Source organism: Leopardus geoffroyi, chromosome B3, assembly GCF_018350155.1.
Source record: "Leopardus geoffroyi isolate Oge1 chromosome B3, O.geoffroyi_Oge1_pat1.0, whole genome shotgun sequence".
Lineage (NCBI taxonomy): Eukaryota > Metazoa > Chordata > Mammalia > Carnivora > Felidae > Leopardus > Leopardus geoffroyi.
The window spans coordinates 142,372,993-142,934,904 of NC_059337.1; the positions used below are offsets into that span (position 1 = coordinate 142,372,993).

A 561,912-nucleotide genomic window follows, 5' to 3' on the forward strand; every position below is an offset into this window, starting at 1 on the left:
TGGGAAGCCCCAGAGAGGTTGGGCCTACCTAGCTGGGGCTGGGCGGTGTGTTCTTTCCCAAAGGCCTTGGGGCTCCCAGGAAAGGGATCAGCAGCTCTTTCCAGGGTTGCTGGCTAGCATGGCCTGAGGGATGCAGTTGGCTCAGTTTTCTGAACTTAATTAAGTGGGAACACTCAGGCAGCCTGGATTTGGCTCCTGGCTCCTCCTAAAAAGCAGGCCTGCTCCGGCCTGGGCCCTCAGATCGCTCCTCTAATTGTAAACAGTGGAATTAAGTTGCCCTCTGCTGGGAGGGTACCCAAGGTCCTCCCCTCTTGCCCCCCAACACACATATATCTGGCCAAGCTCCCGCTCAATTGGTCGAGGTCTTTGAGACATCCCAGCAGGAAGCTAGAGTCATCCCCAGGATGCCCACCGCAGGCCCTTCCCCCAAGAGTGGCCCCTTCCTGAGCCTTCAAGGCCGGTGAAACAATATCTTAAGGAGAGTCACTTTTTGAGCTGAGGAGCCTAAGAGGTGGAGTCAAAAGAGAAGCTCCAGCTGTGAGCCTCAGGCCATCCTGGAGTGTGAGGAAGGCAAAATGGGCCAGAAGCAATTTCTCTTTCCTGCCAGGTGGAGCTTTGGTTTCCAAAATACAATGCCCACAGGCTTGTCCCCACCTCTTACGGGCCCTGCTTGAATGAGGGCCAAGAGTCAGTAGCGTCTCCCCACTTCTGTGCTGTAACAAAAGTGGGGTCGAAGTGGAAGAAGACCTGCTTGCTGCCCTCATGAAGTTCAAGGTCTGGTGGAGGAGCCAACATTGGATGGTGAAGGTGTGATGGGGCTGAGTCCAGTGCCCCAAAGCACTGTGAAGGATGGTGCCTGTGGTGCCTGAGGGGGATGCTGAAGGTTCCGGGAGAGAGGTGACATGTGGGTGAGGTTGAAGATGGTTTGCCAGGTAGACAAAGGCAGTATGCTGGGCGGAGACACGTAGGTGCTCAATAAACCTTGGATGAATGAATGCTTGAAAACAAATTGTGTTACATTTGAGGAAAACCCTGTTGGTAATAAATGAGTTGGTCAACAAGGTTAATGGTGTGAATAAGGATTTTCAAAAAGAGATGAAGTGTCACAGATGGTCCCCAAGTTCTCTGAGACAGCTGTCATCTTCCCTTCAAAGAAACACGTCTTCATTTTGGGTTCTGGCATGAATTAGCAATTTACTGATGCTGTTCATATAAACCAGACATGGTCTCATTGGTGAATCATCCAAAGCAACTGTGTTTCTTTCAATTATTTGTGGTGAGTGAGGTTTGTTTTGGCAACACCAAAAGAGAGAGAAGATGGTCCAGAGGGTTGGTTCCTCAACAGTGACCCGAGGCTGGAAGAGCTTCAAGAAACAGGGAGGGAGCAGGAGATAATGTAGGCATTCCTGAAACTTCGGGTCTGCAGAAACGTGTGTTCATCTGGCAACTTGCCTCCATGACTTCTCTTGGCCCCAGTTTCCCCCTCTGGACAGGAGGTGAGACAGAGACCTGTTGAGGATTTCCTGGCTCTTCTATGTGTCTGTGGCTCTATGATTAGCCTGGGCTCATAGCAGAAAGCCTGTCTTTCCTGCCTCCCCCATGAATGGGAAAACCAGTCCAGGAGGGCCTCCAAGTTGACTCATGGGGTAATCAGCCTGGCTACGTGTCCTGCACCCACACACATCAGGCATCATAAAATCATTGACTTTGGGAAGCGATCTTTTCAAATCCCAGTAAGGGTGACCTCCAGAGACAAATTATTTGGGGCAGGGGGTCATACATGTCAAAACTGTTGATTTTCTTCTTATCAGAAGAATGTAAGACATGAATTCATGTACCTTTAAGGAATAAAGGCTTTTTTAGTCTACGGGAAACATGCTAAGTAGACTGATTTCAAAAACTAGGGGGAGGGAAGGAGAGGCAAGAGTGAGGCTGCTAGGGGAGGAGGAAAGGATCTTTTCCGGAGCCTACGTCGAGCTGTTTTCAGCAGTGCCTACAAGGATGTAGGAGTCCCATCTGTGGGGTGAGAAAGGGAGGCTCCGAGAGGTCTACACTGCTGGTGGAACAGCAACACGTGAAGATCTCCTTCCCAAGCATCCTGGGCTGGGTAGGTAAGACCAATGCCTATTCATGGAGAAGCAGGGCTCAGCTTCTTCTCAGCCCTTCCAGCTGCTCACGAAGCCCTCTGAGGAACAAACACTGGATCCAAGAAACTATCTCACCAGGAGCCCAACCCAGCTGGTTTGGTGATTTCACTGAATGATGTTGAACCCCTTTTGCTTTCTTGGCATTCCACACCCCCTCTACTAAGAGAAGGATGTGCAGGTCCTTTCCGGCATCAATATTCTCTGGTCCTCCTTTCTTTATTGTTCCAGAATACTGGGAGTTAGCAGGACAGGTTGGCAGGGGGTGTGTGCCCCTCACCTTTGGTGCCAATGTTCTACAGTAAATCCACTATCAACATGGCCCCGTGAACCTTTTCCAGTTACAGGATAGTAACAGCCTGTCAGACTCTAAAGCGGCAGGGAGGTCTGAATGGGCCACGTGCTTCAATAAACCAAGTGGAGGGCGCCTGGGTGGCTCAGTCAGTCAAGCGTCCAACTCTTGATTTCAATTCAGGTCATGATCATGTGGTTTGTGAGAACGAGCCTCAAGTCAGGCTTTGCACTGACAGTGTGGATCCTGCTTGGGATTCCCTCTCTCCCTCTCTCTGAGCTCCCCTCCCCCCCAATAAATCAATAGACTTAAAAAAATAAAATAAACCAAACTGGGAACAAACAGGCCAATATCCCAAGGGGCAGGGGTGGTGTTCTCTCACAGCAGATACACACTGACCAAGGGTCATTCTGCCTCTACAGAGGCATCTCCAGGTGCCCTGGGGCTTGTCCATTTTAGTAATTTTTACTTGTCTAACAAGTCTCTTCTGTAGCAGAGAGCCAGCCTTGAAGAAAAGGACAAATAAGGTTAGAAGGAGTGGAAACCTTCTGGACCTGTTAATCGGCATGTAGGGGGCCAACAAGCCTTTTTGAGCCTGAAGACTCCAGCTCAAACAAATAGAAAGTGAAAATGTGGCAACCAGTCAGTAAGGAACTCCTGATGAGTGGATGGAGGGGGCGGGGCAGGGGTTGGGAGGGGAAGAAGCACCTAGAGACCCACCTGCAACCAGGGAGAAGCAGGTTCAAGCCCAGTAAAGTAGAATGAATGCGCGCTGGGATTTTGACTCAGAAAAACCTTGGCTTGGGGACTGGCTCCACCACTTCCGTATGACACCGTGGGCAAAACCACGCAATTCACAAGGACTCTCCGTCTGGACCGGGAGTAGAACAGCGACCCTTCACAGCCCTCCTACCAAATGCCAGACTCCTCCAAACACTTGATATGCTTTTGTTTCGACCCAATTTTAAAGAAGGTAGATATGATTTTGATGTTACTGTGACAGACAGGAAAGGGAGCATTAGTGGCAATGCCGAGGAAGCACGACGAACGGTGTCCACTTGGGTACGGGGAATGGAACCCCGAAGGTTTCCAGACAGCAATGAGGATCGGTAACCTTTCGGAAGGATGAGAATTTAACAACCGAGAAAACCTGGAGCACCTACTTCGTGCTGTATGGCCGATGTGATTTTTCACAGGCTGTGGTTTTTGGGGTGCCTGATGGGACTAGGGGAGGTCCCCCAGGGGCTGCTATAATCCCAAAGCTACGACTCCCGGTCCCAGACCTGGCTAGTTACAAAAAGAGGGTTCTGTGGTGGGTGACCTCGACGCCCCTCGGATCCCTGTCCGAGCAGGTGGGGCGCACCGCAGGGGCAGTTGGAATCTTCGGGCCACCGGGCACGGTCGCCAGCGCCCTAAGCCACCCCTGTGGATGTCGAGGGCGCCCCGCGAGGGGAGGGGCTCTGCGCTCCAGGTGTCCGCCTAGCATCCCGCCCCGCCCATGGCTCCGCTCCACCCTCAAGGCTCCGCCCCTCGCTGGTCGCCCTCCGTTCTAACCCCGCCCCCCGCGTCTCGTCCTTCCCCTGAAGCCCCGTCCCCTACAGCCCAGTCCCCCGAAGCCCCGCCCCGCCCCTCGCTCTACGTCCTTCCGAAGCCCCGCCCCTCTCAGCTCCGTCCCGCCCCTTGCGGTTCCGCCCCGCCTCTCTGAGCCCCTCGTTTAGCGCTCCCGGAGGCGCGGGTGGTGGGGCCCCGCGCCTTTTGTGTCGGGCTCGGGCCGCCGCGCGCGCGCTCTCCTCCTCGGCGGCCGGGGGCGGAGGGACGCACCGCGCGCGCACTCTCCTCGGCCGGCGGAGGGACGCCCCCTCAGTCTCGGCTCGCGGCGCAGCTCGGCCGCGCGCGCCGCCCCCCTCGCCTACCCCTCCGCGGACCCCGAGCCGCCCGCGCCCGCCGGGGCCGGCGCCCCGAGTCTCGGCGGGGCGCGCGCACGCCCCCTCCCCTCCTCGGCCCGCCCTGCCCCCGGCGGCGCGCGCACACGCCGGCCCGGGCACGCGCCCGCCAAGATGGCAGGGGCCGGGGCCCAGCTGTCAGGCGCCGCCGCCGCAGCCCGTCCCCGCAGCTAGCGGCCCGGACGCCCGCCCCGAGAAGATGCGCCCCCGCTGCCCCCCGCAGCCCAGCGAGACGCGGAGCCGCCGCGCCCGGGGCCGGCTCCCCCGCTAACGCCCCGCGCCCCGCGCCGCGCCCCCCGGCCCCGCGCTCCCGCCCTGGCAGCGACAATGAGGTGAGTCGGGCGGGGCGGCGCGGCGGGGAGAGGACCGGGCGGGCGGCGGCGGGGCAGCCTCGGGAGCGGCGTGGGGGCGTCGAGGACGGCGGGCGGGGCGGGGGCGACGGCGGGGGCGGCGTGCGGAGGGGGCGGGGGGCACCTGCGGGGCCAGGGGGGCGGGCGCTCGGCCTCCTCTCCCGGGCGGGCCCCCTGGGCGCCCCCTCCCCATCCCCGGCCGCGCTCCTGGGCGGGGCGGTCGTGTCCTTCACCCACCCCCCCCTCCTTCGGCCCCTTTCCCTGTCTTCTCCCGGAAAGTGCAGGACCCCAAACCACCCCTCCCTGATGTACCACCCAGCCAGGGCTGTGCTGGGTGTCGGGCCGAGAACTGGAACACTGCCGGCGCCCACGAGCCCGGAATTCCTTCTCCCGAGGTAACCCAGCCCCGACTTGTAGGGGTCATCACTTCCTTGCCGTTTTTTTCTGTGTAATTTTACCTTCTGAGCACAGATCGTATACCACCTCTGGTGTCTGTAGTTTCATCTTGCTTGTTTCGTGAACTTGACGTAAACGAAACAATACACGTTCTTTTGTGTCTGGCTTCCTTCACTCAAGTTGTTGAGATTCACCCATTTTTTGCTGACCTGTAGATTTCTGTTGCGTGACTGTACCACAGTTTATCCATTGCACTGTTGGGAGACGTTTCGATTATTTCTACCTTTTGGCTATTACGAATACTCTTGTATGTTTCCCGGTGCACTCATTTCTGTTGGGTATATACCTGGCAGTGGAATTTTTAGGTCAAGAAACACGCAGCTCTTCAAATTTAATAAATACCGAGTTTCCAAAGGGTTTGACCAATCTACAGTCGTACCAGCAAGTGTATGGGAGTTCTTGAGCTCCACATCCTTGCTTGCCAGCACTGGGTATTGTCGGTGTTAAACTTTAGCCATCCTGGTGGGTCTGAAGTGGTATCCTGTTGTGGTTTTAAATCGTAGTTTCCTGCGAGCTGATGAGGGTGAACATCTTTTCATGTTTATTTGGTATCCTTTTTTACGATGGGCCTGTTCAGATGTTTTGCCCAGTTTTCTTTGGGGCTTACATGTCTTTTCTCCCCTAATTTGTAATTCTTTTCCAAAGTCAAGAAGATAGTTTCTTACGACATCTTGCAGAAATCTTAGGATTTTGCGTTTCAAATTAAGATCTACAGGCCACTTGGAATTTGTTTTTGTGTAACTTTGTGCATGTGTGTGTGTATGTGTGTAACTTGTGGAATTGATTTTCTTCTGGAAAAGGGACTAATTTCATTAAAAAAAATATTTTTTTTCAACGTTTATTTATTTTTGGGACAGAGAGAGACAGAGCATGAACGGGGGAGGGGCAGAGAGAGAGGGAGACACAGAATCGGAAACAGGCTCCAGGCTCTGAGCCATCAGCCCAGAGCCCGACGGGGGGCTCGAACTCACGGACCGCGAGATCGTGACCTGGCTGAAGTCGGACACTTAACCGACTGTGCCACCCAGGCGCCCCGGGACTAATTTCATTTTAATAGCACCGTTTATTCAGCACTGATTATCAGAAAAGGCATCCTTTCCCCATAGCTCTTCAGTGGCTTCTTTGTCACCTTCCAGTCTTCCATTTGGGGCCATTCTTCACCTAAAAAATACTCTTTAGTATCCTTTAATGTAGGTCTGGGGTGACAGATTCTTACAGTGTGTGTTTGCAAATGTTATTATTTACCTGCATTAAAAAAAAAAAAAAAGCCAGCTTGATTGAGATACAATTCACACACCATAAAATGTGCTCATTTAAAATAAACAGTTCAGGGGCACCTGGGTGGCTTAGTCAGTTAAGCATCTGATTCTTGATTTTGTCTCAGGTCATGATCACACAGTTCGTGAGATTGACCCCAAGTCACGCTCTGCATTCGTTCCTAGCCTGCTTGGGATTCTCTTTCATGCGCACGCTCTCTCTCTCTCTCTCAAAATAAATAAACTTAAAAAAAATAAAGTATACAGTTCAGGAGTTTTTGGTATTTTCAGAGTTCCGCAACTATTACCACAATCTAATTTTATTTATTTTTTAATGTTTGTTTACTTTTGAGAGTGTGGGAGAGGGGCGGGGGGGGGAGGGACAGAGAGAGAGAGAGGGACAGAAGAGCCAAAGTGGGCTCTGTAGCAACAGTAGTTAGCCCGATGCGGGGCTCGAACCCACGAACCAAGAGATCTTGACCTGAGCCAAAGCTAGAGGCTCAATCAGCTCAATCACCCGTGCACCCTGGCCACAATCCAATTTTAGAACATTTTCCTCCATCGCGAAGGGTCTTCTCAGTACTTACAGAATTCTTGGTTTGCCATTGTTTCCTTTTAGCATTTCAAATCTATTTCATTATTTCTGACTTGGATTTTTTCTGTTGTGAAGCCACATGTCAGTCTGTCATTCCTTTGAAAGTAGTCTTTTTCTCTGGATACTTTTAAACTGTTCTCTTTGTCTTTGGTTTCTCATTGCTGTCCCTGGTTGATTTTTTTTTAATTATAATAAGGGTGCTTAGGGCTTCTTGAACCTGTGACCCAGCATCTTTCTTTAGTTTTGGAAGCCATCAGCCATTAGTACTTCAAATATTGCTTTTGCCCCATTCTGTCTCACCTTTCTTTCTGGAACTGTAGTTAATACATGTTAGATCATTCACTGGATATTCTGCCTCTTAATCTTTCTTCTGTATTTCCTTTCTGACGGTCTGGCCTTCATTCTGGATATCTCCTCACTTATCTTTTTTCTTCTGTAAATGATCTATTAAACCTATCAATTGAGGTTTTGTTTTTGTTTTGTTTGTTTTTTTACACCCAAATGGGGCCAAACTCATGACCCTGAGATCAAGAGTCACATGCTCTATTGACCTAGCCAGGTGGGTACCCCTCAGTTGAGTTTTTCATTTCAGTTCTGTATTTTTTGATTCTTTAATTTGCATTTGCTTTGCTTTTTATAGTTTACCATTATCTGCCAAAATTATCGATCTTGTCTTTTGGATATGGTGTGCATAATTATCTTAAAGCTTGTCTGATTATGGCACTATATGTGAGTCATTTCCAATGTCTGTTTTCTCTTGGTTTTCATTCATTCTGTCTTATCTCCTTATGTGCCTAGTTTTTGTTGTTTTCTTTTTTTAATTTTGTGCTGGATATTGAATTTGCATAATTGTTTGTAGAAATAATTTGAGATCTAAGATGACATTTTCCTCTGCCAGAGATTAATTCACATTTGCTTTTGTCAGGCAAATGGGGCGCTTAGGATCTGGAGTCACTTCAGTGCCATATCAGGGATTGAGCTGTTTCTTTTTTTATTTTTTTTATTGTTTATTATTTTTGAGAGAGAGAGAGAGACAGACACACAGACACTGGGAGCAAGCAGGGAAGGGGCAGAGAGAGAGGGAGACACAGAAACGGAAGCAGGCTCCAGGCTCTGAGCTGTCAGCACAGAGCCCGACGCGGGGCTTGAACCCATGAACCATGAGATCATGACCTGAGCTGAAGTCCGACGCTCAACACACTGAGCCACCCACGCGCCCCCTAACATTCCCTTTAGAATTGGCAAACACCCCTAGAGAAAAGTAGCCCTAAATACTGAGCTCACTTCCCTGAGGTTCTGATGTGTCTTCTTCCCTCAGGCCTCCAAGCAGATTCTCTTTAGCTGGAGATTGTTCTAATTTACTTGGTCCCCGGTTACTGGCAGTAAAAGCCCCTCATGCATGCACGTTAGGGGGAGTTTGAGTCAGTATTCAGTTCTGCAGGAAATTTAAGCTATAGCAGGCTCTAGAAGCTGGAGAGAACAACAGCTATTTTCTTATAGCTGTCAACTATGTTAGATTGTCATGGTTTCTGAAATGCTCTTAGAATCCAGATAATCTTAAGAATATATTTTTATTTCCTTTGAATATGTAATTAATTGAAAAAATTATAGTTGTTCAGATCATTACTATGATGCAAAGGATTTTGGAAGCAGATGCTTTCTTCTCATTTGTCCATGTTTCTTCCTTTCTCCTGTTTTGATTTCCTTGTTTACTTGGTAAAAATTACCCTTTATCTGCTCCTCTTGAATAGAACATTTAATCTTTTGATCAACAATAGCATACTAGCCTTCTCTGACCCTGTTCTTTTGGATCAACTGTAAAAAGGCACAGCTATAGGAATGGAAGTTTGTAAGTGGCTTTTCCAAAATGAGGCATTCGGTTATTCTTTTTCTTTAAGTTGTCTGCTTTTTACACAGATTTTTCAAAATGCTGCTGACAGTTGGGGCACGTAGGTGGCTCAGTCGGTTGAGCGTCTGATTTCAGCTCAGGTCAAGATCTCGCGGTCTTTGAGTTTGAGCCCTGCATCGGGCCCTGTGCGGACAGCTCAGAGCCCGGAGCCTGCTTTGGATTCCGTGTCTTCCTCTCTCTCTGCCCCTCCCCTGCTCATGCTCTGTCTCCTCTGTCTCTGTCAAAAATAAACATTAAAAAATTTTTTTTTTTAATGCTGCTGACAGTTTACCATGGTTCTCTGTCACTGGCTGTTTATAGTTAAGCACTGATTTATGTATGTTGACATGTACCTCAAGGATGTGGCTTTTGCAGAAGGCCTAAATGAGGTCTGTTCCTTACCTTCCTTGTCAACTCAGACAAATGATTGGGATAGTTATAAACAACCTGGTTCATCCATGAAAAACACTTTGCTTTTTGTTCAATCCTGAGTTTTTTTTCAGTGGGCATAACACATGATTTTTCTTGCTAGATAACCTCATGGGAGTGTAGAGATGTGATCTGTTCATAAAAGTCTGCAAGGTGGTCTCCAAACCATCCCTTTTAAGAAGTGTCTAGGGGCACCTGGGTGGCTTAGTCGGTTAAGCGTCTGACTCTTGATTTCAGCTCAGGTCGTGATCTCACTGCCTGCAGGGTTCAAGCCCTGCTTCAGGCTCTGCGCTGATGGCATGGAGCCTGCTTGGGATTCTCTCTCTCTCTCTCTCTCTCTCTCTCTCTCTGCCCACCCTCTCAAAGTAAATAAGACACATTTAAAAAATCTTTTTAAAAAAGTGTCTAAGGCATAGGGCTGGATTCTCATGAATAAACTGAACATTTGAGGCACATATTTTTCACATATTTTAGGGGAAAAGTCCTGTTGAATCAAACTCCTTGGATAATTAAGGCTGTACCTGAGTGATTTTTTAAATTTTATTTTATAGGGTATTGCCTGAATTCTCCCCTTTTCCTAACAGACCTTATGTATTTTCATGTCTTAATTCAGAGTCAGTTTTTGAGGGCTTAATGTTGCCTGGTGTTGGGTTATATGGGTAAGTGGGTGAAAAGAACCAGATCTTCCCTCTCAATAGTCCCTGTCCCTAAATGATTTCTAGACATTTACTAGATTCATTCTGTATCCTTTTCTACTTACAACCAACCAACCAACCCCCCCCCCCAACAGACTACTGTATTTCTCTTTATATACTTTAGTCATTTATCTGTTGAGTCATTTATCTGAATATTTTCCCTATCTGCCTTTTATTTTTATACATATATATATATGTATATATATATACACACACATAGAAGATTAAGATTTTTATGTCAGTAAGTCATTTTCTTCATGGCTTTTCTGTCATTTCTTATATTTAAGAAATCGTCCTTCTAGAAGTTTGGTAAGTATTTAAGTTGTTTTTCTGTTTTATATGTAAAATCTAAAAAAAGTCATCCTTCAAATTGTCTGGAATATGGGGTGAAGATCAAGATTACATTTTTTTCAAAATCACTGATTACATACTTGACTCTATCAGTAGATACATGGCAGAGATATCAGGAATGTTTTCTAAGTGGATGGCGGTACTGACATCTGATCTCAGCATTGTCTTCGGGGGTGTCTGTTGCAGCCAGTAACTCCCGAAAGGAGGACCACCCACGGTCCCAACAGGGCCAGCCTTGTGTACGTAAGGCATGGCCGGTCTGGCATCCTGCGGGTCTGGTTTTGTACCAAGGAACCACCTCATCTGGGCCAAGGGCACTTGATCAATCTTGGAGTTATACGGAGTGCAGTGCGGTTGTAGGGCACAGTGCAAGATACACAGGCACGAACAGAGTCCTTATTAATCACTGTTGGCCTGCACTAGCTCACACATTTGGGTCCAAGTACATTTCTGAATGCAGTGCTGCAGAAGGGGGGCAGGAGAGCATTTCTCCAAGTCATTGCAAGTCATGTCAGGGAGACCAGCTATATGTGGGGGTATTTTCTGTGTATTTTCCTAGGATCTCCTCTGTTGCTCTGTTTGCCAGTTTTTAGGCCAGTGCCACTAACTTACTGACGTTGTAGATGGTTTTGTTTTTATTTTGAGTTGTACTTTTGATGGAAGTTTTAATGTCAATAATTTGTCAAAGAATACACAGCAGTTTGGAAACCTGTTTCAGAAAATATTCATTCAAGCCAGCCATATTCCAGTGTTCTTTGTGTGAGACATGTATGGAAATGGTTCTGATAGCTTTCACTAGTGATTTTCCAAGCTGATGACGTCACCATGAATCATAGCGGCTTTTATTTTATTTTCTGTTACTCTATTTTCTTTCATTGTAAATTCAAGTTAACGTACAGTGTAATAATTCGTTTCAAGTGCACAGTTGAGTGATTCAGCACTTCCATACAATGCCTGGTGCTCATCACAAGTGTGCTCCTTAATCCCCATCACCTGTTTATCTGCTCTTCCCCACACTCCTCCCCTTTGGTAACCACCAATGTGCTATCTCTAGTTAAGAGTCTGTTTCTTGGGGAGTGCCTGGGTGGCTCCATAGGTTAGGCGTCCCGATTTCGGCTGAGGTCACGATCTCGAGGTTCGTGAGTTCGAGCCCCACATGGGGCTCTGTGCTGACAGCTCGGAGCCTGGAACCTGCTTCAGATTCTGTGTCTCCCTCTCTCTCTGCTCCTCCCCTGCTTACGCTCTGACTCTCTGTCTCCCTCTCTCTCTCAAAACTAAGTAAACACTAAAAAAAGAAAAGAATCTGTTTCTTGGTTTGCCTCTCTCTCTTTTCCCCTTTGTTTTATTTCTCACATTCTACATCTGAGTGAAATCATATGGGATTTGTCTTCCTCTTATTTCACTTAGCATAACATTCTCTAGCTCCATCCATGTTGTTGCAAGTGCCAGCATTTCATTCCTTTTTATGGCTGAGTAATACTCCATTTAATATATGTACGGTATCTTTATCCATTCATCAGTCAGTGGACATTTGGGCTGTTTCCATAATTTGGCTGTTGTAGGTAGTGCTGCTGTAAACATCGGGGTGCATGTATCCCTTTGAATTAGTGTTTTTGTATTCTTTGGGTAAATACCTAGTAGTGCAATTGCTAGGTTGTAGGGTAGTTCTATTTTTAACTTTTTGAGGAACCTCCATACTGTTTTCCAGAGTGGCTGCACCAGTTTGCATTCCCACCAACAGTGCACGAGAGTTCCCCTTTCTCTGCGTCCTCACCAACGCTCGTTTCTTGTGTTGTTGATTTTAGCCATTCTGACAGGTGTGAGGTGATAACTCACTGTAGTTTTGATTTGTGTTTCTCTGATGATGTGTGATGTTGAGCATCTTTTCACGTGTCTGTTGGCCATCTGGATGTCTTCTTTGGAAAAGTGCCTTTTCGTGTCTACTGCCTGTTTTTCGTTAATTTTTTTTAATGTTTATTTATTTTTGAGAGAGAGGGATAGAGCTCAAGTGGGGAGGGGCAGAGAGAGAGGGAGACGCAGAATCCAAAGCAGGCCCCAGGCTCCAGCTGTCAGCACAGAGCCTGACGTGGGGCTTGAACCCACGAACCATGAGATCATGACCTGAGTCAGATGTTTAACTGACTGAGCCACTCAGGTGCCCCTGCCTGTTTTGTAGTTGGATTATTTGTTTTTTGGGTGTTGAGTTTTAGAAGTTATTTATATGTTTTGGGTATGAACTCTTTATCAGATATGTCATCTGCAAATCTCTTCTTCCATTCTGTAGGTTCCCTTTAATTTTGTTGATTATTTCCGTTGCTGTGCAGAAACTTTTCATTTTGATGAAGTCCCAATAGTTTATTTTTGCTTTTGTCTCCCTTGCCTCCAGTGATGATTCTAGTAAGAAGTTGCTACAGCCGAGGCCAAAGAGGTTACTGCCTGTGTTCTCCTCTATTTTGATGGTTTCCTGCCTCCCATTTAGGTCTTTAATCCATTTTGAGTTTACTTTTGTGTACAGTGTAAGAAAGTGGTCCAGGCTCATTGTTCTGCATGTTGCTGTCCAGTTTTCCCAGCATCATTTGTTGAAGAAACTGTCTTTTTCCCTGTTGGATATTCTTTCCTGCTTTGTTGAAGATTAATTGACCATACAGTTGTGGGTTGACAATGATTTTTTTTTTTAATGTTTATTTATTTTTGGGACAGAGAGAGACAGAGCATGAACAGGGGAGGGGCAGAGAGAGAGGGAGACATAGAATCAGAAACAGGCTCCAGGCTCTGAGCCATCAGCCCAGAGCCTGACGCGGGGCTCGAACTCACGGACTGCGAGATCGTGACCTGGCTGAAGTCGGACGCTTAACCGACTGCACCACCCAGGCGCCCCTGATTTTTTTTTTTTAATTTTTTTTAACATTTATTTATTTTTGAGACAGAGAGAGAGAGAGCATGAACAGGGGAGGGTCAGAGAAAGAGGGAGACGCAGGATCTGAAACAGGCTCCAGGCTCTGAGCTGTCAGCACAGAGCCTGATGCAGGGCTCGAACCCACAGACAGCGAGATCATGACCTGAGCTGAAGTCGGACGCTTAACCGACTGAGCCACCCAGGCGCCCCGACAATGATTTTTAATATGAGCGACATCATCCTTTTGTTAAAGTACTGTCATTTTGAATTTTGCTGGTTTGGTAGTTTTGTTTGTGTCTAGTTTCATCAACATCATAGATTTAACCTTAGATTTGTAATTGTACATAAATAAGCTGCAGGAAAATAAACCAGTTTCCCTTTAAAGGGAATCCATATACCACCCAAATTTGAACTTTGTAGTAGATTATAAGCTTGACGATGACTCTGAGTTGTTAAGTGACTGTCATAAGTGCTATAGTGACGTGCGAATGGAGAGTTCCTACCCCTGACATCGGTGTGGGGATGGGAAGGTCCCCTGAGCAAACAATTCTAAGTAGAGGTTTTCTCTTTCCTACCCCAAAAGAAGATCCTCATAGAAACAATTTCTAGTGGAAATTTTCTTTCTTTTTGAAAAAATAACTTCTTCCTGATTTAAACGGTACATATTACACGTGGAGAATTTGAAAACATAGGAAAGTAGAGAGGACAGACAGTACAAACCAGCATTGATCCTACTGTCCAGGGAAGAAAACCACATTAAACGTGGGCCGTAGTTCCTTTATGTGTTTAAGAGAACATTTTCACAAAATTGATATTGTACTGTGTATTTATTTTGGATAGTTTACATTTAACATGTATGAGTTACCCCCTTGTTAAATATTCTTTGAAAATATTTTAAAAACCTGAATAATATCATATGGTATGCCATAATTTATTTATTAGTACCCAATTTGGGGACAGTTAGCTTGATTTTAGGATTTCATCATTGTAAACAACACAATGGTAAATGTCTGCACAAAATTCTTGGGGTACACCTTGGTTATTTCCTTAAGATAAATTAGTAAAATGGCATTATTTACTGGCATCAGAGGGTATACACATTTTTAAGGCTATTGATACACATCAGAATGTTAATTTTAAAAAAGAGAAAAGAGGGGCGCCTGGGTGGCTCAGTCGGTTAAGCGGCCGACTTCGGCTCAGGTCATGATTTCGCAGTCCATGAGTTCGAGCCCCGCGTCAGGCTCTGTGCTGACAGCTCAGAGCCTGGAGCCTGTTTCAGATTCTGTGTCTCCCTCTCTCTGTCTCTCTCTGTCTCAAAAATAAATAAACGTTAAAAAAAATTTTTTTTTTTAAAAAGAGAAAAGAAAGAGATAAAGCTAATGAAAGGAAGTTTAATCCTGTCCTTAGCTTGGAGATTCCCTCCAAAAAGCCAAGGCCTAGAAAAACAATCAGAAGTAAATGGTGTGGTTCCATGGGCTGACCAGTGGGGGGAGCCCTGTTCCTGAGTCCTCTAATAGCTGCTGGGTCTAAAGGTGGACTGTGTCTTTGTCTTCGAGGCTGTGTGAAAGACATCTCAGTTTGGGGTTAATATCAGAATATGAATAAACTCTCTTAAAAACTGTTGTGATACGCCACATTTTGCCCCCTGTATTCCAAGCACCCTGGGTTTATAGAGTCAGATCTGTTTCTGCCCCAGAGCCACTCCTTAACCTGACTGAGCAAATTCCTTAACCCTCGTAAGCCTCAATTTTTCTCCCATAAAAATGAGAATAATTCCACTTCCTGCAGAGGGTTTTGTGAGGACCAAATGAAAATGCAGAAGTTCTTAGCCTATGGTGTTCAACAAACGTTAGTTATCTACCTCCCCACTGTAATTTGTTACGTCTACAAGAAGAGAAACCCTGAAACCATCTGGAACAATTCTGATTTCAAATATTCTGTCCTTTGTCAATCACTGTACAACTCATCTACCATCAGCGGTCATTTTTTGGTTCAGAAGCCACAGTTGCTATTGATGCTTCAACTTCTTTAAAAGTTATAAATGAGGGGCGCCTGGGTGGCGCAGTCGGTTAAGTGTCCGACTTCAGCCAGGTCACGATCTCGCGGTCCGTGAGTTCGAGCCCCGCGTCGGGCTCTGGGCTGATGGCTCAGAGCCTGGAGCCTGTTTCCGATTCTGTGTCTCCCTCTCTCTCTGCCCCTCCCCCGTTCATGCTCTGTCTCTCTCTGTCCCAAAAATAAATAAACGTTGAAAAATTAAAAAAAATAAATAAATAAAAGTTATAAATGATACAGAAGAGAACCGTTAAAATAAAGACAATAAGGAGGCAGGTTGTTTTGGGGAAGAAGAGGTCACCGTACCAGAAAATTCATATTAGGAAGTAGTTACTACAGTTGAGCACGTTTAGCTGTGAGATTCACAGAAGCCGTGGCAGAAAGGGCAGCACGAGCCGATGCGTGCCTGTCGTGCTGGAGTAGCACCGACACGCCTTTGTAGAGCTCTAAAGACGTTTTCTAGGGATCTCAGAGACAGTGGACAGCTTACCTTACGAGTGTGCTTTTGGAAGCCTCTTACACACCTCCTCCAGTCCTTTCTCCCTTGTGATAGCTTGACCTGGGGCCCTTCTGTAAAAGCTTCTGGAACCTGTAAACAGTCTCTGGCTTCTGCCCTCCACTGGGCTCTCTTTGTGCAGCTGTGTCTGTTGCTCTGCTCTTTTTTCCTCTGTTCTCTCTCAAAGGATGCTAAATCAGAAAAGATCTGACAGACTAACTCACCAGTGGACCAAAGTCTACTTCCTTTTCCCTTTCACCTTGCTAACTTCCAAGCCTTCAAATCCTAGTTTATTTTTTTAAAGTTTATTTATTTATTTTGAGAGAGAGAGAGAGAGAAAGAGGGCACACTTGTGTGTGGGAGGGGCAGAGAGAGGGAGAGACACAATTCCAAGCAGGCTCCATGCTGTCAGCACAGAGCCCGATGTGGGGCTTGAACTCATGAATTGTGAGATCATGACCTGAGCCGTGATCAAGAGTCAGATGCTTTACTGACTGAGCCATCCAGGTGCCCCCAAATCTTAGTTTAAACACCACTTCCTCCAGGAGTGAACCTTGACCCCTCCCCTGGCCAAGGGCCCTTTCTTGCTATTTGCCTCTGTGGCATCCCATATTTCCTTTTCCATAACTCTTTCTATTTTTAATTACTTATATTTTTTTCTCTTATGTTTCATAAAGGATTATGCTTATTTTGATCTCGGTTGGATCCCTGGAGCCTAGCACTGTGCCTGGCACTTGGTAAATGCTTGATAAATATTGATGTGGCTATCAAGACCTTAAACGGATAGGAAAATCATGACATTCATTCCAGCTTGCCCTGAGTCCTTCCAAGAACAACATTCCAGGCAGCCACCCCCAAACCGTAGAAGCTGGCATCCAAATGAGAGCTGTTTTGTTATGTGAATAATGAATTAATGCATTGCTGGGGTGACAGTGCGTTAGTCTGTTGTTTCCATACTGCTGCAGGGGGACGTATTTATCTGTTGATGTGTGGAAGGATTTTTTTGTCCCGTTATTTCTTTGTAAGGACATTATGGACTGTAACTCTTAGTGTTCTGGATGTTTCTCAATCTTTGCTGTGCCTGGGAATCGCTTGTGTGTGTTCTTCCAAAATGCAGATCCCATTGCCAGAGATGGAGGGATGCTTTCTGAAAATCTTTTTTTTTCTTTCTATTAATGGACTTTATATTTTAGAACAAGTTCAGATTTACAGAAAAATTGAGCAGATAATACAGAGAGTTCCCATATGCCCTACACACATATATACAATTTCTCCCTCTGTTATTAACATCTTACATTTTGGGGACATTTGTTACACTCAATGAGTGAATATTGATATTCTTATTAGCTAGAGTCCACTCGTCAAGTTTCCTTGTTTTTACCTTGTGTCCTTTTTCTGTTCCAGGGTCCCATCCAGGACACCCCATTACATTTTGTTGTTGTACCTGCTTTAACTCCTCTTAATAGTTTTCCAGACTTTCCTTATTTTTGATGACCTTGACTATTTTGAGGAATATTGGTTAGGATTGTAGGATGACCCCTCTGATGGAATTTGTCTCGTGTTTTTCTCGCGATTAGAGTGAGGTTGTCAGCTCTGGGGAGGAGGGTGACAGAGATACGGTGCCCTTTTCATCACTTCATATAGAGGGTACCTACTAGCAACATGATTTATGACTGTTGATGTTGACCTTGGCCACCTGGCTGATGTAGTGTTTGTCGGGTAGCATCCTTGTAAAGTTCCTCTCGGTCCCTTTTTTAAGAAAGTTACTATTCACGGCCCGCAATTAAGGAGTAGAGAGTTCCGCTGCTTCTCCTGATGTGTGCTTTTTAAATATTAATAATTAAGTATTTTTATACACATTAGAAAAACAGTGCATCCCATCCGTGGTATCCTAACTGGATTCCCCAGAAGGCTGCGTCTGAGGCAAAGGCCGTGTGAGAGGAGCTTTGGAGGGAGTGTCCCCTCTGGGGGCCGGAAGAAGGACAGGGCAGTGCAGTGGAAGGAGGAAGAGCCAGGACGGGCATTCGGTCCTGATGAGGCCATTGCTCTAGGCCGCCCAGGACTCATACTTGTGGGGAGAAAGGGAGCAGCGCATACCCACATACCCAGCAGCTGCCGTCCTCCTTTGACAGAGGATTGCCCCGGGGGCCTTTGTCGCCCTGCACCTGGAGGTGTTCCCCTGGAGGGCCCCTGTGGCAGCCGCTGGAGCAGGGACCCGGAGGCAGGTCGGTGGTGGCGGGAATCAGAAACAGATGAAGCAGGAGTGGAGGTGGTCCGGAAGTTGTGCCCCCTGCACGGGGTTTTGTGAATATTATTACTACATAGGAGGTAAATCAGTTTCACTGTTTTAATCTCCTCGTTCATTGCTTCTTGATTTTCAGTCATTGCTGGAAAGCTTCCTATACTTCCAGGTTGACTTGGCCTGGGGTTTTCTAGTACTTGTATAATTTCTTTTCTTTTTGTTGTGCCCAGATGTTTTAACCTCCGACCCATTTGCGATGCCATATACGGTTTGAGGGATGGATCCAATTTTATCCGTTTCTGTCTGGTTTTTCAGTTATCCCAGTGCCACTTATTAAAAGTTCTGTTTTCTCCCACTGTTTTGAGATGCCTCCAATTGTTTTTGAGATGCCGTCTTTTGTCGTATTTAACTAATCTGACCTATTTCTCAATTTTCTGTTACATTTCATTAGTCTGTATTCATGTGCCAATATTTTTAATTCAGGAGACTTTATTTTATTTACTTATTTTTGAGAGACAGAGAGAGAGCACAAGTGGGGGAGGGACAGAGAGACTGACTCACAGAATCTGAAGCAGGCTCCAGGCTCTGGGCTGTCAGCACAGAGCCCAACATGGGGCTCGAACTCACAAGCTGTGAGATCATGACCTGAGCCAAAGTCGGATGCTTAACCGACTGAGCCACCCAGGAGTCCCTAGTTAAAGAGGCTTTATAATAGGTGTTAATATTTAGTAGGGCTAGTACTCTCATGTTGTTCTAGGGAGTTGATTTTAAGGGTTTGTTTTTTTTTTTTTCTTGAGAGAGAGCGCCCACCCAAGCAAGCGGGGGAGGGGCAGAGAGAGAGAATCCCAAGCAGGCTCCACACTGTGAGCATGGAGCCCAGTGTGGGGCTTGAACCCACAAAACATGAGATCATGACCTGAGCTGAAACCAAGGGTCAGACCCTTAACTCAGGTGCCCCTCATGCGTTGGTTTTAAAGAAAAAGATTATGTAATAGCACTCATATTAAATAGACATGACAAAAATCACGAGTGACCAGAGTTTGGGAAATAGTACTTTAACCCCAAGGAACAAATCTGGAATGGCATGGTTCAGGCATCTGTGTGCCCCTTGGGGAGAATTCTCATTTATCACATGATGCATGTGGCTTTTGAATATGAATCCAAGAGATAATGAGTGAGGCTAGAGGTCCCTTACAGGCAATACGACTTTGCCGAGTAGGATTGTTAGCATGTTAAGGTAACCCCTACCCTTAGTCATCTGCCCCCCAAATTACTGATGAAACCACAAGCTGTTTTGGAGGATTTTGACCTGTTAGAAATACTCATTTGTAAAACTATAGAAAGAGATCCTCTAAGTCTCAGGGTTTTTAACTCTCACTGGGTATCAGAAATACTTGAAAAGACCCTCTTCCCTACCTCTCCTCCAGTGCCAGGGCCCTACCTCAGAGATTCTGTCAATCTGGAGTAAGGTGGTTGTGTTGTTTGATCGTTAAAACAATAAATTAGATTTTTATTATTAGTAAATGTGCACTCATAGTTGAGAACTAGTGACCTAGTCCCAAGGTCAGGAGCAAGGCTGGTTTTTTTTTTTTTGGCATTGTAGCGGACCTAGCAGTGGACCCAAAACATAGTAAGTAAATGATATGTGAGCCCCTCCTTTCTCAGATGAGAAAACAGACCCCAGAGGTCACTTGCCTGGGGCTCACAAGGGCATGAGGCGCAGGTGTGGTGTTTTTGGTTTTTTTCCACTCTCCTCTGTCCGCATCGTCCCCTTTACTTACGGGCAGAAGCGGGCAAGAGCACGTGCTGTCTTGACTCCTGTGTTGTCCAGTGTCGTCATCTCGACCCTAGCTCCCCCTACTCGGTACGGCAGAAAGTACAGCGCAGGGGTGAGGCTGAGACTCTGTGGTAGGATCACTGGGCTGTGTCAGCCGGTGTTCAGGGCCAGCCCGCCTGGGGGAGGGGAGAGGGTGGGAGAGGACGAGGGGAGAAGGGGCAAGGACGCGGCGAAGTGCTGGCAAAGTGCGTTCCCTGTGCACCTGCTGTGTGCCAGGCTCTGAGCCTTCCTATCTCCGTTTCGGGCGGGAGCTTCACACCTTCGATCCCAGCCATAAAGTAGTCAGATTTTTTATTACAATGCGTGATGACATTACTTCTGATTAATGCTTTATTTTAATTAGGATGTCTGGTTTTCTGTTAGTCAACAGTAATTCCAAATCTGTTTTCCCACAGCCCAGATTGCTTCCTTCAGTCTTGATTTGGGGTAGTCCCCTGGGAAAGACTCAAATTTCAAAACTGGTTCAGTTTTAAACAGGTTGTGTTAAGTTTGTTGGATTTGGGGATTCTTCTGGCAGTGGTTTTTCAGATTGTTTGGGCTAACCCAACTGAGAACAGGGGAAGGTGAAAGGTTAAGGAAGAAACCCCATTGAACACGTGGGAGGGCGACCAGGTGGAAGGATTTGCAGAGGCGGGATTCAGGATGGGATAGACGGGCAAGCCTGACATTTGGCACCATCTGTCCCCTTGACACGTTGCCGAGACCGCTGAAATGGTCACCTGCGACGATGATTGGAGCGTTAGGAGATTCACGGGGCTCGGGAGGTGCAGATTGGTGTCGGAGCCGGCCAAGGGTGCGGAACCCTAGTAAACGTGCCAGGGTTTCCTCTGGGCTCTGCTTAGGGACAAGGGTGAACCAGAGAGACACCGGCCTCTCAGAAACTGGAGGGTATCGCAGTACCCGATGATCTTCAGATGACCTGGGGTTGTTCGTACCCCCGACCTACCTGCCTGTTAGAAGCAAGAGTAAGTCCTCTCTGGAGGAGTCTTGGGTTATCGGCAAGATTTCATGTCAGAAACGATTGGATCTTTGAGAAGAGAAAACATAGCCCCAAAGCAAGAGAAAACAGACAGTTGGAATAGACACATCATCCGACTTGGATTTTAAAAGACCCGAGAGTAGTACGTTTAAGGAAATAAGGTGGGTTGTACCTTTCCCTGTTCATCATGGCCACCCCACCCCAGCTCGGAGGCTGACTCGACTCTACACGAGGGCGTTTCTGATTTGACTGTGGTGAGCAGGTGCGTCTGCTTCTTGCCCTCACATGTGTTTGCGTGGTTGTAAACATCTGCTTAATCCCATCCTGGGTAGCTTTGAGGTTGGGACAAGAGAGGAATTGGAATGGTGACCTGTGAGTGAGAAGAGCCCCTGAAGGTCACTTTGGATCTTACTGTGCTGTTATCCTTGAGAGACGTGGACATTGTGATGGAGTTAGGCAGGGTAAACACTCGTGGATGTAATTTTACACAATAAAGGTGGTATTAAATATTTAACATAAGTATAATCTCAGTGAATGTGCATTCTTTAAAAATACCTGTTTTTAAGTGTTTATTTTTGAGAAAGAGAGAGAGTGCACAATCGGGAGGAGTGAAGAGAGAGGGTGAGACACAGAATCCGAAGCAGGCTCCAGGCTCTGAGCTGTCAGCACAGAGCCCCAATGTGGGGCTTGAACTCACAGACCATGAGATCATGACCTGAGCCAAAGTCAGATGCTTAACTGACTGAGTCACTCAGACACCCCAAAAAATATTTTTTAAAATATGTTTATTTATTTATTTATTTATTTTTGAGACGGGGGGGAAGAGAGAGAGAGAGAGAGAGAGAGAGCACACACACAAACAGGGTAGGGGCAGAGAGAGAGGCAGACAGAGAATCCTGAAGCAGGCTCCAGGCTCTGAGCTGTCAGCACAGAGCCCAATACGGGGCTCAAACCCATGAACCATGAGATCATGACCTGATCTGAAGCCAGATGCTTAACTGACTGAGCCACCCAGGTGCCCCAAAAAATACTTTTAAACTTTAAATTTACTCTAGTTAATGTGAATCTTTATTTACTTATTTATTTATTTATTTATTGAGAGGGAGGGAGGGAGGGAGGGAGAGCACGCACACCCAGATGAGGGGCAGAGACAGGAGGAGAGAGAGAATCCCAAGCAGGCTCCGCACTGTCAGCACAGAGCCCGACACAGGGCTCGATCTCAGAACCGTGAGATCATGACCTGAGCCAAAATCAAGAGTTGGACACTTAACTGACTCAGTCACCCAGGCATCCCGTAAATAATGAATTTTTTTAAACTGTGGACTTCTTTATAGTATAACTACATGACTACTCCTTATTTATCTGCTTTCATGTATCACATCTGCTTAAACTTTTACTCGAAAGATATATATTGAGCACCTACCACATGCAAGGCAGTGGGCCAGGGCCAAGACTACAGACCCCAGCAAGAGCTGGCCCTTAGAGAGACGTAGCCAAGAAGGGGGGTTGCGCCTGAGATGAAAGTGCCAGAGAAGATGTGTGAGTTCTTATTTTTATGTATTTTTGTTTTGCATTTGCAGTGGGCTAGTCGAGGGGGTGTTCCGTTCTGGTTCTTCCCTCTTGCACGTCTTTGAACGGGTTCATTTTCTTCCCGTTAGCTCTTCAGTTGCTTGAAGACCGTGGTCTTCAGAAAGTCCTGCCTTTTTTTAGATGTTTGTTTATTTTTGAGAGCGAGAGAGTGCACAGGGGAAGGGCAGAGAGAGGGGACACAGAGGATCCTACGTGGTCTCTGCGCTGACAGCACAGAGCCCCATGCGGGGCTCGAGCTCACGAACTGCGAGATCACGACCTGAGCTGAAGTTGGACGCTCAACCTACTGGGCCACCCAGGTGCCCCAGATCTTGTCTTATCTCAATTAAATGTCCTCCGTTCTTCCAGTTTTTCATGATGTGTCTCTAACTAGCAGTATCCCTTTTGAGGTCCTTCCTTCCACTGAGCACTGACGCACTGGATCCCTCTTAGCAAAGTAAACATGTAAATCCTCTCGCTGGTGTGATCACAGGTCCTGGCACACAGACGAAGCCCTTTACACAGAATGGGAGCGCAGCACACCTTGGAGACTGCGTGCCTGTAGACAGATCAGACGTGCCGCTGGCACCACTCGCTTGTGCCAGCTGAGATTTCTGAGCAGCATTAAGGTACTGTTGATAAACACTTCTTTGCTGGGAAGGAGGAGAACGCTTGCCTCAATATGTGTCACTACACGATATAGAACCGTAAGTGACGTGCTGAATCAGAGACAGAGTCCCAGATAGAAGGGCAGCACTGGAAAGACGAACCGGCCGGTCCCTCGCAGGAGCAAAGAGCCACGTGCCTCAGAGTGTCCGAGGCCGCGGTGCTGAGATGCAAGACGGTGCGCCACGCGGATGGCTGATCACTCACCACGGATTCCTGGAGCGGACTGTGCTCAGCCCTGGGCTGGGGGTGGAACACCTGGCTTTCTGCACGTGTGGCTCGGTCCCAAGGACACGGAGCACAGGTCCCTCGGGTTCGGCTCGTCTAAAACTGGACTCGCTGTCGCTAAATTTATGAGCAGTTGGGTTTTGGAAAAAAATGGCAAAATCCAATGGGGGGGAAGTAGCCTTTTCAACAAATGGGGGGACAAACGAACCTCCACAAACAGCAGAATGAAGTTGAGCCTCCACCGCACTCCATGTACAAAGTTAACTCAGATTATGAACTTCAGGATAAGAACTAAAACTTTAAAACTCTTACAGGAGAAAATGGGAGTGAATCTTCATGGCTTGGGGTTAGGAGGAGTTTCTTTCTTTTTTTAAAATTAAAAAAAATTTTTTTTAATGTTTATTTTTGAGAGAGAGAGAGAGACAGAAACAGCATGACTGGAGGAGGGGCAGAGAGAGAGGAGGGACACAGAATCCCAAGCAGGTTCCAGGCTCTGAGCCGTCAGCACAGAGCCCGACACGGGGCTCGAACCCACGAACCGTGAGATCGTGACCTGAGCCCAAGTCAGACCTTTAACTGACTGAGCCACCCAGGCGCCCCTAGGCAGTGGTTTCTCAGACATGACACCAGAACACCCACCATGAAAGAAAAAAAGAAATGACACCAAAACACAAATGACAAATCACATTTCATCAGAATTAAAAGCTTGTGTGCTGCGTGCAAACTACACTATCAAGAAAGTGACAGAACTGTTCCCAGCATGGGAGGGAATATTTGCAGATCCTGTATCTGATAAGGGACTTCTATCTAAAATATGTAAATAACTCTTATGACTTAACAATAAAAAAGACAACCTAATTTATTTATTTATAATTTATTTATGCTTATTTATTTTGAGAGAGAGTAGAAGCAGGCGAGGGCCAGAGAGAGAGAGAGGGAGAGAGAGAATCCCAAGCAGGCTCCACACTCTCCGTGCGGAGGCTGATGTGGGGCTCGAACTTGCGAGGAGATCATGACCTGAGCTGAGATCGAGAGTCAGACACTTGACCGACTGAGCCACCTAGACGCCCCACAAACAGCCCAATTTAAAAATGGGCAGGAGATTTAAATGGATGCTTCTCCAAGGAAGATACACAAATGGCCAATAGGCACATGAAAAGGTGTTCAGCATCCTTAGACGTGAGGAAATGCAGAGTCCCAGTGAGACATCACTTCACCACCACTGGGTGGGCTAGCATAAAAGCATGGGAACAAAGGTTGGTGAGGGCGCACACGACCGCGCGCATGGAGTGAGGGGCTACGTGGATACATCTGCAGGAGCCCTTGTCCATTGCTGGGGACAATGTAAAAGGGTGCAGCAGCTTTGGGAAACAGTTTGGCGGGTCCTCAAATATTACACCCCTGAGTTACCATATGTCTCAGCATTTCCACTCCTAGGCATATACCCAAGAGAAAATAAAATCTAGGTTTACTCAAAACTTCTACGTGAATGTTCATCACAGTACTATTCACAACAGCGGGTCCAGCCCGGCTGTCTGTGTGCTGTGACCGCACAGACAAGATGCGGTGTAGCCACATGGTGGAATATTACTCAGCAGCAAAAAGGAGCGAGGTACTGATACAGACATAACATGGGTGAACCTTGAAAACATGACGCCGAGTAAATGAAACCAGTCAGTAAGCCAGTCACTTGACCAAATGGGCCACACAGGCACCCCCATTTTTTTTTATTTTTAAGTAATCTCTATACCCAATGTGGGGCTTGAACTCACACCCCCAAGATTAAGAGTCGCACACTCTACTGACTGAGCCAGCCAGCAGCCCCAGTACATCCCAAATTTTGATTGCAGTGATGGTCACACCACTTTGTAAATAACTAAAAAAAAAATCATTGAATTGTATCTTTAAGTGGGTTAATGTCATGGAATAAAAATCTGATTCTCAGTAAATGTTTTTTTTTTAACTTGTTTTATTTTTCATTTTTTTAAATTTACATCCAAATTAGCTAGCATATAGTGCAACAAGGATTTCAGGAGCAGATTCCTTAGTGCCCCTTACCCATTTAGCCCATCTCCCCTCCCACAACCCCTCCAGTAACCCTCAGTTTGTTCTCCATATTTATGAGTCTCTTCTGTTTTGTCCCCTTCCCTGTTTTTATATTGTTTTTATTTCCCTTCCCTTATGTTCATCTGTTTTGTCTCTTAAAGTCCTCCTGAGTGAAGTCATATGATTTTTGTCTTTCTCTAATTTCACATAGCATAATACCCTCCAGTTCCATCTATGTAGTTGCAAATGGCAAGATTTCATTCTTTTTGATTGCTGAGTAATACTCCCTTGTATATATAGACCACATCTTCTTTATCCATTCATCCATCGATGGACGTTTGGGCTCTTTCCATACTTGGCTATTGTCGATAGGGCTGCTATTAACATGGGGGGGTGTGTGTCCCTTCAAAACAGCACACCCGTATCCCTTGGATAAATGCCTAGGAGTGCAATTGCTGGGTGGTAGGGTAGTTCTATTTTTAGTTTTTTGAGGAACCTCCATACTGTTTTCCAGAGTGGCTGCACCAGCTTGCATTCTCATCAGTAAATCTGTCTTTTTAAACTGAACTCACTGCTTACCTTCCCATTCTCCATGAGATACACACTGGTGACCCACAGTAGAAACCTGGTGGCTTGATGGAGTCATTCACTTCCCTCCCGCTGCATCCAGGCGGCCATGTCATCATTTTTTCCTGCTAAGGAAAATCTCTCTTGTCTGTCCCCTTCTCCAGAGCCATGATACTGAATCAAATCAGATCTTCATCGTGTTCAAATGCTGTATAATTACATTCCATGTTTGTTCTTTACCTCTGAAAAAGTCTCTCTGGACTTGGTTAAATTGATAACAACTAAGTCTGAGTTAATATTCTCTTCCCAAGTTTCATTAGCTTATTGTGATGTCTTTCTGAATGAAGTCATGACTCCTTAGCAGGGTATGTAGTCTCGTGTGAACTGGACTCTCTCTGCCTCTTCAGGTTAATTTCCTCTGTTCTCCTTATAAGGAATCTGCCCTCACATGTTCTTTGCTTAGGGTAACCCTCTCGATCGTAACGATAACCCTCTTGATGGTAACGCCATGTTACAAGCGATCAGTAGCCACATGTGGCTGGTGGCTGCCACGTTGGACAGCACAGAGTGTAGAACTTCCACATTGTATCGTAAGCCCTTAGTGAATATTTTCCGAAGGAATGAATGTATCACAGCTGTTATATCTACAACAGGCATTCACCTGACTTGTGCCTTCATACTTTCAGTGGTAAAGTGCTCCCTGGGTCATGAGGCAGCACGTTGGATTCCTGAATCATCCCTAGGCATTTCATCCTCCTCCTTGTTATACTTGGCTGGTATTTGCTTCTCTAAAGTTTCTACTGATTGGTTCAAGTTTCGTATCTTCCAAAACGGCATCCACATTTTTAGACCATGGCAGTCGTTTCCTCAAAGTGTGTTCTGCCCTGAGTAAACACTTTGCCCACTTAAACCTTGTGTAACATAGTCGGTGGTCTCCAGTGTGTGGGTGCTTCTTACAAACTGTGGGCTCCAAATATGGTGTGACCGGTGCAGAATTCAGGGCTGTCAGCTCTCTTTCTGATACGTACATTTCAACTTGCGCAGCCCTAATTGTTATGTTTCCACATCTGCCTCAAAGTTCAGCAGTTAGCACAGTAGCTGGCTGAAAAAACTAAACCATCATTTAATGTAGGTCGAGGTAAGACTTCTTAAGCTTTTTTGGAGGGCAGTGTTTTCTGTCAGTGTATAATCAAATAAATTTTAATCATTCTTATCTGAAATTGCTTCTTGCTTAACTGCCATAAAGGTACCTCTTTTTTTGAATCATAAAAATATTTGATCCTTGTGGAAAATTTAAATATTGGTAAGTGAGAATGAGAGGACAAGGGTCATCTGGCTGGCTCAGTCGATAGAGTGTGCGACTCTTGATCTCAAGTTTGTGAGTTCAGGCACCATGTTGGGTGTAGAGATTACTTAAAAATAAAAATCTTTAAAAAAAAAAAAAAAAGGACAAGTACTCATTATCACATCATCCAGTGATAGTGTTAACTTTTTGCTGTGTGTCCTTTCTCAAATAGCACAGAGCCTGATGCAGGGCTCAAACGCACAAACTGAGCCAAAGTCAAGAGTTGGAGGCTTAACTGACTGAGCCACCCAGGTGCCCCATAAAGCCACACAGTTTTTAAAAAAATGTATATATTGCAGACTTGTGGCATACGTATAGCTTTGTAACCTTTATTTACCAATATACCATTTGTGTCATATTTGTGTCATTTTTTAGAGCTTTGTTTCAACACTTTATTATGAAAATTTTCAGACTCGGAAAAATTGAATTATCTAATAAACATCTGTATACCCACCACCATTTCACTTTATTTGCTTTGTCACTATTCCATGTACTTACCCTTTTCTTTCCATCAATCATCTTTTTTTTTTTTTTTTGATAAAAGTTTAACTTTTTAATGACTCTATAGTACTTCATTGACTGGGGGCATCTAGATTATTTATCTACATAGTCAACCAGTTGTTGGGTATTTAGGTTGCTTTCCATTTATATTGTGGTGGTTTTCTCACTGTTGAATTTTGAGATTTTGTTTTATATTCCGGGTATAAGTCATTTATGAGATATATGGCCTGCAGTGTTTCCTCCCAGTCTGTAGCTTTTACCCTTTCATTTTCTTAGTGGTGTCTTAAAATACATACATTTTTAATTTTGATGAAGTCCAGTTTACCAATATTTTCTTTTACGGATCATTCTCTGCCTACCCCAAAATCCGGGAGATTTTTTCCTACGTTTCCTTCTAGAAGGCTTATAGTTTTAATTCTCACATTTAGCCTATGATCCGTTTTAAGTTCATTCTTGTGCATGGTGTGAGATAAGGGCCTAAGTTCACTTTTTTGCATATGGATTTCCAGTTATTTCAGTGTCATACGTTGAAAAACCCAGGCTTTTCCCCATGAGTTGTCTTAGCACCTGTACTGAAAATAAATCATTTGACCCTGCGCTCATTCATTTTTAACGGGATACAGAATAGAAAAAAATCTCGTTTCTGTTTTACTCTGTTTTGCTTCTGTTCCTGAGGCTTCACTTACACCAAACATTTTGGAAACCACGTCCTTTCTGTGGTGGATCTCATCTCGATTGTGTTGATGGATGACAGAGGCATGGGAGTTGTAAAGAACTGGGAAAATACGGTCGAGGGCACGCCGTTTTTGCTCCTTCTCCCTGTCCCCGAGGTTGGGTATTTGCCCAGGAACGTGAGTGATAACTATATACTTGGTGAAGCTCTCACAAGAACGGTGATCGCGTAAATCCTTCAGGAAAGAAACATGTCTGGCAGGTACCAGGATACCAGCAAAGCTCAGAAAACTTCCTTAAGACTAAAAGTTAGTTTTTTCCAGTGCTCTCTCTTTTGAAGTCTGCTTTCTCTGGGGAATACTTTAATCCCTTTTTACAGTTTGTGAAGATGTGACAGAGTGTGAACTTTGAGTTAAAAAGTGTAGCTCGGCAAGATCTGAACTCCGTTTCCTAATTAACGTACTGGGCAATGACGATAGCAACAATGGCTGGTATTAATGAGTATTTTTCACGTGCCGGCACTTTTCTCATCATGTCAAGTGCATGGTCTCATTTAATCTTTGCAATAACCCCAGAAGGTGGGTACTGCTATTTCTCTCTTTTTATGGGTGGGGAGCCTGCCGCACAGAAAGACAAGTGACTTGTGCGTTTGGCTGGAAAGTCTGGGCCCCAGCAGGTCCCGAGCCTGGGAATCACGGCGCCACGCTGCTCGAAAACTCACGGCAGTGTAGTTCCGGAGACTGGGCTTAATCTACGGTCCAAGCCTTCAGTTTGTACTGGGTATTTCCCATCTTTGTTACTGCGGTCGTGTTTTTAATCACGTGTAAACGTAACTGTTTGCCTCGCTGTAACTCCCTTGGCATTTCTGGTGGGGCTGGCATGGGTATCTGGCTTCTCATTGAGAATTTCAAGCTTTGAGTGAGTTAAGAAGCCGGAAGGAAAGGGAAATGTTAGATGTTTAGACTCACCATGTAGTTTCTTCTGTCAGCTGTTCTCTTGCCTAAAAAGCAGGCGGTGTCCTGCACCTGTTCATTGGCACACAGGCCCGTCCTTCATGTAGTAAAGGTCAGGAGAAGGGGTTTTACTGCCACAGTTGGGCGTATGGTATCTGTTCAGTGTCCGTTTCTCGGAGAGGAAAGGGTTAGAGAGGCGGTTCCTGGGAGTGGGATGGGGGTAGAGTGGTTGTCAGCCGGGGGGAGGGGGGGCAGGGGCTATAGGGGGAAGGGAACCAAGCTTGGTTTCAGGGGAGTTAGAGGCCAGGCCTGGCCCCACCTGAGCTTGCTACCACGCATCTGTTTATGAAGGGAGGGGATCAAACCGCGTGATGTCTCCAGGCCCTTCCGCTTCCACAGCCTGTGGTTCTGGGATCCTTCTGACTCCGGAGGACAGGAGTGCTGTCCGGAGGCAGGGTGCTGGACATCCCAAGTTAGGGCAGAACTCAGTCATGCGAGCTGTAAACATAAATACCTCCTTTTCTTTGTTGTTCTCATTAGGGAGAGGCGATTCTGATGTACGTGAACCCCAAACTCTGCTCCGCTGCCTGGTGTCAGCCTCCGGCCCTGCTGTTGATTAAGTAGGACCGAGGCACGGGTGGTTGTCCTCTCCCTGCGCTTTCCCAGAGGGACACGCTGGAGACTCCAGCGTGGTTGGAGCGTAGCTTGCCTCTCTTGAGGTTCACCTCACCGCCTGGCTCCGTGACCTCCTCTCTGTAAACAAAGTAGGGGTAGGGATCCCTGTCTTGCCCACCAAGCTGGACGGGTCCTCAGCCGTACAAGACTGTGTCTGAGAAGTGCTTCCAGAGGATTCCATGAGTGTCAGGTATCATGAAGGTACTGCACGGTGAGCATGCGGACGTGCTGGTTGTGTAAGGGCTTCAGCTGGTGGCCCCTCCTAGAAGCTGGCACTTCCCCCTAAACAGTGGGAAGAAGCCAGAGTTCCTGTCTTCATCACCGGGAGAATGAAGCTGAAATCCAGTGGGTCCCAGCGATCGTGTCTGCTTGCCCCGTTCTGTGCTGCGCAGCCAGAGTGGTGCCAGGCTAGACCGGGGCTTCCTGGGGGGCACCGATTCCAGTCACATCCAGGCAGACTTTATTTTCAGGTAGACTGGGAGTAGGCTGTTCTGGGAAAGCTCTTGATGGCCAGTAAATTATTGCCAGTTAATAAGATCTGCGTGTTGGTTAGGTTGTAAAAGCTTCCTAAAATCAGTATATTGGAGCCAAGAGGCTAGGAAAGAAACCGGCCAAAAAAACTCCCTTAATACTTATGGTAAGTCTTCCCACGTAAACTATACAAAAATCGCTTACCTAATTACCACCGCGTCCCAAGAAGTAGGTAAATGCTATTCTCACTCTGTGGGTGAGAAAACTGAGGCTCAGTGGAACAGCCTATCCAGGGTCACACAGTTTGTTGTTGGCATTCCTGGGACCGAGGAAGGGGGCAGGGCGGGGAGAAGTAGCTCTCGTTGAACTTTTATGAAACGCAAACCTGCTTTTGCATTCACGGTCTCCTTGAACCGTGTGATAGCCCTGTGCATTGGCACAGTCCTGTCATAGAGGTGAGGCAACTGAAAATGAGTCGTTCGAGGGTAATAGCTAGGAGCGGCAGAGCTGGTGTTAAACTCCAGCTGCATGTGGCTCCGGAGCTCAGTGCCGCTGCATGCCATGGCCTCCCCGTTCGTGGCTTCCTTCCTTCATTCTGCGAATATTCGTGATATCCCGGGCCTAGAGTTTCACTTTCCCCAGCTTGCTCTTCTGGTTTCCCACGGATCTCTACTTTGAGATATCGCCTGTCACATTAGTGTTACCGGAATAGTTTGTTCAGGTTGTACTCTTGTGTGTGTGCTGGGAGGGTACATAGAAAATAGCGTTGGGGTGCCTGAGTAGGTCAGTCGGTTGGCCATCCGACTTTGGCTCGGGTCACAATCTCGCGGCTCGTGGGTCCAAGCCCCATGTCGGGCTCTGTGTTGACGGCTCGGAGCCTGGACCCTGCTTCGGAGTCTGTGTCTCCCTCTCTCTGCCCCTGCCCTGCTCGCGCTCTGTCTCTGTCTCTGTCTCAAATATAAATAAAACATTTTTAAAAAAAGAAAGAAAATAGCGTTTTTATAAAATTCATACCTGTTCGCTGTAAAAATCAGACAATACAGAAGAACACAAAAAAAAATTCGTAAGTAAAGCACACATGACCAGGGACACCAGGCCCTGGAGATAAGCAGTTGTGAGCGTTTTGGCTGGCATGCCTCCAGCCGTCTCTGGATGCACGTGCGCACGCACGTAGCAGCATCATAAGTAACGGAGCAGCTGTGCGTACCGAGCTGTCGCTCCTGGCTCCGGCCCGAGCGGTTCCACGTGCGGTGCATCCCTTGCTTCTCACCAGAGCCTTGGAGATCATGATGTCACCCCGTTTTAGGCGGAAGGAAACTGGTATTTTATTTATTTTTTTTAAAAATTTTTTTTTCAACGTTTATTTATTTTTGGGACAGAGAGAGACAGAGCATGAACGGGGGAGGGGCAGAGAAAGAGGGAGACACAGAATCGGAAACAGGCTCCAGGCTCTGAGCCATCAGCCCAGAGCCCGACGCGGGGCTCGAACTCACGGACCGCGAGATCGTGACCTGGCTGAAGTCGGACGCTTAACCGACTGCGCCACCCAGGCGCCCCAGGAAACTGGTATTTTAGAACAGTGAAGTAATTTAATTTTTCCAAGGCCAAGCAGCGGCAAGCTCTCTGGACCGAAAGGCTGAGCTTGTGGCCACCGGGCCGTGTGGTGTGTGCGGTAACGCATCCGTGAACATACGCCGCCCTGCACGTGCTTTTCTGGAACTCGCTTCCTTGTTTGATTCGTGGAGGTGTTTCTTACACCACAGTAATCCCTAAGTCCGTGGCATTAGCCGTCTGTGTTTACAGGGACTCTTTGTATATGCTGTACTTTATTTGACCGATCCCTGTCGATGGATATTCAGTTTATTGCTGTCTTCAGTCCTACAAAAATCAACATCTTTGTGCCCTTTTGTTGTTCTGGGCTGGTTAAAAGTCAGGCGGCCTTTGTTTGGGTACGATCGGCTCTGCCACTTTTAAACTTGGGCACATTATTTCACCTTTCTGTTCCTCAGTCTGCCCAGCCGTAAAATGGGAAGAATAACAGAACGTGACTCAAGGCGGCTCCCCAGGATTAAGCTAATTGATAGAAGTAGGCAGAGCAGTACAGGGGACACAACTGCTCAGCGTTAGCCCCTGTCCATCCATGGGGCGCCGGTTGGTGGAGGTGCCGGGAGGTTTTCAGCTGAGGTGCCGCGGATTGCTTCTGAGGGGATGTCTGAGGATCCCTTCCAAGGAAGAGGGCGCACCCTGAGGGGGTGACTGGCCTGCCCTGTGGGGCCAGCATCAAAGTTTGTATTTTCCAGGATGAAAACATTGCCATCAGGGCAAAAAAGGGGCTTCTGTGCCCGTTGGCCTTTTCAGACCCTCTCTTTTCTCCTCTGTTTTAGCCTAGAAATTCCTTACCATCTTTGACAGTAATTTGATGCCTTTAGAAATGTCGGTTTGGGAAAAAGAAAATTTAAGAAAAAGGGGTGAGGGGGCGCCTGGATGGCTCTGTCGGTTGGGCATGTGACTTTGCTGGGGTCATGATCTCGCAGTTCGTGAGTTTCAGCCCCACATCAGGCCCTGTGCTGACAGCTTGAGCCTGGAGCCTGCTGCGGATTCTGTGTGTGTGTGTGTGTCTCTCTCTGCCCCTCCCCCGCTCATGCTCTGTCTCTGTCTCTGTCTCTGTCTCTGTCTCTGTCTCAAAAATAAAAAAACACTAAAAAAATGAAATAAAAAAAAAAGAAATGTTGGTTTGGGGGCAACTGGGTGGCTCAATTGGTTGATTTGGCTCAGGTCATGATCTCACAGTTCATGAGTTCGAGCCCCACATTGGGCTCTGTGTTGACAGCTCAGAGCCTGGAGCCTGCTTCCGATTCTGTATCTCCCTCTCTCTCTGTTCCTCCCCTGCTCGTGCTCGCTCTCTCTCTCTCTCTCTCTCTCTCTCAAATAAACTTTAGAAATGTCTGGTTCTTTTAGCAGTTTTATCTGGCTTTTTTTGGTTCTTTTCACTCGGAGGGTTGATCTAAACAACCTCTCTCACCATTACTGGAAATGGGAGGTCATTGTGGCTTTTTAAAAAAGATTAGTGCTGATCTCTAATCTCTCATCACATCATGGTTCTCCTGGAAAATGACAGTACTTTGTGGCACACCTGGAGCGGGATGTCGCTGCTTGCCGTGGGAGGGACTGGCTTTGGGGGCTGGGCGCTGGCCTCCCAGACAGCCGAGGGGTCCAGATGCCAGAGCCGCATACCCGGTGGAGGCACACCAGCTTGGGAAGTACAGCTTGAGGGGACACGTTTATGAAAGAGAAGCAAAGCTCTGCCTGCGGGCGGCGGACACTTTGTGGAGAGAGCGTGTGCAGCATGAACGACTTCTCTTTCCTGCCCTCCCCGTAGGAGGAAGAGAGCGGTGTCTCTCACCCCCGCACCACCGGTACTTCGGGCCGAAGAATTGTGTGCTGTGGACAGCTGTCCTGCACATAGTAGGATGCGTAGCAGCGTCCCTGCCCTCCACCCCCCAGGTGTCGGGAGCACTCCCCCATCATCCCCAGCTGTGACCGCGGACAGTGTCTCCACACAGTGCCCGGTGGCCCCTGGGGGTACCGAGACTCCCCCGCCTGAGAATCTGGTGTAGAGCCGTCAGTGGGTTTCCGACTTTCACGTGCACCCGAGTCCCCTGGAGAGCTTGGCCGGACACAGATTGCCGGGTGGCATCCTCCCGAAGTCTCTGGTTCGGTTAGTCTGGGGAGGGGCCGAGAATTTTCATCTTTGACGAGCTGGCAGATGATGCCGTTACTGCTGCCGGAGGTCCCCGCTCTTGAGGGCCACTGGCTTATAGGATAAGGCACCTAAATTAGAAACCAGGAGACTTCACTTCTGATTCCATCTCTGACAGTAGGCAGGTACTGTGTTTTTCTCTTTCTGTGGTCGAAAGGAGATCGGACTGACATTTTTCTTAGAGTCGCTTACCACTTGATGAAATCTGTGAAGCCCTCCAAATTCCACGTTCTTTCGATGGAATACAGCGGTTCGCAAAGCTCGGTTCCTCCAGCGCCTACGACCCTTTTGCCCTCCTTTTCCTTTTTTTCAGTATGTGCTGTGGGGTCCAAGGAACGTAGTGTCGCGGGAGAGTGAATGGTTTGAGAATGAGGCATGGAAAATAATCAAGGGCTCATATTTTTTCATGTTAGTGAGAATACGCTTTTACAAAAACACTGCGGTTCCAAACTTAGTCAGCTACCTAATAAATCCTGCCCAGCATTGGGAATCCATGTGGAGGTCTTAAATCAGTTCGTCCTGATACCTATTAATTTAAACACCAGGGTTATAGGCTGGGTGTCGGAGCTTTCTGTAAGAAGGAATATAAACACCACTGCGAGGCTTATGCAAATGGAACTTTTTTGGAAACTAAGAAGCAGTGCTATTTTGGAGGAGGAAAAACACCACCTTGTGCATGTTAGTAGGGAATCAGAAATAGAGAAAGCCTGATTGTCGGAAATAAAATGTGAGAAAGAAAAACTAGCTTTTTGAGGGAATAAAATGTGTTTATCTAAAGCAGGACTTCCCAGATCAAAGCTCCCTTGGACATATATTCATGTGATTTCTCTACCATTATGTCTTCCCTAAGGGTCCTTCTCGAGACAGAACATGTGTTAAATTAAGGTTCTCCTTTTTAGGGCTTGTATATTGGGAAGGGGTTGCATGGTCAGGATTGGTGTCTACACTGGGACAGCTCCTCTGACTGTGGCGTAGACCTCACCCCCGTGGTCTGGTTTTAGATGTAAGGATTTAGACCCCTGCTTTACTTCCTACCTTCAAAATAAAATATCTTCATCCCTGCCTTGCCAGCAGGTGCTAGAAATTCCCACATTGTTCATTCACTGGGTCTCTACCACGGTCTGAATGTCTGTGTCCCTCCAAAATTCACATGTGGGGATTTTAACCCCCAGCGTGATGGCGTGAGGAGGTGGGGCCTTTGGGAGGTGACTGGGCCCGGGCCTTCACGAATGGGTTAGCGCCCTTTTGACAGAGACCTGGCCGAGCTCCCTGGCCCCTTCCTCCACGTGCAGATACAATGAGAAGTCTGCAGCTTGGAAGAGGGCCCTTACCTGCCCATGCCGGGACCCCGATCTTGGACTTCCAGCCTCGGAAACTGTGAGAAGTTAATGTTTGTTTGTAAACTCCCCGGCGTGTGGGGTTTTGTTACAGCACAGCCGGAGTGGACAAAGGCAGCCTCCGTTTTCCAAAGGCTCCCCCTGGACTGGCCCCAGAAGTTCCCTTCTGCACTTAGCTTCTTGGAAGACACTTGACATGCCAGAACCTTTGGAATCCACTCACTCCTTCAGTTCTTTAGAACATTTAATTAATTAATTAGTTTATTCGTTCCACTTCCCTACCCTCTGTGGAAAATACAGATATGAACAAGACATTCTCTGATTCAGTCCATTTCTTCTTTGACTTCACGTTATTGTGCCAGTTAGTGTGGGCTGAGTTTGTATGTCTCTGTAGTGGGTTTGGTTTGTGACTTCCAAGCACTATTACATTGGAAGGAAAGGGATGATAGGGGTGGGTTTGTGAAGTTGAGGAATTAGAGTTAATTATGGTAAGTGCTTCAGAATAGCCAGATCTGGAGGAGGGGGAGGAGGGGCTCTGTGAATCAGCACCTATGAATCAGACGTTCCCTTTTTTGTTTTTAAGAGACCCACAAGTGTGATAGTTGGAGAGAATTCAGAGAAGCACTGAAAGCTGGAAGTTCTAGAAAATAGCCCCCCCACCTCCCATTTCAGGATGATTTGACCTGAGAGGACTAAGCAGTAATTTCGAATTGACTGCAGTCATTTGAAGGATTTTCATAAAATAAGAGGATGTAAACGAGGCAGAAGCAAAAATGGACCAGACAGGAAAGAACTTCTTACCCAACAGTCCCCTGGAGTGGATAATAAGCTATGTTGAGATATTGTAGGAAGATTATCTGAAACCTGGGGAAACTGTATGCCCTTTCAGGATCACTTGGGGGCATCTTTTAGCAAGCCCACGTAAAGGACAGCTGACATTCTTGGAGAAGACTGACTTCTGTAAAGCTAGATGCTAACTTGCAGAAAATGGATAAATTACACATGATTTCTGTTCAGTAGAAAGGGTACCTCAAAGCTTATGGTTTCACCGTTTGGTGGGAGGTTAACCAGTTTTATATCTAACCTTGCAAGATCATCACATTCTGTTTTTTTTTCCTTCCCCCACTGACTCTATGTATGTTTCTCGTGTAACCTTGGAACCAGCGTTGTCATTCTGCTGTTCCCTCATTAACGACTTAAATCAGTCCTTGACACATGCATACTGTATTTTTGTATGGCAGGGTTTTAGCTTTTGAAAATTACACTTTGACAGAGTGGACACTCCTTGAGGAGATAAGCATCTTGGGTGGCTAGGCTGTTGCCCAGAAGTAGGGTTTGGCTCATTTGACCACGAGGTCCTTTTAGCCCTGAATTCCCACAATTATGCGTGTTTATGAACTCTCTAGGCCCCTTGGATAGTAGGTTGCATTTATCAATCATCTAATTGTGTGACTTGGGTAAATACTTAAAATTCCTGCCTTATCAAGACCTTAGAGGCACAGAGGAGAAAAGGATAATTTCCTTTGTTGTTAACGATAGTATTCTCATCTACATATCTGGCACACACAACTCACAGAACGCTGGCACACCTGTTGTATCTGGCCCTCGTAATATCTCTGTGAGGGAGCAGACACTCTGACAGGTGAATTACAGGTGAATTACTCCACTCCGGTAAGGACCGGACCACAGCCCAGCCGGTCACACTCCAGGCCCCCCGGGCTGCTCATGCTGGTACCGGGACTCGAATGGGTCTTGATAAGAGCAGTGAGTTGAGGTGGGAAGGGAAACCAGTGCCAGCAGACAACCTAGAAGATCCTGTGTCACAGCTGCAGACGCCTTCGTGGTGAGTTACCAACGCTGACTCTCATTGAGGTTTTTGAGGCCTTGTGGTCTGGTCCCAAATGTTGGGAAGCTTTCACCTCCCCCTTTCTCAGAGGTGATGTGGTACTAGACATACAGCAGAGTCCCAGTATCTCTTGATGGAATATATGAATTTGTCTTGCATGCTTTTATCTTCCTGATTCTCCCTCTACTCCTGGCAAGATTTTCTGGGAAAATTCTGTCTGTCTGGGTGACATTGGGGCAGCTGCACGTGTTTATTCAGAAGGATAATCTGCCCTATTATTGGATGGTTGCACCACAAGGACTGCTGACTTCATCCAATTTCGTCTTTTTACGAAATCGTCTCTCTTAGTCTACAAACTGCTGGTTCATTAATTCAACAGATATTTTCTGAATGATCCCGGGTGCCAGCTCTGGGGTAGAATGGTAAAGATGGGGCAAGGTCCTTCCTCTCATGGAGCTTATGCTTCTTCGGCTTATGTTACTCTTGGGGTTCTTAGTATTTCTGCTGAAATATTTTAGTCTTTGCTCTGCTTCGTTACTAATCTGAGAACCACACGAAACAGTGCAGTTGTGGGAAAGACTATCTCTGAAATATACCTGTAATCCATCGGCTTGTTTTCTGCTCTCGTGTCCTGCCTCCACCGCCAGAGTCCAGACTCCGTCAGCTCTTACTTGGACTGTGGCAGCAGCTTCTGAGTGGTCTCCCCACTTGCACATTTCTTCTAACCACGAAAATTGGGTCGTGTTACTCCCTTGCCGAAAACTCTCCGTGGCTTCCCTGGCTGCTGACGCCCTGCTGACCTCTCTTCCTCATGTCCCATCTCCTCTGTTCCTTACTCCTCCGTTCCAGCCACACCGCATGAGAGGGTGAAAATCACACTTGTTTCCTTCCACCTCAGCTGATTCCTCTGCCTGCAGTAATCCTTCCTCGAGGTTTGCACAACTGTCCCCTGCTTGTCATTCCCATCTCAGCATAGATATCACTACCCATGGGGGTCTTTCCTGTCACCGCCGCTAAGTTCAGTAGCTCCTGTCGCTCTGTGGCATGTTGCTGTGTTGTATTCATTCACGATGTGCCTTCCCTCATTAGAAGCAAGCACTGGGAGTCAGGATGTGAGTGGACTCGCTGCTGTCTCTCTGCACCGTCTGGAATGTACCTAGCACAGCAGCTCTCCAAGTGTTTGTTGAGTGAATGCAGAGGTAATCTTCGGGAACCCGGCACAGATACTTAGAGAGAGCTCACTTGCTAAGGGAGTCTGATGTGGACAGAAGTGCGGAAATAATTACCAGTAACTCCTACTTTTGACTAGTGGTAGATTGAACGATATAATTGTGTTTGCTTTGTGGTAGAATGCTTTTGGGGGGTAGCTTTTAGTTTAAATAGAATTCTCACAATAGAGGTGAGGGATGGCTTTATTTAAAACTTACATTTTAAAGTTAAATGTCACTGTAGAGGTTCACTTGAATTATGTAATTTGGGGGAAGGAATGAATTCAGCGTGTAGGACTCACATTTCTTACCAGTTGAAGAAGGGATCTGTTTTGTTTTTAAATTTTTGGAGAGGTTAATTCAACTGCAGCAAAAATGCATTAGGTGAATTGAAAAAGTTTTTGACTGAAGGCCTACCGTGTGTGTCCCTAGGAATGTTAGCTTTCCCAAATTGTCAGGGGCCTAGGGACACCTCATGTTAATGATCATGTCTGTGTTCAGTATCTCCACATTTGTTTCTCTGGGGACGCCTCTGGCAGCCCACGTGGCCAGTCACTGCTAAGACAGTGTTCTGCCATGACAGTGGGGATTCACGAGGGGGAGCGTGCTGGCCTGAGCTCGGAGAGCACCCCACAGTGTCCGTGCTCATGGGACTGCCAGTCCTGTAGGACAGGTGTCCTCAGGCTGAGCCCAGCCTGTCCCTGCTGGAGAGAGGGGGGACTCCTGGCTGCAGGGACTGTAGGCTCTTCCATATCTCCTTCAACCAGAACTCTCTACATTTACCAGTTTTATGTCCCTCTTAAGTGACATTTTAAAAACAAGGGTAGAGGCGCCTGGGTGGCTCCGTCAGTTAAGCAACCGACTTCAGCTCAGGTCATGATCTCACAGTCCATGAGTTCGAGCCCCGCTTTGGGCTCTGTGCTGACAGCTCGGAGCCCAGAGCTTGCTTCTGATTCTCTGTCTCCCTCTCTCTCTGCCCCTCCCCCGCTCATGCTCGCTCTTTCTCTCTCTCTCTCTTTCTCTCTCAAAAATAAATAAACATGTTAAAAATTTTTTTTAAAAAAGGTAAAAATGAGTATCTGGCTGCTCCTTCGTGTTGCAGAGGTCCCAACAGCAGGAACAGGCTTTGCCTGAGCCTTGAGTCACTGGTAGATGACCTGGGATGACCTCTGTTTTTTAACATTCTGTGGTCACACAAGTGCCTTCTGGGTCTGTTCGGGTAGGAGTGGAGCTGTCGGGAGGCAAGGACCTTCGCTTATGTCCCTATTCCTGGCACTTTGGTGCCACCAGTGATCGAGTGGGGTGCCCAGCCTTTGAAGCTGACTCCGTCCCCAGTCTGGTTCTATGCCAACTCAGGTTTCTGCCCCTTCCTGCCGAAGCTGAAGCACCCTGGCAGCCCTTATGGTTGCTTGCCTGGCCATGAAATTCGGGGACTAGTCAGGACCAGCTAGATAGAAGAACCCCAGAGGGTCACCATGTTCCAGCCCTGTCGTGGAGCCACAGGCCGCCTGAAGGTCTGTGGAATAAGTCCTCTTCTGGAGGCAGCCTGAGACAGTTGGATCACTGGCGTCGGGACCCAGACACTGACATTGAGCCTACCTGGCCCCACGTCCCTGCTCTGCCCCTTGAGAGCAGTTCGACCTTGGACAAGTTACTTAAACTCTTTGGCCTCTGTTTCCTTATTAGCAAAGTGGGGAATCTCATAAATTCTGTCTCAGATATTCTTGGTGCTGGGATTTGGAAATTTTTCACCATTTTTTTATCAGCTCTGCTTGTACCAGGACCTTAAGAATTGCCCTGAAAGGTATAACGAGCATTCCAAGAGGAGAGTCTTGAGTTACTGATGGAAAACAGGCACGAAGTCCAGAGGTCTCCATCCCCCAGGCCTCTGCCACCCTGGACCTGCCTGTGGCTAGGCTAAAGCCCATCTGGCCAGCTCCCAGCATGACAAATGTCTGGGAGCTAAGATCACTGCCACTCCTCTCCAGACCTTGCAGGTGGTGCTAAGAATGCAGGTTCCGACCATTAGACCAACCAGCACATCCATCAGTCAGAAGTAAGTAGTGAGTGTCCGCAGTTCACTAGCGTTGTCCCTGAGGCTGGGAACGACTGATAACAGAATGCTCTGGAATCTCCTTTCCCTCAAGAAGCTTGTGTCTGGTTGATTACCAGCTGCCCCTACCCTCATCCATGACTCTCACCAGGTAGTTTAATAAATAAGAACATCTTATAATTGTATTTGGTCTGGGTTAATTGCTCTTCCTAAGACTTTGGCAATCTCTACTGCCTTTTTTTTCTTTTTTAAGAGAAAGGGGGAGAGTGTAAGCAGGGCAGAGGGGGAGAGAGAGAGAGAATGAGAATCTCAAGCAGGCTCCATGCCCAGCACAGAGCCCTGTGTGGGGATCGATCCCACAACCCTGGGATCATGACCTGAGCTGAAATCAGGAGTCAGAGGCTTAACTGACTGAGCCACCCAGGCGCCCCTCTACTGCTTTTTTTTTTTTTTTTTTTTTAATTTAAGATTTAGTAGGGGTGCCCGGGTGGCTCAGTCAGTTGAGTGTCCGACTTCAGCTCAGGTCATGATCTCGTGGTTCATGAGTTTGAGCCCCACTTCGGGCTCGGTGCTGACAGCTGGGAGCCTGGAGCTGCTTCAGATTCTGTGTCTCCCTCTCTCTCTGCCCCTCCCCTGCTCATGCTCTGTCTCTCTCTGTCTCAAAAATAGATAAAAACATTAAAAATTTTTTTTTAAATAAAATAAATTTAAGATTTAGGACGGTGATTTTAGACATACCTCCATACACAGTATATATGTTTATGTGTACATGCACGCACACCCCTTGTCCTGAGAATCACAGGACAGAAAGACCCTGACCGTCACCCCAAAAATTAAAATAAATGAGCTACCTGTAAGCAGGTAGAGTACCACTGAGGGAGGGTGGTCTTACCGTGGGGACGAATGTCCAGCAGTCAGCACTGTCAGGGAGAGGCGGCCTTGTGAGGTGATGATGGTGAACATTCCACAGCTCGGTGCACTCCACGGGGAGCTCTCACAGCTCCCCGGGGGGCTGCCCTGTGGGGTCCCCACAGCCGTCCCGCAAGAGGGAGGCCCGGCAGCATCCGCATCAGTCCCGCTGCGCACGCAGGGAGCCCAGGGCGCGGACAGCTCGGGTCGCCTGCCGGTGATCACAGAGTCAGGAAGTGGCAGATCTGGGACGTAAACTCAGTTATTTAATGACTCTGAATCTCTCGTGTTTTCTGTTCTATCATGATTCTGCCAAGAAGCTGCCGTCACTGGAGGGTCCCAGGCAGAGGGAGACCTGTCAGGAAGTCGTGTGTGAGCATTCGGGAGCAGTTCAGTTCAGTTGGTGATTGCTGTGTGGCTTGAGGGATCACAGGGTTCCCCCCAGATTGTCCTCACTAATCAGTCTGCCTCCGTTGGCTGTTACCGCTTCGTATCTTTGAGTCAGGCCCTGGGTCGTGGCCGCTCCGCGAGGCGGGGAGAATGCGCGCAGTCCCCGCGGAGCAGCTTCGCGTGGACACCTGTACTCTGCCACTCTCCTCCCTGATGGAGAGCAGAGGCGAACGGTCGTTCCTTCAGCAGACCCTTATCCAATGGCTCCTCTCTGTCCTGCTCTGCGCCAGGCTCTGGGAGTGCGTGTCGCTGCCCTTCTGGGTCTCAGGGAAGGGCAGGCAGGGTGCCGCGTGGCGCGTCGGTAGCAGTAGCGAGAGCGGCTCACCGGGCCGGGGATGGAGCACGTGCGACAACACGCAGCTCGCACACGGAGCCGGGACCGATCTGGGCCGCTTGCCCCATAAGCCGGGAAAGTTAGGGAACCAGGAGAGAGTTGGAGAGAAAAGACTTGGTTTGCGGGGCTGAGGCCTTTTCGCCTGACCCCGTGGGCACCGGGGGGCTCGTGCGGGGTTGGAAGGGGCACCGGCCTCCAAGTCAGATTCAGACAACAGCTCTGGCAGAAGGGACAGAGGGAGGAAGACCGGTCATAAGGCGCCGGGCCACACGAGAAACGCCGCGGGCACGGGACGGGGCAGCCGGATTCCAAGAAACCTTTCAGAGGTAGAGTCCGGACTAGCGACTGATGGTACCTGTGGGTGTGAGGGAGAGAGAAAGGCAGGAGCGACTCACGGGTCTTGACGTGAAATCTGTCTCCCCTGGTTTATAAAGAGCATTTGCAGGCCAAATGCTGAAGATCTCCTTAATGGCAAGTCTCAGAAGGCAGCCAAATCTTTCCGGCTTAGGCTTTACAGACTGGTAAACATTTCTCTCCTTTTGGCTGACACCTCGTTTCCTGCTTCTCAACTTCTGTTCTGGAATCATTACATAAGTTTTGTGCCTCCAGGAATCGATAGGAGCCTAGCACGTGCTACGCACCCAATAAATGAGTGATGGAGTCAGTGAGATCACTTATCACGGTGGACCCACAAGGTCATGTTGTTGACGGTGAGGTGGTGAGCACACAGTGTGACTCCTGTGATTCCGGAACTCTGAGGAATTCTCGGGGAGGCGCAGCCTGGAATCCTCTCCGCTGTTCACCGGCCACACTGGCCACACCTGCCCGTGGCGGCGGCAGCCATGGAAGATGAGGCAATCGGGCAGGTCGCCCGGGAGCCGGCTGCGTTCCTTCAGGCCTTTGCCCCCCGCTTCCCAACCTGCAGATTTCGGGTGCAGGGGTGGCGGATGTGCGTGCGATTCACCCAGGACCCCAGGCGTGCCCGGGGTTCGACTTCTTTCTCAGGGCTAATCCAGCTCCCAGCCTGGAGCCTAAGCATACGCTGCATTAATCAGACTTGCTGGAATGATCACATGGTTTTCTAGCTGCCTCCCCTGTTAGCTGCCGCTTGTCAGCAGCTGGCGGAGCTGGAGGCCGCAGGCCCCTGTCTGCAGAAAGCCTTTTACTTCCGAATATTGGGGGGGGGGGGGGGGTGGAAACCCCGCCTCTTTTTTCTGCACTTTGCACCATCCGACTGACTAAATGGTTGTCCTCCGAACCAAAAAGGCTACCAGACAATCTAAGGACGTTGTCTCTGACTAGGTCATGTTTGCATTTGAAGAATTCAGGTACGTCGTGGGCTTTCTACATCAGCCTGCCGCTGGGTTTTTGTTCTCGCTGGGTTTTTGCTGTGTAATGACAGCTCGGGCTCTGGCTGGTTCTCACCCCCAAAACGGTTCTTTCCTGCATTCGGTGGGCTTTATCCCGGTCGCGGGGGTGGGAGGCGCAGAGGTGGTGCAGGTCGGGGGTGTTTACTGCATGCACACGTGCAGCAGGGGATAATTGGGGTGCCCGTGCGTAAATTTGCCGGGGACCCCACCTTGTGCCTCCTTTGAGCTGCTGTGGGTGGTGTAGAGTTATGAATGCAGAATAGCAACTCTATCCAGAATGAGTCTCTCGCTCTCTTTTGTTTTTCTTCCTTTGTCAAACTCATGGAGTCCACTGCTCTTTTAAAAAAAAATGCTCCTGGTAGCAGCAAAGATGGAAAATCCTGCAAGTGTGTCTGCTTAGTTGAGGCTTGATTTTGGCTCTGATTTCCCTCCTCATTGTTCATAGTAATCTCGTGCTTGGGCAGTTTTCTGGGAAGTGCTCTGATGATGTTTTGTTAGCAGGGTCCTTCTCTGCTTTCAGAAGCTTTTCGGCTGCTGTAATTATCAATGCTCCAAATGAGTCTTTTGTGAATCTTATTCCTTCTCTTCTCTGAGGATCTGTCCCTGGGTATGAACATGGGAAGGGATGTTCCAACAGAGGTAGTTGCTAAGAAATGAGAATAAAGGAGGCAGAATGGGAGGGTTATCTGACCATTTGTGTGTATATTTCCACCTTTGGAACATACAGAAGACAGTGTGTGTGTGTGTGTGTGTGTGTGTGTGTGTCTGTCCCTAACCTCCGGCAGGCTCTCATTTCTCAAATGGAATTTCAGCGTATTTTAGAACTGAGCGTAAATACCATATCGATGGGCGAGGGGGGTGATTGTGTGGGAACCCCAGTTCCGTTTCTACAGGCCTTTTTTGTTCCCTCCGGAAGGTTGCGGCGATAGACATTAAAACGATAACAGAATAACCACCTTTCGTTGTTTGTAAGAGGAAATTTAGAGACCTTTTAATCAAAATCAAGAGAGTAGATGAGAGGATCATCAAATCTGTAGGAAGAAAAGCAGGGCTGGAAAGGGTGTCCCCGCCCTTTCTATAAACTTGGAGCTTTGGATCTAGGAAGTTCTCCTTTGTTTAAGAGAGTGTCTCTGCATTATTTCTAGTGGCCTGGGCTGGTGAAAAGGATATTCTTTCCATGTGGCAACATGCTCTGGGGACGTGGGGCCTGTGCCCTTACACGGGCACCAGAACTTACTGTTTTATGGTAGCTCCATTAGATAACTCACAAGAATTTGTTTTATGCTCGATGTGTTACAGTAGATAGGTCCATAGACGATGAATTCGGAGTCCCAGGTTCTAATCCCCGTTGGCAGGTTAGCTTTTCTGATCCTTCTGAGATTTACGGAGGAGTTTGGGATAATGTAGAAAGTAGTACAACTGTGAGGTTCGTATCTTACTGTTAGCATTTATTCGGGATGGAGTAAGCCTTAGCTAACCGTTGCCTTGAACAGAGCTTGGAGCCGGTCACCTCGTTTCCTAGTTAGGGAAGAGGCATATGTATCAACAAGCCTTGTCCCCTTGGGTCAGCTCCCAGCCCAAAAGCTGGGTCTGAGCAGTTGGAATGGGGTCACGTTGAGGGCCAATGCGCTGCTGGACTGAGAAGGTGGGGCCGTGTGTGGAAAGTAGACCAGAATGGGGGGGGGGGGTCTATTACCTGTGTGTCCGGCTTCGCTTAAGCTGGCCGCAAAGAACTTTGCTGGGTGTGACTGCGTTTTGTGACTGCTGCCTGTACTGGACAGTTGGCCACCTTCTTTAGTCACGGGCTTTGTGTGGGGCTGAGTGATCACGGTGGGGCGACACAGGCACTTTAGAGGAGCTTGTTAGCTTGGTAGCTCCGGTCAGGGTGGTGCTCAGGCTGTAGCCTGCAGTGGAGACCCCTGGAGGGCCCGTGAAAACCTGGATTGCTGGGGCCTCCCTCCCAGAAGCTCGGGTCCGGTAGGTCTGGGCTGGGCTTGGGGATCTGCATTTCTAGCAAGTTCCCAGGTGACGGTGATGCTGTAGGCCTGGGAAGCAGACCCTCAGAACCGTCAGCTTGGGAGAAGCAGGCAGACTGCCCTTATGGAGATGGGACATCTGAGGCAAAGGCGAGGAGGTCCAGGTAGGAAAGAAGCCTGGAGCCGGAAGCCGCACGTCCAGTCAGGCAGGTGGACCCGAGGTGGGCGTGCTCCTGGGAGATTAACCCGTGACCATGATCGTCACAGCGGCCCCTCTCCTCCTGGGGAGGGGCGAAACCGAGTTTATAACCCAGTTTCTGCCACGTACGGCCTGTGTGGACCTGGCAGGGCTCTTCGCCTTTTATCGTCATCATCTTCTGTGGGAATTTTCTCTGAGAAAGTCTGTGACGCCGTTGGAAACAAATGAGAGGACGTGAACTTGCTCTGTGCGTCAGGGGACACGTTACTCCCTAGTAAGGCACGAGGAGTTCCCTGAGAGCTTTCCAGTGTCCTGTGTTTTTAACTTTGACTCCTTTGTGCCTAAGACTGCTTGACGCACAATAGGTCCTCAATAAGCAGTCGACACCGATCGTTTTCAGGGGATTTAACGCGGAAGGAGAAACAGGCACGTGATCAGACTGGCTCGGTGCGGGCCTGGTGCTGGTGCCACGCTGCCCGTTCGGTGCGCTGGTTCAGAAGAGCGCGTCGAAAAGCCCGCAGCTGACCTCCTGAGAAAACTGTGAAGTGTCCTTAGCACACCCCAGCCGCTGGGGTGGCAGAGCTCCACTCCCGTTTCCTAAGGAATCTCTGCGGGTGATCTCACTGCAGAGCCTGCTGACCATCGTAGTGATTTGCTGGGGCCAAACCCGCAGGGTTGCAGAATCCTGAGAGCTTGGGTGGTTGGGCCAGCATTTTCCAGATGGTTAGGGTAGTTTCTGCCTGCCGTTGGCTTCAAGACTGTATTGTTCCAACACCAGGCAAGCTGTTCTAGCTGGCTGCTGTGGTAGACATGCTTTCCTTATATTTTTGCCTTTTTAAAAAGACCTCTTATGTGAGAAGTTTACTGAATTCATGGTTTAGTAAACATTTGCCAGTCACTACACACCGCGGCGACTGCCTTCTGAGCACCAGTGCACTAGAGACAGCTTTGCGGAGGCCTCTCTGGCTTCCCTTCCACTTCCAGAGCCCGAGCAGGGACCATGTTCCCTCCCCTCCCCAGAAGAAACATTTTAAAATGTGATTTTTGGCTCTGTGATCCCACAAGGGAGAACGGAACCCAAATCAGAAACCTCTGTTTCTCAGAATTCCTGATGCTTACCCTGGTTTATTTCTAGAAGGAATGTGGTATGCCAACTCCAAGATCTAAAATCCATAGTTGGAATGTGTCAGTCACGCGAAAACGGGAAGGTACTACCCTGAGTCTGTTTGCTTTGTTTTCTTTTGTTGAGTAAAGTGTCCTGGAAGCGTGGAGGTTCAAACTCCAACCGGCTCTTTCTTGATTAATCCGTGTCCATATCCAGTCTTGGGAAGTGTCGTTCTTTCCCTTGCTCTTCCACTGGAATGTGGAGATGAGTTGAGATGAGGGGTCTCGGGGAAGACCTGAGGTCTGGAAGCCAGCACAGCCCACCCGGTGCCCGGAGCCTAAGCCAGCCTAGCCCCTGTCATCTCCCCGGCCCTGTCATCCGCCGAAGAGACAGGGGTTTAGGTACGGCGACTTTCACGCTGTGGTGAGCAGGTAACACTCATCAACAGGAGATGGAGGCTGGGCTGGGCAGCGATGGGGAAGGTGCTGTTTCCCTGCTGTTTCCCAGATACCGCTAGTTGCTTCGCCCATGGTAACTGGAACCCACGTAACATAAATGAAAACAGAAGCTCGGGGATGTGGACAAACCTGAAACGTATACCTCCCACCTGGACCTTTCCCCAGACTGGTCCCGTGGATTCAGCTGCTTGCTTTGTGCTGCCACCTGGAAGTCTGCCGGGCGTCTCAAACTTAACACATCTGACACCTTGCTTGTATTTTTTCTGGAGCCATTGCTTCTACAGTTTTCCATAGCCCAGCCTTCCTTTGGTAGCTCCACCATCCCTGACCCTTTTCTTTCTCTTCTACTCCGTGCCTGAGCTATCCGGGCAAGGTCTGTCGGCTCTATGTCACTCAACCGACTGAGCCACCCAGGCACCCCAGTCGGCTCTACGTCAAAGCATGCCCAGAGTACCGGCACTTCTCAGCGCCTCTGGTGCTACCAGCCTGGTCCACGTGGCCACCGTCTCCCACCCGACTCACTGCCGTGGTCTTGTAACTGCCTCCAAGCTTCCCGTGTGCCTTGCCTTCCTGCTCCTGGTTCTTCAGCTGGTTTTCATTGGAAAATATCAACTCAGGCCATGTCAGTCCAGAGCTCAGAACCCTCCAGTGGCTTCCCACCTGGCTGCGGGCGCCCCCCTCTGGGGGTATCTCACAGGGCTTGCTCAGCCGCCATACTCCGTCTCTCCCGACCTCTTCCTCCAGATGCCCGCATGGTTTGCTGCCTCATCTCCTGGGGTCTCTGCTCAGCTGTGGCCTCGACCTCTCTTTTTAACATACCCCCTCCCATAATGGGCACTCCCTTTCTGCCTTACTCTGCTCCATTTTTCCCCCAGATCACATATCACCATCTACTTACTGTGGATTTTAATTTTGTGTTTGTTTATTGTTTGTCTCCCTCTAGCAGAATGTTAACTGCTGCAAAGTAGGGCTTTAAAAATCTATTTTTGTTCACTGCTGTATCCCTAGTGCCTTGCAATGGTAGGTGTCTAAAAAACACTTGTTAAATGAATGAAAGAAATGAGAACAGACACCCAGAGAGGTTGGGTAATTTGCCCGAAGGCACCCAGCAAGGAGGCGTAGGCAGTTTCACTTCCGTTCATCTCCCCAGACAGTCTGTGCCTGGAATGCCCTCCTGTGAATGGACCTCATGTCCTCCAGCTGGCACACCCTCATGAGTCTCTCCGGTGGGCCCAGAGCCCGTTGTGGGGCCTGGCTCTCGGCACCCCTCCGCATCTGTGGGAAGTGGAGAACAGAATAGAGGACCCCCACCTGGGGTGGGATGGACTGACCCCTTGTCCTGACCCCCTCGGCCCTTACATCCCGTCTGTCTGCAGGGCTGCCCTCGGAGCGATTTATGACAGTGTTCTTCCACATCTTCCTGCCCTCCTGCAGTTTGAGCTCTTGGAGGTCAGGGAGCGTATCTTAGTCGTCCTACACCACTACTAACTCTTAGCACACTGTCAGCTCTAGTCTAGGAGGGGTTGGTAAATGCCTACGAGACTGATGTTGTAGGTAGGTATTAAAGTAATTTGAATTCTATCAGTCACAGTCCCTCACTGCGAGGAGCTTGTGATCACACGGTCTTTGATCCCCCAGGATCTATTAGAATGCACAGCTGTGTGGGTCTTTAATAGGTGATAGTGGGAGCACCTGGTTGGTGGAAAGAGCAGAGGGTGGAGAGTTGAAGGAGAGAAAAACAGAGCAGGAGTGGGGAGGACAGCCAGACTGCGTTGACTTGACAGTCTCGCCTGGAGTTTGACTAGCCACAAGCCGAATGTTATTCTGGGAAATAATGTAGCTGTTATGGCGGCAGAGCAGAAGTTTTTTTTTTTTTTTTTTAATTTTTTTTTTTCAACGTTTTTTTATTTATTTTTGGGACAGAGAGAGACAGCATGAACGGGGGAGGGGCAGAGAGAGAGAGGGAGACACAGAGTCGGAAACAGGCTCCAGGCTCTGAGCCATCAGCCCAGAGCCTGACGCGGGGCTCAAACTCAGGGACCGCGAGATCGTGACCTGGCTGAAGTCGGACGCTTAACCGACTGCGCCACCCAGGCGCCCCAGAGCAGAAGTATTTTAAAATACCAGTCTGTCCTCCGTTATTAAGTAAGTGTTGGCGATTGTTGAGTTTTGTCGAAAGAGAGGCAGTGTTGTGGATCTGGGATCCAAAGACTTGGCTTCAGTTTGTATAATGTAAACTTAAAAGCTGTGACCTTGGGCAAGTCACTATATTTCTCTAGGCCTTAGTTATTTCACTTCTAGGAAAAGGGCTACTTTGAGGATAACATAGAGGAAAGAAGTAATGCATAAATGACAAAATTTTGCTATGTTTGTATTTTATATTTTGGAATCAGGGGAAGCTTAATCAGTCAATATTTAACTGGCTCAGATGCTACTTTTTTAAAAACAGTCCTGATTTCCATTCCCCATTTCTCCTTGCTTAGCATACTAGTAGTCTCTTGTGTTAAACACACACGAACAAAACTTAGGGGAAAGAAGTTAACTGGACTCATTACCCAGAGGAATGAGGAAGAGGGTACCAACCTGGGTCCGTATGATTCTTGCTGGTTCCTTAGGGTACTTGCAAAAGCGTCTCTAACTGTGTCGGTTTTGAGACTCGGTACGTATGTTTTGGAAGGAAGGAGGGCCTTTTAGCGGGTAGGGTAACTGTTCATTGAGAAAACACTTCCTAAACATTTACTAAACATAAGCCCCAGTAGCAGATGCAAGTACGTGACCTGTGTGTAATCTTCAGGCCTTCCTGCAGAAATTTACTGTCCTGAGAAGGTGCTGAACCAACAGCAAAAGCGTGGGGTGGGGTAGCCAAAGACAGACAACGCCGAAGTGTAGGTTAAATTCTTAGGGACACCGGTGAGGTGCATGGGCAGGAGGAGGATGTGGTTTTGCCATGCTGAGAACTGAAGGGAGCCTTCGGGAGGAGGTGTCCCCTGGGTGAGTCTGGGAGAGGGGAGGGGTTCAAGTGAAAGAAGATGAGGCAGGGGCCACTCAGGAGTCTGGGGGCCGAGGTGTGGGAGGAGGTATGGCGTGTGCCCCCAGCCACGCTTTGCCTGATGAAACCCGAGGGAAGAGCTTTTTCTCCTCCAGAGCAGCCGAGTCTGTTCCGTCCTTTCCTCGGCATTGGCGACATCCCTGCCCCGACGTTCACTGCGTTGCAGAGGTGAGCCCTTGTCCCCTTCAGGGTGTGTGTGCCGACACTCAGGGGAGGCGCTTTGCCACCTTTGCTTCCCCACCAGTCTTGCCCCCTCCAGCCAGTGACTTAGGCCCTTTGTGCTTTGATTTGCCTCTCTGTAAAACGGGGGTATTACCTGCCTCCCCAAGTGATGGTGTCGATTAAATGAGATTACTCACGTGAAGCATCTAGCGGGGGCCTCAGGAGATACTCAATAAGTTAATTTCTTTCATTTCCCTTCGGTAGCAACACACTTAGGTAGACCCCCACCCTGGACTGGAAATTGCACACGAGCCGGGAGGGGGGGGCCTGACACACTAAGAGTGGGGAACCTCTAAACTCCCCACCTCCCTGAGAGTGCAGACTCAAGAGTGCCAGAAATCAGGCCTTGGAGGATGACCGGTTGTTGAGATGCTCGTGCCACAGCGGACCAACCAGGGTGTGACTAGTCAGCTGAGTGCTTGGACCCCGGCTTTGTGGGCTCGCAGATTCGCTGGTCTGAGAGATTAGGTTCCTTGCAGTTGGTGGACCGAGATTCTGGTGTCTTCTGTCCAGTTAGGATAGCACGGCCCGAGCCCACCCCACGTGCGGACACTCCCTCAGCGTCTACATACTTCGTCCACAGCCAAGCGGTCATCATTCTGCGTCCCCTCTGTGTCCTCTCTTTATTTCCAGAGCCGGCTGTAAGAAGGAAGTGTCTGGTGAGCTGATGTGGGCTGCACGGGGCAGGTGCAATGTGTGACCTGCAAGGGTCTCCCCTTCCATGGGAGGGCGGAGTGGATTACAGACAAGGACACGGTGGTGGGCACCTTTCCAACGAGCAGCAGCTGTTGTACGTGTGACAGGGTACCTTTGGGCCTGGGGGTCCTGCCCGACGTCAGGAGAAGCTTCTGAAGGCCGTCAGGTCGAGGATTCCATGTGATGGTTCTCTCCTGGGAGGGCCCATCAAGGTCAAAACAGAGGGGGCCTAGGCTGCACCTCAGCCCTACTGAGACCAGCTGTCCAGACGCGGAACCTGGGTACGTGCCTTGCGTAAGGCTCTGCCAGTTATTCCGACGCACAGTCCCAGTTAGAGTTTGCGGGAAGAACTTGACCTTGGGACTCTGGAAACCCTCAGCTCTCTCTGTGATACTGCGTTGCTTTGGGTCAGTCACTTACCTTCGCTGTCCACCTGGAAAACAGAGATAACATTTTGTTCACGGAGATGTGGTTCAGAGAGAGTAAGGTGACAGCCGTGTGGGAGCTTTGGAAAGCTGGGAGCACCGGATACGGAAACGTGCTTACATGTGCCGTAGACTCGTTAAGTCCAGGTGTATTGGATGTGTGTGGCCGGTAAAGACTGCAGCCTTTGGTCTGGACTGAAGCCTTGCTGGTTCGAGGTCTTTCTTGGGTTCGGTAACCTCACAGCTAGTCGCTTTGGCTGTCAGGAGTTCATTTGTACTCGTTCACGAGCGAGAGGAATCGTTTTCACGCCAGTCAGCCAGTTCAGAGCCTGCCAAGTGCCAGGGTTAATCTTGCCGTGCGCTCTTTGAGACCAGCCTCCCTCCGTCTTTACCGGCACAAGTGCTGGACGAGACGAAGACCACCTGCCTTTGCCTGTGGAGGCCCTGGAGGAAACGTGAAAACTCGAAGCTCCTCCATCTTTGAAGATCACGTCTTGGCCACGGGCGTGCAGGCGGCAGGCCAGGGGCGCCAGGCAAGAGCGGGGAGCAGGAAACGGGCGTCCCTCCCGGCGCTCCCTCCCGACTGTTGAGAACTTGTGCTCTGGCCGCCATCTTCCACTGTGTGCAGAAGCCAGAAGCTGTGCATTACGTCAAGATAGAGCCTTCTCAAGGGAGATGGGTAAAACCGTGTGCCTGTTGTGATCAGGACATCGAACAAACTCTGACTTAAATAAAGAAGCGTTTGTACTCGGCGATGAAACTCCTTTTCCTGGAGAGAAGATGCTTCCGTAGTTGGAAACGTGGAGCACTTCCAAAGCCACAGAGCAAAGACTGCATCCGTTCGTTACTCTCCGCCCTACTGAAGGAGCGAGGGAGGTAGGGATTCCCCAGGTAGAGAAAGGTAGGTGGTGACGTCGTGTGTTTTCCTGGTCTTGGCTGGGATGTTCACGCTAATCAGATCCCTGGCATGAGGCAAGTGGGAATCAGTTCATCCCTGCCCTGACGGAAGACGTTAAGGACAGCTTGCTTCAAGAAAGATGGGGGCCGAGAGGAACGTGTCCTACTTTGGGGACCAGATTATAATACAGCTCAGTCTCTTGCCAGTCCAGCCCCTCTTTTCTTCTGTATGTGGCGCCCCCCGTGGCCGGACTGCGTGTTCTCTTAAAGCTCAGCCCCCAGGAACCTTCCTTCTGCCCCAGGGAACCTGGCTAAGTCGCGGATCCGCACACACCACTTTGCCTCCCATCTCGAAGCCTTTATTGTCTCTCCGTGAAGTCCTTCGAAACCCAGCCCTGTTCACACTTCCCTCAGGAAGTCTTTTCTGACCTCTTTATTCACATAAACTTCTCTGTTCTCTCTAAACTCCCTTACAGCACTCGAGGTAGGTCACACATCATCTGATATTTAAGTTTTCTCAATCTTATTTTCTTGACTAGATTGAAGGTTACTTGCAGGCAGAAAGAACGTTCTGTCGTCTTCATTCCATCTGTCACACTCGAACAGAGAGTTGGGTGCATCGTGCCTTCTCAGCACCCTTTGTTCGTTTATGGCATTTTTTTTAACCTCCTGCCACATGCCAATCATTGTTAAAGGCCCTAGAAGGTGAAATGGCAGGAGAGAGGACACTTGCTGCCTTTTAGACGTCTGTTCACTTCGCAGCAAGGAGGCGAGACTACCATTCCGAAAGAGCTACTGAATCCAGTAAGCAGGACCTGCTTTGAATGGGCAGAAGGGGTCCAGGCAGTGGGTCTGCAGGAAGGCCTGAAAGTGCCAGGTGCTGGATTTTCAAAACTGTAGGGACTTGCAAAAGCATTTGAGCTAATAAAAATGCATGTGATGTTTAAGGTGTCCTTACATGCTTAAATGTTTCTCTTTTCTTGTTTGAGAGAGAATGCACGCACGTGTGCACATGCGCGAGCCAGGGAGGGGCAGAGGGAGAGAGAATGCAAGCAGCCTCCACACTCAGCCCGATGCAGGGCTTGATCCCACGACCCTGGGATCATGACCGGAGCCAAAATCAAGAGTTGGACGCTCAACCGACTGAGCCACCAGGCGCCCCGTCAATGAATGTTTCTGATTCCTCTAGATTCAAACGCAAACAAGATCACACCCGTGTATTTCGGGCCCTTTTGTTACCACCTCCCATTCCCCCGCAGTCGTGCGGGCAGGGTGGTACCATTCCCATCTCGCCTCAGAAGCACCTGAGAAGACTCGGAGAGGTCAGAGTGCTTTCCCACCGTCAGGTATCTGCTTGATTGGGAAGTGAGCCAGTGCCCATTTTGTCCTTTCATAGCTGCCTCCAACCCTGATCTCGTGAAGCAAGGAAGATCGGTCAGGTACCCCGGTGACGCTTGTTTTATGTACTGTTTTGTTGAAAAAGTGAATGTATCACATTTATTGGGCCCGAAGTAGGAACACTGTAATCTGATCAGCACTTTATACGCATGAACACATGTACCACGGTCCTCGTAAGAGTCCTGTGACAAGGCTGCTGTTCTCGTCCTGCTTCGCAGATAACAAAAGCCACGGCACACGCTGGCTGAGTAACCTGAGCAGAACCACACAGGGCTGGCATCTGCACCTGAGGTCCTCTCTCCCCGGGACCGGTGCTTTTGACCGCTACCTTCGTCCTACAGGAGGCTTCCTAGGGAACAGAGATTCTGTGGGCAGTTGTTTGGGAAAAACTGGGCACCGACTCCCTGGGAAAGGGCCGTGCATAGTTAGCATGAAGGCTCTGAGAAGTCCTGTGCAGTGGGGTGTGGTGGAGACCCCTGAGTTTCCCACATGTGTTTTGTGAAGGAACTTTTATTGCCTAACACCTGATTTTTAGTTGACACTGTAGAAGATCCTGCTACAGTGGAGGGAGATTTGGAGACTGGGAGTTAGAAATCGGGGTGAAGAAAAGAGTCTTCAGGGCAAAATCCATAAGTGGAAGAGGTTAAAGAGTCTCACTTGAGTGTGAATTCATCCTCCTGTTCCTCTTGGCCATTAATTGATTCTTTTGGGATCTCACTTGCCTTATCTGTAAAATGGGATCATTGTGAGGAGGAGTGTGATTATGTATGTAAAAATCCTTTGTAAACAATGAAACTCAAAGTTGCTGTTTTTGTTATTTACCAACTCACTTGTGTCCTAAAGCCTAGCACGGCATCTATCAGCTCTTTGAAGGACAATTAGCAGTTATTGGATGAATGAGTGGATTTTGCCTTTTGTGTTCTATAACTGCTATGTTACAACTGAAACATTTTTTTCTTTCTGTTTTATTGAGATCCAATTGACATATAGTGAAACTTCTTAAAAAATGATACTTTTTTTTCCTTGAATTTTCCTTCTAAATTGTGTTCTTGCTGGTTTTTATGTTTGGGGAGTTTAAGGAAATCACTCTGTTGGAAAGTCAGGAACCATGTTTCTCTCATTCACTTTGTCGTACCCCAAGTTGGACCGCCACGGCAGTTTATTTTGTGTTTTTCTGACATGTCCCTGGCAGCAAGAGATTTTTGGACAGTTCCAAAATGGTAAATTTCAGTCAACAGTGTGCATGTGTTGGTTTTGTTGTTGTTGGGTTTGTTTTTTTTTTTAACACTCCTCATTCCCTCAGATGTGTCCATCTGTGTGTGTGTTTTTTAAAGGAATTTCTCCTGTATCACACTCTCGATGTAATTACTCTTGATGTTTCCTCCTCTCAAGGATTGTCAGGGAGAGAAACTCGCTGCAGTTTTGCATTCCAGTGAGGTTCCTCCTGATGGGGGTGGAGATGTGTGAGGGCATTCTCTACCTGCTTCAAATAAGTCCTTTGTTTTTAGCTCCTGCTCGGAAGAGACAGATGTATGTTCAAGATCATTCTAATAGGTAAGCTGTTGCACAAAGATCTAGAAATTAAAAAGAGAGAGGAGAGCAGATCACCATCTAGACCGCTGTGGCTGGACCAGCTGCACCGTAGCTCCTCCAGAGACACTGGGTTTTGCTGGCAGCCTGTTTGGAGAGGAAGGGGTGGGTAGAGGGGAGCCGGCTTTCCCATTCCCGCGCAGTCTGACTGGCATGTGGTTTGTGCGGGCCTAACCCCTCACCCCCACTTCACGGTGGCACACGACCCCCGGCCCAAGTCTCTTGGCCGTGATGATTGGTTTAGGAGCGCGTCTGTTATCCAAGAGTCCACGGCCCTCGGGCTAGGACTGTTAGGAAAGATGCCGTTTGGTTTTTTCTTCTGGGATCGAGAGCTGTCAGGACCAAGAAAGCCACAAGTCGTTGGCAGCCAGCACGTGGGGAAAGAGTGATGGTGAAGCCAACAGAGAGGGCAACAGAGTTCGGTGGTGGACAAAGACCCGAGTTCTCGTGGCATCATTGAGTTTCTGCTTCAGGCGCTCAGCTGCCGAAGGCGGGCTCGTTCAGGAGCCTTGTGCTTTGTTTTCTGCTCTATGAACAGTAAATTCCATTTTTCTCCGTTAGTATCTTTCACAACCTAGAGAATCCCAAATAATATAAGCCGTGCAAAGTAAATAAAAAGCAGACCAAAACTTGTATCACTTTTCCCTCCAGAGGAGGTGACCCTCCCTTCCACCTTCAGAGTTGCCAGACCACATTCACAGTTTTGTATTCCATCTGGGTGTTTGAAGACTGTGGTCGAGGACACGGTAACAGACTGAATTGTGTCCCCCCAAATTCGTAGGTTGAATGCCTAACTCCCTATGTGACTGTATTTGGAGATAAGTAGGTAATTAAGGTTAATTAAGTAGATAAGCAGGTTCATCGAGTAGGGAGTTAAGGTTAACTGAGGTCAGAAGGGTGGGGCCCTGATCCAGTAGGACTGGTGTCCTTGTAAGAAGAGATGCCAGGGGCGCTGGAGCACAGACCAAAGTGCACGTGAGGACACAGAGAGGAGGCGGTCGTCTGTAGGCCAGGGAGAGAGGCCTCAGGAGAAACCAGCCCCACCAACACCTTGGGCTTGGGCTTCCAGCCTCTAGAACTGTGCAAAAATACATTTATGACCCTAAGCGCCGCCCCCTCCCCCCAGTGTGGTGTTTTGTTACAGCAGCCTGAGCTGTGTGCTACAGATGCGTTTAGAAGAAAGAAAGGAGGGGCGCTGGGCGGCTCAGTCCATTGAGCGTCTGACTTCAGGTCGTGATCTTAGTCCGTTGAGCGTCTGACTTCAGTTCAGGTCGTGACCTTGCAGTTCTTGAGTTTAAGCCCCACATCGGGCTCTCTGCTGTCAGTGGGGAGCCCACTTCAGATCCTGTGTCCTCCCCCCCCCCCCCCCGCCACCGTCTCCCTCTCTGCACCTCCCCTGCTCACACTGTCTCTCTCTCAAAAATAAAATGAAATATAAGACATTAAAAGAATAAATGAATAAAAAGTAAAAAACAGGAAAGGGGTCGTGAGGGTGCTCAGGACCGTATCTGAGGGACAGCCCGTGAAGGCCTGGGGGTGAGCTCCTGGAGGAAGAGGGGGCAGTGTGAGGCCAGCAGGGCTCCCAAGTAACCCCTGGTTTAGAGCTCTAGGAGACCCTTGTTTGGACACATGCCCTGGAGGCGTTTCCAGTGGGAAAGAGAGGTGGTACTTCCTCAGCACCCCCTGCATCCCCGGCACTCAGTAGTTATCTTTCTTACTTACTTATTTATTTTTGAGGCAGAGAGAGACAGAGCATGAGCAGGGGAGGGGCAGAGAGAGAGGGAGACACAGAATCCCAAGCAGGCTCCAGGCTCCGACCTGTCAGCACAGAGCCTGACTTGGGGCTCAGATTTGTCAACCACGAGATCATAACCTGAGCGAAGTCGGACCCTCAACTGATGGAGCCCCGCAGGCGCCCCGGTAGTTATCTTCTTCTGTTCATCAGACCTAGACCTCAGGGTACAGCTAGGAGAGCTTCCGTTGATTCAGCTACGAAGCGCCCAGAACTCTATTTACAGCAGAGTATTTAATTGACACCACAGTCAGCTACTTAGAAGTTACCTCCCTTTGACAGATGAGAGAACACACCTAAAAAGGGTCAGAACCTGATCATGGTCACCAAGGTAGTCAGTAGCAGAGCCAGGACTAGAAGAGTCCAGTCTACGGATCCTGTCCTGTTTCTTTTCATCCCTGGCCCCATAGCAAGGGGACAGCGTAGATTGGGGAAGGCTGCACAGAACTCAGCCCTGAGCAGGAGGCCTCGGATGGAGAGCTGAATCCTGGATCCTGGGCATCTGCCGAGGGAGCCAGAGGCACCGACAGCCAGCTCTGTCCGTTGAATAAAGCACCGCATTGAGCGTGCCCTGTAGAATTAGGAGAAAACACAAGAAACTGAAGAAGCCGTGGCAGGTGGAGACACCTGCTAAGCATGGGCGAAGCTAATATGGTGGGTTTCAGACAAACTGATCTCAATCATGCCGTTCTCTGGGCAGACTTCCCCGGCTCTACGGGGCTGCTGACGCCCTGACCTGTCATAACAAAGAGCAGGGGCAAGGGACCCAGACCGGCAGGCACGGCAGGCCAGCACCGTGGCCCCTGGTCTGTAGTGCCCACGCGGTCGGGACGGCCAGGGCTCTGGGTCCCAAATCGGGTACCCTCTCAACCTGGAAAGCAGGGCTGCGGCCCATTTGCCCTTCACCTGCCCATCTGCCCCTTTAAGCGCTATTGTGCGTAATGAGCTAGTTTTATTAATTGAAAAATTAGTAACAACTCATAATAAAAAGCTCAGAATAATACTGCAACTTCACTGAGATCCTTAAACACACGGCAGACGCCACCGCTTAGGCAGGAAGCCGTCTGGAATGGTGGTGGTATCAGGTCAACTTCGGACCCTCTGTGTGTGTGTGCGTGTGTGTGTGTGTGTGTGTGCGCGCGCACATGTGCGTGGTGCTGTAAGGAAAGAATATGGCTTTGTTTACTCACAAGGATTAGAAATTCAGTGGCAAGTTTTGGGTTCTTGTTATTTGTGTGACTTTCTCTGGGTTCTCTTGAACATATCAAGGGATTGGCCCCTGCACATAACAGAAAAGAAAACAGTCATTAGCCAGGACACCAAGTAAGCAAGCGTGAGACCTGCAGGGAGACAGGGTGGTGACGAGGAGCCGTTGAGGTCCTCAGGGAACCCACAGATGATTGGCACTTTTCAGCAAGATTCCTCATGTAACTGCCCCATCATTTCACCTCTTCCAGCTTCTCCACTATTGGTGAGATGAAGTTCAGTCATTTCCTAATTACAGCAATCCTTGTTAGGCTTCATCAGGTGGAACTTTAAAAGGAGTCGCTCAGGTGCACAGTAGGGTAAAAAGCACTGCTGACGTGTCCAATAAACCCCACGCAAGAAAGTTCGAAATAAACAGCTGCGGTGAGGCCCATCCCCCACACCAAGGGGTGACCAGCGGATTCCTCAGCCAGCACCAGGTCCCTCCTCTCTGGCTCTGCGTCCTGGGTGGTGCCTCTGACCCCGCGGGCCTCGCTCTTGACCTTACCGGTTTCCACCCCTCCGTGTGCTTGCTCCGGCAGTAGGGGGACGCGGCAGACCCCTCAGCACAAGGGGATTGTGTTGCTGGCAGTCTGCTCCCCTCTTACAAGCCCTGTTCGTTTCTCTGCTTTTTCCTTCCTGCTTGCTTTTAAGCACGTAAAAGATGATCGTGCTTTTCTTCTCTCTGAACTCGTCCTTGCTCCTTGAACGTAATATGCTGTGCAGTCACTCCGCTGTCCTGCCTCGTCTCCCTCCTGGCTGGATGGGGCTCCTCCCCGCACTGCACTCGGGCTACACCTGCTGCTCTGGTATCCGAGTTACTGCTGTTTCTCACTGTTTGCCCCATGTTTTGATGTTAGGTAGTAGGGCACAGATTGGGGAGAGGGTGACGACTCCACTGCTCTTCAGAAAACTCGGCTGGACAAACAGGACAAAACCTGACTCCTGCACAATCCATACAGTTTACTCCCAAGACATTAAGCCTGTTTATGGATCTTCCTTATGTTTTGCTTTTACGTTTCCCCAGTCTGTAGCTAAGGGCAGCCAGGCACCTTCCCTGGGACACTGGGGACCAAGAGGAAAGGTCTCTCCATGATGCGTCTCCATTTAACCCTTCATTACCTTTGCTACCTATGTTTTTAATCGGGTCCATAAGTAGTTCAGTACCTCAATTTCTTTCTCTTTCAAATTAGTATGATACCGTAGGCAGGCCACAGTGCGAAAGAAATAATGGGTCTGATAACACAAAATAGCACACTATACAGTCATGGTGCTATTAGTACATTAATAATGCAAGAATATATAATATACAATAATATATGTTTAGCGATAGTTAAACTGTCATTGAATATGAACAGAATTGACAATAAAGACCTTCCCTTGTTCCATTTAACTCTGAGACCAGGAAAGCAGTCAGTATTACTTAAAAGGAGGAAGTTATATTTGGTAGGGCAGAGAGGAGAGTTTTGAAAAGATACTGAACTTTTTCAGAGCTCCTAGTGTAAGATTACGCTGTCGCTACCAGGCTGTGAGACGTAGGCCAAGTTCTTCCTGCTGGACTTGTAATGCCCTCTTTCAAATATGATGATCGATAACCTCCATGTCCACTTCACACAATAGTTGGGATAACTTATGATGTGATATCTATGAAAGCACTTTCTAAGCTGTAAAGTGTGATGCAAACATAGAAAAGGCAGAATGGGGGCGCCTGGGTGGCGCAGTCGGTTAAGCGTCCGACTTCAGCCAGGTCACGATCTCGCGGTCCGTGAGTTCGAGCCCCACGTCAGGCTCTGGGCTGATGGCTCAGAGCCTGGAGCCTGTTTCCGATTCTGTGTCTCCCTCTCTCTCTGCCCCTCCCCCGTTCATGCTCTGTCTCTCTCTGTCCCCCCCAAAAAATAAATAAACGTTGAAAAAAAAATTAAAAAAAAAAAAAAAAGAAAAGGCAGAATGTCAGTGGAGAGAGCAAGGGGCAGAATGCTGTGGTACACAGACCTGGGTCCAAGGTGGCCTGCCATTTACTGGCTAAGTGGTCTTGAGCTGCTCTCTGAACCTCAGTCCTCTGGGGTTTACTGGAAATAGTGATGATAAGCGTGAAGGGCCCAGTACATAGTAGGAGCTCAATAAATGCCTTTAAATTTTTTTTTTCAACGTTTTATTTATTTTTGGGACAGAGAGAGACAGAGCATGAACGGGGGAGGGGCAGAGAGAGGGAGACACAGAATCGGAAACAGGCTCCAGGCTCTGAGCCATCAGCCCAGAGCCTGACGCGGGGCTCGAACTCACGGACCGCGAGATCGTGACCTGGCTGAAGTCGGACGCTCAACCAACTGCGCCACCCAGGCGCCCCACAATAAATGCCTTTAAAAAGAGGTTGTTATTAGAGGTATGTTCTGGATGTGACAGTTCCAGTTTTAGCCGCGTATTGCCAAACAGGTTTCACCATGAACTTAGACCCCATAAATAAATCTGTCTGACTTAGTGTATTTTCCCTGGGATTTTTGGTGGACTGTTTTTTCGTGTGCCAATTATAACACCTGATTTAGAAAATTCTGTCTGGAAGCTCTGCTTTTGATTTGCAAAGAATAGAACATTTCATAAGGTGGGAATTAATTAATCATTGATGGAAAACGTAGAATAGTGCTCTCCCACAGAAACATAGCGCAAGCCACAAATGTGAGCCACGTGGAATTTTAAATATTTAGTAGCCCTGTTAAGAAAAGTAAAAAGAACAGATAATTCTAATGATATAGTTACTTAACTGTATCCAAAATGGTATAATTTCAGCATGTAATCATTAGAAAAACTATTAATGAGCTACATTACATGACTTTCGTACTAAGTCTTTGAAGTCTGGTATGTCTTTTACATTTACGTCATTTGTCTGTTAGGACTGGCTGCATTTCAAGAGCTCATGGTCACGGTCACGATCACCCCGGTCACGGTCACGTGTGGCTTGAGGCTGTGGTATGAGACAGTGCAGCTCCAGGGTCCCAGGGAACTGAGAATTACAAAGTGACTGACGTCTATTGCACTGTTACATTAACAAATGGACTTCAGAGTGTTGGGCCGAAGGGAATTCCCAGATTCATGCAGTATTCGTTGCTCTGTCTTACATTTGCAGTGATTCTGGAAGTTTCAAATACATACGCTGCAAATTGCTCCAGAATTCTCTGTGACCGACAGGAGCACAGTGGAGACGCTGGCCCCTGAAACCTCCTCATGTGCGGGCTCAGTGAGGTCCCAGCAGGGCCAGGTCATAGCACTGTGACTGCACCAGTAGTAGTCCCTGGGCCGGGCCAATTCGTATGTGTTTTTTGTGGTGGGATGGTCTCGTTGGAGGTCAGGAACACCTTTGAGAAATTGCTGGAAGTTATGAATACACTCCCCTGAAAAAAACACAGCACGCTCAGACCACAGCTGCAGGGGGTCTGTGGGTTCCTGAAGCCCATGTGTGCAGCTCGGGTGTAGAGCAGGACGTATGCTGTGCACCGTGTGAGGGAAGAAGGTGGCGGGACGCACAGACATGCCGGGGTGTGCGAGGGACGGTTGGGGAGAATGTACACGAAACTAGTACCGATACAAGCATCCCTCGTTTTATTGCGGTTCCCAGACATGGCAGGGTTTTCTTCCAAATTGAATGTTTGTGGCACCCCTGCGTCCAGCAGGTCTATTGGTGCCATTGTCTCAAGAGCTTCACGTTTTGGTAATTGTTGCAATAGTTCAGATTTTTCATTACTGCATTTGTTACGGTGATCTGCAATCAGCGGTTACGACTCTGCAAACTGAGGTGATGGTTCGCATTTTGGAGCCATAAAGCATTTTTAGTTAAGGTATGATCTGGTGCCACTGGGCACCTGCTGAAAGTAAACATAACTTTTACCTGCTCTGGGAAACAGAAAGTTCATTTCACTCACTTGGTCGCAGCGGCCTGGAACTGAACCTACAGTGTCTCCACGTAAGCTTCTAGTCCTTCTAGTCGCCTCTAGTTGAGGGAACTGGGATAGGAGGGAGATATTTGACTCTCTTTCTAAATATTTTAATTTTTTATGACATGGAACATTTCTTAAACATAGAGATTTTGCTTAAACACACACACACACACACACACACACACACACACACACACACACACAACAGCAGCAGTCCCAGGCTCCGGAATCCCAGGTGAAAAGTGTCCAGAGAGCTTCAGCCAGAGTCTGTAGGAGAATAAACATGGCTTGAGCACGTCCATTCTGGGGCTGCAGAAATGAGCAAAACACAGGCCTGCCTGGCGTGCCCACCCCCGACACAGACCGCCGCGGCCCACCGCTGCCAGCTGTACCCTGTGGAGGGGTGTGGGCTGCCGGGGCAGCATGGCCACACAGGGTTTGGCGTGATAGACCTCGGTGGACACAGCAGGCGGTGTCCGCCCCTCCAGAGTCCCCGTGAGGGGCTCCCAGGCGTGTCTCTTCTGCATCTGTTTGGGCAGAACCTGAATTAAGGACACGTTTCCTCTCCGTGAACTGAGCGTTAGTTAGCCTGAGACTGGGTGGGAAGTGGAGACGGGGTGTTAGTAGCAAGAGCTGAGCGGTTTTGCGCTTCTCGGGGCTCCGGTCGCAGGAGAAGCTGCGTCTCCTCACTGTCTAACAGGCGACCTCAAGGCCCGGGACTTGGAGAAACCCTCGCTGGCGTGTTGCATGCACGCATGGCCAGAGGACAGCCCGGCCGACTCAGTGCCTCTTGTTGATACGGAAAGGTTTTAGAGGCACGTGTCAAAGATAAATACTTTGGTTCATAGATTCCAGGCCTGGATGACGGGATATTTAAAAAATATTTTTAATCCTGAACTCTGTTATTAGCTAGAGCCGCGCCAACGAAATTGACGTGGAATGTGCCGGAAGTCGACTGAAGAGGATCCCGCAAGCTGGGCAATGACTGTCAGATGGCTGATGTCTTAGAGGATGCGCACCCGGGGTCCTATGGAATGTAATCCCCCCTCTCTACTGTAAAGATCCCGTTACGATGTGAATTGTCACAGGGGTAACTTTGATTTGGCTTTGTGATGGGGACACACGTGACTCTTGCCAGTGTCGCTGCTCACGGTCGGCACCCGCAGTGCAGTCTGCTGCAGAACCGTTCCCGACACACCAGTGAGTGTGCTTCCCCCGCCAGGACCCGGTGCCCAGAGCCACCGTGCAGTCAACTGGCATCGGTACAGACGGCCGTTGGTGTTATTAATAAAGCGAAGTGCTCAGCGTCACGCGTCTCACGACCAGCTTCTCTGGCAAGTGAAATGGCCTCCTTGTCAAGAAGCTTTCCCATCTACTGCTTTACTTAACCTTCATTAGCAGAGTAGAAGTGAGGAAACCAAGGCTCGGACCGCTTGCGGCTTGGAGCAGCTCTGGGAGTGCTCGGCCAGACCCTCGTGTGAAAGGCGGGGAAGCGAGGCCCCGGAAGCCCACTCGTCCGCCTGAGGTCCTGGAGTGGGTGTGCTTTGTCCCCTGACGCCCGGCCCGGTGCTCTTCCACGGCACGTGTCCGTGCACGATTCGTAGCAGAAGTGTGGGCATGAGAGCAAAGTGGATCAGTCACCTGCAAAACTGCTTGAGACAGCAGTCTGGAAATTTGGACAAAGAGTCTTCAAGGATTTAGTTTTTTTGAAAACTGATTCATTAACAGAGTAATTTTATTTCCCGTCAGCCGAGACTGAGGAACTCGGCGATCCCAGCCGCCTTGCTAGTGATGGTTTTTGCTGGTCACACTTGGGAGCGGTATCATTGGCTTCAGGACAGGAGAATTTTGCAATAGAATGGGCTCCGTTCTTAGGGCGGGGAGTGCCCTTCAAGGTGGTCCGGTGGTTCTCTCGCTGTCAGGACGGGCAGGGATGCCCAGCGAAGCCAGGTGAATCGCCTGAATTCAGATACCTGCTCCTGAGACACCGGGAGCCGAGCCCAGGTCTGCGGTGCCTCTCTGTTCCTCCGCTTCGGTTCCCCAGCTTTTGAGGGCTTGCCATCCTGCACCTCGCTTCTCCATTCAGCTCACAGGAAAGCCCCTTCAGAGACACTTGTCCTGCCCCCTGCACTGCAGGCAAGTCAGGGAGCAGGTGCCCGGGGTGGGGCTGGTGTGAGGCGCCTGCCTGAGAGACTCTTTACCATTGAGTCCTGCCTCTCTGCAGCGCTCCGGGGCCGTGGGTAAGCCCTGTGCTCTTCTAGGCTCCAGAAAATAAGAACACTTCCTTTGCCCCACCCACCTCACTGGTGTGGCCGTCATGACGATTGAGCATGAAATCAGCTTCTTTAAGTGCAGATCTCTGCAGAAGTGTTAGGGGGTGCTCTATCTGAGAGCAGAAATAGACCAACTGCCCACTTCCTTCCCTTGTTGCTTCCTGTCCCCTTTCTCTCTGCCTTCCTCACGCACGGCCCTGTCTGGTGGTGGTGCTCCCGCATGGAGACTAGAGTTTTGCCCGTCTCGTCAGTCAGGCCCCGCTTCCTCCGGGCTGTCTTCCCGTGCTGCCCAGCTGTGGACCCCTAGCCCTCTAACCTGGGAGGCCTGTCTGAAAAGCTGCGTCACGAGAGACCTGCATTCAGGCGTCAGCCCTGCTGCTGACCGGCTGCTTCTCCTCTGTGGGCCTCAGTTTCCCTTACAGCCGGCTCTCTCAGCCTGGCTCAGGCGACACTGGGGTTGGGTCACTCTGTCGCGGGGGTCCCAATCAAGTCAGCGCCCACCCTGCAGCGTGTTCCCAGTGTTAAATAAGAGATGCCGATATTTTCTAGAACCTAGCACTCTCTCTGCTGCCTTCATACGCACGCCCTGTCTTTAACTCATCTTTTCTTCCTGTCCAGACTGACGAGGGCCCCCACCTCCGGCCTCCCCCCTGCGCTTTTCTCAACCACATACTCGCCACACGTCGTTGTCCTCTTGAGGGCAGGGCTATATTTTGTTTCACTTGACACCTTTGGTGTTTAGCGTGCTGCGTGTCATCTAACAGGCGCCCAACACGTGTGTTAAGTGACTAAAACTCTCACCCAGGTGCAGCGCTTCTCAGTGTGCCGTCCGCCATCTCCCCTGACCCTCCCTGGAGCCGTGTCCCCTCGAGAGCCCTGGAGTTACTGCTTCCCTTGTAGGGAGCACACCTTAGAAGGGAAGAAGCGGGGCTGTGAACCTCAAGTCCAGCCTTCCTCCTGTTCCACGCTGCTCACGTGAGGAGCTTGGGGAGGGGACCAGCCTTAAACCCACGCGTTGTTGTTTTTCTGCTCTGTCCTGCCCTGGGTGTATTAGTGGGACGACATCAGTCAGTGATGTCTGTTCTCCCTGCGTGTCTGTGTTTGTGGTTAATCGGCGGAATGAATTACAGAATGAATCAATGAATTCCTGGAATGCTCTGAGGCCATTGTGAGCACTGATGATCTTAAGTAATCCTGACAAGCTTTTCCTCCAGCCATGTCCTGAATCTCATGAAAGCCAGGTTTACTTCCAGCATAATTAGAGCAGTAGGTGACCCAGAAGCAGCTCAGAGCAGAAATAAAATCTTCAGAAAAGACCTGTCTGATTTCATATGATTTATTTTTTCTCATCTTGTCATTGAAAACAAGGGTTGAAATTTCAAATTATGGGATTCTTTTCTCTTTTAAAGGCCCCTGAGACAGTGAGCCTGCAACACTGAAAACCTAAAGGGTTGGAAGAACCCTTGAGACAGGGTGTGCGAGGAGAAGGAATTGGGTATTTGTTTTTCAGCAGATACCGTGCTGATCAAGAATTTTAACAGACAGCAAAAAAGAATCCTGGCCTGAGCACCGGGAGGCTTGGTTTCCACATTCAGTTTTGCAGCCAGTGTTGAGACCTTGGGCACATCTCTTTCTCTCACATGACCTCGGTCCTTTCATTTGACCATTAAACCCCAAAACAGAACAAGTCATTTGTTGAAAAGAGAGCTGTGGGGCCATCTTTGGCAACCGTGCAAAGTCAGAGTCAAAGCAGGTCTCTTCATCCGGTTTCCTACCAGAAGCAGATGTGCATTGCTCTTAAAGTTGGTTCGATGGCCTCTGTGGAACCAAAGTGGTTTTGCCTGTGGCGTCCCCCTCCTGAAAGCAAAAGTGTATCCTGGTTGTAGCCCCTGGCTCTGATCATCTCGCAGGGCTCCCATGAAAGAAGGATTCTTTCTTCCCAGGGAGCATCATTTCTGAGGTCCAGAGCAAGCGTTCTTATTCTCCGTTTATCTCTCCAGGCTGAACGCTCCATTTTCCTCAGCCTGTCCTGTGTGATGATCCCTGTGGCCTCAGCAGCTCAGCCACCCTTTCAGAATCCCCCAGGTGGCCAGTACCTTTTGTATTGTGATGTCACAAACTGATCTCAATGTTCCATGTGTGGTCCAACCTGGAGAGAGAGAGAGAGAGAGAGAGAGAGAGAGGAGAGGCATACTGCCCAGCCTCCATCACGAAATAGACGAGTCGAGGACCCCAGCCCCATTGCTGGTCAAGCTCTGAGCTCTGATCACGGGACACGTATGCAGTAGCAACAGGCTTGCCTTGGGACTGTTCGACACGGCTTATGCGGATGGTGGACACTGGGTGGCAAGTCCAGAAGTCACTTGTCAGTTGACGTCTGACGAAGGGCAATTCAGTGGACAGAGTACTGTCTTTTCAGCAAATGCAGTTGGAACAGTCAGATGTCGGTACGACAAAAAGCGAACTTCGGCCCAGTCCTCACACCTCCTACCCAAGTGACCTCTGAATGGATTCTAAATCTAAATGTCAAACCACAAAGCTGCTGGCAGAAAACTCGAGGCAGTCTTCATGACGACCAGGCTGGGCAGATGGTTCACGTGCATCTCCGCAAAAGCACCATGCATGAAATATTTTTTAAAAAAGACAGATTGGACTTAAATGAGAATTAAAAGTTGTCACCCTGTACAAGACCATGTTAGGAGAATGGAAGGACAGGCGACAGATCTGGAGAGAAGATTTGCACGTTGCAAGGGCTTGTTTTCGGAAGGTATGAAGAACTCTCAAAACTTAACAGCAAGAAAACAGTCCTGCTGTTTTAAGTGGGCAAAAGACTTAAGTAGACGCGTGGTGCTCAGATGGCCGACAAGCGCGTGGAAAGATGCGTGGCCCCAGCAGCCACTAGAGACCCGCGAGTTACGAGGAGATGTGACCACACGCATACTAGAACGGCTCAAGTGCAGACGATACTGACAATGCCAGGTGCTGGTTGGCTCCTTACGTGACTGGTAGGGAGGAAAATGGTACGGCTACTCTGGAAAACAGTTGGGCTGTTTCTTATAAAGCTAAACACATAAGAGGTGCCTGGGTGGCTCAGTTAGGCTCTGACTCTTGGTTTCGGCTCGGGTCATGATCTCACAGTTGGTGCGTTTGAGCTCCGTGTCGGGCTCTGCGCTGACAGCACAGAGCTTACTTGGGATCCTGTCTCTCTCTCCCTCCCTCTCTGCCCCTCCTGCTTGAGCTCACTTGTGCTCTCTCTGTCTCAAACATTAAAAAAAGTGAAAGAGCATGTATTCACGTTTAAAAAAATAAACATGTAAACCAGCAATTCTAATACTCTACCTTTAACCCACAGAAATGGAAACTTACACTCACTAAAAACCTGTACACGTGTGTGTGGCTGTTGATGGCAGTGCTGTTTATAATGGCCCAAACAACTCTCATGGTCTTCAACCTAATGGATAAACAATTTGTGATATAGCCACACAATACGACACTAGCCTGCAAACACAAAAGAAGAAAAAAACAAATTGTTTAATAAACACAACAACTTGGATGAGTCTCAGAGGCATTTTGCTGAGTGAAAGAAGCCATCGTAAGAGGTTACATCCCATATGTTTCCATTTAGCGTGGCATTCTCCAGAAGAAAGGGACTGTGCTGGAGAACGGATCCGTGGCTGCTAGGGGTATATGGGTTGAGGGTGGGGGGCAGGCGCGGCCACTCAGGGTTAGCTACAGGGAGGTGGGGGAGGGACGGAGGCGACGATGACACAGATCTGTACAGGTACTGGATTCATTGAAATGATTTACATTGAGACCAAACGCCACCAAAAGTTCTGAGAAACCAGCAAGAAAGCTCCAGTAATTTGAATGATGAAAATGTTTCCCGTTACGATGTTCCTCTGGATTTATTTTCTTTGTAGTTAACTAAATCTAGCCAGGTGTCCTGTTCCAATGCTCAGTAAAACCATTAGAAGTCATGGAAAGGAGGCAGAGGTTTGGCAACCTAAGAGTCCTCAGTGTGCGGCTTGAGAAATGAGGAATTCTCGGGTCGAGTCCACAGACTTCCGCTCTGTTCTGGAGACTGTGTTCTGGGGAGGCCTCTGCACTCAGAAGGGCCCTCGCTTTGTCGTGTTTTCTCTCCACTTTCTGGAAAGCTGAGATAACTTAGAATTGTCACCCTGGAAGGTGTCCTTTCTACTCAGGTTTCTGATGGGGGCCAAAATGATGGGATGAATTTTTCCAACAATCTCAAAGGCCCCCCTCCCCCCCCCCCCCCGCCATTAATTCATAGCCCACTTGAAAGCATGTTTTTGTCTGCATTTGGAGCATTTTTTAATAATGGCTTTATTGAGATATGTTACATACCATAGAGTTTGTGTACTGGAAGCACACAGTTAGTGGTTTTAGTGAATGGAGTTATGCCCCCATGACTGCGGTGTGCTTTTTGTCACCCCAGAAGCAAGTTCTGTGGCAGTCACCCTCCGGACCCTCCAGGCCTAGACAGCCACAGATTTGCTTCAGTTCTCACGGATTTGCCTGCTCTGCACACATGTCATGAAAGGAATCACTGAGGGGTTCTCTGTGGCCAGCGTCTTTCCCCCTGCCTGGCCTCCATGGCTCACGCACATCACAGCGCCATGCACCGCTGCTCGAGAAGTCATGTCCAAACTCAAGAGGGCTCAAGTCCCTCTGTCCGAAGCCAGACTGACTTTAGTTCATCCCCCTGAAGGGGACACAGAAGCAACACTGGACTGGGATAATGGGACCTACGGCACCCCCCCCCCCCCCCCCCCCCCCCCCCCCCCCCCCCCCCCCCCCCCGTCCCCTGGCTGGTGTTCGCAAGAGTTCTGTTTGGGGAGAGGGGGCCGGCGGGGGAGGAGAGGGGCCTTAATTTACCTTCTATGTCTTCCTGTGGTTTGAGTTCTCTACCTTTCAACAAATACAGCCCTAAAACAAGAGCCATCTGAACGGGGAGCCTGCGCCTCCCCTCTTTTTTTTTACTTTGTATCTCTCTTTTTAAAAAAAGTATCTGGGGCGCCTGGGTGGCGCAGTCGGTTAAGCGTCCGACTTCAGCCAGGTCACGATCTCGCGGTCCGTGAGTTCGAGCCCCGCGTCGGGCTCTGGGCTGATGGCTCAGAGCCTGGAGCCTGTTTCCGATTCTGTGTCTCCCTCTCTCTCTGCCCCTCCCCCGTTCATGCTCTGTCTCTCTCTGTCCCAAAAATAAATAAACGTTGAAAAAAAAAATTAAAAAAAAAAAAGTAAGAAATCAGGTATTTTTAAAGTTTCACTAGCATTATTTTTTAACTACTACCCCCCCCCCCCCGATTTTTCAGTTACATTACAGAGTTGGGTCTATATTACATACGTATGTGGCCACGATTATTGTTTCTAGTAGTTAGTATTTCTCTGGATCCTCAATCATGTTTTTCTCCTTAAATTGTATTTGTATCAGAATTGCTACCTTGGGGTTCTTTTACTTAGATTTGCCCTATGACTTTTCCATGCCTTAATTTTCCATCTTGAATTATCTTTTCGTTTGAACTGTCTTGCGTAAACTGCACAATTCTGGTGCTTGTTTTCTGTCGTGTCCCACAATCCCTGTCTCTTGACTGGTGATTTTTAGCCAGTTTGTGGTAGGCGGGTCACTGCTGTCACATGAGTACAGCTGCCTTCAAACCGGGCCACGTGTGTTCCTGGGGCTCCCCTGGCAAGGACGGCTTGAAGCAATCCGTTTCCGGAGCCCCCGTTTCCATCCGTACTCTGTGCTGACTTGGGTCTGTCTGCCAGTGTGCCTGTGGGGTGCTGGCTCCCTTTCCCCACACCACCTTTCAGAATTCCTCTGTTCTCACTCGAGCAGACGGGCACGTCGCCTGCCTTTCCAAATCTTAGGAAGATTCACTGCCTCAGGCTAACCCAGCCCTCAGCAGACCAAACAGAGGACTAATTTGAGGTGCACTGGCCCCAAAGGAGAGTCTCCTGGGAGCAGAGGAAGCAGCCCTGGGGAACGTGGAAGAGGGCAGCTTTCATTTCAGCAAGGCCATCAAGTCACGGCGTAGTGCCACGCCTCATCTATCGGGTTGTCCGTTGAAAATTAAAGACGTGGGGCGCCTGGGTGGCTCCATCAGTTCAGTGTCTGACTCTTGATTTCGGTTCATGAGATCGAGCCCCATGTCCGGCTCTGCTCTGACAGCAGGGAGCCTGCTTGGGATTCTCGCTCTCCTTATCTACCCTTCCTCCCCGCGTCTCAAAACAAAGAAACTTAAAAACTTAGGGGCGCCTGGGTGGCTCAGTCGGTTGAGTGTCAGACTTCGGCTTAGGTCATGATCTCACGGTTCGTGGGTTCGAGCCCTGGGTCGGGCTCTGTGCTGACAGCTCAGAGCCTGGAGCCTGCTTCAGATTCTGTGTCTCCCTTTCTCTCTCTCTGCCCCCCCACACACTCTGTCTCTCTCTCCTTCAAAAATAAATAAACATTTAAAAAAATTTTTTTTAACTTAAAAGACTTCAGAGATGGTATGCTCTCACTTTGAAGTGTATAAGCATGTTTGATTTGGAAAATCAGTCAGAATCTTTCTGATAGCAAGTCAATCTGAGTTGGCTGCCTAGCTTGAGTAAACAGGCTGTGCCGGTTATGTTTTATGACAGACCATTTTCATGAATTGAAAGAGCTTAGGGGGCGCCTGGCTGATTCAGCCAGTCAGTGTGTGACTCTTGATCACAGGGTTGTGAGTTCGAGCCTGTGTAATCTCTACATGATGGGGGAGTAGAGATTACTTAAAAATAAAATCTTAAAGAGGTGCTGGGTGGCTCAGTCCATTAAGTGTTGACTTCAGCTCAGGTCATGATCTTGCGGTTTGTGAGCTCGAGCCCCACATCGGGCTCTGTGCGGACAGCTCAGAGCCTGGAACCTGCTTCCGATGTTGTGTCTCCCTCTCTCTCTCTGCCCCCTCCCCCCGATCGTGCTCTGTCTCTCTCTTTCAAAAATAAATAGACACTTAAAAAATTTTTTTTTAATCTTAAAAAAAAAGCTTAAGCTCACATATTAAATTGCATTTATAAATTTAACGTACTTAATGTACATATACCACATATAATGTTTCCAAACGTTAAGTCCTTTGCAACCATCTAAACTTACCAGGAAGAATTATAGATGCCACCTAAAAAAAATATGCAATAGGATACATAATTTTCCTAAATATTCCTAGAGGGTACACAAGCAGAAGAAATTAGGAGAGGAGAGTAATAGCACTTACTTCTGTCTTATTCTATATTTCCTATATTTTTAAAATGCTTTTTCTCCTTTTCTTTCCTCCTGCCTCACCTTCTGGATATATATATTAAATTGTCTTCAGTTGAATTCAAAGCCGTACGCTCTGTTTCATTCTCCGGGCTGCACCTCCTAACCTATTGTGACCCCGTGCTTGTGCTTCTTTTTTGTTGTCGTCGTTTTAAGGCTTCTCGAGGTTCAGGCCTGCCCAGTCATCCACACTCTCTTCCCTTCCTCTGCTCCACATAGACTCATACCCATGCCTACAAACGTTGGTGTATCTGGAACTTTTGTCCTAAATTATAGATACACTTGCTTTAAAAATGGTTTTGATTATCATTCTTATCAAACACAATTAAACCTCAGGCAATAGAAAACTTCACTAGATTTTTGCTTCCCCCGATTTTTTGAACTATTTTTAAAGCCGTTTCAATCTGCGACTCCACAGTATCGTGTACGTTCACGGCTCTGTGGAGCCATTGCCCCGCTCCAGTTTCCAAACATCTTCATCCCCCCCTAAAGGAAGCTCCATACTCATTCAGCAGTCTCTTCCCATGCCTTCCCCCCACCGCCATTAAATATATTTTTGAGGTTTTGACATCTTGTGGGGTGGGGTTTGCTGGCCAGGGAGAGAGCCCTCACAGAGCTAGCGGATTCCTGTAGACAGTAAATTGATGGTGGGGCCACTTCTCATCGACAGACCAGCCCGTCCCAGTCCATACCCCCAACACCTCCTTTATCAGGCTCCCAGTCCCCGATGCTGGGATTTCTCCTGCCCCAAACAACCCCAGACAACTGGGAACAGCCCCTGTCCCCTCAAGCTTGCTGGAATTATTGAAACTAGCATTTACTCTGCTCCCCCTGCTCTGCCTTTCCCACAGAAACCCCAAGAAAAGCTGTGGCCTCTGCTTCCCCCTCGCTCTTCCCTGCCCCCCAGCAACACTGGTGCCTAACACCGTGCCTCTTGTTTAAGGGGAGCTGTGAGTGGCATCAGACTTTTCTTTCCGCAGCATCGTCGTCACTCGGGCACCTTCATAAACTAAGACCCAGGCACAGATTATTGCCGCCACCTGCGACAACACGAATCCGTGTCCTGTGCGAATTTGCCTCGTCTGCGTATCTCCTAGAAATGGAGTCATACGACGTGTGTCTTTTCGCGGCTGGCTGCTTTCACTTAGCATCACGTGTTCGAGGCTCATTCACGTCATAGCCTGTGTCACTACTTCCTTTTTAGGAAGCATCCCCTGGGATCATGACCTGAGCCGAGATAAAGAGTCGGACATTCAACCAACTGAGCCACCCAGGTTCCCCAACAATTATATTTTTATAACCAAAAAAAAAAAAATCACTTGGCTCTTCTTCCTCGTTGCCTATTCCCACCTCATGTTTAAGTATCTCTCCTTATCTCTCCACTGGCATTTAGTATACTTACTAATTTTTTTTCAATGTTTTATTTATTTTTAAGGCAGAGAGACACAGGGCATAAGTGGGGAAGGGGCAGAGACAGGGGAGACACAGAATCCGAAGCAGGCTCCAGGCTCCGAGCTGTCAGCACAGAGCCCAACACGGGGCTCGAACTCACAAACCACAAGATCATGACCTGAGCCGAAGTCGGACGCTCAACCGACTGAGCCCCCCGGGCGCCCCTATACTTACTAAATTTTAAAATTCTCTTTCCCGTGGTATAGGTCTTCCAAAGAAGAAACTCATTTCTGTGTTTCTTTTACTCTCACATCACCACGTCACAACTTCGCTTCCAACACCAGATGTGTGGGTTGTTACGAATAACAGAAGGTGCCCACTTCACTTAGATCACACTGAATCTAGTTCAGGAAGTGAGGACAAAGACCAAATATAACAAAAGATGCTCCCACTGCTCTTATGCTTTGGAGATTCCAGGGGTTTGGGGAGCTGCAGGCCAGAAACTGGGGCACAGATCAAATCTATATTTATTCTATATCACAGGTTGCTTCATTTGTTGTTTCTCTTCCAGGTCTGTAATAAGTGCAAGCATGTAATAGAGATGTTAGAATTTTCCCCTGTGAGTTCATCGTCGTTTCCTTGGAGCGTTCGTTTGGCTTGGCTGCTGATGTCTATTTATGCTGCAGATGAGTTTGGCCAGGAGCTCGGTTGGGATAGAAGTTTGTAGGGGCAAAGCACCCTGGTATTGCGTGCTCGGCTCAAACATTCCCTTTGCAAATGCTGACGTTTGAAAAGCCAGACCATATCAGTATCCTCTCTGTACACCAGTGATTCACCTACTTCCTGAGTACCGGTCTTCAGCAGAACAGTTTAACAAACATTCTGAACACCCAGTATGGATACCAAGAATTGTGCCGAGCACAGCTGGGTATAAAAGAATAAAACAGGTAGCCCCTCCCTAAAGAACAATCATCTGTGACAGTTAAACTGATAATATTGTAAAATGCAGAACAAACATAACAGCAGGAATAATTTTGTCTGTCGTGGGGACTCAGTAAACACTTGGCCGAAGAGGTGGATGTTGAAGGGCAAACCCAGGTTTGATCGCGTTTGGTCATGCAGCTTTGCCAACAGGTTTTCCTGTGTCAGTGGTGGTAACTAATTCTCTGTAGCCATTTCTCCACCCCCTTCTTCTCCGTTCCTAGGAAGTGAGGACCTTCCTGTCAGAACACTCTTTTTTTTTAAAGCACAAATTTCATGAAAAACCAGTATAATAAAGCAGATTTTTTTCTATATTTCTTAGTCAAAGACCCTTTTATGCTCAAACATCCCACCAAGAGAGAGTAGAAGAGAAAGCAGTCCGTTTACAGAAAAGGAAACTAAGAGCCACAAAAGTTAGATAACTTTCCCGAGCCGCACAAGTCTTTGAATTCAGTCTCCTGAGTACAGTGCCCTTTAGTGTAGCTCCCTGATTTGTTATCAGTCACTCTGCTGTCTATTGGGATCTAGACACATGGAAAACACTCTTTCAAATCAAGTCAATACAGTCGTCGGTTACTGAGCATTTACTGTGTTCAAGATGCACAGCCAAATGCCTTAGCATTTAGTATCCTGTGTGAGATTTGGTGACCTTTCCTTGCATTCACTCACTCATTCATATATTCATCATGCAGTTAACATTTACCCTGTGCCTACTACATCCTAAACAGTGTACTAAGTGCTGAGTTCAATTCATAGTAATACATTCTAAGGTGCTGCCTTAAACAAGACATTTCTCTTTTTGTTTTTTCAAGTTTATTTTTGAGAGAGAGAGAGAGAGAACGAGAACGAGTGGGGGAGGGGCAGAGAGAGAGGAGACAGAGAAACCCAAGTAGGTTACCCGCCATCAGTGCAGAGCCCAATGTGGGGCTCGAACTCACGAACCACGAGATCATGACCTGAGCCAAAATCAAGAGTCGGATGCTTAACCGACTGCGCCACCCAGGCGCCCCTCAGACAGGACATTTCTTACCGCTCTCACTGAATTGCTCTTCAGATGTTAACAGCTCCTACCCTATTTTTCTAGCATTTTCTATTGCCTTGACACGATTGATTTAGGAATTGGTGCTGTACCTGCAGTTCACAGTTAATAACGTGGCCAGTCCTTTGGTTGAACAGATGAGGAGGCCAGGATTGAGAGTAGAGAAGTAAATGCCCAAGGATGTATGGTGTATCAGTGACAAAGCGTGGGCACGAATCCATATCTCATAACACCCTGGCCAGAAATCTTTCCACATTTCTTATTCCTCATAATTTTGCACAAGTGCCTTATTAAAGTTAGACGGCAGAGTTAAAAGAATGCCCTCGGAAGGTGCACCCTTCCCGCTTATCTACTTATTGAAACTGAGAAAAGACGGTTGTCGTATGACTGGAGGACAGAGGAGAGGAAGGATGGAGGTGAAAGGCACATTCTCACGGCGAAGATGTTTACACTCAGGCTGACATCTTCAGGAAGTGCTCAGAAAATGAAAAAGAGTACCCTTTGGTGGTTTCATAATCATCATTGACTTCTGCTGCAAGCCACGACAGCATGATGATCACGGACTTGCTCTCTTGACAAAAAACCCGTGAAACTGAACAAAATGTACGAAGCACCTGAATATAAGGATACTTAAAAATTCACATAAAATACTAAATTCTTGCTGTTTTCAGGCATTGACAGGTAGCACTGGACTCCAATTCTTGAGTGCAGAAACATTGATAAGCCCCACAGTGGCTCTGGCTTTCTGCCTGGGACTCCTTTTTGGTTTTGGCACAAAGTGGTGGGTCTCCAGCCGAAAGGTGATCTTAATGAGCTCAGAAGGCAGATACATATTGGAATTCCAGGCTTCTGAAATAGCTGGATGTTGCAGGGCAGAGAAATAGAGAAGAGGAAGCCTCGTGGTAGGAGCAGGGATAGCAGAGTTTTGTGTAGGGGTTCACTTTGGGTAGCTGGCTAAGGGCTGGCCGGCTATGCACGTGTAGAATGAGACTGTCTAGGAGGCCTGCAGAAGGGCTAAGAACTGAATGATGATGCCCAAGTTCATGCAGTGCTGGGACGTGTTGGGAGATTCTAGTCAGCCTTAATGAAGAGACCTCACTGAGCCCCTCAGGCATTCAGTTGAGACCCCAGAACAGCCATACCTTAGGAGTGAGGGTGGTGCCCTTGAGTAAGGGCTACCCCCTAGGGCTAAGTTCAAAATGGAAAAAGAACTTAAGAAAGAACTAATACACACTTGATCGCACTGAAAGAATCTTCCAGTAATTTACCTGCCTGCTAGGACAAATTGAGTACCTTTAAAGGAAGACAGTATAACCCAGACTCTGCAGCATGTCATAATGATGTCTAACATGCAGTCATAAATTTGTGAACATATAAAGAGCCAGAAGATGTGAGGGGGAAAAGCAATCAGTAGACCCTTAAGTGATGCTTAAGTTTGATTTGCAGGCAGGTGCTTCCAAGTTGCTGTTACAAATATGCTCAAAGACTTAGAAGATGGATACAGTGAGCAGACATACAGAGAAATGGAAATTGTAAAAAGAAACTTACCAAATGGAAATTCTAGTACTAGAGGTGAAACTTTACAATTCACTGGATGAGATCCACAAAAGTGGCTCAGAGATTGTATTAAAAAGGGTTAGTGGACTTGGATACTGATCAATAGAAACCATCTAAAAACCAGGGAAATCACATTGGGAAAAATTAACAAAGCCTTGGTGACTCTGGGGGATGATACCAAGAGGGCTAAATGTGTGTGATTGGAATCCTTGAGGAAGAGGAGAAAGGGAATGGGGCAGAAGGATAATGCTTGAGGAAATAACTACCAAAACCTTCCCAAACTTGCTGAAAAACCTTAACTCACATATCCAAGAATCTCAGCAAACGCCTAGCAGGATAAATACAGAGAAAACCACACTTAAGCCCATCATAGTCACGCTGCTGGAAACCAGGAAAAGGAAAATATTCAAAGCGACCAGGGAAAATATGGTACCTTATATACAGAGGATGATGACATAAATGATGGCTGGCTTCTCATCAGAAACCATGGATGTCAGAGACAGTAGAACAATGTTTTTTTTAACTGCTAAAAGAAAAAAAAAAAATCTCAAAATTCTCTATTCAGAAAAAAGTACTTTCAGGTATGTTGGCAAAATAAAGGTGTTTTTCAAATAAAAGAAAGCTAAAGCATTTGTTGTAGTGGTATACCTGCTGTTATATTCCTCAGCTGAAGAAAAATGATGGAAACTCAGATGTCTAGGAAGGGACGAGGAGTACTTGAAAGGATAAGTATATAAGTAAATAGGAGACTTTTTCTTGTGAAATATATATATTTATATGTGGATGTGTACATGACTGTGTAAAGCAAAAATATATTAATGTATAACATTGTATTGTGACTGTAATACATGTGATGACTGTCCCGTGAAGGATGGGAGTGCATTTATGTGATTGCTGTGTACTTAACACTTTACAGGAAGTAGCACAACAGTAACTCTGAGTATACTGTACAAAGTTAAGAATGTATATTGCAATCCCTAGAAGACCTCTAGATAATAATGTGAAGGGGCCCCTCGGTGACTCCATCAGTTAGGCGTCCAATTGTTGATTTTGGCTCAAGTCATGATCTCACGGTTGTGAGAGTGAGCCCTGTACCGGGCTCTGCACTGTTACTGCGGAGCCTGCTTGGGATTCTCTCACTCCCTCTCTCTCTCTGCCCTTCTCCTGCCTGCCCACGTGCTCTCTCTCAAAATACACATTAATAATAATAATGTAAAGAGGTATAGCTAAAAAGTCCATAGAGAAATTAAAATGGAATTCTAAAAAGTAATTTATCCCAAAGAATGTGGGAAAAGAGAAACAGGGAAACCAAAACAGATGAAACAAACAGAAAACAGCAAAATGGTAGACCTATGCCCAAACATATCAATAAATTACATGTAAATAGACTAAATACTCCAGTTAAAAGATAGAGATTGTCAGACCAGGTGGAAATGCAAGGCTCAATTGTATACTGTCTATAAGAGACACTCTTTAAATACAAAAGTAAAAGAGGCTGAAAGTAAACGGATGTGTAGTGGGCAGAGTAATGCTACCATCCCACCTTAATCCCCAGGCTGTGAACATGTTACCTTAGGTGGCAAAAGGGACTTTGCAGATATGATCGGAGTTATGCACCTGGAGATGAGGCAACTATCCTGATTATCCAGTGGGGGCTGGTCTAATCCCATGAGTTGTTAAAAGTGGAGAACCTAAAAAAGAAAATGGTAACTGTGGGAGGTGATGAACATGTTCATTAGCTTGACCATGGCGATTATTTCCCAATGTATACATACATCAAGACATCAAGCCATACACCTCAAATGTAGATAAATGATATGTTTATATGTATATACAGTTTTTGTCAGTTATACCTCAATAAGGATGAAAATAATAAAAGCCCCCCCCCCACCCCGCCGAAAGACCCCTCAGATATGGCCAAAAGAAGCGACCACAGTGCAGAACCTTTCCTGGCTCCCGTCAGAAATAGATGTTAGATTGGAAGGGTGAATTGTAGTGGTTCTGCATTCCTGGCTTTGTAGGAGGAGGAGGGGGCCATGAGGAAGGAGCATAGGTGGCCTCTCGAAGCTGAGAAAGGCCAGGAAATTCTCCTTTAGAGCCTCCAGAGGGAAATATAGCACTTCCAACACCTTGGTTTTAGCTCAGTGAGACCCGTGAGATCTATGTCGGACTTCTGACCTATTATCTTACAAAACTGAGATAACAGATTTGTATTATAAACTGTCAGTGTGCAGTAATTTTCTACAGCAGCAACAGAAAACCATACGGGATGGAGAAGAATACACCAAGCAAATAGCATAAGAACCTGCACAACTACGTTAATACCAGATAAAGTAAACTTAACGACAAACGGTTACCAGTGATAAAGAGGGACATTTCCTACTGATCGAAGGGTCAGATCATCAGGAAGATATTTTAGTCATGAAAGTATATGTCCCCTGATAAGAGCTCCAAAATACATGTAGTAAAATCGCAGAATTAAAGAGAATAATAGACAAATCACCAGTTGGAGATGTTAAACCTTTTCCTCATCAGTTGATGGAACAATTAGACAAAAACAAATCAGCAAACCAGTAAGGACTTTGATCTGAACAACACTTGACCTAATTTCCATTTTTAGAACACTATACCCAATTTTAGGATACATGTCCTTGTGCACATAGTACATTCACCAAGGCAAACTTCACGCTGGGCCATGGAACAGGTCTCTGTAAATTTTAAAAGATTGGAATCAGGGGCGCTGGGTGGTGCAGTTGGTTAACTGGCTGACTTCAGCTCAGGTCATGATCTCACAGTTTGTGAGTTTGAGCCCCACGTCGGGCTCTGTGCTGACAGCTGAGAGCCTGGAGCCTGCTCCGGGGTGTCTCTCTCTCTCTCTCCCTCTCTCTCTGCCCCTCCCTCTTTAAAAAAAAAAAAAAGATTGAAATCATACCAGGAAAAACAAAAAGTTACACTAATTACGTTCTTTGACCACAATAGAATTAGAAATAAGTAACAGTAACAGATACTTTAAAAACACCAAGTATTTAGAAATTAAAATACTTCTAAATAAGCTATAGATAAAAGAAATCATATGGAAAAATAGAAAATATTTTGAACTAAAGGAAAATGAAAAGCACAATATGTCTAAATTTGTGGTTTGCACCTAAAGCAGTGCTCAAAAGGGAATGTGTGTCTTTGAAAGCCTTTTAAAATACATTTTCAGGGTGCCTGGGTGACTCAGGCGGTTAAGCGTCCAACTTTGGCTCAGGTCATGATCTCACAGTTCATGAGTTCAAGCCCCACATCAGGCTCTGTGCTGACAGCTGGGAGCCTGGAGCCTGCTTCGGATTCTCCCCCTCTCTCTGCCCCAACCCACTCTCATTCTGTCTCTGTCTCTCTCAGAACTAAATCAAAACATTAAAAAAAATTTTTTTTTAAATTTTTTTTAAATACATTTTCAACCTTCAAAGTACTTTCTAGCTTAGCTGTCCGGCTAGAACTGCTCTTCCTACACTGCTCTGTGCAGCTGTTTCCCGCTGTATCAATCATAACATCTTAATACCTTTGGTCGTTAGCTTTCCAGTGATTGTGTTTTGGTTCTGGGACAAGGCCTCTCTGCGGCCCCAGTTAATTCGGAACCAAGGGTTGGGAATAGACCTTATCTCCACGAGAGCCCGGTGGAGGCAGGCAAAGTAAGGGTCGTTAGCCCATTACACAGTTGAGGAAACTGAAGCCCCAGGGCCTCTTGATGAACAAGTAACAGGGCTAGGTTTCCTGTGTTCCCCACACATGTCTTTTCCTCGCAGGCCCTCAGCTGCCAACTGAGATCTCCCCGTCAGAAGTGTGTCCCCAGCAGAGGTGCAAAACGGGTACTAAGGTCAATATTAAACCTTTAGCAGCTGTTAAAACATCATCATGTAGCCTTGTGTCCTCCGGAGGATCGGTGAGGATACTTCTGAGTTTTCTCGGGGCCTTTTCATAAAAGCCTTTAGGGAGCCACCCGCCCTGACCTCCCCTTTCTAGGGCAGGTGGGAGAACCCCGGGCCCAGACCTTTCAGGTGGCTGAGGCCGAGCGGGGAGGCCCTGAGCTGGGGGGCAGCCAGTACCACCGCAGGCCCTGCGCCCAGCCTGCCGCTGCGCCCTCGCAGGAAGTGCTTCGGGGCTTGAGGCCCCGGCCTGCGAGGCCTGCGAGTTTCAGGCGGCGGTGGCTCCCGGCCGCCCACGCTGCTGGGGCTCTGCACTGTGAGCCTCTTGTTTCTCTATTTTCTACCTAGGTTTCAGTTTGTAACTGGGGTTTATTTCCCCTTTGTCTCTGGTTCAGCTTCCTTTTCCTGTTTGGTTTGAAGTTGAGTCTAAAAATCAAGTTTGCTGCCCTCCGAGGGTCTGTGGTCCTCTGATCGGCAGAGCCTGTGGAGTACAGGACTCACCTCCTCAGGGTTCCCTGTGCTAAAGCCTTTCAGCCATGGCCACGGGGTGAGTATGGGGACCAAAAAGGGGACAGAAGAGTGTCTGGAGGAGACCTAGAATCATAACGGTGTAGAGCTGAAGGGACCACAGAAATCATCTCGGATCGCCTTGTTATAATAATGGGGAAACCGAGGACCGAGGACAAGGGACTTACCCAGGGTCACCCAGCAAGTTCGTGACCGAGCCTGTCCACTCTTCATCTGCTGGCCTGTCATTACATGGGCCCGTGTCTCTTACTGTCTGTGATCTTTAATGGCTTCTGTGTTGAAAGCACTCCTCAGAGGTCAAATACCCGTCTCGGGTAATAGAAGGGGTTTGACGATCTAACGGGGTCCGGGTTTGGCTCTGACGCCCTTGGCTCCTCTCTCCAGAATGGCCTGAAAACATTCAGATTGTTTTCTCTAAATACTGGGGCAAATAGGGAAGCGCCGAGGTTCCTTTTGTAAGAGAAACTTCGTCAACTGACGAGCACAATCCTGACCTGCTTGAGAGAGTGGCAAGTGACTTAGGCCGTCGGCCACTCAGACCTGCTGCTCAGCTCTTGCGTGGGCGGCAGCCAGGCCACACTGTTCCCATCGGATCGTGACTGCCCTCTCTAAAGATGGGGAGGCACTCCCCAGCCTGTGACCCCATGGAAGACTGTAGGCGATAGGAGTTTTATCGTCTGGGGGTTTTGGTGTTGACTTGATTAAACTCATTATAAGTTTGTGTCTTAGCATAAAATGATAATCCCTCACCTCACAAAGTACTTCTCAGTTTCCGAAATGCCGTTTCAGTGGCATGGGGTTGCTCAGGGCGGTAGCATCACTCCTGTTTTGTGGGTGAGGAGGCCCAGCCTCTGCAAAGTCGTGCCGCCTGGTCAGGGTCGTGTGTGGCGGGGAGAAGAGGGATGGCCGCACCTAGCCGTTTTTCCAGGGCACAGCACAGGCACTGTGGCAGCATTTTACAGTGAGCTAATAAAACCGGCCCTACAGTAAGGAGATCTTGGCCGACACTCCCGCTCGGCAGAAGAGGGAATTTGGTGAGGGGGCGTCGCAGCCTTGGCCAGGCCACCGGAATCCTTTCCTTCAGGCCCAGAGTCGCCAGGGCCAGGAAAACACACCGTCCTCTTTATGGTTGGCTTTATTCCTGCTCCTTTGCAGCGGGTTTTCTGTCGTTTTAGTGATTTTCCTGTAACTTTAAAGGACTTGTGGGTGGGGCTGTGGAGAACAGAATACTTGTACCTCAAAGGCATGTGAACGTCCACAGTGGGTAGGGACCAAAGTCATTTTTAGCTGTGAGGTACAGTGTGAATAGCTCAGGCCGTTCACTCTGGCCTGTCAACGGCCACTTGCAGGAAGGTGTATCGGAAGTGAACGGGCGGAAACAACACGGGTTTTTAAAGGTCTTTTAAAATTGTCAGAGTCTTGGAGTTTTCCATCTTGAAAGGCCCTTAGGAGCCTGTGCACAGTAGATCATCCAGGTTAGCGGTGCTTTAGGCCTCTTGCCCTCCACTTCAGCCAAACTAAGTCTCTTTCATCTTTTTAAAGTATCCCTCCCTATTTCTTTGAGGAAAAAAGAGTGTCTTGTTGTTGGCGATGATGCTTTTGAAGTCTGGAAGCCGCCTGAGGAGTCCAGCTCTGAGGTGCACACGCCAGGAGGTGGGGGCCCAGAGCCCAGGGGTCCAGGCAGGACTTGTCTGGTGACTGACGTAGTGGCCGACCAAACCAGAGGCCCCGCTGTCCCGCACTGCCCTCCGCACGCACAGCGCCGGCGGGCAGCGTCGGTAGCCACAAGCACGGCGGCTGGAAGGCCTGCCAGCCTTTTGGTTTTCCTCCTGCTGACCGAACAGGGTACATACACATCCAGGTTCCTAAGTCACCGTCGCGCCTGTGCTGGGGTCACGGGGCTTTCGAGTCACGAAAACTTGTCTGCCAGACCCAGCTCCGGCCGTCCGAGCGCTCAGCTGTGGACTGGGAGCCGGAGTGTCCGGGGCACGTGGCGGTGTCCAGCCTCCCCTCTCGGGCGGTGTCGCCCTTCATTCTCTCAGCGGTCCTCAGGGCGGCGAGTCTCGTTTTTATCGTTTCCGCGTCACAGAGGAGGAAACCAAGGCAGAGAAGGAGCAACCCGCCGGGAAACCTAGCCTTGAGCTCATGGCTCCTGACTCCAGATGCTTTGTCCTCTGCCCTTCTGCACAGACCGAGAGCTGGTCTCTGCTCAGAGACGCGGGGACATGCGGGGTGGGGGGACAGCACTTAGAAACGGAGAGCCCGCGAGTCCTCAGGGCCGCGCGCACACGCGGTGGCGAGCGTAGACGGGAAGAGCAGTGCGGGTTGAGACATTGGAGCGACTTCCGGGAGAAAGGGGGCTCTCGGGGGAGCTCAGAAGGAGAGGGCATGACTTTAAAAAGGAACGGAGCAAGCGTCCCGGTCAGCGTCCCCCGGGGGCTGCTCTCTCTGGGTGCCGGGGAAGCAGGGGAACAAGACAGGCCGTCCTGTCCCAAAACTGCACTGGGGGCAGGGACACAGTCCAGAAACCAGAAACCACAGAGGAGAGAGAGACCGGAATGTGCCAGAGGCTGGCGGTGAATGGCTGGGCCATCGCCTTACCCAGCGGCCCCGCCGGGGACATTTACTCAGACACCTCAGCCGGGAGGTCACGAGGTCAGCCACGAGGCAGCCTTGCCAAAATCTGAAGATGGAAATGGGAGGTGGGGGCAAGTGTGAAGGCCCTGACGGGCACGGTTTGGTGGGGTCAGGGGTCGAAGAACAGGGAAGCTGAAGCTCCTTGGATCTGGAGAGGGAAGGAGGTGAGGGCAGAGGAGAAGGCAGGCCTTCTCACACAGAGCCGCCAGGCCTGGCGAGGAGTTTAGATTTCCTTCATTGTCTTAGGAAGCCTTTGGAGGGTTTTAAGCAGAAGGAAAGGCGTCCGATAGAGGCTTAAGAAAAATCACTCGGGCCGCTGCATGGATGGTTCTCCTTGTGGCAAGAGTGGAGGCAGGGGGCCCTCCCGGGGCTCTTGCGGTCCTGCAACGAATCGGGGGTGGTTTGGACTAGGGACGGGGCAGCCGGTGTAGGGGGGCATGTGCTTCAGAGGCACGGGCTCCAGGACATCCTGGTGGGTCAGATGTGGGTGTGAAGGAAAGTGATTCACACCTGTCTCGGGGGGCCTGTGGTTTCTTTTGCCACAGTGGGGGTGGGAGCCTCGTACAATAACCGGAGTGCCGGCTGGGGTCCGTGGGGTTTTGGAGCCTGCGTCGGCGGGCTCCCGGTAAATGTCGGTTGGACAAGACCGCGGCGAGCGGGAAGCGGCTGATCTCACGGTGCGGCAGGAAAGGCTAGGGAAGAAAATGTATCTGCCCCTTTCCGTGGAGCCAACTAATCTTAATCCCTTCCCTGTCTCCCTCCTGTCTTTATTGTGCTTGGGTGTTTTATTTTTTCTAAAGGCTTCTCACCTGCCAACACACTGCAAACTTACTTACTATTTAAAAAAACTTTTTGGGGGCGCCTGGGTGGCTCAGTCGGTTGGGCGACTGACTTCGGCTCGGGTCATGATCTCACCGTTCGTGGGTTTGAGCCCCATGTCAGGTTCTGTGCCAACAGCTCGGAGCCTGGAGCCTGCTTCCGATTTTGTGTCTCCTCTCTCTGGCCATCCCCCGCTTATGCTCTGTCTCTCTCTGACTCTCAAAAAATAATTAAGTGTTAAAAAAAATTGTTTTTAACTTTTTTTTTTTTTAATTTTTTTTTCAACATTTATTTATTTTTGGGACAGAGAGAGACAGAGCATGAACGGGGGAGGGGCAGAGAGAGAGGGAGACACAGAATCGGAAACAGGCTCCAGGCTCTGAGCCATCAGCCCAGAGCCTGACGCGGGGCTCGAACTCACGGACCGCGAGATCGTGACCTGGCTGAAGTCGGACGCCCAACCGACTGCGCCACCCAGGCGCCCCTGTTTTTAACTTTTTTAAGTCTATTTATTTTGAGAGAGACAGAGACCACATGATCAGGGGAATGGTGGAAAGGGAGAGAGGGAGAGGGAGAAGGAGAGAGAGAGAGAGAGAGAGAGAGAGAGAGAGAGAATGAATATCCCAAGCAGGCTCTGCACTGTCAGCACAGAGCCCGACACGGGGCTCAAACTCACGAAACCATGAGATCATGACCTAAACCGTGACCTAGAGATGCTTAACCAACTGAGCAACCCAGGCGCCCCAAACTTGTGTACTATTTTATTGGTTGTCTCTCTCCACCCCTCTAGAATGTAAGTTCCAGGAGGGGAGGGTTTTGTCTGCTTTGCTCACAGACACAAAGACAATGCACATTTATCCAAATGCTGCACGTCGTTAACTGCATTTGTCGTATGATCCTGGAGATGCCTGGGCTACCAGAGCTGCTCCTCGGTGCCGCTTCCTGGCGTGGCGTGGTAGAGAAGAAGCCAGAACGGCAGACGGTCCACTTGCTCTCGGCCAGGGAAGGCGCCGAGGCTCCCTGTACTGTGGATTCTTAGTCGGCCGTCTGGGCACGGTCATTACCGCCTGTTCCGCTGTCCTGCAGGTCTTGAACGTGTAGAGGTGTGAGAAGCCTGGGTCCACCCCCCAGTCCTTCCGGCCCACCCCCCAGTCCAGAGGCCCACACCCCTGCCTCTGCAGCAGGGTTTGGAATCCCGTCTCTAGGAGTAGCGGGTGTTTCCTTTGACGTCTTCTCCCAGGCAAGTTCGAGAGCCCCAGAAGCTCACGGTCAAACGGGCCCTTGGAGATCATGTTGTTCAGTTACTGTTCCCAGGGACGTGTACCCAGATCCTTTGGGGAGCTTCCTGAAACTTCTCAGTCTTCTTCTGTCCCAAAGAATCCAACGTGCCTCCAGTTGAGGAGCATCATCACAGTGATTCTGGGTTGTTCCCGTGAGAGTGTGTTGTGCCCTGCGGGTGTGCTGGGCAAAACGTGGCTGAGAACTGGTCTGACCCAGTGGTTTTACTTTGGTAACACCCCAGGAAGAAAAATAAAAGCTACCCTTTTTTGACTGTTCATAGCAAGCCTTCTGCTGATTCTGTTCTGTACATTGTATTTAATCCTCATCTTCGGAGGCATTACGTTGTTAATCCCATCCTGCACGTGAGAACAAAGGTCAGCAAACAGGTCCCTCGTTCCAGGTATCGCTTGACAGAGTTGGATTTGAAACCAGATCGCTTATGTTCTCAACAGCTAAGCTTGGCTGTAGCCTGTCGAAGGACCTTGCCCCAAATTGCAGAGTCAAAGTTAGGATCGGAGCGTCTAACCTCTGTTATCCTCCGCGGTCTCTGATTTCACACTGTTTGTATGACAAGAGACAAGGAGACCTTCTCTCTCCCCCTGTGGCACCCCATGCCTACCTCTGCCAGTCACCCGTTCGTTCATCATTGTGCTCCCAGCCTGCCCCAGGACACAATGGTACTCATTTCTGCCCGTCCCTGCATCTACTCAGATGTGTATTGAACTGAGCCGGTTGCCGTTCTGGTAACGAGGGGTGTTAGCTGGGGGCTCAGCCGGGTCTCATTCCCAGGCTATTAATTTACCCTCAGGGATCAGCATCCTGCCCCAGTCCTTGGTCCAGCCAGATCGCTACAGCTGTCCCCAGGTTGTGCTGAAACGCATTCCATTTCTGCAAGCGATCAGAATCACATACTGTGGGGACACAGGCATGTACTGGGATTTATGAATGTTCTTGAGGTCCACATGGACTATCAGATGGCTCCCCGAGGAAGGACTGTGTTGGTGGCCTTGAAAGAAAGTGTGGGAAGTGGGTGTGAGACAGGTTCAGTCTAAGAATATCAGACTGTGTCAACAGTTGGTGGGAATGTTTTTTCCAATTTCACTACGCTCCACAGAAAAGTGGAGACCAGCTGTCCAAGCATCTGGGACGGTGGCATTATAATGGAGAAAAGGCAAACGTCTTCATTGCAGGTGACGTAGCAGTCTGACCCTCCCAACCAATTTGGATGGAAGAAAAGACGTCTGGGCTAACACTGAATTTAGGCTTCATTCACCCAAAGCCTTCCTTTAATTCTGGCTCTTACGAAACTGGGGCTCAGACGGTCAGCATTTGAGTGTCTGTGTGTGAATGTATGCAGACCTCACCCTCTCTTTTCATTGCTGTAGTTCAGCCGCTCTCACATGTGGTCAGGAGAACAACCCTTTTAGGGGGTGAGTCAACACTGTGTTTTTAATAACACTAAGGCAGCGTTTGCCTTTTTCACTCTTATCTCACAAATGCACAGTGGAATTTTCCAGAAGCTACATGACGTGTTGACATTGTCAACTGTGACAGGTAATGAAATGTGTGCCTGTGCATTCTTGTGTTTTGGTTTTGTTTTTGTTTGGTGGGGGGGGGGGGTTTAGAGAGTTGCTTCTTTATTTGTTTTTATGTTTATTTAGAGAGAGAGAGAGAGAGAGTCTGCACAAGCGGGAGGGGGGCAGAGAGAGAAGGAGAGAGAGAATCCCAAGCAGGCTCCGCTCCGTCAGCACAGAGCCCAACGTGGGCCTCGATCTCATGAACCGTGAGGTCATGTCCTGAGCCCAAACCAAGAGTCAGACGTTTAACTGACTGAGCCACCCAGGCACCCCTGTGCATTGTTGTGTTTTAAAAAATTCTCAGTTTTTAAAAAAAAATTTTTTAATGTTTATTTTTGAGAGAGAGAGAGACAAAGCATGAGTGGGGGAGGAGCAGAGAGAGGGAGACACAGAATCGGAAGCAGGCTCCAGGCTCCAAGCTGTCAGCACAGAGCCCGACGCGAGGCTTGAACCCACAGACTGTGAGATCATGACCTGAGCCAAAGTCGGACGCTCAACCGACTGAGCCACCCAGGCGCCCCTAAAAAAATTCTGTTTTAATTTCAAATATGGTAAATATGGATTGACTTACCCCACATAAACCAAAGCTTTGTGGCATTCTCAATAATTGCTGTGGGTGTAAAAGGGTCCTGAAACCAAACATCTCAAGAACCGCTTCTGTGAAATAGTCATGTGCGTGTACTACGGGAAGCACGCACAGAGTTGGTAAGCGCCCAGTTCGGGACGGTGGCTCCCGCAGGGAAGGAGGGGCACTGAGATCTGGGGAGAAGGTGCAGGGGTGTCACTGAAGCCGAACAGCTTTATGAGGTGACACCACCACATAGAGCGAGGGACCTACTCCCCATTTCGGGTGTGAAACGGTTCCGAAAAAAACGTTTTAAGTGTAAAACCTAACATTCAACATGTTTCAGGCCCGTTTCCATCGAGGGGAGAAAGGTCACCCTCGGGATGGTTAACTGATTACCAAGGGGGAAATGTACCTTTCCCCTGGAGAGATCTGGCGTCCATCCGCTTCAACCGCTTGCCTTTTGAAAGGGAGGCACTACCATCATGTGCTTCCTGCTGTGACGGGGTCCAGTCGCCTCCCCCTCCGCTGTCACCTCTGTCAGGTTCTCGCTGTTGTTCACTGTGAACTTCATCCTGAGGAAGCCGTCCAGAGTGTGGACAGCCGACAAGCCAGTTGGCCGGAACTCTTCACACAAAAAAGTCAGTGTCGATGGAAAACATCAATTCTAGCTTAGCTTAAAAGAGAGTAGTAAGCAGGCAGCCCAACCACACGAAATGCAGGAGGAGGTCCTGGGTCCAGAAGAATTTGGGTAACTGTAATACGGACTCTGTACCAGAGTTATTAGTTAAGTTACTTTTCTTAGGTATAATAATGGTATTTAAGTCCTATATTGGCATGTCCTTATCTTCAAGAAATGTGTGCTAAAAACCTTAGGGTTGAAATACCGTGATGCCTGCAGCTTACTTTCAAATGGTTCAGAAGGAAAGAAAAAACAAACATACAAGAGATCAGTCCCACATGGTAAAAATGCTGTAAGTGAAGCAGAAAAGCTGTACCGAATGGCAGAGAGGAAGATCTGTGGTGTAGACACGGCCCGTCCACATACGCCACAGGACCCTGGGAAACCTACTTCCCTTCTCCAGGCCCGTTTCCTCCATCTAAATAAAGCACTTGTATTTCTCAGCTCTGACAAAGCTGTGGCTCCAAGTCCCTCTGTTTCTCAGTCACTGAACCTGGGACATGGTGGTGCCCGTGGTGCGTCCGACCGGGACTTGAACGTGTGTCGAGCAGTGGTGCAAGGCCCAGGGTGATGGCCGGGGAGGCCGAGCTCTCCCCTCCGTGCCTTTGCCGACACCTGTTTGCTTGCCGGAAGCGCCCCCTTCCTCCGTAGCAGGGTTAACCGTGCCCTCCTCTTGTACCTGTGGTCCTTTGCACACACCTGAACGCAGCACTCAGAGCCTTGTAGACTGTGTGTGCACGTGTGCACACCCTCAAGGACAGACCGCATCTTGTATTCAACAGATGGCTGAGTTTCTCTCAAGTACCAGGCATACTTGAGACATAGTCAGTACTCAGTAAATCAGGTGTTTTCTTGCTCTGTTTTTTTTTTTTTTTTTTTTTTTAAGAAGATTTTTTTTTTAAATTTTTTTTTTTTTTCAACGTTTATTTATTTTTGGGACAGAGAGAGACAGAGCATGAACGGGGGAGGGGCAGAGAGAGAGGGAGACACAGAATCGGAAACAGGCTCCAGGCCTATGCGGGGCTCGAACTCCCAGACCGCGAGATCGTGACCTGGCTGAAGTCGGACGCTTAACTGACTGCGCCACCCAGGCGCCCCATCTTGCTCTGTTTTTAAATGAATGCAGGGAGAGAGACAGAAAAGGCAGGGATGGCCAGATCGCACATGAGTTGTGGTCCCTGCACCCCCACTGAAGAGTCCTTGAAGGTTTAGAAATACAACAGCCTTCAAAACTAGGCAAACTCAAAAGCACGCATTTATCCAAAGATATTTACTGAGCAGTCACTAGTCACAGTTCCCGGAACTACAGAGATGAGCAATATTTTTAAAACGAACAAACCGAGAAAAGAACCATCCTCGTGGGGGAGAGAGAAAACCAGCAGACTTTCAGAACAGTGGTAAGCAGTATAAGGAAAAACGAAGCAGCCTCTTCTCAGAGGGGGGGGATCACACTCCCTGGAGGTGGCATAGACGACAGGCCGGAGGAGAGTCCGAGGGCGGGCAGAGCAGGGCTCCGGGCCTGGCATTCGAGCCGCCCTGGCAGCCAGGCCTGGCTGGGAGGCTCTGCACCCGCCCCTCCGGTGGACGAGCTCAAGCGTGGGCATTCCACAAGACAGGACCCAGCAGCCCAGGTCCTGCCGCCTGGACGCCTGCGGTGGTTCTCCAGGCCACACCGAAGAACCTGCTGGAGACCCGGGTTTTCTGTGTGGACGTGGAAAGAATCAGAGGTAACGAGGGCTGTGCGTGTGGGCGCAGGAGCGCTTTGTCCTGATTCCACCTGATCTCGGCTCACGCAGACCTGCTGTGACCTGAGCCAGCGTTCCTTGCTCGAGATGGTGGCTTGGCGGCTTCATGGCAGTAAACCACGCTCCTGTTAATCTCCTCAGACTTCGCCGCGTCCCAGCCACCCTGAAACCTAGTCGAGAAGGATCATTTCCCTCATTTTGCACAGCCAGGCACGTGCTTCCCCAAGGCCATGCGGCTAGCGGATGAAAGGCCAGGCCTGGGCAGACTCTGATGCCGTGCCCCCTCCGCCTCCCCATACGGTCTCCACGAGGGACAGTGTTGGTTGGATGTCCCTGGCCCGTGTTTTGGTGCACCTCTGGTTCCTGGCTGCCACCAGCCACCCGGCCTTTTCCAGACATTCCCTCTGCCCCTGTTCACTGGGGAAGGCTGGTCAGAAAAGGGGCAGTCCGGAGATGAACTGAGCCATAGCACCACCAGAAGAGCCAAGGGAAAGTTGCGGCAAGGGGGCTAAGAGGACAAGAACGAGGGTGAGTCTGTCCCCTCTGGTGCCCTGGAACGCCACCAGTGGCTCTGCAGAGAGCGGCTGGCGTGGAACGGAGGGGAGGGCTCCAGGAAGACTGCAGGGCAGCCTAGGGGCGAGGGGGTGCTGCGTGTGTGCGTGGAGGGGGCATTGAAAGGTGAGTGGGGACACGGAGGGAGTGAGGCCCAAGAAGCCAGAGGCAGAGGCCTCCAGAGGAAGGAGGAAGGCAGGGTCCCAGCTAGCGGTGTCTGCCCCCACTCCCCCACTTCCCCTTCCCCGGTGACTCTGGACAAGTCACTTAATGTACACAGGGATAAATGTAATCACTTGCCCGTGAGGGTTGAGTATCTCATGACATCATGTAGGAGGTGTGCTTCACGCTTCAGAGGGTCGGGTGTGGCGAAGGAGAGGACGGCCCCCTCCCTACGGCCCCCTTGCCTTGGCGCTGGCCGGGGAGCCGAGCACGTATTTCTCTGTGCTGGGGCGCCCAGACAGGTTAATGCGGGCTGCACCCTCCCCTGCTGCCAGCTGAAGGGCTTCCTCCCTGGTGATTCTCAGCCTGCTTTTTCAAGTTCGCTTTCATTGCTTGCGTGTTGAAAGTAAACAAGTCAAGACGTTACAAGCCGCCTCAGAGTCTGGCTCTGCTTCTGCTTGGCTTTGGGAACATCTATTTATGGCCACTTCTCTCTGGCCTCCCCCGTTCCCTCCTCACATTAATTCACTCAGCCCCTGCTGAGCCTGGGCTCTCGAGGGTGGTGGTACCGTGCCACGCTGAGGGCGGGGGGTGGTGGGAGCTGGTGGCTCACACCGGGGCCTGAGCTGTTCACCTAGAAGAAGATCTGGGCTGTATTAGCTCCGTCTTACAGAAGAGAATCACTCCCACGGAGCCCCGTGTTCTCCCTGTGATGGCCCTAGCATGTACCCATCTGGTAACTGAGTGTGTTTCCTGCTAGATTACAGTGTCCTTAAGGGCAGGACACATCCCGTTCGTCCCATCAACCCCGGAACCTCGCGGTGTGCCTTTCTCCTGGTAGTTATTAAGGGAATGGGAATGAATGTTCTGAGAACCAGAGGTTGGCTGAAGGCAGTGACTCCTGACCTGAGCTTTGAGAAGGGGTAAGACGTAGACCTGTGGATGTAGGAGGGAAGGCACCTTAAGGAAGAGGAAACGCCTTCTTTAATTTCTTGAATGATACCAGAGAGTCATTTTAACTGACCCGGCATCAGGAGGATGCTTTTGCTGCCAGACCCGGCCTTGCCACCAGCCTGGTCTCTGCCAGGCACAGTGCGGGCAGCCCAGTTCCAGGACAGCTAGGAGGGAGGGTCCCTGGGACCGGCAAAGAATTTGCCCTGTTGTCTCGGGACTCCGAAGATAAACCGGTGGGACGGGAACTCTGGCATGAGCCTCTGACCACCCCACAGGGAAGCCTGTCTTGAGGTGGTGGTCCCTGAGGACCCTCTGCCCAGCAGAGGGACCTGAGGTAGATTGCCGGTCCCCTGCCGCGAGAGCTGTCACACGCCAAGGCACAGCATATGCTAGCAGGGTCCGGAGAAGGACCTCTAACTTGGCCTGGGGCTCCAAGGGGAGCTTTCTAGAGAGAGCAGCATGAGTGGCAGTTGCGGGTGAGTAGGCATTACTGGTAACCTAGGCCGGAAAAGGCGTCCCAGGCAGGGGGACTGCATGAGCAAGATCAGAGAGGCCACAGAGAATGGGGTCAGTGGGTCATGACCAGGACGGCAAGGAGCAGAACGTGAAGCAAGGGCCACCTGCCTGCCGAGGGCAGGGATTTTATCTGGTAACAGTCACGACTCCCTTTTCCAGTGCTGGAGTGCTCCAGCTGCTGCTCCAAGGACTTCCCGAGGAGGGGTCTCAGGATCTGTATTTTAATAAGCACCTTCTCTGACTCCTAGGCACACAGTGTTGAGAACCACGGGCACAGAGTGAGAAGAGAAGTTCTAAGTGGTTCACACTGGGGAGCACCACCATTTAAAGTGGTTTTAAAAATCTGTTTTGGAGCAAAGACCCCTTGAGGACACGGTAAAAGCCTACTTCAGAAAAAACTCGCACGCTCACTTTTGCAAATAATTTCAGGGAATCCTTAGGCTCAGTAAGCCTTTCTGTGCCCCCCCCTTTAAGTACCCCTCGTATAAGCGGCAAAGAGAAAACCTTGCACAAGGGGGGCTGCAAGGGGCCCCCAGAGAGAAATGGGAGCCGAAGAGTAGAAAGAGGCAGAGGCGGGAGAGATTTTCAGAACTACGGACACGGTGGCACGTTTGTTCGAGACGGGAGATGAGGGTTCTGAGTGCACATCGGGGACAGAAGCCAGGTTCCGAGGGGTCTGGGGCGAGAGCAAGTGCTGAGAAAATGGGGGAAGCAGGGCAGGCAAGAGCCTGATGGGAGAGCAGGGGGGGTGCAGTGGGCACGTTCATGGCAGCTGGCGTCAGCCCCGCCCCCGTTCACAGGTGCTTATCAGGTGCTTAACCTGAGAGGTGAAGAAAGAGTTCCCAGTAGGCGCACCGCTCACCCTGGCTCCCCGCACGGGCTCTCCGGCTGTCCTGTCTGGGTACTAGTGCCAGATGACCTGCCCTCGGCCCCAGGCGAACCCGCTTCCCAGTCCCGCTGGGGAGACAGAGTCAGACTGTGCGATGAGTTGTTCTGTCTGCAGGGGGCGGCGGCCGAGTCAGGGCACCGGGCTGAGCAGGAGGGGACAGGGAGGGGGGATCGTGTCTTTGCAGAAGTGATCCTCAGCTGACTCTCACGAGAAGCTGGGGAGGGCAGCGCGCACTTGCCCAGGGCAGCCTTCTGTCTCCCCAGCCTGGGCGGGCAGCGGGGCGAGGCCAGGGGGCCCCTGCGGATGCGGCCGCCTCCCGGGCACTGGGCGCTGTGGGCCCAGCTCAGAGTCGCCGCTTCCCGGCCCTCCGATCCCGGGCGTCATGAGACCAAGAACAGTGTTGGTAATCCGTAACAGATGCTTTGGTTTGGCAGCCACTCGCCCTCTCGGGATAAATGGAGCGGGGTTGTAAACGGAATGTTCCCACGGGCTCACAATCATGAACACACTTAGCCACTCGGAGTCATGTGTTCAACAAACAATTATTAGTGTCTACAGCACACACACTGGGGTGGCAGAGGGGGCAACAGCAGGGTCCCCACAGTCTAGTGGGGAAGAGGAGGCCGATGCGGGTACTGAGGGGCAGGACAAACTGAAAAGTGCTGTGGGCAGGTGCAGAGCCGAGCACAGTGCCGGGAGCCGGCCTCTGGCCGCGGGGGTCTCCGTGCCCAACCCCGGACTTAGTTTTCCAGCAAGCCTCTGTCATTACCCCTGTGCCTCTCTGTTCCCTTTTTGGCTTGACGTCCTTTGTCCTTGCTTGATAAATTTGTACTCTGTTCTCTTAAGCTTTTGTTGAAAAAGCCCAGAAAGGTCCTTACTGGTAGGGTGGAAGGGGATTCCCAGTTGACTGCGCTAAAGGGCGTGTGGCTGGGATGGAGGGGCTGCGTACTCCTGGGAGAAGGTCAGAAACCTCCTTCCCAGTCTGACGCGTCGCGTCCCACAGCTGGCGGGGCAGGTGTCCTGCGCTTTTCCAGAAGCATCGGCCGGGCGAGAGCGTGAGGCCGACTTCCGGCTGCCTGCACTGCGGGCTGGGCTGCACGCTGTTCCTGTGTATTAGTGTTATCTCCAGATGCTCGAGGGGTTTTCGTGCCAGGTCCAGGAAGATCCCTGGCTGTGTACAGAAATTTTGGGGTGTGGTTTGCGCCTTTTCTTTTTAAGCGAGGGATTTCAGCAGATACTCAGTAGCAGTCTCTGATGTGTGGTCTAAAAGCGTTAACTGCTGAGCCAGTGACAAGACTGGTGGTGCCTCGCTTGGGGCTGGGCCCAGCAAGTACTCCCCGCTGTCCGAGGGACTCCCGAGGTCAGATTAGCCTTGAACAGTTGGGGAAACTGAGGCCCAGAGTCACACAGTCTTTCTCCTCTAAGCACCTGACAGCAGGACTGTTCAGAGCTTCACAGATGTCTCACATGCCACCAGGAGGGAAATGACAGGCTTCAACTTTTTGCACACTCCTATGTACGCATACCCATACACATACCCGTACAAACGCCCAGATGACAATGGGATTGGGCCACTTGTCCCAACAGAGCCTTCTTCTGGGAGAGAGCCTGGTTGTACCTACTGCTCAGAGCAACCTGTTAGGTCCCGCGGGGGAGAAAGTCCATCAGGCTGGTGACCCAGCGTCACGTAGCATAAACCAGCCTATTCCGACGCATTTCCCCCCTACTAGTCAGCTGGTCGTTTTGATCACATAAAGACAGCCTGTCAGAGAGAGGCCCTCATGAGACTTGACCTTAGCTTCCCTTCCAGCTCCGTGTACCTCCGGGCACCTCAAAGCCGGGGAGGGTGGGAGCTGTGTGGACCCGTCAGCACGGGCGCAGAGTATCTGTGGCCTGCTGGGGGTTGGGGGTGGGGGGGCGGGGAGGAGGAAGGAATTGTCGGTTTTCATTTAGTAAAGGAAATTTTATATGTACTTTCCAAAAAATAATTCACTCATTCATTCATCATATTTTTAAAAAGAAAACATTTGCCTGAACCGCCCTCAGGTGCTAACTGCTTTAGACAAAGTTCATGATGTCTGGGGACAGTACAGAGTTTCCGTACCCAGCCAAGATGCAGAGAAGACAGGTGACTACGTAGAGCTCAGAGACCAGGTCCAGGCTGGAGAGCAATCAGTATCCTATGAAAATGAAAACAAAAATCCCAAAATACAAGCAAGATGAATCTTAGGCAGAAGCCATGGGTATTTTCTTGCATTTCAGTTTCGTTAGTGGTGATAAAGTAAACAGAGACAGGCCAGCGCCGTTCAAACGGGGAAAAAAAAGAATGGGGTTTTTTGGTTAACGCCAGGTTCGGTTTGCACACGTAAGGTGTTAAAAACGGCAGCCGCAGGGAACCCGTGTCTGTAATTACAACGGGAAAGATAGCTGTTGGTGTGTAAGCACGTGCTCGGGCAAAGCACAGTAGTGGGCACTTCTGCCCGTGCCACCCTGAACGACATGTGGTGACCCCAGGTCCCCCCTCCCCCGGCCCCGGCCCCCAGGAGCTGCAGTTCCCTGCATAGCACGCCGGCTGAGCTGGTTGCCTCCCCCGCCCGGAGCCCCACATCCCCTTCCTGAGCTCGCCTGGGGCTGAGGCCCTTCGTGGGCAGCACACAGGGCGTCTTCTTCAGAAAGTCACAGAAAGTCTCCAGGTCCCCCAGCCCCTCCAGGCTCACTGAGGCGTGAGACGAGCCGCTGCGTGTTCGGGTAGCTGCGAGCTCTCTGAGGGCAGGGACTGCCCTGCTCATCTCCGCATCACTAAGTGTCTTTGACCCACTGGCCTGTGTGCTTGTCACACTGATGTGAAAACATGACACTCAGTCGTAGGACCTGGACAGGGAGGGAGCACGGGACAAAGCAGGGGTCACTAGAGGAGAGTGAGCGGGGACGGCAAGGGAGCTTGCGGCTTTGTCCCGTGAGTAACGGGAGGTCCCTTCAGCCGTCCAGTGGACCATCCCAGGCCGTACAGGACACCTCTGTGACTCTGGAGGACACAGGGAGGGGAATGTCGCTTAGAACGAGGGGGGTCTGCCGAACGGCCAAAACCACTTCACCACCGAAACTACTTTGGGGAACAATAAGCCTCCCGCCAACAAGCGGTTTCGGTTCAAGGCCTCGTCTGCACGTAGAGCTGCTTTAGAAGGCCTGCTGCACTGGTCGTGACAATGGCTTAGGTCATCTCTAGGCCCTGAGGTCCTGCAGGGAGCATTGATTAAGCACCTGCTGAGTGCCAGGCTCCGGGCCTGCAGGCATGCCCCTGTCTGTGCTGTAGCAGGGCAGGTCACTTTGGGTCTTCCACAAAGCAGACCCCAAGACCCTTCGGATGATAAGCGTGTGAGAGATTCGCGGGGAACCGTCAGTGAAGGACAGAGGGAGTGGGAGCAGGCAGGGGGAGCCTCAGGCCGTGATGCAGGTGTGAAAGGAGAAGGGGCAGAAGGGCCTAGTGGGAGGCGTCTCAGGCCGATGCAGGGCCCCGAGCGAAGGTTTCCCCCCTGGAAGATTCCCCACGTCAGGCAGGAGCGAGCTGGCACATCAGTCGTTGGTGGAGAGCAGCCAGAGAAGTGTGGTCTCTCTGCATGCCTTGGTGGGGCACCCAGGGTGGCGGAGGCTGGGACCGTAGGTCAGCTCCACTCCCGCAGCAGGAGATCTACAGGGCACACTCGAGTGGCGGCTACACAGGGATTCTAGAAAGCGGGGCCCATCTCACAGTACCTTCCCGGATTTGCTTCCCCAGAGTCCTCCCAAGGGCTTCCGTGGGCACGTGCCACCAAGTGGTAGGGCTGGGGTCTCTGCTCAGATCCCTGTGACCGCGGAAGTGTGTCGGGACCGCATCAGGAACACACACCTGCTTGGCATTCACTGTCAGCGACGGAGCGTGTCAGCAGCGGTCAGTGACACAGTTGAGGCCATAACTTTATCTGTGCTCGCTTCACGTGGCTGTGGAACCATGGTCTGAACCAAGGCCTGTCTGCTGCTGTGTCCTCTTTCCTCTCGCTTCTACTGGGTGTCATCTGCACGGGGCCGGAGCACTCCTCCTCCTAAGTGCAGTCTCGTGCAAGATACACGGTCTCAGGCTCCCAGACTCAGAAAAGTCAAAGCACAGCACCATTTGCTTTTCTTTTTCCTCCCTAACCTGGCTGTCTGTGGGGAGGAACCACGCCTGTTTCGATCATCACTGATTCCCCCTTAAATGTTTGTCGAATGAATGAATGACTTACGGGGAGAAAAGAAGCAGCACTGTTGCCTAACAATTCACTCCCGATATGCCTGGCCACGCACAGAGCTCTCAACACACGGCTTGGTCGGCTGAGGTCAGGCCCACCCAAGACTCTTGAACCCCAGAGCACAGCTGGCGGGGGGCGGCCAGCAGGACGTTTGAGACCCACCACTGGCCCAGCAAGTCGTTGGCCGGACAGTCGTCAAATGTAAAGCAAAGCAGAGGAGCATGTGTGGCAGGGCTTGTGTGTACCCTGGACACACAATTATTGTTAAGATTGTATCAGTCTGTGCACTAGGTCACCTGCTGTCTGAGTCACAGGGGAGCGGGGTCCTGGGGAAGCCTAGTTCTTTGGGAGACTTAGGAACTGACTGTGTAGGCCAGGTGGAGGTTTCCAGGTCAACCGAGGGCCAACCCCCACACACCCCTATTTTGTCACCCAACCGCTGGGGCTGGGGGCAGGGATCTTTTTCAGATACTTTGCTTCTCTGACTCCTTAAGTGGACATCACATGACTTTTTCTTGTTGAGACTGCGTAGTCTCAACGTTATGATTATCTGTTATTATGCAAACTCCTTCTATATTGGCCTCGAATTGTTGGGCTTTAAATATTGTTTCTAATTCTGAAATTGCATGTATATGCCCTCCTTTGCTGATAACTGCCACTCCTCACTGTTACGGGCGTGCCTGCCCATAACGAGCATGCCTTACCTTTCCAGTTTGGGAATTCTCGCATGCTAGAGGCTGAGAAACTATGCATCCAAGATTATGGGGCTCATATGCCAATGAAGAGGCCAGTGGGCTCAGAGAGCCTCCCTCTCAACACCCTGGCAGGAGCTGTGGTGCACTAATCTTGGTAGATGACCACTTTCTCTCTCCCGGGGCTTTTAGTGCTGCTCTCCTGGTTCCTGTCATGTTCTTAACAGACGAAGCTGCTTGGGAGATGCCTTCAGCAAAGTATGGTACGACCATCTTGTAGTGTCATCTATTTCACTCTGTTCTGCAGAAGGTCAGCTAATCGAGTTGTTGTCCACAGAGCTTGTATGATGCTTCCCTATCATAATGTCAGACGTTGAGCCTTCTGTTGGATGTTGTGAAGAATATTATGTGTGTCATCTGCTTTACAGTCAAAAGAACTGGGTGGAAATCCCAAATTTAGTCTCTGAATACCTGTGTGAATTTGTGTAAATCTTTCCAAGTCTCTGAGCCACTCTTTGCACATTTACAAAATGGGGGCAATGAATAGCTACGTCCTACGTTGTGACACTTGGGTGCTTTTAACACAGTGTCTTATTTAACACCATGACCGGAATGGTGTAGACAGTTGTAGTTGGAATTCCTGTCTCATTCAAGCACTTTTTCCCTGAAGGGAAGGCTGTCTTTTCTAAGCTATGGGAAGTGTTGGCACAGTATTTCCTCTCTACTCCTCGAGGTCTTTGGAGAATGAAAACAGCCCTTCCGGGGGCAGCTGGAAGCCCTGACAGTTGGAAGTTTCTTTGTGTCAAGGAGCGGTCGGCCTCCGTTTCCGAAAAGGGAAAGCCGGCTTCCAGAACCCTTACAGCTGAGGCTGACGCTTACGTTTTCTCTTGGTCTGCAGTGAACAGAGTATCTGCCAAGCCCGGGCTTCCGTGATGGTCTACGATGACACCAGTAAGAAATGGGTACCAATCAAAGCTGGCCAGCAGGGATTCAGCCGGATCAACATCTACCACAACACTGCCAGCAACACCTTCAGAGTCGTTGGGGTCAAGCTTCAGGATCAGCAGGTGAGTGCTGGGGCCACAGGTTATACTCAAGGGCGTATGCGCCCCCCCATCACACACACATATAGTGAAAATAGGTAAAAATACATAAATAAAATCAAAATTTGGAGTCAGAAGCTCTGGGTTCACATTCTGCCCCCATCTTCTCCTACGAGACCTTGAGCAAACTATCTGTTCTGAACTTCATTGTTCACGTCTGCCTTGTAGAGAGGGTCATCCCCACTCTGTCTTCCTCGCTGTGTTGTTGTCATATATAACATAATATAACATAGAATAAAATAATGGATGTGAAACGGCTCTGAAAACGATACCGCAGACCGTGTTAGTGTTACTTTCCGCCTGCGTGGCCATAAGTGATACGCTGTGAAAAGGTCTGGTTCCTCGGACCCCAGAGTGTTGCTTTGGAAGGAATATCAAGGTGACGTGAAGAGTCTGAGATCACTTCAGTCCCTAAGAGCACATCCCGGGCACATCAGACCAGGCGGCTCGTGAGTGTGCCTGGTGAGTCTGTGCAAACACACACGAGATCAGTCCGCCTGTGTGTGTGAGGAGTAGTCGTGCCCACATAGCTCAGGCAGAGTAGTGTGCTATGACCCGGACTAAAATAGAGATGTGGAAGAAGGGTTTGTTGTAGCTTAACCACAGTGACTCTGGTTGCTTACTTCAGTGTTCTTCCTTCAACTCTCAGAGATCGACAGGGACATTTTTAGCAGTGAAATTAACAGTTCTGTGGTTTCAGCACTTATGAAAAACTCTACCCAAATAACGTCTCCAGGCATCCTTTGTCGGCCAAGCCCTTGCTAAACTGAGCAGCAGGTTAGCTGTTGTCTCTGCAAGAATCCGCGTGTTAGCAATTGGAAAACCAAGAACAGAAACTTAGGACTCTTGTTTTTAGTATGTTGCCTATTGAATGGGTTTCTGCTTTGGCCAGAACAGCCCTGTTAAGTTTCAGATTCTTGTGGCTGAAAGGGAGAGCCCCACCTCAGAACCCCTCATAAAGGTTCCAGCCTGGAGCTCTTGGTACCTTCAGAGGCATCACTTTCCCTAGTCGAAGAGCCTTACTGCTAGCAAGGTTTTTCTAGAAATCTTCCAGAAGCTGCTTCCCTGTTCTTCCAATTCATTGGTTCTGGCTCCGCCTTTCAGAGGTACCCTGTCCCACGTATCGCAGGATATACAGCCCCAATCATGGCGACCGCCAAAAACATCTGCCACGTTTCCATAGCACCCCTGGGTGGCGGCTGGGAGGGCGGCACCTCCCCGCTACGTGGCTTTGACGTAAGGCCCGTTACCCGGTGCGGTTCCTGAATCGCCGTGGGTGGTCCCTGGGTGATTGCTTTTACTATGACAAGTTTCCCGTGCCCTCCCCTCCTCTCGATTGCCCTCCGGGCACACTAGGAAGACAGCGCAGTGTGCTGGAAATGGCCAGGCGCCGCAGAACGGGACTCCCCAAAGCCAACACGCACCTTGCTCTCCGGGGCCTCGGCAGGAAGCACGTCAGGGCTCCTCTGGGAGGTGACCTTTTCCCCCACGCGGGGAGGGACTGGCGGCGGGCCTCAGTGATGTCCTGGAGAAATTCGAAGGCTCTGTTGACTCTGAGAGACTCCCAGAGGCTGACAGAGAAGTTACCGGCACAGCCTTCCACCTGGAATTGCGCGTTCAAGCAGCAGGTTCCTGGAATGTGGTTGACACTCTTTCCCCACATGGATGGCTGTGTTCCTGGGAAGAGAAAAGGCGTTCTTAGTAGCCAAGGCCCTAGAGAAAGTGTCAGGAAACCTGGCCCACAGTGGCGCCTCTGCGCCTCCAGAGAAAAGATTGATTTCCACAGATCTGGTTTTCAGTCCGTATGGAGCGCGAGGTCAAACATTTCAGGACAGGCAGAGATCCCTGGGTTTATAACCCAGTCAGGATATCATGCGCATTTCATGCGCCATATGGCTCATGCAGCACTTTTCATGTCTATTATTTCAGCCTCCCAGGAACCCCAGAGGGTAACAGCGTATGAATTATCACCCCTGTTTTGCTCAGTAAGCAGATAGAAAGCCAGGTGATCGTTTGTGGCGAGAGGGACGGGCAGACTGTAGTATCGTTAGCGGAGGGCTAGCCCGAGTCTCACATTACAGGTGAAGAAATACCAAAAGGTTTGTAGTTGAGAATGAGTGATGGCACCAAAAATGTTAGCGAGCTGTCAGGCTGAATTAATACCAGGGGTCCAGAGGAAGGGGGCTTATAGCCCCGCTCTCTATGTGCCGGTCAGACTTCACCCGGAATGTTGGGACTGAACCCAAGTGCCACAGGCTAGGATCTGTAAAGGGAGGGCCCCCGGACGGTCACAGGTCTGCCAGCAGCACTGCACTGTGGGACGGCTCAAGGGGGAGCAAGAGAGAGTCGCCAGGAGAGGAGAAGGCCGAAGGGGCAGGGCCATGGTGTCCACACCGCCCACGGACTGTGCGTGGAGGAGAAGGCATGCTTTTCTGTGGACCCCCAAGACGGGGCTAGGAATGCCACGTGGACACTGTTATGAAGGTTTGAGCTCCGTGGCAGGAAATGCGTTCTTCCACACACGCTGTTGGAGGGTGGAACGCTGTGCTTTGCAAGCCCACAGGCCGGCTGACTGCTTGGTAAGAAGTCTGGGAAGGACGCCCCTTCTTTGGTAGAGATTTGGATGAGCGACCAACCTGTGGGTTCTGTGGCTTTTAGACCGAGGTGAATGTGTGGGTCAGGGAGACTGCTTTCCACCATTAAGTGTCTTTTTTTTTTTTGTCAAGGGCCCTTGACTGCTTGTACGCAGAGACCTCAGAAGCAGGCTCGTCCTCCCTTGGAAGACAGAGAAGGCCCCCTCACTCAGTCCTACACCCGTGCCCCAAATAAACACGCAAGCTTGCTAACTGTGGGCTCGTGCACAAAACAACATAGGACCTTTTAACATAAGTTTCTCTGTCAGCAGCTGTCCAGATCAGTCCTTCCAAATCTCGGAGAATCATTTTGCTAATAAAGCTGATAAGGACACAGGCTGAAGTGGAAGAGTGAGAAAAGGCAAATCTTATCAACGCCGACCAGGAGGGGCTGGTGTGAATGTGTTACTGTTACGATAGGCTTTAAGGCCAGAAGTGTTACTGAAGGTAAACAAGGACCCTTTTAAGGATAAAAAGGTCAATGGAAAATGAAGAAAGAGCAATCCTAAAGTTGTACACATCTAATGATATATCTTCAAAACATACAGGGGTGCCTAGGTGGCTCAGTCAGCTGAGCGTCTGACTTCAGCGATGATCTCATCGCTCTGGAGTTCGAGCCCGGCGTCGGGCTCTCTGCTGACCGCCCGGAGCCCGCCTCAGTTCCCATCTGCCTCTCTCTCTGCCCCTCCCCAGCTTGTGCTTTCTGTCTCAAAAATAAATGTAAAAAAAATTTTTTAAGATAGCAAAGAAAACATATAAAGCAAAGCGGACAGATCTAAAGAGAGAAATGGACAAATCCAGAAGCAGAGTTGAAGCTTCTAATCAGACCTCCGAGAAACCGACTGAACAAGCAGACGGAAATAAGTAAAGAGATAGAAAATAGCATTATAAACCAACGTGACCTAATTTACATTTATAGAAACCACAGGCAGAATATAGAAGGTGGAATATAGTCTTCTCACGTCTGCACCGAACATTTACCAAAACAGACCAGGCGCGGTCGTTGTGACCCGCTAAAGCCTCCTCTCATCTTGCCTCAAGATCCCTCAACCATTCTTTTTTCTTTTTTTTTTTTTTAATTTTTTTTTTAACGTTTATTTTTTATTTTTGAAACAGAGAGAGACAGAGCATGAACAGGGGAGGGTCAGAGAGAGGGAGACACAGAATCTGAAGCAGGCTCCAGGCTCCGAGCTGTCAGCACAGAGCCCGACACGGGGCTAGAACTCACGGACCGCGAGATCATGACCCGAGCCGAAGTCGGCCGCCCAACCGACTGAGCCACCCAGGCGCCCCCAACCATTCTTGACTGTAATGTGGTTTCCAGACCTCCTTCCACCGAAAACATTTCCCTCTGGCTTGCTCCGGTTGGCTCTCGGCACTAAAAGTGCAGCACCAAAAGCAGAGACACTTGAACACAGAACTGCTGGTAGGGACTCCCCGCAGCAGAAAGGAGCAGGACCTACCAGGCCACTCTCATCTCTGCCGCCGTGAGTGTACTCTCATCTTAAAAGCAGCTAGGGGCGCCTGGGTGGCGCAGTCGGTTAAGCGTCCGACTTCAGCCAGGTCACGATCTCGCGGTCCGTGAGTTCGAGCCCCGCGTCGGGCTCTGGGCTGATGGCTCGGAGCCTGGAGCCTGTTTCCGATTCTGTGTCTCCCTCTCTCTCTGCCCCTCCCCCGTTCATACTCTGTCTCTCTCTGTCCCAAAAATAAATAAACGTTGGAAAAAAAAAAATTTTAAAGCAGCTAACCAGCACTCTCTCGCTCTCACTCTCTCTGTCTCACTCTCTCAAAAATAAAGAAACTTAAAAAAAAAAAAAAAAAGGTGGGAGGTGGCACCTGCGTGGCTCAGTCCAAGCGTCTGACTCTTGGATTTCAGCTCAGGTCGCGATCTCACGGTTCATGGGTTTAAGCCCCGCGTCGGGCTCTGCGCTGACAGTGCGGAGCCCGCTTGGGATTCCCTCTCTCCCTCCCTCCCTCCCTCCCTCCCTCTCTCTGCCTGGCCCCATTCACGTAGGCTCCTTCTGTGTCTCTCTGTGTCTCTCTCAAAAATAAATAAACTTCCAGAAGAAAAGAATGGTTAACCAGAAGTCACTGTGCCCCTTCTCATGCATACATGCCACAAAGCCTCCAGCCCTTTTTCTGGTGATCTGGAGCTAACCCTAGAGAGAGCCACCCCAGGAACTTTGTGCCAAAATGTGAAACAGTTGTTTCTTTAGCTGATTCAGCTCGCCTGAGCTCACATGTGCTCACTCTCTCTCTCTCTCTTCCCCCTCCACTGTGGGATGCCCCAGACCCACCTTCCACCTGGCTAAGACTTGGAAAAAAGCTGTTGTGGATAGTGCCCGTATTTGCTGTCCTCTGCTTTACCTTACCCAAAGCGCGGCAGAGTGGAGCCGTCGAGGAGAGCGATAAATCAGGGGTCGCGTCTTCGGGCCTAGCCCGCTAGCAGGGCGGCTTGGCCACGTCCCTTTGCGTTTATGAATCTTTTCCTGAGCTCACCTCTCTGGCCCTCAGGGGCAGCAGATGGGGTTAGGTCCAGCTTCAGATCACAGAACCTGGAGCCTCAGAGCCAGCGGAGGCTGAGCAATCCTGAATGTCTCCTAAAGCAGACCCTTCCCGTGGCGTCACCCACAGCCTCGTCCACGCTCTGCTTGCATACTTTGGTCTGCGGCGAGCTTGCTGTCTCTCGGTGCTCGCACGCGCGGGATTTAACCTTCGCGACACACCATGAGGCTGCCATGCCGTAGGCGTGTCCACTCTTCCCACTTTCCAGGTCAGAACAGGGGTGACTATTAAGTTCCATGAGGTCAGATCGTGTGACAAGCGGTAGACAGCGGCTCCGGGCCTTCCGCCGCCTTCCCCGAGCCACACTTACTACGTGTCACCTCGAAGAACTTGGAAATACTTCCCCATTAAGTGTCTGAGAGAGTAGTTGCGAGGCCAGGCCGACCCGGAGCGACTCCCCCAGCTGCTTGCGGGCACCTGAAGGTCCGGGCTCTGCCCCCGTCTGCTCTCCACCTTCCCTGCTGGGCCTGGCTGGCTCCTCGCGGGCAGCTGAGGTTTGCCAGTGGATCAGCAATGCTGTACGTTTGTGCGGCACCTTCGCTTTTCTAACTGAGCCTTTTAACTGATAGCCCGTTTCTTAATGCAGCCGAAGTACGAGACACTGTGCACACGGGAGGCAGAGATAAGAGCCGGAAGGCTCTTGCCCTTGGGGGTCTCTGTGCCTAGAAATCTAGATAAGACGTGCATCGCAGCGTGGCCTTCCCAGTAGCCCCACTAGGCTGGGAGAGCATTACTACCCCCATTTTATAATTGGAGAAACTGAGCCCCAGAGAAGTGACCGCTGTAGGGGGTGTGGCTGTGAGCGAGGACCGGCACCTGGACCCCGAGAACCTGACTCCCAGCTCCGGCCTCCCATCCGGAGCATAATTACTTACCTAGAAGAAACAGCTGGCTTTCAAACCCTCGCCGTTGCGTAGATCACACTGGAAAGCTGCCTGGCCTCGCGGTCCCCTTCTTCTCACCCCACCCCCGCCTCTGTGTCCCCTGGTAGCCCCAGGGGACACACTATCCTTGCCCCAGAGCTGCTGTGTCCAGCTCACTTACCTTTTATTTATTTACACGCATTTCTCTGTCTTCCCCGCCCCCCCCCCCCCAGGTTGTGATCAATTATTCAATCGTGAAAGGGCTGAAGTACAATCAGGCAACGCCGACCTTCCACCAGTGGCGAGATGCCCGCCAGGTATACGGCTTAAACTTCGCGAGTAAGGAAGAGGCCACCACGTTCTCCAATGCCATGCTGTTTGCCCTGAACATCATGAATTCCCAGGAAGGAGGTAAGCGGGACTCTGCCTTGGCCTGGGGCGGAGACCCCCCCCCCCCCCCGCAACCCGCACCCTCCCCCGGCACTGGCTGTCTGGTGTCCCAGCCCCGCCGCCGCATCAGGCTGATGCTGTGTGGGTCCTCAGAGAGGCCTGCTGCCGGATTTAAAGATGTTTCATTAAAGATGTTAACAGTTGGAAGGAAGAGAGGAAGACAGGCACGTCTTCTTGCCTTTTGTGAACTATGTTGCTCTGTGTTGGTGCGTTCCTGAAGCTCTGCGTCCAGATACGTGTTATGTTTATTATCTTACTTCCGTATTCTAGAGCACGTCTTGAGCAGAGATGGGAGGGAACAAACACATGATTTATTCATGAATTCTTCATTCCTATGGTCAATAAACTTTTACTAAATGTTTACTGAGTATAAGGGACTGGCCGGGCAGGACAGGTAAGTACTGAGCAGGCGGCATCCTTCCCCTCCAGACACTTAGCACTTGGAGTAGGTACATCCCTAAACTGCTAATGTGGTGCCTCATACGTGCTCTCCCCGGGCGTGGGCCAGGTATGCAGGGGGCACAGGGCGGAAATCTGGGCTGCGGTTCTGAAGGGTGAGGGGGCTCACGAGGCAGAGGAGGAGCAGGCATGTCAGGCAGAGGGACGACGAGGGCATCCAGGCCTGAACGCCTGGCGTGTGCGGGGAGAGCCCCCTGCAGGGTTTCTGGGGCCTCAGGCACACGTGATGAAGAGCCCCAAAGACCTGGAAGACGATGGGCGGGCTTGGTACTTGGGGTCGACGGGGGCCTGGAGGAGGGAGCGGGGCCGGGTGATGCCAGCATAAGTCTCTAAGCAGGGCAGAAACACTTGTGGCTTTTATTAGAAATTGGCAGTGTTAGCTTCCGAGGGAAGACAGAAGCTTTCTAAGGCGTGGGTGTCTGGATGCCCACGGGTACGGTCCTGCCCTTTGCCAGAGATCTTAGCCTTGGTGGAGCCTGCTAGTCACGAACAGGGCTTAGGGTCATGCCATTCAGTGTGAGTCGTGGCTCTGCCACATTCTAGCTAAGGGACGGGCCTTGGACAGGTCACTTCATTTTCTGTGCCTCAGTTTCCTTATCTGTCAGATGGGGGTGACAAAGGTTGTTTTTAGACTTGATTTTATTTTATTTTTTTAAGTAGGCTCCACACCCAACGTGGGGCTTGAGCTAGCAAACCTGAGATCAAGAGTCACACGCTCTACTAACTGAGCCGGCTGGGCGCCTTCTAGGGGTGGTTGTGAAATTTAAACGCGCAGAGTCTAAAATGCTTAGCAGGCTGCCTGACACACATCCGTCACCCAGTGTTGGCGTTTGTCGGTGTTACGCCCACTGTGGCGGCTGGCGGAGCTGGGGTGGGAAGTGGAGGGGCTTGGTACCTAAGACCCAGGGGGAGATGGCTTCTATGTATCCATTGGGCCCGACAGATCGCAGCTTTGGGGCACAATTTAAACTCTAGGAGAATTTTCTTTGAGTAAACAAGACGTCTTGAGTATGTTCCCATGGGTCATACGCAGAACCATACCCGCAGAGCGCTCTCTCCTAAACCAAAGAGCCTCGTGCTTCGTGGTGAAGTGAGCTGGGTTTAAGGTTTCCGATCCGAACCTCCTCATCTGCCCCAGGATGTGAGCGCTAAGCTTCATTCGATCTGTTCAGATGGCTATGTCGAGGGGCAGAGACAAAGTTTTGACTTAATCAGACAACTGGCCCTTGCGAGGCAAGTGCTTACTTTAAATAAAAACTACTCGTTGCTTTATTAAATCTTTATTACATTCACCCTGGTCACAGGGAAGTCAGCTAATCAACCCTCGATGCCAGATGAGAGCCCCTGACTGTTGGGAGGAAGTCGCTCATGCAGGGCCGCGAGGAACCCAGAGCTCCTCCGCCCGCCTTGGGCTGAGGGTGGGGTCACCGGGTGAGAGTGGCCTCGTTGACAGCCCACACCGTGACAAGTGGCAGCCTGTCCCAGTTCGTCTGCTTCTGCAGGCGTGACCTCTGGTGGAAGATCTGGTTGCACCGGGAGGGTTTTAGCTTCTCCTTCACCTGTGGTGTGACCCCTGCTGGTACCACGCAGAAGCTGGAAGTGTGCCGCTCGGCGAGCTTTTACACGCGTATGTGCCTGCCCCCCCCCCCCCCCCCCGCCCGCAGGTCCCCAGAGAGACCCTGTCCCTCCCCCTCCCTGCCAAGGGCAGGGGGGAAGTCAGCTTCTGAGACGACAGAGCGGTTTGCCTGTGTTTGAACTTCGCTATGTGTGTATTTCATATAGTGTGTCCCTGGTGCCTGATTTCTCTCCCTCGACGTTGCGTGAGGGATTCATCCAGGCAATCGCTCGCCTCTGTCGTTGGTTCCTTGTCGCCGCGGGGCGCCCTGCCACCTGGTTCCGCGCTTTCTCCTCTCCGTGGTTCAGCCTTTTAGAGCTCGCTTAACACCAGCAGCCACTGCAGATGCCCTCCCGCTGCCAGACATTGTGCTGTTTTCTGTTAAATCCCCGGTGTGCCGGGCAGTCCCTTCCTACCCGCCCTCAGTGGGAGGCGGTTCGCGGTAGCGGAAAAAGCACTTGTTTGGGGGCAGTGAGATCTTCTATTAAGTCTTTGTTCCGCCACCTGTGGCCCTGGGATAATAAACCCTCCTTCCCAGGGTGGTTTCGAAGATTCATTTTGAAAGTGTTTATAAAGCACTTAGCATCCAGGGCCTGGAATGTGATAAGAGCACAAATGATACTGGCTCTTTGCCTTTTGTTCTTGTCATATGTGGTTATCTCCCGTAAGCTTCGGCGTCCTTCCTTGTCAGGTAAGGTTATGCGTCCCGCCACAGAGCTGTGGAGAGGGCTCAAGGGCCCGCTGTTGTGTCTGGTGCCTCATAAGCGCTCACCTGCCCCTCTTTCCCTCTCTGGTAGGCCTCTGGGGCCCGTGGCCTTTTCTAAGACTCTGTGTCTGCCCGGGATGGGTTCTGTTCGGCGGTTCCCACCTCCGCCTCCTCGTCCGTGGGCAGACGCTAGTGTGGTCCCTCCAGGGTCTCGAGAGCCGGGCGGACACGAGAGGCCTGCATCCAAACAGGTCACCCGTCAGAGCAAACGGTAGATGCTGAGGACCGGGTAGTGAATGGTCTTCACGCCCCTCCTCTTACCCGACTCTTGAGCCAGCCCTGGGAGACGAGGGCCCGGATGACATCTGGGTTCGCAAGCTGAGGCTCAGAGAGGAAAGCGACCAGAGGATTAGCTGGGACCCACTCGCTCAGCAGTCCGCACCGTCTGTGGCTAAAGGCCGGCAGGGAGCCACAGCCTCTGCTCTTTGCCGCTTCCTGCCTCGCCACCTAGTGAGGCCCACTAGGGCCGGGATTCTTAAGATCATTCTAGAGAAAGAATGGGCCCAACCCAGTAGTATTTTTGCTGCCTAACGCCTGCACGAAAGTGACGGTCGGGCACTCGACCCTTGGAAGACCTGTCTATTAACATTGTTCCTTGGTACCCACAGCATCGGTCTGTCTGCAGCAGTGACGTTCACATACTCATCGGTCGACTTCAGGCCCAGCCTAGGGAACTTAATTTAGCAAGTTACATAAAATAATTGCCTGGAGCTTGGTGGCTTCGGTTTCCGGAGGAGGACAGGGGTGCAGAGCTCGCTTAGGGTTCCCTTGGGACCCACAATCTCTGGGTTTGGGGATTGTCTCTGTGGACAAGGGCAGTCAATCACTGGGTAATCAGGGCTTTTTCTGCAGGAACCGGCATCTGGAGGTGGTTTTGGGGGGCGGGAGGAACTGTCTGTTCCTGGCGCACGGCTGTCTTCTGTGTGGAGAAGGCGCACTCCTCCGTGTCACCCCCGTAGGTGGAAACGGAGGCTCCTGCCTCTCTCTGGTCACCGTTGTCCATGCAGGTTGCTGGCCCCCGTTCTTCACAGAGCTTGGCTCGCAGACCGTACGGTCTGCACGACAGGGTGTGATGGACAAGGATGGGCCTGTGCTGAGTTCGGGACGCAGAGTGGCACTTCTCCAGCCTAGTTGGAGGACACAGGTGATGGTTAGAGTAGTAATAATGTCTATACTCTGTTTTAAAACGCCTAGGCTCCGGTTTTTAGCCATCTCTCCCATGTGCCCCTTCCCCGCCCTTCTCGAGGAAACTTCCCACTAATCAAACAGCCTCGGGGGGTGAGCGCTGCAGAAAGACCTTGTCTGGCTAAGGAAGTACCTCCTTGCGCTCTCACATGCTTATATTTCGGCTTCTGTTACCAGGAGGTAGTTAGGCCAGTCACTGTTACACACATCTATTCAGATGGGGAGGTGAAGACACGGGCCGTTACAAAGGGAAACGTGGCTTCCAGAACCTACCGGTGGAACTGAGACACAGGTTTGGGGCTTCTGGCTAGAAATCCAGTGTTTTTTTCCATGGCCCTGCCTCAGCGGGTGGTCCCACGCTGGGGACGACAGGGGCTTGGGCTGGGCAGTGCACACAGCGCGGGAGGACAGCCGAAGACACGGCCCCTGTGTGGGTGAGTCTGCATCGTCACGACCCCTGTGTCGCTGCCATCGACTCCAGGGAGCACTCCCCCGGGCTCACTCTGTGCACTGTCTGTAGGGGGAGCTCACCACTGCCTGGTTAAAGCCAGCTTCCGGGCAGGGGGTAATGTTTACAGGCTGTGCTTGGACGCCCAGCCCAGCCCCCGTGCGGCTTCCCTCCCTGACAGTGTATTCTCTCGACAGATAGCAGTTCACAGCTCAGTAGCCTTGTATAGACAACTGCTCCTATATGCTTCTATGTGGGCCTCGGTTTCCCCATGTGGGAAAGGAGGGCTACGGACCTATCAAGATCTCTGTAAGTCCTAGCAGTTTTGTGTACGGTGTCGGGCGGGACTGAGTTCTGGTTCGCTGCTTACGGACCATGTCCCTGTGACCATCACTAGGAGTGGGCAAGACGCTGTGCAGAAACCAGAACAGGGGAATGTTCTCTTCCCCCCTCGAAGGGCCCCGCACACCCGGGAGGCAGGATCCCTCATCATGCAGTCACTGAGCAAGTCGGTCCTTGGTTATCACAGAGGGTAGAAAATACAAGCAAACAAACGTTGCCTGTAATCCTACAACCCAGAGAGGAGTGCTGTTGACACTCCATAAATCCTTCCAGACGTTTTATGTTCCTAAGTGAGCGAACAGCTTCCTCAGAGATAGCCTGTATATACAGTCTGTAATCCTTTCTCACCCAGCACTGTCTTCTGAGTGTTACTCTGTGCCAAGATGGTCGGATCTTCACTCCATCTAAGTGGCCGGAGTATTGCATTGGGTGCCTTGAAGATGCACCACGAGGCACCATTCTTGTGCTGTCCCCTTCGGGTAACAGCGGGCCTTCTTGTTTCCGTGGGTGTTTGTACGTATGCTTGGTATCTTGTAGGTGCATCCGGTTTCTTCTTGGGCACATTTCTGAGCCAGGCGACGTATACATCTTTAAAGCTTTGGCGTATTTTGCCGAAATGCCTCCCAGAATGAGTGCACTAGCTGATACTCTTCCTGGCACGTATGACAGTCATCCTCTGCCCCAGGCTTCCCCAGGACTGGACAGTCACACTCTCGCTGATCCTAGTAAACACAAGACAAGGGAAAATGCCTGGTTCCAGTTTGCGTTTCTGTTAGCCAGTCCGGGTGGACGTTTCCCTTCCGTTCGCTGGGGATTTCACGGTTCCGTTATTTGCAGCAGTGCGTGTCCTAGTGCAGGACAGCGTGGCTGAGGCTGAGCACATCCGTGTGGCTTCCCGCTCCCAAAGCGTGTGCGTCCTCGAATGACAAAAAGGCTCTTCGTTTCCTTCGGCAAATGAACGGAGGCATGTGGCCTCGTGTGGTGTGAATCAGGCTCGTGATAATAAGTGCACCCTCCCCACCGGACTGCGGTGAAGTCGCGTCTGCGCTGTCCGTATCTCAGGAATCGTTATCGTTACTCGTGTCTGCACAGCCAGGGACGAGAACCCTCTCTTGCGTTCTCTTTCATTCTCTGCACCTCTCCTTCCACTCGAGGAACTTCTTCAAGTTCAGCGTCCAGAATCATGCTGGTCGGTCACAGAGAGATTCCTGGGCTGTTCCTTCATCTGGCTTCTTGCAGGAGGGAAGGGAGGTCTGAGAGTTAAAAGACCCAGATGCTTCCAGAAGCTGGCAGGTGGGGTGGTTTCCCAGTTAGCAAAGGCCCCTCTCACACCTTCCTCCACTTCTGCTGGTCCTGGAACCCACCATCCTACTGTCCCTGCTTTGAAACCGAGAGAGGCGGGATTCCGTGGCTCTGGGGTGTGAGGAGGCTGGAAAAGGTACCGTTTCAAATTATCTCAGGAATATTTTTTTAAAAAAAGGATGCCAAAAGTGACAAGAAAGGCACACGGGGAGCCTTCCGGTGAGCTTGTGGTCTTCTCACAGAATATGCAGCCGGCAGAAGGGCACATAGCCAAGGACAAATCTAGACCTCACAGGAGTTGGATGCCAACATTTTTCAGCTGTTGCTCCCTCCCTGAGGACGTTTCTTTCCGTCTCTGCTTCTCCCTGCCCTGCCCGTCCAGCTCAGCCCTCCTCTCGGAAGCCCCCTCGGCCCCTCTTTATTCCTTCCTCCTTCCTTGTGCTTCCTGTGTGCTTCCTTTTTCCCTCTCCCTGGAACTTCTGTGTACCATGATGCCCCCTCCCCGATCTGGGCCTCGCACCCCCCTTTCTGTGCTCCCAGGGCTCCCCTGTTCACATTCCCCTTGCCAACTGTGATGCTCAAGCCTGGCTGCTGTGAGAGGCCCCTGTTCCCAGGGCACCCCAGCACCTTCTCGGTGCTTCCACACTCACGGCACCCACAACACGCTGTGGAGCGCTAAGTGCCCGAATGCCCCGCCCTGAGAGCAGGGGTCGCCTGTTACCCTTCTCTGCGTTCACAGCCTGGAGTTCACGGCCCTGCGTGCCTCGGGCTGCGGACGTGTGAATGGTCGGGAGTTACACATGTGCGGGGGGGGGGGGTGGCGGGGGGGCAAGCTGCTTGACCTCTCTGCACACAGCCTCCTGAACTGCAAAGAGTGGATGCTTGTCCTACGCCACGCCTCACGAGTCGTCCTGGATTAGCTGCCCTCATCCCTATACAGTGCCCAGAACACACGGTACGTGCCCCGTAAACGTGCGCTCTTGTGAAACCCACTGTGATCTTTTCACGGGGGCTGTTATCAGCCTCTGCGTTCCTCGGCCCCAGAGGACTTTACTCTTCAAGTTCCCCTGTTTGTTCAGTGGTTGTTGTTTAAATCTCCTCCCTCTCTGTCGAACTCTCGGTCGTTACTTCTCGCTGTTGATCAGGTCCCTGGCTTTGGTGCTCCTTTTCTCCTATTTGTTAATGCTGATGGCTCTGTCCCGGACTGTGACTTATTTCCCGGTTGTCACGGCTCCTGACTGAGGAGCTGACCTCTTGGTTTGGTTGTGAAAACCCCGGGGGACGTGATGCCGCCTGCCCCGGCAGCAGGTGCGTGTCTGCAGAACAGCCGTGCCGCCAGCGAGGGATGGTGCTCCTGGCCGCTGTAGGGTCTAGTCCCCTTTGGCTCTCGCCTCCCTTTTTTCCCCTTTCTCGCGGACAACTTCTCATAACCTTGCGACGCTCCCGTTACGGTGAGGTGAAGTACCTGTGCGTTAAAAGTAATAGACACGGGAACAGGAACAGTTGTGATCTTTACCCTGTGCTTTGGGAGTCAGGTGCTCGGCGGAGAGAGCATCTCCCTGAATGATTCCCAGCAGTTCCCTGGGAAAGCAGGGTGGCCGTTCCCTTGGAAAAACCACACAGGTGGGTACCTTGCTCCCTCATTGAGCTTATATTTATCTGTACTTAGAAATAAGCTTAAAGATGAGAAGGATCTTAGAGATACTCAGTTCAGGTTTTTCCCCAGAACTCCGATTTGACCGTGGAGCTGCTTTTGTGGCTGACGGGGGATGCAGACGCGGGGGAGCCCCGGGCTCTGGAGAGCCCAGCCCTCCGAGGGCCGTGCTGCAGCCCAGCCTCCTACCTGCTGCCACGCCCACTGCCTCCTGCTTGGGCAGCCGCACCAGCATCCTGGCCCTGCACACGCACCCCGCCTCGGTCACCGCTACCCCCCGGCACTCAGGTGGGGCGGGAGGGACACACAGCTAGAGCTCAGGGAGTCAGCCTTCTGCGAGGGACAGAGTCCCCAGGTTGTGTTCTCTTCTGGGCTGGGACTCGGGAGGCCTGGCTCCGGTCCTGGTTCCGCCATTCGCCGTGTGACCTCGGTGAGGTTCAGTGATCTCTGTGGAGATCAGGTGTGAAGCATGGAGTGTCGGTTGTCCCCCGAGGTCTCTCACCAGCTAGTGGCCGATCGCAGCCCCCTCTGAGTGGTGATGGGTGAGCTGCGATCTGCTCAGAGACTGAGAGGTCATGGTACTGGGCCTGGCGTGACACTTACCGGCGTGCGGCCCCATCACTTCCCTTCTCTGGGCCTGGATGTCTCCATCTGTAAGGCGGGTGACCCGTGTGCCTCTCAGCATGCAAGGAGGACGGCGGAGAGACTGGCTCGGTGGGCAGGGGTGGGGAGGGCTGCACGGCTTGCGGTGACAAGGCGGGTCCTACACAAGGATCGCTTGTACGTGTCCGTCCGAGCCATGGAGGTAAAAAAACGCAAGGATCTGAGTCCGAACTTAGCTCTGTTTTAAGAAAAAGCGCTCCTTTTTCCCTCACCCAGGTTTCACGTGTGCTGGATTCTCCAGGAATGCAAGTACCACCCACTTCCAAAGAAAACGTGCTTTGGGTTGTCTATAGCGTCACCAAGAATTGCTTTCTGCTTTGGAAACACTGTCACTTGTGAGATTGTCCGCCAGGCACGCAGCTCCCCTTTGCCACCGTGAGTCTGTGGCCAGGTGTAAGCGTCTGGCTGGTGGGGCCACGTCTGCGCTTTAACATCCTGCTGTGTGAACCTTGCTCTGGCTTCCTCCTCTCTCTCTCCCTTAGAGTACGCCGAAGGCATTACTTCTCTTCTAATTTATGTAGCTGCGTTATATAGCCTATGACTTTCACTTTAGATACCAGGGAGTTATAAAATGTTTATAATAGAAAGAGGCTATTGAGGCTGGATGGATGGGCCAGAAGTTCTGTAAAAATCAGTCTTTTTTTTTTAATTTATTTTTATTCTGTTTTAATGTTTATTTATTTTTGAGGCAGAGAGAGACAGAGCATGAACGGGGGAAGGTCAGAGAGAGAAAGGGAGACACAGAATCTGAAACAGGCTCCAAGCTCCGAGCTGTCAGCGCAGAGCCCGACGTGGGGCTCAAACTCACGGACCGCGAGATCATGACCTGAGCCGAAGTCGGCCGCTCAACCGACTGAGCCACCCAGGCGCCCCAAAATTCAGTCTCCTTCTTGATCACATCTGCCGGTCTCATCTGATTGTCACGTGGCAGGGCCGGCCAGGTAGAGAGCGCCATGTCTGTGCCCATCTTACAGCTGAGAAAACTGAGCCCCAGAGGGCCCTAGGGAGCAAGCGCTTGGCCAGTCAGTAGGAGAAGCTGGATTAGCACCCTCCGCTCTCCTCATCCAGACACCAGGAGGTGTGGTAGGAGCCACATGGCACAGTGGGAAGAATGTCCGTTTGGTTGAAGGAAGGCCACTCCTGCCTTACTCCTTCGTGTCTCCTCTGCCCGCAGTCCTTCACTTCTGACACGGCGGTGTGTGGTTTCCACAGCCAAGCAGTTCTGCGACGCTAGCAGGGAGCCCTGCAGCTTAACTCGGTCCTGATACCGTCTACCAGGAGATGGCGTCAGACCCCGCAGGCTAAGCCCCAGTCCCACGAGGCAGCCCGCCGCTCACTTCTGATGCCAGTCGAGCCCAGGTTGTCACCTGTGCGTCTGGCCAACAGGCTGTAAATCAGAGGTTCCCACAACTGCCCCCCTCCCCGGGTCTGATTAATTTTCAAGAGTGGCTCACAGAACTCAGGAAAAGGATTCACTTACGAGAGAACAGGCCTAATAGAAAGGGTGTAACTCGGGGAGGACCCGACGGGGAGAGCACAGGACAAGGTGGGGGGACGGGGCAGGGAGCTTCCGTGCTCTCTGGGTGCGCTGTTCCCCACTTGGCTCCGATTTCTACTCCACTGCCTGGCACGAGTCACTCCATCTGCAAAATGGGTACAGTAGCACATCGGTTGTCAGAGGAGTGACAGACACGCTTCCTGCCCAAGACACTCGCAGGTGTCCCGTGAGTGCAGCCTCTTGGCGTCCGGCTTCCCCCAGCCCTGCTGCATCTTTCGTCCCCAGGGCCAGCACTCTTCTGTCACACTGCACCCCGTTCTCTTTTAACATACCACAAATGTCTCCCGCTCTTCTGGGACCGCAGGGCTCTAGGGACACCTGAAACAAGGACCCCAAGCTGAGGGGATCCAGCCACCGGGGAAGTGAACTTTTGAGAAAAGCTCCCTCTTCAAAGCCGCTGCTGGTGTGGGAGGCAGATAGTTGAGGTCCAGGCAGGCCGAGCAGTGGGGACCTGGAGAGAACCTTGGGCACCGTGAAACCGTGTAATTTTACAGATGACAGAACTGAGGCCCGGTGAGGGGAGGGGACCACAGGTCACACACAGAGTCACGGGCAGAGCTGGGGCTGTGCCCGAGGTCTCTCCCCTAGCCCTGGAGACCCAGGTTTGACACACCCGTTCCTTCCTAAAACAGAGTTTTCCTGGAGCGCTTGGGTGGCTCAGTCGGTTAAGCGCCTGACTTCGGCTCAGGTCATGATCTCACAGTTTGTGGGTTCGAGCCCCGCATTGGGCTCTGTGATGACGGCTCAGAGCCTGGAGCCTGCTTGGGCTTCTGTGTCTCCCTTCTCTCTGCCCCTCCCCTGCTCACACTCTGTCTCTCTCTCTCTCTGTCTCTCAAAAATAAACATTAAAAAAAAATTTTTTTTTAAAGAGTTTTCCAGGGCACCTGGGTGGCTTAGTCGGTTAAGCATCCCACTTGATTTCAGTCAGGTCATGATCTCACAGTTCATGAGTTCGAGCCCCACATCGGGCTCTGCGCTGACAGTGTGGAGCCTGCTTAGGATTCTCTTTCTCTCTCTCTCTCCGTCCCTCCCCTGTTCATGCTCTCTCTTCTCTCAAAATCAATAAATAAACTTAAAAAAAAAAGCATTTTGTCTGGGACCAAGGACCAAGGGTTCTTTTGGAAGAGAGTGGAGAGACGTGACAGTCCATGCTCCCGAGGGCTTGAGAATAGCTTCATCTGTCCATGGTTTCCCCTTTTGATTCTGATGGCTTTCAGTGTGACCTTCCCAGTGGTAGAACAGCCTGCCCTTGCTGGCAGGACCTTCCATGTTCTTTTTTTTTTCTTTTTTTTTTTAATGTTTATTTTTTTGAGAGACAGAGACAGAGCGGGAGTGGGTGAGGGGCAGAGAGAGAAGGAGACACAGAATCCGAAGCCGGCTCCAGGCTCTGAGCGGGCAACACAGAGCCCCATGCGGGGCTCGAGCTCAAGAACCCGCGAGATCATGACCGGAGCTGAAGTTGGGACGTTTAACCTTCTGAGTCACCCGGGCGTCCCAGGCCCTTCCACGTTCTTGCCTCAAGGAGCCACGGAATCCTTCACTTCACCTTCGCGTGGCCTCACCTTTCCTACTGTTAACTCAGGGCAGAGTGGGCAGAGCCCAGACCAAAACAGAAGGTTCACTTCTCAAACTCCCACTAAGACCCCAAGAAACTTTCCAAATCAGAAGATCCAGCAACCTCCAACTCACCCCAAAGTCACAGCCTTTCCCAGGAGGGAGCGACGGGGGTAGCTGGCCCACCTTCACGTTGTGAGCGAGGCAGAACCCCCACAGTGGATGTGAGGCCTTGCACACAGATCACCGGGGGCTGGGGCCCACGAACACGTCCTGGGCAGTCATCCTACCCAGGGCTGGAGGAAGGAGCCTCTTCCCCAGGGGGTGGACTGGAATACATGTGTCCCAGCGCCTGGACTTCGGTAGCAGGACGGGCTGCCTGGGACAGCGGCCACCTACAGGCGGTAACTCAGAGCTGCAGCCCCGGGTAGGAGCCGGGAGCAGCCCGGCCACTGTAGGCAGGCCGTCTCCTCCCGGCCAGGACTCCGAGCCGCAGTCCCTTCCTGTGGAGAATGAGGCGGTGACGCCACCTCACCTTGATCTCAAATGAGATCGAGGGCGTCCAGCAGAGTGCGGTGCTGATGGCAGGATCTGGAGGCCGGCGGTCTGGAAATGAGTTCACGCCTCGCGGACCCCCGTCGGTGCTAGCAGGCAGATTTCCTCCGCAGGCCTGAGGCGCCGACCAGACCCGGGAGCGCCCCGGAATGGCAGAGCCTGGTGTGGGGGGCTTGGGCAGGGGCGGGGACAGAAGCGGCATAGTCGAAGGCAACTTTGTCGACAGTTCCTGGGCGGAATGGTGGAATCTCCAAACTGTCATTTTGAGGAGTTCCAAGGGTTCAGACAGGTATGCCAGGGACCTCGCCCTGCTGCAGCCAGAGTCGTTCTCTTTATCCATTGTACCCTTTTGGGCTCTGAAAAAAAGAGAAAGAAAAAGAAAAACGTGGTAGCTTAGTGGAAATCCACACGGAGGGAATTAAAACACACGACGAGGCACATATTTTCGTTGGCCTCAAGGAATGTGACGGAATATCCTTTTCTTTCCTGGTTTGCTTGTAATAACGTCATTGGTACATTCCAAGAGGTGACGGCCCTGGTGCGGGATGAGCGGCGTTTTCCCAGCGTCCGCGTCCTCAATCAGTACGCGGTGCCACAGCCACACGGGCACGGGAAGGAGCCCCAGCGGGCGGCTCCCGGTCACACCTCCTCCTGGAGGCAGGCCTGGTTCTTCACCCCGTGCCACCTCCCGGCCTCTCACACTCGGACACCGGGCCACCTCCCAGCCTCTTAGGCTCGGGGCTGAATTTCACTTCTCGTAAACCTTCCTGTGGAAAAGGACCGACCTTCTTCCCCTACAGAAAAACCCTTGGCTGTGTTCCTCTCCCGCCTGCTCAGGCCCTTGGCACTTTCTGCCTCACTTGAGACACAAGAACTTAGGCCGGCCTGGCCCTACCTGAAAGACCCCCATCTTCCTGTGTCCCTCCCCCACTCCCCCACCCCCGCCTCCACGACTGCCCTCTGGTGGCCGCTTCCTGACTAGCCTCTGTGCTCAAGGTTCACAGAAGGTGGGACGGGCACGTCGCCATGCTTCCCGGAACGCCCCTGCTGTGGCCCCCGCTCGCCGCCCCACACGCTCAGGCCCCACTCCTCCTGTCCGAAAGTTGTCCCTCAGATGAAGCCTCTCCGGCCAGCGTGGGAGCTTCATCCACCCCAACGCCCCGTGCTTCACCTCTGCCTCCGTCACCAAGGTTCACACCACCGTTCCAACATGGGAATCCAGTCAGGTTGGATGTCATTAAGTGTCCTGTTTGTCTCCGGACCCTCAGAAACCAGCACACTAACTTCAGAGCTCTTGCCGTCTCTGTGCCAGGTTGAGGGAGCACATCAGGACCCAGGGGCTGGCCGGGTCTTGGGACTCAGTGCAGGCCCCCAATCCCATGCTCGATTGCCCTGGACAGTTCACACCGATGCAGGTGTGCGCTGTGCCCAACCCGGGACACGTCCCTGACTCAGCCCACGCACCCATTGTCTGTCCCCTGCAGGCTTGTAGCAGGACCCTAAGTGGTCAGCCTCTCTTCCCTTCTTCAACCTGTCCTTCCTGCCGGTGCTTCCAACGTGACCTTTCTGCACAGCCAGGGTCAGTTTGATAAGCCCCTCCCCGGCCTGTGCCATGCTGTCCCCTGTCCGCGCTGCCCTGCTTGTGGTTCCTCGTCTGTGTGCTGCTGGCCTGCCCCTCCTTCACGGTCCTGTGCTTGGGGAGCCTCCAGGCGCCCCAGGGGACCTCGGGGCTCGCTCCCCGGCTCTGAACACGCAGTCCTCTGTCCCACTGGTTCTTAGACTGTGAGCCCCTCGAGGACAGGCACCTTGCTTTTCACGTCTCCAGCGCCCTGAGGAAGGACGGACACCTCTGGGCGTGTGAGTGGGTGAGCTGGCCACCTCGCTCCTGTGTCTGTCTTGCGTGCCTCGCGTAGCCTGGCGCTTCCTGCCATCACGCCACCCTCTGCAGACCAAGACGGCGCTCCCGAACCAGCACCGCTCGCAAGCCTGTGAAACTGGGCGCAAGGTGAGGGGTGCTATCTGTGATTGAGGGACATGGCAAATAGAATTGTCTCACACAGAAATCGCACCCGTCACCTTGGCCCGCCTACCACCAGCCCTAAGCGAAGGACGGCACCTTCCCCGGCCAGCAGCCTCGTGTTCACGGACCTACAGCCGTTGGTGGCCCTGAGGCGTGTGCACGTCGGTCGTGGAGTCGGGCGGATCTGGGCCCGAGCACGGTTTGTGCCGAGGGTGTGCCCTTGGCCAAGTCGCCGCGCTTTTCTGGGACCGTTTCTCCACGCGTGCGACGGGTTCATCACACCTACCTCACAGGGTTGTCGTGAGGGTAACGTGAGACGGCGTGTGTGAAGTGCCTTGTCACCCGTGAATTACTGTAACCGTTTGAAGTTACTCGCTTTTTATGCGTGTTTGAAAAGTCAGCTAACGACATCACCTCCTGAGGTGACGCTGAGGGCCCTGCTCTGGGACGCAGAGGGAGGCCGGTCCACACGGCCCGGGTGTTCGGGAACGCGGGGCCGAGAGGGAGCTGGGGCCGCGCCGGCTGCACGGTGGGACCGAGCCGGGAGCAGCCAACGAGGAGGGTGGGGCAGGTCTCGGTGGTTTGGGACTTGAAATCCAGGCTCTGGGAAGAGGCTCCGCCCGACGTCGGGGTCTCCCGCCGCACACTGACGGCACTCTGTATCCCTTTTGGGGGCCCCCAATTTCCAGACACCCCGCCGTTATCTCCCTTTAAAGAGCTGCTGCTTCGTTTGCAGTTCACCTCCTGGAGGAGGAAGGCCGGCTGCCCACGGCCCCAGGATTCTCTCCCGAACGCTAATGGGGAGATTTCTTTGGGGCTCTCGGTTTCCCGTAGCTACAGCCTGCACACGGTGCCTGGTCAACGCGTGGCACGGCGCGTGGCCTGCCTCTCCGGCTCCTGCCCGTGCGCCTCGAGCCAGCCGCCGTGCCCCCCCCCCCCCGCCCCAGTTCCCTCTTCACGATGTGATCTGTCAGCTGCGAAGCGCCCCGAGGATGCCAGTGTGGTGTCATCGTCCCTGGGGCACCCTGTCCCCCGACGCCGTCCTAGGACCTCGCCCCTCAACGAGGGCAGGGGCACGACTGGTGTGGGAGAAGACGTGGGGCCCCGCTCCTCGAGGAGAGGACATGACCCCTTCCCACACGCCACCCGCTTGCTCGTCCCACTGGGTCTTCACGCGGCCTCTGCGACCGTCAGGGGGACGTTAGGGATTCTTGTCCCCACTTTAGGGATGAGGAGACGAGGGCTCACAGCAGCAAGCGACTTGCCCCCAGGCCACGCTGGGGAGGGACATAGCCACAGCCTCCTAATCGCCAGTCCCTGTCTCTCCCGTCAGACCAGAGTGCCTGTCAGATGAGCCGAGCCCCTGGGTCAGCTGGTGGCCTCCAGGCTCTGTCCGTCATAACCCAGCTCGATCTGGGTTGACTGTTATGGGCACTCGGCCTGGCCCATCTTCATGGCCAAAAGCCTGGGCCTTTTGAGTAAGTCAAAAACTCACTAGCATCCCGTTTCTTTTTCTCACCTGGTGTCTGTTTCTTTGCTCAAGAACGATAACTTCACAGGTCAGCCTTCTGCCAAGTGTAGCTCATACCGGATAAGCGCCAGCTCATGTTATCTTAGTGAGTAACTGTCACAAGGACTCCCAAACCCAAGTGCTGAACTTGGGGTACAGCTTGCAGTTTCTGGAGGGGACAGGGTGTGAGCATTTGAGGCCCTGTCCCCTGCCTGTTTGCGGCCTGCCCTCATTCACCCATTATGTTCGTTCAGCAGGCGGCGGGGTTTTCACAGTAGACACCTGCCTGATTTGTCTGCTTCTATGCCGAGCCCGTGATAGTCCATGTTCATATGTAAGCAGATGAACCTTCTCAAGTCTAGCTCAGGTCGGGTCAGCCCTTGCTTGGGACTCTCCAGGGACGTCCAGTCTTGCTCAGAACCGGACCCAAATCCAAAGCAAGGCCTGCACAGACCACTCGGCCCTGGCGCCTTCCGAGCCCACTTCCTCCCGCTCTGCCTCACTCCCTTCCGGTCACTTTGGCCTCCTTGTTGCGTCCCCGAGCATGCCACGCCTGCTCCTGACACTGGGTCTTAGACCTGATGTCCCTCGGCCTGGAATATTCTTCCCTCCACGTAGCCCGTAGCTCCTTCCCTCCCACCTCTGCTCACACATCCGCTAGTCGTCACCTGCCACTTCAGTTCTCTCACCTGCTGTGTTCCTGCTCCGTGCGTGTCCCGGGTGCGTCAGTTCCAGGACAGCAGCGTGTGCGCCCGGCACACTGATACTTGTGTGATAAGTGAGCGAACAGACATTTGCGGGGCGTCCGTGCTGGGCGGGACACCCAGCACACAGAGATGAGAAAGGTAGGCTCCTGTGTTCCTGGGGCCCGGTCAGATGGAGAAGGGAAACTGGGCGGTGCGCTGTGGCAGGTGGGAAGCACAGGGCCTGTGGGAGCCTAGAGAACAGGCCTGGCACGCGGGCTGAGGTAGGGGGACAGGGCCGTCGGGAAAGCCTCTGTGGGGGGCAAGCCTGATCTGGGTCTCCAAGCGTGGACAGAAGTTTGCCAGCGAGAAGAGAGAGAAGCGGTTCTGAAAAGAGGCAGCCACAGGTGCAAAGGCACAGAGACTTGCCGGAGTTCTCCAGAGGGGCGCTGCGCATCCTGGACTCTGTGGGAGACTAGGTGAGGCTGGGGACGGGCACGGCCAGGACTTCAGGGACAGCTTTGAGCACAGTAAGGCGTAGGCCTTCTCCTGGACGGTCAGGAAGCAGCCCCCAAATCCCAGGCCTTCACAGCCTCCTCTCCTTGCCAACCACATCTTCAGAGGCGAGGAATCACGGCCTGGCGATCTCTGCCCGGGAGCCGTGGCTCTCAGCAGGGGCCCGCAGATTCCCAGCTGGCTTGCAGCTTCCCGAGGCCTGGGCACATCGGCTCCGGCCGCCCCGCCCCCGTGCCGCTCTGACTTCTTCCCAGACGGAGTCGGTGATGGTTTGCTCTGACGGCTGGCCTCCGTAACCACCGTGCGCTGACGGCGCCCCTGCCTGTCTCCCCGCTTCCGAGCCGCGCGGGCCCTGTTCGGGGCGGCAGAAAGGTGTAGCCGTGATTCCCGGGAATCTTGACCCAAGTTTACTACCGATCTAGATGGGTGATTCACGCCTCTGAATCTCTGTTTTTCTGATCTGTCACACAGAGTGATAATAACAGCTTGTCACCTTGTTTTGAGAATTCCACACGGTGACGCGGAAGCATAAATACAGGGTGTTTCTGTGACACAAGGTGCTCAGAGTCCGGCAGGGGCGCAGGCAGGCACCTACTCAGTTCGAACAGAAGGCAGCTGGGGCGCCGGGCCGGGTCAGGCTCACAGGAGGAATGTTCCCTATGAGGATGTCAGGGGTGCCTCGTGGATGCCCCAGAGCAAGCCTCAGAGGAGGTGGGCCCGTGGAGCACAAGGGGGGGACATGCCACATCACCAGCGAAGGGACCACCAGAGAGAGGCAGGAAAGACCGAAACGTTTCAGGAAGTGCTGGGCTCCGAGGACGCGGGTGGGCGTGAGCACCGGCCAGGAGCCTCCCCCCGCCCCCCCCCCCCCCCCCGGCCACCGAGTGAGCTGCGGTGTGGCCCAAAGACACTCCAGACTCACGTGGATTTCATGTTCTGCTCCTCGATGTATCTTGCTTATTTCCTTGTTTTGAATTCCTTACCTTTCAGTAAAATTGACGCTCCCGGTGGTCTGTGTTCTCCGTTCCTCCGCGTACCGCCGGAGTGCCACCAAGCTGTTGGGGTGCCCGCCCCCAGTTGGAAGGGCCGGCCGCAGGTGTGGGAGCCCGTTTCAGTGTAGGAGCAGAGGGCGGAGGGGACCGGCCTCAGAAGCAGAGCGCGCGAGTGACTGGGGTGGGGGTCCTGCTGACCCCGCCGGCATTGGCCTCGGAGTCTCGGGCACAGCTGAAGATCAGCCGCGCCAGGCGCCCTTACGGGATGTTCCTATGTGACCTGGTCTAGAAATAACTTCCCTCCGTTGCTTGCCTCCTTCAGAGTAAGAAATTGGGAATAACTGCTTGTTGAACAAACAGTTAATAAACTAGGTTGTAGAGGGCCGACGGAGCCGTATCAGCCAAGATGGAGGAACCAGCCCAGAACGGCCGACTGCGGAAGCAGTGCTCAGGTCCAGCTGTCTGCCTGCCTGTGTTTTGGCACGTGTCCTTGCTCTCCCTTGTGCAAACGCTGGGACCGGGGCTGCATCACCGGCCTCCAGGGGCACCAGCGGCTGGAAGCAGGCAGGTCAGGCTGAGCCCTGCTGCTGGGTGTGAAAGGCCGCAGGTCCCATCCAGGTGGAAGTCAGGGAAACGCCGAAGCTGAAACAGAATTAACCCCGGCGTCCTCTGAATCTGCAGCCTGAGCTTGTGTGGCCGCTTTTTCCTAGCGGGCACCACTTTGTTTGTTTTTATTTATTTTGGGGAGAGCGAGCGCGAGCAGGGGAGGGGCAGAGAGAGGGAGACACAGGATCCCAAGCAGGTTCTGGGCTCCACACTGCCAGCACAGAGCCTGACGCGGGGCTCGATCTCCCGAACGGTGAGATCGTGACCTGAGCCACCCAGGCGCCCCTAACACACACTGCTTTTTGCGTAGAAGTGGCCCGTTGCTGGCAGCAGGCCGTGAGCTGGGTTTTTGACTAAATGCGAAGGAGAGAGCCTGTCCCTGGCGGCCTCTGCTCCGGGCAGTCTGCGCGGTGTGACCGTTGTAGAGGGGAGAGCGGGGCAGCGTGGGGGTGGAAGCTGCGGTCCCGGTGCTGGTCCTGGTCCCGGTCCCGGTTCTGACTCTGTCACTCGCTCATGTGATGTAGGCAGGTTTTTGATGTCTCTGGGCGCCCCTGGCCAGATGGGGTAATGATAACACCACCTCTGGGATGCGTTGTGAGAATTTCACGGACACAAAAATGTTCCTGGGGACTACCTAAGACGGAAAGGAAACGGCATCGGTGGGCCGCACCGTATCAGAGTCTAGGCTGACGCGAACGAGTTTTTGACCCCCACGCTCCAAGACAAGTGGTGGGTGCCTTTTATTATTTTTCACATAAGAAAACAGTTACCGTAACGTGCCCACGGCCAGGGATAAGTGACAGAGCCGGGGCCGCATTCACCTGCCAGTGCCCCTAGTCCACACGCTCCGGGCAGGGGTGGGGGCCGCTGTCCTTACTGTGATGCCACCTCCCCAGTGCAGCCCCACAGGCAGGGAAATGCAGTCCCAAAGAGGGACTGTGACCGGCCAGCCCAAGGTCCCAAAGACCTGCAGAACGGATGTCAGCGGCTTGCGGAAGGATCTGGACAGACGGGACCGTGTGAGCCCTGCATCGGGGAGGAATGGAGGGGGGAGACGATGGGCCGGCCTTCAGGGGACCCTCCTAGGCAGCGTGTGCCACATTCCTTGAAGTCCAGTGTCGTCCCTATAGATTTGTGTGTTTGCGTATGTGCATTTGCCGCCCAGGGAAACAAAGAGGGAAGAGGGAAAGGCAGGTGGGGCCCAGCCCAGCCCAGGTAAGTCACCGGCTAGCGAAAGAGGGTGCTGGAGGCGGCGGCTGGGGGCTGCCGGGCACGTTAGAGCGTAGGAGGCCTCGGATCCGAAAGTGAGGATTTCCCACGGGAACTGGTGGGACCTGCAGGGTTCCTGGTTCAGGGATGGCACGGAAGGGCTTCCTGCTGTTCCATCTGCAAACGTGGCTCCTGGGGGCGAGCCTGAGCCGGAGACCCCCACTCAGGAGAGCGCGAGGCTGAGGCCTAGACAGCGCAGGGAGGCAGACCGGAGGGGCAGTTTCCCCCCAGGGCTGGCATTCCCTGGAGACCGGTAGAGGGCAGAGCGTTAAGCCTGGTGGGACTGGGGAGATTAGCGTTGCTCTACTGAGAGGGGCTGACCCGTTTCCGAAGGAGAGTGTGACACCAGGTTTGGGCTGGCCACACAGACGTTCCCTGCGCGCTTCCCGCCAGGCCCTGCGCAGGGTGCTTGGGGACAAGAAGGTACAGGCGTGGGATTTACTCTCAGGCTCACAGTCCAGTGGAGTAAACAGTGGAGAAACTCCGGTATCGGCAGTGGGCGCGTTCCCTAGGGCACAAAGGTACAGGACGCTACAGTGGAGCAGCAAAGGGACAAGGGGGAAGCTACCCTTCCTGCCACCTGAGGAGCCAGGGAACGCTCCACAGGGACAGGGACCCACTTCACCTGGGCTCTATGGGTCCCGGGAAGTGCAGGCGAGTGTTCCTGGCAGAAGGAAGAGCCACTGTGCCCACAGGTGTGGCGGTAGGAAGGGGTCCCAGGGCAGTGGGAGAGAGGCGTGCCTGCTGGCAGGTCGAAGGACTGAGCTCCTTGGAGCCGATCCGGCTGGGAAAGGAAGCAGGCGTGGCAGGGACTGGTTGGGAGGAAGCAGACGTGACGGCAAGGAAGGAAGAGCGAGGAACAGCAGCAGGGATGCCCGGGGAGCCTGGGGAGAGCAGGTGGTCTACGCAAACAGTGCCCGGGCTTCTGCCTTTGGCCGCTCACCCGTTGCTTTCTGGCTCCGTGCCCACACTGTCCCATCCCACTGCCTGCAAGGGACAAGAGGAGAGTCGGGGGCGGGGGGGGGGGGGGTCTTCTGTCAGACACCTGGTGTCACCACGGCCCGTGGGCTGGCCCCACAGGGGTCTGGCTGCTTCTCCACGGCCCCCAGAACCTGCTAGAATCAGGTAGGCAGGACGGTTCTGATAGGTTAGCTGGGAGGCTTCATTAAAGATTGAGGCAGTGAAGCCCATTTGACGGCTGGCTGGCGTATCGGTTTCCCACTGCCTGAGCCGGGTGGCCGAGGAAGGACGGGTAAGTGGCCGGGATGCGAGAGGCGCCCTCCTGGACTGCGCCCGGGGGCCTGCCCGGAATGGTCAGCAGAGAGTGGACCTTCCACTGCTTCTGCTTCTGCCACTGCCACTGCACCGTGCTTTGCAGAGTGAGCTGTAGGTGACGGGGTGCCTCCTCTCCGCTCCTCACGGGGGCTCCTCCCCGCTCCTCACGGGGGGCTCCTCCCTGCTCCTCACAGGGGCTCCTCCCGCTCTGCATGGGGGGCTCCTCCCCGCTCCTCATGGGAGGCTCCTCCCTGCTCCTCACAGGGGCTCCTCCCGCTTTGCACGGGGGGCTCCTCTCGTCTCCTCACGGGGGCTCCTCCCCACTCTGCATGGGGGGGCTCCTTTCCCCCCTTCATGGGGGTTCCTCCCCACTCCTCACAGGGGGCTCCTCCCTGCTCCTCACGGGGCCTCCTCTCCTCTCCTCACAGGGGCTCCTCCCTGCTCCTCACAGGGGCTCCTTCCACTCTACATGGGGGGCTCCTCTCCTCTCCTCACAGGGGCTCCTCCCCAGTCTGCATGGGGGGCTCCTTTCCCGCCCTTCATGGGGGTTCCTCCCGCTCCTTACAGGGGGCTCCTCTCCTCTCCTCACAGGGGCTCCTCCCCGCTCCTCACGGGGGCTCCTCCCCCCTCCTCACAGAGGATCTCCCTGCTCCTCACAGGAGGTCTCTCCTCCCTGCTCTTGAGGGGGGTCCTCCCCATTCTCGCAGGGGGTTCCACCCCGCTCCTCACGAGGGGCTCCTCTCAGCTCCTCCCCGGGACTCTTCCCTTCTCCTCGTGGGGGCTCCTCCCTGCTCCTCACGGGCCCCTCCTCCTGCTCCCAGCTGCTGGGGTGGTGGGCATGAGCTCTCCTGGGACGAGGCGCCTGCCAGTGGCTGACCAGAGGGTAAATGCTGTTTTTCACGGAGGCCTTGCGGAAGCACGGACAGAAGCAGCTGCATGCAGACCGGGCTCGGGAGACGGCTGCTGTCCCGGCAGCGCCGGTCGCTGGAGGCGCGTGTGGCCTCGGGTGGTTGCTCACCCTTTCTGAGCCTCAGTTTCCCCACCTGTGAGAGGTCTGATAGGCCCCGCCCTGGGTAGCTGAGCAGATCAATGACCAGAATCACGTAAAGGCGCTTTGTGACTCACGCTGTAAAGGCGCGATATATTTTCATTGTACTTCGTTCCGTTTGAGATTCTTCTCGAGGTTGGTTCTTTGTCCTGAAGCGAGCTTGTTAGGAAACGGCTACTTCACCTGGAAAGCGAGTGGCCTGGGGAGCACAGCCCGAGTGGACGAGGCAGGCTGGCTGGCAGTGTCCCGGCCTGGACCCTGGGAGCCTGGGTCCCAGCCCCGCTTCCCCCCGCGAGCAAGTCGTCCCTTCCCCCGGGCCTCAGGAGCCCCATGCGCCAGGACAGGGACAGGGAGGTGGGGCTGCTCGCCGGCACCCAGGCCGGCACAGGGCAAAGGCCCGTCCTCTGCAGGCCCCAGGCGGGTGCTCCTCACCGTGCGGCCCTTCCGAAACGCGGTCCCCGCATCTACACAGGCTGACCTTCCAGGGCTACGGGCCGTTTGGACGCTGGCCTCTCTGCCACGGCTCTAGACGTTGGTCACCGTGGGGTGACGGTTGAACCGTAACGGGAGGGCTCAGGAATGAGGGTCTGTTACAGGAGTCCAGCGGGTGACAGCTGGCCCTGGTGCTCTGAGTGAAACGACACAGGTGGGCTCACGCATCAGCCCGCTGTGAGCCCCGATTCATTGGTAAGGCCTCGGGAGGAAAGGCGCTGGAAGATTCACGCGGGGTAACTTCAGGCAAGCAGCCGAACCATCTCTCGTCAAAGCAGGAGACGGCAGCGGCAGTCGGGATCTGTCTACTGCTGAGCCGAGTGCAGGAGGGGGGCTCAGCACCGCCACCCTGGTTTCCTAAGCGCGAAGGTGCGGAGACAGCTGCTTGTCCGGCCAGAGCCCTGGGCTAGGAGACCTTTGTCCCGGGCGCTGGTCCCAGCTCTGCCACCAATTCCCGTGTGGCCTTGGCGAGGCGCCTCTGAGGACTCGGGCCCGGATCACAGACTCCGTTCCCACACGGACACTAGCTTGCTCGGCAGCAGAGGCCTGGAAACGAGAGGGGGAGGAATGCTAAGGAATTGGTCTGGGAGGTCTGCCCCCGTTGCAAAGTGCCGCCCTAAGTCAAGTCAGAATGCAGGGACCCTCCAGAGGGAGAAGGAGCCAGCCAGAGACGTGGCAGAGGGGCGGAGGGGGCCTCAGAGGGGCTTGGGACTCTGCCCAGCCCAGATTAGGTAGCTGTCCTTCGCCGGCCAGAAATTCCATCAAGCATCACTGAGCAGGTGCTACATCCTTTGTCCTGGGATCTCAGGTTCCCTCTTTTTCAGGAGGCCCAGGGGATGCCTTTCCTATAGAGGCTAACTCGAAACCTAGCCTGTCCCTTCTGTCCCAGAGGAGCGGGGAGGCTGGCGTCCCAGAGCCTCATGAATGTTAATGGACGGGCAGAAGGACAGCCTCTCTCAGGAGGAGGTGTCGGCAATGCCTCGGCTTATCTGCCCACCTCAGGCTGTATAATTTAACGTGGGCACCCGGGCCAGGAGCTGTAAGGCCCCCCCGTCTGCCTTGCAGCACCAGACTTATGGGGATGGAGTCACACAGGAGCACTTGTGCCCTCCCTGGGGACTCTTAGCCCTGTGCTTCTTTATTATATGGTGGTGCATCTACTCATGCCTCATTTGGAAGTTCAAAAAGAGGGAAACGATCCCACAGTCTCCTCCCCATATTGGGGTATTTCCTTCTTTGTCCTTTTTTTATTTTCTTTAATCTTTATTTTTGAGAGAGAGTGCGAGCGGGGGAGGGGCAGAGAGAGAGGGGGGACACAGAATCCGAAGCAGGCTCCGGGCTCCGAGCTGTCAGCACAGAGCCTGACGCGGGGCTCGATCTCATGAACCGTGAATCGTGACCTGAGCCGAAGTCAGACGTTCAACCAACTGAGCCACCCGGGGCCCCCTCCTTCTTTGTCCTTTTAAATTGTAGAGATTTAGAACTGTGTGATCCTTGGTTCCATCCTTCTCACTTTATGGGAAACTGAGGCCCAGGGATGGGAGGGACTCCCAGGATACCTGGCCACTTAGAGCAGAACCCCAACAAGAACTGGGGTGTCCTGGCTCCAGGTTCACCCTGAAGGGGATTTGTGGACACTGGAGCAGTCCAGGAGAGGCCAGCCGGGCATGGGGAAGGACTAGAAAGTGGGAATGGGGGGTAGCGGGAGGACTGGGCCATCTTACCTGGGGTGGGGCCTGGAGCGGGCATGAGCACCGTCTGCTGCACAGAGGCCTCTAGGCCAGCACGTGAAAGACCGCCTGTCTGGTCCCACGGGGGACCCTTGGGAGCTGGGCCCTCAGGACTCCAGCCCACGAGGAGGAAGAGCAGCGGTGAGAACCCTATACAGAGCCTGTGCACAGCACGTAGTAGCTGCTCAGTAAACTCGGGTCCCCTCTTCCCTCATCCCATCTGTGGTATTTTCCCAGTGCCACCTCCGTTGGCGACCTGCAGTGTCTCTCCTGCTGTAGTGTCTCAGGGCTTATGGGGCACAGTCCCCAGCTTGGCCACTGACTGTTTCCAGCCACGAGATGAGAGCTTTAAGAATGTGGCGCCTGCTATAGTCTCAACATTTGGCTAGAGATCTTCACACAGTCTGCCTGGGGCGTAATCGTTCGTTTAGTCAACAAATATTTGCTGAGTGTTGACCGTAGGCCAAGAACGACATTATGTGCTGGGAATACAGAGAACAAAACAGTTAAGTCCCTGGAGAGCAAGTCAGACCACTCTGTTGGCCTGGGTTCGTTTTGCTGTCTGTCCTGGCACGTACAGGCGGAGTGGACAGGGAGCTCGGCGCCAGCAGGGTCCCCACAAGGAGGTGCCCCTGCAGCCGAGCAGGGCCCGGGCCCCGCAGCGAGGCTGGGGGGTGCGAGTGGGGCATCGGCCACATCTGGTTCATTCTCCTGGAGCCGGGTCATGCCACCGGGTTTCCCTCTTTGAGCTGCTCACCCCTGCCCCCCTCCGTTTCCTGAGGATGGTCACACCTCGCATCGGAAGCCCTTGGCAGATCCTTACGTCGAAGACAGAAGGTATAGAAGCCTTTAGAGAGTACCAGCGCCAGGCGTGGTCTCATCCCACCTCGGAACAGCCCCGGGAAGGATGTGGTGATCATTAACACCCTGCTCACGGGCGAGAAACCGAGTGGGACTGGCCGGCCCCAAGTCCCCCCGGAGCCACGGGGAGAGGCGCCGTCCCTCAGAGATGACCTCAGACCCCCTGGCCCCACTTTCCCCTTTGGTCCGGCTGACTTCAGTGCCTCGGGTCAGTCACACTGACTCTCTGCTCGATCTCTCAGCCTCTGTGGCGTGAAGGCCGGCCCTGTCCCCTCTGGCCAGGCGTTGCCCCTCCCCCGTGGGCCCCTGGCTGGAGTCCATGGCTCTGGTTTTGTTTTCTCCCCTGTCTTCCCCCCGCTCACTGACCCGTGTAGCTGAACAGTCCTCCTCCGGGTCTGCACCGTGTTCTGTAGAAGCAGGTGTTCGGGGGGACTTGAAGCCATCTGGAAAGCGGCCTCCCAGACGGCAGCAAGTCAGTGCCTTCCCCAGGAAGCGTCCCCGTCCGGCGGGGGCCTGGAGGCGAGTGTCGGCATGGGCCGCGCCCTCTGTCCCCGTCCCTCTCTGGGTGTTCAGACGGGAGGCCCCCTGCCCTGGCCTGCCCCCCGCTGCGAGCTCTCGTGCCGGCCCCGGGGCCCACACGCCGGTCGCGCACGGGCACCTGTGTCACCGCACCTCACGTTTGCCTCCCTCCTGCTCGTCTGCGAGGCCCGTAGGGTCTTTGTTTTCACTTTGGCAAAACCTGTCGGAGGCGAGCGAGGGAGGGGGAGGGTTGACTCGGTGGGCGCCCCCGGCCACCTCCCACACGCAACGAGCTGTGACACCAGGGCCATCGTGGGGAGCCCCCTGGCCTTGGCGAGCCCCCTCACCTCCCAGAGACACCAGCAACGCCTTCTGCGGGGCCGTGGTGGGCCCAGCCGGGCGGCGGCAGCGAAGGCAGCGCTCTGTAGGTGGACCGTGAGGCGCCTTCCTGAGAGCGGCAGCAGCCCGACTGGGGTAAAGGGCCGTGCGAGTGCGCGGGACGCAGGCAGGTCAGTGATCGGTGAGACGTTTGGACTCCGTGGAGAGGCCGCCCAGACCGTCTGCGTCAAACACTAACAAAAGCGCATGTTGCGCAGGCCTTTGTGGTTTACAGGGGGCTTCTCCGTGCGTCGCGTCTCTTCCGCACAGCAGCCGTGTAAGGCTTTAGGCTTCGTGCTGATTCTCATTTTATAGACGACAAGGCCCGGCTCCCGCGTGCGGGGCAGAGCTCTGGCCAGGCCTCCTCCCTGCCGACCCTGGGCCGCCTCACCTGCCGGCCCGCCCAGGTCGGTACCTGTGGGGAGGGGGCCGTTGAACGTGATCTCCCCGAACAAGTGTCTGCCGTACGTGTGCAGAGGGGCGCCGCGCGACAGCAGAAGGTGACCGCGAGTCCACGCGCAGCTGCGTGCAGAGCCGAGGGGCACGTCGAACAGAATGGCCTGTGAGAGGCTGGGGCAGGCTGTCTGTCTCTGAGGCTTGCTCCCAGGCGTCCGGCCAGCAGTGGGGTCCTGGTGCTGGCCGGGAACCGTCCCCCGGTCGGCCTGCTCTCTGAACAAGCCTGAACTGGGGGATCGCTTGTGTTTCTGTGGCTTACCTCTTCAGTGCTTTTCTTTGTATCTCAGCGAGGTCAGCCCCGTCCCTTCCTGTGCTTCTCCCAGCCGGGCTGGCGGTCACGAGTTCCCTCTAACCGTCCGACTCAAGTCAGCGAAATATCCCCGGCGTCCGGCGTGAGCCAGGCGCTGCGCACACAGTGACGAGGAAGGGACTTGGTCTCTGCCTTCAAGAAACTGAAGACCTCACAGGGAGGAGAAGATTGCTCACAAAGCGTTAGTGAGAAAGTTGAGACAGAGGCCCTTGCGGGTCGAGCGGCAAGGAGCGTGAGAGGATGTGGGAAGGCTTCCTGGAAGAGGCGACCGTGGAGTTGAGCCTTGCGGACAGTACCCCGCACAGGACAGAGCAGTGGGGAGCACGCCACGTGGTCAGACTTAGGGAGTAGATGCCAAAGGGCTGCTGCGGAGGCGGGGACAGGAGCAGCGGCTGCGGGGCCGGGCCCCTGAGGGTCAGGCTTGTGTTCTCCACAGACCGCAGAGGCTGTGACATCAGCGTGGAAGAGGGGCGGGAAGCACGGGGAGACAGCGGAGCTGAGGGTCCTGTCGGCCGACTGAGGCATCAGGCCCAGCAGAGAGATGCCGAGGCGGCCCCCGGGGCTGGAGAGGCGGGCGGACTCAGGATCTGCGACGGGGCTGCAGTGAGACCCTGTAACCGACTCCAAGTGGGCGGCCGGAGGAGGAGGAGGCCGGGCCTCCACCTGCCCCCTCAGCTGGACCCTGAAGGCAGAGGTGCAGCTGGCCTGAGGTGACTCCGTGGTGTGGGGGACTCTGCACGCCCCCGTCTCGGCTTCCAGTCCCCCCCACACGGGGACTTGTTGGAGAGAACAGCGGGACAGATGGGGGTGATGAACAGCCCCCCAGGGCTCCCACCCTGAGGCTTCCCCCGGAGAAGCACGTGCGCTGTGCCAGGAGGTTTCCCAAGGAGCCTTAGACAGTTCGGAAGGAGTTCCTCCCTGTCCCTCCTCCTGCCTCTGCCGCTGGGGCCTCTGGGGCCAGTGGGTGGGATAGGCCAGGAGTACGGAGACAGCGAGAGCCTCACGTCTGCTGCACATACCCCGTGTGACGCTGGTGGGCCCTTCCCCGGGCCCCGGCCCCCACCTGAGACGAAGGGACCGTGCTTCCTGGTGTTAAGGATCCTCATAGCTCGAAAGAGGCTAACGTTTTCTTAGTTTGGGAAGAGTGGAAGGTCTTATGCATCGCCTTATGCCAAGCATTGTCTCTTCCTGCTCTGTCGTGACTAAAATTCCAGCTGTTTTGAAAGCTGTCTGCAGTGCCGGGACCAAGGTCCCCTGGGAGCAGCCAGGTTCCTGACGGATGTCCTGCACCCTCTGGAGGGACAGGCTGGCTGAGGGTGTTAGGAGGAAGTCCAGCCCAGCAGGCAGAATGAGGGACCCCAGCACAGGACCACCACGGACCACTGTGCAGGCTGTCGGCTGCCTCCTGGGGTCCTGACAAATGTTCCTAGTGACCGAGGCCAGACCAGGCCACCAGATGAAGAGCCTCTGAGCGACTGGCAGAGCCCAGGGCATCCCGCGACCTCAGCGCCAGGGTGGGGCCTGGCTCTCCAGTCTTCAGTCCAGGTGACAGACAGGGTCTCCAGGACGGGCTCAGCCCTGGAAGAAGGGCGACTCCAGAGTCAGACATGGGCTCAGCAGCAGAGGCCGGGCCCTGGAGCGAGGCAGGGGCCAGTTTTCCAGAAGTCCAGCCAGCGGCTGAGCAGCTCAGGCCTGATTCCCAGAACCAGGAGCTGAGGTGTCTTGAATCCCTCGTGCCTCAGCCAGGACGAGTGGGTAGAGGCACGGAGCCTCTGGGTCGGGGTCGGGGGACACCTGTCCAGTCTGGGGGAACGCAGCCCCTTCCCTACGGCTCTGCTGGTGGCGTGCCACCTGCCACCCTCATTCTCCGCTCTTAAGTGGGTCTCCATCTGACCCCACGAGTGACTGAACAGAAGAAAGACAGTGGCCTTTTGCAGGCTGTCTGAGTCTGGCTCCGCCACCTGCTGTCTGTGAGACCCTGAGCGGGTCACTTCCCCTTGCCGGGCCACGCCCTTGCCTGTCACGGGTCCCCGCGGGGGCTGCTTGCCAGGGCCGTGAGAGTGGGGAGGAGTTCTCACTGAACCGGGAAGGTGCCTGCACCACGCACGCGGCACTGTGTTCCTGGTCCTGAGCACGAGGAGGGAGAGCCCCAAGACCTGGGCCTCGCCCAGTAGTAGAGAGAAGATCCCCGGCGAGGATTCGTCCTGTAATTTGTTTTAATTGTTCTGATGCGCGCACCCAACACACATCACGTGCTGTTTATAGCCAGAAAAACCAACTTTTAAAAAAGAGCACAGTTACATGCTAATTAATTAATTTTAAAGATGCATTTAGAGACAGGGAAAGAAAACTAGCGTTGGTTTCGCGCCCGTCGGGTGCCAGGCCGCCACGCCAGATCCTTGCGAAGGTCGCGTCTGTAAAAGCGTGCAGGCACCGTCTCTCCTGGCCGCCGTCTGACAGCAGCCAAAGGCACCAATGAGCGGGGGCGGGGCCGGCCGGGTCCACCCAGGGAGGCATTTTCCCTGGAGCCCCACAAGGCCATCTCCTCCCACCGAGCAGCGGGCCCACCGAGCAGCGGGCCCACCGCCCACCACCCGTGTCCTCCTCCTTCCCCGGCTGAAACATTCACAACGGAGCCAGGACACCAGCCAGGCAAGGCTCACCGGAAACTTGACTAGAATGATCCCGGGGCCCAGGACGGCAAGGTCCAGAAACAGCCAGACGTGGAGGCTCACTCTGGGCATGGAAAGACTCCACCCATGCTGTGTCCCACCTGATGGCGGAGACAGGGCCTCCGAGGGCGGGCAGGCTTGAGACCTCGGTGTAAGAGAGGACGTGGTCTCGTGGGAGGTAGGGGCTCCCGTAGCTGGGATCACGCCGGACCACCTGCCTGGGAGGCACACAGGACACTCCTGGGCCGGGCAGGAGGCTGCCCTGGAATCGGACGATCTGTTTCAGCTTTGAGATTCTGTTGCTCTCTGTCCCGCCGTGCCCCTGATCCGGGGGACAACCTGCTAATCCCTCAGCGGCTTGAAGCGCCTGTGGGAGAACCTTCTGTATGTCATGGAGTTTGCTGTGGGCTGAGCGTCGCTGCCACTTTATCCCCAGGAGGAGACAAACCCCTTCCCCGTGCCGTCAGTGAAGTACGAGACCCACTTGCCCAGATTCTCTGCCCTGTCACTGACTCTGTGCAGCTCCCCAGTGACACCTGAGCTGGCAAAGACCAGGAACAATCAGCTCTTTCTCAGGTTGGGGCAGAAGCCTGCCTTTTCTTGGAAATGTGGTACCGCACCAGCCCCCACCCGAACATAGGGCACAGGCAGCCGACCTGGACTGCCCTGGGCCCTGCCTTCAGGGTCCAGGACGAGGGTGTGGCCCGGAAGGCTTCGCAGTCGCTCAGTGACAGCCTCTGCCATCTGGGCCTCACTGTCTCCTTCCCACCCACAGCCGCAGGCTCCTAGATGCAGGCAGGAGGGCCCCGCGCCTCCAGACCAGGTGTGAAATCCCTGGCTCTGACGCTTAACCCGCTGCCAGGGCCATTCCCGTGCCCAAAGGGCGGGCCAGAGAGAATGGGGCGGGACAGAATGCCTCCTTTGGGTTTTGGCGATGCCGAGCACACTGGCGATTTGTGTTGGAACAGCTTTGTAGGACGTGCAGAGGCCGGAACCACGGAGGGACGTGAGGTCGCAGCAAACACAGCTTGAGAGGGAAGGAGGGGGTCTCTGCAGCTGAAGGGCCGCCTCGGCCGTGTGAGCAACGCGGTCCCGTTCGCTGGCTCCGAGAGAAGAGCGCCGAGACGGGCAGAGAGGCGATTGAGGAGGATAGGATAGGGATGGTGGTGTACCTGTTGAGAGGTCAGGGGGTCTCCTGCAGGCCAGGGGGAGCAGAGACGGGGAGCGTTGCGGGTTGGTCTGCCGGGGCCTTTCTACCCACTAACCACTGTGCTTCTCTGCCCCGCAGGCCCCTCCACCCAGCGTCAGGTGCAGAATGGCCCCTCTCCTGACGAGATGGACATCCAGAGAAGGTAACCCCCTGCCCAGCAAGGCCAGGACCCCAGAGACACACACTGGGGCGGGGGACAGGGCGGGGGGAGGTGGACAGGCTTGACCAGAGGGAAGAGGGAGCACGTTTGTGGCTGCTTGGCCAGAGCGAGGAAGGGAACGTGTGGCCTCATGGGGACGGCCGGTCTGCGGCATCCTAGGTGCGTTCCTGGGACTGAACTCAGCCCTCCCACATGTGTAGGGATAGCTATGATGTTGGGGAGGGTGCAGTAACGCGGCCAAGGCCACCCTGCTGGAGACGGGCGGACGCGACTCTCCTGTGGCCCCGGGCGGGTGCCACAGCCTCTCCAGAGGATCTTAACCCCCTGCCCCCTCCCCTCCCACCTGAGATTAAGGTGGACAAAGGCCACGAGCACCCTTGGGGATCACAGCTTTTCGACAGTTTGGCCAGGGCTGTGTTGTTGCCGTTTGCCAGCCCGTGGACTATGGGCCGTAAGGTGACCCCCAACCCCTCCAAGGAGCTTCTAAAGTGCTCAGACAGGGAGGAAGGGCCAGTGCCGTTGTCCTGAAGTTATAGAGGAGACCGCGGTGGCCAAGGAGGGAGCAGCCTCCCCAGGTCACATCGCCAGGGAAGGCGGGGCCAGGGGCTCTGCCCCTCTGATAGGCTTGGAGCCAGGTTGTGCCGAGGTTCTTGGGGTGGGGGGGGTCCTGCAGCCAGACTCACATGGAACCCTGGGCCGGGAGTCGGGGAGGCTACGTCCCCCCCCAGCTCAGCTAGCTGTGAGGGTCTCCGGGGCCTGTCTTCCTCTAACCTGTCACCCACTCTAGGGAGCGAGGGCCACAACTCCATAACCTCTGGGTGCCTTCTGGCCCCAACGGTGTACTTTGTAACCCTGGGCAAGTTCCTGCTCTAGACCTCAGTCTCCCACTGGAAGAGAACAGCGATAATCCTTGCTCTGCTCACCTCCATGAAATGAGGTAAAGGTGGCAGTGTGCTTCTAGACTGCCTACAGGCGGGGGAGACTCCTTTTATCAGTTCCCCTTCGTCTCTCAGTTCCCTGGGCCTGTCTCCTGGCCTCTCAGGATAGAGCATGTTGCAGTTTATGAAAGGCTTTTACAGGCTTTGCCTCGTTTACCCCTCACGCTGACCCTCCGGGGTTCCTGTTGCTGGTACTGTTCTCACACGAGCCCGCTGAAGCTGAGAGTGGAAAGGACTTGCCCAAAGTCATGAGCAGTTAGAGGCGGAACCAGGACTGACAGCCAGCGTGGTCCCAGCTCTGCCGGGTGCCCTGGCCGCCTCCACCCCGAGAGGGGCGTGCGTGAGCCCCACCAGGCCCAGGGATGACTGTTCGGGGCAGATGAGTCCTAACAGATCCCTGAGAACTGGTTAAACACCACCCTGCGTTCCCCTGACCCACCAGCCGAGTCCAGAGTTCCTTTGCGAGGCCGCCTGCGGTCCGCTGTCCGTGGGCCGGAGCATCCCCTGCAGGCCCCTCTGTGAACTGCAGGAGTCAACCCAGGCCACAGGGCAGGGGACCCTGCTCCTGCTGGTCACCTCACACGAAGGGAGGCCAGGGGAGAGGTGACTTATGTGGGGCCAGACGTGCGGTGGGGATTCCGAGCACAGGAGCCTCTGTTCGCTCACAAACAGGGTCTGAAGCCCACACCTGATTTTTAAGTACTTCCAAAAGCCTCCCTTTTGCCAAGGGCTTCTGAGCCTGTGGATCCTGCTGGGAAGGTTGGAGTTTCTTCCGGGTGATGCTGCCGCAGTTTGGTAGAGACGCTGATGCAGACACGGCCAGAGCTCTCCCAGCCTCTCCTACCAGCAGGGTCTTTTCCACCATCTTGTCGGCCTCGCACGTTGTCGTCCTCACCGGAGCCCCCGAGAACACGTGCCCTCGTGCTTACTCTGCAGAGAAGAGGCCCAAGAAAGGGGAGTGACTTACCCGCGGTCACAGAGCCGTGCTCCCAGAGCAGGAGCCAGAAGGGTCCGTCCCTCTAGACGGTCCCCTCTGGAGGAGGTGCTGTGCGCCAGCCGCTGGACGAGCCCCATGTACTCATTCCTTCACAAAGTGCTTACTGGGCAGCGGCCACGGGCCAGGTGCGGGGCCGGCCCCGGACCGGCACCAGCTCACCGCAGACCGAGGGTGCCGTGCGGACGCAAAGCCAACACCCTCCCGCCCTGCCGGCCGCCCTCCCCGCCTCCCCCGCCCACGGCCAGACCACCGCAGCGTGCCTCCAGCACGCTCTCCCACTGAGCCCGGAGGAGGTGTGAGAGCATCCCCCGACCCCGTGTTTCATGGGCAGAGCTAAGTGGAGCTGGCTCACGCCGACTGAAGCCTTGCTGCTGTCCCTGGTCTGCCCCAGCACCTGAGTCCCGGATTCCGAGGACCTGTTTGTGGGTCAGTGTCCTCACTCGACCCGCCTTTACGAGCACCCGAGGTCGCTCTGTCTTCAGGAGCTAGGAGGTCAGTTCCCGCCGAGGCACAGAGCAGTGCACTGAGCGTACCAAATGGCTCTCTGATGGAAGCCTGGCCTGCGGCTGGCTCGGTGGTAGAAAGAACGAGGACAGGCAGCCTTAGCGTCCGCTTCTCCTGGCAACCGGCGACGCCTGAAACTCGTTCCGGGGAACGTAGTCAGGTGTCCTGAGAATGAACGACCCTGAGGTCAGGCCTGCTGTGGCCCCAGGGCCCCCAAAGCCAGATGGGCATGCCCAGCCTGGGGAAAAGCTCGGTCACTCGGCCGGATGGTCGCCCGAGCCTTCCTGAGGGCCTTCCCGTCCAGGTGTGCCTGGGACTGTTCGAGGGGGCCTGCTGGCACTCGCCTGTTTGGGGACCTGGAACCAGTCACGTGCCCCACCTCCCTGAAGTGAGGGCAGCACGCCCGGCCATCAGGGCCAGGGCAGACGAGGCAAGCTCGCTGCCAGGGCCCCCAGCCCGGGGCTCTCAGGGAATGCCAACGGAACCCGACTCTGCAGCCTGGGCTCCCGCACACAGAGCCACGTTGTTCTCGGCATCGCGAGGTCAGACCCGCTCTGCCATTGTTGTCTTTCAGACAAGTGATGGAGCAGACCCAGCACCAGCAACAGCGTCAGGAGTCTCTAGAGAGAAGAACCTCAGCCACAGGTGAGACCCCCTCTGGGAACCGCTCCCCGCCCCCCCGCCACACCCCGCCCTTCCCGGGGCGCCTCGGGCCTCTGTGAAGAGCTTCTGGTTGCCTCGATCTCCATGTGTCACGGTCACGCCCACGCCCAGTGAAAGACAACAGAGCTGGGGGAAGGGGAGTAGCCCAGCCTGGCCCGGCCCTTGCCCCCCACCACTCACTGGCTGAGCAGACACTCAGCGGCCACAGGCCTTGTCTCCGGCACCGTGCTGAGGGCTAGGGACACGCAGGGACGGACAAGGCAGATGCCGCCCCTGCCCCGGGGAGCCCAGTGTCCGGCCAAGGACCCCGGATCATCCCAGTGCACACGTGGTAGCCAAGTTAGTGTGAGATATAAAGACACACGGAGGGGGGCCCCGCCTGCCCCGCGAGTCAGAAGCCTTCCAGAGATGCAGCGTTATCCCAGCGGTTGAGTGGAACTCAGCACAGGGCAGCAGAAGATTCGCTGAAGAGTGACAGTGTTGATTAGTAAGCCCAGGACTTCACAGCTTATAGAGTGTTTCCATGTCCTTCGTTCTGCTAACTTCTCTCAGACGCCCCGTGAAGTAAGCAGGCGCGTGTCCCCCTGGCTTACTGATGAGAAAACCGAGCCCCGGCCCCTGCCCCAGTGACGGGAGCCCCCACTGGTGCAAATGCCGGCTTCTAGCACCCCCTGTCACCTCGACCCCCTCCAGGACCCCGCCCCACTCTGGTCCACCCTCCACGTTGCTGATGCGCAGCTGACCTCGTCACGTGTCCCCCCTTCCCGTCCCTCCCAAGCAGGCTGGCCCCCCAGTGCGCGGGCCCGGTTCCCGCAGACCTGGTGGCTCCTTGCACCTCTCCGGTGCCTCTCCAGCGCTCCCCGTCCTCTTCTCCCTCCTTCACCAAACTTGACTCCTGCTCTCTGTCACTGTCCCGGCACCACGGGCACGTCCCCGAGGACGTCTTCTCTGAACTGGCCCTGAAGTTGAACCCCTCTTCGTGTGCCGAGACGGCACCACGGGCCTCCCCCAGTAGCAGTTGCCATCCTGCCACAGCTGCGTCTGTGCGCTCATCTGTGGGACTGGCTCACCGCTTCCCCGCGAGGCCATGAGCAGAGAGCCTGTGGCCGCTGCCGCCAGCGCCCGGCATGGTGCTGAGCGCGCGGTGGAGCTCAGTAGGCGCTGGAGGGAGGGCGCGCTGGATGGCGGACCGAGGACTGCCAGCCCTCTGCATTGCTCCCTGACACGTGCCCCGGTCGGCCCTGCGACTGTGGGTACCTGCCTCGGTCCCCCGAGGCCACGGTCGGTCACAACGGCATCTGAGGGACCTACCTCTGCTGGTGCCCAGGGTAAAGCTAGGTACGGAGACGGAAAACGAGGTACGCGCCAGGGCGCATCTGTCACGGGAAGACCACGACAGGAGCTAGAGAAAGTTAGCTGAGCTCAAGGAATGCCGGGAAGACCAGCGGAGGGAGTGACTAGACCAGGGCTAGCTGCGTCCTGCGGGGGCTTCCTGGAAGAGGCAACCTTGAGCTTGTCCCTCAGAGGAGCAGGCTGCCTGCTGTCTGTCCTCCCAGGGGAGCACCAGCTGGGGACTGGGGCCTGACTGAGCCCCACCCTTGTATTTCAGGACCCATCCTCCCACCGGGGCACCCCTCATCTGCAGCCAGCGCCCCCCTCTCCTGTAGTGGGCCCCCACCCCCGCCTCCGCCCCCTGTCCCGCCTCCACCCGCAGGGGCCACTCCGCCTCCCCCACCCCCACTGCCAGCCGGAGGAGCGCAGGGCGCCAGCCACGACGAGAGCTCCGTGTCAGGACTGGCCGCTGCCTTGGCTGGGGCCAAGCTGAGGAGAGTCCAGCGGGTAAGCGTCCCTGGGTGTGGGCGGGCCGGCCCGGGGCCCTTTCGAACTGCCCTCGTCTACCAGACGCTGGGAAAGGCCCCCAGCCTGGACGCCACCCCTGCCACGTGGTGCCACACCAGCCACAAGGTGCTGGCGGTTGCTGCTGGCCCTCACGCTGACCGTCACGAGTGGGGCGGGAGGCCTCGCAGACGAGAACTGAGGCATCGGCAGGGAAGCGGTTCGCCCACCATCCAGCCCGTCAGCTGCAGGGTTCGCACTCAGCCTCGGGTCTCCTGGATCTGAATCCATCCTGCTTCCCCTGCGACCCTGGAGGCCAACCGCACCACACCCACCGCCTGTCCCAGCGCATCTGGGGTGGCCCGGAAGGGGGAGCGGCCCCAGGGCAGCTGAGGGCAGCTGTGGCTCTGAGAACACCCGTGAGACAGAGTTTGGCTTCCTTCCCGAGACGTGCCCCTCCTCCCTGTCATGACACACCCGCCTTGGCAAGGGCGCTGACAGGGGCCAGCAGACCTGGGGAGTGTCTGTCGACTGCGACCGGCCAGTCCTGGTGCCTCACTGGACTCTGCTTGAGTCTCCGGCAGGGCTGGGGGGACGGGACCCGAGGGCTGAGGGCCTCTTCCAGCGCCTCCGTCGTAGGGATCCCGTCCACCCTTGCGTGCACGCCCCGCCCCCCGGTGACGTCCCACCCCAGACGCCGGACTAAAATGTGGTGTCCTGACCCTTCAGCCAGAAGATGCGTCCGGAGGCTCCAGCCCCAGCGGGACCTCTAAGTCTGACGCCAACCGAGCGAGCAGTGGGGGTGGAGGAGGAGGCCTCATGGAAGAAATGAACAAGCTGCTGGCCAAGAGGTGGGTGTCCGGTCCCCCCTGCCCCAGACGCAGCTACTTGTCAGGGGTCTCCTGCTCCTTAGCATCAAAGCGCAGGCCTTGCCCGGCCCCAGGGCCCACCGCCACCTGGACTCAGCCCAGCAGGGGACTGTTAAGTTCCCCTTCTCAGGGGGTCAGCCTGAGGCATCGGGCCCAGAAGAGTCCCCTGACCTCCCAGCCCTTCCTCATCTGGGTGTGACGGCATTTACTGACGCATCCTCCGTGTACCAGCCTCGTCCTGAGCGGACAGAAATTTGGAGATAATCTCAGAGACCAGTTCGGGGGAAGAGAGGCGCATGCCCCACACTTACGATCCCGACGTAAATGACACAGTCTCACGGCTGGAGCCGCTCCGAGTGACAACGGCGAACGCGTGCTGCGGGGCCGGTCCTGCGGGGCCATCACGGAGGACACGGGGGAGCCTTCTGAAGTGGCGGGAGTCCCGAGGGCACCACCCCGGGGGATGGGACAAGAGTGGCACCCGCGTCGCGGCTGGGCTCTGGGGCCCGGGGCCCGGTCAGCCCCTTCGTCCACACCAGCAGCCGTGGCGCCAGCTTGCCCCAGGCCGTCAGCCTGTCCCCGTGCCTCCTGGGCGTCCCCCAGCTGAAACGGCAGCGGGCGGAGGGGCCAGGCAGCTCCTCAGAAGGGTCGCAGAGCCTGGATCTTAACTCGTCAGTGTGGCCTGGCGGCAGGAACGTGCCGACATAGGTTGCGAATGCCGTGCTCCCCGGGCACCGGGGGGCTCGGGAGCAGACCCCCCTGTGGGAGTGCTCCTTCGTGTCCGCATAAGCAGCCTCTGGGCCCCCCTCCCACCAGGCCCCCGCCCCCGACTTCTCTTACTGTCAGGCACTCCCACTGCCCTCCAGGTGGGCTAACCCTGAGTGGGAACTCCCCTGGGCCGGGGCTTTGTGTTGCCCTGGCCACGGCTCTGTGAGGGCGAGGGGGGGAAACGGGTCCCCAGAGCGCAGGTAGGTGCCCTGGCGCTTTGCGGCAGGACAGGGCCGGCGGGCCTCTGCGCACACGGCCGGGGGTGGCAGACAGAGCCAGGAGATTGATCCACGGCACGCGTAGGTCGCCAAGGGCAGGGACAGACTGTGAGCCGTCGTCACGCAGCAGAGCAGAGGCTCGCACACCAGTGCCGGCCACCCCCGGGCGAGCCAGGAGGGCCTCACGGGGGAGGCTCCACAGGGGCACGGCCCGGAAGGAGAGCCCTCCTCCCGGCCGAGGTGAGCGGGCAGTGTTCCGATACTGGGGAGGCTAGAGACCCACCGGGCCTAGAGCCCGGCGCGTGGTGGAGGGTGGCGGAAGGTCGGGCTGTGAGAACAAGCCTTGTCTGCAGGCGTGCAGGACTCCACCCCAGAGAGGTGGACGGGCCTTATGTAAAAATAGATGTTGTTCAAAAAGAAAATAGTCCTGCTTCTCTCAAGTCCAGAACCGACGCATTAACAATAACAGGCCTAGATGGTTCAGACCAAACACAGAGGAAGTTCCTGAGGACAGGAAAAGGCCGATGTCGCCAGGAGCCCGTGAGACGCCCGGACGCTGGCGTGACGGTCGAGGCCCCGCCAAGAACAAGCACGGGTGCACCGCGCCCACAAGGGTTCAGCGAGCCACTCTTTGAAGCCCACCCCGCGGTGGGGGCTGCCTGGAGCCGTAGTGACAGAGCCCCCGCAGGCTGTTGTTTTGATGAAGGTCAGAAGGGAGTTTCTGCCTCCCCTGGGGCCGTGTCTCTCTCCCAGCAGCAGGGTCCCCAGCAGTGGGTTCCCAGCGGCGAGGTCTCCCTCCCAGTAGCCGGGCTCAGACGGGAAACTCAGCGTGGACGAGAGCTATGTGCTGAGCTCTCCCGGGACTGGCATGCCGGCCCGCTCTTGGCTTCAGAAAATTCAGTGCTGGCTCTGGGTGAGGACAGAGTGTCGTGGAACAAAGTGGCAGTGGGCAGCCCAGCAAGGGGGCTGCTGTTGTCCAGGAAGAGGCACTGCAGGCCGGCACTAGGTGTTGGGAAGTGAAGACAGGAGGACAGACTTGAGCTATGAGGCACAGGCAGGGTTGGCTCCACTCTGTGAGGAAGAGGTTGGTGGGGGGGGATCCCCTGGGTTTCCGGGAGGAGAGACTCCCCGTGGGCCCGTCTCTCGGCTGTGACACCTCACCTCCCGGGTGCTGAGTGCTGTGGCGGCTTCACACAGTGGGAGATCCCTGACAGCACATCTCTGGGGGCTATCAGGGGTGTGTGTGCGGATCTGGGAGTCAGCCAGGTATAGATGACCACTGAGGCCAAAACGTAGGGGTGGGCTTTAGAGGATACAAGAAGGGGTCCGTGCAGGTGGGGAGTGTGCAGAGCGACCGGAGAGCATCAGCTGGAGCTGTTCAGGGCCCTACCCTCTCTGGGCAGGGGCAGGCTCACAGTGGTGTTCCGGATCTGAGAGGGGACGGGGGGCGGCTGCAGGGCTAAGGTCCGAGATAGGAAGAGGTCATGGAAAAAGGTTTCCCACAGGTAGCGGGATTCGCTTACCAAAGCCAGTCAGTCTGAAGACAGAATGCTCCCACAGCCCTGACCTGTGACCGAGGGGCACCTCTCCCTGTCCCACGGGGCCCGGCCTCGAGTGTCCTGGGAGAATGGCTGCCACCCCAGCCCAGCCGAGTACCCTGGGGAACCTGGACAGGCTGCAAACCAATTTCTTCCACTCCTCAGGTGCCATAAACAGAGATTAGAATGTCCCCCAGACCCTGTTCTCCCTTCCCAGACCAGTTTTGTGTCCAGGGTCATGGGACAAGGACAGAGGCCCGGACGCTCACCTAGGCATTGCCGTGGCTGCTCGAACAATTGCCTCCTTCACACAAAACGGGTCAGATCCCCCCCACAGATTCCTCTGAGGGCCAGGCGGTGTGTCCAGCAGAGGCATCTGGGTCAGCGTGAAAACAGGAGCTGATGTGTACCCTTCTTCCCCTCGTGCTAGGAGAAAAGCAGCCTCCCAAACAGACAAGCCGGCTGATAAAAAGGAAGATGAGAGCCAAACGGTAAGCAGCCCCCAGCTTCCCCACCAGTGTGAGGAGACCAGGCCTTTGGGGCCCTGAGGGGCGTGGCTGGCTTGCACGTACATGTGGTAGAAACTTCACCAGGTGGTTCATAGGAGGGACAGGAGAGTCGGGGAGGCAGAGGGGACAGAAGAGCCGGGGGAGCATTCACGTCTGTCCCTCCCCTCACTCCGGGTGGCAGGCCTTTGCCCTGGTCCTCACAACATCTGAGGTCAGGCAAGAAGCAGGGAAGCGGGAGCTAGCCCGGGAGAGCCACGAGGGGAAAGCTTGCATGTGGCCTGGAAGCTCAGAGGGGCCGTGCAGACGGGGCCTGGCCTCTGCCAGGGATTCGGGGTTCAGGGAGCGCGCTTGCGGTAGGCACCGTGTACTGGGAGACCAGGGCGGTTTTCGTTCTCAAATCATTTCTCAAGTGGTTTTTAAAGACTTCACTTGAGTCCATCGATTCCAGCAGGAGCTGTAGGCGAGCGGGACAGAGGACCCAGGGACTCCAGCTGTTGTCCTTAGCAGGCCTCCTGGAGCCCAGTCTGGCTGCACAGGCTCCAAGCATCTGCTTCCCCTAGGAGTGGCTAATTCTCTTTCCCCCCCGTTAAGCTTTTCTAACAAAAGTAGGCCCCTGCTGCAGTGGCTGAGCTTAGACCTTAACCACAAGGGCATACAGGTTGCGTCTTAGTAACGGGAGCCAGAAGAAACAACCAGCCAGTGAACTGCCTCACGCCGCCCGACCCCCCCTTCCATCAGCTGAGGCGAACCTGGGACAGCCCTGGGCTCCAGCCCTGCCGGCCGGCTTCCTCTGACCCACGTGCCTGGGGACGTGCAGTGTGTCAGCCCTTCCAGCTAGCTTCTGCTCGCCTACACTTCTCTGTGTAAACACTGATCCCCCAAAAGATAGCCTCCCAGACCCCAGGCTAAGTAAGGCCCCCCCACTACTCGATGTTTAACCCCGCACACACACTTTTGCTTGTTCAGACTCACTCTTAACCTGTGGCCCAAGCCCCTGTGTCGCCTGCCTTGCACGGAGTCTGGAGTCGGCCCCGGTAACTCCCCACGAATTTCTGCAACTGCAGAGACCTTTCCGGCCGGGAGCCACAGGGCAGTCATCAGTACCAAAAGCCCGTGTGGCCTTGCTTGGGCATCTGAGTCCTGAGTCGGTCCGTGCTGGACAACTGATGTGCCTCACGGCCCCGTTCAGAACACCCAACCTCCCCAGATCCCCGGCTCCAAGAAGAGTGGGTTCAAATCCCAGGGACTTCTGGGAGAAACCTTCCACCCCCAGTGGGGAGTTCTCATCCTCTGACCCCCACTTTTCTTTCTGGTTTGAATAAGCCTTGGGGTCCTGCTGGTTCCCCTTGCTGCAGTCCCACACACGGTCAGCAGGCCCCACCCCACACAGCGGAGCAGGTGCGCAGCGGGCCCTGGCTTTCCTTTTTCAGGATCTTCCAGAGTCTCTTCCCTGCTCCTCAGTGTGCACAGGCTAGGTTTAGTAACAAATGGAAAGCAGGCAAGCTTCGTTTAAAAGAAGGAAACAGCCCCGAATATGGGGCCGGGGGTGGGGTGGGCGCCCTGCCGCCCACTGGCTCTGAGGGCGGGCCCAGGGTCCAGGGCAGGAGGGTGTGAGCCCCCGGCCCCAGCGGGATGGTACCACGTGGTGCTGTGGTGCTCTCCTTCCTAGCTTGGGAAGAAAGGGGAACTTCTCTGTGAAGGGAGCATTTGTTTGAATTATTATTTTTTTTAACGTTTATTTATCTCTGAGACAGAGAGAGACACAGCATGAGTGGGGGGAGGGGCAGAGAGAGAGGGAGACACAGAATCCGAAGCAGGCTCCAGGCTCCGAGCCGTCAGCACAGAGCCCGACGCGGGACTCGAAACCACGAACCGTGGGATCGTGACGTGAGGCGAAGTCGGACGCTCAACCGACTGAGCCACCCAGGCGCCCGTTTGAATGATGTTTGAAAGCATAACAGGATGGCATTGAACGAAAACTCCTGGTGTCTCATTCTGTTTTAACCCCTGCAGCCTCCATTCTTGCCCATGTCCTTCGGGTCCTGGTGCCCGGGCACACGTGTGGATGCCCACCGTTTCAGTTACTCAGCCCTCCCTTAAACGAGAGGCCCGAGGAGACTCTTGCTGAGACCCAGAGCCCAGCACAGCATTCCATCTCTGGGCCAGAGGCCCCGGGAGTTTATTCATTCACCCCACAGATACCTGGGGCCTGCTGATGGGTGCCAGGTCTGTTCTCAGTCTGGGGACAAGTGGCTCTCACAGGTTCACGTTGCCCAGGGGCGGGTTGCAGTTGGGGGAGGGGGAGGCCTCCCGCTTGGAGCACTGAGCCTGGCATCCTGGTCCCGGCCAAGGGGCCCACACCTCAGATGGACCAGAGAGGAGGGAAGCAGCTGACAGAGAATGTGGCACAGGCAATCCCACAAGGTGGTTCTTGGCTTCGGGTCAGAATTCACTAGTTCAGTCTCGTCAGGGTGGTTGACTCTGCCTGGTCAAAAGCTCCATGTAGCAATTGTGTGTGTGTGTGTGTGTGTGTGTGTGTGTTTCTTAATATTTTTATTACGTAACAAATGCCCCTCTCTTAATAGTATAAAATCCTTCCAAAATGTGTGTGATAAGCATCAGCTTTTTTTTTTAATATTTATTTTTTGGGAGAGGGGAGGGGCAGAGAGAGGGGGACAGAGGATCTGACGCAGGCTGTGCGCTGACAGGCTGACAGCAGTGAGCCTGACGTGGGGCTGGAGCTCGCGAACCGCGAGATCATGACCTGAGCCGAAGTCAGACGCTAAAGCAACTGAGCCACCCAGGCGCCCTGCAGACATCAGCGTTTTTTTGTCGACTTATTCACCTCCTTTCTTTGCGTTTCACCACGCACATTCCACAGGCAGAGCAGACACGCATTTGCCTGCCTCCGCGGAGCCCTGCCGTGGGCCAGGCGCTGCGCGTAGAGATGCGGGCAGAGGCACGGGGAGGTGGGCGCACCTGCCGGGAGGCGGCGAGAGGCGGCCCGGCTCCGGCTCCTGCCTGGCTCACCTGTCAAGCCTGCCTCCCCCACCGGTGGGTGCTTTAGCAGAGGGGCACTGAGGACAGAGCCAGGTTCTAGAGCCCACTTTGACAGCAACACTGATGAACTTGTAGGCTGGTTGGGCAGAGAGAAGGGATTCTCACCGCATCCTCCTCTCTCGGTAAAAGAGAAGTGAATGGGGTCTCCCACCGCCAGGTGTCTGGGGTGAAGGCCGTGCCGTGGGCGGCCCTGACCCTCACTCCCAGAGCCCGGCCCTGCTGCAGCCCACGTGCACGGGCCCGTAAGGCCGCCTGACATCCGGTCCTCACGCCGGCCAGTGGAGCAGGGAGCCGGGCCTAGAGAGGGAGTCCCTTCCGTGGTCCTGCCCGGCCACTCCCACGGGCCGCCCAAGGCTGCCAACGGACAATGGCCCACGAGGAGTCAGCCCGAGGGGCCCGTGGCGGGCTCAGTGACGGCAAGGGCTTGTTGCAGATCACAGAGAAGTCTGCCCGGCTCTGCAGGAGCCCGCGTCTCCCTGCAGCCTTCCCCCACCCTACCTGTCCAGAGGCTAGACCACTTCCCCACCAAGATTAGGGCTTTTCACTTGTTGCTGATAACAGTCACTGTTCTGCTGATTACAAAAGTAACACGGGCTCCTTAGAAAATGTGGAAAGCCAAGGTTTGCTAGTGACCTGGTCAGAGGCGTCCTGCCCTTGCCCCGACGGGCCTTTCTAAGCAGACGCTGAGGGCACAGCTTCTCTTTTCCGTTTCAGGAAGAGCTGAGCACCTCTCCATCTCCGGGGACCCGAGCAACCAGCCAGCCGCCCAACTCCTCAGGTAAGGGACGGCGTCCCGCCCCGCACCAGGCACGAGGTCTGAGGGCAGGGGGGGGCCGCTCCGGGAACATGATGCGTCCCGACCGCCTCGCTCCACAGATAAGCCGTGAGGGCCGATGAGGTGGCACAGTGGGGTCTCCCTGACGTCTTCTGGAAGCCCTGAGCCTCCAGGAGGAGCGGGGGCAGGTGCTGGAGCCACCGCCTGTGCTGACGTCCCGAGGGCATTAGAACCCCCACATGGGGGAGGAGGAGCCGGTGGGGGGGGGTGGCTGGGGTTCCCGGCCTCGGGCCAGAGCTCTGAAGAGGAACACGCCTGTCACACGCGTGTCTCCCTGCGAAGAGCCCGCCGTGCTAGATGAAACCGTCATCACCCGTGAGCCTCGCTCACTGTGGTGCTGCTAAGAAGTCTGCTGGTGATGGGGTAGGGGAGAAACAGCCCCAAACCCTGCTCAGAAGCCCTGTCGGCACTCGGGGCGCAGGGGTCCACGTAGAAGAGTGCCTTGAGGCTGGAGAGTGGGAAGAAGCCGCTGGGGTTGGTCACTCGGTCGTTCGACAGACCTTTGTTCGGCACCTGCTCGAAGCCTGTGCTCTCGAGAGTGGTGGGAGGGGCAGAGAGGAGACAGGCCCCCGCACCCCAGCAGAGGGAGGCTCTCGCCAGCTGCTGGCTGCCTCGTGGGGGCGTGGCCCTGGCGCCGCACCTGCCTCCGGTCCTGATGCTCTGCCGGCCAGGCTGCCTCCCTGTGACCTCCCCTTCTGAAAAGGTGCCACCGTGGATTCTTGGTGAATGCGTGAACACCGCACACCCCAGTGAATGGCTATGTATGCTGTGTCCCAGTTTAGGAGGTGACGTGGTTTCTTCGGGGCCACAGCCTGAACCTGGATGTGGTCCCAGATCTTGTGCCTGCAGGCCCAGCGTGGGCCCCAGAGCGGGGTTTTGGGGAGAGACCCCGCCCCTCAGACACTCAGGTGGCTTCCTTGCCACCCCTAGGGATTTTTCTTCTGCCTCTGCTCATTCTGCAAAGTCAGGGAATTCAATTCAGTCCAACAAACCTTTTGAAGTAAAACGAAATAGGAATTTAACACCACTTAAGAAAGAAAATGGAAAGAAAAAACAGCTTTCAGGGCCAGAGCGGGAGGGGACCAGCTGGTACCCGGTGAGGGGCGGGGATGAGCAGTCTCTGGGCTGCCCTGAGGGCAGCCAGGCCAAGGGCTTCCTCTGCTCCACTCAGCCCTTTGCCATAGTCGGGGCTTGACTGTAGAGGTCACAGTTAAGAGGCTCTCACTCCAAGAAGAGACCCAGCCATGGTGAGAGGACTCAGAACCAGGCCACAAGTCAGGGTCAGCCAGGTCCAGGGAGTGGGAGCTGCGTCCCGAGGGGGGCGATGCCGGGTGACAGCAGTGCCATCCACAACCCTGCAAGGGCCATCCTGGGCCAAAGAGAGCCTGGGAACAAGGAGCGCGAAGCAGACCTTCCTGCTGGGGCAGCTCTGCGCCCTCAGTGTCCGGGTGGGGGGCATCCTGCCTGGGGGGGGGGGGGGGGGGGTTGGCCACCGAGAGTCCTCCCAGCTCTGAGGCTCTCCGTCCCCTGTCTGAATCGACAGAGGCTGGCCGGAAGCCCTGGGAGCGGAGCAACTCGGTGGAGAAACCCGTGTCCTCATTACTGTCCAGGTGAGCTGCCCTGGGGAGGCCGAGCTGTGCGTCCAGCGGGGCCGAGGCGGGCGACGGGCCAATTCACACGTGTGTTTCATTCCGTGCCGTAGAACCCCGTCTGTGGCAAAGAGCCCCGAAGCTAAGAGCCCCCTTCAGGCGCAACCTCACTCTAGGTACCGAACAACCCCATCCCGGGGACCTCCTCTGTCCGCTGTCCGCGACTAACACCCCCAAACTCCCATGTCCTGTCACCTAACAGTTTGCTCTGGGAAAGGGTGGCCTGTTCCTCAGACCTGGGGAAGGTAGGCAGGAGGGCCTTCAGGGCTGTGCACACCTGCTCCTTGCTGTCCCCTCGCAGAGCGAGAGGTGGGGCCCTGGGGAGGGCAGTAACGTGGGGCTGGCCTTGAACCCCAGCTCTGGGCTCACTGACTGTGACTTTGGGCCAGGCCGGGCGGCCTCTGCGGGCCTCCACTCCTCCCGCACCCTATAAAGCAGCTGTGCGGACAACAGCCGGACACAGGAGGTGCTCGCTGGCCGTGGCCACATCCCACATTTCGGCTGATCCCGGGACCAGCCGGCACCCTGCCTCCCCTCCCTCCCTCCTCTGCCTACAGCTCTCCCCCGAGAAACACTCACCATTTCCCAAACCAAAAGCTGGTGTGGTAGCAGGATGGAGTATTTGAAGCGGAAGTGTCCCCAAAAGTCAGAGGCAAACAGCCACGTGGCCTGAATTTGCGGGTCTCTGGGACCCATATTGAGAAAAGTCCCTGTTGCCCACGACAAACTGAAGGGGACCCGCACTTAGCACAGATACAGGTAGCATGTGAGCCTGAGCGTGCAGAGTAGACAAGGCTATCCGAGAGCGCTCCGGCCGGGCTCTGGAATGGCAGTGACGTTGCCAGTGATCAGGACGAGGTCTCGGAGGTCAGCCAGGTTCGGAGCCGGGGCCCGCAGGTCTCTGCCTGCAAGGAGCCCACGTGCGGCAGCTGTGAGTTGTGAGACGTGCTCTGCGGAAGACAGTGGGGACAGAGTGCTGTAGCGTGTGGGCGGGGGCAGGCCCCTTAGAGGTGGCATTGGACTTGACCTGGATAAGGAGGAGCCTGCCCTGCAGAGAGCTTGGGGACAGCCTTCCGAGCAGGAGGTAAGTGCCAAGGCCCCGTGACCAACCCGGCAAACTCAAGGACAGAAGCCGGCCAGTGTGGCTAGCAGGTGGTGGAAGGTGGGGAGGGCTGAGGGCGGGGAGCGTAGAGGGGCCAGGAGGGGTCACGTGGCTGGAAGTCTGGGTTCGTTCTGTGTCCCCCGTCCTGGAGCTCTAACGCAGGGCGCCCTGGGGGACCAGTGCTTTCACTCCAGCTATGAAGGGACGGGGGACCAAAGGAAGGGTCCTGGGAGGAGGCAAGGCCGCCAGGGCAGCCCGTGCCCCTCAACAGGCAAGGACGCTCCCAAGGGCATTCCCACCAGGAATGGGGCTCTCCACCCCCAAGACCAGTCTGTTCTCTGGTTTCACTGATGGCTCCGAGCGGGGCGTGTGGAGCGCCCCGAGAGAGGGGTCCCTCTCGGGGTGACTGTGGGGGGACTGAGGCCCTGAGAGGTGAAGCAGGCTGCCCAGGGGACCCAGAAAACTGCTGCTAGAACCGACATTTGAACCACAGCATGGTCGCTACCCCTCTTCCCCCGTCAGGATCCAAACTTCCTTCGCCTCCTTCAGAGCCACCCCGGCCTCTTTCTCGAGTTCAGCCAGGAGGGACCAGGAACACCTCTTTCTTCGTTGTTTTTTTTTTTAATCCAGGTTTGGGCACTGGACCACTAAACTTTATTTATTCAGTGGTTTGCTTTCCCTGCTTTATTGGGGTACAGCTGGCATCTAATACTGTAGAAGTTTAAGGTGTCCACCGTGGTGATGATGTCTGTACATAATTGGGACATGGTCACCGTGACAAGGTTAGTTAACACAGCCACCACCTCACGGTCTCAAGGTCCACTTTCTTAGCTGCCGTGAAGCAGACGGCACAGTGGCGTTCACCGTGGTCGTCATGCCACAAAGCACATCCCTGAACTCTCTCGTCTGCACCTGGACGGGTGTGCCCTTTGACCTCCGTCACCCGGCCGCCACCGGTCGACTCTGTGTCCACGCGTTTCCCTTTTCAGATTCCACGTATCAGCGAGATCACAGAGTCCGTCTCTGCCCTTACGTCACCCCTGTTGTCATACACGGCAGGACTCCCTTCTTGGTGGCTCAGTAGTATTCCGCCGTGTGTGGACACATCTTCTTTACCCATCCGTCTGTCAACAGATCCTTGGCTTGTCCCCACGTCGCGGCTCCTGTCAATAATGCCGCCGTGCCCTGGGGGGGGCCTGTCTTCGGGACGGCCACCTCCTTCCCTTCAGCTACACACCCAGAAGTGGCTCTGGGTTCGTTTTTGAGGGGCCTCCGCGCTGTTTTCCGCGGCGGCTGCCCCACGCTTCGGTTCATGTGCTCGCTCTCCCTGGTGCTGACCCCTGCCAGGTCTATGTGTGTCTGCCCACGCTCACCCCGTCGGTCCCCAGAGCCGGCTCGGGCCTCACATTTCCCTGGACCCGCAGGCTCCCACCGCCCTTCTCTTCTCGGGAGATAAGTGGGATCCAGAAGGCGTACCTTCCTCACCACCGCTCCACTTTAAAAGGCCGAGTGGTCAGATGAGCATTTTCTCCACATTTTCCCAGGGACGGTTCACGCGCCACTAGCTAACCTCGGTTCAGCAGCTTTTCAAAGAAGTACGATCCGTGAGACCAAAACCTTTGCCTCCAGAGAGCAAAACCACATCCAAACACATTTCCTGGGGGGAAAGTTACACCCGAGGACCGGTTACCTACAGCAAGGACACCGGTTTGTGTGGAAGTGGATGCCTTTAGGATGAGGGTGTACCGTGTCTTTTTTGGGATTCTGCGTGTATTTAATACCGCTGTTCCTGGTTCTCCCCAAGCTGCGGGTCAGCCGGGAACACAGACCCCTCACCGAGCAGCTTGCCGGTATTTTTTTTCTGGAGGTGGTAGCATGTGACCTGTAACTGCCGCATCGCCGCCTGCGTGTACGAGCTCCCAAACCAGAAAACAACCCCTTCATTGGGCCCCCAGTGACCCCTGGGTTGGGCAATACGGTCACAGCGTCCATGCGACCCTGTTGAGGTGGACACGGGACATTGGGATCCTTTTAGCAAAGCTTAAGAGTGGCCTGGGGTAAAAGCGTGGTCCTCAGCTGAGCTTGGAGGCCCTGGCACGCCCAGCCTGCCTTCCCCCACGCGGTCCCGGCGTGGAGGGCGCCCGCCAGGCTCCCCACCTTACCGCACCCTGCCATCCTCTCCAGGATGAAGCCGGTGGGGGGCGTGAATGATGTGGCCCTGGATGCCTTAGATTTGGACCGGATGAAACAGGTGAGTGTGTCCTTTCCTGAGAGGTCGGGAAGGAGCCCGAGGCTGGGCCCCTGCCGGGTGCACGCGGGTAGGCAGGCCCATCGGGGTGGCCAGCAGTGGGGGAAGGGGGTGCCCGTGCTCATGGTCAGAAGAGCATCCCTCTGCCCTTCCGGACATTCCAGCCTGCCCCGGGGCTCCCCGCACCCCCGGGGCCGTCCCTGGTTTCTGCAGCAGGACTGGGGGTGTCCCGTCCCCCAATCACACTCCATCCTTGCCTTGTGGGAACACGGGTGAGGGCCCCTCGGACATGCGGGTCCCTTCACCTGGAGGCTCTGCTCCCAACAGGAGATCCTCGAGGAGGTGGTGCGAGAGCTCCACAAAGTGAAGGAGGAGATCATCGACGGTGAGTAGAGGCCGCGCCCTGGCCATCACCCAGGGTCCTGGAGAAGCGGCAGGGCGGCCGGGCCCGAGGGCTACAAGGCAGCGGAGCTGTGATGGCCCCGCCGGGGAGGCCCGTGGTTCCGTGCCGACGGTCCCGTTCCCCCTCCTGACCCCCACGTCACCCCCACCCTCCTGTCGAGCAAACCGAGGCCCAGACGAGTTAGGTGACTTTGAGAGATGCACCTCCACGGGGGTCGCCGACTGGGTCAGCGCTCGCCCGGGCTTCCGCCCGGCTGAGCTGTGAGCGTGTGGAAGGGGAGAGTGACCGGAGAACGCGTTCCAGACCAGGGGCGCTGAAGCAGCCCGAACCGTCTGCCCCTCGTCTGCACACCCAGACCGCACACTCACTCCTTTGATTCTGCCACCTGCCGAGCACCGGGTTGGGTTACAGGGGCCACTGCTGCCGTCCCAGGGGGTTATGGGGACCAAGACGCCACAGTGCGACCCGTGGGCCTGATACAGTTCCCAGCTTGCCTGGTTGGCCCTGGGCTGGGGGAGCAGACACGCGGCTCCCCCTCAAAGAGCCTCTGGCTCCAGAGGGCAGGGTCCTGTCACGTCCGTCCTTCCGGTTCCTGCCAGGGCCTTTGATACAGCTGGCTCAGGGCTGGAGCCAGAGGAAAAGGAGAGGTTTGGGCAGAGCTGGCTCGCCCGAGGACAGAGCAGCACGCCCTCGCCAAGGCTGGGCCTGGCCCCCACAGGAGCAGAGGTGGCGGGGCGAGAGAGGGCTCCGTGACCTGAAAGGGGTGGGCCCTGGTGGCAGAGGGCTGGACAGAGGGGAGGCCGGGTGGGAGCCCACCTGAAGCGCCCGCTGACCTGGACCCCCGCCCGGGGCTGTGTGAGCCGCACCCTGTCCTTGTCCTGGCTTCAGCTTGAGCTGAGAGCTGAGGATACTCGTTCCTGTTTGTTCTGCACCCCACCCCCCCCCACCCCCCCCAGGCCTGGGCTGGGCAGATGGGCAGATAAGGAGTTAATGAGTGAAGTGCAAGGCCGCCCGGAGCCAGAGAGGAGAAGCAGGCCAACTATTAACTCTGCTTTATTGCTGGGGGCCCCACCTGGGAGGGGCCGGCCAGCTGGCCCCAGGGCCAGAGCTGGTGTGTGGCCGGAAGCAGGGCTGCACAGCCAGCCTCCCTGCAGAGGGAACGGGCGGGGATGCAGGCAGTGGGGTGCGGCGGGAAGCACGTCTCCAGGTCTCGCTCTCCCCTCTGCCGTCGGTGCAGCCACGGGTGGGAGCTGCCTCGTGGGTGGGCCTCCACCTGCGGCCGAGGGGCCCGCGGGAAATGGCGGGCAGCGCGGGTGCTCCAAGAGGCATCCCCTTGTCACTTGAGAAGGGCCCAGCACTCAGCTCTTTCTCCTGGCCTTTGGCTCCAGGCCCAGTGGGGTCTGTCCAGGGAAAGGCCCAAATCTGGGGGAGAACCAGGAGGGGTGGGGACAGGAGCCATCCCCCACCCCACTCAAGGCCAGGTCCTTTCTGCCGCCACTGCCAGAAGCGGGGCCCCGGGACCTCCGGGCAGAATCCAGTGCCCACCGTGCCCAGAACTGCCCGGGGCTCCTGGTGTCCACAGGCCCTTCGCCAGCCCCGAGGCAATAGGCAGGTGAAGCCCCCCACCCCTACCTCAGCTCATCCTCTACCTGGAGGGGGTGCTTTGCTGTCACCCCAAAGTCTGCATAGAGTCTGCTGCCCTGCTTGACCTCTAGCCTGTGCCTCGCAACCTCTGGGAGCCTGGGTGAGGCTCTCAGGAGAGCAGGGCAGACGCCAGAAAGGACCTCTGGGCGGGGGCGGGTGTGGGGGACAGGGCCTGCCGAGAATCAGGGCTCGTCCCTGCTGTGCCTGAGCCTGTCCTGTCCTGTTCCTCAGCCATCAGGCAGGAGCTGAGTGGGATCAGCACCTCATAGTGCCCTCGGCCCCCGCTGCCACCGCCGCTGACAGAGACCCCAGGCCACCCGCCGGCGGGGACACAGCAAGGAGCCCAGCCGCCGGCCCCAGGCCTCCAGCGCCCGCGAGCGCTCACCGACGCTGGGAGGTGCTCCAGTTACGAGTGTTAACGCGTGATAGAGTATCAAAATGAGGAAACAAGTTCCAATTTCTGGATTTTTTTAGATTCTATCTGACACAGCACCGGTCTACTCGCCTTTTTTGTATTTTATATTTGCCTATTTAAGTGTACATTTCTTTGGTTTATAGAGGACTCCCCAGATCACACACTTCATTAGATGGTTTCCGAGTTTTCTCCTAGGTGATGCGGTCAGCGGCGAGCGGTCCCCAGCGTCGTGGTGGTTGAAGTCTGTCCACGCACCGCGGTGTCTGTGTCCACGTGCTAATAAACGCTTACTGTCCACACCCCTGGCTCCGGCTCACTCTCCCGCGCCGGCTCCGGCCGCTCCTGGCTGAGGACGCCGTCCCCCGGGGGAGCAGAGGGGCCAGCAGAGGCCTCGGCCGGTAGTCAGGCTGAATGCAGACGGGGAAGGCGGGAGCCGGGGCAGCTCGCGCGCTTCCAGCTGGCCCGCGATGGTCTCCCCCAGGGGTGGGCCCCGAGTGCCGTCCACACTGCAACCTCAGACTCCACGTGCGTCCTGACCGCAGGGCCGGGAGTGGCAGCTTGGGCTCCGCGAGGCAGTAGGAGAGTGAGGCAGGCTGCATCCTCCAGGAAGGACCACCACCCTGGCCCGCACGCCCGCCCGAGGCATATGCCAGCGCTTCTCACACCGCACACGTTCCCCTTCCGAGCCAGAGACGGTCTGACCCCGTGCCGGGAGCAGGGCCCCAGCCAGTGGCCAGGCCTTGGAATCCTGGACCATCTCATGGCCACCACAGGCACAGCAATGCACCCAGCCATCCTGCGGGGGCCTCGTGGGAGGGGAGGAGGTGGGGCCCACCGTCCGACTGACAGGGGACTGCTGTTTTCTAGCCGGGCTCTGGACCACCCCCCCACCCCCCTGTCTCCTCGAGTGCTCCCAACAACCGTGCAGACAGGAGCCGGGTGGTTCTGTCGGGAGGTGAGCAGCCCCCAGGGCCGGCAGTGGTTCTGGTTGTAACCCAGGGCGACAGATTCCAGGCCCACTGATCCTGTCATCTGGGGTCTGGCGGGTAGCTGGCAGGTGGTGACAGTCTCCTCCTCGGGACAGCTCTGCGGACAGGTGGGCTGGCAGGCCCTGAGGAGTCCCCAGGCCGGCGGCGGGAGGGGCTGCACTCACCTGGCTCGGGCCAGCCTGTTTGCACAGGGAGGGGCCCCCCTTCCGGGCTCAAAGTACTCCCGCCAAGCTGCGCTGCCTCACACAACAGCCCCGGGGCCCGGGCCTCTTCCCAGGGCCATCCCGGTGTCAGACCGTTCTCGGACACAGGGGTGCCTGGAACCACATGAGGCCACTCCCAGTCCCGGGCAGGAAGTCCTTGCGCAGCACCGGCCAGGTCTCGGGCCCTGGGAGCTGCCACGTGCCTTCCTGACAGCCCTCCTCCCTCTCCTGGGCCAGCTCACAGGGCCCAGCGGTGCCCACGGTGGCTGGGGGGGGGGGGGGGGGGGGGGCGGGTCCTCAGCCTCCCCAACCTTAGGCACCCCTCCTGCTGCCTGCCTGCCTCTGGGAGACCAGGACCCCACCCCTTGCAGCCCCCAAGGGCCAAGGGCCGTGCCCCCACCAGTAAAGACAGGGCCACCACCAGGGCCACCAGCCTGCTTCCCTCGGGGCCATGGCTCACTCGGGCAGCCACCTGTCTGCCCAGTCACATGTCTCCCCTCCGTGCATCTGGCCTGCGGCACCCGTTTATGAAGATCTCAAGTCCTTGGGGAGTCGGTCCGGGAGACAGACTCCACCCTGTCTGGGCTAAAACCTCTAGGGTCAGGGAGGGCTTCCCTCAGGCCAGAGCCTCGAGGTGGGGCGGGAGCACAGCTCAGGGGGGCAGTGTCCACACTCAGCCGGGCTGGAGAGGAGGGAAGGCCGCTAACGAGGAGCTTCAGGGCCACGTGGACCCCCCCAAGCCCCAGGATGTGCAGGGGCCACTCACAAAGGCAGGACCGCAGGGGTGCTAAGCACACAGCGTGAAGCGGCCGCAGTCCCCAAGGCCGGAGAGCAGGCGGGGTGCAGCCGGGGCCTGCCGGGAAGGAGATCCACAGGCCTGAGGTCTGCAGGGTCCGGCGGGGGGGGGGGGGGGGCCTCAGTCTGAGGCTGGGCTGGAACCACGCCGCCCCTGGGAAGCACGGTCTGTGGATGTGAAAACAAAACACCGAACTGAGTTTAGGGCACGGGAACACCAGGGACGTCAGCTCGGTGGAGGCGGCACAGAGCACCCAGGGCAGGGCCAGGCCTCCGTCCCCGAGGCCCAGGAAAGGAGGGCCTGGCCTGGGTCGACAGTGCAGGTGCGGACCAAGCTTCTCCAGGCTGCACGTGTGCCCGCTGTGGCCGGATGCAGTCCTGGGTTCTGGGGGACAAGACCGCGGTCAGTGCAGGAACCAAATGCAGCGAAAGCAGCTCTGGGCACTGGGCTGGGGGTGGGGTGGGGTGGGGTGGGCAGTGACAACCCGGCTCTGCAGCAGGGGGGTGCAGGGCGGGGCAGCAGGCCCCCGGGTTCCGCCGGGTCCTCCGCCCCGGGCTCACAGACGCTCCTCCGCCAGCTTGCACACCCGCTTCACCCTGGCGTAGGGCCCCAGGGAGTCCTCGAGCACGAAGTCCCAGAGCACCTTCACCCACGAGTGGTGCTGCGGTAGGTGGTCGTAGTACTCGGGTGCGATCTTCCGCACCTGCAGAGGGGGCGGGCAGGGTCAGAGGTCGCAGCCTGGGGCACGCCTCTCTGCCACACACATGCACACGCGTGCGCACACACACACACCCCCCGTCACTGCCCAGGGTACCCACGTCTAGCTCAGCCAGAGTGCTGCCTGAGGCGAAGGGGCCGCTGGCAGAGCCCCCTGCCCTAAGTGGGGGTGAGCGCTTAAAAACGCGGCCTCCCCTTGGCGGAGCTCATGCCAAGTGTCTGCCCCCGGGGCCCCAGGTGGCCCAGCTTTCGTTCCCTCAAGCGCCTGTGGGGTTCTGAGACGAAGCCTGGCGCGAGTTCGGCTGAGCCACCGTCGTGCCCACACTCCTCGCGCCCAGCATCCCGTGCCCTCTCCCATCCCCCACACCCTCTGGCCTCGGCTCCCACCAGGCCCCCGTCCATCACCTGCCTTCCTCCCAGCCTCACTAGTCCCCATTTCCCAAATGGCGCACACCGCTCCCTCTAGCCTCCTGCCCCCTCGGCACCCACACCCTCGGCCCGCCTCCTCCAGGAAGCACTCCCGGCCGCATGGGCACACCGCCGCTCCACCGCCCGCCAACTTCAGGGGATGCCCTTCGCGCCCGCGCTCAAGGCCCGCTTTATAGCTGACGACCCAGCTCGAGAGACCAGGTGGCCCGCACGGGGCGTGAGCAGTGGGAGAAGTAAAGGCTCGCAGCGAGCAGACCACACGTGCTTCTGCGACCACCTTGGGTCCAGATTCTGGCTCTGCTACTTCCTGAGGCAGCGACCCCTCCCCCCCCCCCCCCCCCCCCCCCCGTCTGAGCCTGTGCCTCGTGTGTGAAATGCGGATAATGGGGAACGGGGGTCCTCGCTGCATGGGCTTGTGGCGAGGCCGGAGGGAGATGCTGCGGCAGTGCTCGGCACACAGCCAGATCTCAGGCCACAGCGGCAGGAGAGGAGGGGGAGGTGAGGAAGGGCGGGGCTGCACCCCCCCCCCCCCCCCCGCCCGGGCCGGGCACTCGGGCTGTCGGGGTCGGGAGTCCAGAGTCACGCGGCCAGGGCACAAACACCCGCGCGCCCCGACGAGTGCTCCCACTTCACCGCATGCACACACACACACGCGTACGTGTGGCGGCATGCTCAGCCACACGCGCAAACATCTGCACACGCAGGCACGCGCACAGACTCAAACATTCCGACGTCCTCCCCACCGATGGATGCCTCCTCCGGCCACCCTGCGCCTCGGGTCTCTTTCTAACCCCCCAGCGCCAGAGGGGCGCTCCTTCCCCTCTCCCTCCTCCTCTCCCTCCCTCCTCCCTCCTTCAGAAATTCCCCCCCCGGGGGGGGGGGGCTCCCAAGGCGGAGGAAGCAGCTCAGGCCGAGCCACTTGGGTCACAAAGGGCAAGGCCCACCCTGTCCTCTCTGTGCCACCAGGGCGCCCCGGAGGCCCACAGGGCAGTGACAAGAAACGAGCAGGGACAAGGGAGGCAGGGGCCAGGAACGGGAGGTGTGTCACACGCAGCGTGGCTGTGCTGCCCCCCCCCACCCCCCCAGGCACAGAGAGGGCGAGTGGCCCGCCCCAGGACACACAGCCCGGGGAACCGTTTCGCTAAACAGTGAAATGCCCCTCGAGCCCCTGTCCTCCCTGAAATCACCCCCTCACTCCGCAGCCAGCGGGCCCTCGCCTGTACCGTGCGGCCCCTCCCGCCGCCCTGGGGCCCAGACGGCCCGGGGCCCACCCCCCCCCCAAGCGCCCCCAAGCCCCTCCCCCCCGCTGGGGCGCCCCTACCAGGGGCAGGTTGCAGCCCGGGATGCTGGGGAAGTCGTGGTGCTCCACGTGGTAGCCCACGTTGAAGGTGATCCAGTTGAGGGGCCCGTAGTAGGAGTAGGTCTCGTGGCCCTTGAGGAACATGTAGTGCTCGGCCACGAAGTGGCCCGAGATGGGGTGCAGGCCCAGGCCCAGCAGCGTGCTGGCCAGCAGGTAGACCACGGGCTTCAGCCCCCAGAGGGCGAAGATGGCGGCGTCGGCGGCCAGCTGCACCAGCGCGTTGAGCACCTCCATGCGGGTCACGGCCTTGGGGTGCACGCACAGCGGCCGCAGCGAGTAGAACAGGGGCTGCAGCGCCAGCCACAGCAGCTTGCGGGCCGGCGTGCAGAAGAGCCAGCCCTCGAGGCGCGTGGGCACGTCCACGTCCAGCCCGTCGCCGCCCAGGTAGCGGTGGTGGTCCACGTGGTACTTCTTGAAGGAGGCGGCGTAGGGCACCCCCACGGGCAGGTTGGCGAACACGGCGAGCCAGCGGTTGCGCGCGGCGCGGCCCGTGCCGAAGGCGGCGTTGTGCGAGATGTCGTGGATGGCGAGCGTCAGCGAGTGGTTCACGCAGCCCCCGAACGCGTAGGCCCAGAAGAGCAGCCAGCGCCACGCCAGGCCCCGCACCAGCCAGCAGGCCAGCAGCTGCGCCAGCACCAGCCCCAGCACCGTCCACTTGAGGCGAGGGTCGGGCCGCATCAGGGCCTTGATGGCCGGGTACTTGGCTGCGGGTAGGGCGGAGGAGACAAGTGAGGGGGGCGTGGCCACGCGGCCGGGCCTCCCCCTCCCCCTCCCCCGCTTCCCTTTCGCCGCCCGCCCGCCCTCCCTCCCTCCTTCCAGCAGCCATGGGGGGGGGGGAGGGGGCGGGGGTCACTCGAAGGCGTGGCCCTGCGTCTGGGGACCTAGGATTCTTCGGGGGCAGGGGGGGGCCCGCGGAGGCAGCCGACCTGCCTCCCCCACCAGCTGGGGGCTCCCGCGGGACTTCCCAGGGTGGGGGTCTCTGCCGCCCGCCCAGGAGCAGGCGTCAGCACAGGTCACAGAAACGTAGTGCCCGAAATGGAAGCGGCACATGGCAACGTGTGTGCGTGGGGTGGGGGGGGACTTCCGTGAGGCTCCAGGGACGCGGTGCACGTGTCGCCCAGGCACATCGGGAACCTCGGAGGGCGCAGGGGAGGGGACACAGAGGGCCCTGGCTTTGTCGCCAGTGTTGCGGTTCTTACACAAGATCTGAAGGAAACATGATAAAATGGCAAATGCGTTCATTTTGGGTGGGGGGTGTTTGTTATAGAAACTTTGGTACTTTTCTGTATTTTGTTATACAGGAAAGAAAAGCACAATGACAGTGAGAGTGGGCCAAGCAGGGGAGGGCCTTCCAGCCAACAAGCAGCCAGACTCAGCAGGGACAGCACAAGAGTGGGGGGCAGGAGAGGGAAAGGGGGAGAATGCCCTCTAGAAGCCTCCCTGACTGCTCTGTGGCGGGGGGTGGGGGTGGGGGTGGGGGAGTAAGGAGTCTGGTGCTGTGTCCAGGGATGGGGAGGGACAGCACCAGCGGTCGTCACATGCTCAGGGTGACAAGTGCTCCTCAGGTCTGCTCTGTCCCCTGGTTCCCAGGGCAGGGCACACAGGCCCTCAGAGGCAGAGCACAGATATGGAAACTGAGGCTAGTGACAACAGGGGTTTATCCCAGGCACGCTCAGGACAGCCGGTGCCAGTCTCCGGGCAGCCTCGGGCTCACCAACCACAGGCTGGCACATGAACAGTGTCCCCAGGACCACAACAGAGGCTGGGCCCCAACTGGAACCGGCCAGATGAAGGGTAAATCCTGCCCGGCCCTTTCCTCTAACTGACCCAGGAAGTCACTTCCCTTTTGTGCTCAGAAGGATGTGACAGCTCGGCTCAGCCCCCCCTCCGCGGCCCCCATGGCCAGGCCCCTCCACCCTCCTCCCAGCCCACAGAACTTTCTGTCAGAGCCACCCAGTGATGGAACAGTCTGCTTCATAGGTGGTGAGCCGCCTGTCCCTGGGAGTATGCAAAGAGAAACACAACAACATGGGCAAAGGGATTCTGCCCCAGTCAGATGGGAGACTCAGGTTCAAAATCCTCCTGCCCAAGAGGCCACACTACAAGCCCATCTTGGGGTTAGTCTGGATGTTGCTGTGTGGCCAGAGGTGTGTTCCCACCCTCTCTGGACCTTGGTGTCCCAGCGTGTGATGGCAAGGGTGTGACATGCCTCACAGGCTATCTGTCCCCACAGAACAGTCCTGGTTCCATGAACACAAACAGCCTTCATCTGCCGGAGATGCTGGGGGGCGTTGGGATTCCCAAGTCCTAGAACAGCAGGCCACCTCTGCCCAGAGGTCAACAGAGTCTCCCCCCAGGCAGCACTTACACCAGCTGCGCCCCCCCTGCACTCAGGGACCACCTCTGGGACAGTGCCAGCCCTCAGGCCTCCAATCTTCACAAAGCCACCCGGGACCTTTGATCCTGGGACCCCTCTCCCTGAAGCTCAGCCAAGGACACCACCAGGACAGTGGTCACAGCACAAGTATAAAAGCAGAACCTGGGAACAAGCAGGCAAGGCAAGCGACAGGTGACAAACCTCAGTTCCACTCAACGGGAACACAAGGGCCCCAGATTCCCCGGGGGGTGGGAGAGAGCGGCATTCGGAGCAGGTTCAGACCCTCGCTCCAGATGACAGTTTAATATCCAGAATATATAAAGATCTCCTACAGCTCAACAACAAAGACAGACAACCCAATTTGAAATGGGCAAGTGACCTGAACAGACACTTCTCCCGAGACGTGCACCTGGCCAATTAGCACATGAAAAGATGCTCCCCGTCAGCCATCAGGGAAATGCAAATCAGAGCCACAAATGAGACACGCTACACACCCGCTAGGATGGCTGTAATAAAAACAGTTAATACCAAGTGTTAGTGAGGACGTGGCCGACCTGGAGTCCTTGTTCGTGCACTGCTGGTGGGAACACAAAATGGCGCGGGCGCTGTGGAAGACAGTTGGGCGGTTCCTCAAAGAGCTAAATGTAGACTTAGCGTGTGCCCCAGCAATTTCATTTCTCAATAGGTACCCCAAAGAACTTAAATCAGGGACACACACGAGACCTGTACGCCAATGTCCAGCACACTAGTCACAGCATCCAAAGGCGGAAAACAACCCACGTGTCCAACAACAGATGAACGGCTAAACAAAAAGGGGGCTGGCCCCACAGTGGGATATCATTCAGCCATCGAAAGGAACAAAACTTCCAGTCGAAGAACAACCGAGTCCCGGGGGTGCAGTGGCCGCCACGGTGACTATAGTTGATAACACCCTGTTGTAGATTTGAAACTCGCCTCGAAAGCAGAGCTTCTCCCATCCGCGAACCTAACGACAAAAGTGCCTGTAAGCACGCGTGGTGACGCGTGTTAAGGAGATATACTGTGGCGATCCTTTTGCAACATATACAAACACCGAGTCCTCCTGTTGTACACCTGACCCTAGTATCGTGTTATATGTAACTATGCCTCGATTTAAAAAATTCCGAAAGGGGCGCCTGGGTGGCTCAGTCGGTTAAGCGTCCGACTTCAGCTCAGGTCACGATCTCACGGTCCGTGAGCTCGAGCCCCGCGTCGGGCTCTGGGCTGATGGCTCAGAGCCTGGAGCCTGTTTCCGATTCTGTGTCTCCCTCTCTCTCTGCCCCTCCCCCGTTCATGCTCTGTCTCTCTCTGTCCCAAAAATAAATAAACGTTAAAAAAAAAAATTCCGAAACACCTTCTCTGTTTCACAATGCCGACTCCCTAATCCTGCTCCCTGAAACGGACTCCCGGGTGAACTACCAGCGCTGCAAAAACAAATTTTTTTAAAGGGAGGAAATGCTGACACAGGTTACAACATGGACGAGCCTTGAAGACACGACGTTGAGGAAAGAAGCCAGAAACAGAGGCCGCGTGGTTTATGACTGTACTGACACGAACGTTGGGAACAGGCAAGTTCATAGAGACAGAAGGGAGGGGTGGGCAGGGGCTGGGGAGGGGGTCGCAGGGGTGGGGGGGGAGCGGTGATGGATCTGTTCGGAGCCCCAAAAAGGTTTCGGAAAGAGCAACGGCGCACAACCGTTGCCACCAGATCAGGCACCTAAACGTGGTTACAGTGGCAAACGGTACATTACATGTATTTCACAATAAGGAAAACGTTAAGAAAAACAATCCCAGCTCAGGGCGCCTGGGCGGCTCGGTCGGTTGAGGGTCTGACTTCGGCTCCGGTCACGATCTCACGGCTGGTGGGTTCGAGCCCCGCGTCGGGCTCTGTGCCGACAGCTCGGAGCCCGGGGCCCGCTTCGGATTCTGGGTCCCCCCCTCTCTCTCTCTGCCCTCTCCCGCTCATGCTGTCTCTCTCTGCCTCTCAAAAATAAATGAACATTAAAAACAAAAAAAACGAAACTACAGTCCCGGCTCTGGGCAGGCTGGTTCGACCGCAAGCCTCCGCGGCTGAACCACGGCCAGGGTCACCGGCAGGACTAACAGATAAGGCACAGGGCAGCTCCGGCTGAGCGGCCAAGGCGGGCACGCCGACCAGCCTGCAGTCGGGATGACCGCCTGGTGCACCGGGGAGGCCAGCTTTAAGGAGCAGGTCGCCAAACACGGCCACAGAGGCTTGCCGCTGTGCAAATGGGACACGGGGGACTGCCTTCACCCCGGGGGCCGGCCCGCGTTGCCTAACGGCCGCTGAGCTTGCGCCTGCGTTGCGGGAGGTGACTGGGCCGCCCCACAAAAGTCAGAGGCCCCGTGGGGTGCACGCGGGCAGAGGAGTCCTCGGGATGGCAGTGCGAAGGCCCTGCCACCTTAAGCCGGGAGAACCCCTTCACGAGATGGAGGGAGATGCCGGCAACGGGGGGGCGGGGGGACAGAATGACGGCCCCCCACAGCCCCCCACGTCCCAATCCCATAACCCACGAGTAGGTTCGACGACACAGCAAGAGAGAAGCAAGGTCGAACAGGGCAGTCAGGTTACTAGGAACGGACCTTACTACACGAGAATGACCCTGGATCTTCCGGTGGCCCAGGGTCATCCCAGGGCCCTACCCGTCGGGGAGCAGGCAGGAGAGGGGGTCCCGGGGGCGGCGAGAAGGGCTCCGCCGGCCCTTGCTGGTGTGAAGGTGGCGCTGGAGGAGGTGGGTGCAGGTGCCTGCAAAGCTGGAAAGGCCTGGAACCAGATTCTCCCCCAGGAAGAGCACGGCCCTGGGACACCCTCACTTCAGCTGGGTGGGACCCGTGTCAGACTCGTGACCTCCAGAACTGCAAGAGAACGCGTGTGGTGTTCGAAGCCCCCCGGTTTGTGGAAATCTCACCCAAGAAAACTCACCGAGCACCGGGACCAGGGAGGAGGAAGCCGCACGGCTGGGCCAGCCACCGGGCCCGCTCCTCCTCTGCCCTGACGTCTGGCGCTGGGTGTGGGGCCACTCACACTCGGTCCTGCCCCTGAGGGCCCGAGGGGGACGAGCCAGCACTGAGCTCGCCCAGGTTCTCCCCCCAGGTGGGCACGAGACCAAAGGACCCGAGCCTGGGAGCGGGGACTGCCGTGTGGGCCCCACGCAGAAGGGGGGACAAGGGGCAGGCCTCGTCCAAGCTTGCTCCTCTCCCAAGAGGGGGTCAGAGTGACAGGTGACACTTCAGAACACAGGCCTGTATTTCCTGGGAAGACCAGTGCTGGGGGGCGGGGGGATGTTGGTGGAGGGAGTGGGGGGGGGGCGGGCTGGGGGCTGGGAATCCAGCAGCCACAATGAGGTGAAGCCGGAGAAAGACGAAAGGTCTTCACGACGGCCAGGAAGTTCTGGCCACCTCAGCCATCAGCTGACACGCTCACCCACAGCCCGGGGCCGGGGACACCACAGAGTCCCCCTAACCTTTGCACAGCTGGATGTCAGGTCGGGACATCCAGGTCACAGGTCACAGGGCTCTCCACCAGCCTCCCTTTTACGAGGGGCAGCCCCCGGGGCACCAGCCCTCCCCCCTGGGCAACCAGCGGCCTGGCCGGCACCTGCCAAGGCACACGTGAGAGCTGACCCAGGAAGCTGAAGGCCACGAGCTTCTACAGGGTTAGTTCCCATGCTTCCCCTTGGAAGGAGGCCAAGCGTGGGCAGCACGGGGGGGCAGGCCACACCTGCACCAGGTGAGCAGCCTGGGAAGCTGTGGGACACTGGGAACCAGGACCCCAGCTCTGGGATCAAGGCCAGCAAACAGGCCAGTCCCGTGCTCCTCAGAGGCAGCTGTGACCTTGGACAGTGGGCGCCAGATGCCCCACCTGTCGAACAAAGACAGCGAGTCCTACCTGTGGGGAGCAAAGGAGCGCACCCTTGAGGACCCACCCCTGTCGAGCCCACCTTCGAGGAGCCCGGTGCCCCTTCTCCTTTACCTGACAGTGTCCCAAATCCTCGGCTGCCCCCAGCCCAGGCGGCCACACTACCTCTCCCCACCCTTGTCCCCACATCTGAGAAATGGGGTGACACTCCTACCTGCCTCCCGGGGCTGCAGTGAGGCTGGGATGACGGCTCCGGGCCCCGGGAGCTGTCTTATTGCTATTAAATGCAGTTTCCTGATCTGAGAATAAAAACATCCTACTTCTGACCTATGGGGGCTCGGGTGCTGCTCCTGGAGGCTGGTCTGGCCCAGCTTGCTTTGACCTACGAGAACGAGCCCAGCGCTCCCGGGCCGGGAGGGTCACGGGGTCCAGCCATCCTGCTGGAAGCCTGGAAAGTGGGGCCGATGTCCCAGCTGGACTCCAGGCAGGGCAGGGGCGATGCCTACACGGGGCCAAGCACGTGAGCCCCAGATCACCTCCACTACCTGCCGGGAGGCGCTTCCTGGACACGGTGCAGGGAGGAGGGGCCCAGCAGCCATCAAGGAGAAGGCAGAGCCCAGGGGCCTTGGCCGAAAGTGTATGTGGGGCGAGGCACCAGAAGGGCACAGAGACCACAGTCAGGGAGCTGGGCCCCACCTTAGGAGCGGGGCTACTCTGGACCTCTCCATCGCGAGAAAACTCAAGCCTCACTCGAGGAAACCTCAAATACCTGACTTTTCAATTCCAGAGCTCCCCGGTTCCAGAGGAGATGCTCTGGGGACCACTGGCCACTCAGGACCAGAGGTGGAGGTCACTGGGCACCGTATGGCGCGGGATAACTGAAGCCACGGGCTGGAGGTGTCTAGCCAAGGAGGGGCCATGAACAGGAAGACAAGACAGGTGCCCCCGGTGCACTTAGCAAGGTCATGGCGGCCTCAGCAGGAGCCATTCCAGCACAGCCGGGGGCAAGATGGCAGTGGGGTAAGGAGGTGCGGGGGACAGGATGAGTGCGGGCATGGGGGGCATGGGGGACGGAGGGAAGTTTGGCTGGGGGGTAAGAGGAGAAGGAGGAAAGCACCTGCGGACAGCAGAACGAGAGGACGGAGATGCTGGGGCGGGGCTCACGGAGCAGGCAAGGGGGTGCCGGCCCTGCAGAAGAGGGGGCCTCTTCCAGGGCCTCAGGGAAGGACACAGCCCTGGGCTCCATGTTCTCTGGGCCCCAAGAGAGGGGGATGCCCAAAGACGAGGCAGAGAACCCCACACTCCTGGCAGCTCCCACGAGGAGCCGCAGCCCTGGCGGGACATCCAAGCCTGGCCCAGCCTGACCAGGCCCTTCCCCACGGTGGGACCCCAGCTGATGGCGGCGGGGGTCGGGGGGCCCTGACGACTCAGGCCTCCAGCTCAGAGACCACAGTAGCTGGACTAGGCCCCGCACGCTTCGAGGGCTCTCTGCTCCACAGGCAGCCCGGAGCCCCGCCTGGACGGCCACCTGGCACCAGAGACAAACAGACCCATGCAAATGTCTTCTAGCAACAGCCCGGGGCCGGCACGGCCCAAGGCAACTGGGCAAGCAGCCACCAACAACAGCCGTCGTTAGAAGTCCCACTGCCCAGCCCTGACGCGGAAAGGAGGGTCTGAGGTGTAGGCAGGCCAGGGAAGAGGGTGACAGTGCCGAGACTTGGCCTGGGGGCCCCCACCACCAGGCCCGCAGGATGCACGCAGGGGCCCGGGTGAGGGCTGGGACATCGGCGGGTACGCCACGCGGGGAATCTGACACACGGGGATCCGGCCTTCACCACCCTGCCCCGGAGGGGGCCATCCCGCCACCGCAGACACGGGGAGGCAGGGGTCCCCCCACAAGGTGAAACAGCGTGCCTAACTTCCAGAGCACCAGCCCCTCCCTGCCAACCGGAGAGCCAGAAAGAGCGCTCTGAGGGTCCTCAGCCCCCCGGGGGAAGCCTCTTCCCAGGACTGGGCTATGTCGTTGCCAGGGCAAAGCACCCAGAGAAAACCCTGGGTCCCAGCTCGCGAGACCGGCTCTACCCCACAGGGACCGGCTCTGTCCCTCTCTGGGCCAGCTTGTCACTGTTCACCTTGGAGGTGCTGGTTCTGACCGTGCCGGGGCTGTGAGCGCGCGGAGGGGTTCCCCAGGGCACCCAGTGTGGGGAAGCCTGGCTCCAGCAGAACTGTATGTTTACACGCATCGCACGGATCTACACGCGTGACAGACGCGTTCGCAGGACCCAGACAGCGGAGCGGGAGGATGGGCCCCGCGGGACCCAAAGTGCCCCCCCACCGGCCCCCTGGAGCGGCGTCACCATGGAAACTTCTCCTGAGAAACGCTGCTGGGCCCTCAGCCTCCAGAGGTAGCCCGAGGAGGTCCCAAGGCCGCCCGGGCTCCCCCTCCCGCCCCCTGCCGACTGCTGGCCTTGGGCAGGGCCCCCAGGAGCACGCGAGGCTTCTTCCTGCCGACACCGTGCCCCTCCACGTGCCAGGCCTGGCACCATCTGGGACGACATGTTCCTACCACCTCCCCGAGGAGCCCAAAACCCACCGCGTGACAGTCTCCACGGCCGTAGGGGAGTTCCTGGCCACTGCCTCTCATCGCCCAACTGCTCCCAAGTCTAGAACATTCCACGGCACACAGCAACTCATGCTATCCACCTGCTTCCCACCCCGGTGCCCAGAGCGCTTTCCCTCACGTCGCCGCCCGAGGTAACTCGACTACCCTCCCAACAAAGGCCCCTAAAGCCCTCATAATCCCCTCCTTCCTAAACGGCTCCCTTGCGGCCCTGCCCTGGCTCAGTGGCCTTCCCTCAGTGACCCCCACCTCCTTTTCCCTTCCAGAGCCAGAAGGCAAGTCCAACCCTGTCTGGTCAGTGCGGGAGGCACTGTGGGGACCCGGTTCGGTGCAGACAAGGTGGAAAGTGACCCAAAGTGCCTTCAGGAGCCACCAGACCCGCCTCCTCACCTGCATCTCACTAAACCTGCTTTTTGTCCATTGACAAATATTTGCTGAAGGTCTTTGGCAGCCAGGCCCCAGATCCTGGAGATGGGAGGGGTTCCCAGGCTGTGCAGGGGTGGGGCATTGGCCTTCCAGGGCACGTATATAGTGTGTCCCAAAAGAAGGACACACACACACACACACACACACGTACACACCCATGCATGACATCAGGGCGGAAATCCGAAAGATGGAGAGTCTGGATGTAAGAACCTGGGAGTGACTGCACCTGTTCGCAAGGCATCTTCCAGGTAATGAAAATACTCCAAAACTGGATTATGTAACTTCAGTAAAGTCATTGGCCTGTGCCTTTCAAATGAAGGAATTTACGACATGTAAATCGCACCTCATAAAAGCTGGTACAAATTAACGAGCAAGGAGTTAGGGAGGTGGAGGAGGCCGGGGCACATGCCTCGGTGTGGAGGCTGGAAATGAGAGCTGGCACCTGTTCGTGAGTTGTCTGTCAGGGACAGTGGCTCTCCTCAGGCCCCGGGGACAGAGGAGGGTGGAAGACAGGCCCCGGCTGGTACAGCCATGGGTCAGAGGTCTGCCTGACCCCTGACCGGCCGGGTAACTGCACGAGTGACTTAACACGTAGAGAGCGTCAATGTCAGGAAGGCAGAGACAGGACAGGCCAGGACAGGGGACAAGCGGCCCCCCGGGGGTGGAGGAGGGGCAAGGACAACAGACGGGGGCTTAGAGGAGAGGTCCTTGCTGCGGGCACCAACCACACTCCTCCCTTCCCACATGTGTGCTCAGCACCGCATGCTGGTAGCTTGACATTGGCCATGAGAGAAATATGTCCAGAAATTTGCCAAATGCCCGGCTTGCAAACCAGGGCTTTTTATCCTCTCCAGAGAACACCAGCACATGCGCGCACAGGAGACAGGAGTTCGGTACATAAAGAAAAGGGGACAAGAATTCAAGCAGAGGGAACAGCATTTGCAAAAGCCATGAAGAGGGAGATGAGCAGATGGGGTGCGTCCCACAAAGTGGCTAGAGAGCAAAAAGCAAGGGGAAAGGGCAGGGGCCGGAGATGGGGACGCCCCAGGCGCCAGGGCAGAGGTGAGATTTTACCCTTTGGAGGATTTCGGTAGGGGAGGACGTAATTGGGTCAAAGAGGGTCCCCGAGTAACCTCTTAGGGATCACCTATCATCCGTGCTACCCAAATACCCAGCATGCCTCCTTCCCTCCCCACCCAACTTAAGGGTCACAGCACCCCTTGCTTTCCTTGGAGAGCCCCTTGTCTCTGCTCTTACGATGCGACGCGACACTGTGGGGCCCCTGCCTACCACAGCCCCCTGCCCACTGACCAGCCACCGGACCCGAGGCTCCCTCCGGCCAGAGATTACCTGGCTCCAGGCCAGGCCGCTACTCAGGGCAGGAGGGGAGGGGGGGCAGCTCTCTTTCTTCTGTGGGATCTCAGAGCTGGGGGGACCCAACCTGCGTGCTGCCTGCGGCCCACCTGGCAGAGGAGAAGGCCCATACGGTGACCAAGGCAGGGACGAGGGGCATGGAGAGACGGGCCTTGTGGCCTGCCTGCCCCCCACCCCTGCAGCGTCTCTGTGGTCGGGTGAGGAGGGGTCACAAACTCCCCCCGTCCCCAGCTTCAGCCAGCTCTGTTCTGGAATCACCACTTGGCCCTGAGAAAGCCCCGGCAAGGGTTTCTTGCCGAAGCAAATAATCCAACAATTGCCAAGAGTCTTATTTCCTTGTTTCCTCTTTTGTTTTCCTTTGATTATTTGAATTTTTGTGCGTGTTTTGTTTTACCATGTGTGTGCCCTGTTTTCATAAGAAAAAAGAAATCACAAAGCTATTTGTTTTTAAAGACAAACCCAAAGCCAGCTTCTGATTCCCCTGCCACGCCTGGCTTGGCCTCCGGTCCGCGGCGGGCCACAGTCCTGCTGGCTCGGATCCTGCCCTCACATACAGGGAGCCTCAGGCATGGCCCCGGGAGACGTGGCTCTTCGGGGCTGCGTGGGACCCCCGTTTTCTTAGGATGCTGTGCCCTGAGGAGCATGTCCCCATCTAGGCAGGAGCTGGAGACTGACTTTGGCCCTGCCCCAAGGGCACTGTGGTTAGCTCCGGGGCAAGGGCTTCCTGGGTTCTGACTCCCTCCCCGATTAGGATCTTTCTGAGCATCCACTGCCCACCCCACCCCACCCCCACACCCCCGGGGCTTGGCATGAGCCGCAGCAGCCAGGTGGGGCCGGAACACATGGCCAAGCGGGAAGTGACTGGAACACCAGTCTGGCCTCTGCAGCCTGCGATCCGCGTGGTCCTATGCAAGTGACCTGCCTTCTCTGAGCCCGGCTCTGCTGTCTCTTCTCATAGAGAGAGACACCAGCAGCTTCACACGGAATTTCTCTCTGGCTGGGAATAGCACGGATGGCAGAGGGCAGAGATGCAAAGGCATTCCCTGTCCTTGGGGAGAACTCACCTGTCTGCCAGAGAAGCAAAGATCGTCGCAGCTACCCATTACTGAGTGCTGGGCTAAGCACTTAACGCCACCTCATTTGATCTGCCCAGCAACTCTGGAAGGAATAACAACCCCTTTTAACCTCACCAAGGCTCAACTGGCTCCTCTGTTGGTTGACCTGCCCAGGGTTTACATGGCTAACGGGTGAGGGCTGAGGATGAAATCCACGGCCGAGCTCTAGAGCCCTGCAACCTTCCCCAGAGAGAGAACCACCTGATGGGTTGGAGCCTCGGAGGGAAATCCCAGAGGAATGCCGTCCCCAGTGGAGGCCAAAGTCCAGGAGGGCAGCCGGGCGGGGGCCGGGCATCCTGCAGGAAATGGAAGGGAGCAAGAGCCCTCACTAAACTCCAGTGGCATTTTTCACAGAACTAGAACAAACCATTCTAAAATGTCTACGGATTACATATACCGCGGAATACTACTTGGCAATGAGCAAGGATGAAATCCTGCCATTTGCAGCAACGTGGATGGAACTGGAGGGTGTTACGCTGAGTGAAATCAGTCAGGCAGAGAAGACAGATGTCGTATGTTTTCACTCATATGTGGAGCTTGAGAAACTTAACAGAAGACCATGGGGTGGGGGAGGGAAACAGAGCGAGGAAGGGAGGCAAACCATAAGAGACTCTTAAATACAGAGAACAAACTGAGGGCTGATGGGGGGTGGGCGAGAGGGTGATGGGCACTGAGGAGGGCACCTGTTGGGATGAGCACTGGGTGTTGTGAGGAAGCAATGAATTATGGGCATCTACCACTGAGCCAAGAGCACGCTGTATACGCTGTATGTTAGCCAACTTGACAATAACTTATAGTAATAAATAAATAAAAATGACAAAGCACACAGAAAAAAAAATTCCTATGGAAGAACAAAAGATCCTGAACAGCCAGAGCAATCTTGAGGAAAAAAAGAACAAAATTAGAAGTATCACGCTCCTGGGCACCTGGGTGGCTCCGTCGGTTGGGGGTCCGACTTCGGCTCAGGTCATGATCTCATGGTTCGCGGGTTCGAGCCCCACATCAGGCTCTGTGCTGACAGCTCAGAGCCTGGAGCCTGCTTGGGATTCTGTGTCTCCCTCTCTCTCTGCCCCTCCCCAACTTGCGCGCGCGCGCTCTCTCTCTCTCTCAAAAATAAATAAAAACATTAACAAATGAAGAAAAAAAAAAGAAGTATGATGCTCCTGGATTTCAAACCATACTAACAAAGCTGTAGTAATCAAAACAGTATAAATTAGCATAAAAATAGACACACAGGATCAATAGAACAGAATAGAGAGCCCAGAAATAAACCCACACGCATACGGTCGATTAACTTACGACAAAGGAGGCAAGTATATGCAGTGGGGAAAAGAAGGTCTCTTCAGTTAATGGTGCCGGGGAAACTGGACAGCCACAGGCAAAAGAATGAAACCGGACCACTTTCTTACACGATGCACAAAAATAAACTCAAAATGGATTACAGACTTGAATGCAAGACCAGCCGTCCAAAAGCTCCTAGAAAAAAATATACACAGTAAGCTCCCTGACACCAGTCTTGGCGATGATTTTTCTGGATTTCACACCAGCAGTAAGTAAAGGCAACATAAGCAAAAATCAAACAGGTGGGATTGCATCAAACTAAAAAGCTTCTGCACAGTGGAGGAAACCATCAACAACATAAAAAGGCATCCTGCGGAATGGAAGATGTTTACAAGTCACATATCCAATAAGGGGTTAATATCCAAAGTATGTAAGGAACTGATACAACTCAATAGCAAACAAAAATTTGATTTAAAATGGGCAGAACACTTGAATAGACATTTCTCCAAAGAAGACATCCAGATGGCCCACAGACACATGAAAAGATGCCCAACCTCACTCATCGGCAGGGAAATAAATATGAAAACTACAATGAAATGCCTTGTGGGAATGGCTGAAATCAACAACACAAGAAACAACAGGTGTTGGCGACCATGTAGAGCAAAGGGGGCCCTCGCGCACTGTCGGTGGAGACACCAACTGGTGCAGCCACCGGGGGAAACAGCATGGAGAGTCCTCAAAATATTAAAGCTAGAAATACCATATGATCCAGTAAATCCACACCTCAGTATTCATCCAGAGAAAATGAAAACACTAATTCGAAAAGATATATGCGCGCCCCTGTTCATCACAGCATTATTTACAATTGCCAAGACATGGAAAGCAGCTCTTTCTGCCCATGGATCCTATCCCAGTGCTTTAATAAAACCACGTGTTTGCACTGAAAAAAAAAAAAAAATATATATATATGGAAACAACATGTCCGTCAACAGATGAATGGATGAACAGAATGTGTTATATATATAATCCAAAACTACTCAGCCACATAAAAGAATGAAACTTTGGGGTACCTGGGTGGCTCAGTCAGTTAAGACTGACTTCGGCTCAGGTCATGCATGATCTCACGGTTCGTGAGTTTGAGCCCCAGGTCAGGCTCTGTGCTAACAGTGCAGAGCCTGGTTGGGATTCTCTCTCTCCCTCTCTCCCTGCTCCTCCCCCACTCAAGCGCTGTCTCTCTCTCTCTCAAAAATAAATAAACATTAAAAAAAAAACAAAAACAAAAACAGATTGTGTCTCCCTCTGTCTCTCTCCCCCTTCCAGGCTTGTGCCCCAGCTCTCTCTCTTTTTTTCTCTCTCTCTCCCCTCGCTCTCAAAAATAAACAAACATTAAAAAAAAAAAAAAAAAGAATGGAATTTTGCGACACGTTTGCAACGAATGAATGGCTCCAGCGGGTATTAGGCTAAGTGAAATAAATCAGTTAGACAAAGACAAACACCAAGTGATTCCACTTATAGGTGGAATCTAAAAGACAAAACAAAACAAGACCCAGATTGATACATACAGATTGGTGATTGCCAGAGGGGGAGGCACATGGGGGAATGGCTGAAGGCAATTAAGAAGTGCAAACTTCCAGTTACAAAGTAAATAAGTGATGGGGATGTAATGTACACCACGGAAACTGTGGTGGACAAAATTGTAGCAATTTTGTGTGGTGACGAATGGTAACTAGGTTTACTGAGGTGGTGATTCCACACTGCATACAAAGGTTCAATCACTATGTTGCACACCTGAAACTTACTAACATAATATCGTACTTCAATAAAACAAAATAAAGAACCAAAGAGCAAGGAGGGGCGGAGCAGGAAGGAAGGACATCTAGGCAGGGCAGGATCACACGCCTGGGATTGAGGAAAATGGCACCTGAGTTAAAAGCCTCCTATACAAAGAACTCCAACAATCAACAGGCGGACGACCATCCCAAGAGAAAAAAAGAAGAAATTAAAATGTCCAATCAAACGTTGGAAACAATCACCCAAAAACTGCAAATTAAACACAGTAAACTAGTATGTGTCACGTGGTCGGTCGGTCTGATTAAAAGGTTTGCCAACCCCAGCTGTAGGCGAGGGCGTGGGAAACCGGGACCAGGACATTTCTTGGGAGGGAGGGGAGCAAGTCCACCCTGCTGGACTCCGGCCTGGTGCCGTGGCCGTGACTTGGTGGCATGCAGTGAAAAGCTGTTGGGCAGGGGCGGGCCCTTTAACCTGCAATCCCCAGGGACGGGCTGAGCACCCCAGGTCTAGAAGGAGTCACCGGCTGTCATGACGGCGACTACGCTGGTAAAAATGACTTCGCAGGACCCTAAATGACAGCGAAGGGCGGCCACCATGCATTAAGCTATAAAATACAGGACAGAACGGGCAAATCTTCGGTATAAGCTCTGTTTAAAAAAAAAAAAAAAAGTTTCTCTCTCGTTGCACATTTGCTTCCTTCGAGGCGCTCAATCGGCCCTAAACTCCCTGAGCTCAGCGGCCTCTGCGGACCCAGGAGGTCTGCCTTCGCGGGCAGGACGGCGCATCCCGCACACGGAGGGTCCCCGGGGGCGGACCCCTGCCCCACCACGTCGCCGAGCCCCAAGTTCACGCCCGGTGTGCCCCCCCACCCCACCCCCCCCCCGGCGAGTGGCTTGCGTCCCACAGCCGGCACGCAACAGTCGAGACGCGCTTCCCAGGCACGCGGATCCGGGCTCGGGTCCTCGGATCCTGGACCCCAGGACGGAGGCAGACACGCAGGGGAGTTTCAGACCCGGGCAGGGGGACTGTCGGGGACCCGGGGCAGGGACCCTTGGAGGAGGAGGAGAGGTGGCGCTCCCACCCTCCCCGAAGCAGGGGCGGAGGAGTGCGCGCCGGGCACCCGGGCCGGCGCAGGAGCAACCCCGGGGCTCCGCTGGCCCGCGCCGTCTGACCGCCACGCGGGGCTGCCCCCACCCCGCGGCAGGGGCCGAGCTGCGCTCACCGAGCATCTCTTTGCGCCGCTGCGTGTGCGGCTGGTCGGTGTAGACCCACTCGAAATCCGTGCGGCCCGCGCAGTTGCCCATGGTGGGGCCCGGAGCGCAGCACGGAGCGCGGCGCGCCGCTCCGCTCGCTTCCACCTGTCTGCCCGCCGGCGCCGCGGCGCGGGGACCTGACTGCCGCTCGAGGCGGGGCGGGGCCGGGGGCGGGGCCGGGGCCGGGGCGCCTCGGGAGGCGCGAGGGGGCGGGCACCGCGGGGCTGGGGCGCCGCCCCGAGCCGAGCCCGGGTTACCTCGGCTCGAAATGGGACTATCCGCGCGCCACCCGCGGGAGTCCCGGCCGCCGGGATGTGCGGGGACCTTCCGATGCGCTCGCTTCCCCCGCCCCGCCACCCCCGCCTAGCTCGCCCCGGACGGGGCGTCCGGTTTCACGCAGGCCCCGCCCCGCGGAGCGCCAGCTCTCCCCGTGGCCCAGACGCACTGGCGCTCCCGCCGCCCCTGCCCCCACCGACGAGCCTGTGACAGCGCCCCCTCCCGGTGGGGTCGGGGGTCAGGAGACGAGAGCTTCAATGGAAGGGACAGTGCGAGTCAAAGGAAGGTGGTCGGGAAAGTCACAGCGATTCTCCCTCGCCTACCGATTCCCTACTCAGCCCTTTCACGCAGTAATGCAGTGGGCAGACGATGTGTCTGTGACAACCTCTTTCGGGTGAGTCAGCCCCACCCCTGCCTTCAGGAAAATCGAGGGACACAGGGACACAGGCGCGGAAGAGGCCTATTATGACTCAGGGTGATACATGCCATGACGCAGGTAGGGGTAGCTAGCCAGGGTCCAGAAGAGGGGTCTTTTGCATTGGGCCTTAGAGGATGAGTAGGAGTCAACAGCCAGAAAAGGGGAAGGGCACTGGTGGTGGCAGGAACAGCAGGTGCAAAGGCCCAGGGGCCCGGAAGAACCCGGACATTGTTAAAACAGAGGGTCCAGTGTTTGGTGGCTGGGGGACACAGGGCTCTTCCTTTTCACCTTTTCAGGGATTCTGCTCTCTTCTTCCTCTCGCTCCCTCGGAACTTTGGAGGGAGTGCCGGTTGACCTGAGGACCTGGGCCTGGCCTGGCCTGGGAGTTGCCGGGGTAGCAGACTGGCCTGGCAGCTGAAGGTGCCACAAGGCGGGGAGGTGCTAATGGTGGGATTCCCTCCAGCCTCCTGGAAGTCCACGGCCCAGGCTTGTGGTACAGTTGGCAGACCTCCCTCAGCCCGGGGCCAAAGGCAGTCCTGGCATGAGCTGGAAAGGAAAGCAGGGTCCCGGTGTGCGCAAGTGAGCCGGCACAGAGGCTGGGTTCCCAGTCCAGCAGGAAGACCGTCGGAGCTGCCCTTGCGCACCCCCCGGGGGCACCCGGCCCAGCTTGCACGCCCTCAAAGGCAGAACACCCCCGCTCCCCACGGCAACCTGTTCTTTTTTCAGCCAGAGGGACCCTCCCACCAGCTGGCCCTTTACCGATGAGTAAACCGAGGCTCAGAGCTGAAGAGGGCCTTGCCTAAGTACACAAAAAGAAGCAGCAAAGCAGGGACAGGCCCCTGATCTTTGACGACATCAGAGTGTGAGCCCTCGTGTCACGCTCGGGGAGATCTGAGTCCCGGCCCTGCCCTGTGGGACACCGTGAGGGCTGCCGGCTGCCTCCAGCCTGCGGCACGGATCAGAAAACTTCATTCATACATCTGGCCCAGGACTCAACCCGTGCAGACGAAACTAGCCCAGTGTCCCCGTTTGACAGATGAGCAGACTTAAGCCAAGGTGGAGACGAGTCAAAGGGCATCTGGACAGAGACTTGAGAGCATGACTCCCAATCTGATGCCCTGGCCAAGTAATCCCCAAGTCCCCGAGGCCAGCCTGACCCACAGAAACTGCCTTCAAGATGGTGAAGTAACCTCCCTGTCATGCCCCTGGTCCTAGCGATGAAAGAGAGTACATATTCGTCTGTAAGGGGGTGTCCTGGGTGGGATCCCGGACCAGAAGCGGGGCATTAGGTAAAAACTTAGAGAATCTGAATAAACTATGGGCTCCAGTTAATAATAATGGATCAGGGGGCACCTGGGGGGCCCAGTCGGGTAAGCATCGGACTCCTGATTTTAGCTCAGGTCATGATCTCATGGTTCATGAACTCAAGCCCCACATTGGGCTCTGCACTGACAGTGTGGAGTCTGCTTGGGATTCTCTCTCTCTCTCTCTCTCTCTCTCTGCCCCTCCCCCACTTGCTCTCTCTTTCAAAATAAATAAACTTCAAAAAAATAGTAACGTATCAGTAGTGATTCTTGAATTATAACAAACACATCATACTCTTTTTTTTTTTTTAATTTTTTTTTTCAACGTTTATTTATTTTTGGGACAGAGAGAGACAGAGCATGAACGGGGGAGGGGCAGAGAGAGAGGGAGACACAGAATCGGAAACAGGCTCCAGGCTCTGAGCCGTCAGCACAGAGCCCGATGCGGGGCTCGAACTCCCGGACCGCGAGATCGTGACCTGGCTGAAGTCGGACGCTTAACCGACTGCGCCACCCAGGCGCCCCAAACACATCATACTCTTATAAGATCTTAAAATAAAGGATATCGGGCGTGGAAGCTATGTGAATTCTTGACAGTATGCTCCCATTATTTCAAGAGATCATAAAGTTTATTTTTATTTATTTTTATTTTTTTTTAATTTATTTTTGAGATAGAGACAGACAAAGCATGAATGGGGGAGGGTCAGAGAGAGAGGGAGACACAGAACCTGAAACAGGCTCCGGGCTCCGAGCTGTCAGCACAGAGCCCGACGCGGGGCTCGAACTCACGGACCGTGGGATCGTGACCTGAGCCGAAGTTGGATGCTTAACCGACTGAGCCACCCAGGTGCCCCTAAAGTTTTTTTTTTTTTTTTAACTTTTTTTTAAATGTTTATTTACCTCTGAGAGAGAGAGCATGAGTGGGGGAGGAGCAGAGAGAGAGGAAGACACTGAACCTGAAGCAGGCTCCAGGCTCTGAGCTGTCAGCGCAAAGCCCGACGTGGGGCTTGAACTCACGAACTGTGAGATCATGACCCGAGCTGAAGTCAGACGCTTACTGACTGAGCCACCCAGGCGCCCTAAAGTTTATTTTTAAAATGAAGTTTATTCTTCGAAAATCCTTACGATGTATGGTCTATGTAGCCGCTCTCCTGTGACTTCTCCATAACCTTCCCTGCCCCCGTTGCCCTGGGAGGGGCAGCAGCCGGGGTGGGGGGCTCACCGACTCTCAGGAGGGACCCCGACCGGAGGCCCGGGTGTCTCCCACTGCCTGTGAGGAGCTGAGGGTACCTACCCCCCTCCGAAGCCTTAGCTGTACCGTTTGCCATCCCAACACAAAGCCTGATTCTGCCGTGCACCTTTGCAGAGAACAGGCCAGAATGCATTCCGCAGGGCCACCCTTCCCACCCCTGCCCAAAGCCAGGAGGCTAACAGCCCGTGAGTCACAGTCTGCTGACAAGGACTTCCCTCCCTTCGTGAAGGAAGGGCAACCATCCCCAAGAAAGGGAAGAACTCCCCACCTGGGAAAACAGAGCTATTGGAAAAGCAGAACCAGACTGAGAAACGACAATACTTTTTGTAGGAGGCACAAAAGGCTCCTGCCATTTCACCCGTGGAGTAAATAAATAAATAAACCAGAGATGGACATATATAGATCGCTGGTTTACAAGAAAAGAATCTTGAGGGCGCCTGGGTGGCCCTGTGGGTTGGGTGTCTGACTCTTGATTTGGGCTCGGGTCATGACGTTACAGTTGTAAGATCAGGTCATGATCTCATGGCTGTAGGATCGAGCCCTGCATGGAGCTCTGCGCTTGGGATTCTCTTTCTCCCTCTGCCACTCCCCAGCTCCCACGTGCGCTCTCTCTCTCTCTCTCTCTCTCTCTCTCTCTCAGAATAAATAAATAAACTTAAAAAAAAGTTTTAATAAAATAAAAAAACTAAAAGAAAACCCTCCATTGAAATAGAAGTACATGAAAGAAAACAGACATGAAGACAGGTACAGAATCCAAAAATCTGTCTCAAGAGATTTCTAGGAGAGAGCAAATGGGGGAGGTGTGACCCTTGTGCCCCCATAATCTTATTTTCCTCGTAGAAGTCATCTGTCACTGGAATTATAATTTAATTATGTGTGAGGATGACTATCCCTCTCTGACATAAAGCTTTATAGCATGTTCTTGCTTACCTGATTATTGTCTGTCCCCTCCCATAGAGTGTTCTCTTGGGTTCACCCCTGGTAACCCTAACGCCTAGAATATGGAGGCCTTTAATAACAATTTACTAAATGAAACTCAACACCCAAAAGACAAATAATCCAGTGAAGCAGTGGGCAAAAGACATGAATAGACACTTCTCCAAAGAAGACATCCAGAGGGCCAACGGACAAAAAGATGCTCCACATCACTCATCATCAGGGAAATACAAAGCAAAACCAGGAGGAGATACCACCTCACACCTGTCAGAATGGCCAGCACGAACAACTCAAGGCAGCAACAGATGTTGGCGAGGATGCGGAGACAGAGGATCCCTTCTGCACTGTTGGCGGGAACACAAGCTGCTGCAGCCACTCTGGAAAACAGGATGGAGGTTCCTCAAAAAGCTAAAAATAGAACCACCGTACGACCTATGTGGAATTTAAGAAACAGTACAGTTGAACATAGGGGAAGGGAAGCAAAAATAAGATAAAAACAGAGAGGGAGGCAAACCATAAGAGACTCTTCAATACAGAGAACAGACTGAGGGCTGCTGGAAGGAGGGGTTGGGGGATGGGCTAAATGAGTGACGGGCCTTGAGGAGGACGCGTGTTGGGAGGAGCACTGGGGGTTGCATGCAAGTGATGAATCATTAAATTCTATTCCTGAAAAAAAGAGTCAATGCAAACAAATACACACACACACAAGCGAACTAGCCCACTACTTGGTTCTGAAGCTAAAAATAGTAAAATAATAACATGTATTTAGAATTAAAAAATAATTTACTAAGTGAAAGGATGGATGCATCGCGTCAAACAAGGAATAAATGGGGTTTCCTAAGGTCAGAAGTAAGGCGCGAGTCTCACGGCCTGAGCCGAAGTCGGACGCTCAACCCACTGAGCCACCCAGGCGCCCCGTCTGCCGTAATATCTCTCGAAGTACCACACGCCCCTGCCTCTGATCCAGGAATTTCACTGCTGGGCACAGAGCCCAAAGAAACAAAAATATATGTCCACCAAAGGCACGTGTAGGAATACCCATAACAGCTCTATTGGTAAAAGCCCAATCCTGGAGAGAATCCCAACCTCCAAGCACAGCGAATGGATAGACAGACTTCCCACGGTCATCCACACGCTGGAATAAAACAGGAAATGCTATGCACGCACCAACACGGTGTATCATCCGTGCATTTTGATTTTCTGTATTTCTTTTCTTTCTTTCTTTTTTTTTTTTTTAGGGAATCTCTACATCCAAGGTTGGGACTCGAACTCCCGACCCCAAGATCAAGAGTTGCGTGCTCTTCTGACCGAGCCAGCCAGACGCTCCTGATTTTCTGTATTTCTGGTGCTGACGTCTGCAGACCCTGAAGAGACTGCCCCTCCCGGGGACTAACCCGTTCCTGGCGATGGTAAGCGCCGGGCAGACTAACCCCTCCAGAGCTCATGCGGGCCACCTCCTCCTCCTCCACACGTCCAGGACGACTGGAATAAAATGATTCAGGCTGAGCCGTCCTAAACCTGTTTACCCTGCCTCACCACACCTTCCCGTGGAAACCACATTCAAGGCTCCTGGCCTCTCTGCCCCAGCCTCCGGGGTGGCCCTGTGACCTAAGGCGTGCGCCCTCCTCCCTGGAACTGTACATAACAATGGCAGTTGTCTCCCGATGATCCGTGGGCCTAATAAAATTGGTGTGGTAAACAAGCAGCACGGCAAGCGGGAGGTCTGGCCTCAGTGGGGACTGATATGCCACCGGGACGCCAGGGGCTATTGACCCGCTGCACCAGGTGTGAGCTGCAGCCTGGGCCAGGGTGAAGCCTGCAGGTGCCCCCCCCCCACCCCCCAACGCTGGCGCATTTGCCTGGGGTGGCCCCGGACTCCCACCCGGACCTCCTTAGGCTCTGGTCTGAGCTGTGACCCGCCTAGATTGCAGGGTTCCTGGGCACCCCTTCTCTTGGGGGACTAGCTGAGTGTATGGCCAGGCCAGAGTGCACGGCACAGACACCCTGCTCCCTGCCTTTCAGCGTGCCCAGCGGAGCACGTGGGTAACACCCGTGCGTAGAGCCACCCGTGAATTCAAACCACACACAGAGCCAAGGCAAGGGCAACCCGCTCGGGGACCACAGCACCCCACAGGTCCTGTGGGAAAGGCCGCAATGGTGCTGTTTGCCTGCGATAGTCCCAATTCCTCCCCTGACTTAGTGGGGGTAGGAGGGATCACACCCATGGAGAATCTGGAGGGAGGGAGGAGGGGGGGAAGAGGACAGGCAGGAGGAGGGGGAGAGAAAGGGGGACGAGGGAAGAGGGGGAGAAGGAACCAGGCCACTGGGCCCCTGTCCCCAATACCCAACATTACTAAAATTACTAACTCCACCCAATTTCTCCACCCAGGAGAGATTTTGCCCTTAGAGATTTGGCTGATAGGTGCTACTCGGCTCCCATTTCAATGTGCCCTCAGCCCGTCTGCCTTCACCCCTGAAGTGACACACACCTTTTCCAGGCTACCCGGGGCGTCCACAGCCTTGGCTCCCCCCACCATCCTCGCAGACAAGACCTGGCGGGCACCCGCCTTCCTCCAGGAGCACAGACATCAGACATTACATGGCTGGCATCTTCCTCTAGCGAGAGTCATCCGACACACCCCTTAAGGTCTTACAAATCCACATCTGTTAGTCCTTTTGGCAACACGTTCCTCATTTAGAAATTCTACCTAAATCTGGGGCACCTGGCTGGCTCAGTCGGTTGCACGTCAGACTTCGGCTCAGGGCATGATCTCATGGTTCGGTTCATGAGTTCGAGCCCCGCATTGGGCTCAGTGCTGACGGCTCAGAGCCTGGAGCCTGCTTTGGATTCTGTGTCTCCCTCCCCTGCTCTGTCTCTGTCTCTCTCAAAAATAAATAAACATGAAAAAAAAAAACTTTTTTTAACCTTTATTATTTATTTTTGAGACAGAGAGAGACAGAGTGTGAACGGGGGAGGGTCAGAGAGAGGGAGATAGAGAATCTGAAACAGGCTCCAGGCTCTGAGCTGTCGGCACACAGCCCGACGCGGGGCTCAAACTCACGGACCGCGAGATCGTGACCTGAACTGAAGTTGGATGCTTAACGGACTGAGCCACCCAGGCGCCCCGAAAAAAAAATTTTTAATAAAAATAAATTCTACCTAAATCTAACTGAGGCTACTACTTAGAATCAGCCCAGCTTCAGTGGGACCCCTCTGATGAAAGGCTCTAAGATCTGTCCGAAGTGAGTCAACAGGCTCCCGCCATGCCTCGGTGACACCTTCACCCCTTCACTGCGGAGGTCTCACCCATCTCCTCTCCTGCCCCTGGGCTCTCTGGACCACCCAGGATGGCCATTAGGGCTTCTGATGCCCCAAATGCCCCAAGGGCTTCTGATGCAACAAATGCTCCTCTTTGCCTCTGGCTAAACACTGTTAAAAACAAATCTGCTGGCTACATACTGGGCTTTCCTGCTAATAGAGGGGCTCACAGACGCTGAGCCTAGGACCCTCCATGCAGCTTCCTCTTTGCTTGGGTCATGGAAGCGGCACCCCACGAGCTCAGCACGGCTGATAAGGCCCCCCTCAACAGGAAGGAGCCAAACCTGGGCCCTCTGGCATATTCCACCCGGCCTTCCCTGTCCTCAGTCCGTGGCCAAATGCCATGTGCTCCTCCCAGGGGGGAGGTCACCCCTCCCCCGGCCCCTTGGCTAACCAGGAGCCTCCCGTTAACTGAATGAACACCAATGAGAGTGTGAATTGCACCGCCCACCATCACGAAAATGGCAGCGCTCATTGGAACATGGCTGCTTTTCATCTCCTAGGGTGTCCCAGACAAAGGACAGGACCCAATGTCAACATACTTGGCCAGACTTCTGGCAGTCATCTCTGCACTGGTGCCCTGGCCAACAACTGGTCCTTCTGCGAGTTGATTGCACACTGTTGGGCCACTGACTGACGGTGAAGAACTCTGGGAATCTCTTGCTTCACAGACACCCAAAATGTAAACCCAAACCCCCCCCCCCCATATCCTAAAGCCACAGAACAAGGTCTGGCCAGCCCACTCCCATCCCCTCTGGAGTTACAGACAGGTAGTAACCAGGTACCCATTTCACTTCTCAACGTACGCAGTGCTGGGCTCTTGGAAGAGGCCCTCAGTAGAACTTTCCTGTCCGTGACGGGCGCCAGAGAAGTTACCTGAGAGACGGAATGGTTTCCTCAAATGTTTTCTTTTCAAATTCCAATCCAGCAAATCGACCCCTAACAAGGCCTCTGTCTTGCCCCAGGCCTTAAACTCTCTTAATTCAAGGTCCTTGGCCAATTCAAAACTCAATGTTGAGTTTAAAAAATCTTCCACTCACCCTTTCCTACATTTAAAGGGGGATTCGTCTCCCCTGGATGGACATAAAGACTCATTATATATCATATATAGGCCTGGGATAACGGCTCCCCCTATCTTTATAAATTTCCAATCGTGCCCCCATCCCAGAAGGACTGGGGGCCAGAGCGAGGACACCTATTCTCCTGGACCCATTAACCCCACACTGTCCCATGGGCCAGGCAGCTGCTCATCTGATAGGGGGCCCATCCGAGCCTGATTCATACACTCACACACACACATGGAATAAACACAACACCTGTCAAGTGCAACCACACCCTTTCTGTGGACTTTCGGTGTCCCTACTCTCTGTCTGGGCGCTTTCATTGGTTTGTGATCAAAGGCCCAAACCCTCCCAGTGACCCATTGTTTCAACCAAGTATCGAGTTTGCTTAATCCAAGTGCCACAAAGACCTCACCACGCTACCACCAACCAAACCAACAACTGAAGCAAAGGGCCCGTAGTCATCGGCCAGATCAGAGGGCCTTCGGTCAGACTCGCCCTGGAGCCCCAGCTCAGCCTTGTCATAACACCCCAGAGCCACAAGAACAGCACCCTCATCTCTCCGCATGGGGACCTGCTTGGAAAGCACAGCCCAGGCCCACATTTCAGACGACATCTCCGTGGTCCAGAAGCTGGAGATCACTGGGACGACTTCGCGCAGACGCTTGAACCTCTGCCCGCGGACCGCCCCCGCTAAGGCACCAAGTGGACACGGACCCCGCCTGCTTATCTTCCTTTGAGATTAGGAATTCTACTGTGTTTCTGAGCTTGCCGTCTGCTTAGCCAGGAAGCTACACACCTATGTGTACATGTGCCAACACTCCCACGCCTGAAGGGAAATCTGGCCAAGGTTACTACTGTCCCTGCCGGTCCACCGATTGGTGGAGACATTGCTTTCCCCAGGGGGCACCTGCCTCACACCAATTAAACCCTGACCCCCCTGGGGAGAGGACTCCTCCTTCCCCCATCTCTGTCCCTTTTCCTACTACCCGCTCCAGCTTTTCACCAAGACCTCTGGCCCTGTGGTTCACCCCATGACCATGACCGTGACCGCCCTTCTTCCTGATCACACGTGTCCCCCACACAACCTCACACAGACTTTCCTAAACCAGCCGTTCAAGCCCCCAACAGCATAACTGCTGCACCTGCCACCTTCACCCTCGAAACACACACCAAGGTGGTATTCTTGAAAGAGAACAAAATGAACACACACACACACACACACACACGCAGGAAGACCTTGGGCTGGGAGTAACTTGTCCCATAGGGTTCCGCAAGATGAGCAAACATTGCTAACAAATTTTAACTTGATAAACGCGCCAGGTCTTGCCATGCAACCGGTCCGTGATGCCAAAGCCTCAGAGGGCCAATTGCACTAATCATTTATTTTCCGTAATTCTGATGTTACGATATCTTGTTGGTCTTGAAGAGCCTGCCCTTCTCAGGGCTAGCCAGTTCTTAGAGACAGTAAATGACTAGCCTCTAAGTGTGACTTTCACGTACAAAGGTATCTATTCAGAGCCCACGCACCACAATAGGAAGGAATAACAAAGTTGGAGGACTCATAGGACTAGATTTCTTTCTTTTTTTTTTTTTTTATGTTTACTTATTTAATTTTGAGAGAGAGAGAGAGTGAGCACAGGGCCCACGCACCCAAGCAGGGGAGAGGCAGAGAGAGAATTCCAAGCAGGCCACGCTGTCAGCCCAGGGCCCGACGTAGGGCTTGATCCCACAGACTGAGATCAGGACCCGAGCCAAAACCAAGAGCTGGACACTTAACCAACTGGGCTACCCAGGCACCCCTCATAACTATGATTTCTAGACTTAACTACAAGACAATGTGCTCTGGTGAAAAAACAGACACATAGATCAATGGAACATAATAGAAAGCCAAGAAATAGACCCACACAAATTTAGTCAACTGATCTTGGAATGTGAGAGGTTAAGTAAGATGATTTCTTTTTTTTTTTTTTAATTTTTTTTTTCAACGTTTATTTATTTTTGGGACAGAGAGAGACAGAGCATGAACGGGGGAGAGGCAGAGAGAGAGGGAGACACAGAATCGGAAACAGGCTCCAGGCTCTGAGCCATCAGCCCAGAGCCCGACGCGGGAATCGAACTCACGGACCGCGAGATCGTGACCTGGCTGAAGTCGGACGCTTAACCGACTGCGCCACCCAGGCGCCCCAAGTAAGATGATTTCTTACCAGAAATACCAAATAAAAGCTGTGCTGCCTAGTTAACGGTAGGTTTACAACCTGTCGGGAATATGTACCCAACACCCCACCGCCACAATGGAGTCCCAAACCCTTAGACACTTCACTTCCTGATTCCTCTGCCCCTCTCCATTTCATGAGCTTATTTTTGGAAGGCTTTGCAATGAGCATGCGCCAAAGACCTGAAGTCCCTGCGTCACCTCAAGGAATGTACATTGATTCCAATCAGACTACTTTTTGCCTTACATGGGCATAGGCGACTTCAGGGCAAAGCTGTAACCTCTGTAGTGCTCAGCCAATAAGGGACCAGGGGAGGGACTTACCTCTTCAGTGCTCAGCCAGTGAGGAGCCAGGGGAGGGGCTTACCTCTGTAGTGCTCAGCCAATGAGGACTCGGGGGAGGGGCTTCTTGCTAGGAGATAAATTGTCTGCTGTTACTGCCTCGAGTGAGCCTGTCCATCAGACACCTGCTTTTGCAACAACGTCGATTAAAGCCTCGCTTCACTGTGTCCAAGTCTCCATGTCTCTCCTTTGATCGGGTCTGTGGGCTCATTTCTCTCATTGGTCAACAGAGTAAGAGCAATTCAGTGGAAAAAGGATAGTCTCCTCAGAAAATGGCGCTGCAACCATTGGACGTCCATATGCAAAAGAATAAATGAACTGAGACACAGACCTCACACAGAAATGGACTCAAAATGGGGGCACTCAATCATTAAAGCATGTGACTCTCAATCTTGGGGTTGTGAGTTCAAGCCCCACGTTGGGGGTAGAGATTACTTAAAAATAAAATCTTAAAAAAATATATACTCAAAATTGATCACAGACCTAAATGTAAAATACAAAATGTCAAAACTTCTTGAGGAAAACCTAAATGACTTTGGGTTTGGTGATGAGTTTTTTTTTTTTTTTTTAAGTTTACTTATTTATTTTTGAGAGACGGTGAGAGCGGGGAAGAGGCAGAGAGAGAGAAAAGGAGAGAGAGAATCCCAAGCAGGCTCTGCACTGTCAGCACAGAGCCCAACAGGAGGCTCAAGCTCACGAACTGTGAGATCGTGACCTGAGCCGAAACCAAGAGTTGGATGCTTAATTGACTGAGCCACTCAGGTGCCCCTTGGTGATGAGTTTGTAAACACAACACCAACAGTACAATCCATGAAAGAGAAAAAAAAATATATGGTTTAAACTTTATTAAAATGTATAACATTTATTTTTTTTTTCAACGTTTATTTATTTTTGGGACAGAGAGAGACAGAGCATGAACGGGGGGGGGGGGGGGGGGGGGGGGTGCAGAGAGGGAGGGAGACCAGAACCGGAAACAGGCTCCAGGCTCTGAGCCATCAGCCCAGAGCCTGACGCGGGGCTCGAACTCACGGACCGCGAGATCGTGACCTGGCTGAAGTCAGACACTTAACCGACTGCGCCACCCAGGCGCCCCTAAAATGTATAACTTTTAAAAAAAATGTTTTAATGTTTATTTATTTTTAAGCGACAAAGCAGGAGTGGGGGAGGGGCAGAGATAAAGGGAAACACAGAATCTGAAGCAGGTTCCAGGCTCTGAGCTGTCAGCACAGAGTCCGGGGTTGGCTGGAACACATGAACCATGAGATCATGACCTGAGCTGAAGTCAGATGCTTAACTGACTGAGCCACCCAGGTGCACCTAAAATTTATAACTTTTGTTCTGTAAAAGAAGGAGGAGACAAGCCACAGACTGGGAGAAAATACCTGCAAAACATAAATCTGAATTAAAAGTCAACAGTAGAAGACAAAGAACCCAATTAACAAGTGGGCAAAAGATCTGAACAGACACCTAGCCACAGGAGACATAGATGACAGATGAGTGTATGAAAAGACACTTCAACGTCATTTGTCATCAGGGAAATGCAAATTAGAGCAATAAACGAGATACCTTTACACCTACCAGAATGGATGATATCCGGGACGCTGACAATACCAGATACTGACGAGGACTTGGAGTGACAGGGACGCTCATTCATCGCTGGGGATTACACAATGGTGCGGCCACTTTGGAAGACAGTCTGGCAGTATCTTACAAAAGTAAACCACACAATCCAGCAGCTGTGCTCCTTGGTATTTGTTTACCCAAATGATGTGAAAACTTAGGCCCACACAAAACCTGCATGTGCGTGTTTACAGCAACTTTATTTGTAGTTACCTAAAACCTGAAGCAACCAAGGTGCCCTTCAATAGGTGAATGGATACGCAAACTGTGGTCCATCTAGACAAGGGAATATCAATCTGGGATAAAAGGAAATGAGCTGGGGGTGCCTGTCTGGCTCGGTGGGTGGAGCGTGCGACTCTCGATCTTGGGGTCATGAGTTTGAGCCCCATGTTAGGTGTAGAGATTATAAAAGAATAAATAAGTAAACCTTAAAAAAAAAAAAAAAAAGGAAATGAGCTAACATGTCACTAAAAGACACGGAAAAATCTTACATGCATACTGCTAAATGAAAGAAGCCAGTCTGTAAACACTAAGTACTGTATGATTCCAATGATATAACATACTAGAAAAGACAAAGCTATAGAGACTATACAAACAGAACAGTAGTTCGCCAGGGGTGCTGGGGGGTGGTGAGGATTGAACAGGTGCAACACAAGGGAAGTTTTAAGGAGGGGAAATTATGGTGAAAGAGGCAGCAACGGTGGGTAGAAGACATTAGCATTTATTAAAACTCAAAGACCTTGGTATCACAGAGTGAATCTTCATGGACACACAGTTTTTTTTTTAATGTTTCTTTATTTTTGAGAGACAGAGAGAGAGAGAGAGAGAGAGAGAGACAAAGTGTGAGTGGGGGAGGAGCAGAGAGAGGGAGACACAGAATCTGAAGCAGGTTCCAGGCTCTGAGCTGTCAGCACAGAGCCCGACCCGGGGCTCGAACCCACGAACCACGAGATCAGGACCTGAGCTGAAATCAAGAGTCAGAGGCTCAAGGACTAAGCCACCCGGGGGGCCCCTGTATGTTACACTTGAATTAAAAAGTGAACACAATATAGCAATAACTGAAAAGCTGGGCATCACCATCTAGAAACACTGTATAGACATTGCTGGGCGCCCAAGAAGAGAAAAACCTCAAAGGCTTCCAAGAAGAAACAGAAAAGACATTACTTGCAAAAGAACAAGGCTCAGCTTGGCCACTGACCTCACCAGCCACACTGTGGGCAGGAAGGCGGTGGAGCAGGGCCCCTGCCCCACTCGTGCCTCTCCCACTGCAGCCTGGTCCACGCATGCGCATGTGCACACACGGCTGAACGCCCATCCCCACGCTTCCCTGTGTCCCCAAATTTCTTATCCCGCTCACCTGCCTCGTCTCCAGTTTCTCATGCCCAGGCAGCAGGCACTACCTCTGTACTCCTGGCACATCATAGCCCCTCGGTCATCAGCAGGGGTCAGCAGGGAGAACCAGGCTGCTGCGGCCGGGAGCGCACTTGGGACCTTGTAGGAAGTTATCAGCTGCCCGGTGAAGCTCACCAGATCGGCCGGGGAGGTTGACCGGCAGACAGCCTGGCCCTCAGGTTTAATCCCTGACACCTCTTCGGTTATGTCATTTTCAGATGTGTGCCTTAAGGACAAAATAAAAACCGGTTGGAGAAGTCGGCCTCGTTTCGGGGTGGGGGTGGGGGGTTTCAACTGCACACCACACACAAACACAAGCGGGTGTCGACATCTGGAGCCTGGAATATGGTATCAGCCCGTCTGACAGGCATTAGCTCCAAGCCAGAAGTCAAGCCCTCCTCCAGATCCAGGCCGGGGCCACCCTGGGTTAACAGTGACAATTCTTGTCCTTCTGTGAGCTGGGAGTCCTCACTGTCCCGTTTCACCTGGACGACACAGGCCCAGTTAGAAGTCTGTCTGGCTCGTGGGCATTCCTCCAGGATATGGATGTCCACGGAGCTGGGGCTTCCAGATCCAAGCTCTAGAATGTTCTTGGTTTCCAGGGCTGGCTCCCCAGCCCAGGCCCAGGCCCAGGTGTAACAGTGTGGCAGCCAGGCGCTGGAGCGGCCTGGGGTTGGCACACTGCAGACTCCGTCCCCTCCTGCCACCCGTCCGTGGGCCTCGTCAGGATTCACCTCCACAGGGCGGGCTCCTGGACCCGACGATCTGCAGGAACCTGTTCAGATGGTGTGTGGGGTGCTGTCGGCCCCACCCGGTGGAAACACTTTCCATGCTGAGGTCCGTGGAGCTGCTCCGGGGACAGAGGAGGCTGACGGTTGAAATGCTGGCAGGGAGGCAGGAAGACGCCGGGGTCCCCCCACCCAACGCACCAACTCATCGTGGAAGTCAGTGTCAACCATTCAGCCCCACGCATGGACCCTGTTGGGGTTCGGGTCACGGCCCCCTTGGAGTAGAGTGGGTTTGAAGAGGAAAACCCCCTGGAACTCAACAGAGTGGAGGGTAATGTGGGATTTCAGGCAGAGTGGGTGGGGCCCCACCTGTTCAGATGACCCTGGACACGGGAAAGGCCTCTCCTTAGGGGTCTCAGTTCAACGTGATTGCATTTGCAGGGGATAATCAATGTGTGTGGCTGACACAAATCCGGAGAGCCCCAAAGGCCTCAGGTCTGTCCCTTACGAAGGTCAAGGGCCAGCCTCTGCGAGCCGCTGGTCTCTGACTTCTCCCCTGGAGGGCTTTGCCCTTGCATCCTCACATCTTCCTGAATCCCAAGGCGTGAGTGTATCCCACGCCCACGCCCAGGACACCCCATCGCCCCCACCAAACAGCCCTGGCAATGTGTCATCAGCCGCCTTGCGTTTTGCAGCTTCAGCAGGCTCGTCGCCCACAGCGTGAAAGATGGGGTGGAAACGTGGAATGCCTGTCGATGGCGTGGCAGGAGGAGAGCCGGGAAACCTGCAAAAATAAACTGTGTGTGTGTCGATTCATCACTGGAGACGTGTCTGCATAAATACACCCACAGCATGGACTATTCTGACCAGTCTCTTTAGGGATCCAAGTGTTCCCATGGGGTGTGTGTGTGTGTGTGTGTGTGTGTGTATACACGTCTGCCGGCGTGGTGATATCTGTGTGAGCCTTCGTTGTGTCTCAGCAAATAAATGCTCTGGAGAAAACCTGGAAGGATGCGCCCAACCCCGAGGCAGGGATTACTTCCTGAAGGTGAGGCCGTGAGGTCAGGGTGGTTGTTTTACAAGCTGCTCTGCTGTTTCACAAGCGTGGATCATTAAAAAAAAAAATAAAAGATATCTAATTCATGTTTTAAAATTAGCGTCCCCCTCCCTCGGGGCGAGCATCCCGGAGACTCGCCCTCCTCCGATTCCTGCACCGCGCCCCCTGCCGGCAGGAGGTCCGTCAGCGCTGCCTCCTGCACCGGGGTGGAGACCGCCCCCGGGCCTTTGCGAAGCGGTTTGACCCAGAAGCATTGCGAGGCCCAGGAACCTACCCCTCTTTCCGCCCCTGGGGCTCTCCTGGGGCCCTGACGTGCCTGTAGCCGGAGGGAACCGCAGCGGTGCTCAGGGGCCCCCATCCCAGGGGCCCCCATCCCACCCCCCACCCCCCCCCCCCGGGGGCCGCGAGGCCAAAGGAGGGGCAGAGAAATTCTGGCTTTTGAAATTCTTATTTTAACCTCTTTTCCGCCAGTCCGTAGGTCCGCTAGAGTGGGGGCAACACCCACCTCCCCGCCCCGTCCCCACCCTGGGACACAGTCAGGGCGCTGTGCACCCATGCGGGTGGTGGGGGCGGTAGAGGGGAGAATTGCTTGCTGGTGTCTGAGGCAGTGCCATGGCTTGGGGTTGGGGTCGGGCGAATTCGGAAGGTGTGGGTGGGTTCGTGGGTTCAGGCCTCTAAGGACAGGGAAGAGAGAGTTCCTGACCGGAGAGAAAAAGGGAAAAGAGATGCCCAGCAGAGGAAAGGCCTGCGGGGGGAAGGAGCCAGATGCTGTGTTCCTGGGTGGGGAACAGCCCTCGCATGAGGCTTGGGAGGGTGTCTAGGGGCTGGGAGGTGGAAGGAGATGTGGACATGAGATGCGGCCACTAGGGAGGACCATTAAAAGTCCTGGAAAAGGGGCGCCTGGGTGGCTCAGTCGGTCGGGCGTCAGACTTCCGCGCAGGTTGTGATCTCGCGGTTCGAGCGTTCAGGTCCAGCGTCGGGCTCTGTGCTGACAAACAGCTCAGAACCTGGAGCCTGCTTTGGATTCATTCTCATTCTCTCTCTCTCCCTCTCTCTCTCTCCCCCCTGTTCATGCTCTGCCTCTGTCTCTCAAGAACAAATAAATGTTAAAAAAACTTTTTTTAATAAAAAAATCAAAATAGAAATCCTGAAAAACATCATCAGGGAAATGAAAATCAAAACCACAAGGAGATGCCACATGAACTCAGGCAACAAGAGATGTTGGCGAGGATGCGGAGAGAGAGGATCTCTTTTGCATTGTTGGTGGGAACGCCAACTGGTGCAGCCACTCTGGAAAACAGTGTGGAGGGTCCTCAAAAAACTAAAAATAGAACTACCCTACCACCCAGCAATGGCACTCCTAGGCATTTATCCACGGGATACAGGTGTGCTGTTTCGAAGGGGCACATGCACCCCCATGTTTATAGCAGCACGAACAACAATAGCCCAAGTATGGCAAGAGCCCAAATGTCCATCGATGGATGAATGGATAAAGATGTGGTATCTGTATCACACACACACACACACACACACACACACACACACACACAATGGAGTATTACTCGGCAATCAGAATGAAATCTTGCCATTTGCAACTAGGTGGGTGAAACTAGAAAGTATTATGCTAAGCGAAATTAGTCCGAGAAAGACAAATATCATATGATTTCAGTCATATGAGGAATTTAAGATACAAAACAGATAAACATAAGGGAAGGGAAGCAAAAATAATATAAAAACAAGGAGGGGGACAAAACAGAAGAGACTCTTAAATACAGAGAACAAACTGAGGGTTGCTGGAGGGGTTGTGGGTGGGGGGATGGTCTAAAAGGGCAAGGGGCATTAAGGAGGACACTTGTTGGGATGAGCCCTGGGTGTTACACGTAGGGGATGAATCACTGGAATCTACTCCTGAAATCATTATTGCACCATATGCTAACTTGGATGTAAATTTTAAAAAACACACAAAGAAAAAAGTCCTGTAAAACAAATCCATCCAAGAGTGGATCCTCCTTGAACATTTTTTCCTGGGTGGGCCAGCTTGGCAGGGGGTTGGGTCAGTGACACTTACACCTCTGCAAAGAGCAAAGGCAAACAGGGGATTGCAACTGAGACCTTGAAAGAGACAGGTACATCCAGCCTGTTGGTCACTGATTGAACCAGAGACTGGCTGCCCTGGAGAGTGGAGTGCAGGAAGGGCCTGCTCCAGGAGGCAAGAACAAATAGCATGCCCAGGACTAATCCTTGTGCTGAGGTAATTACCTCATGACGGGTGCCTGCGTGGCTCAGTTGGTTAAACGTCTGACTTTGGCTCAGGTTGTGATCTCGAGGTTCACGGGTTCGAGCCCTGCATTGGGCTCTGTGCTGACCGTGCAGAGCCTGCTTGGGATTCTCTCTCTCTCCCTCTCACTTCCCACTCCTTCCCCGCTCATGTGCTCTCTCTCTCTCAAAAATAAATAGGTAAACTTTAAAAAAAAAATCACCTCGGGGCCCTAGGGGCCTGATTCATTCAACCCTGTCTGCCTACCTGGCCCCGACTGCTTTTAAACCCCACTCACTGGCTCATTGCACACCATCCCCCGTTCATCCATCTGCCACAGAGAAGGGTGTATTGTGGGGCACACAGGGTCACACAGAGGGCGGGAGGGAGAGCCTAGAGCTGGGGTCCTGCTCCTGCCCCAAAAGGAACCTCAGCATTCACCGTCACCACCCCCAAGCAGGGTCTTTGACCGGCTTGAGCCGAACCTGTGCCCTGAATGCTCTGCTCACCAGTGTAGCCCAGTACCTTTCACACGGGGATGCCTTTGCTTGGGAAGTTCCTCTGCCTGGAGTGCCCTTACCTATGCCCAGCAGAGGTCCCATGCTTCAAAGCTGAAGCTTTCCCAGACCTCTCCTGAGCGTGGCTCCCCTCGGCCGAGACAGGTTGTCTTACCTCTGGGTTTTCAGTGCCAACGCAGGGCACACAGTAGGCACATAATAGGTGCAGACCGAGTGTATTCCTCACCCACCAACCGGATAAAGACTCAGCCTGCCCTCGGAGCCTTGGTTTTCCAGCTGTGGAATAGATGCTGGGAAGAGCGCCATGGCCTGTCCCTCCAGGAGCGACATGGGGACCGTTGGGAATCCACCCCCTATGAGCCTCTGGGCTGCCATCAACCCAGAGATTTCTACTTGGGGGCCTTGGAGCAGGACGAGCAGATGTTTTTTTCCTCCGAGATCAAACCCAGGGGCCCCTCGCGTGTCTCGCCTCCCGGGTGCCCGCTCTGGACCACAGAGGACGAGAGCCCCTGACAGGTAGAGATGCCAAGCCTAGGCAAGGAGCAGGCACCTCTCCAGGATGGGCCAGGGAGGAGAGGAGGGCCAGGCCCAGTGACCCTAAGGGCAGATCACAGCCACCAGCCCGAGGTGACCTCAGGAGGCTGCCAGGGGCATTTATAAACAGCCAGGCCAAACCACAGATATCAGTGGCCTGTAAAAGGCACTCCTTGGAAAATGAACTCTGCTGTCCCAACTTCTATCTCTTGTGCCTTTTCCAACAATGGATTTGGTTCACGTCACACTCTAGCGTACGAGATAAACGCTCAACGGGTCAAGTTCCCTCAACCAGGACTCTATTAACCAACCATTTGCCACGTGTCAGGCCTCAGGGGGAGGGACATGGACATACTGTTATTACAACATATAGATAATAATATATAGTAGTGTTGAGCCAAACAAGCTAGGTCCAAGAGACCACATACTGCATGATTCCATTTAGATTAAAAAATTAATCTGTAGAGGTAAAGGTCAAAACAGTAGCTGCCCTCGGTGGAGGCTCCTGGGGGACTGGAAGGTGCTATGACTCGATCCGCACGGAGCCACAGCGTGGACATATGGGAACATTCGTCCGGTCACTCACAAAGATTTTGTACTTTAATTTTTTTTAATGTTTATTGATTTTTGAGAGAGACAGACAGAGAGCGAGCAGGGAGGGGCAGAGAGAGAGGGAGACACGGAATCCAAAGAGGCTCTAGGCTCTGAGCTGTCAGCACAGAGCCCGACACAAGGTTCGAACTCACGAACTGAGAGATCGTGACCTGAGCCGAAGTCGGACGCTCAACCGACGGAGCCACCCAGGTGCCCCAAGATTTTGTACTTTAAGGTAAATACACCAATAAAGCTACTATAATAACAGACCGCTAGTACTAATGTTAGCTCAAGCCGCTTCCATGCTGGCAGGCAGGGCTGTCTCCACTGCTGTGTCCCCAGGGCCGAGCACAGGGCAGCGCCGTGACGGGTGCCCGGGCTCCGGGTGGCAGCTCCCTCCACGCTTCCTCACGGTGGCGAATGATCATCAATACCCCCGTTTCACAACCACCGAGACTGCAGCTCTGCGGAAGCCGGTCTTGTCTGACTCCAAAGCTCTTCCCAGAAAGTTCTGTGGCCACCCCAGCTCTGGGAGGGGAGACGGAGATGTGAGTCAGAAGACGAGCGTGAGCTTCCGGAGAGCACCAGGGCCGGCTACCATGGCCAGGCTACGAGGAGCCAGAGAAGGAGGGGCCTGATAGCCACAGGACGCGGTGCGCAGGCCAGAGCCTTAAGGAAGGATGAGGTTTCGACCAGCAAAAACTGGAGGGACAGCAGCGCAGGTGGAAGAAACGGCAGGAGCAAAGGGCTGGAGACAGGAGAGTACAAGGTGTGGTCAGGATAGGGGTGCCCAGGTTGGGCTGGTACATAGGAGCTAGAGGAGGCTCAGCAGGGCGGATGTGACCGGCACAGCCACAGGCTGGCACCAGGGAATGTTGGGTTCTTCCGGGAACTCTGGGGTCCTGAGAAAGGTCCAGAATGCTTTAATAAGATGATGCCAAACATGATCTGCTTTTGAGCTGGTGTCAGCCAGCGATGCCTGGACCAGAAAAGAGGAGCATTAGGGCGGGATGGATCTGACGTCATCTGCCTAGGCACAGAGCTTTGGGCCACCTGAAATCCGGGACACACCCCAAGCCCCTCCAGCAGTGGGTGGCTCCGCTGAGACACTCATGGCTGTGACCCCTGGTCAGGGCCCCAGACGCCTCCTCCAAGCGGAGGCAGGGAGGACAAGGATCTGTCGGGTGGCCTAGGCAGGGACGTAGGGACACGGACATGGGGCTCAGAGAGAAGAAAATCAAGATGCCCTTGAATTCCATCTCAAGCATGGCCACTGTTGGCCCTCTGTAGGGAATGTGGGATGGGACCGAGCTTTATTTTCATTCAAAAAGCTGTTACTACACCAAGGGAGCATCTGAAAATTGTGACATCTTAGGACCGAAGCTGTATATATGGAATATATGATGTTGGTTTCCACTTAAGATCAAGTATTGCAATAAGGATAGTGGAAGGGAGGAGGAAGAAAGAAGAAAAAACATCATCATGTCATTACTCATACTTGGGAGTCAATAGATAATCCTCGGGGAAATGAAGGATGAAGTGTGTTATATAAAATTATAAAGGTAACCATAGGTACGCAGCTACCAAATTTCCAAGACGCCAAAAGAAACGCTTGTCCCCAAATTAAGCAAATATTTTATAACCTACAAAAATAGAAAGCATCAAATAAATTGACTTAATTGGGACTGAGACAGATTTGTCACATTGATATATGCAAGTGGGTTAACTCATCTGTAAAAGGAAATGCCGGGCAGATGGTTCACATTCAGCCTCAAGCTGGAGGCAAGAGACACTCCCCAAACAAGAAGACTCAGAACGAAAATACAAGGATGGTGCAAGGGGTAACAGGCAATGTCAACAAACAGAAAGCAGGGGTCAAGTTCAAGGCAAAATATTGTTTGAAGTCAAGAGGAGCACTTTAGTTTAATTTTCTTAAATGCTTCTCTATTCTTGAGGCAGAGCACGAACCGGGAAGGAGCAGCAGAGAGGGAGGGAGACAGAGGATCCGAAGAAGGCTCTGTGCTGGCAGCAGAGAGCCTGATGCGGGGCTAGAACTCACAAACCCTGAGATCATGACCTGAGCCGAAGTCAGATGCTTAACCAACTGAACCACCCACGTGCCCCAAGAAGAGCACTTTATAATGATGAATATGGGTGGCTCAGCTGGTTAAGCATCCGACTTCGGCTCAGGTCATGGTCTCATCATTTGTGGGCTCGAGCCCCACATCCGGCTCTGTGCTGACAGCTCAGAGCCTGGAAGCTGCTTCGAATTCTGTGTCTCCCTCTCTCTGCCCTCCCTGCTCACACTCTGTCTCTCTCTCAAAAATAAATAAGCATTGAAAAGTAAAATAAAATAAATCCGGTAGGTATATATATATTTTTAATTTTAAATAGCTAAGTCAGTAACTGGTCTGGTCAGAAGAAGAAAGGAATAAGGAGTGCCTGGCTGGCTCAATCTGTTAAGCGTGGGACTCGAGTTCAGCTCAGGCCATGATGTCAGGGTTGGTGAGTTGGAGCCCCGCATGGGGTTCTGCGCTGGCAACATGGAGCCTGCTTGGGATTCTCTCTCCCTCTCTCTGCCCCTCCCCTGCTCATGCTCTGTCTCAAAATAAATAAAAGTTAAAAAAATAATAAAAAAATGTAAAACAAGGAATAACATTCAAATACACTAAAGGAAAAGATACCTGGGGCAAACTTTTCACTGCACACCCTTTGGTGCCTTTTGAGCTGCCCTTCGACAGCGCCTGAGGCCATCCGGGACAAATCAGTAAGGTCCGATTTGGCGTCCCAGGCTTTGGCAAAGCCCTTGCTGCCACGGGGGCGAGCGGCCTCCGCAGCAGGACATGCTACCCCCCCAGGAGAGTCTGTTTTCCCGAAGCTGCGCTCTGCCCGCGTCCTGGCGCGTTGGCTTCTTCTGGGCGCTAACATGCATGCTATTTCCGTGGGTTGAACCCTGGGTGCCGAGGGTCCCCCCTTGGACGCTGAGGAGCACCTCCCTCCCCTGCCACTGCCTGAAGGGTGCAGGCCGCTCAAGGGTGCCCCGCGGGTCGGAGAGGCCAGGGGGCGCATCCCTGCCTCCCAGCCTGCACACCTCACAAGGGGCCGCCGGCATCGCCAGGGGCTTCTCCAGCTCTATCTAACCGCCCCCCCCCCCCCCAGGCGCTCGAGAGTAAGCGAGGAGAGGTGGTCCTGGCCAACTTCCGCCCTTTACCTCGCCCTGATGGGCCCCCAAGGAGCCTGGGGCTGCAGCTAGGGAGGGGCCCCTGTCCAGGAAGAGCCCTCTGGGAGAAACGTCCCCAGAGAACGATACTTCCAGGCCAGGAGAGTAGCGAGGGGGCCCTGGAATGCCGGAGAGTCCAGTGCCCGGGCAGCAGGGAAGGCTTCCTGGAGGAAGCGACGTGCAGGTCGGGACCTCACAAAGCGGGTGGAGCGTTACGCGGGAGGAGAAGGGACTCGTAATTCCAACGGCCCCCTGCAGGCCCCGCGACCCTCAGAGGCCAGGAGCTGAGGCTTCTCAGGGAATGGGTGGGGCGGGGACTACGTGCCAGACCCTACGAGAAACGATCGCGGCCCGGGGACGCCGGATGGCCTCGGAGAACACACGTCACAGGAAGTCCGTAGGAACTGGTCATTCAGCCAAGTGGACATCCCAGGATTGCTGATCGCCGACCCGCCGGGCATTCGGAATTGGTGCGCTCCGGTGGCCCGACGCGCCCTGTGCCGCCCCCTGCTGGCGCTTCGGTCCGCGGCTAGCTGCGCCGCCGCCGGGTCGACGCGGGTGGCTCTAGAACCCAGCGCGGCGATTGGCTACCCCGGATCAGGTGTCCCCGTCCCGACCAACCAGCGGGGGAGGCGGGGTCTCGCCGCCGGGCTGTGGGCGGGGCGGCGGGGCTGATGGGTCCGCCCACATCGGTGCTGGGAGAGCAGAGCTGAGCTGCTGGGGGCCTCGCCGAGACCGCAGGCTCCCGCGCCTTGGAGCCGGTGCTCCCGCTTCCCTTCCCCACCCAGCGGCTGGAGCAAAGTTTTCAAACCCCAGAGTGGCTTTTTGGGGGATAAAGGCACAAATCCTTGTCAGGCCCCAGACTCTGCGGATCTGGGCCCTGCGGCCTCAGGGTCACTCCTCTGGCCTTGAATTTCCCTCCAGCTTTCACTCCAGCTACCCTGGCCCTCTGCCACCTGCTCCCTCCAACCCCAGACCTTAGACCCAGCCTGTGTCCTCTGCTTAGGCTGCCCTTCCCCCCACTCCTCCTGGCTTTCTCTGGCTGATCTTTCCAGACCCGGGCTGGCACAGGGTGAAGGTTCCGTTGGGGGTTTGTGCAGATCCTAGGGTCTTCCTTTTTCCCTGCACGGACCACCCTGCCCTGGGCGGCTGGCCTGCTGTCTACACCCCATGATCTTTCATCTCTGTATCTCCCTGCCCCAAGCAGGGGTACATAGTACATAGTAGGTACACAGTAGGCACTTAGCCCCTGTATTGATGCCCCTGTGTTGACATGAACCAAGGAGAGAGATGATGGCTAAGGAACTAACATCCCATCATCTGAGTCCCAGGCCCCACGCCAGGCACTGTCGTAGGGCTGGCTGACTGACATTCAGTTATGTGATAGCCCAGGAAGTAAGGAACTGGGGTCCCCTCTTCCTGGGGAGTCAGGGAAGGCCAAGAAACTGAATGGCTGGCCCAGGGTTCCTCAGCTGCACTGGTCAGGGGCAGGACTGGCTGGCTGTGGACACCGCTTTGCCAGGCAGCCTGGGCCTGGGGGGTCTCTGCTGGGGAAAACTGATGGACAGTCTCTCTAAGGGAGGGTCAGGGCCTGGAGTAGACTGAAAAGGGAAGAGGACTTGGGGGAGGTGAGTGCGGGTGTGTGCTCAGGACACGCACGTGCCTCCACGACTGTCCAGTGACTGCATGGGCACCTTGAAGGGCCCTCAAAGCCCTGCTGTCCCCTCAACCCCATCTCTTCAACTGCCACCCCCAACCCCTTCTCCAACTACACTGACCCATGTCAGCTCCCACACCAAGGCCCCCGGGCCTTTGCACGTGCTGCTCTCTCCTGGATCCACCCAGGCCTGCCTCCATCACATTGTCAGGGCCCATGCCTACTTTCCAGACCGAATCTTGCTGAGCACTGGCCCCGACCAAGTCCTGAGGACAAGCACATGCCGAGACATGAATTCAAATCCAGCCCCTCTGCCTGACACATTTATGGCTGCCCTCAAAGAACAGCTTATCAGTGGGCTCGCAAAAAAGGGCAGTCTACTGAGGGCCTACTCTGCTGATTTGCTGGCATCGAGCTGGGGCTTTGGTGGACATGGAACCCCCAGCACCCAGCCTGCAAGGTCAGATTGTGAAAAGGGCCTTTTGATTTCAAAAAGGCTTGTTGACACGAATGCCTCTCACTTCAGCAACATCTGAGAGTGAAAACAGCCTGCTTCATGAGAGGCTGGTCCCTCTGTGCAGACGGCCTGCCGCCCGCCCCCACCATCAGGCCAGCGGGGCCGCGGGGCCCCCCCTCCATAGTGAGCCGGAACTCAGAGAGGCTCAGCTCTGAATCCTGTGTGACAGTGGGCAAGTGACTTCACCCCTCTGATCCTCCATTTCTCCATTTTCTTCCTCTCTTCTTGCTTTAGCTTTCATTTCCAATAAATAATGGGTACACATTTTTAAAGAACAACTAGAACTCTAAGGCTTGGAATGGCAAACAGCAGTCCCCTGTTCCTGCTCCGCCCAGCCTGGGTTCTCCCCCTCAGAAGCAGACATTGCACTCTTCGAAATGTTTTTTCTGGCTCTCATCTTTACACGTGTGACAGGCTTATGCTGACAGTTGCTGATTTTTTTGCCTTTAGAAACGATCCAGTGACTGCCTGCAGCTGAGAGATGAGGATTTAGCTCAGTTAATCTGCTGTCTCTTTAGACTTGCTAATTCCGGACTTTTCATATAAATGGGATCACCTAACCTGTGGCCTTCTGTGGCTGGCATCTTTCACCGGGCATCATGTGGTCAAGGTTCCTCTATACTGTAGCATGAATCAATACTTCATTCCTTTTTATGGCCAAATAATATTCCATCGCCGTTACGCATTGTTTTAATCTGCTTTAAAAAATATATATATATATATTTTTTTTTTTCGAAAGATATGAGGAAGGTAACACATTGCTGCAAGCAGTCCTCTCTGAAATGGGAGCCCGGCAAGGTGCTCCTGCTGCTGGCAAGGGCTTAAAGAACCCAGGGGCGCCTGGGGGGCTCAGTCGGTTGAGTGACTTCCGCTCAGGTCATGATCTCGTGGTTCGTGGGTTCGAGCCCCGCGTCGGGCTCGCTGCTGTCAGCCCAGGGCCCCCTTTGGATCCTCTGTCTCCCTCTTTCTCTGTCCCTCCCCAGCTCACACTTTCTCAAAAATAAATAAACCTTTAAAAAAAAAAAAAAGAACTTAAGGAGCGCAGCGGGGCATGACTTTATCATTCATTCTTTCATTCACTGACTCACGCACTCGCTCATTCACAAATTGATTCCACCAACACTGAGCACCAGTGTGGAGCGGGGCCCTGGCGACCCAGAGACGGAGCAGCGCCAGCCTTTGCCGGGGTCAGTCTAGCATGCAAACACCTGAGCTCACTGCACATGCTCTGAGCAGACACTGGGGGGTGGGGGGCGAGGGTGAGGGGGACCACGTGCTGTGGGTGGGACAGATGGAGGGCTTTGAAGGAGACGCTGGAGTTAGAGGTGGCAGATGGGGCAGGGGATGGGAAAGCCTGGCAGAAAGAACAGCATGTACAAAGGCCCAGAAGCGTCAAAACTGGCCCGGTCCCTTCCTTTTAAAGAGACCCACGCGGTCAACCGCACTTTCCTTCTCTGCCCCTCACCTCACCCACTTCTGTCTTAGTTCCTCTTGAACAACTGTATTACCCAGAGCAGGGGCTCTCAACCCGGGGTCCACAGAGAACCCTGGGGAAAGTGAGGCCAGAGGATGGGAGCCTGGGGTTTCTGAAATTGGACAGAAAAAACCTTACATCCTCATTTTTACCCACCTCTGATATTTACTTTCCTGTCAGTTAGGAACGGGGGCCACAAACCTCAGTGGAGACTTTCTCACCAACAGAAGTCCAAATATTTTCAAACCACTTAAAAAAAAAAATTTTTTTTTTTTTTACATTTATTTATTTTTGAGAGACAGAGAGGGAAAGAGACAGAGCATGGGCAGGGAGGGGCAGAGAGAGAGGGAGACACCGAATCCCACGCAGGCTCCAGGCTCTGAGCTGCCACCAGAGGCTCGAACTCATGAACTGTGAGATCGTGACCTGAGCAGAAGTCGGACGCTCAACCGACTGAGCCACCCAGGTGCCCCTCAAGTCACATTTCAACTGAATCAAAAATCTCTAAATATCATTGACACTGCTACTTCAAAAGGATAAATTTTATTTATTAAAACAAATTTTTTTTAATGTTTATTTGTTTTTGAGAGAGAGAGAGACAGAGTGTGAGTGGGGGAGGGGCAGAGAGAGAGGGAGACACAGAATCTGAAGCAGGTTCCAGGCTCGGAACTGTCAGCACAGAGCCCGATGTGGGGCTCAAACTCACAGACTGTGAGATCATGACCTAGCCAAAGTCAGATGTTCAACCGACTGAGCCACCCAGGCGCCCCCAAAATGATAAAGTTTAGACCTGCAGCTTTGGTATTGCTATTTAATCTTAATAAATACACTACTCCATTCCACATGTATTTAAAACTTTTATGAATTGCTTTTCTACATGATTGGTTTCCTCCATGTACTTATTTAAAAATACTGTTTTGGAGGGCGCCTGGGTGGCCCAGTAGGTTAAGTGTCCCAACTCTGGATTTTGACTCAGGTCAGCCTGCTTGGGATTCTCTGTCTTTCCCTCTCTCTCTCTCACTCTCTCCTCCCTCTCTACCTCTCCCTCCACTCATGCTCTCTCTCAAAATAAATAAAAATAAAAATAAAATAAAATAAAATAAAATAAAATAATAAAATAAAACAAAACAAAATAAAATAAAATCTCTTGGGGAACACCTGGCTGGGCTCAGTCAGAAGAGCATGGTGATGCTTGATCTCAGGGTCGTGAGTTTGAGCCCCATGTTGGGCCACAGAGATGACTAAAATCAATAAATAAACTTAAAGAAATAGAAATAAAGATATTGTTTTGAGGAGTTCATATGCTTCTCCAGTCGGCCTCAGGGGTCCATGGCATGCAAAGGTCAAAGGTGCCTTATCTAGAGAGAGGGCAAGTCACTGGGGTGGGGTGAGAGCCAGCAGGCAGGGAGGGGCACACTGCCAGGGATAGGACAGCTGTAAGGACTGGCCACCCAGCCCATGGAGCACAAAGACCCAGTGGGGCCTGTCAGGAAGGGAGGTTGCCAGGCACATCCCCACCCGGGGCCATCTAGCACAGCCCCAAACCCTGAACTTCGAGGGTATAGCCCCAGTGTACCAGGAGATCCGAGCACACCCTCTGTGTCACTCTCGCACTTCCCGGTGATGCAGGCGAGGAGGCTGAGCGGGAAAGAGGACAGAGGTCTCCAGATGTCCTGCAGAGTGCCAGTGCTCAGGCAGCACAGCCCCAGCCCCACTCCCCCATCTGTCCAAAGCTGCAGAGCTCTGGGTTCTGAGCCAGGCAGAGGTCCAAGGGCCCTCAACAGAAAGGGATCCTTCAGGCCCCTAGTGGTATGACCAAATCCCAGCATTGTTACAGATGTGGAGACTGAGGCCCAGAGAGGCCAAGTGACTAGTCTGAGGTCACACAGTGAGTTGACGGCCCGGCCACTAGAACCCAGGCCTCTGGACTCCCCAGCGGGGTCTGTGGCTGCCATGGCCTGTGAAGAGCAGTTCACTCACTGGGTAGAGCAGTTCTGGTGTGATACTGAGGTGGAGGACAGAATGCACATTTCTGTGTTCCCACAGTAAGATGTATGTAGTAAGAAAAGTGAAAAACTTGGGCCCCCAAGCCAGGACACAGGACCCACAACTCTACCCATTATACAGACATTTTAAAGTTTATTTATTTGTTTAGAGAGAGCAAGAGTGGGGGAGAGGCAGAGAAAGAGAGAGACAGAGAGAGGGAGAGAGAGAATCCAGAGGAGGCTCCACACTGTCAGCACAGAGCCTGAAGCGGGGCTCGAACTCGCAAACCGCGACATCACGACCTGAGCCGAAAGCAAGAGTCAGGTGGTCAACGGACTGAGCCACCTAGGCGCCCCTGGACCTGTCTGTTGACCAAGTGAACAACTAGAAACATATGCCTGCTCTCTGGGAAGACCCACTTGAGGACAGAATAATTCTATGCAAAGCGTTTTTTTAAGATATTAAAAAATATTTTTTATTGTTTACTTTTTAAGAGACAGAAAGACAGAGGGCCAGCAGGGGAGGGGCAGAGAGAGAGAGGGAGACACAGAATCTGAAACAGGCTCCAGGCTCTGAGCTGTCAGCACAGAGCCCGATGCGGGGCTCGAACTCACAGACGGCGAGATTATGACCTGAGCCAAAGTTGGATGCTCAACCGACCCAGGAGCCACCCAGGCGCCCAAGATTCATTCATTCATTCATTCATTCATTTAGAGACAGAGCACAAGTGGGGGATGGGCAAAGAGAGGAGACACAGAATCTGAAGCGGGCTCCAGGCTTTGAGCTGTCAGCACAGAGCCTGATGGGGGGCTCGAACTCACGAACCGTGAGATCATGACCTGGGCCAAAGTCGGACGCTCAACCGACTGAGCCACCCAGGAGCCCAAGATACTATTTTTTACATGTTTGTTTGTTTGTTTGTTTATTTATTTAGAGAGTGAGTGGGGAAGGGGCAGAAAGAGAGGGGGACAGAGGATCCGAAGCGGGCTCCAGGCTCACAGCAGAGAGTCTGATGCGGGGTTCGAACCCACGAACCGTGAGATCATGACCCGAGCTGAAGTCGGACTCAACTGACTGAGCCACCCAGGCGCCCCAACGCAAAGCAGTTTTGATAACAGGCAGACACAGAGGGCCCAGGAGAAAGGGGGCCCAAGCTCGCTGAAAGCGGTGGCCTCAGTGTCGTGAAGGGTCCAGGGAGGGCAGTCTTTGGTAGCGATCTGCGTGGACGGAAGCCCCGAGACAGGAAGCCCAGGTGTGCCACAAGCTGTGTGGGGCAGAGCAGAGGGAGGGTGGGCAGGTGGCGTGGTCCAACAGGATGGGAAGGAAGGAATGTGGTTTCCCGAAGACAGCGCTGAGCCGGAGCGGACCTTCCCACGGAGCAGACTCCGGCCCCGACGGCCCCCGCCCCGGGGTTCTCAGATGCGTTGAGGGAGCAAAGAGCTCCCGCCTCGGGTAAACGCGGAACACAGAGAAAGAGGGAAGTGCCCAGTTCCAGTTCGTCCGTGAGGCAATCATAACCTTGACGGCAACACCTGATACAGGAAATGAGAGAGAGAAAAGCACAGGGCAGTCTCACTCGTGGACTCGGATGCAAAATTCCCACACGGGGAACGAACTGAAGCTGGCGATACGTAAGAAGGAGACTACGCCACGGTCAAGCCGGGTTTGTCCCAGGGGCGCGAGTCGGGCTCCGTATCGGAAAACTCAGCAAAATCTACTTCGGGGAAAAAAAGAAGTCATACCATGCTCTCTAGGGTCGCAGATACAATCGAAGATCCGTTCATGAGAAGAACCCTTAGCAAAACCCTTCGGGAGGGACGTCCTCGCCCTGATCAAGGCCCTGATCAATCACAAACCCCCATGACATCACAGACAATGCCGGGGCACTGAGTGCTCCCCTGCGGGCCTGGACACACGACCAAGATCCCCGTTGTTCCCACTGCCAGCACGGGTCAGACGGTACTGGAGGTCCTGGTCAGGCCCGTACGGCAAGGGGGAGAAAAATGTAGAAAGATTCGAAAGGAAGACACAGAACTGGCATTATTTTGGGGCACCTGGGTGGCTCAGTCGGTTCAGCGCCCAACTTTGGTGCACGTCACGATCTCACGGTTCGGGAGTTCGAGTCCCACGTCGGGCTCTCTGCTGTCAGTGTGGAGCTGGCTTTGCATCCACAAAGACATCGAACATAGGCATCTTGACGAAATATGTCCAAGATCTCTTTGGAGAAAATCATAGAACCCCATCGTGGGGGCACCTGGCTGGCTCAGTCGGAAGAGCATGAGACTCTAGATCTTGGGGTTGTGAGTTCAAGCGCCACGTTGGGCCTAGAGCTTACTTTAAAAAAAAAAGTTAAGGGATGTCTGGGTGCCTCAGTTGGTTAAGTGACCGGCTTCAGCTCAGGTCATGATCTCTCAGTTTGCGAGTTCGAGCCCTGTGTCGGGCTCTGTGCTGACGGCTCAGAGCCTGGAGCCTGCTTCAGGTTCAGTGTCTCCTCCCTCTCTCTACCTCTCCCCTGCTCATGCTCTGTGTCTGTCTCTCAATAATAAATAAATGTTAAAAAAATGAAAAAAGAAGAAAAAGTTAAAAAAAAAAAACCCACAACTTCATTGTGAGTCAGATGCCTCAGTCAAGTGCCAAGATCGACCATGACCGTAGATTGGAAGACTGAACAGTACAAAAGGAAAGGTCCACTCTCCCCCCGTGACTTGTAAGGTCAGTGCAGCTCCAGTTAAAACCCTAAGGGGCTAATCACAAAACTCTGCACTGGGCTCACCTGCAGGGGAAGGGAGGACGGAGGTCAGAACAGGAGGGGTTTCTAGGGGTGAAGCGGTGGTTATGTGGGGGGAGGGGATATTTAACGGTGAGCCTGGTCCACTGCTCTTGGCCGCTAGAGAAGTGGATGCCCCCCAGGATTATACATCAAGATTTATGAAAATGCGCCTATGCCTTGACCCTGTAACTGTTCTCCTGAAAACAATCCCAAAGGAAAAAAAGAACCAATTTACTCCTTGCCAGCTTTATCTGTAATGCTGAAAACCAGGAGAGAAAAGAAAGCCCGTTGGTATCTAGGGGTGGGGTTTGAGTTCTGCCTTTGCCACCTACCAGCTGCTTGACATCATTCTCCCGTGTGAAGTGGCAGGAAAAGCACCCAAGCCCTCAGGATGCCCAAAAGGCACCTGGCACCCAGCCAACAGCCCCCTGAAGCCTTTCTGGACGAAGAACGAGGGTGGGATCCCCTTGCCCCACGCCTCCGGGAGACCGTGCTCCCGGGGTTGATGCACCAGCTGCGCTCTGGCCACCTGCCCAGGTGCGCCGGAGACGACGTCCCACCGCTCCAAACCCCCACCACTCTGCTCTCCTCCGTGTGTCACCCCAGCTTCCTGCCTCCCGCACCCCCAGTGCGGTTCTACCAGCCACTTCAGCCTGCTAAGCCCCATCCCGAATGGGCTCCAGTGAGGTCCGGCTGTCACTGCCCAGCGAAGCTCCCCTCGCCAGCTGCCAGGCCTCACCAGGGCAGGCAGCCACACCTGTCCACAGCACAGCACCTGCTCACATACCTGTCAGGCCCCGGGCTCGAGCTGGCTTCCATGCAACGGCCTGCCTACCCACTGTCGCTCACATCTGTTCGGATCGGCTTCCGCTGCCTGCATTTCCCGTGTTCTGGCTGGGCACAGGGTGAAAGACAGGTGCCCCCGACCCTGGCATTCATGAGCTCCTGGGTAAGTTAGTGACCAGGCTCCCAACTGACAGCTGTCGTCCATGAGGAGGGCCTCCACAGCCAGATGACCCCACCCATAGCAGCAGGTTAGAGGGAGCCCGAATACTGCAGTCTTCCCACCCTGGGCCCTGAGCCCCTGGATGCTGTTGTAAGTTAGAGATAAAAGCCCGCGTAGAAACTAGCAGAAATGGCCCATGTTGTAACTTGGGGGGGGGGGGGTACTTTTCATAGATGCCATTAAATAAGTATTTCAACGTGGAGGGGACCTACCCAAGGACACAGGAGGTTAGCAGCGGAGATAAACAGAAATGCGAGCCCTGACCCACGGGCCCCTTCCCTGCTTAGCTCTGTGCTTCCACACAAAGCCCTGGTCAGAGGGCCACCAGAGGCAGGGCGCGCGCACTGGGTCCCCTACAGCACCTCCCTCCACAACCGGAGTGAAGGCAGAATCGGGCTCTCCAGGCGGAGTCCCAGCCCCGAGGGCCCACACGCCCACACAAGCACAGGCGCCTGGCCCCTGCCCTTCACCCGCTTTGTCCCACTTAACTCTGTCTTTACCGCCAACCGAGAAGTCAAGTCGTCGTGAAGACGCCCACGCAGAGGAACTGCCCCGGGAGGTCTCCTCCATCCCGTCTGCCCCCCCTTACCACTCCCCTGCAGCTCCAGGCGGCTTCCTCACCTCACCTGAATCATGAGACCGTCGCCCCACTCCAGAAATAGCCTGTACTTTTTTTTTTTTTTTTTTTTTTTTTTACAATTTTTAAGCTGATTTAGATTCTAGCCTCATTTAAGGCCTAGTACTTTCTCTCAGATCCTGCCTAGGAATCTGCCCTTAAGACAGAGTCACACCTATGACCTTGGGTCTTCCTACAGAGTTCCTTGATTCCAAGATGGGTTTTTGGGTTGTCAGTGGGATCAGAACCTTGTAACACCCAGGCACGTGGGTGGCTCGGTCGGTCAAGCATCGACTCTTGTTTTCAGCTCAGGTCTCCACCTCACCATTCATGAGCTCGAGCCCACGTTGGGCTCTGTGCTGACAGCTCAGAACCTGCTTGGGATTCTCTCTCTCCTTCTTTCTGCCCCTCTGCCACCTCTTTAAAACACACACACACACACACACACACACACACACACACCCCTTAAAAAAACAAAACAACCACCTTGTAAAACCAACCAGCAACTTGGGGTAAGGATGGGGCCCGGCAGGCTCGAAGCGACCCCAGGCATATGCAACGCAGGCTGAATGCAAAGTAGGAAGTGGCACGGTGGTCGCGGTCATTTAGTGGGCTCGGCCCCCTCCCTGCAGCCGAGGGCCTGTTGGGAACTGGGAAGACAGAGGCTCCTGGCGGGGAGGCGACTCCGCCCAGTTCCCAAGTGAGGCTCGGGACGCTGCCTGGCTGCAAACCACTGCGGTCAGAGGTGCTGCTGGGGGTGGGGGGCTGGGGGGGTGGCCCAAGCTGATCCAGACTTTCTACCCAGCAAGCCTTGAGTGAGCTCTCCATAGGGGCACCGCCCACACGCCACGCTTGCGCTCAAGGAGCTTACAATCAAATGAGAGGAAACAGCAGGTCCCCAGACCTGGGGGAGGGGAGGATGGTCTGTTCAGCCTGCTGTCACAAAGCAGCATAGCGGGGAGGCTTACAAACCACAGACACGATTTCTCACAGTCTGAGAGCGAGGTGCCAACACCCGGGTTCTGCGGAGGGCTCTCTTCCAGGCTGCAGACGGCCTCTCCCTTGCCGTGTCCTCACACGGCCCGAGGAGCAGAGGGCCTCCCTGGGTGCCTTGTGTTGAAGGGCACGGACCCCATTCAGGAAGGTTCCCTCCCCGCGTGACCAAATCACCGTCCAAGGGCACCCACGTCCTCACACCTTCACGCTGGGGATTAGGCTGCAACACAGGACTCTGGCGGGGACATAAAGGTTCGGATACTTCAAATGGACAAGGGTCAGCACAGGAGTTAGCTTAACCGAATCACTGGCTGTGCTGAAAACATGCGCCAGGGACCCAGGAATGGCTGACCCGCCAAAAAGGGCCCCGGTCAGAAGGTGGGGGCCACCATCAAGGCCACAGGGCCAAGCGCGCACAGCAGGGGAGGTGGGGGTGGGGACAGAGATCAGAGAACAGTGTGGCCGCTGCTGTGGCGAGCGCCCTACACGGCTCTCCTGGCGATGCCCAGAAAACACGTCCCGGGAAGCCTCGAGCAGAGAGGGCCCTATTTCCCAGTTCCCAACACAGATGGCCCTCGGCGCCAGGGAGGGGGCAGTGCCCCTTCCTGCTCTAGGTTCAGCCTGTCACATACACGTTGCACGTGCCCACGTATGCCAAAGCCTACCCTTACCATCGGCCTTCCGAGTTGGGCATCTGATCGGAGGCACCCGATTTTTGCCCAGGACCCGCGACCAGGGAGCGCGAGAGAGTTTTTACCTTTCTGGTCTCGGCCTGCCCGGAAGCAGCACACGGAAGAGGGAGCCCAGCCCCAGGCTGGGTGGGAGGAGAGTAGAGACACGAGGCCCAGACACCCGACACTGCCTGTCTACGGGCTGGACGGGGAAGGAAGAAGGCAGGTTCCCGGTTTTGGTGTGTGCCCCGGGCGGGCGGTGGGGGGGGGGGGGGGGGGGGGCAGCGTGAGGGTGGGCTCGGGGGCCAGAGCTCAGTTTTGCAAACAGAACTCAGAGGCTCTGGGATTCCTTCCCAGGCCTGCATTTCTACAGGGTGGTGGTGAGCTTTTCTGGACAAGGTCATTGATCCGTGGGGAGGAAAATCAATGAAAGCCCATTGACTGAAAAAAATAACCGGCTGGAATTTTTCTAGGGGGAAAAAAAAAGCTCCAAACCATAAGTCACGTGCTGGCTCTATTAATAGCCCATAAAGCCATTGCGGGCAGACAGACAGGTGTGGAATGGACACCCATGACCTCCGTATGAAAGAGGGAGGGTCTGTGGGAGGCTGACACAAGGGGACAGCAAGGGAGAGCCGGGCGCAGGGAACGGGAAACAGCGGGTGCACAGCTGCAGAGGCCACGACACAACTCTACGCAGTTCCCTGTGCGTGTAAAAGATAACACCAGGCTTCCAGAAGCAGCTTCTAGCTCCTCACCAGAGTCACTGCCTTAAGCCCTAATTGGCAGAAGCGGCCCTGACGCACCCCTCCCTGTGACCCACCCGCTTCCCTTGGGTCCCGGGACCTCCCTCCCCAGCTTGGTCCAGTTCAACAGAGAGGCTGGTCTTCGATTCTCTATCCTCCCAGAGACTTGCCAGAGGGAAGTGGTATTAGTGAGCGTGCATCCCCGGGCCCTTCCTCCGGGCTCAGGTAGCACAGGGATGTAGACAGAGAGGCCAAATGGAGATGAGAGGGAGGCCCCAGCACAGAGCCTGAGCCGGCACCATGAACACTTGGGGGGCCTGGCTGGGGGCCCTGGGGCACCAGTTAAAGGGCCAGTGTGCAGAGGGGGCGCCTGGGTGGCTCAGTCGGTTAAGTGTCCGACTTCAGCTCAGGTCATGATCTCACGGTTCATGGGTTCGAGCCCCGCATCAGGGTCTGTGCTGATGGCTCAGATCTGGAGCTGCTTCAGATTCCGTGTCTCCCTCGCTCTCTGCCCCTCCCCCACTCGCACTCTGTCTCTGTCTCTCAAAAATAAAAAAATGTAAAAAAAACATTTAAAAAAAAAGGGGCCAGTGTGCAGAGAGAGAGCCTGGGGAGGAAGACCTCAGGGACGGCAGGAGTGGCAGGGAGGGACAAGGTACATCTGGGTGCCCGTAGACGGCCTGGAGCGGCTCGAGAGCCAGCTGGCAGAGTAGCAGGGCCCAACAAAGGCTTCCGAGCACAGGTGACCACCATGGGGCCGGCTCAGGCCCAGCGGTGCTGGTCCGGCTGCCACGTCAACCCGGTTGAGGGCAGAAAAGGCACTTTCGGTTCAGCATGGTGCACGGACACCCGGCCTGGGCATCTCAAGTGCTTGGACTACATCAGTTAGAGGGTCTCTTCTGACTCAAGTGCTGCCCCTTCCAGCAAGTTAGTGAGCTCTAACGGCATCTCCTTGTCCTGAAGAGGCTTGGGTGCAGGGCACCTGGCACATGGTCGCCCCGCGTGTCCTGAACCCCGGGGTCTCTGTGGGGCGGTGACCACCGGGAGCCCTGGGTTGCTGGCGAGCGGACTCACGGCTGTTTTGCCTTCTGTACAGTTGGCTGGGGAAACAGCCCGACAGCCCCACACAGCCTGGAGGTACAGGCAGGAGTGCGTAGGGCCACCCTCTCCGGGAGTCGTGACCAGGCCCAGTGAGGGAAGGACGTGGGAAGCAGGTGCGAGTGCTTAAAAGCAGCTAACCCTGCACGGCCATCAGGCTTCCAAGCGGGGAGGAAGCGTCCAGGTACTAATTTTCCCTTCCCGCAGAGAGGGAAACGTTACTATTGGCTAAGTGCTCAAGAGGTCTGATACAAAATGAGAAATGATGAGGAAAATCAGCACAAATTCAAAATAGATGATGTGGCTTCCCCAAGATTTTCTTCATTTGCTACTTTTCTCTGTCTTTTATTTTTTTTTTTTAACGTTTATTTTTGAAAGAGAGAGAGAGCAAGCAAGCAGGGAAAGGCAGAGAGAGAGAGGGAGACACAGAATTGGAAGCAGGCTCCAGGCTCTGAGCTGTCAGCACAGAGCCCAATGCGGGGCTCGATCATGACCTGAGCCAAAGTCAGTCACTTAACCAACTGAGCCACCCAGGTGCCCCTCGCTCTCTTTTAAGTAGGCGCCGCACCCAACGTGAGGCTTGAACTCACGACTCTGAGATTATGAGTCGCGTGCTCCACCCGCAGAGCCAGCCAGGCGTCCCTGCTACTTTCCCTCTGATTACAAAATTCATGCTTGTTTGCGCACCCATGTGCGCGGCAGCATTATTCACAACTGAAGTGTGGAAGCAGTCCTGAGTGCCCATGGTGGCACGGACAAGGGTGTGGTGTGTCCACACGAGGCACTTACGGCTCAGCCTCAGGAAGGAAGGGAATTCTGACACCTGCTCCAACACAGAGGAATCTGCAGGACGTTAAGTGAAATCAGAGGGTCACAAAAGGACCCTGCACAATGTACTTACACACGTGAGGCACCAGAACGGTCAACTTCACAGAGGTGGAAAGTGCACGGTCAGCACCAGAGGTTGAAGGGACCGGGCAGGGGGCTTACTGTTCAACAGGAAGTTTCTGTTTTGCAAGCTGATGAGCTCTGGAGATGATGAATTCACAGCAGTGTGAATGTGCTCGGTGCCCCTGAACTGTGCCCTTAAAAATGCCTAAGAGGGTACATTTTCTGCTTTGTCTTTTATTGAAAAAAAAAAAAAAAAAAAAAAAAAATCAGGAAAAAGATCCCTTATGTGAAAGCCACACACATGTAAACAAAGAAAACCACCGCCTAGAATCCCAGTTCCCAGAAGAAACTGCACTGTTGTGACCTACGTACCTCCTCACTGTTTCTCTACCTTTCCCCCCCAAAAGTTGGGATTATACAATATACTCAAATGTTCTACATTTTTGATGATTTTACCATAGCAGTTTTTCATATCATTAAAACTGTTTACAAAACTTAAAAGCCAGGGCGCCGGGGTGGCTCAGTTGGTTAAGTGTCAAACTCTTGATCTCAGCTCAGGTCATGATTTCACCGTTCGTGAGTTCGAGTCCTGCATCGGGCTCTGTACAAAGCCTGTTTGGGATTGTCTCTCCTTCTCTCTGCCTCTCACTCGCTTGTGCTCTCTCTCTCTCTCTCAAAACACCCCCTTTGGTGTGCCAGCCCTCCATCCCACTCCCCCTGTTCCCAGAGGGAAATACTCACAGTCCGACCTGTGCCACCATGCCAAGAACAGACCTGTGCAATGGCTCACACAGGCCCCGTGGTACCAGTGGGTTCACAGGTTCATGGTGCTGGACCAATGACCCCAAATCCCTTGGTCCTTTCCTCACAGTCCTAAAATGGCTGCCACAGCCCTAGCCATCACACTGGTTTTGGGGCAGGAAGAAGTAGGACTGTCTTCTCTTCAGGCTGTATCTTTTCATTAGGGAGGCAAAGCCACTTCAGCAATACACACTCTCCTGAAGATTTCATTGGCCAGAACTGCGTTACATGCTCTTTGATTCCTTCTCAGATCAGTCACTGGCTAAAGGAAATACGCTGGCCCTGGCTGTTTGCCCAATCGTGATTTGTCTGCTAAGCAAAGGTAGTTCCTCAGACCCTTCCCAGGGGATCGAATTTCTCCCTGGTACCTGCCATGAGAAAACTGGGGCTCTGCAAGAAGGAAGCACCGGGTGCTAAGAGTAGTCATCAGCCAGGCCACGGGGACCCCCAACACATTCTGCTCAACAAACGCATCCGCACGCATGCATGTGACACAGTAATGCATTCACCTATTTCTCCTGGTTGTTTCTAGATTTATGAATGTGGAACCCCAGTTTGCAAGAGGACCCCCCCCCGAGAGCCAGCTGCTGGTACTGAGCTGGCAGGAGTAGGCTGGATGACAGCCAGGCTACCTCCCCACCTTGATGTTCCTGGGGCAGAAGCAGTTTATAGGACGGAGGTTTACACGTTACATTTTGTAGACAAGTTGCTAAATTTGGATCCTATAAAAACAAGTTTGAATTTGGCTAGTTTGCAACCCTGATCGCTGCAAGAGACCGAGTTTAGATAAACTCTGACATCATAAGCTCCCTGCTGGACAGGGCTACCTGCCTGGGTCGCAGCCACAAGGGGACTGCTTCTCTTCTCTCAATGAGTAGGCTTTGCATGGAGAATTCAATGGTCTGGGGGGAAAGGGGATGAGCAGTGTCCAAGGGAAATCACCACTTAATGGCTGTGACAGATGTGTGCAAGCAGGTCCTAAAACACCTCTGTCTGCAAACAGCATTGCTAACCTGCCAACCGTTGGATTGATACATCAATCAATAAGGTGCTTATTTCCACAGGAAATGGTCTTTCTATGTAGACTCTCTTTGCTGTGGGTGGGTGTGATGGGATTTTACTGGCCAACACCATTCGCTTTAAAAGGGATGGATGACGGGCGCCCGGCTGGCTCAGTTGGTGGAGCGTGCGACTCTTGATCTTGGGGTCCTGAGTTTGAGACCCATGTTGGGTGTAGAGATTACTTAAATAGATAAAAACTCTAAAATAATAAACAAAATGTAAAAATAAAAGGGCCGGGGTGCCTGGGTGGCTCAGTCGGCGAAGCGTCCCACTTCAGCTCAGGTCATAATCTCGCGGTCCGTGAGTTCGAGCCCCGCGTCGAGCTCTGTGCTGACAGCTCAGAGCCTGGAGCCTGCTTCCGATTCTGTGTCTCCCTTGCTCTCTGCCCCTCCCCCACTCACATTCTGTCTTTCTCTCTCAAAAATGAATACATGTTAAAAAATTTTTTTTAGGGGCGCCTGGGTGGCGCCGTCGGTGAAGCGTCCGACTTCAGCCAGGTCACGATCTCGCGGTCCGTGAGTTCGAGCCCCGCGTCGGGCTCTGGGCTGACGGCTCAGAGCCTGGAGCCTGTTTCCGATTCTGTGTCTCCCTCTCTCTCTCTGCCCCTCCCCTGTTCATGCTCTGTCTCTCTCTGTCCACCCAAAAAATAAATAAATGTTGAAAAAAAAATTAAAAAAAAAAATTTTTTTTTTAAATAAAAGAGCGGGAGGAGATTGTGTCAGCAGGTCAAAATGAGATTATCTTCCCAAAGCACAGTCTACTTAAAGAATTTCCTTTCTGAATATGCCTCTGAGAAATAATTGGAAATACCCACCACTTTCCTGTAGTTTGGAGCAAACAACAGGCTTTGCTTTCTTCACATTATAAACTAATTTCAAGACTGATGATTTTTCACCGTGTTTGACATGGATTTTCTGGAATGATGTCTAATTTCCAGACACTTGTTTATTTGCTTGCAAACGGGAACGTTCACCTCTGGCAAAAAATCTTACGGACAAGTAGGCTGGGTAAGCTAGAATTCAGAGTTCCCAGAGGGTTTGATTCCTTTAAGACGCCGACAACAGTTTAACCCGGCAAAGAAGCATTTTCCAACCTCCCAGTCCCCGTCAAAGTAAACAGCCCCTCACTTAACATTTAGGATGTTCCAGGCCCCGAGCGCTCAGAAGCACGGAGACCTGCGAGACTAAGAAGAAACATCCCTGCCTTCCAGAAGCTTCCACCCCAGGAGCCGCCTACAGGTAGTTAGAAGACTGCTAGCTGGTCATCAGCTGGGAATATCACATGTATGGGGGACTGGAGACCAGCGAAGGGGTTATTTCTAACTGGAGGATCTGGGGCCTGCCGTGAGGCAGGATCCGAAGCGAGTGGATGCTGGTGGACAGGAGGAAGGCATTCCTTAACGGACGGAGCAAAGGCAGGGAAGCAAGACAACTTTTGGGAGGCTGGGTGTTGGGGGAGGGGGTCGAGGTGGAGCAGGACGGCGCAGGGAAAGCCGTAACGATGAGGGAATTTACTAAGCACCTACTATAGCCAGGAGCACTGTATATATTATGACAATCTGCCATTCCGACAACCTTGAACATCAACATTCCTATTTTACAGATAAAGAAACTGACCCAGAGAGGTTAAGAAACTCATCTAAGATCTCTTAGTTAACTCATCCATGGTGAGACAAATATTCAAATCCAGGTCTCTTGTTTATTTGTTTTTTTTGCTACACCAGGTTTCCTTGAAACCCAGCTAAGGACCCTGGGCTTCGTTCCACGTGCGGCAGGGAGGAGGACAAGGCAACCACACCACTGGGTAGTTCTGCTCAGAAAGGCTCCCCGTGTGTTCTGTACCGGGCTGGCCCTGTTCCTCTGGGAGCGAGAGGCAAACCAGACACTGTCCTTGCCCTTAAGGGATGTGTGATTTTGTGAGAAAAGCAGACCGGGTAAGAGCCATGTTCATTACAGCGAGAACAATGGTAACTGTGGCTATGGAAATACCCTTCCAAGGAAAGCTTCCCGGAGAGATCACCTGAGCAGCTCTGGAAGATGAGTAAAGTTGAAGGAGGCGGGAAAGGCCGTTTTAGGCAGAGGGAAATGAACAGGGTCTGCAGGTGGCACGAAGGCGAGTAAACGAGGCGGAAAGGTTCGAAACGCCTCGCGGAGGAGCCGGCCGTCCCGAGGCGCCCGGAGCCCCAGAGGTTTGAAGCGGGGAGCGATGTGGTCCCCTCTGCACGTTAGAAAAATTCAGGGGACCCCTGGCGCAGGAGGACCGGTGGCAGGCGCAGCAGCGGGCTGGCCAAAGGGCAGGTGACAGGGAGCCAGAGCCTCCGTGAGGACAGTAGGAGCGGGAATGGAGAAAAGCGGGCTTTAAAAAATATTTTGGAAGTAAACTCATTAGGAGTTGGTGGCTACACACGGGGGATGAGGGAGCGAGGAGTCCAGGGTGAATTCCCAAGTTCATTGCAAGTGAGTGCGACGGTGAGGGAAGCCGCTGGAAGAGCAGGGCTGGCGTGGATGGAGGGGTGGTTAGGCGGGCGGTGCGTCCAGGGTGCCGCGGGACAGTGCATGGGGCCATCTGGGACAGCGGGGTGAACAGAATAGAGATGGACGCTAAGAGTGGTCAGCACGCAGGTGGCTGTTGGGGCCACACGTGGGGACCCGATGACCCAGCAGAGCACGCAGAACACGGAGAGTGGCAAGAGGAGAAGTGAGAAGGGGGAGACCGAGCTGAGCGGTGCAGAGCGCCGAGGTGACAAGTCCGAGGACAGAGGAGCGGCCGGTGTCGGGTGCAAGAGAAGGCGAGGAAGCAGGTCAGAAAGCCTTTGCCTGTGTGGCCAGTGATGGAATGTCTGGTAGACAGCCGGGAGACACAGGGCCTGGGGTGGCACAGACGGGCTCGGGACGCTTAGCTGGGAACAGAAGACAGGCTACGGCTACAGAGACACAGGGTCAAGACAGGGGCTTGTTTTTAAAGACCAGGAGAGGGCACCCGGGTGGCTCAGTCAGTTAAGCGTCCGACTTCGGCTCAGTTCATCATCTCGCGGTTTGTGAGTTCGAGCCCTGTGTGGGGCTCTGTGCTGACAGCTCAGAGCCTGGAGCCTGTTTTGGATTCTGTGTCTCCCTCTCTCTCTCTGCCCCTCCCCCTCTCATGCTCTTTCTCGGTCTCAAAAATAAATAAAACATTAAAAAAAAATTTAAACAACATAGCTGATGCTGGAGACTGTAAGTTACGGCAGAAGTCTACATACGTGAGCGGTGTCTCCTGCGGTGGGTCCCAGGATTCCAGAAGCGCAGAGACAGAGGTGGGTTGATCCAAGGGTGAAGTTTTGTCAGACAGAAGCAGGACGGGATGCTGAAGACGCTTGTGATTAACCATGGGTTTCTAGTCTGGGAAAGAAAGGAGGGGTGAGAACACTAAATAAAGGTCTGAGGCTGAAGCAGAGGGTCCATGGGATGGAAGGTATGAGTCGGAAGGGGCAGGGTATTGGGGGTTTAAGACTCCAGATGTGCTGCTGCTCTCAGGAATGACAAGGACCGGGATATGGCAGCTGAAGAGGGGAAATGAGATAATGGAATTGCAGAGGCCAAAATACAGACCTGAGCAGGGCTGACTCAAGTCACCTAAGAGCTGGTATGGCTCAGGTGTGAGAGGAAGCCCCAGGTCTTCAAAAAATACAAGAGCAGGTGAGACGATGCCAGAGTAGCATCTGAAGTGGCACCAGCCTCACACTGGGTCGCGGCTAGCACTGCGTTTGGAAGGATTTGGTCAAAACATCCCTAGGAAAAGACGCACCCAACCCACGACTGCGTTCCTGCCACGATGACAATGCCATTTAAGCAGAATGGTGCAAGGAGACTCCCAACCCATTCCTCGGGGAGTAACAGGATGGCATAGTTTAGATATGATGGTCCTTCCTCCCTACCCCCATCCTTCAAATCCCAAGTTTCAAAATTGTACGTGACCTAAGCAGGGAAAGAACCGTGCGCCAGGGTGTGCCAAGGAAGTCAGATGGCAACTCAGCACCAGAACGTGGCTCATGGGAACACAGAGGAGAGATCAACAGCCTTTCTCCTTCCTGACTCCCACCTCTAGGCTGCTGTTCCTGTGGCGGGGGCTGAACCCCACCATGACAACGCCTGTGCCAAGTCTCCTTGGGTCCACCCTCTCCAGCCAGAGCACCTGTGTCACAAGAAAAGTGAGCGAGACACCAGCAGTCCGCAGTAGAGACATGTCCAAAGGGAGCTCCAATGTTGAAAAATTGAGGGTTTTTTTAATGTTTGTTTATTTTTCAGAGAGAGAGAGACAGACAGACAGAGACAGAGAATGAGTGGGGAAGGTGCAGAGAGAGGGGGACAGAGGATCTGAAGCAGGCTCTGCATTGACATCACGGGGCCTGACGTGGGGCTTGAACTCACCAACTGCGAGACCATGACCTGAGCCCAAGTCAGACGCTTAACTGAGCCCCCCAGGCGCCCCAAGACCGGTTCCGATCGACATGGGAAACACAAACGCAAGTTGTTTATTCTACTTTTAATAGACAGCAATCCACCTAGCTCAGAGAGATTAAATACTTACCTCTGATATGGCAAATCTACCTGGCTAGTAAATGAATTTTCATTTGCTCTAAGAAACCAAGTGAGTGTTGGATCCCATCTATAATCATTAGTTGCAAAACCAGCAGCGCCCGAATGCACAGCACAGGCGCAGAGGCTGAGACGTGAGGGTCAGGAACTAGCCCACCCAGGAAAAGAGAAGCGTGGGAAGAAAACGTAACTGGTCCTGAGGCGTACAAGCACCCTACATACCAAAAAAGCCCAAAAGTTGGGCATTTTCCTTACCGTTACTGTGCACGCCCATAACGCCTGAAGACTGGCATTGGTAGGCCCATTTTACAGCAGAGGAAACGAAGGGTGTAGAGGTTACAAGCCTCTGCTAATGTTACACGATTGATAAACTGCGCCACTAGGACCTGACCCCAAGCTTGCGGTGACTCCGGTCTGCTCTTTCCACTGATCAGCTTTGCAGCTGGTCTGTCTCGAAAGGTCTGGAGTTCCAAAACCATTTCCACTGTTAATCCCCAAGTTCAGGTGTCAATTTTGAAGAAGGAATGGCTGATACAAGGAAACAGTAGGACATGATGTTAGTAACCAAGTATGAGTGAGAAAACCTCAGCCAACCCCAAAAGCAGTTTCAGTGGATTAATCTGTTAATTTGATGAATTTCCAAGGCTAACAATGAGGGTTATGGGTTTGCCCCAATATTTACACATTTATCACCTGATTTATCTACTGCTGTTTCACACAGAAATTAACATAAAACAGACGCCCCTGGGTGGCTCAGTTGGTTAAGTGTCCGACTTCGGCTCAGGTCATGATCTCACGGTTCGGGAGTTCGAGCCCCACGACGGGCTCTGTGCTGACAGCTCGGAGCCTTCAGTCTACTTGATTCTCTCTGCCCTCCCCCACTTGCGTGCTCTTTTTTTTTTTTTTTTTTTTTTTTTTAAAGAAACTAACATAAAAGAATGAAAGGCTGGTGTGCGGCCACACACTGGGTCAGGCACTTTCTGGTCCCTTCAGCCTCAGTCCCAGCTGAGCTGTCCCTTACTCAGGAAGGCCTTTACCTGACAGCATCCCCCACCTCTCCTCTTCTTCCTAGCACTTCGCACAACCCGAATCCTGGCAAGTATCTGCGAACCACCCGTTTGGGACCTATCCTCTCCGACCCTGCAGGTTCCCCGAAGACAAGTGTGTGATCCTCGCTCACAGCTGTGTCCTCCAGGCACTTGGCAAGGAGAACGACCAGCCAGACTCACCTGAACTCCCCGGGCCACTCCTCTTTACAGAGAAAATCCATCCGAGAGGCTGGATTCCAAACCCCCACCCCGTCTGCAAGGCCAAGCTAACTCCTCAGTGCTCGTAAGCTGTTCTGTTCCACTGCATTAACCCGCCCCACAGCGTGGCTAGAAAAGTCACAGGGGCTGAAAGAGAAACATCTGCTCACTCTGTTCAGGTGCACACGCTGCGTCTGCCTGGCTGGGTAGGTGGGAGCAGCCAATGTCAGTGCAAAAGTGGATCTAGCGTCTCTTCGGGAGGCTATCGACCAGCAAGGTAGAGAACTCGGTTCATGTGTTACCGAAGACCTCCACTTTCCTTAGTGTTATGGGTAGTAACCAGATCCATGTACTGAAAGAACCCGCTTGGCCTCAGAGAAGAGAATTTGACTCAGGTCTTATAAATGGACGTGAAATAGTACATAAATGTCAGCTTAATAAAGGTCTCGTCAGGACACCTTACCACAACTTAAGCTCCAAATCTAATATAGACATTGATGGAGTGGGGAGTATGCTTTTCGTGGCCCAGATTTCATAGATCCCACAACCGAGAACTATAGTTTAGATGATTAAGACAGCAAATGCATGCCTACAGTGTTTCATTTGACTTGTATTTGTCTTTTTACAGTTTATTTATTTTTGAGACAGAGAGAGAGAGAGACAGAGAGAGAGAGAGAGAGAGAGAGCGCGAGCAGGGGAGGGACAGAGAGAGGGAGACACAGAATCCAAAGCAGGCTTCAGGCTCTGAGCTGTCAGCACAGAGCCCGATGCGGGGCTCAAACTCACAAGCTGTGAGATCACCATCTGAAGCTTAGAAGCTTAAACAACTGAGCCACCCAGGCATCCCTCATTTGACTTGTATTGATACAAAGTTAGCATAATTTGGATGCGCAAACGTGAAATGTCAACCTGATTTTCCCAAGTATTTTATTGGAAACTCGGCCTGAGGGGCACCTGGGGGGCTCAATTAAACATCCAACTTGTTTTCAGCTCACGATCTCAGTTTGTGAGATGGAGCCCCAAGTTGGGCTCTGTGCTGACGGCTCAGAGCGTGGAGGCTGCTTCAGATTCTGTGTCTCCCTTTCTCTCTGCCCCTCCCCTGCTCATGCTCTGTCTCTCTCTCAAAAATAAACATTAAAAAAAAAAAAAAAGGACACTCAGCCCGGACCTAAATTGGAATTCAATCCCTGCAAACTTGGAGGCTTTGCAGTCTAACAAAAGCAGGGGACGCTCGCTCTTACATGCAGCCCCGTGGCTACCTTGCAATGTGTCTTTGTGACCTCAACCAGTTCCTTCCTCAGCTGCTTTCCCTGTCCGTTAAAAACCAAAAATGTCCACGGCTCTAACATTCTCCTTTCTGCAGCTGATGCAGACCACTAACTGCCTGCCGCCTGGAGGCAACTTCAAAAGGACTCGATGTTTAGAATTAACCAAAAGGAATTTCACAAGGAAGGTACCTCAGTATGTGGAAAGGGAAATTATTTAGCGTCATGAGCTCATCACCTGAACCATTCCCAATCTGTCACAGATGGACATATGGCAGGGCACCTGGGTGGCTCAGTCGGTTAAGCAACCAACTTCAGCTCAGGTCATGATCTCACAGTCCGTGAGTTCAAGCCCCGCGTCAGGCTCTGTGCTGACAGCTCAGAGCCTGGAGCCTGCTTCGGATTCTGTGTCTCTCTCTCTCCTGCTCATGCTCTCTGTCTCAGAAAATAAAAAATAAAAACATTAAAAAAGAAATAAAAAAACGGACATATGGCAGAATGAAACTGAACAGCTAGCCTTATAATCCATAAGACCCTGTCTGAAAACGGGAGAGGTACCAACATTTTTTAATGCACATCGTTTACCTCCCCCCACCCCACTCTGCTCACTCCTGACATTTGCCCCCTCCACGCGTCTCCCTAAACCACAGGCTCTTAAAACGGAGTTTGAGCATTTAATGGAGCTTTCAGGAAAGAAACCATTAGGAAGACGAAGGCAGGTGACTTTAAGAGTTGCGGCTAACAGTCCACATCTCTGTCCTGCTTCTGTCCTGATCAGGTGGCCAAAGGACACATTCCTTGCAAGATATTTGTCACCACATCTCCTCAACCACTAGTGAGCTCTGACTTCTCGAGCTCCTGGAAAAGTCTGCATGACTCAGGATTCTTCCAACATTCTAGTTTTTTCCACAGTTGTTTCCATTCATTTCTGCAGTAGACTGGAAGTCTTGGGTAAAGTTGGAGCTTTTGAGACCCTTGAAACAGTCCAGCACTATGATACAGAACTCCTGTCATGTCGCCTTCATTTTTTGATGAGCCAAAAAGCAAACAATCATTCCATGTGTAAGAGATAGAGCTAGAAACAGACACAGCCATAACCTTTGCCCTCACAGTTGGAAAGGGAAAAGCACCCAAGATCTGCGTTAAGAGAAGTACCAGCTTAATTTAGTAACACTAATCATTTGGCCTCTTGCTAAAACAAAAAGGGACTCTAGAACATTCAGAGGGAATGCTCATTGGCTCAATTCACTCTGCCCAAACAGAAGAGAAAAAGCAGTAAAATTACCCAAACTTTCAGAGCCATGGTTCTGAAATGGCAATTTAACCTGTCCTTTTAAATCGATATTCACCTTTTGCAGCAAGTGCGAGGTTAGTGCCCATACAGCGCAGGATCTTTGCACATCTTGTCGCAAGATCCTTCACAGCTAAAGCGCTGAAAGCAAGAATACCTCCCACCACAGAAAACTCCAGGCCTATGTTAAACAGGTCACCTGCTCTGGGGCAAGTTTTAAAAGCTACCCGTGGAGCAGGTGTGAGGATGGCACTTAGGGACATCTTAATGCTGTGTTGCACCTGCCATCCTTCCCAAGTTCTAAGCCCTTTTCAGTTTTCTCCCCTTGATCGTGAACGTCTACAGATCTAGGATTTAGAAGCTAAGCAGGTACTTCCCCCATTTCTGGTGTTTCTAGAGGGAAGTATCAACTACTTACAAAAACATTTTCTTGTCAATTACTAGAGAGTGGGGAAAGTGAAATTAAGCCACATACAAAATTCTCCCACAACTGGTTTTCGCTTGTGAAATATTTATGCACAATTTATAAGCTACGAAGCCAGAAATGACTTATTTCAACAGATTTTACTTTGCCAAACTGTGTGGGTGCAGAACTCCAAGGGGAATTACTCAGGTTTTGAAACTCAGATGCAAAGAGAAAATGATCTCATTTTTCACTCTTTATGCTGAAATTCTCAAAAGTCAAGTCGAATGGCATTTAGATATTAAATCAAGTCACTTGTTAATCAGAATGAATCAACTTTTCTCTAATGTTATTAAAGACACCTGCTGGTTTTAACAAGTTGGACCTAAGAACTGATGGATCAGTCCAGAACAATGATGGGCTTCAACTGCAGGAACACTATTCCAGGAATAAGCGTGGAGAACGTACGCATTCAATGAATTTGCACGGCATTAAACTGGGCAAAGACACGCCTTCCCAGATTTTCTGAAAAAATCAGGGAGTCTGTATTTTTATTGCTTTAAACGAACTGTCAGGTCGACCAAAAGGATGAGTAAGGGCAAAATGACCTCGCTGCACCAGCCATTCAGGAAGGCTGAACTTGCCGTTATTTCGTGCCAGGAAAAATCCAGGCTCTGTTGCACGAAGAATGGAGAAACGGGGGAGCTTTAAAGGATGAGACGAATGCAAAGCCTGGTGGGCAAAGGGAGGAGTGTCTATGAAAGTGAGAAATAGGTGAAGACGGTGGTCAAGGAAAACACTGATTGGCTGGAGAGCGAAGAAAGGGAAGCTCAGAAGGAAATTCTAGAAAGCCACAAGGAGCCGAGCGACACGACGAGCGGCGGGGGCCCCCGTGGTTCCAAGCTCTACAGCGAAGCGGGCACCCAACGGCCCCGTCTCAGGTTTCCGCGGGTCACAAAAGGATAACGGACATCCTCCCAACGGTGGACCTGGGGGCTCCGCGCGCCGCTTCCGCCCGGCCGCCCCGCCCCGGCCGTCCGGCGCGGCCCACCTGCGCTCGGCACCCCGGGCCCCGCGCCTCGCGGGGAAGGGCGCTCGCGGCGAGATGCGGGCCCGCGGAGGCCCACGGCCATTCTCCTCTGCGGCCCGCCCGCCTTTGTTCGCCTGGCCCTGCACACTCACCGCCGCCATCGCCCGCCCGGAGCCAGGCGCCGAGAGCAAACGCCACCCGACGCGAAAAAGGAGGCACAGGCGTTTCTCGTCAAAGCAGACTTTATTGGGCGCCGGGGCCGCCCCGCGCGCGCCGCCCGCTCCCCCGCGCGTCCTCCGGGCCGCTGGCCTGCCTAGACCCCGCGTGCGGCCGACCCCGCCCTCTCCCGCAGGCCCCCTCCCCCGCGGCGCCGGGGACCGCGCACCGCTCACCGGCTCCCGAGGCGGCGGCTGCAGCGGCGACGCCCCGCTCCCGAGTGCGGCCCGGGCCCGGGGCGGCGGGTCTCGCTGCTGTTGCACCGCGGAGGGCGGGAGCCGCGCGACTCTCGGCGGCGGGCGGTGGCGGCGCGCTGACGTCACGCGCCGCGGCCATCCGGCGCGCGCGGGGGCCGCCCCGTCGACCCCAATCCGGGAGGAGCCCGGGTGAGTGGGCGGGGCCACGACGGCGAACGGGCAGATCGATTGGCAGAGGGGGAGGAGCGAGAGGGCCAGTGGGCGAGTGGGAGCGAGGCGGGGCGGGCCGAGGCCAGCGCGGAAGTCTCGCGAGGCCGAGCCCGAGCGGAGTGTGGCGGCGGCGGCGGCGGCGAGATCTGGGCTCGGGGTGAGGAGTTGGTATTTGTGTGGAAGGAGGCGGAGGCGCAGGAGGAAGGGGGAAGCGGAGCGCCGGCCCGGAGGGCGGGAGGAGGCGCGGCCAGAGCGGGCGGCCGAGGCGCGGCGAGGCGGGGCGCCGGGGCGAGCAGCGGCCGAGCGAGCGCGGGGCGCACCGAGGCGAGGAGGCGGGGAAGCCCGCCGCCGCCGCCGCCGCGCCCGCCCCTTCCCCCCGCCGCCCGCCCCCTCTCCCCCCGCCCGCCCGCCGCCTTCCTCCCTCTGCCTTCCTTCCCCACGGCCGGCCGCCTCCTCGCCCGCCCGCCCGTAGCCCCGGAGCGGAGGCCGCCGCGGCCGTGGCGGCCGAGCCCTCAGCCATGGCCTCGGGCGACACCCTCTACATCGCCACGGACGGCTCGGAGATGCCGGCCGAGATCGTGGAGCTGCACGAGATTGAGGTGGAGACCATCCCGGTGGAGACCATCGAGACTACGGTGGTGGGCGAGGAGGAAGAGGAGGACGACGACGACGAGGACGGCGGTGGCGGCGACCACGGCGGCGGGGGCGGCCACGGGCACGCGGGCCACCACCACCACCACCACCACCACCACCCGCCCATGATCGCGCTGCAGCCGCTCGTCACCGACGACCCGACCCAGGTGCACCACCACCAGGAGGTGATCCTGGTGCAGACGCGCGAGGAGGTGGTGGGCGGCGACGACTCGGACGGGCTGCGCGCCGAGGACGGCTTCGAGGACCAGATCCTCATCCCGGTGCCCGCGCCGGCCGGCGGCGACGACGACTACATCGAGCAGACGCTGGTCACCGTGGCGGCGGCCGGCAAGAGCGGCGGCGGCGGCTCGTCGTCGTCGGGCGGCGGCCGCGTCAAGAAGGGCGGCGGCAAGAAGAGCGGCAAGAAGGGCTACCTCGGCGGCGGGGCCGGGGCGGCGGGCGGCGCGGACGCGGGCAACAAGAAGTGGGAGCAGAAGCAGGTGCAGATCAAGACCCTGGAGGGCGAATTCTCGGTCACCATGTGGTCCTCAGGTGAGCGCCGGCGCGCGCCGGCCCCCGGGATGTTTTTGTTTTGAAGGGAAGCCATGTTTTATGTGTGTGATGGGCGCCGCCATCTTCTTCGCAGGGCAAGTATGGCGGCCCCAAAAGATGGCGGGCCGCGGCGGGGGCGGCGGGCCGGCGGGCCGGCGGGCCGAAGATGGCGGCGGGAGGCGCGGCGCCGCCCGCTAGGCCGCAATGGCGTAGTTTCCCCGGGCGGGGCGGCCGCGCGGCGCGGGGCGGGGCGGCGCGGCGGGGCGGGGCGCGCTGGGGCCAACGGACGGCCGCCGGCCCGTTGTCCGCCGCCCCCGCCCGGCTGGCTCCCCGCGAGGCCTGGGGGTGGGGGGGGGGGCGCGGGGCGGGCCTCGGCCGGGTTGCGCGGAGCTCGCGCCCGGCCGGGCCGTCCGCCGTCGCCTTTCCCCCGCCTTCCTCTGGGGGGCGTCTCGGCCCCGCCCCGCTGCCCTTCCCTCCCCTCCCCGTCCCCTTCCCCTTCCCCTTCCCCTTCCCCGGACCCTCAGCTGCTCCCGAGAGGCGCCTTCCGCTCCCACGCCCGGCGCGCAGGCCGGACTCTGCCCGCGGCTGCGCTCCCCGTGCTCCCCGCGCTCGCCTCGGTGGGGCGGGACTTGGGCGGCACGTAGGGCTCGCGTGTGCAGGCTCCGCGCCGCCGGGGCCTGTCACCGCGCTGCCGGCGAGGTCCTCGCTTCCCTCCCCCGCCCCCCGCAGCACGTCGGGGCGAGGGTCCGCGAGGTTTTGTAGATTGCTCTTAACCCTTTACGTTTGGGGAAGTTTCAGTTTGTCGAGGGTTCGGCGCGTTGCAAATAGGTCGGTTATCTACGCGACTGGGGACGTTTGTCACTAAATAAAGTCGAGTACTTTAAGTCTTTGCACGAATTTTAGGTGACAGAAGGCCATCTACTTTCTTTCCCCGTGAAGAGATTCTACAAAGCCAAAGAAAATATCTAGAGCAAAAGGGACTTACTGCGTGTTGATTTTTTTTTTTTTTTTAACTTTATAACCACGGGAAAGCTGGCTTTTTTTCCTGTGGGTATCTTGTTCTTTTTTTCACATGTTATCTAGTTAAATTGCCGGGATAGTAAGTACACTGAGAATGATCCTGCCATGGCTAGTTAGTTTTCTGTTTGTGAAGATCGTCCCACGTAGTACTAAGTTTGTGTTGTAGAATCCTTCTCCCAGGATTACTTTACCGCTGTCTCATAAATTCTCAGAATTGGACGGAGCCTCCAAGCGCGATGACCCTTGAGTATTAAAAAATCGTTAACAATTGAGAGGAACAAATGAAGCGCGAGGTGAAAAGGCCGGTAGGGAAGGCTGGTCTGGTTGTAGCTCCCGCAAGCCCCGAGACGAGCTAACTAACCTCGACGGATCTGGGACTCAGAGGACCGAGCAAAGGGATCCGAGTTGCTGCCAGAATTCGATAGCAGGTATTAATAGGCGCTGCTGTTCTGGATCTCAGAGTGTCTTGTGGAGGTCTTAGGAGTTTGAGTTTAGTCGGAGGTACCTGTTTTAAGTGAGACCTGTCCACTAACGTATTTGATGGTTGTCAGAGCACCTTCTGTAGGTTCTGGTGGCTTAAGAACGAGCGCATGTACACCGATCGTGTTGAAACTAAAAGCCTTGTTTTTCCACTAATATGAATTGCTTATTGAATTTTGCTGGAATCAGGATACCATTTGAAATTAGGTATTAGATACCTAAAGATACGCCCACCACATAAAAGTAAATTTACTTTTTCTCACAGTGAGGACATGTTGGTTTTACAGAAATTTAGAAAACCAGGGCGTCATATATTCTGTCCTTGATCTTCTCTAGTTGCTCACCCGCTTTCCCATACCCAGAATACTTGACAATGGAGGCTTTACTTGATGAAGTGATGCCTATCAAGTCAGCCAGTGTGGGGGGGGAGGGGGTTGGGGGGGCATTTGAGGGGCCTGACTAATGGGAGGTAATTTACAACTAAGTCAGCATTGAAAAGTCATTATTTCCCCTGTAAGTGGCTGCTTACAGAGTTGAACAGTTTGGGGTTATTTTAATGCCCATTTCTTTGCAGAGTTAGTTGTCTGCGTAACAGAGTACGCTGTACATAAAGCTGATTATAAATATTTGATGGCAATAACATAGTATGGCCTGTTTCCTCAGACATGTTTTGTGGTAAGCTATCCCTCTTCCTTGTCCTTGTGGTTTGGAATTAACACCAAAGAGACGCTAAATAGTTTGTGATTAACTATGCACGTCCCAAGTACAGATTCTGAATATAGTGTAATCTTTGGAACTGAAATGAGATAATTGATAGTAGGTGAAGAAACCAAAGCAGGTTCACTGTTAGGCTGAATTTCTACGTGTCTGTGTGCTGACTGGTAGGCGATCTGCTCAGTGCTTTCACCACCAAATCTCATTTGATCCCAGGCTTGAGAGTTTTAACTACAGTGTGGTTTCGTGAAAAGTCCTTTAGATTGGAAATGAGCTGTGACGTGACAGTTTTGCCCAAGTCCAAGCTTAGTTACGTGAAGTCTTCATAAAAATAATTGTACACAGGGTATTCTCAGAGCTCTAGTTGTTCGCTAGTACCTCTTAGTTAAAAAAAAAAAAAAATGTAGTGGGAGCCAGCATGTTTGTGGAAGCCAAATCTGGATTTTATGGGTTTCTGTTGCTTGTATGCCATCTTACTTTAATTTCCCACAGAGTAACAACAATCTGTGTGATTGGCATCTTTTTAATGGAGTGACAGCAAAGGAATCTACTGGTTCTATACTAGTTTTAGACTTGAAAGGTCCTTAGAAATCAACTTTTTTGTTTCCTCTTTTAACTGGTGTAATTCACTTGGGCACAGTTCAGTGGCTTCCACTATACTCACCAGGTTGTACAGCCATCACCGCTAGCTACTTCCAGAATATTTCCATCATCCCAGAAAGAAACCCCATTAGCAATCACTCCCAGTTTTCCTCTGCCCCCCCCGCCCCCCAGGCCCTGGCAACCACTAATCTACTTTGTGTTTCCCTGGATTTGCCCATTCTGGACATTTCATTTAAATGGAATCCTACATTCTGTGGTCTCGTGTGTCTGACTTAGTCTGTTTTCAAGTTTCATCCACATTGTAGAACGTACTTTATTCCTTTTTAAGGTTGAATAGTTTTCCATCGTGTAGATACTAGAGCAGGACCTGCTTAAATTTGCAGCTGAGAAGATGTAGGCCCAGTAAGGCTACATACACTATGTATGTTTCAGTATTTCATCACTCTTCAGTTGTGTCTTGAACATCCTTAATCCATTGCTTTAAGGCCGTGTTTACTTTTGTTTTGTTTTTTTTTTCCCTGGCAGTATGACTAATGAACATTGCCATGTTGCTAGATTTAGGGCACAGTCTGAGATGTCTATTTTTCCCTAAATTGTCATCATTATTGTATGGGAGTGACATCCCATTTTATAGAGCTTACTATAAGCTAAACCACTTAATCATTGGGCCGGATAGGGAAGCTCATGATAAAAGCTGAGTATTTAAGACATTTAGTGTCGAGAAAAGACTAAGAAGGCTTTAAAATCTTGAGGTTTCGGGTATGCAGAAATTATGACCTTCACTCAAGGCTGTTGGTATTTTAATTATCTTATGTTAGACCAAATATAGAAGTGCTTTGTACTGGATTGAGTAAAACATCTAAGACTCGAAAACCGTTGATGTTAAAATCAGTAAATTGAAAGAAAGTTGGAAAGTATTTAATTTTCTCTCGGTTCTACATGTTAAGAAGTTCAGGTTTGCTAAAAGTTACTAGTCCTGACCATTTGCCACTTCTCTGTGGGTTTTCCACCTCGTCCTTTTTTATCTGCTGTTTATCTTTAACTGAGATGCTGTGCATAGAAATTCCCATGGAGCCAAGCTAGGGAAGCCCTCCAAAGTGATCTTGTCAACCTTGCGACCTACATAGGGCAGGCGAAGTCACGGATCCTGATTCCTGACCTGGTAGTCCTCCTGAAAGCCTGGCTTGCTGGCACAGACAGTCCCCAGGTTACTCGCCTTTCCTTTTCCTCCCACTGTCAACCGCTGACTCCCCCTGGTGGGAAAGGAAAAGTCTGTATCAGGAAAAGGTCGGTACCTACAACTAGCATTTTAGGCTCTTGAAAGAGAATAAATGAAGTAATAATTTAGAAAACGTACGCTAGACTCCTGGACAGATACTTACAAAAGGCTTTTTATTTTTTGTTGTTGTTGAAGTCTGCTTAGTAAGGTGGGTTGGTTTTAAGGCTGAGACATTTAGGGCCTGTTATGAGTATAAACAATTATTAGAATGAACATTTCTTAAGCTCTGCATTCCTATGTTAACCCCTGATCCGCTCCTCCCGGGGGACCATTCTCTGAACTCTGCTTTTACTCCTTCCCATACATGTAGGACCTAAAAGTGAAAACTTACAATTTCTACATCTGAATATTTACCAGTGGGTTGTATTCTATAGTATTGTTGGGTAAACATTCAAATCTTGTATTTTAAAATTTGGCATCCGAAACACTGTTTGGAGGTTGACAGTAATAATTTCATTACGGTTCGTGGAACATTAGGAAGATGTGCTGCGTAGGTTTGGAAGTTAGTTGACTGTACTGTATGAGTTGGTACTTCTCTATGTGTGGGGGACTTAATGACGCAGGAGAACCGTTTCCTATTCCTGAGTACCTTATGTTAGTAGGTCCCATTCTGTTTAACTTTGTGGGTAATTATCAATAATAGCAAGCCTGGGTTTCTGGGAATCATTAGTAACAAGCGTCAGATTTCCTCTTTAGAGGGCACTGACCAAAGTATCTCGCGTTGGAATCTTAACGTCTGACCTTGGTTTCTTTGTCAAATGACTTAGAGTTGGGGGATCCCTAACAGCATTTTCAGTTCCTTTAGAACAAAGAAATTCTACTCCTTTCTGAACTCCTGCATGACAGTAGGGAGATATACTCACTTTCTTAAAGCAGAACTCTAATTTTAAAGTGATCTGGTGAAGGAGGTATTAGGAACTTGAGTAAAATTCTTTTTTTCTTCCTACTTTTTTTTTCTTAAGTTCATTCATTTATTTTGAGAGAGAGGGAGAGAGAGAGCACGTGCGCGCACGTTCATGCCTGTGAGCAGGGGAGAGGGAGAGAGAATCCCAAGCAGGCTCTGTACCGTCAGCCCAGAGCCCGATGTGGGGCTGGAACTCACCAACTCTGAGATTATGACTTGAGCTTAACCAGCTGAGCCACCCAGCTTCCCCAATGAGTAAAAAAAATTTTAGAGGTATTTTTTTTTAATTTTTTTTCTTTTCTTTCTTTTTTTTTTTTTTTTTTTGGAGTGAGAGAGAGAGAGCGAGCGAGCAGGGAAGGGGCAGAGAGAGGGAGACACAGAATCCGAAGCAGGCTCCAGGCTCTGAGTTGTCAACACAAAACCCAATGCTGGGTCCCATCCCATGAACCACGAGATCGTGACCTGAGCCGGAGTTAGACTCTTAATCGACCGAGCCACCCAGGTGCCCCTGAATAAAATTCTTAATAACCATGAAATCACTTTGGTCTTACACAGTGGTCTCAGATACGATTAAACACGAAGACAATGTAAATAGTTGTGATGGGCTCTTTTTTTCTTGGGTAAATGATTTCCCTTGAATGTAAGAAGTGTGCAGTAGGGAAGGAGACTGCTATAGGCGTGCTGGAAGCACTTCTGTTGGAACCTGGACCACGTCTCTTGTGGTGGTGGTCCCCCCCCCCCATTTTTTTTTTAATGTTTATTTATTTTTGAGAGAGAGAGAGACAGAGACCAAGTGCAAGTGGGAGAGGGGGAGAGAGAAAGGGAGATAAAGAATCCCAAGCAGGCTCTGAGCTGTCAGTGCAGAGCCTGACGTGGGGCTCGAACCCACCAATGGTGAGATCATGACCTGAGCCGAAGTCGGATGCATAACTGACTGAGCCACCCAGGTGCCCCGGACCCTGTTTCTTCTAGGAGAGTCACAAACTACAGAATTTCTGGTACCTCACAGCCTTTTTGTGGTTCTCAACTCCATCCTCTCTTTTCCTTCTAGGTCTTCTAGCTCATAAGCACCCAAAAGCCTTGAGGGATGGGAGCCGCATCCACTTCTCCAAATTGACAATTGGCTTTTCATTTCTTGTTTTGTTGGTAACTCACTTATAGTTTGTGCTAATGCTGATGGCTCCTGTATTAATCTTTTTTTTTTTTAATTTTTTTTTTTCAACGTTTATTTATTTTTGGGACAGAGAGAGACAGAGCATGAACAGGGGAGGGGCAGAGAGAGAGGGAGACACAGAATCGGAAACAGGCTCCAGGCTCTGAGCCATCCGCCCAGAGCCTGATGCAGGGCTCGAACTCACGGACCGCGAGATCGTGACCTGGCTGAAGTCGGACGCCTAACCGACTGCGCCACCCAGGCGCCCCGGCTCCTGTATTAATCTTAACAAGGACTATGTGCAGACTTCTGGATTTCACCTCTGGGGATCTAGGCACACACTATCTATACCTTTCTGAATTTTCTAAGACTTAAATCAGATGGCTTCATTCACTCCCCTGCTTTAAAACCCTTCCAGCTCAACCGTGTGAATATATCTAATGCAACCAAACTGTAGACTTTAAAATGGTTACAGTGGGGTACCTGGGTGGCTCAGTCGTGAGTTTGTGAGTTCGAGCCCCATGTCGGGCTTTGTGCTGACAGCTCGGTGCCTGGAGCCTGCTTTGGATTCTGTGTCTCCCTCTCTCTCTGCCCCTCCCCCTCTCATGCTCTCTGTGTCTCTCTGTCTCAAAAATAAATGAACATTTAAAAAAATGTTTAATGGTTTGGTAAGTATGTTTGTGTTTACACATACACGTACACATGTCCTGCAGATTCTCATCACGCTGCTTAAAGCCCAAACTCCTTATCATGAGGCCACACATGATCGGGCCCGTGCTTTCCTTTCCTGCTTCCTCTCCCTTTATGCTCCAGCCATACCAGCCTTCTTTCCGTTCCTTGAACTTGTTCCTTTGCTCTTACCTCTACTTCCAGTGCAGGGACCCCACATGTTCCACATTCTTGGGTTGCATTGTTTTTCACATTTCAGCTCTGAGGCCTTCCTGGTCCTCCACTCTGACTCTTCTAATTCTGTTTGAGTCTCTTTGGAGCACTATCTGAAATTACCTTGCTTTTTTCTTTAACTTGCTTCTGTCTGCTTCCTCTAGAGAGTAAGTTTGGGGCCTGTAACCCTGCAGCCTTAGTATAACACTAGGCGTATAGAAGGTTCTTGGTAAATAACTGAGTCAGTGCATGGAAATTGCACAGTAAGGTAGAATCATGGCCTAGAGACCAGAATACCATCATCATCCATGACTGCATAGGTGGAAAAGAAGCATGAAGGGTGAGGCGAGGGCCGAGGAGTGTTCCCTTTTTAGGAAAGGCGTGGACTTCAGTCAGTCCTACTTTCAAATCCTAGGCCTGCCGCTTAACTGTGCTTCTTCCAGTACATGACTTGACATTTCTGAGGCTTATTTCTTAGACTAAAGGCACGGGGTTAATATCTTCAAGGTTTTGTTTGCCTCGAGGAATATGGCAGTTGCAGCATGAAGCCAGGTATGCAGTAAATGACTGTATCCTGTCTTCTCTATTAGTGGGGAAGGAGTGGAAACGGCCTGTGAGTGATTTCTGCCTGTTGCTTAGCACTGGATCTCAAATACCTAGCGCTCCCCCCTTTCCCCAGCGAAGGTTTGGGTGATAGCAGTGGTCAGTTGATAATGTCGTTTTTGTCGTAAGTCACGTCGAAGGGTCAGACCAGAGTTGACGACCTGAGATGAAAGGTGTGGAGGAACAAGATCTAGCCAACCTGGGTAAATAAGTAAGTAGGTAAATACACGTGTGCCTTGGTGAAAATAGAAAATCAGGATCCCAGGGGGAAAAAGGAAGCCTCAGGGCCAACCCTCATGAGCTCCCTGTGGGTCAAGGTGGAAAGGGAAACAGTGCTACTGCTGATCTAAGATGAGGAAAGCTTCCAGAGAAGTCCAGCCTTTCTTAGGACTGAATTCTAAAACACTGCTTGTACGTGAAGAGGCCCACTGAGTGATGATGTGCAGCTTCCAAACCAGCTTGGTGTCCAGAATTTCACGTGGTGTTTTAGGACAGGTGAAGACTTAAAATGTAAGCTAATTGAAGGCGATTCTGGATTTTCCACGGCCTTTCCATGCATACTCCAGTTGAACAGAAGTTCACCATTCTTTAAACACTCATCAAGCGTAGGACCTACTATTATTCCCCTTACACCCAGGAGGGTCGGGGACGTGGGATGGCGTTTGGGCTCCCTCCTTGCTGTGCTCCAGACATAGTGGCTGCCATTTAAAGCTTTCCCTGGCTTCAGCCTTAGAGATAGTCTGTCTACTTTTTTTTCAGAAACGAGGAAAGCGAGTAAGGCTTAGTAACAGGAATGAAAGAGGTCTCTTGCAGGAAAGAGGCTTGGGCTTTGGAGAGCAGACTGGATGTAGATGGAGGGTGAGAGGTGGGCAAAGGGGAAACTTGTAGCTACTACGTAGCTTTTCTTCGACATTGACATTGAATAACTTGTTGTGAGAGGGCTGGTTTGGTTGGAGTGGGGAGGGCAGGTGAGTCTCCACGGGTTTTTTTTTGTTTTTGTTTTTGTTTTCTTCTAAAGAAAGGGCACGTACTTGAGCAGGGAAGAGGGGCAGAGAGTGAATTTTTAAAAAAATTTGTTTAACGTTTATTCAGTTTTGAGAGACAGCATGAGTGGGGGAGGGACAGAGAGAGAGGGGAGACGCAGAATCCAAAGTGGGCTCCAGGCTCTGAGTTGTCAGTGCAGAGCTCCATGTGGGGCTCAAACCGCTGAACCATGAGATCATGACTTGGGCGGAAGTCGGCCGCTTAACAGACTGAGCTACGTAGGCACCCCAGGAGGGGGGAGGGAGGGGAGCAGAGAGAGAGACACAGACAGACAGAGACAGACACTTACGAAGGCTTCACACTCAGCCCAGAGCCTGACTCAGGGCTTGAGCCCATGATCCTGGGATCATGATATGAGCAGAAATCAAGAGTCAGACACTCAACCGACCAAGCCACCCACCCAAGTGCCCAAGCTCCACTTTTTACACCTCTTACCTGGACCTAGGACCTGTAGAGTGCTTCCAGCCTTTCCAAATATTTAGTTACTTAATCCTGTCCTTTTTTTTTTTTTTTTTTTTTTAAATATATTTGAGTCTTTATTCAAAGTTTTGGGTTTTTTTTTTTTTTTTTTTAAGTACTATCTACTCCCCCACCGTGGGACTCGAACTCACTGCCCCAAGAGAGAGTCACGTGCTCCACTGACTGAGCTGCTAGCCAGGGCCCCAGTCCTACTACTTTGTAAATTATTTTGAGTCTCTTTGCTTTGCCTCTCAAACTAGGATGGGAGTGATGAGTGCTTTGGTGATGTAGAAGAAAACTGAGCAGTTGGGAGGTAGGGTTAGGACAGAGGCATATTTATACATATTTATATAAGTTCCCTCTTATCTGTGGGGGTGCATTCCAAGACCCCCAGCGGAGGCCTGAAACCACGCATACCTAAAACTACTGATGAAGAGTAACTAATGATAGAACAGTTACAACCTTTGGCTGTAATAAAAGTTATGTGGATGTGGTTTCTGTCTTAAAATGTCTCACAGGGGGCGCCTGGGTGGCTCAGTGAGTTGAGCGACCGACTCTTGATTTGGGCTCAGGTCATGATCCCAGGATTGTCGGCATTGAGCCCCACGTAGTGCTCTGTGCTGACGGTGTGAATCTTGCTTGAGATTCTCTCCCTCTCCCTCTGCCCCTCCACCCCCTCTAAAATTAAAAAAAAAAAAAAAAAAAAGTCTGTAATTGTGGTGGTACTGTACTCGTCCTTTTTTTTTTTTTTAACTGTTTATTTATTTTTGAGGGGCAGAGAGAGAGGCAAACAGAATCCGATGCAGGCTGCAGTCTCTGAGCCGTCAGCACAGAGCCCGATGCAGGACTCGAACTCACAAACTGCGAGATCATGACCTGAGCCGAAGTCAGACGCTTAACTGACTGAGCCACCCAGGCGCCCCTCGCCCTTCTTACAATGGTGTGAGATGATGAAAGGCGTGTCTGAGGAGCAGATGAGGAGAGGGACCCGGGGCATGAGCCACAGTGTGAGGCTACCGTTGGCCCTTTGACCAAACCTCGGGAAGATCATCTGCTTCCAAACCATTTGAATACAAAGTGTGTGCCCCATTTACGGGTGGAATTGGCTAGATTTTGGTTTTTTTCCCTTCCATCTTAGGTCAGTTTACTTCATTCTGTCGGTTGTAGGTCATATGCGGGTGGCGACCGTTCATGGGTGCTGGAGTAACCTGATCCCAGTTTCGACTGGAAGTTCTCATTACGCCTTTTCCTACCACACTACCCCCCTTTGAAGCAGTGACCTGTGTTCTCCGCTTTTTCCAAATAGGAACTGTGAAATTTGGCTTTAATTTGCTTTTTTTGTCCAGTTGTGTTCTGGTTCTCAGGATCCTAAATTTAAGTCAAACCCGTTATAGAGACTCACTGCGGCGAGACTTCGCTTGCCTCCCTGAAACCGTGCAGAGAGAATTAGCTAAGTCCTGCCTTCAGGGAACACTCCAGAGGGGCATCTATATGTGCAGCAATTTGTAGAGGAGATTTAGATATTTTTGCTTCGTGAGTCTGCTTGGCCCAGGTGTGTATTTGATATTACACACCAGCCAGTAGGCGTCCGTAACATACTTGACATTCAGAGCAGATCAGTTAATACTTTCCCCCTCCACAGGACAAACCTGTTTCAGTAGTAATTATGAAATGAAACATTAAAATAATGGCCAGTGCAGAGAGTGAATTTTTTCTTTATTTGAATACATAACAGCAAAACATTTTTTAATAAAACTGTACAAAAAGAAATAATACATTTCACTAATGTGTTTTTTGAACTAAGGGGCAAACACATATGTACTTATTGTCTGTAAATGTATTATATCATAAATTTATATTTGGCAAAAACTCCCCAAAGCTTTCTTTTGCAAAAATGAGATTAAATGACCAGAAAATAGCAGACATTGACATTCTTTGATCTGTTGCATGAGTGTGTGTCCAGTTCTTGGAGAAAATGAGGCAAACATTGTCTTTGATTTCTCTGACCATAAAACCTAGCGTCTTTTGTCATTTCTGTAGCAGCTTTTGTTTTTAGTGTGATTTTTTTTTTTCTATATAAATAGTTTATTTCCTGACATTTTGTTGTTTAATCCTTAATGGCCCTTTTGATGATTTCTGTGTGCTGGTGGTCTTCAAGGAGTTCAGCAAGTTAACTTTCGTGTAATGCTCTTTATTAAGGAATAAGTAACAAACGTAATAGCATGAAGTTTAAATACATATTATGAAAGCATACAGCAATTATTTAGAAAGACCCAACAAAAGATCTTACGAGGCAAGAATATTGTCACTGACACTGTTGAGAACTGCAGGTGTAGAGTGGTCATCAAAAGCAGATTGTCTTTAATCCGTGTGATTGTGGTCTGCAACACGTGCAGACCACGTGGTTATTGTCTATATTCGGGACAGACTGCCTTGACTGTGTGTCACTTTCACTTGGTAAGTGACTGAGTACAATTCTTGCGAGACAAAGCTAGTTTTCTTCCTGCATCTGGGCAGAATTCCTTAGGTCTCCTTTGCAAAAACAAAAACGTCCTCCTCATTCACTGAACGTTGAACTCACTCAGATGTTCATTCTGAGCCATCTCCTCTCTCTGTTTTCTCCAATAGATAATATTATAATAGATTTCTCTGGCTTTAAACTCCGTCCACATGCCAATACTGTCCATGTAGTTCTCTTAGCTTTGATTTCTTTTATCCTCACATCTGCATATCCTAGTATCTCCTTGAAGTCTGTCCACTAGGTGTCTCACAGATACCTCAGATTAAAGCAGAATTCCAGGTCCTCTGTACACGTCTTTCCCCATCGTTCTCTAACTTGGCTGATGGCATCCTCCCAGAAATGCAAGCAAGAGACTTAGAAGGCCTGCTTAACATCCTTAACGACCCCCACCCACCCATCTGATTCATAACCCAGGCATGTGTAGTCCTTCTCCAAAATAAAACTTGAATGGGTGGCTCATGCAGTTAAGCATCTGACTTCAGCTTAGGTCATGATGTCACCTTCATGGGTTCGAGCCCCACATAGGTGGCATATGTGCACACCGTTCATAGCATTATTCACAGCAGCCAAAAGGTGGAACCACCTCATGTGTCCATCAGTAGATGGATGGATAAACAAAATGTGTGTACGCACGGGAATATTATTCGGCCATGAAAAAGAATGGGATTTTTGAATATGCTGTAATATGGATGGACTTTGAAAATATTGTGCTTCGTGAAAACACCAGATGTGGAAGGACAAATACTGTTCGATTCCATTTATAGAAGATATCTGGAGGGGCGCCTGGGTGCCTCAGTCAGTGGAGTGGCCGACTCTCAATTTCGGCTCAGGTTCACGATCCCAGGGTTGTGGGGTCAAGCCCTGCATCCCGCTCTGCGCTGAGTGTGGAGCCTGCTTAAGATTCTCATTCTCTCCCCCCCACTCCTTCACTCTCCCCCTCTTCTTCCTCCCCTCCCCGCTCACTCTTGCTCTCTCTCGTGCTCTCTAAAATAAAATAAAAATAAAAACTTCAAAAAAAGGTACCTGGGATAGGCAAATTTTTAGAAACAGGAAGTAGAATAGAGGTTACCAGGGGAAGGGGGCAGTTACTGTTAATGGGCACCAAGTTTCTGTTGGGGATGATGAAATTTCAGGTATCCATAGTAGTGATATATAATGTAAATATATGCGTGTATATTGAGTGTGAATATACCTACTGCCACTGATTGCACATTTATGGTGGATAAATTGGTTACGGTGGTTAAAATGGTTACAATTACAAATGACTAAAACGATCAACATTATATTAGTGTCTATTTAATGAAAAAGTTTTTTCAAAAAATAAAAAGGAAACCATGAAAATGGGAGTGGGGGAGGCTGGCAGGCTGGGTTTGGCTCACTGGCTGTACTTGGGGATTGTAAAACTTGTCAGTCTCTACTTACACTCATTTCACGCATGTTTTGATTGTAGTTCTTAGTGATGTCAGTGACTGTTTTCTGGGCCCTTTGATGTTCTTCAGTGTTCGAGCTGAGAACGAAGTCTGGAGCCTGAGGAAGCATTTCCTCATTTGACTTGTTTGCGTCCCCCCACAATTCAGACGTTCAAGTCCCCCAGTGTGATCTTATTTGGAGGTGAGGCCTTTGGGAGGTAATTAGGTTATGAGGTGGAGGCCTCACGATGGGATTGGTGCCCTTGAAAGAAGGGCCACGAAAGAGATGATGGCCATCTCTGCCACGTGACAGCAAGAAGGCTGTTTGCCAGCCGGTAAGAGCGCCCTCACCAGGAACTGAATTGGCTGACGCCTCGATCTGCAGAACTGTGAGCAGTAAACACCTGTTTAAGCCTCGCAGTCTGTGGTAGTTGTGCTGTAGTGGCCGCAACCAGGACGGCCCTCTCACTAGAATAGAAGTTCTGTGAGGGCAGAGGCTTTGGTTTCCGGGGCCTTAGAACGGTGCCAGGGGCATAGGGAGGCCTCAGTTGATGTGTGTTGAACTGTGCAAGGAATAATTCAGCCTGTGACCCTTTAATCCAGGAGCCGAGCTGGCCGGCCACCTTCTGCCCTAGCCTCTCCCGATCAGTAGCTTCCTCAGAGCAGTGGTGATCGTCAGCCTTGCTAGCATCCTTGTAACAGGAGCACAGAACATCCATAAGAAACATAGCTCCCCTGCCCTTCAGAGCATTTCTGTAGCACCCGAAAGTTGATGGAGAAGTTGTGCCTCCATTGGAAGATTGGAAGGTGAAGGAGCGAGGACAGTGCTGGGAAGAAGTTAAAGAATCCGGTTGCAGTGCAGAGTCCTACCTGGCTTTCGAGCTTAGGATCATTAACCACGTCGCCTGGCCTTCCTGAAGGCACGCAGCTATTTTTGCCCTAGGCTGCCTTGTCTGTAAAGAGGTAACCTGGGATATGTTGTCGAGATCATTCTCCGTCCGAACAACAGGCGGCTGGGCCTAACGGTGAAGTACACACATCTGAGAGTTAGGCTTCCTGGGTTCCCACCTGCCCCTTACCGGACTAGTTATCCCTGAGCCGGCTGCTTAGCGTCTCGGTGCCTCAGCCTTTTCTCCTGGAACGTGAACGAGCTCATTTGTCCACTTCCAGGGCGATACGTGCTGTAATTAAAACAGTGGCTCCACGTCAACATTCAGTGACATGTTGGCTGCTATTACTATTTTCTGATTCCTTGCAGTGATGAATAACGTTTTCTAAGACGAAGCGTGGTGGGAGAAGAGAGACACTTAAAGTTTAAAAGTGTCCTGTTCTGTGCTTTTCATCGCCAGGAGTGACTGAACATGATAATGACCAAAGGAATCGAGTAAAGCTACCCTCTGTCTGCATCTTGCCCACATACCCTGATGTCAGCCGTGTGTTTAAGCAGCTGAACATAGTTGTTCAGCAGTAACAGCAGCTGTAGGGTTTGGTTTGATTTGGTGTTTGGTCTTGTTTTTTAGCTGGTGGAAAGGTAAGAATTGAATAAGCCTGTTTTCACTTTGGAGAGTCCTTTGGTTACAGCTGTTTGTGAAGCATTTTGATGAAGAAGCAGAAATTTTCAGTTAGCAGGCATCTGGGGGTGCCTGGGTGGCTCAATCGCTTAAGCGTCTGACTTCGGCTCAGGTCACGATCTCGTGGTTCGTGAGTTTGAGCCCCGCATGGAGCTCTGCGCTGACAGCTCAGAGCCTGGAGCCTGCTTTGGATTCTGTGTCTCCCTCTCTCTCTGTCCCTCCCCCGCTCACGCTCAGCATCTCTCTCTCAAAACTAAGTAAACATTAAAAAAAATGTTAAGTTCTACCTCAAGGGGTCACACCACAGGTGGAAATACATCAACTGTATTTTGTGCATCGGTTGATCTTTATGGCATACAGGGCATCGTTACAGCAGAGAACAGAATTGGAAGGATGAATTAAGAAATTGATGGTCGTTGAGGTTTGAGATGAGGGTAGGAGCTACCTTGATGGCCATGGGGCAAGGGGAGAAGACCTTTCAAAAATCAGTAAGATTTGCTATCTGGGATGTAGGATATTAATGACGGGGTCAGTATTCCTTATTTTTTTTAACCTGTTGGACTTGTGACGATAAGCCCTATGAGTAGAGATGTGCATTCTTGGAACATGTATTTATCAGGAGCCAATTATGCGCAGACTGAACAAGGCCCTGGGATCAGAACTGACAAGCATCCCCGTCCTCGTGGTCTAGAGGGAGAAGCCGACAAAAAGCATAGTGCTGTCATTCTGAACTTGCACGAGCACAGGCCACGGGGTTGGGGTGAAGGGCTGGGAGTCCTTAGAGGAGCTGAAAGGCCATCAAAGCCGGAGCAAAGAGTACGGGGATAGCAGCGAGAACTGGTGGGGCTGGAGTGGGAGGCGGGAGGCCAGCTTCGGGGCAAAGGCTGGGGCAGGAGCTTCCAGTCCGCGGGGCCGCTTCAGGGGTGCATGTAGAGTAGACAGAGAGCAGGAGTCCCGAGAGGTGGAGGGAGGAGAAGCCAGTTCCAGAAGTGGGAGCAGCCCCAGGCAAGTGGAGGCGGAGTCAGGAATGGAGAATATCCCAGACCAGCTAAGACGGCCACACTAGCACAGAGGTTTGGCATCGCAGATTTTGGTGACCTTCAAGCAGAAACGGGATTTCAAGAGATGGAGGAGGAAGCCTGGGTGGCTAAGACACGAGGCTTAGCGGCTGTAAATCAGCCGCGTCAGAAGCTGCTCGCGAAAGCCCTTTTTGTAGTTCTTTAACGTATTTGCCCACACATACATTTTTGCTCCACTAAAAATAATCTTCTGGCGTGTTTCAGATGAAAAAAAAGATATTGACCATGAGACAGTGGTTGAAGAGCAGATCATTGGAGAGAACTCCCCTCCTGATTACTCAGAGTATATGACAGGAAAGAAGCTTCCTCCTGGAGGGATACCCGGCATTGACCTCTCAGACCCCAAACAACTGGCGGAATTTGCTAGGTAAGACGGAAGAACTTGCCTTGCTTTTTAATGGTACAAAGTGCTTGAGTGTCGGCAGCTGTGGTTTTGATGCCTAAGTTACAAGGGCGGTTTGTATTCTTGCTCTAGGGAAACGTCTGAAAACAAAAGCAGTTAGTTTTATTTTGAGTAGGAACTATGCTATTAGTGTGAGTGGCACCATTTTAGATCCTTGCAGGCAGTGAGATGCAGCGAATACTTCTTAATTTCATAATCGATACTGCCTGTGAAAAAACTGCACATAATTTGTTTGGAAGCCGCTGTCTTAACACAACTCCCTCCCCCTACCCCCCCCCGCCCGGCGTACATTGTAAATTTGAGGGTATCGTGCCGGACCCAGCTGCAGGGGCCCTGGGCTGCTTCTAGACTTGCGCAGCTGGCCACTCGGAAGGCACGTCCGTTCGTACTGCAGCACGCCATCAGTTAAGCTCCCAGTGTTTTGTTAATTAAAGCTGGCATGACAGGATGAGATCAAGCATTTTCAGGGCCAGGACCCCCCGTGACCGTCCAAGGTGAGCAGTCAGAACGATCTGAACCCACTGCAGGTTTGTCTTGTCTGAGACGGGCTGGGTTCCCACAGAAGCCTCTGCTGCTTTTCATGTTGTTTATTTTCCAGTGCCGTTTGGCAGTCGTTATGAGGATGTGAGAACACACTCAAAGACAAACTTGTAAATAAAGTGAAAAGAACTCATAAACTCTGGAGCAGAAGGACTACTTTTCCCAACCTGAGGGTGAATGAAGCCTGGAATAGCCAGGAAATTTAGTTAGGCAGGGGCAGGAACAGGAAGAGAGAAATCTTTGTGATCCCACACCATCTAGGAACAGAACGGGGCCCTCTCTTTTCTTTCTCCTGAGAGCAGAGGGGAGTAGATAAGAGCTGGAGGCCCTGGAATGTCCTCGTTTCTCCCAGCCCTGCCGAAAACAAGGTGGGTAACCTCCTGCCATTTGGGGCCTCAGTTTCACCACGTGTCACATGTGTTGTCAGAAAGGGGTTTGTGCCCTTTTGTCCTATCCTGTGAAACTGCAGTCATGGAGAATTATGCACATTAGCTTATTTCTGACTGATCACGGCCTACTCAAAAAAGTTCAGGCTTCTGTCCTCTTGTTGAGGACACTTTGTCCTGGCTTTTGTTGCCTTCATATTTTAAATACTGGTATGTTACTCAAATATTAACTCCATACTTTCCCCCAAAAACGCAAATAAAAATGGAGTCTGTAGATACATAGTCAGCAATGAGATTATTTGGACAGATTTGAGTCCGATTTCTTGCCAGTGTTTAGTATTGTCAACGTATTTTTAAAGTTAGTCGCGTCTCGTTACTGCACTTGGACTTCAGTGAGGATAGGGGCTGCTCTCTCAGGGGTAGAGACACAGAGCGTAGGAGTCATGGAAAGCTTGTAGAAGGAGTGGCATGTGATCTGAGCCGTGCAGACGCTCAGATTTGGTGGGCAGACGGGATTTCCTCGGGACTGATGGCTAGTGTGGCATGTGCACAGTGGAAGGTGCGTAGTCAGCCCTCATCCACTATGTGTTCAGAAAAATAGGTTTGGCTGGGAATTCAGATGCTCGCAGGGAAACAGTTGGAGTTTAAGAGATCGTTGAGCTCTGTGAGTACTGGGCCAACGTATGTGGACATCTTCAGCGTGAAGCGGGCGGGGGCCAAAGGTGTGTGAACGGTAGAGAAGGGGCTCTGTGATCAGAGGTGGACTTGGAGAGGATTCCGTTTCAGCTGTCTCCAGGCTGGCTTGGAGCAGGTGCAGCCAGCAAGAGGGAGAGGTCACGGAGGCCCGAGCCGGGACTGTGGCGGCCAGACTGTGAAAGAATCGATGTGATGAACGTGGCAGGGGATGGTGGAAAAAATTGAGAGCCAGTCCGGCTGTGTGTCTCAGCGAGAAAGGAATCAAAATGGATGTTCAAAGCTTCGCACCTTAGGTGACAGGAGATTGGGAGAGGATGCTGGTCTGGGGTTCAGGGTCGGCAGTGTTTGGTTTTAGATGCTGATGAATCATCCCTGTTGGACTCGAGGTGGTTTCAGGAAGTAAGTTAGGGCTAGACTGCTCTGATGCGGGGGGTGAAGCTGGAAGGTGCCTCGGACGCGCGTGCCGTGAGAGGGTGGTTGCTGAGAGGAAAGACCGCAGCACAAAGGCTTGGGAAAACCCTGTGCCCGGAGGGTAAGGGAACCAGTGACAGCAGAGAGGGCCCGTTCATGCCGATAGGGGGTGGATTGGGAGAGTAAAGACAGCATCACAGAAGCCTCTGGGCTGGTCAGAAGGCCCGAGAGAGGGACAAATAACATTTCTCTAAGTTCGACATCACGAAGTATTTCAGTGGAGGAGCAGAGGGCAGAGGCAGGGTTTTACGGAGAGAAGGAACCTGGGGCTGGGGAGCAGAACAGTGACCCTCGGCCTTGTTCCCTCTCGCTGACGAATTGGGGTAGCTGATCTGAAAGCTCGGCCCTATACTCAGGAGGCCCGTGTCACTGTTGTGGAGTAGACGTTTCTGCTTGTTTTCATGTGGCCTTGCCTGGGCATCAGGGCTGTCTTCAACCCCACGAAGTCCGAATGAGACTGTTCTTCACCAGCAATAATTAGAAGACAATGGAGGCACGTTTTGCGATTTGTGAGGAAAAGTTCCTACAAACCTGGAATCCTTGATCCAGCCAAGCTGCCAAATACCAGGCAAAATAGTGGCAATTTTAGACACGGAAGGATTTGTTTGATGTTGCACACACCCTTTCTGAGGGGGTCACCTGCTGATCTACTCCAGCACATCCAAAGAAGCCTTCCTAAAGAATCTGGTGAACAGACAGTCAAGAAGGCAGCTGTGAGGCAGGCTGGAAACACGTTCAACTCAGAATAGAGAGTTGGGTGAGTTGTAAGAGTTTCTTCAGGAAAAGTTGAGTTCATTCCGCAGTGGGAATGGAGAATGGGTAGGAGGGGAAGCCAGGAGGTGTTAGTGGTACGGGAAAGAGTTTTCTAAAAAAGGAAGATAATCAGAAACCCCCTGAAGAGAGAGGCAGTGCTAAGAAAGCCATGGCCTAAAAATGGGCATAAATTTGATAAAGTGCAGAGAACGTCTTGCCCCGACTCTGCAAGTCTCTCCGCGTCCTAAAGCCCCCGCGTTGGGCCCCTCGAGCAGGAAATGGGTCCTAGTGCACAGGTACGTTCTGCAGTAGGCAGTGTGTGTACGTAATCTGAATATAGTGTGTGTTTCTTTGCTAATGAGCCTGTTAAAGATTTCATTCTGTGTACGGAATAGAATGAGATCTTGCTCTTCCTGACGGTGTATACAAAGTGGGGGTGTACGGTTGGGCGCACGCTCATCCCTGTTGTCCATAGTGTCGTGGAACAGGTCATGTCAAGCCTACCCAGTCTCTAATTGGACGGTGGCGGTGGTGAGAGATGCCGGAGCCTGGAATGCCCTGTTTTGTTAGGTCTTTGCATTTTGAGAATGGGTGTGACCAGCTGCTGAATAGGGTTCTTCAGGGGCCCTGGCACTGGGGACGGGGGCTCTGAAAGCCAAAGACAGAAAGGCACCAAGTTTCCAACTGTCGGTGGCCAGACCCCGTCGTCTTCATTTGTAAAGACCCACAGGACTTGCTCTGCTGGCCTCCCGTCTCTATCCACCTCCACTCTGTGACTCAGCTGTTGGCTTGAGGCGGCGTGTGCGCTGCTTTTCCCTCTCCTGCGTGCGCCCTGGACCTGAAAACTGAGCGAGGAATGGTTCGGGTGCCCTGCCACACCGAGCCTAGAAAACCGGTCAGTGGTAAATCGGTTACACGCGTGGGAGCAAGTATAAGAAATCAGGGCTTTAATTTGAAAGTCCTGGTATTGGGGCGGTGCCTTCGTTCTTTTTGATACTTGAAAAAGTGGTCGGTGGGTGGCACCAGGCGAGTTCCACTTCCTGGTGAAATCAGACAAGCTGTGTGCCCTTTTCATCAACTAAAGTTAGCCCTTGGGAAACCCGTAGTCTAGAAAGAGCAGAATTAAGAGCGGTTAGGTCAGTCCCAGGTTGGTCATTTTTGTCGTTGTCCACTCCCACCCCGAGACTCCTTCATGGGGTCAGCGTAGAGAGGAGATGTGCTAGTGGGGCCGAGAGGACCATCGTGGGAATATGTACCGTCTGCTTCGCTCATCTGTCTGGGGCAGCGGTATTCTCTGCACCGGGAAGGGAGGGGAGCTGCGGCTGCGGGTAGAGCCATGCCCAGGGGGCCTTCCGCCCCAGCCCCACCAGCACGCTCATGGTCATGGTCGCTCATGGTCATGGTCACTCACGGTCACGGTGGGGGTTCTGGTCTGGAGGCGACGAAGCTTGTTTGGCAGCAAACGGGCTGATTTTCATTCAAGAATCGGCTCCTTCAAAAACGCTTCATCTTGGCTTCTGGGGCAACTTAGAACTTTGGCGGTTTCCCCCTGCTGAAAATTGTGCCAGGAAACTCCTGCTGGTTTTGGCCCCGGAGTCCAGGCTTTTCCGTGTTGTTCCCTCCACGTGTGCGGAGTGAGCTGGTGGGAAGCCGGCGGCCAGGCCACCGGGAGCCCGGGCCCTGTTTTTATAACAGAGCAAGAAGCTTCTCTTGTTGGCTGCCTGGCTCCTGCTTGTAATTCGCAATACATTGAAGGCGCCTTTCTGTTTGTGCCATTTTTCTCCAGTCTCTCAGCCCTTCAGTTGAAAACGGGGGCTTAGAGCACCAGAACCTTCTGGGTTGTTGAGTCTGACTGGCTTTTTTTTTTTTTTTTTTTTTTAAAGGAACGAACTCATTTTTAGCTAGGCCCACTTAGCACACAGCCGGGGATAATAATAGCTGCCATTCCCCCAAGAGCTTCGTGTACATCATCCCTTTCAGTCTTGGCAGCTCTAAAGCAGGTAGCATTCTGCCTTTTTACAGAGTAAGAAACTGAGGCTGAGAAGTTCAGTGATTTGCTCAAGGTCACGCGGCCATAGGAGTCCCCGCCAGGTCTGCCCCCGTTCTGGCTCCGCCACAGTGCCTAGCCACCGTCCCTGGTGTCCTTTGCAAAGGATCCCAGTCAAGGAGAAACTCCAGTCCTGGTTATTCTGAGCAGTTGGGACGGGCTGAGGAGATGCTCTGAGTAGCAGCATAGGATTTTAGTCTTTTTAAAATTTGTTCTTTTTTAGGATTTCAGCCACTTTATTTTGTAGGTTTATATATCAGTTGGTGCCACGAAGATTTTAATTTTAGTCTTTATTCACACACACACACACTTTTCAATCTAGGTTCTGGAAAATGACCTTTTTAGTGTTTGCCTTCAAGTAAAATATAAAAGGTACCAACATTACTGCCTCATTTGCCACTCTGTAGTGAAGAAGGAGGATTTGCCAAGGAACTTAAGAGTGGCCGCAGTTAAGCCTTCCACTTCCTTCTTGAGTCCAAGGGTGTTTGTCCAAGTACATTTTAAACTTTCATTCTGAAATCAGTGATACTGCTAAATGCTGGCACACATTTTGCAAATGACATTTTAAGAATACCATTTTGATAATGGTAATAATGACATTTAAGAAATCGAGAGTTTGGTAAATGGTACAGGGTACTATGCTGTTTAATTTAGTGTATATTTGAAAATTTCCACGATCAACATTTTTTGAAAATCAAGTTCCTAGGAATAAATTTAAGAAACTGTATGGAAGGTAGCGTGGGCACACCTGTCCTACTGATGCAGGCACCTCACTGACATTGACTCCAGATGGGTGGGACAGGAAGTGGTTGTCTGCGACTTAATCTGTCAGAGTCAGTTTATTAACGTAATTTGCATAGAGTGAAACCCACCCTCTCTTAGGTGAGTGCCACCTGAGAGAATTTGGACAGGCGCAGTCATGTAGCCACTTCCGCAGTCGAGACAAAGAGCATTTCAGTGCAGTCGTCAAAGGATGAACATTATAAAGACTGAAGCTTGGTTCTTCATAGACCCTTTTTTATTTTTAATAAAATACTACTGACTGGAGTAGAACCCTTTTACGTGAATCACTGTGGTCTTCCGAACTCTGCTGTTACCTCCAGGTGGCGCAGTGGCACCAAATTTCTGTTCTCCTTAGTTCTGCGAGCTCTTTCTTGAGCTCCAGGATTTAGTGGTGTTTAAGATAACCGGATAGTTCAGAGCCCTGTATACAAACAGGCACTTAGAAAGTATCTGCTAACTGATGGGGTGATCTTCCAAGTCCAAGAAAGAACATGTTTTCTACAGGGTTGGAATGGGGGCGGGTACCAAGATGAAAATGCTCTGCGAGAATTTAAAGTGGGAAGGGTATGCGGCTTTGAACAAACTCCTTAGAAGTAAATTACACATCACTTCTCGGGCCTTTTGGCTGAGATCAAGTGAAGTGTAGAAATAAGTCACAGCCACCAGGTAGATTGTTTCAATGATGCTCGCCCAGGGATGGAGAGTTTTAACTAGGTGACTACGTGAGTTCAGGTTTTATCAAGTGGAAGCTTCAGGTTGCCCTTTTCCCAGACCGAGGGTGAAGAAGGGTATTGTTAGGGCCTTGGCTAACTTAAGGAAGACCACAGAGATCTTTTGTACCGCAAGAGCGCTGGTAAGTTAGCTCTTCTTGGGAAGGCCTCACTGACTTCGTTGCTTACCTGTTAACTGTGTGTCCTCACCTAGGAGCGTGAGGTGACAGACGTAGGGACAGGAGAGAACGTCTGTTTCAGACATGTAAATCTGTTTTTCTAGTTTTTCTAGGAACTCTTAATCTCTCACCCCTCTACCACACACAGATCTGTAGGGAGTATTTGGAGAGAAAGTTTTGACAAAAGACCAAAGGTTGGTTCAGTGGAAATAGCAGGTAGGTAAGCTCTCAAATCAGCAAGCTCTCTGGGTAGTGACTCTGCACAGGGCTCTCCCCGCTGCCCACGTACGTGATCAGGCCTCTTGTTTTACCCGGTCCCAGAGCAGGGCCAGAAATCGCTGTCACTTAAAAAAAAAACAACCGCACTTATTTTTTGAAAAATGGTAATCTCCCCCCCACCGCCACCAAAAGTAGTTTGATAAAAATTAAACAGTGGGAAAGGGAGAGGGAAAGGGAAAGGGTATGGGGTGTTCCCGCCTGGCCACCAGGGGCTCCCATAGGAACCCATAGGGGCTCCTCCGTCAAGCCTCGGGACCAACAGTTTGTTATTGTGTCTCTTTCCAGAGATAATTCTGTTTACAAGTACTATTGTAAGTACTGTTTACAAGAATTCTGTAAGTAATTCTGTTTACAAGAACTATTCTGTACCTTTTAAAAAAGTATTTTAAAGATAAGGCCCGTCAGTATGAAATGAACCCTCCCTCCCTTTTTTTTGTAGCGGTATTGGAGGGATGTATGTCCCAAGACCCTCCCGTACCTGCCGCTTCCTTTTCACAAGGCAGCTTTACCATCACAGCTGCTGCCCCTGGACACCATGCTTTGCTCCCGCTAGGAGATTCCTCTGTGGTCTGGGCTGGTGGTCTCTTGTGTTATTTAAAGAGCTTGAAGGAAAGAGCAGGTACTGGAAGCACCCTGACCTCAGGGCCCGTCCGTTCCGAGCTGCCCCCGCTCACTCGCTGGGAGACCCTGGCAGCGGCCCCGCCTCCGTGAGCGCCAGCTTCCGCATCTGTGAAATGGGAAGGTGCTTCCCGGTCACGGGTGCTCGCTGCGGTGGTCGCATCCCTTCCCTCCTGGACGCGTGTTGTGATCTTAGTGGTTTGTATCTATAAGGAAAACATTTCAGGGGCTATATGATTTATGCCAGATGAGTCTACCCACTCCTACAAATCTCTTTCTCTCTCTTCTTTTTTTTTTTTCTTTTTTTTTTTCTTTTTTGGTAAGAATGAAGCCAAGAAAAATTAAAGAAGATGATGCTCCAAGAACAATAGCTTGCCCTCATAAAGTAAGTAATGCTAGGGGGAAGGTCTTCGTTAAACTGCCAGCAAAGATTTAGAGAGCTCCTGAGAAATCTGCACTTTAATTTCCATCTGATAATTAAGTGAGGAACTACAATCTTTGGTTTCTAAATTCAGGAGGCTCTATTTGTGATGTAAGTTTTGTTGTTCAGTAAAGGCCACTTAAATTTAAATGATATTAAATGGGGTTACTGTAGGGTGCCAACGTTTTTACTCTTATTATATATTGAATATGCAGTGTTAGGATTTTATTTCTCCTTACTGGATCATTAACAAGTCAGTCGTAAGACTTTGGATTGTGTCTCACCCGCGGACCTTTATGGGACTGTAAACTCCTTGTGGAAATGTGGAAATTATTTTGGATGTCACTAAAGCAAACCTAATAAACTTCATATCCTGCACAATTTTCTTAATTTACCCTGTCAATTGTGTGTTACTCGAGGGGTGCTTAATTGTTTTCAAATGTGGTTAGCCTTCCAAACAGAAGGCCGGTCTATAAAAAGTCCTTGGAGGTGTTGGCTGGGTGTGTTTCACACCTAATTGGATGGATGGAAAACTGACAGAGACAGAAGTACCAGCCAGGCGAAGAGAAAGAAGAGAGAAATGTTTAATGGAATAAAGAATTTTTTTTTAAGATCAACAGTTGGAGGAGGAGAAGTCTCAGTTGGTCCTTGTGTTGACCTCCCGGCTTCTTTGCGTCCTTTTTTTAACGCTCTCACCGTGGAGATCCTGAAATGGGAAACCGTTTCCTTTGGGGCCAAAAAGCAAATAAGCATTTGAAAACAGTTACGCCTTCCGAGCCTGTCGTCCCCTCTAACTTCTCTGTGTCCTTTTTTTCCAAATTACGTTTTTGAAAATCCCATCTTCTAAATGGAAACCCAGACTGAGCGTCAAAGTGGAAAAGCTGTGGGTGGCTCTCCCCTCCCGGGAGGACCCTGGTGTGCTGTCTGCCCACCCCACTCCTCCATCCCTGGACAGCAACTGCAGAAGAAACTGCCAGGGCCGCGAGGCCATGCTTCTCGGGAGCACCGCGTGCCCGCCCGCCTCCCCGCTCTGCCCTGGTGCCCGCGCACCCGCTTCTCTTCTGGTGTCTCACCGCGTCAGTTTCTTCTGTAGTTGTCATTCCTTGGAGACGCTCCGCTTTCTCTGTCAAGAAAGGGGAAGAGGCAAAGAGAGAAGCGGGAACAGTAGGCGACAGAGGACAGCCCATTCTTGCAGCACAGAATAAGGGGCCCACCCAAGGTCGCGGTGGACAGCCGCCAGTTCACCTCCTTTGGTTTATCAGGGCTTGTGTTACTTCATCGGGGTGGGGGTGGGGGTGGCCTATCAGGTGAGGCGGCTGCGGTGTGGCCGGAAGCCAGGGTGCTGGGTTCTATTCCCAGCTCGGCTCCTACTAGCGGTGTGACCTTGGGCAAGTCTACCTGAAGACATCTCTGAGCCTCAGTTTCCTCCTCTGTAAAACAAGGGTTTGCATTAAATGAGAAGGCCCTTTCCAGCTATCTGGTTTTTTGTCTTAAATGATATAACATTTCTATTGTCATACTAAGTAAAATTTAAGGGGGGGCGCTGGGGGGTTACGTGGTTTCTTGTATCAGTGAAGGCTATTAAGCGGTTGGATCCTTTGTAACAGCTGCAGTGTGAACCACTAAGCTTCTCTCTCTGTTCGAAGGGCTGCACAAAGATGTTCAGGGATAACTCTGCCATGAGAAAACATCTGCACACCCACGGCCCCAGAGTCCACGTCTGTGCAGAATGTGGCAAAGCTTTTGTTGAGAGCTCAAAACTAAAACGACACCAACTGGTTCATACTGGAGAGAAGCCCTTTCAGGTAGAGCCAGTCCCTTCCCCTTCCACGCCGCCTGCAGGTGTAGGCAGGGCCGTGGGTGCTCGGGAGACGCAGCCCAGAGACCGAGCGCTCTGAGTGCTCTTCTGCGGGAGACGAAACTGGTGTCCCGAGGAAATACTGAGAAGGGCTGCCCGGCTCTCGACTTCCCCACAGGCCGGATCTCAGGTCCTGGAGGCGGGCTGGAGGGTGGGGGTGGGGGGGCTTGAGGGGGCCTATTTCACCTGCAGAGAACAACAGGATTGCTCAAGTAAGCCTAAAACTGCATTGCTAGTGCGCTCACGGTGGTGTGCAAGCAGTTTGTTTTCTGTGGTTGATTTAAGCATGTTGAGTTCCTAATCGACCGGGAACTCACGACATCTTACCGGACGAGAATAAGGATAGTTAACATTTTGTCTTGTCTTTTAGAAACCCGTGACCAGTGAACGAACTAGCAATACAGCTCTAACAGGGTTCTTTTTTTTTTTTTTTTTGTAACTTTTTTTAATGCTTATCGAGCACAAGGGGGGGGTGGTGAGGTGGGGGGCAAAGAGAGGGAGACTCAGAGTCTGAAGCAGGCTCCAGGCTCTGAGCTATCAGCACAGAACCTGATGCGGGGCTCGAACTCCCAAACCATGAGATCACGACCTGAGCCAAAGTCAGATGCTCAACCGACCGGGCCACCCAGGCGCCCCTTATTTAACTTTTATTTAAGTAATATCTGTACCCTGTGTGGGGCTCAAACTCACGACCCCAAAACCAAGAGTCACATGCTTTTCTGATAGCCAGCCTGGCATCCCAACAAGGTGCTTTTTGACACTTGACACCAGAACTCTTCCTAATCATTTGTTTATTTATTCAATGTTGGTTTAGATTAGAGAGACAGTGCGCTAGCGGGGGAGGGGCAGAGAGAGCCGGAGACAGAATGCGAAGCAGGCTCCAGGCTCCGAGCGGTCATCACAGAGCCCGATGCTGGGCTCAAACTCACACGAGCCGTGAGATCATGACCTGAGCCGAAGTCAGACCCTTAGCCACCTGAGCCACCCGGGCTCCCCTCATTTGTATTTTATTATTTGAAACATTGACAGAAATACGAACACCTGAACATGATACTGAGGGAGATTCTTGGTATTTCTCCTCCCTCGTATTGAAATAAGTCGTGAGATGGGTTCAGGAGTTACCCTGTGACGGGACGGGCACGCTTCCCCAGAACAGGGAGGGAACGGTGTCTGGTGAGGGGAGCGGGCTGTTCTGTGGCGCAGCAGCCAGCTGCTCGCGCCCTCGGGGCCTGATCAGAGTCTGAGCGGGTTCTCTCTGGTCTCTCCTGGACAGTGCACGTTCGAAGGCTGCGGGAAGCGCTTTTCACTGGACTTCAATTTGCGCACACACGTGCGCATCCATACCGGGGACAGGCCCTACGTGTGCCCCTTCGACGGCTGTAATAAGAAGTTTGCTCAGTCGACTAACCTGAAATCTCACATCTTAACACACGCTAAGGCCAAAAACAACCAGTGAGAAGAAGAACGGAGAAGACCCTTCTCGACCCCGGGGAGCATCTTCCAGGAGTGTGATGGGGAATAAAGACGCCTCTCCTTTGTATATTGTTTCTAGGAAAGAATTTTAAAAATGAATCCTACACACCTAAGGGACATGTTTTGATAAAGTAGTAAAAATTAAAAAAAAAAAAAAACAAACTTTAATAAGATGACATGGCTACGATGCTCTGTCTTGCTCTGTAATCTCGTTTCAAAAACACGGTGTTTTTGTAAAGTGTGGTCCCAACAGGAGGACAATTCATGAACTTCGCATCAAAAGACGATTCTTTATACAACAGTGCTGAAAACGGGACTTCTTTTCACATTCTTATAAATACGAAGCTCACCTGTTGCTTACAATTTTTTTAATTTTGTATTTTCCAAGTGTGCATATTGTACACTTTTTGGGGATATGCTTAGTAATGCTACGTGTGATTTTTCTGGAGGTTGATAACTTTGCTTGCAGTAGATTTTCTTTAAAAGAATGGGCAGTTACATGCATACTTCAAAAGTATTTTCCTGTAAAAAAAAAAAAAAGTTCTATAGGTTTTGTTTGCTATCTTAATTTTGGTTGTATTCTTTGATGTTAACACATTTTGTATAATTGTATCGTATAGCTGTATTGAATCATGTAGTACCAAATATTAGATGTGATTTAATAGTGTTAATCAATTTAAACCCATTTTAGTCACTTTTTTTTTCCCGAAAAATACTGCCAGATGCTGATGTTCAGTGTACTCTCTTTGCCTGTTCAGTTACAGAAAGTGGTGCTCAGTTGTAGAATGTATTGTACCTTTTACCACCTGATGTGTACAGCCCATGTAACAGAAAGGGCAACAATAAAACAGCAATCCTACAGAAAGAATACGGCAGAAAAAGCTCTGTAAGCACAGTCTTATTTCCTTTTGTTGTCCAGAATAATTCCAATTCTTGAGCCTCCCAGAAATTGGAAGCCAAATAAAGCAACTGAAGTTTCCTTTACTTTCGCGCTCAGCTACGGTGACTGGTGATTGAAACAGCACATAGATGTTTCGGTCCTTCCTACGCGTGCTGAGCTCTGAGGGCGAGTAGGTGACAGGCATCCCGAGTTAAGGAACTACCTCAGAGGACCCCCAGCCGGACCCGTGGGAGATAGGATTTTGATTTTAGTTCCCCCAGCAAAAGCGTGGCTGAAACAGTTGTGCCCCGGCCTGTGTGCGCGCTCCAGGTAAGCTGGCGACCAGGCGGGGCGCGAGCAGAGGGGGCAGCGAGCGCCTCTGCGGCTCGGGAAGCGCTTCCGGTTCTTGGCTGTTGGCTTGAGCGCCTTGGCTCCCCCATCCGGTGGGGTCTTCACACGCTGGCAGATGCAGCAGTTGAGTGCCCAGCGGCTTATTAACGTCACGCTTCCAGCCGGGTACCGAATGCAGATTGGCAGGGTGGTGCGATGATCAAGAAAGTTGTACTCAGTGAGTACTTGACCTCTCACGTTGTGACCTCCTAAATGTACGATTATAATTTTTGAATTTTACTTCGAGTCCCATATCGGGCTCATGAGAATGTTTTATAAACCGCCAAGATACAGCAAAATCCCATGTATTCAAAATGCAAACACACCGGGTGTCTCTGTGCTGTAGGCTTGACTCTGCAAGGTAATTGACAAACTAGCTAATACCTGAGATTTATTTACAAGATGTCCAGGATACCATCAGGTCCAAGATGTAGCTTCCACCTTCTCCATCGGTCCTGCACAGGAGGGCTGGTGACCTAATGACAGTGGCCCCGTGGCTCTCCGGAACTTTGAAGTGCCTTCTGAATCATAAAATGAAAATTTTAACTTCAGACGCTTTGTTTTATTCGTTCAGAATCTGTTATCCATTGGGTAGTTTGATGGAAGTGAGTTAATGAGAAGACCCCAGCTGTTCTCTGGATAAGCCAGGCTTTGCTGTATCTGGCAGTCAGGAGAGAGGTAAGCCCGTGGTGGAGGTCCCCTTCAGAGCCGCGCGCCCCGGCGCGCGCGGTTCTTTGGCCAGACCTGGGGCCAAGGCCTCTGCCGAGGCCCGTGGCGGAAAACGCCCACACCTTCCCTCCCCACCCTCAGGTGAGCAGTCTCTGGGTGGCCGTACCGAATGCCACTCTGGTGGGGTGGCCGTGTTAGGAGTCTGGAGCCTCGTCCCCTCCACCCCCACCCCGCCGAGCGCCACCACACGGGAGCCTGGTGCCCGCGCTGTCCTCAGGACTTCCGCCCGGGGACCCACGGCAAGACAGACTTGTGTCGCGCCAACAGCCCCAAGAGCCACGCCGTGACCTACAGAGAAGCCAGGCTCCCACGTGGAGCGAGGTCCCCCTTCCTCTGTGCCTTGATCCTTGGGGGATGCCTCGGTCATCTCTTGTGCCCCTTTCGTCTCTGAGTGAACCATCGTTGCTCCCCGGGACTCTTTGCCCGTGTGTCACCTCTCAGTCTGCAGAGTTCATTGCTGACGGGAATTTGATTGGGGGTTTGAAGACCACGTAAGGTCCCAAGTTCCTCGTTGGCGGTAACCTCCATTCCCAAGAGTGTAGGAAACGAATCAGCGAGTGGCGGTGTTAAGGGTAGCTTGTTCTCATTGGCTGGAACCCAAACCCGTTTTGCTTGTGGTGAGAATTTATAATTTTGCTAAAGATGTGATTTACTAAAATTGGAAGTGGTGTTCTAACAGTGAGTCACTTGTCTTGAGGATTAATCTGATTTATAAGTAATACTGATAGACCTATTTTCTTATATCCCAGCGGAAACAAATGCACGTTTCTAGCGTATGTAATATAAAAACTCCAGAGGATAAGTTTACACTTTACAAGAAGTTGTTTTCTATTTTTGGATTTCTTATTATTTCCCCCCCTTTTTGGTAGTGGGGCTCAGGGGGAAGCATAATATTTGTATAAAGAACTGTCACCCCAGAGTGACCTTTATTTTCCAAGGTGACATTGAACTCACGCTGTTGGTTTCACATGGTGTTTGTGTGCTGTGCCTAGATTCAAGGCCTGAGGATTTGAGGAAAATCAAGATTTCCCCCACCCCCCACCCCCCATTCGGTTTTCATGTGCAAGTTCTTTTAAATGTCACTGATTTTGCTGGATCTGAGTGAAGTAAGGCCCTTTGACAGCCTAGTATCTCAGTGCCTGCCAGTGTTTCCAAGCAGAGTTCTAGATGGTGTCTTCACAGAGGAGAGTCACTTGCGTTCAGCCAGAACCCAGGGAGATTCGCGGTCGGCCTGAGCAGTCGCGGTGCCGTGAGGGGGCTTTACTGCCGCCCCCGCTCTGCCCAGCCGCACTTAGCCACTGTCACTCACCTCCGAATGTATGTCCGTGGCGCAGGAACCCCTGGCCCTCCCGGAGACCCGATGACCCCGCCCGCACTCCGCACAGGCAGCGAGAATCCGTCATTGCTTGTCTGACTCCTCTGTGGCCTGAGACGAGCACGGCTTAGGAAAGCCGTGCGTTATTCCTCTTTTGATTCTTAAGTTCCTTCTGTTTTCTGGACATCTGACCACCAGCAAGAGCAAGGATCCCAGAGGTTTGGTATAGTGGGAGAGCGGAAGCTGTTTACAGGCGTTCCCTTCACGCCACGACCCTGCCGGGAGGCCTCCTCCTAGCCTGCCTGTCGTTGGATGGCCGCAGACGCCCAGCCTTAGGGGGCAGGGATACTCGCCTGACTTTGTAGCCCTTTGTCCTGGCTCCTGTTGGCATTAGTCAAGTCCAGCGGGTGATGGCAGCACCCAGACTTCACACCCCAAGGCAGGGGAGGAAGCCCGGGTTGCAAGCTCTGCTTCCTTGCCGCTCCGGTCACGCCCTCCACTGCCCCCTGACTTCCCGGCCTCGGCCTCCTTTGTCACCGCTCACGTCGTGCACAAGTTCCCTGCTTGCCCGAACGGTGTGAACGCAGGCCCTTCAGAGCAGCGGCGTCAGGCTCCTGGCAGTCCCTTCAAGCCGGAGAGGATGCTGGAAGGTGCTGGAGAGGATGTCTAAGCTGGAACCGTGCGGAGACGGTGGGAGGGGGTGGGTGGCGTACTGCTGAGGCGCTTCCTCCGCTCCCCTTACAACAGCTGGAAGGGAATGTTGGAACGAAACGTTGGCCTTAGTTAGGTCTCAGCAGGCAAACGGGACTCCCCGCGAGCCGGTCACCCCGCTCCGCTCCCCGTGTTTCCGACCAGCGTTGTGCGAGTCTGCAGAGGGTGAGTGGGTGCGGCGGGATCACGTTCCGTCGAAGTCACGATGATTGATTTTCCACAAAGCGGCAAGTTTGATCCAGTTGACAGCTTTTTCGTTCAAGACAGGTCCCGCGAGAAACGGCATCGGGATGTCGCGGGGAGGGGGCAGGTGCCGTGCTGTATTCTGTCTGCTGCTCTATCTGGGGGCCACGCGGTGTCTGCACACATAGTGGAGGGCAAGGGGCATCAGTACCGAACAGAGTAACCTTGTTTCTACGACATCCATAACTGTTAACCAGGCTCCAGTATCTCCGGACGGTGATCGGTCAAGCCATTTTCATAGAACGATTCTGTTTTTATTCACTTTCTGGTAACTTCCGTAGGCCCTGACTCAAGGACTTAGCGTCGTGTCTCATGTACATCTTTTCTTAAATGTTCTCTGCCATTTCTGGAATTGTCCTTGGTTTTTCCTTAGCTCATAGGTCATAGATGCAGAAATATTATAGTATTTAAGGCATCCGCATCAAGCATCAGATGGCTTTGCATCCAGAAAAACATTTAACGATAACTCCGTTTGAAGCACCACGCATGTGTAACATGGCTCTATAAAATATAATAAACGCATAACGTTGTTAAGCTTTTCAATGCCTGTGGTTCTCGTTTGTCCCCCAGTCCTCCAAGCCGCCTCTCCCCGAGTCTCCTTACACGGGAAACCTGGCCACAAGCTGCCTGGGGTGGCTCCTCGTGGGTTTCCTTCCGGCACGGAAACGGAAACGCACAGGATTCCACTCGTGCTGGCGAGAACGGCTTCCTGAACATCTCCCCGCTCCGAGATGGGCTAATGGGCCAGAGTTTTCATGAAGAGCCCGCCCGCTTTTCAGAAAGCACAGCACGGCCAAATGACATTCTCATGGCCCACTGATGCCCAGTGGCAGTTCTGGGAGCTCCGGTGGCTAAAAGAAGGGCTTACTAACTGGGATAAGACTTAACAGCCTGATAAACTATATACCGAGAGCTCCTGAGGATTTGGCTAAAAGCAAAATGCAGAGGAGCGTCCTGCTCTGGCCTGGCTGGGGCCCTGGTGTTTTGGTATACTGATCAAGGAGATTCATGTGACTTTCCCTCCTTTTTGCTAATGATGGAAGGGGCTGCTGACAGAATGTTGCTGACGTGGCGAGTCCCAGGCCCGCGTGAGGCCCAGAACCGCTGAGCGAAGGCTTGAGGTAGAGCTGAGCTGAGGGGCGGCCGTGGTCAAATATCGAGTGTGCATTTCTGGGTTTTAGATGGGAAGGAAGCGAGGTCATGGAGGGCTGTGGAGTTGCTTCCGTGGGCACCCCCGCATAGCGGTGAGGCCAGCGTCCCTCCTTTGCCCTTGTCCCTATCTCCAGCTGGCTGTGGGGACATTGGTTGAGAACCTAACTTGCCCAGGACCATGCTCGGCACGGTGAGCATTGTTTCATTTTCTCCTCCAAACTGCTCTGGGAGGAGCTCTGCAGCACAGCCCCATGTCGTGGTCGAGGGTCACTGGCAAAGGTCCCGGCAGTCGGGATTCAAAACCCAGGCCTGCCTGCCTTCCTCCTGCCACTGGGCCCGCTGCCTGAGTGGATCTCCGACCCCTTACGTAGAAGCCGCGGTCCCTATTTAGGGGGCAGTACCATACCCGCCCTGCCCAGGATCTTAGAGGGCACTCCTGGCCTTGGAAGCTGGCTCCTGGGGCTGCTCACTAGTGGCCAACAGGCCTCAACCCCTTATTCTGGTTCCCGGCTGCTCCTCTCCAGCTTCCTGCAGTCACTACTGAGCCAGTCTCCTAGCTGGGGCTCTCATCACCCCACCTGAACCTGCAGTGGCTCCCCTCTTCCTGCAGAACAAAATCCAAAGCTTTCCACCTATGCTCAAAGCTAAGCCCCAGCCCTGACCTACTTTTCCAACCTCTGTCTCCCACCGCTCTTCACCTTCCCCTTGCAGTTTTTCGTTTCCAAAGCTTCCCCTGCCCTGGAACTCCCAGGTTCGCTCATTCGTGCAACAGTCTGGAGGGCGAGCTGTGTGTCAGGCGGGGTTTTCCGTGCTAATGGAACTTGCATTACAGCTAGCAGGGCGGTGGCAGGGCGGGCTCTGAGGAAGCTTGCGCCTAGCTGATAGTGACCTGGATCGAGCGCCCCCACCCCTTCCATCATCCGCTACATGTTGCTTATGTACTAGTCCCCATGAGTCCCAGGAGCTGGTGGCCAGAGCCCCTCTCCGGCCCTGGCGGGGCGGGGGACTGCCCATCCTCCCCTCCCCACCGCCTCCTGCCTGGCCTTGGCAAATTCCTTGTCGCCTCTGCCCTGCCCTCCCTCCCTCCCGGGCTGCTGGGCCGCAGGGCCCGAGGGTTCCTCGCTGTGCGCCTCCACCTCCGGCCGCGGGGGGCGCTGTGCCCGGCCGCTCTCCCGCCCCGCGGAGAGGGGTGGGGCCAGGTGCGCGTGCGCGCGGCGCTGGCTGTCCGGGGGCCCGGAAAGCCAGCCCTTCTGGGAAGCCGGGGGATTTCCGGAGCCCGCTGGGGCGGGGACGCTTAGGGTCCCCTCGTGGGCGGCAGCGCCTGTCGGGGGCTCGAGCACGGCTGGGGGGAGGGGCCGGGGTGGGGGGGGTGCGCAGCCCCAAGTGCAGATGACCTTGTGCAGATGGGCCGCCGGGGCTTCGTCTTCCTCGGCGCGGGCTGCGGGGCCTTCTCCCTTGGGAGGGCAGCCCGGGCGGCCGCGGGAGGCCGCAGGGCAGGGGAGCCACTCCGGGAGGGCTCCTGGTGCACCCCCCAGACCGGAGGGGCCGGGGGAAGAGGCCCCAGGCAGCCGACCACTCCCGTGTCCCGGGGAGAGTCAGAGCCCGGTGTCGCGGAGGGTAGGGGAGGGGCGGCCCAGGCCGGGGCGGGGGGGGGGGGGGGGGGCTTCTGTGAAGCGGGTTGGGAGGAAGCTGCGGGAAGCCCTCCAGGCCCCGCCGCTTTTCTCGTCCACCCTCGTCTGACAGGCCCCCTCAGCAGCCCGCTTCCACGCCCAGATCCCCCTCCGCACCCCGCTCTGCCGAGTCACCCGCTCTGATGCCGGTCACTGGCCCCCACCCATCGCCCCTGGGGACCTCAACATCCGTCCTCAGGGATGGTGCATCGCCTAGCCAGGCTGCTTCCCGGCCTCCTTATGGTGACCCCGCCCCAGCCTGCCACCGCCACAGGGGCTCCCAAACCTTGTTTTCGCTGACACCTGCCCACTCCGGTCTCTGTCCTGGGGTCCCGCTCCGCCCCTCCTGCCCTCCCCAGGGTGGAGCCCCAGCCTCTCAGCCTGGGCGCCCCTGGCCCCATACCTTCACCACCTGGCCCCTCCAAGCCCCGTGTCCTGGCTTCATTCCCTCCTACGTTCTCGCCTTCCCTTGTCCCTCTTTCACTTGCCTGGCAGACCCCAAGCTGGCCCTGTACTCAGGAGCCTCTCTGCCGTCCGTCAGCCACCCGCCACGCAGGAGTCCACTCCTTACCTCGCCCTTTCTTCACACCCCCTGGCCCAGCACGTCCCCCCATGTGTGCCCCCTGTCTTGTGTCCCCGCTGTAGTCAGCCCCCCCCCCCCCTCCCGTGCTGCCCAAACCTGCCTGGACGCCCCCAGGGAGGCTTTCAGGGTCTGCCAACCCTGGAGAGCCACCCAGTGGTGACACCTGGAGGGGGCTCCAGGGATGAGAGGGTGTGGGGGAGGGGTGTGGTCAAGCAGACTGATGGTTACAGCCTGAGTGAGGCCAGGTGGCCTGGGAGAGTGTGGCCAGGGCAGGGTGGGAGCCAGTGTCCCCGCGGGCTGAGCTCCCAGCAGCCACTGGGCCACGGCAGAAAGGAAGCAGCGACCAAGGAGCACACGGGCTGGGTGGGCCGTGGCCCTGTCCAAGGTTCCTGCCCCTCTGGGGCCTGACCCGCCACTCCAGGGTGTCCGTCACCTGCAGCCACAGAACTTGGTGAGTGGACCAGCAGGAGGCCAGGGAGCCAGCCCAGGCTGGTCCTGGCTCTTGTGACAGTCCCCACGGCAGGGTGGAGGATGGCCCAAGCGGGTCCCCGGCCAGGCCTGGGGCAGGGGTGTGAGGAGGGCCGAGTGAACTCGGACAGGGCTGTCCCCCACTGGCTTCCGCTGCAGATGGAGGTCTGTTGGGGGGAGTGGAGGGTGTGAGAGCTGTCGTCACGTCCCAGAACCTGCCGGCTACAGGGTGGCTGGGAAGGCCCCGTTCTGGGACGAGGGGCTCTTGATTTACGAGTGCCACTGAATAACTCCGTGGAAGTGGCCAGTGAGAGGGGGGTGAGGGAGACGACGCCGTACTCGGTGCACCTGGGGCCCGAAGGGAGAAGAAAAGAGCAGTGGACACGTGTGAGCGCCAGAGGAGGTGCCCGACACTTCCTCGCCACGCCTGGAGGAACGCTTGCACTGGAGAAACGGGGAAACCGTCTGTCGGGTTGACCCAGTCTCCCTCAAACTGCCACGGGGGCTTCGTGCATCATCATCCCTTCCTGAGTGGTCCTGCCTGCCTTTCGGAGCCCTCCCTTCCCCGCCCTGAGGTGCCCTTTGGCTCAGGCACCCCCAACTCAGCCCTCCTCGTCTTGCCCCTGTCGCCCCCTCGCCTCACAGCCTCCCATGGGGTCTCTAAGGCATAACTCTGAGCCTATCACTCCCCTGGGCAAAACCAGCCGGCTCCTGGCGGTGGCCGTGACGCACGACAGAGAACCCAAGGAAGAGTGTGGGACTGGCCTTCCGGAGACTAGGCTGGCCCTGCCTCTGCAGGCCTCCCATCCCCATTTCCCCGGGGAGAGGGGGGCAGGGTCGGAAGTCACGGGATGTGCCACGGTGCATTTGTCCCTTTTACAAACCTTTCTCAGAAACCCCAGCCACTGCTTTCATTTCGCTGACCAGATAGATCTGGGACACGGGGCCGCCTCTGGCTGCGAGGCCAGACACACTGAGGCCCAGAGCAAATCGTGTCCCATTAGAAAAGGGCAGGTTGGCCATTAGGGAGGCACCCAGGAGGCTCAGCCCTGCTATGTGACCCGGCCCGGTGGCCCTCTCCAGCCTCCTCGCTGCGAGCCACACTGCTCCTCCTTCCGCCTCCCTCCCCCCTCTGCCCGCGGGCCTCGGTTACACCTGTTCCCTCAGCTCCAGCCCCACTGTCCCCTCCGTGGCCCGGTAGGCTGCTGCTCTGCTGAGACTTCAGGCATCTCCAGGGGACTCTCCCGAGCCCAGCAGGATAGACAGGAGCGTTTCTCTGGTGAAATGCCGCGCAGCTGTTAACAAAAACAGGGCCAATTCGAGCACACTAATAAGGGAAAGGTCTCTGTGAGTTGAACTGTGTCCCCCAAAAAGAGATGTTGAAGTCCTCAGCCTCAGTCTTTGCTGATGTTATTAGCCAAAATGAGGTCCTGCTGGGGTAGGGTGGGCCCACAGGCCAATGACGGTGCCCTTCTAGCAAGAGGAGAAGACAGGCCCAGGGGGACGGCCACGCGAAGACAGAGGTTGGAGCAGTGTGTCCACAAGCCGAGGGTCACCAGCCACCACCAGTCAAGGAGGGATGCTCCCTCAGAACCTCCAGAAGGAAGCTCACTGCTGCCACAGGATCCCAGACTTCTGGCCTCCGAACTTGGAGAGAATAAACGTCAGTTTCGGTTACACAGCATGTGGTGTTTTGTTACGGTGGCCCAGGGAAACTACTGCAAGTTCACCTCAAGTGGAGAAAGCACAGAACAGTCAGTACCCAGGTCACGCTTCTCGGGGAGTGCGTGTTCCCACGTGCTGGCTCCGCCCTCCCGGAGCTGCCCCGGGGGCCGGAGGCTGCCCCTGCCTGGGCCAGGGAGGCGGGGACAGGCTTCCCGCTTCACAGCACAGTCCGGTTCCGTTCACATTTGTATTTTTTTTTTTTACCACGTGAACACATTACTTACTCCAAATAAATATAAATTCAAAACAGGGAGAAGATGAGATGGCAAATTCATAAAAAACCCACACCCCTCCCAACCCTTCCTCCTGCCCGATTTGCCGGTAATGTTTAACCCTCTGCACCTGGGGCAGTTTTTGGCATCTGCCCGGTCTCTTTCTGAGGAAACAGAAGCGAGAGAGGCCAGGGGGCCCCGCTGGGGGAAGGTGCTGCCTGGGCCGCCGGGCTGGGGGGCCGCTGGGTTGAAGGAGCCTGTGAGGGTGCCTGAGAACACCCCACCCTGGGGTCACCAGCCAGCCTCTGCAGTCGAGCTCAGTGTCACGGGCTGATGCGGGGGACCGAACAGGGTGTAAAGGCACAGGAGGGCTGACGGCCCTCTCTGGGGCCCTTCCTTGAAGTCAGGCAGAAGCTTCTTGGCTCAAGCAACTGAGAAGCAAAGAGACTGCTGGCTGGTAGCTGTCGAGACTCAGGGCGCCCAGAACTGCCTCCCGGAAGGTGAGAAGTGAGGGTGGGCAGACACTAAGACACCCCTTAGGCGAACGAGGCCTCCTCCTGGGAGCCCTCATGGGCCTCTCAGGCTGGGGTAGGTCTAATCTCAGATGGACAGATCCATTCACTTCTCAGAGCTCCACTCAAACCTCTCCTCTTCCAGGAGGCCGTTTCTGGCCTCAGCGAGTGTCCCCTCTCTGTGCCCTTACCACACCTCGGTACCCCAGAGGGGCTCACAGCACACAGCACCTGGCCAGCCTGGGGGGAGGGTGCACAGGGCGCAGGCTGGGAAAACTGCTGGGAAATCGCAGACATCTGGGAGCATTTGCTGAATGGCCGAGACTTCGCCCGACATGTTTGTGAGTTTACCCACCTGATAATCCTCATGCCTACGTTAGCCCCATTTTGCAGACGGAGAAATGGAGGGTCTAGATGTACCCTGGAGCTTCCCCCGGTCTCGGGCTGCCATCAGGGCCCCAGAGCACAGACCCCATCAAGCCGGTCCGAAGCCCCTTCCTCTGGGATACACAAACAAGGCCATGCCTCTTAAGAAAACAAAGAATATTTTATTCCTTCAGCGGTTTCTATACAGCAATGACACCACAAGAATAGGATTAGAGTCTGGTCGTCCTTGACCCCAGTCTGCCTCCTGGGAGAACGTATCACATGGCCCAAGAGGCTGAGCTCCACTCAGGGCAAAGGAGGCCACAGTCCTTTCCAACCTGTGCAAAACCATCCGCCTCCCTGTCCAAACACATGGCCACGCTGTTCCAGATGTGCTGGGGCTGCCCCAGGCTCACAGTCCCAGGAGCACAGGCTCGGATCCCACTTGGCCCAGAGGGGCCCACACTGGCCACACCTGTGCCCACGAACAGCCCTTCCTTTGTGGCCTCATGGGAACACCAAGCACGACTCCCTGGGAGAGACCTCATTTGCTGGGGAGTGGGGATCTTCCTGTACCCACGTCCCCGATGACCGCTGCACACCCTAGGGAATTGGCCAGTGGTAGCGGGCCAGAGCCCCACACAGCAGCTGACCCGTGTCCCCATTATATAGACGGGCAGCCTGAGGACTAGAGGGTGGCAAGCCCTCCCCGCTCCGCAGCTGGACTTAACTGTCCATCTTCCGTCCCAGTGGCCAGTGGCAGGTACGGAGCTGCCAGCCGGCCCCAAACTTCTGGGCGGGTCCCCCAGGTCACCCTCCAGTGGGAGTGGCAGCAGTAACGGCGTTCCCAGCCGTGCCAACCGGAGAAGCTGGGGGGTACCGGCAGAGTATTCTGGGACACCAGGAGTTACGTGGAGCTGCCTCTCTGTCCCTAACACAGAGAACGGACAGGTGGCCAAGAAGTGTCCCTGGGGCTCTGCCGGGTGGAGTTAGTCACTGGATAGCCCACGGGTGAGTCATCAAAGACCCCGCGGTGGTGTCGCCCGGACCCCAGGAAAGGGCTGGAGTGTCGGCTGGGTTTCCGGAAGACTCCCCAGGTAACAGCAACGGGCTCGGTGCACGCGGGGCGCCACCTCTGCGCTTCGGGAGTGCACGATGCGGGTGTGAGGCCCCCCATTTCACGGCCGAGGACACCGCGCACGTCGAGCCTGCGGCCAAGGGCGCCCCTCGCCGGCGCGTGGGATCCAGCCCGGGCCCGATGCGGTCCGGAGCCCGGGGCGCTCCCGCGCGCCGGCCTCACAGGCTGGAGGGCTGGGCCAGGCCGGGCCCCGACGGGGCGGGCACAGCGTCGCCCTCGGGCCGGGCCTCGGGGCCGCGCGCGTACGTGAGCACCACGGTGACGGTGGCGAAGGTGGCGGCGTTGACGGGGAAGGCGCGCAGCAGCGTGGACGCCAGCCCGCGCGTGAAGACGCGCCAGCCCTCGGCGCGGTAGCTCTGGCGCACGCAGTCCACGAAGCCGCCGTAGCGCGGGGCGCCCCGCACCCCGTCGGCCTGCAGCCGCGACTTGACCACGTCCACGGGGTAGGTGGACAGCCAGGACACGATGCCCGACGTGCCGCCCGCCAGCAGCAGCTTGGGCACCAGCAGCCGGTCGCCGGGCTCGCAGCCCAGCGCGCGCGTCAGCACGTCGTACGAGAGGAAGTAGACGCCGAAGCTGGGCGTCTCGCGCAGCAGGGTGGAGGCCATGCCCCGGTTGACGCCGCGCAGGCCCTCCTGCCGGTAGATGTGCGCCAGGCAGTGCAGCGAGCCGCGGTAGGTGCGGGCCGGGCCCGCGTCCTGCAGCTGCAGCCGCGTCTTGGCCAGCTCCATGGGGCAGCAGATGACGCACTGGATGGCGCCCGCCGCCGCGCCGGCCAGGAACTGGTTCAGCGGCGTGTCGCGGCCCAGGGCCCGCAGGGTGTTGCCCTGCACGCCGAACACCAGCGCGTTGATGAACGTGAGCCCCATGAGGGGCGAGCCCAGGCCCTTGTACAGGCCCAACACCTGCGGGGCACACAGACGGGCGTCAGGTGCGCTCCTGCCTGGGGCCTGGGGAGGGGAGGGGAGGGGAGGGCGGGGGGGGGGGGGGGGGAGAGGGCGGCCCCAGCCCAGCCCAGCCCAGCCCAGCCCGCGGGTTCGGGAGGACCAAGCAGAATCCTGCCAGAACCAGTGTCCCCGATGTCCGAGGTCTGGGCATTCACACCTTCCCATTTCCAAAGTGCTGATCTGCCCGTAGTCCCGCTGACACCTTCGCTTCCAGCTCTGTGGTCTGGGGCCCGAAACGTCCTAGAGGCCGGTGTCCCAGGGCCACCCTCCTCCTCCCCTCCCCCCACCTCCCAGACCCAGGCCACTCACACTCTCCTGCTTGACGATGGACTGGAAGCAGTGCAAGGTCCCTCGGTACTGAGGCCTCTCCATGCTCTGGACCTGCAGCCGTACCTGGAATGACAGGGCCCCGAGAAAGGTGGGCGGGCGGGGCTGGAGCTCTCCTGGCTGCCGCCGCCGCCCAGCACTCGGGACAGCCCGGGGGGCTCCCTCTCCAGGAGCGCCAGGGAGCCAAGCAGCCTTCTGTGGCTTTTGGGATTCCAGGATGGGGCAGAGCCAGGCGTCCTTGCCTCTTCAGTGAGGGGGTGTCAGTGGGCAAACTGCACAGGGGGTAGAGGGCCCCCAGGATCTCAGACGTCCCAGGCTTCTTGTGGCACTGTCTCTGCACGATGCACCTCCCCAGACTTCCCCGCTGTCCTGGTGGCAAACCATGGCCCGTGCCGAGGGGGCTTCTCACCTAATTCTTATCACTCAGCTCCCCTCGTCAGGGGCTGGCAGTGCCTCCATGGGTGTTAAAGGCCAGGAGGCTCGGATGCTGAGGGATCCTGATTTCTGCCAGTAGCCCCTTGTGCGGATAGTGGTCGTGAGTTCACAAAGCAGGGACAGGAGAGGAGCTCATGGCCTCCTTAGCGACCGCAGGACCTTGTCACCACCTTCGGGGCCTGGGGGCTCACGCCCAGCCACCCTTGGAGCCCTGTGGTCCAGAACCTCTTACTGTGAGAGAAGTGTTCTCGATTGACCCCAGAGCTTATCTCTGGGCTTGATGCTCAGGCCCCATGGCTCGGAGCGGGAGCACATTTCCTGAACTTGGAATCCAGGTCCCGGGGGTTGGTGGGGGGGGGGGGGGGGAGCTAGGTTAAGTCACGTTCTCAGGAGCAGACTCAGCAATCATCACCACAGCCAGGGCCATGGCATGAATGCCACTCTGTGCCTAGCAGCATCAGAGGGCCTAACGTTGGAATCACCAGCCGAGGTGCGTGCGCTCGTCCCTCCCATTTCAAAGATGGGAAGACTGAGGCTGAGATGTTTTGCAACTCCGCCCAGGCTGTCTGTCCTCTGCAGCGACATGGGCAGCTCGTCTGTGTTGGTGGGGGCCACAGTGTGTGTGGGGGGGTGGTGCTGGCTGGTGAGAGCCCTCCAGTGGGCCTTCTATGGCTCAGTGCACTTACAAAAGAACGTTTTCTAAGAACACGAACGTACCATCTCCGCACAGGAGGACCTCTGTGGCTGGTGGCCACGGCCCCCAGAGGCGCTGACGACCGAGCGCACCCTGTGGCTGGCCACTGCTGTCGGCTCTTGGTGGGGGGAGGGGTGGATTTTCAGAGAAAGGCAGAAGCGCTTGTCCAACAGTGATCACATAGGATCGCCTTGAGCGCCGCTCTGGGTGGTTTTTGTGCCGTGAGGGCTTTTCGCTTTCCCTTCCGTGGTCTGGCGTCCCACCTGGAACACTTTTCCCTCGCGCGCAGCCCCCAACAGGGGCACTGAGTGGGCCGTGGTAGCAGAAGTGACAGGAAGTATGGCCGTCCCCGCTGTGGGTTGCGCTTTCACTCAGACACCTACCTGGACAGCGGCTTCCAGTCTTGGCGGCTTGGACCGGCTCAGGCCCAGGCTCAGGCCAGGCTCGGGTCCCACAGGGAGCGCAGAGGCCCCTCTCCCCTTTGTTTCTGACCCCCGGACCTGGGACGAGTGCTTGCTGGCCAGGTGTCTTGGGGGACTAGGTTTGGGGGTGAAATGGGGCCCAGGTCTTGTAATATCTAGAGTTGAGGTGAACATTTTGGGGTGACGGGATCTCGGATTGGTGGACCCGCCCCCGGACAAGTGGTGATTGTCACACGCCCAGAAGGGCTCCCAGCTCTCCACTCTCCACACGGCTGAGACCCCAACCAGCCCCAGCCGGGTCCCCGCCCCACGACCTGCGCTGGGCCAAGTTCACCTGTCCCCTGCTCCTCAGGGAGGGGACTCTGGGGGGGGGGGTGGGGAGGAGGGGCGTGGCAGGGTGCAGTTCAGACCCAGGGTCAGGTTCGGCGAGGACAGAGAAGGGTCCGGGTCACCTGGTCTACTTACTAGCGCTCCCCAGGGCGAGGCTTACGCTCACCTACAACAAAGTTACACTTTTGCTATGGACGGAGGCAGCCCCTAGCTCAGAAAGTAAAGGCCATTAAAGCAACACAAAATTTCAACAGCACGTCCGGGCATGGAGCCCCCGGCGCCAGCCCCCACCCACCTCGCCATCCCCGCCCCGGCCCTGGGCTGGCCACTGGCTGGTGAAAGTGGTTTTACCCCCAGCATCCCTGATTACAGTCGTGTCTAGTCAGTAGGACAGAAAACTACCTTCGGACAGAAACTAGTGTGAAGGTAGGGTGTCTGAGGACAGGGGCTTGATTCTGGGAGAAGAGGAAAGCCAAATCTTGGACTCAAATCCCAGTCCCAAGGGTCTGGGAACACACAGCGGATGTCCCAGCCATGAGACAGCATGAACCGACGTGGGACACGGGTGTCCCCTCACGCATTCTGGAGCATAAGTCCAACTACATGAGGTTCGGGAAGAGGCAAACGGGACCATGGCGTGAGAAGTCAGGAGAGTGGGGGTTCTGGCTGGCTCTGTTGGAAGAGCTCTGGATCTTGGGGTCATGAGTTCGGGCCCCACGTTGGGCACAGAGCTTACGTTAAAAAAGAAGTTAGGAGAGTGGATGGCCAGAGAAGGGGCAGGCATTGCTGGGAGGACTGGGGGGGCTCCTGATGGGGGGAGGGGACATTGTTCTACTTCCCCAGGTGTGTGCTTCATGATGATGTACCCTTAGCATGCGTGCACTCTTCTTTATTTTTATTATTTTTTAACGTTTATTTATTTTTGGGACAGAGAGAGACAGAGCATGAATGGGGGAGGGGCAGAGAGAGAGGGAGACACAGAATCGGAAGCAGGCTCCAGGCTCCGAGCCAACGGCCCAGAGCCTGACGCGGGGCTCGAACTCACGGACCGCGAGATCGTGACCTGAGCTGAAGTCGGACGCCCAACCGACTGAGCCACCCAGGCGCCCCATGCGTGCACTTTTCTACATGTGTCAAATTCCAGTTAAAACAACCACCACCACGGGGGTGCCTGCGTGGCTCAGTCGATTAAGTGACCAACTTGGGCTCAGGTCATGATCTCACGGTTCGTGGGTTCGAGCCCCGCGTCAGGCTCTGTGCTGACAGCTCGGAGCCTGGAGCCTGCTTCGGATTCTGTGTCTCCCTCTCTCTCTCTGCCCCTCCCCTGCTTGCACTCTGCCTCTCAAAAATAAATAAGACATTAAAAAAAACACAAAAAACAAAAAAAAAAACCCACCACAGAGCTATTGAAGGAAATCCCCCTTTTGCTAAAAGCAAGGAATATATATGGGTCTGAGTACATTTCTGCTCAGATTTCTAAACAGAAATCTGAACAAGGGTTGGGAAAGGGTCTATATGAAGGACTTTTTTTCTTTTTAGTTTATTTGTCTCTATGATGGTTAAAACTTTTTTCTACAGCCTACCTTACTTGTGTAATAGAAAGCCAACCAAGAAAATGTGACGGAGAGGGTAAGATCCTGAAGGAGGTGTACAAAACGTGCAAAAAGACTTGTCAGTATAAGGCACTAATTGGCTTTTCTACATTTTCCAATTTTCTTTTAATGAGAATGGTTTAACTTTCATAATGGAAAATAGCCAGTAAAAAATAATGGCCATTAGTAATACAGCATTACATTAAATCAAATGAGTGTACCAGCCCATAACTAGAATGAGAGGGGTCACCACCATTGGGTGACAGTGGTGATTACTGGGGACGGGTTTTTCCTCTCCGTAAGAAGACTGGGGCTCCTGGGTGGCTCAGTCAGTCGGTTGAGCGTCTGACTCTTGATTTCAGCTCAGCTCATGGTCTCATGGTTCGTGAGTTCAAGCTCTGAGTCGAGCTCTGTGCTGACGGTGCGGAGCCTGTTTGGGATTCTCACTCTCTCCTCCTCCCTCTCCCCCTCTCTGCTCCTCCCCTGCTCCTGCTCTATCTTTCTCTTACTCAAAAATAAATAAACATTAAAAAAGAGATTGGCTTTGGGGGCGCCTGGGTGACTCAGTTGGTTAAGTGTCTGACTTTGGCTCAGGTCACGATCTCCCGGTTTGTGGGTTCAAGCCCCGCATCAGGGTCTGTGCTGACTGACGGCTCAGAGTCTGGAGTCTTTTTCGGGTTCTGTGTCTCCCTCTCTGCCCCTCCCCCACTTGCGCTCTGTCTCTCTGTCTCAAAAATAAATAAACATTAAAAAAAATTAAAACAAACAAAAAAAAGAGATTGGCTTTTTAAAGACAGGTTTGCCTAGATGTGATGCTGCTGGGCCACAGTGGCCAAAAAAAAGTCACCCAATGGATTTCTTCAAAGACCACCCTCCAGGCGCAAGCTAAGGGGGTCCAAGGAGAGGATCCCAGTGGGGTGGAGAGGCTCCTGCACCCAAATCACCCAGGGGCTTAGAAGGACAGAGACCCCAGGACAAAGTACTCCCAGCCTGGGGGCACTGATGAGGGGGCCCAGCGGGAGCCTCAGCCTGGGGGGAGGGGGGCAAGGGCTAGCTGAAGGGGCCTGGGGCTGCCCAGGCTGAGTCACAGCTCAGAGAGGCGTGGCCCCTGCAAAGCTGGGCTGAGGAAGTGAATCGAGAGTCGCTTCTTGGCTGGATACAGAGGCATTTACAACATGTGACCACAAGCGTAACGTGGACAGTGCCAGGCTGCCCTGGGCTGCTCTGGCCTGTGGACGGGCTTCACAGGACGGCCAGCTAGGCAGTGCACAGGCAGCTGTGTGGACAGGCTCTCGGCAGGCCTGTGTAGGGCAGGGGTCGCCGTGTGGCAAGAAAGCGTGGCCCTTCCGCCTCCCCCCTAACTTGCATACGATGGGTTGGAAGAAAATCTGTGCTCTTCAGAACTAGCCTTTCACGCAACCCAAACTATACTGTTGAGCACAGGGCACCACGATGGCCTCCGTAATCTTGCCTAACCCCTCAGTTTGCCGGCGAGAATGCTGGGCCGAGAGGTCAAGCAACTGGCCTGAGGTCACACAGCAGATTGGCTAGCCGGAGGCCTGGGCTGTACAAGGCCTAGGGCAGAACTTTTAAGGTCAGAGCCAGTACATAAAGCTAGGCCCTCATGCCTGTGCCGGAGGAAACCGCAGCGCCTGAGTTCCTAGTCCTTTTCTTGGCCAGTGACCGTCTTGGCTTCTGCTGAAAAAAGAGGGGACAGGAAGTGACCTCCACCCCAGCTAGGGATGACATCCTTGCCTTAGCTCTACCTTCGCTCCAGCAGGATGAGGTGCCAAGTTCAGTGTTTACTGTGGGACACAAGGTCTGGCCCAGTGCCCTGTTGCTTCCAGCTCGCCCCGAGTCCCAGGTGGGAGCCGGCAAGGAAAGGTCCAGACCTGACTGGTGTGAGGACACAAGACCCCAGCAGCAGGGAGAGACTGATTTGGGAATTTCCAGCTGGAGGGCGTGGATTTCCTTTGTTTCTGTTTTGAGCATCTGACCACCTGGGTCTGGACAGCTTATTGACGAGAAACTGGCTAACTGAGCGCCTGGCCCAGGGCCACACACTCCGCACAGGTGGACACCAGCCCTCGGGAAACACTCTGTTTCGTGCCAATGGTGACCATTCTGTGAAGATCACGTTCATGGGAAATACTGACCAGCTTTGGCTTTTCTGTATTTCTGGATTTTCTCTCTGAACTGCTCTTTCTTTCAAGAAGATGTCTGGGGGCACCTGGGTGGCTCAGTCGGTTGAGTGTCTGACTCTTGGTTTCAGCTCAGGTCATGATCTCACGGTTCGTGGGTTCGAGCCCTACATCAGGCTCCGTGCTGATGATGCGGAGCCTGCTTGGGATTCTCTCTCCCTTCCTCTCTGCCCCCTACCCCGCTCATGCTCGCTCGCTCTTAAAAAAATAAACAGACTTAAAAAAAACAAAAAAGATGTCTGGGGGAGCCTGGGTGGCTCAGTCGGTTGAGTGTCCGACTTCAGCTCAAGTTATGATCTCACGGTCCATGAGTTCGAGCCCCACGTCGGGTTGTCTGCTGCCAGCGCAGAAGCTGCTCTGGATCCTCTGTCCCCCTCTCTCTTCCCCTCTCCCGCTCATTCTCTCGCTCGCTCTCAAAAATAAATATTTTTTAAAAAGCGGGGGGAGTCACTGGAAAGGGGACTCCAGCCGTCCCGGCCCTGCGCATGTCCAGTGTCTGCCCCTCCCCAAAGACCTGAGAGTAAACTGTGCAAGAGACTCACCTTGACTGTGTCAAACGGGTGTCCCACGAGCACGCCTGCCACACCTGGGGGAGGAAAGGGGCATGTCACCCAAATGCCTCAGAAACCCGGAGCACAGGGGCCTTCCTGCGAGGACCGCATGGGAGCCACGGGACTGGAGGGGAAAAAGCCGTTTACCAAGCACCTACTGTGTGCCAGGCACCCTGTGGGCCCCTTCATCCTCATGCCTGCACGAGCAGTGGGGTGTGGGGGGATGACATCCCTGAGGTCAAGCCTGGATCTGTCCAACCCAACGCGGGGGTCTCTCCAGCCCCCGCTTCCCACTGCACTTGACTGGTCCGTGTGCCTGAGGACAGCTGGCCCCCGGAAGCCACACACGCTAGTTCTGAGATGGTCCCGTTGCTCCAAACACCTCCTGGCGTGGCGGGGGGGCCCCAGGGATTGTGGACTTGGGGTCAGAGGGCCACCCAGATTTGACTTTTCCCTCCGCCACTCACCAGCTGGCCAAGCTCCCAAAGGACTCGGGGTCTGTGGCTCACTCCCCTTGCCTGTGCAGGTGAGAGCATCAAGTCCCCCCCACCCCCACACCCCCCAAAACTGACCCAGGGCCCAGGCAGCACAGGCACTGGTTGGCCACTCCCTTCCCCGCGTGGGAGCCGCCTGGGACCCGGGGAGTTAGCTCGGGACTTTGTGATCACGCGCAAGGATGCATCGGTCCAGCCTCTGCCAAAACCCCAAAACCTCGGGGGACAAAGGCTCATCACTCTCCAAACTGGCTTCTGAACCCTTTTCTGAGTCCTGAGTGCTGTTCAGGTGTAACTATCGCTGGGAATCAGGCACCTCGTGACCCCATTCACAGAAGGAGAAAGGGAGGCTCAGTGAGGTGAAGGTGGCTTCGACTCCCACGCTCTCCTCCCTAGGATTTTGTGTGTGAATCTCTTAAAGGTCTCTTACCGCTGGGAGTGTTTATAATTAAGACAGTATTAACACCTCTACCTGCCGGTCACTGTTCTCAGTTTTGCATGTGGACTAACTCTCCCTCTCACATGTAAAGAAAGGACTATGAGCCCATTTTACAGATGAGGGACCTGAGGCCGAAGGAAGTCGTATGTCCACGCTGCGTGGCGAGAGAGTGGTGAGGCGAGGATTGCAGCCTAGACCTCCTGGGCCTGGAGCCCTCCTCCTTCCCCGCTCACCTCTCTTGCCCCCCGTTGGGGCTGCTCATCAGGGTGGTGGGCGCCCAGCGGTTAGCGGGAGTCACCGCGCCTCTTTACAACTTGCATGTTGTCGTGCGTCCCCCTCACCTTGTCTCATGCTTTGGACCTTAGGATCCGCTGTGTTTGACGCGAACTTGGCCAGTCCCGCTTTCCTTCTGGTTGCACGCGCCTGGCACGGTTTGGTGACGGTTAATTTTCAACCTGGTCCTACTCCCTTGTTTTCAATGCTCCTGGAAGCGAGCTCCCGCTCTCGGCCGCTCCCGTCTGGAGGCGCCTCCGGTTCTGCCGAGATGCGACATCTGACACGATTCCATGTCATTTTACGTGAATGGCTTATTTCTTCCCTTTGTCGTTCTGCATGTTGGCTGGTTCGGGCCACCCGCCACTTCTCCGCCTTCTGCTAGTGTCTAAGTTCGGCTAAAGGTTACTTCTTGTTTCTTACTTTTAATCATTATGTGGAAACAGGACAAGAACCGTCACCCCCCCCCCCCCGAAGGCTTTCTCTGCCCCCCCTTGCTGCCCTCCCCCTCCCCCCGCCCAGTAAGAGCCGCCCCAACAAGGTTTCCAACTCTGATAGCTTCCTCTTCTACCCCGTTTAGACCCCACGAGATTCAGAACTGTTCCCTCACTTCCTCCCCTCTACCCCCTTCTTGGGGTCTCTACCCCGATCAGTTGCCATTTTGTCGGAGCCTTTCTTGATTACTCTCCTCGGAGGTTAACACATGAGGAAACGGCCTACAGAGTCTATTTCTTTAACACCATCCGGGAACAACGGTCCCGTGCTCTGGTGAGGCTCCCAGGCCCAGGCCATTAGGGTGGCCGTGTCCCAGAATCTTCTCGCTTCTGGTGCCACAGCTGAGAAATCCGTTGCCGGTACGTTTTTTGCTCCTTGTCGGTAATTTATGCGTTCTATCGGGAAGCCTCTGAGATTTTATCTGCAGATTTCAGGAATGTCACCAGGAGATGCCAAGGGTGTGTCTCTTTTTTTTTTTTTTTAAAGTACCCCTGCCTGGTACACCAGCCCTTTCTCTCTGCACACTCAGGCCTTTTTTCTGATCAGAGGAAATTTCCACTATCGTTTATTCATCGTAATCTTCATCCCCAGACCTTCTTCTCCTTCTGGAACCCCTAACGTTCACAGGAAGATGAAAAGACCTCCCCGAGGTGTCTCTTCCCTCAAGACTTCCGTGCCCGTGCCTCTGGTCCTCTGTGACACACTCTGTTTCTATCTTTTGAGATCCACCTTCTCTTTCATAGCATGTTGTGAATTTTCTAAATTTGAGAAGCCTAGTTCTAGAACTTATTTTCTTGGGCTCTGATTTCCCTGGGTTTCAGAGACTTGACACTTGCCTGGGGGTATGCTGTTTGACCTCCCTTCTCTCCAGCTGCGGACCCCTGGGGACCTCCATGCCCTCTGCAGCCAAGGCCCAGTTGTGGGGTCCCCAAGAAGCTGGTGCCGGAAATGCTGGGGGTCCCCTTCCTGTGGGTGGCGGGTCCTGGCTCTGGTCCCAGACTTCTCAGGTTCCAGCCTTCATCAGCCTCCAGGATGGAAGGGGTAACCACCCTCTCCCCCTCCCCTCCCCCTCCCCCAGCCTCAGCTGGGAGGCCCCCCAAGACCTCCAATGGCAGCCATTTGCACTGCCACTGCTCCAGAGGCTGATTTCAATGCCCTCAGGGGAGGGGCTGAGTGCCTTCACCCAGGACATCTCCATTCACAGGAACAGATTGGGCCTGCCTCCATCAGGGCCTCCAGTCCTGCCAAGCCTTACCCTTTAACCTCACGGGGAAGCCCTTCCAGGCCAGCGCCCCGACAGGACGCTGAGGCACCACAAGGAGATCCTTTTTCCCACCTCCACAGCCAGTGCCCACTGCCCTACACACGGTGGTTTCTCGGGGGCACCGCCAGGCCCTCTGGGGTAGGAGTGGGGGGCGATGGTCCCAGAGGCAGGCGTTGCAGGAGACACTTGGATGGCAGACCTGTCTTCCCCACACAGGGTGCCCGGCCCCACCACGGAGCCGCGCCTCCTCCTAGCCATGCACGTGGCAGGGAGACCCCCATTCGGGGCACAGGATGCTGGCGGGCTGCACGCCTGGGACTGACCCCCTGGTGCGGAGCAAAGGCAGACATTCTGACCTTCCTACCACGTGAGCGCCGGGATGCCGTCAATCAAGGCACCTGTCCCACCTCCCCGCGGGTGAAATTGAACACGTGACCCGACACTCCACCAATCGGAGGTGACGTACCGCTCTCCCTCCCAGGAATCTGAATCTAGAGGGAACCCCAGGCCGCCGAGGAGAAGCACCGTCGTCCCCCTGCTCTGGGTCCAGGTCTGAAAGAGCCCAAGCCGAAGTAACGAGGCAGGGGCCTCCAGGGCCAGGCGCTGAGGTGGGGGCGCGGCCCGCGCCTAGTTCCTAGACAGTCCCTCTGCACAGGCTACTTCGTGCCAGGGACACAATCAGGTCACTGTCTCACTAGTCCCTCCACTTCTCAAGGCCAAGGTTTCTCCTGGGTCACATAAGACCAGGAGAGGATCTCAGGGGAGCGGAAGCCGACAACCCTCACAAAGAGGCTTTGTGGCGGCCACTGCCATCCTTGCCGGCCTGGGAGACTCAGGCCTCCACTCACAGCAGGGAGGTAGGTGCCACCAGCAGCCCCAGGCTTGCCCCTGGGTGGGAGTAGGGCAGTTGGGGGTTGGGGGAAGGGGCTGGGGCCCATAGCTCCGCATGGTGCTGGACCCTGACCTTGCCCCAACCCTGCAGCCTGGACAGGGTCCCTCCTAGGTGGGTTCGGTGAGGGAGGGCGGAAGGCATGGCCTTTTGAGCACAGAGCCTACAGTGACTGACCCCGTGTGTCTAGGGGTGGGGTGGGTCCCTAAGCAGGCCTGGCCTCAGGATGAGTTCCACCTCAAACCCCACAGCTCCCAGGACACCCGGGAGAAATCAGAAGGAATCCTGTTCCTCTGGGGAAAGAACCCACATTCCCCAAGAAGTTGGAAAGGGGCTTTGGCTGTGGGGCACTCCAGCCTCATTGAGCCACCACTGCGGGGTGGGTAGAGGAGGGTTTGGGGGCTCAGGAGGAGCCAGCAGGGGTGGTGGCAGGTGCAGTCACCAGAGCGGGGAGGGGAGCTGAGACCCAGATCTGCAGAGGCTGCCCGCTCCTGTCTCCTCTGGCCTGGGCTTGGGAGAAATTCACGCATTTACGAAAGGCCCTGGGGTTCTTCCCCCTTCAGCAGACTCCAGCCCGGTGGTTTCCTGAGGCCTGATTGGGTAACAGGCTGGGAAGTTCTTAAATCTCTTGACACACATCGCTTCCCTGGCACACTGCCCTCCCCACCAGTCTCTTCTTGCCCAGAGCAGGAAGCTGAAATCAGAGGCTTAAATGCCCCAGGCCATTGTCACTCCTCTTCCTCCAGGGTGCCCAACGCCAAACCCAAGCGGATAAACAGTGAAAGCAATTTCAGGTGCTGGAGGAGGGACATCCACCATCAGAGCAGGACCAGGCCTGGGGCCATGCAGCCAGCTCTTCTGTCAGCTCCTTGGGGAATGACATAACCCGGCTCGCAGTTAATACCCGTTAAATACATTAACTCTCCAAGTAAAAGCAAAGAAGCTAAAGGCCAAACAGGGAAGCGCCCGGCCCAGCTCCATGCCCAGGGTCGTCCCATGGCATATCCTGGGTTGCACACTGACAGCGGCCCTCCCGGGGACACAGGCTTGGGGAGGACCCTAGCAGCCTGGTCTGGGTGAAGGTGCCCCGCACCGGCGACACGCACGCGTGAGCACAGGGCTAGCCCACACCGCGTGTCAGGCCCACTCCGCCACCCGGGTGGAGACCCCCCCCCGGCCCCCCCCCCCCCCCCCCCCCCCCCCGCCAGCAGTTCCCTGAACGGATTAGGGAGGTGAGGCATGCCCAAAGCATGACTCGGCGCCTAGGGGCCTCCGGCGCCCTTCCGGGCCTTCCAAGGCCAGCCCCCTAGGGGGTCTTCCTGTGGCCCCAGCCCCGCCCAGACACCTGCGGGGAAGGGGGGTGGAGCCAGCCCCCAACTTCTGGGGCCGTGGGCGCGGGCCGGGGATGCGGGAACCGGGGAGGGAGATGCGCCCGAGGCCTCGCGCGAGCGGGGCGCACCGGGCGGCGGGACGTCCTCCTGGCGGTGCCCCACTTGGCCAAGCCACGGTGCTGCCCCGGCGCCCCAGACCTCTCGTCTGGACGAGCCCCGAAGGACTCGAACGCCACCTGCCCTCGCGGACGGCGTGCTAGACGCCCTCCCGGCCTGTTGTCTGGGCACGTCCCCGAGAGCCCCGTGAGACGAGAGCATCGTTACCCCCATGCTTCAGGCGAGGAAAGCCCGGCGCCCGCAGGTGAGCCGGCCTCCCATCCCGCACACGCCTGGCTCCGGCCTCCCGAGATCGCGCGGTCCGGGTGGGCGCCGCCCGCCTGCTTACCCCCAGCGCATCCAGCCAGGAAGTCGAGCGCCATGGCCGGGCCCCCGGCGAGGCTGCCCTTCCTCCTCGTCCTTCTCCTCTGGCCCCTCGCCGGGCTGGTGGCCGTCGGGGGTCCCGCCGGCTCGCACGGTTGGGACTCGGCCTGGCCGCCGCCTCCTGGCGCGGAGCCCGGGGCCAGCCGGGGGCAGGGGGCGGCGGCGGCGGCTCAGAGCGCGGGTCCAACGCCGGCGCCTGTCCCTGGCCGGCCGGCTCGCTTGCCCTCGCGGCCGTCCGCCCGCAGCCAGTGGTCCCGCACCTCGGGCCGCTCGCCCCGCCCCTCGGGCCGGCCGGCCGGGCTCCCGCGGGGGTGCGGAGCGCAGCCAATGGGCGGGCGAGGCGCGGACAACACCCCGGGCCCTGCGCGCCGCCGCCGCGCCTCATTGGCTGGGCGTGTCCGGGGCGGGCCAGGCGGGGGGTGGACGTGGCGGGCGGGGGAGGCGCACAGGCGCCGCAGACAAAGAGTGTGCTTCGTGCGCCCGCCCGCGCGGCTCCGGAGGGGCGAGCAGCCGGGTGCGCGCGGTGCTGGGACCGTGGGGCTGGGCCCGGGGGCCCGGGAGCCCGGGGCCTGAAGGCGGCCTGTGCAGGGGTGGGAACCTCCCGGCGTGAGCGACACGGGTCAGCTGAGCGGGAGGCGGGGTGTGCTCGCTCTGGACTGGACTCTTGAACCTGGGGCCTGGGTCCGGATCCCGACTCGGCCGCCCAACCTCAAGTCCTTGCCTGTGTAATGGGGACACGGGCGCGTCAAGGGGCGCGGAGCGCCAGGGCCCTGCAAGGCTCCGACACAACTAGCTGTGATACCCCTGGAGCGGCGAATCGCCCCTCCGCCTGCGCGCTCGCCGGGCCCGCACGCGGGGTCCCGGGACGGCGGGGAGCTGGAAAGGGGAAGGGGGCTGTGGGGCGCCCCTCGGGGACGCGCACCTGCCTGCGCGCTGCTGGGCCGCGGAGGGGTGCGGATCCGGGCAGGTTCCTGGACGGGCGCACACAGGCCATCGGTGGCAGGGAGGGCGCCGGCGCGGGGCCTCGACAAGGGAGGCCTCGGGAAGGACTGGGCGAGCCGGCCCAAGTGGGAGGGCGCTGGGCCGCGGGGGACGAGGGGGACGAGGAGGAGCCAGGTCCTGCGCCTGGAGAGTCCCTGAGATTGGCAGTGACAAGGACCCCTCCCTGGTCTTTGGGGGAGTGTCCTGTTCAGCGACGTGTCCTGCCCTCCTTCCCCAGCGCCTTGTGAAGTCTGGACTGTCCGGCTGGGACTCGACTTGGCTGCGCGCTTTCTCCTGCACAATGAGAGTCAGATAACAGCGTCAGGCCTGCGGCTCAACTTCCTTCTTCAAGATTCTGTGGTCAGGACCTGCGTGTTTCCGGATTGCAGACCACAGTTCTTTTATTCTCATGTTACCATTTCTGGAAGAAGGATGGGGATTACAATAGATATGTATCCAGGGTTTTATTCTTTTATTATTTTCAGGTTTATTTATTTTTTTGAGGGAAAGAACACTTCCATAGGGGAGGGGAAGAGAGAGAGGTAGGTAGAGAGAGAGAGAGACAGAGAGAGACAGAGAGAGAGACAGAGAAAGAGAAAGCAGGCCCCAGTGCTGTTAGCCCAGAGCCCCAAGCAGGGCTCTGACTCACAAACTGTGAGATCATGAGCTCAGCCAAAATCCAAGAGTTGAAAGCTTAACCAGCTGAGCCACCCAGGTGCCCCATATACCCAAGGTTTTAAAGATTATATATTTCTGCTAGGAGGGGATTTCTCAGGGGTATGTAAGTAGTGACTATGGTGATACAAGGCCACCAGGGATCCAACGATCATTAGTGGTTTCCTTTGATTCTTCTTAGAATCTAAATAGAACATTCGTTAAGCAGAGACCCAAAGCCAGGTCTGCTGACTCCTAGTCCAGTGCTCGTGATGGCTGGTGGGCCCTGAACTAGGGGTCTGGAGGCCTGGGTTTGAATATCGCCAGCCTCTGACCTCGAGGAGCCAGGAAAACAATAGCATGTGGGCCCCAGGAGAAGCCCAGACCCAAAACAGGGGCAGGAGTTGACTGTGGCTGGAGGCCTCCAAGGCCATGATGATTAAACTTACATCCAGGAGACCCACCCTTACAAACACATTGTCCCTTGGTTGCCAAGGCCTCCAGAGGTAAAGCAAAATGCCCACAGCGTGTTTTGGGGGGCTTGAGTAGAAAGTCAAGTACTTTAATGAGGCAGTGAGTCACAAAGTTATAATGGGGCATTTGATAAGGAAACAACGATGAGCTACTTTTTTTTTTTTTGCCTTAAGAGAATGCACGTGCCCTTAAGTTAGTGTCATAATTGAGGCAGGTTGCAGGAGCCCTGACTCCTGGGGATCAGCAGCCTGACCTCCAGGGGCTCCCGTGGCGGTTAGGGAGAGACCAGAAAGGAGAATTGAGGAAGTCATCGCAAAGAGTTACATGTGTCCATCTTTTGGAGCCTGCATTATCACATTAGCGGTTGGGTTCTATGCATGTTCTGTTTCATTTCCTGAGGATACATTACAGCACAGAATATGATGTTTTCAAACACCTCTCCTTCCGCAGAGCCCAGGCCCCACCCCCATGCATGGGAAAGCCTCCCTGCAGGGCTCTTCCCAGACCCTAAACTTTAAGGGGGGGGGGGGGTCCAAGGCCAGAGCAGGACAGCCAGTGAGGGAGGGAACGTCACAGGGGACGGAGGTCAAGCCAGGTCACCGTCAAGGACATGGTGTGGTTTCTATTTTGCCCAGCTTTTATCATTTCCTACCCAAGACGGATCCAGTGTGGAAGAATTAGAAACACCAGCAGGAAAGGAGGAAAGGAAAATCACCTCTGTTCTCCCCACCCCCGAATCTGCTGGATTCAGTGACAGGGGCTGTTTTGACCTGGGTGAGGTGGGATGGGGAGGGCAGGACGGTCAACTGGCTCCCCACTCACTTGGACTCGGCGCCCCTGCTCACTTCTCACCTGTGCACAAGGGGCTTGGCTGGTCCTCCCCGTCTACCCTGGGGAGTCTGCCACCCCTTCCCACACTCTGCTTTCTTTCAGCTCCCGGAGTGACTTCATTTGTTGCTCTGTGTGTTTATCACCTGTCTTCCCCTAGAATGTAAGCTCCACCAGGGCAGGGACCTTCTCTGTCCTCTTTGTTAACACTAAGCTAGGTGCCCAGTGGGGGACAGAATCATTCAATGGCCAGAGCCATGGAAGGTGACGGACCCTGGGTGGAGGGGGAGGCAGGCGGGAGGCTCCTCCCGGCCGACAGCCTGACCCTTCTCCAGGGATGCGTGTTCTGGGAAGAAGGTGAGGGCTGGTGGGGGTTCTGGGTGATGGTTTTTCCTACAGTGTATTTTTAGAGGGGTGTCTGGGTGGCTCAGTCGGTGAAGCATCCTACTTCGCCTCAGGTCATGGCCTCACGGTTTGTGAGTTTGAGCCCCCAGTTGGGACGACGGATCCCCTGTCTCCCTCTCTCTCTGCCCCTCTCCCACTCATACTCTCTCTGTCTCGAAAATAAATAAGCATTACAAAAATAATAACATGTATTTTTAGAATTAAAAACTTCAGAAACAAAGTTTCTCTCCTCCGGGCTGCAGTGGGCCCCGATAAGGAGGAGCCTGAGAGAGGGGCAGGATGGGACCTGGGTTGGGATGTGTGTGCATGTGCGTGCGTGTGTGTGTGTGTGTGTGTGTGTGTGTGTGTGTGCAGAGCCAGACCCTGCCCGTCTGCTTTGACTCAAAAGCTGGGATCAGCCTGCCAGCTCTGGCAGGGGGTGAGCGGGCAGCTGAGGAGCCAGGCCTGGGTGAGGGGAGTGGGGCCCTGGCCCGTCCTGCCCTATGGCCCCAGCCACAGGCTCCCCATTCTAGACCTCCGGCATGGAGCCTCCCAGAAATGTGGCTAAGACACACCTCACCAGACCTAAGGAATCAGACTTAGGGAGCAGGGGGGCTCGAGACCTGCATTTATTTTTTTAAGTGTATTTATTTATTTTGAGAGAAAGATAGCATGCGGCAGTGAGAGAGGGGCAGAGGGAGAGGGAGCCGGAGGACCTCAAGCAGGCTCCTGCTGTTGGTGCAGAGCCCTGACCTGGGGCTTGATCCCACGGACTGTGAGCTCATGACCTGAGCTGACATCAAGAGTTGGACACTGAGCCAACTGACTGAGCCCCTCAGGCGCCGAGAAACCGGCATTGAAAGTGGCCCCTTCCGGGGCTTTTAGGTGGCTCTGGGGGCCGCAGGTTGAGACTGTCTCCAAGGACACGTTCGGGAACTTGACTTCTGCAGTCTCAACTTGGGCCCCTCCTGGCTGCGTGACCCTGTGAGCCTTCTTGGCCTCAGTTTCCTCATTTGTAAAATGGGTTCAGGAGGATCCTAGGGGCCAGAGCAACTCAAAGAGCCCCACGGGGCAGGTGCTTTTGTAGGAAACGGAAGAGAAGAGTTGACTTAATTATTCAGCTGAGGTATTTGGCGTTTCTTACAGGCATCTTCAAGTGTCCAGCCGGGGAGGGGAAACTCTGGCCCCAGAACTTCTGAAGGCCGCAGCGAGCAGGTCTGGGGGGTGGGAGGCCCTGGGGCGTGAGCTGTGGTTGGCTGCCTGGCACTGATGAGAACTAACTACCTTCCAGGTCTCTCCCCCAGCGAGCATGTGGCTGCCGTGGGGCTGTGCCTCCGCCCCTCTTATCCCATCCACTCTCACAGTGACTCACCCCCCGACTAAGCGAGTCTTTCTACTCTGGGCCTCAGAGGCTGAAGGGCCTGGGACCCCTTGGAGACAGGCAGCCACTGTCCTCACAAGTTCATGGTGCCCAGAGTTCTCTTGTTAGGTAGACTTGAAACAATTTGCTTGAATTGAGTCAACCCCAAAGTTGCCACCATGCTGTGTGGGCCTCTCGCACGTTCATTCCACTGGAAATGTTTATAGTTTTCCCCAGGGCTGCCTCTCCAGGTGAGCTGTGGGCCTCCCTTGTGCTGGGCACCAGCCCCAACCCACTTGGCTTTGGAGTGACCAAGAGACCAGAGCGAGGGAGGCTCTGGCCAGATAGTGTTGTTGTTGTTTATTTATTTTGAGAGAGAGAGAGAGAGAGAGAGAGAGAGAGAGAGAATCCCAAGCAGGCTCTGCACTGTCAGCACAGAGCCTGATGTGGCCCTTGAACCCACGAACTGCGAGATCATGACCTGAGTCAAAGTCAAGAGTCGGACTCTTAACCCACTGAGCCACCCAGGTGCCCCGGCTCCGGCCAGGTTGTGAGATGACCAGAAACTCAAGATGGGAATGATATAAATAAACGCAGGGCAAATGCTTCAAGTATAAAAATAGAGCCTGCAGGGGGCCTGCCCGAGAGTGCCGGACCTGGGGGCCCCAGCGGTGGTCTGCAGCTTGGGTCGGGCCATCCAGTCAGGACAGAGGAGCTGGGCGGAGGCGCTCAGCCAGGTGAGGCAGACAGCATGCGCTTGCCGCCCACTCGGAGGTCGTGTGGCACACGGGCCTCCTGGAGCCCATCCTCGGGGCTGGCGCTGGGGCCCCGCGTGAGCCCGCCTGGCTGTGCCCTCCCTGGGGCCACACACCGTCTGGTCTGGGGGACGGAAGAGCAGACCGCCGACCCGGGCGGATGGCCTGTGTGAGGGGCGGGCACCCGAGGGCAGTGGCCAGAGGAGGGCAGTGTGTCCCCACCTGGGCCGTGGTCCCGGTGGCAGGGTGAGCTGGAGTTGACACCACAGAAGGCGGGGGACGGCGTGGCGGCGGACAGAGAACGACACACACTGAGCCCAGAGGCGCGTGGGGACAGTCCGATGTGGCAGGCAGGCCCCCGGGGAGGACAGACGCGGGAGGAGCCTGGGGCAGCTCCAGAAACAGGTGGAGGAAGGAACAGAGAGAAAGCCTGCAGCATCCTAGAATCCAGAATCCTGGAGCTGGAGTCCCCCCTGTTCCAGAACCTCTCCCTGAAGGAAGGGCCTTGTGCCGCCGCCCGGCCAGGCGGCAGCGTTTTCCTGGGGCTGCTTCATGTGGACGGTCCCTCCTCTCCCACCTGCCTTGCTGCTTTGGGCTCTGCTCTCTGGAGTCCTTGTCCTCGGTCCCCCGGGTGGCACGTGGGGCTGGCTGGGGGCCAGGCGTGCCTCTGGGGTGTACCCCCCTCATGGGGGGCCTTGTCTTCCAAGTGGAGGGTGGGGGAAAGGCTTCTCTCCTTTACCCCGTCTATCCTTGAGCGTCTTTGTGTAACAGCAGGGACTTCCTAGTGAGCCTGGGGTGGGGGGGGGGGGGGGATGCCAGGTCAGCTGAGCTCCTGGAAGTCCCTGCCGTCTTCCTGAGCAGCTCAGCTGTGCCCCCCCTCCCCCTTTCTGGAGGTCTCTGTGACCGCCCCAGTGGAGACTGGCTTTTCTCTGTGACAGGCTGGCCACACCTACCCGTTTCCATCCCTGGCTCTCTGTGGCGGCTTGAAAACATGTCCACTAATTCTTCTAGACTCCCCACTTCCTAATGTGCCTGTCACTGAGTGTGGGGCTACGGTGAGTGACTCAGTTCTAGTAAATAGAAAATATTCACTGGGTCGGGGGGGGGGGCGGTGCACCTGGGTGGCTCACTCAGTTAAGGGTCTGACTCTTGGTTTCGGTTCGGGTCATGATCTCGCGGTTCGTGGGTTCGAGCCCCGCATCGGGCTCTGTGCCGACAGCTCGGAGCCTGGAGCCCGCTTCGGATTCTGTGTGCCCTCTCCGTCTGCCCCTCCCCTGCTCCTGCTCTTTCAAAATGAGTAAAAATCTCTCAAAAATACACATTTAAAAAAAATTTAATAAAAGAAAAAATATTCGCTGGGAATGACATTGTGTCACTTACAAGACAGTCACCAAGGCATTGTGGCCGCCCCCTTTCTCTCCCTCTTGGATCACCAGCTCCAGGGGAAGCTGGGAGCCATGTGGGGACCAGTCCTGTAGAGAGGTCCCCGCGTTGAGGAACCGAAGCCTCCAGCCGACAGCCACACGAGAGAGTCACCTTGGAAGGGGGTCCCCCTAGCCCCGCGTCAGGCCTTCAGATGGTGCAGCCCGTGCCCACAGCTTGACCGCAGCCTCGCGAGAGACCCTGAGCCACAGCCAGCCAGCCAAGCTCTTCCCCGATTCCTGACCCTCAGAAACTGTGAGGTAATAAATATTTGGCATCTGAAGCTGCTAAGTTTGGGGATAATTTGTTATGCAAGAATAGATAGTATAGGGGCCCCTGGGTGGTGCAGTCGGTTAAGCGTCCGACTTCAGCCAGGTCACCATCTCGTGGTCCGTGAGTTCGAGCCCCGCGTCGGGCTCTGGGCTGATGGCTCAGAGCCTGGAGCCTGTTTCCAATTCTGTGTCTCCCTCTCTCTCTGCCCCTCCCCCGTTCATGCTCTGTCTCTCTCTGTCCCAAAAAATAAATAAACGTTGAAAAAAAAAAATTAAAAAAAAAAAAAAAAAAAAAAAGAATAGATACTATATATACTCCCCAGCCGGGCGGCGCCTGCAGGGGGGCGAGGGTAGCATCTAGGCCACTTCTGGACCCCAGTGCCCAGCACGAGGCCTGCACGAGAACCCGCACGCCGGAATGAGCGTGTGAACGGATGCCTGCCTGGCGGAAGGCTTCAGGCTTCAGGTCCCGCTTTGGAGAGAGCTTCCTGTTCCTCAGTCCAACTCCCTGCAGCTTGGATGGGGGGTGGGGGGGTGGGGGATCAGAGGTCACCTTGTTCAGATGCAACACCTACGGCCCCGGGCCAGCAACCATCTCGGCCCCTCCGGCCAGTGCACTCCGGGGTTCAAGATGCTTCCTGGGCAAGGCCTGAAGGGGTTGCCACGGTCTGGGAGATGCTGGAAGAGGCGGGACAGGAAGGGCTTGAGCTATGGCCTGGGAGCTACGGCCAGGGTGTGGGCAGGGCCGGGCCCGGGAGCTGAAGGGGCCGACAGTTCGGGGACTCGTCAGCAGTGGGGTCAGGCCTGACGCTGCTGGCTAGCCCTCCGAGCCCCACCCCTGCCGCATCTGATTCCTAGCCTCAGGAGCCCCCGACGGTCCTTACCTCCCTCGACCCCTGTCCCGGGGTAGCTGTTGTCCCTGTTTGGAGATGGAGAAACTGCATCTAGGAGATTGAGTGCATCGATGTCATCACGGCAGAGCGGGCCTCGAATTCTTCTCCTTGCTGGTTCCTGCCTGCTCTTGGTCTCTGGCCCACCGTGTCCCCGTCTGTCCCGCGGGAGTGGCTCCGGGGGGCCGGGAGCCTGAGTCTGAAGCCTGTGCCAACGTCAGGGGTAAAGGCAGTGCCCGGGCAGGGAGGCAGCGGGGAGCTGCCATCCATCCACCCAACCATCCACCCACCCAACCATCCGTCCATCCATCCATCCATCCATTCATCCATCATCCATCACCCATCTATCACCCATCCATCCATCCATCCACCCACCCACTCACCCCATCCATCCATCCACCCACCCACCCGTCCGCCCACCCACCCGTCCATCCATCCACCCATCCGTCCATCCATCCATCCATCCATCCATCCATCCATCCATCCACCCACTCACCCCATCCATCCATCCACCTACCCACCCATCCACCCATCCACCCATCCATCCATCCACCCACCTGCCCACTCACCCCATCCACCCATCCATCCATCCACCCATCCATCTATCCATCCATCCATCCTTTGATCTGCCCATCTGTATTTACAGCTGTCCATCCATCTACCCACCCACCCATCCATCCACTGACTTGTTTCCTCATGCATTTATTCACCCGGCCTCCCCAGGGTGCCTGTCCTCTGCTGGGTGCTGTGGGCTCAGAGACAAATCTAGCACAGCCCTGCCTGCCAGAAGCTCGCAGCTGGGTGGGGAACCTTTAGACCTGTCCCAAAGCAGCCTAAACAGTGAGGTGGCATGTTTTCTGTTTCTGCTGTGGAGAGGGTAAAGTTTGGGCATGTTTGCTCGGGAGACAAAGGGCAGGTGAAACTTGGCTGCAGCGACTGAGAAAACACCTTTGTCTTGTATGTCACCGTCTTGGGCGGCCCTTCCCAATGCTGCCCACCCCCACGTACACACACCTTGTCCCCTCCCTACTCTGCCCCTGTCCTTGGCACTCCCGCTGTTTGGCAGTTTCCTCACCTCTGGGTTATCTGTTCCCCGCTCCCCAGAATGTAAGAACCACGGGGCGGGGACTTTTGTCTGTGTGGTTATTGCTGTGGCCTCAGAACTGGGATTTGAATGCAAACAGCCTGGCCGCTAAGCAGACTCCGAGCTGTGTCTCTCTAAAGGCCAGGATGGGTGGCAGGATTGACCTGGGACGGGCTGCATTCTGCCCTTTGCCCTCTGCCTTGGTAGCTGCCACCGCCAACCCGTCCCCCCTTCACCCTGCAATAGCTGGGCAGGTGGGGATGTGGCCCCGTCACACCCAGCCTGTTCAAGGCTGGTCTGCATCTGCCCATCAGAAGACAAGAAGACAGGTAGACACACAGTCCCTGACCTGAGGGCCACCTGGACCAGTCTGTCCAAACCCTGTGACATCACCACCTGCCCCTCTACCCGGGTCCTGCCAGCTTTCTGGTCAGCGGGACACTCACTTTGTGTGACCCTGGGCAAGTGCGTGGCCACCTCGAAGCGCTGCCCTGTGGCTCGTGTGGGAGCACATGCTGAGCCCCTGGGAGGGCCCGTGGGGGGACAGCCACGGGGGCAGAGCTCATGGGCCTCAGGGCCTGGCCCTCGGCATCCGAGAGGCACTGGTATTTCCAGAGTGTTCCATCACATCCAGCCCTGCCACTTGCTTGGCCTTGGACAGATCTCCCTTCTGGGCCTCGATGGCTCCATCTGTACAATGGGGACCATCGGCCCTGCTTCCCTCCCGGGGCTGTGATGAGGATCGTGTGAGCTGGCGGAGGAGGAGTGCTTGGGAAACCGTAAACAGGGGTACGCTGCTGGGGGGCGATCACTGTTTTTATAATGGTTGCAAACGACCTCTTGTTGGAGTGGCTTCCCCTTCAGGAAAGTTCTTCCCCTTCTGGCTTAGTTAGAGGCCGGGCAGCAGCCCGGTCCCTAGCAGTGGGTCCGTCAGGGCTTGGTCCCCACTCAGTCGGTGCTGGGCGCTGGGGACCGCATGGAGGCAGACCTGGCCGGGCCCGGGGGAGCGGGAGACGGATGTGGGTGCACAGGGACAGTGAGGGACCAGGGCAGTGAGAAGCGCGTGGGACAGACGCTGGGCTGTGACCCGCCTTTGCTCCCGGAGCGGGGACAGCCCTGCAGCCCGCCTGTGCCCGCCCCCACCCCCTCCTGCCAGCTGGAGCTGCGAGAGGACGGGGACCGGGTCTTATCAGCCTCAGCTCAGCCTCAGCTCCGGTGGTGTTTGTTGAACGAGTGAGGACAGAACTTGGAGGGCTCCTGGGCAGGAGCAATTCCAGGGGAGCTGGGGAGGCCCGAGGACACCATGAAGGGACAGGGTCAGCACAGCCCCATCCCTGGACCTCCTTGGAGGTGACTGGACGTGGCCTGGGGCCCAGCCCTGCAGGCAGCGTGGAAGTGACCCTGCCACCTCCTGTGGCATCTCCCATGTTTCCCTGACACCTGGGTCCTGAGGGCACTGGGACAAGGGTCCTTCGGGGGGTGGGGCGGGAGAGAGGCCAGCTCCCCGGCGCCTGGGTATGGGCATCGACCCGCATGGCCTCTGCCTTCGGGGCCACTGGTCAGCGGGCTCTTGTTTCCTGCCCCTCCCCCGGCCGCAGGTATTTAAGGTCCGCGAGGAGCCGACCCAGTTGCTCTTGGGGCCACCCCAGTGGTGGTGCGGACCGCTGGCAGGCAGGCAGACCCCAGGACCTCCCCCCACACCACCACACTGTCCATGGATTTTGTTGCTGGAGCCATCGGAGGTAACGGGCAGGGACAGGGGCACCAGGAGGGGCTGCGACGTCCTGTGGCCTGAGAGCAGGCTTCCCACAGCAGTGGGGCTTGAGGGGCCCCCGGAAGGGGTCAGGGCCCGGCGTGGGCCGCAGGTGCCGGGGGGAGGTGTGGGGACAGGAGTCTGTTCTGGCCTGGCTGTCTCAGCCTGGGAGGCGGACCGGCAGGTCTGGGGGTGGGGACACCCGGTGGGGGTGGGGGGGCAGGAGGTGGTTTCTCCCTGTGCCAGGGGGTCATCAGTGTGGGGAGGGGTGGCTGAGCTGTGGGAAGGAACCAGAGGTCGGGGAGGAGTTTGAGGACAAACTGGCCTGGGTCTGGCAACTGGGGGTGGCGTGGAGGGGGAGAGGCCCCGCCGAGCCCTGGCCCCACCCGCTGGCAGGATGCGTGTTGTCCCGGCCTTGCTGGGTTCCCAAACTATTTTCCTTTCTGGGGAAAGGGCTGGTTGCGAAAGACTAAGAGATAACCGGCTTGTTAGGAGACAGGCTGGGAAGGGGCTTTCCCCCGGCCTCTGGTCTTGCAAGCTGTGAGGCTATTTTGGGTGAGGCACCCTTGGCCTTGCTCGTCTTGGGAAACAGCCGTGGGTGCTGGTCGATGCTGCCGGGAACGGTGCGGGCTGTTCTCCTCCCGTCAGGAGGGGACAGCAGTGCCGATCCAGGAAAGACTGGAGCCCTGACCTCACCAGCCACCTTTCTGAGGTCCTGCCATGCGCCGGGCCTGAGGCCGGCTGCTTCCCTGGATGTTGGCCCTCTAAGGAGGAGGCTCAGAGAAGGGGCTTGACTTGCCCAAGATCACAAAGCCAGGAAGGGCTCCCGAGTCCTGTATTTTCCCTCCAGGCCAGGTCAGACGAGGGCCTTGTGGAGGACAGACATGACGTGTGTGAAGCGGCAGCAAAACCACGTGACAGGGGCTCTGATCAACATGGTTTCCGGCACGAAGGCAGGCCAGATACAGGGGTCAGGGAGGGCCCCAGGCGGGAGGTCATGCTGTGGCAGGGCTTTGATGGATGAGTAGGAGTTTGGTGAGGTCTAGCTGTGTGAGGGTCAAGGAGGGTAATTCTAATCAAGTCATTCAGTCAGTCCTTTGCTTCACTTGCTTTGTTCATTCACTCATTCATTCATTCATTCATTCATTCACTTTGTTCTTTCATTCACGCACATTTATTGAGTCCTGGGATGCCTAGTAAATAGGGCACAGCCCCCAGGTGCCTTATTGTCCTCAGATGCTCTCACCACCAGGCCACCCCTGGGCCCCAGGGTGTGTAACCCCAGGGGTCTGTGGCTCTCTGGCTTCTCCATGGTGGTTCTGGCGGCTTAGACATTGAGGTCTGCTGTCAGGAAGGGGGAAAGGAACAGGATAGTGGCACCTGGCCCTTTGTGGAGAGAGCACCCTGGTCTAGGAAGCCTCACGCCCCACTCTGTTCCATGCAGACTTGTGGTTCCAGGCGGTCCTTCACAGAGCCCTGGGTGACGTGGGCTTTCCCACCTGCCGGCCTTTGCTGGGTCCTTGCCTCTCCACACACACACCCTGCGGCCAAAGGCAGAAAAACCCCTCACAGGCCTGAGGGCAAGAGCTGCGTGGCTGGGAGACGGGGCCCAGCCAGTGTCGGAGCAAAGGCTCTTCCAAAACGTGACGCCGGGGGCGAGGCCGTGGAGCGTCTCAGGCTTTCGGAACGAGGCGCCCCTGGGCCAAGACATGGAAGGAGAAGTTGCTAGCAGCTTGGCAGAAGCGACCTTACCTTCCTGAGCCTCAGTTTCCTTCTCTGTGTCAACACCGATATCAACGTTGATGAGACACGGCGTGGACGAGCAGCGTGGGGCCGCTCTCGGCGGGAGCCGGTCAGGCTTCGCCCCCCTCCTCACCTGCTCCTGCCCCTCACCTGGTTCGTCTGGTTTCCTTCCAGGAGTCTGCGGTGTTGCTGTGGGCTACCCCCTGGACACGGTGAAGGTATGGTGACAGCCAGGCCCCCGCCACCCACCCAAAGGCCCTTGGCTGGGATTAGGCTACCCTCCAAGTCTCCTGCTTCCATCCGTGGCCAGAAGAACTTTCCGGCATGCTAATCAGACCAGCCCTCCCCATGCCCCTCAGGACCACGTCAGCCCCTCGTCTCACCCTTGCCTTAGGTCTCCTGTCTCACATGGGGGCTCCTGGTCCCCGCTCTGCCCACATTCAGCACGGCTCTGACGATCAAGGGGTTGGCTCTTCCCCTCTCCCAGGCTTACTGACCTTGTGCTAGGCCTGGAGCCACCTCTTCCTGAAGCCTGCTTCTCTCTCAGGTCAAGATCCAGACAGAGCCCAAGTACAGGGGCATCTGGCACTGCGTCTGGGACACGTATCGCCGAGAGCGGGTAGGCCTGGGGCCAGGGTAATGGGCAGGGGGACGTCAGGGCCTCAGACCCCCACCAGCCAGGGGATGCTGAACCCCATTCCGAGCTCTGTCACCTTCCAAATGGGGATGATTATACCAACCTGCTGGGTTTCTCTGAGGACGAGAGTCAGGCGTCCAGCACACAGGAGGTGCTCAGAAGGAGGTCCTGCCTTCAGGAGAGGGTCCACAGGTGGCACCTGGGGCCTTCGAGGGTCAGGGAGGGACCCCGGAGTGTTTGCATTTCTGTCCCCTCCAGGCTGGGCATCCCTTGAAAGTGGCACCGGGTGGTCATTAGGTGTCCCCAGCGTCCAGCTCAGAGCCTGGTCCAGAGGAGGGACTCACGTGAACTTGGGGCTCAACGCTGGCCCGGGGGTGAACAAATGAAGCATGCCATCCCGCATCATCACCATCGTCACCGTCATCAAGTAGCTGCCCTAGTCCAGCTTAGCCCTCTGTCTCTTCAGTCCCTCACATAACCTCGAAAGTGGGGTATTACGATCCCCAGTTTACAGCTGGGGAAACCGAGGCCCTAGGCAGTAAGAGACTGGCCTGGGGTTCCCATGGCAAGGGAGGGCAGAGCAGGGGTGAGACCCAGTCCCGTTGGCCCAGGGCCCCTCTGGACGGCCCTCTTCCTGGCCGGGCCCCCAGCCTGATTTGGGCCCCGTGGTCCTGTCTGCCTGCTCTCCAGGTGTGGGGCTTCTACAGAGGCCTCTCGCTGCCCGTGTGCACCGTGTCCCTGGTCTCGTCCGTGTCTTTCGGCACCTACCGCCATTGCCTGGCACACATCTGCCGATTTCGGTATGGCAGCACGGACATCAAGCCCGCCAAGACTGACATCACGCTCTCGGGATTTGCCTCCGGCTTGGTCCGCGTGAGTGGTGGGGTGGGGGGTGGGGGGCGGGGTGGTGGGGACAGGGGGCCTCGGGACTGCGGGGTCAGGAGAGCCTGAGCCTGCCGCCTGAGAGGCCACCAAGCCCGGCAGATGGGGAAACTGAGGCTCGGTGAGGACAGAGACGGGGCGAAGGCTGGGGGCTGTGGCTGAGGGCTCAGTGGATTCTCGTTAGGCGAGTGACCTTGGGCAAGCTAGGGGATCTCTCTGAGCTTCTGTCTCTTCGTCAGTAAGAGGCATGGTGAAAAGCAAGTAAGGTTAGGAAGGGAAAGCCCCCAGCATGGAGTCTGACAGGTATGAGCGTCCAGACGATGGCGGACGGTATTGTTAGTAACGTTGTCATCAGTGATGTTCTGTTACTTACTAATGTCATTAAATGTCTACATTTAGTGTTACATTATTCTTACGTTAAATACCTACGTTAATTACGTAACACATAAAGGTCATTAACATATTAATTCTGTGATACCTGCACGGAACTGTCCCACATATTTACCCAACACCTACTGTGCGCTGAGCCCACTCTGTGCTAGCAGAGTTGTGTTGCTCAGGCACAAGCATTGACTCTGAACCCTGCTGCACCGTGACTGCTGGGCCAGCCGGAGGCTACTTTTTTTTTGGTTTCAATTATTATTATTATTACTTAGATGTTTACTTATTTTTGAGAGAGAGAGAACAGAGCACGAGCAGGGGAGGGGCAGAGAGAGACGGAGAGACAGGATCCGTAGCAGGCTCCGGGCTCCGAGCTGTCAGCACAGAGCCCGACGTGGGGCTCGAACCCACGAACCGCGAGCTCATGACCTGAGCCGAGGTCGAACGCTTAACCGATTGAGCCACCCAGGCGTGCCCCCCCGCCTTTTAAAAAATGTTATTTATTTTATGTTAAATGTTTATTTATTTTTGAGAGAGAGAGAGAGAGAGACAGAGTGCAGCAGGGGAGGGCAGAGAGAGAGGGAGCCGGCCGGAGGCTTCTGGAGGCCGGGCCCCCGATGCTGCTGTGGGCAACAGGAGGCCACCGGAGGCCAGGTCGGGGGGCTGAGCGGCGGGCACCCCCTTGTCTCTGCCACTTCCACTCCAGGTGTTCCTGACCTCGCCCACCGAGGTGGCCAAGGTCCGCCTGCAGACGCAGACGCAGCAGCGGCGCCCCTCGGCCTCGTGGCCCTCGGCCGCGCCCCCCGCGTGTCCCGCGCCCCCCGCGAGTTCGGGGCCTGGGCCCAAGTACCGAGGACCTCTGCACTGCCTGGCCACGGTGGCCCGTGAGGAGGGGCTGCGGGGCCTCTACAAGGGCAGCTCGGCCCTGCTCTTCCGGGACGGCCACTCCTTCGCCACCTACTTCCTGTCCTACACCATCCTCTGCGAGCAGCTCACCCCCACGGGCCGCAGCCAGCCAGGTGAGGGGGGGCCGGGGCCTGGGAGGTGGCAACTGAGGCCGGGGGAGGAGGCGTGGACGAGGTCGTGCCAAACGGGGCGCCACGGTGCCTCCCAGGGTGGGGGCCGCGGCGCCCTCCAACCCAAGAGTCGGGCCAGACCCGCCGCGTGGCTTCGCGCGGGTCACGGTGGTGGCGGGAGCCCCGGGCTGCGTTACGGCGGGGCCCCTGCGCGGGGGGGGGGGGGGGGGCGGCCCCGCTGGCCCTCCTCCGCGTCCCCGTCCGGTTGGCGGCCGGGGCACTGGTGGGTCTCTCCCTGCAGATGTGCTGGGCGTGCTGGTGGCCGGGGGCTGTGCCGGGGTCCTGGCCTGGGCCGTGGCCACACCCATGGACGTGATCAAGTCGCGCCTGCAGGCGGACGGCCAGGGCCAGCGGCGCTACCGGGGCCTCCTGCACTGCGTGGTGAGCAGCGTTCGGGAGGAGGGGCCGCGGGTCCTCTTCAAGGGGCTGACGCTCAACTGCTGTCGTGCCTTCCCCGTCAACATGGTGGTCTTTGTCACCTACGAAGCCGTGCTGGGGCTCACCCGCGGCCTGTCCACCTAGCTAGTCCCCGCGCCCCGGGGCCGGCCCCCCGGCGGCTTGCAGACGTCTCGTAGCCGGAGGTGGCGGAGGAGAGTGTGGGGGTCTGGGCCCCGTTGAGCCACCGCCCGGTGGCCGGAGTCAGCCGTGCCTGGGGCTTTGCTCACCCAGCTACGCACCACGAGGAGGTTCAGGGGCCCCTCTGCCATCAGCCTGGGGCTGGCTTGAGGGTCTCGTGAGCCAGGGAGGAGTGAGCCTCTTGGAGGAGGACATCTGTCACGCGCGGTCGTTTGAACGTTTGGTCAGTTGGTCGTTCCAGCTTCCCCGGGGCCTCTCCCTGCCGCCCGTGTCTTCGGAGCACCCCTGCACCTCCGTCCACTCACCCAGTGTCCGCTGGCCACCGTCCCCGCCAGGCCCCCGCTCAGCTCTCCTCTGTTTGGTGAGCGCCTATGCACCCGCCCGCTTGCTCCCCTGCGCCGGGCTGCGCAGAGAGGGCACTGCCCGGACGGCCATGACCAGCTTGGTGCCAGACCCGCTCACACACCCTTGCTCTGCTGGGAGATCCCCGAGACTCCGCGGGGAGCCGTTGACAATAAAACGTTCTTGTTCGAATGTGCTCAGTGGTGCTGCTCCGTGGTCCGTGGGGCGGGTGACCGGCTCCTCCCCAGAGGCCAAGCCTCCACCCTTGTGTGGCCGTCGTTCCCACTATGCAGATGGGCACACTGAGGCCCAGCACCTGGCTGGCTCCACTCCCTGCGCCTTTGGGGCACCGAGCCCTGCCACAGGGGGCCATTCAGCTTTCAGCCTGAGGCCTGACCCCCCCACCCCCCACCCCAAACCTACCCCTTCCTGGCCCCTCCGCTGCCGGGACATCTGGCTGTGAGCCACCTTTCCGTGGGGGCCTGGAGGAGGGAGGGGTGGGTGTGTCCTGGGTGCGCCAGGTACCTGCCACAGGTCACCACGCAGCCTGGCAGCAGGTGAGGAAACAGCTCCGAGAGGGAGGTGTGGGGGGACTCGCGCCTGCACTTTTGAAGCCCCGCGTGGCTTCCAGTAGTGAGTGGCCCGCAGGGGTGGGGCTGGCAGGTGGAGCCCTCTGGTGAAGCCAGCCAACACCTGCCTCGATGACACTCACTCACAGACACTGGCCTTGAGCGTGTGTCTGCCCCGAAAAGACCTCTCGTGTTCTGCTTCCGGGACACACGGGTGGGCCCTTCCCTCCCAGCCCGCTCCTGTCACCCTGAGACAAGTAGTTGCTGACATTGCGTCCTCTGCCAGGAACACGCCCTCCTCTGCCCGGCTGACTCGGCACCCCCAGCACCACCTCCTTCGGGAAGCTCTCCCTGCCCGACCTGGGCTGCTTTTTAGGCCCCCACAGGACCCTGGCTCCTCGTTTGGTCTCTCATCCGCCCCCCACCCCCGACACCCCATTCCACCCGAGACTGTGAGCCGCCTGAGGGCAGCACATGTCTGATGTGGACTCCATCCAGCACAGGGCCAAGCACATAGTAGGTGCTCAGCGGGGGTGTGGAATGAGCGGATGATCCCTCAGTAGGTTCCTGGAAGTTCATCCAGCTTCAAGGTGCGGAGGCTGGTGCTCCAGCCAGGATCTAGGGAAACGGTGCCCCGAACGAAAGATGATCCGTCAAAACCCGGACCCTGTGTCCGCTTTTGGCGGGAAGACCACTAGAAGCGCCCATTTGTTTGCTTTGGCCTCGGAAGGACAGTCGTTGGCAGTGCTCCCGGCAGCCGGGGAGCGTGGGGACCCCGGTCCCCGAGCAGCCGGCCCCGCCCGTGGTGCGGAAGTGGCTTTGCAGGAGGGCCTGGTCCGCGGTGGTCCTCAAGCTCTCTACAACCGCTAGGTGACATGGCCCTTCGGACCCGGCCCCGAATTTCAGAAATGGGGAAGAGAAGGCGGGCCCAGCTGGGTCTTACCCCTAACCGTGGCCACCTCGACAAAGTCCAGGCTGCACTGGAAGTTTCAAGAGGGAGGCGCGGGGTGGTCCCCCCGGGACCCCCACCGCCGGTGCTCACGGGAGAATCCAGGGCTCTGGGAAGGGCCACGGGCAGAACGCCCCGGGAGAGCTGCCGTCTGCTGGCGGGGAGCCCCCTTCTCGTTCTCGCTCTGACGTGCGCTCCGGAGTGTGTGTTCCCTAAAATATATATTTTTTTTAGCAAAATGTGGGTGCGGGAGGGGCAGTGGCCCTTAACAGCAGTGACCACTGGGTGAGTCACCTGACCTCTGACCCACGGTACTGCTCCCAAGAACCAGACGTGAGGTATGGCTGCTCTGGTTTTACAGGGGAGGGGGTGGGGGTCCCCAGAGGTCCGGAGGCCTGCCCGAGGTCCCACAGCCTAGGTGGGGAGGAGCTGGCCTGTGAGGGGCCACAGCCTGTCCTGTCTACGGCCCCCACACTCCTCCCCCAGTGCTCTGCCGCCTTGGCGACTTCACACGCGGCCCCTCGTTTTAGCCTCACGGCACACCTGTGATGTGGGTGCAAGGGGGTAACGAGAGGTCGTGTGGTTGCAGAGGCCGTGGTAGCCACACGGCCGTGCCCTCCTCTGTGGTGGCTCGCCCCACTGGCCGCAGCCGGCCGAGACGGGGCCGGAGACTCTGGCCAGCAGGAGTCGGGTCGGGTGGGGGGCGGGGAGGGAGACGGTGAGGTTGTACCACACACCAGTACCAGGATGGGACCCTCGGCGCCCTCGTTGGTGACACGGCCCCTCTGCGTGTGTGTGGAGACAGCAAATAAGAGGTCGGACGGGCCTGCCGAGTCGCAACTCAGCGTGTGGCCTCGGACAAGCCCCACTGCCCTCTCTTAGGCCCGGTTTCCCCAGCTGATGAGGATGGGTGGGGGGAGGGCTCCAGGCTCCATTCCGGCAGGGCCGGCCCAGCTTACTGCCCAGCTCCCGCTCCACCGGCACCGCCACTGCCCACCCCATGGCCGCCCCCTTGTCTGCGGGGTGAGGACAGCCACCGGCTGGGGCATCTCCACTGCGTAACGGCCAGCACCGCCGCTCGCGGGGACACCTCCGCCGTGGGACAGCCAGCACCAGGGTGGCCACTGAGGGCTAGAAACTAGGCAGACGGGCTACCTTCCGGCCGACTCCTGGGAGCCTGCATCCCAGCGCCAAGGGGATTTTCTGTGTCTCCGCCCCACATCACCCCCTGGCGGGACCCTGGGATGCAACGGCCACCCTCGGAGAGGCCTCCGCTGTTGGCGGCAGGCGCAGCACGGCCCTGGGCCTGACGCGGGCCTGCTTGCTCCTCAAACCCCAGACACGGCACCGAGACACAGGCAGGACTGAAGCAAGTTTATTCACGCCAACGAGTGACATGAGGGAGTGGACCCTGTGCCTCCAGGAAGGACAGACACCTCAACCAAGGGCTTTCCCTGAGATAGGTCTTCCGCTTTTCCAAAACTATACGGGGCGCACGGTTCAACAGGCCTCCCGTGGACGCGCCGCCGAGGGCCATGAGGGCGGCTGCACGCGGTCTAGCTACATCCACCTGCCCCGGGGCACTGCTCTGTGCAGAGAGACTTCCACGCCAGTCAAGTGTCAAAACAAAAGGATCTGCAAAGACAACAGACCCCTCAGCCCCGGGCACCGTCAGTGCGAAGCAGCCACCGGCTTTCAGCGTGGAGGGTCAGGGTTACTTGGTGGGGACGAAGTATTAGTACGCTCAGGGAAAAGCATGATTGCTGGAGTGTGGTGCATGCACGGTCTGGAGTGTGGTAAGTGAACTGGAGAGTCTTGCCCACAGAAGACTCAATTTAATAAAAACTGGCCAACCTGGGCCAATGAAGAGCAGCCTTCAAGCTGGGAGCCCTCTTAGCCAAACGGAAAGCAAAGCTTTTAGCTAGCGATTCTTTTACATTTTGGGGGGCACAGGGGGAAATACATCTGTGCCCATTAAACTTCCCACATAGACTTTTCGAAGCACGTCTCACTCTATGATCGTGACGTTCTGACTGCAGATATGTATGCACGCTCCACATTCGTTCACAGAGCAGGTTCGTAGAGTAGGCTGAGAACCCGCAGGACGTTTTCAATGGCAGCTGTCCTGTGGACCCGACAGGCTGCCCCCTGTCGGGGGCAGACCCCCAAAGGTCTCACATCTGGGGGCTGCTCTGTGGGAGAGACTCCAGCTGGACTGTCCGACCACGAAACGTTAGCTGGCACCCAATCCCCAAGGGTTTTGCCACAAGAGACAGAAAGGAGGGCATCACAGGAAGAAACAGTATGGATACACACACAGGGCTTACAGATTCCAGGCCAGGAATTACCGTGTGACAGAGCCTACGGATAGCGGTGATTCGATTGGGCTGGGATTACTGGTAAATTACATCTCTTTTATAAGCGTGTATAAAACGAATGTTACTGAAAGTAGTAGGACAGCTTCCGGGGAGTCATGAACTCTTTCACGATCTCGTCCGTGACCTCCTTGCGCCTGGCCTGGTGTTCGGCGATCAAGGGCTGCAGAACCTCTATGAGGATCTTCTTGAGCTCACCGGTGAGCATGGCTCCACTCGTGTAGTCCTGCCCGGAGGGAGACAGACCGCAGTGAGACACGGCTGCACGTGCCCGGCTCACCCACGCGGGGCCCGGTGCACGGGGGGGGGGGGGGGGGGGGGCGCTCGGCAGAACAAGAACCTGCATCTTAAACTGCGCGTTACGCCCCGCCTGACGAGTGGCCGCAACCCGCCACTCGCCCCACCCGCCCTCCTTTCTGGGCGGCAGGACTCCAGGCCGAACGACGACCGTTCCCTTCAGCTTTACCAGCTTTTCTAAATCTTTGCTGACTCTCTTTTCATTTAACTGTGAAAGGAGGACGTGCTCACTGAGCGAACTTGACACAAAGTACAAAGTAGCAGCAAAGGTGGAGGAAAATCCCCTGCAGAGCCAGCACCCAGCAGCCGAGAGCCACTGCCATCCTGGCGTGTTTCCTCCTAGATTCTTAACTTTAAGAATAGCTGATCTCACTGCATTTCCAGTCTGGTAACTGCGATCACTGTCACGGGCACGTTGTCCGTGTCACTGCAAACTCATGCCTGCGTGATCACCCGTCCTTCCCGGTCAGCGTCCCTTCTGCTGTACAGTCTGCTGTGAACTTCCTGCTATTATCAGTGTTAAACATCTTTGTACGGAGAGCTCTTTCTTATTCGGGGCTACTTCCTTGCAAAAGATTCCAGGGCCTGGAAAACCTAAGACAAAGGCTACGGACATTCCCTGCGCTCTTTGTTCACGCTTCTCAGCAAACTGCTCGCGGAGAGGCCGTGCCGCGAACACTTGACTCACCCGCGTGGGCCTCGAAGCATCTTTAAACACCACAGCAACACACACCTGCTAACTCGGTGGGGGAACTATTTTAACTCCGATGCCGTCTTGTGTGAACCTATCTAGACAGATTCCGTAGCGTCCAGTAAGAGCAGACCTGTGTGTGTGGGAACCGCACCACACTCAGTGCTTTCTCTTCCACGAACTACCCGTTATGAGGCTTCCTGCATGTGGTTAAGGCAGATGGACCTCCTGGGTTTTCATCTCGTCTCGGCTGAGCGCCTGTCCCCAAGGCCCGGGCCCTAAGAGGCTCTGACCCCCGTAAGCTTGGCCGCCACCCCCCCCCCCCACCCCGGCACAGCCCCTATGACAGAGCCGGGGACCGCTTGGACCCTGCGGCCTGTGGTCCCACCTTCCTGATCTGCTCGAGCCTGTCATCGTCCTCGAGGAAGAAGGTCAGGTACATGAAGGACACGTCCACATCACAGTTGCCTCCAAACTCCCTGTGCTCCTCGACGGTGTCTCTCCCTCCGGAAAATGCGTGTTTGTTGACCTGCACCAGTAAGAGCACAGAGATGCTGGTTGGTTTCGGCCGCCCCGCGTGCGGAAACTGGCTGCGAGCCGAGGGTGGTGGTCGGGCCAGTGACTGCCTTCTGCCCCATCAGGTCCCAGATGGAGGGAGGCTGGGGTTCACCGTCGGGAGGAGCCCCACGACTGTCCCTCCCCATCCATCAAGCCCGGGTATGTGCCAGCGGGGCTGACTGGAGAGGAGTGGGGGTGGGGGTTAGCTCTGGTCCCCCCGACCCCAAGAGACAGAACAGAGCTGGCAAAGCCAAAGCACCGCCTGCACTGGAGCGGGGAGGGGTGGCCTACAGTTCTCCGGTGACGGGCAGCCACCAGCCACCTTCAGAGTGAAAGAGACCACCACGGAAGGGGGGCTGCTGCCTTCACCGCGTGGAAGAGAGAGTGGGAGCCACAAGAATGGGGCTAGTAAGAGAGAGCAGAGCCCACAAGAAGCACAGAGGCAGACAGCGCCTGCAGCAGCCCCACCTAAAGATACGCAGTTTCAGGAACTGAAGAAAGACTCGGAAATGAACAAAAATGGTTTTTTGGAATCACTGAAGATAATCTTGGGAGAAATCAGGGCCAAGAGATGAGAGAAGAAAAGTTAAAGAGGACAAATTTTCCTCAACCTTCTTTCCACAAACATTTGAAACCTGCTGTGTACAAATGTCACCCTGTTTTTTTTTTTAATGTTTATTTATTTTTGAGAGAGAGAGGGAGTGAGAGTGAGTGAGCGCGAGCAGGGGAGGGGCAGAGAGAGAGGGAGACACAGAAGTGGAAGCAGATTCCAGGCTCCAGCTGTCAGCGCAGAGCTCGATGCGGGGCTCGAACTCACGGGCCGCGAGATCATGACCTGAGCCAAAGTCAGACGCTTAACCAACTGAGCCACCCAGGTGGCCTGTCACCCTATTTTTCTTTGATGGGGAAAAGGGGGGCAGCGCTGACAGCTTCTATGTTGAGATGTTTACCCCTTCTCCCCAGGACCGCAGGGCAGATTACTGACTGGACGCCATGAACAAGCAGCAGTGGGGACACCAGGGGCAGAGGCTCTTCCGGCACCAGGGAGTCAGGGACACCTACTCCCGCTGGTGGTGGCCGCTAAGCGGCTGCTCTGGGAGAGCGGGACCTGCCCCGTGCCCTGCGCAAGAGGCAACTGGTGAGGGGTAGATGCCGGCGGGTGGGTTGCGGGCAGGAAAAATGAAGACAAGTGCGGGTTCATCTTTCTTCTTTTTCACAAAAAAGACCAAGTTATAAAACAAAATCAGTGTAAGCAAACTGCAAAAGCTATTGAAGATACAAAATAAGCAGAAAGAGCACACGGTGGTGGGTTCTCCTGAGGTCTGGTGCCCTCGGGTAGGCGCTGGGGGTCTCATGGGGTCACGGGTCGTGGGGCAGCCCCTGCCTGCACGGGCATCTTCCTGTGTTCAGACTCCTGGGCCACGCCAGGCCACTGCTGGGCCTTAGGGAAGACACTCGAGTGCCAGGACATAAGTCTTGGGGACAGCATTCCCCAGGCTCCACAGGGTGGTTTTAAAGGTGACAGTTCCCAGTCCTCGTCTGAGAGGAAGAGGAGGAAAGGCGTGTTTGCCGCATGTTTTAGGAGATGCGCGGCAAACACCCGCCTCCTGTGTGCTACTCCTCCCTGGGCAGGGCCTCGTCCAATGATGGCACACAGGCGTGCCTTCGTTATCACGTTAGTTAACCCCGACAACCCAATGACCTCGGCACTTTATGGATGATAATGAGGTGCCGTGTCAAGGACCTGCGGTATGTGGCAGTGAACGGCAGAGCCGGGCTGACCCTCCCCAGGACACCAGACCTCTGAGAGTGGCTTAAGTTTGCCTGCTGTGGGCCTGGCCGGTCCTCAGCACCACTGGGGCCTTACTCATGGGAAGCCAGCAGGAAAACAGATTTGTGTTAGGGTGGAGAGCAGCCTTGGTTGTGGCGACCAGAATGCAGCTGTCAGGATCCAAAATGACAGAAGCAGGTAAGACGTACCAAAACTGTGCGATTTTTGCTATAAGAGGAACCTCACTAGTGAGGACATCTGAGTTGAAGGATGGGGGAACTTGACTCAACCACCGAGCTCTGACAGAGAGTGAACTCTGGCTGCTACGATCCTACGGGAGAGGGGAGCTGACCTGCAGGAGCCCCAGGCACAGGGCAGAGGAGGGCCACTGAATGTCCGCCCCCGAGCCAGAGGCCAGTCTGGGCGTATGCACTAAACAGGTCTTGTTAGCAGAAATCACAAGCAGGGGGGGAGGAGGGGGTGGCCAGGCTGGCAAACCGTATTACAGACACTCACACTCATCCCGGAAGAGGGGCTTCCACACCCCAAGGCCACCTGCAGGAAGGAGGGTCTGACTCGGTGGGCTCTGGCGGGGCCCTGCAGCAGCCTGGGAAAGGCCTGTTTTGGCCTGTACTACAAAGGAGTCGTCTAACCATTCAGTTTTTGAACTAAATCCTTAAATTCAGGCAGCACGTGTATGATCTCACGTAAGCCTGGTCTCAAGGCTATGAAATCGGTACGGCTGCTCCCACTTCCCAAATGACTCCCCTGGACGGCGAGGTCACTCGCCAAGTGGCAGGGCCCAGAAAGCCTGGGGCTCCTGACTCTAGGTTATGGGAGGGGCCCGTGCACTGGGGGAGCTGGGCACCGGTGCCGACCCCACCACTCCCCAGCTGTGTGGACGGAAGAAGCGGCCTGGCCCCTGAGTCTTGATTTCCTTGCCTACAAAATGGTCACAGCCTCCCTGGGTGGTTGTCAGGACTGAGATCACAGATGTCAACACGTGGCGGGTGATGCCGCAGCCGAACCGCCGTGTCCCCAGCTCGTCTACTGCGGTTATTCTCAGGAGGGCTGGAGCACATGCCCCCACCCTGGCTCGTGTGGAGCTTCGGACTCGGGAGTGGAAGGTGGGCTTGGGGACTGAGAACGAGGGCTAGCCTGCCCTGTCTGCCCCACGGGCCGCTCACAACCCTGGTGGCCTCTGCAGCTGTGTGCTTTCTGACCCCATGCTCACTGCCCATCCAGCCCTCAGGGTCCTTGATGGTCCCCAAGTTAATGAAAAATGCCCCAGACCCATAAATGACTTCTTTAAAACAACTCAGAACCAAACAAGATGACTTCTCCTCTGGAGAAAAGAGGAGCCCCCCTCCCTCCCTCCCCTGCACTCCATGCTCTGGAACTTCCAGCCAGTAGTGAAAGCAGACAAAACCCCCCCGAGTACATCAGCTTCCAACAGAGGGGGCTAGAACTGACGGCACCCATTTCCTGGAAGAGGGTTTTGACATTAAGGGTTTCCCCGTTGTCAACTAGAACCCGCTAGGGACCCCACGAGGGTCAGGGCGGGCAGTGACTCAGAGGGTTGCGTTACGTGCCTCAAATAGTTTTGGTCACTCCCGCTGTAATCTTCCAACCTGCAAACACTCACTGGATTCCAAATAAAACGTTCACTGCTTTGTGGGACAAGAGGGGATTGTACCCCTACAGGCATTTCAGCACTGGGCAACAGAAGCAGGGCCCTGGAAAATACAAAAACTCCTAACTCTAGTTTCTTTGGTGCGTCAACACCAAACACTTAATGAGCGCCTGCTGCACGCCGGGCCGGACACAACCGTCCTGTCGAAGGGCACCCACCCACGTCGGGTCTCCGTGAGAATGTGCGGCCCCTGCACCCCACCCTGGTCGTGGCCGCTCACAGGCCAGGCCAGGCGGCACTCTGATGGTTTCTGAGGTGGAAGCCTGGTCAAGCCGGTCATCCCTCTGGCCTTCATCCCTCTTGTTCCTCTAAGAGGAAGTCACCACTACCTCCCAGTGAGAAACAGAAACAGAAAACGTAAGGCACCTGGTCCGTTCCTGGAATATGGCTGCTGTGCAGAAACGCACTAACGCGTTTCCTATTGTTTGTTTACTTTAAAGAAAACCGCTCGGGCACGGTGCTGGTGGGCAAGTGGAAAAGACAAAAGGAAGAAAAATCCCCACTTCTGCCTAAACAGAACGACACAAACAAAACAAATTCAGCTGATGTCCGGGGGTGGGGACAGGCTGCCGCGCGCTTGCAGGCAGCAGTTATGGACCCCCGAACCCAGGACGCCAGAAGGACAGTCCCGCCACCGTGTGCATGCCTGGGTCTCTCTCGGGCGCGGTCTACTGTGTGCACGGGCCACCCCTGCACCCTGGGCAGTGCTCACCTTGGTCTTGATCTGCTTGGCGGTGTCTGTGAGGAAGATGGAAGAGTTGGGGTCGCTGGCGCTCATCTTGGTCTGGGCCCCTTGGAGGGCGGGGAAGAAGGTCGAGTGCAGCAGGGCTGGTTTGGGGTAGCCGATCCTGGGGGCGACGTCTCTTGTCATCCTGAAGTAAGGATCCTACGGGGCGAGAGGGGCCTCTGAGGACAGTGGGCAGAGAGGGGCTGGCCGTCAGCCCGTGAGCAGCACCCTCGTGGCTTCCAGGGATGCTCCCGAGCTCCCAGCTAGCTAGCAGAATCGCCCCCCACCCAACACCTCTTAAAACCTCCTTTCCCGTCAAAGGGTGCAGCGCCCCAGACCAAGAACGCCTTGCTCTGCCTGCTGACCTGGTCGATGGCACACGGGATGAGGCACTGGACGTCTGTCTTGTCTCCGAAGATCTGAGGGAATGAGCTGCTGAAGGAAGGAGCGGCCTGGATGGCAGGAAAGCTGATCTTTCCTGAAAGTGCCAACAAAATATTTTTACACAGGATGCCAACTCCTGTTCTGGTTCATTCACCCAGCGAAAGGGATGAACCCGATGGGCTTCATCCCCTTTAGAGAAGCGACAGTCATTTCAGAGAATCTGAAAGCACAGAACAGTGGGGAGAAGAAACAAATCTACAGTCTCCGCTTGCGTCTCTTCCCGTCTGTTTCCTCCAATTCCCTCTGCGACTGCTCTCTATCTAGTTTCTCCTCACCGCTTCTCCTACTTGGTGACGTTTGCCCATGTTGTTAAATACGTTTTGTCCCGCAACCGTGTCCTGCAGTGTGTGGCCACCCTCTACCCACGGGTGTTCCTCATCTCCAGTCGTTACAAATTAGGATACCCTGGAACCTAAAACCGTTTTCTTATCTTTTGGGTGCTGCTGTTAACACTGCTACTGCTACTTGCTTAGACCCACAAAAGTGGTCAAGGGGCGACGACCTTCGTATGACCCTGAAAGTGGGGTGGAGCCACACTGACCTTCGTATGACTCTGAAAGTGGGGCGGGGCCACACTGACCTTCATATGACCCTGAAAGTGGGGCGGGGCCACATTGACCTTCGTATGACCCTGACAAGTGGGGCAGGGCCCACCCACGCCAGCTGTGCTATGTGGGTTTCCTCAGGCACTGCAGGATGAGTTCTGGGGCGCTGCTTCTCTTCTCCCCTGAAAGTCCTGCCTCTGTGATGCTCTCTCCTAGCAGACACCCCATTTCTGGGGTCTCATTATTCTTGAGACCAGGTAGATGGCTGCCCCCACCAGCAGCGCCCCATTAAAACACAGAGCAGTGGTGGCCATTCTCCACATGTGGGTGCTGGGCTCTGCTCAGGGCCTTCCCCGGGCACATCTCTGCTCACAGCTCTATGAGAAGGTGCCACGTGGCCTCCATTCTATAGTCGTGGACACTCGGGCTCAGACTGTTTACACGGCTTGCCAAAGCAAATACACAGCAAGCAGTTGGCTGGGCCAGGATTCAAACCCGGGCGTCTGGAAGCAAAGTGTGCGCAGCTATTCGTACGTCTACTGTCTTTCTTGTCCAGGGCAGCCTTCTCTGCGACATCTTCCCAATGGATGCTGGGATTCCGAGGATAAAAACCCTTTCAAAAGCACAGGATTTATGCCCCAATTGTCAGGATTGAGTCTGACTGAAACATCAAAGAAAAGGCTCACGTGAAAAGCCTCCCAGTGAGGACTCTCCAAGGTGTTTCTCTCTGCACGTGTCCCTGAGGGTCCCTCGCCAACAGGGCCCTGGGACGTGCTCCCTCTCAGCAGGGCAAACTCCCGCGTGGCACCTGCAGGCATATCCTGGCATGCTGCCCAGGCCTGGAGCCGTGCCCCCAAAACAGGGGTCGGGCGACCCACCACGAGCCTCAGGGATCGAGTCCTAGCTTCGGGAGCTAAGAGTCTAGGAGAGAAGGCTGAAGCATCTGAAAGGCATGGAGATATGTGGAAAGGGACAGAGCGTGTGTACAGAGGCCCGAGCCACAGAAAGAGAGCGAGGGTGGCCAGGGTGGGCTCCACAGGGCCTCTGGTCAAACCTGTCCTCTTATGGGGGAAATTGAGGCTCCCAGGCATCAGAGCAGGTCGTCATGCAGCCCCTGGGTCTCCGCCAGAGGTGTCCCACACTGGCTGGGACCCCACGAGTGGGCAGAGGAGCTCTAGTCATCCCTGCCCTCTTCTTTCTTCTAAACCTCCAGGGGATGACAGATGGTCTCCTGAAGTTCTGCCCCATGCAGCCCAGAAATGGGGCCGAAGGCACCACAAAGCTCTTCAGCCTCCTGAGGGGACCTGCCCGGGAGCTCACTATGTGGAGGCTAGAGGCAAACGTCACCAGCTGAGAGAGCTCCGCCCCGGGGCAGACACCCGTGGTAAAGGCCAGCCCGCAGGGCTGCAGGCAGTAGCGACCCCTTACCGATGCTGTCACTGTCAGTGAAGCCGAAGATGCCTTTCACTTGGTTGAAGGTGACGTGCTTCTGAATCTTCACCACGTTCTTGTAGAAGCCTGGACTCGTCCTGCAAGGACAATCAGAATCAAATCTCAGGCTCACAGGGTGGCCTGCCCCCGAGGCCAAAGCAGAGGCCGGTGAAACCTGAGCGCACGCGTGTGGGCTGAGGACACAGAGTGGGCAGGGAGGCTCCCAGAAGGCACTTGTAGGCGAAGGTACCCGTGGCGGGCAAAGTAGAGTGGCTGGGGGAGGGTGGAAACCAGCATGAAACCAACACAAGACAACAAGCACGAGGCAAGACCACACCGACAGAGGCCGACTCGGAGTATCTCAACTCAGCCGGGTGGGTGGTCAAGCTACCGCAGAGCTTCAAGTCTGGGAGCCCCAAGGGAGCTTTTCTGTTGACACACGCTGTTTGGTTGTGTGTGTGTGTGTGGTGGGGGGATAGCTGCAACCTGTTGCCGGATAGTGTTGGATAGAAACCACCGTGTCCAGCCCCCACTGCCCCTTCCACTGCAGGGCGGCCGTGCTGTCTGGGCAGGAAGACCCCATGCTCAGCAACAAGGCTGGGCCCACAGTGGCTGATTCAAGCAATTGGATTCTGTCTTCTGGACACTGAGGGATGTGGATATGGGGCCTGGATCTGTGGCAGCCATTCTGCTACCAGAGGAACCTAAGGCTGAGGACGAAGCTGACACAGGGAGGGGCAGAACCCAGAGTGACTTCTTGCACAGCATCTCCAGTATACTCAGCAGCCCTGGTCTCCAGCCCTACCATGTGTCAGGCACCGCAGGACAGAAAGGGAAACGGGGACAGCTAGCGTTTACTAGGTGCTTGCATCCTGTGGCGGGAGCCATGCTATGTTCCAACTCTCTTTTAAGATAGTAGCTCTACCTCCCCTTACGGGCAAAGACGGAGGCTCTGAGAGGTTGAGGGTCACGTCACAGACCCCGTGAGTACAGGAGCTGGGACCCAAACGCAGGCTCGTGTGGCCGCAAAGCCTCTGCTTTCCTCACCACATCGCACAGCTTCTGAAAGAGTTTAAGACTAGCTCCTGGATGGAAGGTTGCTGACGGTCTCCAGGCAGGCAGGGAGGGGAGTGTCAGAAAGGCAGGGGCACCGGCAGGGAGGGTACAAAGGGGAAGGCCAGCACATCAGGGTTTGTTCCGAGTTGAGCAGAGCCCCGCTCGGGAGGAGATGGCAGCTTTCACTCAGCAGCCCGCTGAATTTCGGCCCCAGGGCACTGGCTGGGGAACAGAGCTACAGAGGAGACGCTGGGAACCTGGCGACATGCAAAGTGCCCCCCTGACCCCCGCGGGTCGCCCACTCAGAGCACAGCGCAGCCGCCGCCTGGAAAGACGCCTGCTCTGTGGTCCTGCTGAGACAGGAGCTCCCTCACGCTGGAGAGGGTCCTGGGGGGGGGGGGGGGGGGCGGCCTCACGCTGCTTACACCGGGGGAGGACAAGCCGCTGTGTGGCGCCCGGGGGCGAGGGCCACAGCAAGACTCCGCCTTGGGTGGAGGCAACCACGAAAGCTAACCAGCAGGGCCAATCTGCCCGCGGCACTGCCGCGAGCTGCACGAGAGGGCCCCCAGCCCCGAGAGGAGCGGAGTCTACAGCAGCCCCACGGCGACAGCGCTCCGGGCCGGCGGTGTCTGAGCAGCATTTCTGAGTAAGATAACCTTGCCCTTTCTTAGCAGATGGCCAGTGCTTGGGCCATGCGGGCCGCAGGATGAGAGGGGGCCGCCCCGTGAGCACCGCAGCCTCCCCGGAAGGGACCTCGGCTCTCCAGGCGCACCCGGGGCCCGCGCGGTGCGATGCCGGGCCGCACGCCGAGGCCTCGCCCCTGCTGCCAAGGAGCAGATCTGGCCGCGTCTCCTACGTGAGGGCCGAACACCTCGCTCCCCTCGGGACGGCACCTGCCCTGCACACTCACACGGTTTAAAGAACAGTTCCCAGGTTACCTCACACGGGCCATCAGTGACAGGGTTTTAGAGCCGAACGGGATTTTAGGTCGTACATTTACGAAGCGCTCACCACATACTGCTCAAAGGCCGCTTTGCGCGTAGCACCTCACTAAGTCCTCATGAAACTGCAGCAGGGGCGCCATGACCTCCCGACTTTTGTCCTTCGTTTGTCCTCACAGCCCTCATTATCACCTGGTTTGGCATCTGTTAAACTGCCGACTCTCGCCGTTCGCAGATAACCCGACACAGCTGCTGGATAAGTGTCCCGTGGGCAGCTGTATCCCCTGCGTAAGCCTGGCACGTCGCAGATGCTCAGGGAACACGTGAGCGAGCGAGCCGGGCAAGCAGGCGGACGGCAGGTGACTCAGCTGCCCGGCCCACGGTAAACGGTGGTCAGGATGGGAACCCGGGCAGGGCACATGGAAGGACCCTCCCCTGGGCTGCCCGCCACTTGTGCTAAACCCCCGACTTACAGGAGGCTCAGAGAACATACGGACTCGCCCCGAGGAACCACACCAACCAGGAGCGGAGCTGGGTCTGGAACACCAGCTCACAGATCCCCGGTGCAGTATCTTTCCGTCCCTCGTGGCTCCCGGCAGGAAGGCCTCTCTGGGCCCACGCACAGGGCCAGAAATGTGTGTGGGGACAGGGTGTCCGGGGCCAGCCTGCCTGCCGTGGACTTCTCTCCCCACGGGGCCCTGGCTGCTTCGCTCCCACCCAGAGAGGGGCTGGAGGCTGGCTTTGCTGTAGTTTCAGCTCCTAAAGACCGGGAAGGAGCTTTTTTCAATCAAAGATCTGGATTCTGAGTTAAGTCTCAAGAAAAAAAAGTAAAATGCTCAACTGTTTAAAAGAAACTGCTGAAAACAAGATTTAGCTTTTAAAACTTCTCTCTTGACTTTAGGTTCAACAAAAGAGGTCTTTCGGAGAAGAGGCAGCACAGAACCGTTGATTTACACGTTATCTGGGTTTTCATCACTCCTGCATGTTCACGGAAGAGGAAGTTCCTGCCGAGCAAAGCCACAGGACGCACAAGTGCAGTTACCAGAGACAGGCTGGAAACGTTGCCCCAGACCCCACGTTCTCTCAGGATGTGCCGGGAGCCGGGGGGTGGGGGGCTGGGCGGTGGCCTTTCACGGGCCCTATTCAAAAGTCCACCCCCCGTCACGTGCCCACCCACTCAGTCATCTTCGTGGGCTTGCAAGGGGCGTTTGCTTCTGCCTCACCGGCATCTCCGGGCAGCGAGGCAGGGACTGTGTTTGGCCCACTGCCGTGTTCTCAGGACCGAGGAGGGCGCCTGCCACAGAAGGCACCCCGTGTCTACTGTACTGACCAAGCGGGACAGGGCCACCCCTCACTGCGTCCCAGATGTGGCTGAGTGGAGCCTGGGGTGCTGGGGGGTGAAGGGGGCGCACGTGACTCAGGCTGTAGGAGGCACAGCTCCCGGGAAAAGGGAGCTTGACGGTGTGTTTGGAGGTGGCGCAGGGAGAGGAGAAGTCAGAACACACTCAAAGGTGGGGCGGTGGGACCATGGGGTGTGCCACCTGGCCGGACGTGGCAGTGACGCCGGAGAGGAGCACCGGCCAACCCACCGAGGACACCACACCACGATGCCTGTATGCCCACAGAGATGCGATTTTAAAAATCTCAAGGTAAAAATTACTAATTCATTTACTAGTTGGTAGAAAGGCCAGACTTCTTATCAAGGCAACTGTGTCTCTCTGTGGATATAAAGCCACCATTCAGATTTCAGTCCTTATAAAAAGGGACGTTCTGGGGAAACGGTAAGGGGCACGTTCCTCTGCACTGAGTGCGGATGCAGCCCGTCCCGTGTTTTCACCACGTCCTGTCTTGGCCTGGTAATGAGCCCTCGTATGATGGGGGCCACCCTCCTTAGGTTCTGTGGGGATTGCCTGTGCCTTGCGGGGAGAGCCGTGTCTCAGGTGCTCAGGATATATTTGCTGAGCCGAACAGCATATTCTTGGGACACTTGACAAAGCCTTACTTTTCTAACATAGTTCTTCGTAGTCATTTGGGATGAAACAGACCTCAGAAGTTTCAATTCAGGGATTTTCCAAATGCAGTATTTTGGCCTACTGAGTGGTCAACTTAAAGAACTGGCCCGTGAACGGACTGTGTGCCAGTGAGTCCTTCTCTGTGAGGAAAAGTATGCAAAGAAAGAGAAAGGCGCTAACCCGGCAAGCTGACGGTCCTCGGAGAGAAACTACAATTCTGTCTCAAGCTGTGGATGGAAACCTTAACTGGAGAATGAAACCAACAAACCATATCCTAATGTTTCACAAAGGGAGAAAAACAGTCACCAGACCTAAAGGCCATTTCCGATGTCTCCGACTCAGCCGTGGCTGAGATGAGGCCCTGACGTCTGCATCTGCTTGTTTAGAAGGCAGCTGAGCATCCTCTCCTTACCCCATGTAGTCAAGATCAGAGAAGATGAAAGTCTTGTTGATGTCAAAGCCACAGGCGATGATGTCCTTGGCGTTCTCCACGGCGTAGCCGTAGGCCTGGTCCAGGGTCAGGTCTTTCCACAGGTACTTCTCATCATCTGTCATCTGGATGACCAAGGGCACGTTAAACACATCCTGCAGCCACCTAGGACACACCGGGAAAGAAGGCTACCGTCTCGTTTCTCTGTTCTGAATCCGAAGACACAGTCCCTGCTAACGATGTATGGCAAAACTTTCTCGTCTACACAACCGCACAGTGTCATGCTGTGAAATTTGACCACTACGACTGATTAACTTGGAAGGCCCTGCATTCAGCTTTGTACTGCTTTACATTATTTTGCAGGCTGGCAACTGTTTTAGGAGGTAGGTATTATCACTCCCTTCCTGCAGACGTGGAAAGGAAGGCTCAGGGAAGGGACTCTGCCACGGTCACAGGGACAGGAGGAAACAGGCTGGCTGACCCCATCACGCCACGCTTTCTAAAGTGACACCAGGAACAAAATGAACAGAAGCCAGAAAGGCACCAGTCCCCTCACACCTTGTTTGTCTAACGAACACAAACTAGGGCTGCCTTGTCATTCTAGACATGGTTTATAAATAACATTCCTGGTTTACCAATAGAAGTGGAAAAAGGTACCCGATACAATACTTACTTTGTGAAAATAAATGGGATGAGGTGACCTACATGCATTGCTTCGGAAGAGGGGCCCCTGCCCGTATACAGGTAAAACGGCTTCTTATTTTCATAGGCATCAAGGATTTGATTCATATCTCTAAGTGAAAAAGGAGAAAAGGAAATAGTGTGATTTTCTGAAATAAAAATTAAGGCACTGATGCTCACTGGGAAATGATAGAGAAAATACAACACAGATAATAGAGTTTGTTATCCTTGGCACTTATGTTAGAAAAATAACTGGAAATGTCTACTGACATGATTTCTCCTGTGTTTGTTTTAAAAGTATGAGACACGTAGGTTTGGAATAAAAGATGCATACAGTTGGGCAGCCAGTGGAGAGAGCCCCTTTGGAATTTTCAAATATCAGTGTGCCCACATCATCTGCTTTCCTGGGAATGATGCCAAGCCAGCCCTACACAATCCCTTGTTTAGGACCCCAGCCCTGAGACTCTGGAGACCCAGACGGGGAGGCTGCAGGGCCCTGCACAGTCCTGACTCAGGGCTGGGAGTGAAGAACATGCATGGGGAGTACAGAGGTGAGGTCCCCAGCTGCAGATCTGATTTGGGCTCCCCCAGCCAGGCTGGGACCAACTGTCTTCATCTGGGGTGATGACTGGGGTCCACAGACAATGCACATGAAGGGTCCTCCCTCCTGATTGTGCAGAATCACCTGGTCATATTGCATTTCCCTGGACCCTACCTTCAGAGAGTCTGACTCAGTGAATCTGGGTGGTATCTGGGAATCTGCATTTTTAAAAAGCTCCCTCAGTAACCACCTCATCGGCAGGGTGTGAAACCACTACTCCAGCGTGTGAACGCTCTTCATTTCTGGACAAAGTGTCCCCAGATAAAAGAGGTCTGGCTGGGAGACCCCACGCAAGAATACTCTAAGAAGTGACCCCTCCACACAGCCCACACCAAGGGTTCACAGCGTCCATCTTCGGGCTCACAGGGTCGTGGGGACTGTTTCTTTGTGCTTAGCTTCTTTTACCTCCAGGAAATGATCATACACAGTTTTTGAAATAAGGAAAGAATTAAAAAAATGTAATTTTGGAAGAAAAGAGTCTTTCTTTGGTTCTCACAATTAACTTTTATGGACTTAAAGAAGCAAGAAAAAAATGTAGCTGTCCCACGAGCTGTCCTTGAAGTCTCTGAGAGCTCCTCAGGGACTGCCCTGGGGGCCAGGCGCTCTTAAGGAGCACAGGGAACGGACTGAGGCTTGCAAATTGAGCTCAGCTTCGTGAGGATAGTTTCCAGTAGGTGAAGGAGCCCAGGCAAAGCCCACAGTTTGCAGCTTGACAGCATGTGCCACCTCTCCTCTAATCCCCCATTTTGCAGATGATAACGTTAGAGGGGCATTCTCAAACCTGAGAATGGCCAAAAGTTGCAAGTTCCATGCCTCCCCAAGCCAAGAGCCTACAGGGTTACTCACAGAAGTAAACAAGTCATATGGGCAGCGAGACCTGTAAAATGCTAAGTTTTGATTTAAGATCAACAAAACTGGTAAACCTTCAGCGAAAGTGACCAAGGTGGGAAAAAAAGTGCGAAGCCTCTACTAAAGTCAGGAATGGAAGAAGGGACGTTATTACTGACTTCACAGGAATAAAAAGGATTATAAAGGAATGCTAAGAACAATCGTATGGCCACAAATGAGACAACCTTGATGAAAAAGACCAATTCCTAGAGAGAAACTACCAGACTGACTCAAGAAGAAATAGAGAATCTGAACAAATCTAGAACAAGCGAAGAAACTGAACTAGTAATCAAAAAATGACCTACAAAGAGCCCAGGACCAGATGGCCTCATGGCGGATTCTATCAAATATTAAAAAAACAACAATCAACAGCAATCCTTCACAAACTCTTCCAAACAAACTGAAAAGGGAATACTTGCAAACTCATTCTGAGGCCAGGGTTATCTCGACACCACAAGCGACAGAAAACTGCAGACCCTTGTGATACAGATGCCAACATCCTCAGCTGCTAGCAGACCAAATCCAGCAACATATAAAAAGGATGATATATCATGATCAAGTGGGATTTGTCCCAGGAATGCAAAGTTGGTTCCACACACAAAAATCCATCAATGTGATACACCCTATCAATATAAGACATGATCATCTCAGCAGACTCAGAAGAGGAATTTAATAAAATCCGACACCTTTCATGATGAAAATACTCAACAAGCTACGAAGAGAAGGAAACTTCCTTAACATAATTCAGGGCATAATTTGGGATAACCCACAGCTAAATGTAAAAGTAAAACTTTTGGAGCAAATCTTCATGATCTTGGATTAGGCAACAGTTTCTTAGGACACTAAAAGCAAAGGGAACTGAAAAACAAAATAAACCGTATTTCATAAAGATGAAAAGTATTGGGTTTCAAAGAACACTCAATAAAGTAAAAAGATACATACATAATTGGAGTATTTGCAAACCATATATTTGATAAGAAACTAGGATCTGAAATATTATATAAAAAACTCTTATAGCTCAGTAATAAAAAGATAACCTAATTAAAAAGTGGGCAAAGGATCAGAATATTCTTCAAAGAATATATAAAAATAGCCAATAAGCACATGAAAGGATGCTCAACATCATTAGTCATTAGGGAAATATAAATCAAGACACAATGAAAAACCACTTCAGGGGTACCTGGGTGGCTCAGTCGGTTGAGCGTCTGATTCTTGCTATCAGCTCAGGTCGTGATCCCAAGGTCATGGGATTGACCCGCATCAGGCTCCTTGCTGAGCTCGGAGCCTGCTTGGGATTCTCCTTCTCTCCCTTTGCCCCTCCTGCCAGCTCCTGCCTGTGCTCTCTCTCTCTCCCTCTCAAGGAAAAAAAAGAAAGAAAAGATAAAGAAAAACCACTTCCTACCTATGAGCATGACTCTAAAACAAACACAAAATAGAAAACAGTAAGGGTTGGGGAGGATGTGGAGAAACTGGAATCCTTGTTTGTGCACTATTGGTGGGAGTACAAAAATCACAGCCACTGTGGAGATCAGTTTGGCAGATCCTCAGAAAGTTCTAGAACTACCTTATGATGCAATAGTTCTGTTCCCACACACCCTGAGGGAACTGAGAACGTTATGTCCACACAACATACATTCTTTCCAGTGAAAAGAACCCAAATGCCCAGCAAGCGGTGAATGGATAAACAAAATGTTGTGGGGTGAATCTATTCAATGGCACATTATTCAGGTATAAAACGAGTGAAGCACTAATGCACCCGGCAACACGGAGGAACCTTGAAAACCCTGAAATGGTGGTTGCCGGGGTGGTGGGGGTAGGGGGATGGGGTTTCTTCCCGGGGTGGAGATGTTCTGGAGCTGGTGGTGGTGATGGGTACACAACCTTATGAATATACTAAAGACCACTGAACTGTGTACTTGAAGAAGGGTAATTAAATCTTAAGGTAAAAGCTTTGATTATATTCTGTCCAGAAAGAGGGCTGAGTGGGGCCTGGCGTTTTCTGCACACGGAATTTTAAGTGTTCCAGCAGACGGCCGAGTGCCATCCTGCGTGCTCTCCCATAACCACGAATGCCAGCACAACAGAACAGCCCTACCACGGACCATAAATCCCGTGAGCAGAGTTTCAAAAATGAGCTACAAGAACCCTTTTGGAACCTGCCCATTTTCTGATGCAATCTGCGTGGAATTTATAGTAGGAGGTAGGGATAGTCTGTTCCAGGTACACTCTATTGGTTTCTCTTTTGCCATGACTTACGAGGGAGCCAGTACAATGGCAGGAAGAGGGCGCAGTTTCAGGAAGCCTCTTGCTTATCGCGTGGGAAATGTTAAACTTGGACATATTAATCTTTTATCTTATGACATTTTATGATTTTATAGTACATAATCTAGCGTGAATGTCATCTGCCGCGTATGTGACCTCCACCTTGTGAAGTGAACAGCTCACAAATGAATAAAGTCGGGGCCCGAGGGGGAGGGGACAGGACATGAACCCACGGCCAGTTATTGACAGGACAGAAGGTGGACCCCAGTCTTCAGACAACTGGCTATCATTTCCCCACATAGCAGGCAGCCTGCAGGAGGGGCCTCCTAATCATGTCTGGAACTAAAGGGAGAGGAGGGTGGGAAGCCCCTGACCTGTGCGAGAAGAAGATGCCTCTGCGCAGGAAGCGGTGTGGTTTCTGCCCGATGGCTCTCTCTATCCAGTTTACCAGCTCTTTGTCAATTTTACTGCTTCCGAACCGAACTGGAAAAAAAAAAATGGTAATGAGGAAATGACTATCTTAGGTGGTGTGGGGTTTGGTGATCAGGTATTACTGAAGGGGAAAAGCTGGTGATCCGTGTACAATCCTAACGAACTCAGTCCTCTCCAGGACTTTTGCTCCTAGTCCCTACCTCAACCCCAATCAAATGCCGTTCATGTTAACAATGACAGCTGAGACGACAACCAGCAAAACAGGAAACAAATTACAGAATAAAATGGTGTTTTGTCTGGGATTGGATTTTGATGGGAAACATCCAGAATTCAGCCTGCCTAGCAACTTTTCGCCTCCACCCCCGCCCCCCAGTTGCTAATTACGGGGGGCTTTATGTACACTGACAACCATAATCTTAATATTCTTTAGTTGTTGGACTGAACTAGCATCTGTCTACCAGTGAATTTCCCCCCATTGGTAGTCGATACTTAAATTAGGAAAATGGCTTTCAACTTTGATCAAAACATTTTAGTAATGCCCCCTCTCTGGTGATTACCAGTGATCTTGGAATACGGACTTCCCTGAGCAGGAAGCCCTATGGGGAAGGGCTGGCCAGTGGCGACCTGTCCCCTTGAGGAGCCACCCTTCTTAAGCAGACTTCCAGCTTTTCAGCTCCACAGTCAATACCACTGGAGGAGACTTAGGTGATCCATTTCTGACTTTAAGCATTCAGTGAAAGGTGATTTGAATGACTGCAAAGATGCCATTCCAAAAGACCTTCCCTGAAGTTCTGAATTGCTCAAAAAAAAAAGGAGAACGCTTCCACTAACCTATCTACTATAGATCATTATTTTGAAATAAGTTTTACATTGTTATTTCAGTTGAAAAGAATCCTTTGGGAATATAATGCACGACCAAAAGATTTTAGCATCTATTTTTTCTTGCCATTGAAGCTTGACTGGGTTTATAATTCAAGAGAAAAAAACACCAACGAGATCAACTAGTGACCAATGGGATCACTTCTAAAAGTCGGGGCTTCTCCCAGGACGTACCAATGAGCTTATCATAGTCAATGCCCTTGGCACTGCTGGTCTGTACCGTCCAAGGGTCCACAAAATCCTCTTCAGCTTCTGTGGCACCCAGGCCACTATCATTCCCAGGTGCTGGGTTCCCTGGAGGGCAGTCGGCTTTGTAATCTTCCCCCATGGCGGCTTTGTAGCTCATTTTTAACGATAACAGCATCTGTATTGCAGAATCGATTTCATCCTGGACAAAGGAAATAAGGATGAAACCTAAAAATACTAACATGGCTAACATTTTGCTGAACGTGACTGTCACGTGGCAGGCGCTGTGCTAAATGCCCTCACACACATTACCTCCTTCAGTCTCAAGACAGCCCTCCGAGGCAGGCAGCATCACTGTCACTGTGCTGTTCTAGTAGGACTCTGACACTCATAGGGGTGAAGGAGTCTGCCCATGGACACACGGCAAGTCACGGGCCCAAATATAGTTCACTTCTGCATTGTTCTAGTGGATCTATGTAATCTATGGATTACTACCACAAACACTACCGGATGAATGTGACATGATATACAGTTATTTACGACACAGTGAATACACTACGGATTTCTCAAACACCACCGATGCCAGAGAACGTGTGCGGCAAGCTCCCTGGACTGAGTATACGGAATTCTACATCGGACCTTGTTTTTATGTGCCACACAGTTCAGACGAGTATTTGCGGCAGCTTAGATAATGCCACCAAGGATGGTAATGGCAACCCTAGACATCAGGGAAACAGATAAAGGCAAGGAAAAATAGAGGCTTTCAAGTCATAAATTAAGGAGGGATGTAGTGGGAAACAGTTATGTTACTGTAGTTTGGAGCCTTATCAAGCTGTCCAAAGTGTTTGCATACTGAGTGCTTTAAATAAGCAGAAGGAAAACAAATGTAGACTACACCCGTGGGTACTCTGGAGATCTATCAAAGCCCTTCTGCTCCAGAAGCCCACACTAGCCACCCATGAAGGCTGGCCTCTGAAAGAGCAGGCCTAATTAGGCAGATTAGTCATGCTATGCCCAGAGCTCTGCTCCTGTAATTGGCCTTGCTGGATTAGATCACAAACAAAGAATATACACAGTCCAATTTGCCTGCCAAGGGAAGTACAAACATTCCTGTTTAGAGTTTACACATAATGTTCCATAAACTGGGTTTCCTGGTGGAGACACCACAACACCAACCTCCATTCAGACGTAACGGTTGCATCAGGAGCAGCCCCAGGGCCACAGAGAACTGACACCTTGGGGAGATTCCGCAGATACAGATTTGAGTTTCAAATTCGGAAACTACCTGGAATTCGTTCTTAAAATGAATTAGAACTGTGGGCCGAATAACCCCATGGCTAACCCTCATAGAAGAGACAGGATAATTGCCAGGCTGCATAGGTGAGTACGTTTTACTCATCTCATTCCTGCAGTGCCTAGGTTCAGTGCAACCACATAATGTTTAGCAAGCATGATTTATCGAATTATCTGTGGGAAGGATTAGCGTGCTTTGAAGTACACTTTGGTCAATACCCTTTTATCACCGGCTATGTTGACATTTCATACTCTATCTGCTCGAACTCTGCTTGCAACCCGGAGGCTCTTTGAAAGTCAAACATTCAACCAGTATCCCTGCTCAAGAACTGTCTGCAGTCTGGAGTGGGATTTAAATAGACAGACAAGCCTGCCGTGTGGATTTTCTTGTTTCCTTAATCTAACATGGAACAGGACACTGAAACAGGACTTAAAAGCTGACTTTCTAGGGGAGAAAAAAAAAGACTATACACAACCTGAATATATAAAGCTCCAAGACAGGCAGAACTATCCATGGTGGAGGCCTAGGGTGAGGGCAGAGGCAGTGGCTGAAGGGGCCTGAGGATGGCTTCCGGGCGCTGCTGTCTGGTTTCCTGATGTGGGCACTGGTTACACAGGTGTGGTCATTTTGTGAAAATTCAGTAAGAGGACTGATTACGATCTCCATACTTTTCTGGTTAAGTGGGGCACTTCCAATTAAAAAGTTGACTTAAACTAAGAGGACAAGAAAAACGACTGCTCTCTGGCTTAACCTTTACAATCCAGTGCCATTTCTTTTTTTTGTTTTTGATTTAAAATTTTTTTTTAACATTTATTATTGAGAGACAGAGAGAGACAGAGCATGAGCATGGGAGGGGCAGAGAGAGAGAGAGAGAGGGAGACACAGAATCGGAAGCAGGCTCCAGGCTCCAGCTGTCAGTGCAGAGCCTGACGCAGGACTCGAACTCACAAACTGTGAGATTATGACCTGAGCCGAAGTCGGGTGCCTAACCGACTGAGCCACCCAGGCACCCCTGATCCAGTGTCATTTCTCGAGTCCTGCTCAAACTGTTCATGCTCCCAGCCACTGTCTCTCTTCAGAGCCCCTGGATTCTGACCTATCCCCCCCAGGAAACACCCTGCTTTTTAGTGAACTGTGGCTGAAAGCAAGGGGTCTTATCCCCCTGGCACACGGAGGAGAGAAGAATGGTGAGGACCCCAGCCTACACACGTGGCAGAGACGGCTGAAGAAAGAACTCCCGGTGCCCTCACTCTATTGGTGCTCCCAAAGTGGCTCAAGTATTTGCACAAAGTGAATTTCTAAAACATCAGGTGTTCTATCATAACACATTCCGGAGGCAAATTTACTTCTGAGTTTTCCCCATTTTGCTCTGACTTCATTGTGCAACCTCTGATCTCTCTCGTTGGTCAGCTGATGGCTTAAGTCAAAGAACACACTTGGAAGAGTAATTCTAAACGGTGTTAAGTATCGTGTGTTTAATAATGAACACAACTGGAGTCACTAAGAATTACTAACTAAAAACACTTATGAAACGGTATTCATATTTAGTATTAAATAGGTAAAAATACCACTGCCAAGTTTCCAAAAATGGGTTTAAAGAGTAAATGAACATTTGGGTCCTTTATCTATTTCAAGGTTTTTAAAAACAACTTCTTAGCCTCATCCACCAAGTCCTACCTGATGTGGAAACCTCTGTCTGTGAATAACCAACTCCTTGTTTTGACATCACTGTCTTACAGTACCACTTATTTCTTTTAAGATATAATGGTTGATTCGGGGTCAAAGAGTTGAAGTAAACTGCCAGGGTGGGTGGGAGATGGTTGATGCCATCGGTGGAGGACCCAGGAAGCGGTCCTGAAAAGAAGACAACCGGGGCTGGAAGCGACGGACGAGGAAGTCACGGAGATGTAGCAGCTGAGGGTCCTAAGAGTGGAGGCATCGCAGAAGGAAAGGCAGTGCCTCCGTGCATTAGAGACGCAGACGGAACGGATTACACTCCTGAAACCTCGCAGCAACAGCAGAGAGACCTTTAAGGCGTAACCCCGTGAGGACAAAGGCAACAAAAAGAGGGCGTCAGCAACAAGATTTCGGAAACTGCAGAGCTGCTGGATGGACTGGTAGCAGAATGTCGTGAAAACACTGGAATTATGCCGCTGGGGAGTCCCGGGGCTGGGGGCTGGGGCATCAGTGGAAGTGAGGGGGAAGGTGGGTTCTAAAAACAGGAGCACAGGTTGTAAGTCTGTTTAAGAAACAGCTGGTCGGCTCTCTGCCCGCACCCCCTCCCCCCCCACCCCCCCACACAGAGGCTCTGTGCCAGGAAGGTGGAGTTAGAAGTATCTAGATCAGGGACACACGGCACTGAACAGGGAAGTTCAGGGACAGCCACACAGCCCAGCCCCTCTGTCCTCAGAGGATATCAGGAAAACCATCACCAAGATCTCAGAGATAAAAGGTCACTTACCGTACCTAGGAAACAAGAACGGGTTGCTATAAGGAAAGGAACATTCAAAAAGCAAATGAGCTCGTGGAAGTTAAAAATGACAGGATAAACGAAACACGATAGGAGGATTAAGAGTTGAGGAGGGAGTGCCTGGCTGGCTCAGTCGGTGGAACATGAGACTCTTGATTTCAGGGTGATGAGTTCAAACCCCACGTTGGGTGTGGAGCCTACTCAAAGGGAAAAAAAAAGGAAACATAAGAAGTTAAGGAAATATATCTGAAAGAAGAGCAACAAGAAAACAAAATGGAAAGGAGAAGTTAAAAAATAAAATAAAAACAAAAACAAAAACAGAGGGGCCAGCTTCTGGGAAAAAAAGACCCACAGAGAACAGAGAAAACAGGAGAGAAGAAATCAAAGAAATAATAGAATTTCTGAGAATTAAGGGTCCTCCTTTTTTTTTTTTTTAAGTTTATTTATTTTTGAGAGAGAGAGAGAGAGTGCGAGCACACACACAAGAGTGCATGGCAAGCCCGGTGAGGCCCAGGAGGGGCTCAAGCCAACGAACCACGAGAGTATGCCCTGAGCCCAAATTGGACGCTTAACTGACTGAGCCACCCAGGCGCCCTGAGAATTAAGGGTCTTAAGTTTCTAGTTATAGTAGACAAAATAAAGGTACTTTTAGAAATGCAAGTCCTCCCAAATTATTTCTTTAGCACTAATTTTTTCAGAAAACTATTGGAGGATTTGCTCTGTCAAGACAGAGTAAACAAAGGAGGAGTAAGACACAGGATCAGGAAACAGGGAGCCCACAGGGGGAGGGAAGGGAAAGACGGCTTTTCAAGAAGATGAGCTACAGACTGGCTGGTGTGAGTGCCCTGGGAGGAGACTCACCCGGCTGGAGGGGGCCCGGAGCCCCATTACCAGTAGTACACAAGACACTGAGCAAACGGGAATCAGGACAAACATCAACTCCGGGGCAGGAAAGGCAAGGCACCTGGAGTATACTCAGTGGGTCAGCTGCCAGCAGCACTTATGTGGTCAGAGGAGCATCGATGCTGACACTGACTGACATGCGCGGGACAGCAGAGGGACGGGAGGTGCCGATGGAGGTGCTAACTCCTCTCACCCACACCTGAATATCCACAAGAAGCAATGTAAAAGTGTGGTTTTTAGAGAAATGGGGGGTACATACCAAAGAATCCGCTCAAAGAACTGAAATGTTTGTTTCTGGGAAAAGAAAATGGGAACAGGAAAGGGGGAGGACTGCTGAATTTCAGAGGCTTTTGTTTAGACCACACGCACGTCAATAACGGAGAAAATAAATTCACAGTCAAAAGACCTCAGTTATTGAGGGAACAGAGTCTTGGGAACAGTCTGCTCCCGGGAAACATAACCCTAGACTTGGCCCAGATGCATGTGCAGCGAACCCGACGGATCCCATACCTGTGGTGCCTTTCCAGCTTTGAGGGACCGCACGAGCTCCCCCTGAGCAGCTATCCTGTTGAACAGTTCCAGAGGGGAGGCACACCCCTGTTCGCCGTTGGACACGTCCGCCATCTTCCAGGACCTAGGTCTCTGGCTGGCTAGGGCGTCGGAAGATTTGCTCGGTGGTCCAGACGAAACTGTGGGGGGCGAGGGGGAGAAGGGGGGGAGGACCGATTAACCAACCACCGCAGCCGTTTTACCGCTCGTGCATCTACCTAGTCCCTCGCCTTCCAACGAGGATGGAGGAGTTACAAGAAAGGGCATGGGGAGAACAGCGGCGGTAAAGGCATCGGCAGGACCTCGGGGCCATGAAGGAGGAAAGAGAGCAAGTGCAGCGAGGAGGACTGACGGGGCGGGGGGGGGGGGGGGGGCTGGGAGATCAGGGCAGCGAGGGAGGGCCCCTCACTAAGAGCGTGTGAGCCTCACCCGGTGCCCAGCGCACAGGAAGGACGCGTGTTTGTTCAGGGAGCAAACACCTAGGTGTTTTAACAAACCTAAGTCCACTAGAGCTAGAAGCATGTGGCAAACTGCTATTTACTCTTTATCTTAATTGTGCCGGGGATGAGTTTCCAGGCCTTTGCAGCCACAACCAGCACACGGCTGAACAAACGGCTTTCTCTGCCGGCCAGCTGCTCTGTTCCCAGCTGAAGCGAGGTGGGGCGGAGGGCAGGGCCTTATCTGTCCCGGGCTCCAAACGGGGAAAAAACTATACGTAGCCCGACCATTCTACGTGCTGACTAACTTCACTGCAGACCTCTGAAGAAGGTGTACCGGCACCTTTTAGTAGTTATTATTTTCCGTTAACCTTGAAAAAGGTGGGACGCAAGGCAGGCCACCCAGTGTCGCCTTGGAGCAGAGACCAGCCACAGTCAGTCCCCTTTTGGGTCAGTGTCCGCTTCCTCATCTATCAAGTGGCACCATCAGGAACCTCTCCACCTACCTTGAGGGCTGCTCTAAAGAAGAAATGAGGAAAAACCAGCTGGTAGCCTTTCGTAAACTAAAACAAGATATACACCTATTACGAGTGCTGTCGTCAGGGTTCCGGGGCTCGGCCGAACCCCAGCTCCATCTATGACTTGCAGCTGTACCTTGAGTGAGGACAGGACAATGACAATGGGCTGTGCCAGAGCAGCTAACTCCCGGCACCTCCGTACCTGCCACTTTTCTGAGCGCCTTATACACATCCGCTTGCGGAAGCTTCACGGCAATCCTGTGAGACAGATCTGTTGTCTCCCTTGTACGGATGAGCCAACCGAGGCACAGAGAGGTTATAAAACTTCCCCGAGATAACACGAGCAGTAGAGACGGGACATAAGCTCAAGCAGCTGCAGCCCACACCCTCCAAAGCTGTGCTACACGTTCCCTGACTGCGAGGAGTCTCAGCTTCTCGACCGTGAGGTGCGGCTGACGGTAACACTACCTGCAGGACTGGTGTGTGGACGGAGTGTGATAGTGTGGGTTAACAGACAGTCCAGGACAGCATTAGCCCCGTGGCAGAGGTTCAATAAATGACTATTTTGTGTCTAACTGTTTAAGTTTTTTTCTATTAACTCTCTGAACCAAACACACAAACTTGAGGGGTAATTTTTTTTTTTTTTTTTTTAAAGTAAGCTTCACGCCCAGCATGGAGCCCAACGCAGGGCTTGAACTCACAACCCTGAGATCAAGACCCAAGCTGAGAGCAGGCCGAATGCTTAACCGGCTGAGCCACCCAGTAAACACTACTTGTGGGGTTCAAATTCACGACCCCACGATTAAGAGTTGCATGCTCTACCAACTGCGCCAGCCAGGTGCCTTGAGGGGTTATTTATTTATTTATTAATATGTATTTATTTTTGAGAGAGAGAGACAGAGCATAAGCAGGGGAGGGGCAGAGAGAGAGGGAGACGCAGAATCCGAGCAGGCTCCAGGCTCTGAGCTGTCAGCACAGAACCCGATGTGGGGCTCGAATCCACGAACCTTGAGATCATGACCTGAGCCAAAGTTGGATGCTTGACCGACGGAGCCACCCAGGCGCCCCAGGGGTAATTTATTTTTTATCAATTTGTTAAATGTTTACTTAAGAAGTATATAAATTTTAACTAGGCCAATTTTTATATAAGTCAATGAAACTGTAATACTGAAACCAGGATGAGACAATAGTCAGTTTCTTTTCCCCCTTTGCTGAGAATCACCTCAATTCCCAGAAAAGGAAGTCGGGTGAAATAGTTGTTTCAGATAACAAAGCCCCAGTTTAGGGAAGCCTATAAAAAAGATAAGAAATGCGGAAGAGCCTCTGAGGAGCACCTGTGAGGACAAACACTGAGGCTCCTATCAGATAACAATCAAAGGGATGAAAACCACTTCTAGCCACAAATGGCCAAACATCACATCCCATGGCATAGTATATGCTCTGCATTAGCAGATGAGAGGCTGATGGCCCAGGGAAGTTAGAACCAGCCCCTGAGGTTCCACTGCCAGGGTAGCTAAGCCGGGACCTGATGCCGAGGCTCCTCTAAGCCGTGTGCTCTCAGAATTCCAGCCGCTCCCCTTGCCTGCATGCACCTTCCTGTTATCTTACTACCCTCCTCTTCATGCACACTTCCTGTTATCTTACTAATTCAGACCTCAGCTCTTTTCAGCAGCTCTTCCTGACTCCTGCGCCTCTGGGGCCAAGCTGATCCCCCTGTCGTCGGTGGTCCCCAAGCATTTTGTTAGTAAGTCTACCAGGGCACTCACGCTGCATTTACTTATTCACGTCTTCTCCACTAGACAGTGAAAGCAGGCACCGGGCTTTCTCTTCCACGTGCTTCTAGTGCCTCATATGCAGCAGTTTATCAGCATTTACTGAATTAATCAGTCTCATCAGTCACCCAGTTCAATCTTCACTGTAAGGTTTACATCCTTATGTTATCTTCACAAGTGCTTTTCCCACTTTAAGGTAGATTTCCCCCATGTGGACTTTAAACAGCCTCATTTTTTTTTTTTAAAATATGCCACTTTGGCAAATTGATTTAAAAAAAATTTTTTTTAACATTTATTTATTTCTGAGAGAGAGAGAGAGAGACAGAGCGTGAGTGGGGGAGGGGCAGAGAGAGAGGGAGACACAGAATCAGAAGCAGCTCCAGGCTCTGAGCTGTCAGCACAGAGCCCGATGCGGGACTCAAACTCACGAACCGTGAGATCACGACCTGAGCCGAAGTCAGACGCTTGACCACTGAGCCACCCAGGCGCCCCTAAACAGCCTCATTTTTAGCATCCTATCATGGAGCTGAGCCTGCCAGGATTTGGGAAGGGCCAGGCTGATGGCATGGCACCTACTCTAGGTTTCACACTCCCAGTTTGGTTTCTTTCCCCACTACTAACATCTGCCTACCATCCTGGTCACTCTCTTTGGAATTCCCTTTGGTTTATCCCGGTCCTTCCAAACACATGGTGCCTGCCATAAAAGGAAACTGGTGACAGCAGTAAGGTTCTAAAGTCTGTGAGTAGGGCTAAAAGCAAGTACAGATCAGAATTACCCCTAAAAAATTCCTAAGGAAAGCACCAGGTAGGACAACTGGGTGAGGCCTGGACAGATAATCTCCCCACTACAATGGAGCAGATTACTGTAGAGAATCAGCTAGATGAATGGAGTCTGTGCTTAGGGTCCATAATGTAGGGAAAAATATGTCTTCCCATAGCAAAATTCCATTTGAGAAGAAGCACACGGGAGCTAAATCTGATGAGACAACAGCAGATGAGGTCTCCCCGCTCTTGTGCATGGGAACCACCCACACGATAAACTGTGCGTGTGTGTATGATGCAACCTCGGTGATGAGACAACAGAACAAAACCTCTTCTGTTTCAGGCACCCACCCATCTACCACCGTCTCATGTGCACGCTGTCCTTTTCTCTCCCATCTAGCTGACATGATCTAGAATGAAGCTCAACTTTGGAGGTTTTCACCCCAGAGTTCAGCATGCCTGAAATGACATGCACGCTAGCATATGCATGGTTTTCAGCAGAGCAATCAGGTTCCAGAGTATCCAGGTTACTTCTACAACGGGGTCTGAGATGCCAAAAGCGTACAGACAACTGTCTTGGTGTTTACTGCTTAAACTGCGAGGCGGGCTTTGAATCTTTGTATGTATATATAGAGAGAGCGAGAGGTGGGTGGGGGAGAGAGGGACAGAGGGAGAGAGAAAATCTTAAGCAGGCTCCAGGCTCACCACAGAGCCTGACTCGGGGCTCGATCCCACGACCCCGGGATTGGGACCTGAGCCGAAATCAAAAGTGAAACGCTCAATCAACTGAGCCACCCAGGCAGCCTTGAATCTTTCTTAAGGAGAGTTGTTTTATCTGCTTAACAAATCCTACGATCTAAAGCAAAGAAACAAAGCTATCATCTGTTGAGTAATCTATCATCTCCTCCGAAAAAAGTATTGGGAAGAGCAGAACTGCATACTCCATAGCAGACCACAGTGCACCTTTAAAGAAAAAGTCAAGAGCTCTTAAAAATTAATTCTCAATTCCTCTTTTTAGAGAACTTGAATCTTGTGCTCATTTTGACAGGTTCCGTTGTTCCGGAGGGGCAGGCACCTGAGGAAACTGGCTGCTTTTGGGGGTGAGGAACAGAAAGTAATAGAACTCTTTAACTGAAAAACAGGACTTGGGCCATAATGAAATCATCTCACAGAGGATCAGAACACTCTGCAATCTGGGGAAAGGGGGCACAAACACAGCCAATTCTAGAGCAGCCGGGAAGAGCAGACGACCCAGGAGTTTCTGGATGCCTGGAATACCACCAGGAGGTGGGTTACCATCCCTCACATCCTGGCCCCGGAGTGTGGGTGACAACAGCTTTGTTGTTCTCAGAGGACAGGAAAGTGACCGGTAGAGCAAGGAGTTCTTTAACACTTGGAACCCTGGGACAGATTATGTCCACCTTTTCTTTGTTAAACGCGGGGAAGAGAGGTAATTTCCCCCTTCAAATAATAAAATGTACGTGATCTTCAAATCTCCCCTTCAAATAAAACGTACGTGACGCAAAGAAGACGTCAACATACAAGAAGCCGGCCGAAGACAACTGGCGTGTCACAATGAGAATGCTGACACGTTAGGGTACCGACGGTGTAAGGAGTCCTCGTCAGTGAGACACAGGACAGCCAACACAAAAGTGTGGCAAGCCAAGCTATAAATCCAGACAGGCAACTGCTCCCCCGAGATCTCCATCCCCTGGGGAAGCCGTGAACCACATGAACTGGGGCCAACGGGATGAAATACGATGCACGCTCAATAAGCCCTGATTCTGGGAGAGACCACTCCTCACCTCCCCTGCCCCGCCCCAGCCCGGGTTTCCAGCACTTTGGTAAAAGGCTGGCAAAAAATACCAATAAGCTCCAAGCCTGGCAAAGATGGCAATACATACCCAGGTTGTGGGAGACACTGCAGAGGTGGCCACTGGTCACGCCGGGCAGTTGAGGAGCTGAGACTGCCCTGTACAGCCAGCGGTCTTCTTTAATAGTCTTCCCCTGTTTCTTTCAGTTTCCTTTTTAGTAAAAGGCTCTTCTCTTTTTTTTTTTTTTTTTTTTTTTTCCTGTTTACCCCACTCTTCAGCTATTTGCACGTAGGGTTTTTTGTTTTTTTTTTTTTTTTAAAGAAATCACTCAGTTTCTGGGAAACACTTGAGATTCTTGACCAACCTCTTTGAGGAGACTGTCCAATCAGGGGTGGGTGGGGTGGTGGGGTGGGAGGGGGGTGGGTGGGGACCAATGAAACCCTCTTGAGAAACGAGTCGTTAGCCGGTCATTGCATCAGCCACCCCATACATACCCTAGACTGGCCTCCGTATAACCTCTCCACCCTCTTCCTCTTCCCCACCCAAGCATCAGTGTGAGTAAGTGTTATGTGTAGCCGTGGAGAGGCCGAACGGCGACTGTGCCTTCCCTGCAGGTGTTCACCGAGGCAGCGCAATGCAGTGGAAAGATCATGAGTTCTGGGGTCAGACGGGCCTGGGTTTCAATCCCAGCTCGGGCATCTCAACACCTTGGGCAAGTCACATTACCTCTCTGCTTCATCCTCGGTTTCCTCATCTGTGAAATGGGCATAAAGAAGCCTCCTAACTTTACCGTGGAGGGGACTAAGTACGATACCAGAGGCAAAGCCCCCGGCACGTGGCAGAGCCCCGTTAAAAGTGGGGGCTTCTCGCCATGGGGAAAGGGAAGAGGTAGGAGACGATGCAGGGTCGGTGCCGGCAGGAGTGGGCGACAGACGGGGACGCCGGCGCTGGGAGGAAGGGGGCGAGGGGCGCCGTGCCAGCCTCCGCGCCCCTCGTGGTGCCAGAACCCGGCGGGCAGCGAGCCGGGCTCTGAGGAGGATACTCCGGGCCCTCGCCTGCAGGCGGCTCCGGGAGGGCCAGGTCTTCCGGCACCGCCCCGGCCTCCCGCCCTCCCTCATCCCCTCACTTACCGGCCCAGCCGGGCCCTTCAGCACCGCCGGCTCAGCCACGGACGGCCTCCTGGGCGTCCTTGGAAACTCCTTCCGGCCGGAACCACTTCCGGCCAGGCTGCACCCTCATTGGCTGTTCGCGCGGGGGCAGGACGGAGGCCGCGGGTGATTGGTTGGAGGCCCCGGCACCAGCGGAACGCGACTGGGCTGCGGTGTGCCGGCGGGACTGCCTCCGGGAGGACCGAGCGCTTCCGGTGCGTGTGGTGAGCGGCGGGCCCCGGGGCGGGAGGGGGCTGGAACCCCGCGGTGGCGGCGGCGGCGGCGGCGGCTGTCGGAGAGCACCACACCCCTCAGCGCGGGCCTTTCTCCGTCCCTCGCCCGTCCTTCATCGCTGCTGCCTTCCGGATGCGCGGTGCTCTGGACCAGCCTCACCTCCAGCTCTTGACAGCTCGGTTAACTTCTATTCATCCTTCAAAACCCATCTCTGGTCGTATCTTCTTTGTTGCCTTCGTCGGTCTGTAGCCTCCGGCGCAGGATCCGTGTTCTGTGTTTAATCGCTGTACACACCAGACCCAACATAAGGCTTGGCACAGAGTAGGTAATCAGGATATGTTTGTTGAAGGAGAATATCCTATTTCTTTTACTTTTCTCTGTGCCCCCCTCCCACCAGGTTGCATTTCACAAATATTTCTAGATGCTGGGGATCAAACAGTGAACAAAACACAAGGAGTCTTGTCCTCGTGGAGCTGACGTGCTAGTGACTCTCAGGGCCACTCCCCCGTTTTGTAGCCTCGTTTCTCCAATGCTCTTACCTTTCTCCCTGTACCTCTTTGTCTTAGTTGAACGTCCCCACACCATGAAATATTTTCCCTTTTTTCCCCATTTGCCTTAGAAACAAAAAAGGCAGCACTTCCCCCCCCAAAGTTTCTGTTGTTCCTGATGTTTCCCATTCTTTTCCACTTTTGCGTGTTTTTCTTGAATCACCCTTGCCTCCTTCTCTGTTGCCCCATTTGATTAGTTTTGCTGTTTCATTCTCCAGTGCTTCTCACCACCTCTGTTCCCTCACCTCCTCCAGAGCATTAATCGCTCGGATGTCACCGTTTGTCTTAGGTCTGCCTCGGCCACCCTAGAGGAAACTGCAGCCCCAAGCTCACCGCCACCTGTACTGTCCTGTTTTACTTTTCTCCTTAGGATTTCGTACTGCGTCACACCCTGTATTTCACCTGATTATGGTCTGTCTCTCCCGCCGGCATGTGAGCATGGTGAGCACGGGGCATCCTTCACTGTGTCGCTTGCTACGGTGTGCTTGGGGTGGGGCTTGGTGAGTAGCCCATGCTCCATCAATATCGAATAAATGAACGACGCGTCCACGAAGCAGGTAGTGTTGGGAGCCTTATCATCCACCCTTCTGCATTCATTCAGTCCTTGCTGCCTTGCCTTGTTAGGAAGTGGGCTAATGGGCCCCAGCCCCACTACTCTCTGATCTTTTGCCGTAGACCTCTTTCGAAATTCCAGCCATCGGCCTCTCTTTTCTTTAAGTTGACCGCTGCAGAAAACTAGGTGGGCGGGATTCCATCTCACGGCTGGGCACGGACACCCTGCTGGTGGGAACCTGGTGGGTTCCCTGTGACAGGAAGGAATGGCATGCTGTGGTGTGTGGTGCTGTGCACAGGAGCGGAGACAGGTGAGAGGTCTCATCAGGATGGGCCTCAGGACCAGGTTAAGTATGTAGAGAACAGAAATGCCAAGTTGTTTGCAGGGCACAGTCCGTTAGTTTATAATTAGTCCTTTACATTAGTTCTGCTTGAGATACACTGGCCAGTTATAGAAGTTTCATTTTACCTGCCTAGATTGGGCTGCAGGTGGGGGTGCAAGTTTTGGAGGAGGTAGACTACACACATTTGTTGAATGAAGACGTAACGTGTTAGGCAGTGGGACCCTTCAGGTGGTGGGTACCCTTTGGTACCCACCGCCCAGGGAAAGAGCTGGGTGGTAGGCTGTCTGGGGTGGCTTAACAGAGGACCCAGAGGGAATCTCTGGCGCTGACCTGACCCCATGTGTGGGAGTAGGTGTTCAGTGTGGTACAGTAAGGTAGGGCAGGGTGGGGCGTTCTTGGAAGTTGGTGGGTTGCCAAGTTTTAGCGCTGCTCCACTGCGCCTTCTGCTGTCCTGGATGTGCTGGGCATCCCTGTCTTCCTCCTGACTGTGCTTCGTCTTAAAAGCACTGAATGGGGCAGAGAAAGATACCCTATGTTTTCACTCATATGTGGATCCTGAGAAACTTAACAGAAGACCATGGGGGAGGGGAAGGGGGGAAAAAGTTACAGAGAGGGAAGGAGGCAAACCATAAGAGACTCTTAAATACTGAGAACAAACAGAGGGTTGATGGGTGTTGAGGGAGAGGGGAAAGTGGGTGATGGACATTGAGGAGGGCACCTGTTGGGATGAGCACTGGGTGTTGTATGGAAACCAATTGGACGATAAATTATATTTAATATATATAAAAAAACATTGAATGGGACTCCAGACTGAAGTACTTCTTTCTAGAAACTAGGTGGCAGAAATTTATTGTGTATGATGGCTCAGAAGTTCAGGAAGAATCTTTTAAAGAATTTTTAAAAAGTTTATTTGTTTATTTAGAGAGCGTGCACGCTTAAGTCGGGGAGGGGCAGAGAGAGAGGGAGACGGAATCACAAGCAGGCTCTGCACTGTCAGCTCAGAGCCTGATGTGGGGCTCAGACTCACGAACCGCGAGATCATGACTGAGCTCAAGCGAGTGCTTAACTGACTGAGCCACCCAGGTGTCCCAGGAAGGATCTTTTAGAAAGGGGAGATTCACTGCTGTGTCAGTGTGTGTTTGGAGTGAACTTGGGGGATTCAGATCACACCTTCAGAACTGGGGGGGATTGGTTGCTTGAACACCCTAGTCTTGTGTTGTGGGTCTGTCTTCCCAGCTGGCTTGTTGTTGAGACAGGATATCTAGGCAGTGGGGGGCGAGGGTAAAGGAGGGACTGGAGCACAAGGGGTGGAGGAAGGTACGGGTGACATGCTTTTCCCACTTGGTGGGTTCTGGACCTCTTCCCATTTCAGTATTTCCAGACCTACCCTCAAAGGCCCAAATTGATCTTATGAAAGACATCTTAAAGTCCTGAATCTTTCTGTCCAGGCAGCCTCTCTCCATTTAGTCGGGTCCTCTTTTATGTCTTTCAATAAAGTTTTAGTTTTCTTCCTATAGATCTTGCTAATTTTTTGCTAAAGTTATTCCCAGATATTCCAATCTTCATTTGAAAAAAATATATATATCTTCTAGTTATGCCTGGTATGTAGAAAAGCCCTCATTTAAAAAAATGTTTTTTGATTTATTTTTTTTAATGTTTATTTTGAGAGGTGGGGGCGTGAGTGGGGGAGGGGCAGAGAGAGGGAGGGAGACACAGAATCCGAAGCAGGCTCCAGGCTCCAAGCTGTCAGCACACAGCCTGACGTGAGGCTCGAACTCACGGACCGTGAGATCATGACCTGAGCCCCAGTCGGATACTTAACCGACTGAGCCACCCTGGTGCCCCAAAAAAGCCCTCATTTTTTAATGTGTTTCTTCCTAGAGTTTTCCAGTCATGGGTTTGCTAGGTGGCATGTTTTCTTTTAATTACGTGTGGTGGTAAATATTCTTCCATGTGTATTTTCTGACATTTGACTTTTTTGGTCTTAGGTAGTTTGTCCTCCAACGATAGCAAGAAACTGTGTCTTCAATGGCCTCATTGGTGGCTTATGATGACTCAGAGTCAGAGGCTGAGACTGAGCCTGCGGAAAGTTTTAATGCTGCCGGCCAGGTGAAGGACACCTCTGATGTGGTCAAACCTCGTGGGCAGGATTTTGCATCAGAAGCCCCAGGTGTGACAGAAGGGGCAGCACTGCCCACAAAGCACGGTTCTCATGAAGACCCAGCTGGCCATCGTCTCCCCCTGGTTCGGCTCTGGAGAAGTGACCCAGGATCTTGCCCCAGCCAGAGGCTACGGTGGCCCAGAACAGAGCCTGAAGCCACCTTCCCCACAGGCAAGCCTCCTCGACCTTCCCTGTGGACCAGCCACGTGCCAGCTGGCCATGTGCCCCTGGCAGCTGCCCGCTTTAAGCAGGTGAAACTCTCCTGGGGAACTTACGACTCCCCCGAGCCATCGTCCTGTGCCCAAACCAAATCTGAAACCCCAGGTAAAAATGGCAACTCTCTTCAGAGGAAAAGGTGTGAGGACTGTGTCGTGCCCTACACCCCCAAAAGATTAAGACAGTCGCAGGCATTAAGCACAGAAACAGGCGAGAGTAAAGAGACGGAGACACAGGGTCCCTCTGTGGGGCGTGCCCCGGCCCCTCTCTGTGTGGCCCCCAGAGTGTCCGAGTTTATTGAGCCATACTTGGACAGTCCGTATCGAGAAACCACGATTCCCAGGAAAGTGCTTTTCCACCTCAGAAGCCACAGGGGCCCCGTCAACAGCATTCAGTGGTGTCCAGTCTTCGCCAAGAGTCACATGCTTCTCTCAGCTTCCATGGATAAAACCTTCAAGGTAAGACTTGAGTGATCCCCCTTCTTCAGGGGCTCTTGGGAGTAAGCTGCCGGGGTATTTTGTTCTTCACGACAGTGAGGTAGGGGTGCTGCACGTTTCTGTGGGGAAATTTGTATAACTCTCTCCGTCGTGTTTGAAAGTGTGTTCTCGGTGGCCCACCTTGGATTGCAGGTTCGTTTTGTCCGCTCTTCCCCGATGCCGCCTCGCCGAGGGCACCAGAGGGTACTTGTCCTTGTCCCTCGTGGGGACACTGAGGACGCGCAGGCACGCTGGAGCCCTGGGGGGGTGAGGTCGCTGAGCGAGGGCATCAGAGTTTCGGAAAGCAGGCCCAGGACGAGTCCCGGGCCCCTGTGAACCACGTTGAGTGTTGAGCCTCGCCAACTCCGTGCCAGGTGCCGTGCTGGTCCCTGGCCTCGTGGTAGAGGCCGTGGACGAGGGGAGAGGCTCTCCCAACCCTCGGCTCTGGAGTGTAAGGACCAAACTCTCAGTGGGATGCGAGTGCTTTGTGAACCCGCCGGGAGGGACAGCAGCCCGGTCTTGGGGGGCTTGGTGAAGGCTTCCAGAAGGAGGGGAAGGTTCATGTGGTGAAGGGGGTGAGATGCGGCAGAAGGATGTCTTTGGCTGTAAGCATGGAAGTCTTGAGGGGCCTGGTGGGGGTGAGGGTCCTGAGGTTAGGGAAGCGGGCAGGGGCCGGACCAGGGGATGGTTGCAGATGCCGTGGAGGACCTCTGGGTTCCGCAGAAACTCTTTTTCCTCATTGTTACCTATTGTATTGTATTGTATTGTATTGTATTGTATTGTATTGTATTGTATTGTATTGTATTTATTTTAATGTTTATTCTTGAGAGAGAGAGAGAGAGAGAGAGCGAGCATGAGCGGGGGAGGGGCAGAGAGAGAGGGGGAGACACAGAATCCGAAGCAGACTCCAGGCTCCAAGCTGTCAGCACAGAGCTTGACACGGGGCTCGAACTCGGGAACCACGAGATCATGACCTGAGCTGAAGTCGGACACTCAGCCGACTGAGCCCCCCGGTGACCCTCGTTGTTACTTATCTTTTTTTTTTAAAAAAAATTTTTTTTTTTTCAACGTTTATTTATTTTTGGGACCGAGAGAGACAGAGCATGAACGGGGGAGGGGCAGAGAGAGAGGGAGACACAGAATCGGAAACAGGCTCCAGGCTCTGAGCCATCAGCCCAGAGCCCGACGCGGGGCTCGAACTCACGGACCGCGAGATCGTGACCTGGCTGAAGTCGGACGCTTAACCGACTGCGCCACCCAGGCGCCCCTCGTTGTTACTTATCTTAAAAGCTCCTGACGTCACGTAGACTTCCAGCGAGCAGACCCTACGTACTCATGTATGCCGTGCGGCGGGTGCGTCGCACCTCTGACCTGTCTCCAGCCCCTCCCCCTCGCTCTCAGCAGCACCTAGGAAGTCACCTGTATGCAATAGGTGCCACGTAAGTGCGAGCTGAACGAATGCTTCCTGGAAAGAAAATGGCTTTGGAGTTGAGGGAACATGGCTTCAGATCCAGTCTTGCTACAGAGCACCTGGTCGGCTGGTCGGCTGGCCCCACTTCCCGTCTGGTGTCTCCTCTGTAAAGGGCACAGTCATACCTGTGTCATGTGACCAGGTGAGCGAAACACTTACAAAACCCTGTCGCAGAGCTAGGTACCCCTCCAGGTGCTCGGTGAGTGTCAGCTTCCTCCCTCTATTTTCTTACTGTTCTGGAACCATCCTGCCCAGGACATTGTGCTTGCAAATTACGTTTTGAGCTTTTCTCCTAGGAGGCGTTTTCTGAAATGAAGAAAGGAAACCTAAGGACAGTGAGGCTTTGAAATAAGCTAAATCGATGGGTATTGTTGTCATTTTTTTTTTTTTTTTTAATTTTTTTTTTCAACGTTTATTTATTTTTGGGACAGAGAGAGACAGAGCATGAACGGGGGAGGGGCAGAGAGAGAGGGAGACACAGAATCGGAAACAGGCTCCAGGCTCTGAGCCATCAGCCCAGAGCCCGACGCGGGGCTCGAACTCACGGACCGCGAGATCGTGACCTGGCTGAAGTCGGACGCTTAACCGACTGCGCCACCCAGGCGCCCCAATCGTTGTCATTTTTGAGTGACCAGTTTGGGTCGTGAGCCCACTTATCTGTGTTCTCTTCTGGCGGGGCTAACAGAGTCTTTCGGGGACAGTGCTGCGCTCTGCCTTCGGTCTGAAGCCCAGGGACTTTACATTCGGGTCTTTGGTGCTTTTCCTGTGGGGGTGGGGGCTCAGGAGGCTTCCAGTGTCCCCAGTGTGCCCTGTAACAGGCTTGGTTCAATCCCATGCTGCTGGGGCTTCTCAGCGCTCCTTCCTGAGAGGCTGCGCCCGCGGGGGGCCAAGTGCAGACTTGTCTCTTTCGTCCGAAGCACATCTGGGGGGTTTCTGGCGGGCTCGTGTGGGCCTGTGTGGTGCCAGGCCGTGTCTGGCTGGAGTCACAGTGGTCTGGGCTCAGGGTCAGCTTTGTGACCTTGGGCAACACACTTAACCTCTCAGAGTCTGTTTCCACCCCCGATCACACAAGTCTATGAGACCTACAGTTGGCACTTCTGAGATGGGACACATGCCCAGGCACAAGTGTCTGCAGCCCCCTGTCTAATGCCAGGCGCATGGTGCAGTTTGTGGAGGGAGTGTGGCTACAGGTGGGCCGCCTGAGGGGCACTGGCAGCCCCCTTCTAGGACCCTGGGGGTCTGGCAGATGTTTGGCAGCACGGGCTGGAGGAGGAGGCGGCTCATCAGGAGGTTGCTGTGGGCAGAGACGGGTGGAGGGATTTAGGGCAGCAGGTCCAGAGGATACCTGCCACCTGCCCACCCACCCGAGGGGTCGTGTCTGCTGATGGGAGGGGCGGGCTTGGAGTCCTGTGGGGACCGGTCTGTATGTGGCATCAGCGAGGGGCCCCGTGGACCCCGCTTGGATCACTTTTGCCCAAGTTGAGGTTTTCTAAGCAGAGGCATCCCCACTCTAGTTTTTAAATGGAGCGCGTCTGAGTGAAACCATTGATTTGGGCTGTTGTGTTTGTTCTGTCGTGTAGTGAGTGTTTGTGGACTAGATGAGTGTGCCAGGTTCTGTGCACTGGGGATGTTCTGTCCCGTTCCCCGCCCCCCCCCCCTCCCGTGGGGGACGCCGCGTCAGCCAACCAGCTGTGACACCTCGTGACCAGAAGGGGGCGCAGTTGGCCCAGCTTGGGAAGCTGCTCAGGCGCCCGGGCCGAGGGACTGCGGTAGAAAAGCCTTGCTTGGGGTGATTCACTGAGACCTGGGTCCGGGCCGTTTGCTGTGGAACTGCCCTTGGCGGGGCCGGTGCGGTTGCCGTCATGGCTGCTGGAGTCGGTGTCTCTTCTTCCCCTCTTCTTCGTGTGGGTCTTGGAAAAGCAGGGCTTTTAAAAGCCGTACATGCAAATGGGCAGGCCAGGATCCTCTCTGCTTTAAGACATTTGACAGTGTTCAGTGACAGAGTTATTTGGCAAACTGATTTTGAGCAACTTGTTAGCGTGACGAATGTGTGGCAGGGGCTGGAGGAGCCGGCACGGGAAAAGCGACTGGGGACCAGGTGCAGGCAGGGCTGGCACCCGAGAGGGGAGTCGTCTGTCGCGTGGAGCTGGTGTGCAGCCCCAGGCAGGATGGTGTTCTCCCCACCCCTAGTGTCGGGGCTGCGTGGCGCGGTCGACCTTGGGGGCCCACGGGGTGGAGGGGGTGTGGATGCCGAGTGTCGAGTGGGAACGGGGCTGTGGGCGCAGGGGGGAGTCCTGGCTTCTTACGGCCCGGTCCCGGGTGGAGAGCGGACGGGAGGTGCAGTGGGGGGAGGGTTAGAAGAGTTGCTGCGACAGGGTAGCCCCAGCTCTGTGCTCCCTTCCTAGGGTGCCTTTCGTCTTTCGGTTCATGTCTGCCAGAGTGCCTTCTGGAGCGCCCCTGCATCAGGAAGGAGGGAAGAGCCCGGGGGCCGGGGTCACAGCACTTCGGTTTGAATCCTTCTGCCGCTGACTGGCTCCGTGATCTTGGGCAAGTTACTTCTCTGAACCTCAGGCAACGTAATGCAAAGTGGAGACAAGATAATTCTGTGTGCCTCGCTGGCTTTTTGTGAAGAAAAGATGAACTCTGGACGTGAGCTCTGTGGGGCGGCGCCTGGCACATCATAGTAGGCACTTGCCGCGTGCTGCCGGGTTTGCTCCCCCCCCCCCCCCGGGAGTCTTGTCCCTTCCTTACCACGTCGTGGCGTCTCTTTCTGCCTGCGTAGCCATGAACCAGATCTGCTACACCTCGTAGATTTTAAGCTTCTTGAACGTGGGAACCGTGCCAGACCCATTTATATATTATCTTTAGCACCTGGCACAAAGTTTTGTACATGTTAAGTGATCAGTGAAGACTGAAAACATTTTTCTTGGATTTTATTTCCAGCCTTTGGGGAAGGATTTTCTCTGAAGTGCATAGATTTTATTCGCCACTAGGGGGCACAGTAAGACTTAATACAAGCTCACTCAAGCTTCTAGAATGTGAAAGAATCCTTGATTCAAGGTAACATTTACTGAAATACGACTTCTTTTCGGATCAAGAGAAAAACAACACAATCCATCTGATTAATCTAAAGAGCGTGGAGTGCCACAGTTCCTTCGTCTCCTTAAAATGTAGCTTTGGAATTCATAAATTTCAATTGGGTACATTACAGTGGAAAGATACTTATTTTAATATGTTCTAAATGTTCTGTGAGCTGTAAAATATGCTTATATTGGTTTTGAAAAATTTACAGCTGGAGAAATTAAGTAAAATAAAACAATGACTCATAACTCCGCACTGATGCTCCGTTTTCTTTCCTGATGATCCCTTCCTGCCCTTGTATGTAGCACGCATCTGTTTCTCACAGTTGTAATCCCAGCACGGATACCCTTTTATATACTCTTTTCATTTCCCTGTGTCCTCATTTGGCTCGACACGTTTGAATACCCACCGCACGTAAAGGTAGAATTGAGACTTTGAAGCCCTCGGAAGAAGCACAGACATGGCCTGCTGCAGCCAAACACAGGCAGCCCCCACTGTCGGCCCCGCACGCGGAGCCCTCTGCTAGGCACCAGATGAATTCTCAAAGGCCCATGACATGTTTCCTGCTTCCAGGGACCACCGTCCATGCATCGAAATCCTGGAGTTCTGAAGCACAGAAGGACTTTAAGTAAAATGTATGAATCAGGTGTTCGTTTGTTTTACAAAATGGTTTGCTTTAGGAATTCTTTCGATAACAGGCTTCCCTATGATACTTAAACCTTTCCATTTCGGATCACAAACGTAATAAAAGCTTATTGTGAAAAACTTTGAAGGTGCAGAGAACACGAGGAGCGAAGGCAAACACAGCAACCGTGGCTGATCCTAACCCCGAGCTGGTGCCTCATTGGCACTGGGGGCCTCTCCTGGTCTGGACCCCCACGTTCCCGTGGGTTTACAGAGCTGGGCTCACTGCACACTATGTGCCGGTTTGATTCTGCCCTCGCCCACCACCATCCTTTGTGCTGTTTGTAAGGGGCATTGTCCTACCTTATTCAAAACTTTCCCCAAACGTATTTTCAGGACTGTCTCCGATCCCAGACTTTGCCTTGTCATATCTGCGTTGTTTCCCATCATGACTTGCTTTAGTTTTTGAAATGGTCAATACTGCCGTGAACATGGCTATACACAGGTGTCGTCTTTTCTGCTGCCTTAATGTAGTTAAGATGGGCTTTGATTTATACCCAGGCTTGCGCTAATTAATAAGAGCTTTGCGTGTGGTGAGCGGAGCCTGAATAGATGGGCAAACCTCGGGCACTATTGTTACAAGAGACTTCCTGTTCCCTATCTGGTGCTTGGTAGCTGGGTGACTTTGGGAAAAATCACCTTGCCTCTCTGATTCCCCCATTTTCTCACTGGTAAATGGGTAGGGTTGTTGCTGTGTAGAAGAAATGAGGAGATACAGCTCGGTGCCTAGCATATGGGAGGGGCTGAAGAAACACTTTCCTGACTCCCCTGGTCCTTTATTGATCAATTAGGGAAAAAAGAAAAAGAAAAAAGAAAGAAGATGAGTCACTCAGAATCCTCCAACTTAATGTAACTCTTGCGTTTGTGAATCTTTTAATGGTCTGTCTATAGATACATGTTTTTCCAAGCGTTTCAATGTCAGTACTCCTGAGACAGATACTTTTAAAACTCAAAAAGTTTTTGGGTTTGTTTGTACCAAGCTGTTTACCTCCTCCCTTTTCTTTAAAAAAAAAAATTTTTTTTAATGTTTTATTTATTTTTGAGTCAGAGAGACACAGAGCATGAGCAGGGGAGGGGCAGAGAGTAGAGGGAGACGCAGAATCTGAAGCAGGTTCCAGGCTCCCAGCTGTCAGCACAGAGGCCGACGTGGGGCTTGAACCTGCGAACCATGACATCATGACCTGAGCCGAAGTCAGATGTTTAACCGACTAAACCACACAGGCGCCCTGTACCTTTTCTTTTCTTTTCTTTTTTTTTTTTTAATTTTTTTTTTTCAACGTTTATTTATTTTTGGGACAGAGAGAGACAGAGCATGAACGGGGGAGGGGCAGAGAGAGAGGGAGACACAGAATCGGAAACAGGCTCCAGGCTCTGAGCCATCAGCCCAGAGCCTGACGCGGGGCTCGAACTCACGGACCGCGAGATCGTGACCTGGCTGAAGTCGGACGCTTAACCGACTGCGCCACCCAGGCGCCCCCCTACTCCCTTTTCTTGAACTGCACATTTGGAAAGCATATACTGGAGGGCTGGCTCCGTGTCTCTGAACTGATCACGTTTAAAATGTGATCGAAGAAAGCGAATCAGGCAGCAGTCTGCCCGCTCTCAGAGCGTGTTGTGTCTGGGCGTCCGGCAGCAGTGGGAGGAGTGGTTTCACACCTGAAGAGGCCCAGGAGTGAGTCTGGGGGCCAGGAGGAGGCACCCACCGAGGTCGGCACCAGGCTCAGATGGGTCTCAGGCCCCCTTCCCATATGCGTGTGAAGGAAAGGATTTTGTTCTGGAGGCTGAAGGCTCAGATTGGGGGTCTCACTGTGCTGCTTGCCAGCTCTGTGGCCTCTGGCAGTGAGTGCCATTGAGGGGCTGGAGAGAGCTCACCATCCCTGAGTTCTCGTCATCTGCTAGGAATGGTTCCCGACTCTCCAGCTCCTCTTCGCACAGGCCTATGAAGCAAGGGCTGGTCTTACTCCCACTTTCCAGACAAGGAAGCTGAGGCCCAGAGAGGTTAAGGGATTTGTCCGTGGTCACACAGCCGGCAAAGTGTAGAAACAACATGGGAAGCTGTCAGAGCAAATACACTCTGAGTCTTTTGCCTCTGAGAATAAAGGATGGGAAGGCATAGCCCCTTGTCCACGTGGTGTGCCCAGGCTCTGTCCCAGCTTGAAAGTCTTGTGGTTCTGTGAAGGGACATAAGGAGAAGAGATGATTTCCACAGTGGTTTGGATTTGCATTTTTATGTATTACAGGATCCCGTTGATTTATCATTGTTAGCGGATCTGATTATATTAGGGTATCTTAGATGTGCTTTGTAGAAAGTAATACATCTCAGACTCAAAGACAAGGAATTTATGGGTTCAAGTGCCAGAGTGAAGGTTTATTTCAGTTTTGAAAGAATTATTCTTGATGGATTTTACAAAATGAGGTGGAGAAATGATTTGATGTGCAGAGTGAGGAGTCGTGGGGCATTATGCAGATGATTGGCAATTTATTCCAAGCACGAGGCAAATCTATTGGAAATGAGAGCCGCACAGCTGGGGAGGAGGGTTGGGCTGTGGTGGTGGGCGTTTGGTATTTGGGGAGTGAATGATTAACAGTGCACTGAGGGTAATTAGGCGAAGGCGAGGAGAGAATGGGTGGTGCGTGTGCGTGCGCGTGTGTATGTGTGCAGAGCTCATCTGGGTCCGTCTTCCTTTGACAGGGGCCCAGAGAGGGGAACACACTGGTCCCGGGACACACAGTGAGGTCAGGTGGTCATGTGGACTTGGAGCCTCGTGTAGCAAGTGTTCCGATGCTTCTCTTTCTGGACACCGTTTGCTCCTCTCCCTTCCCACCTTTTGTGTATTTTCGGTCCGGGGAAAGTTCATGATCATCTCAGTCGTCCCAGGGGTGGGAGTGAGGGCCTCAGGCTGGCCGGCAGCGGGGCTGCCGAGCCTCTGGGAATTGCTGTGAGATCCTGAGCTGGAACCTTCTCTTCGTGGGAAGTGAAGGTTGTTGTTTTTTTTTTTTTTTTTTCTTTTTTTTTTTTTTTGACACTCCTCTCCCCCATATGAAAGCTGCAACGTTTCCGAGACCAACACATGAGACATTTCCCACTTTCCGTTTGCTTGCCAGAAGGGCCTTGCAAGCTTTCTCCTTGCAGAAAAAAACCCTGGGTTGCAGGAGGAATAAGCAAAGGAGACCGTGGCAGAACCCAAACTGTGTTGTCTGCTCTTTGAAAACTTCCTTCCGTTGAACTTTAACAGTTCACTGTACCCGGGGCAGGGCCGTGTGCCTGCCAGATGCTGACAGGGAGGAAACAGTGCCGCGTGAAGGTGCAGACTCTGTCCTCAGGGAACCAGCCTCATCCAGTCTCATCCGGTGTCATTAAGGGAAGAATAGAGCAATTTGGGAAAATGCTTTTAATGTAATTGAAAAATGCAGATTGCAAAATTGGCCCGGTTAGGAATTGAGACAGTCTAGTAAATTATTTCTTGCTGCTTTTAAAACCTGGACACAGAAGACTCTTAAAGGCACCCATCTAGTGCCCAGTGATGGCTTTGTCCTCTTGATTAAAAAAAAAAAAAGTTATTTGAGATTGAACTTAGTTTTATCGTAAAAGTAGTCAAGTTTTGGGAAAAAATCCAAAAAAAGTAGAAATGAAAAATGTAATTGTAGGTCCTCCACTCAAGCATAACAACTGTGAATGTTTTGTAAGCAGCTTTTCCTTTCAGTATTTTTTTCCCGTGAGCATCGGCTGGTTTTAATTATACTGTAGGTACTTTGTTTTTGCAAGCAGCATTTAAAAATTATGTGACGGTTATTCCCCCCCTGCAAACTGCTAGTATTTTTACCCCTTAAAAGGAGGGGTGGGTAAGTCAGTCCAGCCTCCCAGCCTTTCCTCTCAGCTTCTGCTGTCTCTGCTCAGGCATCTCTTCCAGACGGAGACCCCCGAATGGGGGCAGTGGGGTGGGGTGCAGGGGCGAGGGCACCGGGTATGGTCAGAAGTACATGTGAGGGATGCCAGTGGTGTCAGCCCAGGACCCTGGAAGCCTGCCTTCACACAGCCTCCCTCCAGCAGGCTTCCTCAGGTTTCTCGACGGGACAAGATCAAAGAGAACACGCCTCAAGTCCCTCCCCACGTGCTGTGACCCAGGCTGAAAAGCAGGAGGACCAGATGGCCGTAGGCACCTGGCAACAAAGTGGCCCTAGCCGGGGCTCCTGGTGCTGCTTTCAGGCCCGTCTTCCCTCACTCGGGGTGAGGCATCAGGGACCCCCCCCTCCCCACCACCATGGAACTTGGGCCACAGAGAGACGGCAGTACCCCTGGGCTGCCTGTCAAGGGCTTCAACCTGGGGACTCCGATTATTTGGGTGGTCTGGGTGTCCCTGGATGTATAGAGCTTCTACTAGCTTTCTTTTCTTTCTAGTTTTTGATCTCTCTGCCTTTTTCTGTTTTGTTTTTCTGGGAAATTTCCTCTACCTTCTCTTTCAATCCTTTTTTTTTTCCTTTTTGTATTTCTGCTGTCATATACTTAAACTGTTTTTTTTTACTGAAGTATAACTTATATTCAGGAAAGTGTTCTATTCTGATCTATCATATTTTTACATTCCAAGAGCTGTTTCTCGTTTTCTGAATGTTCCTTTTTTTAAAGAAGATGTCATTTTTTTTTTTTATTGCATATTTACAAGGTCTTTTCTTAGCTCTTGGAGTTCTTTGAAAGTTTTGCTGTGTTTTCGAAAATGTTTCTGCCCCTTGTCACCTCCTTTTCTCTTTTGTTTTGGTGTCTGTGTTTCATGTGCGGGACATTCTGCCGCTCATTCCTGTTCAGGAAGGAGGCCCGGAAACACTGATCTGACCAGAGGCTCGGTGTGTGTGCGTGTGTGTGTGCACGCACACGCACACGCACACTCACGTGGATGGGGCCTGTCCACAGGGAGGTTGCTGCAGGGTGATGAGCCGGCCGGTGCTTAGGACAGGACCCCCACATGGGAACACCTCTAGGTGTTTTGAGTAGCCTGGTCAGTATCCCAGACATGACTTCACGCCCCGGCTATCCCCGTTCCAGCACCTGAGCGGGAAGAGGGCTGGGGTCTCTGGGCATGCTGTGCGGACGTCCTGCTGTCTGTGGTGGCTTCCGGCTGCCTTTTTCCACTCCTGTCTCGCGCACACCTTTTCCTCCGCGTGCACGGATCTACTTTGTTCTTTTTAGTGGCTACATGGCCTTCCGTTTGTGACACACGCCATCATTTATGTGTCAATGTGACCGTGTCTTCTTCCCCTTGACAGCGGTAGAATTATTAACTTTTTTAAACGTTCACTAATCGGGTGGTGTCTTGTGTGAGAACCAAATGAATCCATTTACGTGCAGCTCCTTCAGAAGCGAGCCGGCACCTAGTTAATGCTAAGTAAGTGTCTGTGGCCCTGGGTCTTGTCCATCAATCTCCTGCAGTCGTAGTATTTCTCTTACCTGTCAGTTTACCTAGAACAGTATTGACCTGTCATCATATCCATACCCCCTACGGTGTGTTGTTTGATTTTGAGTTTTGCTGTTTCATTATTATTATTATCATTATTTACAGAGAAAACCTGACTTTTTTTTGTGGTCAAGTCCACGGACCTTTCCCTTTGTAATTGTCCTGTGGCTTTAGAGCGTGGCATGTCTTCCCCCATCATCTTGAGATCTGATAAATAGTCACCTATATTTGACCTTCATCTAGCAGTGATTAGCTTGAGCCAGTTTCAATTCTCGTCATCTCTTCCAGGCTTTCTGTGGGTCCGGGGCAGGCAGTGCCCGCCGTGATGAATGTGTGCTCAGTGCCAGGGATCGATTGGTATATTAAGGAGCAGCCCTGCTTTGTGACGCTCCCCCACACTGATGCTGGCTACTAATGATTTAAAACGACCCTCTTCCCATCCAGCTTATTCCGCAGGGCACGGGTGCACCACGGCCGCCCCAACCTTTCCTCAAAAATGAAATGTTGTTTTTGACCATGAAAGAAATACGTGTACGCTATGGAAAAAACAGGAAGGTATAAAGGAAAAAATTGTCCATTATCTCTGCACCCAGAGGCAACGACTGTAGACTTTTGGTGTATTTCCATCCAGTCTTTGAAAATAAAAGGCAACGTGGTTGAGTTCCAACTATCCGTGTAATTTTAAACCCTTCTTTCCCCCCACGTACTGCTGCAGCCGGGTTTTAATGCCGTGACTCATTGCGGTGGTTTCCAGTGTGGTCTGTGAGCCCCTCGGGGGTCTTCGGGGTCCTTTCATGGGGTCCAGGGGGGTGAAAATTGTTTTCATAATAGCACCTAGAAGTTGTTTGCCGTTTCCACTCTCGCCCTCTCATGAGCGTACATGGAGTTTTCCAGAGGCTACGGGACGTATGCTGTTACAATAGATTAAATACGGAAGCGGCTCTGTGAGCCCAGCTGTCTTGTATTAAGCCAGCCATTAAGGAGATTGCAGAAACATCAAGAGTGCCTTCTCACTGAATTTTGTTTTTTGTCTTGGAAAATATAATTATCTTTCATGAAACATGTTATTTATGTTGACATGTAATGGGCTTCCTAGCGTCACGTTTACATAAGTTAATATTTTTAAGTGTTCTCAGTTTTGATTTCAAATATGCTAAATACAGATGGAAAATAACCCTCATAAACAGCAGCTTTTTGGAGTCCCCGCTAACTTTAGAGAGTGTAAAACGGTCCAAGCAGACGCCTTGAATAGCACGGTTTTATCTGCGTCTGTAATTTCATTTTAGGTGGCTGTACGTATTGCTAATAATGGTGTCACGCCGCGGCTCTGGGGGATGTGCGTCACTGCCTCCTCCTGCTTGGTTAGATTTACAAACGGTGTGACCAAGACATGATCCAGGAGGGCCCTAGCCTCCCTTGCCCCCCGCCCCCGCCGCCCCTTCCCTCTGCCCTCCCTTCTCCCCTCCGTGAAGGTGATTTGATAGCATTCCAAAACGACGGCAGCGAGTCTCCCAATTCCAACATACACCTCAATTGTGATTATCCTTTTGACACGCTCCCACCAATTCCTGGTCCGTACGGCCTTGTGTTTTTCACAGAGCGCGCACACACTTGCAGCCTGCTTCTCCCACGTCACATTCTCTCCCAGCCTCTCCCGCCGCAGCACCACCAGCCGCCTCTGTGTCTTTGCAGGGCCGTCAATTTGTGCTGGTTCCATGATGCTCTATCGAGTTGATTAACTGTAATTTACTTAGCCGTCCTTGGACACTTAGGTGGTTTCTAATTTTTGCTATTATAGATAATGGTGAAGTGGTTATCTTCATGCATGAAATCCTTTTCTGTTGGATTATTTCTTTCGGATTCATTCCCAGAAGTAGGACTGCTGGGTCAAAGGCTCGTACGTGTTCATGGGTCCAGATACGTCTCCCGTCAGATTGCTTTCCAAAAGGATTATGCCAATTTGCACTGCCACTGCAAAGCCTGCGTAATAACCAACTATTCTGCTTAACTATCATGCCTAGAATTTTCCCTTGGAGCCCCGAAGGGGCAAAGGCCCTTCTCTAAGTGAATGTGATCTATAATTATTTAGACTAACACCAAAATTGCTTTCAGAACATTTTTAACCTGCTGAGTTTAGAATTCTAATTCGCATACAAGCCAGCATTAACAGTATCACAAGGAGCAATTTCTCTCCCTGCTCACAGTGTGTTTACACAGCCCGACAACTGCGGGGAAAACTGAAGAGCTTTTATAAACACAAGTGGTCTCTTTCTGAACTAGTTGAAGTGTTATTTTGAAAGGTACAGAAACACAAATTAAAACACATTTTCATTGTAACCTTTGGTTAGAAAAGTTGTTTGTTTTCGTCCTGGTCTCTTTCCATGTTCTTTGCTCTCATTCAAGTGTGTTTGAAATGTCCTGACTCCTTGGAGTCTTGCCATGATGCCGTCAGCCTGGTGACAGGGACAGGCGGGGGAGCACGGTGGCTGTCCTCAGGTGCCGGCGGGGCTGCGGTAGGAAGAGGAATGGGTTGTACTCTGGTTCGCTCCTAGCGCAAAAGCAGGACTAATGGTGGAAACTGCGGGGGAAGAGGTTGGCGTCGTGTGAGGAAGAACTTTCCAGAACTCAGGACTGGTCCCCCTGGGGAGCGGATTCCTTGGGAAGGGGTGAGGATGGAAGGGTTCAGCGCAGGTGGGAGCCCACGTTGCCCGTGGGCCAGGAAGTAGATGCAAGCAGGGGTCAGGGACTCTAAGGGCCCTCCTGGGATGACGTGCGCCCTGGCGGCTGTTTGCTGCCCCGGACAGAGCCCCGAGCCCGGCCCGGAATTCGGGGGCTGGAGCCTGACCCGGTGCCACGCTCGGTGCACCGTGGGCACTCGGATGAGGTAGGCACGTCGCCTCCCTGAGCTCTCTGGGCTTTCCACGTTCTCATCTGTGAAATAATTACCTCACAGGGCTGAAGGGATCAGACGAGGTTAGACGTGTGAAGCCACCGTGTAGACTATAAAAGCCCTTACAGATGGAAGGTGTTATCAAGAACTTCAAGCCAGGGTTTATTCTATAATTGCCTCCTAGGCCAAGTTCTTAAGCACGGGAGGCTTGCGATGCAGTGTGCCTCCGGTAACCTTGATTCATTGAACAAGCGATATGGTGCACGCCCTGGACGTCAGCAGGCCCGTCGAGGAACTTGGGCTCTTCGAGACGTGGCTTCCTGTTTTGCGGCTCCGCAGTGTGATGTTGGCTCCTGGTGGCTGGGACGGTAGACTTGGACTGCTGTGTGGCCAGCGAATCCCTCGGGCCTTGTGTTAGGCTGTGTGTGTGCGCGAGCGGTGAGGGCCCCAGAGATCAGGTGCCACAGAGTGTGTGAGAGAGATGGCCCTTGGAGTCTGTGCCAGGAGACTTGGTGTCTCTGCTTCTGTCTTCATTTGGTCGTCCGTTGGTCCAGTCATTGATGAAATGCTGGGCTGTGTACAGGCTCTGGGCTCAGAGGGCACCGGCCATACCCTTGCTGGCAAGAAAGCTAACGGGGGCCAGGCATGGAAACAGACCAGGGCGTAAAAATGTGACAGGCCCTCCAGGGGCCATCTGTGATGGGTCTGGGCACGCAGTGGGGAGTAGGGTGGGTCTGTTGGGGTCAGGGCACAAGGGCACAAGGGGAAGGGGAAGGTCTCGGAAGGTGAGGAGTTGAGTAGCCAGCTGGGTGGGGAGGCTAGCCCTGTGCTGCATGACGGCCATGCTGCAGGGAGGGTCCCGTGCCGGCAGGTCTGGGCAGTGTTGGTGTCCACTGAAGGGAGCCAGGCTGGTCCTGTTGTGGGCTGTAGGCCTGCACAGTCGGGGGCCACACCAGGGCTTTGTGCCTCATTTACTCACAGCGGGGGCACAGGACAGTCCCCCTGTGGGTCTGAGCCCTGGCCCCTTCCTTCTGACTGTGGCTCTGTGTAAGTTACAGAAGTCTTGGGATCTTTGTTTCCGCATCAGTAAGTGGGGGTAATGATAGCATCCACCTCACTTGTCTGAGGTTTAAACAAGGAAAATCGTGGGGAACTCTTTGGAGGGTACCAGGCACGTAGCGAGCCCTTCATCATGTAAGCTGACAGCAGCAGTGGCAGTGGCCTCCTCGTGCCCGGTTTACAGACGAGAAAAACTGAGTACCAGAGAGGGACATCGAGGGACATGTAGCTCCTGAACACAGAGCTGGTGTTTGAACTCACTCTTCTCTGCCTCTGTGTTCTGGGGCGGTTCTGTGTCAGCTTCCTGCTTGGGAGTTCCGGAAGGTAGTCATGTGAATGTGGGCAAGGTCGTTAATGTTTTGGAGTCTTAATTAGTTCACCTACAAAATGGGAAGAACTCCAATATAAGTTCCACGATGCAGGGACGTTGTTCTCCTGATTGTTGTATCTCGAGTTCCTGGAGGAGAGCTGAACACATAGTAGGTGCTTAAAAACACTTGTGCATGAATGAATAACCCCTACTCGGTTTACCATACTCCTGTGGGCCTCCGTGAACCTCAGGCTATGGGCAGTCTCGGGGCTGGTCTTGCCTGCATGCCGTGGCCCTTCCCTTGCGGGAAGCATCCCTGGGTGGTGGGGGGGGGGGTGGCAGGCTTTGGAGGGGGACTTTGAGGACTGTAGCCGGGAGCTAAATCAAAGTGGTGATTACTCCCAGTCTGCTGAACTGCGTGCGTTTATACTCCCAGGTAATGGGCTTGGTCGCTCCTTGCAGCTCATGTGTTTATTTATTGTTTATTTATAAATCATAAATCCAGAAAGGATTTGAGGAGGCTTACAATAAAAGATATGAATACAGTAAAGCTGTTAAAACAAAACAGGCCATGGAAAGCCACCCTGAAAAGAGAAGGAGACACATCAGTCAAGATCAGAGCTGACCACGTTTCAGGGCTGGCGCCTCCCATCTCACCCTGCACGTTCTCGCAGCTCTGGGGCAGGGGTGAAGGGAATGAAGCCTGGCAGGAGTGGCTCTGTGTGGGGACATGGGCCAGCTGGACGGTGCTCAGAGGAAGGCAGCTTCCTTCAGGGCTTCAGATCCCGGGATGAGCTCTGAGGGTCAGAGGGGAGGCCAGGGCGGGGTAGGGGGAGTGCATTTCTTTAGAAGCCAGCCTGGGGGGCAGTGAGGTGCAGCCAGGGCTGTGGGCCCCTGGACCACACTGCCTGGCCACTTTTCTGCAGTTCAGTTTTTCTCCTGCCAAACGGCGACAGTAATACTTACCCAGCTCAAAGAGTTCAAAGAGCCCCTGTAAGGATTACACGCGGCAGTGTTTGACCTGTGGGACCCGGCACTTGGAAGGTGCGGTTGTGAATCTGCCCTGTATGGGCTGTGGTTCCTGCGGTGAATGTCGTCCTGGGTGGAGGGCTTGGCTCCTTCACTTGGGCTTCCACGTTCGGAGGAGGGGTGCTGGATGGGGGGACAGGATGGCATGTCCCTGCATTGCCCTCGGCTCGGTCCATACTGACGCCGTCCACACTGAGCGCGGACTGTTCGTGATTGCTTAAAAACACTTGCGGAGTTCGAGGCGAAGGGAACATACTTTTTAATTATTTCCCTACTTGTCTCTGGCACTGCTGTTGTCAAGGAGACCAAAACCTTGGAAAAGCTTTTCAGCCTCCCGGTCGGAAGAGGATACTTGCACAGCGCTTATGTCTGTGGAAATGGACCTGTCGTTCTGTAACAAAATCTGCTCTTGAAAGGACTGGCTTCCTTCACTTCTTACAGATAGAACCTTTTGGCCTTTTAACACAAGATGCAAGGTTGTTATCAGTATTTTCTCTCTGAAAAGAACTGCCTGCCTTCTTGCCCCATAGTATTTCATTCATTCGGCATCTGATGCAAGAGTTGGGTGCTGGGGATGGGGGTGGGGTACAGAGATGAGTAGGGTGTCTCACCCTTCCTTGAAAGACTCTGGGACTCTGGGAAGAAGGAGCAGGTAGACAAATACACTGTAGCATCATACCTGCTCTGGTGGAGTGGAGGATGAAATGCTACGGGGTGCAAAGGACAGCCCCAGCGAGGGGCAGCGCCAGCGAGAGTCACAGGGAGTCTCGGGGGATGGGTAGAAATAGTTCAGTAGCAAGGAAATGGAAGAGCATTTTGGGTAGAGGGAACAGACTAGGTGAAGGCTGGAGGGTGTGGAGGAATGTGCTGCCAGCAGCTGACTGCAAGGCGTTTAGGTGAGGGTGCTGGGTTGGACACGTACAACAAGGGAGCAAGACTGGAGGAGACTTGGGAGGCGGGAAATCGGGAGTGTGGAGTGTGACGGGGTCGTGTCTGTTTTTGCACAGGTGCGCAGGGCCCTTGCTCCGTGATGCTCCGTGATGCGTGGAGGCTCGTCTCCTTGTGGCTTCACTTCCCACGGAAGGGACACTGCTAACACGCTTTGAATGTAGCATTGCACTTCTTTAGGATAGTTAAGCCCTGTCGAGGGCATTGGTTTTCTATGAGAAAGAAATAAGTCATTGTTAGAAAAACAGGAGTCTTGCTTTTAGGCAGCCCTTGTTATTTTCCTTTTAAAACTTTGGAAAATAATTGTAGGCGTACAGAAGGGTTGTAAAATGCAGAGAGTTTCTGTATATTTGTCATTCCCCTTCCCCTCCATCTTACATAACCCTGGTACGTTTGTCAAAACTAAGAAATCAGTGTCAGTGTAACTGTCAACTGTAGAGTTTTTCAGATTTCACCAGTTTCCCCACTAATGTCCCTTTTCTCTTTCAGGATCCAACAACCCAGGGTCTAACGTTGCGTTTAGGGCTCTTGTGACTTTAGTTGTTAATGGTTTTGGGTCGGGGTGAGGGGCAGGGGCAGGGGCAGGGAGCCGACTGAATCTCTGCCCCGCTGAATCCTGAGCAAGGCCCGCAGAGGCTTTTCACCTCAGTGAGGCTCACTGTGCTCCCTTCCCACGGGCCAGTGGTGCTCTAGTGATCCCAGATCTCCATGCCTGCTCGTTTTCTTCCTGTGTTCCTTCCAGATTAAAGCCAGCCAGACCTGTGGGCTCGTGTTGGCCTTAGTGAGGGCTTAGTGAGTGACCTTAGTGTGTGTTAAGGCACTGACGGGGAGTGACGTGTGACATTTAGTGAAGGAAATGAGAACATTCTTTGAGTGCAGGTAGATGCACCGCCTCAGACAGAAGTCCCTACTTTCCTTTGGTCCCCTCCTTGTGTCGCACTCCTCCCTGCCTCTCCCTCTCTCCTCCTTTCTTTACCTTTTCTATCCTCCCTTCTCTGGCCTTCCACTGCGCCCCCCCCCACCCCCCGCTCTTCCCCCTTTCCCTCCCCGCTTCACCCCCCCCCCCCCACCTTGTGCAGCTTCCATGCCCTTCCTCCTTTCGTTTCCCCGAGACAGGCCAGTGAAGCTGTTGCCACGGAAACAAGCCCAGCAGAAGCTCTGCTCTGCTTTCTGGATGCTTCTAACGATGGTGACGCAGATACTGTTGAGTTCTAGAATCAGCTAAGCCCTAGCCTGTGGCCTCTGGAGTCCCTTCATTTTCCAAAGGCCAGACTGGTGCCCCAGCTCATAATTCTGTCCAGTAGATGGTCATTTTTGATTTGGAAACTTCAAAATTTGAGTAATCCATTTTCCTGTTGCTCCAGAGGACCGGTTGCAACCACTATGAAAAATATTCAGCTGACTTTACTTATATTAGCAGAGGGAGAGCACTGCACAGCGGAAGGTGCTGGTGCCGTGGGTTCCGCGAGTAACTAAAGTTTCAGGTGGGAGGTGGGTCTACACATTTGCTCAGTTCTAGGGATGGATGACTGATTGCTTTTCAGGGATGTTGGGGGACAGAGAAAATAGAATCAGGGCCTTAGAAAATCTTCACATACTGAGTTTCACTCAACAAATGTTCAGGGAGGACTTGCGGGTCCCAGCCCAGGGAGGGGTCCGTCCTGGAGCCACAGGGCTCTGTGTGTGTGTGTGTGTGTGTGTGTGTGTGTGTGTGTGTGTGTGTGTGTGTGTGTCGGGCAGCCTGTGCTTTACCAGAGTAGCTGACACTCCCTGACGTTTGTCAGAGTGATCAGTGAGCCCGGTTCTTCGGCACAACTGCGTGCCCGCATGTGAAGTAGGCTTTCTGGGCCCCTTGGAGGGCTCTTGGCTTCTGGACCCTCGTGGAGCCGGTTTATGGCGACAGCAGCCCTGTTCCTTTCTGTTTGTTCAGGGTTTGACTTAGGCTCGGCTTGTTGGCATTAGCTCGGATTTGGAATCTTGCCATTCAGCCAACACCAGCTAATAGCCCAGCGGGGAAGAGTTAGTTCGTGGATTATGTTTAAGTTAGTACTTATTCCCAAAGGTAACTTTGCTTAATAAAAACCTTAAGCCTTTATTACTGTGCTTATGGGTATCCTGGCTCCAGGGTGTGAAAATAAGACTTATAAAATCCAACCGTTATTTGTGGAAATGCAAAAACATTTTCATTAATAGAGGGTGTGATAAAAAGCAAAGGCTCGTTCTGTCTGTGCCTAAATGGTCTTTCTGCACTTGGGTCTTTTTATTTTCATACTCATTTCGGGCTTATTTAAGTATCGCCCGTTCAGTAGTGAATTTTAAAGGAAGGAAGCTTTGGTGTGTGAATAACTTCACCACTACCCACAATGTTTCCAGTCAGTTGCTGTGACTTAAGTTGATAATGGACCCCACACAGCAGTCACTAATGGATGATAATCTGGAGTGTTTTTGTTATTGTTGTTTTTATTTTAGAAGAAAGGTTTGAAATTAGCATAGTAAATCTCTGTGGGATCTTTGCAAATAAAAGAATATTCACGTTAAAAACAACTTTCAGGAAAGATGTATGGTAATGAATAAAACATCAGTGAGTGAAAATAAGCGTGTTTAATTATTCAAGTAGAAGTAGTAATTTAAACTAATTATTGCTTGCGGATTTCATAATTCAGTTTTTGTCTCGCGGTAATATTTCCTCTGGGCCTCCGGGGCGCGTCGGCGGCTTGCTGGAGCAGGCGGGGCCTCTCCCCGGCCCCCGGCGGCCGGCCGAGGCCTCTGCTGCACCGAGCTGCCTCTGCTGGGCCTCCTTGGTGGCCTCAGTCCCTCCTGGATCCCCCCCAGTGCCACCTAATTAAGCATTTCCTTGCTTATCACCTCTGGTGGCTTCAGGAGTCTCAGACCAGGCTGGCACACAGTTCTCCGTGTCCTGGGGGCGGGACCCCTCCCTCCCCCCCCATTGTCTTCGGCTTCCCTGTCCCTTCCACAGCTCTGGCAGAAGTGACCCTGAGCCCACGTCCCCACGTCCCCATTTCTCCATGATGCAAATCCTTGTCCATCTGGGCTGCCTCCAGTTCTGTCTCCTCTGGGTGCCCCCCTCCACCCTTCCCCCCCCCCCCCAACCTCCCTGCTCCAGAATCAATCACTTCTTTCTCCCCATAGCTTTGTACTGGCAGGTTCTTGTGGTCCTTTTAAAAAACGTCTGTGTTGGTTTTAATTTTTTCTTGGTTGGATCCTAAAAGAAAAACTGTCCATGTAGAGGAACTGAAAAGTACTAGAGATTTTAAGAAGCAGGGGCATGGTGAGTCACCCCTAACTCACACTCCTGGTGGCTCTCTGCCCTCTTCTCTGGATGCTGGTGCCCACCCTTTCCCTCTGGAGTTCTGGGCTCTCATCTTAGTACACACTCCTGGGAGGGGCGCCCCTCATGCTCCTTGGTGCATCTTCCTGGGGTATGCCTGGCATTGGTAGGCGGCGGTGAAGGAGTAGTTAAGTGCTGGACGGCACTTGTGCTCAATTGTGCGAGGCTTTTAAAACCCAATTTTGACTGCTCTTCTCGTGACTGCCTGTGATGGCATTGGGCGGGGGGGCGGGGGGGTACTGTCTGCCCCTCTCTCTACTGCACAGACGCTGCCTGGAACAGATCTTGGCAATTCAGGTGGAATTCTTATTCTACCCCCTCAGAAAGTAGAGGGAAAGCTTTCTATTTGTAACTTCTTCCCAAGTGCCCTCTGTCAGAAAGTAGTGACATCTGCTCTCCTGACATGTGATAGCCATTATTACCTCGGTATAATCACACTCCATTCCGTCGCACGCCCGAAAGCTTTCCATCCATCATGTCAGGAAAGACAACCTTTATTTAAGATATTTTTTCCCCCCTTTCCTTTGTTATTACTTTTTTCTAAAAAAATAACCCTCTGACTTCACAGGCGTGATGTGGGCAAGTGAGTGACTCATTTCTTTGCGGGGTTATTACTGTGGACAGGGACAAGACAGGTGGGCCACAGGGGATGGAGAGAGCAATGAGCCGGCTGTCAGAGGCCAGGGGTCCACGTGTGTGTCTGCCTTTCACCAGCTGAGACCCTGAGCAAGTGAGGTCAGCTCTGGCTTTGGTGTCTCATTTGGAAAACACAGAGGCTCTACTGTGATCTCCAAGGCCCTTTTATGCCGAGCGGTTTTGCGATCTCCAAACTACCTTTAGCTAAATGAGGTAGTGAGAGGATTACAGGTGTCCCTCCCAAGTCTTCCTGCAGAGTTGCTGAATGAGTTTTCAGGATTTTGAATCGGTTTTCTCTCCACATGACCTCCGGAGGACATCATTAAGCAGGCAGAGAAGTTACTAAGACCTGTGATCACCATGGAGCGGAGCCTTGGGATGAAGTAAAATGCCAGGGGGATGAAACTTGGGCGGCCAGCATTTGGGGAGACCTACTGGGAGGATACCCTTATGTTGTGAGGTCCTTTCCTGTCTGAGGAATTGACAGCTGACACACATGTAGGAATTGACTACATGTGTGAACCTGTCTTGAGCAGCTCGGGGCTTCCATGCAAAAAGTGCCCAATGAATGGCTGTTGGGGTGAATTAAAATTTTCTTTGTAGATCCAATCTGGTCCCTCCTGTTTGATTGTAAGTTTCCTCAAGGGGGAAGAAGCCATTTTCCTTATTTCATCTGAAAACTTCTTTTAAAGAATAGAAGTACACAAATTTTGGTGCAAGATTAAAAGGAGACAAAAAGATGTACAGAGGAAAAATGTGTCTGAAAAATGGCTCTCCCTCCCCTCTATCCCATCTGCCACCAGGTCCCCTGCCCTGGTTCTGGAGGATCTGCTCCTCACTGATCTCGATGTCTTAGGGGACACTCAGCCCCCGTGCAGCAAACAAACCTGCTCGTTTGAATTAGAATGATCTGGCCGCCTTTCCTACCAAAGCGTGTATGGCCAAATACTGGGGGGGCAAATTGGAAGCAAAAGCCTTAGGAATTATTGGGATCAGTGGGACTTGTGGAAGGAGCCGGGCAGGCTTGTCATTGAGCTGCGGTGCTCTGTCGGGGGCCTAGGGAATGCCCTCAGCCTTTTCCCGCCGGTTCCTGGTGCAGTGGGGTGTCGTGCATAGTCAGCAGGACGGCAGCCCTGAGAGATTCCTGGAGCGTGGCATCAGCATGGTAACTCTCGCTTCCTCCCCCACGCTTAGAACTGAAGATGGAGAATGAATATGCATCATTCTGAAATGATAATGTAAAATCAATGTGGAGGTGTGATTCCATTAATAGATTAGTGATTAACTCAACTTTTTAGGGTCCCCTTTGTTGCCCAGAGTGAAGCCGGCTGGAATGGAGCAGAATTAGAATGGCAAGCCTACTCTTGTAATTGAAACACATACAAAGTGTTTGGCCCTCAGACTTGCCCTGAGATATTGAGATGGTTGCTGTGATCAATATTCCAGTTTGCTTGGCTGGCGGCTTCCAGGGAATGAGGATGGGTGATGGACCTAGGGAAGCACTGCCAAACGGAGCATTAAGTTAATTCCTGTTGGCCTGGCTTCTGGCTTGCCTGATGAAGTGCGCTGAGTAGAAGGGTGCTGTGCTGGTGTGAACTTTATCTGGTATCCCGAGAACTCAAGGTGGTCGGCTCCCTGGGATTGAATTTTGATAGCAATGACAACTCCCATTTGCTGAGATCCCACCGTGTGCCCAGATCAGTGCCTGGCATCATGTATACGGTGAATCCTCTGGAACCCCCTCAGAGGTTGGTCGCATGCCCATGCTGCAGTTGAGGGGGCTTGCAGGGCCCAGGAGCATCCGCTAGCAAATGGCAGAGCCGGGACAGGACTTCAGGACTGTTTGCTTCTAGAGCCCAAGTTCTTTCCGCTCTCCCGTGCTGCCCTGAGAGGGCGGATCAGATGTTTGGATTCTCCCAAGGTCGAGAGGCTCCAGCTCGATCAAAACATGGGGATCCAAGTTCAAAGCAGAGGGCAGAGTAGGGAGCCCTCATTCTCCATTTGATAGGTGTGTCCCATCACTGAGATCTGGAGTGATTGGGTTTGGATTGGCCACTTGGATTGTCCAGTATTGACTTATTGGTGTGGGCTTGAGAGAGGAGCATAAGGCAGGTGTGTTTCCTGTTCTGGGTATGGGACGGGATGTGGGATAATTCAGAGACGTCCTAAGAAAGCGTTTGCCCTCTACTGAGTATTCACTCTATGCTGGGGTCTGTATGTGGACAGCTCCACTTTCCACGAGTCACTTTTAGGCATTTTCTCTGCATTTTTCAGTTGAAACAATTGAGACTTAAGCTGATGGAGTCTGTATTTAGCGTGAAGAGCTGGGAGGTGAGTGGGGAAGGCCGTGTGGCAGCAGGGTGGCTGGCACCAGGTTCCTCCTGGGTGGCTTGCCCAGGGTCACACTGCTGCCAAGTGGTAGACCTGGAATCCATGCCCCCAGCTTCATTAATTCCTGTCCCTGTGCCTCTCCAGAGCTGGCGCCTGCCGTATGTGTGCAGCCCCGCGCCCCACGTTCTCTCCGTCCCCGGGGCTGCGTTCTTTAAGGTCAGGGCTGCAACTTCCTGTCCTCTCTGCTTTACACCGAGTGGTGCTGGATAGGCATTTGTGTCATGAGTGAGTGGACGAACGAATTCTTGAATGAATGACACACGTGGGGACAGAGAAAGAAGGGCAGGCTCAGGGCAGCTGGACAGATGCGAAACATGAGTTAGCGCTGGCAGTAATCGGTGGAGGCCCCCTGCCGTCTTCAGCCCCCTCTCTCTGCCTCGTGGGAATTCCCAGCTGCTCTCAGGCAGAGGGCGGCTGAGCAGGACCAGAGGTGCCGAGCGTGAGGACACTGACGTGTTGGCTCCTCCCTCGTGTAGAGTCAGCCGGATAGCGGCAGCAGCTCCAGAACGGAGTGGGTTCCGCACGGAACACAAAGTTTGCTGAAGTCCTTCCAGGGAAAGAAGTCGGATGCCAGGCTGAGTAGGAGTTAACACTGTGACAGTGACCGGAGAGTTTCTGAGAGATCAGGTGCTGATATATACGTGGCACAGAGACATTTAATTTACATTGTGTCCTGGGTTCCAGAAAAGTTGCTTTCCGATTCTTATTGGAGTGCTCACATTTTTGGGGTAATTGTCCTCCTTTGACCTGAATAACCCCGTTTACTCTCCGATCCACATGCCTCTCGTAGTCCAGGAGGCAGCGAGGAAAGGCCTTTAATTCGAAGCCCTATAGCCAGCCATCTTCCCACCTCAGGTGAGATGGGATTGGAAAGTCAGTCTGGCTTGGGTAAGCTTGGCTGGCCTGCTGGTGGCGGCTGTCAGGTTCTAGATGGGGCTGGCGGTGGTGGGCAGGGGCGGAGGGATGCCTGTAGGCTCCTCCACTGCCTTCTTCAGGCGTCCTTTTGGAAGCTGGTGCATTCCCGGCGCAGCTGCTACAGGTGGCTGGTTGGTACACGTAAGCCAGAGAAACCCTTGAGATCACGTGCACCCTGGGAGCCTTGGCTGTTTCTTTCTGCAAGCTTTGGAGACAGCTTGCCCCTGAAGCATAAAATTCTTGAGAGCAGGAACCACGGTCTTGCACTTTAGGGCCCAAACAGGCTCCAATGCCTAGTTTCGCTAGATTGAGTCTAGGTGCCGGAGGTTGGAGTGGGGACTCTTCTCTGAGAGCTTGAGGTGCTCGCTGAGTGTCCAGACAGGTAAATCAAGATAGGCCTTGGGAAGGATGCTTGGCTGGTATTGGGCAGCACAGAGGACGAGAGCCGGACTTGACTGGGGTGGGAGAAGACACTGGAGTTGGCCCTGGGGGCGAGGGAAGGAGGGGCTGGGAGAGAGTCAGGGTAGGCTGAGCGCCCTGGGACCCCCGCACAGATGTTTGTACATCTGGCGGAGGGGAATGGGCTAGGGTAGAGAGTCATGGTAATGGCCCGGAGGGGAGGGGGATCGGGGCTTTGTGAGGCATGTGGGTGAATGTAGAGTGTTTCCTGTAGGAACTGCGAGCCTTGGAAAATTTCTGAACTGCTGGGTGTGGAATTGGAGGGAAAACCCCTGGGGAGGCCGCCCATGATGCTTTGGTGATAGAAACTGGGCCCTTAGGATAGAGCAGATAGGGGTGGGGTTATGTTTGCCCAGACTTGACATAATTTTGCCTCTACCCCTCTCCTTTTTTATAGACTCCCAAGATTAAGTACAAATGCAGTTACACTTTGGGGGCTTAAAAGTGCCTCCATTTATTGGAAACCCACTTTTACGTATATTGAATCCCAGTATTTCTCAGCCCTGTGTGGTGGGTGTTAGGGTTGAAGAGACCTGTGATGGGAGAAGGTCAGGTTCTCTGTGGAAGATCCACAGCCCAGGCCCCCCACTCCCTCCATGCCATTCCTCCCCCATCCCCAGCGCTTCCCCCTAGTCTCTGAAGCCCAGGGTGAGCAGGGAGGGGGTGTGTGTATAAATATTATGAATATTTACGCAGGCCTGCATAGGACTCAGTGACGCAGCGGAGAGCCACAGAGCGTTTGGTGACTCATCAGACCTTTTCCAAACACTTGTGATATTTTGCTACTCTAAAGGGAGGAAAGTAATTAGCAGTTAACGCTGGTAGATGACGCTGGAAGAACACGCAAACCTTTCTGCTTGTCTGTTCTGTGCCTCGGGTGTTTTGTTTTGTTTTTTAAGCCATGTGAATTGTTTTCTTTTTAATAATGTTTGTTTTCTTCTGATTATTAAAATAATGTATGCTCATTGTGGAAAATACATAAATGCATTAAATAGGAAATAAAATGCATGAATTATTTTTCCATTACAGCCTTATTAAGAACGTTTTGCTTCTGCAAAGGAAATTTGGAACACTAGACTTATTTTATTTGAGGGGCCTGTCGAGATAAGTCAGATCGGTGATTTGCAGCCTGTGTTTTGGGGGCTCCAAGGGCTCCATGGAAATTTTTAGGGGCTGCCCCTGGGGAGCATGAGCTGAGGGCCTCGAGACGCTATCCCTCCCTATCCTTCCCTCCTCCTCCCTGTCCCCCCACTCCACGTCCCGTTTCCCCCCCCCGCCCCGCCCCCATCCTCCCAGCTCCGTATTCTCTGTCTCACCCGGTTTCTTCATGTGGCTGCCTTTGAGCAAATGGCTCCATGGATTATCAGGCTGGGGACTCAGTGATCCGGACCCAGCCTGTAATTTTATCAGTGAGGAGTCTGGGGCCACTGGGAGATGTGCCTGGCCTAAGGTGACGTGGTGGCCTGGGGCCAGTCTTCCTGCTCTCTGATTCTGCATTGCCTTTTAGAATATGAATCAGTTAGAAATATTAGCAGTTAAACGTGAACGTCATCATTGCAAGCTATGTCACCATGCAGAGACCCCCAGGAAGCCCACCAGGGGTCCCTAAAGGGCATGCTTTTCAAGGAAGGGGAGACCTTCGAGCAGCTGGCGCTTGAAAAGATGAAAAGTAAAAGCCCCATCATTGCTGTTAGGCACACAAAGGAGGAGAAATTGCTCTGGGTGATCCCTGGTTGTATGAATAATGAGAAGAAATTAAGTAAAGGCCGTGTTTCCTGACACTGATGTATTAGAACATGGAGTAACTTTCTACAGGAAATTGGAACAGGAATCCCTTTAAATTGAATTTGAAGCTGCGAATAGCAAGCCTGCATTGGCCCTGCGTGTCCTAATGCAAGTTAAGTAAGCAGTTTCCTGGGTAAGAGTTAAGTACTTTAGGGATACAGGTTAATGCTGAGGCCAACGTGGCGCAAGTTAATAAATTGCGTCTCCCGTGTATTGTCTGTGAAGACGCAGAAGAGTAATTTGCTTCCCGCAGAGCTGCGCTAGAATTCTCATACTTATTTTATTAGATTTTTGGCCCAATACATTTGTTCCCTCTCATTGGTTTTGTTGATAATAATTACCCACCCCCCTTCCCTCTCCCCATGGATCTCTCTCCATTTTAATTGTTTGCAGTAGCCGCAAAAGTTTACCATTTTCGAAAATAGGTGTTTTAAGATCAGAATACTCCGGGCCAGAGCCCTTCTGAGTTTCCAGAGGGAGACAGTTAAAGCTCTATTTTTAAAGTGGTCTTGGGGACGGCGGCCACTGAGATTAGGAAGAAGCAAGAGCTGCCTCCGTCAGACGTGTAAGTGCCAGTCCCTGGCATCAGGGAGCTCTCTGGGAGCCCTTCTGGGGTTCGGGCATGCTCGGGGGCCTCGCAGGGAGGATGGAGCGCATAGAACACGGGCCTCCCATGCTGCTTCTGTTTGGTTCTTGACCCCGCGGCCCAGGGGAGGAAGGGCGTTTATAACAGCAACCACTACTCATTGAGGGCCTGCGGGGTGCCAGACACCGTGCCGGGGCCAGCTCTACTCGCTCACAGACTCACAGGTCAATTCATTAACGAGGTAATTATAAATTACAAAGTGCTATTTGCGGGGAAATAGAGAAGAATGGCCAGTGGATAGGGGAGAACCCCTGGAAGGTGCCACGCAGGCGGAGACGAGGTGCGAGAAGGGCTTGTCCACAGTGAGCAAGCAAGGGACCGGCGCGTGGAGGCCGGGTGCAGTTCGGCGCGGCAAGAAGCGGGAGGCGAGGCGAGGCTTCACTTCACGTCGTCCTTCGAGAAGACGTTTCCTTTACAGTTGAGTGCGTAGGGAGTTTCTCAGATGATTGCACTGTCTTAGTTCTGGACCACGGGGTGTGAGCGGGTCTTTGGGCACGTCGTCCACCACCTCATTTGTTGGAACCGTTTGCCTGTCGTGCACAGTCTTTGGTAAACCATTTAATGGCATCTTGGTTTGTGAGGGTCGCGTTGCCTTGCGCCGGGCTTGAACCTTAGCTCTGTGATGTTGGGCAAGCGGCCTCATGGGGTCTCAGGTTCTCCATCTGTAAAGTCGAGAAAATCACACACAGGGCCTCAGAGTTTCTCAGTTCACAGCACCCTTTGTGTCACAGAAACTCCCCCCGCCCCCACTTTTCCGGGCCCAAGCAAACACTCTGCGGTCCCCGGTCCCACTTACTAAGGCGTTAGGGTCTGACAATGAGTATTTGGGCCCTGACCACGTCACACCTATTGGGCACACACGTTCTGAGATGTTGGGGGCACGTGGGGGCACCACCACCCTCCTTTCCTGTTCCACATTGATTTTCACATGATACTTGCTCTGCTGAAAACCCAGCCTTGTGGAGGTATGACATCATTAAAAGAAACGCAGAGTGGTCTAATGTTGAAATGTTCACGACCTCAGCTAGCAGTCTGCACGGCGTCAACAGATCTGCTGTGTTTCCTTTGAAAAGTTAAAGTATCCTGTGGCACCCTTGTGAGTTTGCTGGGGTTCCCTTGGGTGTCTTGGTGCACAGTTTGGGAACTTCAGTGATGTTTCCTTTGTGTGGTTTTGCGAAGGTTAAATGAGATGATCTGCAGAAATGCTTAGGGCAGGGCCCGGTACTAGGTGCTTAGTCGTTGCTCTCCCTCTACCTCAGAGGTTCCCTTTAGCTGGTATAGAAATGTGTCCTGGGAGTGGAGAAGGCATGAGCCTTGAGAATGTCTAGGGAGAGACGGTGGTATTGGAAAAATACAGTCTTTCCAAAATCTGTTAAAATAGGTTATTTTGGGGCGCCTGGGTGGCGCAGTCGGTTAAGCGTCCGACTTCAGCCAGGTCACGATCTCGCGGTCCGTGAGTTCGAGCCCCGCGTCAGGCTCTGGGCTGATGGCTCAGAGCCTGGAGCCTGTTTCCGACTCTGTGTCTCCCTCTCTCTCTGCCCCTCCCCCATTCATGCTCTGTCTCTCTCTGTCCCAAAAATAAACAAACGTTGAAAAAAAAAAAAAAGGTTATTTTAAATATGCATGTACGTCTAAGTTAATAAATAAAAGCATAGACGTTTGATTATTTCCTCAATATGTCTACAAGTGTATGTATTCAAGATGGCCGCTGGCCTTTTTGTATTGTTTTTGTTCGTCTCATTGGAAATATAAGGGAGGTCCCCATGGTTTGCCTCAGATTTGGGATATTAGCAAAGGGGAGAGTGGTTTGTGTTGAGGTTGGTGATTTAGGTGGGGATCATATCGTGAGAGGTCTCCAGGACATGCTAGGCCTTAGGATTTTACTCAGAATGAAGCGAAAAAGCCATCGATGGTTTTAAATTTTAAAGAAGTGATTTGGGGCACCTGGGTGGTTCAGTCGGTTGAGCGTCCGACTTCGGCTCGGGTCATGATCTCACGGCTCGTGAGTTCGAGCCCCACATCGGGCTCTGTGCTGACAGCTCGGAGCCTGTAGCCTGCTTCTGATTCTGTGTCTCCCTCTCTCTCTGCCTCTAACCACTCGCATTCTGTCTCTGTCTGTCTCAAAAATAAATAAACATTTAAAAAAAATTTAAAAAGTGATTTAACTTTGTAGAGAGGTAATTTCCATATAACGAAATGCATCTTTTAAGCGTGCTGCTTAAAAGGGGGGGGGGGTTTGACAAGTCTGTGCGTGACTCCCGCCGCCCTGTCAACATGGAGGACATTTCCACCATTCCACCACCCAGAAACTTCCTGGTGTCTTTTATCAGTCTGTCTCTTCCTTCCACCCCCAGCTCTAGGCAACCGCTCATCTGCTTTCTGTTGCTATAGATTAATTTTGCCTGTTGTAGAATTTCGCGTAAAATAGAATTATACAGCACGTAATTTTCTGTGTCTGGCTTCTCTCACCTGATGTAATGTTCATGAGCTTTATCCTTATTGCTGTGCACATCACACCTCTTCGTTGTTGAATAGTATTCCGTTGGGTGAAAAGACCACACTTTATGAATCCATTCTGGGGTTGATAGGCATTCGGTCGGTTTCCAGGTTGGGATTGTTAGAGAGTACTTTTTTGGCCACTCGTGTGGACCTTTGTTTTTATTTCTCTTAGGTAAATATCTGGGAGCGCAACTGCTGGGTTGTGTGGTAAGTGTTATGTTCAACTTAGTAGGAAACCACCTGTTTTGAGCAGGGGTGTGACGCTTCTTTATTTACATCTTTAAAAAGTCCCTTTGTTTCTGGGCGGAGAAGGGGCTGGGCTGGAAGCAGGGAGAGCTGTGAATTGGCTGTTACCAGTGTCAGGTGAGCTGGGCCAGTGGCTGGATGGGGACGACAGAGGGGCAGTGCCTGGCCCTGAGGGATGGTTTGGGGACAGAATGGCTGAGGCTTGGTGATGGATTGCATGATGCTGGGAGTCACAGGTGACTGTAGGTGCTCCAGACCGAACTGGGAAGACCCAGGAAGCTTTGGGCCTGTTACTCTGTTTCTCAGAGGCTCACTTCTGTTCAGTCTGGTGGGACTGGAAAGTAAATGTTAGTTTTGTTTTTTGAACAAGAGAAGGGGAGGAGATGCTCGGATGGGTGGCAGGCAGCTCAGGGCGTCTCAGTGGGAGGTGGGCGTCTCGTGGGTTGCACATGTGTGCTGCCTTCCAGGGGACAGTATGAGGGTCTCTCACATTTCTGCACAATCTTCTGAGCAAAGTCATGAAGAGTTAATTTCCTCTGGCCTATCTTTTCAAAGATGTTTGTATAGCCAGCAGTTTTGGAAGATTAGAGGTAGCATCTGAGTTTGGAGTGGATTTACTTATATTCCAGGACGATAAAGACAATGTTTCCCTCCAAAACAGAGGTTGGACACATTTACTGCAGCCCCTTATCTAAGACTGGGGCTTCCTGATGTCAGGATTCCCCTCTTGTAATACATCCCACTCTGTACAGGTCACACCTGGCCCTCATCGAGTCACCCTGGGGGAATGGGGACCTGGAACCAGTGCTGCATTCCTGTTCTGGTTGCTACGGCTGCTGTGATAAACTTTTTTTGTCTCTGACCTGGGAGTCTCGTGTCTTCTGCTGGTATTTGTAAAGCTGTGACAGTTTGTTACTTTGCTAGCAGGGTGTTATGTCAGAGCCTACACAGTTCTTGATGATGCCTCTGGGCTGCCTTAACACAACTGGCTGTGTCACCTCCTCCCCCCTGCTCTGCTGCTGTCCCTCTTCTGCACCTATGTAGATGCTGCTGCCCACCTATTTGTTGAGTACTTGTTCATGGCAGGTCTAGGGTCAGGTGACAGTGCGAATAAGGCACATACGGTTTCAGTCCTCATGGAGCATATGTCGTTCAGCCTTTGCCATTCAATCCATCATTAAGTTGTGACTTATCTGCTCACCTGATCTCCTTCTCTCCATCCTCACGGCCATTTGGTCTCTCCCTCCGTGGGATATATATCTTTGTGGTTGTTGCAAGAACAAGAGTGGGTACTAGGGAAGGGCCCGGTACAGTTCTTGGTAAACAGTGGATACCCAAAAGGTGACTGCCGTTGGTATATATGTTACTGATTATTGTAATTTCTGGTTGTCACTCCTTGATGTAAAACCTGAGTTATTTGTGTCCCAGCCCACAATGTGGAATGTAGCCTGGACAATATGGAATGCAAACTAAACTCCGTCTTACCCTCCCCCTGTTTCTGGCCCTATCACCGGCCGTCTTCCTTGAGCTTGAACTCTTCCCAGTTGGTCTGGTTGCTGTTCCCCAAACATGGCACATCCTTCTATGCCTTTGTCTTTTCCTTCCTTTTCTTTCAGTCAAAGTCCTTTTTATGCCTTAGGACTCAGCTCCAGGATCCCCTTCTCTCTATACCTTCCTTGTGGTTGCTTTTTTCCCACATTCCAGGCAGGCATAAACTGCACACCGTGCACCTGACCTGCCTGTCATTGTGCTCACTGGAAAGAGACTGCTGGGCTCTGTGACCCTAGGGAGCAGCACAGTGCCGTCACGGACTCTGGGGTAGTCTGATCTAGCAGGCACTTGTGACTTACATGTATGACCTAGTGCCTTGATGGTCACGAGCTGCTTGATGTGTACTAAAGGGGAAAATGCCACGATACCCACCTCAGGGAGACTCACCCTCACCAGCCCTGGTCTGGAGGGACCCGTGCTGGTGCCGCGGTAAGATCTGGGCTGACGATCTGGAAATCACATTATTTCCAAAGCACGTGACTTGGCAGCATCGTTTATCCTTGGAGGAGGGAGTCCCTGCAGGACAGTCCAGGCACCCCAGACCAGGGGGGTGAGCCCCGGTGAGCCAAGCCTGAACCCTACCCCTAAGCCCCTTCTCTGTGGGCCTGGGGAAACAGGCTATTTTGCACCAGGGCTGTGGTCCTGGTGGGTTCCATGGCCGATTCTTCTGCTCCTACCCTCACCTGTCAGTTACCTGTGGGCATCTCCTGTGCCACACCTGCACTGAAACCAGCTAAGGGAGGAAGCTGCCACCTCGAGGAGCTCCTTAAGCAGGACACTTAGCGCGTGCCTGTGCCGTCCATGCTTCAGTCTTCAGTCACCCAGGGAGGTCGGGAGAGAGTACCTCAGGCCCGCAGAGCTAGAGATGGAACAGGGTTTGGGGCCAGCCTCTTTCCCACCACCGGGGTAACCTCCCTGGGAAGGACCCGAACACGAGGCTATTGCTCCAGCCACCCCCTCCCCGCTCGGATGCTGCCGTGAGCCATTTTCCCCCTGCAGGGAAGGGAGAGCTGCCCGAGCGTTACCTCCTCTTGCAGATAGGGGTGCTAGAGACCGAGTCTTTTCCTGGTTGTGCCAGCGAGGCATGGAGAGTGAGCCGGGAGCACGTCTCCTCTACCAGGATGCTGTGTGATGTGTCTGCATGACAGACACGGGGCCAGGATCCCATTTTCCGCCTGACTTCTCACTTGCTGCAGTGACCCTGAGCTATTCCCGGCCACTGCTGTCCACGTTCTGTCGCCTCTGTCATGCATGGGCTTATCATGGTAACCGATTCCCCCCGCGCTGGCCCGGATGCTTAGGCTCCGTGCATATTCTTTTAGGTTGGCACGAAGGTCATTGCTGAAGTCCTTATGTCCTACTCTCTCCCTACCCGTGATTTTGTACATGGTACACGCAGTGACCCCTGCACTGACTTTCGGACTTCGTGCATCCATAAAAGGGAAACATCTGAGCATGGGTTGTGGTAGTCTCAGCCAGGAGGGTAAATGGCAGGTTCTATGCTGAGAGTTGTGTGGGTTTATGGGGCAGCTTGGGCTATGATTAGTGAGTGGAAGCCCCCTCCCCACCAGACTGGGCTCAGGAGGGTGGGGTGGGGTTGGGGTGGGAGGGTTCCTCACACCCCCCACTCACCCCATTGCCTCTCCTCTGTTTTCTTGGGACTCTGGCCTCCAGATGCCACACTCTGAGAAAGTTCTGTTTCCCTTCTCCATGGGGGCTTTCTTTCTGTGGCTTCCTGGGCCCGTCTTCTTCCCGCCTGCCTCTCACTTCCTTCCCCTGCTGTCTGCCCTATAATGTGATAGCCTTCTCAGGGAGTCTTCAAATGAACAGTTTTTAGAATTGTTGAAAGCTCTGTTGGAAAACAGAAAAGGCTATTTCATGGGAAGATGATGACCTTATTAACTATAATTAGGCAATTCACAGAGGTTTCCAATATAGTCCAGCATCTTGCCTTGTTGAAATGGGGGGAAAATCCTGTGGTAATGTCTTTGGGGATGTAATAGTCTTTAACACATTAACAGTTTAATTTCTTCTAGAAGGTTTGGCATCCTGGCGTTTTCATTTAGAAAGCTGAGGTATAGTTTTACAGTCATCCACATTAATATAATAATTACAATTTTGAGCAAGTAATTTCAGACACTGACATCAGGAGTTGTTTTTATAGCTGGAGGAAGATCTCAGGTAAAGAGGTGGAACCTCACATCTGATCTCCCACAAATGGCCATGACATTGCAGATACGGGCAGTTCACGTCCCCGGGCTAGGCTTTGTGTTTTGGGCTAGGGATATAAACACTCAGAAACTCTTCCTGTGTTAAATCTTCTGAGAATAGGTATGTTTGAAGTTAATGGGAAATTTTCTTCTCTGAAGAGTTTTGCACACATGAGCCCATGCTCTGAAATTTCTCCTGGCTCTTGGTATCAGGTGCCCTACACCCTGAGGTTGTGCGAGAAGGCAGCCAGGAGTGGACAGAGCCCCCGGCACCCCAAGGAGTGCCTCCTTCACCCAGCTGTGTTGCCCTGACCTCTGAGGGCACCTGGAGGCCTGGAAGCTGCTGCCTCCTGGGCAAGGAGACCCCTCTTGCCTCCACAGTCCCAGCCTGCACGGGACGGGTGTCAGGTCCTGGCCGTCCCCTCCTCCCCTACTTCCAATTGCTGGCTCAGGCATCCCAGCCCACAGCAAGTAAGTTGGGTTTGCTGTTTTACCCTTCCTTGTGAACATATTTTTTACAGTTCTGTGAGCATTATTTGTATATCGTTTTGGATCCTGTTTTTGAAACTTAATCTTTATCCCTGTTTTTACAGCCTTCAAAATAGTCGTCTTCTTTCAAGTGGTTGTACCACAATTTGCTAAATTGCATCCCTATTGCTGAACATTGAGGTTTGTTCCCGCAGGTTTTAGATTGTTTGTTTTATAGGCAGGGCTTCAGTGATCATCTTTATGTACATAATATTTAGCTTCTGTGTAGTTATTTTCTTAGGCTTGAGTCCTAGGGATGGAATTACTAGCCAAGACTAAGAACAACTTTTTTTTTTTTTTTTTTAATAAACACTTTCTTATTACAGTAATAGTATTTAGAGAATAGAAAATGGTAGAAATAAGAAAATCAAGGTGGCCAGATTCCCCTCATGCTGTTGTTCACCACTGTAGCAGCTAGGAACGCGCTAGGCCGCAGATAACAGGAGACCCGCTGAGTGTGGCTGAACGAGGTGCAGGCTCCCCGTCTCCATGGCTGGTTCCTGGGTGGAGCCGTGGCAGGAGAGACCCTGGCTGTTTCCCTCTTTCTGCCCTGCCAGCCATGACGGTGTCCACCACCCCCCGCACCCCCTCTCGGGTTCGCCCCCCCGGCTGCTTCACCCTGCCTCTCCACGACCTCTCCCACTTCTTCCACTGGGTGAGTCTTTTTATTTCTGCCTGCTTTTGGTCCTCAGACAGTGTCTCATGCATTTGGGCCATTATAGTGCGATATTCACTTCTTTTTTCTGCCTATCCTGCATTTGCAGCTGCCTGTTGTGACATACCGTGTGGCCAAAGCTGAGGTTTTAGTAGTGCTGAGGCAGAGAGGAGAACAGTGGACCCCAGGACTAGGAAGGAGCTCATCTTTCTTTTTAATGGGATTGTCGTCTTTCATCCTGTGTTTCTAGTCCTACGAAGTCCCTTGGGTTAGAAAATATCCTTTGCTCTCTGCTTGGTTCTCTTACACTGGGGGAGGGAACAGAATCTCCCTGGGGCCTGTCAGTTCCTTTGATTGGTCTTGTAAGGGGAAGTCTATCAAGCACCCAGCAGATACAGGGGGGATTGTGAGTGTAGGCATTGCCTTCAGGGAGCTCCCAGAAGAATGGAGGAAACAGGCAGAAACACCATTACGCTGTTAATCGCATAAACCAAGCCGAGCGGGCATAGAAATGAGTGATTTGTGACCTACTCTAATCCTACAGAAAATAAAAGATAATAAAAGACTCCCATGGACCCACCACCAGATATAATAGTTACTAATATTCTGCCATATTTGTGTTAGGTCTCTCTTTTTGTTTTGTAAGGAGTAAAATATTGCAGATACAGCTACAGCCCTGCCTCCCTCCTTCCCCAGCGGTGGTTACGCTGCTGAGGTTGGTGAGAAATGCTTTTGAATGCTGATGACATGTGTTTATCCATAAACAACATATAATATTAGCTCTGTATTTTAAAGATGTACAGAAATGTTATCACACTCTATATCCCTTTTGTAACTTGTGAAACATTAAACGTGCTTTTGCACCTTTCTGTCTGGAACAGTCTGTGGCCGCTGTGTTGAATTCCACTGTATGGGGTAAACTGGAGTTTATTCATTCCCCTACTGGTTGAAGGTTAAGTAGTTCTTTCTTTCCGTCTCCTGGAAACAACATGGCAGTGAACACGTGTCCAGCTCTCTACTGCTGTCTAATAAAGCTCCTCCAAACAGAGTGGCTTCAAATAGTAATGTTTATTTCGCTTATGAACCTGCAGTTTGGGCCGGGCTTGTTAGAAGAGCTCATCTGTGCTCCACTCGGTGTCCTGTGCGGTGGCTGAAAGGCTGGAGCTTGTTCGTGCATATAGCTGAGGCTGCCTCTGCATGTCAGCCGGGTCCCTGGCTGTGCTGTTGTCTGGAGCACTGCACGTGCCTTCTCCATGTCACCTGGGCTTCCTCCCGCCATGGCAGCAAGAGCGTCAGGCCCAGACTGGATTTTCTTTGTGAGCTAGCCTCAGAGAGCAGGCAGCATCCTGTCTGCTGCCTCGCGTTTGCCGAAAACAAGTCTCTGAGGCTGGCTCCCATTTGGGGTGAGGGCAGTTAGCCCCACTCCTAATGGATGAGCGTCCCGGAGCTTGCACGCCTGTTTTAAAGCCAACACCCGTAGGTGTGCCTTCTTGTGCGCCCCCGTGAGACGCTCTCAGACCCCTCCGGGTGGGTGGGTAAGCCTTGGCGTGTGCCCCTTTGATCGGACTCCGTGTTGCCAGGTTGCTGTCCTGGGTGTTTGCCCCACTGGTGCCACCACAGTACTTGAGGATCCATTTCTTCACACCATCTCTGGCACTTGCTGTTACAGATTTTGATTTTTTGCCCCTGTGGCGGGTGTGAAACAGGATCTTGCTGTTTTACGTTGCCTGCCCACCGGTGAGGCCAAACCCTGCCCCACCTCCTGTGAGGGTGCTAGACTGCCTTTCCCAGCTGCTTGCCCTTAAGAAGACAGAAACGTCAAAGTGCTGTGTTTTTTGGCTGATGATGTCAATTTTTCAAGAGAGAGGTGGTGAGTATCCCGCAGAGTTTATTGCAAACTATTATGAAGACCTTGGAGTTACTATTGGTATGACTCACTTATGAAAAAAATATGATTTCAGTAACTGCAGGCTGTATCTGTAATGTGATGGATTTTCATTTAATCTCTCACCTCTCTGTAATTTGCCCAATTTAAAAATGCCCTGAAGCTCGCTTTCTCCTTGTCTGTGAGTCCTGTTCTTGCTATGTGTTATCACAATAATAGTTCTAAGAAATGGTGCCGATACGTGTCTCTCTTCGAGTTCTTGCTATCTCCTTGGTCATTTAATTACTTCTCGTACCGATTTCCCCCACTCTGGTCTCCTGCAGGAACAGTGTGTGTGGGAAACTTCCAGAGAGAAGGCTACCCTGAACTGACTTGCTGTCGGGGGTCAGCAGGCTCTGGGCTAGGGGGCTCACCTGGGTTCATATGAGCCAGATCGGGGTCCTCTCTGGGCCACATGGCCCCCCATTGCTGAGTCACACCTTGTTTGGCGATGCCACGAGGTCCTAGGAGGCAGTCCCTCACCTTCAGGTCTGGCACAAAGACTGGTACCTGGAAGCATTCAGGAAATGTGCACTGAACCAAGTAATTCCAAATGCTTGGTTATTACAATGATCAGGCTGCCCCACTGGCTCTTCAGAATATCAAGAAAATGGCCATGTCTGACCGAGAGTTTTAAAATGAATTCCTAAGCTTTCCTTGAAAAGTGAACTTTTGGCTACTTTTAAACTTAATCAGGTTCTGTCTGAACACTCTGTCCGTGGCTTGCTAGAGAACATTATCTTTCTGCCTTCCTGCGAAGGGGTGTTTGGCTTCTTATCTGTGTTTAGAACCAGAGCCTCTGCTGCGGAAATGAGGTCTCGTCTGTGTGCTGAGAGTCAGCTCAGACCCTCTCCAGACGATCTGGAAGCAGCCTCCGCTGCTGATGAACCACGTGCACCACTGGCCAAACCTTCTAGATTTTGGGTGGGCACAGTAGGTCTTCACAGTATGGCTGCTGCCTTGCGGTGGGGCGGTGGGGGTGGGGGCGGATAGGTCACCCCAGGAAGTGCAGGGGGAGCATCTGTCCGGGCCAGGCTCAATGCTGGTTCTGGGGAGGCTGGTGACTGGTGTTGCATCACAGAGCAGGGGGGGACAACCGGTGCTGCCCCCCGCCTGTCCCACCAGAGTGGGTATAAGTGAGGGGTTCGTTGTCTGTGGTTTTCAGGGGAGGGGAGCTTCTCTCTTTGCTGGAGCTGCCGGGCCAGCCTGGGCTAGTCGGGCAGGGCCTCTGAGGCTGGTGGGTGGCTGTCCCCAAGCCCCAGCACTGTCAGGGCCATACCACTGCAGAGAGCCCCGTTTCAGAGCCTGTGGAGTTTCACACCATGTTCTAGGTGCCAGTGAAAGTCTCACGAGGGCAGGGCATCAGCTCCACTTCTCTGACAAGTTTGTTCACAGCCTGACGGTTTGTCTGCTGGGTAAACAAACACCAGTGCCTGCTGTCCTAACTAAACCTCACACCTCATTTGCATATTGAGAATTTACAGGACAGACTCTTTGCTGTTGGGGACTACCTACTGACCCTAGCGCTTTTTTGTCTCATGACCCAGATGTGACCCGTCTGTGCTTAGCCAAGGGGCCCCAGCCTCCCATGGGGTCCTGAAGGTGAGGACCCGTCCACCTGCTTGGTGCTTGGGTTGCAGCATCCTGGGCTTGGGTTCTGGGACCAGCCCTTCCTTCAGGGTCTTGGTGTCCTAGTTGGTGAGATTCAGGAGTTGGGCTGATCTCAGGGCTCCTTCCAGCAGCATCTACCACCATCACCACCTGGTGAGCACCTGCTGTGGGCCAGACTCTGCTGGGTGTCTCAGAGTCAGGCAGAGCCAGAGTTTAATCATTCCGTTGCACTGGTAGGGAAACTGAGGCCTGACGAGGTGATACCTTTCCCCGCACACATGCATGCTCCTTCCTCCTGCCCCTCATGGTGCATGATCTGGTTGCCTGTGTGGCGACCCCTCCCGTCATCCCGTTGATTGTACAGCCTGTGGCTTCCCTCTGAAGTGCCCCATGGTTCTGTCTACTTGTCATCATCGATACCTCCTTGGTCCTTGCCACCACCCTTTTCTGCAGCGGTCTGAGAAATGTTCTTCCTTGCCTCCCTCTTCCTCCTGGGCAGCCAGAATGAGCGTGTTCCTTACTAGCCTCACGGCCTGCAGGGCTCAGGACCAAGCCTGCCCTCCCTCATGTGATGCTTGCCTGTTTTCCAGCCCGCTGCCCTCAGTGTGCACACCCAGTGACCCCCATGGGTCGGAGCCGTGACAGGGCAGGGCTGTCACCTGTGATGCCCAGTGCGGGAGAGGCATGGAGCAGACACCAGGGAGTAGCTGCTGGGAGAATATACAGATGTCGCTGCGGGTGCACAGAGTGCCATGATTTGGACTCACATCTGTTAGAGTCCAAAATCTCTGCTCCTTATGACCCCTCCCATTGATTACTCAATTCTTGACAGGGAAAGATACCCAGGCCAAAGCCTGACTTGTGTATGTCACAGTAAGTGTCCCTGGCAGCCTGGCTGGCCTGTGCATGAAACCTATTAGGCAGTGCTGTCATAGGTCGATGATGGTGGGGAAGGTCCTGTGTTGACGTGCGCTCGGCAGGCTGTTATGAAGGCCTTGTCAAGTTTTTGTTTTAAAGGACTTCTCAGAAATGACAGGCTTCATTTCAGGGGTCTTTGTTAAATCTAACAGTTTCCTGGCTGAAACGTGTGGGCTGTTTACCAAAGCTTTTGCAGGTAATGAGCTAGGGGCAAAATTAAAACGTTTTCAGCTTCGTTTCGGGCAAAGGTATTTAGGCAGAGAAGCCATCTGCGGGGAAGAGCGCTCAACGTGAACCAAGGGACATCCAGGCAGGGTCTGGGTTAGACCCCAGGCCTTCCCAGGGCTCTGTGCTGACGTTTCCACCCCGCGCTGGATTTGCACAAGCACAAAACGAGCGTGCGGTTATTCTCGGCACGGCGCCCTCACGCACGTGCCTTCCGCAGCTTCGCACGGGGCAGTTTAGAGAATTAATAGATATGTCCTTTATTTCTCTCTCCACGAGCCAATGCTTGGAATTAATTTTTTCTGGCCCACTAACTCTTGTGGTTAAAAGTACAAATTAAGCTTTCTGGGAGAATCCATCACAAAATTATTGAAAAGTCAGTGTGGAGAAGATAATGGGCTCTGTATTGGGTTATGTCTATAGGGTTATTGTTTTCTGCAATTACCCTTTTCTTTGTTTTTCTTCTTCCGTGCTTTGGGAAATCAACCCGAGAATGGGCTTCCAACTCGGAAGAGTTATTGGCTATTTTTCCCAAATGGGATTGCCCTTCCAGAGAACAGTGGGCATCTATTCGACAACAAGTTATAAATTTGTGCTCCAAGTTCTCTGAAGAAAGCATGAATCTTAGACAATGGCACTGTGGCACTATATTTCAGGCGGGCGTGTAGAGCTGTCACAAGTCCATAAAGTCCTCGGGCGCCGACTTGTACCCAGCCAGCATTTGTCAAGTGTTCTGCATGTGCTTTGCGCAGGATTAGAAGGTGGATTCCAGCGAGTTCTCCGTCGCTCTTCAGTCCGCAGCCTCCCAGCGCCCCAGAGCCTGCCGTGGCGCGCGGTCCATTTGAGCCCCAGCCTTCTGGAGTGGGTGCCCGTCCGTGCTGTCTCGTAGCGTCTTTCGCATTGAAGGAGAAGAGTCTCCACGCCCCATTTGCTAGAACCTGCTGGGTGCCCGTGTGGTGCCAGGCGGTAGAGCTCACAGAACGAAAGAGGGGTGCCTGCCCTGGAGATGCTGCCTGGTGTGGCTGCTGGCCCGTCTTCCCCGCTGTCTGCTTCCTGGACCCTGGGAGCCCCTGCCGGCTGTGCCCCCTGCCTGCTGTGCTTGGTTCTCCGGCAGCAGCCACTGACATTGGAGGCAGAGGCTCTTAAACAGCAGGGGATCACTCAGTGTCTTGCCTAAAAGCCTCCAGAGGCTCCCTTTTGTCTCCAGAATAGAGCCCAGATCCCTCGGTGCGCCTCTGAGGCCGCCGGGGGCCCCCCTTATCACCTCCTGTGCGTCGTCGTCGTCATCATCATCATCATCATCATCATCATCGGAGGAATTCCTCCTGGTCCTTTTCCCAGTAAGCCCCGCCCCCAACACTCCAGGCCGGGTCAGTGCCCCCTCCCACTGCCCCTGGTCTCCCTCAGAGCACTTCTCTGTCATCTCTTAGACCGCGTCCCATTTGTAAACTGTGCTTTGCTTCCCGTTGTGTCCCCGGCACGATCACAGTGAGCGGCACGCAGTAGGTGCTTTGTAAACGTCTGTGGAGTGACACCCGGGGCCCTGGAGGAAGGAGCTGTCTCTGTGGGGCTGGCCTCACATCGCAGAGCAGGTGACGGCCTTGGCCGCTGTCAGCGTGTTCGTGGAGGTTGTCGAGGCACAAGCTGGAGGTGGCGTGTGGTGAAGGATGTGCGCTGGGGTCCCAGTCATCACTTTCTTTATGAAACCGGTCCTATCACTTGACATCCTTCACCACTGAGGGAAAAATAGCCGGTTTCAATGTACAAGTTCAGGGTTGTCTGGGCTGCTGCCGCTGTGAGAAAGATGCCTTCTGGCGAGAGCGCTGGGCGGGGCGGGGCTGGCCAGTGGGCCGACCCTGAGGGGCTTCCTTACCCCGCCCCACCCCATTGTAGGGACAGGGACCCTGAGGTGGGGGAGGCGGGGAGGGCCCGCAGCACCCTGGCCTCCTGACCCCCAGCCTTGGCTCCTTCCTCGTCCCTGCCGTGGCTCCAGGCGGGGAGAGGCCTGGGGGCTGGGTGGACTTCCTTGCGGGACGGCCAGCTGGCGCTTGTGGCGACTTTGCCGTTCCCTCACTCCGGTGCTCCTTCCCCCGGAGCTGGACCTGCCCCCTTTCCTTTCTCAGGGAAGCCTGGTCCCCTGGGGAGTGCTCCCCAAGGCCACTTTTCCCTTCCGAGGAAGCAAGCGAAGCCGCCGGTGCATGAGAGCGCGGCGTCCAGAACTCGGAGCGCAGCGCCCGCGATGGTACTTGAGGTTGTGTCGGGTCCCCCAGACACGGGCTGGGTGCAGGTGCCCTACGTCTCCAGACGCCCTCCAGCAAGGGCGGCCTGGGAGGTGGGCGGCCTGGTGGGGCAGGAGGACCCGGCTGACTGAGCTCAGGCTCCTTCCCCGCCACTCCACGTGTGTGTGGCAAGGCGGGTCAGCGTGGAGTCCGGAGTCAGGTGGCCCGGGCGCTGGGCCTGGCTCTGCCACTCACCTGCCGTGTGTGGGCCCACCACCTTAGCCTCTCTGGGCCTCCGTTTCCTCCTCTGTGGATGGGGAGGTACCTGAGCTCTGAGGGCTTAGCCCTGAGCTGGTCACTCGGGTGCTGACCGCTGGTCTGACCTGTTGAACCCCACTGGGCGAGCAGACCCTTCCCTGTTCCTTTTCCCTCTCAGGTGCCCTACCTGGTGCTGCCCCTGCGAGGAGCCACTCACTTCTTTAATCGAACGGATATGCCTGTCTTTTTTTTCTGATCCCTCTTCCAAAAGTTCAGTTTTATTCTACTTTGAATGTAACTTTAATTTAGTTGCGCATTCATATTTAAAATCTCATATGTATTAATTTCATGATATTGGTTTGTTTTTCTTCTTACCTTTCACGAAGCAATATCACCGAGCTTCCCCCGGCGTCTCTGGCACTGGAGTCATCATGATCCCCCGGGCACTGTGAGTCATCTAATGTAGTTTTCCAGAGTGTGTCAGCTTCACTTCCGCCTAAGTCATCTCAGATCCGCACTTATTGAATCAGTGTATGGTGCAGTCACTGGGAACTTTGTACCAAGTGCAGGGGCTCGTTTGTAAAACTTTGGAACATTTCGTTTTTCCACTTGGCACTTTGTGTCTTGTGCCTCCGGCTTTGATCTGGGGCTGCAGAACAGGACCCATCCCTGCCCTCTGCCCCCAACCGCCTGCTCTATCAGAGGAGGTCCACCCACCTTCTAGAATTCGGACCGTTAGCTTGTTACCAGCAGCTTTTCTCCGTGGGGACAGGGGGAGCTCTGGGGGCAGGATAGCACGGCAGGGGCCAGCTTGCAATGAGGAGAGGGCATTTCACGCTCCCCCTGCTTGGGGCTGGCAGGAGACCTACCTTCAGGAGATGAGTGGGACCTGGGGGTGTAGGGGAGCTGTCCCCTCCAGTCTCAGGGGCTCAAGTGGTTCAGGACATACATCTGTCCCTCTTACAGGAGGAATAACTGTTTATCTGTCAAGATGCCTTTTATAAATAAGATCTCAGTGGCTTGGGGGAGGCCTAGGCAGTCCTACGCATACAGCCTTTGAGAGCCTCAGGAAGTCAAGGATTCAATGCAGCAATACATATGAAATGCCGTGTCCCAGTCTACCTGGGCTGCCAGGACAAAATACCGCAGACTGGGTGGCTCTGAAAACAGAAATTTATTTTCTCGTGGTTCCAGAGACTCAAAGTCCAAGATCAAGGTGCCCGGCCGGTGGCAGGTGTCAGGTGAGGTCTTTCCTGTTAGGGAGCAGATGGCTGCCTTCCCACTGTATCCTCCCTGGCCTTTTCTCCCGGATGGAGAGAGGGAGTGAGCAAGCTCTCTTGTGTCTCTACTGAGGACACTAATACTATCAGATTAGGGCCCCACCCTTATGACCTCATTTAACCTTAATTACCTTCTTACAGGTCCCATCCAAATACAGCCACACTGTGGGTTAAGCTTTCAGTATGTGAATTTGCGGGGGATAGAATTCAGTCCATAATACATGCAGTGTGTCGCTGGACACATGGGGGGGTACTGCTCAGTGAATGTTCATTGCATTTGAACCTGAAAGATCCTAAGGGTCCAGGAAGATAAAATGGAATCGGCTCCAGAGATTCTGGTCAAATCGTAAAGACCAGGAGTCCCCAGGGAGTGGTGTGTGTTCTCAGGAAGGCAGGTCCTGAGGTCAGCCTACTGGCTCTGGCCAGGGGCAGGTGGCAGGCTGGAAATGAGGTCTACCTTTGCCCTTCCAACCTGAGCTATCTCCAGAACCCCTGGTCTCTGACCTCCTGACTCTTCCGGGGGATGTTTGGCCGAGGTGAGGTGAAGGTGCTAATGGAGCCATATGCTATGGAGCCCAAGTTCTTAATCTACTTATTAATAGTAATACTTGATTCTTGAGTGATTAGCTTCCAGGGAAGCAGGGTGCTTGACTGTTTTATCACCAGCATGTTAAACAGTGTCTGGCACCAAGTAGGTGTTCTCTCAATGGTCATCGACTTAATTAAAAGAATGGAGCGTTCCGATGGTGCACAAAATGACTTCATGCACTGGCACCCTTGCAGCTTAGGTTGGGCAGATCTGCCGTTCCCACTGGCCGGTGAGGACACTGAGGCACAGAGGGGACTTGTGGCTTGTTCACTGGGTGCCCAGTGAGGGAGCCTGTGCCCTACTGGGCTCGGGGCGGGTTGTAGGGTGAGTCTCAGGAGGACCAGGCCGGGTGGACCTTATGGGTGGGGCTTACTTCTTGTTCCTCCCACCTGGTGCCTGTGTCTTTCTGATTAGGAGCAGGGGGCGTGGGGGAGCTGGAGGTGTCTACCCCAGAGGTGCCCCCTAGCCTTAGCCTGCAGGGACAGGCTGCTGGAGAAAGTCTTCCTTCTGGCCTGTCTGGGGTCTCCAGGTAGCAAGGATTTCCTGAGTGAGTGAGTCAACGGAGGGAGACATTAACCACACTTACAGGTTTAAATCAATGCTATTTCTGCTCAGCTAGTTAACCTGTCACTCTCTTTGGCCCCTGACATTCATTCTCAGGTGCATTCTTATTTTATTAGTGTGGCTAATTAATGCATGACATTAAAATATTGACATGAATTGATTTGGTTATCTGTATCCTTGGAGCTTCAGTTAATAAAACAACTTTTGATAAGGCTAGTGGTTTTAGAACATTTAGACTTAATTATATTTTCTAAAGGATTTTTCTAGAATCACAGAACTGCCCGGCAAGCTACTTCAATTCCCTAGTTAACTGAAAGAAATTGGTTTTTCATTTGGTTTTGCTTAATTCAAATTAGAAGTAATATACATTTGATAAAAGGAGTTAAAGAGTTATTTATTAAAGTCTCCCTCTTTATATATTGGGAAACAATCCACAAGCACTGAATTAATTCTGAGGATGGTGTGCAGAGGGTCTGACAGTGGAGAGCTGTTTGACCCTGAGAAACGGGCATGCATTTCTGATCAGAACTTCTGTGGCTCTCCCTCGGGGATGAATGCCGTTCTGGTGTGTGTTTCTCCTGTGCAGGCTCCGTGGCACATCGGCCATTGGACATTGTGGAATTAGGACAGGGGTCGAAAGGGGAGAGCCGAGGAGAATTCAAGGGTTTATTCTCACCTCACTCAGTGTAGGAACTAGGAAGTCTGCCAAACAAAGAAATGAAAAGAAAAAACTATTTTGTAGAAATACTGACTGTAAAGAAGATGTAATAAGTCAGTGGCTATTACTCCATTTGTAAGACACTCAATTCCTGTCATTAGTTTTTTTTTTAATGTTTACTTATTTATTTTGAGAGAGAGAGATAGAGAGAGAGAGAATGAATCCCAAGCAGGTCCCACGCTCAGTGCAGAGCCTGACTTGGGGCTTGATCCCACGACTGTGAGATCATGACCTGAACCGAAATCAACCATCAGACATTGGGGCGCCTGGGTGGCTCATTTGGTTAAGTGTCTGACTCTTGATTTCAGCTCAGGTCATGATCTCACAGTTTGTGAGTTTAAGCCCCATGTCAGGCTCTGAGCTGACAGCACAGAACCTGCTTGGGATTCTCTCTCTCCCTCTCTCTGTGCCCCTCCCCTGCGCGCGCTCTCTCTCTCTCTCTCTCTCAAAATAAATAAACTTAAAAAAAAGAATTAGGCTCTTAACCGACGGAGCCACCCAGGCACCGCCCCCCCCCCCCCATTAGTTACTTTTAGAAAGCTTACCTTCACAATGCCAAACAGCTCCCCACATTGTAGCCTGCCATAATGGACCTGGCAAAGAACTCGATCAAATTTACAGCCTACAAAAAAACAAAAACAAAAAGCTCACAAAAACCCACCCAAAAAAGAAACCTTCTCTCTCTCCTTCTTTTTAAAAAATTTTTTGACGTAATTTCAGACTTTCAGAAAAGCTGTGAGAATAATACAAAGAATTTCCAGAAAATCTTGACGCAGATTCCCCAGATGTTAATTTGATTAGTCTTCTCTCTCCATATGTGAAGAGATGTAGAGATTCGGATGTGTAAGTGTATAGATCTATAGACATTCACATGCACATACTTTTTTTTTTTTTCCTGAACCGCTTAAGAGTAAGTTGCAGACTGATGACACTTTACTTCAGTGTGTATTTTCTAAAGTCAAGGAATTGTCTGACATAACCACGGTGCAGTGATCAAGATCAGGAAAACAACAGTGAAACATTATTGTCTGATCTACTGTATGCATCTTACCGAGATTGTTTCCAATGGTGTCATAATAAATGGTCTTTATAGCGAAAGAAAATTCAAGATCATGTGTTACCATCATTGTCCTGTCTTCTTTAGTTTCGAACAGTTCCTCTATTTCATGACATTCACATATTTGAAGAGGATAAGCCAGTTGTTCTGTAAACTGCCTTTCATCTTGGGTTTGTCTGGTGCGTCATGATTAGATTCAGATTTTGGACTTCCTGGCAGGAATGTCCCGGGGGTGATGTTGTGTCTTCTTGGTACATCATATCAGGAGGCACCTGCTGTCAAGTCGGTCCTGTTGCTGGAGATGTTAACTTTGATCATTTGGTTAGGATGACATCTCCCAGGTTTCTCCAGTATAGTTACTATTTTACCTTTTGTAATTAAGTATCATGTGGGGAGACACTTTGACACTACCTAAGTAACCTGCTTTTCCTCAAACTTTTATCCCCTAGTTGTAGCTTTCATTAATGATACCTGCCTGTATCAATTCCTACAATGACAGTGGACAAATGGTGATTTCTAATTCTATAATTTCTTCCTATTAAAAAGAGGAGTTTTCTTTTCCTCCCCCATCAGTCTGTTTATTTTGTATCACTGTGGATTCATGGACTATCACTTAAATAAATTCTAATTTGTTTTTATCATTTGACCAATGGAAGCTAACCTTCAAGCTGGCTCTTGAGTCCATTTGAGATGTTGCCATCATTCTTTGAACACGTTCTCGCTTTTTTGGCCATCTGCAAAGAGCTCTGGTTCCTTGCATTTAGAAGCCAAGATTTGGGTGTTAGGTGTGCTCACTGCTACTGGGGTGTCAGTGCTTCTTAGAAGACACACCTGGGCAGCAGTGTGTGCATACACATACCCATACACACCTCTATCCGGTTCTTTCTGTTAAACCCTTGAGTTCACATGGATTTTTTCATATTTCCATCCAGCACTGTGGGGTTCATTCTGCCTTATCCGTTTCCATATTTGTGACTACCTTCTCCAATAGTGTGAAACGTGGCTCCCAATTTGATAACATATTTACAAACTTGCTCAATCCTTGAATGTCAAAAAATTGTTTCAGAATTGCTAATGTCTGCAAAAACGCCTACTAATGTGAATTCATTCTTAGAGTTTTTGCCTTTAGCCTGAGAGCGTCTAGTCTACATGTGTTCAGATGCTCCTTGGCCTAGTTTTTTTTTTTATCTTTCCTCCTTCAGTGTGGTATTGTTATTTGTTTGAAATACAGTTTGGTTCCTTCGTTTTCCTTTAAATTCTATTTTAGGGTTCCCCAGTCTTGTGGACTTCCTCCCTTTGCTCCTCTCCTCTCCTCTCCTCTCCTCTCCTCTCCTCTCCTCTCCTCTCCTCTCCTCTCCCCTCCCCTCCCCTCCCCTCCCCTCCCTTCCTTCCTTCCTTCCTTCCTTCCTTCCTTCCTTCCTTCCTTCCTTCCATGTGAACCACTAACATATTTCCAAAAGTCAAGACTATACAAAAAAATTCTATTTAGAGAGGCATTCCCTCCACCCCCACCCCATTTTCTTTATCCCATTTACCTAGTTTGTAGCCCTGTCCTGTAGATAGCCAGTGTCATTAGTCTTTGGGGTTTCTTCCTGTTTCTTTTTGCTCATATAAGTAGTTTTTTCTTTGCTCTTCTTTCTTCATAAGAAATAGCGTATTATAGATCCTTTTTTGCCTTTTGCTTTTTTCCCCCCCACTCGCCAACGAGTTCAGTCAGGCCACACCAGTCCCTAGAGCTCCCCTGGTGCTTTGTCACTTCTGCGGAGTATTCCATTGTATTTCCCTTCTTCCTGGCTGTTGTTTGGGTTTCCGAAAATGAACTGTACTTTGTGTATCCACGTGCTGGTGATAGCACAAACCTTCCTGGATGTCATCTCATTTCCACCTGATGTTAGAAGAGCGGCAGGGTGCCTGGAGGAGGAAACTGAGGCGTGACCACGTGTTATGCCCATGAGAGCTGGGTCTGGGGGTTTGAGGTCAGCTTGTGCCTGTCTCTAGATGCCTGTCCTCAGTCGAAAGATGAGGATCATCTAGAGGATGCTCCTGAAAGCAGGGTTCACATCCCTGGTGCCATGTAAAAAGATCCAGTAGATAGCGCTGTGCATTGCACATAGATCTGTTTTTCATACTGTCTGCCTAAAACTTGTGTTCGTGTGTGTACATGTTTTATAATGTATGTAATACACCAGTAGAATAAAATGTATGTACTCAAAGTTGTATGCTCAAAAAATTTTTTTTTTTTTAAATAATAGTGATACGTGATTTAAGAAAAAAAAGTTCGGAGGCCACTGAAAGAATTGCTGTCCTAACTGCCTGAGTGGAAAGAGCATGCCTGAGCCTCAGGTCCAGAGGTGGGGAATGGGGTTGGCAAGGAGGCACACACAGTCATTGATTCATTCGCTCAGTTCGGCCCTGGGCAGTGAGGTTAATGTGGTGAATGGGGGGGGGGGTGTTGTCCAGACCTCAGGGAGCAGATTCCATTCCAGATGGGGACTTGCAGGGCTGAAGGGCAGTTGGGCAGGCCTCCTGGGAAAGAACACCGTGTGTGGATCTCCTGGGAGCCGCCCAAGTGACACGAGTCCTGCTGTAGGTGAGCAGCTTCAGATGGGCAGGGCCGGGAGGTCCCCTGGGGCCTGGAGGAGGGGAGACTGTGGCTGCTGACTGGGTAGAGTCACTGATCTCCTTCTCTGTGGGAACTAGAGTCCTGCCAGCCCCTGGGGCGGGCCCTTCGAGTCTTCTCAGGTTAGTGGAGACGCTCAGGGTCCAGACTCAGGCACTATATTCTACTGACCACCTGTGTGTCCTTGGGATGTGTCGGGTCTGAGCCTGTCTGTGTGACTTTCTCTCGTCTCGTTTCATTTAACCCTCCCATCAGTTAATCAATGTGGTATTTTCATACAGGACCTTGAGGCTCTGAGAGATTAAATGCTTGTGGAGGGTCATATAGCTAGTTGGACACTGAGGCAAGGCAGGCGGAACACGGGGCTGACTGCCAAGTCTGGGCTTGCTTTTTACCGTGGGCTGCGTGCTTCCTTCTCTTACTTAGAATTCTCTTGTACTTGAAAAAGGGGTTCAGTTTGCTTTATGTTACTTTAGTGCTTTTTGGAATTCATTTGCTTTGTTTATTTTACAGCGGTATAATTTGCAATGAAAGAGTTTTACATTGAGCTCACATGTTTTAATGCTGTTTTAATGGCATCTTAATGACGTCTCCGTGGATATGCAGTCAGATACTTTTGTCATCCTAACTTCCCCATGTAATGGCACCATGTGGTAGCATGGCCGTGAACTGTGGCCTGAGCTGCCTTTCAGGCTGGCCCAGCGGCTTCCGAGTCAGGTGTTCAGTGTCTCTTGGGGTGAGGGGGCCTCTGTGCACTGGGGAGAGGAGAAGAGAGAGTCGGTCTCCTGCGTAGCTCAGTTTCACTCTGCCAGGTCTTTGGGTCATCGCTGAGGTTGCTTCCTACCTAGTGACGTCTGGCCAGGCATCTTCCGTGTGCAAGAGAAAGTCCGAGTCTCTGCCTTCAAGCCCCTTGAGACGCGGAGGGCATGCACACACCCTGCGAGCCAGCGTGCTGGCTCCAGAGGGCCTCGGTTTGCTAGGGTGCCCGCTTTCAGTTGTTGTCCCCGTGCCACGCCATATGCCGAACCATCTGTTCTGCCTTTTTGTTTTGGAAAACGTGGCACAACAGTTAGAGTCTTGCCTGGTGGAGCACAGAAGGCCCTTTAAGGGCTAGGGCTGCTCCTTAGCCGTCTGGGTCCCTCCAGGGCTTGGCATGGGGCTGGCTGGAGCTGGAGTAGGGACTCAGTGCTTGGTTGTTAAATAAATGAATGAATGCTTGATTGTTACGACTTAGGGCCAGAGGGGATGGTGAGAAAGGGGAAGGTTCTGTTTGGGACTAGCCCGCTTACTGGCCTTGCTCCTGGGAGAGCAGCTAGCTGCAGAGAGCCGGCCCTACCACCCCTGCCACCATCCAGCCTCAGCCCTGCCTTCCCCTTTAGAGACCCCACAGCTTGGCTGTAGCAAGACCCATATCCAAGGCACCAGCCCAGTCCCTGTCGGGGTGAGCCTCACTGCAGTTGTGGTTTTAGTACCCGGTACCTGGTGCTGGTGTGCTGGAAAAAAACACACAAAGCCGGGCGCTTACCCTGGCTCTGGTGCTCACTAGCTCTGTGGCCTTGGACAAGGCTCAACTTCCGGCGGCCTTGGTTTCCTTTTCTGTAAATGGGGAACCTACCTCTCACTGTGCACAGAGTGGTTGTGGGAATTCGGGGTGACTTGGGTACTGCCCAGCACCCGGGCACTGAGACGCTGGTTGCGATGGTTATAGTTGTCCCTGCTATTACTGTTGCAGCCTCACTGCCCCCCTGCTAGCTCTCTCCATCCCTGTGTTTCACCCACAGCCCTAGGGTATTACAACATCCCTCAGGGAGAGAAGGGAGGAGAGAAGCTGGCCTGCTGCTTGTGTCTGCCAGGCTGCTCTGCTCGGAGTCCGGCGCTTGGAACTGAGGGTCTAAGGTGCCCTCCCCACCTCCTTACTTTCTCATCCTCTTGTATCCCGGAACACCAGTGTTTCCTTAAAGAAAGGAAGAAAAAATAAAAAAGAAAGAAAAAAAAGAAAATGAAATGATTTGAGTCAGGGAAAGCAATCCCCAGGGCCCCGTTTCACATGATTGTCCCATTTCTAAACTTGAGTTAATAAGAATAAACAAAGTAGTAGGTGGATTTGCACAGAAGAATATTATTCTGACGATTATGTAAATATTTATATGTTCTGGTTTTCTCATTTTGTTACTGGTATCTAATTTTCTAGTCTCATAATGAAGTGTAATTTGGAGAGGCTTTGCAAAGACAGGCACGGCAGTGAAATAATTTGATTTGTTCGGTAAACTTGGTTTCCGTTATTCCTTTTCATCAGTTCCTTTAGAACCCTTCAAGTTCTTTGTGATTTGACAACAGCTTTCAGCCCAATGAAGATACGACTCTTACATCGCCAGGAATTCAGAAGAGGTTTATGATATTGTCGCTTAATAAGAAAATGCATTCATCGGCAGGATATAAAATTTATGGGCTTCAAATGGATTTGAGTTTGTAGTCTTAGCCCTCTGTGCTCCTGCCATTCTGGAGGCTATGAGTAAGGTTTTTTAATTAAGTCAAATTGAATTGAATGAACTCTTACTGACGCCCACTCCCTGCCAGACACAGTTTCCTTAACCCTTGCACCGCCTGTGTGGTGGCTCTGGGGGGTGAGCCAGGTTATACTGCATGTTCGTGGTCATCCAGCTGGCAAATACGGGGAGTGGGATCTGAAGTGAGATCCCATTCTCATGCACTTCTGTCCCCAGCTGATTACATGCTGGGCTGATTAGAGAGAAGAGACAGGTTGAGTGCCTTTGTGTGTCCTCTCGTTTCATCTTGTTTAATCTTCTCAAACCCTCCTTCCTGTGGTGAAGTTCCAGTTCGATGCATTTTCCCTATTTTACATCTAAGGAGACTGAGGCTCAGAAAGGGGCAGTGATGTGCCAAGGGTCACACAGCTGGTAGGAGCTGGGATTTGAACACAGAACCCTGTGGCTCCAAAGCCAGAGTTCCTCCCGAAACCCTCTGCAGTTCTGCGTGTCCTCCAGCAGACTGCGGGTCCTCCTGGCCCCCCTGCCCATGAAAACGGCCTGGCCCTGGGAGCCTTCCTGTAAACTGAGGCAAGGGGTGGTGTGGAGGTGGGGCTGGGCTTCAGTTTCCTGGGCACTTTCTAACCCTGGGCCCCTAGCAAGGGGCCTCCCTCGCCTCTGACCCTCTCGTTCCCCACTGGCGAGTGAATGGCTGTCATGCTGTCATCTGGGGTTGTTGGTAGGAGTACAGATAATATGTGTGAGGCACCTGGCCGTGTCTGGCACCTGCTGGGTCCTGTGGCCAGGAGCCCTGCCCTCTGGAGTTGTTCCTTGTCTCCAGCACCAGCCTTGGCCAGGAAGCTGCCGGTGCTTCAGCCCCCGGGCTCCTGTGCGTCACAGAGCTGATTGCCAGTGGAGGCTGGTGACTCATCTGATGGCATTTTGTGTGGCATTGTGCAGTTCAGCCTGGCACAGCACGCCGCACCCACGGCAGGTATTCAAGAGCCATTAGTGTTTATGAAGGTGATAAAATTGCCAAAATGGAGGGAAGCCATCAAAATAAGAGCCTTTGCCTGTCTCCTGAAAGTTAACTTGCAAACCTAATGACTGTTAGGCTGTCGAAAAAGTGTCATCTGGATTTCTCACTGGAGACAGAACTCTCTGGAAGGGCAGTCGGGCAGCCCCTGATTGCCGTGTGGGGGTGGAGGCTTTTTATATGACAGTGAGTTGCAGAAATTAACAGTGGTCTCAGAGGAGTTGTGCTCAGCTTAACCCTTCCAGTTGCAAAGGCTTTAAAACAAATCTGGGAAATACTTGTATCTTCCTCATCGTCTCTGTGTTTTCTCTGAAAATAAAAGCGATTTTGAATATTCGAGGTTTGTGTAACAAAAACCCTTCCCGCCCGTGAAGCATATTGTGGTGGATGCAGTGGCACCAGCATGCCACGTTCCCGTGTGCTGTGGGGGCCACGTTCCCGTGTGCTGTGGGGGCAGCCGCGAGGTCTGTTCCAGCCCCACCTCTAGGTGAGGAAAGCAGGGACCCTGACTTTTGGCCCGTGGCCAAATTCACAGAGCCAGGAAAGGGTTCATTGTTTAAAAACAAATGTGGGAAACTGTCACGGGAGAGCCCCTGGATAGTCATTTTCACGTCATTCTCTGATAAAGACAGAATGCTTAATTTAGGCAAATTTAATGATTTCGGAGCATTTGAAGTGATCCTGGGGTAGAAAGCAGTGGTTTCTTTGTTTTTTTTTTTTCAATTTCTACCCGACTCCATTCCTGTCCTTATGTGTTAAGTGTCAGTTATGCCAGGGGGCGTTTCCTCTCGGATGCGTTTGCACCTGGCAAGTTGAATGTGCAGGAACTCCTTGATTGCAAAATCGCTACTCTCGAAATGCAGACAGGCAGCCACGCTCAGGGTCCCCTCGGCTGCGGGCAGCGGGCAGTGGGCTGGCACCAGACACCTGGGTCAGAGTCCCCGTTGTGGCATGCCCCTTAGTCTGTTCTCAGCTGCCGTTTGCTCGCTTCTAGCATGGGGGTAGAACGGGGCCCCCATAAGGTTACGTGTGTGTGTCTGGTGAGCGCGATGCTCCGAGGGGGCCTGCTCAGCGCTGAGGGGCCTTGGGGTGGAAAGTGTGGCCTTCCTGGGCTGCACCACACTCACCCCCAGGCGGTCTGCACCCCCAGGGTATTTAGACTCTCATTCCTTGCTTTTGTTCTCTTTTCTTGTTCAGGGAGAGTGAGAGCAGCAGTTCTGAGGTCAGATTATTTGGGAGATCCATATTCCTTCTGATTATTTACGAAGGGACAGGCCAGGGGGAGGTAACCAACTCGATTAATTTGTCAGTGAGGCAGCTGGAGGGATGCGTGACAAACAGACCAGGCTGTCATTTGGCCAGAGATTGTCTGCGCTGGGATTGTTCCCCCAGGATGGCCATGATGACAAATGCAATTGACATTTTTTATTAACCCTGAAATGATTAAAGGTGCCGCTGCTGAATTTGTGTCGAAGTGCCCGGTCCCTGGCATTTTGAGCGAGGATTCTGTGTGGAGCCAAGAAATAGCCGTGTGTTTACTTCCTGCTCGTCGCTTTAATCAAACAAGGCACCCAGAGCCCTGCCTGATTTGGTCTTGAAACCAGGCCCGGGAGCCAAGGCTCTGCTTCGTGGCTGAGACGTTCAGAACATTCTGGTACCAGCATCATGGTGGACTCTTAGGAGACCCTGTGTTCATTTACCCACTTAGGCATCAAGCATTAGGGAAGCTCCTGCTGTATGTGCTGGGTCCTGATGTGCACAGGTGTGGATTGAGGGCCCTCTCCTCCAGGGAGCCATCTCTGCAGAGTGGGGGACGGAGAGACGTCCATGGGAATAACTCTGTGACCCGAGTCGTTGGGGGCAGGACTGCGGCCGTCTTTGCGGCGGGGGGTGGGGTGGGGGGTGGGGGTGGGGGAAGGTAGCACAGGAGGTGATTTGGGTCTCAGATGGAGGGGATCTCCTCACCCGGCGGATCTCACCTCAGGGGCGTTCCAGGCAGAGGCTGGAGTGCCGGCATGGAGGGGCCGAGAGCAGGAGGGTGAAAGGCATGCAGGGCTGCTGGCAAAAGTGTCCTGGGGGGCCCTGCAGATAGGATGGGGGCTTAATGGAGCACAGTGTGGGCTTTGCTGCGTCCCAGCCTGCCCCTGAAGCTACTGAAGTTCTCTGTGCTCAGTTTCCTCATCTGTGAAATGGGGGCAGTCATAACCTCACATCTGTCAGGGCTGTTTAGGATGAAATGACAGTGGGAGTAAAGGTCCGGACCACCCTGTGCTTGGCAGGGGAGCCCGGTCATTGCAGTCGTGCAGGGATGCCGATGGAGGAGGAGGGGGAGCCGTGTGGAGATGTACGGTTGTGGTAGCCGTGGTCATGTGGTGAGCACTGACAGCATGCCATGTGCTGGGCTCTGTTAGGTATTTTGATTCCCATTTTATAGCTGAGAGACCTCTTCTTAAGAGGTTTGAGCAGCTGCCCCAGGTCAAATGGGGCTGGAGAGAGGCTGTGATGCAGGGCTGCTGCTTGCCCTCAAGTCCTTCCTTGTGGAAGAGACAGCTGTGCAGGCAGTACTAGGGCTGGGGGGTGTGGGGGGGCTCCTCTGAGGGGAGGGGGCTTGTGTAGCAGAGGGGGTTTAGGGTATGGCCTGCCCCTGAATGGAGCGATGAGTCGGACCTTTCCCGGGTACCTGTTCTGTGGCCAGCCCTCTGCTGGGGGTACACACATTCACTTGGTCACTATGCCAGTATTTAGTAAGCACCTACGGCATGCCAGGCGTGCTCCCAGACCCCGGGTACCTGCAGATACCCTGGTGGGTACCCAGTGGGGCAAGAAGGAAAGACAAGCAATTATCACGTGTCTGTGATATTTGGATAAGTGTGGATAAGTGACATTTCAACATTGAGATGGTGGTAGATGTTATTGCAATTTTATGTTAGATCCCCACCCGCCCCCCCCCCCCCCGCTGAAAAAAACACCCCAGCTAAGCCCCCCTCCATTTCCCCACACGGCACACACTTAGAAGGAGATTTATCACTTGTGACTTGGACCTGTTGCTTGGAAGCCTTTCCCATCAGTTTAATTCCTTCTCCCTTTTAATCCTGTGGCTGGCAGGATGTTGCAGGGGCAGTAATTTAATAAAAGTATGCAGTTTGTAAAGCAGCTGCTACTCTGTGTACTAAGCACATTTGCCAACCTTTTCAGGGAAACCTCCAAGCTGTTCTTGGAACTTGGTGATATTGCAGGGAAAAAAGTTATATTTAATAACATTTCATCCTTCGGGCTCTGCAGCTAATAGAAGCATAAATGGAAGCCATGTCTGAAAGCCATTTCTTTATGTGATTCAGAGGATCAGGACGCCGCAATTACACTGTGTATGAGATTTATGAAAACATTAATGCCTAACGAGAAGAAAACATCTCAGTGAGTTATTTAATTTCGAGTCGCGGGCCTGGCTGCTGCTTCCTAATTCAGACCTCGCGTTCTGTTCTGCTCGTCGGCCCCCAGGCGCTGACTCACCAGACGCTCACTCACTGCCCCTGTCTCGCCTGGAGGTGGGGGCCGGGATCTGCTGGAGGGTCGGGGCACCGCGTCCCGTCCATCTGACCCGGAGCCCGTCTCTCCCTCACCCCTGCACAGGACAACCTTGTTAGGTTTGTAACACGCGGCAGCCACATGATCTGCCGGGTAAGAGACACACATTTAAAAAAATTTACGTGCCACATGCTTTTCCTTTATTTCTCTTTCCCCTGAACTGACATAAAAAGGAGAGTCACACACAAGCAGATGTCAAAATGACTGCCGCGCTTTGCCTCATCAACTGGAAAAGCCACCGATTGAATTACTCCCGACACCATTTCTGTTTATGGCAGATGTGGAGCGGGAGTGCGGGGTGGGGGCCGTATATTTTCCTGTTTTCGCTGATAGCTGAAGCCTTAATTCAAAAACAAATTAAGTCCTTCAGCTGTCACTTGATTGTTCCCTCTGATCTTTGGGGATAAATATCATGGCTCCTGCCTCGTATCTTCTTCTCTCTCCTTTTCCCCCAAGCTTTTCCCAGTACTTTTTTCTCTCTGCCCAGAACTCAACATTTCTTTGACAAAAGCATGCATTATTTAGAGCCTGTCGCCTCTTGAAGTTCTTTAATTACAGAATTAAAGCGAAGTAATGACAGTTTAATTTGTTCTTTCATTAATTGGGAGCGCTCGGGGCTGGTGTGAATTGAGCGCGTTCGGAAAGCTCGAAGAGTGTCTGTTGAGTGATTGGAGCACGAGTCGTAATAATCGCTGTCGTTAGTGCCTGGCGCGGTGCGTATTCTCAGCGTAGCCTCCTGGCACCCTGGGACGGTGGGGGATATTCCCCTCTCTGTCCTACACTTTAGGGTCTTCAAGCTCAGAGAGGGGTCGCAACAGGACGGAGGCCGTCCGGGCAGCTGGAGGGAGAGCCAGGCCCGGACACCAGGGAGGTATCTGACCCTGGGGACCCCATTTGATCCTCAGGCCACCAGTGGTGACCTCAGTCCCACAAGTGGCTTGGGACTTGAGTCGGACCTTTCCCGAGTACCTGATTTGTGGCCAGCCCCCTGCTGGGGGTACACACGTTCACTTGGTCAGGGGGATGACAGATAGGATTACAGGGGTGAGCCCGAGAAGCGCACAGTCGCGCCTGGCTGGGAACTGAAGTTGGGAGATGTATAAGAGGGGCTGGGGCTCCACTGAAGCCCAAGGTCATTTTTCCTTTGACCTTGAAAGTAGTGGTTTATCCTTCCCAGAGACATAGAGACGCAGAGTCGTGCTCTCAAGCACATCCCGTTCCGTTTAGTTGTGGGTCAGGAGAGCTGCCACAGTGGACAGCAGGACTGACGACTCTCTGAAGGCCTGTGCTCCTGGGCTCCTGGGCTCCTGGGCTCCGCTCTGTCCTGGCTTAGGACAGGTCTCCTCTCTAGCTGAGGCTAAGGCCGGGGCTGATGCTGAAGGCCGAGACGGCAGTGGTCAGGACAGAGGCCTTTCTGTGGGCACACATGGCCCAGGCATCATCTCTTCACACTGGCCTCGGGGCCCACCACACCTTCTTCTGCACAGGCCTCAGGTGTCCCTCTCAGGTCTGCATTGGCTCTGGGGCCTCGGGACCGGCCTGAGGACGGACAGCTGAGATGGTCGCACGTGCTGCTGACTCATCTGGCAGACCAAGTGTCCTAAAGGAAGGCACACAGACAGCTTCTCCCAGCCTCGCTGGGTAGGGTCTTGAGCCTTGTGCACACCGTCATTTTGGTGGCAGGTGGTGAAGGACAGAAAGAACGACAGGTCCGTGGAGCCTTCGGCTGTACTTTCTACTTTGTGAAGCTTCCCCAGGATTCCATTTTCTAGCTGTAGAAATGGCAGCTCAGAGACGCAGTCCTCTGCTCAGGCCGTGTCGCTCGAAGGGGCACAGGAGGGTGAGGATACGGGGTGTTTGAGGTGCCCGGTGGAACCCAAGCCGTGATGTCCTTGTTGTTGTCACCCCGTGTCCCCACCCCCACCTCTTGCTTCCTCACAGTGTTCCCGTCCCCCAGAGTCTCAGAGCTCCGCACTGTGAGTTGTCACACAGAACTCTGCAAGTTATTATTAATGCATTTCTCTGCAGCAAAGTCTAGATGAATTTAGGATTAGAGGGTTCAGTTACACTTTATTATTGTTTGCCATTAAAAATCATGCAAATAAGCCATGGAATAAAGCAGCTTGTATTGTTTTGGACATCGGATTTACATGTTTACTGGAAGAAAAATGACACTGAACTCCTTCAAGGTGGTAATAAGATTTTGCCTCAGAGCCTTGGCTTTGTTGGTCTTTATTTATAATTTATTCCATGGCAACTTCCAAAAGAGATTTGCAACTAGTTTATCATAAAAACTTATACACAGCAAGAGGATTTTAAAGCTTACTTTTGTAAAGCTGAAAACAGAGCTTAGAAGCCATATAGAGCACAGGGGTGGGAGTGGTGGAGGATAGGCCAGCCCAGCCGTTGGACCTGGGGCCTGGGAAGTCAGCCGAAAGCTGCCCCGTTGCCGGAGCCAGAAGGGAGACCTGCTGGGGCACAGGCTCCTCATTTATGGATCCACAGGAAGCTTCCATACACCTTTATTCTGAAGCCTCACCGAGCTTCTGACTTCGCCCGTGGGAAGAAGGGGGAAGAGGGCTGGGATAGAAAGACTTTTCTATCCTAACCTGAGTGTCGGGTGTCAGGTGTAGGTGGTCCTGGGAGCCTGTTTCCACTGTTGTGGAGTTTAGAACCCTGCACTTGGACATCGCGTCACCTGCTGGATGATACTGACCTTAAAGGGAAGGAGTCAGCAGTCCCAGTAAAGGAAGCGAAGGCTCAGTCCACAATGATGCTAAGCCTTCAACCTGTGTTTTAAAAAAATGTTTTTAATGTTTATTTATTTTTGAGAGAGAGACAGAGCATGATCAGAGGAGGGGCAAAGAGAGAGGGAGACACAGAATCCAAAGCAGGCTCCAGGCTCCGAGCTGTCAGCACACAGCCCAACTCGGGGCTCGAACCCACGAACCATGAGATCACGACCTGAGCCGAAGTCGGACGCTTTACCAGCTGAGCCACCTAGGCGCCCCTAAGCCTTCAGCGTGTTAAGTTTGGCCTCGCACCCCTGCTGACATTCGGGGACACCCCCCCCCCCTCGTCTGTTTCAGCCCTGTGGCCTATCTTCTTCCTGGTGAGGTGGGAAGGAGGGGCCATGAGGCCCACTCAGAGCCCAGAGAGGGGGAGGGGGCTGACTTTGTACACACCTGGGGATGTCGAGGGGTGTTGATGAATGACACAGCTGCAACAGGTTCGTTGTTGACGCTGATGATCGGCATCGGTAAGAATGCATAAATTGCAACACGCAGTGCGTAGCACAGTACTGATAATAATCAATTTAAAACAACAGCTTGAAAGTCAAGCAGCAATTGTGCTGTGTTCTATTAAGAAAAAAAATGGAAGCCACGTGCCGTACCCAAGAGCTAGTGAACGAGAGCGCGGGAGAGACAGGCTGACTAATAGACAAATGGGCTCTCTGTAATCAGTACCAGGATTCCTGATCACACCCGGCTCTTGGGGGCAACTGCTGTTGCCTGACATATGAGTTCTTGCTGCTGTCAGCACAGGTACAGATAAAGGGATTTCTGACTGCCATGCTTACAGCTTCTGTAAATTACCGGCTTTGTGACCACAGAAGTCATTGACTTAAGTGCTGCAGACTTATCACTGTTATCCCATTATGAACCTTTTTAATTCTTTAGAGTCACTTGTTAAACTTAAAAAAAAATTTTTTTAATGTTTATTTCTGAGACAGAGAGAGACAGAGCATGAGTGGGGGGGAGGGTCAGAGAGAGAGGGAGACACAGAATCTGAAACAGGCTCCAGGCTCCCAGCCGTCAGCACGGAGCCCGACGCGGGGCTTGAGCTCATGAACCGCGAGATCGTGATCTGAGCTGAAGTCGGCCGCTCAACCGACTGAGCCACCCAGGCGCCCCACTTGTTAAACTTTTATAGGTAAAATAATTTGCTGCTCGTTGAAGTGGTGCAATGTAAGACTAATTCAAGACTATTAGAAATTGGGGGGTTCCATTTATAATGCCACTTAATGCACGCAAGGTTCAGTTTGTTAGGGAGCGATACTCATCCCGGAAGAACCGCAGGCCTGGGCATGAGCTTGAGTCCTGAGAAATTTTGTGTGACTTGAAAGCTGGTGGAAACTGGTTAGTTAGTCCTTAACTGGCCCTTTTAGAAGGAATTAGACCTGGGGATCGTTTCTGAGCCCTGGGCTCGAGGCCCATAAATCTACCATGATTGTTTGGGCACCAATCCGGAGATCACAAAGAGAGTTTCTGGGCAGCCAGCAGCAACTTCTGCTGAGCCGCGTGTGTGCAAACCTCCAGGTGGAGATAGGGCTTCTTTGCCAAGTGTCAGCTGCTTTTGTACTGTCACCGAATTGAGCCAAGACAGGAGGGATTTGGGGTGCTCTGGGCCGAGGGTCTCAGCCTGCTACCACCCCAGACTTGAATGCTCAGAGTCTGTCGATGTCTGATGCGGTGACCTGGGGTGGGGAGGCAGCAGAAGCCAGGCCTGCAGAATGACAATTCTGTGGCCTAAATGATTTTCAAAAACCATTTGTGAGATTGAGGTAATGTATTTCCCAGACTCAAGCAACTTGCTCCTTCCCGCTGCGCTGAATCAGGCTGTTAAATCCTCTTGCTGTGTGCATATAGCTGTTGGCACCAGGGGAACATGGTCAAGTTCAAGGCCGCTGCCGTATCTGTGCTAGGCTTTTCTGGAATTGATGAGTAACTGCACTTTTGAAAATGAAGTTATTAAGAACATTGGAAAATGTTAAGTGAAGAAAGCAAGATGCCAGATTTATGTATTCAGTGGGATCTCAGGAAAAACAAAGTATGCATTGAAAAGTACTGTGAAAAAAAAAAGGAAAAAAAAAAAAAAAAAGGTTAGAGAGGGAGGGAGCCAAAACATAAGAGGTTCTTAAAAACTGAGGACAACCTGAGGGTTGATGGGGGGTGGGTGAGGGGCATTGAGGAGGGCACGTGTCGGGATGAGCACTGGGTGTTGTATGGAAACCAATTTGACAATAGATTTCATATTAAAAAAAAAAAAGAAAGAAAAGTACTGCGAAGACACTGCCAGTAGGTTCACGGCGGCCACTCTGAGTCCAAGGATTAGATTCAGTGTCACCCTGTGTCCCTTTGCTCACTGCCCGTGGCCCAGGGTGCTCACCGTGGGAGGTCCCTCATCTGTAAAATGGCCCCATTACACCCACTGCAGAAGCGTGTGAACATGTCAACGTGTCAGTGACGAAGCACTGGCAGTGTTGGGCACGTGGTGGTCTAAAGGGATGGCGCTTTTGTGCTGATGGGGGCGTGAAAAAAGATAAAAGCTCGTGGATTCCCTTCAGAGTCAGAAAAGCATTGTATGTAAGATAATGGGGGAAAGGAGTAATGACTAAAAATAGGGAAACAAAGCAGGCCTTCCAGCTGCAAGTTCCCCTGACCACTGTCTCCCCTCATGACGGCCACTCTTGACTTGTTTTCAGGAGAGGGGAGGTCAGATGGCATCCAGACCCTTACCATGTGGTGCATCCAGTCCCGCCAGAGGGAAAGCATGGGGCACTGTGGGAACATCCACTGGGACCTTACCTCAGCCGCTGGGAGTCAGGAGGGCTTCCTGGAAGAAGGAGCATCTCAGCTGAGACTGGAAGGAAGAGGAGGGGCCAACCCGATAGGGAAGAAACTGCTTCGAGTAGAGGGACGGGCACGTGTAAAATCTGAGGGGGCAAAGAGCCGGGCACATTTATGAAACATGTCTGGAAGTTGACATGTGAATGAGGAAGAGGTGAGAGGTGGGGCTGGGCAGGCGACTGGGGCCTCCCATGTCGGCTGGATGCTTTCCGGTTGGGCCGGTCCCATTTACAACCCTCCTCTGGGCCCCTGGGTGTGCCCACAGGAGCCCATAGCCACCTAAGTCCTTATAGCCAGAAGACTCCTAGAGTACCTCCTTATTGGGTTTCTGGATGGAGTTTTGGGAATGAGAGGTTGGCATTCATTTTTATGCGTATTTTGAGGAGTCTCGATGAAAACGATCACCCCTGTCCCAACCCAGTCGTGGAGGGCCAGCAGTGTGGGCCTGTCGGAGCTCAGCCTGGCACTGTGTGGAGACCGCCTAGCTCAGGCCTCTGGTGGTTGCCATGGCAGCGGGACCTGAGTGACCTCACTTTCTGAGATGGTCACCTCTGTTGTGGGGCCCTGCCCTGGCTGCCTGTTGGGCGGGGGTGGGATTGGCTTTCTCGACTGGGTCTCTGGCAAAGCTGTCAGGAGACCGTCCCCTGGGACGAGGCTGTGTATGACAGCCGGGACACCAGGGTCCCCTCCCCCCCGCCCCCAAACCTCCTATGGGGGCTGTGGAAGGAGTTAAACCGGAGGCCATTGGAACCAAGTAAGTGCGTGCTCTAAGGAGCCCCCACTGGTAACTGCCAAGAGCAGCCCCAGTCTCTGTCCACATGTGGAAGAAACAGACCCGGTGACTTGGAGGCTGCCCCTCACCCTGGCTCGGATGGAGTGGATCCCCACCCCCTGCCACTGCCATCGCTTGGAAAGGTGGTGCCGTGACAGGAAGGAGACGTCCCAGGTTCTGTTCTCCCTGCCACGAGCACAGTGTGACCAGGAGCATGCTCTCTCCTGCGGTGTCCCCACAGCCCCGGCACCCCGCCTCTCAGCTGCTCTCACTCGGATCCACCCCAAGTCCTGGTGACCCTTTCCCACAATGCACGTCCGTGTGTGCTCGGTTCCTGGCTTGCTCATTGCTTCCTTGGACCCGGCCCGTTCTCTCCCTCCGAATGCCCTCTTCACCGGTCTCCCCGCATCATTCTGGCCTCTTACACAGCAGCGTGCATTTTTTAAAAAGGAAAATTTGATCATTGCTTTGCTCTGCTGCGTCTGAGCCTTCAGCCGCCTCCCGTGGTACACGGGGGGAGATAGGCCTGCCCTCCCCTCTCCCCCGAGGCTTCCTCCCTGCGGCCTCACTCCTTCCTCAGAAGCCTGCCCACCTCCCCAGTTGAATTTACACTTCACCTGCTGTTACTACCTCCCAGAGTCCCGTTCTTGCCTTCCACTTCTCTCCAGTGGTACCTGTTTACACATTTGCTTAATGTCTGTCTTTTTCACTAGACTCTCAAGAGTGGTTCTATTCCCCGGGATTCCTGCAGTGGGCAACATTCTTGGCACATACTGGGCCCCGAATGAATCTCTGTTGAATAAACCCAGGGAATGAATGAGAGCGGCCCACCCTTTCTAAGCCTCCATTTCCTCAACTGTAAAACGGAGGTGACTTCCCTGTGGACTTGGGAGTCGACGTGAGGATCACAGGATGCCATCATCTGGAGAGTGCTGTGGAGTGCGGTGCACAGAAGTTAAAGTATAGTATTATCCCTGCCTCTAACCATTTCAGACCCTCCTCCCAGCCCCTCCGGTTCTGGAAGGAGCGAGCACTTCTTAGCTTTTGTGCATAGGGAGCAGTTAGCTACCTCTCAGTTGTCTGTGTTCAGGGCTAGAGGACAGCTGTGACATGCAGCCCGGAGGGGTCCCCGGCAGGCAAGGGTGGTGCACAGAAGCATCCGGCGGTGCCAGGTGAGCCCCCGCGGCGCCACCGGCTGTGGCTGTGCTGGGAAATTACGGGGAGCAGGCCGCGCTGGGAAGACCAGAGGTGTCAGTGTGCAGCCTTCTTCTGAGAGAGAAGAAAGGTGGTGTGAGAAGCCGTCAGCAACCTTAGGGTTGACTCATGGCAAAATTCTAGAAGGATTTGTGTGACAACTTTTGGTTGCCAGCAGCCCTGCCTAGGAGCTGAAGCAGAAAACAGTCTGCTGGCTCGAGAGGTGACGAGGTCAAGGGTTGTACAGTTTCAGGCATAACTGCACTCGGGGGCCCGGGGGCCCTTGTGTCTTGGTCTGCCCCTCGCCTTCTGTCTCTCTTGGCATGTCCCGGGGACGTGTCACCCCGCTGGGGCCCCCCTTTCGGCTTCAGGGCTACTCCTTTGCAACCCCAGTGGAGAGGAAGTGCCTCTTCCCTTTCACTGTCCACTGACGCCCTGGGCTCGGACCTCATTGCCTCTGATTGACCAGGCCTGGGTTACATGGCCTTCGTAGAGGTTAGAGTCAGTGCCTCATGTACCCCAGCAACCGAGTGGGGTGTGAATGGTTCTCCACGGAAGGATGGGATGCTCGTCCCAGAGGAAGGGCAAACGGACATCGGGCAGGACAGTGGACAGTGGACATAGCATCCAGGGCATCGCAAGATTAAAACAGATGTGCACGCCGAGAGCCAGCACTCATTCACCAAAATCGTTCATTCTTTTTGAATTCTTAGGCTCACAGGATCTCTGTGTATTGAGGCCAGAGACCAAGTGAATCTTGATTAGGTAAGGCATGTGGCACTTGAAGAACCCAGGCCTTTAGAACTGTGGCGATTTCATCTCACACTTGATTTTCTAGAGGAGCAGGAACCAGTCCAAAGTCCTCATGGTGCCAGAGAGTCCAGGCTCCTCGTGAACATAGAGGGAGAGGTGTTTACCGGGTGATGTAATCCAACTGTTGGAAAAAGCACTCCCAACTGAAAGAATTCACGACTTATTCTCAGAGCAAGAAGGTCTCATGGCCAAAGGGCATTATACTTCGTCTCTTCTGTTCCCCAACTTAATAGACAAGTGGAGTCACATTACCGAGGGGAGATCTGCTTGTCCAAGCTGTAGACTGTAGCTGGGAGAGCCGTCCTTTCATCTGTGTGTGTGTGTGTGTGTGTGTGTGTGTGTGTGTGTGTATCCATCCATCTGTCCGTTCGTCCATTCCATCTATCCCTTCATTTATGCAACAAATATTTATTTCACTTCTAGAGTGTGCCAGACCCTGTTCAACACCCTGGGGGTACAGAAGCGAACAAAAATAGGTAATTAATAGAGTCCTTACCCTCACAGAGCTTACATTTTAGTAGGAGAAGCAGACAACAAACAAACAAACAAATAAAAATAAATATGTTAGGAAGTAATGCCTGCTTTGAGGAAGAGTAGAGCCAGCCAAGAGGAAGGCAAGTGATGGGAGCAGTGTTTAAATCGGGTGGTTTAGGGACTGTGTCTAGGTAGAGACTCGAGTGAGCCCCGGGGCTGTCTGGAGAGAACATTCTAGGTAGAGGGAAAGCAGGTGTGCGGGCCCTGAGGCAGAAGGGTCTGATGAGGCAGAAGGCTCAGGGGGGATGGCCAGGGATTTGTTCCAGTGGCGGGGAGCCCCTCGGCCGGCTGGTGAGCGGGGGAAGGGTGTCACCTGACTTCTGACTCCTAGGGCTACTCTGGCTGCCGTTAGGGCAGCAGCCTGTGGGGCTGAGTGGAGGCCGAGACCCCAGTTTTGAGGCTCTCGCAAGGGAGCGGGGGAGAGGTGGTGGCGTCTCAGACGAGGGTGGCGGCAGCGGAGGTGAGGAGCAGTGGTTAGATTTGGGGCGTGTTTGGAAATTGGAGCCGGCAGGTGAGGGGAAAGTGCATGAGGGAAGACCGTAGGACTTTGGGGCACCACGTTAGGGGGTAGGGGTTCTGAGGGGGGGTCAGCGTGACACAGCTAAGGGGCTGTCAGTGGGCGGAGGGGCAGTCTGGCTTTGTGCTGTGTTCCCTACAGAGCTGGGTCGGGAGCGCTTGGCTGACCACGGGGCACATCGCAGGCGGATGGTGGACGCATGTTGTGTTCAGCCAGCAGGCTCTTGAGCTGAGCTGCCCGGGCCCGATTCCCTGCCCCATCTGTCACTGTGTGGCCCCGGGGAAGATGACCTCTCCGTGCTTCAGTTTCCTCATCTGTCAGATGGCGTTTATAATCATAGGCAGGGGTAAGGATCGAGTTAATTCTCGCAAAGTGCTTGAAAGCTTGCCTGATACGTTAGTAACTGCTGAATTCAGGATGGCTGTTACCTGGAGGTGGGAGGTGAGGTGGCATTTTGTCTCAGAATAACATCCAGGATCGTGATGCTTTCAGAAGGGGCCCCGGCTCTGCCCAGAGTCTCGCACTCACCACCGTTGGACAGGCTGCACCACCCACTGGGGACCCTGCAGGCTGCGGAGGGGTCACCCCACTCTACAAGAAGGGTGGCCCCGAGGACCCCCAGCTCCCCAAGCATTCTTCAGCAACCTCTGATGGGTCTTACTCTTAATCCTTTCTACTCCAAGAAACCTCTTCTTTGCCTTCTACATCTTCTGCTGACATTTAAAACTCCTTCTCTTGGGACTGACCTTATTGAATACAGAGAAGAGTTTCTTGGAATTCTCTGTATAATGTACTTACAGGTGCTGATTGAGTTTGTCCTCATTCTTTACTTTAAGGGACCTTGCATCATGTGGTATAGAAAAAATTTTAGGAAGCACTTAGGAAGATGGTGTAAAACGAAGGGACTATTTTAGTTCTCACTATTTCTGCAAATGTGAGCCCCTTGTAACACAGCTGTCAGCCACAGTACCCCGCCCTTAGAGAATCAAGCAAAACTGGTTCCGACTTCTTTGCCACGTATCCTAGGAACCCTGCAGGTTTCCCAGGCTCTCTACAAGCTTTCCTGAAGCTGGCAGGGCTGGGGGAGTAGTGTGGGTGGGCCCGTCTCCTCAGATCATTCCTGGCTTCTCGTTCCTGCCTGCGGTAAATGACATCAGTTTACAGATCACTCCTGGCCTTCTTGTCACCTCCGTGACACAGCAGCTCACACACAGAACAAATACTCCAGTCCCCTCACTCTTCGAAATATCCCTACCGGGGGGCAGGGTGTAGGGAGATTGTTACCTAAGTACTGGGGCAATGGGGTGTGTGTGTGCCAGGCCTGGAGGTGGAGATGAGGAAGTGGGGGGATGTGTCACTGTCCAGGACTGCAGAACAGATGCTCAAAACCAGGTGTCCGATTTGGCTTCCAGTAATGAAGGAGCAGTTCCTATCAGAGTAACTGTACAGCTGACAACCGTAAACTCTGAACAACAACAACAACAACAACAACAACAACAACAACAACAACAGTAAGCTACTTGAAGGTGTCGGAGAGCAACAGAAGGCAGGCAGATACTGGAAGGGAGCTCTTAGAAGAAGGAAACGGCACTGGGCGAGTCTCCTGCTTTGATGTTTTTCTGCCCAAGGGTGGGCTCCAATCTGTGCCTGGCAGAGCAGCAGCTAAAAGTTGGATAGAAAACTCGCAATGTTACTGGCTTGAAGAAGCAAAGGACAGATGGGGTAACCACGGCAGCTGGAAAGTGAGGAGGGAGATCTCAGAAAGGAAAGAGTCAGAGAAGAGGAGTCCTAAGTTCTGTCAATAGGCTCTGCCCAGATCTCTGGATGACTCCCGGACCAGTGCATGGAACAGACTCCAAGCAGCTCAGCTGAGGCTAAGAGAACCAAACAGAAATTTCTGCTGCTGCACACAGCAGAGGAGACAGTTTAAAATGTGAGTAGAGCCAAGTTAGCTGACTGTTGAAAACAAAATTGTTCTTCAGAGAAACATAACAGTCTAGAGTCTATACAACATAAATTTTGTCATATCTAGCATTCCACCCCAAATTACTCACTGTAGGAAGAAACAGGAAGAGGGGACCCATAGTCAAGAGAAAGGCGATCAGTGGAGCTTGTCTCCAAGATATCCAGATGTTGAAATTAGCAGAGTATTTTAAAACAGTTATTATGAAAGTGCTGAAGGATACAAAGGAAAATATATTCACAATGAGTGAAAAGACAGGAGATCTCTGTAGAGAAATAGCAACTGCCGTATATAGAAAAACAAATGGAAATCCTAGAGTTGAAAAATACAGTATCTGAAAGAAAGAATCCATCATTTGGGCTCTATTGAGAATGGAGATGTCAGAAGAAGGAGCTAGTGAACTTGGAGATAGAACAATAGAAATTATTCAATCTGAAAACAGAGGAAAGGAGTAGGGGAAAGAAAGAACAGATAGGGGCGCTCCGGTGGTTCAGTCAGTTAAGCACCCAACTTCGGCCCAGGTCATGATCTCACAGCTCATGAGTTCAAGCCCTGTGCTGGGCTCTGTGCCGACAGCCCAGAGCCTGGAACCTGCTTCAGATTCTGCATCTCCTTCTCTCTCTGCCCCTCTCTTGCTCACGCTCTGTCTCTCTGTCTCTCTCAAGAATAAATAAACATTAAAACAAACAAACAAACAAACAAACAGGATACACAGGGACCTGTGGATAATATCCAAAGATATCTGTATAATATATATTGTGATATTGTGTGTATAATTGGAGTCCCAGAAGGAGATGAGAGAGAATGAGGAAGAAAAAACTATTTGAAGAAATAATGCCTCAAAATGTCCCAAATTTGATGAAATGTGTGTATTTACAGATTCAAAAGAAAAACAAACAAACTTTGCAACCCCCAAATAAGACATATAAAGAGAATCACACTATGGCATATCCTAGTCAAACATGTGGAAACCAAAGATTAAAAAATTTAAAGTAACAAGAGAAAAATGAAAATCACATAGAGGAGAATAATGGTATGAAAATCACTGACTTCTCATCAGAATCAGTGGAGTCCAGAAGCAGTCGAATAGCATCTTCAAAGTGTTGATAAAACACACCCGCACACGCACACACACAACCAAAAACATGTTAACTCATGATTCTGTATCGTCTAAGAATGAAGGTGAATTAAAGACGTTTTCAGATAGGGGCACTTGGGTGGCTTAGTCGGTTAAGTGTCTGATTTTGGTTCAGGTCATGATCTCACAGTTCATGGGTTCAAGGCCCACATCAGGCTCTATGCTGACAGCCTGGAGCCTGGAGCCTGCTTCGGATTCTGTGTCTCCCTCTCTCTCTGCCCCTCCCCTGCTGGCACTCTGTCTCTCTCTCTCAAAAATGAATAAATGTGAGAGAAAAAAAAAAGACATTTTCAGATAAATGGCAACTGAGAATTCATTGACAGCTGACATGCAACTTAGAAATGTTAAAGGATGTTCTTTAGGGTGGAGGAATATGACACCAGATAGGAGCTCAGATCTTCAGGAAGGAGTGAAGAGCCTGGAAATGGTAAATATGTGGGGAAAGATAGAAGACTATTTTTTCCTCTTAAATTAAACAAAAAAAATACACAAGACTATTTAAAGCAAAAACGATCATATTGCTTGTGGGGTTTCTAACATATGTGGATGTGATACATGTGACAACTATAGAGTAAAGAATGGGCACGGATGAAAGACATTTATGGTTTCAAGCTTCTTATATTTTATGTAAACTGGTACAATATTAACCATAAAAAGACTTTAAAATATTAAGAATGTGTATTATAATCCCTAGAGCAACCATTAAAGAAGTAACATCAAGGAATAGCTAAAAAGCCAATAAATAAAATGGAATTGTAAAAAGTTATTTCAAAACAAGTTAGTAAGGGAAGAAAAGCGAAATAAAACAGAGATAAAACCAGAAAACAAATAGCAAAATGATAGATGTAATTCTGAGCATATCAACAATCATGTTAAATGTAAATGGGTTAAACATTGCGATTGAAAGAGATTGTTGGAATGGATACAAAAGTAAAATTATATGCTGTCAACAAGAGTAAGAGAGAAGACATTTCATAGTGATAAAAGAATCAATTTATCAGGAAGATCTTACAATTGTATATGCACTTAATAACAGAGCTTCAAAGTACATGAAAAATTTTTCATAGCCTGAAAGGGAGAATAAAAAAATTCATACTTACACGTGGAGATCTTAGCTCTTCTCTAAGTAATTGATTGGAGAGCCAAACAGATCAATAAAGATGGGAGATCTCTCTTACACTCTCAACTACCTTACCTTAATTCACATTTATAGAACACTATGCATGGCAAGTGTAGGCTACGTGGGCTTTTCAAATTCAAATAGTACTTTACTAAGATAGGTCACACGCAAATCTCAATACATTTGAAAAGATTGAAACAACAGAGAGCCTAGTCTCTGTTTACAATGGAATTAAATTAGTAATAATGAGTTACTAAACAATATGAAAAACCGTAAACATTTGGCAATTAAGACACACTTTTTTTTTTTTAAATCCTCAAGTTAGTTAACATACAATGTAGTCTTGGCTTCAGGATTAGAACCCAGTGATTCATTTCTGACATATCACACCTAGTGCTCATCCTGAAAAGTACCCTCCTTAATGCCCATCATCCATTTAACCCAGTCCCACACCCACCCCCATCAACCTTCAGTTTGTTCTCTGTATTTAAGAGTTTCTTATGGTTTGCCTCCCTCTCTGTTTTTATCTTAGTTTTCCTTCTCTTCCCCTGTGCTCATCTGCTAAGTTTCTCAGATTCCACATATGAGTAAAATCATATGATATCTGTCTTTCTCCAACTGACTTACTTCACTCAGCATAATACCCTCCCGTTCCATCCATGTTGTTACAAATAAGCCACACACTTCTAAATGACTTTGAGGACTTACACTTTTGGCCAAGATGGAGTAATAGGGACCAGATTTATGCTTCAATCTTAAACAATTTAAAAAATCAGACAAAATGTAAGAAGCAGTGGTTTTTACAAAATGTAAAAATCAAAACGCTAGGCAATGGAGGGGCGCCTGGATGGCTCAGTCTGTCGAGCGTCCGACTTCAGCTCAGGTCATGATCTCACGGCTCGTGAGTTCAAGCCCCATGTTGGGGTCTGTGCTGACAACTCAGAGCCTGGAGCCTGCTTTGGATTCTGTGTCTCCCTCTCTCTCTGCCCTCCCCCCACCCCTCTCTCTCTCAAAAATAAACATTAAAAAAAAAAACAAAAACGCTAGGCAATGGAGACAGTGGGCCTTGAGAGAAGGGGAAGCAAAATGAAACGGGGCCTGGGGGACTGCTCCCGCTGACTGTCTGGTGAGAGTTCCCAGACTGCCACACAGGGAGGAGAAACCCAAATGGGTCTCAGTGGTCTTCCTGACCTGAGGAGACAAAGCTGGGAGTCAAGGAAGCCACGGCAGCTAGAGTTCTCAGGACAGAGAAGGGGAGATTAGAGAGCTGCACCAACAGAAAGCTCCACAGATCTGTAGGAAGCTCCCTCAGAGTCTTCAGTGGAGTACTTGATCAACATGTGTGTGAGGAAATTCCTTGAAGCAGGAGAAGAACCACCCAAAAGGAACAGGGTGAACAATCCCCAGAGCTCCCAGGGCGAAGAATAGTTCATAGTGCCACAAGCCAGAGTGGGAAGTCCTCATAATTCATTAGAGTGTTCCCTCAGCAGGGTAAAATAGCCCTAGACTAAATAGTGTTCTAGTTCCTCCTATCAGAGCTTTGAAACTATCCTGGAAAGGAGTGAACGGTTTCCAAGTAATTTAACTGTGTCCCAGAACAAACCTCAAGAGTATTTATAGGAATACAAAAATATAAAACATCCGCTAAAGGAAAATTCACTGTGTCTGACATCCAAACAGAGATTACAAGGAATGCAAAGAAGTAGAAAAATCTAGACTATGATTAGAAGAAAAATCAGTCAATAGAAGCAGACCCAGAAATGGCACAGATGGTGTGATTAGTCAGTAAGAACATTAAGCCAACTATTTATAAATATGCTCCATATATGCAAAAAGGTAGAGACAAGCATGAGCATGTTAAGGAGAGACAAGGAAGATAGAAGAAAGATCCAATTTGAACTCCAGAACTGAAAAAAAAAAAAAATCTCAGATGAAAAATGCACTGGATAGGATTAATAGCAAATCAGAAACTATAAAAGGTTAGCAAATTTGAAGACCTGGTCATAGACACGTTTTAGAATGCAATACAGAGAGTAAACAGCTTGGGGAAAAATGAACAGAGCATCCAAGAGTTGTGGTACAACTTCAAGCTCACCTGATATATGTGAAATTGAAGTCTTCACAGGCAGAGAGAACAGAAAAAAATATTCAAAGAACTAAGGGCTGAAAGTTTTCCAAATTTGATGAAAACTGGAAACCCACAGAACCAAGAAACTCAGTGAACCCTAAGCACAAGAACCATGAAGAAAAAAGTTCACCAAGGTACCTCTTAATGGAATTTCTTATAGCCAACGATAAAGAAGAAAGTTTTTAAAGCAGCCAGAGGAGGAGAAAAAGGCAAGTTTCATCCTGAGCAATCAAGAGAAGAATGACAGCAGACTTCTTATTGGAAATAATGCCAGAAGACAGTGGAACAACATACTTAAACTACTGAAAGGAAAAAGAACAAACCACTGTCAGCCCCAAATTTAATACCCAGTGATATATGTTTTTAAGGGAAAGGCAAAATACTTTTTTTAGACATTTAAAAGTGGAAGTAATTCATCACCAGCAGACTTGTACTGTGGGAAATGTTAAATAAAGTTCTCAAGGCAGAAGGAAAATGATGCCAGATAGACATCTACATTTACACAGGGGAGTGCTGAGCACCAGAAGTGGTAAATATGTGGGTAAATCGAAATAATTTTTGTTCTTACTTAAAAATCCCTTTAAATGATGATTGATTATTTAAGGTAAAAACAATGGCCATATTTTAGGGGGTTTGTGTGAAACGTGTGATAATGCATACAGGCTGAGATGGGGAACACAGTATGTATTATTATTATGGTTCTTATTAGGCAAGTGCTAATATTCCTTGAAAGCGACTGTGATAAGTTAGAGATGTATACTCTAAACCTTAAAGCAACTAGTAATAAAACAAAACAAAATTAATGGTTAGTAATCTAACATTGGGAGATAAAATGAAATAATAAAAAATGCTTAATTCCAAAGAAGGCAAAAAAGGGAAAGAGGGAACAAAGGACAGATGAGATGAGTGGAAAACAAGTAGCAAATTTAAACCCAAACTGCATCAATAATAGATGAAATGGTCTAAATACCCATTTAAAAAACAAAGATTATTAGATTGGATAAAAAGGCAATGTATACAATGCCTACCAGAAACCCACTTTAAATATAAAGACACAAAAAGTTAAATGTTAAAGGATGGAGAAACATATACCAAACTAATACTAATTTTAAACAGAGTGGCCATATTCATATCAGACAAAGTAGATTTCAGAGCAAAGAATATTAGCAGAAATAGAGTTATCTTATAATGATAAAGGGGTCAGTTCCTTGAAGGGCATCAATATTTATACACCTAATAAGAGCTTTAAAATACATGAAGCAAAACTGATAGAACTGAATGAAGAAATAATCAAATCCACAACTATAGTTGGAGGTTTAAACACCCTTTTCTCAATAGTCAATAGCTCAAGTAGACAGAAAATCAGTAAAGATACAGAATATTTGAATAACACTATCATCCAATTTGGCCTAATTGACATTTATAAAACACTTTATGTAACAACAGCATAACGTACATTCTTTTGTAGCATATGTGGAATGTTTACCAGGGCAGACCAAATTCTAGGCCATAAAATAAGTCTCAGTAAATTTAAAAGGTTTGAAATCATTCAAAGCATATACTCTAATGATCACGGGATTAAGTTAAAAATCAGTAACAGGTATCTGGAAAATTCCCAAATATTTGGAAACTAAAATTACACTTCTAAATAATCCTTGGGTCAAGGAAAAAACTGTTAGAGATATTAGAAAACATGTTGAACTGAATGCTTATGAAAAAACAACATGAAAATTTGTGGAATGTAGAGAGAGCAATTCTCAGCTGCTAATTTATAGCAATAATTGCCTATATTAATAAAGGAGAAAATTTCAAATCAGTGATCTCAGTTTCCACTTTAAGACATGAGAAAAGGAAGAGCAAATTCAACCAATGTAAGCAAAAGGAAGGAGATTAAGAGCAGAAATAACTGAAATAGAAAACCGATAAACAGCAGAGAAAAATCAGTAAATCCAAAAGTTGGTTCTTTGAGATCATTGAAGCTAATAGCCCTTCAGCTACGCATCAGGAATAAAATAGAAAAGATACAAATTGCTAATATTATGTGAGAAGTGACTTGATTACAGATTCTAAAGATAGTAAAAGGCTACAAAGGTCATGTGAGGATCAACTTTTTGCCAGTGAATTCTACAAGTTAGATGACACAGATAAATCCCTTGAACGACCCAAACAGGAAAAGCTCACTCATGAAGAAATAGATAACCTCCAAAGCCCTGTATCTATTAAAGAAATTAAATTCATAGTTAAAAACCCTCCCACAGAGAAAACTCTAGGCCCAAATGACTTCACTAGTGAATCTTACCAAACATTTAAGATAGAAATTATACCAATTTGTTAAGGGTTGAGTTGTGTCTCAAAATTTATATTTTGAATTCCTAACCCCCAGTGCCTCAGAATAAGTCTTTATTTGGAGATAGGGTCTTTACAGAGATTAATCGTGTTAAAATGAGGTCATTAGGATGGGCCATAATCCAGTATGACTGGCGTCCTAATCAAAAGGGGAGATTTGGAGACAGACAGGCAGAGAGAACACCATGTGAACGTGAAGGCAGCCATGTAGAAATCAAGAAGAAAGGTCTGGAACAGATCCTTCCCTCATGGCCCTCAGAAGACACCAACCCTGCCAGCACCTTAATTTCTGCCTTTTAGTTTCCTTAATCATGAGACAATACATTTCTGTTGTTTTAAGCCACTCAGTTTGTGGTACTTTGTTATGGCAGCCCTGGGAAACTCCTGCACAATCCTATTCAAACTCTTCTAGAAAATCATAGAGGAAGAAATACTTCCCAGCTCATTCTGTGAGGCCATCATTACCTTATACCCAACAGGAGAAAATACATTGTAAGAGAAGAAAGTGATAGACCCAATATCTTTCATGAACATAAGTACAAAATTTTAAATTTTAGCAAATTAATCCACCTGTGTGTGTGTGTTTGTGTGTGTGTATGTGTGTATACATATATACTTATATTTATTTATTTGTAACATCAGGGCCAAGTAAGATCTGTCTCAGGAATGCAAGCTTCACTTAATATTTGAAATCAGTCAGTGCATTTCAGCATATTAATGAACTAAAAAAGAAGAACCAAATGATCGTGTGAAGAGATACAGAAGGATCTACAGTATTAACAATCTACAGTATTCATTTCTGATAAAAAAAAAAACTTTGTGCAAAGTAGAAATAGAATATTCTTAAACTGATAAGGGACATTTATGAAAACATTAGCTTTCGCATCATACTTAACTGTGTAAAAGACTGACTGCTTTCCCCATAAGATCGGGAACTAGGCAAGCGTGTCTGCCCTCATCATGTCTATGCAACATTGTAGTGGGGATTCTAGCCAGTGCAATAAGGCAAGAAAAAGAAACAAAAGGTATCCATATTGGAAAGAAGGAAGTAAAACTGTCTTTATTTGCAGACAACCTGACTGTCTATGTAGAAAATTGTACTGAATCTACAAAAAAAAAAAACCTTCTAGAACTAAAAAGTTGGTTTAGCAGAATTCAAGGTCAAGATATAAAAAACTGATCTTATGTCTACTTACTGGAAATGAGCCTGAAATTAAAAATAAAAAATACCATTTACAATACCATCAAAATATGAAGTAATTAGGGATAAGTTTGACAAAAGATGCACAAGATTTTTTTTTCATTAAAAAACTACAAACCGGGGCGCCTGGGTGGCTCAGTTGGTTAAGCGTCCAACTTTGGCTCAGGTCATGATCTCGCGGTTTGTGAGTTTGAGCCCCGTGTCGGGCTCTGTGCTGACAGCTCAGAGCCTAGAGCCTGTTTCAGATTCTGTGTCTCCCTCTCTCTCTCTGACCCTCCCCTGTTCTTGCTGTGTCTCTGCCTCAAAAATAAATAAACATTAAAAAAAATAAAAAATAAAAACAAAAAACTACAAACCATTGCTTAGAGAAATTAAAGAAGGCCTGAATGAAAGGAGAGACATATCCTGTTCATGCATTGGAAGACTCAATAACGTTGAGATATCTCCCCAAATTGGTCTGTACATTCAGTGTAGTTCCAGCCCTTGACACACATCATAAAGGAATCCGAAAGCTTTTGCAGGCAAATGGCTTGGTCAAAGTTTACGCACTGGTTGCACAGCCTTGCTGAGCTAGTGAGTCTGATAGTGGTCTCTAGAATGATATCCTGGAGTAGCAGGGGCTGCCAGGGGGTAGAGAGTAGGCCAGGAACTTCAGCTGAACTAGGAATGTCCCTGAGGCAGGAGCTGTCAGGGGTGGGCCAGATGGGAGGCAAAGATTCACCCAGAAGTTTGATAGCCACTGTGTGCAGGTGGTGGAATTATGGATGACTCTTATTTTCTTCTTTGTGTTTCTTTGTTGTTTCATTCCCCACCCCGCCCCGCCCCGAGCATACTTAGTTCCAATATAATCAGAGGAACCACAGTCCTATAGTTGATTCCTATGGGGTATTGTTTTTTTGTACACCTGTATAATTTGAATATTTTACAAGGAGGTTGTGTTTATTTTGTAATCAAAAACAAAAGGCAGACAGGCAGAAAGAACATAACCTGTGGTTAAAGCAGTAGGTCTTAAGACACTGTGAGGAACTCCTGGTAGAGAGCCATGTATCAGTAACCAGGACATGGAAACCACAGTAAATACAGGACAGCCAAGCAAATGCGTGTTTCACTTGTCATGTTCTTTCCAAATCTGACTTCTGTTGGACACATAGAATGTCTGTCTCTAGTTAATGCACCAAGCCATCTTAGAACATTTGACAGAAGACTTAACTCCTTAATTCCAGGGGGGCAGATTGGGATCTCTAATTACTTAATTGAAAAAAGGTACACACTTCAGGCTGCCACAGTGTTTGGCAATTAATCTCTAAAACCTGACGGTGAACATTAAATTCAATTAGGGAGGGCGATTAGCAATGTTTCTTCTCTCCTTCACCCTGGGTAGCTTGGAGAAGTGGCTGACTGGTCCGCATTGATTCTGACGCTATCCTTGTGTATATATCAGCCAGGAGAGCCAAGTATGCATTTCTCACTTCAGAGGAGAGTTATTGGGCAATTTACAGATTGATGGATTTCCCTAACATGTCTCCATGGCTGATTCAGAGGCCCCCCTCCCGAGAATTCAGACCTACCAGTGTGCTGCTTTGCGCCTTGGTGCCTTCCCTCCTCTTCCTCCTCCTCCCCTCTCTTTCTTCTCTTTCCTTGTCTCCACCCCCCATTCATTTTGTTGCTTCTGCTTTCCAAGTGAGGCCACTTTCCCAGTGCCTCCAGCTGGTCCAACTATTCTCCTCTGTCCCCTGGATTCTTGCAGAAGCTCCACACTGTCTCCCTTGCCTTGCACTCTCCTCCTGGTAGAGAAGCCAGAGGGGTCCTGTTTCTGCCTGGAAGGTTCTTCCTCAATTTCTGTATAGCTCCCATCATCCCCCCTTCAAATCTTCCTTCAGACCCACCTTCTCTGAGAGGCCCTTCCTGGCCACCATCTCAACTTCTTCTGCTGCCCTTAGGGCCCCTTTCTTGCTCACTTACTACGCCTCCGGCCTTTACCCCTACCTTACATGCTATAGAGATTCTGCTGGTTTATCTAGTTTAGTGTCTGTCTCTTTGAAGGCAGGGGTTTTTGTCCTAGTTGTTTGCTGCTGAATAATGCCTGGCTAATAACAGCTGCTCAAGAAATGTTTGTTGAATGAATGAAGAAATGAATGAGTTTAACAGATGGAAACATTTGAACATATTTGCTTCAGAGCATTCTCTCTCTCTCTCTCTCTCTCTCTCTCTCTCTCAGAAAGACAGTGTAGTGTTCACAGTGCCCTTCACCCAACCCCATCCCTCACCCACCATTTCCCCAGAGTGACCATCATCTTCATATATGTTGTTATGGTCTTACTACAAATGCACGAATAAGCTTGATAGAATTTTGCTTCACGTATGTTTTTAAAATTGTGTTGCAATACATATCACATAAAATTTACCGTTTTAACCATTTTTAAGTGTACAGTTCATTGGCATTGAGCACATTTACCTTATTGTACAACCATCGCACCATCCATCCCCAGAACTCTTTCTGTCTTGCAAAACTGAAACTCTGTCCCCATTAAACACTAACTCCCCATTCTCCCCTCCCCCAGCTCCTGGCATCCCCCATTCTACTTTCTGTGTCTATGATTTTGACTCTTCTAGGAACCTTATGTAAGTGGAGTTATATACGCTTTTTGCCGTTTAGTGTCTGGCTAATTTCACTCGGCATAATGTCCTCAAGGTTCATCCGTGTTGAGCAGCTGTCAGCAACTCCCTCCTTTTTAAGACTGAATAGTAGTCCATTGTATGGAGAGACCATGCTTTGCTTATCCGTTCTTCTGTCAGTGGACACTCGGATTGCTTCTGCCTTTTGGCCACTGTGAGTAATGCTGCTGTGAACGTTGGTGCGCAGGGATCTCTTTGAGACCCTGCTCTCCATTTTGTGGTTATATACACACAAGTGGGCTTGCTGGATCGTATGGCAGCTCTATGCATAATTTTTTAAGAAACCGTCGTACTGTTTTCCGTATAATCTGTGCCATTTTGCATTCCCACCGACGGTGCACAGAGGTTCCAATTTCCCCATATTCTCCCAACACTTGTTCTTTTTTCTTGTTTTTGATAGAAGCCATGGGTGTGAAGTGATGTTTTCTGTGTTTTGATAATTTAGGTGGCGTCTTGCTGTGTATATGAAGCTTGTCTCATGTAATCAATATTGTGTTTTTTACTGCTTAGCCATTGTTAACTCTGTAGGTGTAGCTCATTAGTTCTACTTTATTTTCTCTATTAACGAGTCATACTTGTACCTAGTTTTGCAAAAAACTCCATGCTCTGTTCTTCTACCATAAATTTCCATTCCGTGTTGACGTCTCCTGGTTGTTTCTTCTGTTATTTCTGTCCGTATTTCTTTTTTTTAGAATTTTTCTTCTCTCGTTTTTTTTAAATGCTTATTTACTTATTTTGAGAGAGAGAGAGAGAGCATGAGCAGAGGAAGGGCACAGAGAGGGAGAGAGACAATCCCAAGCTGGCTCCGTACTGTCAGCGCAGAGCCCAACTCAGGGCTCGAACTCACGAACCGTGAGATCATGACCTGAGCTGAAATCAAGAGTCAGACACTCAACTGACTGAGCCATCCAGGCGCCCCTCTGTCCATACTCTTTTTTTTTTTTTTTTTTTTTTTTTTTTACAGTGGGCTCCATGCCCAACATGGAGCTTGAATCCATGACCTGAGATCAAGAGTTGTGTGCTCTGCTGGCCGAGCCAGCCGGGTGGCCCTCTGTCCATATTTCTAAATGTAGATGCTGCTATTTCGTGATTGTTTCAGTTTGAGACCCCAGCTATTGACCCCCAATAAGAAAAAAAGGATCTGAGCTCTCTTAGCATTCTTTGACAGCTGCTCTTGTTTCCTTAAGCTCAGACATTTCCATATGCCCAGGAAACATGCTTTCAGAACTCTGATCCTTTGCCTTGTGAGTACCTTGGGGAAGCAGCGGGATGAATTTTCTCGTCTTGAAAGGGAAGGCCATCTCCACATCTGGTTTGTGGATGTGCGTGGGTGGAGACGAAGAACACGAGGCTTGGGTTCCCCACCGTAACCGAGAGAAGGTCAGAGAATACTGTTGTCAAGAACTGGGTGCACGGCAAGCCCCAAGGAGCCCACGGACCAGCTCCACTCATTCCTCACCACAGGCCTTGGGGTGGGGCTCTGACCCCCGCTTCACAGAGGAGGAGACTGAGGCCCAGGGAGGCCAGGCTGCTTGGCCAGGTCACACGATCTGCAAACAGAAGCATCACATGGGAGGCGCTTGCCTCCGAGGCCCACACTCTGGTGGCAGGTGCTCTGCCTGTCTCTCGTGTTTGATCCTCTAAAAGCCACCTCAGACGATGGACAGCAGCCTCCCCTGCTTCCTGTATTGACAGCGAGGGTAGGGGACTGGCCAGGCCCAGAGCCAGCCCTATCAGGCTCCCTGCTAACCAGCCTTTCCCCGGGGCTCCTGAGCGAGCTGGTGTGCTGGTGAAGGGCTCTCTCCTGTGTGGAGTGGCCCTGGCCCTTGGAATGTGCAGTTCTACACTTGAGGGCTCAAGAGCATATTTCAGAAGTCATTGAATGTACATGGGGCTTTCTGCCATCGGCTTTGTCACCAGGGAAAGCCAGGGTGGGAATGAAGGATAGCACCTCTTCCCCAGGAAAAAGGACAGCTGGCAGACCCTGGCTCTTTGCCTGGTTGTAAGCACAGGTGTGGCAGGTTCTGTTTCGAATCTGACTCTCAAAGCTGGACCCAAGAGGATAGCCTGACTCGGTGCCGTGTCCACCTCAGGGCTCACGAAGCCCTGTCTTGGAGGACAGCCATCAGAGACGCAGGCGACACTGGGCTAGAAGTGTGAGCAGAGCGGGACATTTGGTGGTGAGCAGCTTCAAAGCAGGTGGGAAGGGCGGGCGGGGGAGAGGCGGGACTCGGGCACGCTGTGTTCTTGTGGGTCCCCTTGACCCCGGGAGGGGTTTTGGCAAAAGCTCCCCCTCAACTCACCAGCCCCGAAAACTTGACATTTCTGCACGGAAGAATTTAACAGCTAGATGTTGTTTTGATGGTAAAATAACAGGAATCTAGTTCCGCTATGAGACCCTCTCCACCCCATAGAGGGGGCCAAGCCAAGCCCCGGAGATCAGGCCTCCGCTTCTGACATCTGGCGCTGTGTTTGCCTCGTAGGTGTGGAATGCTGTGGACTCAGGCCGCTGCCTGCAGACCTACTGCCTGCACAGTGAGGCGGTGCGGGCCGCCCGGTGGTCTCCCTGTGGCCGGCGCATCCTCAGCGGGGGCTTCGACTTCGCCCTACACCTCACGGACCTTGAAACAGGTGTGTTTTACTGCATCGTTACCCCGAGACGCCCCTTCCTCGGAGCTGGCGGCTGGGTCGGCTTTCTCATCGGGAAGCTTCTCTGGGCCGTCAGCAGCCACAAGCTGCATATGGCTTCGGGGCAGTAGGAGGTAGCCCTCAGGAGAGGCTCACGTTGGTGAGTGCGTTTCCAGGGCATTTGCCTGGAACCATGACTCTCCACGGAGGGTTCAAGGTGGGCCTCTGCCAGTCTGCCCGGAGGACAGAGCCCCAAGGTTGTCTCAGCCCAAGCTGTGGGGCTGGATAAAGAGGTAGCTTTTTAATCAACTTCTGACATGTAATTTGTACCAAAATAGATTTCGCTTTATCACAATGTCCTTTGGTTGGAATCAGTTTAGAATTCCTGTCAATTCATTATCGTTGAAAGGCTGCAAGGAATGATTCCAGCTCATAAGGAAAGTCTGCAAACGAGTTCTGCTTTAATGCCTACACTGAAGAGGCATTTGGGTAAGATGGATTTGTGCTGGGTAAATCCTAAGGGGGCTCTTGACAAGCAGGGCGAGAAGGAGAGAGCAGTCAGTGGAAGGAACTTCACATTAGCGAGTACTCCTGGGCAACAGGCACTCTTAGCACCTAATCCCGCCACAGCCCCTGCGTGGGGTCCTGTCCGTGGTCCTCAGGCGAGGACAGAGCCACGGGGTCGGAGCTGGTTCGAAGCCTCTGCCCCTGACTCGGGTTGGCTGGTCTCAGCACCCACGTTGCCTTCTCTTCCTTGGGCTCCTTCTGGTCACTTTTCTGCTGGACTCTCCTGCCGGGGCCAGGAGGGGAGGCCGGAGTCCCCGCCCATCCCCGGGGTGTCCCAAGTCTTCACACAGGCCTCCCATACCCCGTGGCAAAGGCCCTGGGGTCCGTGCCTCTCTCAGGGCCTGGCAAGCAGGAGACGACAGCTCTGGGCCCGACCACACAGCCCCTCCCCAGCAGCTGGGAGGGGGCACGGCGAAGGAATAGGGCGGATGGTGTAGGGTAATGGTGGGGTTTGTGTCCCACCCGGAGCATACTTGTCACTGGATTGCTGAGGCTTGGCCTCGAGGCTCCTCTGACTGAGCCCCGTGCGTCCTCAGCGGGGGTGAGGACGAGATTGGTGGCCGTGTCAGCGGCCGGTACTGTGCCACAGGCCCTCACCACGGCGTGCTGCCTGCAATCTCTTCTCCATTTTACAGGCAGAAAGCTGAGGCTCAGAGCAGGGAGTAGCTAGCTCGCGACCTCCCCGTGGTACGTGGCAAGTGGGGATTTAGAGCCATGTCTGCATTTGCAAATCCTATGTCCTTTCCACGGTGCTGAGTGTATGTGGGGTTTTTCTTCTCAACAAAGTGTTTCCCTAACCATTTGTGGTCTTACAGTGAGTCCCACAGGGCCGATGAGGACGCCATGGCTCAGGGAGTTTGGTGCCACTTAGTCGATGATGACCGCGGTGGGTAATGTCCTGACCACCCACTGTGTGCTAGGCCTTCTCCTGCAGCCTTACCTCTGGGGTCTCACCCTTTAAGGCCGCACCACCAGAATCTTCTTTGCGTGCAAAAATCTGCCAGGCTCACTCCGTTGCCCATGTGCCCAGTAACCCATGCTCAGCATTGGAGATGCAGACCCAGGATCCACCCCAGAAGCTCTTGTCTGCCGGGGGAGACGGAAGTGTGGACAGAATCCCAGGTTGTGGTGATGGAGCGAGATGCAAGAACCTGTAGCCTGGAACCTGGCAGGAGGCAGGACCCAGGACCCAGGGGACAGAGGATCCGGGTGGAGAGGGTGTGGTGGAGGAGGAGGGAAGCACATTCCCAGCAGACAGAGCAATGAGGACAGAGTTGTTAGAGGAACAGGAGTGGAGTGTGTGGCGTTGTGGGGTGCAGGCAGTTGGGGGGGAGTCTGGGGGTGCAGACCTGTGGTTCCCGGCCTGTGAGGTCTTTTCCTTTTCCTGGCCCCGCTGCCCCCCCACTCCAGGGTCATTGGGTGCCCATGGGTACCTGCACTGCCCACCCTCGGAGCGAAGGAGTGATGCTTTTCACATCCTGGCGGTGCTGTTGGGTTAATCAAATACGAGTTCATTTGATAACATTAATGGATGCTTAGTGGCCCTTTGTCATGATGTATCTTCTCAATCAACAGATGTTAAACAGACACTGCCGTGGCATGTGTGGGTGTGTGTGAATGTGGGGGAAGGCTTCTGAAATTTTTGGATTTTTTTGAAGAGAGTCTTCCTGACAAGTTAGGGACTGCCACAGCAGGTGGCAGTAGGGGGCCGTTGCTGAGTGTGGAGCAGGAGAGAATCATGGCTTGATTTGCACTCTGGGCAGGTCTGCCTGGTATCTTCAGCTGGTTGGGTATGACCAGGGTGAGGTGGAGAGCTGGAGGAGGGGAGGGGGCATGCCTTGCCCAGTCTGTGGCAGAACTTCACTGGAGAGGAGCTCGTGTGGCCCCAGGCCCAGGGTGCTCCTCCAACGGTGGTGTACTGGGTGGTGGAGGGAAGGCTCAGCCCCTGTCCTCAGGGCTTCGCCTAAGACGGGGGGACTTTTCCACTCTACCCCACTCCCGGGAATAGCACTCATCACCTGTTGAGTGCCGGGTTCCATTCACTCAGCAGGTATTTCCTGAGCACCTGCTATGTGTAGGACCTGGTGCTGGGGCTGTAGCAGTGAGCATGTTGGATATCCTTTGTCCCTCGTGGGGAGGTCTCAGGGTGTGGACCTCACCCTTGGAGTAGCCCCCCAGCCCCGACATGGACTTCTCCCGCTGAGGGGGCTGTTGGTCTCTGTGTTTGTCGCCCTGACTAGTGTGGGAGCTCTTGAGAATGGGGCCTGCCCTGGGAGTCTTCGTGTCTTCGTCATCTGGCCAGGGCTGGCTCGGAGCAGCGACTTGGAGTGTGTGAGCAGAGGCTGGCCCTTGCTGGGCAGTGAAACCCATCGGTGGCTCCCCCCGTGCCTCCCACCTCAGCTGTGTGTCCCCACCCTTGGCCCAGGTTGTCATAGATGCTGTCTTTAGCAGAGGCCGGTGGGCTTGGGTGGCCCCTGTGGCTCTCGGCCCGGTTTGACTTCTCTCGTCGTCCTTTCTCGTCACCGAGTCTGATTTCCCTTTTCACTTGATCTGCCTCTTTCCGCCCTTGGTGATTTGGCTTTTTCATTTCAATCTAATTAGAACTCCCTGCCAGGAGAAGGCAATGCAGGGCGTTCTCACCGCAGTGCTTTGGGAATTAGTCACTTGGTGCCCATTGTCGTTAATGGGAATTTGGTGCCAAGGCCATTTATCCTGGTGTCCTCAATCAATACAGTTAAAAATCTGTGGATTCTGAAATGTCAATACCCGGCCTGAAATATGGAGAGCCAGCCACATTTTATCTCGTTAATTTATAGTTCTGACGGGCTGTTGGCTTATAGGACAACCATGAATCAACACCTAAATAAAATCCACTCACAGATTCATTATTTTTGGTGCTCCCGCTTCAGTCTGTAATCTTCCTAACAAAACGTCTCTGATGCATTAGTCTGAGTGGCCTCAGGGAACCCTGGCCAGCTCCACCAGAGCCCCAGTGTCGCCTGCCTTATGAGTCAGCTGTCCTGCACACCAAATCAGCCCATCTCCTCGAAATCCCCTGAAGAGCTTGTTCACTTCTACGGGCACTGGTCTTGTGAAGGTTCCAGCCCATCACACCGCCCCCCCCCCCACCCACCACTGGCAGGTGCCCCCCAGCCTGGCTATTGAGACCTCATAGGTTCGCAGGACCCCTGGAGCCCCCAGGGCTCCGACTTTGGGGAAGGCACCCTGTCTTCCTTCCTTTGCCCTGGTCAGCTCTCCTGATGTGCATCCAGCCTGTCCTGGATGTCCGTGCAATGGCACCTGGTCCCAACAGTGCTGGAGGCAGCGCAGCGTGATGGGGCACGAATGGGGTGCGAGGGTGCGCCTCCACTCACCTGAGCTGGGTGTCCTGGGGGAAAGTTCCTTCACTTCTGTTTCTGCATCCATGAAAGGGGATAACAGTACCTGGCTGGCGGTGGGATTTTGAGGGGAATAGCCGAGATAATGTTTGTAGGCACTTTGCAGAATGCCTGGCTCAGGTATGCACTCAGCAAAACATGTCCCTTCCCTTCCTCTGTCCCTCCCTCTGAGGCTCAGCTCCAAAAGCCCCCAATCTGGTGATCCCCCAGCCGGCTTACGAGTGTGGCCCTTGGTCACCACGTGGGTCTGGGGCAGCCGGGAAGGCCTTCCTGGGTCCTCCCCGTGTCTCCTCCATGTGTTGCTTCTCGGTGACAAAATTCTGGTGGTGGGCTAGCGGCTTCCTCCTGGTGACAAGACGGCAGCTGCCCTTTATGGGGGGTGTGTGTGCAGACCCCCCGCAGTCCAGCCTGACCCGCTCTCCAGAGCTCTAGGCACCCAGTGCTGAGGAAGGTCTCTTCCCGCAGATAACCCACTGCCTGCAGCCTTGCTGTCCCCAGCCCCTGGCTAGCTCCTCCTGCTCTGGGGGTCCCTGTGTCTTTCGGTGGGGGGTCATGGTGCATGGAAATGACAGCTGAGACTGGACCCGTAAGTGACCATTTCTCTTGTTTTCCAAGAGGTGCGTTCTGGTGCCTCCCTCAGTTTTGCATCCTGATTGGGACTGCCGTCACAGAAATGCTTCAGGAAAGGGGACCGCCACGTCAGCTGAGTGTGCACCATGGGCCAGGCCCCGGGTGGTGTAGCCCTGGTTCCTGGCACACTGCTTGGTCTGTATGAAGCTGAAATGGACAAAAAGATGTTAGTCCCTTTGCTTACTTATTACATTTTTAGTACCTACACTTACCTGTGAGGACAGTGTTTTTATCCCCATCTCATTGACCCGGACACAGAAGCTTGGAGTGCTCGGGGACTTCCTCGAGGCTTCGCGGCCAGCAGCAACAGAGCTGGGATCCACCTGTGGCCTGTGTGACTGGCAGAGCCTGCCTGTTGAAGCCTGGGAGTGGCATGCCCTCACCGCGTCGGTTTTCCCTGCCGAGGACGAACGGTTTGCTGAAGCCCACCCCTAGGGGCCCTGCTTGGCTCTCCCCCGGGCAGCTGGCTTGCCACCTGTGGAAGCGAGCTTGGGGCCTCTGGGAGGAAGGGGCGCCCGGACGGATCTTGACCCAGCCTTCTGATTAAGTGACTGGCTGAAGGATGCTTCTCTGGCTGTCGACAGCCGCTGCTCCGGTGGGAGAAATGTTAGCCCTGGCGATTATAGTACACTTGGCACAGGAAGGGTGAGAAGCATCCAAATTAGAACCTGACGAAGACGAGGAGCTCATGGGGCTTTAGAGGAGGGGCTGCAGATGGGGCTCCTTTTGGGCCGACTGGTGCCGCCACTCCAGGCCCTGGAGGAGGTGCCTGCAGGGGGCCTGGGCTTCTCCATGCTTTGGCTTTTGAGCACCATGACTGAGTGTCCCCCGGCACAGCTCCGAGGGACTGGGTCAGGCACCCTTTAGGTACCTGTGGAGGCAGGAAGGCGGATGCCCAGCCGCATCGTGGGCCGCCGGGCGATGGGCACACTTGCACAGCTCCTGATGGTACGGGCACGTTTTGTGTGTCCAGTCCTGGGGTCCTAGGGGTTTGCCGCTGGATCCAGACACAGAGTCTCTGAGGGGCTCCATAGCCCAGTGAGGTCTGAGCCGACGATGGCCCTGGCACTGCCCCCCCAGTGCCTTCTTGCCCAGGGAGCAGCTGCGCACCTCCATCCGTCCTTCTGGTGTAGGCGGGACCCCCACAGACTCCTCTGCTTTTCCCCTGTCCCCATCCACCCCTCTTTCTCCCAAGCTCGTTCCTCCCCCGACGCCCTGTCCCTAGCCCTCTTTTAAATGTGCCCGTTCTCAAGTCTACCACCTCTTTGGCCCTGGGCCCCATTCCCACGCACACCCTTCCTCTTTCGGTCTGAAGAGTTTTTCTCTCCAGTTTCAAGCTTGTTTTCTCCCCCTCTTTCCATACAGCTTTGGGGCACGACCCTAGTGTTGGATATTAAACCCAGTGTTATTACGCGTCCATGAAACAGGCTGCCAGCCCCATACCTCACCCTGTGGGAAGTGCCCGCGGGTCCTGCCACATCCCACACACCCCTGTCCTGTCATTTTCTCCCAGTGACGCCTGTGCCGTCCTGTGGATAAACGAATAGTGGTTTTAACCGACGGCACTGTTTCGTGGACTACCGTCGCCCCACCGTGCTGGTACTCGGTCTCTGTGTGCGCTCGGAGGCAGCCGCCGGGCGGTCAGGCTGCCCTCGTAGGTCAGACCTCCTCCGCCGACGGACTGGGAGCCCGGACACTTGCCGTCGAGCGGGGCCTGCTGGGCCCTAGAAAAGCCGATTTGAGGCAAACCCTTGCGACACACCTTGTTTGCAAGTTGAGAACTTTTGTTTTCTTTTCACCTTTAGGGAATTCAGTCTCGTCCAGATCATTAAGAGCAGCAGCCAGACTTGATATAGAGAGAAATGCCGACTGCCGTTTCTTCTGTTGGTGCCGCAGCCGCCGTCTGGCGAGCCCGCCATCCGTCTGGGGCCTGCCCCCTTATGTCACTCTGTCTTTCCAATTCTCACGACAGCTTCTTCAGCTTAGCTTTATTATCCTGGTTTTGTGGATCTGAAAGGACCACCAGCTGAGCCAGAGGCGCCCGCTCAACCGCGGGGGACCTGTGGATGCACCCAGACCCTTCCCGGGACTCTGCCAGGCGTGCTGAGATGGCCCCTGTTTCTGATTCATAGAGTTTGATTTGAAAGTTAGTAAGCTCCTTTTCTTGTTAACTTTGAGTCAGGATGGTTAGATTTACAGCTGGCGGGGTACTTCCCAGAGGATGAGTGTAACGATATTGATTTTAGCGAAATGAGTCATATGCCGCCTGCCTGGGAACACGAGCTCAATCAACATGAGCCGACAGCATCAGCTTTCCCTTGTCAGCGTCTCCCCTGCATGTTCGTGAGTCCATGGATACGAACAAAGAGCTAAGGAGAAGGAAAGGTCACGGATAGCTTGCAGGCAGGCAAGGCGGGGTACGGAGAGCAGGGCTCTGGGGTTGGACAGGTCCGGCCTGGCTCCCAGCATGGCTGACTTGTGTGGCCCTGGACCAGTCCTCACCTCTCAGAGCTTTCATTTCTCCTGCTGTGAAATGGGCTAATGACACCTACTACAGAGGGCTGCACGCAGACCTGGAGGTGACAGATGCCCGCTCCCTGCAGAGGAGGGCATGAACTTCTTTTCTCTTTCTTGGGGTCCCCTACTTGGGTTTCATCTAACCTGGATTAAATGTCTGTTATGTGCCAGGAACTGGGCTGGGGGCCAGACATGCTGAGTGGACGAAGAGGACCCGTTGGGGACTCAGAGCCCTGCATGACGATAGGGTCCCCCAAGGTAGGCATTAGGGTGGACAGGTGGTGTTGCCCCAGCCACATGGGTGGTCATCTGGGTCTCTACCTGAGAAAGGAAGAGGGGAACCTCTGAGGAATTTCCTGGCTAGTGTTACCAGCTGCCTTATCTTCTCAATATTGGTGATGGAACCAGGGGTAGTAATGATAGCGTCGAGAGAATAAATTGAGTTTCTGTGTATTTTTGCCCTAATGACAATTTATGGTTTATTTGTATCATTATTGATTCAAGGAGGAAAAGAAGTGATTTTTCCTAACTCTAAGAGGATCTGAACAGTTCTTATACTGGTTGAGTTCATTATAACAAGATCAATAAAGTCAGTGTTAGTGGATTAAATATTTTAAAACTCAATTTCCCATAAGCAGCATACAGTGAATAAATAGAACTTTCTGTAACAAGCATGTAACCGAGCAAGATAGTCTCAAGGTTAAAGGTTACATAGCAACTAACCATTGTGCTTGAGGTAGTGTCGTGAGGGAGGAGAGGACGTGGTGAACAGGGCACTCGATGTAGGAACATGTAGAGAAGGAACAAGTCTGACAAGAAAGGACCTTCACCTCACCTCGGCTGGGAACAAGGTAGTCTCTGATAAGTATTTCCAGCCTTTATCTATGTCTCTTCAACAAAATGCAAAGACTAGCCCAGGGCACTGTATTCTCAGAGCCTCAAGACAGAAACTCCAAATCATTCCTCTCTCAAGGTGCCTGCTGTTAAGAACTTGTAGCCCTTGGCTTTAGGTTTTAATTTAACCAAGGATGAATTCAGTAATTTGGGGGTTAACTTTTTCCAACAATCATAGCTCCCTTTTGTTGTTTGCTGTGTCTGCCACGCCCTCCAGAGCACTCTACGCATTATGGATGCACATCTCTGGCGTGTGGTCCCCGGACAGCCTGCCGTTCACAGACTTGGGCAGGTCCCTCTCCTGGGGTGGAGCCTGGGTCTGGGTGACTCTCAGCCCCTCTGCTGCACCACCTCCTGCGCCGAGCACGGTGCCGGGCAGGGACGGCTGGGGTCCCCGACTTCTGAGCCACAGCCTTGTGCTAGACCTCCTTCCCCGGTGGAAACTCCCCCTTTGTGTTTCCCATGAGCTATCTGGAAGCTTATCAAAAATTTTAAAATCTTTTAGTTTTGGACCCTTTTAGCAGATACAGCAAAGGCCTAGTTCTCATAAACAAAAAGTAGGAGAAAAGATAGAAGGCATCGCTTGTGTTGTAACGGGAACATCGGAGTACTTACGAGACTCGAAGGCTCTTCCCAGTCTCTTTGGAAGGTTGAAGAATAACATGCAGAAATACGTGCATTTTTTTTTTTTTTTAGCAGAAAAAGCTCAGTCCTCATCTTTTAGCAACTCAGCTTTTGCTTTTCCTCCCACCTTTTCCTCATTGTTGGCAAGACTGTATCACTGCACTTTTTGAAAAAACATGCCTAATTCACTGCTGTTTCTGAAATAAGCATATGGTTATATGCCATGGTCCAAGAAACAGGGAAAATTTTTCTCCAGGCAGACCGTTTATTTTTCCTTTTGGGCTTAAGGACTAGCAGTGACTCTGAGCGAGCAGGAGGGCCACAGTAGGTACTGTTGCCTGTGCCAGGAGGAGATTTCTGGCCGGGGCCTTTGCAGCAGCGTGGGGGCCACAGTGGCATCTGTGTGCTCCTTTTCCATTGAGGGGACATGATGGTGGTCCCTTTCTTCATGCCCCATATGGGTCCCCTGGCTACCTGGCTGGGGCACGTGCCCTGAGGCCTGAGCCGCAGTTCCAAGGCCTGTCCCAGCAAGGTCTCTGTAAGTGCCATTCCGAGTCCCGGCCGTGGGGAGACCTCCATCCTCCCTAGGAGGGGGCATCTCTAATCGGGCATAGCATGGGTGGTCTCTGACCACCAACTATGGCTTGATGGGTTTCAGGAAAGAAGAGGAAGCTCAAGGAATATCGGGTTTCCGCTCAGGTTAATTCCCCAGGATGTGAGTTTTTGCTTGAGACAGTTGCTTGTCTGTTGACCTAACGAGACACGTAGGACCCAGACTCCTGTAAGTCTGCTCCTCTCTGATGCCTGGTTAGAAGGATTCTTTATTTAAAAAAAGCCACACACACACAACATTATGACAACGATATTGGTGTAACTTAAAAAATGATCTTACTACCCCTAGAACAAACCACTTCAAGTCGGTGAATCTCTTCCCAGCCTCTGCCCGTATCAATCCCTACTTAATACTTTTGTGATCCAAGAACAGGTATCAGGCATTGTCTGTCTTGCCAAAGAGCATGGTTTGTGATTCCAGTTTTGAATGGCTTTTCGACATTCCACCAGGCAGAGACCCACATTTGCCTTAACTGCCCCCTTGGGCTGGACCGCTAGGCTATTATTTATAGGCCCTTCACCATTACGGATGACAGGACCCACAGTGGCCCCTCTTCACATCATAGTGACACAGGATGACCGTGAAAGACTTTGTGCACTGCCCGTTTGAGTGGAACAGTTAAGGGGCTTGTTGAACTTCAAGAAGTATAGAGGCTCCATTTACAAAACCTCAGGTGCTTCCAAAGTTTTCTCTGATGACAAGTGACTGCAAACTGTAGGCCTCTGGAAGATACTGGAAAAAAATCAACATAACTCTTCATCAAGGGAAAGGTGACACTTTAATGAAGAGCTTTCCCAAAAGTTTGTACTGTGGAAAGAACATTTTGAACAGAGATGTTTTTGTTTCCACCATCTTGTAATTTGTTAACCAAAAACTATGTGAATGCGTCACCTATTAAAAACACTAATATCTGCACCCTTAACTTGGGGGCAGTTTTTCTAACCTGCTTCAAAATCCTTGAGATGACAATGTCAATGGATTTTGAATTGGGCTATTAAAAATATGAGAATGCAGTAATACCCTGTGATGAGTTGCAGGAACGTTTTTCTGACCTGAGGGGAACTGGGGCCTCACTCATAACATGTTCACAAAATCCTTTGTATCAGGGATGGACAGAGGCGGACGGTGTCTCCTTTGTCGCCGGTGGTAAGCATCTTCCAGCCGGGTCTGTGCATCTCTGGGAAGAGTCTTTGTTAGCTCTGATGACCTCAGAGAACAGACTGGAGCCCTAACTGGGGTACTTTCAAATCATTGAGCCACAGACAGTTTTCCTACCTTTGAAAAAAAATGGAAGTGGAGTCAATTTGGTAGCTCTCACTAAAAACTCGTTTGATTTAATGATTTCACAGAGGTTTGTCGACACTCTTAGAAAATGGCACATTAAAATATATTTTATTATTTTTTAAAATACAATTTATTGTCAAATTGGTTTCCATACAACACCCAGTGCTCCTATTTTAAAATATTGGTTATCGTGTCCTTGTCTCTCCTTTAAAATAGTTTACTTTTGGTATCTTAATGCGTACAATTTATTCGCACGGGAGCGCGGTATGTAACTTACAAGCAAACACGCGTCCCCGTGATACGTGCTGAAGGGCTGTCCCTTGTTGGGTGTTGCTGTCAGACGAGTGCAGAGACCATGGATCTAGGCAAATTGGGTCTATAAAGGCTCCTGCTGTAACTCAAGAGTACCAGTCGATGAACTTTCATTTCCTTACCTGGTGAGCTGGTAGAATGCTGTGTGGGGGGGTCCTGAACACAAAGCAGGGCAGCCTTCTGGAAGTGCTTTCTGAAATGGATGAGCAAACTTGGCCTCTGGGTTCCCGTGAGAGGAAATGATGCTGGAGATCTTGGCATCACGTTGGTCTCCACGGCCACCAGCTTCATGTGTCCCTAACCGCCCACGGCCTCAGTCCAGTGGAGGAGTTTCTGTGGGCCAGGGGCAGTCAAGGTTGTCCCTCCTGGGCAGTGGGAGCCATTGCTGACATCTCTGAGGGAAACCACCTTCACGCTCTTGGTGGGTGTTGCATAGCAGGTGCCATGCCTGTGAGATGGCCTGGCCCCTGGGAACGTGTCCCGTGGTTCCCAAGGCCGGTCTGGTTTCTGGCTGCATTTTCAGTGGGGTTGAATGGAGCACACGAGAACTACAGCCAGTGCCCTGGGGCATAATGTGGCACAACGTAGAGGAACGAGTGCTGGCTTTTGGAACCCAACAGACCTGGGCTCAGGGTCGGAGATCTGCTCCCCACACGCCCTGAGTTCAGCCTGTTTATGTCGCTGACGTCTGAAAGCTCACAGTGGCGAAACCGACATTTTCCCCACCACATGTGTGTGTGTGTACACACAAATGTTTTCACAGTGCACGTGAGCGCTCGACAGCGGTTTCGTGACAGATATGCAGAGGACAAGGACCGTCTTGAGTCCTGCAGAATCAGTGAGACCCCAGCGGGCCACACTGCCTGTCCATGCTGGCGCCCGGGCCCTGTGGGGTCATGCTGTCACTTGTTGCCCAGAGTATCATGCTGCCATTACCAGCCACTCCCTGTAGCAAATCATCCGTGGTCATGAATGTAAGGTCATGGTTGAAAGACGGCTGATCCCACAAAGATCACTTTGGAGCATCTTGCTTTTTCTTTTTTAGACTCCTGGGTAAATACTCTCTATTAACTGTGCAGCTTTGACAATGTTACTTAAGCTCCCTGAGCCTTGGCTTTTCTTCAGTCGTAGAGCAGGTTTTGAGCGGTTGTGTGGTTTAAATGAGTTGATAGGCAGTGTCGATGGAACACAGGAAAGGTGATGTTCGTGGGTCCGGCCGTTGGGTCAGCCCTGGGGGGCAGTTCGGCCAGTCAGGGACGGGGCTGGTCAGAGAGTGAGATTCAAGTGCCATGACGTCTGTTGTGCTTCCAGAAAGTCTCGTGGGCCCTTGGGCCCAGAGCTCTATGTCAGATGGCATCTTAGTTTTAAGATATTTATCTTGTGGTCCGAGTAGTTTTTAATGCTCTCTTCTCTTCTTTGTGTTGTAGGAACCCAGCTCTTCAGCGGTCAGAGTGACTTTAGAATCACTACTTTGAAATTTCACCCGAAAGACCACAGCCTTTTTGTGTGTGGAGGCTTCAACCCCGAAGTCAAAGCTTGGGATATAAGGACCGGCAAGGTGATGCCCGTCTTCCTCCCGTGGCCTCTCCACAGGAGAGCTTGCCGCGGCGGTGTGACTGACCGGGGGCGGGCCAGCATCTAGGTGCAGGACCCTGGAGACGGGGTAATTACCACCTGACATTTCATCAGTGCTCAGCGTGATGTGTATGTGTTCTGAAAGAACGTTCTTGAGTTGTTAGAGTATTGAAACATCAGAGGTGCGGCTCTGAAAACATTTATTGAGTACCTACTGTGTGCAGATGTTTCCAGATGATATAAAAGGAATTAGCCTTTGGGTTACTCAAGGGAATGATGTGCGGTTGCAGATAAGTGGTGTGGAGCACTACTGTATGTATGTCTGTGTGTGTGCGTATGTGTGCACGTGTGTGTGTGTGTGTGTGTGTGTGTGTGTGTGAGGGGGAGAGAGAGAGATGGGTGGGGGAGTAAGGGAGGGACAAGCAACCATTCAGAGGGCGAGGGCTTTCTGCTCGATGTGAGGAAGGCTTCTTGGAGATCACGTGCCTTCTGGGGCTAAATGGCTGGTGGCGATCAGTCCCACAGGGGAGTTTCCACCCCGCTGCTCACCAAGCTGCTGCTTCCGTTGCCCTCACCCACTTAATAAGTGGCAGCTCCACCCTTCCAGGGATTCGGGTCGGAACTGTCAGAACCGTGCCTGTCTCTGCTCTTCCTGTCACCCCCACATCCAAGTCATGAGCGTATCCTGTGGTGACTGGCTTGAGCTGCCGTTGACTCTCACTGGGATAATTGCAGTAGTTTCCTATGTGGTAGCTCTTTCCCCACTCCTTGTAGTTTGTTCTTAACATGGCAACCAGAGTGTCTGTCACAGTGTAAGTCTGATGTGCCTCTCCCCTGGTGAGAACACTCCAGGCTCTGATCTCACTCATGGTAAAGGCCAGTGTCCCCACAGTGGCCTTCAATACCTACATGAGCTTCCCTTCCCCCTTCTCATCACCTCCAGCCCCACTGGCCTCCTTGCCTTTCCTAGAACACACTAGCACGTTCCTGCCTCAGGGCCTTTGCACCTGCTGCTCCTTCCACCTGGAATGCTCTTCTCCCAGTTTTCTCTGTAGAGGCTCCCTCTCTCTGCTTGGTTCTGTTCAAATGCCACCTCTCCTGTGAGGCCTTCTCTGATCACCGTGATGGTCACCCTCTGGCATTCACTCGTCCCCTTTGCCCCCTCACTGTTCTCCCTACTATGTATCATCACCCGGTGTACTGTGGATTTTACATGTTTATCTGCTTGCCTGTCTGCCTTCACTTGAACGTAAGTTTCTCCAGGGAGGGATTTTTTTTTCTTTAAAAAAACTTTTTTTTTAATGTTTATTTTTGGGAGAGAGAAAGAGGCAGAGAGAGGGAGACACAGAATCTGAAGCAGGCTCCAGACTCTGAGCTGTCAGCACAGAGCCTGATGCAGGGCTCAAACTCACGGACCGCGAGACCATGACCCGAGCCAAAGTCAGACACCCAACCGACTGAGCCACCCAGGCGCCCCTCCAGCGTAGGGATTTTCTGTCTACTTTGTTTGCTGTTGACTTGTAGCCCTTAGAACAGTGCCTGGCACGTAGTAGACACTGAGCAAGCCTTGGATGACCAAGTGAAGGAATGAGGGAGGAAGGCAGTCATGCAGAATGTGTATGTATAGAAGGTAGAAGTGTGAAATGTGTGCAGGGACCAGGGACTGGCTTGACCTGGTGGGGCATGGGCTCCAGGCAAGGGTACTGGCCCCAGGCAAAGAGGCTTTCAATGCTGTGAGTCCTGGTTTGGGTTAGCAGTGAGAAGCCAGGCCTGAGAATGGGTTTGTGGGAGAGTAGTGAGGAAGAGCCGTGGCCTGATTGCCTCTGGGGGTGCGCCGTGATTTTAGGCTGACTTGTTTTCAAGGTCTGAGAAGCACTACTCTGGTCTGAAGGAGACACACGGCCACTTGAGTCCTACAGGGTAGTTTATAATAAAACCCATGTTAAACTTAACTTTGAAAGGAGAAGGTATGGAATGTCAGTTTGCCCTCCTGCATTTAGGATTCAGGGGTTCAGTGGTCCCACCCTGAAGGGCTCAAGGCTGCTGCAATGCTAAAAGGTTCTACCTAAAGGCTTTCCCTCCGGGACTGCCTCCCGCCCCACCTTGGATTTCCCAGATTTGAAGGTCAGGTTGGCCACTGCAGGAAGACACTTTCCCAACAGGCTTTTGGAAGGGGCTGCTGGCATTTTGCGAACCTAAGAACACAGGCAGTTTCTTTAAAGAAAATGTGAAGTTTTATCCATAGGTGTCTTGCTTAAAGTACTTCACAAGTGGGAAAATTAAAGCACAGAGAGATGTGCTCTTTAAAAAAAAAATCACACATTTTTCTTTTACAAAGAAACTTCTTTTTACAAAAATATTTGGAAAAGAGAGAAAAATTACACATAAAGACGTGGACACAGTGGAATTAAAAAAAAAAACAAAAAAAACAACAACCCACTAGAACACTTGTATTTGGGCTGCATGTGTTGGAAACTCTTAGTCATGCTGTTTGAAGTGGGGCCTTCGATTACCCAGCCCTGCTGACGGCCGCGTCCCTTAAAGGTGTGCTTACTGTTTTTAGCCTCAAAGACCAAACACGTAAGAGATTACTCACCAAGGACGCCATCTGATTTAAGAGTTTGTTAAAAATATTGGATTTTCTCCTAGGGCAGACGCCATCTGACAGGCTCTGAAAATGCTGGGGGAGAAGCAATTAGAAGCAGATGTTGCTGTGACTGGTATTGGCATATTTGCGAGTGTCTCCCAAGCTAATAATGTTGGGAAAGGGATCTGCACAATGTTTGTTTTTACTTCCCCTTTACTAGCAATCCGACTGCCTCTCCTCTCCCTCTGGGTCACAGGGCTAGTTCCATTTTGCATCAGCCAGGCTCAGGGACAGCTCTCTTGCTTCAGTTACGTTTCCTCTGACAGGTGTTGCCTGAGTGTCTCAAGTGGGAGTAGTCGGAGGACCAGAGAAGAAAGGCACAGCCTCCTTGCCCTCCTGGCTCCCACCTGGGGTGGCTCCCACCTGGGGTGGCTCCCTTTTCACCCCTCTGAGCTGCCTGCAGTGTGTGGCGCTGTCCCTGGTGCTGAACTCTCCAGCTCGCTCCTGTGTAGATGAACATGTGGGGCTGAGCAGTTTGGCTGTTTTGTTTTTGTTTTAAATTACCTTCAGGGACAGTGGTGGAAACTGCAGGTGCAGGCAGGAGGGACAGAGAGCTTAGCTTACAGTCAAGACCAGCTTCCCCTTTTAAATACAGCAGGAGGAACTGTTTTCTTGTAAAAGTAATATGCAATCATGTGAAAAAATTGGAAAGTAGAGGGAAATAAAGAGAAGGGGTAGTCTAGCCAGCTGAAGGAAACATTAGTAACATTTTAGTATTTTTCTTCCGTTGTTCTTTTTCCCTGTGTGTGTGTGTGTGTGTTCTTAAAACGTTGGTCTGATTTTTATACACAATTTTATATTTTGTTTTTTACATAGCACTGTCAGGGTTTTCCTTGTTATCACAGACTCTTGTAGAATTTTCAATACATCCCTTTGATGCAGCGTGCTTACCTGACTTGCTTCTTGCCTTCTGCCTGGTGTTCAGAGCAGAGTCTGACATAAACAGGCACTCAATAAATATGGATCCAATGGGTCGTTTTCAAAAAACCATTTCCCTAGGTTGGATAGTGAGGATAGTTCTTTTTTTTTTTTTTTTCCTGCCATTTAAAATTAATAGATGTGAAGGTAGAGATCGGGATGAGCAAACTACAGCCCAGGGCTAAATCCGGCTTGCTGTCTGTTTTTGTAAAGTTTTATTGGAACACAGCCATGCACTCATTTATGTATCATCTGCAGCTGCTTTCACACTACAGTGGCAGAATTGAGTAGTTGCAACAGAGACCACATGGGCTGCAAAACCAAAAATATTTACGACCTGGCTAACCCCTGCTATGGATAGGTCTGGCTGTGACATCTGTCACCCTATTGATTGTTGAGATCCATCCTGATCTGGCTGACAAGGTGGGTGCTTCTGTACTTCCCTCTATTATGGGCATCCTTGCAGAAACCTTGTGCTCACACCATATCTTTTCCAGAGAGCTGTTCTTCTGTCAAGGTGTGCGAGCAGTTTCTCTCTGTTAATGATAATCTCCGAACAGACCATCCAGGTCTACTTTATTATACATTCCACTGTAAGACATATATTTGTGCATCTGGTGTTTTCCATATTTGAGGTTTATTTCCTTAAGCTTGGGTCCCAGAACTCAAATCGCTGGATCAAAGTGAATCAGCATTTAAAAGGTAAGGGGTAGGTTTCCAAGGACAGAGCTGAGGCATGCTGTGCTGGGCTAGTGAGCCCACCACTGGAGCGTGACTGCAGGGCCAGACAGCTTCTCGCCACGGTCTGAGAGAACAGAGTCTGAAGAGTGGTTGGAACGGATAACTTTTAAGCTACTTTCCAGTCATACAATTTTATGACCCTTAGGCTGAGCCAAATGATGAAGGTTGGGATTCTGGACTTCCTGGGGCCACAGCCCAATTCATTAGAGCAAATGGGCTGTTTAGCTTCCCTCTCTTCTTTTCTTGGCCCGTCTCTCTCTTCCTTGGGTTTGATGATTGGAGCACATCTCTCATCACTGCAAAGTTCTTGACTTCATTTCCAGCAGGTCAGCGGGCTGTGTTCCATGTGAGTCGACCGAGTGCACGTACTCAAGCTGGCATAACACCACCAGCAAAATTCTCTGACTTCTTTCTCCCGGCAGTGTGCTTGAACACGGGTGTGGCCTGGAGTCCAGGATGCCTGTGGGCTGGCCTTCATATCACTCTAGGGTCCCTCTCTCCAGAAGCCCCTCCCAGCTTCTAGTACTACTGGCCTGAGCTACAGGAGGCCTGGGCTCTCAGCCTCCCCGTACCACCTGCTCATCTGGGCGATTGTGGGCAAACCCCTCAGACTACAGTCTCTCTCAGTCGTGGTTTCCCTGTTGGTCAAGGGGCAAGACAAGGTCATCCGTAAAGCAGGGCTTTGCACACTGCCCGTGTGCCAGAGAGCACCTGGGGCTCTTGTTAGGATGCAGATTCTGTACCAGCAGGTCTTTGGTAAGGATGATATCTCAGTCTGTTTGGGCTGCTAGAACAAAATACTGTAGACTGAGGGGCTTCAAAAACAGACATTTAATTTGCACAGTTCTGAGGCTTGGAGCCCAAGACCAGGGTACTAGCATGGTCAGGTTCTGAGGAGGGCTCTCCTTCTGGCTTTCAGAGTGCTCCTTTCTTGCTGTGTCCTTATATGATGGAGAGAGAGAGCGAGCTCCGGTCTTTTCATTCCCTTAGAAGGACACCAGTCCCATCATGGGGGCTGCACCCTTACGACCTCATCTAAACCATATCATCTTCCAAAGGCCTCACCACCCAATACCATCATATTGAGGAATAGGGCTTCAGCATATAGAGTTGCGGGGACACGTTCAGTCTATTGCCGATAAGATCTTGCATTTTTAACAAGCCCCCAGGAGATGCAGAGGCAAGTGGTCCATGGACCACACTTTGAGAAGCCAGGGCCCAAAGGGCCTCTGAATGTGGAGGTTACTTGCTTCTGTCTTTGAGCTCCCGTGGCTTTCATTCTTGATTGGCCTGCACTGTCTGTGACCTGTTTCACTGATAGCTCTTTATCTTCTTACTTGACTGTGAGTTCTCTCAGCTAAACAGGTGTTTATTTACCGCTGCCGGTGGGGGCCCGAGGTGAATCACGTCTGTGCCTCAGCATCTCTCAACAGGGCCTGGGATCAGGCAGGTGCTCATGGGGTAACCATGTCCCTCTGATCATGATGGAGTCCTGAAGCAGCACTCACTCACTCCCAGCTGCAGGGCAGTGGCTGCCCTGGGATCTCTCCCTAGCTGCAATTCAGCTGCAACTGACTAGTCAGGAAGTGAAGTGAAGTCAGAGGCAGAGGGCTTGGGCCGTCTGGCATCAGAGGAGGTGCGCTGTTATGGTCCTGACAACACAGCGGTTGGCCGGCTCCGAGCTCTTATGCTCCCTGGTGTTTGGTAGATGACAGTAGCTAGCCTCACAGCTCCCTGGCTCTGAGCACAGCATGGACTGGGGGCTATAGAGCCACAGTGATCTAAGATGTGGTCCCAGCTCTCCAGGGCCCACCAGCACTGTGGGAAATTCTCAAGGTAGTTACTTTGTAGTTAAAGTTCACTTTAAGGTGACTATGTAGTTTGAGCCAAATTAGCATAGGTAATAAAATTCACCCTTGTATCATGAATCAAATTTGTAAGAAAAACTACAGAGACTTAAAAATCATAATGCATATTTAGTCAATCACCCTTTTTGCAAGCTTAAATTATGGAACCTCAGCATCAGCAAATTCCCTCTCGGTTGAGCAGGATCGGGCACTGGAAATTGGAGCAGCTCTGGCAAATCTAGGACACATGGCTCCCGAGCTGGGCGCTTGGCTTTGGCCCTGGTTCCTCTTCCCTCTGTCGGCAGAGCTGGGGCTCTGCGTGGCTCCCAAGAAAGAGAGTTGCAGATGCATTTAGACCCCTGTTTGGGCCTCCAGAACACCGGCCCCCACCCCCACCCCCCCCACCCCCCCGGGATAAATTCTCATGATAACGTGGCTCTGACAGGCCAGCTCACGTTTGCTCTAGTGTTCGTTTGGCACGAGTCATCAATATTTCATGTTTTTCTTTTTCTTCCTCTTTTTTTTTAAAGCTTGTAAAGGGCCGTCTTGATTTCCAGATCTTGTGTTAGTTTCTTGACCTCTTTCTGGAGCTTTGTCCTAGCCTCTCTGCCGGTGTGTGTCCTAAGACGCAGGTGGCAGTCCGGGAGGCTGCCGGCTCTCCCTCCCGCCTGCTTGGACTCTCCCCTGGGTCTCCTACCACAGCCTCCGACTCGTGTGTGTGTGTGTGTGTGTGTGTGTGTGATTTCCCAGCAGAATGGAAAACACCCCGGGACAGCAGTTTCGCCTCATTTGCTGCCCTGCTCCCACACCTACCGAAGTGCTAAGCATGCAGCAGGCCCTAGCGGGTCTGCTGCATCAATGACTGGCCGCCCTGCCCAAGAGCAGGTTTTAAACCCCCACGTCGTGAGCCCATCCGAGAAGCAGAAGCTGAGCCACCATTGGTTAATGTGGTCACCTGAGCTCCTACCCGTGGGCATCCTTCCCCTGCGTGGGAATGCCATGAGCCGGCAGGGCAGCCCGTGGCTCTTGACCTGGGCTGGCTGGAAGCACCTTGAGGGCACCCGCGAGCACCATTGCCCGGTGTCCGGCCCTGTGAACCACAGCCCTGGGGCCACAATTTGGGCGCCTGGGTGAACATCCTGAGTGGTGTTGTAGGGTTTCGTCCCAAAACGTGGACTCCCGTACGGCAGCTGCCTAAAGGACTCCATGCCATCAGTTTCCGTGGTGTTGCAGGCAGGTTGCTTATTTGCCCTAATGAGGTTTTGATTACTCTCCATTTGTCTCTTTCATCAGCTTTATATTAAAAAGACTTTTTATTTGGACGCTTTGTACTTTCTACAGTTCTGAGTTTTGCCTCAAACCTAACTCTGTGTGCAGATAAGAGTAGGAGACTAACAGAGGCCGGGTGGGGGCGGAGGGGGGGGTGGGGGATGGGGAAGGGCCCGGAGAGCCTGGTGCATGGCCACTGCATTCCTTGTGACTTTGGTTGGCTCCCGGCCGCTTTTCTGGACTCCTGTGGCCCTGCCTGTTGAGTGGGGGTGGGGCCCGGGTGCTCTGAGGCCACTGCCAGCCCGTTGGCACTGCCACCTGCCGACCTCTGTTCTGAGCTCACCTGGTGCACAGCAATCTGGGGCAGCTGCCCCGCATCCCACTGGTAGGGCACCGGGGTTCAGGAAGGTTTAGTCCAGCACACGATAGCGCATAGCCCGTCGGTAGTGGGGTAAGACCTTGAGCTCGGCGGCTTGACTCCCACATCCTTGCAGGGCTTCCTGTTCACAGCGTGAATGAAACACGAGTCTTGTGTACGAATAAAACACTCTGTCAGTGAGTGCTGTGCGCTTTGTTCGGATGCTCACTCAGCCCTGCCGCACGCAGCTCTGTGCCTGGCGTCAGGGCTGTGGTGGGCCCTGAAGCCTCAGGCCTGAACACACGGCCCCAGCATGTCTGTGAGCGCAGCCTTCCGCCCCCACGGTGGAGGCGAGGAAGCTGTTCTGAAGGACGTAGCTCTGGGCACAGGGGCCGGCAGCTGCTGTGGGGCCGCGGACCTGAACCCAGGGCTTGTTTTAAGTTCTCCCTCCCACCATTGCACATTTCATTTATTGATGTCATAAAAATGTTATGAGCCCCCAGGAGACCAGGCTCGTGGTGTGACAAAATCCAGTTAGTCCTTGCCCTCCAGGAGCTCCGGGCCCGGGCGGAAACCCCCACTGAGGACACGCGTTTCTTGGATGTTCGACGGATCGATCTGCTTCACTGGCTGCCTCCATAGGCAGCTGGGGTTTGGGGGGGGTGCGGGTTCCTGTGTGTCCCCTGGGTCCTCCAGAATCTTGCGTAGAGCTGAGGAAGTGGTTCCCAGAATTCGGAACCCCAGAGACCTGCTGCCCAGCCTGCCCCCTCTCTTTTGCTTCCCTCCACACCACTTTCTGGGGGCGGACAGTTGGATTCCTCTTTCAAACCCGACGTGTGAACTGCCAGCTGGAGCGATGTGTGACCCCAGGAGACCCGCAGTACTCCAGAGGGGGGTCCTGCGACTTCTGACTCCCCCTTGATGACTTCTGCCCTTCAAAATGCAGTAGGGTGTATCAGAAAATATAAAGCAGACTCTGCACCTGTACTGATTGTGTAAATGTAACGTTTATGTAATTCTAATTTATGAGTCCTTTATAATGCATTTTGCCACTAACATAATCTGTGTTACACAGAACACCTCTTGTCGAGGTTTTTAAAATTTGAATACTTTTATTGCAATTGGTTCACATTTTTTTACTTGAAAACATATTTTAGCTTGCCATCACTAAGAGTATCCAAAAAAATCACAGGTTTGATGCTCTAATTATTTCTGTCTTAATATACTTTAAATACTTATTACATTTTGGGGGCAACAGCTTTATTGAGGTCTAGTTCACACACCATACAACCCACTCACATAAAGTATACGGTTCATTAGTTTTTAGTATATTCATGGAATTCTACAACCACCACCCACAGATTAGAATGCTTTCATGACCTCAGAAAGAAACCCTGTGCTTTTAGAGGTCACCGCTCACCCCCCTGTGTCCTCCCTGTCCCGTACCCCCAGCCCAGCTTTCTGTGTGGATTTGCCCATCCCAGGAATTTTATATAAACAGAACCACACACCGTATGGCCTTTTGTGGCCAGCTTCTTTCATTTAGCATCATGTTCTCAGGGGCCAACCACGTGGTAGCACGAGTCGGAGCTTCGTTCTGCCTTTATGGCTAGATACTATTCCCATCGTATGGCTCGCCGTGTTTTGTTTGTCTGTTCGCAAGATGGTGGACATTTGTGTTGTTGCTGTCTTTTGGCCACTATGAATACCGTTACAAACGTCCATTTACAAGTTTTTGTGTGAACGTCTGTTTTCGTTTCTCTCGGGTCCTACCTAGGACTGAGATGGCTGAGTCACGGGGTAGCCTTACAGGTAACCATGCAGGAAGCTGCCAGATGGTTTCCAGAATGGTTGCACCTTTATTACCTTTCAGGTTCTGTCTTTTCTTATTAGATTCTGTCTTCTACTTTCATTCCTGATATTGGTCTTTATGTTTTCTTGTGTTTCTTTTTTTCTTAGTCAGTGTGACTAAAGATTCATTGATCATTTCAACAAAACTGATTTTTTTTGTTTATTTGTTTTGGGGGGGGAGGGGCAGAGAGAGAAGGAGAGAGAGAGAGAGAGAGAGAGAGAGAATCCTAAGCAGGTTGCATGCTGTCAGTGCAAAGCCCGACATGGGGCTCGAACCCACAAACCATGAGATCATGATCTGAGCCGAAATCAAGAGTCAGACACTTGACCAACTGAGCCACCCAGGTGCCCCAAAATAATTGATTTTCTGTGTTTTTTCTGTTTTCAGCTTAATTAGTTTCTGCTTTTATTTTTATTGTCTTCTGCTTGCTTTGGGTTTAATATGCTCTTTCTCTAATTTCCTAAGGTGGGAAGTTAGATGATTGATAGGAAGTTTTTCTTAATATGAGCATTTTCATGCTGTACGTTTCCCTCTAAGCATGCATCCCACAAATTTTGATATGTGGTATTTAATTTTCATTCAATTCAAAATATTTTCTAATTTTATTTTTACTTCCTCTTTGACCTGTGCGATATTTACAAGTATATTGTTTAGTGTCTGAACATGTACAGATTTTCCAGATCTGTTTCTAGTATGAATGTTTAGTTTAATTGTGTTATAGTCAGAAAACATACTTGGTATGAATTCGGTCCTTTTATTTATGTATTTTTAAACTTTTTATTTACTTTGGGAGAGGGGGAGAAAGTGGGGAAGGGGCAGAGAGAGGGAGGGGGAGAGAGCGTTCCAAGCAGGCTCCACGCTGTCAGCACAGTGCCTGACGTGGGCCTCGAACCCACGAACCATGAGATCGTGACCTGAGCTGAAGTCGGACGCTTAACCTACTGAGCTGCGCAGGCACCCCTGAATTCAGTCCTTTTAAATTTGTTAAGGTTAGTTTTATGGCCCAGGATATGGTCTGTTTTGTTCAGCGCCTGCCCAGGAAGAATGTGTACTTTGCTGTTATCAGGTGGAGTGTTCTGTAAATGACAGTTTGGTCAAGTTAGTTGATGGTGTTGTTCGACAACTTCTTCTATCCTTGCTGGGTTTTTGTCTCTTTGTTGTTTCAATTATTGACAGAGGAGCGCTGAAGTCCCTAACCGTACTGTGGATTCGTGTATTTCTCCTTTTGGTTCTATCATTTTTCTTTTTTTCTTTCTCGTGTTTTGAAGCTGCCAGCAGGGCTCCACTGGGGGCCTGCTCTCAGGTCAGAGCTGTTAGAGAAAATAAGAAAAAGAGACAGAAAATGGCAGCTTGCCTCTGTGCTCGTCACTTCATGTTCTTACCCCTCTCCCAGTGTCTGCTTTTGTTTACTTTGTCTTCAGGGAGTTGCTTTTTGCATTTTGTGCGGAGTTGTAGTTTTAATCAGTGGGGAAACACACTGGAGAGTGGGCTTACTCTCCCGCGTGGCCCCCACATAGATTTTGAGCATATTTTTCTCTTGGCCTTGAATTTCCCCTCTTTCCCTGGCTGGGTGCCACCTGTCCTGCAACCACCACAGTGCCTCCTCTCCAGGAGCTTCTCTCAAACCCCAGTGGATTGGACGGCCCCTCCCTCCCTCGCTGTCGTCCCCCGACTGGGACGTGAGCCACGTGAGAGCTGGGGGACATGACGGTCTTGTCCAGCGTGGCACCCCCAGACCTCCTGGGAGTTGGCACGGGGCCAGTGGCTCAGGCAGGATTTCTTGAGTAAGTTACTGTGAATCTGCGGCTGAACTCCGCAGAGATTTTATGACTCTAGGAAGGTTTTTATGACCCAAATCAATGCCCTGACAAACAGGTCGGAGGGTACAAGGTGGTGTCAATGGCCATGCTGTTTTAAGCGCACGGGTCTCCTCTGTGCCCTTTTGGTGGACAGACTGTCCTGGCAGCCGCAGCCACGCCTGACTACCCTGAAGGAAGACCGCCCGGTGCTTGTTAGCGGGTCTGGCGCGCAGGCTAAGAAGGGAGGTAGGATGTGCTGAGAGGAGGCCGCCGTGCGTCCCGTGATTAGGCTGTGCCGAGAGGTCCACTCATTATGTTGTGTTCAGAGAGGAAATGAAGGGTGGACGTCTCGTCTCACCCTCTGTGTGCCCTTGTTACATCAAACAAATTTCCCAGTGTTTAATTATAGTCTTTGATTTAAACCTTCTCTTTAAAAGGTCTGATTATCTGTCTCACCTCATTCATTTATTCATTGAACTTACCTGCCACGCCTAGGACTTCTTAGTTTACAGGACTCGGAGAAGCTACAGGAAACACCCCGTGCCCAGCTGTCGGCCCCGCAATCCTCCCAGGTTTCTAGACCAAGCCAGAAACCTCAGTGGCAGCTTTAGGATTGCCCTCCCCCCACCACCTCGATACCCTGCGCTTTCCTCTTCTGGGGCCGACATGTGAAGTTGTGCATGTTGTTCACTGTGCACGGCCTCCTGGCTGAGGGGGCGCTGGGGCTGGGATCCAGCCTAAGCTCTGCTGGCCAACCCATGCCCTGGGCGTGGGGTGGTCTCCACCCAAGGGGTGTCTTTTTCTAATACGCCCCAGGGTGTCCCATGGGCCAGGGGTGGCCCTGCCCCTTCCCCTCTGCTGCCCAGCCTGACGAAATCCGCTCCCTCTCCGTCCCCACGGCCTCGCCCCAGGACTGCTCCTCACCCTGTCTCCTGGTGCCACCAGTGCCACTCACTGCCCCCCTCTTCTGTCTTCTACCCTGCAGCAGGTTGCATCTTCTGGAAACGCAGATCCGGGCACGTTCTCCTTCTACTTGGACCTCTTGCTGACCCTACAGGGCAGGCCCAAGCCTCCCGCCCAGGTGCCGGTGGCTCTGCACAGCCCCGCCCGTCTCCCTCAGTAGCCTTGGTCCCAGCACCGGGCCTGCCCCAAGCCCTCCCCGCAGCCCCCGGCTCCCAGCACTGGCGTGGGAGTGGTGGTGGGGGAGGAGGACTTCACGCCTTCCCAGACCGTATGACTTGTTTGCTATGGGTTGGTCGTAACTCTTAATAAAAAAAGTAGGTAAATTATTTCCGAAGAAGAAGGAGGAGAGGAATCTGTGAAGGAGCAGTCAGGCAGAGACGTCGGGCAGAGAGCTGCGTCCTGAGCTGCGAGAGGCGGGGGAGGGGCCGTCCCAGCTGCCGGAGGGTCTGTGTGACCTGGGGACACAAGTGCACCCCCCGCTCAAGAGCGGGAGGGGGCCTCATTCTCTACACACTTGTCCGATTGCAAAAGCGACGTGCTTTTTGTAGCCTCCTTGGAAAATGGAAAACTGTTAACAGGGAAGGTAGCTCACTCGATTCCAACTCGGCCGCAGCCACCACTGACAGCTGGTCTCCTTTCTTCCAGTTTTTTTATGTGTGTATTTACATTTTTATGTAATTTTCTCCCAACCTAATATGTATCATTAGCGTTTTCTGCATTGTTGAAAAGTTTTTGGATGCTATAATTTTTAATAATTAGCCAGTATACTATAATGTATTTAACCAATCTTCCGTAATTGGGTATTTATCATATTTCCAGTGTTTCCTTTATTACAACCCGAAGGCATCTCTGTGTGTAAATCCCTAGATGCGGAATTGATCAAGGGGTATGCATGGTTTTAGGTCCTGGGTACCACTGCCCACTCCCTTCCAGGGAGGATTACCTGCTCACCCTGAGGCACCTAAGGTTGGTGCCTTAGTTTGCCTGTTTTTAGCATAAGTGAGGCCTAGGCATACTTACCTCCGTCCTGGGACAGAGCCAATGAGCCGACGCAGAGGGTTGGAGGGAGAAAGTGGGATGGCTGAGGGAGCAGGGCCTGCTACCTCATGAGACAGAAGGAAGTGGGCTCGAGGGCCAGGACGGTGAGGCCTGCTCCTTTCTGGGGCCCCTGTCTGGGCTGTGGACCTGGTCTCGGGGGACACAGTCCATTGTGCTCTGGTTTGCCCTCCTCAGCCCTTGAGACCAGCCAGTCACCCGAGCCTCAGGCCTCAAATCAAGGGCCTACGTTCTCATGGACTACCATCCCTGGGAAATGGGGTCCCCACTGGGGGGCAGGTGGGTGGTTCTGAGGGCAGACCAGGAGGGGCTTCTCAGAGAAGGTGGCTTTCCTTGTAGGAAGAGATTGCTGGGCCCCAGGTGTCAGATAGCTGTCAGTACAGAGCTCTCTCATCCACTCCCACTAAGTGCAGCTATTTGGTTTGTGGGCCACAGGGACTTTGCACAGTAGGGTGAAGCAGAGTGTGTGGCCCTGTTAACAACACAGGCAGGCAGCAGGGATGCCTGTCCCTAGGTGAGAGCTAAGGGCAAGTAGTGGCCTGCCCAGAGTACCCCAGTGGCAGGTCCTGGGCTCTGGCTCTGGGCCCAGTGCTCTCCCCCTCCCCCTCTCCCTCCCCCTAGTGCTGCCCAGGCCCTGGCTCTTCCCAGAGGATCCCTGAGATTCGTCTGCCGTCCTCTGGGCAGATGCCACGGCTCTGGGCTTCCCCCTCACCACTTCTGTGTTCACTGAGGGTCCTGATCAGATGGGTCCGCTCCTGCTGGTCTCCAAGTATGCTCATGGGTGTGGGGACCCAGAAGGTGCCAGCAGAGAGCGGGTGGCTTGCTCACTCTCCTGTCTACCCTGCTCTGGTTCTGTGTGTTCCCAGGCCTGCCTGCGCCCAAGAGGAGGCCCTGCCCTTCCCCTCCTCCTTCTCTCGTGCCAGGGACTGGCTGCCTGGGAGGTAGGCCAGCTCATCTCTTCTACTCCTTCCAGAGGCCTGTCTGGGTGAGGACCACCCTGGCCTTGGAGGGTGAGAAGAGGGGGAGAGGTGATGGTCAGATGGAGGTGTGTTGGGCACGGGGCATTCTCTGTAACCCAGCCCCAGGCCAGTGTGCTGCGAAGTGGCCTCTGTTGGTTCCCATGCCTCGTCAGAGATGTAGACCCCCTCCCCTCAGTCCCCTGGTTAGGGTCGCCAGGGCATGATCTGGTGTTAGAGGCTAGGTGGGGGATGTCCACACCGTCCATCGCTTGTCCAGAGTAGGCCTGAGCCTCTCTGCACTGCCCCTCCTTGCCTTTTTTTTTTCTAAATATTTATTTTTGAGAGAGAGCGAGAGCAAAAGAGCAAGCAAGCAGGGGAGGGGCAGAAAGAAAGGGAGACACGGAATCTGAGGCAGGCTCCAGGCTCCGAGCTGTCAGTGCAGAACCCAACACGGGGCTCAAACTCGTGAACCGCGAGATCGTGACCTGAGCCAAAGCTGGAGGCTTAACTGACTGAGCCACCCACGCACCACCCTCCCTTGCTTCTTGAGTGTTGGGGATGTCTGGAGGAGGTGCTCATAGGCCATGGGCCCAGGGGCCCAGACTCTGCAGGGCTGGGCTACCCTTGGTGGTGGCTGCATCGTTAGAACCAGATTTAATTCGTGGCTCCACTGTAAAGTGAGGAAAAGCAATTTTTCACTTGAGAGGATCAGCAACATGGATACGTATGTAATTGTCTCTTTCTGCTTTTCTTCCTTTCCCGAGTGTTCTGTATCCGTAATTTAAAATTTCACAGTCTCCAATGTGACGGCTTCTCTGTGGGTATGTTCAGATCCGTTTCGGATTCAGCAGACACTAATTGAGCAGCTACTCTCTGCCTCTGGCGGGGCAGCCTGTGGTTGTGCTGGCCCCCGTGTGGCCGGCAGATGGGGTGTCGTGCTGGCCCTGCCCCCACTCAGCTGTGTGATCACGAGGAGGCCGCTTTACTTCTCTGAGCCTGGGTGTTTTTTGTCGGCACGTCAGGGCCGCTAATCCCAAACCCCTTGCCGTGAGGACGAAGTGAGGTCACGTGTCAAGCACCTGGTAAGCTGCGTGGCGCACAGTAGGTGTTCACTTAATGGTCAGATGATGACCAGCACAGGGCTGTGCCCCCCACGAGGCGGTGAGAGCTGGCGTTCACGAGCTGTGTTCGGCGGTGCTGAAGGCTGAGCGGGGGCCGCCCCTGCCCTAGCCCGGCAGTGCGCGTGACCGCAGCGTGGCGTCGCTGTGCTTTTGGCCGAGGATGTTCTAGCCCAGTGTGGGAACACGGGCCCTCTCAGGCTGATCGGAGACTCCTCAGATATACATTCCCCTTCGTCTTTGATTAATTTTTAAAAGAGAGAAATGAATTAATTATTGCCTCATGAGTACGGGTGCTCAGAGCGTGGGGGAAGGACTGAAAGCAGGACCTTGGGAGTTGCCGTGGTGGGAACCCCAGCCCCGGGCGCCCTGGCAGCTGTCCCAGGGGCTGCCTGTGATTCCCCAAAAACCTGGCCAGCAGACAGCCCCAGAGACGGAGGACCTGTCCAGCGGTGGTCGGTGGGGCTCCTGGAGAGGAAGACACAGTGGCTGCTTCTCTCCAGGTGTCCCCTTCAGAGCACCCTCCCCCCAGGCCTGAGGCCCAGGAGCTGCCTCCCCCTAACCCGCTCAGCGATTCGGGCTGCTAGGAAGGCTGCCCGTGGGTGTGTGTTCCGCCTCAGCTTGGACCCAGTAAGGTGCCGCAGGTAGTTCTAGGAGTTTCAGGGAGAGGCCCCCCTTGCCGCGCTGGTCCTCGCCCTCGCCCTCCCGCACAGCTTTGAACAGATGGTGCCTTCCTCCTCTCTGAGTTTTCTGAAGGTCGGTCTCACAGACCTCCCCTCCACCCTTCACCCACTACTTGGGGGAAAAGGCCTGATGGCCCTTGTGAGTCCCCTGCATGTGGTGCTCTCATGATCTGGGCCTCAGTTTCCCCATCAGTCAGGAAGGGGCTGAGCTTGGTGATGCGGTCTGTATGGAGCCCCCCTCCCCACCCTGCCCCCCAGCCAGGGTTTACCTGGGAAAGGCTCGGCTGAGGCCCCATGTGGTGAGTGTCAGCTCCCTGTCTTGGGGTCGGGGGGGTGCCAGCGGCCTGGAGACAAGTCACTGCTCCTCACCTGCTGACTCCCGTCAGTGTCCTCAAGCTGCTTGGTTTAGATTGAGTTCAGGGGATCCTTCAGACACCTACTGAATACCTGCTGGGTGGCAAGGGGCCATGGGATTCAGGAGATGAGGCTTATCCCTGCCCTGAGCCCTGAGGAGGAGACAGACACTCTTGGGCACTTAGGGTGTGGTGTGATGAGGGCTGCCGTGCAGGGGTGACGAAAGGCCCCCGGAAGGAGCTCATGCATCTCCTTGGGAGGCTTGGTTGGCAGAAGGTTTTAAAGGATACATAGGAGGGGCGCCTGGGTGGCTCATTCAGTTAAGCGGCCGACTTCGGCTCGGGTCATGATCTCGCAGTCCGTGAGTTCAAGCCTTGCGTCGGGCTCTGTGCTGACAGCTCAGAGCCTGGAGCCTCCTTCAGATTCTGTGCCTCTCTCTCTCTCTGACCCTCCCCCATTCATGCTCTGTCTCTCTCTGTCTCAAAAATAAATAAACGTTAAAAAAAATTTAAAAAAAATAAAGGATACATAGGAGCTTTCTAGACAGTAAAATCAACGTAGGGCATTTTAGGCATAAAGAATACGCAAAGGCATGAAAGGGCTTGACAGACGAGCGAATGGTAAGGAGTCGGTGTGGCTGAAGGTGTGTGAATGAGAGAGTATGAGAGAGAGAGAGAGAGCACGCGCATGGCAGTGGAGGGGTAGGAAACAAGGTTAGCCTGTCAATGCAGGGCTTTCATCCTGGCCATTTCCTTTTTTCTCTTCTCTTCTCTTCTCTTCTCTTCTCTTCTCTTTTCTTTTTTTTTTTTTAATGTTTTATTTATTTTTGAGAGAGACAGAGAGAGAGCATGAGCGGGGAGGGGCAGAGAGAGAGGGAGACACAGAATCGGAAGCGGGCTCCAGGCTCCAAGCTGTCAGCACAGAGCCCGACGTGGGGCCGGAACTCACGAACCGTGAGATCACGACCTGAGCCAAAGTCAGGCACTCAACCGACTGAGCTACCCAGGTGCCCTAATCCTGGCCATTTTCAAGTCGTGGCCCAGACCTGAACACCCCAAGGGAGGCGCTAGAGACAGGGAGCCCTTCCCAGCCATGCAGATGCCTAGTCCTCCCGATGCTGCCTTCCAGGAAGGCTTGGAGCCTAGGCTGGCCCTCTGGGAGCTGGAGCCAGCTCATGAGTCATCCCTAAGTGTAACAGGGAAAGGTGTCCTCCCTCAGCGCATGCTTATTAAAGCACGCCATCTTTAAGCCTCATTAAGGCGTGTTAAATGCTAATGAATTTAGAGAGGGGCATCTTGGGGCCTCTGTTTCCTTGGAAACGTTTGAGAGCAGGTGCTTCATAATGAGCTGTACCTATTTTAAAAGTGAGCCATGAGGCCTGCTTTGATAGGCTGGATCTCAGATGCTGATGGGTAAGTGTGAACAAAGCCTGTGGAGGCCAGTGGAGACGCTTTGTGCTCTCTGAAATATCATTCTCTGGTGGTTTCTATAGAAACCACTGGCACCTAGGTAGGAGAATTGCCAAGCTCCAGAGTCTCATTACCCAACGCGTTGCCTCCAGCCTGGACAACTCAGCCCGAGCCTCTGAAGACCACTGGGGTCCTGTTAGCAGCGTGGGACAGGGTTCTGGACAGAACAGGACAGATGTGTGTTGCTGTAGCCGTAATTCAACTTTAATTGTGTCTGTTCCATACCTACTGCTTGATTTCAGCAGGTCCCCACTCTGCATACTTCAGGCCTGGCTGGCTCTAATAAGAGCTACTTTTAGTGGAGCTCTCTCCTCCCCACAGAGCACTGTAAAAGGACCTTGTATTACTGAAACATTTAAATATATACCAAAGTGGAGAGACTCTTGATGAATCTCCATGCAACCAGCACCCTGTTTCAATAATTATACATTTACAGCCAAGCTTTAATCTATAATCATACCCATTTTCCCAGCAGTCTCTTCCCTCCAGCCCTCACTGCTGGGTAATTTTGAAGCATATCCCAGAAACGCTATCATTTCATTTGTGCATACTTTTGTCTAAGAGGTAAAGACTTCAAAAGAAGTATTATAATAGCATTGTCCCCTCTAACAATTTAGCAGTAATCCCTTAATATAGGCAAATATCCAATCCATATTCAGATTTCCCTGATTGCCTCATAATTGTAAACATTTTGACACAGTCACATTGTTTAAATCAGGATCTGAACGTTTGGTTGATAAAGCTCTCAAGTCTTGTTTAATGTAGGAGTTTCCTTTTCTGTTTTCCTTGTAACTTATTTACAGGGGAGGAAGTTGGTTGGTCGTCCCTTTTCCTTATTGCATCCCCTGTGGTGTCATTTATCACATTCCTCTGTTCCCTGTATGTCTCACAAACTGATGGTTACGGTTGCAGCGGTGCAACTTGCATGGTGATGTACACAGGGTAATCGCGGTGCTTCTGCTCTGCTTTTAGTCTGACTCAGTGGGGCTGGAGTAGGGCCAGAGAAGAGACATTTCTAACAAACTCCCAGGTCTATTAGATGGTGCTGGTCCAGGGCTTGGTTTTTTTTTTTTTTAAGCAAGGATCTAGACAGAGACTTGATAACATTCAGGGAAGTTTTCCTTTTTTTCAGGCATATTTGATCAGGGGCACTTGGATGGCTCAGTCAGTTAAACATCCAATTCCTGCTCAGGTCATGATCTCGCGGTCCGTGAGTTCGAGCCCCAAGTGGGGCTCTGTGCTGACAGCTTGGAGCCTGGAGCCCGCTTCGGATTCTGTGTCTCCCTCTCTCTCTGTCCCTCCTCTGCTTGCACTCTGTCTCTGTCTGTCTCTCAAAAGTAAATAAACATTAAAAAAAATCTTAAAAAAAAATTTGATCAGATTCAGGTTAAATTTTTTTTGGCAAGAACAGTTCGTAGGTAGTGGTGCCTACTTCCATCAGGAGGTACTTAATGTCTGGTTGAACCACTTTTAGTGACGCTGTGATTAGTCAGGGGGCTCAGGTGTTGTGGGCCTGGTGCCTCCATTAGTAAGTCCCATTAGCTTTTACCTGATGGTCCTAGTGGTTACTAACGGTCATTGCGTTGATGTATGCATTCATTAGACGTTGCAAAATACTGGACTACTTCTCTGAGGGAAGCTTTACTCCTAAACTCAGTTACCCTGAGGACAGGAAAGGCAGGAGGAAGGCTATCTTTTCCTTTATTTGTAAGTTTCCAAAATAATGAGTTTTCCATAGCATTCCGCAGAAGTATTAAATTACTTTTGTTTGTTGTGCTTTTTTTTTTAAGTGTCATTATGAGCTCATGGATTTGTAACATATTTGGTATGTTTCAGTCAGTTGTGTTTATCTTTCCAGTACTTGCCCTATATTTGGTGAGTGTATCTTTTCCCCCCCCACTCCTTCCCCCTGACTCTTGTGTCTTTTTTTTTTTCTAAATCAACTTTACTGAAGTATCACTGACATATAATTAACTGCCATGCATTAAAGTGCACAATTCTATTAGTTTTGACGGATGTATACATCCATGGTGCCACCACCACAGTCAAGATATTGAATATTTCTGTCACCCGGAAGTTCTCTCCTGCCCCTTGGCAGTAAATCCCTCCCTGGACTTTATCCCCTAAGTGACCACTGATCCACTTTCTGTCACTAAAGAGCAATTTGCATTTTTCTGGATTTTAAAATTTTTTTTTCAACGTTTATTTATTTATTTTTTTGGGACAGAGAGAGACAGAGCATGAATGGGGGAGGGGCAGAGAGAGAGGGAGACACAGAATCAGAAACAGGCTCCAGGCTCTGAGCTGTCAGCCCAGAGCCTGACGCGGGGCTCGAACTCACGGACCGCGAGATTGTGACCTGGCTGAAGTCGGACGCTTAACCGACTGCGCCACCCAGGCGCCCCTTTCTGGATTTTTATATAAGTGGAATCCTACAGCAGGAACTCTGTTGAGTCTGGCTTCTTTCAGTTAGCATGTCCATCCATATTGTGTCAGTAGTCCTTTTTATTGCCAAGTAGTATTCTCTAATATGGATTTATCCATTTGTTTATCCGTTAACTGCTTGTGGACAGTTTGGGTTGTTTCCAGTTTGGGGCTATTAATAAACGAAGCTGCTGATAATCCTTGAGCAAGTATTTGTGTGGATATATATTTTCATCTCTCTTGGTAAATAGTATAACTGCTAAGTGGTGCGCTGTGTGGATGTGTAAACTTACAGTAAATTGGCAAACTGTTTGCTCTTAGCAGTGTAGGAGAGCTTCACTCGCTACCTTGTCAGTCGTTCCCATTTCCCGCATTGTAGTGAGCGTGCATGGCGTCTGGTTGTGGTTTTAACTTTACTTCCCTGGTGACCAGTGATGTTGAGCATCTTTTTGTGGGTTTGAATATTGAAGATCTTCTTTTGTGAAGGGTCCGTTCAAATCATTCGCCCACTTAATGATGATGATGATGAAGGAAAAGGAAAAGGAGTAGTAGTTTTAGGTCTTTGTACATTCTCGGATGATTTTCTCTCCTTCCATAGTTTTCTGTGTTCTATCTAAGAAATTTTTGCCTACTCTAAGGTTGTAAAATTTCTCTCCTACTAACTCTAAAAGTTTCACACTTTCAGGGCACCTGGCTGGCTCAGTTGGTGGAGTGTGTGACTCTTGATCTCTGGGTCATGAGTTCGAGTCCCACATTGGGTGTAGAGATTGCTTAAAAAATAAATAAAAATTTCACACTTTGCTTGTACTTTTAGGTCTGTGGTCCCTTTTAAGTTCATTGTTGTATGTGGTATGAGGTAACGTTTCTTCCTGTATTACTGTGATGTGGACTACGGTGTTTTAGCACAATTTGTTGAAAAGACATTCCTTTCCAATTAGACTGTTTTGGGACCTTTGACTGATAATCAGCTGGCCATGTAAGTTCGGCTATCTTTCTGGGTTCTCAGTTCTGCCCCCATTGCTTGCTATGTCTGTCCTTTTACCGAGACCACATTCTCTTGCTTACTGTAGCTTTATAGCAGTGTTGGGATTTTGGAAGTGCAAGCCCTCCAACTTTTTCTTTTTCAGAATTGTTCTGGCCCTTCTAGGTTCTTTATGTTCCCATTTCAATTTTGCAAGTTGCTACAAAAAAAAAAAAAAAAGAAAGAAAGAAAGAAAAAGAAAAAGCCTGCTGGTATGTTGATTAGGATTGTGTCCCAATTTTTAGATCAGTTTTGGGAAAATTGACATCTTAACAATATTGAGTCCTCTGATCCATGAGCATATCGTCTCTCTGTTTATTTAGGTCTTCGTTATTTTCTCTGAGCAGTGTTCTGTAGTTTCCAGTGTTTAGATGTTGCACATACCATATTAAATTTTTTCCTCAGTATTTCATAGTTTTGAACACTGTTGTGAATGGAATTTTACTTTGTTTCATTTTTCAATTGTTTATTGCTCTTTTTTAATGTTTATTTTTGAGAAAGACCAAAAGTGTGAGTGGGGGAGGGGCAGAGAGGGGGACAGAGGATCTGAAGTGGGCTCCACACTGACAACAGCAAGCCCAATGTGAGGCTTGAACCCATGAACTGTGAAATCATGACCTGAGCTGAAGTTGGACGCTCAACCCACTGAGCCACCCAGGCGCCCTCAATTGTTTATTGCTAACGTATAAAAATACTATTAACTTTCTTAACCTTATATCCTGTGAATTTACTGAATTCACATCTTAGTCCTCATAGCTTCTTCATAGATGACTTAGAAATTTCCACATACATGATCACATTATCTGTGAGTAATACAGCTTTACAGTTTCCTTCCAGTGTGTATGCACTCCCTCCCTTCCTTCCTTTCCTTCCTTCCACCCTTCCACCCTTCCTTCCTTCCTTCCTTCCTTCCTTCCTTCCTTCCTTCCTTCCTTCCTTCCTTTTCTTCTTTCTTTCTTTCTTTCTTTCTTTCTTTCTTTCTTCTCTCTGTCCTTCCCTCCCTCTCTCCCTTTTCTTTCTTTCTCTTTCTCTCCCTCTCTCCCTTTTCCTTTCTTTTTTCTTTCTTTCTTTCTTTCTTTCTTTCTTTCTTTCTTTCTTTCTTTCTTTCTTTCTTTCTTGTCTCTGTCCTTCCCTCCCTCTCTCCCTTTTCTTTCTTTCTTTCTTTTTTCTTTTCTTTTCTTTTCTTTTCTTTTCTTTACTGCAATTACTAGCACCTCCATTACAACACTGAATAAAAGTGGTGAGAGTGATCATCCTCGTCTTGTTCTTGACCTTATGGGGAAAGCATAAGGTCCTTTTGCCATTAGGAATGATGTCAGAGGTTTGGGGTAGAGATCCTAAGTCAGTTTAAATGAGTTACCTTCTAGTCTTAGTTTTCTGAAGGTTTTTATCGTATAGTAATGTTAAACTTTGTCAAGTGATTTTGTCGTATCTGTATTTTTGCCTATATTCATTTAATGTGGTGAATTACATTGATTTTTTAAAAATTGTTTTAAATCTTTATTTATTTTTGAGAGAGAGAGACAGAGTACGAGCAGGGGAGGAACAGAGAGAGAGGGAGACACCGAATCTGAAACAGGCTCCAGGCTCTGAGCTGTCAGCACAGAGCCCAACACGAGGCCCAAACCCACGAACCGTGAGATCATGACCTGAGCTGAAGTCGGACGCTTAACCGACTGAGCCATCCAGGGACCCCTGAATTACATTGCTTTTTAAAAGAAATGCATGAACCTGTATTTCTGGGATAAACCCTACTTGGTCATGATGGTTTTTGTTTTTTTTTTTTTTTAAATATATGGTTAATTCTAGTTGCTAATAATTTGTTAAGGATTTTGTATCTATGTTCATGAGAATTACTGGCTTATACTCTTTTCTTGTGTTGTCTGTTTTGTTTTGTTGTGAGATTAATATTGGCCTCAAAAAAATGAGTGGAGAAATCTTCTGTCGTCATGTACTTCCTGAATGTCTATGTAGGAGTGGTGTTATTTCTTCCCTGATGTTTGATGGAATTCACCAGTGAAGACATCTGGACCCAGGGTTTTCTTTGTTGGAAGATTTTGAATTACAGAAAAACATTAAATGTATATATAGGGCTATTCAGGTATTCTGTTTCTTCTTCAGTCACTTTTGTAACTTTTTTCTTTCAAGAAATTTGCCCATTTCATCTAAGTTATCAAATGTGCTGGCCTCAAATTGATCCTAGCATTATTTCATTATTTCATTATTTATTTATTTATTTATTATGTTTCATTTGTCTTTCTTTCTTTCTTTCTTTCTTTCTTTCTTTCTTTCTTTCTTTCATCTCTGTCCCCTCTCCCTCTTTCTTTCCTTTTCTTTCTTTCTTTCTTTCTTTCTTTCTTTCTTTCTTTCTTTCTTTCTTTTTCTTTCTTTCTTTCTTTCTTTCTTTCTTTCTTTCTTTCTTTCTTTCTTTCTTTCTCTTTCTTCCTTCTTCCCTCCCTCCCTCCCTCTTCCTTTTCTTTCCTTTCCTTTCCTTTCCTTTCCTTTCCTTTCCTTTCCTTTCCTTTCCTTTCCTTTCCTTTTCTTTCCTTTTCTTTTCTTTTCTTTTCTTTTCTTTTCTTTTCTTTTCTTTCCTTTTCTTTTCTTTTCTTTTCTTATTATTGTTTTTCTTTCCTGTCGATCTGGCTACCAATCTGGTACCCTTAGTTCAGTTTGAAGAACTTACTTTAACATTTCTTGCAGTACAGATTTCCGAGTGGTGAATCATTTCAGTTTTTGTTTATCAAAAAAGTCTTTATTTTGCCTTCAGTTTTTCCATGTGAGCCCTTTTTGAAAATGCCTTTTTGGAAGTATAATAGACATACATTTAAACTGCATATTTGAAGTATGCACCGTGATAAGTTTTGATATATGTATACATCCATAGAACCATCACTATAGTCAAATGAAGTAATACATCCATCATCTTCAGACGTCTTTGTGCTCCTTTGTAATTTCTTTTCCTGTCCCTCCATTACGTATCTTTTGGCAACCACTGGTCTGTTTTCTGTCATTGAAAATTAGTTTCCACTTTCTAGAATTTTTGTGTAAATGTAGTCATACGGTGTGTACTCTTTTTTGTGTGTCTTTTTCCCCCATTCAGCATAATTATTTTGAGATTGATCCATGTTACTGTGTGTACAAATATTGGTTTATTCCATCCTATTGATAAGTAGGACTCCACAGTAAGGACATACCACCGTTTATCTGTTTACTGTTGATGGATGTTGCGTTGCTTCCAGCTTTGGGTTGTTACAAATGAAGTTACGATGAACATTCACGTACATGCCTTTTTGTGAACACACGTCATCGTTTCTTTGCGGCGATGGACTACATCGTGTCCCCACCCCTTCACATGTTGAAGCCGTAACCCCTAATATGACTGTATAGGGCCTTTACAGAGATAATTAAGGTTAAATGAGGTCATAAAGGTCAGGCCCTAATCCAGTAGGACTGGTGTCCTTAAAAGAAAAGGAAGTGACATCAGAGCTTTCTCTGGGCTGCACAGAGTAAAGGCCACATGGGGACCCAGCAAGAAGTAAGAGTCTTCATTCCAAGGAGAGAGGCTTTGCCAGAAACCAACCGTGCTGACACCTTGCTCTTTGACTTCCAGCCTCCACAACTGTGAGGTAACAGATGTCTGTTGTTTAAGCCACCCAGCTGCCGGGACTTTTTTATGGAAGCCTGAGCAGACTACGACATTGGATAAATATCAGGTTGGAATGACTGGGTCATATGCCGGTGTACGTTTACCTTTTAAAGAAACTTCCAGTTTTCCACATGGTTGCCCTATTTTACACTCCTGTGAACCTTGTGTGAAGGTCTCATTGCACTGCATCGTAGCCAACACTTGCTATGATCAACCTTTTAAACTTTAGCCATTCTGAAGTGAGTGTAGGGCATCCCACCGTGGTTTTGATTTGCATTTCCTAAACGACTAATGATGTTCAGCATCTTTTCATGAAGTTCTTTGCCATCTGTATACATAGATTTTTTTGGATGAAATGTCTGTTCAGATTTTTTGCCCATTTTTTGGAAGAGCAGATTTTAAAATTTTTGATAGTTTAATTTCTCAGTGTTTTTCTTCTCTGATCATGCTGTTGGTGTCATAGCTAAGCAAACTTTGCCTAATCTCAGGCCACAAAGATTTGCTTCTGCATTTACTTTTGGAGTTTGTGTGCTTTGGGGCTTTATATTAGTCTGTGGTCCATTTCATATTAGTTTTTGTACATAGTACGAGGTATGGATGGAAATTCATTGTCTCGCATGTGGATATTCAGTATTCCTGCAACATTCGTTGAAAGCAATACCCATGCCTTTATAACTGTGGAAAAATAGTTGACTAAATATGTGTAGATCTATTTTTGTAATGTCTCTTCTCTTCCGTTTCTTTCTTGGTCGATCCTTACACCAGTACCCCATTGTTTTCTTATTTTAATCCTTCTCATTATTTTCATTGTAATCTGATGAGTTTTGAAATCAGGTAGTATAAGTCTTCCCATTTTTTTTTTCTTTTTCAAAGTTGTTTTGACAGGTCTAGGTTCTTTGCATTTACATTTCGATTTTACAATCACTTTGTCAATTTTCTACCACAAAAAGGCCTGCTTGAACTTTGAACGATATTGTATTTGATCTACCGATCAATGTTGGAGGAGAGTTGAATTCTTTTTTTTTTTTTTTTTTTCAACGTTTATTTATTTTTGGGACAGAGAGAGACAGAGCATGAGTGGGGGAGGGGCAGGGAGAGAGGGAGACACAGAATCGGAAACAGGCTCCAGGCTCTGAGCCATCAGCCCAGAGCCCGACACGGGGCTCGAATTCATGGACCGCGAGATCGTGACCTGGCTGAAGTCGGACGCTTAACCGACTGCACCACCCAGGCGCCCCGAGAGTTGAATTCTTAACAGTTTTGAGTCTTTCAGTCTATGAGCATAGACTACTTCTCTGCTTATTTCAATCTAATTTAATTCTCTCACTAGTGTCTTGTAGTTTTCACTGTATAGCTCTTCCACATTGTTATTAGATTTATCCCTAAGTACTTATATTTTTATGCTTTTGTAAGCAGTATTTTAAAATTCCAGTTTCTGGCCTGCCTGGATGGCTCAGTTGGTTAAGTGTCTGACTTTGGCTCAGGTCACGATCTCACAGTTCGGGAGTTTGAGCCCTACATTGAGCTCTCTGATGTCAGCACAGAGCCCGCTTTGGATCCTCTGTCCCCCTCTCTGGCCCTTCCCTGCTCGCTCGCTCTCTCTCTCTCTCTCTCTCTCTTTCAAAATAAATAAACTTCAAAAAGTTAATAAAATTTCAGTTTCTGATTGTATGTTGTTAGTATATAGAAATACACTGATACTTGTGTATTCACCTTGAATTCTGTAACCCTAAGTCACTTATTAGTTCTAGTTGCTTCTTTGTAGATATTGTTGTATTTTCTGCAAAGATGATCATGTCATCAGTGAATAAAAGCGGCTTTAATTCTTCTTTTCCAATCTGGATGCCATCTCTTCCTCCCTGCCTTGCCTTTCCTTCCTTCCAGCTTATTGTGTTGGCTTAAACCTCTAGATGGATGTTGACTAGAGGTGGTGGGGGTGGAAATCCTTGCCTTGTTCTCAGTATTAGAGGGGAAGCGTTCATTCTTGTTCACAGTTACATACGTTAGCCATGTGCTTTGTAGATGCCCCTATGAATTTGAGGACCTTCCCTTTTGTTCCTAGTTTGTTGAGAGTTGTTATTGTGAATGAGCGTTGGATTTTGTCCGTTGCTCTTCTCACATCTGTTGAAAGGATAATATGTTGTTCTTATATACTTATATAAGTATATATACTTATATGTACTTAATATAGTGGATTTTCTCAGTAGCGTTTTCAGATTTTAAAAATAACCTTGCATTCTTGGGATAAGTGCCCCTTGATCATGGTATATTATCCCCTTTATATAATTTGGGATTCTGTCAGCTAAAGTGTGTTCAGGATTTTCACATCTGTGTTCAAAGGGATACTGATCTGTACTTTTCTGGTGATATCTTTGTCTTGTTTTGATATCAGGGCAATGCTGGCCTCATAGAATGAATTGGGGACTGTCCTTTCTCCCCAGTTTCCTGGAAGAATTTGTTTAGAGTTGCTGTTATTTCTTCTGTAACATTTGCTGGAATTGACTAGTGAAGTCGTCTGAGACTGAAATTTTCTTTTGGAGAAGATTTAAACCTCAAATAAGATTTGTCTAATAAATATAGGGTTATTCCAAGTGTTCTTCTTCTCTGAGTGACCTTCGGTAGTTTGTGGCCTTCAAGAAGATTTTTTCTTTCACCGAGGTTATCTAATTTTTTGGCATAAATTTTTTCATCATACTTATGTTATTATATATAATGTGCAGTGACGTTACCTCAGTTCTCTCATTCCTGATATTGGTAATTGTGTTTTTTCTCATTCCCTCTGATCAGCTATCTGGAGGCTTATTAATTTTGTTGAGCTTTTCAAAGTACCAGATTTTTGTTTCATTGATTTTTTTCTCTGTTTCTTTTTTCCTTTAAAAAAAAACAATGATTTCTTTTATCTTAATTACTTCCTACTGCTTAAACCTTGGCTTGAGTTTTATCTTCTTTTTCTAGCTTCTTAACGTGGAAGTTGAGACTTTTATTTTTTCTCTAACACAGATGTTCAGTGCTAAAGGAGTCCCCCCTTGTCCACAGGGGGTACGTTCCAAGACCCCCAGCAGATGCCTGAAACCACAGGTAGTACTGAACTCTGTATATAGTACATACTGTATTTCCATGCCTATGATAAGGTTTCACTTATAAATTAGGCACAGTAGTAGATGGACAACAGTAACTACTAATAAAATAGAACAATTATAACGATGTAATGTAACAGTAGAGTGAGTTACATGAACGTAGTCCTTCTCAAAATATCTTCTTCTCCTGTACCTAGCCTTTTTCTTGTGACAATGGGAGATGGTAAAATGCCTGTGCCATGAGATGAAGCAAAGTGAGTGATGTGCACACGGTGTTGTGGGAAGAGGCCACTGCCGACCTTCTGACAGTTCGTCAGAAGGAGGATCGTTTGCCTCCAGAGCGTGGTCGACCATGGGTGGCTGAAACTCTGGAAAGAAAAACCTCCGGCAAGGGCGGGGGCGGGTGGGGGGGGGGGGCTGTTAAGTTCCCTCTGGGCTTTGCAGCCACATTAGACAACTGTTGCTGTATTGTGTTTTCATTTTTATTCAGTTAGAAATACTTGCTGATTACCTTTTTTATGTCTGCTTGGTCCACGGATCACATAGGAGTGTGCTATTCAGATGCGACATACTTGGGAGTTTTCCAGATATCTCTTATTGATTTTTCATTTAGCTCTGTTGTGGCACAGAACATACATCGTATGTTTGAATCCTTTTAAGTTTATTGAGACTTGTTTGACGTCCTAGAATGTGGTCTATCTTGGTAAATGTTCTGTGTGTAATTGAAAAGAATGTTTATTCTGCTGTTGTTGGGAGTAATGTTCTATACATCTCAATTAGACTGAGTTGGTAAATAGTGCTATTCAAGGCTTCTATATCCTTTCTGATATTTCTGTCCATTTGTTCCCTTAGTTAAGAGCAGCTGGTTGAAATTTGTGACTAGAGGAGTGAATTTGTCTTATTTCCCTTGTTTAAAAAAAATTTTTTTCTTAATGTTTATTTTTGAGAGAGACAGAGCGTGAGTGGGGGAGGGGCAGAGAGAGAGAGACGAAATCCAGAGCAGCCTCTAGGCTCCGAGCTCCGAGCTGTCAGCACAGAGCCTGACGTGGGGCTCAAACCCACGAACTGTGAGATCATGACCTGAGCCGAAGTCAGACGCTTAACCATCTGAGCCACCCAGGCGCCCTGTCTTAGTTCCCTTTTTAAGTGCTATTTGTTTTCCCTCATTTATTTTGAGGCTCTGTTATTAGGTGAATAACTGTTGAGGATTGTTATGTTTTCCTGATGAATTGACTTTTTAATCATTATGAAAAGACTCTCTTTATCCCTGGTAATATTCTTTATTCTGAAGTCTACTCTGTCATTAACCTAGGCTTTCCTGGTTTACTTTGATTACTGCTACATGATACATCTTTTTCCATGTTTTCTACTTTTAACCTATGTGTGTCTTTATATTTAAAATGTGTTTCTTGGGGTGCCTGGGTGACTCAGTAGGTTGAGTGTCCGACTTCGGCTCAGGTCATGATTTCACGGTTCATGGGTTCGAGCCCCGCGTGGGGTTCTGGGCTGACAGCTGGGAGCCTGGAGCCTGCTTCCGATTCTGTGTCTCCCTCTCTCTCTGCCCCTCCCCCACTCATGTTCTGTCTCTCTCTACCTCTCAAAGAAATGTAATAAAAAAATTTTTAAATGTGTTTCTTATAGGCAGCACTTTGGTTGGATCTTGATGTTTTAGTTTAATTCTGTATAATAATCTTTTCCTTCGAACTGGTGTATTTATCCTATTTTAATTAAATGCGATCATTGGTATGGTTGGGTTTAAATTTGCCATCTTGCCATTGTTTTTCTTTGTTACATCTATTCTCTTTTCTCCTTTTTTTGTTTTTGTTTTAACCCCCCTCTTTTCCCTTGGATTCATTTAGTGTTAATTTCATCTTATGTGTTTTGTTGCCTTTTTATTTAAAAAAAATTATTATTTTATTTTACTTTTTGGGGGGGGGAGGGGCAGAGAGAGAGGGAGAGAGAGAATCCCAAGCAGGCTCCACGCTGTCAGCACAAAGCCGGATGCAGGGCTTGAACTCACAAACCATGAGATCATGACCTGAACCGAAATCAAGAGTCAGACACCTAACTGACCGAGTCACCCAGGCGCTGCTGTTTTTTTGGCTTTTTTAGTCTTTGGATTTGTGTCGTGGTTTATTTTTAGTGGTTGCTTAGAGTTTATAGTCTACATCTTTGTCTTATCAGCCTGTGGTCAAGTATTGAATCTCTTTTTATATTGTATAAGCATTTCACAATATGCAGATTTCCAGTTTGTCCCTTCTTAATCTTTGTGCTATTGTTGGCAGACATTTTCTTTGTACATAAATTACAGTCCCCACAACACACTGTTATTATTTTTGTTGGAAACAGCAAATTATTTTGAAAATACGTTAACAATAGAAAAGTATGTCCTATTTCCCCCACATAGTTATTATTGCCATTGCTTTTCAATCTTTTATGTGGATTCCAGTCAGTGTAATTTTCTTCTTGCCTTAAGGACTTAACAATTTTTGTTTTCAACGGTCACGCATATTCCAAGGAACTTAATTGGAGAAAAATGGTGTTTTGTATTTACCCAATCATATGCCGTTTCTTCCTTCATGCCTGGAGTTCTGACTTTTCCTCTGCTATTATTACTCTTTAGCCTAAAAACTGCCTTTAGCATTTGTTGTACCTAGAGCAGGTCTGCTGATGATAGATCGACTTGGTTTTTCCTCCCCTGGGAAGGTCTCCATCCCACCTTCATTTCTGAGGATATTTCTGTGTCTGTAACAGCCTGGGCCGACTCTCCTTGTCAGTGGTTTCACTGCGCCCACGGTCTTCTGGCCTCCATAGTTTCTGACCAGAAGTCTGTCAGAACAGACACAGACTGCTGTCCCTGTGATGCTTCATTTTTCTCCCCTGGGGGTTTCAAGGTTTGTCCTTTGAACTTTGCAGCAGTTTGATTGTGATGTGTGGGGCTTGATTTTCCTTGATTTTATCTCCTCTGTGGCTTGTGGAGCCTCTTGACTCTAAGTTCATGCCGTTTACCAAATTTGGGCACTCTCAGTCAACAAGTATATATATTTTCTCTGTCCTGCTGTCTTTCCCCTCTCCTTTAGGAACTCCCGTGACAAAAATACTTAGGCTTTGATAGGTCCCTAAGGGTCTATAAATTTTTTCTTTGGATCGTATCATTTCTGTTGATCTGTCTTCGAGTTCACAGAGTCTTTCTCACTCCTGTTTTGTTATTCAGTTTATTCTTTGTTGTTTTTTTTTTTCCAGTTCTAAAATTTCTATTTAAAACAATATGTAGTTTCTATTCTCTGTTGCCACCATCTATCCATTCATTTCAAGAGTGTTTGTGTTTATGTCATTGAGGATTATTATAATAGGCGTTAATTATATCTGATGATTCCAACATCTAGGTCACTTCAGGGCCGATGTCTATCATTTCTCTTTTGTCGTGCTTACTATTTACATTTTCCTTGTTCTTTATATGTCAAGTAATTTTGGAATATATCCCACACATTTTCAATATTAGAAGATCCTGGACCCTATTACAGGCCTATGAGAATAGCAATTTGTCTTAACAGGCAACCAAGCCTGTTAGATTCAGTTTGCAGGTTCCTTCTCCCTTTTGTCGGGCGGTGGTTCTATTTTCTTTGCAGTATTCAAACTCTTTGTGATGCGGGGCCACTGAGGGGTTGGTTTCAGACTTGGGCAGTGGGTATATGGTATTCTGCTTCCCAGAGCTTCGGCTGTGCTTCTGTGATTGGACTCCATGAATGTATTGCTTAGGGATTGTCCCGGGGTGCATGTCAGTTCACACAAAGAACTAGAGGATTCTCAGCTCTGTCCTCTTGGAATTTCTCCCACACGACATGGCTTCCTGGGTCCTCCTTTCCTGGTCCTTCTGCCCAGAGAAATGACTTTGTCTCAGACTTAGTCTTCTGTCTTGTCACAGTATCTGTAACGGGGATCCCTTTCAAGACGAAGTACCCAGAGAAGATAGAGGAAAAAAGAAATGTGGATCTTCCTTACCGTTTTCATAATAAAGGCCCTTTTCCCCAGCTCTTCTATTCAGATGCTTGCTCTCTAGGTTTTAGGTACTTGAACCGCACCCCCAGTGCACGGCAGAACTGCTGTTGGGCTGGCATCGGGTCAGCGCAGGAGAGCAAACAGACACATTGGAAAATGTCCCCCGTATTCTCTGGCCTCCCAGGACCCATTTTCTTGTTCCTTTGGCCAGAACGACAGATTAATATCGGAGTTTTTGCTGTTTGTGCCCACCACGTAGTTACGTTTTTTTCAGTAAGTCCACTAGTCAAAGTCAGGAGTTAAGAGACCGCAAACGAGCCACCCCCATCCCTACGCCCCACAAACCTAGGACCTTATTTATTTCCCTCCCCGGCCCTCTTGCTGTTATTTACTCTTGAAAGCCTTCAGGTAGTTGCTTCTTGAATTTTGTCCGGAGCTTTTAGTTATAATTGGCGGGCGAGAGTAAGAGGCCATCATGGGCTTACTCCGTTTTGGGTTAAAACTAGATTTCATCTTTAAATCCGGTCTGTTTTTCTCACTGGTATATTTTGAATGATTTCAGTTGTTATGTCTTCTAGTTCACTAATGGTTTTGCAGTGTCTCATTTGCTATTAACACCATCTAATGTAGTTTTCATGTCAGACATTGTGTCTTTCAGGCCGACGTCCTCCACGTCTCTACTAACCGTGATCACTCTTTCGTCCGTTATAGGCACCGGTGTGGTGCCGACATCTGTCATCCGCGTCACTTTTGCTTATCTGGGTTTGAAGACCATAATCTGAGTGATGTGGTTGCTCCTTGTTTCTAGGCCCTTTCTATGGACAGAGCTAGGAGATGTTTCTGTTACTAAGAAAAAGTACATCAGGGGCACCTGGCTGGCTCAGTTGGTAGAGCGTGCGAGTCTTAATCTTAGGGTTGTGAGTTCAAACGCCATGTTGGGTGTACAGATTACGTAAACAAAATCTTAAGAAAGAAAGAAAAGGGAAAAAAAGAAAAAAATATATCATTGTGTACACTGATTTTCCTAATTCAAATTTAGGATTATAGAATTTTTCTTTAATTTCTTTGGTTTTATATATTTTCTCTTTTTTACACTGGAAATTTTTATTTCTGTCTGCATTTGCACAATTTTTTTGGTACATGTCAATGCTAGCTGTGCAGTGACTGAAGGCAGTTTAATATTTCTTATGGTTCTTTTTGTCCATAATGTATGTCTAGTGTATGTCTAAATTACTGATTTTCCGTTCAGAATGTATAGTCATCTAAGGATGTGCCATTAAATGACTATGCTTTTAATGTTTCCTAAAATAAATCCGATTTACGTGGTTAAGCTACCAGCTCAATACACGGTTAGTTTTATCAGCTTAATTTTGCTTTCACATTTTAGAGACTGCTTTCAGTTAATTTTGTCGCATAATTTTATAAAATATATACATGGCTCTAAAGAAGGGATTGGAAAGCTGGTGGGCCTGGTCTGGCCTGCTGCCATTTTTATACGGTCCTGGAGCTGAGAACCATTTCTGTGCTCTGAGATGGCTGTAACATACACATGTGGGTGCACATGCACACACGCACACGCACACGGAAGGGAATGTAGCCGTGACTGTATGTGGCCCCAGACTGCAGAATAGTTACCGTCTGGCCCTTTACAGACGCCCTAAGAGTTCCACCTCTACTCCTGTCTCCGCTATTCTGTTCTCTTCCTCTGTTCATTCATTTATTTAGTTCCTGGTTTTTCTTCCTGCCGTTTTTAATGGATGTAAACACACACACACACACACACACACGTTCCCATCGCCTCTTCCACTGACTTACACGTGTGTTTTCCACCACCTGCCCTTCGCACCAGGCAGTATGCCTTGGAGGCCGCCCCGTAGCTAGGCAGGTGGACAGGCTGCACTGTCTCCAGCCCGCGGCATTCTGGAGTGTGGATGCGCCAAGGGTTACTCAGCTGATCCTTTGTGGACGTACATTTGCGTCGTTTGTAGAAGTATTGCTGCTTTCAGCGGCGGCGTACTTACACCGTTGTGGGGTTTTGCCAGTGTACCTTTGGGACCGTTCCTACAAGTTGCTTTGCTGGGTCATGCACATTGCTGAGAAACAAGGCATATGTTATTTTGCTCGACGTTGCCCCAGTTCTCTCCGCAGGGATTGTAGCGTTTTGTGTTTCTGTCAGCAGTGTGTGCAGTTAGCTCATGCCCCACAGCCACCTAATGGAGTGTGTTGTCAAACTGGGACTTTGGTGATTTGATAGGTAAGAAATGGTATCTCTGTGTGATTTGAATTTGCATGTCTCATTATGAGCAAGATCAAAGGACCAATTGCGTTTCCTTTTATATGAATCCTCTGTTCACTTTTCTTGCCTTTTTTTGTAGATGTGCTGGGTCTTTCTCATCTGTTTTGAGAACCTGTGTATTAGGGATAGTAACCTTTGCCTCTGAGACAAGTTGCAAATTTTCCTCCTGATTGTCTTTTTTACTTTTTTTTTTTTTTTTCAACGTTTATTTATTTTTGGGACAGAGAGAGACAGAGCATGAACGGGGGAGGGGCAGAGAGAGAGGGAGACACAGAATCGGAAACAGGCTCCAGGCTCTGAGCCATCAGCCCAGAGCCTGACGCGGGGCTCGAACTCACGGACCGCGAGATCGTGACCTGGCTGAAGTTGGACGCTTAACCGACTGCGCCACCCAGGCGCCCCTCTTTTTTACTTTTTTATTTATTTGCTTTTCATGCCGTACAATAGTTCTTAAAATTATTATGATGATTTTCATGTAGCCAGGTTAACCCATGTTTTTCTCATTGCTTCTGGCCTCAGAGTCATGACTGGGAGCGATTCCCTCAGCCCCGGGGGGAATAGAAAAACTTAATCATGTCTTCTTTTCTATTTTTTTAAAATGTAGATTTCTGGTCCTTCCTGAATTTATCAGCAGAGTACTTTTGGTGCACACTGTGCCTTGTGATTGGCTACTTGTGTGAATTTAAGCTATAGAAACAGGCCCTTTGCTCACCTCTCCAGCTTGCCTTCATGCAGAGACTCCTGACCTCTTAGCATTTGCAGAGACCCGGATGTTTATTTTCGGGGAGAAGGAATGGAACTGTGGGGAGAAGGGACTTAAGCAAGGACCCAGAGCTCCATGCTGGGACTCCGGTTCTAGCCGGCCCTGGAGGAGAAGGTTTGTGAGGCTCTGGAAGAGATGGTTTGTGAGCTTCTGGTGCGCATTGGCCCCTGAGCCGGGCACAGTCACGGCTTTTGTTTGCTCCCAGGCTGCGGCCCGGTTGTCCCCCACTTACAGGTGTGGAGGCTGAAGCAGAGGGGTGGGGTTTGCCCGGGACCTCAGAGTCAGCAACAGGCCATCGGGCTGGACACCGAGGTGGCCGCCGGGGACCTGGGGCCCTCTCACTGGGGATGGAGGCCTCTGTCGGCCTCCACGGGGCCAGCGGTGATGCGGCATTGAGCACAGAGCTCTGCTTCTGCCTCCCACCCCCACCACCGTCTCAGAGTTCCCAGGGAGTCAGGTCTCCTTCGTCTCCCATGTCCAGGGCCACAGGCGGACCCTGTGAATGGTGCCTGACGGGGCCCGTGGCGGCGGCCTCACGTGTGCTGGCTCCGCCCCAAGTGCCGGGATATTGCTGGGAGCCGGAGACCTCAGTGTGCCTACTTTGCAAACTTTCCTTTTGTTCACAAATCCGGTGGTTAATCCAACACACCTGAGTAATGTCCGCAGCCCACAGACCCCGCACTGCCCAAAGGCAACCCAGTGTCACAGATACACGTTCCTGTGGGGCAGGCGGGTGGCTGAGGGAGCACGGCGTCCCGCAGGAGCCAGAGCAGTGTCTCCCCTTGCGTTTCCTCAGGTTAGGGTGCAGGGGAGTGGTGGGTGGGGTCAGGGGGCCAGTACACCCCAGTCTTCCGTCGCTCTGAGGTCCAGCAGCGCTCAGAGGCAGAGGTTCGCCCCTGTAGTCCAGGCCTCCCGTGGTGACGACCAAAAGGCCAGGACCCGAGCCTAGCCGGCGCCCCAACCCCACATACTTGGGAAGTGGCAGGGACACGAGGAAGGGAAATCTGTGCTTTGGATGAGCCAGAGTCAGCCCAGAGTTTCCCAGGTCTGTCCGGAGGACCAGGCAGTCGTGGGATTTCAGGGATGTCCGGTGATTTTCATCTTGCCTGAATCTGCCATGGTGTGGATCACGTCTGCCACTTGCCCCAGAGCCAGCCCAGTATCTGCTTACCTGACAGAGGCCCCCGGTTGCCAGAAGAGTCCAAGCGAGGCTCCCTTCCGGATCCTGCCGGTGAGGGCTGCGTGGCACCGTCCCATGCCCCTGGGATGGGATGTACCAGCTGTCAGTGTAATTAAGGTCGCCATAAAACCCACCAGCTAGACACACAGATGGTTTCTCTGCTCTTTGCCGGGGCAGGAGCAGTTGTGAAGGCGAGTAAATCATGTTCGGCAGCGATCACTTCAAAGGTCAGCCTTCTACTTACAGCAGCGTTATTGGCAGGGATCGCCCGTCACACGGCTTGTTTCCCGGCCATTCAGTTTTATGGCGCCCTGATGAATTGGGCCGTTTCCATCCATTCTCAGGAAATGTGCAGAACAGTGGTTTCCGTTCTTCTGGAAAGTTTGTCTTGGGAGGCAGGTGTGGCACGCACAAGCCGAGGGCCAGCACCTTGCTCCTCCCGGGCCTTCATGTCACCCTCTGGCTGTCCTCATGAGGTAATTTATGTGGAACCCCGGGCCAGTGCCGCTTCCTGGGCACTCAGGGAGAGCCCTCTCTTTCCTCCGTCCTTGCCTGGGTCAGTGTGTTTCCTGAGCCCCTGTGGGGGTCACCGTGCAGTGGCTGGAGGGGGGCTGCAGTGAGAAGGCCAGAACCGCCCGCAGGAGCTCACGGCCCTGCCCCGGAGCTGGGAACCGCCCAGCGTCTGTGGGTGCTCTCTGGTGGCCATTCTGTGTGGGCCACTCCGTGCCCCCAGAGAGGACAGGCTGCCCAGTGCACGGGCCACTTCCAGGGACATAAGTCGGGCCAGACATACTCTTCTCTTGGCATTTACTGCCCCGGCCATCTCTGGATTCCCTGCTCCTCCCCCGAATGGTGGGGATGGAGAGGGCTTTGGGAAAAGGGGAAGGAGGGCGTTGAGGACTGATGCGGCCTAGGCAGATAGAGGCCTGGGGTGGCTGGTGGGGAGGGTGTCGAAGTGAGGGGTGACTGTCATGGCACTGGGGTGGGAGGAGCTGGTGAAGAGACGGCTCCAGAGCTGTGATTATGGGGCACCACTCCCTCCCCTCCCCTCTCTTCCCCACCAAAGTGGATTCCAAACGTGGCCTTGGGGTGGTGCTGTTGTGAGTCCGGATGCTGTGCAGACTGACACGATTGGATACTGGAGACTTGGAGGGCACGCGGGCCCCCTCCCCGGGCCCCAGCCTCAGACTGGGCGGAGGAGCCTCTGGCAGCACCCCTGCTGAGCCCCTCTGGCTAGGGGCAAGGAGACTCCCTCCTCTCTGGGAGGCTCAGGGCTGGGGAGTGGCCACGGGCTGCCTTTCTGCCTTGTGTCCAAAGGTCTGCAGGGCCGCCTTCTCTTTTCTGTGTCCGTACCACTTTGCGGGCTTCAAGGGGCTTACCCTGCGGTCGCCTTACCTGGGAGTTGCTTCTGAAGAAGCTCAGAGAACAGCCATTTGTCCCTCCCCTCCCCCAGGAAGCTGTCCCCTAATTTATGGAGGTAAGAAGTGGCCAGTAGGAGATTGGATTGTGGGCCCAAGGGAAGCAGCAGGGACAGGGAGAAGCCCGCCTCCCTGACGGTGGGACTTGGAGCAAATCCCTGCATCTCTGAGCCTCAGTGTTCCTCATCTGGAGAATGGGTCTCAGAACTAAGTTGACTTTATAGAATGCTACACGTGACATGCATTTGACTTATGTACATTTGAAAGAGGACGATAAAACTTTGAAGGTGGTAAACTCCACTTTAAAGAAAAAATTGTCAAGACTTCTTATTTCACAGACAGCAGGCAGAGGGACCAGAGAACCGTGTGTATGCTGTGGCCACATGGTGGCGCCCAGGTAGCTGGTAAACAGGCCGGCCAGGAAGGCCTGAGGCCGCGTTGTACTGGCCTCTTGCTGAGTATTGCAATTGAAAGTCGTGAGGTCTGTGAGTTTGTTAAGTGGAGACACTTGTTAGTCCCGATACTGGGACCTGCCCCGCCCCGAACCAGTTGCTTTAGAATGGAAAGTGAGTGTGATCAAATGCTCTGGGGAAAACAGAACCGCTGGGTACTCAATCGCATTAGTTTACAAGACAGGAGGCTATGAACTATTGGCCATGATGCTAGGAAGTAAAAAGTGTCTTTAAAGCTAATACATGTACTGTGGTTCCGCCTTACGGTCTCCAAGAGCTCTGGCTTTTTGCAATACAGTTACTACTCCAGAGAGAATAGGCTGTGGTTTTGTGGGCTGTGAATTATGTGACGTCTTTAGAAGCAAGACCCTCAGTTGCTAGGCTCCTAGTTGGCTCAGTCAGTTAAGCGTCCAACTTCCACTCAGGTCATGATCTCACCATTCATGGGGGTTTGAGTCCCGCGTCGGGCTCTGTGCTGACAGCTCAAAGCCTGGAGCCTGCTTCTGTGTCTCCCTCTCTCTCTCTCTCGGCCCCTCCCTGACTCATGCTCTGTCTTTCTCTGTCTCAAAAATAAATAAACATTAAAAAAAAAGAAAAAGAAGGAGAAGAAGAAGCAAGACACTCTCGTAACATGTGGCCTGGTATCAGTGGGCATCATTGATGCCCTTTAGGTGCCCTTGGGTGATGGGCCCTTCCCTGAGCTCACTTGGTCAGGCACTAGCTGCCGTCTCCGGGACTGGTGTGGTCTGAGAGGTCATCATGCCTCCCTGGGTAGCTCATGGATGGTGGCCATGCGCCAATAGATGTGGGGCAGGCACGTGACAGGGAGGACCGTCTGTGGGGAGGGGCCACGAAGCCAGGCTGCGGGAGGTATCTCCTAGCAGCCTGGCACGGCCCTCGCTAAACCCCATCTGCTGCCTGGGCTTTTCGTGGCCCTCCCCGTGGGTGCCCGCCCTGTACTCGTGGGGCCCACAGCATGACAGATGCCATCTCTTGCAGGTGGTGAGAAGCTACAAGGCAACCATCCAGCAGACCTTGGACATCCTCTTCCTCCAGGAAGGCTCTGAGTTTCTGAGCAGCACGGACGCTTCGAGCCGGGACTCTGCTGACCGCACCATTATTGCCTGGGATTTCCGGAGCTCTGCCAAAATCTCCAACCAGATTTTCCACGTGAGAAACCTTATGTGGCATTGCTTTTCAGTTTGCTTCAGCTGTAGGCTGTATCTAAGTAGCCCTAGGCTGTCTGGGATCCCAGATCACTTCCTGTGGGAGATGGTTCAGCAGGCAGGCTCTTTAGAGATCGTCCAGGTGCCTGAAATCCCTGGGGTGGGGGTAGACAAGTGCAGAAAACAGCACCTCCATACTTCTCCTATGTGTCCCTTGCCCGGCATGGCCACCCCACAGGGGAAGGGTGTGGAGGGGCCCCCCGTCCGGATCGATGGAGGACAGCCACACAGCCCACGCACTCCTGCCTTCCCTCCACCACCCCATCCAGCCCACACGGGTTTCCGCCCCACCTTTGTTCAGTGCTTTTGGCAGGAACTGTGACTTGGAAGTTCAAGCCGCGACCTGAGGTTAGATCTGGTGTTAAAGTCCTGGATTCACCACTCACAAGCTGGGGACCCTGGGCCCATTATTTAGCCTTTGTGATTCTTGTTTTCCTCTTAGGAAATTGAGGATGAGAATATATTTACCTCATAGAGTGGTTTTGAGAATTGAAGGAAATAACGCTTATAAAGGATCTAGCACAGTGCCAGACCCAGGAGGCGCTCCATAAACGCGTTACCTATTGTCACCATCACCACCATCGTCATTAACATCGTCACCATCGCCATCACCACCCTCATCACCACCACCATCATCCCCACCATCACTGTCACCATCACCACCATTACCGTCATCATCATCACCACCATCATCATCATCACCGTCACCATCACCACCCTCATCACCATCACATTCATCACCACCACCATCATCATCATCACCACCACCATCATCCCCACCATCACTGTCACCATCACCACCATTACCGTCATCATCATCACCACCATCATCATCATCACCGTCACCATCACCACCCTCATCACCATCACATTCATCACCTCCATCATCATCATCATCACCACCACCATCACCACCATCATCGCCATTACGATCACCATCACCTTTTAAGACTTCAAACAAGCCATAGCTAATCTCTTCGGTGCTCCCCCCGCCAAATTAAAAACTATGTATTAGGCGTACATACGTACCTTCCCCCCATCCCCGCATTTCCTCTTCTCGGAGGGTTCTAAGTGACCCTGCGCACACTAGCCTCCAGACCTTCACTGCAGGGTCCTGGTGCAACCCGGGGAGAAGCACCAGCTCCGGGAGGGGGCTGCGTGGCCTTCCGCGTCCAACAGCCCGTGCGGAACAGGCACCCAGGGGAGGTGGATGCGAGTGCCGCATGGCAGGCCGCTGACCCTCCTACAGACCGCACCCACTCACTTTCTGCGTGGGGAGCAGGTGCTGTGCTCGCAGAGCATGCCATGGCACTTGTTCCCCGGTCAGCATGGCCTCGGAGCCTCTGAGGGACACAGAGTGTGCAGCTGTGTTCCAGCTGCCCCCGCTTTGCTCTCTGAGGTGGGCTCCTGTAGACAGTGTGGCCTCAGGACAACACTTGGAATAAAGCAAAGGCCGGATGCCGTGGAGAAGGGAGTTGCTAGGGGCGCTTCCATGTGATGCAGCCCGTCAGACAGTGACGGCTCCTTGCCTCGTGCTTTGAACACTTCGCTCACGCCTTTGTCTTCTCCCCGGCCGTCCACCTTCCCAGCTACTGTGCGTGTGGGCCGCGGGAGGGTGGGGGGGGGGCGGGTGCCTGGGCCGGGCTGGGGCTTCCCCGAGAGCTCACCGTGGAGGTGGGGCGGGGCGGGCGGGCGTGCGGACTTCTTTCCTGGCGCTGCGTGGCAAAGTACCGCGGTCGCTGGCTTCAAAACGAACACGTTCTCTCTCTCCGTCCTGGAGGCCAGATGTCTGTGATCGTTCTCCCTGGGCTGAAATCGAGGTTTTGTCAGGGCGCACTGCTTCTGGAGGCTCGGGGGGAGTCTGCCCCCTCTTCCTCACGCTGGCCTCTTCAGACCCCTGCCACTGTGAGTGTGATCGGCCACCTCCCTTTACAAGGACACATGTGAGTGCACTTAGGGCGGTAATAGAGGACGACATCCCCACCTCAAGATGCTTGACTTAATTATATCCGCAAAGACACCCCCTCCGCCCTTTTGCCATATAAGGTGACATTCACCGGTCCCGGGAATCCGTTACGTGGATGGGAGTGTGGGGGTCATTTTTCCGTCCACCACTAGGGCCGTGAACCAAGGGGTGCCAGTAAGGGCAGGAAAACAGATTTCCCCCCCAGAGCCTCCAGAAGGAACACGGCTCTGCTGACACCTTGATGTTAGCCCAGGGAGACCCATGGCAGACGCCTCACCTCCTGGACTCTAAGAGAATAAATGTGTGTAGGTTTAAGCCACCAAGTTTGTGGCATCTTGTTAAGCAGCTGCAGGAAAGCCGTGCAGACCTCTAAGGCCAGGCCTGGGGGTGGGGCCCAAGGCTCCAGGAGCAGGGCGCTGGGTGACGTGTCTGGCACAGGCAAAAGGCCCAGCTGGGGCCTTTTTCCTGCCTCCCTGTGGCCTCACGTCTTTCAGGAGAGATACACCTGCCCCAGCCTCGCCTCGCATCCGCGGGAGCCCGTGTTCCTGGCACAGACCAACGGCAACTACCTGGCCCTCTTTTCCGCCGTGTGGCCCTACCGGATGAGCAGAAGGCGGCGCTACGAAGGGCACAAGGTACTCTGTTCCTCTGCCCCGGGTCAAAACGGAGCACCGGCCCCAGAGCCTCCTCCAGACGACAGCAGCGGTGGACTTGGGGCCCCGGAGTGCACAGACCTTCTTTCTGGGAGGATTCTGTTTTCCGTTTCGCAGGTGCCCATGTGCCACGTGGCCTGGTGGTCCCCAAAGGCCCTGGGCCACATCTGGCCCTGCCCCCGGTCCCCAGGGGCTGGGCAGGAAAGATTTTCCCCGACTTGTGGGCTCAATGGGGGCATGTCATGGGGGTGAGGGAGGGAGCACAGGACAGAACAGGGGAGGGGACCTTTTCTGCATCTGTCCCCTTTCTCCACTGAGGCCTGCCTCACTGGGGCGGAAGGGGCCGGGGACCTGGTGGCTGTTGGCGAGGCCAGGCACCGTCAGCTATGCTGAAGCTGTTCTAGCTGCGTTCCACTAAACTCCGTGAGACCAGATCCACGCTGGGACGCCGGCCTTCTGGCAGGAGCTCGGGCCTTGGCCTTGGGGATGCTGGGTGCCCTGCTCCGAGCCTCAGGCCGCTCCTCCGCGGAGTGGGCACGGCGCCCCCCCCCCCCCCCCCCCCCGCCTCACGGGCTGCCTGGCGGAGCAGCTGCCGTGTGGCCCGCTCACCCCGTGTTGCCTTCTGCAGGTAGAAGGCTACTCAGTGGGCTGCGAGTGCTCCCCAGACGGTGACCTGCTGGTGACGGGCAGTGCCGACGGCCGAGTCCTGCTGTACAGCTTCCGTACTGCCAGCCGGGCGCGCACGCTGCAAGGGCACGCGCAGGCCTGCGTCGGGACCACCTTCCACCCTGTGCTGCCCTCTGTCCTCGCCACCTGCTCCTGGGAGGGCGACATTAAGATCTGGCACTGAGCCTCCTGGAGCAGAGCCTTCTGGATACCGGCCAGGCCCCAGGCTCCCATTCGTCCCCGGGGCGGGGGGTGGGGTGGTGTGAGTAACCAGTGAGGTCACCTCTGTGATCGGAGCTGGGTAGAAGGGGCCTCCACCCCCCTCTGAGCCTCAGTTTCCTCATCTGTAAGATGGGGACAGAGATCTGTTTGCCTCAGGGTTGTGAGAACTGCATTAGGTGAAAGCACCTGGCGGGTGGCTGCTGATGCTCAATAAACATGAGTGGTTTGCTGTTTCTTAGGGTATTTCAGTGACAGATATGTACGGGCAGCTTCGTGGCACCTTTCCACTCCCAGGCCCTCTGGGGCTTGAGACAGAGACCAGGGGGAGCTTGAGATAGGGCAGCCGCCCCCCTCTGCTGATCCTGACCACGGAGTCCCTGGGGGCCAGGGGCCGTGGGGGGCCACGGGGGGCTCCGGGTCTCAGGCCTGCCCTCAGGAACTCCGTGCTGGGGCACGACAGTCCTCATCAGTGCCATGGGGCCCAGGCCCCCCCCACCCCCACCCCAAGCATGGCCCACAGACTCCCACTGCCTGGAGGGGGTGTATACTGCTCCAGGGAAGGAGGGAGGTTCCTGAGGAGCCCTGCAGGGTCAGGCTGGCAGGAAGAGCCAGCGCCCTGGGGGTCTAGGCAGGTAGGGGAGCCCTAGCACCAAATCCCACAGGCCACTCCAAGAGCCCCCAGGATCCACCGAGGGTGACGATGGGAACCGGCAGATATCACCTCGGGGCAAGGGCAGGGGCAGGGGTGTCCCCGTGCCTCAGAAGGCTTGCCGGCAGGGGCAGACTGTGAGCCGGTGAGGAGGGCATCCCCAGCAGAGGAGTCAGTGAGGAAGGGCAGAGGCCCTGAGGACGAGCCCCGTGGCGGGGAGCTAAGGGAGTAGGAAGCATGGGTGCCCAGCTTTGCCTCTCCGGCACCCGGCTTCTAGGCCGGCTTTGCCACCGGTGTAGCTGACGCTTCGGGAGTCATCTCTCCTCTCTGAGCCTCAGTCTCCCCATTGTAAAGTGGCGTCACAACACCCAGCCTGCAGGCTTGCTGTGTGGCTCCAAGGAGGTCACGTCCGCGGTGGGTATCCGTACACCGGGGGTTCCATTCCCTGGAAGGGGACTGGGCAGATTGGGAAGGGCATCTGGAGCTTGCAGAGGGCTGGTGCATAAATAGGTTTATTTCAGGTGTCTAACTTGCTCAGGGGTCCATGAATCGGGCCTTCCAGGCGGAGGGAAGGACAGTGCAGAGGCCCTGAGGTAGGTCTGATCCTGAGGTCCGACTCCTTTTCTAGCCTTCTCCCTGCCCCCACTGCCCCGCGCCGCGTTCAGTGCCGAGCCCCCGGCAGGCAGTGGGTGTTGAGCGGATACAGCCCCTGTTGTGCCTGAGCTGGGATTCAGGGAAGGCTGGGGCTGAGAGTGGGGCAGGAGCTGGGGAGCTCACGATCTTTCAGGGTGGTGAAGAAGTGAACCCCCGAGCTCATGCAGGACGCAGGGTCCCAGTGACTGACTGCTCCCAGGCTCAGGTTGGAAGTGCCTTCTCTTTTTAGGCTCAGGAATGGCTGATCTGGTGAAAAGAAAGATAATCACAGCCCATGCTCAGAGGGCCTGTCCCCTGCAGGAGTGGAACCCCCTGTGGGGTACTGTCCCTGGCCTGAGCAGAGCAGTGGGGGGGAGTGGAGGCTGATCTTATGTCCATTCAGATCTTGTGCAGGTGATAGACGGTCCTCCCTCACCCCTCCTGTGGCTGCCCCCCTGAGCCTCTCGCCCCTCCTCTTTCTCACCGCCCACCCTCTAAATAAGTTCCCCTGCTCAGTGTGGGAAGCCCAGTGATCTTCGAAGCCTGCCCTCGGGTCACTTTGTCTGTGAAATGAAGCCTTCCCGTATCACTCTCATCGCTGATGGGCTAATGACTCCCTCCGCTGTGCTCTCATGGCATGGCGCCTCAGGACCTTTGCTCCCGCTGTCCCCTCTGCTGGGTCACTACTTCCCCCAGCGCCGCCCCCCCCCCGCCGCCCCCCCGGATCCCTGCCTTTCTCCTGCTGTGGGCCTTCGGGGAGCCTCCCCTGATCTCTGTGTCTAACATGCTCCAGTCATTCTTGGTCCTTTCCCCAGAGTGCTTAGCTCTGTCTGCTGTCGTCCCCCCTTCCCCACAACACGGGTATGTGCAGTGGAATGTAAACTTCACGGGGTTCGCTGCCTGCTCCCTGCTGCGCACCTGGCCCCGGTCCACAGTGGGCATTCTATGAATGACTGCAGGTGTGGCCTGTTGGCAGGACACAGGCTTTGGGGTCAGACGGATGTAGACTTAAACCCTGCCATCGCCTTCCATTGTGTGGCTGCAGAAAGTGCTGAGCCGCCCGGTGCCTCAGTTTCCCCTTCTATGAAATGAGAATTGGTAGTACCCAGCTTGTGAGGATTAATGAGGCCGGGTCTGGATAGCTCTTGGCGGGGCCTGTATGCAGGAGGCACTCGGGAAATGGCAGCAGGGAGTCTTAGTATCAGTAATAATATTGATATTAGCATCCGTCCACCACTTGACGCAGGAGTGGAGCCAGTTTAGACCAGAGGGTGCAGTTTGGCCCCATTCTCAGACCTCGTCACGGCAGGCCAAGGACTGCTGGGTCCAGCCCTCTGGGCCTCGGCCTGGGCCCGGTTCCCTCTCCTCACAGAAGCCCCCAGCAAGAGGCTGCCTCCTGCCTCTGTTCCCACTTGACAAGGGTTAGGGAAGGACTCTGGTTGGCTGTCACATGCCCACCGGGACCAGGGGTCCTTGGCCAGGCGTAGCTCTCATTACGGGCTGGAGGGGAGAGTGGCGGGACCACTACCGGCGAGTTCCTAAGGGTGTGTCTCCCCAGATCCAGCCTGAACAGGCCGTCCTCCGCATGCACCTGTCAAATGAACGAGTGGTGTGTGAATGAATCCGGACGCAGGCCACGAGGCAAGGCTATACTTGTCTGCGGTGCAGGGGCGGGGCCTGGCTTTGCCAGAGCGCCTCTCCTCTGCCTGTGCCACCCCCACTGCCCACGGTCCAGCCCCGGATCCTGGAGCCCAGATGTCCTGCTTCCCAGCGCAGCCTGAACTGGGCGCTTCTCTGCCTTCCTTGTGTGGAGTATCTTCTGAGTGAGAAATTCAGCACATAGTTTTCTGATTGCTTTCCCCACTGGGATATGTTACTACCACTGTTTTTTTTTTTTTTTTTTTTTTTTTTTTTTTGATGTTTGTTTATGTTGAGACAGAGAGAGAGAGAGAGAGAGAGAGCGGGGGAGGGGCAGAGAGAAGAAGGAAGAGAATCCCAAGCAGGCTCCACGATACCAGCACAGAACCTGACGCAGGGCTTGAACTCATGACGAAGAGATCATGACCTGAGCCGAAACCAAGAGTGGGACGCTTAACTGAGCTATCCAGGCACCTGTACCACTTTTTAAATGTGAGCGTTGTTTACAGACTATATTAAATCAGGCTTTGGTGTGAGTGCTGGTGTGGCCATAGGATGACCTCTCTGTCCAGCAGCTGCCCGGCCCCTCTCGTGTGCTGAGCACACACCCTGGCTGCCCACAGCCCCGTGGGGTTTAGGGCCGGGAGACCGACTCGGGCCCCAAGCCCATCACTCTTCTGCTTGGGATGTTGGTAGGCGCTCTGCTTCTCTGAGCCTCAGTTTCCTCATCTGTAAAGTGGGCCTGTAGGAACAAGCAGGGGAGAAAATGCAGAGGAAAGGGCTTGTAGATCACTGCCCTCTCAACTTCCCTTGGGGCAAACACCACCCGCGTCTCTGTCTGAGAAGTCGGTTTCTTTTCTATGCTGCTCACCTTGAGCCAGCCGAAGCTCTGATCCCCCTGGAGCAGGGGCTCATCCAGGGCTCCCCACGAGGGCTGTTTCTTGGTGCTCTCCTCTGTGGACCCGATTCCTCCACTGCGCACCCTGGGGGTGCCAGCTGGCTGCCAGCCCCTCCCTTTTGTGGGTTCTTTTATGGGGAACAATGGCAAGTGTACTCGTGCCTTCATCTGTCTTTTTCCTAATGCTTTCTTCCAAAGCGCACCCTTAAAGGCTCACTCTGATCCTGTGCAAGGTGTTGGGGAGTTCATCACTTGCAACTTTAAAATAAGGGAGCGGCTAAATTTAGAAAATGTGGAGCGGGAATGAGAAAGCAGTGTGGGCTGTCCCTCCACCCACCTTCCCGGGCTCCGTGCCTACCTTAACCCTCACCTACAAATCTGAGCTGCAGATCTGAAGCCTCCGTGGGAGAACGGTTTCATCTTGGGGTGCCAGCCCGTGGCTGAGTGTGCTGCCAGGCGTGGCCGTGACTTTGTCCAGTGGAGTGGTCGCTCCAAGCCCCCCCCCCCCCGCCAGGTGGCCCGACCCTGCTGTACGGCTGAGAAAACTGACGCTCAGAGGACAGTCTGAAGTCTGTGCCCTGTCCCTCTCGTGGAGCCCACCGCCAGCTTAGCCTGTGCCTCCCTGTGCACGGGGACAGCCAACTGTCACGAGGACCCCTGGGAGTCTCATCAGTGTCCCTAGGCGCCAGAAGGGGAAAGTGGCCCAAGGGCACATGGCCAGCGAGTGGCAGAGCCCCCGCCCTGTGCTGCCCTGGTTACAGGTGGAGCAGTGTGCTGGGATTGGTAGGAGGGTGGTGGGTGCACAGGTGGGGGCCTCGCTGAGGATGGGTTGGGATTCCGAGTGGAGGGGGAGGGTGACTGGTGGAGGACGGAGCCCCACACCGTGGCCTGGCTGGCTGCCTGGGTACATGGGACTAAGGAAGTAGAGGGCGAGGCCACATCACAGCCCGGAAGTCCCCATCTAGCAGAACATCTGTCCGAGGACATCTGGAGGGAAACTGGTGGTCCCCAGGCTGAGCCCTCAGGGAGGTGCATGGAGGCACTGAGCCGTTTCTGGAACCCCCCAGCTATCACAAGTCTGTTCCCTTTGCCTGAAATGCCTGATGAACTCCTATTCATCCTTCAGCACCCAGCATGAGCCTCCTCCTGACTGCTTGCTTGCTTCCTTCCAGAGCTGTAGGGACCTTCGCCTCTCTGGATGGCCCTGTGCTCTTGAAGCCTTGAGCCCAGTGTCATGCCATCTGCCTCCCCCTCAGCCTCTGACCCCTGTGGGCAGAGCAAGGTCCCTGTGGCCATCACAGGGCTGGCCGGCTGGCCCCATCATCAGGAGGAGGAGGGAAGCACCAAGTCCCCACCCAGCGGGTTCTGAGAGAGTCACTGGCCAGAGCCAGTGGTAAGTCCCAGCGTCCTGATGAGCTGGTTTTGATCTGGGGGGACTTGGAGGGAAACCAAGTTTTCCCACCTCAGCCCCACAAAAGTGGTTTGGGACTACTTTACATAGCATCCCATGCTGGCCCCATGGTGTCAGCCTGACCCTGCTGCTGAGTCATGTGATGGAGTTCTAGATACCCCACCCCCACTCTGTGTGGCCTGGTCAGCCTACCCCTGTAGGCTTCCTGGGTCTGAGGCCAAAGAAGTCACTGTCCTCACCCAGCCCTGAGCAGGGCCCTCTGGGAACAAGGCCTCCTTGGAGCCCTGGCTGTGGCTGGCTTTGGAGGCCATGGCAGGACAGCTCTGTGAGATCTGGAGGCCGCCTACAGGGGGCTGCGGGCTCCGAGGTGACGGTGTGGGGGCCAAAGCACCGACTCTGAGAAGGCCCTTGGCCCAGGGATCCCCAGCCCTGATACCAGGGCCAAGACCCTGAGGAGCTGGAGCCAGGCGGGCTCGTAGCACTTAGAGGTGGGAATACCGAGGCGAGAAAGAGGCATGGGGGCCGACCAGGCTCGGGATCCCCTCTGGGAACACCCCTGAGTGGCCGCTGGGTGCCAGGGGCCTCGTGTTTCTCCCTGCACCCTCCCTGTTGCCCCCAGCCCGTTCAGGGTCATCTCCTATCTGCGCACAAGGAAACCGGGCCCCAGAGGGGAGCTGACTCCTGAGCCTCTCACAGGCTCCCCAGCTCGAGGAGACTGCTTCTTGGGGCACATCTCCTGGGGAGGACAGTTGGGCTGGCCCTGGGCTCTCCCGCAGAGGCAGGTCAAATGCAGGGATGCTGGGAGCCACCGTTGATGCCCACGCTCCTGGGGTCGCCTGGCAAGAGGCAGACCCACCCCCGATTTACACGGAGCTGGGTGAGCCAGGGAACTTCAAAGCCTGCACCCGGACCCGGCCGGTCTCCAGGGGAAGGGCCCCTGCCCTTGGAAAAGGCAGACATAAAGCCCCGTGAGGAGCGGCCTGCACCCTAGGCCTTGCAGAACCCCACAAGTAGATTCTCAAGGACGTCGAGGAGCGTGCATCTGAGGTCACCAGGCTTGTGAGGAAATGAGGCAGCAAGGGCAGGAATCGAGAGAAAACACAGGACGGAGTGCCAGACCCAGTCTGAACCAGCGATGCCCACATGTTTAAGGAAATAAAAGGCGAGCTGGAAAATACTCTCCAGGGAATAGGAAACTATTGTCGATTTGTAAAACAAGCAAACAGAACATCTAGGAATAGAAAAATTAAAGGACAAACACTCAAAACTCAGTGGCTGTGTTTGGCGGCCACACAGACGAAGCAGAGAGAAGTCAGTGAAATGGAACACAAGCCCTGCAGGCTGAGCTCGGGGTGGGGTGGGGGGGGGCCCAGAAGCAGGACCCACAGGAGAGAGGGCAGCACGCATGAAGCGTGCAGTGAGAGGGACTTCCAGGGGTCTAAGGCAGTCGCCGGAAGAGCGAGGAAACAAAATTTACACAAAAGTTGAGAATTTTCCAGAACCATCCCACGGATACAAGACTCCAGGTGAATTCCCAAGAAGGGTAAATCCGCGACCAGATACACCTCGGGGGGAGCTGCAGGAAACCAAAGGGAAGATCTTAAGCGGCCAGAGAGCAGGAGGACGGAGTACCGTCAATGTGCAGCTCCCCACGGGCGGACCGGCTGACGGGCGTCCCCACACCCACACCCACACCCACAGGAGGCCGGGGGCAAGGCATCTCCATCACCACATCTGGGAAAAGAGACCCCGGCTACCTCCCTCCCCTGTGAGAACACCCTTCAAAATGGGGCAAAACAGAGAAAAGAGCGAGCGATCCTGTCCCTCGCAGAGCTGTGCCAAGGGAAGTCCCCAGGCAGGAAGCTCCCGGCAGAAGCCAAGCCTGAGACGCAAGAAAGGACAAGGGGGCAGAAATATGTGAGAGAGTGGACAGGGACGTCCGAGAAAGGGCCATAAGAGCGCCCAGCGGGCTGAGACAGTGGGAGCGCCCAGCTGCTGCACAGGACTCTGGGGCGGGTGGGGACAAGGCAGGGGGCACCCAGGGCCAGGCGTCCCTGCGGTCAAAAGGCAGCAGGAGAGGGGCGCCTGGGTGGCGCAGTCGGTTAAGCGTCCGACTTCAGCCAGGTCACGATCTCGCGGTCCGTGAGTTCGAGCCCCGCGTCGGGCTCTGGGCTGATGGCTCAGAGCCTGGAGCCTGTTTCCGATTCTGTGTCTCCCTCTCTCTCTGCCCCTCCCCCGTTCATGCTCTGTCTCTCTCTGTCCCAAAAATAAATAAACGTTGAAAAAAAAAATTTTTTTTTAAAAAAAGGCAGCAGGAGAATAAACCACCTGAAGCCACGTTCTTTCCACTGATGTCTTTTATTAATGAACGAAAGTACAGTACTAACCGAGACAGGGCATGCATCGCAGACAACGGGAGAGCAAGCCACAGAAACTGGGAGTCCGAGGGCCTCATTACGTCTGAGGTAGAGCGAGGTGGTGCCGGGGAGCGGGACGCTGGGGGACGAGCACCGGCCCCACTCGGGACTACGGACCACAGGAGAGCTGGGGCGGTGTGTCGGTCACACGGCGAAAACAGTTTAGAAACATTTCACATCCCCCCCACCCGGTCCACCTCCCCTCTTCGCGGACAGAGCTACGGGCTCCCCTGTCACTGGCTCGCTGGGGTGTCTCCACAGGACACCGTCCTTCCCCTCCCAGGGGCAGGCCCCGCTGTCCTCCCCCGAAAAATAAAGGAGCTTTGTGTTGAAAACGCCAAGGCTGCCGTCCAGGGAGCTGGAGGCCAAGTGCGTTAAGAAAGACCCTTTTTCTCTATAAAAATAGTTTCACTTTATAAAAGGGGGGGATGCTCATCTCAGGTGGGGAAGGATGTTGGTGTGTGAAAAACGTTCCACCGTGGTGGGGCTGGGGTGGACAGGATGGTGGGGGAGGGGTCCTCCGCTCAGGCTCAACTGGGTCGGGTGGAAGAGAGGGTCCCGGTTGGCAGGGACTGGGGAGGACGGGTGTCTAGGGGGGAGGCGAGCTGTGCCCTCGGGGCCCGGGGGTGGGTGGGGGGGGGGTGGGCGGGGGCCCCCTGGCCGCGGCCTGCAGGCAGGCGCTCAGTTGAGCAAGGTTCCGTAGAGCTGGGCTTTCGTGAGGCTGTCCTTGCGGCTGAGCCCCGAGCCACCAGTCCGCGGGAAGGCCGGCTGGGGGCTGAGGCGGGCGGCGGGGTGCATCTCCGGGGAGGCCTCCATGGAGCTGGGCTCCAAGGAGTCCCTGGAACTGTGGGGGCTGTGCTCGGGCTCGGGACTGCCGCCCGCCCCGCACAGCTGCACCCCGAGCCTCTCCGCATCCCCCTGGCTGGGCGCATAGCCGGGCAGCGGGTCGGCCGCGCGGCCCGGGCTCAGGCTCAGGTCGCCGCCGGCCCGGAGGAAGCGGGGCTCCGCCAGGTGGCCCTGGGAGAGGTCGTCACCCTCCGAGAAGCTGTCGGCCTTGTAGGTGGCATAGAGGGGGCTGGCGCGGCCCTCGGCCTTCTTGCCCGGGCTGCCCCCACTGCCGTAGTAGCGTTCAGAGAAGCTGCAGGGCGAGGCGCGGCCGGCGGCGGTGGCCGGGTAGGAGTAGGCACCGATGTCCTCCACGCTCAGGGGCCGCCACTGGCCCCGCGCGTCCTCCCCGGGGAGCCGGGCCGTCCCCGGCTTGGCCCGCAGGCTCCACAGGTTTGGGGGCATCAGGGCCTGCTGGGGGCCCGGGGAGGCCGGGAAGCGGAAGGACTCGGCGGGGTACGGCGACATGGTCCGCGCAAACCCCGGGGCCACCTCGGCCTCCAGTGGCGCTGCCACGCTGGCCGTGGCCTTGGCGAAGCGCGGGCTGCCCTCGTAGGCGGCGGCCGGCGGCTTGCGGTCGAAGAGCTCGTCGCGGCTGTTCAGGTAGATGGCCTGCTGCGAGGCGGTGAGCGTGCTGGCCTGGGCGTGCTCCTTCTCCTCCGACGTGGCGCTGAAGCTGGAATAGGAGCTGGACGTGGGCAGCGAGCCCGCGTAGCCCGGGAAGGCCTCGTGGCGGAAGCCCGCGGGGAAGGCGGCCGCCTCGGCCTCCTCCTCCTCCTCGGCCGCGCTGTCGGTGGAGTTCTGGGCCCGCAGGAAGCCCACATCGGTCACGGGCGCGTCCACGCTGGGCCGCCGGGTGCGCCGCCGCTCCTCGGGGCAGTAGAGGGCTGTGTCGCTGCAGTAGATGTCCCCCTTGTAGGGGGGCCGTGGGCCCGGCTTCTCCCCGCCATCCCGGAAGGCCAGGTCGCGGGCCGAGGCGTCAGACAGGCGGGAGGACAGGCTGGCGGGGTCGGGCTTCTCCAGCACCTTGGCGATGACGCAGGTGGGGACGCTGTCGGCGTAGGCGGGGTGGCAGAGTGGGGAGGGCAGGCCGCAGCCGTGCTTCTCCAGGTGCAGGCTCACACGTTCCTGGAAGTCGGAGGGCAGCTGGAACGGGTCAGGGGGGAGGAGGGGAGGGCGGGGATGGGGGGGTGGGGGTGGGCAGTCAGCCCGGCACCTGCAGCCGTGACCCTGAGCAACAGGCGTGCAGACCAAGAGGGACCCGCCCAGGGCCTCTCAAATTGCCCCGGCTAGAGCCAGGGCCCAGGACTCTGCATTCCACAAGCTCCTGAGCCTCGCCCAAGGAGCACCCCCCTCCACTTGCCCAGGCCACACGAACTGGGCTCCAGCGTGCCTGGAGGGCAGACCCAGGGTCTGACGCGGGCCCTTCTCGGGGCTACAGCCCCCCTCATCTCCTTCCACTGAGGGGCTGGCTCTCCCAGCCCCAAGGTCTGTCGGGGGCACCCCTGCCGGGTCATGAGGCCTCTGCCAGACTCAGAAACAGATGCAACACAGATTGAGGGCCAGGGCCAGGTGCCCGGCGGTTTCTGCACGAGCACCTGGTGCCGTGTAGGGACGTCCTGCTACTGTTTGATCTATTTTGTGAGTGTCTTAGGCATGGCCCAGGCCCAGGGAGGAGGGGACGTGGACCGAGGCCTGGGTGAGGGCAGCGTGCGGAGGTGGGGGGCGGCCTGGCAGGGGTGAGGGGCCACGGGCCAACTTGGCTTGGGGCATCAGGGAGCCCTGTGGCCTCGGCTGAGTCACTGCACTGTGAAGCCAGCTTTCTCGCCTCTGCAAGTGGGCACTGGAATTGTGCCCAAACCGAACCACGGGGTTTCTGTGAGGCTCACACAGGGCCCCTCTGCCCCCATCAGCGCTCAGCGGACAGGGGTCTTGGAGCAGGGACAATGAGCAGCCCCCAGAGGAAAGCAACGGGAACGGGCAGGCTGTCCCGACTGGGGGCGGGCGGGCAGCCCGCCCCTCCTCCGGATTCAGAAAGGCCAGGATACCTGCAGGGGTGAGGAGGGACGGGGGAGCTCAGGCTCACCCGGCGCCTGCCCTCATCAAGGGCGAGAAGTGGCCTTGGGGTGGGACCTGTAGGAAAGGAGCCCGAAGCAGTCCTGGGGGCGGGGGTGGCCTAGCTGGGGCGGGGCTCACGTTACCTCGGACACCTTATGGACCCTGCCGTACGTCTGGCTGCACTGCAGCAGCTGGGCCGCTAGATTGCAGTCCTTCCTATAGAGCTCCTACAAGACAAGAGAAGGCGTTCGGTGCAGGTTCGCCCCTTGCCGAGCTCCCTGCCGCCCGGTGCCCGGCGGCCAACACAGAGACCGGGGGGGGGGGGGGTGCCGGCTGGGCAGCTGTCAGGACAGGAACCCTCTCTGGGACTCACGCCCTCGCCTGCAGAATGGGGGCCTCGGTTCTGACCTGGAGCTGCCGCTGCCCCGGATGGGAGCCTCCCACAAGGGGTGGAGGAAGGGCCTCCATTGGCCCCTGAGCTCTCAGGGGGGCTCCCTGTTCCCCCACTGGGTGGAGAGTGCCAGCGTGGAATGATAAGGAATGTGCCTGCGGCCCCTGGCTCCCCATGTGTCAGACTTGCTCTACGCCCCACCCACCCCCATCCTTAAAGTGTGGCCTGCTTCCAGGGGTGGCCGCAGGGCCAGGCGAGGGTCAGGGCATGCTGGGGCAGAGGGCCTGTGCGACCCAGGGTCCGGGCAGGGACCGGCTCAGCCTCCTGAGCTGAAAACAGATGCAAACAGTAGGACTCGAGGGGATTTGGTTTCATCTTTGGTAAATCTCTGTTGCATGTGCCTGTGGTTGGGTCTCTCGCTGCCGCCCCCACCCGGGGACCCTCCGCAGGGAGGGCTCCAACAGTGAGGGGTCTGGGGTCCACCAACGGGCCCTCAGATCCGCCAGCTCCCACAGTCTCCGCTCAGCCGGGACCAGGTGCCCTGCCGCTCAGACAAGCCGCCCAACCCCCACCTCGTTCCTGGAGGTTCCCCCGCCTCCACCATCTGTGCCGAGGCTTGCGTCCCCAACTTGGCCCGCAAAGTGGAGAGGACCTGGGTCCCCAGACTCCTCAACGTTTCCTTGAGGGGCACAGTTGGCTGAGAGCTGAGGTCCCTGGCCTCAGAGGGCTGTGAGTGCTGCCCGGCCGGCCAGACCTGCCTCCGCATCACTGTGCTGGGCCGCTGGGCCTCCACTCTCCTCATCTGCCTGCACTCCTGGACGATCTCACCCCACCTGTGGCTTTGAACCGCAGGCATATGCTGATCTCTGCCCTAAACTCCAGACCCCGCCATCTGGCTGCCTCTCGGGCAGGCCCTTCAGCCGTCCAGGGCCTCCTCCATCCCCTGCTCAAGAACCTTCAGTGGCTCCCTACTTCCTTCAGAATAAAACCCAGACTCCTAGAGGAGCCTACACACTGTGGCCTCCCGTTCACTTTCTGACCTCAGACCCTGGGCCCCTCCCTGTGTCCGGGGGCCCCATCTACTGTTCCTGCGGGCCCACCTCTGCCACTCCGGTTCTTCCTGCCAGGTGCCCGTGGCCCGCTCTCTGGCCTTTTTCAGGTGTTGATGTAGCAGCCCCTTCCAGAAGCACCCTGACTCCCTAGCACTGTCACCTACGTGACTTTTCTCTGCGGCATTTAGCACTTTTACCAACCGCATGGTTTGCGTATCTGTCTTATTTACTGCCTTCCCCGCTCAGGGGTAAACTCCATGCGGGCAGGGAGTTTTTTTGGCCCGTGTCATTCACACCATATTCTCGGAGCCTAGGAGGACCTGGCAAGAAGCAGACACTCATCAGGGAATGTGTGGTCAGCTGTCAGGCGTCCCTGGAGCATGGCTGGGCCCATCCCATGGGGCCCGCGAAATCAGGGCGGCCACATGGCTCTGATGCCCACTGGGGCCGGCCGGGGCAGGAGTCCTAAGTGAGCATGCCCCAAACTTGGGGTCAGGCAGCGCCGCCTCGAATGGGATACTATGGCCCAGGGGTCGCTACCACAAGCCCTGTTTCCTTCCCGCGGAGGAGGGTCTTCCTGGATACCCTCCGGGCAGTGGATGTCTGGCCAGGCAGCCCGTCCTTCCCCCGCTGCCCAGGCACTCCTTCCACTGCCCCTGCGCCAGCCCCTCAAGCCTGGAGGCCACAGCACCGGGGCCCGGGCCCCCAGAGTCACAGTGGCCCGACACTCACATTGTCCTCCGACAGCTTGTCGATGGTCACCTTGGCCTCCAGCAGGTGGCTGTTGAGGGCAACAATCTCGTGGCTCAGAGCTCGCTTCTCTTCCTCATAGTGCTGGCCCTGGGGCGAGCGGAGGGTGGGGGAAGGACCGGTCGGTGGCCAGCCAAGGCCTGAGCCTCAAGCCCCTAGACCTCTCGGGTGCCCTCTTGCAGTAAACAATGATGAGGTGTTTGCAAGGCCAAGGAAGGTGGGGGTAAGAACACAGAGCAGCAGGTTCAAATCCACCCGCGCTGCATCACCGACAAGCCAGACGGCCCCGGGCAAGTCACTGCCTCCTTGGGTCTCTTGCTCATCCCGCCAAGGGGACAGCAACGCCCTGCTTCCCAGGAGCCCGTGGGGGAGGATGGCTTGCGCTCTGCACAGAGCCTGGCCCCCGTCCCTGCCCTCCCCTCCTCGAACCCATCCAGTTTCAGCCTCCAACTGAGGCTCAGAAGGGCAAGGGCCCTTGTCCAGGGCCCCGAGGAGAGCTGGCCCAGCCTCCGGGTCTGCCCGTCTCCACTCCGCCAGCAGTCTACGACAGGCAGGTGCTCCACACTCATTTGTGACTTTCAGAAAGAAAACAAGCTCGTGACCAGACTAGAAAGAGAGGAAGCTCCTATCTGAGGGAGGGGAGATGCCAGAACTGGGCTGGCCCCTCCCTGACGCCGGCCCCGCCAGACCCGGAGGCCTCCACCACCGTCCCAGCTCCTAACGGATCTCGACAGCCCGATCAACATACAGAAGCTGCAGCACTTCGGGGGGCTGCCTGCAGTGGCTGTGAGTGTTTCCAGGAGGGTCTCTGCCCGTGCTGGGGCCGGGCCCTGTCTCATTTATTCCTCACAGGAAGACGGGGCGTCCCCATGAGGGTACAGTCGGGCTCCAACATCCTTCTGCTCCCCCAGGTCTGGGCCTCCGGGCTGACCCTTAAAGCAGGGTCAACATCCACAGCGCACGTCCTCCGGCCCACAGCCCTACTTCACACCTCCGGGTCGGGTACTTGCAATGTGCCGTGAAGGCTCAGGGGGCAGCTGGGAACCCCGTGACTTGCTAGTCCTGAGAGCACCTCCCCCCCCCCCCCGTCCGCCCCCATTCACTGCAGAGAGGGGCGCGACCGACCCAGCCCCCGCGGTGGGGAGGGGCAGGCCAGGAAACCAGGCCTGTGACCCAGCTCCCGCACACGCAAGGGCACAGGCAGCTAGGCCGGTGGGCACACCACCAGGGCTCCGGGATGGGAGTGCGGGGATGGGGGCCTCACCATGCGGTACAGCTTGTCCTCTAGCTCCTGGTTGATTCGCTGCAGCGCCATGTAATTGCTCTGAATCCTGGAACAGGAGACAGTGGGGTCACCGCGGTGCGAGGCCTGATTCTCCCGTGACCCCCTTACAGCCACACAGCCTGCTGAGCAGGGCCGGGCTGGACGCGGGCCCCCGGAGCCCACCCACTGGTCCCACCCTGGGCTACTCGCTCCTCTCCACGCAGCAAGAGGCATCTGATTAGAGCTAGCTTGTAGAGGCCTTTCCTGGGCCAGGGTCAAGGACCCCCTGCAGATGAGAAGGGAAGGCCTGTACTCACAAGTGACTTTGTCCGGTCCTTGCTCGGAGCCAGTACTCACATTTAAACACGATTCTTGCAAGCCTGGCTAAGGGATTTACATTCAACAGCAGGTTAGCAGGGAAGAGGCTGACGGCTGGCCACTCCATGGGCCCTAGACGGAGCGCTAGAGACACACGGTGGCTAAAACACGGCTCCCCCTGGAGGACGGGGAGGGCAGAAGCCGCTGCTGGGTGGGAATCAGGGGCTCTGTGTGTTCCCTACTGCCACTCAACGCAACGGTCCCTAAACACTGGTTCACGTCCTTTTCCTGTCAGAGACCCAGGGGATGGTGGCCAGGGCCCCGGTGGGCCAGGAGGGGTCTGGAGATGGCTGCGTGTGCCATGCTGCTGCCCCACCGAGAATACATGAGAAGGAATGAACAGAGGATGAAGGGGCGCCTGGGAAGGGCCTGTCCTGGCAGTAGCTAGACCCAGGGTCACGTCCTGCCTGACTCGGCTGCGCTGCGCACGAAGCGGGACTGAGCCTCGGCCTCCACATCTGCGAACGGGGTCGACAGCTCAGGAGGGGGCGGGGCTCCTCTGGCGGCGGATCCCGGGGCCCCGCCCCGCGCGCCCGGCCCCGCCCCCCGTACCTGCGCAGCTTCTCCGTGACCTTCTCGAGCTCCTCCTGCGCGCGCCGCAGCTCGATCTCCAGGTAGTGGCGCGTGGAGTCGAACTCGGTCTCGAGCTTCTCGAGCTTGTGCGTGGTGTAGGACAGCCGCTTGCGCAGCTCGCCCTTCTGCTCCTGCAGCGCGCTGCAACGACACGCGGCGGCGGGCCGGGCCGCGGCGCTGAGCGCGGGAAACGGAGCCCAAGCGGGCCAGCCGCGGCGCCGTGGGGGCGCACCGTGCGCGCCCGGCCGCTTAACACACGCGAGTGCGCGCGCACGCGCGCGCGCACGCCTCGGACCCTTCCCCGGGCGGCAGGCGGCCCCTCGGGGGCCAGAGACGCGGTCTGGCCCTCGGCCGCAAGTAAGTAAATCCCTGGCGCAGTCACCCTGGAGGAGAGACGCAGGCCCCCGAACCTGGAGAGTGTTTGGGGCGGCTAAAGGACCCTGGTTTGAGGAGCGCTCATCGGGCCCCCGAGGCTGACTCCGAGCCGACCTCTGGACGGCACAGCTTGCAAGGTCCCCCTCCCACCCCCCTTCTGCGCCTCCACAGCGCCTGGTGGGGAAGCTCTGAGGTCCCGCGGCGGAAGTGCCACCCCGTAGACCGGGCCTCCCTACCCCAAATTGGCTGTGTGACCTCTGGGCCTGGGAGAGGATGGGGCCGTGAGCCCCGTGCCCAGGCAGCCTCCGCCACAGTGGCCAGCTAGCTGCACACGGCGGCGGACAGTCTGCAAAGCCCTGGCCTGCCCCAAGTCCCCCTTCCTCCGGGAAGCCTCCCAGAGCCTCGGCCCCAGCTCTTGAGGCTCTGTTTTCGCCACAGTCTTCGTGGGCTCCCCCAGGACGCCAGGACGCTGAGCCCCCAGCCCCAGGAAACGGAGACGCGGGAGGATCGCCCACGGACCGCACGCCGTCCACTCTACAGTTGGGCAGAAGGCAGGAGGGGGAAGTCTGGGGCGTGGCCGTGAGCTCCAAGGGGGCAGGGGCCACACCCTCCTGTGGGCAGCCTCCCAGCTCCAGAGCCGGTAGGTACTCCTGAACACACGCCGACCTGGCGCACGCTTCCCTTTACAGGCTGGGCACGCGGATGCGGGCAGCTGGGGAAAAGGCCTCAGCGTTAATAGTGGGGCCAAGAGGGCTGCTTTCCTGCAGGCAAAGGGGCTGCGGGGGGCGGGGTGCGTTCTGCTGGGAGTCCCCCACCGGCCGAGCTGGGACCCCAGCGCCGTTCGGTGCTCTGGGCGTGCGCTTTCCCCTGTCACCCCCTTGGACTTCAGTGACAAGAAGCCCGGGGCGGTGCAGCCCGTAGAGGGGCAGGCCCGCCTGGCATCACGGCATGGGCGGGGGTCTGCGGGCACACAGACTTGCTGCTGGTCCCCACCCCCCAGGCTGCCGGCTGTCCTTCCGTTCAGGCCTCAGCTGCCCCCTGGAAGGAGGGGACTGCCCCCATCTTAAATTCTGCCCAGAGAGGTGCCCAGGTCTGAGGCGGGTGCCGAGCGGGCCCACGGTTTGCCCGGGAAGAGCAGTGCCCGCTCCAGGCCGCTGCGCAGGCCTGGGAGGGAGTCCCCGGACGTCACCCTGGAAACCTGGACCGTGCCGGGGCGTGGGAACTCCGACCCTGCCCGGGTGTGCGGTGGAAGCTCGGGCAAGAGCCTGTGTTCTCCCGACCCCTGAGACCCACATCGGAGTGAGGGGAACTGGGGGCAGGCAGGAGGCTTCCTCCTTCAGCCTCGGGGCCCCGTGTACGAAGCCATTCATGTTACCACGGGCGCACGCCCAGCAAATCTTGATGAAACGTTCCTGGATCGCTGCCCAGGTCGAATTCTTGAAATAAATAAAAATAAAGAGTTGCCTATGTGTTGAGAACCTCAGTGGAGGGTGGGGCAGGCCCTCACAGGGGTCAGTCTCTAGGGAGGCTGCAGACGGTCAGTCAAGGAGAGAGCCCTGAGGCACGGTGCCCGAGGCTGCCCACGCAAGTCTAGCCACCTCCTCCAGGCGGCACGCCTGACTGCACCACCCCTCTCACCCTGCAGCTACAGATCCCGGATTGTCCTCAACCCCTGCCCCAGTCTTTCTCCCCAGTGGGGTGGCGGGCTCTCTGGGGACTCTCCCATGTCATCCGGGCCCCCTGCAGGCACAGTGTCCGGGGAGGGGGTGGGGCAGTAGCCCCTGAAATCCGCTGTCCTGCGGGGGGACTGCCGATCTGCCCACAGCCCTCTGTCACAGGGTACAGGTGGGGTCTGCACCCTCGGGAAGAGGTGGGAGCATCGCCATCCACTCTTGTGTCCACCTCAGTGGCCACCCGTCCCCGCCACCCAGAGCCAGTGACCTTCCCTCCCTCGCCGTGGCCACCCACCGGCCGCCACAGCACGAACCCTGCCGTCACGCAGATTGCCCACTCCTGATGTGACCCAGCCCTACCAGACCCTCTTTCCTTCCCCCTCCGGCCCCACCCCGCTCCTGGCCCCTCGCAGCAGCGAGTAGGACAAACGTCCCCACCCCGCAGAGCCTACGGTCTGGAGGGAGGCACACAGTGAACACAGAACAGCTTCCTCGACGAGGCGAGCGCGTGACAGGGCTGTGACGTGGGTCCCCGCCCAAGGCCTCCCCCTCACGAGACAAGCCCTTCACCGAGCTGACCTGCTCGAGCCTCGCCTCCCCCTTGGCCCCGCTGGCCTTCCGGACATGCTGGGCGGCTCTGTCCCACTGAGCCTCACCCGTCCCTGAGTCCTACCCTGGCCAAGCCCGGGTCCCCCAGCGCCCCGGCCCCTGGCTCCCGCCCCTCCTTGCCCCCGGACACACCTCTGACCCCGAAGTCACAGCAGACGCCCAGACCCGCCACCGGAGCCACCACGCCTCCCCCCATCTCTGCCACTCTGGCTCTGTTGAGTCTGCAGACAACTTGGCTTTGCCCGGGCTGACGGTCAGGGCACTGGTCGGCACCCAGCCCCTCCCTGCCCCTCTCAGGCTGAATTTCCTCCCTGCCAGGCCACACGGGGGGCTTCCCCGCCCCCCGCATCCAGCCGTCCACCGGCCTGTCCGCCCCGTGGCCCACCTCAGGCACAGTGCGTTCAATGCTGACCCTCCCTGCCCTCCGTGTTCCCCACCCCCAAGAAGGGCATAGCCACCCTCAGTCCCCAGTCAGACTCCGAGAAGCCACAGTGACCCCTCCTTGCCCCTTGCCCCTCACAGCTGGCCACCCAAGTCCCGGTGATCGGCTACTCAGAAGCTTTGGACATGTCCCCTCCTCAGCCTGGTCCAGAAAGGTGCCGGGCCGGGCGTCCCGGGTCTGCGGCCACCTGGGTGGCACCACTGCCTTCCCCTCCCGGGACACTGACCCGAGCCCTGCCTGCCCTCCGCCTCGGTCTCCGTGGCTGTAACACAGGGATGTGTGTCCCCACCCAGGGGGCGCTCGGGCTGTCCCTGTGGTCCGTGCGCTACCCCGGGTCATCAGATGCCAGAGGCGAGTACCATGTGGGCGCTCGGCTTCCAGGCTACTGGGAATCTGGGGGGTTGCTCGGGGCCCCGGGGTTCAGTAGCCCCTGCTTCCCCCTGAGCACGAAGCTGGCTTAGGGCGCCCTGGCATCTGGAAGCAGCCCTGTAGCAGGTGCACAGGGAGGGTGTGGAAGTCCTTTGTGATCAGACCAGCCAGTGCCATGCCCCCCGGGGAAGGGCCACCCCTCCCAGGTTGGGAGCTCAGGAAACCCTACTCAGACTGGAGCCTGGCGAGGCCCCCTCGCTTTGACCTGCAAGTTGGTGAATTAAATCAGGACGTGGGGGTGTGGGTGGCTGAGTGGGGGGCTCCTGCTTCCTCCTGGCCCAGGGGAAGCCCCTGGGAGTGCTTTCTGGCCTCTCAGGGAGGAATGACGGGGGCGCTCGGGGCAGGCCTCCTCCGCGGCGCAGTCCCGGCCTGCCTTCCACCAGGAGCCCTCCTGGACCCTCGGGGGAGACTTGAGCCCAAGGACAGAGCCCTTGGCTGGGGCAGGGGGTGTGGGATGGGGGGGCGTCGAGGGCCTCGCCTCTGAGATGGGTGGCACGGATGGTGTGGTGAGGATGTGCGCGTTCCCCTTCTGTCTCGGGCGGGTGGACGCAGACACGGGAGGGACGTCTGGGGACAGACGCGGAGACACCAAGGAACCGGGGAGACAACAGGTATGTTACCTGTCCCAGAGCGAGGGCGAGGACCTGGCCAGTCGGCCCTGCAGGATGCGGGGCTGCCCGAGGCACGAGGGCACCCAGGGGCTGCGCAGCCTGTAGGCGAAGAGGACAGAGCCGCTCAGCGCGGGGGCGGGGGCCACGCCAGGCCCACCGTGGGCGCAGACACAGAGAGATGTGGAGCCCGCCCCCGCCCACGCCGGACAGGAACGCTCCTTATTGGCAGCAAGGTGTCAGGGCAGGGGCGCGGGAACCAGCGTGGGGGCGCCCAGCCCGCGTAACTGCCGGCCCCTGGGCTGCCTGAGCTCGGCGTTGGCACCGTGTGCCGCCAGTGGCAGGGTCCCCATCTGCGAGCCTGCCTCAAGGTCTCAGCTTCAGAGGAGAGTCGTGGGGGGGGGGGGGGGACAGGGGCCCTACCGCTCTGGGCTCCCATCTGGCAGGACCCACTGGTTGGAGACCCTAGGAGGCAAGGACAGGGGAGGGACAGTGTGATGCTCGTCGCTGCTGGGACACTGCGATGGGCTCGTGTGTGGACAGGGGAGGCGCATCTCAGAGGCTGAGGGACCCGGCAGAAGTTAGGGGTCCAGGGCAGGGCCCACCTCACCCTCCCTGGGACCCCTTGTCACCCCACTCTGCCCGTGGCCTGTCTGGATCTGGCAGTGGGGGGACTGGAGGGGAACAGAATCCGCTGGGTGGGTGGGAATCCCAGGTCTGCCTGGCCTGCCTGGACCCGGCAGAAGTTAGGGGTCCAGGGCAGGGCCCACCTCACCCTCCCTGGGACCCCTTGTCACCCCACTCTGCCCATGGCCTGTCTGGATCTGGCAGTGGGGGGACTGGAGGGGAACAGAATCCCCTGAGGGGGGGACCCAGGTCTGCCTGGCCCTGCTGGGGTAGCACCCGGCTGGGGGCCACTGGAGAGTCATCAGAGCCCCCGCCAAGGCTGCTTGGGAGCCTCCCCCCAGTGCAGTCTCTCCAGGGACGCCCTGGTGGCCTTGCGGGCCCCAGAGCCAAAGCGGACATCTGATTATAGGAAGCAGCCCCAGAAATCAGGCTCCAATAAAATGCTTAGAGACACAGGGGTTAAGAGAATGCGCGGTATAATCCCATTTAAAAATATCTGTATACCGACATCCACAGAAAGCAAGGTAGGGAAAGACATGTTAACGGTGTTACAGGTGGGTGGTGGGATTCTGGGTAATTTGAAAATTTTCTTCTATATTTTCCCAGATTTGTCACCTTTCCTATGGTGAGGATGAAAAAGCAGAAAAGAATTTACTAAGGATAAAATTTTGCAAACCGCCCCCCCCCCCAAAAAAAGGTTTTAAGCGCTGACTTGACGGGCTGAGGTGGACGCGTGGGGGGAAGCTCGCGGCCCTGGGCTGTGCTCTGCGCACCGGTCACCGCTTCCGTGAGCCCCCGTTTCCTCGTCTGTAAGATGGGCTGCCCTTGGCCCCGTCTCCTGAGCTGCGGAGGAGGGGCGGCGGGCAGGGCACTGGCTTGATCTCTGGGTGGACGGGACCCTGAAATTCCAGCCCCAGCCCCTGCCCTTCGCCAATGACCCCCATGCTGCTGAGTGAGCAGAGCAGGGCAGGACGGGCCAGCGCCCCGGGGAGCATCCAGAAACCGCCGGTCTGCCCTGGGTGCCTCTACCGAGCCCAGCAAATCCTGGGGGAGTCCCTCTCCCAGCCCTAGGCCAGCCCTCGCTCCAAAGGGCCCCTCCGCAGGGGGGCTCCTGGCAGGTGAGTTTTCAGAAGAGTCGAGGGAGGCTGGAGCCTGGGGGAAACTGAGGCCCAGAGAGGAGGGGGCATGGCTGTGACCTGACCCAGACTCTGCCTCCAGTCGCGCACAAGGGCATTTCTTGCTGACAGCCCACTCGTGTTCTGACACAAACTCTCATTCACAGCCTGTGGCCGGGGAGCGCCCCCATCCCAGAGTTGGGAAAGTGGGAGTCCAGAGAGGCTAAGCAGGTCTCCCAAGACGGCACAGCCAGTCTGGGCCGTGGGTGAGATAAACAGCCCCCGCTGGCCTCTCCTGGGGCCGCCACCCCTCCTGGGCACCCGTGCGAAAAAACAGCAGTGGGGAGCGGGACGCCGGGCCTGCGGCAGGATGGCTGTCCCTGCCCACGGGCCTGCCACGGAGAGACGGCGGAAGAGGCCATTAGCTGTCTCCCACTTGGCTCTCCTGGCCGGCCGCCGGCTGTCAACAGGGCCAGTGACTGCCCCCGGTGAGCCCGCGCGGCAGAGCCTCGGCCCCAGGGATGACCAGACACGGTGTCACCCCTAGCTGGGCACACGAGGCCACCTTCCCAGCCTCGCTGGCAGAAGGGCCTGGTGACCACCGGGCCGACAGACGGACAGGGAGTTGGTCCCGGCTGCTGGAGCCGACCTGTCTTGCCGATCCTGGGCTCCCCTCGGGGCTGCGGGTGTCCTCACGTGGGGAACAGCTGCCCCTGCCCCCGTGTGTCTCTCAAGACGAGATGGGCCTGGGGGGCAGCCTGGACCCTGGGCGGGGGCAGCTGGGAGGGGCAGGACGTTAGCGATGGCTGCCTGCTCTCCCAGGGAGCGGCTGGCTCGGGGAGCTGGTGGCGAAGGGTGGCCGGGCCAGCTCTGCGGGGCCGTGGGCACTTCTCCCGCCTCGTCTCAGTCTGGGAGGGACGCCGCCATCACCCCCACCGTACAGATGTGGATGGCTGCGGGCACCCGTGTCTGCCTCTGACCTGGTCCAGGGTGGAGGGAGGGGGAGGAAGGGGGCCAGGGCCGTGCCTGGCCACACCTGAGCCCCGCACACCAGGCCCTTCCTCCTCCTCCATTCCTGTCTGATTCCCCCAGATGTGGCCACCCTCACACCTACAGTCCCGGCAGCTGTCCCCGGGAACGTCCTTGCTTCCCTTCCCTGAGTCCCCAGGTCCCCTTCATTTTCTTGTGGGGCTCTGTTCAAATGCCGCCTCTGCTGGGAAGCCTTTCTTGGTTCCTTCTCCATGAAGCCTCCCTCTCTTTCCTCGCCCGTCCCCGTCAGGCTCAGATTGCCCCTCCTCTATCACTCAGGGCCGCCTGGGGCCCCAGCCGGGCTCTTTGCCCTCTCGGTTCCCCTTGATGTCTATGGCACCGTGGGCCGTGCTGGGCATGGGGGGAGGGGCACAAGAGCTCCGGGAGCCCTGGGGTGCCAGGAGAAAACCCTTCCCTGCTCCACGGCGCTGACAAGGTTACGAGGTCAGGTGCGCCGTGGTGGGCCGGTGACACCCGTCCCTGGTGGGCCGAGGCCTATGGTGGGGAGGTGGGGCCGGGCGGGAGGTTGATGGAGGATGCGCCTCGGCTGCGTGAGTCACGGCCTTGCCAGCTCCCGGATGCCATGAGCCTTTGGGTCCCCGTGTCCCCGCGGCACGCCCTCCCCCCCCCACCAGGACAGCCTGTCTTCTGGGCTCGGAGAGCTCAGGCCCCACCCAGCAGTCACGCTCCAGCAGCACCAAGCAGTTCACATGCTGTAGGCAGCTTCTCATCTTGGTGACTTTGTCCCCGTGTCCCCTCTGCCAGGATCGCGCTGACTCCCTCCCGCTCTGGTTTAACTCCTCCATACCCGGGGCCTGGTGGCGGGGACCCCAACACCCCGGCCGCCCCAGCTGGCCCCGGGGCAGGGATCGGTCGTGGCCAAGCGCCCATCTCGGGCGTCACAGGGGCTGAGTCGGCTTCCTGCGTGTCACCAAGCGGTGGTGCCTGGGGCTCCCGCTCCGCCCGTGCCCCCTGCATTCCCACCTCCCCCCAGCAGCCAGATGGCTCATCAGGAGACCCGGCTACACCACGCGCCGCCTCTGGTCAAACTCCCCCATGATCGTGCGCCCCAAGTCCCGGCCCCGCGCCCCCGGAGTCACCACCGCCCGGCCCCTGGCTCACCTTGGCCAAGCATCGGCCTAAGCCCTCCCTGCCTGCCTCAGGGCCTTGGTCCTTGCTGGTCCCTCGGCCAGAGACATTCTCTCCCAGCTCTTTCCAGGCCCACCCCTCCTCAGGCCCCTGCGCCCCAGGACAGCCTGCCCTCCCCGCTCTGCCTGGTTCCCAAGGGGGCAGCAACCTGGGTACCTGTCTGCTACTCTGCGGGACTAGCCTCCCTTGCTCACCCTTTCCCAGAGAGGCCTCCCGTCGGCTCCTTGGGACCCCCGTGTGAAACTCGCGACTCGCCCTGCACGGACTCCGGGGCGGCTCCTTGGGACCCGCGGGATGTGGGTGTCCCACGTGGACACCGGGGTGAGTCCCCGAAGGAGGCTTTGTGCACGCGCCTTCCACGGGAGAAGCCAGAGATGATCCCTACGGGACCCCGTGTCCCCTCTCCCACCTCGGAGACCCTCATGTGCCCCAGCCCGTGCCGTGTTCAGCGGCCACCACTTTTCTGCCTGTCGCAGAAGAGCCTTTCCTCTGTTCCTCTTGACCTCGATGGTCGCCTTGCCAATTCCACCCTCCCTGTCCTAGGGGGAGCCCCCCTGGCCGGATCAGCCAGCACCCCCAGAGCCTCCCGGGGGCCCGCCCTGCCCCAGGCGCGCGCATCTCGTCCCAGGCCACCCCACAGACTGTAAGGGAGGTGCGCACTACGCCCATTTTGCAGACGGGGAAACTGAGATTCATGAAAATCAAGGCACGGGGTACCTCTGAGGTCACACAGCCCTGCTGGGGTTCAATGCCAGGTCAATGTTCTTTCCCCAATGTTGAGATGACAGATTTTAATGCAAACTGCAGAACTTTATATTTTTCCTCGAGCCACCTCTGCTCCAGTGTGGTCACGACTGGGCGCAGCCGTCCCCCCATCAGGGCCCGTGAGGGCCGACCGTGGCCGGCCTGAGGGAGGCAGGAGTTGGAGGCCAAGAGGCGAGGCGACCTGAGCGGGGCCAAGGGAGGTGGGTGGGCCTGGAGCCCCGTGGGGCGGGGCCATCTAGCTTCCCCTGGGGTCCTTGAGTCTCTCCCCGGAGGAAAAGAGCTCGGGCACTGGCCGGGACTGCTCTGTGACTCTGTGATCGCCCAGCAGGGCCCTCAGCCGACCCCTGCAGCAAGGACACCAGCAGCACCACGTGCATGGAGATGGGGACCTTAGGCCAGGCTGTCACCACGGCCACCAAGCTGTTGTGCAAAAGTCCCGGGGAAGGTCATATGCGCAGGTGCGTGTGTGTGCCGATGCGTATGTTCTGGGGGAGGGGACTGTCACAGTGCCGAGCTGGGGGCCTCCGGCCAGGAGGGAGGCGTAGAGACTCCTGGAACTCAACGCCTGCCCCGTCCTACCCTCTGTCGGCGGCCCCTTGACGGAGGTCATCTAGTGGAACCAGCCGTCCTCCCTGCTTCCCCGTGGGCCCTGGTGACATGGCTGTTCCAATGCCCTCTCCTGCCCGGAGTCGGAGACACGGCAGGAACGCTTCGGCCCTCCCCACCTTATCAGGTGGCCGCAGCCCTGCTCCCGCCTCCCGCTCTCTCTGCCAAGGCAGAGCCACGTGCCGGGAGCTGGCAGTGCGGCCTGGTGAACCCACGCGGCTGGGCAGACCCAGGTGTGCCCAGGGCTGGGGCACGGCGGGGTGACCCGGGCGAGGGCACGGAGCAGCTTCAGGGTCAGCCCTGAGCCTTGGCGTACGCTGCCCTTCCTGCCTAGCGCATCCCCTCCCCGCTGTTTGGTTCAGTCTATTCACCTCCTCCAGGAAGGCCTCTTGGACACCGGGTCAGAAGCCCTCTTCGCTATCCTGTTCTCAGCCTCACGGGGCAGGGGGTGCTGTGGGGGTCCCGGAGCTGGTGCAGGGCAGGTGCAACGCAAGGCCTGACGGCCACGTGCTGGGGGTGCCCGTGTCTCGGGACAGAGCCCTTTCTGGAAAGGCCCACTGGGAGAAAGCCTGAGGCCTCTGGCCCCCAAAGAGGAGCAGAGAGAAACAGCAGGGCTCTGGGAGCCTGCGTAGGGCTGGCTAGCCGTCCTCAGCAACCCCTCAGTCCCCACCCTGTGCACATCATGGCCACTGCCGTCCACACTGGTCCTCGTCAGACCTGGGTTGTAAACAAAGCACCCGGCCCGGAGCGGCCACCTGACCGGAAGCGTCACACGGTAGGCCAAACCCAGGCCTCCCGATGCCCAGTGTGGGGCTCCGTCGGCCCCTTCCAGCCACGGGGGCCTACGGAGAGGCAGCGGACAGAGGGCAGCGGGCCTCGGGAGGCGAGGCAGGCTGGGACAGGGGGCTGTCGGCGGCGGGGAACGCGGCCGGCACGCGGAAGTGCACAACCAACCCTAGCTGTGACGACGGTGGGGGGTGGGGTGACGCTGTGGGAGGCCTGAGCTCCAGGCGCAGGGAGGGAGGCCCCGGCCCAGCTCCCACACCCACCGGGACACCCCACTTGCCGACACGCAGCTCACCGCCGGGACGCCCCCCCTCCACCCACTGCCCGCTTCCCGCAGCCCCTCGCCCACTTCGTCCCCGCGCGCCACCCTCCACGTCCCCTCCCCGTCTCGCCCTTCCCGGTACGAGCACGAGCACGAGGGCCAAACCCCAACCGGGTCGGGGGCCCCCTCCCCCACGGACAGCAGGAAATCACACAGCTGGGTGACCAGCCTCGCTCTCTGTCCGGTCCACAGAATGACCCGGGTCTCGTCACGGTCCCTGTTCGCCCCCTTCCCCACCCACCTGGGACAAGGCTTCACCCCCCTCCTCTCTGCTCAACCGCCCCGCACCTCCCTGCCCCCCGCCCCACTCGCAGCCGACGCCCTGCTTCCTTCTCCGCGGAGGAAACAGAGCCGCCCCAAGGGGACTTCCCCAGATGTCACTACCAGGCGTGCCCACCTACCAGCATCTGCCCGGACACCCGGCGCTGCCCGCCTGTTACTCCAGACACCCCGCCAGGCAGCCCTCCGCCCACTCCAGGCGTGGCTCCCGAGCAGCCACCTCTCTTGCAGATCGTTCTCCCCGGCGCACCCGAGAGTTACGTTTCCCACGCTGAGAACGACCCTCTCTTGACCCTCCAGGTACCTCCCCCTCCTCTGCTCCCTGGGGATGCTGTCTGTCCTCACTCGCCACCTGCCAGGACCAACGCCCACCTGGCTCCCGCCTGTCCCTTCGCAGTCCTCACGTGACCTGAGCGCCGGGCAGCCGGAGGCCTGGCGGACCCCTCTGCCTCCCGCAAGTGCCTCTGTCTCAAAGGTCCGGAGGTGACAACAGCCGGGTGGGGGGTGGGGGAGGGGGGAGGTACATTCTGGAGGTGAGCTGGCCAGAGCCCAAGCCTGGGGGGCAAGGACAGCCTAGGTGGTGGCCGGGGACAAGCAGGCAGAAGGCCCACTGCCCTACCTGCAGGCCAAGTGTCCGGTCCCTTCCCTCAGGGCACAGGAGCCCCGGAGGCACTTCAGAGCAGGACGGCTTGGGCCTGGGGATGTCCCTCCGGCGGGTGAGCCAGCAAGGGGAGCCCTGAGGAGGCTGTCCCAGGAGGGGTGGGTCTAGAAGGCTCTAGAAGCCTTCTGGGTCTTTCCTAACACCCAGCTGGGCACTGTTGGTCGTCCACTCTTCTGTCGGTCTCCCCGTCTAGACTGGGAGACCTGGAAGACAGGGCCACTCACGCCTTGGCCCTGGACCCCTCCCCTGCCCCAAGGCCACACCCACCCTCCACCGGAGTCAGTGTTCAGGGGGCTTCCTAGAGAGACGGGTGGACCGAATGATCATGGGGTCGGCCCCAGAGGCGACGAAGGGCTCCCAAATTAACCTCCCGGCACCCGGCATCCCGCCCCCGGGCCCAGGTGAGAAGGCGCCGCCCCTCAGCACTTCGATGACCAGGTTCGTGGCCGCCCCCCAAGGAACCCACCCGGCTGCGCTGATTTGACCGCCCCACCGGCTGGGTCGCCGCAGCAGACACGGGGACGCAGCGATCGGATGGCCGGGAGGGCCTGTTTTCTGGGCCCCAAGAAGGCAACCAGGGCTGCAGGAAGCTTCTCGGTGGCCCAGATCGGGGGTTGTGGGCGGCCGGCCCTAACCCTGCACCCCTTCCCCGCCCCCCTAACTCTGCCAGGCCACCCCGCCCCACTCTCACCTCCCCACCTGCCCCCGCGCCTCCCCACACCCACATGAGACGGTGCCACGGGCCAAACCCAGTCTGGAAGCGAAGGACTGGGGCCAGGACGGCGCACTTCAGCCACTGGGCCAGGAGGAGGCCACCTTTCTGGGCTACATCTCCCCATCTGGAATCAAAACCCAAAGGGGCACTGCGACCGCGGTGACCTCCTCCTAGAAACTTCTCCCTGAAATCCCGCCCCCCCCCCCCCCCCCCGCGGTCACGCAATCACCCAGAGACACCTACTGCATGCTACTGGCCTTTTCTCGCTCAATCCGCACCTCCCTGGGGGTGTGTGGGGGGTGGGGGTGCCCAACGTACAAAGCAATCGGGGCCTGGGGACAAAGGCCTCTTTCAAGGGCACCCCTCTAGTAATGGCCGGTAGGCACGGGAGCCAGGAGCGGACCCCTCCCAGGATGGCCTCCCCTCTCGGGGGTGGCCCCTCCAGACATCACTGCACCCCAGCCCTCACCCTCCCCTGCCCCCGACTCTGAAATTCTCTCATGATCCTGACTCAATCGAGGGCTGCCGGCCACCTCCCCTGCTCCACTCGGCCGGGTCCTCTTCTCCACAGTGGGAATGATGTCACCGGTTTGAAGGCTGGTGAAACAGGACAGCTGAGACCGCCTAAGGCACGGGCAGGCAGTTAACAGCCAGACCGTTAACCGTGTGCCGAGATCCAGGGTGACAATCTCATCCTCAAAACAACCTTCTAATGCAGGTGCGATTCTCATTGTGCCCACTTTACAGAGGCACACACTGAGGACAGGGGAGGTTCAGAAACCTGTCTAAGGCCACACAGCCAGTAAGTGAAAGAGCTGGGATTCAAGCCCAGGTGAGTCTACCTTCTTAATCATACTTCATGAGGGAGGCCTTCCAGAGGAGCAGGGACTCAGATGTGCTGTGAGGACAGGAGACTTAGAAGGGCAGGGCAGAAGAAGAGAGAATAGTCTGCGTGGAGGGTCTCTCTGTAGCACCCTGAATCCCAAAGGGAGAAGGCAAAGCAAGGCAGTCATTCACATCATAGTAAGAATTAGCCCATAAGTCTTCCTCCACTAGGGTCAGGTTTAGAAGTGCGGCAGAGAGCCTTGGAGGACCCCACGTAGGGAGGAACTAGGCCTGCTGGGTGGGGTGGAGGAGACAAGAGGTGGACGGTAGGGGTTGTGGAGGGAAGGGACAAGAAAACCCAACAGTAATCCTGGAGGCGTCGAGTCGGTTCCCGCAGGTGGCCAGTCTCCGGGAAACCTCTTCAAGAGCTGGCAGGCTCCAGACCACAATGCCAGTCACCCTTCCAACCCCCAGTAGCACCCACCGCATGCCCACCCTGCCCAGAGACGCCCGGCGTCGCCCTCCAGGACGCACCCAAAGCAGGACAGCCCCAAAGCGCAGGGGCGACCCAGGCCCACGGGTGACAGCAGCCTGTGCATCCCCGAACCTGCTCTTCCCCCCACGGCTGGCCCCGTCTCCGGTGCAACCTTTGCTCGGGCCCAGCAGGCGGGAGTTGTCCTGGATGCCCCCCTTCCCTCACACCCCTCCTCCGACCCATCGGGAGACCCCGTCCGCTCTCCTCCCGAATACACCAGAATCCTCTGCCCGCCTCCGCAGCCCCTGCCCCCTCCCGGCCGCCATCACAACTCTCCCGGTCCCCGCCCTGACCCCGGCCTGGCGTCCCAGCCCTGCCGCTCGCTCCGCACTAAACCCGACCACACCGTGGCTCCGCTCGCAAGCCCTCCGCAGCCCCCACGCACCCCGAGTCCCCGTCTGTCCCCCTCGCCTCCCCAGCCTCCTCGTCCCCATGCTCGGCCACTCTGGCCGCGGGTCAGCTCCCTCCTCGGCACCTTCCCACCTGCTCTCCCTCTGCCCGGAGCTCTTTCTCCCAAACGGGCACGTGGTGGCCCTTCACCCACGCAGGCCTTCACCCCGGGGTCCCCTTCCCGGAAGCCCTTCCCAGGCCGTGCTGCCACCCGCCCCCCCACCCCCAGCACACTCACTGCCCTTCTGTTCCTGGGGGGGGCGGTTTGGACCCCATAGCACTGGTCACTGTGAGGTTTATTTTGACAAGCTTTCTGTCTCCCCTAACGAGAGGAGTTTTTTCGGTCACTGCTGTATCCCCAGTGCCTACAACAGCCTCCAGCAAACAGTGGGTGCTCAATAAATATTTGTCAAGCGTGCGATCGATGGGCAAATGAGATCAACGGTGACAACCTACAGGGCCAAGGCAGTGGGGCCTCCCAGGTGAGAGAAAGGGTCCCTGAGGGGGACGTGGAGGGAGACAGGACAGGCCACCACCAAGTGACCGGCAGGGGGGTGCCCAGCGGTGCCCAGCTGTGCCAAGGGGGCCCGGGTGCCACACAGGAGTTTGGGTCTTCTGGGGGGGCCGGTGGGAGCCTGGAGCTGTCGGCGGTGCGTCCACAGCTCTGGGCTTCGAGAAGGGTGCTGGTGTGGCCCAGAGGAGAGGGCACCGGAAGGGAGGTAGGAAGCCTGCTTGTCTGAGCGGACACGTGTGGCGGGGGCACAGAGGGGGGGCTGCACCGTTTGGTCCAAACACAGACAGGACTCCTCCCACCGGGCCCTGTCTGGATGCTGGGGGAGGCTGTGGTCTTCCCGGCCCCAGAGACCCAGACAAGTCCCTTTCTGCCTCTGGCCTCCGTTTCCCCAGAGCCCTCCAGCTCTGTGGTCCCTCACGGCTGGGAGGGAGGGAGGCCGAACACACCAGGAAGGTCAGAGCTCAGCCCCCCCGTGAGGAAGGTGCCCCACCTTCGCGCCTGCCTCCACGAGCCACTCTCGCACCTGCCCCCAGGCTTTTGCCCATGCTGGTCCCCCGGCCAGGAGCCCCGTCTGTCCGCACCCACTCATTTCAGTCGAGTGGCTTCCTCTCTGAGCAAGGCCCCCCCCAGCCCCACCGACCATCTCCTCCATCAGAGGCTCTCACAGCCTGGGTGGCGCAGTCGGTGAAATATCCGACCCTTGATCTCGGCTCAGGTGCCCATCTCATGGTTCGGTGAGTTCGAGCCCTGCATCAGGCTCCGTGCTGATAGCGCGGAGCCTGCTTGGGATTCTGTCTCTCCTTCTCTCCGGCCCTCCCCAGCTTGTGTGCTCTCTCTCAAAATAAATAAATAAACTTTAAAATAAATTTAAAAAATTTAAAAATTCAACAACAACAACACTACTCCCTGGGGCGCCTGGGTGGCTCAGTCGGTTGGGCAGCTGACTTCGGCTCAGGTCACGATCTCCCAGCTCGTGGGTTCGAGCCCCACGTGGGGCTCTGTGCTCACAGCTCAGAGCCTGGAGCCTGCTTCGGACTCTGTGTCTCCTTCTCTCTCTGCCCCTCCCCTGCTCATGCTCTGTCTCTCTGTGTCTCTCAAAAAAAAAGAATAAATTAATTAATTAAAAACACTACTCCCTGAGGGCTGGGCACAAGTGCTCCCCAGTGCTCTTCCTGGGGTGCCAAGGGGAGTGGCCCCCTTCTAGGGCACCGTGAGTGGCGAATGGCTGGCTGCCCCACTCCTCCCTGCTTGCCACAGCACAGTCTCATTCAAAAGCATTTATTGAGTACCTACTACATGTCACCCCTAAGCCCTGGGGGTCAGCAGTGGACTGCCATTCTGGGCAGGGGGTGGGGGGGCCGACAGATCATAAACAAGATAAAGAAATAAAGCAAAGTGCTAGCCAGGGGGCGGGCAGGGTGGCAGGGAACATCAAAGCAGAGAAGGGGCAGGGTGGGGGGTTAAAATTATACATGGAATGAGTGGTCAGGAAAGCCGTCCCTGCCCCCACCGCAGTGACATTTGAAAAAGATGTGAAAGAAGGGGAGGCAGGAGTCTGTGGATGTCTCGGGAAGGACATTCCAGGTAGACAGGAACGGCCTGTGCAAAGGCCCCGGGGCAGGAGCCTGTCTGATGTGTTTGAGGAACAACAAGGAGGCCAGGTAGCTGCAAGGGAAACCAGCGAGGGGAGAGTCATGGGAGAGGAGGTCAGTGTGGTTTGACGTTCGGACACGACCTGATGTCTGACTCTATCTCCAGGATGTCAGGCTGGTGTTTCCCCAGAGTATCCCCAGCGTGGAGCACCCTGTCTGGCACGGGCAGAACCACAACGAGTACAAGTCACACGAGGGGATCGATGAGCGTAGGCCTGCACACGGGGGGTGTCCCTGTGCAAAAAGCTGTAACCAAAACGTAACGCCAACAGAATTAAAAGCAGGAACTCCCGTTCATCGGAGGCCCCTTTTACCCGGTGGGAAGCGAGCGGCCGCAGGGAAGTGATCTGCACACGCGTGATCCGCAAGGGCCGGCTGGACACCCACAAACCCCGTAAGACACTCTGATGGGAAGACACGCGCACAACTTGCGTTAGAGGAAACCCCAGCGAGCAGCGATCCGCGGAGGTGTGATCGGCGCCACCCCAAGAAACCGTGCCCCCCACCTGACGACGCCAAGGGCCAAGACGCCGTGGAGACGCAGGGCCTCCCGCGTAGGGGGGGGCAGTGACCAGAGAGCGCGGCGCACCGTGTGGCCTGGACTCCTCCCCGACCACGTGCGCGCGCCCTGTGTCTCCGGTGGCCCCCCCCCCCCCATGCACACGCGGTCCCCAGCACACCTGGACCGGACTGTCCGCAGCAGCTCACGCCACAGTGCTCTCGGCCAATGAACAGACCGCAGCGGCTTCACGCACAAATGCCGCGACCCGAGACAGCCAGCCGCGGCCACCCCCCCCCCCCCGCAAACGCGACGTTGGGGCGAAACGAGGCCAGCCTGCAAGGCACAGGCTGAAAGCCTCCATGTGCGTGAGGGTCTCCACCCGGCAGAACAAAACGATGTCAGTCGGGGATGCTCTTAGGTGGCCAAATCACGAAGGAAACAAAGAGCCGCTTATCACCAAAGCCAGGGGCCTGGGGACCTCGGGGGAAGGGGGGGGGGGGGGAGCCGTGATGGGGGAGGGGTCTCGGGGCGCCCCTGGAGGGCTGGCAGCCTTCCTGTTCTCGACCTGGGTGGTGGTCGTCCTAAACTTAATCTCCAAACCGCAGAGATCTGTACCACTGTTTCTACAGCTCATCACGGTTCGCAACTTCGAAATAGTCCAGCGGGGGCGGGGGCGGGGGGTCGGTGGACGCATACGGGAAGCACTCTGGCTTCCTGAGAACCTTCTCCATCCCAGGTGCCCTGTGGCGGCTGACCCACTTTCCTCCACGACAGAGGGGACGGGAGCCCACGCAGAGGAGAGGGCTTGCCCAGAGGCCTGCGGCAGACAAAGTGGCCGCGGCAGGAGTGAAGGCAGAGGGGACCCTGTGCGGAGAGAAGCAAAGGAGCGGATTAATTTGAGGATTAGCAGCTGTGCTCTGCACACGGCCGGCCGGGCTGGCCTCGCTAATATCCACAAATAGTTGAGCGTCCCCAGAAGAGTCGCTCAAGCAGTCAGAGGCAGGGAAGCTAAGTGAGCGAGGGCAGGGCACACGCGAGGCCGGATTAGAGGTGGCCAGACCTGGGGGAGCACTGCGGTGGGCCAGGCCCTGCAGGCGCTGGGGCTGGAAAAGTCGAGGGGTCAGAGCCAGGCTCTGCCGGAAGGGGCTCCCGTCCGGGACACGCTGGAGGGCGCTCCATCGGCCCGCATTCCCCTCCCCTCGCCTGTCTGCCCGGACACATCCTCGCTTCCTCGGGCCTCTATGGCCTTTGCGCCTCTTGGAAGGCCTGACTGGTCTATCCTCCTTGCAAATTGCTATTCATTCTTTGAGCCTTGGCTCAAGCGTCCCCGCTTCCAGGAAGCCCTCCCTGACATCCCAAGTCAGTGACCCTGGCCTAGCATCCCTGGGAGGATCTGCCGATGGGGCTGTGTCCTTGCCTGCTCTGGACGGTGGCCCTGGGTCTTACTCGGTCTCAGCCCCCAGCGCGGGACTTGGTACACAGAAGGGGAATGACTCCCCCCTCCCCCCCAGGGATGAGGGGCAAAAGCGTCACAAAAGCCCCAGAGGGAAGGTGACAGGGAGAAGAAAGAGTCTGTCATGTGGACAAGAAGGCCAGTGAAAGTTCATTCTAGGCAGAGAGAACAGCACAGGCAAGGGCAGGAGCGTGTGACAGCTTGTTTGGGCCTGGGAGGGGAGACTTCAGCATGATGGGTGATAAGCAGGGGGAGTCAGCAGAGAGGCTGGGGCGAGGCGAGCCCGGCTGTGCACCTGCCCACAAAGGGAGCCACCGAGGGTCAAACGGACACCGTCCTTTTGCTCACTCGTCACATATTTCCTGGCCCCCCCCCCCCCCCACGAGCCAGGCTTGGTCCCAGGCACCAGGGTAGGGGTGCGCTGGACGGGGCAAAGCGCCTGCCGTCTAGGAGCTCAGTTCAGCTCCCCAGGCCCGGCCTGCAATGTACAGAAACTGCCCTCTAGGGGCGTTGGTGGGGGGGGGGGGAACGGGTGGCACACAGGGCTGGGCCATGGGGCCATTCCTCTGGACACCCCAAGACCCCTTCAGTTGGACCACCAATGCATCTTCTCCCGCCTGGGGGACCCACCACAGCGTGGACTGGATGCCCCACAATGAACCTCCACCCGGCCTGTGGGTCACGTCTCAGGTGGGGCACATCATTCTCCCAACAGCCCTGCGAGGTGGGGGTGATTAGGACATCCACTTCACAGATGGGAAAACTGAGGCCGGAGACTTGGATCTGGGAGGCTCCAGACCCCAGGACCTACCACCCCTGCTGACCAACTTCCCCTACACCCCTCTGGGCCTTTTGGTCCTAGACGCCCGGCACTACCTGCGGGACAGAACCGCACGGGGCAGCCCCTGCACCTGCTAGGAAGGAAGGGTCTGGAAAGGCCCTTGAGGCAGCTCTGAGAACACTGATGAGGTGAGAAGAAGAAAGGGGGTAGAACCCTCCCCGGTTCTGGGATGCTATGCTGGGTCCTGGCCCCACGGGACCCCCATTCCCACAAGCTCCAGACGTCCGCCTCTGCTGAAAGCCCGAGTGGCCCAGAGCAGCCCAGCAGCCCAGGCCCTGGCAACTGCCACTGGCCTTTGGGACTCAGCCCGGGGAAGCCCTCGGCCCATCTGGCAAAGCCACGCCTGATGCCCTTAGCGTGTCAGGCACCACTGCCCAGGTGGCTCACCTGTCCACTTGACTCACCTGCCCACCTGCGTCCCCAACCCGGCTGGGCCATGTCTCTGTCCCCACTGCCCAGCACACAGGGGTGGGTGCTCAAGAACCTTGGCTGGGCACGGAGGGGGAGAGAAAGAGAACCACGGAAGGGACCCTCCCTCCCCCCCCCGCCCCGCCCCTGCCAGCCGGTCTTGCTACGAAGACCCCCACGAAGGCTACCTTCTTCTCGTCTCAGCTGGGCAAAGCAGTAGCCCCTTCTTCCCAGGAACCCTTCCCGGCTGGGGACCCTGGTGAGACGACGGCCAGTGTGGGGTATCTGTGTGGCCACAGCCAGGTTTGCTTGCCCCTTGGGCCTCTCCAGCCCCCCTGGACCTTGGCCATGACAAGGCGGGCCTGGCTGCACGTCAGATTTTGGGTCTGAGCTCCTAGGACCTGAGAGATTGGACCCCTCCTCCCAGCCCAGGACAAGTGGGTCCTTGCCCCCGTGGGACTCACAGGAGAGGGCTGCACTCCAGCTCAGTGGCCAGGAGATGGCCCCGCTCTGAACAGCCAGTCACGAGCCACCGTGTGAGACCCCCGGGACACTCACCGAAGAACTCACCCGCAGCATTAAGGGCCAGCTGGGAAGGCCCCGGGTCTCCTTGCCCTAGTCCCAGGGCCATGTTCTAGAACAAGCCCGGGCAGGCAGGTGCCTGACCCTCAGGGGATGGGTGTCCCGGCCGCAAGGAGCGTTCCCCGTGGATGCCCGATTCTGGCCTTGGGAGGAGGGGGAGGGGGAGGGGTCGCGAGACCCTCCGGACTTTGGAGACGGTGCCGAAACCCAGCAGCCAGAGCCGGGCCTGCTGCCCACACGACGCCTCGGCTCAGACTCCGGAAGGAAAACACAGGAGGGGTGTTCCCAAAGTGGGGGTCAGGGTGGCCAAGGGAAGTCGCGGAGGAAGTCGTGAATATTCAAATCGGCTGATTCCCCGGGCCTGCCGCGGAGGGAGCGCGGTGGAGTCCGCGGCGGCTCAAAGTTGAGCACCCCGAGGGAGGCCGCGGGGGACGCTCCCCAGACTCGCGGGATTCCCCCAAAATGGCTCCAAGACGCGCCTGCCTCGCCCGGCCGGCCGCGAGGACTCCATCCCCCACCCCCGCCCCCACGAGGCGGAAACTTAAAAGCTCAGAACCAGGCAACTGTCAGCCGGGGGGGGGGGGCTGGGGGGGGTTGGTGGCGGACCAGCCGGCGCGGGGACCCGGCGCGACCCGCAGGAGCGGAAACCCGGAGGGTCCCGCGGGGTGGAGTGGGGGAGGGGTGGGAGGGGGGACAGCCGGGAGTCCAGGGCGGGGCACGGTCCGGGGGGGGGGGGGCGCGCGCGCGCAGGTCCTCGCGGCGCACCCCCCCCCCCAGCCGCGGCGGCCCCGGCCGGGCGGAGGAGCCCCCCGCGAGGGGCTCCCCGTCGTGTCGCCGCGCGCAGTCCCGCACCGCACACCGCACACCCGGCCCGCCGGGGCGGCCCGGGCGGAGCCCTCCCCCTGCCCTCCCGGGCGCCCCCACCCCGACCCGGCCCCGCGCGAGCCGCGGCTCGGAGGACGCTGCACTCACCTGAGTTTCTCCATGTCTGCGGCAGAGGCCTGCGAGAAACCAAACGAGAGGGTCAGCAGGCAGGAGGCGTGCGCTCCGCGGCCGCGCCGGGCGGCGCCGGGCACAGCGGGCACCGGGCGGGCGCGGCGGCGGGGCACCCCGCGCCGCTCGCTCGGCGGCAGAGCCCGGCCCGCGCGCCCCCAGCCCCCGTCCCCGGTCCCCGAGACTCGGGGCGGGGGGGTGGTGCGCCGGGCCGCGGCCGAGTAACAGGTGAGCCCGCCCGGGCCGCCGCGCTCCCCGCCACCGAGTTACGCCCCCCCCGGGGGGGAAGAAGGGGCTGGCCCGGGGCGATCCCGGGCTCGCCCGGAGAAGGGGGGCCCGGCCCGGCCGCGTTAACTCTCCCGTGGCCGCGGCCCCCGCTGCTTACCGTCCCCCCCCCCACCCCACCGCCCGCACCCCCCGCCCCGCCCGTTAACCCTTGCAGCCCCGCGCTCCCTCCCGGAGGAAGCCGAGCCCGCAATCGCAGAATCTCCGAGTCGGAGAATGTTCGAATCCGGGAACTGGGAGCCATACGGGGTTGCAGAACCCGACACTCACACGATCCGAGGGCGATGGCATCTGGGACCTCGGACTCCTCAGTCAGAGACCCCGCTGCCCTCAGGTTCTGGGGTTCCGGGGCCTGGCTCGCCCCTCCCGGGCCCGAGGGATTAACCCCTGCGCGTCCGGCTCGCCGGCGGGGCTCCCTGCCGGGCTTGCGCAGACCCGCCCGCGCGCGGCTCGGAGACCCTCCCTGCCTAGCCCCGAGCAGCCGGGCAGCCCCTCTGTGCGCCGGGCGGGGAGACCCTCCCGCCGCCGTTAACCCTGCGGGCGCCGGCGAGCGACGGGGACCGCGAGCGGCCCGGGCGGGATCGCACTTCCTGCGCGGAGCGGGGGGCGCGGGGCGGGCTCTCCATCGCCCGGGAGAGGCCGCTCCCGGGGGCTTTCCCCCGTCTTTCCGCGCCACGGCCGGCATCAAAGGGGGGCGCGGGGCTGAGCCCAGGGACCACGCGACACACCTGGGAAGACTGATGACTGCCCATCCCGGCCCCTCGCTCCGGGCGCCGCCGCCGCGTCCGCCGGGAGCGCGCTCCGCTCCGGTCCGGGCCCCACGCCGCCTCCCCCACGGCCCCGCCGGGCGAGGGCGCAGCCCGGCCGACTGCGCCGAGCTAGGAGGCCCGGCCCGGGGGCCTCGGCCAGGCTCGGCCGCCGGCTCCCCGGGTGCTCGGGCAGGCCCTCCCGGGACTCCGCCGGCCTGTTTCCTCACCTGCGAGCCGGGGTTGGGGGCAGGGGGAGGCGGACGGAGCGCTCTGCTGCCCTTGAGCACCCGCGGGCTGCGGAGGGGCTGGGCGGGGGAAGGAATTTTAGAAGAAAAAGGACCCGCGAGGGCCCCGGATTGGCCGCCAGACGCAATCCTCACTCGAAAAGTTGTCGGAGACCACGAGCCCAGACCCCCCTCTGAATACCCTCGTCCCCTAAGACAAAAAGAATTGGCCGCCGGGCCAGTGGCTCTCGCGAAGCCCCCTGTCTGCCCCAGGCCCACCTTTCCCAGGTCCCCATCACCGCGCTCAGCACACTAGATCCCGGCATACAGCAGGCGCTCAATAAACACGGACACTGCATGCCTAGCTCCTACACCAGCCTTTTCCTGCCTCCTCCCTCTGGCAGTGAGTTCCAGGCAGGCGTCCCGTCCCTTCGCCAGGGCACCCCCAGCACCCAGCAGGCCTGGCCTCCACAGGGCCCGCGCAGGGGTGGGAGGAGCCGGGCTTTCTCAGGGTCAGCCCCAACCAGGTTCATACCCAACCCAAAAAGTCCAAGCGTTCCTTCATCCACCGACGCTGTTCCCCACATTCATTAGCTCCGGGCCAAGTTCTAGTGGTGGGAGGGGGCAGCCAATGAGGGGAGCGAGCCCTGCCCTCTGGGGGCTAATGGCTGAGAAGTGATCCCCCGCCCCCTGGCCTGGGAGTCCCCCCACTGGGCAGAATGGCAAAGATGATCGAGGCGCTCCCACCCCCCACGGCCCACACACGCCTTCCACGTTCATGGCACTGGCCATTTCCTCCTCAGGGCGGCCCTGCCTGCCGGGGAAGCAGTCACTCCCATCTTACAGACAGGGGAGTTGCCTCAATCACTCACAGTCAATGACCTGCCAGGGAGTTTGTCTGAAATTAATAAGAATGCATTAAAATTTAATTTTAAAAATCTAGCATTAATTATTTATATGGAATGTTTCAGCTCTTCTAAAAGGTCTGTCTGGGAATTTCCCAGGAAGGGACACTTAGGAGAGGCTGCTGAGTCGCCCTGGTGGCAGGGGGCAGGCTGGCAGAGGAAGAGATGGGGTGTAGCCTGGCACCTACTCGGGCAGCCCCTTCCTTCACTCCGCTATTCCAGACCCTGAAGCCCGGCCCTGACCCTTCCACGATGTCTCAAATTCTCTCCAGACCCAGTGCGTGTGCCCTCACCCTTAAAGGTTGCCTCCTCCAGGCAGCCCTCCGTGGAGACCCGGTGGAGTTGTTTGGTTCAGGCCTCCAGACCAGATGTGTGCTCCCTGGGGCAGGGCCTTTCCCAGTTGTGTCCCAGGGCTAGCCTGGCACCTCCCCCGGGGGTTGGGAGCTTGCACAAAGCTTTGAACGCACATGTGATGCATGGTCACAGCTGTATGTGGTTAGGGAGCAGGGGAAGCAGCCGGGCTGGCCCTGTGGGGAGGCGCTGTGCCTTGGCAATGGCCTTGGTGTTGAGGCCAGAAGTCCCATGTCCAAGTCGTGACTCTGCAGCTCGTCGCCACAAGATCTGGGGATGTTCCCGACACGCCCATTTTACGGATCAGAAAAGCAAGGCCAGAGCACGAAACGGCTTGTTCCGAGTCGCCCAAAGTTAGCCGAGGCCTGCCTGGGGGCTTGGGTGGAGGAGAAGGGAAGCCACTGCCTGGGTCTCCTCCGTTATAGGAGGAGGGCAGGGATGGTTGGGGACCATGAGTGTGGGGAGACTGTGGGAGGTCCAGGGTTCCCAGGGTGAGACACCCCCAGGGCCCCTCTGGCCCCTCCAGTGCTCTTCCCTGGGCACTCCCACACTCAGGGCCCCATGTCTCTTGTGCTGCAGCACGCTGTGACCTTGTCACTGTCTGCCCGAAACTCTCCCCTTGTCCCCTCCTGGTGGTCTGGTCCCGCAGCCGCCTTCATTTCCCCAAAACATCACATGAGCCCAGCTTGTCAGCCACGGGTCCTTGCCTCAGCCCAGCTGCTCTCTGGGCTCTTCCCCGGGCGGGTCTGCCCCACCGGCCTAGAAAGCCCCTCCCCCCACACCCTGAGCCCCACTCTGAGCCGCCTGCCAACCGCCACCTCCTCCTGCCCCTGCGACCTTCCCTTACGCCCTGCACAACTCTGAGCTTCCGGAGGGCCACCCGGGGCAGAAACGGGCCCGTCCATCCTGTAGCCGGCCTGTCGCTGCCAGCGCAGCCTTCAGCCCCGTTGCAGAAATCAATCCCATTTAATCCTCAAAGTGGCTTCGCGAGGGGGCTCACAAACCCCCTTTACAAATGCAAGAACAGAGGGTCCAAGAGACACAGCCCTGCCGCTTGCGTGTGGTTCCTTCCACAGCCGCCACCCTCCCAGCGGCGCCTCGGCAAGGTGCCTGGCACACAGTAGGGACCCTCAGGAGGCGAGGGAGGAAGGCAAGTCTGCCTCTGACCCCAGCCCCCTGATCTGTCCCATACTTGGCACATGCAGACCACACTGACCAGCAAGCTCACCCAGCTGGCTCCTGCCTCAGGGCCTTTGCACTTCTCTCCTCCACCTGGAATGCTCTGCCCCAGATCTTGAATGGCCAGTGCCTTCTTTCTCTGACCACCCATCTGAAGTAGCCCCTTACCCACCAAAGACCCTCTCATCACACCGGTCTCTTTGGACCCCTCCTCCTCGGTCACTTGCCTGCCCTGCCCCTGCCCCACCAACACCCCTACGGCAGGGCCTCTAATGACAAGCGGTTCGATGCCCGAACCAGTGCATTTGCTCTTAATCCCCGGCCAGACAGACCTGCCACACAGCCAGCGCTCCTTCCTGCTCTCCCCGCCCCCACCATTCCTCGCCACCCCCAAGCTGGGCAGCACCCGAGCCCAAGGACGCGGCGGCACAGGGTCCTGCCCCAGGCGCCCCTCTGAGGGTGTGGGTCCTCCTTCTCCAAGCCCCCCTCCAAATCCTCTGTTCCCGAAACTACAGAGAAGGAAAGTGAGTCCCTGTCTGGGGACAGGTCTGCTCGGTGCGGAGAGCCAGGCCTGGGACACACGGAGCCTGGGTTCTGGCCCCAGAGGCCAGCTCTGCCTCCGACTCCTCCTGTGACCCTGGGCCGGTCCCTGCCCTCGCCTGGGGCCGGGAGCTGGCCTCTCGGACCGTGACACTAGTGCTCCAACCCCGGGGCCTCCTTAAACCCACTCGGGGCTCTGGCTTCCTCAATTTCCCCTTTATCTTGCTCCCTGACTTCACCTGCAGGGGAGAAAACAAGCTGAAGAATGTGGAGGCCCGAGGGATAAGGCCTGGCGTGGGGGACACAAACCCCGGGTGTGACAAAGACAGGGGTCACCCACCTCCCACGGATGAAGACTTGGGCCCCCTAGGCAGCTGCGTGACCTCTGACAAGTCTCTCGAATTCTCTGAGCTCAATCCCTTATCCAGGGAGGATGGAAAAATTTCAAAGGGCACTGTGAGCGACAAGGTAGCCGGGTATAGGGGACTGTCTTGGGGATGGGGCTCCTCTGGAGAGCCTTTTAATTTAATTTAATTTAATCATTTGGGGCGGACGGCCTTCTAAGATGCTCTACACCCCTTCTTGACTTCTTGCGCTCATTCAACACACATTCACCGTGTGCCCCGTTCTAGTGGACTCAGCAGAGAACAAACCAGACGGGGGTTCTGTGTTCTCTAGGTGCTGATGTTCTGATATTTGCGGGCCGGAGGCAGATGGCTCCGGAGGTCAGCACAGCGCCCCTGCTGGCCCAGCGTCTGATGGGACAAGTCCGCTGAGGAGGGAAGGCTGAGGGAGGTCAAGGTGAATTGTGAGCCACGACTGGGGAGCCGGTGGGAGCAGCAGGCCCTGGGCGCGGGGCGCCTGGTGAGTCTGGAAGCATCTGGTCAGCAGTGGGAGCAGGGGGCGGGGGTCTCGCGGGCCATAGTCAGGACGAGCCGGTGGGAAGGCCCGCTGGGCCAACAGAGGACTGTCCGAGAGGCTGCCGGCAGGAGGGGGCACAGAGGGTCAAGTGCAGGGCTCGAGAAGCCCAGCTGGAGGCCTGTGGGGAGGGGGTGGAGGTGGGAGGGGTGCCCAGAGGGCCTGAGCCGGTGGAAGGGGTGGGGGGGAACACGGAGGGCCCAGGTCCTGGTGGGGGGGAGTGGCCGGCGAGGAGGCAGCACTGGAGAGGCGGCCAAGGACACCGAGAAGGAGCAGAGGGAGCTAGGATGAGGGTGGGGGTTCCAGGAGGGGGGGGGGGGGGGACGGCGCTCACAGACCGGGTCCCTCAGCATCCCACTCAGGGCTGGCCTGTGCTGGCTAAGCAGGTCACCTTAGACACAGGACCGAGGTGAGCCGCGTGCTGTCCTGTCCTCACCTGATGGGGTGGAGAGGGGTGGGCGCTTGCCAGAGGTCACCCAGCAGGTTGGGGAGGGGAACTCGGGCCCTGGCTTGGTGCCGGCTGTCCCCAGATGGGGGCCGGGAGCGTCCCTGTCCCTGGTGCTGGACGGAGGGCCACCCCGCCCTACCTCCCAGCCCGCCCGCCTTCCTTCGGCTGGGCTCCGTGTCGCCTCAGGCAGGGCCTCGGGTTCCCAGCCGTGTGCGGCTGCAAGCTGGCCTCCAGAGCTAAATCTGGCTTACCAGCATGTTGTATTTGGCCTGCAAGAGGTTTTAAAAATTTTTTAAAAAACATTTGAGCCAACATTTAAAAATTGGGAGAGTTTACATTTTAAATTCCATATTTTTGGCTTCTACTGAAAATTTGCAAGATCTGGCAACTCCGGCCCACATTCCCACGTGGCAACAGTTGGGGAGCTAGGAAGCAGCTCCCCCCACCCCCAAGAGGCACCTCGGGGGGGGGGGCTCCCCCTCTGGGGAGAGGCGCCATCCACACCTAACGGACCCGGCAGCTTAACTTGGGGAGACTGAGGCCCGGAGTCTGGAATGACTTGTCTGGGTCGCTCAGTGGGAAAGCCCCTGGGACAGGAGCTGGGGACTCCCAGGCCTGGTAGCAGGGGTCTGGTTACAACCCCACCTGGGCTCCTTCAGAGCCCCAGCCTGCCTCTCCTTCCATGACCCTGACCCTGACCCCGACTCTGGCCCTCCCACTCTCGTCTTCTGACCACAGGAAATGGCTGGCTTAAGTCACTCATACTGTCACTCGGGCCCGGGGACAGTGAGAAGAGGAGGTCTCAGAGACCTTCCGCAGGAGCTCCTTGCTTGCTAGACAATGAAGGGGAGCAGCAGGGTCACCCACGGCCACTCACCCGACGGGACAGAGGCAGGACTAAAATCCAGGGCCCTCCCTGGTTTGTAGCTCCCTCCCTGAAGGTGTTAATGGTGAAACCTCCGGGCATTGGCCTCAAAAGAGGGATTTCAGGTTAATGACTGGAGCCCCCCCACCCCCACCCTGGCAACAGTTCTGGGGACACAGTCCTGTCCAGGCTGGGAGGGCAGGAGACACACAGCAGAGCAACCGCCATCGCGACCTTCGTCACCATCATCGTGCCCGTGACTGAACTCCTACTCTGTGCCGGGCACCTGCATCCATGACCTCTGATCCTCCCGCCCCCACGCGCCCGTGAGGACCCGGAGAACTCGGCTCCGTTCTCTGAGCCTGCTCCTGGTCTGTGAAACAGGCTGATCCTGGTACCTCTCTGACCCGCCTATTTTGAGTGCTTGACGTGAGGCTGGAGCTGAGGGGTTCGGGGTTCCAGAACAGGTGCTCACCACGCGATATGGCCCTGGGGGTGGGGGTGGGGAGGGCCGATACCGCCCTCCCCCTCCCTTGGGAAGGAACCTCGCAGGGCCTCAGCGTGGAGCCCGGCCTCCTGGCACCCACTGCTGGGCCCCGACAGGTCCCCGCAGCCCTGGGCCATCAGGCGGTCCTGGGAGGCGTGTGTGAAGAGCCTTGAGACAGAACCCTCCAGAGGCCTGGGCGTCACGGAGTTTCCCTGTGACAAGGCAAAAGAAAAATCGTGATCATTCCTGCCTTTTCATGGCTGGGGAAGCCAAGGCCCGGAGGGGTGAGGGCGGGTGACCTGTCCAGGTCACCAGCAGCCCGTGGATCCTTGAGCTGGTGCAGCTGGCCCCAAGGCAAGGGCCGGAGGGCTGCAAATGCCCAGGACTCACTAGTGGCCTCACTGCTCCCGGCCCTCCCCGGGAGGAAAAGGCAGGTGGCTGGGGGGCAAGAAACACCAAAGAGCAGGGGGCAGAGGGGGAGGTCAAGACTGCCTGCGCCCAACCCTGACTCCTCCGCGTGGCCTCTCTGAGACTCAGTTTCCTCTTCTGGATGTGGGGAGCCTCATGACGGCACCAACCTCCCGGGGGTGCACCGAGGCCTGGGATCAAGAGTTAGAACACGCAGAATTTTGTTTTTAAAGGAACCTCTCCCTGTAGAGACGCCATCCTAGGACGGGCCTGGCTGCGAGCTCCGCCAACCTGGGCCTGCGGCCCCCACTTGGGTCCTGTGCCCGGAGAAGTCAGGATGGGGCCGTGTCCTCAAGAGCCCATAAAAGCCCCTCTGGCCCCAGGGGACACGGACGGTTTGGGGGACAGAGGTCGGCACCAAGGTGGGTGCGCAAGTGTGCAGGGCGGTGCCGGGGTGCTGAGAAGGACACCTGTATTTAGATTTGAAGGCCTCGGTCCTAGCCCAGACTCCCCACGTGACCTATAAAATGGGGAATTGAGGGGGCGCCTTGGTAGCTCAGTCGGTTGAGCGTCCGACTTCGGCTCAGGTCACGATCTCGCGGTCCGGGAGTTCGAGCCCCGCGTCGGGCTCTGTGCTGACAGCTCGGAGCCTGGAGGCTGCTTCGGATTCTGTGTCTCCCTCTCTCTCTGCCTCTCCCCTGCTTGTGTTCTGTCTCTCTCTCTCTCTCTCTCTCTCTCTCAAAAATAAGTAAAAACATTAAAAAAAATTTTAATGGGGAATTAGTGAAAGACACAGACCCATCTATCTTTCCGACAGGATGGTGACATATTCTTGCATGGAGGTGTCTGAGGTTCAAACGTGCAAAGGGATAATCACGAAATCCCGTGGTAAGACACAGAGGGCTCTGCCCATGGGGGGCTGATATCAATACCGTGCCGCACGCGCACTCGGTTCCCAACTCTTCTGCCTGCCCCGAAGCCAGAAATTTCACCGTAGAGACCCATTCGCTGGGTTCTTAAGGTCTTGCCTGTTACAGATGTTATGAAAGCGGCCTGATGAGGGAGCTGGAAGGGGTCAGCGGGGACTCCCGGGGAGAAGGCACATGAAGCAAGGAGGGAGGGGACCGCAGCAGACCTCTGCCAGGCCGCCCGCGGGCGGGGGGGGCGCTGAGGCTGAGACTCACCCGGCTTGGAGGCCTCCGGGGGGAGGCGGCTGGGCCTCCACACTTGCTGCTGCCCGCTCGAGACCCACCGGTCTCCACGGCCCGGCCAGCCCCCGCCCTGCTGGCAGCCTCGGGGGCCGCCTCTGGGGAGAGCGGAGGGCTCAGGGCCAGGGTCTTCTCCGGGGCCGCAGCTCCGGGGAGGGGCTCCTGGGCTGGGCCTGGGTCTCGCTCCCCCGGGGAGGGCTCCGGGCTGCGGCCTCTGGGCCCCCGGAAGGCCTCCAGCGTCCCGGGGTCCAGCACTCGTACGGTGACCTCATCCAGGAACCTGGAGAAGGGCAGCCTGGCCTCCCGTCGGCGGCCCAGCCGGGCCAGGGGGCCCCCGGCGGCCTTGCTGCCCGCGCCTGGGGGCTCTGGGGTGGACAGCAGGGCAGGTGACGCCTGTGTGCCCTCCTGGCCCAGCCGGCCCGCCCAGCCAGGGCAACGCGTCTGGCCCTCGCGGCTCCGGCCCAGAGTGGGACTTGGCTTGCGGCTTCGAAGGTCCCCTCTGCAGGCTTCCTTCCTGGTGGCTTTGGCCCCGGGCTCCAAGAGGGAGCTGCGGCCATCCTGCCTGGGGCTGCTGGGGTCAGGGCCCTGTGCCTGGGAGCTGGCCCCGGAGAGCATCCTCCGTAGTCAGTCCAAGGTCAAGCCTCTCCAAGTACCTCACTAGCCCCACTTCTCTCCTCCCACGGGGCTGGGATCCCCACGCCCTCTTTTGGGAGGGGGTCACGGCCACCCATCTCCCATTGGCCAGAGCAATCAGCTCAATGCCCGCCTGCCCATCGACCCAGGGATGTCGCGGGGGGGGGGGGGGGAAGGGGGGGAGGGGCTCCCATCCCCTAAATTGATTCTCACTAAGTGGGAGCTGGGCTTCAGGGCCCAGTGAGTGCTACAGAGAAGGTCATGTCCTGAGCTCTGTTTTTGCCTGGGGAGGCAGCCTGCACTGGCTGAGCACCTGCTGTGTGTGGGGAGGGGGCTGGGCTGGGCCCCACGGCATGTCCTCATCTCCTCTGCCAGGTGTGGCACCGGGCGCATGGGTGTGGAGAGGCAGGCGGCACAGCGACGACCCTAACGGTGGCCATGAGACTGAGCACAGGGCCCGAAGAAGGGGGAATTGGAACGCCATGGATCCGGCAAATTGGGAGGGTATGATGGACACTGCTGGCTGCCCACTGTTCCCCCGTTCGTCCTTAGTAAGGAACTCATTTTATTCTGGGAGGCAAGATACTCAGCTCAAAGACTGCATCTCTCAGGCTCCTTTGCAGCCAGGGGTAGCCAAGGAGATACAAACAGAAGTTATTGGGTGAGGGTCAGACAGCTTGCACGGGCTTCTTTTGCTCCCATTCCCCACCCTCCTGCTTCTTAACTGGAACATGGAAGTGATGGGAGGAGCCGTTGCAGCTATGTTGCACCATGAGGCAAACTTGTGGCAGAACCCATACACAAAGGGTGGGGGAGCAGAAAGACACAAGGAACCTGGGTTCCTGATGACCACTGAGTCATCACACCAGCCCTGGACCACCTGCCTCTGGTGCTGTAACTTGAGAGAAATAACCCCGGTCTTATTTAAGCTATGGTTACTTCCAGCCTCTGTCACTAGCAGCTGTGGGCAATCCCTCAATGATACACAGGGGATAAGGCGAGGGATAGTGGCACACGGGGACCCGGGGTGTAGTTAAATGGGGAGTAGAATGGGGGGAGATCAGCCCAGAAAGGCCAGAGCCAGGCCTGGGCACTTCCTCCTTTGTGTGGAGGGAAATACGCCTGCTTCTGGCATCTCAGGAAGCCAGGAGGCAGGATTTCTTCCTGGGATGCACCCACATGAGTCAGAGGAAGTCTCGCTGGGGGGTAGCAGCCCCAGGCCTTCGGTGGGCCAGCTGGTGGCCACTATCACCAACTGAGCTTGTGGCATCGCTTAGAGCATGGCCTTGACTCTCCTTGGTGGCCTACTCATGGCTATGAACCTGGGGCCCCTACCCACTTGATGGTGCCTAGATGTCTCACATCAAGTGCTAGGGACCCCTTCTTTTCCGGACTCAGCTGGACACCTCTCTGAATCTCCACAGCACCCACGACTGAATATGTGAAAAGTTCCGTGAGCTCTGCTCCACAGAAGCGGGTCCAGCTTGGTCCATCCCACAAACGTCCCAGTACGAACTTTAAAACACAGACCAGATCAATGGCCAGACAATGTCACACATTCATATGCCCTGCAAGGCCCTGACAGTCCAGCGTCTTTTCTGGAGACACCAAGGTGTCGTCTCTACCCTGGATACCTCCCTGGAACTGCCATCAAGTTCCTGAATGTGTTAAGCTCTACCTGGCCTCAGGGCCTTTGCACATGCTATTCCCACCATCAGAATCATTCCCCGTCCCCCCTCTTCCCATTTGTCTCATCGCCTAATTTCTATCTAGATGTCAGGGTCCCAGTCAATAGCCTGTCCCCTTGCAGCCCCCAGGTCAGATCAGGTCCCCTCGCGTTAGCCTCTTGTAGTCCCTACTCTTCTCATAACACAGCCCCCAGCTGCAAGGGGTATGTGTGTGATCATTCATTCTCTGTGTCCTCTTAGAATGCAAGCTCTACTCTATCCTCACTCTCCGCACAGGCCTCGGCACATAGTAGGTGCTCAACAAGTAGTTCCAGAGTGGACTTCCTCTGGGCTGGGCAATGGGGCAGGCGAGAATTCTACCACTGAACCACCCATGCTGGGCTGGGCGCTGGGCGGAGCAGGGATCTCAGGCTCTAAGGAAAGTCACAGCATCCCCCGATCCCTGCAGTCCCCTGACGGCCACCCCTTCACACCTGGATACCTCCCCCCAGCAACAGCCGACCAGCCCCTGCCCCGTCACCATCTCCATCATCGTCACCAGTGGGAGGCGGCAGATCCAAGGTCAAATCCCTCTCCAACCCCCGCAACAGGACTTTGGGCAAGTCATGTCCCCTAACCGTCACATGCAGGCGGATGCCCAGTTCAGGGGCAGTGGTGGGAAGCGGTGTGAGAACACAGGTGCTGGGTGCCTCCAGCATGGAGCCTGGCATCTAGTAGGATCTCGGGACTCATGAGCACAGGGCTCTAATGTGCCATTTCCCAAGTATGTGTGATCACAGGAGCGTTCCAGGGGCTCTGGCCAGTCGGTCCTCTGAGCTTCTCCTAGAGTTGCCGGCTGCATCAGACAAGTTCTCGTTGTCATAACAACCCACTGGCTCTCTGCCGCCTGGGCCGGAGGCCCCAGAGGATGCTGCCAGCTGCCGAAGCTTGCAGCCTGGGCCTGCTCACCTCTCAGCAGCCCGGGCTGCTTCTCCCGAAAGAGCCTCACAGCTCCTGGCGTGACAGCCCCTGCTCCTTGACTCATCTATTTCAGCCCCACTTCTTGAGTCTCTACTATGTGCCAAGCTCCGTGCCGGGCATGCACCTGCATCATGGCCCAAATCCTCGCCCAGCCCTGTGAGGTGGGACGGCTGTGGGCTCTCGTGCTCAAAGAGGCAGAGTCTCAGCTGGGCAAAGTGACTTGTCCAAGGTCCCACGGCTTGGACACAGCAGAGCCGGGAGGGGAACCCCATAGGTCAAGTACTCACCGTTTCCTCTCCAGCACCCCCTCCGCCCCCCACCACTGCCTGGACCCTCCCTGATCCCACGGGTGCGACGCTGGCCTCTGTGAGCTCGGAGAGAGGAGAGGCACAGCTCCCCAGTGCCTGCTGGGCTGCAGCGGGGAGACCTTGTCCTAAGGCAGGTTCCCGTTGTCGTAACGATGGGATGCAGGATGGGTAGGGCATACTGGACATCCACTAATGATTCCAAACATTACCTCACTTACTCTCACAGCAACCCCCCAAGCCAGGACTTGCTACCCCATTTCATGGCGGAGGACTTGGGCTCTGAGGGGTCACTGGTCAACAGCCATGGCTTGCCATAGGCCAGGTACTGTAATAAACACTGGCAGGACTGCTGTCCCCTTCCTGGGGCCTCTCTCATGCCAGTGCAGAAGTTTCTATTACCATTGCTCTTTTATGGATGATGATGTGGGGGGGGGGGGGTGGGGCTGAGAGTTCTCATACTCGTGCCTTTAACCAATCCTATCTCATGGCTTCTGGATATTTCCCTGCTGGCCTGAGAACCCTAGAGGGCAGCCACAGGCCTCAGCTGTCTCGAGTCCCCAGCATCCACGCACATGCTCTGTGCCATCAGCGTTTGCACCCTGGATTCTGTCCCAGCCTTTCTTCCTCAGAAGGGCTGTGCACTTGAGCCATCCAAGCCTCCCAGGAAGTCTCCCTGGGCAAGGGGTTCCCTGCAGGACTCCCCGCTGGCCACCTGTCTTTACAAGAGGCTACACAGCTACTCCATCGCACAGCACATAATTGGAGAAGCCTAATGACCCCTCGCCCTCTCTCCGGCCCTGCAGCCGTCCCGCTACGCTATCACGGAATCGGGGCTCTGAGAACAAGACACCAGCATCTAGGGAATCAAGATGCTCCACCCACCCCCCCACCCAGCCTTCGACCCATCTGTCCCTAGAGCCACTCATCCATTCACACGTGCCCGCTTGTGCATCCGTGTCTGCACCCGTCATCTGCTGACACGTACTCGCCCGTCTACTATCCTCTAGTCCCTGTATCCGTTCACCTGTGTGTCCGTCCTTGTCACTTGCATCCCGTATCCATGCCTCCATCTGCCCCCGCCACTGACGCATCCCTCCGCCGACCTGTGTCCATTTGTGCGCCGATGCACCCTTCTACGCCCGTATGCATGCATTCATTAACACACACTCGTGTAGCCCTCCATTCACTCTTCCCGCATTCATCCATTCATTCCCACACCCATCGTCTTCTTACCAGTCAAGGACCCATCCACCTATCCCAGCACGCGAGCACGGACTAATCCATTTACAGTCCATCCGTTTTCCCGTGGCTGTATCTGTCTATCCTGACGTACTCCCGTATCCGTCCATCCTCTATCCATCTAGCCCTCTGTTGACATCTGTCCATCCACTGTAGATCCTTTCATCCGTTCCTCTGCTTCGCCATATGCATCAGAAATTCATCTTCCTACCTATCCGTCCATTTATGTATCCATCCACTGACGTCCTGTTCTGTTCATCCAGTCCTGTATCCTTGTCAGTCCTTCCATCCATTCCCATCCATCCCCATCTACCCTGCCACTTACATCCGTCAATCTCTGCTCCCCCTCACCTACTTTCTATCCATGCATCCCGCTGTCCCATCCGTCCCGCTCTATGCTTCCCGTCATTGTCTGTCCACACACTGCGGCCCACCCCACAATTGCTTCTCCACTGGTGCAGAGGTGGGTGCACGGGGGGAGTATGCTAGGTGAATACAGAACTCAATCACTTACTCACTCATTCATTCATCCTAGAATGCTGAATCAATAGAGACAGCTCTGGTCTGCTTCTCCCAACAGCTACCATCTGGGGCCTGCTTTGGGGCGGAAGTCGTTCCCTTGACTGGGATAGGTGTTGCGCCCTGAGAGGGGCAGGGCCTTGCCGCAGTAAATCGGTGGCAGAGGAGGAACGTGAACTCAAGACTCCAGCTTCGTATCCATGCCTCTCCACCAGGCTGGTGACCAGCCCTGGGGCAGGAGGGGGAACCAGGAAGGGAGGCTGAGGGCAATTCCAGACCCAACAAAGTGAGCCTCGGGGCCACCCACCCATGGGTTTGTCCCTGGGAATCTCTACCTGCTTTGAGGGGAGGTGTCACCTCACCCTGCCCATGGCCATGGCCCTGACCTCCAAACTCCAGCAGGACTGAGCCTCTTCCGATCCTGGCACTCTCCCCTCTTACCCCCAGGCCCCGACCCATGCAGCACCTCCGACACTGCACTACCCTCACCTGTTCAGCTCTGACTCGGCCCTTGGACCTCACCTCCTGGGATGTGAGAAATTATTTGCGGCACTGGGCCTGCAGGAGCAGGGGCGCTCCTTCAGAGTGGCTATGATGCATGAAAATGCTGAGATCGGGCCTGGCACGTAGTAGGTGCTTCATTAACAGCGACTGCTGTGGGCCAGACGCCGGGCCCAAGAGTCCCTGCGAGTGAACGGGAAATCATCTAACACACCGCTTCTGACTCACTTCCCTCCCGGACCTGGAAATGTCTCCCATCCCGCCTCAGCCCATGGAAAGTCCATCCCACAAGACGGTCTCCGGGCCGGCAGCCTTCAGCCGCCTTGCTCAGCATCCCAGGTGCGGACAGCTCCAGGTTCTGAGGATAAGCAGAGCACAGAGCTGGCGAGGCTATAAATAAGAGACAGGAGCTGGGGAGGGTCCTCCACGGAGGCACAGCCGGCCCGCGCCCCGCACCAATGTGCTGAGCAGCCGGGAAGAAGCCGCATCTGCCACTGTGCTTGCTTTGCTGTGCCGCCCTGATTATAGTGAGAGTCGGGAAAATTAAGGGTTTTCGGGGACGCTGCCAGGGCCCTTGCTGCCGCCTCCCCGCCCTGCACGTCACAGATGCCAGGCAGAGCCGCCCCCATCGGCCACTTGCCCCAGCCGGCAGTGCTACACTGGGCCTGCCTGGATGGCACGCCATGGTTCGCAAGGGGCTTTCTCCCACGGCCCTCACTGAACCGGGGCATAGAAAGGGGCTTTGCTGTGACTGGTGGGTGGTGGAACTGGGGGCCCAGTGAAGGGAAGCGACCTGTCCTATGGGCGCTTAGATTTGCAGGGCACTGGGACCTCAGAAGGAGCCAGGCCCAGGGAGACTCTGCCCCACGGAGCCCCCAGGCCTTGACCCCTGCTGTGCACAGGGCGGAGGGGACGACCCGGGCCCTGCAGGTGGCAGTCGCTCTCACTGGGCCGCCCCCACTCACTCTTGGGTGCCTACTCTCTCCCATCCTGCCCGCTCGGGAGACTCCAGGAGGTCGCCCACGCTGTTCCTGCCCCAGAGGCGCCACACTGGGGATGGGGTGGGGCACAGACGAGGAAGGAAACACCTCTAAACCCGGCAGGAAGCGGAAGCGCTAGGGCAGAAATTCCCAAACAACGAGCCGGGGTTCGGGGAGGGTGGGAGCGCCAGCCGGGCGGCCCTGGCCTCAGTTTCCCCGCTTGTCACTGAGGGCCACGTGAGCACCTGCCCGGCCGGTCCTGAGCAGGACCGAGCGCGTCCGGGGCTCGGCGCGCGCCCACGCGCCGCGAACGCTCAGGGAACCGGCCCCGGGGTCCAGCCTCCTTCCGGCTCCTGGGCCTCTGGGGCGGCCTCCCCGAGCCGGGTCTGGCCCTGCCCCCTGACGCAGGGCGGGACGAGGCCTGCCGGCACCGGGCTACCTGTCCCCTGTCCCCGCCCCGGGCCCCCGCCCCGGCCGGGGACGCGCGGGTCTGGGGGCGATCGCTCGGGCCGGCGAGGGGGAGGGGCGGGGAGGGGCAGAGCCACGCGCGCGGAGGCCGAATCCCCGCCCCGCCCCGAGACTGCCGGGCTCCCGGGGGTGCCCGGGCCCCCCCCCCCCGACCCGACCCCGGCCAGCGAAGCCCCCGCCGCGGGGCCCTGGCGCCCCGGTACCGGAGGGGGCGCCGCGGGCGGCGGAGAGGAGGCTGGACAGCCGCTCCCCGCCCCCCCCCGCCCCCTCCGCCCCGGCCCGAGCAGGGGTGCCGTGCAGAGCCCGCCCCGGGCGTGGGTGGCGCCCGCCCCGCCCCCCGCCGGTGCCCGCGCCGCGCCCGCCCCGCTCGCAGGTACTCACCGCCCGGCGGAGCCGGCCCGGCCGCCGGCCGCCCGTCCACATGGCCCCGGGGCAGCCGCGCCGCTCGCCTCCGCCGCCGCCGCCGCCGCCGCCGCCGCCGCCGCCGCGCTCGGGGCCCGCCGCCCTCCCCACCGAGGCCGAGCGCGCCGGGAGCCGGCGCGGCCGGGGCTCCCCCACCCCCCGGCTTCCCGCAGGGAGCGCCCGCCCCCCGCCCCCAGCCCGGCTCCCCGCCAGCCCCGGCCCCGCGCGCGCAGCCGCGGCTGATTCAGCGGCTCCCCCCCCACCCCACCCCGCCGCGCCGGGCCGGGGCGCGCTCGGGGGGCGCGGGGGCCGGACGCCGGGCGCGGGGGCGCAGCGGGGGCGCGGGAGCCGGGGACGGAATGGCGGCGGGGCAGGGAATGAATGAACGCGTGCGGGCATGAATGGTTGGGCGCATGAATGAATGAGTGCCGTGCGTGCGTGCGGGAGGAACGAATGAATGAGGAACGAATGCAAGAGGGGGCCGCCGAGCGAAAGAGTGAATGGACCCTGAAGGCCGGGAAACCCTAGGTACTGACCTGTCCGACCCATTCATCCACGCACTCACTCAATCCGCCAGCATTTATTGGACGCCTACTGTATACCAGCCCTGCTCTGGGCCCTGGGAAGACCTCAAGGCAGGAAGCCAAATTCCTGAGCTGCTGGAGTTCACATTTTACCAACAGAGAACCTGCGGCGCGGCCGCGGGGCGGGGCGGGGAGGCGGAAGGGCGCAAAAGACGTGACCCGTGACCCGGCCAAGCTACCGACCCCTGCTCTGCCACACCCCCCACCCTCCCCACCTCAGTGGCTCCCTCGGGTCACCGCAGGTACCTGTCTCGCCTTCCTCCTACTCAGCGGAATCCTGGCCCCTGGGTCAGGGTAGCCAAGTGATGGAGGAGGGGCTTCCTTACTTCCTGAGCTCTCAGAACGGAGAAGCAGGCTGTGAAAGGTCAGTGTTGCTCCGGAAACCTCCAGGTGGAGCACACCCCTCCCTGCCCCCAGCAGAACCCCAGGCTGGCCCAGTCCTGGCCCCGAGAAATCAGGGTGTGGGATGAACCACTCCCTCTCCTCCCGGAGACATGGAGCAGGGTGATTCTGATGGCCCAAGCCAGGCTGGCGCTTCCTCAAGAGCCAGCCTCCGTTCTGAGGACATCAGAGCTCCCTGGGGATAGCCGCCCGAATCTGCCAGCCCAGCCAGCCCGGCCGTGGCCAGCATATGAACCCAGGAAAATGCACGGGGAGGCCAGAAAGGATCCTGTGTGTTGGAAAGAGAGGTGACAAAGCACATGCACTTTACTCCTGTCCTCACTCGGGAACTAAGGGCTCACAGTTTGCACTCGTTGGTATCATTCCCCAGCCCATGGCAGATTAAAAGATGCTGCCAATGACTACTCTATTTTTGGTTGTGGCAAAATATACAGAACATAATATTTACCATTGTGACCATTTTTAAGGGTCCAGTGCAGTGGCATTAAGCACGCATGCACCCTGTCGTGCAACCATCACCACCATCCGTCTCATATTTGCATTCTACGCCACTCGGTTAATTAGGGAGGAGGTTGCTACATTCAGGCACAGAACAGTGCTGAAAAAAGGCTCTGGTAGCAAAGGGAAGCAAGAAAAACCACCAACGGGAGACAGGAAAGTAAAGGAGACAGTGAATGAAGAGCCAAGTGCCTTGGAGGAGATGTTTGGTCTCTAGGCAAAGTCCCGTCTCCTCCGGCCCGGGCCCTGGGGACATTATTGGGAAACAGATGGAGAAAGGGAGGTCAGGGAGCTTTCCAGGCCCCAGAGAAGGGTGAACCTCAGGGGATGCCCTTTTGCCTCCTCTGGTCCAGACGGAAGAGGGGGCGGTTGGGTGCGGGCTCTCCGCATCCCTGTTTGAGGCTCTCTGTGGGACTGGTCTCTTTGTTTGCGGCCTTGGTTTCCCCATCACGCGTAGGGGCGGGTTCTAGGGTCTCCACTCTTGCCCCCTCCTGTTCTGACGCCACTGAGGCCACACGTAGGGGTGGAGCCCAGCCTGCTGATGCCCCCCACCTGCCAGCCCTAATGTCCCTGCCCTCCCCGGGGCCCCAAGGGGACAACAGTAATGGCGGCATGTGGACGGAGTGTATGCGCAGGGCTCCACCCACGTTTTCTGCCCAGACTCTGGTCCTGTTCAGATGGTGCCAGAACGTCCGCCGTCCGCCCTGGCTGTGCTGCTGCCAACGTTGCAGATGGCTGGGGAGGCGGAGGAGGCCAGGGTGGGGTGGGGGCGGCCCATGCCTCAGCTCAGGCAGCTTGCACACTTGAGCTTGGGCCTGCCTGGGAAGGCCCCTGGAGAGCCCCACCCCACGCTGCACCGCCTCTGCCTCTGTCTGCACCCTGCAAGCCCTCTCCCCCCTCCTCTCCCCAGCTCGCCACCATAGGCAGGAGAGAAGACGGCTGGCACTATCTGGGGGGGGGGGGGGCCGGGCTCCATTAATCCCCGTAATGACCTTGTGGGGGAGGTGGCACTAGCCTGCTTTGGCAGATGGGGAAACTGAGGCCCAGAGAGGCAAAGTCTCTTGCCTGAGCTGGGATTTGAATACCCTGGCCCATCTGGTCCGGCGGTCACCCCCATTCAAGTTTCGCCTCCCATCAGACCCGCCTCGAGGTGTCTCTGAGAAGACCCAGGGGTGCAACCTGAAGGTCCCTGCAACACGGGCTGGTCCGTGGAGACCTCTGCAGCTTGTGTAGCCAGAGCCCAAAGCCTCAGCAGCATCCAGGCAGGCTTCCTGGAAGAGGTGGGATTTCTGCTGCCGGCGGGAGGGAGGGAGAAAAGTGGCAGGCCTGTAGAAACCTTGCCCCGGGGCTTGTAGGTCCCCTGTCCACGTGGCTTCCTGCCCTCATGTGGGTCTCGGTTGGCCACGCTGGCCACGCTCCCCACCCCCATCTCTCGATTCCATTCCCAGTTTTATCTTGTTCGCGGCTCTAAGTACTCTCCGGCGTCACCTGACTTACGTATTTGTTTATGTGTGGACCGCCATCTCCCCAGCTGGAGAGTGCACTCCTGCCCGGAGGGGGGAGGGGTGAACAAATGATTGCGAAAACGATGGAAGGAGGGAGGCCTGGAGGAGGCCGGCAAGATGCCAGGCTTCTGGTCGTGTGGCCAGGTGGACAGGGCAGGCGGCAGGCGGGGGGGTCGCTGAGCGTGACGTTGCCCCAGACCAGGCCCCAGCCTTCCTTTCCCTGCTCTGCCTCCCTCAGGCTGGAGCTCGGGAAGGTTCTTGGCACGTGGGCTCAGGAGACCCACGCCCCTGCCGGTGCTCTAACTTCCCCTCCAGGCTGCCCTGCAGGACCAGGGCCAGACTTCTCCCGAGTGACCCCCCCCCATCCTGCTGCCCCCCGTGCCTCGCCCGTTTCTCCTGGGAGCACTTTCGTCACAATCCGGGATTCAGTGTCTGCTTCTGAGAGACAACCTAAGGCAGAAACAAAAGGACACAAATGGTCTCCATTTCACGGATACAGAAGTGGGGGAGTCGACACCCCCCAGCAAGGGCTCCACGCAGAGCCCCGATCCCCCTTCCCTGCCTCACACGAGGCTGCACCCCCACCCACGGTGCTCCCTTCGGGTTGGCTCTGGGCCTCGACTTCCTGCCGTGGCCCCAGCCTGCCCTGTCCGTGGGAAGGGGCAGCAGCCTCTGTGCGGGACTCTGCTCTGCGCCAAGCCATTCGACCAGGCGGGGCCGGCACCGGCTGGGCAACGGACTTGGGCTCAAACACTGTAAAGTTATTTCTCAAGTATGTATCACCACAGAACACGTGAGCACGCTTACTCGCCACGTAAGCAGGCAAGCCGGGTCACTAAGAGGGGGTGCTCCTGGGCGCCAGAGGACACGGTATCGTGTCTGAGACAGATCCGCCAATGTCCTGTTCCCCCTTCTTGGCCACTCGTAGCCCATAGGGAAGGGCAGCGTCCAGAGTGCTGTCTGGGGGGTGGAGCGCGGGGCCTGGGCAAGGGAGACCGCGTGCCCTCCGTCCTGGGCCCTGGGCACGCTGGGGGACACGGGGCAGGGGGTGGCACCGAGGCGGCCTCACCGAGCAAAATTGCCACCGAGTATACGACTCTGGGGCCGACAGACTCGCCTGCTGAGTGGACGGGTGTTGAATGAGGTCACATCTGGGGGCCCAGGCCTCTTCAGCAGCCCATCCGCTTAGTCCTGGTCCAGCTGGCCTTGGCTCCCCGGGTGGGTGAACTCCTATGTTCCTGCTAAGTTCGGGCCCTTCTTCAGCCGGCCCCAGCTGCAGCCCAGCCCCTGGATTGTGCTCCAACCACGATGTCAGTGTCCCCGCCCCCTGCCCCCACCGTCTCTGGGCCTTGGCAAAGGCTGTTCCTTCACCCTGAGATGCCCTTCCATGGAGTGTCCACCTGTGAGACTCCTCATCTCATCTCTCAAAAGTTGCCTCCTCTTGGAAGCCTTCCCAGACCGCCCCAGGCTGGCCACCCCACCTGGGCTGGTTCTCCTGCCCCACCCCGCTCACTGCTGAAGACTGGCCTGGCTTGTAGACGAATCCATATGTCACCCTAAAGGGGACGTCTAGCTCCTGCTTGCCCACCTGGGTGCTGAGAAATTTCCTTCCTTCCTCTCAAGAAGTCTCCATGGTTGGACGGCCACCCAGATAATTCTGAGCTGCAGTGAACTTATCCTTGCTTTTCCTGACAAAGCCAAGGTACGCCTCCCTGCCCCGAGGCAGGACCATGTTTTCGATGTTTGGAACACACCGACAGCAGCTCCTTGTGGCCTCCTGCTGATCATTTCTCCTGGGTCCTTCTCCAGAACCCACATCAGTGCCCCGTGTCACCAGCCCTGCCCTCGCTGGCAGGCAGAGCCAGGAACCACTTCCTTGAAGGGTCTCCGCTGTGCCTGTCCCCTCGGGCAGCCTGCCTGTCTCACATCAGTCACACTGAAGGACCTCCAGGGGACATTTGCACATGCTGCTCCTCAGCATCTCATGCCTTCCAAAAGGCCCCGTCTTCACGGAGGCACCCCCTCCTCCAGGAAGCCCTCCTGGATCCCTAGCTGTTCTGTTTTCATGCACCTCCCTAAGCTTTGCCCTGACCTCAGTGGGGGTCACCACCCAGGGCTTTCCTTCTCTGCCACATAGTGGGCCCCGCAGCTGGGACTGGCCCCGGTTCCGGGTGCCTCCCCAAAACCTTCCGTGGCCCATCACCCAGAGCCGAGGCAGCCGAAGTCGGGGACCGATGTTAGCCGAACGAACGAGTGAATGAATGAGTGGACGAACGAATGAACAAGTGATATGGGAGTGCTGCAGGACTGAACCTCAGCGTGATGGAGAGCCTTGGCCCTCTGGCTGGCCACACCCCAGGGAATGACCACGAACATGGCACCAGAGACCACGGGCCCTCGGATCAACTCCTCCGCTGGTGATGCTGAAGGACTCCGTTCTGTTTTCCTCCCTCAATACAGAGAGACCCTGCCGGACCCCACCTGTCCCCTCACCTCCCGCTTGCAAACACAGTTGTGTGTGGCAGTCTGGGGGCCAGCCTGGGCAGGACTGTCAGCAAGTCGTAGGAGGGCGGTCCTGCAGAGAGGCTTAGGAGCAGGCACAGGGCCAGAAGCAGTGCCTGAGATCAGGGATGGCCACAAGCCAGGCTGCCTGGAGGCTGAGCGCCAGCTCCTGGTGCGCTCACCTGGCACCTCCCGGGGTGGCCTGGGTTGGTGGCAGCGGCCAAAGCAGCGATGAGTCGGTGTGCCAGGCCCAGGGTGGGAACTGAGGGTGGTCCCCACCCAGCGAGGGTCCTCCTCTCTCCAGGAAGCCCCCGCAGCCTCCTGCTAGCCCCCCGACTCTGAAACCTGCCTTACGTCTGTTCTGGGCCCTGGACAGGACCCCCCAGTACCTGTCTCAGTCTGTCCCTGTATTGCTCAAGAACCTGCGGTGGCTCCCTACTGCCTGATACCTCCTATCCAGCACTCAGGGCCTTCCGTGGGCTTCCCTGAGTCTCTGATGTGTCTTACACTCTTGACAAATGCCGACGCCCTCCTGCCCCCTCACGTCTCTTCCGGGCTGCCCCGCGTCTCTGTTTACCCCCAGGCATGCCCACCCAGCCTCTTTTCCTCTGATCTCTGCTCAGAGCAGGAGGCAAAACTCCAGTGAAGTAGGGGCTCATGTGACAGGGCCCTGGGCCCCTGGAATGGAGGGGTGCGCCCAAGGAGAGGGGTCTGCCTGCTTCACCTCTACCCAGACTGCCATCTCCTAGCCCTCGGGACACACGGGATTTCCTCAACGCCTCTTAAATGGCTCTAAACCCTCTTCTCTCAACCAGACGCTGGCCCCGCATGGGAGCCCCCCGTGGCTGTCCCCCAGGACAGTGCCCATCAGCGTACAGGTGGCCCGTAGTTCCCTGAGATGTGCAAATGGCCAAGGGCCAGGCCTCTGGCCCGAGAGCCAAGAGACCTGGTTCTGGCCCTGTCTGCCACCAGTGCCCCTCTCTGGGCTCTGTTTCCTCATCTGTAGAATGGGACTCTGCCCTCTCACCTGGCTGTCGAGAAACTAATCGCCGTGAGCCAAGAGTCAGAGGGCTGACCGGAGTTTGCAGTCTCCATCCTGGGACCAAATGACTGGGGGCCCCCAAAGCTGGGGTCACCCCTCTGTGCCAGGCGCTTCTCACACAAGGAGGCTACACGGTGGCAGGGCCGAGGCCTCTGGAGCGGGAGCACGCTGCCCTTGTTGAAAACTCCGCCGGGCAGGAAAACGGTTTCTGCTGTTGCCTCTGTGTTCCCACCGGTTCCCATGCCTGCAACGATCCAGAGGCTGGCCAGAACTGTGGCCGCAGCGAGCTTCAAAGTCACGCAGGGGGCAAGGACACCGCTCCGGCCAAGATGGGGGGGTTGGGGCGGCCGGGGCTCTTGCCAGATCTTCAATCTTCCCCCGACTCTGCACCGGTGACCCCCAAACCGGGGCGGGGGATCCGCTCTGGGTGTCACACATCAAAAGCAAGAGACCAAAATGAAAAGCACACTGATCCCTTTTTTTTTTTTTTTAAACGTTTATTCGTTTTGGAGAGAGAAGAGTGTGAGCCGGGGAGGGGCAGAGAGAGGGGGAGACACAGAATCTGCAGCAGGTTTTAAGCTCTGAGCTGCCAGCACGGAGCCCGACGCGGGGCTCGAACTCATGAACCACGAGATGGTGACCTGAGCCCAAGTCGGATGCTTAACCGACTGAGCCACCCAGGCGCCCCCCCCCCCACCCCTGTGACGGATCCTCGTAGCAGCCCTGCGAGCAAGGGGGTCTCAGCTCACCTTAGAAGGGGAAACCGAGGCACGGGGTTTAGGCGATGGTGCTCAGGATGTAGAGGCTGGGGGTTTGAACCCAGGTCTGTCTGCCACAGCATCTGAGCTCTGACCCATAGCCAGCGGCCTCACTTGATCACAAACAGGGCCAGCCAAGAGGAGGGTCCCCGTGCAGGAGGGGCCCCCCCACCTCGAGGGGGTCAGACTCAGGGTGAACACAGCCAAATCGCCCCACCCGAGAGTGCCGGGGGCGTGGTGCCAGAGCCGAGGTCCCTGAGCCCGGTGTGCTCCTGTGGGGCCAGCGGGGCCAGTAACTAGGGCACGGGTGGGGTGACGGACCCGGTTTGCCCAAGACCGCGGGGGGTGTCCCAGGACATGGAGTTTTCAGCTTTAAAATGGGACAGTCCCGGGAAGCCACGCTAAGTTGGTCACCCGAGGCAGGCTAAAGAGCTTTTGATGGTGCAAGGCAAAAAGTTACATTGAGAAGTAGTGAGGGCTCCAGCACTAGAGGGGCCCGGTCGTGGGGGGCTTCGCCTGTGGAAGCATTTGGCTGGGAGGGAGATCCGGTGTTTTGAGATAGCCAGTTCCAGGGCTCCCCCGGGACCTGAGTACCTCCCTGAGGGTTTGGGGGCTTTTACTGGTAGAACTGCCCCTCCGGGACCCAGTCCCGGACCCCAACCCTCCTCGAGGTGGCCTCCTCCAGACTTGAGGACAGGACTCAGGCCATCTGGATGTCTACCCCTCCCCACCCCGACTCACTCACTGCCTGCTTCTTTCTGGAAACAGGCCCCCCTGGGGGGCAGAGAGAGCGCAGGCTCTGGAGTCAGCCACGTCTTACTTCGGGTCTCAGCTACATCCTCACCCTAGGAAAGACCATCTGTGGCTCAGAATCTCAGCTTCCACCTCTGCAAGCTGGCGTAATTGCCCCTTCTCTGCACTGTGGAGGCCCCAGCTCGGCCCCCTGGCAACGCGAGGACGCTCCGTGGGTTTACGGCGATTCCCAGACTCCGGTCCAGGAAGCTAGGAGCTCAGAGACAAAGGGAGCAAATCCAAAATCCGTCCTTGCTGGGCTGGAGGGCAGGGGCCGCACGGACTCCCACCCGGACTGTGGGCCGCCCCCCAGACACCCTGGCCTCCGTCCCTGGGAGGGCCCTGGCCCCGAGACTGCTCTGGTGGCCGCCTGTGGTGTCTCCCCGTAACAGCCCAACAGCAGCAGGACCTGCCCCAGTGTCCCCACAGCCAGGGACACCGGGCGACTGAGTCCCGGGAACTGTGTGGAAGAAGTTGCTGGAAGGAACCCCTTGTGCTGGTTTTTTTTTTTTTTTTTTTTTTTTTTTTTTTTTTTTGCAGCTTTATCGAGACAAAAGAACTTACAGTAAACTGCTCAATTCGCACAGAGCGCCCAATTTGCTAAGTTTTGACATATATGGACGCCCGCGAAACCATCACCACAATCGAGATCACGCACGTCGCCATCGGCGGCAGACACTTCCTCACGCCTGTCGGAAAACCGCCTGTCGCTTCACCTTGCTGTCAGGCGACCTCTGACCTGCCTTCTCCCCTGATGGGTCAAGCTGCATGTTCTGGAGTTTTACATCGGTGGAGTCACACGGTGTGTTTCTCTCTCTCTCTCTCTTGGGGGTGAGGCGCTGGCATCTCCCTCCTTTCTATTACGGAGTCGAATTCCGCAGTAAGACCCTGCTACGATGTATCCACCCAGCCCCCCTATTCGTGGGCATTTGCGTCCGGGTCTTGGTGGAGACATGTTGCTTTCGTTTCTCCGAGCGGGACGGCTTGGTCCTACGGTGGATGTGTCTCTAACTTGGTCAGAAGCTGTCGAGAGGTTTCCAAAGGGATCGTTACCTCTTTACATCCCCATCGGCGAAGCGCCAGGGATCCAGCCGCTCCACGTTGTTGCCAACACTTGGCATGGTCAGTCTTTTTAATGTTGGCCATTCAGAGTAGGGGTGCAGTGACATCTTATTGGGGTTTCAATTCTCCTTGGCCTCATGACTAATGACGTGAGGAACCTAGTAAAGTGTCCGTTCAAGTCTTTTGCCTGTTTCTTAGCCGGATGTTTTTGGGACTGGATGCAAGTCCTTTGTCGGAGAACTGGTTTTTTTTTTTTTTTTGTTTTGTTTTTTTTAATTTTTTTTTTTTAATTTTTTTTTTTCAACGTTTATTTATTTTTGGGACAGAGAGAGACAGAGCATGAACGGGGGAGGGGCAGAGAGAGAGGGAGACACAGAATCGGAAACAGGCTCCAGGCTCTGAGCCATCAGCCCAGAGCCCGACGCGGGGCTCGAACTCACGGACCGCGAGATCGTGACCTGGATGAAGTCGGACGCTTAACCGACTGCGCCACCCAGGCGCCCCTCGGAGAACTGTTTTATAAATATTCTCTCCCGGTCTTCCGCGTGCCTTTCAACTCTCCTAAAGGTGTCTTTCGAAGAGGAAGTTTAAATTTTTAATTTTACGGTCTACTTTATCAAGTTTTTCTTTGATCATTTGTTGATCATTTGTTAACAATTTGATCATTGTTAATTGTGGTGAGAAACCTTTGCTAGCCATTTGTCTGTTGCTAGTGTATAGAAATACAATGACCATGATTTTGGCTCAGGTCATGATCTCATGGTTTGTGGGTTCAAGCCCCGCATCGGGCTCTGTGCTGGCAGCTCAGAGCCTGCTTGGGATTCTCCCTCTCTGTCTCTCAAAAATACATAAACTTAAAAAAAAAAGAAATACAATGACTTTGTGTTTAGCAATCTTGCCAATCTCACATATTCGTTCTAATAGCATTTTAAAAGTGTTTTTATTTTATTTTTGAGAGAGACAGAGACAGAGTGTGAGTGGGGGAGAGGCAGAGAGAGAGGGAGACGCAGAATCCAAAGCAGGCTCCAGGCTCTGAGCTGTCAGCATGAGATCATGACCTAAGCCGAAGCTGGATGCTTAACCGACTGAGCCGCCCAGGCTCCCTATAATAGCTTTTTTGTAAGTTCCTTAGAAATTTCTACATAGATGCCATCTGTGTGAAAGAGCAGTTTTTCTTTACAATCTATATAACTTTCATTTTGTTTTGTTTTGCTTTCTTGCCTTGTTGCACTGTCTGGGGCCTCCACAGCAAAGCTGAATAGGAAGGCAGAGACATACTTACTTTGTTACGTGCCTTAGGGGGCAAACATTGAATCTTTCGCTGTTCAGCGTAACTTCCTATTACGTTTTTCTTAGACGCCCTTTATCAGATTGAGAAGGTTCCTTTCTGTTCTTAATTTACTGTGCCTTCGTTAGGAATGGAAGCTGGATTTTGTCCAAAAAGTTTTTGCACCTATTGAGATGGTCGTATATGTTTTTAGTCTGTTAATATGCTGAATCACACTGACTGTCAAATGTCAAACCAATCTCATATTGCTGGGCTAAACTTCACTTTGATATGATGCCATTCTTTTTATACTTATTTGGATATAATGTGCAAATATTTTGTTAAGAATTGTTATATGCATGTTCCCAAGGAGTATCCGTCTATAGGTCTCTACTATAACATTGCTGTGCACTTTTGGTATCAGGGTAATGCTGGCCTCAAAAGACGAGCTGGAAGATTCCCTTCTCTTCCATTTTGTGGAAGAGTTTCTTTTGAATGGATATTATTTCTTCCTTAAGTGTTTGGTAGAATTTGGTAGAAGCCAGCTGAGTCTGGAATTTTCTTTATGGAAGGTTTTTACTACAGATGTAACTTATTATTTTTTTTAATGTTTATTTATTTTTGAGAGGTGGGGGGAGACAGAATACGAGCAAGGAGAGGGCAGAGAGAGGGAGACACAGGATCCGAAGCAGGCTCCAGGCTCTGAGCTGTCAGCACAGAGCCTGACACGGGGCTCGAACCCACGGACTGTGAAATCATGACCTGAGCCAAACTTGGCTGCTTAACTGACTGAGCCCCCCAGGCGCCCCCAGAGGTAACTTATTTAATGAACATGGGACTATTCAGATATCTATTTATTCTTGAAAGAGCTTCAGTAGGTTGTATGCTCCAGAAAATTTGTCTAGTTCACCTAAGTCATCGAATTTGTTGGCATAAGGTTGTTCAAAATATTTGCTTGTTATCTTTTCAGTGTCTGTAGGATCCATAGTGATGTCCCCTTCTGTTGTCCCTGATATTGTATGTTTTTGTATGTATGTTTTCTCTCTCCCCACACTCCCCCCCGATCATTCTGGTTAGAGGTTTATCAATTTTACTGACTTCTTAAAGAAGGTGCCTGGCTTGCTCAGGTCGATAGAACATGCAACCCTTGGTATCAGGGTCATGAGTTCAAGCCCCATGTTGGGATTAAAAAAAGATCATCTTTTGGTTTCATTGATTTTTCTACTGTTTTAGTGTTGTTTCATTGATTTCTGCTCTTTATAATTTCCTTTCTCTTGCTCACTTTGAGTTTTTCTCTTCTTTTCTCTAGGGTCTTAAGATAAAAACTGAGGTCATTAACTGACACCTTTCTCCTTTTATAATACAAACTTTAGTGCTATAATTTTTCCTCCAACCATTGCTTTAGCTTCATCCCACACACTTATATAGATTGTGTTTTCACTGTATTCAGTTTAAAATATTTTCTAATTTCCGCTGTGATTTCTTCTTTGACCCATGGTTTATTTAGGAGTGTGTTGTTTAGTGTTCAAATGTTTGGTGATTTTTCTAGGCATCTGTCTGCTATTGATTTCTAATTTAATTCCATTGTGATAGAAAAACATACTTTAGGGACACCTGGGTGGCTCAGTCAGTTGAGCATCCAACTTCGGCTCAGGTCATGATCTCACGGTCTCTGCGTCGGGCTCTGTGCTGACAGCTCGGAGCCTGGAGCCTGCTTCGGATCCTGTGTCTCCCTCTCTGCCCCTCCCCCGTTCATATTCTCTGTCTCTCTGTGTGCCAAAAATGAACATTTAAAAAAATTTAAAAAAAGAAAAACATACTTTATAGTATTTCACTCCTTTAAAATTTATTGAGTCTTGTTGATTGCCCAAAATATGCTTTATTGGTAAATGTTTTATGTGTCTTAAGAGGAACGTGTATTCTGCTATTGTTGAGTATAATACAAATTGTCAAGTGTTGTTCAGATTTTCTATATCCTTACTGATTTTGTCTGCTTCTATTAATTATTGAGAAAATAGTGTTGAAATCTCCCATTAATAACTGTGGATTTATTTCCCTTTGTAGTGCTACACTTTTTGCATCAAGCATTTTGAAGTTCTGTTATTAGGTGCATAAGCATTTAAGGTTGTTATGAACCCCTTTTTTTTTAAAGCTTATTTTATTCATTTTGAGAGAGAGCGAGAGAGCGCGAGAGGGCACGAGAGAGTGAGAGAGAGTGAGAGAGAGAAAGAGAGAACACATATGGAGGAGGGGCAGAGAGAGAGGGAGAGAGAGAATCCCAAGCAGGCTCCTCACTGTCAGCACAGAGCCTGACACTGGGCTTGAACTCACGAACCTTGAGATCATGACCTAAGCTGAAATCAAGAGTCAGATGCTTAACTGACTGAGCCACCCAGGTACCTGGATTGTTATGAACTCTTGAGGAGGAACTGAACCCTTTATCATTATGAGATTATCCCCTTTATTCCTGGTAATATTCTTTCTCTTAAATCTTCTTTGTACAATAATATAGCACCTCTGGCTTTCTTTTGAATACAGCTAATAGAGTATATCTCTTTCTGCATTCTTACTGTTACTCTATCTGAACCTTTATATTTATAGTAGCTTTCTTATAGACACTGTACAATTGGGTTTTGCCTTTTCATCCTCTCTGAAAACTTCTGCTTTTTTAATTGGTGAGTTTAAATAATTTACACGTAATATGATTATTATTACAGTGAGTTTAAGTCTATTATCTTTTTTAAATGTTTATTTATTTATTTTGAAAGAGAGAGAGAGAGAGCAGGGGAGGGGCAGAGAGAGAGAGGGAGAGAGAGAAAGAATCCCAGGCAGGCTCCATAGCTCCAGTGCACAGCCCGATGCGGGGCTCAAACTCACGAAACGTGAGATCATGACCTGAGCCGAAATCAAGTCGGTCACTTAACCGACTGAGCCATCCAGGTGCCCCTAAATCTATTATCTTAATATTTATTTTGTGTTTGGCCCATCTGTGCTTAGTTCCCTTTTCCTTAATTTTCTGACGACACTTTGATCAATTGAGGAATATTTATTATTCCATCTTATCCTGTTATTGGCTTATCACCTCTACTTCCTTGGCTGTGTGCATGTATGTGTTGTTTCTGTTTAGTGCCTCAGAGTTTACGGTACACATCTTTAACTTATCAGACTCTACCTTCAAATAATACTATATTACTTCATGAATTATAAAAGAACGTTACTCCAGTAGACTTCCATTTCTTCCCACTTGTGACTTGGGGTTATTTTGTTGGACATTTTCCTTCGACGTATGTTGTCAAGTTCCGCAATACATTGTTAGTATTTCTCCTTTAAACAGTAAAGTATCTGGTAAAAGAGAGCTTCAAAACAAGGGGGGGGGGGAACTTTTGTATTTACCCACATAATCACCATTTCTGGTGCTTTTCATTCCTTTGTGTAGATCCAGATTCCACCGGTGACCCTATTGCTTCTGATTGAAGGACTCCTTTTACCATTTTGAGCTGGTCTGCTGGTGATGAGTCTCCTCTAATCTTTATATTACCTCCATGATTGAAAGATATTTTCACTGGGTATTAAGTTGTAGGTTGACAGCCTTTTTCTTTCATTGCATGTATCTTTGGCTTGGATTGTGTCCAACAAGAAGTCTGTTGTCACTCTTATCTTTGTATCTCTGTACATAATGAGACTTTTTATTTGCGTGTGTGGGCTTTCAGGAATATGACTTCTATATGGCTTGGCGTCGTTTTCTTCCTTTTTTTCCTCCCTGCCAGGGGTTCATTGAAATTCTTGGATCTGTAGTTTTATAATTATTATCATACTGTCACACTTAGAAAACGTTGTGGTCATTATTTCTTCAAATAGTTTTTCTGTCCTCTCTCCCTCCCCCCCGCCCCTGGACCCTGGGTCTCCAATTACACGTATATTAGGCCACTTGATGCGATCCCAGAGTTCCATGATGTTCTGTCCACTTCCCCCACCCCCCACTCATTTTCCTCTCTCTGTTTCATTTTGGATCGCTTCTATTGCCATGCTTTCAAGTTCACTAATTTTTCCTTTTAAAGTGTTTAATCTGCTGTTAAATTCTCTGGGTGTGCGTTATCTCACACATCGTATTTTTTAACTCCAGAAGTTCAGTTTGGGTCTTTTAAAATACATTCTATTTTTGTCTTCTTTATGCTCATGACTTTCTCTGCTTTCTCGGACACACACCTGTTTTACCATCTATTTTTCTCATTCTATCATCTGGTTATTTCTGGATCTGTTTCTATGGATTCATTTTTCTTCTTCCTAGGGGTCATATTTTCCTCCTTTTTTTTTTTTTTTTTTTTTGCTTTCCTGGTAATTTTTGATTGGATGCCAGGCATTGTAATTTTTCTTTGTTGGGTGCTAAAGTTTTTCATATTCCTTTAAATATTTTTGGCTTTGTTCTGAGATGAAGTTAAGTTGCTGTTTAGAGACTGTTTGATCCTTTCAAGGCTTGCTTTTAAGCTTTGTAAGCCGATCTAGGTCAGCCTTTAGTCGGGCAAGTTTGACCCCGTTCCAGGGGCAATATCCTTCTGAGGGCTCTACTCAATGCCCTGTTGTTATGAGGTCTTGCCACTCTGAGTGGTTGGAAGATGAACAGTTCTTGTCCTGCATGGCCCCAGGAGATAGTTCTGCCCTTCCTTTCTCTTGCTTTTTCTTCAGCCTCGTGGTTTCCTGAGGCTCACGCACAGATCAGTACTTACTAATCAGTATTGACCAGTGAAGACTGGAGAAGAATCCTCTACAGACCCCCGAAGCCCTTTCTCTTTGTGTAGCTCTCACTTCTCTGGTGTTATACACTGTGAATTATAGATGTCTTGGAGTCTCTGAACTCTGGGTTCCAACTTAGAGAGAATTCTGGATTTTGTTTGGGGTTCCTTTCTCTGGAACGTAGGCTGGAAACTCTCTCCAGGGACAGCTGTAGGGTTCACTTGCTCTGTTTACCTTTTCTCAGTTAATGTCCTGGGCTTCCTTTTATCCACTGTCTGAAAACCGCAGTTTCATTTGTGTGTGTGTGTGCACACGCGCGTGTGTGTGTGTGTGTGCGTGCGCGTGTGTGTTTGTGTAGTTTAAGATTGGAGGGAAAATCTGCTGTCACTCCATTTTGGCTGGAAATGGAAATGCTTGTCATGACTTCTCAGAGGGAATTGACAGCTGGGCATAGCCTCCCTTTGCCTTCCCCCTTTCTTCTTTCTTGTTACCTGGGATTAAGACATGACGGCTGGAGCTCCAGGAGCTTTCTTAGGCCAGGAGGTAACTTACAGGATGGAAACTCCATGCTAAGGGTGTAGGAAAAGGGACATGGGGCAGCCCAGATCTTTGATGTCGCAAAACAGTCGCACCACCTCTGTAGAGCCAACTTCTCAATTTCTTTTACTTAAGATAATAAATCCTTATGTGTTTAATGCTGAGTTATTTTGTGCTTTCTGCTTTGCTGACAAACCTGATTCTGATGCATCCAGCCCCTTATCCCAGCATGCTCTTCGTTCCCTCTCAAATATGCAAAGAGTGCCCAGAGGATGTGGACCCACCATGGGGAGTGACGGATCTGGCATTGCCCCCATCTGCGCGGGTCATGCCGTCTGGCTCTGGTCTTGACTTCTCTTCCACCCTCTGAAGCTGGCCCCCGGTGGCCTTTGCTCCAGGCTCTGCTCCCTGACTTTGCCCATGCACCTCAGAGCCTCCCCCTAGACATGGTTCTACAGTCCCGGCCCCACTCGTCTTGCAAGGTGCAGATGGTGAAGCCCTGTGAAGAGTGCAGCGGTGAAGGTGGTTCCGTGGGTGAGTGGTGCAGTGGTGGAGTCATCTGGAGGGTGTAGGAGGAGGGCAGTTTGGTGGTCTGGTGTCCTGGCAGGAGGTAGGTGGTACAGGGGTTGCACGCGGGGTGGTGCAAGGGCACGGTTTGGCGTGCGTGATTTGACTTCCCTCCCATTTCTGCTTCCCACTGACTCTTGTCCACTGGCAAGAGTGACCAACCCGGGTTGGGTGTTGCCCACCCAACACCCTTCCCCCCACCCTTGCCTGCTCTTCCTCTTTGCCAACAGAACCCCCATTTGTTCTGATCGCCCAGCTTCCTACAGGCAGCCACCAAGGCAATCCCGCTGCCAGTGGTGGTTCCGGAAGGCGCTCCTGAGGCCGCTGGGGGTGCGCGGAGGAGGTGTGGGAAGCGTGCTGGAAGGCTTTGGGGAAGCCCATCAAAGAGACTCAGCAGAAACAGCTCCTCTTCTCTCCAAAGATGCATCGTGTCTGCGGTGATGCTGGGCACCAGGGGCCACCTTGGGGCATGTGGCAGCCAGGCCGACATGTCAGCCTGGGAGAGCAGATGGATGGAAGGACCTGAGTCCTGGGGACGCTGCTGCCCAGGTGCCAAAATATCCACCCTACTCGCCCGTCCTTGGATAATACGCTTTCCTACGGCATGCAGCCCCATCCCACGTGGTGGCAGGTGGGCGTCCCTTGCCGTGAAGCAGGGACAGGAGTCCCCGCCTGCCGCATCTTTGAGAGGGGCAGAAGTCTCACGGCGGTGGACCCCCGCACCAGCTCTGGGCGCACCCTGCCCCCCAGAAGTGCTTGATTTCCTCCCCTGGAGGCGAGAGCGGTTGATGGTGAGAAACGCAAGGGTCCCCGAATGGCCCCCAGCCCACCCTGAGGGCGCACAGAGGACTCGGTGATTATCTGTAATGTTTCTATATTTTACGTTAAAAAAGGGAAAGAGTTAAAACAATTGGAACAAAATGCCAGTGATTGTCATTTCTGCGTGCTGGGCGTGCAGCTGTGCACTCTTTGTTCCGGCACTTTCCTGAAAGGAAATAAGACGCAGGGATGAGCCCCCCTCCCTCCCTCCCCCCTGCTGGTCTGCAGGCCCGTCTGCGGGCCCCTGCTCTGGTGGCAGGACCCGTCCCTGGCTCTGCCTGCGTTGGGGGGCGGCTCCCCCTCCCTGCCGTCCCTGTGCCAGCTCGCTGTCCTCTCCGCAGCCCGCCAGCTCCCAGCAGAGAGCAGATGGTGGTTCCGCGGGCCACCAGGCGTCCTCCAACACTTGCCTCCCCACCACCGTGCCCAGGGCCGTGGGGCCTTCCAGCGGCTGAGAGCTGGGGAGCTCCAGGGGTGGAGGCCCGGGGAGGGCAGGGGGAGACGGGTCACGGGGCGGTTCTCTCGCTCCACCTCTCTCCCGGTGAGCTGCTCTCCGACCACCGCTGAGTGTGGGTGTTGGGAGCCGCGGGGGCATCGGGGACACTATTGAGAACCCCAGTGTGACTAGGGGTCCCACATGACTGCTTGGGATTCAAAAGATGGCCCCGGCACGGTCCCGACGGGCAGTTCTCAGCGGCAGGAAGCCTTGACCACCTTCTGCCCAGTGAGTCCCCTGGCCCCAGAGAGTGCCCCGGCCCCTCCAGTCCCTTCCGCATGTCTCGCTGTCCCCACCAGATGCCCCGGGGTCCCCTCCACTCCTGGGTGCTGGGTCCATGAGGGGATCCGGCAGAAGATGACCAAGGATGGGCGGGCAGGGTTGGCAGCAGTGGGGGTCCAGGAGGGGGGTGGGTAGGAGCAGGTTTGGGGCGGACAGGTGGGTATCTGAGGGAGAATGTAGGACTGGGGTCGCCCAGCTCTGGGTGCTTACAGCAGGGTTCAAATCCCATTCTGGTTCAGAAGGTCTGAGTGACCTGGGGAAGTCACCCTGCCTCTGTATCTATAGAGTTTGTCCCTCTGGAAAATGGGTCCAATATTGACGCCTCGGGTGCTGTTAAAAAGAGTGTAAAATGTCCATCCTGCTGCCTGCCTCGTTCGACCACTGCCACCCCTCTCCTTCCTGCCTCTGCAGGCAGGTTGGTCACCCGCTATTGGAGCAGAGGTTACAGAGGTCCTGCCCTCTGCTTCCGTGCATTTACTTGATCTCGTCTGGCCTTGTCCAGGGCCTCAGGGCCAGCGGGTCACCCCCACGCTGAGCAGGTGACACCTTGAAAGCTGGGCTCTGACCTTCCATGGGCACCGTGTCCGTCCTGACAGCCAGCTGCAGCCTGTCCCATGTGCCAGCTCGCGCGTGGGTCAAGGGCCCAACACGCGGTGGCTCTTTCACTGTCATTGTTACGAAAAGAAAACCCGAAATCCTTGCCAGCATCTCTGGAGGCACGAAAGTGTTAGCCGTGTGAAGCAAAGTGGGTGTTTCTAAGCTCCAGCGCACCCCAGGCCTCCCAGCCTCCACCTGCCCTCCCCGCTCCCCTCCCTGCCCGCCCGCCCTCCGCTTCCCAGCCGGGGACACCTCCGAGGTCTCATAGGATTTGCAAAGTGATAATCGTGGCCCCTGTCGCTGGAGGTTTTCTCCACTTGCGAAATTATCCAGGAGGAGGGATGGAGCCCCTGCGCGTCCTTTGTTGGTTGTGTTTGGGAGCGGCCGGCCAGCGACCTGAAGCTGTGCGTGTGGGTGGTGTCCCCTCCCTGGTGGTCCCCACCTTGCCTCCGGGGACCGTGGCTACACTCAGAAGCCCCTGGTCACCACCAAGCCAGGCGTTCGGGTGCCTCAAGGCTCCATGGTATCGGAGAGGAGGGTGACTTTGCTGCAGCCACGAGCCAGAGACCAGCTGAGCCCTCTGGCCACTAGCCTAGCCTGGAAGGGCCTCACTCTTGACACCCTTGACATTGACCTGGAAGGGCCTCCCTCTTGACATTCAGTGAACCCCTTACTTTTGCAGCCCTCCCCCTTGGGCTTCAGGCGCCCCAGCGATGCTCTATTCGTTACAGGACTCTTTAGGTTGCGAGGGTCAAAAACCCAACTCCCAGTGGCATCAACATAAAGGGGCTTTGTTGGCTTACGGAACTGAAAAGTTAAAAGCTTCAGTTAAGGCTCGATCCAGCAGCTCAAAAAAAAAAAAAAAAAATGCCATCACCCAGGATCCAGCTGTGCTCAGTCTCTCTATGTGGTTTCATCCTTGGGCTCCAAATGGTGGCCCGGCAGCCCTGGGCATTCCCCTCCCAAGACGGGAAGCTGCAGTCACACACCTGAATCTCCCCACACCCCACTCGAGGGCAGAGAGAGAGGGAGAGAGTCATTTTTGGCCACGTTCAACACGTCCTGAAATATCCTCTTATTGACTGGGGTTAGGTCACATGCCCATCGCTGAGCGCTCACGACAGCCGGGCGCTGGGACACGCTTCCTGGCTGAAGCCAGTCACGGCTACTCTCAGAGCAGGATTGGGGTCCCTTGGGGAGAACCGAGGTGCAGCTGGCCAGAGACCCAGGCCGCCCAGGGGGCCCAGTGACGGTGCACTGTCATGTATCGAGTGCCCGTGACACCCAGGACCTGTCTGCCGTGCTCGCGTGCATCATCTCACGACGACACTGACAGGGGATCCCAACACAGACACTGACGCCACCCAGCCACGGCCGCGCAGTTCAAGCCACGGGACTGCGTCGGGGGGTGGTGCCTGGGTCCGGCTTTCTGTTTATGGCAGGGGCCGCGTGCAGGTCTGGAGCCAGACCCGGCCTGAGCTAGACCCTCGGCGTACTCCTCCCGGCCGCGGCCCCCGCCCACCCCGGAGGACACCGGAGTTGTGACAATGCCTGCAGAGGGGTTCTCCGGCCACAGCCGTGCGCTCTGACCCCGGTGCGCTGGGCAGGTGCGCCTCGCCAGAGGTGACAGCCGCGGGCGAGGGGGGTGGGAGTGGTGGATAAGTACCCGGCTTCCCTCCCACCCTCCACCCCCTGCTGTGGGAGGAGCCCGGTGTGTCCCCACCTTGTCCCAGCGGGTCCCCTGCGGATTGAGCCCCCAGGGGCCTCGGTGGCGATTGCTCGTTGACACACCCCTTATAAACCCGTGGCCCACCCCGACTCCCTCCCCTACTTTGTCTCGTGCTTCCTGGAATCACCTCCCCGATAGACGACTTGCATCCAGGGTCCCAGGGTTGACTTTGGGAGCCTCGACTGAGACAAGGGACAGAGTGCCTCCCAGGGTTCTAGAAGCGAATGCTGCCAAGCACGTGGGCGTTGATTTTTTATCCAACCCTAGGATGACCGTTCCCTGTGCTGGGCTCAGGGGCTGGGGGCACAGCCAAAGGAGGGAGAAGAGGGGGCCCAGTCCCCTTGGTTCAGCTAAAGCCACAGGCCCTCACACTGTTTACATCGGGCCCAAAGTGGCCTCAACGGACACCTTACTGCACTCCCTACCTAATGCCTAAGTTCTCTGTACAGCCTCCCTGCTCTAGTCATCCCACTCTATTTGCACACCCCTAGGGATGGGGAGCTCATTACCATTCAAGCAGTTTTTCCATCTATAGATGGCCCTGAAATTTATTAGCTACTTAACAAATATTATGTGTTGAATAAATGACTAAACAAAATAACTATTTTAATATCAAATCTCCAAGCACCTCCTTTTGGAGGCAAACAGCCAGAAACATACTATAATGCTGGGAACGAAGGCATTAAGGAGTGCCTCTGTCATCTAGTTCAGGGATAGCAAATTATGACCAGTGGACCGAATCCGGCCCTCTCCTCCTTTTTAATACATCCTGCAAACTAAGAATGGCTTTTATGTTTTTAAACGGTTGGGGAAAAAATAAAAAGAAGGCTTTTTCACAACATGTAAAATTATATGAAATTCAAAATCCAGGGTCCACAAATAGAGCTCCACTGGAGCATAGCCACGTCGTCATTCACATCTCTCCTGTGGCTGCTTCCCTGCCACGGTGGCGTGAGTGTCTGTGACAGAGACAGTCTGGCCCACGGAGCCGAAAATATTTACTCTCCCACACTTTATAGACAAAGTGTGCCGCCCCTCATCCGGTTCACTCACAAGCCACATCACCCCATTTTGTGGGTGAGGAAACTGAGGCCCACAGGATTAGGGAACTCTGAGCTGACGTGTGGCGGGACATAAGGGGCCCGGTTTCTAGAACGGCAGCCTGACCCCAAAGCCCCGGGACCTTCCGCAGCCTGGCTCTCTGACCCTCTGAGAGTCAGGTCCTCCCTCCTATCCTCACGGGCCCAGCCGCCTGGGACAGCCCGTCCTGCCGGGTGGCTCCTGCCCTGACCAGAGACCCTGCTCCACCGGGGGCTGGAGCCCGGTGCAATCAGAGGCTCATTGATGTGACAGCCCCGTGTGTCAGAACAATCAATGCCGCTTCCCCGAGCAGCTGCCGAGGCCTCGGAAAGTGGGTCAGGCCCCGGGAGGGGACAGTCCATTTTTAGCTTTTCATTAGGGCCTCATTCATTAATTCCTTCCTTTGATATTTACTGAGCAGCTACTCGGTGCCAAGCCCCGGCCACGGGGACTGAGGACACAGGTCAGCCGGTGAGGGGGGCAGGTGCTGACCCAGGGGCTACCCCGAGAGGGCGCTGGGCCTTCTGGAAGCCTCTGACCTGACTTGCCCCGAGTCGTGGCTGGTGGTTGTCTCAAAGAAAAGTATCGAGAAGGGTCTCTTTGGGAAAGGCCCTGAGGAGCACCTTCGTCTCGTCTGGGGTGTCGGTGCCTGGACTGAGCCCTCTCTTGGGCCCCGTCCTTCCCCGCCTTGATTCTATGAGCTTGAGGTGGACAGAGGTCACAGGTGTCAGGTAACCCGTGGTTTGTTGTCCGCACCGGGACACTCGTCACTAACTAGGCTGGGGAGACAAGGGAAACTGAGGCAGACCGTGCCCCTCCCTGACCTGTCATCCTGTCTGGGAGGCCTCCGTCCAGGCTCAGCTCTGCCGCCCGCACCCCCAGAAGCCTCCTGATGCTCCCCTGTCCTCATCCACGGGTCCCGTGCACCTCTGCTCATTCTCCCCTTCATTCGTTCGTTCATTCATTCATACCTTCATTCATTCAACCATGAACTTTTGGGCACCTGGTCTGTGCCAGGCTTTGCTGTCGGTGCCGGGGACACAGCGGCTTCTGCCCTCCCGGCGCTCACGCATTAGTCAGGAAGGCAGACATAAATCAGCAAGTCAATCGTGTTGCTGGGGTGCGACTCCTGCCACCGAATTTGGGCACGAGACGTCCGTTGGGGTGGCGTCTCTGCGGTGGTGGCCTGGAGGCCGAGGCTTCGATGACGACAGGGCACGGACGGGAGAGTGGGGTGGAAGCAGGAGGCTGTGTGGCTCTCAGTGGCAGGGGTGGGGCTGGGACACGACCCAAGCCCACTCAGGCCCTGGGTCCCAGACACGCAGAAGCCAGGCTTGGGGGGCAGGCTTGGGGCAGGACAGGGCCACTGCCTAGTGTGGCTTGGGCACGTGGAGGGGGCGTCCATGTAGGTGACCATCAGGACAGGCATCAAAACCATTTTATCAGTAGGACATGCCTCTTCTAGCACATTCTTGCCCGGGAAGATGAGACTAAGCCCCAGAGAACCTTCTGGGTTTGCTCCCTGCACTTGCCGAGCCCTTGCTGGGACGTTATGCTGAGCGACAGAAGCCAGACACAAAAGGACAAAGACATATGATTCCCCTGGCACCCCATCCGTGGAGAAGTCAAGTCCACAGAGGCAGAAGGTGAACGGGGAGCACCAGGGGCTGGGGGTCCGAGCCTCAGGGGGGCAGAGTTTCCATCCCGCAGGACGACAGCGTCCCGGAGACGATCGGTGGTGACGGCCGCGCGCACAGCAGCGTGAATGTGCTTAGGGCCCCTCGGCTGCACACGTGAAAACGATGAGGACCGTAGATAGCTCAGCAGGGTCTAAAAAATCGGAGGAAAACAAACCGAAACAACCTTTGCCAATCCCTGAAACCACTGAGGCCTGGACCCCGCTCCCCGTGGGACCGGGTCTCTCGGCTCTTCTTTTCGAGACCCAGCGAAGACTCTGTCCAGGTAGCAGGTAGCAGGCGCAATAGGCAGGAAACGCGGCTTTGCAGAACGGCCGTCTGGGGCAACAGGTCGGCCGCATCGGGCAAAAGCGGCTGTATTTGGCCTGGGGGCCTCTCTCTGAGTCAAGACTGGCCCAGGGCACCACCGATCTGCCGTAGAATGCCGGGCACCGCGTGCCAGGAAAGCCTGGCGTGGCTCTCCAGCCCGCCAGCCTCAGCCGCCTCCGTGCTGTGCTTCCCTGCGGTCGCGGGCTGGGAGCCGCCTGGAGGCTGGGCTGGGACGGACGCCGAGGACGGCGGGACAGATTGCAGGAGAAAGACAGGCAGGCCTCACACTGTCCACTCCAGACAACACCTCTGCACGCGGCTGCTGTTCCTGCTGACTTCTGGAAGCTTCCACGGGCCTACCGGCACACTCTGGCCCAGCCACCGCGGTGGCCGGCCCGTATTGTGATTGGTTGGGTGACTGTGGTATAAAGCATTTAACTTTGCCCCCAAAGGGGTCTGGCCTTTGCCCACAGCTAGTGGCTCTTGGGATGCTTTTGTTTACCTGGGGCTTCGGGCCCCACCAGAGAGTCTAACCGTGTGATTTGGGGTGGGGGCTTTGGGTCAAGCTCTCCAGCTCTCTCTCCAAGGGGGCCGGGGACTGAGGTCGGCCAGGCGGGCGGTTGAGCACAGAACCCCCCGCAGGAGCTGAACACTAAAGCCGGGGCGAGCTTCCCAGGCTGACGGCCCCCCACGGGGCTGTTGCTCACCGAGGTCGGGGCAGCGGCCCTGCCCACGAAGATGCCGTGGGGCAACCAGTGCGAGATCTGCGTTTGGAGCTTTGCTGACTTCCCCGTGCACCTGTGTCCCGGTGCGAGGCTGCGTCCTTTCGCCGCAATAAATTGACTGAGTTTACAGCTCTTAGTGAGTTTGAGTCCTTCCAGCAAATGGCCAAAACCAAGGGTGGTCTTGGGAACCCCCAAACTTGCACGGGTGAGAGTGGTCTTCTTGGGACGATCCCCTACTCTCATAGCGACTGTTCTTGCTGGCGGATGTCCACGCAGAACAGACTGCGCATGTGGGGGCAGGGTTGTGAGAAGGAGGGGGGGTGGAGTGGAGGGGGGGGGCGTCCCTTCCCTCTTGTAAAGTTTCCTTGGACCTCAGCCCAGGACCCCTAGAAAACAGTCTGGGCAACTACCCACAAGCTAGCCTGTGTTGGGGTGCCATCCCAGGGCGCAGAGGAGGGGGGAGAGCGTACGTGGGGATGTGTCTCTGCCCTGGGGCAGTGAAGAAACACAGCCTGTGTTCTGTCTCCTGGGGTGACTTCAGAGAGGCCACCTTGGAAACCCTGGTCTTAAACGAGTCTGGGGGATGGGAGGGAGAAGAGAGCATCCACAGGATCCCATCCCTACTTGTGGAAGCAACAGAAGAGACCTGTAAAGCTCTAGGAAAACCAGAGAAGGGGGGACCGACTGCTTCCCCTGGGGGTGTGAAGGGGGGGGCCAGAGGGCAGCGGGAGAAGCTGTGGTTTTGTAGGGAGACTGGCAGGCCGGCCTGGAGGCGGGGGGGGGGGGGGGGCGGTGGTGGTTCCGGGCTGGTCCCACGGGAAGAGGGCCAAAGCTCCTGGGAGCCCCTGGGACCAAGAAGCATAGGGCGTGGACTGGGTTCGCTCAGCTGTCAGACTCCTAAATGAACACCCCTTTGTAAATCAGAGGGGAGCTTTGAAGACTTTGGTCCCCGTGGTGGAACCAGGATGGGTGATGTTTTGGGCTAAAAACAAAGGCCCCTTAGGGACGGCGGGCTTTTAGCGAGCCTAATGTGTTTGGGAACCTTCCTAAAATAACACTGTTCAGAAGCAAAACAAGAGGTCGGTTGTGCAGCCGCGAGGAGTGAAATATGTGCCCACTTGTGGCCTCAGTACAGCACGTGCCCTGGCTCGGGGGCCAGGCTCCAAGGGGGAGGGCGTGAATGAGGCCATCTTTCGGAGGCAGGAGCCCCCCCCCGCTTCACCTCTTTGAAGGTCATGCAGATGGGGAAGCAGGCTCGGAGCCATGAATGGGGCGCTGATCAGCCGCGTGGATCCAGCCCATAATCCCCCTTAATGGGCTGTTCCTTTCTAGGAGTCTCTCTGGTCTCAGTTGGTGCGTCTGCCCTTCTGAGCTGGGAGGCTGCCTCCTGCCCCCCCCGCCCCCCATGTGCCCTGGGGTCTGGCAGGGGGAGGGAGGAGCTGCCCTGGGAGGGCTCAGTTACTCCAGAGCGTGGCTGCCTGTCCCGAGCTTTCCGGGGTCTGCAGGCTTCCTGCTGTGGCTGGAGGGGGCTCTCTGCACCCCTGACCCTTGGGGAAGCCCCAGGCCCCCTCTTCCTGCAAGGAGACCGCCTTACGATCTTTGGCTTATGACCTTGGTGGAAAGGACTCTGAGTCCAGAAAGGACTGAGTCCAGAAAGGACAGTAATTAGATCGCGGGTTCCAGGGAAGCCCCCCAAACTTGGGCCGCCCTGTGTCCCCCTGGATCCCGTCAAGCCACCCCAATCTGAGGGCGGGCGACAGCTCACCTGGAACACCAGTGGGGGTCGCTGGGGCGGCCCCCAGGCCAGGATCCCCACCAGGCCCGCCGCGGCTTCGGAACCTTCCGGCAGCCAAGCTGGAAAACCGAAACGGGTTCCTAAGTTTAGCAGCGGCGCCTGGTGCGCATCGTTCACCCGAATCCAGGAGAGGCCGTTCGTCTTTATCCAGCACTTGAGGTGGATATGCACACATTTCACTCTGGGGACGTCGGGCTCGATTACGAGGTGTTACCCCGGGCCCCCGGGAAGGTAAGGCCTTCGGGAAGCCAGAGGGCTGTGTTCAGCTCATTCAGTGCCAAAACCTGGTAAATGGCCACTGTCACCACGACCATGGTCTCGGGTGATCTCATCCAAGCCTCACGGCCTGGGGTGGGGGAGGCATCATCCTTATTTTACAATGAGACCTGCGTCTCTGGGTTTCTATAAGGTCTGTTCCCCACCCCCCGGGAGCCCTCAGTCTAGTTCAGGGCGGAGATGCGCAGGCAGAGGGGACATCTGGCCTAAGACAGGGCATCTCCAGGGTCGGACGGAGGGGCCCATGAGCTCGGGCGCCCAGGTCCCGGCTGGAGGCTGGGGCTGCCTGTGCCTCGCACTGCACTCCCCCTGCTGTCCTGGGGAGTGGGCAGAGAGGAAGCAGCCCCTGCTTGTGTGTGCCCGTGTCAGGAGCCTCAGTGCCTCGCGGCTTCCAGACCCCCTGTAATTTAGGGGAATGGCCGGGACTGGAGCTAAGCTTCAGCTCTTGCGTTCATGTGGAGCCTGGAAATTCATGAGCTCAGACACGAGCGCCGCCGCCCGAGCGCATGAACAGATTCCTCGTTAGTAAAACTTTGCCCTTCGGCTGGTGGGAGGTTGGGGGCCGGAAGTCAGATGGCGGGTCTGAGCCGGTCTGGCAGCCGTGACAGAACGGCCTGACTCCCGAGCAGGGCCACCTGCCCCAAACCCCCAGCTCGTGCCCACCTCCCACGTCCCCAGGAGCCACGGGTGGTTCCGACACCACCACCGGGATGCCCCCAGTGGGGATTTGGGAACCTCACAGCAGGCTTCCAGGGGTCTTGGGCTACACTGAGGACCTCATTTGGACTGGGCTCAGGGAAGGCCCATAATAAGGTGACTTAGGAGGACTTTTTATTTTCTCTTTTTAAAAAAAATTTTACTTTTATTTTGATCGTTTATTATTTTTAAAAAATTTTATTTTCTTTTTCTCTTTTTCAAAAAATTACTTTTATTTTGATCTTTTATTATTTTTTAAAAATTTTATTTAAACCCAAGTTAGTTAACACGCAGTGTAATAATGGTTTCAGCGATAGAATTTAGTGATTCATCGCCTACATGTAATACCTAGTGTTCACCCCAACAAGTGCCCTCCACCTGTTTAGTCCACCCCCCCCCACCCCCCTCCCCTCCAGCCGCCCTCCGTTTCGGGGGTGACACTTAAACAGGAAGGCAAAATAGGAGTCAGAATTAGCCAGGCAAGGGGCAGAGGGAACAGCATTCCAGGCAGGGGAACAGCCCTTGCAAACACCCTGCGTCAGAAAGGAGGGAAGTCGGAGCAAGGAGAACACAGGAAATGTGTGGGGCATGGCAGAGCCCGGGAGGCAGCAAGGACAGTCCAGGTGGGGCCTCAGCGGCCTGCTGGGGCATCGTGTCTTCAGTTTAAGGACACTGGATTCTGTGAGGGTCGGGCAAGGGAATGAAGAAGGCCTCGGGCATCTTCCCAAAAGACCCCTCCTCCACCACCTTCTTAAAGAGGGAAGAATTAAGGCTGAGAGAAGGGGTGGGGGGGGGAGGGTGAATCATGGCTGTTCACTCCCCTCCTGCCCCCCTCTGCCCCCCTCCGCCCCCCTCCGCCCCCCTCCTCCCTTAGCATGTATCCGGGAGGGCCCGGAGGAAGTCTGTGCCCCGCAGCTCAGGGCACCAGGACTACAAGGGCTCTGCGAGGCCACTGATGATGGGCAGGCGTCAGGCCAACCTCTGAGTAACAGCGGTGACGTTGACGATGAACGGCCAGTGTTTACCGAGGCTTCGCCATGCTCAGGCACGGTTACGTGAATTTCCTCATTGACGCCACAGGTCTCCCTTATGACACGGAGATGGTCATTCCCTCCGGGTACAGAGAAGAAAACGGAGGTGCAGAAAGGTGGGGCGACCGGCCCGGGGCCGCGGCACCCGGCAGCACAGCCCTCGTCCTCAGCCCCGGCCCCATCCTGCGGGCGTGTGTTCGCACTGCCCACCACCCACCCTCGCTGACAGGTGCAGGTTTGGGGCTGAGCCCCTTTATGAGGGCTCCCCCCCACCCCCAGGAGGGCCACAGCCCCCGCCCCCGACCACGGCTGCAGCGGATTGATCCAGGCAGGCAGCCGTGGGACCCCTCAGCACCCCTCTCTCGGGCCCGGCCAGGGAGAAGCAGACAGAGGGAGCCTGGCCGGGACCGGGTTCCGGAGGAAGCCCACAGCTCAGAGCCGGAGAAGCCAGACCCCGGGGCAGGAGGGAGGGAGAGGCTGGCCCACAAAGGCAGGTCCACCGGCGGGGGCCCAGAACGACTCCTTCCAGCTCCCTCCCCGGCCCGGCTGCCCGGCTGTCCCAGGTCCTCTGTGGGGCAGAGACCCGGCTCACTTGACCCGTCTCTCCTTACGGAGGGTGGGTCCACCCAGGTGTGACAAGAGGTCCCAGGAGAGCTCCCGGGGCACCCGTGTAGCTGGCACGCGTCCGTTTGGCCTTCCTCCTCCGTCCTCTTCCCGCTGCTGAAATCGGGAGGGGACCTGAGGGACAGGTGTCATGCCCTGCCATCACGCAAGGAGCCCAGACACTCTGCGGCCTTGTCCCCACGTCTTGCCTCCCGGCGGGTCACCGACCGCGGTAGCTCCGAGGCAGTAGCTGAACGCAGCTCCTAAGTGAACCTGTGTCTGCGGTCCTGGTGACCCTCTCCCGCCCACCCCCAGCCCCAGAGGTCAGGAAGGAGTCGCCGTCCTCATTCGGAGGCCCACGTGCAGTATCGGGAACAGGGGACGACGGCCTCGCCAGGGAGGAGTCAGGCTGAAATGAGGGATGTGGGCGAAGCCCGGGGCTCCCGTTCCTCTGACACCTGCCAGATCCGCGGACCTCTCTGCCTCCTCCTTGCTCAACCTGCCCCCACCCCTGCCCGCCGGACCACCTCCGCGGGAGGGGGGCGGGGAGTTCTGTTTGGAGGGCCCTCTAACATTTTCACCTTTGCCTTCACACTGATCACGAAAAACCGAAGCCGGAAGGCCGATGCGTGGCCGACACAATCAACGATCACCTGCCTTCCTGAGCTGGTGCGGAGGGACCCGGGGGGATTGATTTTCTGCGGCCGGGGGGTCTTGCCACTGTGGTGGGGTGTCTGTATCGACAGCAGGTCTGCGGGAGTGCCGTGTGGCTGTGATGCTGATGCCCCGGGGTGGGGGGGGGGGGGAATGTTCGATTGCGGCTTTTGGCCAAAGGCCTTCTCGAGAACGCAGGAACACGGAGCCCTTCTGGGAGGGCCCGCGTTCAGGAGTTTCTTTCAGGAGTTACTGGGTGAGAGGGGCCCTCAGCGGTTGTGCCTCAGGACCCGATTAGTGAGGAGGTGGCCCTGGGGGTGGGGGTGGGGGAGCCTGGGCCTGGCTCTCGCACACAGGTCCCTCTGGCCGCCCCTGCCTCCCCCGGGGCCAACCCCACCCAGCTTCTGCTGAGGCCGCGCCCGTGAATTGCCTCTTTGCCCGACCCCTCCCACATCAGACGGGAGCAGATAACACCCCGGGCCTGGGCGACGTGCAAGCTCCCAGGATAAGGGAGACCCCGGATGGAGACTCCTTAACTATACACAACTAAAGCCACCTGCATTTTCTTCCTGCCGCACGCTGCTGTCTGTCCCCATGCTGCTGTCTGTCTGTCCCCCGCACCGCTCTCCTGTATGTTAGGGCTGGTTAGGCCTGCGTTTCCGGTTCCAACTCCACCCCCCTCCCCAGACCGTGAGCCCCCACAGTCTGATTCAGCTTCTCATCCCCCTGCCTCCTTACCAGATGCTTCTGATCCAAACCCGCTGATGTACAAACCCACTGAAGCAGCCGCGCTCGGCCAGCCGTGGTCCCCAGGAAACGTCCACGCCTCTGGTCTGGCTGCACCTGTGCATGGGCCCGGCCTCTTCCAGTCTGACTCATCCCCCAAAGCCACCTGGGGCCGTCTGCTCCGAACGACCGACCTCCAGTTGTGGGGATGGCTTTGCCCTGGTCTCCGTGGGCCTCACGCAGCTCCCCAGAGGCCACGTGTGAAGGCCGGTCTCAGTCCTCGAGAAAGGCTCTGAGACCCACCAGAACCGGAGGGCACCGGGCCCTCCCAGGCCGGCTCCCATGCCGCTCTGCACCTGCCCCGGCTGCAGGCCGAGCCTCTTCCCGGCCGGGTTCTCACGTCCTGCGCGTCTGAGTCTCGCCTCACCCCGGAGGCTACAGCCGCAGGCCATGAAGCCGCAGCAGGAAAGGGGTCCTCAGCAGCAGGGTGTTCGCCACGGGCACTGCACAACTGGTCCCCTGGTTTTGGTGTTCCGTTGCCTCCTGGGTGCAGGCAGCTGGCTGCCTTACTTTCGGTGCCTGTAGAAATAATAAGATGTTGGGATCTAAGCGGGACTCACTGTTCCTTTGCAGCTGAATCTTTTTTTAAATAATTTTTTTTAATGTTTATTTATTTTTGAGAGAGAGAGAGAGAGTGCAAGCCAGGGAGAGGCAGAGAGAGAGGCAGACACAGAATCCAAAGCAGGCTCCAGGCTCCGAGCTGTCAGCACAGAGCCCGCGGGACTCAAACTCGCGAACCGCGAGATCATGACTGAGCCACCCAGGCGCTCCTGCAACTGAATCTTTTAGCTTCACCTCTTGACATTCTCGCCCCCTCTTCGGGGGCCCGAAACGCAGAGCTTGCGACTGCCCCTAAATGTGTCACGCTGCACACCCAGGGGTCCCAAAGACACAGACGTGATCCCACAGGATCTGGGACGGTGGCAGGGACAGTCACGCGGATGGCCATTTATGAGAGCTGACAGAGGGCAAGGTGCCCGCTGGGGCCCTGGCGTGGAGCCCCGGGGGGTCGGCGCCATTGTCACTTTCATCTGTCTCGTCACTTTCTTATGCCCCACACAGCAGCTATGTAACCATATTAACTATATGTGACCATATTAACTATATGTAACCATGTCAATTACATGTAACCATATTAACTATATGTAAACATTATGTAACAAATATATGTAAACATGTATGTTAACATTTACATAGTAACCATATTAACTATATGTAACAATATTAACTATATGTAACTATATACGTAACCATGTCAATTACATGTAACCATATTAACTACATGTAAACATTAACTATTTGTAACCATATTAATTATATGTAACCATATTAACTATATGTAAACATTATGTAACAAATATATGTAAACTTGTATGTTAATGTTTACATAGTAACCATATTAACTATATGTAGCCATGTTAACTATATGTAACCATATTAACTGGATGTAAACATTAACTATATGTAACCATGTTAATTACATGTAACCATATGAACTATATGTAACCATATGAACTATATGTAACCATGTTGTACATTCCATCCCTGGGACTCAGTTATTTCATAACCTTTGGCCCCTCCCCCTAGTTCCTGCTCCCCTTTTCCGGAAGAATGGTGCAGGTTTGCAGACAAATCATAGTCCCGTGCTGTCCTATGGGATTGGGGCAGTCCACAGAGCTCTCTCCCTCTGTCCCACCTCCTTCCCTGGCTGTCCCTGCCGGGGCGCCGGGCCAGGGCACAGGCCACTCTCACGCTCTCCTGTGACCACAGCCTCCGTGTCCTCTTCCACACACACCTTCTCATCGTGTGCGATACGGAATAGCTGAGACTTTCCCAAGTCTTTCGGTTCCGGTTCCTCTCGGTTTAGTGATTCCTTCTTCAATCCATCACTTTCTTCCTGAACTTTGCCATCAACAGGAAGAACCAAGCTGCTTCTTTGACACTCTGCTTCGGAATCTCCGTTGTTAGGGGCGCCTGGGCGGCTCAGTCGGTCGAGCGTCCAACTCTCGATTTAGGCTCAGGTCGTGATCTCACGGTTCGGGGGTTCGAGCCCTGTGTTGGGCTCCCTGCTGGAGGTGGGGCCTACTTGGGATTCTCTCTCTCCCTCTCTCTCTCTCTGCCCTGTGCCCCTGCTCTCTCAAAATAAATAAATAAACATAAAAAAAAGAGAGAGAGAGAGAGATCTGTTCGTCTAGATAGCCAATTCGATCTCTTACAAGCTCTGCCTTCCACAAAAACCCTGGGACACAAACACGGCTCAGCCAAGTTCTTTGCCAGTTTGTAACGGGATCACCTGGGATCACCTTTCCTCCCCGGACCACTCACTTGCACCTCGCGTCCGCACGACACCTCACCAGACTCTCCCTTACCGTCCTGTTTGAAATCTCTAAGAAACGGAGGCTGTCTCTCTGGCTCTTTCCTTTCTGAGCTCTCTTACCAAAGTCACCTTTGACAGTCTGTTCACGGCCTCGGCTTTTTCCGGCGTGTGTCTCAAACCTCTGCCAGCCTCTCCTCATTACCTGGCTCCAAAGCCATGTCCACGTTTTAGAAATTTATGACGGCCGTGCCCACGTCTCAGTACCCATTTCTGTCTTTGTCGGCTCAGGCTGCTGTAACAAATAACGTACACTGGGTGGTTCTAACAATAAACATCTATTTCCCACAGTTATGGAGGCTGGAGTCCAAGATTGAGGCGCTGGCTGATTTGGTCCCTGCTGATGGCTCTCTTGCCGACAGCTGCCTTCTCCCCGGACCTCGTGTGGTTGCCGGGGGGGTGGGGGGCATGGGCAGGGAGAGAGAACTCCGGTCTCTTCTTATAAAGCCACCCACCTCATCACGGGACTTCTACCCTCATACTGTCCCCCGAACCTGACCGCCTCCCACAGACCCCACCTCCAAACACCATCACGTTAGGGATTAGGGCTTCAACATACGGATTTGGAGGGGACACAAACATTCAGCCCATAGCAGCCTTAACGCCAGGGCTAGACCCCATCTGACTTTGAATTTGGCTTGGATTGCCCTCTGGGTCACTACCTCTACAATACTGTCACCGCGTTGTACAGATGAGACGAGGCTCAGAGAGGTCGGGCAACCCGCCCAGAGCCACACAGCAGGGGTGCAGACAGACCAGAAGCAAAGCCCAAGAGCTGCTGCGTCTTGTCTCCTGGGATACAGCTGGTGTTCTCCACAGAGGCTCCCTCACCAGCTCCCAATTTGGGAAGGAGTTGTGCCGAAGAGGGGCCTTGGCCGGCGGTCGGTCGGTCGTAGCGGCCGGCCCCCGAGGGTGTGCTAAAATTATCCCCAGGTTCTTCCGGGAGGAGGCACAAAGGGAATGCCCACAGCCCCCTACCCAGGAGAGGGAGAGGGTTCAAGTTACCGGCAAACAGCTAACGGAGCCACAGTCGGCCAGAGGAGGATATGGCCCTCGCACAGAGGCGGGGCTCCGGGCACAGTCGAGAAAAGTCCCTGAACCGTCCCCCCAACCTCCGTCTCCCCTCCCCCCTCCCCCCCATTAACTGAAGGACCACCTCCAGTCTGGACCCCAGTCGTCCCTGGTGCCCTGCTCTCTCTGGCCCCTTCACTCCCTTCTGGGCTCCCCCTCCCCCAGGAGCTCCTCCCACAGGGTTCGAACTCAGAATCCGGCAATGAGCACGTGGGTCCATTTTATTTTTAACGAGGCAGTAATTAGCATCTATGCTTTTTGGTGCCTTTGCTGAGCGTCCACGTAACACCAGGGCCTTTTCTCGCATTACATAACCGACCCCTCCCAACGACCCTGGCGGACGTCACTACCCCCACGTCCTAGATGTGGCAACAGAGCCCGGCGAGGGTGACCGGTTTACTCGAGTCCCAGCCAGGAAGCAGAAGAGTCTAGATTCCAGAGCTTGCTTCCTCCAGCGCCCGGGTCCTCGCCTTCCGCGTCTCTGTGCCTCCCCATCCCACAGGCACGGCAGGCCGCGGGTGGTTTATTTCGAAGACAGCGAGAGCAGAAGATACGTGCCCTGTAGACTCCAAGCCCGAGCGGGGTGCACGGTATCGCTGAGCCAGTGTTACCTGGGGACGGTGCTCAGATCCTGCCCACCTGCCCACGGCTGCTCCGCGTCAGCCAGTCCCCACAGCTGGACGCAGCCGAGTCAAAGCGCTGTTGTGAGAGCCCCCGGGCAGGCCCGCTCTTGCCCAGGGCTGGTGTCCTAGCAGCCAAGTGGTTGTTGTGAACCTGGCAAAGGCCGTGCGGAAGCCAGGCCCTGGGAGGCCAGGATCACGACACCAGAGCTGGGCGGATGAGCCCGCTGGGGGCTGCACGCACCCCAGGAGCCGCCTGTGAACGCGCGATATGCTTCCCGCCAGCTCCCGCCTGCAGAGAGATGTCTCCATCCGTCAGAGGCGCGAGCAGGCAGGCGCGGGGCAGTGGTCGCCTCTGGAGGCGGCTGGGGGACAGGCTGGCCTCTGTTTGCCCGAAGGCCGCCCCGGGAGCAGGTGCTGGAGGCCAAAGAACACCGAGAGGGGCGATTTCTACTGAGAAGACTCAGATGTGACTTCCGAGACGTCTACAAAAGTTGAGAAAGCACCATCTTTTCTGCTCCCACAGCCAAGTCCTCTGGTCCAGCGGGCCGAACCCCAACATGTGGCAGGAAAGTCGCAGCCTGGGGGTACATCCTTGCTCCCCTGCTGTCTCGGCAAGGGGCAGAGACACCTTCCAAACCCGGCACTTTTCTGGTTTATCAAATGCCGCGCTCACATCTGGATACGTTAGGGAACGCCCCTCCCTCCTTGTTTCCGTCCTGTCTCTTTGGATTCCTGTTTTGAATTTTTTGGCACGTTATCCAGGGCCGGGGTCGGGGCAACAGAGGTCCCTGGGAGGAAGCAGAAAAGGGCAAAACAGGGCCGGTGTTCCCTGTTCTCAAAATCAGCCTCTGTTGTTATGTAAACAGAGACGGTCCCTTGGATCTCCCCAGGGGTTGAAGGTCCCCAACCATCCTGGTTCATGGCAGTCGGGTGGGCAGGGTGACCTGTTAGAGACTCACTTTGGGTGTGTGTGTCACGTGGGGTGAAGGGGGGGCGGCTCCCCACCCCCACCCCGGGCGGGCACGGCGAATCAGATGTTCCAGGAATGGTCAGGTGCGGCCCGCACGGCCTCCCCCCTCAGACAGCACTGGCTCCCCCTGTCCACACTGCAATTAGTTGTTCTTCTGCAGAGCGGTGTCCCGGGAGTCACTAGTCCCGCCCAGTCCCGCCAAAGCCTTGGCCCCGGGCGGAGAGCTCTCCTCCACTGTCCCCTTTTGTGGGCAGGGTGCTGGGAATAGTGAGCAGGTGATCTGGGGACAAGCCAGGAGGCCTGGGAGAGTCACGTCTCTTTCAGAGCCGGCCCTGTTGCTCCGCGGGGGTCTGAGTGGCGGAGGGTATACTTTGCAGATCACGATTATGAAAGGCTGCAATTGGCCTCTTGGCTCCTGAAGGTCCGGATGACTCATTTGGGGCTGGGTGGCATTCTCCAGTTAAATTGCCCCCTCGTCCCCTCTGTCCCCACCTCCTCGCACCCGGAGACCCCCCACTGCATTCCCCGAGCCGGGGCGTTGTCCCCTCCACAAGCCCTGGGACCAGAATGAGACGAACCCATCGTTCCACGGTGGGGAAACTGAGGCTGGGAGAGAGGACGTGGCTTGCCCAAGGCTGGAGCAGAGAGGGCCGGGTGCCAGCTCCCGTGCCTATCGTGAGTGCACCAGCCTCAGGAGACGGTGGCCTTGAGGACGGCCTGCTGCCTTCGGAAGGGGCCGTGGGTGGGGGTGAGGGGTCGGCAGCCTCACCTCGGGAGCGTTGCTGGACGTCACCTAGCACCCTGGGGCTGGAGGGAAGGGACGCGGGCCCTCCCGGGGGCACCCCTCCCCCATGTACAGGGAGAGTGAGTGATTGAAACGGCTGGGAGGTCCAGCTTGCGTGCTGCCCCCCGCCCTCCACCGCAGGAACCCCCCTGCTTCTCCCTCACGACCCACATCTGGGCGGAACATCGCTCTTGTGGGCGCTGTGTTTTCTAGAGCAAAGTTGTCCAGTGGAACTTGGCATAAGGAAGGGCGTGTTCTGTGTTCGTGCTTCCCACGTGGCCACCGGGCACTTAATGTGTGGCCAGTGTGACAGAGGACCTGACTTCGTTTTCACTTTCCTTTCATCAGTTTAAACTTTCATAGGCACCTAGGGTGGGGGGTGGGGGCGGCCACCACACTGGCCAGCAAGTATCCAGAATCTGACCGCATGTCCCCGCCTCCTCGACGTGCACCCTGGCCTGTCCCAGCCACCAGCACCTCCCCCTGGGACCACCCGCCCTGCTGCTGCCCTGTCCCTGCAACCTGGTCTCCAGTACATCTGCTGGAAACCCTGCAGGGGGTCGCGGTGCCCTGCAGGCCACTTATCCTGTCCTGCTGTTCCTCGGACCAGACGGGCACACCTTGCCTGCTCCTTCCTCTGCTTTGCGCCCTGCATCCACGGTCCTGCTCTTCCTGTACACACAATCGTGCTCCTGCCTCAGGACCTTTGCACTGACTGTCCCCTTTGTCTCAAGGCTCTTTCCTTAGATAGCCACCTGGCTCACTGCCTCTCTTCCTTCAGGCCTATCCTCCAAATGCACTTTCTCAGAGACGACTTTGCTGACGACGACGTGTAAGGAATATAGATTAGCAGGACCTCCCCCTACCCACCCATCTCCTTTTAGCAGACGTATTTCTCTGCAAAGCATTTACTACCACCTGGCATCGCAATGGTTTTGACTTATTGTTTATTTTCTACCTCCCCTGACTAGAATGTAAATTCTGCGAGGGCAGGTTTTCTTTTTCTCCTTCCTGGTTTGTTCACTGATGTATCCCACGCCTCTGGGATGACGCCTGGCACATAGTAGGTACTCA

At 54.0% G+C, this 561,912-nt stretch overlaps 8 protein-coding genes and 4 long non-coding RNA genes across 57 annotated transcripts; 5 read left to right on the forward strand and 7 right to left on the reverse strand.

Moving 5' to 3' along the window:
- Nucleotides 1-4,180: 4,180 nt before the first annotated feature.
- On the forward strand, nucleotides 4,181-158,067 carry EVL (Enah/Vasp-like). Of its 5 annotated transcripts, none has more exons than XM_045452070.1 (14): nucleotides 4,181-4,711; nucleotides 100,049-100,217; nucleotides 106,548-106,725; nucleotides 137,491-137,554; nucleotides 140,586-140,656; nucleotides 142,284-142,513; nucleotides 143,240-143,361; nucleotides 146,334-146,394; nucleotides 150,187-150,250; nucleotides 151,851-151,917; nucleotides 152,010-152,072; nucleotides 155,243-155,309; nucleotides 155,634-155,691; nucleotides 157,585-158,067. In XM_045452070.1, the coding sequence occupies exons 1-14, from the start codon at nucleotides 4,707-4,709 to the stop codon at nucleotides 157,620-157,622; spliced, it is 1,257 nt and encodes a 418-aa protein (XP_045308026.1). In that variant the 5' UTR covers nucleotides 4,181-4,706; the 3' UTR covers nucleotides 157,623-158,067. The 5 variants fall into 5 exon arrangements, with proteins under 5 accessions (XP_045308026.1, XP_045308022.1, XP_045308023.1 ...); XM_045452066.1 differs by lacking the exon at nucleotides 4,181-4,711 and adding an exon at nucleotides 5,019-5,124; XM_045452068.1 differs by lacking the exon at nucleotides 4,181-4,711 and adding an exon at nucleotides 43,689-43,819.
- On the reverse strand, nucleotides 157,805-228,280 carry DEGS2 (delta 4-desaturase, sphingolipid 2). Of its 4 annotated transcripts, none has more exons than XM_045452063.1 (4): nucleotides 227,934-228,280; nucleotides 220,970-221,108; nucleotides 162,224-162,966; nucleotides 157,805-160,459 (listed from the first exon to the last, which is right to left on the reverse strand). In XM_045452063.1, exons 3-4 carry the CDS (start codon nucleotides 162,938-162,940, stop codon nucleotides 160,313-160,315), a joined length of 864 nt encoding a protein of 287 aa, XP_045308019.1. In that variant the 5' UTR covers nucleotides 162,941-162,966; nucleotides 220,970-221,108; nucleotides 227,934-228,280; the 3' UTR covers nucleotides 157,805-160,312. The 4 variants fall into 4 exon arrangements, with proteins under 4 accessions (XP_045308019.1, XP_045308018.1, XP_045308020.1 ...); XM_045452062.1 differs by having other exon boundaries at nucleotides 227,694-228,280; XM_045452064.1 differs by lacking the exons at nucleotides 220,970-221,108; nucleotides 227,934-228,280 and adding exons at nucleotides 189,546-189,590; nucleotides 191,099-191,300.
- YY1 (YY1 transcription factor) lies at nucleotides 228,265-261,494 on the forward strand. 3 transcript variants are annotated; one of them, XM_045452072.1, is made up of 6 exons: nucleotides 228,375-229,349; nucleotides 245,275-245,437; nucleotides 253,260-253,320; nucleotides 255,003-255,161; nucleotides 256,488-258,635; nucleotides 258,768-261,494. In XM_045452072.1, exons 1-5 carry the CDS (start codon nucleotides 228,683-228,685, stop codon nucleotides 256,668-256,670), a joined length of 1,233 nt encoding a protein of 410 aa, XP_045308028.1. In that variant the 5' UTR covers nucleotides 228,375-228,682; the 3' UTR covers nucleotides 256,671-258,635; nucleotides 258,768-261,494. The 3 variants fall into 3 exon arrangements, with proteins under 3 accessions (XP_045308027.1, XP_045308028.1, XP_045308029.1); XM_045452073.1 differs by having other exon boundaries at nucleotides 256,488-257,897; nucleotides 258,532-261,494; XM_045452071.1 differs by having other exon boundaries at nucleotides 228,265-229,349; nucleotides 256,488-261,494.
- A 695-nt stretch (nucleotides 261,495-262,189) lies between these two features.
- On the forward strand, nucleotides 262,190-266,507 carry LOC123584312. Its single transcript, XR_006705312.1, has 2 exons — nucleotides 262,190-262,297; nucleotides 266,306-266,507. It is a non-coding gene; the product is annotated as an uncharacterized LOC123584312 (long non-coding RNA).
- Nucleotides 266,508-267,805: 1,298 nt separating this feature from the next.
- Nucleotides 267,806-290,174, reverse strand: SLC25A29 (solute carrier family 25 member 29). Of its 3 annotated transcripts, none has more exons than XM_045452079.1 (4): nucleotides 289,960-290,174; nucleotides 276,272-276,315; nucleotides 270,038-270,121; nucleotides 267,806-269,686 (listed from the first exon to the last, which is right to left on the reverse strand). In XM_045452079.1, the coding sequence occupies exons 3-4, from the start codon at nucleotides 270,098-270,100 to the stop codon at nucleotides 268,940-268,942; spliced, it is 810 nt and encodes a 269-aa protein (XP_045308035.1). In that variant the 5' UTR covers nucleotides 270,101-270,121; nucleotides 276,272-276,315; nucleotides 289,960-290,174; the 3' UTR covers nucleotides 267,806-268,939. The 3 variants fall into 3 exon arrangements, with proteins under 3 accessions (XP_045308035.1, XP_045308034.1, XP_045308033.1); XM_045452078.1 differs by lacking the exon at nucleotides 289,960-290,174 and adding an exon at nucleotides 282,868-283,193; XM_045452077.1 differs by lacking the exon at nucleotides 289,960-290,174 and adding an exon at nucleotides 281,911-282,276.
- On the forward strand, nucleotides 281,516-298,635 carry SLC25A47 (solute carrier family 25 member 47). 3 transcript variants are annotated; one of them, XM_045452074.1, is made up of 8 exons: nucleotides 281,516-281,826; nucleotides 292,648-292,791; nucleotides 293,653-293,755; nucleotides 294,720-294,763; nucleotides 295,093-295,164; nucleotides 295,873-296,055; nucleotides 297,152-297,464; nucleotides 297,763-298,635. In XM_045452074.1, exons 1-8 carry the CDS (start codon nucleotides 281,794-281,796, stop codon nucleotides 298,041-298,043), a joined length of 1,173 nt encoding a protein of 390 aa, XP_045308030.1. In that variant the 5' UTR covers nucleotides 281,516-281,793; the 3' UTR covers nucleotides 298,044-298,635. The 3 variants fall into 3 exon arrangements, with proteins under 3 accessions (XP_045308030.1, XP_045308031.1, XP_045308032.1); XM_045452075.1 differs by lacking the exons at nucleotides 281,516-281,826; nucleotides 293,653-293,755 and having other exon boundaries at nucleotides 292,661-292,791; XM_045452076.1 differs by lacking the exons at nucleotides 281,516-281,826; nucleotides 292,648-292,791; nucleotides 293,653-293,755; nucleotides 294,720-294,763; nucleotides 295,093-295,164 and adding an exon at nucleotides 295,242-295,609.
- A 2,681-nt stretch (nucleotides 298,636-301,316) lies between these two features.
- WARS1 (tryptophanyl-tRNA synthetase 1) lies at nucleotides 301,317-332,619 on the reverse strand. 4 transcript variants are annotated; one of them, XM_045452114.1, is made up of 12 exons: nucleotides 332,507-332,548; nucleotides 332,103-332,130; nucleotides 326,035-326,213; nucleotides 320,846-321,059; nucleotides 319,735-319,843; nucleotides 315,602-315,721; nucleotides 314,911-315,093; nucleotides 310,487-310,587; nucleotides 308,435-308,547; nucleotides 308,055-308,228; nucleotides 303,709-303,849; nucleotides 301,317-302,558 (listed from the first exon to the last, which is right to left on the reverse strand). In XM_045452114.1, the coding sequence occupies exons 2-12, from the start codon at nucleotides 332,128-332,130 to the stop codon at nucleotides 302,397-302,399; spliced, it is 1,524 nt and encodes a 507-aa protein (XP_045308070.1). In that variant the 5' UTR covers nucleotides 332,507-332,548; the 3' UTR covers nucleotides 301,317-302,396. The 4 variants fall into 4 exon arrangements, with proteins under 4 accessions (XP_045308070.1, XP_045308072.1, XP_045308069.1 ...); XM_045452116.1 differs by lacking the exon at nucleotides 332,103-332,130 and having other exon boundaries at nucleotides 332,507-332,619; XM_045452113.1 differs by lacking the exon at nucleotides 332,507-332,548 and having other exon boundaries at nucleotides 332,103-332,210.
- LOC123584320 lies at nucleotides 323,608-326,028 on the reverse strand. Its single transcript, XR_006705315.1, has 2 exons — nucleotides 325,586-326,028; nucleotides 323,608-324,638 (listed from the first exon to the last, which is right to left on the reverse strand). It is a non-coding gene; the product is annotated as an uncharacterized LOC123584320 (long non-coding RNA).
- On the forward strand, nucleotides 331,959-473,283 carry WDR25 (WD repeat domain 25). Of its 17 annotated transcripts, none has more exons than XM_045452099.1 (9): nucleotides 332,778-333,083; nucleotides 333,596-333,747; nucleotides 336,191-337,037; nucleotides 417,450-417,597; nucleotides 429,861-429,991; nucleotides 458,133-458,210; nucleotides 469,317-469,487; nucleotides 472,004-472,144; nucleotides 472,791-473,283. In XM_045452099.1, exons 3-9 carry the CDS (start codon nucleotides 336,231-336,233, stop codon nucleotides 473,010-473,012), a joined length of 1,698 nt encoding a protein of 565 aa, XP_045308055.1. In that variant the 5' UTR covers nucleotides 332,778-333,083; nucleotides 333,596-333,747; nucleotides 336,191-336,230; the 3' UTR covers nucleotides 473,013-473,283. The 17 variants fall into 17 exon arrangements, with proteins under 17 accessions (XP_045308061.1, XP_045308053.1, XP_045308060.1 ...); XM_045452102.1 differs by having other exon boundaries at nucleotides 333,677-333,747; XM_045452096.1 differs by having other exon boundaries at nucleotides 332,778-333,079.
- Nucleotides 354,021-355,354, reverse strand: LOC123584319. Its single transcript, XR_006705314.1, has 2 exons — nucleotides 355,045-355,354; nucleotides 354,021-354,186 (listed from the first exon to the last, which is right to left on the reverse strand). It is a non-coding gene; the product is annotated as an uncharacterized LOC123584319 (long non-coding RNA).
- LOC123584321 lies at nucleotides 440,896-442,670 on the reverse strand. The gene is made up of 2 exons (XR_006705317.1): nucleotides 442,364-442,670; nucleotides 440,896-440,950 (listed from the first exon to the last, which is right to left on the reverse strand). It is a non-coding gene; the product is annotated as an uncharacterized LOC123584321 (long non-coding RNA).
- Nucleotides 473,284-480,618: 7,335 nt separating the features above from the next.
- Nucleotides 480,619-525,336, reverse strand: BEGAIN (brain enriched guanylate kinase associated). Of its 14 annotated transcripts, none has more exons than XM_045452086.1 (8): nucleotides 525,177-525,336; nucleotides 508,912-508,940; nucleotides 492,196-492,285; nucleotides 488,027-488,188; nucleotides 487,097-487,163; nucleotides 485,815-485,922; nucleotides 483,783-483,866; nucleotides 480,619-482,727 (listed from the first exon to the last, which is right to left on the reverse strand). In XM_045452086.1, exons 1-8 carry the CDS (start codon nucleotides 525,216-525,218, stop codon nucleotides 481,378-481,380), a joined length of 1,932 nt encoding a protein of 643 aa, XP_045308042.1. In that variant the 5' UTR covers nucleotides 525,219-525,336; the 3' UTR covers nucleotides 480,619-481,377. The 14 variants fall into 14 exon arrangements, with proteins under 14 accessions (XP_045308042.1, XP_045308044.1, XP_045308049.1 ...); XM_045452088.1 differs by lacking the exon at nucleotides 525,177-525,336 and adding an exon at nucleotides 510,470-510,918; XM_045452093.1 differs by lacking the exon at nucleotides 525,177-525,336 and adding an exon at nucleotides 487,414-487,480 and having other exon boundaries at nucleotides 508,912-508,930.
- Between the last annotated feature and the right edge of the window lie 36,576 nt (nucleotides 525,337-561,912).

Coding starts and splice junctions, on each gene's coding strand:
- EVL (XM_045452066.1), top strand. CDS start 5,036: ATGTACCACCCAGCCAGGGCTGTGCTGGGTGTCGGGCCGAGAACTGGA. Junction 155,310..155,633: donor ATTTGGACCGGATGAAACAG/GTGAGTGTGTCC, acceptor TGCTCCCAACAG/GAGATCCTCGAGGAGGTGGT. Junction 155,692..157,584: donor GAAGGAGGAGATCATCGACG/GTGAGTAGAGGC, acceptor CCTGTTCCTCAG/CCATCAGGCAGGAGCTGAGT.
- DEGS2 (XM_045452062.1), bottom strand. Junction 162,967..220,969: donor CCGCAGGAGACACCGCTCAC/GTATGTAGACTT, acceptor CCCTACCCGCAG/CCAAGTACCCGGCCATCAAG. Junction 160,460..162,223: donor CGGGCTGCAACCTGCCCCTG/GTAGGGGCGCCC, acceptor CCCCCTCTGCAG/GTGCGGAAGATCGCACCCGA.
- YY1 (XM_045452071.1), top strand. CDS start 228,683: ATGGCCTCGGGCGACACCCTCTACATCGCCACGGACGGCTCGGAGATG. Junction 245,438..253,259: donor CAACTGGCGGAATTTGCTAG/GTAAGACGGAAG, acceptor TTTTTTGGTAAG/AATGAAGCCAAGAAAAATTA. Junction 255,162..256,487: donor CTGGAGAGAAGCCCTTTCAG/GTAGAGCCAGTC, acceptor TCTCCTGGACAG/TGCACGTTCGAAGGCTGCGG.
- SLC25A47 (XM_045452074.1), top strand. CDS start 281,794: ATGCTTCAGGCGAGGAAAGCCCGGCGCCCGCAG. Junction 292,792..293,652: donor TGTTGCTGGAGCCATCGGAG/GTAACGGGCAGG, acceptor TTTTCCCTCCAG/GCCAGGTCAGACGAGGGCCT. Junction 296,056..297,151: donor TTGCCTCCGGCTTGGTCCGC/GTGAGTGGTGGG, acceptor CTTCCACTCCAG/GTGTTCCTGACCTCGCCCAC.
- SLC25A29 (XM_045452077.1), bottom strand. CDS start 281,944: ATGGCGCTCGACTTCCTGGCTGGATGCGCTGGGG. Junction 270,122..276,271: donor ACCCGTTTGACACAGTCAAG/GTGAGTCTCTTG, acceptor CTGTCATTCCAG/GTACGGCTGCAGGTCCAGAG. Junction 269,687..270,037: donor CCATCGTCAAGCAGGAGAGT/GTGAGTGGCCTG, acceptor TGTGCCCCGCAG/GTGTTGGGCCTGTACAAGGG.
- WARS1 (XM_045452113.1), bottom strand. CDS start 332,145: ATGCCCATTTCACAGATGAGGAAACCGAGGATGAAGCAGAGAG. Junction 315,094..315,601: donor ATCCCATTTATTTTCACAAA/GTAAGTATTGTA, acceptor GGTGTGTCCTAG/GTGGCTGCAGGATGTGTTTA. Junction 302,559..303,708: donor GGCTCGAGCAGATCAGGAAG/GTGGGACCACAG, acceptor CCCTCCGGGCAG/GACTACACGAGTGGAGCCAT.
- WDR25 (XM_045452097.1), top strand. CDS start 336,231: ATGGCCTCATTGGTGGCTTATGATGACTCAGAGTCAGAGGCTGAGACT. Junction 337,038..417,449: donor CCATGGATAAAACCTTCAAG/GTAAGACTTGAG, acceptor TTTGCCTCGTAG/GTGTGGAATGCTGTGGACTC. Junction 429,992..458,132: donor GGGATATAAGGACCGGCAAG/GTGATGCCCGTC, acceptor TCTCTAACACAG/ATGTTCAGTGCTAAAGGAGT.
- BEGAIN (XM_045452085.1), bottom strand. Junction 487,481..488,026: donor GTCACGGAGAAGCTGCGCAG/GTACGGGGGGCG, acceptor TAAATCCCTTAG/CCAGGCTTGCAAGAATCGTG. Junction 485,923..487,096: donor AGGACAAGCTGTACCGCATG/GTGAGGCCCCCA, acceptor CGCTCGCCCCAG/GGCCAGCACTATGAGGAAGA.